At 46.0% G+C, this 576716-nt stretch overlaps 4 protein-coding genes across 15 annotated transcripts; 3 read left to right on the forward strand and 1 right to left on the reverse strand.

The window, feature by feature from the left end:
* The first annotated feature begins 18827 nt into the window (after positions 1-18827).
* Positions 18828-364560, forward strand: ITGA9 (integrin subunit alpha 9). The gene is made up of 28 exons (XM_061196493.1): positions 18828-19275; positions 35450-35577; positions 37789-37895; positions 47996-48119; positions 61100-61167; positions 66602-66731; positions 69390-69475; positions 72140-72208; positions 77196-77333; positions 80476-80581; positions 81357-81451; positions 85394-85484; positions 87700-87745; positions 93549-93703; positions 103590-103750; positions 190622-190771; positions 211004-211080; positions 236380-236530; positions 286936-287022; positions 290178-290257; positions 297590-297679; positions 299794-299902; positions 305249-305356; positions 330489-330614; positions 332389-332508; positions 336603-336704; positions 352504-352623; positions 364055-364560. Exons 1-28 carry the CDS (start codon positions 19091-19093, stop codon positions 364151-364153), a joined length of 3108 nt encoding a protein of 1035 aa, XP_061052476.1. The 5' UTR covers positions 18828-19090; the 3' UTR covers positions 364154-364560.
* Positions 364561-399433: 34873 nt separating this feature from the next.
* On the forward strand, positions 399434-523054 carry CTDSPL (CTD small phosphatase like). Its single transcript, XM_061196494.1, is given in 10 exon segments — positions 399434-399735; positions 399738-399845; positions 399848-400007; positions 489192-489346; positions 498457-498489; positions 505518-505619; positions 508733-508789; positions 512180-512272; positions 515878-516063; positions 519374-523054. Coding segments are annotated over 10 exon segments (1062 nt in total). The 5' UTR covers positions 399434-399693; the 3' UTR covers positions 519500-523054.
* A 2573-nt stretch (positions 523055-525627) lies between these two features.
* On the forward strand, positions 525628-547556 carry VILL (villin like). 8 transcript variants are annotated; one of them, XM_061196502.1, is made up of 20 exons: positions 525628-525649; positions 533504-533570; positions 533738-533812; positions 534125-534351; positions 535625-535733; positions 536999-537109; positions 537413-537612; positions 537996-538074; positions 538178-538276; positions 538986-539124; positions 539356-539456; positions 541424-541561; positions 541667-541825; positions 542359-542538; positions 543114-543259; positions 544253-544397; positions 546169-546354; positions 546521-546592; positions 546802-547038; positions 547292-547556. In XM_061196502.1, the coding sequence occupies exons 2-20, from the start codon at positions 533505-533507 to the stop codon at positions 547403-547405; spliced, it is 2583 nt and encodes an 860-aa protein (XP_061052485.1). In that variant the 5' UTR covers positions 525628-525649; position 533504; the 3' UTR covers positions 547406-547556. The 8 variants fall into 8 exon arrangements, with proteins under 8 accessions (XP_061052485.1, XP_061052484.1, XP_061052478.1 ...); XM_061196501.1 differs by lacking the exon at positions 525628-525649 and adding an exon at positions 528356-528669; XM_061196495.1 differs by lacking the exon at positions 525628-525649 and adding an exon at positions 528841-528913.
* A 305-nt stretch (positions 547557-547861) lies between these two features.
* PLCD1 (phospholipase C delta 1) lies at positions 547862-570070 on the reverse strand. Of its 5 annotated transcripts, XM_061196507.1 has the most exons (16): positions 569902-570070; positions 564973-565155; positions 562044-562208; positions 558421-558649; positions 551962-552091; positions 551629-551860; positions 550838-551039; positions 550574-550718; positions 550348-550497; positions 550099-550257; positions 549697-549856; positions 549385-549501; positions 548808-548986; positions 548583-548715; positions 548357-548506; positions 547862-548222 (listed from the first exon to the last, which is right to left on the reverse strand). In XM_061196507.1, exons 1-16 carry the CDS (start codon positions 569933-569935, stop codon positions 548137-548139), a joined length of 2454 nt encoding a protein of 817 aa, XP_061052490.1. In that variant the 5' UTR covers positions 569936-570070; the 3' UTR covers positions 547862-548136. The 5 variants fall into 5 exon arrangements, with proteins under 5 accessions (XP_061052490.1, XP_061052491.1, XP_061052487.1 ...); XM_061196508.1 differs by lacking the exon at positions 564973-565155; XM_061196504.1 differs by lacking the exon at positions 564973-565155 and having other exon boundaries at positions 562072-562208; positions 569902-569987.
* Positions 570071-576716: the final 6646 nt, after the last annotated feature.

A 576716-nucleotide genomic window follows, 5' to 3' on the forward strand; every position in this document is an offset into this window, starting at 1 on the left:
GGCTTTAGGCACGTGGGCTTCAGTAGTTGTGGCTCGTGGGCTCTAGAGCGCACGCTCAGCAGCCATGGCGCACGGGCTGAGTTGCTCCGCGGCATGTGGGATCTTCCCGGACCAGGGCTCAAACCCGTGTCCCCTGCATTGGCAGGCGGATCCTTAACCACTGCACCACCAGGGAAGCCCAGATATACATATTTTTAATAAATATAAATTAGAAGCATATACAGTTAATTCACAATAGTTGTCATAATGGTCTTCCCTGGTCACCTCCACCCAATCTGTATTCCACATCCTCCTTTAGTTTTTTTTATGGCATCAAGTATTACCTACCCTCAGTAAAAATTGTTGTTTTCTTTGTACTAGAATGAAAGCTCCAAGAGGCCAGGCAAATTATGTCTTGTTCATGGTTGTATCCTTACGACCTAGCATATGTAGTAAGCACACAATAAGCATGTACTGAATATAAATGAATGAATGGATGGACAAGTGAATTAAGAAAAAAGAGAAAATGTACCAGTACCTTCTTTGTAATTAAAAGCAAAAAAATCTTTTAAGACTGGGGAAATTTTTAAAGACTTCTTTCTCTCTTGAGGAGGCATATGGGAACACAAGGGAACAAGAGGAACCCAATTACGGGCAGAACCTGGACTTTGTTTAATTTGTTTTATAAGTCAGTTAGTTACAAATATTAATATTTTAAGGAACAAATTACTTGTAACAGATCACAACTGATCAGGATACACCAGTAGAAATGAGTACAACTGGAAAGAATCCCTTCCCTGTTTTCTTTTTCTTTTTTTTGGGGGGGGGGCATACTGTGTGACATGCAGGATCTAGTTCCCTGACCAGGGATCAAACCCGTGTCCCCTGCATTGGAAGCAGGGAGTGTTAACCACTGGACCACCAGGGAAGTCCCCGACCTTCCCTGTTTTCACTCCTACTTTGCTAGATGTGTTTTTCTTTTGGGATTGAGCCATGTTGGATTTGAAGATTAGTTTAGGCCCAGGGAAAGAATCTGTCCAAAGAGCTTAATTTCCCCTAATCTCTTGGGGAGGTGACATTGCATGCTGGCTATGAGTGCAGGCTCTGGGGCCAGCCTGCCAGGTTTCGAGTCCTGGCTTGGCCATTTACTCACCATGCCAGAGATCTGAGATGGGCTGGGACCTGGGACCCTGTGCTGCAGTGCTTGTACCTGGACAAACTCCCCTCAAGCAACAGAATACAAGAAACTATAAGGGACTAAAAATAACTGTGTGCATGAGCAGTTGGGGCAAACTATGAACAATGTGATACAAAAAGGCCAAAACCCAACTGCCCCTTCTGAAGTGCCGGGAGCAAAAGCAGGGTTCTGTGCATGCCCCCTGCACACAGCACCACCAAGGGGGTGGGCAGACCACCTGAGCCACCCCTCCAGCCCAACCCACCAGTCTGCCCCTACCCTCACCCTATTTAAGGGACCAGCCCCCCTTGTGAGCAAGGGCACCTTATTACTTGCTTTCGCTCCCTTGTGCTGCAGCACGAGTCCCATTAGAGCCTTGCCTGAAATTCTCATTTGGCCTCTTATCAATTTCTACTGATTAAATGAGTCCAAGGACCCTGGTCGGTAACAAAGGTACAGATGCAGGAGCAGAAATGGCAACATGCAAGCCCTTTTGGAAGCTTCTGCTTATATCACAACCTAAGCCAAACTCAGAATTAAGGGGTGGGGAAAATCACACCATCTCTTGAAAGGAGGATTCAAAAAGTCACTTTATAAGGGTGTGACTGCAGTGAGGGTGTGAAGATTTGGGGCCCTTAATGCAAACAATTTATCAAAATGCTTATCAACTCAGTACGGCCACTACCAATCAGTTGAGTTCATACAGGGTATCAGACCTGTTTGCCATCACAACTGTAAGTTTCCCTGACGGGGGTGCTTCAGGGAACCCGGTAGGGGCAGGGGCGGGACAAAAAGGCAGGGTTCTGGGCCTCCTTTCCACTTAGAGCTGCTTGACTTTTATTTGTTTTATATATTGAGGTTCTACATTGGGTTTTGTTTGAAAAAGATTCTGCCGTCAAAAGACTTTAAAAAGTTTTCTCTCTTTGGATGTATTCAGACCAACAGGAAGAGCACGCTTAGCCCATGTTTCCTTGGTCCCTGCAGAAGTGCTTTTGCTCATCTGTGTTTCAGACTGTGCCTTAGGCTTTATTCAAAGGCCACCATAAGAAAGAACTTCAGGGAATCAACGATTATATGTTCTTTACACCTATTTTACGAGTCACCAATATGTAAGAAATCTATTTTACAGACAAGTGCTGGGGAAAGTTTCAGTATATTTTCTCTTTTGGGCAACAAGAACTATTTTATGTATCATGTAACATGTTTCGCTTTTCGCTTTGGCCACGTGGAAGCTTGGTGCCAAATTTAGGTCCCACGTTTCGTAACTCTTAAAACTAGGATGGCCCAAGGAACTTTTAAAATACAGATTCCAAGGCTTCAACTGCAGAGAGTCTGAGCAACTGGGCTGCCCCTGGTGGCTTGATTATTTCTGTTCTCTTTCTCTGCCCTGGACTTGCCTTCTGATTCTAATACATGTTTCCTCTGGCCCCGATTGTTCTTTCATACAGTAAGTCAGTTATTCCTAGGTCCAAACTGGAAGTGTGTGGGAGGCTGCTCCCAGGACCCAGTGAAGGCACTGAGAGGCCTCTGGCCAGTCTAGGGGCCCAGCCTGGATAGGGGGCAAATCCTCAGCAGAGAAGGGGTAGAGGCACCAGGGCCCTCCATGTCTTTGGGTTTGAGAAGTCAGGTGTCTTTCCCAGCTAGCAGCCCTGGGGGAGGCCTACTCTGGAGCTGGGGGCTGGGCCTGAGGGTCAGATGCCAAAACACCCTGGGCTCTCAGGGAAGCAGGACTCGGGCCGAGAAAGAGCCACAGCCCACCAAGTCCCCTGCAGCATCTGAACACCTGCTCGCACAGTCTCTGTGCTGAGATTTTCACCCTATCGGACACCCCCAAGTTTAGGAGGAGAAACCAAGTCTCCCACAGGTTAATTCAACACTCAGGCTTGGCCAAAAATTGTTTAGAAGGGCATGATCATTCTCTAGGATGATTCTGAATTTAGAATTGAATATAAATGTTGAAGTGAAGCAAGTTCATGGTCCTAATATTTTGGGGTTATTTGTATATTTTTTTAAATAAATAAATAAATAAATTTATTTATTTATTTTTGGCTGCATTGGGTCTTCATTGCTGCGCGCGGGCTTTCTCTAGTTGCGGTGAGCGGGAGCTACTCTTCGTTACGGTGCGCGGGCTTTCCATTGTGGTGGCTTCTCTTGCTGCAGAGCACGGGCTCTAGGCGCGCAGGCTTCAGTAGTTGTGGCACACAGGCTCAGTAGTTGTGGCTCGCGGGCTCTAAAGCACAGGCTCAGTAGTTGTGGCGCATGGACTTAGCTGCTCCGAGGCATGTGGGATCTTCCCAGACCAGGGATCGAACCTGTGTCCCCTGCATTGACAGGCGGATTCTTAACCACTGTGCCACCAGGGAAGTCCCGGGTTATTTGTATTTTTAAGATAACTTGGCGTACTAAATTAGCTAATAAATTAGCCTTGGATTCATTTTAAAAGTTATAATTGAAGAATTGATTTAGATTTGTGATTTTAAGCTGAAACCTTATTAAGTTTATAAACAACATTAGAATATTAAACATAAAAGATACATATTATTTTAAGTTTTATCAGTTAGATTTATCAACCTTGGTTAAATAAGGAAATACTTAAGTACTTGGAAGGTTTTTGGAGTCAGGTGAGTACATGAAATGCTTATAAATAAAGTATGATAAATTTATTAATGTAGCAATTTCAAATATAAAGAGAATTTAATGAAGTTATAAAAATGTTCTGAAAATAATTGCTTGAAATTTGGTAGATTTATAATTAGAATAATGAGATTAATAAGCTGAACTTAAATAAGGTTCTACATTTGTGATGTTAATAAATTCAGTATTAATTTTTTTAACTGAAGTAGTCTTCTAATGAAACTTACTCTTAAATATCTCTGAAAATACTAATTAGAATTAAAAAAAATTTTTTTTTCCTTCTTTATCCTACAGCTCTATTTTCTTTGGGGCTAGTTGTCCTGTTTGTGAATGTTTTTCTTTCTGTTGGTGGGGTTCCTGGTGGCTGGCAGTCCTTGGTTGACCATCAAAGGACAAGGTAGGTTGCCCTCGTGGCTGGAATGAGTTTCTCTTTGCACTTGTCTAGATCTGTTTGCGTGACAGGTGTGTCCCTGAATGAAAGGGCCACCTCTGCATCCCGTGGAAGTGGGCAGGGCTGATTTCTTTCCCTCTGATTGCCTCTCTCTGTTTCGTTCTCCCTCCTTCTCTCCCTCCTTCTACTCTTAGAAGACTATTTGCCTTCTCCTCTTTTACACACGCTAATAGCTAATGTTAGATTCGCTTCAGGGCACCCACAGAGCTCACTACTCCCCTTTAAAGAGGGAGGACGGAGAAGGAGGAGGAAGCGAGCATTTATGCAGCATCTTCTCGCAGCATGAGGGACTCAGGACCCACTGACTCGTTCAAGCCCTCCCAGGGGTGTAGGTGTTGCTGTCCCATTTGACTCATTAGGATTTTACCTTTAGTTGTTTTAAAAGGTGAAACTGGGCTTTACTGAGCCGTGACAAGGATAGAAGCTTGAGCAAGAAAATGCTCAAGGATCAGAAAATGTCAGGAGCCTCATGGTCTTGTGGTGGATGATATACAATTGGGTTCTTTCCTTGGGCGTTAATGGAATCTGCTAGCACTGCATAACCAGAGATGGGATGGAGAGGGAGAGGAGAGAGAGTGCACTCAGGAGACAGAAAGAGCAGATAAGATGGTCATTGAAACATTTTTGATCATCAGAAGTGGTTGAAACTTCCAGTGTCAGAACAGTAGGATGGAAACGAATTGGCCCTGGCTGACTCACTTTACACTCCGCACTGTGCATGCCTTATTTTCTTCAACTTTCGTGAACAGGCAGAGGTGAGGAAACTGGGTCACCATGGACGTCAAGAAGCTGTAGGCCGGTAATCCAGGAGGCAGGATTTGAACCCTGGACTTAATGATTCCAGACCTTCCACTGGGCCCTCTCAAATTCACGCTAAATCGTTAGCAAAATCACCGATATCCTCCATCTCTGCTCTGAAGTCTCCTTTTGCTTTCTTGATTTAAGTGAAACCCTTACTCTTGCCTTGTGACTCTGATTCTCCTGCAGCTTTCTCCAGCTTGTGTTGGCAGTGGGAGGGGATGTCGGGGTGTTTTTCCCCACGCCCCTTGGATGACTGGCCTGAAGGTCCACCTTGTTCCTCATCGTAGCTTCCAGACTACAGGACCATGGCGTCCAGACTCTGGTGAACAGGGGGCCTGTGACCTCTTGAGAAGGAGTCATCTGGGGTTGCACTGGTGATGTGAGCTCCAGGGAGCTCCTGCCTGTGTGTGTCGGGCTGGTGGGCAGAGGCGTGGGGTCGCAGGCCTGATCCGGGGTGTGGTTCGGAGGGCTGCCCAGGCGTGCCGTCCTGCATGTGCACCTCTGGGCCCACCCCACCCTTGCTGGTCCTTCCCTCGGGGCTTTGCCTTCCATTCCCACTCTTGGCCTCAGCCCACACTCTCTTGTGCCAAGAATCGAGGTTTAAAGTCTCATTGAATAATCCTTCACCAAAGATGTGTTGTCAACCAGCGGTGACTGATTCTTCCTGGTCACCTATGGACATTGGTTGGATGTATCAGTTAATGTTTGCTGCTTAAAGCAGCCCCACTTATCAAGCTCACAACTCTGCAGGGTGGCCCTTTGGGCTGGGTCCGCTGGGCATTCTTCCCATCTCAGCTGGGCTCACTCATGCACCCGGAGTCAACTCTGTGTCCGCTGAGACTGGCTGGTCCAGGGGCTAGGGTGGCTGGTCTCTGCTGCGTGGTCAGCCCGAGTCTAGCAGGGAGCGCGTGCTTGTTCACGGGCAGCATAGTAGGGGGCTGGGAGCAGGTAAGAGCCCGCAGACCTTGAGGCCCAGGCTCCCACCCTGCACGCCATCGCTTCCACTACATTCTGTTGGTCAAAGCAAGTCACCGGGCCAGCCTGATTGAAGGGCTGGGGACACAGGCTGCACTTTAATGAGAAGCATTGCAGAGTCATGTTGCAAGGGGATATGGGTAACTGTGCCCCCTTTTTTTTTTTTAACAAGTGCAGTATCGCCATAGGCCAGCATGCAGATCCTGCAGCTGTAAGGAGAGAGGGAGAACTTTTATCCCTGGGCCATCCCATCTCTGGGTTTTGTATAGGTCCTGGGTGTGACGCTCTGCCTGCCAGTTGTGGTGGGTTCTGTGGGGTCCCCTGTCCTCTGACCTTGGACGGCTGTGTGTGAGCAACGTGGCCACTCTCAGAGAGGCTTGGTGGAAGCTCTCAGAGGCGTGCTGGGGCTTAAGAGCCTCCCGATCTTCCCAGGCAGCTGTCAGAGCTGGAGCTGGTTGGCAAGGCCTCAGCTGTTCATATCTAATCTGGGCGCTGATTGATGGAGGTGGTTTTGCTTTGATTGTCCCTGGGAGGCAGGAGCTGCTCCAGGTCTGTGGCCATTTACGGGCAGAGCCAGAGGCTGGTCCTCGCTGCGTAACACGACGGAGTTGGTGGTGGGGGTCACATTCTGCCTAGCGACCTTTGCAAGTCACCATCCCAGCCCCCGCTGACTGCCTCCCGAAACATCATTTCCCTCCTCATAGAAGTTATATAATTACACCTTCTCTCTGGCCATCTTGTTTTCCCCTCACTGCTGGATCATCACCATCTGGGTGCTGATACCGCTCCTGCGTCAAAACATAAAGCTCGGGCTTCCCTGGTGGCGCAGTGGTTGAGAATCTGCCTGGCAATGCAGGGGACACAGGTTCGAGCCCTGGTCTGGGAAGATCCCACATGCCGCGGAACAGCTGGGCCCGTGAGCCACAATTACTGAGCCTGCGAGTCTGGAGCCTGTGCTCCGCAACAGGAGAGGCCGCGATAGTGAGAGGCCCGCGCACCATGATGAAGAGTGGCCCCCGCTTGCCACAACTAGAGAAAGCCCTTGCACAGAAACGAAGACCCAACACAGCCATAAAAATAAATAAATTAATTAAAAAAAAATAGATACAATAAAAAAAAAAAAAAAACCATAAAGCTCCAGGATTCCGCATCTTCCCCCACCTATCGCCCCGTTTCTCTATTCCTCTTTAGGGAACACTTTAAAAAGAGATAACTGGGACTTCCCTGGTGGCGCAGCGGTTAAGAATCCGCCTGCCAATGCAGGGAACACGGGTTTGATCCCTGGTCCGGGAAGATCCCACATGCCACGGAGCAGCTAAGCCTGTGCATCACAACTACTGAAGCCCGCACGCCTAGAGCCCGTGCTCTGCAGCAAGAGAAGCCACCGCAATGAGAAGCCCGCACACCACAATGAAGAGTAGCCCCCACTGTCCGCAACTAGAGAAAGCCCTCGGTCAGCAACGAAGACCCAATGCAGCCAAAAAACAAAAAAGAAGAAAAAAGAGATAACTATACTCACTGTCCCTGACATGTTTGCTTCCATTCCCCTTAAACCCCTCCTTGGAAACTGCTCTTGGCCAGGTCTATGGCTAAGGCAGGTGGTCTCGCTGGGTCTCACCTGATTCGCACATGTGGCCCCTTTGTCTTTCAGGAACCCCCTCCCCTCACTTGGAATCCACTTCTCCTGCCTTGCTGGCTGGGGCGTCCTCGCTTCCCAGACTGCTGACAACCTAGGGCCCTGGGGTTCAGGCTCCAGGCCTTTCCTCTCTTATCTGCATCCCCTCGGTGACCTCATCCTGTCTCATGGCTTTAAACACCCACTACGTGCCAATGATGCTCATTTTATATCTCCTTTCTGGTCCCCAGACTCACCTAACTGCCCGTTCAGCATTTCCTTTTAGATGTCTAATTGCACCTTGACTTTGGCGTGTCCCAGACTGAATCTTGATCCCCCTAGACCTGCTCCTGCCACGTCACCCCCTGTCAGTTAAAGGCTTTCCTTTTTCCCTTGCTCACCAACTCCTCATGATCACTGAATCACTCAGAGCTCTGCCTTCAGTTTGGGGGTTTGCATTTTTTCCTTTCTGATGTAACTTTATTTTTGAATATGTTAAACATTTGTGCAGTTCCAAGTCAAAACAGTATTAAAAGGTATCCTTAGAGAAATCTCATTTCCCTCTCGACAGTCTTTACCCCATTTTTCAGTGTTTCTTCTGGCAAAAATAAGCACATGTATTTATTTCCCCCTTTTTCTTACACCAAAGTTGGCATACTATATGCATTGTTCCATCTCTTGCTTTTTTCACTTAACAGTATATTGTGGAGATCACTCCATTGCACAGAGAACTTCCTCATTCTTTTTACAGCTGCATCAGAATTTCATTGCATGGATGTAATTTATTCAACCAGACCCCTACTGACAAACATTTGAGTTGTTTCCAGTTGAGTTGCTATTACAAATAGGGCTGCAATGAATGGCCTTGTGTATATGTTGTTTTGTGCTTTGGAAGGATGTTTTCAGGGTGGATTCCTGGAACCATGGGGGAAGGACGCCATCAAGAGAATCTGGGAGGTGGCACAGGGTTTGTGTCCTAGTGCAGCCCCAGGGAAGGCACAGCCAGCAGTGGCCGACCTAGATATGGCCAAGGAGGACCACGGGGAAGGAAGCATCCCCAGAGCATGGGGCCAAGATCCCAAAAAACAATGTTTGGGGAGCCCCTTCCAGGGGGCAGACCTGGGGCCCACTCATGGAACATTCTGCCTGCTCTGTGTCTCCTATTGTTCACTTTTGGAACTGGCCTCTTGGTGCTGTGGAGTTCAGCTACATCCTTACTGCCTGCTGGATCCGTCCATTTCTAATGGAGGAGTGTTGAAGTCTCCAACTCTGATAGTGGATTCATCTAATTCTTTATCTTTGATTTTCTGCAGTTTGAATACAATATGCCTAGATGTATGGTTTCTTTTATCTTTTCCTTTTTCTTTTTTTTCTTCTTTAAGGTGTACACTTTATTGAACTGATCAAGTCAGTGTACAGGTAAGCCCTGGCTGTCTCCACACCTTAGCCTGCTCCCGGGGCACTCATTCTCTCTTTCTCTTCCTTCCTTCCTTCCTTCCTTCAGTCCTTCCTTCCTTCCTCCCTCCCTCCCTCCCTCCCTTCCTTCCTCTCTTTCTTTCTTTTGGCATTTTTCCTTCTTGGTGTTCTCTGAGCTTCCTGGATCTGTGGTTCAGTGTCTGACATTAATTTGGGGCAATTTCTCAGTCATTATTACTTTAAATTTTTCTTCTGTTCCTTTCTCTCTGTCTCTCCTTCTTTTGGTACTTCCATTATATGTATATTACACATTTTGTAGTTGTCCCACAGTTCTGGTTATTTTGTTCCTTTTTTTCCCCTGGTCTTTTTTCTCTTTAATTTTCAGTTTTAGAAGTTTCTGTTGACGTATCCTCCAGCTCAAAGAGTCTTTCCTCAGTCATGTCCAGTCTACTAAATGATCCCATCAGAGGGTTTCTTCATTTCTGTTACAGTATTTTTGATCTCTCATTTTGCCATCATGGGAAATCCTGGAACTTCTAGGTTGACTGCATGAATCCCAAAGAGAAAGCCAATAAAAAAGCAGGGAGGAGAAGGAGAAAATCTGAGTCATTGGGGATATCTTTTACAGTTGCTGGATCAAGTCTCACTTGAAGCCAGAACTAAATCTGGATTTTTAATTGACATACCCAGTAAAAATTCTTTTATATTATGAGTCAGCTTGAAGTGAATTTTCTGTCACTTGTGCCTCAAAGAGTCCTCACCGACTCTATACCTAACTCATAGGCTTATTGTGAGGTTTAAATAAAATTGCCCTTAGCGAACGAAGCATGGCACACAAATAATACTCAGTGAATGGTTACCAATATTGTTATTATGATATATTTATTTTTACAGAGTTATGTGTGCTTTTTATTCCATATCCTAACATTGGCATGTTTCTGTTTCTCTTTTTGGTATTATTCTGTTTCTACCCCCAAAGGAGAGAGGCTGAGGGAGGGGACTGATCAGCCCTGGGCTTCTGACCACCAGCTTCAGCCTCAGGTCCTCCTTGCAAAACCACAGCTGGGGAATGACACAGAGACCACGTGGTGTGGTTCTAATTCCTCTGACGTCTCATTTTCATTCTTCAATGATATTTATCTGCATCCAGCTTACACATAAATGTTTCCAGTAAAATGTTCCAAGTGCCTTTTTTCAGAAATCTGAATCCACATGAAAACAATGGCAACAAGAAAAAGGTGTAAACTTTCCAGAACAGGCCCAGATTTTGAAAATGTGATAAAGAGGTTATTGTGCGTCCGAACTTTTCACACAAGAATTGGAGGAGATTTAACCCTAGGAATAATAAACCGAGGAAAACCAGCTAATGCAGAGCAGATGGGCCTGCAGGGCAGTGCTAAGCATTTCAATGTCTTTCCTCTTGGACCTTTGGACTCCAGATGACTGAGTGCTGGTTTCTCTAGCTCCAAATAAAGTTAATGCAACTGGGGAAACCATCAGTATGGCTGGTTTGATTTCTGGAGTGATTAGTGGATTAAAGTTTTTCAAGACTGTACTATGTGGTGGGCATTTGACATTCACTACTTGAATCCTGACCACAGCTCCATTTTACTGTTGAGAAAACTGAGGTTTTAAAAGCACGAATCACTTGCTGAAGGGCACATAGCCAGTATGAGAGCCAGGATCAGTCCTAGGTCTGTCTCATTGCATATGCTATGGTTCTGCAAACTGGGTAATAAGAGAGCAGGGAAAAGGGGTTATGGTCACATAAATTTGAGAAACTCTGTGTGTGTATGTGTGTGGGTGTATATCTACATAGTAAAAGCCTTATTGAGGTATACTTGATCTGCAATAAGCTATACATGTTTAAACCATACAACTCAATAAGTTTTGACCCGTGTCTATCTGCATGAAACACTCACCACAATCAAGATAGTGAACATCTCCATTACTTCCAGTAGTTTCCTCGTGCCCCTTTGTAATTCCTCCCTCTTTTCCCTCCCACCGTTGATCCCAGACAATTGCTGATCTCCCTTCTGTCACCATGGATTAGTTGTACTTTCTAGAGTTTTATATAAATGAATCATACCGGATGTACTCTTTTTTTGACTGTCTTCTGTCACTCGGCATAATTTTTTGAGATTCATTCATGTTATTACATGTTTGTTCCTTTATAGGACTAAGTGGTGTTCCATTTATGAATCTGCCACAATTTATCTACTCATCTATAGATGGACATGGAAGTTGTTTCCAGTTTGGAGCTATTACAAATAAAGTTGCTATGAACATTCGTGTTCAAGTCTTTATATGACATAAGCTTTCTTGGATAAATACCTAAGAGTGGAAGGGCTAGATCATATGGTAGGTATATGTTTAACTTTTAAAGAAACTGTTCAACTGTTTTTCAAAGTGGTTGCATGCACCATTTTACCAGCAGTGTATGGGAGTTCTCGTTCCTCCTCATCAGCACTTGGTGTGGTCAGTCTTTTAAATGTTTACCATCCTAATAGGTATGTAGTGATAGCAGCTTTTCTTATGGTTTTAATTTGCATTTCCCTAATGACTAATATTATCAAGTATGTTTTTATGTGCTTGTTTACATCTATATATCTTCTTTAGTTAAGTGTTTGTTCAAATGATTTGCATATTTTAATAGAGTTGTTTCTTACTGAGATTTGAGAGTTCTTTATACTTATTGGATGCAAGTCTTTTAATAGATATATGCTTTGCAAAGATTTTTCTCCAAGTCTGGGCCTGTATTTTCATTCTCTTGCCAATGTCTTTTGAAGAACAGAAGTGTTTTGTTTTTTTTTTAAACTCTGGTGAAGTCCAATTTATTTATTTATTTTAAAATTAATTTTATTGAAGTATAGTTGATTTACAATGTGTTAATTTCTGCTGTACAGCAAGGTGATTCAGTTACACATATGTATATACCTTCTTTTTCATATTCTTTTCCATTATGGATTATCACAGGATATTGAATATAGTTCCCTGTGCTATACAGTAGGACCTTATTGTTTATATCTGTTGAAGTCCACTTTATAGTCCACATTTCTTAACTTCTACTTCATATTTTTAAAACCTTAGGTACCTTCTGGAAGAATTCTTGGTTTGATTTTACAGCTCACAGATTTGCTCTTTGGCAACCTGTTCTGCTCTTCAGCCTATATGTTGAATTTTTTTCAATGATCAGATACTTAAAATAAAAATCATTCATCATGTTTGCAACATGGTAATCTTACATCTCCCTGAGAATAGCAGTTATTCAGTTCAGCTCAGTCTATGAGCTTTGTTTCCTCGGCGTAATTGTTACACTTGGTAAGAGGGTGACATCTTTCTTGCACAGCTGCTTGGTGATGCTTAGCTGAGGAGTCATGTATTTGAGGACCCCTGTTGGCTGGTCTTTGCCTGTTGTGCCCACTTCGAGGATGAGGAGTGAGAGGCAACACAGCACCACCAGAGGGCACTTTCTTGGGGGCAGGAACTCCTCACTCCTCCCTGGTGCAGTCAGCCACCTGGGACACTGTCTAAAGACTCATACTCCATGGTTCTACATGGAAGCAGACACCTCTACTGCTGCTGCCTAGTCCCAGGGGCAGCGAGGACAGGGCACGGACCTGACAGCTCCTACTCAGGTGCCCCAGCTCGTGCCCCGTCAGGGGCTCCAAGCTGCTCTTTTCCTGCTCTCCCATACATACCTTCAGGCTTTGAGCATCGTTGGAACCACTGCCCAACTTCTATTTACTTCTATGCAAGAGTCCTCTCCCATGTGTACCTAAGTATAGGATTCCTTTCAAAATCTGATTAGGCTGCCTTCCATATTTCAGGGATTTTAAATATTTCTTATCTAAAAGGAAACCCCTTCCAATTTTCCAACATTATTATGGATCAAAAACACATTTGTCTCATTTCTAGAGACTTGTGATGGGAGGAGAGGCTGTAACTGATGCTTCATTATCCAACCTGAATGGAACCTGTGGGCAATATTTGCATCTGTAGAAGAATCTCAGTATTTGAAAGGCCACCAGTGCAGACCACATATGCTAAATGTTGTCATGACAATTTGGTTTGCAACTTTTTTCTTTTGGCCTCCCCACGTGGCACGCGAGATCTTAGTTCCCTGACCAGGGATCGAACCCCTGCCCCGTGCAGTGGAATAGCGGAGTCTTAACCACTGGACCACCAGGGAAGTCCCTTGGTTTGCAACTTTGATGTTTGCATGTTGGGGAAAGTTTACCAGGGCCTACCATCTGAGGGGAACGCATGACCATTGTTAGAAATGAAAATCTGCCCATTTCTCTCCATGCTTGAAGGGCCACGTGTCTGTGCTACTGTTGACAGTCCCAGCCGAGCCCAGACTTTCAGTCATTCCCACCAAAGCACCAGACGTGTGAGTGAAGCCATCTTGGATCCTGTAGACAAGCCCAGCCGCCAGGTGAGTACCACTGAGACCCTCAGGTGATGCCACGTGAAACAGAACTGAAGAATTGCCCCGCCAAGCCCCAATTCCTTAGCAGGCTGCTAAGAGCTTGAGCTGTAACAGTGAAGCCCTTCTGGAGAGCAGTCTAGTGAGGGAAGCAGATGACAGACCAGTTAATAACATTATGAAAGGGGTTGAAATGGGAGATGGCTGGCAAAGAGTGCTTTAGGAGTACCGAGGAAGGGTATCTTTTAGCTGCACATACACAGGCACTGCACACAGTACACTTAAACCCTGTGAACAGTGGGTAGCAGCTGCAGGAAATCTCTAAGGAGGACATTTCTGGAGTCTTCACCAATGGCTCACATCTGGGAAACTGGTGAGAGGCAGATTTGCCAATTTGCTACAGTGATCGTAGAGAAGGAAGCCCAGCTGGGGTGGGCCGCTCACGTGAAGGCTGAGGTCGTGGCTGCACCACTGTGGGTTATGTCTCAGCCTTCCACAAGCTGTACCTGAAGCACGTGGGGATGTGAGGTCTTGAACTTTTAAGCCAAAAAAGGCTCTAAAATGGCTCACTTAACAAGGAAGCTACTTTAAGAACAGTGTTTTGAATTTTTTCTCTTTTAATCCAAATGCAAATAGCTGTTTCTAAGAGTAAAAGAAATTGCATAATAATAATGATTAAATTGCTAACACTTATCACTGGCTTCCCACGTGCCAAATACTGTACTGTGTGCTTTAGGAGGCATATTTCGCTGAATCCCCCACAGCAATCCTCTGTGAGCCTCTCTTTACAAATAGGGAAACTGAGGCTTGGAGAGGTTAAGGAACTTCTCAAGGTGACATACATGATGTTACGGCTGAACGTGTGTGTCCTCCCAAAATTCATGTGTTGAAGTCCTAACCCCCAGCTTGGCTGTATTTGGAGTAAGGAAGTAATTGAAGTTAAATTAGGTCATAAGAGTGAAGCCCCATCCCAATAGGATTAGTGCCTTTATGAGAAGAGACGCCAGAGAGCTGCCTCTCTCTCCATGTGTTTGCCCAAAGAAGAGGTCGTGTGACACATAGCAAGAAGGTGGCTGTCTGCAACCCAAGGGGAGAGTTCTCACCAGTCACTGACCCTGGTGGCACCTTGATCTTGGACTTTTAGCCTTCACAACTGTGAGGAAGTAAATTTCTGTTGTTTAAGCCACCCAGTCTGTGGGATTTTGTTATGGTGGCCCCAGCAGGTTATATACCTGACAACCCACCACACTGGGATTATGAGCACCAGAGCCCCTGGCTCATCACCCTGAACTGCCTCCTAGAAATACCATTTGAAAAGTTTTACATTTTGTAAAGTGGCATGCTAGTTTTAATATTTAAATTGACGTGAGACATGTTTTCAAAATGACATTATCGGGACATCCCTGGTGGCGCAGTGGTTAAGAATCCACCTGCCGATGCAGGGGACATGGGTTCAATCCCTGGTCTGGGAAGATCCCACATGCCGTGGAGCAACTAAGCCTGTGTGCCACAACTACTGAGCCTGCGCTCTAGAGCCTGCGAGCCACAACTACTGAGCCTGTGTGCTACAACTACTGAAGCCCACGTGCCCAGAGCCCGTGCTCTGCAACAAGAGAAGCCACCACAGTGAGAAGCCTGTGCACCGCAACGAAGAGTAGCCCCTGCTCGCAGCAACTAGAGAAAGCCTGCACGCAGCAACGAAGACCCAAAGCAGCCAAAAATAAATAAATAAATAAATAAATAAATAAATAAATAAAACCTTGGCATTATCTATGTTAACATTGATGGTTGTTACTTAAAGCAGTTTCACTAAATTTGGATCTCTGGAAAAATCATTCTTTTGAGCATGGAAGCAGGTTGGAAATATTGCACCCAGAAATAACAGTGGGACTTTTGGCATATGAAATACTTCAGTGGGAAAGTATTTGCTTAAATCTCTGCCTGCTATTATAGTTGAAGGTTTGGTGATAGTATTTGCCCTTCCCATGAACTTTCTGGATTTCAAAACCATGTGGAAGTGTAGCTTGTCTTATACGAAAAATAAAGTCGCAGAACTTTTAAAGAATTAACATCAAGAAATGCATTAAGCTAAGTATCAATTATTTAGAGAATGATTATCTGGTGTGTGAATGATCTTGGTCCTTTTATTTCTCCCCCTCCTTTGACAATACCATGAGGATACTTTTATTCCACAGGTTGGCTGCTCTCCTTCTTAACCTCTACTGGGAGTGCAAGCGGGTGTCAGCCCCTCAACAGAAGCCAGGCTGTTCTAACAGGCTTTCACTTTGATAAATGCTTTGGCTTTATGGATGGAGCATCTTTTACATCCACTGCTGGCTCTCTGTAGACCATTTAAGCAGTACAAAAGGAAAGATAGATGATGGGTAAGTAAGTAGGTAGATGGATAGATGATACATAAATCAGCAAGAACAGCCCACAATCTGAACTATAACCATTATAGGTTTTATATATATATATATATATATATATATATATATATATATAATATATATATAATATATATAAATGACATATATAACACATATAGATAATATATATATATATATATAACCAGTTTTATATATATATATGAACATATAACATTTCAGGTAAACATCCAGACCTCTTTTTTTGGGGGGGTTATTAATTTTATTTATTGCTTATTCATTTCCTATTTCATCAATTTCCTCTGTATTATTTCCATTCTTTTTTCTTCTTAAAAAAATTTTAAAAGTTAATATAATTTTAAAGGTTACACTCCATTTAGTTATTACAAAATATTGGCTATATTCCCCGTGTTGTACAATACATCCTTGAGCATATCTTACACCTAATAGTTTGTACCTCCCACTCTTCCACCCCTCTATTATCTCTCCCCCGTCCCCACTCAGACCTCTTTTTATGAGCATGTATACATATAGATGCATGAAAATCTACATATGTCAGATTATCATATTTTGAGCATATTAGAACTTGTAGGATGCAGCTCAAACAGTGCTTACAGGGAAATTTAGTGTATGTGTATACACATGTATTATATATAGTATATGTTTTATATAATATATTTATTATATATTATATAAAATGTATATAATAGAAAAGAATTAGAAAAATAGTAAGGCTAAAAATCTAAGCAATTATCTCAAGGAGCTAGAGAAAAGTATTGCAAATTAAATCCAGAGAAAGTAGAAGGAAAGAAATAATTAAAAACAGAAATCAATAAATAAAAATTTAAAATTAAAAAGTAAATGCATTATAGAAAGAAAACCACCAAAGTTAAAAGTGGGTTCTTTGAAATAATTAAGAAAATTAATAGCTCCTACAAAGACAGATCAAGAAATAAAGACCAAAAATACAAATTACAAGTAACAGGCATGAAAAACCTGACATCACTACAGATTCTACAGACATTAAAAAGGTAATGGGCTTCCCTGGTGGCGCAGTGGTTGAGAATCTGCCTGCCAATGCAGGGGACACGGGTTCGAGCCCTGGTCTGGGAAGATCCCACATGCCGCAGAGCAACTAGGCCCGTGAGCCACAACTACTGAGCCTGCGCGTCTGGAGCCTGTGCTCCACAACAAGAGAGGCCGCGACAGTGAGAGGCCCGCGCACTGCGATGAAGAGTGGCCCCCGCTTGCCGCAACTGGAGAAAGCCCTCACACAGAAACGAAGACCCAACACAGCCAAAAATAAATAAATAAATAAATTAATTAAAAAAAAAAAAAGTGTTAAAAAGGTAATGATTCTGATAGTGTGGTCAAGGAAAGACAAGGTCTTGAACTGAACCCAGTAGATGAGAATGAGTTGATGGATTTACAAGCTTGAGGAGGTGGAATAAACAAACTGGTTGGATTGGGGGTGGGAGAGAAATACGTGTAACAGTTTGTGCTGAGCTCTCTCTTAGGTGACTGGGTGGCCAAGGGGCGCCACTAGTGAGGCTGGGCAACTCAGATGGAGAACGAAGCTTGGTGAAATTTGGCTAAAACCAACTTTTCCCAATTTTATTGCTTTTTTTTACTTGCTACCTAAAAAACAAACAATCCCCCCCCAAAAAAACCCCAGAAAATAACAAGTGTTGTGAGAACGTAGAGAAATTGAAACTCTGTGCACTGTTTGTGGGGAGGTAAAATGCAGTGCAGTCACTGTGGAAAATGTGGCAGTTCCTCAAAATATTAAACATAGAATTACTATGTGATCCAGCAATTCCACTTCTCGGTATATACCCTAAAGAATGGAAGGCACTTATCTCGAACAGATAACTGTACACCTATGTTAATAGCAGTATTATTCACAATAGCCAAAAAGTGGAAACAAACCAAGTGTCTTTCAAAGGATCAACAGATAAAGAAAATGTGGTGTGTAAGTACAGTCTTTAAAAAGGAAAGAAATTCTGATGCGTGGTACAACATGAATGGACCTTGAGGGCATTATGCTAAGTGGATTGTCAAACATGAAAAGACAAATACTGTATGATTCCACTCATGTGGGGTACTTAGAGTAGCGAAATTCACAGACAGAATGGTTGCCAAGGGCTAGAGGGAGGGGAGAAAAGAGGAGTTACTGTTTAATGGATATAGAGTTGCAGTTTTGCAAGATTAAAGTTCTAGAGATGGCTGGTGGAGGCTGCACAATAATGTGAATGTACTTAATGCCACCAAACTGTACACTTTAAGATGGTTAAGATGGTGAATTTTATGTTATGTGTATTTTATCCAGTTAAACACACACACATACAAACAAGGCTGGACCCCAACCCAAGGTTCTGATTCAGCAGGTCTGGAGTGGGATCTGCTGATTGGCCTTTCTATTGGCATTCTATTGTATTCAGTAAGTTCTCAGGTGATGCTGATGCTGCCGGTGTGGAGACCACACTTAGGGATAAGTGGTTAGGAGGCCTGGTGAGTATCATGTGGAGGGGTCCTCTGCTTGCTCCCTTGTGGCTATCGTTGTTATTGACAACAGCCGGCGTTTATGGAGGGCTTGCCTGCTACAGGTTATCTCACAGCTGGGTGAAGGGGCAGCAGATGGGCAGGGCTAGAGTATATAAACTTCACCCGGCTTCCTTTGGTGCTTGGTGTGAGTGTAAGGCTGAGAGGGAACCAGAGACGCAAATAAAGACCCAGTACAGTAGAGCACACAGCCGCGGGGAGAATTAGGGTCGCCTAGGGACCGAGCGCCCAGGGCGCGATCTGGATGGGGACGTGGGGCGCCCGGGCAGGTCTCCAGGCTCCTCCGCGGCCGCGGGAGGCGGTGGGGCACTCGTGGCCCGCAGAGGGCGCTGCCGCGCCGTCCCGCCGCCTGCCGCCCAGGCCGCCCACCCCGCGGGCGCGCCTCTCCGCAGTCCAGCGCCGACCGGCCGGGGACCCGCTTGTTCCGAGCGCGCACACTTCCCGGCCGGACGGAGGACGCCGCCAGCTCCTGGCCGCCCCTGTACTCGCCTGCGGCGGCAGCTCGGCCCACTGTCCCCGGCCCGGCACCGCGTCGCGGCCGCGTCCGAGGGCAGAACTCCGGCCCCCAGGAGCCTCCCGGCCGTCGGCGGACCCAGCGGCCCCGCCGCCGGCACGCTCGGCGCCCTGCTCGCGGGGCACAGGGGAGGGCGGCGGCCGGCTGGTGATGGGCGGCCCGGCGGCGCGGAGGGGCGCCGGGGGGCTCCGCGCGCTGCTCCTGGCGCTGGTGGCCGCGGGGAGTCCCGCAGGCGCCTACAATCTGGACCCGCAGCGCCCCGTGCGCTTCCAGGGTCCCGCCGGGTCCTTTTTCGGCTACGCGGTGCTGGAGCATTTCCACGACAACACGCGCTGGTGAGTGCCCTCCCTGCCCGGACCCTGACCCCGGACCGGCTGGTCCCGCTGCAGCCGGCAGGCCGTCGCTGCCGCCGCCTTTCCGGCCTCTCCACGCCGCCGTCCCGAGGGGGCGATTTATATGTCTCCGTTGTGCGTAGCCCGGCCGCCCAGGAAAGGCGGGGAGGAGGGAGGACGCCGGTTCCCGGTCCAGCGTACTGCCCGGTGGGCGCCCGAGTCGGAGGGGGCCGGGCGCCTCCCCCCCGGGCTTGCCCCTCGCTCGGCCTCCCAGCCAGACTCGGCTTAACTCTCTAGGTCGCAAAGTAACTTTGGTTCTTCTGCCCCGTGGGCCCCAGGCAGCCCGGCCAGAACCCCGAAGGCCCCGGGCTGCGGAGACAGACTCCTCAGTTTGGGGAACTCTTGGTGACACCCCACCGCCCTCGCCCGGGCTTTAAGCCTCTCCCGCCAGCTCTGCGCAGGAAGCGGAGTAACCCCGAGATGCGAGGGGAGTGGGCTGGGTGTGCGTGGGGTCGGGGGGCGGGGATGCCGACTGTGTGGTCCCCTCCTCGCCCACCAGGCCCTCTGCGGAAGCGAGCTGAGAGGGTCCGGAGGCAGGGAAGGGGGGTGGTCCTGGACCCCAGTGACAAGTCCGGTGGGACCGGTGGGTGATTTCTGGGGCAGCTCCCCTGGAGACCAGTAGAGGTCAAGGAGTCCAGTTGCCCCCTGAATGTCCCCTTAAGAGTCCCAAGAGGTGGGAGCTCTCCCCATGAGGCACCACCTGCGAAGGGGCACCGAGCTTGAGTGCCCAACCCCAGGGGAGAAGCACCAGGGGAGGCTGGTCTCCCCTTGGCCCTTTCCTATGGACAAGAGCAAATGAAACAGCCACAGGAGGGGTCAACCCCTCCTCAAAGAGTTAGGGTGTGGGTAGTTCCCCAGTGGGGCCCCAGATGACAGCTGGTCTGGGGCTGGTTTTATTGTGTGGTCACCAGTGTGGACATCCTTGGGGGCTGCAGGCTGGGAGGGCGAGGTCAGCCCTGTGTGTGCGCTCAGCATGCAATTCTGCTCGGAACTGGACAGAGGCTGAGAGAAAAGGGAGGGTTTGTAGATTCGAGTCCTCTGGCATTCCTGGAAAAGTGGGGACTCCGTGACCAGCCAGCCCTTTAACAATCATGCTGTTTAGGAGAGCTGCCTCCAGGAGAACAAGTTTTTAAGGTTTTTGTGTAGCTCCTGTCCAGTTCCCTATCTCTCTCCCTACCATTTACCCCAGTTGCTGAGTTTAAGACCAGCTGTCTTTTCTTGCACTTGCCAAATCCCCCTTTTAAAGCAAAGCAGGCTGACGCCTTTTCTGTGTCCTCTGTACTCAGCGTCCACTGTGGACTTTGGTAGAGAAGGTAGCCTGGGCAGGAGCAATTGGAGAACACATCCCAGGATCCTAGGCCGGGCTCCCGAACTGTGTGACCTTGGCACAAAGCATGTGGGGAGGGCTGTTAAAAATAGAAGGGCTGGGACTTCCCTGGTGGTGCAGTGGTTAAGAATCCGCCTGACAATGCAGGAGACACGGGTTCGAGCCCCGGCCCGGGAAGATCCCACATGCCGCGGAGCAACTAAGCCCGTGCACCACAACTACTGAACCTGCACTCTAGAGCTCACGTGCCACAACTACTGAGCCCGCATGCCACAACTACTAAAGCCCATGCGCCTAGAGCCCGTGCTCCACAGCAAGAGAAGCCACTGCAATGAGAAGCCCGCGCACCGCAGCGAAGAGTAGCCCCAACCAGAGAAAGACCCAACGCAGCCAAAAATAAAAATAAAAATAAATAAACAAATTAAAAAAAAATAGAAGGGCTACTCTGGGCAGGGTGCTGCTGAGGAGGGGCAGGCAGGGGAGCTGGAGCACCACATGGGGTCTGCAGCTCCGCAGCCTCATGGGTCTCTGAGCTCTTTGGGCCACAGGTAAAAAGCTGCCCCATTTCGGAAGTAGGGGGAGTCAAGAGCAGATCTGACTTGGAAAAAGGGTCCAGCCTGCTTTGTTTTAAAAAGGTGATGAGGAAAGGCTGTGTGGTATGAATAAATTTGGCAAGTGCAAGAAGAGACCCAGGGTGAGTGGCAGGAGGTGGTGAGGACGGTCGGTTGTGCTGGGGCGTGGCCTTGGTGTCAGTGGAGATGTGGGACAAGTATTTCAGGGGTCCATCCACAGCCAGGCTTCCGGTCTCAAAAGCGCTCTCTCTGCTTCTGATACTGAGTGGGCTGCTCTTTTTATTGGAGTGCTTGTCCCTATAGTTTTTCAAGTACCAACTAATCTCTACTGCAATCTATTTAAAGCAACTTTTCTTATTCCCTGCCCCCCACTGCCTTAACTCTGTCTTAGTTTTTGCTTATCTCCTTGTCTTCTGTCCTCTTGTTATTTCTTCCTAGCATCTTCCTCCCTATTCTTTTCTCTCTCCTCTCCCTTCCCCCCAGTATTCTTGGTCTTAGACCTTGAAGGTTATTCTCTGCTGATTATGCTGCCCAGTCTTGGTATGCCAATGGTCTTTGAAGCAAGAGACTTTCAGCATCTCCTATTTTCTCCTTCTTTCTTTTCTTTATATCTTTAGAGGCTAGGCTTACTATGAGGCTAATGAAACTTCCACCAAAGGCCTCTCACTTGCACAGGCCCCTCCCTACCAAGGCCATGTGCCTAATTCTATATTCGTAATTTTGTATTAATTTTCTTAAAGGTAGTCGCCCTATATTTGTAGGATTCAGGCCCTGTGGAATCTGGATCTACCCTAGGTCTCTACCTTAACTCTGGGGTTGGTTGATTGACTTAGTGACTGATTGTTGGTCTCTTGCTACCAGGCAGTCCTTGGGCCCTGGATCTTTTAGCTTTGCTTGAGGGACATGCAGGTTGTTTCCAATTATTCACAATTATAAACAGCAGCAGGGTAAACATCCTTCTAACAAAAGCCTTGCGGACATCCTTAATTATTTCCTTTGAATAAGTTCCTGGGCTTAGAATTGCTGGGTCAGAGAGGGAGGGAGGTTTTAAAGCATTTTCTCTGCATTTCCAGAGTGCCAGTGAAGCTGAAGTGTGCACTTTAGGGAAATGTATTTAACTTTGGAGTAATTTACCAAAGGGCTGCTCCAGTCCAATGGAAGAGCATAGCCACCTACATGAGGGGGACTTAAAAAAGATCACAGAGAGTCAAACTGGGTGTGGGAGGTAAGTGACAGACACGAAGAGGACAATGTGTTAAAACTCTGAAAGGAAAAGGAGGCAGCGTTCACTAAGCCTTGTATCTGCTGTCTTTCTTTCTGAGCAGAAATTACTCTTAAGCTTCTTCATTCAGTCTTAGTGGTTCAGTAGTTTTGCTTCGTGCTAATTAAACACCTCTGTACAGGTGGAAGGATTTGTTGCGTGTAGGGTAAGGGAGGGAGGAGAGCGTGCAGGGGGAGGGGCAGGGAGAGAGCCCAGGCACGACAGTCTGCAGGGGCCAGAACTGAAGGGTCCCCAGGTTAAGGGGACCCGAGGTGCACATCACAGAGCTCCTGCATGTGCTCCGTCAGTAGGACTAGTGCTTCTTCTCTAATCCCATAACTGAGCATTCCTAGCAGTTCTTTTTTAAGCAATAATTGTCACTGATCAGAGGTCCTATCTCTCTGTGTAAGGGATGGGGTGGCCTCGCTTTCTGAGCCCTGGGGACTGCGTCCGGCATGTGCAGTCATGTTGCATTGGGAACAGAGTCCTGGACCCAGGCTCTCTCCAAGGGTTTGGCTTGAGTGGCCTCTGCTGTCTGTCATGCTCTGGTCAGTGAGCGTTGTCCCCATGGCCAGGTGGACCAGAATATGGCAGGCAGTGTGATAGATGTCATTTGTATCAGTTTGGATGCAAACATGCAAGTGACTCGGTTTCTTTTTTTCCAGTGACACCCCGAGGGCACCTCCCTGCCCTGAGCTAGCGTCCTCCCCTAGACCTCCCACCACCTGGGTCTTCTTGCTCCCTTTGAACAATAGCAGGAGGTGCCAGGGAACATGGACAAAGCAGATTTCTGTCCCCTTCCTTTAGACACGGACTGGTCCCTCAGCTGCAGGGCAGACAACTGTAACACCCTGTGAGATAAATAAATGCAGCCCTGCTGGCTGGCGTAGAGCCCCAGAGCGGGTTTCTTTCACACCCTCCCCTTCCCTCCTTCCTCTTGGCCCCAGACGCCCCGGAGTCCTAGGCGGTTGGGTGCATTGGCTTCCTTTCTGGAGACGTGCTTCCTGCCTCATCTCCTGGGATGCATCAAGACGGCTGTGCTCGGGCCCAGAGCAAGTGCTCGGAAATGGAAGAGGCGCCGGCGTTTTGCTTTGTTAAGGTTGTTAGAGCATCACTCAGTGAGGAACAGGAGGTGATTCAGAGCCGAGGGGACCATAGCATCCTCAATTTGCATGAAGGTTGAGAATTAAAAGAACAAGCTAGATGGTTTGGCACTGCCAGTGCAGTTGCCGTGAGCCAGATGTATTGCTGTCTAAATTAAAATTAATTACAGCCAAATAAAATGAAGAATTCAGTTCTGCAGTCATACTAGCCACATTTCAAGTGCTCAGTGGCCACGCGTGCCTCGTGGCTACCGTACTGGATAGTACACAGAACATTTTCACCATCGCAGAAAGTTCTAGTACTGGTTTGGAGCAATGACTTGTGTCTTAAAGGGCTAGCTAGACAGGGACTTCCCTGGTCGTCCAGTGGTTAGGCCTCGGCGCTTTCACTGCCATGGGCCTGAGTTCGATCCCTGGTCAGGGGACCAAGATCTCGCAAGCCATGTGGTGCAGGTGCCCACCCCCACCCGCAAAAAAAAATAAAGGGCTAGACAAAGATCAAAAGGCAGTGTAAGAAAAGTCGACCCTTGTATTTGAGTATGAAAACTGAAATGAGGGAGCTTAACTAAAAATTAAGAGTGGGCAGCCTCTTTTCATCCATCAAACATTGGAGTGCCTGCTCTGTGCTAAGGGCTGGGTATTCAAGAATGAAAAATGCACTCACAGTCTGATGGTTGAGAAGGTTGTGGGCTTCTCGTCTTGTGTGTCAGGCAGAAATAAGATGTGGGCTCCCATGGGGGAAAGGCTGGTCCTGGGGCAGCCACGGGGAGTTGTGATGGGCAGAGGAGAGTCCCGTGAAAGTAAAACCTTTAGAAGGGGGACCCTGGGATCATGGGCCCTGCTCCTCACCCCCAGCCCCACCCAGCTTTGCGAGGAGACACCCAGAAATGATGGCGGTAGCCGGGCCTTCTCATAACCTCTGTGGTGACCTCTTTGCCGCGTTCTGTCCCATGTCAGGCTCTCAGGCGGGGCTGTAGCTCCACTTCCCCATATGGATTTTCTGGAAGTAGTTTTTTCAAACCTCGTTCCTGGTTCTTACTGGCCCTGCAGAGCCTGCTTTCTCAAAGCACTCAGGAAGGGATGACACATGTATGAGGCCCGAGTTCTAAGGGGACCCGGAAAGTGTCCCTTGGGGTTTCCAGGACGTTTCCCTGAAGATCTCAGGAAGCTGGCGAGGGTGCTGTTTCCTGAGCTAGTGCTGAACGCTGGCCAGGGGAGAGGCAGCTGTGTCACTCAGGAGAGAACCTTCCAGGGCAGGAAGGCAGACTCTTCTCAGCCAGTTTCTAACAGCCCGGAGTGTGAGAGTGTGAAGGGCCGGGCCCTGGCCAGCTCTGAGTCCCCGGTGACCTGCTGCTGGTCAGGAAATGGTCTCCTTCTGATAACTCCCCTTGTGATTTGTCTGGGGAAAATGCCATATTCACATTTGTTAAAAGCAGCCATGGTGTTCTCAGAAATCCTTTGTTTTCAAGGAAGTAGCATATAACTCTAAGAAATCAAAATGGGGACTTCCCTGGTGGTCCAGTAATTAAGACTCGTGCTCCCAATGCAGGGAGCCTTGGGTTCGATCCCTGGTCAGGGAACTAGATCCCACATGCCGCAACTAAGAGTCTGGAACTAAGATCCCGCATGCTGCAGCCAAGACCTGGTGCAGCCAAATAAGTAAATAAATATTCAAAACAAAACAAAATGAAATGAAGAATCCCATCAGATAGGATTTGCTAGGCATCTACAAGAGGTCCAGTGCTTTCACAAGCGTAATAGTCCCCAGTGGGATCTTTGGGACAACCTAGTGAGTGGTTTTCAGTTTGCCAGGTGGAGAACAAAGGCTTACAGAGTTACACACCTTGTCCAAGGTCCATCCCAGCCTTGGTGATGCGTGCATGTTGGGGGCCTGTGCAAGAGAATTATGGGGGTGGGCGGTAAGGCCGGTGAAAGAACTGGGGGTGGGGGAGGAGACAGGATTGGGCAGGGAGAGCCTCGGCCATCTCAACACGGGCACCCCCACCCCATGATTATAATCGGTCCCTGGGGCTGCCTGGGAGATGCGTGGCCTCAGCTTGATTGCCTGGAGGGGGCTGCAGCTGGAGGCTGTCAGCTGACTGTCCTCTTGCAGCCAAAAGGCTTCAGGTGGTGCACACCTACCTCCACGGCGGCCATGGAGCCCATCGTGTGTGAAAGGCTGTGTTCGGAGATGTGAGGTGTGTTCCTCGGCCTGCGGTGTGGCTGGGATCATCTGTGCCTCTGCTCATCCCGCTGTATCAGCATGGGGGGTGCTGGGATTCTGGGCTGTTAGAATTGGCCCCGAGGCAGACTCCCAGGGTGCCTCTTCCTGACCTTTGGGAAGTCTCAGGTGAGGGACGGAGGAGGAAGAGAGCTCCCACCTTACCCTGAGCCATTGAGTCGCTGACGAGCACTTGACTGGAGGGAGCTGCCAGACCTCAACCCTGGTACCTTGTGAACCGCAAAGCCTCAAGCCATGTGGATTTGGCGACCAACCAAAGCAAAGTGTTTGAGCATCACTTAGGAAGTGAAAGTGAATCCAAGATTGGGAAAAATCCAGTCTTTGAAACCACGGGCTCACTTGGTCCCCAGTGTCTGCTTTTTTGGGAGAACAAAAAGGACTTGTGTTGTGAGTTTAAATTTGCAGCAGCAGTGGCGGCAGCAGGAATACACTTACAGAGCGCTTAGCCCGTATTAACTCACTTAATGTTCCCTGCAATTGCTTCAGCTGGTTATCATTGTAGCCCCATTCATGAAGGGGAAAACTGAGGCACAGAGACGGTGTTTGCCCAAGTCACATGGTGACACAGTGGTCGAGCTGGGGCCTGCACCTTTGCCTCTCAAGAAGTCAAGAGTCTGAGTTTGGAGCTGCAAGGCACCCAAGCAACTGTGTCATGAGATTCTGTCTTACTTTCTTGGAAAAGTTATGGAATCACGGTCGTGGTTGCTTCCCTGTGACACCCTTTGCAGATGCTTATTCAGGACCCACTGGATACCTGTGCAGAGATCCTGAGGTTCTGCTTTCCAGAGATGCTTGATCACTCAGTGAACAGGGACCAGTGATTCCGCCAGGGACGTTTGTAGGTCCTGCTGTCATGCTAAGTCTCTGTAAGACAGAAGTGTCCTAGGAAAGATGGAGCATTCTGGACTATTCCGTGTGTGCATCCTAACCTCCCTGGGCTGCTTTTGTTACCATCCCTCCACCTGCTCCATTGAGTCCTCTGGGCTCCCATGGCTTATTTAAGAAGCTCTGTTTGGAGAGTAGATGGAAAAGGAAGCCATGGAGGGCCGTGTTTAGGATTTACCCCTGGGTTTGTAACATCGTTAAAGAAACCCACACAGAGTCAGAATTTCTGTATAGGCGGCCAACAATATGACAGCAAATCTGAGCATAAAAAAGCATGGAACGAATTTCCTCCATCTCAGCTCATCCCTTGGTGTGTTGAAGCCCAGGTGACCTCTCCCACCCATTCTGGACTGTTTAGTGTTAAAATGCTGCAACGTGCAGAGACGCCAGAGCAAAGTCGGCCGTGTGTGTGGCACACCCCAAGGGCAGCACTGCACAGGGTCCTGGCACCTCTTCTCCATCAGGCTGGGTCCTGGAGTGGATGCTCCAGACGCAGGGGAGGGGGGTTCTACCTGGCTCTGCCTTCACTGTGGCCCCTGGTTCCCCAGCAACAACCAGATCCGTGGTCTGTGCCATAACAGGGGGGCCTCCTGACTTCGCCCCCATTTAGGAGCTGTGTGTTCTTGGCAAGTTACTTCAGCTGTTTGAGCCTCATTCCCTCCTCTACAAAAGAGGAATAATGAGAATTTGTCCCTCATCACATTGTGGGGGAGATTAAATGAGATGATGTCTGCAAAGGATGGAATGGAATATAACATGCAGAACATAGTAAACCCTGGATAAATAAGAATAGCTATTTCTATTGCTACTTTGATCTGACATTTGAAGCTAATGGTCTTCATCCTGCCTTTAGATGCTAAAATTTTGCTTTCAGTACATTTGTTGATCCATTTATTTATCAAAATTCACGTGTCAGCACTCAATACAGAAATGAATGACAGAGTCTTGCATAAGACACTATTATGTGTGGTCTCTAAAATTCTGGTCATGCTCTACATAAATCTGCATTTTTGTGTATTCATTTGTATGTCTACTTCCAAAAGGATCTGAGATGGCTGCTTTAATTGGAGACCTGTGGGATTGTAAACCCTAGAGTTTTTAAAATCTTTTTTAAAATTGAAGTATAATTGATTTACAATATTATGTTTCAGGTACACAACATAATAGTTCAAAATTTTTATAGATTATATTCCTTTTGAATTTATTATAAAATATTGACTATATTCCCTGTGCTGTACAATACATGCTTGTAGCTTATTTATTTTATACGTAATAGTTTGTATCTCTTAATTCCCTTCCTCTGTCCTGCCCTGTCCCCTCTTCCCTCTCCCCCCTGTTAACCACTAGTTTGTTCTCTATATCTGTGAGTCTGCTTCTTTTTTGTTATATTCACTAGTTTGTTGCATTTTCAGATTCCACCTATAAGTGATAACATATTGTATTTATCTTTCTCTGTCTGACTTGTTTCACTAAGAATAACACCATCCAGGTCCATCCATTGAAATTTTGCCATTTGCATTCTTTTTTATGGCCGAGTAATGTTACATTGTATATATACCACATCTTCTTTATCCATTCATCTGTTGATGGACACTTAGTTTGCTTCCATATCTTGGCAATTGTAAATAATACTGCTGTGAACATTGGGATGCATGTATCTTTTTGAATTAGTGTTTTTTTTTTTTTTCTAGGAATGGAATTGCTCGGTCATATGGTAGTTCTATTTTTAGCTTTTTAAGGAACCTTCCTACTGTTCCCCATAGTGGCTGCACCAATTTATTCAATATATTCCCACCAACAGTGTAGGAGGGTTCCCTTTTCTCTACAGCCTCACCAACATTTGTTAATCTGTGGTCTTTTTGATGATGGCCATTCTGACAGGTATGAGGTAAATCCTAGCATTTTGCATGCCTCTTCCTTTTCTCAGCGAGCAAGCAGCAGGTCACTTCTTTTCTGAGGAGCTCTGGCCCTCATCCCAGGCTCCAGGTAAGTCTGGGAGGTAGGTCCACACTTCCAAGGTACTGGCGAGAATTTTAGCAAAAAAAAAAAAGTAAATGTGAAAGTATTGACCTGTTTTTCTTGGAGAAGAAAACTTTCACGAGAAACCAACAGGAAGATTTCAAGACTCAGGTCTCCAGAGCTCCGCAGCTTGCTCTGCCTCTTGAATTTTAATGTTTACTTGATGCTCTCAGGTGGGGAAGGAAAACCTCGGCTCTTTGCCATGTTTCCTTCTCCGGGTACATCTACCAGGACCTGAGCCCCTGGCCGGGACAGCAGCTTCTGAGGACGCTTTACTCCCATCCAGGGTGGCCAGGGGGGCTAATTTCTCTCCGAGGTGGGACCCTCCCCGTGACTCTGTTCTTTCCCTGTTGGTCGTGGAATTTTACCTATTTCCTTCTCTGGGAAGTGAGGGATTTGGCATGGTAAGGTGGCTTTCCTGGCACTGGCTCTCACACTGCTCAAGTCTTGGCTGTGTTTTGCCCAGTAAGGGATGTGGAGTGATTCCTGGGGTTTCCCTGAGGTGTGGTGGACACGCAGTGATTGAATTCCACTCCTGTAACTAAAACGTGGGTCCCCAGGGAAGTTTTGGTTTGGGGATCAAATGCCTGAAAGCAAACCTAATGGGTTTAAGATTTTTAATCCCCAGTTGCTGTCCTCGATCTGGCTGTAATTTCGCCCTGCAGAATCACTGCTGTGGTATTTGTGGGAAGGGAGGGAGCCCTTGGGACGATGTCAGTTCCAAGCCTCCCCCCGGGAGGTAGCTGTGGTTCAGCCCTTTTCTGCCACCTGCTCCCAGGGGAATTGACCGGTGGTTTGCTCTCAGGAGGTGAAGAATGGGTTCAGAGTAGGATGGGAGGCTGGACTGGAGCCTTGGTAACCTGCTTCCCCACACACAGGTCAACCAAGGAAGTGGCTCTGTTGGAAATATGGAGTGCATTTAAACTGCCACAATAGGAGGGAAGGACTTCCCTGGTGGCCCAGTGGCAAAGAATCTGCCTTCCAATACAGGGGACGCAGGTTTGATCCCTGGTCAGGGAACTAAGATCCCACATGCCGTGGGGCAACTAAGCCCGTGAGCCACAACTACTGAGCTCACACACCTCAACTAGAGCCCGCGTGCCACAAATGACAGAGCCCACGCGCTCTGGAACCCGTGTGCCACAACTACAGAGCCCATGTGCCCTGGAGCCTGCGTGCCACAACTAGAGAGGCAAAACCCACACGCCTCAACTAGAGAGAAGCCCGTGCGCCGCAGCGAAGAGCCTGCGCGCCGCAACTAAGACCTGATGCAGCCATAGATCAATAAATAAAGGTGGGAGTTCAGGGGGACTGGAAAGAACATGCCCTTGGACATGGACACCCTGGGTTCAAATCCCAGCCACTTATCAGCAATGTGACCCACCATTTCTCAGTAAAGTGTACACTAGAAGCTGCCTGACAGGATTGCCTTGAGCAGGAAATCAGACAACCCATGAGCATAACTGGGGCTGGCAGATGAACGGATGGGCCCACATTTCCAAATAGGTGCGTGAACTGCTCATTAAGAGAGGCGGCACCTCATTATAGTTTTGATTGGCATTTCTCTAATAATTAGTGATGTTGAGCATCTCTTCATGTGTCTATTGGCCGTCTATATGTCTTTGGAGATATCTCTATTTAGGTCTTTTCCCATTTTTTGATTGGGTTGTTTGTTTTGTTGTTGAGTTGTATGGGCTGTTTGTATAGTTTGGAAATTGAGCCCTTGGTTGCATCATTTGCAAATATTTTCTCCCCGTCTATAGGTTGTCTTTTCGTTCTGTTTATGGTTTCCTTTGCTGTGCAAAAGCTTATAAGTTTTATTAGGTCCCATTTGTTTATTTTTTGCTTTTATTTCTATTGCCTTGGGAGACCGACCTAAGAAAACAGTGGTATGTTTTATGTCAGAGAATGTTTTGCCTGTGTTCTCTTCTAAACAACAAGGTCCTATTGTATAGCACAGGGAACTATACTCAATATCTTGTGACAAACCATAATGGAAAAGAAAATGAAAAAGAATATATATGTATAACTGAATCACTTTGCCGTACAACATTTTCCATCAACTATACTTCGATAAAATACAAAGAGAGAGAGAGAGAGAGAGGCTAACCTCTGGGGAGCACCACGCCAACCATGTGAACGTTCTAGGAAAGCAAGAAGATGATCGAAATTCAGCCTGATGGGGAGGAGAAAGACCATCTTTCAGTTCCAAACCCCTGTCTGTCCTTTGGGGACAGAGCTTCCAATCTAAGTTCTAAGCTCAGGGCCACCTGCAGAGCATCGCATGCCTTTTTCAGACAAGGTCACATGTGTGAGTGGCTGGCACCAGAGAGGGTTCTTGATACCTGTTGGCTCCCTTTTCCTCCTTTCTGGCTGACGTGGGGTGGGCAGAGTAGGGGAGTGGACCCTGCACCCCACTGCTGGGGTGCGTGCTGCACTTGGTGTCTTACCATGCTTTGTGGGCTCAGGCAAGTCCCATGACCTTGTGTGGCCACCTGCTTCTCCATCTGTAAAGTGGGGATAATATCAGTGCCTCCCATAGGCTTGCTGTGAAGATGAAATGCAATTGTGCCCAGAGGGAGCCTAGCCCAGCACCTGCACACTCCAAGGGCCCATTATAGGCTGGTTGTCCTTGTAATTAGGAACCCGAGTTCTGAGTTAAGGAGGAGGCTAAAATGTCTGGGAGGTTTGTGTGCATCTTTAACTGGGGATGGGATAGAGGAGAGCCTTGCTTCTTGGGGTCATCAGTTCATACGGGCCCCAGATGAACGTGATTATTTGTAATCAGCGTAGGTGGTTCTGTAACACTTCTTAGATTATAAGTCACCTGGGGAGCTTGTTAAAATGCACGTTCTTATTTAGCAGGCTGGGGATGGAGCCTGAGATTCTGCATTCCCATCAGGCTCCCAGGTGTTTTCCATGCTGCTGGTCTGAGGACCACACTTGAAGTAGCAAGCAAAGGTCCGAAACAGCCTGATGATTTACCACTGGGAGCCTGTTGGTGGGGACACTCCTTTAGATGGTAACTGTACAGAGGAAAGAAACATCTTATTGTCTTGTCAAGAGTTCCGGGAAAGATTCTGGGGGAACATTTGAAGTGGCTGGGATGTCTCTTTGTAACTCAGAACAAGAAAAAAAGCAGATGGCATCTTTTCAGTGGCATGCTCTGAACTCTGGGCCATTGCCCTCTCTCTTGGGATCAGCCTGGCGAATAGCCAGCTGAATTAACTTCAGAAGAGGCAAGCTCGTCGGCTGGCCTGTAGAGCAGTCTTGCTGGCTGGCGGCCTAGGTAAAGAGCAGCGCCAGGCTGCGGAGGAAGCCACAATGTTCTGTGAACACAGATACGGGCTCGTCCTCCAGCGAGCCACCCCTGTGAATGTCATGCACACGAGTGCACACACGCCCCCTTATCTCTTGCTTCATTTCTTGTTAGATTTGGGGGAAAAAACCTCCTCTGAGCAGCTGATTAAGAGTTTGAACCAGATGGTTGTTATCAGTGCTTGATCAGCCCTTGTTGTTAGAATCGCTGAGTACCTTGGGCTTGGAAGGAAAACATAATTCAGCAGGTCCCTTCTCCAACTTTCGATTTTGAAATAAATTTCTGCTTCTCTGTCTCAGCTCTCGGCTGGGAAAAGCAGTGCTGGGATTTAAGCTCTCCAGGGTCCTTCCTGCTTGGATACCTGTGTATCTGTATTGCGAAGTCTGGAGCAGTGGCAGTCTGGAAGGTCCGGGGTTCCAATGCCACTGTGGGGGACACAGTAGAGAAACAGGCCATTGTTTCTTGCAGCCATTTCCCTTCCTTTGTACATGATGAATTCTCCCCCTTGTTTAGTTCTTGTGATTTTTTTTAATAGCATGGATTGCAATTGGCATTTATTCGCTGTGCTGATATAAATTCGGAGTTGGTGGGAATTTTTGGACCCAGGTCTGTCCCATGGGGGTTTTCTAGTGGAGGAGGTATTTTATGTTCCACAGCTCCTATGGCCTGCCATGTGGAAAGGCGGTGGGTGTTACAGTGTAGAGATGGCAAGCTGCTGATGCCCCTCACCTGTGTAAACACAGCCAGCATTAGAGAGCCACCCTTGGCTGAGCCCCGGTGGCTCTGGAGCTCAGCCCCAGAAGCTGGGGGGAAAATGGACCCCTTCATGTGGCTTTCTTCTCACTGGAGTTTCATTTGGTGTGTCGTCCTGCATTTGAGTGAGAGCAGTCGCAGGCTGGCCAAGCTGCCCTCATGTGGTTGATGGAAGCATTGTGGTCTGCGGGGAAAGTGCTTGCTAGGATTTCCAAAGGTGATGGGTTCCAGCCCCCCTTCTGCTTGGAGTTCCTGCAGCTGTGGCCCATCGTGGTGAGGCGGAGGCTGGGAGCTGCCCGGGGAGCGCTGGCGGGTTGCAGATCCTGGGCTGTTACTGAGCCTCAGCAGGCAGCTTGGGGGTGCCCCTCACTGTTGGGGGCCTGGCTCCTCTCACCCCCCAGTGTGGTATGATTTGATTCCTCATAGGATCAGATCCAGACTCTCTGAGACTGACCTGGAAAGAAAGGTTCCACTAAGGAGACCCTAGCCTGGGGTTGAAGGATTGGGCTCAGGGACCCACGTGCCTCCTTGTGAACCTGACACCATGTCTCGGAGCCAGATTAGGGTGGTGTCCCTTGTGGGATCTGCCAGCCTTTGCTGAAAGCCCGTCTGAGGGTCTCAGCCCTCCGTTTTCTGATCTGGAGATCTCCACCCCTTCGCTCAGCTGGAGCGTCGGAGAGGAGCAGCGTCATTCTGAGACCAGGGTCGGGGTGAACGTTCAAGATCCCAAGATGAAGGTGGCTTTTAGGACAGAGTTGGGGGAGCCTTTGTCAGCTTTCTACAGCCCCAGGGAGGCTGTTTAAGGTCCTTCTAACCTGTGCTTTTAGATACCTTTTCCAGAGATGCATGACGGAGAATGCTTTCCATTCCAAGGCCAGTGGGAAATGATCTATTTCATAACATGCCCGATACCCTTGGGAGGGAATCGCATCTCCCTTCCGGGCTGCTTGAGATACGGGGCAGCTCACGTTCCCGTTGAGCAGTGGCTTGGCACTGTCTACTCTTTGAACATCAGCATGGGTTTTGTTTAAAGTTTCATTGTACAGGTCCTTGTAGCTCAGCACCAGCCATTCCTGACTGGGGGTAGTTAGTATTCTTTGCTACAGCTCTTCGGTTGACTGCTTTCCAGAAACAATGCACAAAACTGTAGGTCAGAAATGTTTTTGTAACATCTGGAGGGGAATGTGTGCCATTCCCCCATGTTCTGTACCCAAATGTGTGTCTCTGTCATCTTGGCGTGTCTTGCTCTTTTCCTCCAGTGGGCAAGGGCCCTGCTGGGGACGGCTCATCCCCAGGGCAGCTTTTCAGTTCAAGATGAAAGATGCACAGCCATGTTCTTGCCCTGTTGTAGCCAAACTCTTCTATCTCCGGTTTGCTTTGGGCTAGAGGACGCAGTTTATAATTCCACATTGCTGCTACTTCTTTCCTGTCACCCCTAAATGTACACGTTGTGTGTGGCAGGGAGGGGCATGAGGGGGACATGGGAGAAAAGGCATTTCTAAATTTCTTTTTTATTTATTCACTAAAGTTTTAAAAAAGTTCAAGTGTAACCCATCCAGAAAAGTGCCCATTGACATATCTACGATTGAATAAATTTTCACAAATTTGTATAAACACCACTCAGTTTGAAAAAGAGAACATTTTAAGCACCTCCCTCCAGGAGCCCTTCTTCCTGGTTACAACCCTCTTCCATTTCCCGAGGTAGCCAACCTTTAACACAACCGTTAAATTTCACCTAGTTTTGAACATCAGATAAGTGGAATCAGGCAGTGAGTTCACTACTGTCCCCAATGTCTTTTGCTCAGTGTTTGTGAGATTCATCCATGAGGTTGCAGTTGACTGTTCATTGATTTTCATTGCTGTATAGAATTCTATTTCTACACCACAGTTTATTTATGCATTCTAGCATTGATGGATCTTTGGGTTTCTTCTAGTTTGGGGCCGTTACACACCCAGCTGTGAACATTTTGTGCATGTCTCCTGTAGACATATGTGTGTTTCTGCTGGGTATGTTCCTAGATATGAGATTGCTGGGTCAGAAGGTAGGCACTGTTTTAGCTTTCTTAGGAGTTGTTGAATCACTTTTGCAAAGTGGTCGTGATGGTTTACACTCCCCACAGAAGGGTGTGAGGGTCGCAGACGCTCCATATCCTTGTCAGCACTTGGCGTTTTCAGTCCTTTTGGTTTTAGCCTTCTAGGTGGTATGAAGTGGTATCTCATTTGGATTTCTCTGATAACTAATAGAGTTGAGCACCTTTTCATATGTTTATTGGCCATTTATCTTTCTTCATCAATGATCTGTTCAAGTCTTTGGTCTATTATTCTATTGGTTTGTCTGTATTTTTGTTATTGATTTGTGGGAGTTCTTTATACATTCTGGATAGGAACTGTTCGGTGGTGGTATGTGTTCCCAACCAAACTCAGATTTTTTTTCCAGGCATGTTAAAATCATAACAGGTTCACTGTAGGAGTCCCTCCCCTCTGCCCCCACCCCCCTCCAGCACTGTGTAATGCTGGGGTATGATCTCCCAGGGAGCATTCAGACAACACACCCATGGCTGGGTGAGGATTTAACCATTGGCTGCCCTTTCTTAGTACCGGGTTGTGACCAAATGCCTTTTCTTCTTGATGTGCAGGGTCCTTGTGGGTGCACCAAAGGCGGATTCCAAGTACAGCACTTCAGTGAAGTCCCCTGGGGCTGTGTTTAAGTGCCGCGTCCACACCAACCCTGACCGGAGATGCACCGAACTGGACATGGCTCGAGGTGGGTGGATTTTCACTGCCACGATGGGAATGGGTATCACACCCTCACACTTTCCTCTTTTTCTTCCTGATTATTCATCCATTTTTCTTTCCTTCCTTCCTTCTTTCCTTCCTTCCTTCCTTCCACCCATCCACCCACCACATATTGAGTACTGTTACTTCGTAAGCACTGGGATACACCAAAGATCCTACTATCCTGGGCCTTATAAATTAGTAGGCAAAGAGATATTAAACAAATAATTGAGTGTGAGAAGATCAGAGGGGAGGTGAGTATTTGATTTGATCTAGAGTGGAGGGTCTGGGGCAGTGACTTCTGCAATGACTGGAAAGATGCACAGCAGTAAGCCGGGCAGGTACAGGAGGGAGAACCTCCAAGTGGAGGAAAGTTTGTGCCATTTTAGAATTCAGAGCAAGCACAGCATCACTGGAGTGGTGAGCAGGGGAGCGTGGAAGCAGAGGAGGTTGGTGAGGTGGGCTGGGGCTGGACCACACAGGGCCCGACAGGCTGGGGTAAGGTGTTGGGATTCTATCCTACGTGCAAGGTGGGAGGCCATTAAAAGCAATCTTAGGTTTTATGTTTTAAGTAGGAAAAGATATGACTGAGGGATGTTTTTTAAAAGCCCACTTGGTCTGGTGGAAAATATATCATCTTTGGAGTCAGATCTGCCTGGGTTCAGAGCCCAGCTCTGCCAGTTACTCACTGGCACTTACTGGGAATGTCCCAGAGCCTCTTTGGCCTCAGTTGCCTCACCTGTAAAATCAGAAGGAAGATAGCTATCTCCTAAGGATTACCTTGAGAGGATTGATGAGATAATAGAGATGAATACACAGAACTGTGCTTGGCACATAGTAGGTTCTCAATAAGTAAGAGCTATATTTTATTGTACTCATCAATTCAAGACCTCACTTTCTCCAAAGTCCTCTCCCCTCAAGATCTTCTAACTATTATTTTTTTTAAATGAAGAATTGTCATGATTTTCTTTAGCAGAAATAGGGGAGGTGTCCACGGTGTCTACGACTGGTTTGTGGGCTGTTTGTTACTGGTATATAACAAATTAAGGAGCTTACTTCGTAATATAGATCAATGTACTGCTTCCTTCCTTGAGAAAGTCTTGCTATGAAAAAAAATTGACTGAATTAAACAACATACGTGGTGGTGGAGTCAATTTACATCTTGTTACAAGTTCCTTATTTACCGGCTGGTAATGTAATAGGGGCGGGGCAGCCGCGCGGCCGTTACCGCGAGACCTTCAGCGCGAGACCGGGAGCACAGCGGTGAGAGGTCCCGCTCCGCAGGGTCAGCAGGGCAGCGGTCCTCGCGGCGGAGAGTGCGGAGACAGGCGGATCGTGGCCTTCTCCCCGGGGCCCTCCAGGCCCTTCAGCCTCCGCCGACGGGTGAGCTGGGGGCCCGGGGACAGGCCGAGGGCTGTGTCCTGCAGGGCTCCAGAGCCCTTGTCACTGGGCCCCGGCCTTGAGGCAGCGGCGAACCTCTGCCCCATGCCCACCTCCGCGACCTAATGGCGGTGGCGGTCACCCTGGGTCGCAGTCCGCGGGACCTGGCTCCCAGTTGGGCGGCCTGAGGAGCCTGAGGGCCGGCTGGGTCCTGGGCGCCTGGCTCCCTCAGCGATGACGGCTGGGCGGGGTCTGGGGACCTGGTCCTGCCGGTGCCGCCAGCTGAGATCTGCCTCCTCAGCCGGGCTGGGCACTGGCGGGAGGACCCGGGCAGGGTGACCGGCCCGCGCAGGGACCCCTCCCCTTAACGAGGCCTGGACCTCGGAGGGCAAAAGTTGAGCCTTGGGACCTTGCCCCTTCTTGTCAGAACAGAGACTAACATTTGTTTGGTGGACGTTTACAGGAGCATCGTGACCTGACCATGACCCGACTTCAAGAACAAAGGATCTGACACCAAGAAGCTTCCAACAACTAACCAACCTCCCCACCCCAACCTTTCCTATAAAAGGGCTTTGCTGAAAGCTTTCAGGGAGTTTGGAGTTTTCTAAGGCTTGAGCCACCTGTCACCTTGCAGGGCCCTGCAATAAACCTTTCTCCATTCCCAATTCCGACTTTCGTATTGTTTGGCCTCACTGTGCATCGGCCACAGTGTCCTGCGTTCGGTAACAGTAACAAACACTTGTGTTGTAGACTGCCCTCTGGAAAGCAGACAGCAGAACAGCATTCCTCAGTCCAAGCCTGGCTTTTCTCTTTCCTCCAGGGAAGAATCGGGGCATGCCCTGTGGAAAGACCTGCCGGGAAGACAGAGATGATGAGTGGATGGGGGTGAGCCTGGCCCGGCAGCCCAAGGCTGATGGCCGCGTGCTGGTAAGGCCTCCTGGGGGAGCCATGGGGAGAGGGTGGCACCCTGGAAATGAATGACCTTGACCCCTTAGGAAAGCCGGATGGCATGGCAATAAAGGCATGGCTTTGAGATTGCCTCTTCTGGACTACTACTTGGACAGATGATTAATCTTTTTACTTTCTTCGTCTGTCAAATGTTAATAATGTCTGTCCAGGGTGCTGAGATGTGGCTATTGAAAAATGACAAAGGAAATGTAGGTGAAAAGTACTTTGCAAATCTCATTCATTACATAAGCATTTTCTTGTGGGTATCTTTTAAAATTGTGGTATAACTTACATAAAATGCACAGATCTTAAGATTACAGTTTGGGTTTTGACATTTGTACACACTTGTGTGACCACCCACCCATCAAGATATAGAATATTTCTGTTGTCCCCAAAAGTTATCTTATGTTTCTTACTAGTCAACTACTCCCGCTTCAAGGCAACCACTGTTATGATGTGTATTACTGTGAGTTACTTCTGCTTTTTCAGAAACTTCATATAAATGGAATCCTACAGTGTGTGTTCTTGTGTGTAAGGCTTTTTTTCACTCAAAAGAATACTTTTGAGATTAATCCATATTGTGCGTATCAGTACTTCATTCCTACTTATTCCTACACAGTATAATATTTTATGAAATACATATACGTTGTTTTAAAATAGTCATTTATTTCCCTCCCAAAGTGCATATGATATATTCTGATCCATTAGGTGATTTGAGGGAGATGCAAGGAAAAAGATGTCTTTGCCCTTGAGACTTGCGATATGCTGGGACTGCCCAATAAAGCAGTCATTATTTAAATGTATCAGAATTAGATAAAAAATTCAGTTTAGTCACTCTAGTCACATTTCAAGTGCTCAGTAGTCACAGATGTCTGCTGGCTGCCTTGTTGGCTGGCACAGAGGAAACATTTCCATCATTGTAGAGCTTTTTATTGGCCTCAACAAAATCTCTCACTGACCCAGAGGTCTTGTTTTGTCCATTTTTGTCTTTTACAGTTCTCTCTTGAGGTATAACACTGAAGTTCTTAACATGCACAATTTCAGTGGGGAGCTGGATGGATGTTTTCATGTACATGTACTCATGTATCTGACTTCATAGGCCTTTTCTTGGAAGGTGTATAAAGATTTTTGTTGTAAAAGCATGAGATCAAGAAGGGAAAATAATACTAGCTGCTGTTTATGGAGGGCTTCCTCTGGGCCACAGGCTATAGAGCTGAGGGTTTCACATACATTTAATCCCTGGGGGAAACAGGTTTTCCTTAAGGATCTAGGCAAAGTGTTTCTGACCCCTCCCTGAGGAGTCCATTTTGTGTTAGACTTCTCTGTGCGGGGTTGTTGGTCTGAATTTCACCTGCCTTGTCAGCACAAATTAAGCCTTTTGCCGTTGGACCCCTTTGGGGAGGGAGGAAGCAGCTGGATGCTGTTGCAGCGTCAGAGGGCCTCCCTACTGGACAGCATAGGTCCTGTGGAGGCCCCCATCCCAAAGTTTGCCTTGGTTTCCAGCCCTTTAATCACTGTCACCTGCTGCCCTGGACCCTCTCCAACCTCTGCCTTCCCCCAGAGGTGGTGGCCTGACCTTGACCGCGTGACCAGGCCCCAGGAGGCTTGTCTGCCATCCTATGGGAAGGAAGGGAAGAAGCTGATCCATCTATAAATCACAGTGGCCCTGAGGTCAATATTAAGAACAAAGGAGGTGGTGGCCTGGTGACAGCAAAATACGTAGGGTTCCTGAGAGCCTTGAACCTAGATCCAGTGGTTACTCCCGTGAAAACATGTCCCCTCCCCATGGAAGGATGACGTGGCTGAGAGCTTATTTCCAGAGGGTTCTGCATTTTTGCAAATGAGTATCAGGAGGGGGCCATCTCTGTGGACATGAAGAGCAATGAGGATCACGGGGACAGTTGAGCCAAAGAAGCCAAGAAGGCAGAGCTGGAGGGTTTGTGCCAATGGTGCTGTGATTATCCTGTTCTAATTCATTGCATGCAAAGCTAATTTTCTCATCTTTTACACAGTTACTGCATCATCTATTTAATAAGCCACTCGGGGTGGGAGGGTGGGGAAGGACGGGCATCCAGCAGCATCTGCTTTCCTCATGGCTTTTTAATACTGTGGTCAAAAACAACATGAAATTTACCATCGTATCCACTGTTACATGTATAGTATAGTAGTGTTAACTATATATACATCATTGTAGAGCAGACTTCTAGAACTTTTTCATCTTGCAAAACAAACTCTAAACCATCGAACAATAACTCGCCCTCTCCCCCTCCCCACAACTTCCTTTTCTTAAGAGTTTGGCAACTTTACATACTGCATGATTCCATTTGTATGACGCATTTGTCTTTTGTGTGTGTGTGTGTGAGTTAAAATTTTTTACCTAAAAATATTGCATACATCCTTTTACTTTTTCACTTAATGTTACATTTTTTTTTAAATTTTTTATAAATTTATTTATTTTATTTATTTATTTTTGGCTGTGTTGGGTCTTTGTTGCTGCGCGCGCGCTTTCTCTAGTTGTGGCGAGCGGGGGCTACTCTTCGTTGCAGTGCGTGGGCTTCTTACAGTGGCTTCTCTTGTTGCGGAGCATGGGCTCTAGGTGCGTGGGCTTCAGTAGTGGTGGCACGCGGGCTCAGTAGTTGTGACTCGTGGGCTCTAGAGCACAGGCTCAGTAGTTGTGGCTCACGGGCTTAGTTGCTCCGCGGCATGTGGGATCTTCCGGGACCAGGGCTCGAACCTGTGTCCCCTGAATTGGCAGGCGGATTCTTAAGCACTGCGCCACCAGGGAAGCCCCGATGTTACATTTTTAAAGTTTTGTCAATGTGGTTAATATTCTCTATAGTAGTCTTTTTTTTTTGGTGACTGGCTGATTTCACTTGGCATAGTGTCCTCAAGTTTCATCCATATTGTAGCATAGGACAGGATTTCCTTAATTTTTAAGGCTCAGTAATATTTCACTGTACGTATGTACTACATTTTCTTTATCCATTCATCCATTGATGGATATTTGGGTTGCTTCTACGTCTTTTTTTTTTTTTTTTTTTTTTGGCCATGCCGCTTAGCATGCAGGATCTTAGTTCCCTGACCAGGGATCGAACCTGGGCCCCCTGCAGTGGAAGAGCGGAGTTCCAACCACTGGACCGCCAGGGAAGTCCTGCTTCCACGTGTTGGCTATTGTCAATAATGCTGCTATGAACATGGGTGTGCAAATCTCTCTTCAAGATCCTGTTTTCAGGGGCTTCCCTGGTGGCGCAGTGGTTAAGAATCTGCCTGCCAATTCAGGGGACACGGGTTCAAGCCCTGGTCTGGGAAGATCCCACATGCCGCGGAGCGACTAAGCCCGTGCGCCACAATTACCGAGCCTGCGCGTCTGGAGCCTGTGCTCCGCAACGGGAGAGGCTGCGACGGTGAGAGGCCTGCGCACCGCGATGAAGAGTGGCCCCTGCTCGCCGCAACTGGAGAAAGCCCTCGCACAGAAACGAAGACTCAACACAGCCAAAAATAAATATAAATAAATAAATTAATTAAAAAAAAAAAAGATCCTGTTTTCAGTTCTTTTGTATATAAACCCAGAAGTGGGATTGCTAAATCCTATGGTAATTCTATTTTTAATTTTTTGAGGAACCTCTATATTGTTTTCCACAGTAGCTGTACCGTTTTACATCCCCACCAACAATGCACAAGAGGAGAGTTCCAATTTCTCCATGTCCTTGTCAACACTTTTTTTTTATGGTGGCCCTCTTAATGGGTATGAGATTGTATCTCATTGTGATTTGTATTGCCCTAATGATTAGTGATGTTGAGCATCTTTTCATGTGCTTGTTGGCCATTTGTATGTCTTCTTTGGAGAAATGTCTGTTCAAGTTCTTTGCTTATTCTTAAATTGGATTTTTTTTTGTTGAGTTGTTCTCGTGGCTTTTTGCACGTGTGCCATCTTGCCAGGAAGCGTCTGTCCCCAGTCCCCTCTGTCCTCCCTGGTTTAGACTCTGCCACCTCCATGAAGCCTGTCATCAGTGACGGTGCTGTCTAGAACAAGCTTGGCATCTTTTGTGTCATTAGGAACTCAGCATTATGTCGTTACCTTATGTGCATGACTTATTTTGTGTATATGTCCTTTCTTTTTTTTTTTTAAATTTATTTATTATTTATTTTTGGTTGCATTGGGTCTTTGTTGCTGTGCGCTGGCTTTCTTTAGTTGTGGTGAGCGGGGGCTACTCTTTGTTGCGGTGCGTGGGCTTCTCATTGTGGTGGCTTCTCTTGTTGTGGAGCACGGGCTCTAGGTGCATGGGCTTCAGTAGTTGTGGCACGCAGGATCAGTAGTTGTGGCTTGTGGGCTCTAGAGCGCAGGCTCAGTAGTTGTGGCACACGGACTTAGTTGCTCCGTGGCATGTGGAATCTTCCCGGACCGGGGCTCGAACCCGTGTCCCCACATTGGCAGGCGGGTTCTTAACCACTGCACCACCAGGGAAACCCTATATGTCCTTTCTAATGGAAACCACTTAGGTATAGAGACCATATCTTCTACCCTTTTAACTCTCAGCACGTGGAGAAGGTCTCTCTAAGGAGTGGGTCTGAAAGTGTGTTTGAATAATGTAGGGGCTGAGCGTCACTGTTAAAACAATTAGAAACGAAATTAGTTGCCATCTCTTCTTGGTGGCTGATTCTAAGCAGTTGATGGAAGCTTGAGGCAAAGGATGTAAATTGCTCCTAGGAAATGACAGGTGACAACAGGGTCCAAGGAGTGGCCGCCTAGTCCATATTCATGTTTTGGAGGCTTCATATCCATTTGCTTTTTCTTTAATGTCTTATTTCTACCTGTCAAAGCTTTCTGGGAGGCAGGTATTTATTTTAAAATTAAGAACAGGAAGATATGTGTTATTCAAATATGTTTTGAGAACTTGGGAGGTGCCCGGGGGTGTGGGCATGACACCTGTACGCCCAAGGAGCATCATATTGGATTCCAAGGTTGGGCTTGAAGAGGGAGAGGTGGGATGGCTTTTTTTGAAAATGGCATCTGGTGCTGATTTAAAAGTAAAGAACAGATGGAGAGTTTGAAAGCTGTGACAGGGAGTCAGGTATCTCGATGACACATGGCATTTTCTGGCCCCATGGACCGGCAGCCAGCTCTGGCAAGACCCAGGACGTTGGGCTGGTCTGGCAGGCTGCCCTTGGCTCAGTACCTGCCAGTCTCGGATCCACGCACGTTGTGGTTCCTTCCATTGCCCCAGGGAACAAATGATGCCTGGAGTGAACACCGCATTGGGATTAGAGGCAAGCCCTTTCCCTTCCCGCACTCCCAGATGCAGATGACAGTTTAGGGGGAAAAATCACTTCTGGTAATAACCACCCAACAAACCCAGTACGGGCACTGAGTCGTCTCTTGGACCTGGGAGGGCAACTCACAATGTTCAAGTCTGACATTTCTGCTTTTCAGCAGAGTCTGCAAGCCTCAGACAACAACTGAAGTCAGCATCTAGCTGACTTCTGGGAGGAAGCGGTGTTCTCCAGCTCTATCTCTTGGCTGTTTCCTTTCCAAGCATCAGGGCAGTTGCTATCTATTCACCACTTCTCATCTGTCCATTTTTTCAAAGCCGCAAGATACACTTTTGCATTTACTTCTGTTGCTTTGTTTCCTGATTTTTTTTTTAAGTGAACTTTTTGTTGAGCTTTAACATCCATGCAGGGAAGTGCACAAATCATCTGTGTACATCTAGATGAGTTTTCAGTAGGTGAACATTTTCAGAATGAGTTTCCCAGAACCCCAGAAGTCACCTTCCCTGGACCTCCCAGGCCATTCCCTCCTCCCTTGGAGGGGAAGCTTCTTTGGGGGGGTGGGATCTGTGGCATCAGGGCCCTGATCCCCTCCATCCCCTCTTCTCAGTGGCCCAGGGCCTGGCCCAGCCTGTGCTGGATGGACCCGAGGCATGGGAAAGCTCCGGCCATCTGTGCATGGCAAATGCATGTGTAAGAGGGTGAGGGGACGGGAGTGGCGGCGGGGGGGCGGGGGCGGTGCGGCGCGTGGGGTGGGAGACGTACATGCTGCTGTGGCTGAGCCATCGGAAAGGCCCAGTACCCACCACCCCCAGGAAGGACGTGTGTTTCCATTACAAGAAAGCCCTTCAAAATATACTCATCTCTTTATCCTTTTGGGAGGAAGAACAACCCTTATAACCTGAAGTATGTAAGATGCTAAGATTTGGGGTGGTCTGCCTAGAGGGGTGGGATAGGGAGGGTGGGAGGGAGACGCAAGAGGGAGGGGATATGGGGATATACGTATATACGTATAGCTGATTCACTTTGTTGTACAGCAGAAACTAACACAACAATGTAAAGCAATTATACTGCAATAAAATGTTAAAAAAAAAAAGATTTGGGGTGGTCCTAGACCCTCCCCCCTCTTTTGTTATAATTCTTTGGAATCCAAGTTGGAATAAGTCTTGCTGTTTCCAGAGGGTGCTCTCTTTCTCCTGTTGGTCTTGCCTGCTCTGCCCACACCCCCCGCCTCCCTCACAGCAGAACTCATTTGGAGAGATTGATGGAGATATTAATGCTTTGGAGACAGTCCCTAGGAATTTTTCTTAATGTAGGAGTCAGATTGACATGCGTGTATATATAAGGATAATTGGGACTAAACAAAGTCTTTTCTTTCTGTAATTTATGTTCAGAGACACTTTTCCTTGTTTTCTTACACGCAAACTGCCTTTGGCGATTTGATCTCTGACCTCACAGAATGCATTAATTTTAGTTTAGTTTATTGTGAAATGCAATCTTTGGATCTTCTAGAAATTCCCCGAGATCATTTCTTAAATAGTTTATGCCACTTAAAAAAAAAAGACAATAAGGCTTACCTGGTGGCGCAGTGGTTAAGAATCTTCCTGCTAATGCAGGGGACACGGGTTCGAGCCCTGGTCGGGGAAGATCCCACATGCCGCGGAGCACCTAAGCCCGTGCGCCACAACTACTGAGCCTGCGCTCTAGAGCCCACGAGCCACAACTACTGAAGTCCGTGCGCCTAAAGCCGTGCTCTGCAACAAGAGAAGCCACCGCAATGAGAAGCCCGCACACCGCAACCCACACAGCCATCAATCAATCAATCAATCAATCAATAAGACAATAAGCTAGACATTAAATACAGAAAGTCCATCCTTACAAGAGTCAGCGTGCGTCATGGTAAGCACCCGCCTCGACCCTTTTCGGTCCCTCTAACCCAGAAATACAGTAAAACATGGTAAGCCCATGAGCTTTGCCAAATCCATAAACTAAAATATAACTAATGTACCAGCTAATTATATGGTAAGTGATTCAGATTTGCAAACTATCAGAATTTGGTGAGAAATAAAATAAAATTAAAAAACTTAGTGGAGTGGAGTGATGATCCACCGAGTGATACTGTTGTTTAGCTTCTTGCCTGATATCATTTCGGTCTATTGAGAAATGTGCTAGAAGCGCAGAATAGTACCATGCGGGGAGGATTGAAGGTGGTTTGCAGTATAAGGAACAATGAGATTAACGTCATAGGGTAGGAGGCAAGTGTGGGCAAGCTGAGGTTTCTCGCCGCTCTGAGTGTCCTCATTTTCCCGTGGACAGAGAGCAGCCTTGTCAAGGGCCCTTGGGCGGTTTGCTTGAAGGGATGAAGACCAGAGAGGCTGGCAGGCAGTGAATTTCTTTGTAGAGTGACCTCAGGGATAGCCAGGCCCTGGAGAGCTCCCCCACCGCCCAGGGCCTGGGCATCCTGTTCGACCCCAGAGAGGTCATTTCGGGGGTCCTGAGACCTGTGGAGAGGCTCTAAGGGCAATAGCTACCCGACCTGCCTCAAAGGGTGGGTTTTGATGGCTTCTCAGGTGGGTATTGGGAGTTATAAGTTGGAAATGTTTTCTAGTAAGACAAGGAGGACTCTGAAATGTGGGTTCCTGTGTTGTTTGCAGCACTTACCAGCTCTGGAACTTAAGCAAAGCACTCTCTGATACCCAGGGTTCCAGTACAGAAAATGGAATTCTAAGACACCTCCCCACCTTCCAGGGTTACAGAAGCGGTCAGATGTGTACCATGTAAATGCTGAATGTTACAGCCTACAAAAACAGTGTGTTTGATGCAAACAAAGACGTGAAACACTTTGATTATTTTAAAATGCAGTATTTTAAGAAAATGCATCTGTTGGCCAGAGTGAAGCAACCTGATAACAGAAGTGAGTGTGAATGTCCACGAGAAACAGGCGGGGCTAGGCAGAGTGCACACCTTTTCAGGAAGCAGCTGGGCTCCTCACCAGCTGCGCGGGTGAACTCGAGTGTGAGGCTGGGTGTGTCCAGTGCTGGTGGGGAAGGATGCGAGTCTTGTGTTCCTGCTTCTGGCTCCCAGAACTGCCCTCCCTCCAGGTGTCTCCTGGCACGTTCGACCCCAGTGCTCCCCAGAGGCTCCCCTCCAGAGCTAACCAGAGGGTTGGTCTCACCTCCTCGCATGTGCCAAGCTCTCGCCCACCTCAGGGCCCCTCCCAGTTGCTCCCTTACTTTCTTCAGGTCTCTGCTCAGATGTCACCTCCTCGGAGAGGCCCAGGCCACTTCCTGGCATGTGGGACCATCCTGGTGAGATGGAAATGTTCTATATCTTGCTAAGGGTTTGGTTACAGGAGAGTATATTTGTCAAAGCTCATTAGATGGTACACTTGAGATCTGTGCATTTTTCTGTATGTAAATTTACTTCAAAAGACCGTCAACAAACATTTACTTCTGATTAATGATATAAAACAGTCAAATATCAGCAACTTCATATGGTTTAACCGAATGCTTTTCCCTGAACGTGAAAAGGAGCTCCTGAAGGTGCTCCACGGACCAGTGGCCTTGGCTCACCTGGGGGCTTGTTAGAAATGCAGATTCTCAGGGCCCTGAAGACTGGCCGAGCCAGCTCTCTGGGTGGGGCCCAGCGGTCTGTGATTTAGTAAGGCTTCCACGTGATTCTGAAGGGTCTCACATTTAATGGAGGCCGATGGCTGCTCCGTGGGCAAACAGGTAGCACCTTGAAGCTTAGGGTCTGTTTTGGGTGGAGCAGCACTCCTCGTCTCTGGCTTTTTCTCAGTATGTTCTTTGGTGAGGACTGGAGTCTGTCTGCTGCACCAGATGGACCTGTGACTGTTCACTGCTGCATCCTCAGTGCCCAGCTCAGAGCCTGGTGCATAGTAGGTGCTCAATAAATACTTGATGGAGGAATGAACAGGTGCATGTGTGGGGCACGCACAGCGGATCCATCCTGGCCCGAGGGCCCTGAAGCGGGTATTGGGTGCTTGTCTTATCCTCTGCCTGGTTTCCTTTTCTGTCCTTTCCTGCTCTCCCCACATCTGGTGGGTCCCTGGGCCCATCAGCTCCACCTCTATATCGTGAGGTCACCCCCTTCTCCCATCTCCACTGCCCCTGTCCTGGTGCAGGCAGCAGCATCTCTCACCTGATGTTCATTTCCACCCTTGCCTGTCTACAGTCTCCACTCGGCAGCCCAGTTATCTTTCCAAACTGTGAGTCAGACCATGCCACTTGCCTGTGTAAGACCCTCTGTCAGCACATCCACTAAAGTCACAGTCATCCCCAAGGTCTATAAGACTCCCGGGGCCTGGCCTCTGTCCCCTCTCTGACCTCAACTCCCTCCAGAGCAGCCCCACGGGCCTCCTTTCTTTCTCTGGACCCTCTAAGCCTTCTTCTCTGTTGCCCCTGATATTCCCTTCTGGAGGACTTCCCTCTGTGCCCAGTGTGTTTGGCTCTGTCTCATCCTTTTGGCTGCCCCTGGCCTCCAGGTGAAAACTGTCCTCCCCACTCCCAGATTCTCAGTCCATAACCCAGTGTCTTTCCTTTCCGGCACTTGCTAGGATCCCCATTTGTTTGTATGTTTGTTGATTGTCTGCCGCTCCCAGGGGCGCTCCCCAGGCTCTCGCAGTTTGCTGATGCCCACCCAGCACAGCACCTGGGCTGGATGGGAGAGGAAGTGGCTTCCTGGCCCCTCTGCACCTCTCTCCTCCTACGGAACCACCTGGCACTGCTGGGCTCTGCTTTGTGACCTCCTGGGCTTGACTCTTCTGCTCTGAACCTCTCTCTGTCCTCTAGGCCTGTGCCCACCGCTGGAAGAACATCTACTACGAAACAGACCACATCCTGCCCCACGGCTTCTGTTACATCATTCCATCCAACCTCCAGGCCCAAGGCAGGACGCTGATCCCTTGCTATGAAGGTGAGCTCTGACTGATCCTCCCTCTCGCTTTCTGACCCCACGTCATGCCCCAAACAACCCCCAACCATCTCCACACCACCATCTGAACACTCTCCCCGGCTTTCCACACTCTAACAGAAGGGCTGCACCGTGTCCCCAGATGGCCCTTTGGTGTCCGAGGATCAGGTAATGAGGAAGATGGGAAGGGGCAGCGTTGCCAGACCCTGCCCAGCCTTGTCCATCTGTGCCACAGAGCCCATGGCGCTTCCCAAGCTTTATGAAGTCTCAGACTGAAATTCACCAGCCTCTTGGTTTCCTGACAATGCCGGATGTTGTGCAACCTTGGGAAACTTGCTTTCCCTCTCTGGGCCTGTTTCCTCCCCATGGAAGTTCAAAGGTTGGCTCAGATGGTCTCCACAGTCCCATGCAGCTCCCAGATGGTCATAACGCTCCCGAGACAACTCCTGGCCATACCCGTGGACAGATGTCCTGAGGCAGGGGGAAGAGAAGGCCCAGGGTTCAGTCACGTCATGACATCCCAAGTCTGGCTTTCCTTCTCATCCAGTCTGCACACCCTGGCAGATGCTGGAGAGTTGGGTGCACCCTCAGCGTGGTTTTAAGATCTCCTTACCAAGGGGCACTTGGGGTTTGGGAAGGAGAATGTTTTCTCAGGCTCCCTACTTAAGATGGTTCTAATGCCTGGGCTGGGGACCACTGAGCCTATCATGACTTAGCTCAGTTGAATTTGAACTTTAAGGATTCAGTGTCATTTACTGTAGTTTTACAGCTTGTGCTCTCAGGGTTTGCTTAGCCTAATTCCAAGTGAGCTAAGTGCTTGGCTGTTTATGTTTTATTTCTCCCCCTAATTTATTTGTTTGGACAGAAGTCTCCACTAGCCCGTGGCCACCTTTCCCTTGGGCCTCCCTGGGTTTTCCCATGTTTCAAATTTTGGCCATTGAAAAGGGGCTTTGGGAAAGGCTGGGTCCCTGCAGGAGGCATGGACCCTCTCCTCTGTGAGGGGGACCCTTTCTTTGATCCCGTGTCAGCATCTGATCAGCTCTGGCAGGACCGTGCTAGGCAACTGAACTCTGGCCCTGTTTATCTCTGTACTGCCCCCATCAGAAGAAAAACCTCATCTGAAAAATAGATGATGATGTGATCAGTCGAGAGGAGGAGGGATAGGTCGTGTAAAGACACAGATGAGGGGCCAGGACTGTGCTGACTGCCCCAGCTGGTTGCTTCCTTTTTTTTCCAGCAGGAAAAGTGAAAAGGCCCTGGAAGAACTTGTTGGGTAGCTTGTGAGGCTGGGAGGAGTGAGGGAATTAGTGGGGACGATGGAGGCTGTGGGGATAGAACCCAACTAATTATGCAATAGGACCAGCAGCACTCTGGTTTTCTCAGAAGTTATCTTGTGAAATAGGGCCACGTTGCCATCCCTAGTGACTCCCCTGTACACCACTGTAAGCGTCAGAAAGCAAAAGACAGCCCTTTGGAGAGGGAGCTGGGGTCACATGTCCATGTGTACCTGTAGCCACTGTGGCTTACACTTTTAAAGGATCTGTTATCAGGCAGCTGGGGGTGGGGGGCGGGATCAGCAGTAGAATGGGGTTGGTCTGGGGACTTTATATAGTCTCTCTCTTTTTTTTTTTTTTGGCCATGCCATGTGGCATGTGGGGATCTTAGTTCCCCAACCAGGGATCAAACCCTTGCCCCCAGCAGTGAAAGCACGGAGTCTTAATCACTGGAAGTGGTTTGTTTTGGAAGTTATTCCATAAGACACCAGTGGGGAGTGGGAAAGTGAGAAAAGGAGGGGAAGGCGGCCCATGAGGGGTGTGGTCCCCACGAAGTTACCAGCCTGGGCCACTGGGATACAATCTCTGGGCCAGCGTAGGACATACACCTCAGAATTATCTTGCCTGAGGGATGAGGGGATGGGTTTGTATCCACTGGGCATCCTGTCCTGCCACGTGTGTGGGCGGGGAAAGCCCCCAGGCAGAGAGATGCAGGTGCTGGCAGGTGGCAGTCAGGCCATGTCACAGAAATGGTAAGGGCCAAGGGGACCTGGGGGCGCCCCCTTGGCGGCGGGGGTTCTGTGTTGCCTTTCTCCTGTTACAGATGAGGATGCTAAGACTCGGCGTTTAAGTAAATTGTCAAAGGTCACTCAAAAGCACATGGTGGATAGAGCTGGGTTTTGAATTTTCATTTGTCTGACCTCAGCAAATCATTTTGTCTCTTGGTGGTTAGTGGGGATTTGTTTTGTGTTTTGGTGTTTCTGGTTTAAATGAGATTTAAATAGGAGCCAGTTGTTCACCCTCTCAAAATAAGAGAGGGTGACTGGACTGTCCCAAAGGTCCAATCATGAGGGAGGGGAACATGAACATTTTGGGTGTTGGTGTTCTCAAGAGCACCTGCCTGTCTTCTTTGCTGGCAGCTCTGGCCTGACCTTGGCGGGAACGTGCAAGCCTCTGTGAGCCAAGGAGGGCACCACAGGGCCAGGTAGCAGGTTGAGTCATGTCTGCTCTACATGTCTGTCACTCACAGTAGAGTGTGAGTTCCGAGCCCACCCCTCTGGGTGTTTCGGACTGTTACCTGAACGTGTTCCCCATAGCTCACTGGTCCCAGGAGAGAGACGTGTGGAACAGACCCAAACCCTAAACCTGCAGCCAGAGCCCAGCTAGGTCATCCAAACCCTAGGTGACCTGTAGATGTGCATGGGAGAAATAAATGCTTGTCATTGTTTGCATGGAGATTTCCTGGTTGTTGCGCAGTAATAGCTGACTGACACAGGCTAATCACAGGAACCCACATTCCTCGTGCAACAGTGGCTGTGGGATGGGCTCCGGCCTCTAGAATCACTCTTTTCTATGGTTGTTCCTTGACTTAATGATGACCAGCTGGAGCCAGCAAGGAAAGTAGCAAAGTGGTCGTGCCCTGCCCAATCCTTCTTTACCACGGGCACCCACACTTCTGTATCCTAACTCATTCAGTGCCCAGGGAGGAGTACGGGGTGGGGCCGGGATGGGGAGCACTGGGGTGTAAGCAGCTCCTTAGAACAATGGGGGACTGAACGGAACGCCTCTGTAGTTCTTGGTCCTGTAAGAGGCGAGGTGTGGCAGATGCTCAGATTTCTCTAGAAGAGGGGCTGGCAGGTGGGGGATGCAGGCCACAGGGCCCTTGCCTGTGCTCTTGCTTTGGGATCTCCATCTCCCTGTTTGGTGGTCTAAACTAAACCTACTTAAGCTCTTAAGGCAACCATTATTTTCTCTTAATGTGGAAAAACTCAGTAACGCGGGCTGTCTGTTCCAGTTGGGGGGTCATATGGTAGTGAAGTACAACAGAAGTATTTTGGAGTTTGACCGGACCTTTCAGATATCACCCAGCCTGGCCTCTTTGTCTTTACTGACATCCAGAGATGTGGGGTGGCTTGCTCAGGCTGAGTTTTAACTTCCATTCTGTTATTCACATGCTGCACAATCAAGAGGCCAAGTAGAGTGGTGGCTAAGAGCACAGACTCTGGGCCTAGACCGTTAGAGTCCCAGTCCTGGCTCTGCCACTTGTTAATGCTGTGACTTCAGATGAGTGACTTAACCTCTTGTGCCTAACCTACCTCAAGGGGCTGTGGAGAGGATTAAGTTAGAGCTTGTAAGTTCTTAGAGCAATGGCTGGCATATGCATATATATATATATATATATATATATATATATATATATATATAAAATATTACACTTGACCCTCCACATCCAAGGATGTGGCGGGTCAGCTGTACTCTGCCATTTTATATAAGGCACTTGAGCACCTGCAAATTTTGGTATCTGCAGGCATCCTGGAACCAAGCCCTCATGGATACTGAGGAAGATTGTATATGCTAATAAGCACATATATGTTAATATACCATATTATGTGCTAATGTACTGTCTGCCAAGCAAGTGTTTGTTAATTACTATAGGGCAACTAATTTGTCTACCAGGGATAGAGTCCACTCAGTTTTATTAAGTACCTGTTAGACCCTGTGCCAAGTGCCTGATGGATGAAGCCCAAGAAATTCCCCATCTACAGGGGAAAACAGAGCGGGAACATAATGCTTCCAAAGTGGCAGAGCTGAGTGGGGAGAGAATTCCATGCCCGTGTACATGGCCTGGAACCTCTGCAAGGGCCCAGGCTGCATCCACGTTCAAGGTGGCATTAAGGCAGGATTATTTCATTTTACAACTGGAAAAACGGAGACCCGCCTAGAGTCTGCAGCCTGTTGGGGCCCATGGAAAAGACAAATGGTGGGTGCTGGGCAGGGGAGGATGGACACTTCCTCTACAAGAGTGGAAAGACCCCAGGGTGGGGCTGGGTGTGGCCCGATCTCCCAGGCTTCTGCCTCCATGGCCTCACCCTGTGGCTGGACCCTCAGTGGGAATGGACACCATGATGCTTCCATTGCATTTACCTCTGAGGGTTATTGTGAGAAGCTCATGAGAAAACGCAGGTGAAAGTGTTCAGAAAGACCACACACTGTTCTCTAATTGTGGCCTGATTGTGGGTCTCGGTGAGGGTCAGCCGTGCTCCAGAATGTTGGGAGGTTGATTTAATTGAGGAGAGCCTCTAAGTATGTGGGCACCTGTCCACAATGTCTCAAACTTTTCAATTCTTAAAAAGTCCGTCTTTGGTTTGGCACAAGGACATTTTTCTCCTGGCTTTTCGGGTGCTTCCTGTTTCTGGTTGGTGGGAAATGCTATCAGAATATCCTGTTTGGAACCAGGAAATGTAGAGGGAATGGGAAACAAAAATGAATTTAGGACACAAAGTAAAATAAACGGATGGCGCGTACCCCTAAGTCAGACCATTTATTTGATAGGAGAATATTGTCATTACTACCATGTGGGGTTTGGTTTATATCAGAATGTATGAGAAAATGAGAAGTTTAGTGGGGTGACAGATGGGCAAAACGCTTCCTAAATTAAAGAGCATGCACAGTAAAACACTAGTTGCTATTAACCAAGTTATGGTGTTACCGAGTCCAAGCTCACTCTGCTCGCCGCATGACAGGCCAATGAATTGGAGATGAGGTGTTGAGACAAGGAATACGACTTTATTCGGAAAGCCGGCAGACTGAGAAGATGGCAGACTAGTGTCTCCGATAAATCATCTTATCGGGGTTTGGATGCCAGTTTCTTTTATAGCACAGAGAGGGGGAGGAGATGAGGAAGTAAAGTAAAAATACCATAAGTTTTGCAAATATCTCCTGGAATGGCCAGCCTCGGTGAAGGGATGTGTTAATTTCTTCTTTCTTGAAGCCATCCAGAGGTGGGCGGGGTCAGATGGTCTCCCCATGAGCTGAACAGGAGCACTTTAACATTCGGGCAGAGGGGCAGAGTTCCCTGAGGCAGGCCATTCTGTATGATTATAATAACAAAAGCAACGAAAAGCAAAGGTTAAAGGCAAAGAAACAGATCGAACTTGGAATCCCATTTAGCTCTTTCCTGTTACAATGGGATTTTAGGACTCCCCGAAGTGAAGTCAGTGCATTGATAAAATCAAGCACAGAGATTTCTTTCATCCTTTGCCCTGGAGTCCACTGAGGCAAGAAGCCAGAGCTTGGCAGGAGGGGGGTTATAAACAAGTCATCTTTTTATTCTCACTAATATGGAATAATCTGGGAGCAGCTCAGCTAAATTAACAAAAAGTATTCCAAATAAAACACTGATAAATGCAATTAGGTACCATTGTATATTAGATCTAATTTCAGAATCTGGCTTTACCACTCACTCATTCCTATGATTGAACCCATAGCTCCTACTTCCTGATTCGGTGACTTTGGGTAGACACCACCCCCCCCAACACCCCTCCCCCCCCCGCCCCCAGCCTTGAACCTCAGTGCCCTCCTCTGTAAAATGGAGGGATTAATCCCTACTTAAGAGGTATTTGGGACTTCCCTGGTGGTCCAGTGGTTAGGAATCGGTACTTTCACCGCGGTGGCCTGGGTTCAATCCCTGATGGGGAACTAAGATCCCACAAGACGCGCAGCATGGCCAAAAAAAAAAAAAGAGAGAGGTATTTATTTGAAGTATATAATGTGCCTAACACAGCTCCTAGCTCAGGGTGAGTACTCAATAAAAGGGAGTTTTCTAATTAACTTTTAAAATAGTATCATAGTGTCCTTAAACCTTCTCCGAAGGCGTCCAGCGGTCCTGCTTTAATGAATAATGGAGGGTGGAAAGCTGGGTATTGCTAACCTGATTTTAAGACTCCTTGAAAAGATTATAATTTAAAAAAATCCTTTGAAGATCATATTTGCACAATTTATTTTCTTGGTAAGCTCTCTTTATGTAGATGATCTGAAGTTTAATTCATGCCATGTTTAAATATTCTCAAGTTTGGAATTGTTGGGGTCTTAATTTATCAAATTTTACTGTGCTTTAAAATTGTCCCATTGATTCCAAAGATTTCTGTACCATTTTCTTCGTTATCGGGGGTGGCCAGGCCTTTAATTCCTAATTGCTTTTGCATCTCTCAAGACAGAGATCATTTCTAGAGAAGGAAATAGATTCCCCTATTTAGATGAGAAGATTCCTCTTCCCCCTTCTAAGGTTGAAGGCTGTGGCTCCACAGGGGATACAAATCAATCAAGATCCATTTACAAATGAAAAGCAATTGAGGTTTTGTTTTGTTGTGTTTTTGTTTTGGAGAGAACCATAAAAGGCTAAGTTAATCCATTTAAAAATTCAAGAACAAGCCTCATAAATTTTTATTAAATAAAGAGCTCTACATTTACATAGGATTTTATGGTTTCCAAAGAGCTTTCATAAACATTATCTCATTTAAGTAAATACAGCAAATTAAAAAAAGCAGATGCAGTCCTGTAGTATGCCCAATTAATGTGGAGGGGGACCCTGAGAGGGAGGGTGGCTGGAGGGGACAGCCAGGGCCAAGCCTCTGGCAGTGGCTCTTGGAGCTCAGGGAGACCCATCAAGCTTTCCCTTTGGTGCTAAGAATTCTTATCTTGGGCACAAATATATTCTACACTTCAGGCATGGTTTCATACATTGTGTGGAATTATTGACTACTTAAACTATGTCATCTAATAGTTTCCTTATGGATATTCAAATGTTATGAATCTCCTCTTCTAAAATTACATATCTGTGTGATGGATGTCTTAGGTTTTGTTCCTTTTAGAGACACTAACAGATTCAGAGTCACCAAATATTTATCAAGCACCTACTGGGTTCCAGGTGTTGTGCTAGGTACTTACCATTTATGATCTTACTGAGTAATCACATCATGGGGGGGCGGTTTAAGTATTCTTTTCACCATTGTACAAATGAGAAAACTGAAGCTTAGGGAGGTTGATGAAGGTCACAGTCTTATTAAGCAGAAGAAGGGTGGTGGCTTTTAAGTTCAGAACACGTTTCTTTTTTTTTTTTCCATTTAGGCTGTGGTCCTTGTAACTGAGGGTTGTTTTATATATTTAAATGCTCTTTTTATCACTAGATATCTGTCTGCCTGATTTCATTGTCCTCCGAATTGTTGTTTTTTAATTGAAGTATAGTTGATTTACAGTGTTGTGTTACTTTCAGGTTACAGCAAAGTGAGATATATATATATATATAAAATATATATAAAATGTATGTATTATATATAAAAATATATATATAATATATATAAAATATATATAATATATATATTCTTTTTCACATTCTTTTCCCTTAAAGGTTATTCAAAATATTCAGTATAGTTTCCTGTGCTATACAGTAGGTCCTTGTTGGTTATCTCTTTTATATATAGTAGTGTGTGTATGTTAATCCCAAACTCCTAATTTATCCCTCCCCACCTCTTCCCCTTTGGTAAATTTGTTTCTATGTCTCTGGGTCTGTTTCTGTTTTGTATATAAGTTCTTATGTATAATCAAATTGTTTAATTATCAGTTGGTTAGTATTCACTCAGAAATTGAGCAAAAATTCAGACATTAAGACTGGAAAGCTATTTTTTTCCTCTGATATTTTATTTCATGGCTAAGCTAAGGAACTATGGAAAGATAATTTAAAAATTGATGTGTTAAAAAGACTAGCTTTGAAAGATGAAACTTTCTCAAATGGTTAATAGGAAGAGAGCTCAGTAGGAAGAATATATATTACACTGTATGTAAATCTTGATCTTTCCATGGGTTGGTTTTATCCCGCCAGTGTTTTGGGAAGAGTGCAGGAAGCGACTCCACCCAGCCTAATTCTTGAATGAATTAAATTCATTAGTGTACGTTCCATGCATTGAGTTGTGGGTTATGAACATTTGGAAACCAGTATTTTTTCCTCTCTCAATTGCCTGCTGTTTAGACAGGGTTTAGTAAAACCAGCAGCTCAACCAAGGAAAATACTACCATTTTTAGACTGGAGGAGCCATACAACTTAATGAATCAAAGTGTGTGATGCAGGCCACATAATTCAGACCCACCCACGGCAGAAAGACAGAGCTTTCCAACCCGTTCCCAGCTCCTCCAAGGGATGTCTGGGCCCCTCGTTCCACCGCGTCTTGCTTCCCTGATTCAGTTCCCCCACATTTAACAGAGTCAGGTTTGTTACAGCATCCATGAGCTGCTGTCGTGCCAAGCCCGGTTCTCCCGTGCTGCTTTGAGGTGGATAAACGTTTTGTTGCACAGCGGAGAGGGAGGAAACTGGCGTGTTGTGGTCCTCTGTCCCTGGCCACGTCCTTGGGGCCTTTGGAGACTGAATGGATGTGCCCAGGAGTGGCCCGGTGCCTCTGTGTGTGCAGGAGTAGTTCTTCTTGAGAACACAGGAGGCTGGAGGTCCTGCCCCAGCCCTCCGCCCTCTACTTCCTGGACCTCTCCGCAGAGGGAGGGTGTGTGACCTGGGGATGCTGTGATGGGACAGCCCCTTGTCTCCACACTCACCCCCCTTCTCACAGCTCTGTGGTAGAGGCTCTCCTGCCTTCTCCAGTATAGGCAAGCAAAATCGAGCTTTCAAGCATACGGGAATGATAGATTGCCCTATGTATATATTTTTTTTTTGAAGAAGAAAGGCCTGTACTTTAGAACTGGATTAGAGAGAAACTACAACCTGCCCTTTATATATATATATATATATATATATATATATATATATATACACACACACACACACACATATATATACACACATACATATAAAATATATAAAATATTTTACAATATATATGTATTTTATATATTTGTATATATTTATATATATATTTTATATATATATATATATATATATATATATATATATATATGTATTTTTTTTTTGCAGAAGGTATCAGGTTAAAATAACAGTGGTATCCTTAACTCATGGAAATAGCACTCAACAGAGTGAAAGCAACTGAAGCATGCTGTGGTCCAGGGTCCAGTGTATCTGGCCAGCATCTCTTGGGAAGCCCCCATAGCCCAGGCCTGGGCCCTAAGGGCCACCACTGCACCCTGAGGTGCCAGTTTACCTGTTGTGTGGCCTTGTTCACTTTACAAATTCTTTCTTAGATCACTTCTCACTTAATCAGGATTTTTGAATATCTGGTAGGCCAGCACAATGTGGGTGTTTGATTTTTACTGGAAAGGAGCAGGCCAGGCACAGAACTTGACTTGGGGTTTGGGTGGCTGTGCTCGCACAATGGTGCTGAGTCTTAAGATGTGGTTGATCAGGAGTAGCTTTGAAGTGTTCTGTGAAGCCTGCTCACGTCACTTCTTCACAGGAGTTTGGCTTTTAGAAGAAGAGCACTTTGTACCAGGAGGGCCAGGCTTGGACACAGGCTCAGTATGTCCCAGCGTGGGCCGTCCCATCTGTGTCCTCAGATCCTTGAGGACAGTCCGTGAAGGATCGTGCCAGGGGGTGGGCAGGGATTGAAGAACCAGTTCTGAATATTCTATGCAGTTTCTCTTGAGGCCCAAGAGGGAGATGGAATTGCCCAAGGCAGAATCAGTCAACCTAGGTTCGGAAAGCCCAGAAAAATCCATCCTGTGTGTCCTTGCCCTGCTCCAGTCACACGTACTTCCATCCTTAGGCCTCTGGGGTCAGTGATGCCACCGATTGGAGAAGCAGGATTCCTGGTACCCAGGACACAGCTCCTCTACAAGCAAGGCTGGGGTGGAGGTCACAGAGCCTGATGGACTGGAGGACAGAGGGTAGGGCTGGGAGGTCAGGGGGCACAGAGGTCCAAGGCGAGCAAGTTGGGGAGTCCAGGTGCTCAGTGGCTGAAAGAATGTGCCGGATCCTCTTGCATCTCCGCCTGGGGCCTCGGGTCTGGGCACGGACGGCAGCGCCCACACCTTCCCTAAGTAAAGCCTCACCTGCACACACTGTACCTTACACCGGGCTGGTGTTGGGGGCACTGAGATGGGTGAACTCATCTCGGTGTTGAATAAACTATGTGATGAACAAACACATTTTGAGATGGGGAGAGGCTATCACTTACCTTTACCTACAAGGTCACCTGGGCACAGAAGCTGAGGAGGGGTTCTGGAAGGCTGTGGAATGTGAAATGTCAGATACACATACCAGTGGAGCCTTCCTAGACTGGAGTTGCCACAGCTGCCCCCCAAAGTGTGTGGTGCTGTGGGGAGCGAGGAGGCATAGGACTGGATCCTGTTCCAGGTTGAAGGGGTTAATCAGAGTACAGGCATTTCTGGGCAGTCAGAACATGGCCTGTCCTCTTAGGAGCCATGGGTGCTAGTCAGGAGCCCCACGTGGTTTGATTCCTTGCTCTAGAGCAAGCTGAGAAGGCAGGAATAGACCCTGGGGTTTCAGGAATGTCGAAGCCGGTGAGATGGTGACTGCTTCTTGTGTGTGAGGGAGGCCCACAGACCTCGGAAGAGGCCATCCCAGCTTGGGGAGCCGGGCTGACCTCTGAACGGTGCCACGATGCCGGCTGAGGCAGGGGTGCTGGTCAAAGGGCTTCCCCTGCGGCCCTTTGGCCTGGGGTGGGGTTGGGACCCTCCCAGCTCCCAGAATGGCTGTGGTCACCTCAGGAACCTGGGGCCTGCTCCTGGCTCAGCGTTCGCCAGCAGAGTGTGGGGATGAGGTAGAGAAAGACAAGTTTTCCCGTCTAGTTTTGGAGCCCCTGTCACAAAAGAGACCTTGAGACTGTTTTCTTTAAAACGTGAAAGATTCCCACATAATTCCTATTCATGTCCTAAATTTATGAGGCTAAACTCGTGTGTCCTGCACTGTAGTTTCCTTCAGCTCATGGGGGCTGAATTTCCTTTCTGTGTTTCATTTGTCTGAGACTTACAATCGGGTCAGTGGGTGGATATGCTTTTTGCCGGACCTTCCACATTTAATATGACTGTTCTGGTTGGGACATTTTGATCCCTTTTGCCATTGTGCTATTTGATATAGGATTTATTAGTTTTTATGATTTCTTGCCATTGTACAATTTGATGCAGGATCTCTTTATGACTTTGCATAAGTCCCACTCCCGGCCCTGGTGTAAGATTTTGCAGAGAAGTGTGTTCTACTGTCACTGGGTTGCTTTCTGGCAGAGCTGTGAGTTCTCTTTGTAATAACAGGACAAGGTAGGAGGAACTGATTTAGCCCTCGCCTGGAAGAGGAGTAACTCCATTGACATTCCGTTGTAATTGAGCATTTGGTTAATGGCCACTTACTGGAGAATGTTACCAGGCTCTGCAGTGAGTGTTGTTAGAAAATGAATTCCTCTGTGTATTTCCCCAGGGCCCTTCTGCTTCTCCTCCAGGACATAACTCTGGACCACAGGAAGTGGCACTGTGTTGCAATCACAGCTTCACTGTTCCTTTGTATTATTTATTTTGTGTTTCAGAATTAAGTATATTGCTTTTAATGGAACCAGAGACTTGTCAGGAGCCCAGGGGGTGACATGGGGGTCACTGGGTTATTTTACTGGGTCTCTTGGACCTGAAGGTGCCCAGGGGCAGCCATGAGCCTCTGTCCAGCAATGTCAGTTTCACATGTAATTAGAGTCACCTAAGCTGAACATCACTCCATCTCCATGCCTTTACCCATGTCATTATTTCACATGGCTTGTCACCTTCTGGGTTTTGTGTAATCACTCACTGCAAAACCTTTGATCAGCCACAGAGGTGAAAGAACGTGAATTTCCGAGTCTGCCGAACTTGGATAGAATTCTGGCTTCGTGACCTCGGATGAATCACTTAAACTCTCTGAGCCTCAGGGGTTTTACCTGTTAACAAATGGTGATGCGGGCTCCCAGGGATGAGGGATTGATGAAATGGTGAGTGGGTACAGCTGACACAGTGCCCAGAACATGCTAAACTTAAAATGCCAACTGAAAAATGAAGCAGTAGCAACAGAGTTCCTGTTTGTTGGGTTGGAGTATTAGGAACTGAGGGACAGGTGGGGGAAGAGAACTTATCCATTTGTTTTCTTTTGGATCCATTTGTATCCATTTGTGGAGGGAAAAAGAGATCTCCCCTTTTCCTTCCACACAAGGAAGACAAGAGGTGTCAGTGATGGTGTCACCGTGCTCTGGGGCCGGTCCGGTGGAGTCCCCTCTTCCCGCGGCCACTGGGCTCTGAGGGCTGGTTTCTGGTCGTACGGTGGAAAGCATATTGCCTCCAGCTGGATGGAGTGTCTTTTTGGGAGGCTTGGTCGTCTCCCAGGGGACTCCACACTGGGACGGCCACATCATTCCATCTCTGTGTCGTGTTTTCAGTTCTTTCTTCCTCCTGGGGCTCCCGTCCTTTCTGAAGTGAATGAGATAATTGTCACCGGCCTCCCACTTAATTACTGTGTCTGCTGCTTCTCCTTTCCCAAATGCACAGAGGAAGCCCATCAGGGCACTTGGCAGCCTCACTACCTGATGGCACCAGAGCTTGGATTTTTGAGGTCTGGTGGATTCCTGAGACTTTTCTCCGCGCCCCAGTCTGGACGGCGTCCCTGGGCCGGGCCTGCGGCCGCACTCAAGAACATGCCCAGCATGCTCAGGCGCTCCGCACACGACTGGCACACACTGATGAGGCTGTGGTTTGCTTCTCTTCCCTCCCCTCCCCCTCTAGAGTATAAGAAGAAGTATGGAGAGGAACACGGCTCCTGCCAGGCTGGGATAGCGGGCTTCTTCACTGAGGTGGGTATCACTCTTTGGGCCTTTCTCTTCTCTCATGGGTGTTCATTTCCTGCATGGCTTCCCATCATATGGTAGATTAAAGTCCAGACTCTGTGTCTCGGCCCATGGGCCTGACTTTCTCCTTCACTCATCAGAGGACAACCCAGAGCTGCGGGAGGGGATGGGACAGTGAGGGGGAGAAAAGGCCTATGACACCCACTGGTTTCAGCTGCTGCTGGACCATGCCAGATCCTTACTAGCATCATTATTACAGAGGTCCCCACGTGTGGTGTTTTGTGCACAAGTGCACGTTTCTGTAGGTGAGCTGCACAGTAGAGGAACTGCTGTGTCGAAAGCTCTTCAAAATGTGAATTTTGACACATGCTGGCAAATTGCACTCCAGAAACATTTACCAGTTGACACTCCCCCCAGTTGTGTGTCATTGTCCCTACATCCTCTAACCAACACTTAAAATTTTTGTCATTAAAAAAAATGACATTGTGTTTTAATGGCCCTTTACCTAATTATTAGTGCAGTTGAGTATCCTTTTCGAATATTGGCCATTTGTGTTTATTTTTTCTGGAAATTGCCTGTTTATGTTCTTTGCCCATTATTATGTTATTTTTTAACTGTTGTTTTACTGATTTTTAGGATCTTGTATTTTCAGTAGTAATCTCATATCTCTTGTATGTGTTACAATATTTTTCACCAGTCTTTTACCTGATTTTTAAGTTTGCTTATGGTGTCTTTACTATATGGGCCTTGAACATTCATATTTGGGCAAATCTGTCAGTCTTTTTCTCTCTGGATTCTAGACCTCTCTGTTAGGAAGGTCATCCCCATCCTAAGACTATGAAATATTCATGTGTATTTTATTCTGCCACTTTTATAGGTTAAAAAATATTTGAATCTTTAATCCATCTTAGATTTATGCGTGCAGACATTATACGGGAGAAATGAACTTCATTGTTTTCCTAAATGTGTGGTTGGTTGTTCTTTTTTTTTAAAAAATAAATTTATTTTATTTATTTTGGCTGCATTGGGTCTTCGTTAATGCGCGCGGGCTTTCTCTAGTGGTGGCGAGCCGGGGCTACTCTTTGTTATGGTGCGCGGGCTTCTCATTGTGGTGGCTTCTCTTGTTGCGGAGCATGGGCTCTAGGCGTGTGGCCTTCAGTAGTTGTGGCACACGGGCTTCAGTAGTTGTGGCTTGCAGGCTCTAGAGTGCAGGCTCAGTAGTTGTGGCGCACGGGCTTAGTTGGTCCACGGCATGTGGGATCTTCCGGAACCAGGGCTCGAACCCATGTCCCCTGCACTGGCAGGCGGATTCTTAACCACTGCGCCACCAAGAAAGCCCTGGTTGGTTGTTCTGATACTGGTTTTTTAAATGTTTTCTTTATCCCCATTGGTTTGAGATACCATCCTGCCATATGCCAAGGTTACCCATCTTCCATCTCAGTAAGCATATAGAGGGTGTAATTTCTATGGCTGTTGTTCTTCCATTGAGATCTAGCAAGTATGACTCAACGCAGGAAGCAGCAGGGAACTGCTATACGTTTACAGACACAGTGATGGCAGTGCCGTAAGAAAGTCTATTTGGGCTGGTCTTGTGCCCAGGTGTCTGGAAGTGGGAGAGCCTGGAGGAGGCCAGGTTGGAGGCTGTGGTGTGGTCCAGCCACAATGGGACAGGGCAGCCTATGGGATGTTTTAGGAATAAAAATGATGAGGGGAGTCAGAAAATATGAAGGCAGTATCAGTGGGCTGGGTGACCAGAGGACTGTGGGGGGGAGGAAGGAGGTTTTATGCCAGGTTTCTGGGGAACAGTGGTACTGGTGGAAAGGGGGCTGCCCAAGGAAGAATCCACTGGGAGAGGTAAACTGATGGGTCTGCTGTATACACATGCCATGTGAGGTGATGGGATGGGACACTCACATAGATGTTTTTAGAATCCAGCCTTGATTTGGCCAATGCTAGTATGTTTCTGAGGGGACTGGGTGTGCTTAGCATAGGGCCGGGGTTGGGGGGCTCTGAGCAGAATGTCTCCTGTAGACAGTGGGAGGAGAAAGTCAAGTCATCGCAGAAATGAGAACTCATTGGAGATGTTGGTGGGGAGCTAGGGGAGAGGAAGAGTCCCGGGGAAGGGATGTCTCCAGCCGGAGAGTCAGGGAACACGAGAGCACTGGGGCTAAGGGGGAGGAGGAGGAGGAGGAAGGACAAGGGTGTGGAGGGGAACCCGGGGGGCCGTGCCAGCTCCGGATTACCAGAGGACCTGCTGGGACTCCAGAGCCTGAGGGAAACAGGGTGCGGGCAGCAGTGGGGCTGGTGCGTGGAGCACTGCAGGGAGCCGGGCGGCAGTGAGCAGGAGGGCTCAGTCCTGACCCGGCCACTCGGGGCCTTGGCCTCTGCTTCAGTTCCCAGGCTTTTGGCCTCCCTAAACAGGAGGTCTTTGAACTGCCAGTCTCCCTCGTTTCTGGAACTTCAGCTGTTGGAGGCCGAGCAGGAAATGTGGTTGAAGGGGTCAGGCAGCACTGCGCCCCTCTCCTGCGCTCCTGCTGACCTTGTCACTTGGGTTTGCCTTTGCTGGGAGCTGGGCTGTCCCTGCACAGGGCGGGCAGCTGCCTCCCAAGCTGGATGTGGTTCTGTGGCCTTCTGGTCATGGCCATGTTGCCCCAAACTACTCTGGTCCAAGGCGACTGCTTGACCTGAATGTCAGTGACCCTGGGGTTATCAAAGCTGTTTGAGTTATGGACGCTGCATGAATTTTAGCCCAGCGTTGAGGACAAGGGAGAGCTTCCCGGGAACATATTTATTTTTGTAGCCTAGGATAACAGAGATAGATACTTCTAAGCAGCAAGAGAAGACTTGGCCCAAACCTGCTGGTGTCGGGGCACCACTGTGAGAGCCTGGGGACATCTGGGTGGAAATCCATCTGGCACAGACTTCTGTCACAGATCCCGAGGACTCTTCTGCCCCCTGCTTGTGCCAACCTACAGGGCACAGAGAAAAGCCCGTGGCTTCTCTCAGGCAACTCCAGGTACCCGTGTGCCTCAGGAGGTTCTGCCCCTTGCAGAAAGGCCCATGCTGTTGATTGATGGAGTTTCGCACACATGATTTAGGCAGTGGTGGCCTTGGGCTTTTGGAGAAGCTTGCACTTCTGCGTGTTACATTTGCATTGTCTGTTCCTGGGTGGTGAGGAGCCAAGCATTGATCACATTTTCCTGGCACTTGTGGACAGTGTCAAAAGGGCCCAGGCTGCACCCACAGCGGATGGAAAAAGCCAAATAGGAGGGAGTTCCAGGGAGATGCTGTTTCCCTGCCCCCAGCCACAAGGGTCTCAGGCTGGGCCTCAGTTTACCTAGTTTGAACTGCAGGGAGAAGGGGGCATAAACAGTAAGAGGAGAGGGAAAAAAACCAAAAGCTGTTTGTTTTAAAGGTTTTTGAGGAGAGGGATGACCTTGTTTTATTCTCTTTGTAATGTTTGAGAGAGGGGATGCAGCGATACGTTAGACATACATTTCTCAACTTTTATCCTGGATTAATCTGAATCATCAGAAAACAACACGTCCACTGCCTGGTGTCCCCAAGAGCCTTACAGGCCTCTGGTGGTGCTCAAAGCTTTGGCTCGTGAAGAGCTGCTGGTGGAGAAAGCTCTCCACTGTGTCTATGGCTGGCACTGGGGATACTGCTCATTTTGTCTTTCTGTGCCCTTTGTGTTCGGGCACTGATTACATATTCCTTTCTGAGCTTAAGACCAAGGAGAAAGTCTCCCTTCTCTGATGATCATTTGTCTTTCTCATGCCCCTTCTAGAACCAGCACAGTCCCTTACACAGAACAGATGAGTATAAGGGGAATGAATGAATGCACTGCCCATGTTTGCCCAGGGATGTGTCCTAAGTGCAGAAAGTGATATATTTTTATAAAACAGTGAGATACCCCTGAGGGTATCCGGTTTCTCATCCTCATAGCATCCTTGGAGATGGATTGGATCTCAGAACCTTAAAGTGAAGTGCTTCTCAATGGTCATTCCTGGTCCACACCTTCATGAATTATCAACAGCAAACCATTCAGGCAGGAGTCTGGTGGCTTTTCTTCCAACATGTGTTGTTCAGAGTATTGTCCTGATGGTGCTGCTGCCACACACGTACTCTGCTTTCTGTGTGCTCTGTCCTCCTCTCTCTGCTGTTCTATTAAGATGGCTCTGGCTTTTTCAGACATTTGCTCCCAGGGAATTCAGTGTCACTTTATGAAATGTCAACAGAAACTCAGAATTCTTAGGGCGGGATCTAGCCTCCAGGGACTTGTTGGAAACCAGCAGCTTCTGACAGCGGTGAGGCCAGCTCTGTAGAGAGGGGCCAGCCTGGAAGGATGTTTCTGAAGTATAACAGTGCGGGGACCCTAGAGGCCAGGGTGGTGTGTGTGTGTCAGTAACAAGAGCATGACCTGTACAGTGTCCAGCATCTCCATGAGCCCAGAAGGCCTGTATCTTTGGGGTTTTTGTACAGCTGAGGGGTTTCCTCTAAAACTGTCTTTATTTTAACCCTTTTGGGTGGAATTTTTTCTAAACATTCTGTGCATTTCCTTGTTGCCTTACCCTGGGAATGTTTTACAAAGGGATTTGATTGATCTGTGGATCTGGTATAAGTAGGAGATACTTAATAAATATTGTGGAGTGAAAAGTTAATGAATTTGTTAGAAAAATAATTTTTGTTATTTCTTACTGCAGTGTAGATACTTTAGAAAATATAGATAATCAAAGAGAAGGGATTTCCTGTTGGGGAAGGTTGGGGAAGGAAAGCCTCGATGATGTCTTTCTCTATTGGACTTATTTCACTGAGCATAATGCCCTCCAAGTTCATCCATGTTGCTGCAAATGGCAAAATTTCATTCTTTTTTATGGCTGAGTCATATTCCGTTGTCTATATGTACCACATCTTCTCTATCTGTTCATCTGTGGATGAACACTTAGATTGCTTCCGTATATTGGCTATTATAAATAGTGCTGCTATGAACATTGGGGTGCTTCCTGGGCCTGTTTTAATAGTAGTGCTGTGTCTTGCTGTCTGTGGTCTCTTCTCTCCCCAGTCCACATCTTTCCTGTAGTGGGCCTCTTTGCTCTCTTGTTTTCGTTGTTTTGACTTTGCAATGAGCCTTTAGTGGCCAGAAAACCCAGCTTCAGAACCATTCCTGAGAATGAAGACTGGAGGGGATTTCTCTGGAGTGTCAGTACATCTTCTTTATCCATTCATCTGTTGATGGACGCATAGGTTGCTTCCATATCTTGGCAATTGTAAATCATTATGAATATGAAATTTTTTTTATTGCTCAGGTGAAGAAATTTTCTGGTGTGGCATCTTTACTTTAATTACGAGTTCTTTGTTGTGATTGTGGGTCTCATCACACCGCCTTCTCCCCTCTTCAGTTTCCTTCCCTGTTTACCTTTGGGTTTCTCTTCCATAGGAGCTGGTTGTGATGGGTGCCCCAGGGTCATTTTATTGGGCTGGGACGGTCAAAGTGCTGAACCTCACAGACAACACCTATTTCAAACTAAATGATGAAGTGATCATGAACAGGAGGTACACGTACCTGGGTGAGTAGCTCAAGGAGGTGACAGGTAAGAAAGGGGAAGTGGGAGTGATTGCCACCAAGCTTGCCAGTGATTGCTTTACTGATGGAAAGAGAGTTCGTTGGCTTTTACAACTGCTGTTCTACTTAGTTGCACTTTTAGCCAAGGGCACCACAACATTGAGCTCCACACAGAGCAGGTAGAGAGAGAGGAGGACAAAGGACGGGACTGAATTAAAACTGTGTGATTTAATTAAAAAGCTGACAGTTGAACCTCCAAGGAAGCAAACATTTTCTTTTCCTATTTTAGCAATTACTCGGGTTCAGATGATTAGATACAAAACGAGTGTGAGAGAATCCTGTTTTTCCATGACTTTCCTTTGGATGAGGTCTCTGCTTTCTGGTCACAAAACTGGTTGCAGGTAGAAATAATAAGAACCAGAAATTAGCATGATGAATGGCAACCTAATCCTGAGGTTTAATTAAAGGCTCAGAAAAACTTTTATTTTCTTAACCGTTTTAATCCTCTAGAAAGAAGGTAGACACAACTTAAGTTAGCAGCCACCAGGCCAGAATGACTCTGGACAAGACCATGCTTATTGGTGAACAGAGAGGCTGTCTTTACTTGTATAAAAGACAATTTGACGTGGCTCTTTTCTTTAATTCAGGCCCTAAATGCTGTAATTCTGGGCTGAAAATGAAGCTAAATTTAGCAAGGCCTAATGATGAGAAAACAATGTTCTTTCACACTCATTACACTTAACTTAAATCTGGGGGAGTCCCTGACCCGCTTTTTGCATAGAGATTCGCTTGTGAGTTGGCAGGAGGGACTGCCTGACTTGTCTTTTCCCCTCTAAGTCTTTTGCCCAGTAGCACCAACTGTGATACCTTTACTTGGAGTCTTTGGAGTGTTTGCTGCTCTGCGCGCCCAGCTCCTTAAGCTGTCATTTACTGGGGACTTACTCCATGCCAGGCTCTGCATATGATTTCTCTTAATACCTGGAGCAACCTTATGAGGCAGCCATTATTATTACCTACATTTTATAGGTAAAGAAACCGAGGTACAAAGAAGTCATTTAACTTGCCAAGGTCCCATGGTTCATCAGTAGCAAAGTCGGGGTTTAAACCTGTGGTTTCTGAGCCCAGAGTCTAGGTGCTGAGCTGCCCACCTGTGTATGCTCTGCAGACAGCCCCGCCCGCTGGTGTGGACCCCTCGCTGGGCTGGGAGCACCTTGGAGGAGGGGAGTTTGTCTGACATTTCCAGGACTTGGTATAGTGCCTGGTGCAGAGGAGGGACTCAACACATGTTTATTAGGTCAGAGAATGAAGAGAAGGCACAAAAGAGCCCAGTTTGGACGTGGCTTTAGCGTTGATAGGCCCTCTGAGCCTCAGGGCCCGTGACTCCTTCCTGTGTGCCAAGCAGAGGCCTTCATGCTGCGGGATTGCAAGGCTCACTTGAAGCTTTGATGTCACTCATAATAGTCTTAGGGAACGTGAGCCTCCAGTCTGAGAGAAATCAGCCACCTGGTGAGCAAGAGTTGATCATATGACACCATTACAAAATGCAAGCAGCTTATGATCATAACATTAGGGTTTGAGGATGAGGAAAAGGTTTGTAGAATATACAGCAGCCTGTACAGGGTTTTTACTGCCGGCAGGGCTCTCAGAAAGCAGGAGACATTTAGACTAAGCTCAGACAACTTTTACCTTTGTTTCTAGATTTTTTTGTATCCGTGGATTCTTTGCTCAGCCATCCATCTACCCACCCACCCACTGTCAGCTTTTTTCTGGCTCTTCTTAGGAGGGGGTGTGCATAATGGTTCACAGCAAGGGCTTTGGAGACACACAGATTGGATTTGAATCTTGCTGTGTGATCTTGGGTGTGTTGCTTACCCACATTTAGTCCCTGTTCCCGTATCTGTGAAATAGAGTTGGGAGATTATAAGAGACAGTGGCATCTGAAGACATGTGTAAGAATGTTCATAGCAGCTTTATTCACAATAAAGCTGAAATAACTGGAAACAACCTAAATGCCCAGCAGTAGGAGAATAAAGACATTATGATATCGTCATACAATGGAACATACCCATCCGTAAAAAGAAACTAGTACCACACTCAGCAGCATGGATGAGCCTCACAGAAGTTATGTTGAGGGAAGTTTGGAACAGGCACACGTAATATATGGTGACAGAAATCAGGAGAGGGGTGACCCGTGCAGGGGAGGGTAGTGACTGGGAGAGGGAATGAGGGGACCTTTTGGGCTCGTGGTTGTGTGGTTATAGTCACTCTGGCTGTTGATTGCATGGTTATGTCCATGTGTACACACTTGTTAAATTCTACACTTTAGATGTGTGTACTTTACTGTATGAAAATTGTATCTCAAAAAGGAAAAAATAGATGTGGAGTATTTAGCACAGCACCTGTTCCTGTGCTAAATACCTGAGTATTTAGCACAGCACTCAGAAAGCACTCTTGCCTGCCCTGGAGTCCTTGTGAACGTGTCTTTTTGTGAGATGAGCCATTCCAGTGTGAGAAGACTGACAGCTGCCATTTATTCCCTGATAATTTATGTTCCAAGAATAACTGGATCATAATTGTCCAGATAAGGGATGCTTGAGAAACATTGTCCTCTGATGGATCTTCTTTCTCCACCCCGTCCTTGGTTTCTCCCCTTCTTCTGCAGGTTATGCAGTTACTGCCGGACATTTTTCTCACGTGTCCACCACCGATGTGGTAGGAGGTGCCCCTCAGGACGAAGGCATTGGGAAGGTGAGGAACAAAGTCTATGGAATAGCACGGGGTCAGACAGGGGGAGCATGCTGCCACTCTTTTTGAGGTTTGTCAACTCACTTTGATGTGAACATTCTGCTGGGCGGCTGGCAGGTAAGTGATGAAATATTGAGGAATCATCTGTTCATCTCCATCCAGCCTCTTTTGAGAATTTACTTTGAAAGCTTCATCCAATTATGAATACTATTCCCAGACCTCTCCATTCTCTGCACTTTGTCATCTGAGAATGTTTTTCATGACTGATGCTGTGTGTGTGAGAGATGATTAAGATTGACCCGTGGTATTGTGCCATTCTCCAAAGGAAGGGTGTCCAGCGCTACCCGACTTCAAACCCTCCCCTCTCCCAAATCCTTTCCAAGTTTGACTTAATGGAACCAGGTCTAGTCCCAGATATCTTTGGGGCCTTTTTATTTATCTTTAGGCCCAGATTCTCACATTTTTCCCTCCAGTGTTTTAGAAACAAGACCAGTTCAGCCCAGAGGCTAGACTGGGAATATATGGGTCTCTTTCTCTAAAGTATCTGCCCAGAGTTTAGAAAAGACCCCATGGATCTAGGACCGTCAGAATCCCTTTGGGAATCATGGCATCTATGGGGCCTGAAGTATGGAGGACTATGTTTGTTGGATCTTTAGCTCCAGGTTACAGGAAGTCTAGTTGAGTCAGTCCAGATGAGTCAGGAATCTGCATTTTAACAAGCTCCATAGTTTGTTTGATAGTTACGACTGAAGAGAGGAATGGTCTTTGGGTCTGAGCCCATAAGGGGTGGACCTTTGATAGAATCTGGCTGTATCTCTGGGGGCTTGGAAAAGTGGATTCTGGAGAGGCCCAGACAGACCGAGACCACTGGTAACTGGAGCCTTCGGCCAGGATGTCAGTCTGATCAGTGGACAAGGCGTGACTGCTGGGCATTCATGAGGGTCATTTTCCTGGATCCTCCTGGGCAGGAGTTAGGAGTCAACACTCAGATTTCTGGAGCACATGCCTCCCTCCCTGTTAACACCAATGCCATCTTCCTTGAAAACGAAGCCACGTTAAAAACCCAGGGCCCTGAGCACAGGGGAGGTGTGCAGATGAACTCTGATAACTTCCAGCAAGGGGTGAGTCTTTCCGAGTCACATGAATTCCTCTGCGTGGTGGAGGGACAGAGCCAAGGGCTGTCCCCACATTGATAATCTCTTCTGGGGGAGGAGCTGCGTGTGACCAGGCATCTCTGTAGCCGGTAAACACGCCTACCTCCCAATTCACAGCAGTGTGGATGCCTCAGTGCTGCTGACAGCAGCTTTGTTTTGTTTTAAATCACCAGTTACAGAAAACTTGATCTAATTGTCTTCTCTTCAGATGGTTGGGAAAACTGTATAGTCCCTGTCAAGCCTTAGGATGAGAATGGTACTTAAAACTGATAGAGCCAGGCAGAGGGCATCCTGGATCTAGTTAACAAAGATGAACATAAAAATGCTGCTTTCAGCTGGATCCCCTGAGAGGTGCTGGGGAGACTGGTCGTAGTTGGCAAAGTTGCTGACGGTTCCACATTGCCAGGCATGGGAGCTGGTACAGACTTGCTTCCCAAGGACCCCAGGATGGCTCTCTGGCCTTCAGGATCTTGGTGGTTATCGTTTCTGGTATTGGGGCAGGAAAGCATTCACACTAAGATGGTGATTCCTGACCCCATGGGAGGCTCCCTGACACTGGTTCTCATGGGACACTTGCTCTTCCCTTAAGATGCAACTTGAAAAAGAACTTCCACACTCATCTCATTTAGGAAGTTCTACACAAACAGTCCTTTCTGTGGTGGAGATTCATGGTGTAAATGCACAGGCTAAAGGCTTTGAAAGGTCCCCAGTAAAGGAATTTATTTAATGTTTAACTCTGGCATTTTGCAAACTAAACACATATTTACCCAAGCAGATCTCATGACACTAACGTTCTGTGGAATCACTTTGTCTAAAATACTCACGTCCATCCCCCCTCTTACACAGTTGGCCCTCCCTACCTGCGGGTTTCCACATCTGTGGATTCAACCAAACATGGATGGAAAATATTTGGGGAAAAAAATTCTAGAAAGTTCTAAAAGCAAATCTTGAATTTGCCACCCAAGTATTTACATAGCATTTACACTGTATTTATAACTATTTACATAGTATTTACATTGTGTTAGATAGTCTAAGTAATGTAGGGATGATTGCCTAGGTTATATGCAAACACTACTCCATTTTACTTAAGGGACTTGAGCATCTGTGGATTTTGCTATCCAGGGGGTTCTGGAGCCCCATCCCCCACAAACGCCAAGGGATGACTGTATTGTGATACCTGCTAAAGCTCTAACTAATAGGAAGGAAGGAAGTGTTTCGAGGAAGAAAATCCTTTTCCCAGGAGTTGACTTTTTGGTAGTAATTTGGAAGCTCCTTAGGTCTTACTGGGCATGGCTTCCGTAAACAATGTGGCTCAGGAGGCATGGAGGTGATTTCTGCCTCAGGATTGAGGGACAGTTTCTTTGCAGAGTGGGTAAAATGATTTGTCATCAGCTAGTGTAGGCACACCTGCATGTGTCTGGTCAGGCATTTACATAGAACTCCCAGAAGGATGCTGATAAATATCTTTGGTCATTGCTTCCATCTTAACTGGATTTTTTTTTTCCTTCCATAGGTTTATATTTTTAGAGCTGACCGAAGATCAGGCACCTTAATTAAGATTTTTCAGGCATCAGGTAAAAAGGTGAGATCCTTGGGATTAGTGTCTTGTTTGTTTGAGAGATGTCATCATGTGGGAATCAGTTCTTACTTTTTAGAATATTGGTTTAAAGGCCCATCTGTGCCCTACATTTACATGGCATGTTCAGTTGCATGTTGGAGCCTTTACCTTCTCAGCATTGTGTGTGACCTGCAGATTCCTGGGATTCACGCGTACTGAGACGGGGAGCGAGATGAGTTTGTACACGGGCAAGTTACAGCACAGAGGTCTAAAAGGTTGTCCGCGGTTCAGATACTCATCAAAATGACTATGTACTCTGTTTCTTTCTGCCTTTAGCTTTCTGCCTCTCTGTCCCTCTCCGTCTGTCTTTCTCCCAGCTCCAGAGAGATCAGGCATTGTTGAGTACAGATACATGACCGATTACTTTCAAAGGAGGCAGGCAGATAGATGGTTCTCACTCTCCCTATCTCACCAACCCAAAGCTGTCCCTCCTGCTTACATCCCAAGCCCTCTGCCACCATCGCCATGGAGACTGTTGCCACACAAAAAACAAACAAATATCACCAGGTTCCTTTTAGAACTTTGAAATAGAAATAGCTGGGGAAGGCTGCCCTGAAATTAGTCCTGGGCAAGGTTTATCTGCCTGTGCCATCTTATTATCCTTACCCTGTCGCTAATTCTCTCTCCATTTCCTGCAAGTTTCCATTATATTGTACCGTAGTCTGAAATTAAGGCAGGTAGAGATTCCTTTGATTAATAAGCACCATTTTTCGTGGGCTTATCAGTGGTGCACACCTTGGCATGGCTTCGATCGGCAGGATTGTTTGGTAAGATTGGCTGCTCTAAGAGGAGACAAGTTTAGGTGGGGAGGTGAAGGGGGTGATTTGAAGAGTTGTCTTGGTAGAGGCCGTAGTGAGCTCGGGGAAGAAGCACAGGACTTGGGACTTGGGAGGGAGATTTGAGGAGATAGGTAAAATTGTCTTCTGACATTCTCCTACCATTACGCTAAGAAGAGGGGGAAAAAATGATGTTTCCATCCTGGGTGGGCCATGTGCCCCAGTTCAGGTCCTGCTGTGTTAGACCTGCCTCATGCCAGCCTGGCACCACTGCATATTGTTCTGATGGGGAGTCATAGTCTGAGTTCCAGAAATCCCACTCACAAGTAGAGCTTTTTGCAGTTTTAACAACCATCATGTGTATTTTTAGTATATAACTGTCATAACCTTTTCAATAAAAAATACATCACCAAACTCAGTTTTGTGAGGTTTTCCCTGAGAGCAGCTCTGCGTTCCCCCGGGAACTATGCAAGCCTGTGTTATTTTAACATTTCCAAAACCCCAAAGCAACAACACTGGAAAAAGACTGTGAGCAATTCTGCAAAAAAAGGATTTCCAAGCACCTCTAAAGTTAGAAAATAAATAACCCCGTGCCATTTCTGAGAAAGAGTCCCAAAGAGCAAGTAGGGTGTAAATGCTGCTAAGCCTAACATTTTAGCTCTTTATCCAAAAAAAATAAATGGGTGAGTTTTCCTGTGGAAAACCCTCCCTCCCTCCCTCTGCTCCCCTTCCAATGTACCTCGGCTTGACAGCATGAAATTATTCCCCCCCCCCAGCTTTATTGAGATATAATTGATATATAACACGTTCAAGGCGTACAGTGTGATGACTTGGTACACGTATATATTGTGAAATGATGACCACACTGAGGTTTGCTAACACATCTATCATCTTACGTAACTACTGTTTTTTTTAGGGAGTCTTTAAAGTGAATTGTGGGGCTTAAACACAGTTATCACCCTATTTTTATTATTTTTAAAATTTATTTCTTTTTTTTGCTGCGCTTTGTGGCATGCGGGATCTTAGTTCCCCAACCAGGGATCAAACCCATGCCCCCTGCAGTGGGAGTATGGAGTCTTAACCACTGGACCACCAGGGAAGTCCCTATCACCCTATTTTTAGAATATTTTCATGTTCAGCTGTCACCGTGCCTCCCCCCTGCTTCCTGTGTCCCCACCTCCACTGCCCGCTGCCTGTGCCCAGGACAGGCCCAGCTGATGCTAGTCATCCTGGTGTAAACAACAGTCTATAATTGGGCCCTTTCTCTTTCCCAGAACCCTCCCTGTTTAGATGATAGCTTTCATGGCTGCCCATCTGTGTCTGGGTCATGGGCAGGTTTGGGGGAGCAGATTTGAGAGTGGGTGATGTGAGAGGGAAAGGTTTGAGAACCTGCTTTTCCAAATTTCCCGAGGACATGATGACGTGGGTTCCAGCACAGACCAACCAGCAGGTCAGCTTGAGTGTCCTCATTATGACACGACAGGGCTCCCTGAGGAGGGGACCATGGGCCAGCTGTCTCACCTCCCAGCTCCAGAGCTGCCATTCATTTTCCTTGGGGCTCTTCTCGCCCTCACCTTGAACCATTGTAACATATGTCCTTCACTCTGCCATCTTGTTTCACCATCTTGCAGCTTACCCCCGTCATCATCTTTCTGATTTTGAAATAAACCAGTACTCCCTTTAGACATCTTATTCTGCTTGTGCCAGAAGAAATGAGAAATTCTTGTCCCACTGACTTCTCCATTATTTCAGTGGGAAAGGACATGACCCCAGGCTTTCAAAGGATGCCTTTGCTTTACCCCTGTGTCCGGAGCCACACATAGAGGAGGGTTCTGACTCAGGAAACCCCTGATCCACTTCTGCTTCCGTGTGGCCAGAATCTGGTCAGAGAGTTCTGTCTCCTGGCCGTAAGAGAGACAAAACCCCAAATGGTTCTGGTCTTTACTGGTTGACATCCTTCGTATAGTGCACTTAAGAAATCACCAATACACGTTCAATTCCATTGCTATGACATGTGTCCTCATATTTCCAGGCTGATGGGAGAGCTCTGATCAAGGAACACTCACCCCAAAGCATGTCGTTGCCCTATCGAAGTTTCATTGCAGTAATTGAGTATGTGAAGTGTTTATATGTTAAAACTTAGATAGGAAACTTCACGTACGGGGATTTCTGATTGAACACCGATGAAGATGCCAAGTTAAATAGACCATTGGAATGAAACAAATAGTTCCCCTGGGACTCAGCCAGAGAGAACAGCCAGCAGCTTTGGTCTTCAGGGCCTTGCCTGGGTCTTAGCGGCTTCTTTTACTGAAGTCAAGATAGGGACATTGGCAAGGCCACTGAATTGGTGACTGTCAACTGGTTTCTGCCCACCCCCCCACCCCATGATTCTGAAACTTCCCCGTGCCCTTCTCCCTTGGGAAGGGGGCAGGTGGGGATGGGGGTTGGGTGGAAGTGACCTCGTCATGTGACTGGGAGGGACTTGAGTCCTTTCCCAGGCTGAGCTGCAGGAAATAGACCAAAGTACCCTCCACCTCTCTCAAACTCCCCTGGGTTAGCTACCAACAAACAGCAAAAGAAAATGCTTGTTCATGTCTGTAAAACCAGAGCCCTTTTATTTGAAAACATTTATTTTAAAAGGATAGATTTTTTTTTTTTAAATTAAACACAGAGGTCGCCCACTGGCAGCCTTTGGAAAGGATACAGCCTACAAAAATTTTCATTTGGCCTGCATGGTATGTTTGTTTATTATTTTTTAATATGAATTAGTTGTCAGCATTTTAAAAATAGGCAATTCAAATAAAATTTTAGAGCTTTGGTTTCTCTTGAAAAATGAGATGGTTGGCCTTTTCTGGGTCAATCAGGAGTTGACTGCCCCTGGGTGGGGATTGCTCCTTTAGCTGGGTCTGTGGACTCTAGTTTGCTGCAGTCTCCACCATTCTCTATCGTTTCTTAGACACAGAAGCTGAGTGTCACTCGCCACCTGTAAGCATGCCTGCACTGTTGTTTGCTTTTTCCTTGTACCTGTTATATCACCTGCCTGGATCCCATTGGATTGTGTTTGAGACCCCCAATTTAAAATAACAGGTACTGAGTCAGACAGAGAAAGACAAAGCACATTATACCACTTATATGTGGAATCTAAAAAAATGATACAAATGAACTTATTTACAAAACAGAAATAGACTCAGACATAGAAACCAAATTTAGGATACCAAAGGGGAAAGGTGGTGGGGGGAGGGATAAATTAGGAGTTTGAGATTAACAGAAACACATTACTATATATGAAATAGATAAACAACAAGGGCCTACTGTGTAGCACAGGGAACTATATTCAGTATCCTGATTGAATATAATTGAATATAGTAATCGAATATATATTGAATATAGTAATAACATATGGGAAAGAATCTAAAAAAGTATGTATGTATATTTATATATGGAAAATAATTTTTTCAGATTCTTTTCCATATATATGTATACATACACATGTATAACTGAATCACTTTGCTGTACACCTGAAACTAATACGTTGTAAATCAACTATACTTCAATTTAAAAAATAGTAAAAAATAAAATAACAGGTACTGAATTAAGCTATGATTAAGCCAATATAACCTGGCTGTTTTCCCTCATCCTCCAAATGGTCTTCTGAGTTGTACCTTTTTCTGTTACTTCAGCTCACGCCTTCCTAACCAATCTTCAGCTATGCCCAGGACTGGGTGAGGGTAATCTGTTTCCCATGTAACATTTATTTTCATGCCTGCCTTGTGTTGTGAAATTCCATATTCCTAACTTGCTCGGCCTTGTCAAACGTCTGATATATGAGGCACTTTTATTATGGCTGTAACCTATGTCTGCAGCCTCAGCTTGCATTTGTAAAAGCAGTACCTTGTTCTCCAGGGATCAGTCCATTTGTTTCCCCCTTGGTGGGGCTCCAAGCCAGCGAACGTGGGTCTCACTTTGACCGGGAGGCCCACGTGGCTGCCAGGAGGCCAGGGGAGTCGGGATCTCACCGTGGCCCAGGCATTCTGGTTTCCAGGGTGGCATGGCTGGCACAGCCTCCGAGGGGCTTGGGAGCAGATGTTTGTCAGGCTGGGCAGCTGGAGGAAGGCAGGGGCCTTGTGTGTGAGGATGGACACTGAACGCTTTGTTGCAACTTGACTTGGTTGCAGATGGGCTCTTACTTCGGCTCCTCCTTATGTGCAGTTGACCTGAACATGGACGGCCTCTCTGACCTGCTCGTGGGGGCCCCCATGTTTTCTGAGATCAGGGACGAAGGGCAGGTCACTGTCTACATCAACAGAGGAAACGTGAGTACAGAGCTGGGCAACATGTGGACAGGGTGTGGGAGAGGGATGTTGGCCCGGGGGAGTAGTGACTGAGCCCCATCACCCAGAGGAGGTAAAAAGACACGCTTCTTACCTTCAAAAAGCTCTGTGTTCCATCAATGGAAAGTTATACTCAGTGTTATGACTGCAAACATACAGGGGTCCAGAAAAATCTTAATGACTAAAGTTGAGTGATTCCTATGTACCAGGAACCGTTTCTCCTGCTTCCTGTGAATGATTTCAATGACATGTGCACATGGTATCAGGGGTCCCCATTTTTCAGGTGAAAAAACTGAGGCTCAGAGAGGTTAAGTCACTTGCCCCAAATCACACAGATAAGAAGCAGTGGGGCTGGGATTTGAACGTAGGCAAACTGGCTTCGGAGGTGGCATGCTTCATCTCTGTTATTTTGTCTCCTTGGGACTATATACACACCTGCCCACAGAGGCAGAGAAGCCTTCTCAGAGGACATGATGGCTGGGAGGAATCTTGAAGAAGAATGGGAGTTAGGTAGACAGGCGGGAGTGGGCTGGGAGCTGGGCAAGTGGATTGAGGTGTGAGGCAGTGGGACCATAGTTCAGCGTGTTGGGACTGGGAGGGGTGGATGGGGGCCACCGTAGTGGCCAAGGGCTATAGTCACGATGTCCCTTATTCTGCAGAACCATGAAAAGGATGTGGCCGAGTCAGAAAGATGTCTCTGCAGCACAGTGGAGGGTGGGTGGGGGCAGGGGCTGAGGGGCAGCAGTGCACCCGTGGGTGCAGGAGACCAATGAGAAAGTAGAATCTTTTCAGCATCTAGAGGAAAGAATATTCAACAAGAGGGAAATGGTTAAATGAATAAATCCTGTGACCACCAGCCTTTAGCTAACATGAGAAAATGCTTATGAGATAATCACTGAAAAAGCAGGATAAAGACTGCATGTACAAACAACCTTTAAAAATGTACAAAATACGTAGAGAATGTAAATAGATCTCTCTGGGTGGTGGTGCTTGGGTAGATATTTAGCTTTATCTTTATCCAAACAGTGAGAATGTAATTCTTTCATAATCAAAAAAGTCAGTAAAAGTGTACTTTTAAGCGGTGACCAAGGTGTTAGTTATCCTAATCGGGAGGGGGTGGTGGTGTTTAGCTATAACTAGGTGGGCAGATGCCAGAAAGAAAGGGCAGTTATTTAAAGAGGAGCCAGGGGAAGTTAGAGCCTTGAGCTTTCTTGGATGTTTGCAAACTCTTTGGGAAGGTGGATCTAAAACCTGGGAGGAAAGATGCTTCCTGGTACCTGTTGCAACAACTCATGGCACCTGCATCTGCACTGACCTTCCAGGAAGGGGGGACAAGGCAGGTGAGGGGAGAAGTGAGGTGGTCGTTATGGAGATGAGAACAGCCAGCATTCAGTAGCTGCTGGCCACCATATATGCAGGAGACTGCTGCGTTTGCATGGGTGTTAACTTGTCAGGCAATAAGGTGACCAGCCCAACAGCCCCAGGGCATGGAATCTTGGCGCAGGATAATCCCCCAGACCTTCTGCGGCAGCTGGCACCCACACATCCCACCCCCAGTCAATGTTTCTTAATGCCATGTGGTTACCCTAAGTACAAGGGTATTCTTATTTCTGTTGAACTTCATCTTATGTGATTAATGATTGCAGGGCAGTGTGGAGGAGCGGGAATAAATGATGACTTGCCTTTGAATCTTGGTGTTGCCACTTACTAGCCTGTGTGATGTGGACAAATAGCTTGAAATCAGCAGCTCAGTTTCCTCACCTGTAAAGTGGGCAGAGTCATAAGGTCTTCCTTATAGAGTCACTGTGTGATTTAAATGAGGATGAGGATATACAGTGCCTGGTACATACAAGGAATCAATGTTTCTCTCTTTCTTCACCACACTGATGGGAAGAAATCAACACATATTTGTGTTGTGGGGCAGAGGTTTCGTTGACTTAAGAACTCATCACACCTTTACTGTTTGCAAGTTGTTTGAGTACAGTGGAAAAAAAAAGATTTAGTTGTAACAAAAGCTTTGGGATGGCTTGTGGATGTACAGTGGGTCTGAGTGCCTCTACCTGGGGGCAGGGTTAGACACTCTTGTGCCTCAAAACATTGTGTGTGTGTGTTTTTTAAAATATTTTATTTATTTATTCATTCATTCGTGGCTGCATTGGGTCCTAGTTGCAGTGCACGGGATATTTGTTGTGGTGCGTGGGATCTTCGCTGCGCTCGGACTTCTCTCTAGTTGTGGCGCGTGGTCTCCAGAGTGCGTGGGCTCTGTAGTTTGCGGCAGGCGGGCTCTCTAGTTGAGGCGCCCGGGCTTAGTTGCCCCGTGACACGTGGGATCTTAGTTCCCCGACTAGGCATCGAACCCAAGTCCCCTGCATTGGAAGGCAGATTCTTAACCATTGGACCACCAGGGAAGTCCCTCAGATGGTGTTTTAATGCTCTGATAGTCATGTGTCAATGATTTGGGGGTAAAGTGGGCGTGGCTTTTAGTGACACCATCACCATTGACCGCTTCCTCTGTTGGTTGGTGTTTGCTTAGGAAATCCAAACCACACGTGAAAATGGGCACAGTCGTGTGTCCTGTTATCACTGCTCCCACCCCTTAACCAAGAACTATTGGGTGTTGGGTTTTCTGAACCATGAGTCCCTCTGCCAAGATTACTAATACATGCACCCTACAAAACAGCCTTATAAATTTGTACCAGAAGGCAGAGGAGAGCAGAAATGGAAATACGTACTGCCTCTAAAACAACTTTGGGGATATTGCGGGGAGAGGAGACTGTGGGGACAAGCAGGTAGGTTGGTTAATAGGTTGGTGTATAGAGCGTTAGGACAAGGGAGAGGTTTAGTCATCAGTGGCCAGCAGTGGGTCTCCTTCCCTCTAAAATGCATCTCAGGCAATCGGAGACCTTCATGACACCCAGGTGGAAGGAGCTCATTTGGCCACCAGTGGGTGGGTGGGGGGGAAGTTTGGGTGCCTGGGATTCTGCCCAGGTGTTTCCTGTCCATGGGTGTGCTGCAGGGCAGGGTGGCATTCCCGGCTCTGTTTTTTCATTCTTTTTTTGGTTATTCTGTTTGTTTTGTTTCCCGTTTTCCCTCCATCCTGTTTCCCCTCCATCCTGTTTCCCAGGGAGCCCTGGAGGAGCAGCTGGCCCTGAATGGGGATGGCGCCTACAATGCACACTTTGGGGAGAGCATCGCCAACCTGGGCGACCTCGATGATGACGGGTTCCCAGGTCAGTGAGCTCGTACCTGCCCTCTAACTTGCCCCTGTCGTGGGCGCTCCGGGGTCTACCTGCCCATGGCAAGGCCCATCCACGTACACTGGGGAGATGACGCCTGTTAGAAACCACATTTTCTGTGTAGACACAGGACTGAGCCCTGAGCCCACTGGAGTTTTGCTTCCATGAAATCCCTTCTCATCAGCTCAGTGCTCTTTGCTATGTGTTTGTGGTGCAGTGAACCTTGCGGCTGGTCCATAGGGGCTTCTATGGCAGCCAAGTCTGAACCAGCTTCCTCTTGCTACAAACCTTTCTTGTTTCTGAGCCTCTGATGCTCCACGATGCTCTGAGAGCATGGAGGAAGATCTAGTTGTCAGTTTGTGAGAGTAACGTTGATTTTTTTGGTAAAGGGAATACCATTTTATATAATTCCTTTACCCAAGAATAGAGTTGACTTTCTCAGTTATGCAGTAACCATTGTCTATGGAGTTCCCTTCTCAGACAGACATTAGGGTGGGTGGTTGATATTTGCATTTCTTTTATTGGATAGATCAATAATTTATTCCTATGAGGATGAGGGAGAAATTTTCTGGAAGTAACCTCTTCTCAGCTTCCATAATTTTCTTTCTACTTTTTTTTTTTCCCTGCTGCTAAGAGATAATGTGCCTAGTTTAATGCTTGAACAAGCAGCAACCAAGAAATTTCTAGACATCATGGCAGGAATTAGAGAATCCACCATTATGTTACTCCACATGGCTTTTCTAACCCAGAGCTGCTTTTCTCCCCCTAGATGTGGCCATTGGCGCACCCAAGGAGGATGACTTTTCAGGAGCGGTGTACATCTATCACGGTGATGCCGGTGGGATGGTCCCTCAGTACTCCATGGTAATTGGTGTGAGAGTGTCGTGGCTGCTGTTCATACATTCATTGCACAGATACATACAACACGCGGCGTTGTGCCTGCCTTCACCTTCCCCCCCTCCAGTGGAAGACACAAACCATTGAGACTGCGTTTTAAATCAAAACATATTTATAGACTCCCGAGTTTGCTCATATCCAGGGAGGCATTCTGCCTACAAAAGATAAGATCCAAATTCTTAGCCAGAGTTAGAATGATTTATGTAAGAAGAGGTGGATTGCTTTTTCTGGTTACTGCTTTGTCAACCATCTGTGCTAAGCCAAAGGAATATCTTGTAAAATATAATCTAGAAAGACAGTGGTCCATGGAGGAGGGGCATGAAAGCTGTCACAGGGCTGTTGTCACAGTTGGCATTAAAACGGGGAGCTGGTCAAAGCCCTGGCCTCGTGCCCCAGACTTGGGAACGTGGAAGTGCTGAGTTCTGTTTTTTGCCATATCAGCTTGGAGTTCAGTCTTGCTGATGGTGTCAAGCCCAGCCCCTGGGAAAAAAGGAAGTCACTCTCTGGACAGAAGCATGGTCAGGATGTTTGTGGATGTCTGCATGTAGAGTGGCACAGGCCTGGGTCTTTCTCCCAGTGGGTCAACGACAGAAAGGGACTGAGCACATGTCGAGAAATTTCCAATCAGCACCTGCTGATTTACTGAACATTTACTACGTGCTTACCGCCTCCTATTCATGCTGACATTTCTCATCACCAAGAAGCTTGCCTTGTATCTTGATTATTGCAAAGGAAACAAAACTTTGGACTGAGTCCTGTTCTTATAAAATGTTCTATAACATGAAATAGGAAAGTATCGAAAGCTGTCCCTGTACGAAAGTCTCTAGGTAAGAAAAGGCTTTGCCAGTTGATTTTAAGAGGCAATGCATATGTGTAAGTTCAAGGTGTATGTTCCTAATTGTTCTTCCTGCAGCAGATATGAGTTAGCTAATGAAGGGTTGAGGGCTGGCTGGTTTGCTGCCACTTGAGCCCAGATTCCCTCTGCTGGGCCTCCTGCTCGGCTCCGTGACTCTTGCAAGAGGCAGATGCCAAGGAAGGTGCTGGCGAGAGCAGGGATGCTTCCTGAGCGCCTGCTCTGCCCTCTCGCCTTCAGTCCTCAGATTAGCCCTGTGAGATGGGCACCTTGGTTATCCACCTTTTATTTACGAGGTGACTCCAGGCCAGGGAGGTTAATTAACATGCCCATGGTCACCAGCTAGGAAATGGCAATTTGACCATGAACCTTTGCCAGTCTGACTCCCAACCCTCTTACTGCAACCACCACCCTCAACTCCACATCGGGAAAAAGGAACACTCAGGGAAGCTCAGTTGGAAAACTCAGAACTATGGAAGCTTATTTGTCTGTGAGGCATATATACTCTGAGGGGCATTTATCTACATGGACCATCCTCTGTGCATTAGAAATGAGTAGTGGTGGGAATAAACTCCTAGAGGATTTAGCTGAGGTGGCAGGAGGAAGAGGGCTCTGGGCACAGTTTGGGGGCCACATCCGTGTCCCAGGGGCTGCTCTACCCTGGGTCAGGGACACTGTTCCCACTGTCACAAGCTGAAAGTCATCCAGGGAGCAGCCTTCTTTGTGCCGCCATCGAGGTCACTCTCCACGCTTCCTCCTGGAAGCTTGTTCCCGGACCTGGGAAGCTAATCACACAGAGAGGCAGCCTGTGAGAGACCCCCAGCTTCCCCTCCTCCGGCGGCCCTCTCGTGTTTGTTGTGTTGCTGGGCGGACTCCCTGCAGAGAACTGAGGTATAAATTTTGTGGTCAGTGCGGATTGTCTTTAGTAGGAAGCAGGGATCAGCAGCTGGACCCGTCTTGCCTTTGTCAGCACGCAGCCTGGCTCATCAGCTCTAACAAAGAGAAGTGGTTTGGGGCTCTTTAAAAAAAAAAAAAGAAACAACCATGATTACACGTTTCCAGACTCCTAATATGTATGTGATAAGGTTTGTGATTTTAAAGGAAGAAAAATCCTTTAACGCCAGGTTCTCTCCAGGGCCCAGGTCTGGACAGAGCGGGCATTGTGTGGGTGAACTACAGGAGGAAGTCAGAAACAAGTCTGGGCAAGGGAATCGCTTTTCTTTGGCCCAGATTGGTGTTATTTCTGCTGGATGCGTTGTGAGATCAGGGTCTAAAGTTCTTCCATATAACTCTGTAACTCATTCCTCTTTCTCGAGTTTACCATGAAAAGTGTTGATTTTAAGATCCTCATGCACCTTTCTCAATTTGAGAGCCCTCCGGGCATGTCACGGCGGCCCCTGTGATCTTTCTCCTGCCATCAGGACACCGCATGTAAACCTGGTGAAGTGGAGGTTTCCCAAGGCTCCTGGTTTTCATTTAGAGTTATTAGCATCGAGCAGACTTATCTTCCTGGCTTTATGGCCTAATGGCCTGCAGATGTTTGTGGGATAACTTAAGCCTGCATCGCCACCCCCAAAAGGACCACCCCTTCACTCTTCCCTGCTTGTCTCAGCCACAGCATACCTTAGAAATGCAAACCCAGGGCAAGCTGCTGCTCGCATCATTGGACCTCAGAGCCGAGATGGTCTGCTTCAAGATGTGACTTTTAAGAAACGTGCAGATGCACATCCGTGTTTCCTTAGACAGAGCCATCGGGGATGTGGGGCTCTGCCTGTTATCAAGAAACACTTCTTCAGTGTTTCCCTACAGTGTTCTGATTTGTGCTTTGATGCTTGCACATTTCCTGTTGGATGGTTTCACTGAGGTGGCAGGCGGAGGGTTATTTGCAGTTATCGGCCACTGCAGGGTGGGGGAGTCCCTGCTGTCTCCATCTGTAAACCCTGTAGGAACACCTCCTCCCCATACTTGTGACTTCTTTGCAGGATGACTCAGTGAGGAAAGGGATAAGGCAAGAAAGTCCCAAGTGAGCCACGACTATGTGTAAACCTGGTTCTGACATGGAGGTTGCTGTGTGGCATGAAAACAAAGCATTTCGCTTACCATCTACATCGAGGGCCTTGGGAGGGAAGCCTCCCCAGGGAGACTGTTTAGAGAAAGGGAAGAAAGAACAGGTCAGATCCCAGAACATGGCACTTTTCTGATTCAGGAAGTTTGATATCTTTGTGAGGAACTGTGCCACACAAGCATGGATGTGTGACAAAGGCTGGTTGTACAATGAATATTCTTGGACCAACACAGCATGTGTTGTGTTAGCATCTGTTGAATGTAATGATGAAGGAGAGGTAAGTACGGATGCTCGTGTGCCCTGTGGCAGAGGAGCTGTCAATGCTGAATGGTCAGTTGAAGGCTGCCTTTTAGGAAGAAGGGTGGCTTCAGCTAAGTGTTTGGATTTCCTACAGTTTGTAGAAGGTTCAGGACCATGGAGTTCTAGATGTACTAGGTAGAGCTGTTTCATCCTGTCTGTGATGCTCAGGAGCCTGTAGATCTTTTGGTTGGCTTGATCGAGAGCTGTCGTGCTAATTCCTGTCCACCTAGGGAACAGCTAACGTGTGCCTCTTAGGAGTGTTCCATGTTTACTACATGTTTGGGTAGAGAGATAGAAGGACAATATGTTCTTAGAATTTCAGCCAGCTATACCTGTATAAACACAAAAGAGAACCTCCCTTAGAAGTGGAAGTTAACCTTGATCCATTTGGAACTTCAACACATCAAAACACTAACACACTCATCTGGGTGGCTTTTTCATTAGCACTGAGCTTAGAAAAAATTTTAAATGGTGACATTTGACTAAGGCAAGTAATAATAAAGGAGTGCATGGTCTTCAGCTGCCTGCTAAAGCCCCCCACCCCCTGCCCCGATAAAATTCGGACTATGATTTTTTTCTTTGAACAACTTCAAGACCAGGTGTCCTAGAGAAGCTGCCCTAAAACAGTCACTGGTTCTTATTTGTGACCGTGCTCCTTCTGGTGACTCAATCTCCCTATTATCTGTTTCAGAAACTTTCTGGGCGGAAGATAAGTCCGGTCCTGCGGATGTTTGGTCAGTCCATATCAGGAGGCATTGATATGGATGGAAATGGCTATCCCGGTAAGCTATTTTTCTTTAAAAGCATATGAGATAAGCAAAGATAACCAGTCTGGTAAGCGTGATCACAGATGTGACCTGGATTTAGGATTAGGAAAATTCATACAGTAGAATAGGGTATTTTGCTTGGTGTTTGACTTTTAAGATGAAAGTAGTGTTAAAGTTTATTTTTCAGTTTTAAAATGTTCTACTCCAAAGGGTTTAAGCACCAGGAAGGTGGATTTTTGCAGTGATTTCTGTGGCAGCAAGTCTTTCTGATAAAGACCAAAAGCACTTCCCACATTTAAAATGATAACTAGTGAAGCCTCATGTTTGCCTTGATATTTGAGCATATTCAGAGGCGTCTTCCTCTGGAGAATGAAGAAGGCACTGAGCAAACCCCCACCCCCACCCCCGCCGTGAGACAAGTATTGAGAGAAACACTTGGAGCAGGAAGAAAATCATGTCATCTCCCTGACGGACAAAACAGACCTTCACCATTCAAGGCTGGCTGGCTTGTCTTCAGGGTTAATTAATGCCTTGTGGTGACTGAGACTGATTGAATAAAAATGTACGATTTCAAACCCCAATCCCAAGTGATGTCCGGTGTAGGTAAAATTGACTGGGCAATGGAGTAGTGGTTCCTTTGCTGCCTGAAGGGGATGGAGTAGGTGAGGTGAGGAAACAAAGAGAAGAATTTGGAAAACCTCCAAATCATCATGGAATTCAGAAGAAATGTCCCTGAAACTCTAGGTCATCTTGCTATCTTGAGAAAGTGTTTCTTTCCATTTAAAATGCCTCAGAAGGATCTGTGAAAATGAATGCAATCTTGTACAAGTCTTTTTAGGTTTGAGAAAGCAGTTCTTGTTCTGGGCAATTTGTAGCCATCCCTAAATAATACCTACCATTGGTTTAGCACTCTAATATGTGCAGAATGCTTCCCCGTGCAATGTACATCATATAGTTACCCCGTAGGTAGCTAAAGATGGGGGTGTCTCCCCAGTTTACAGACAAGGATACTGAGCCTCAGAGAACTAAGGGCACCAGAGACCACATCATTGTGGATGGGGACCCAGGCTGCTTCTCTGTAGTTGCACGGTGAGCAGGTATGGTCACACTTCACGACGGATGTGGATTTCTTATCTTGCATTTTTCATAAAAGAAATGGCAAGTGTGTCAGGTTCTTTTATTTTCAAATATCCAGGCAATTTAAAAAGGCTATTAGAAAATAGCAAAATTAACAAGCATACCCAAGTGCAGAAATTTTAGCAGGCCTGCAATCCACAGATATTCTCTTTGTTTTTCCTTAATGAGGACGTCGTGTAGATGTAGGGATTCAGATGCTTGGTCCTGTGAAGTAGTCATGGGAACCGCAGGGCTGAGAGGTTTATATTTGAGGGGAGGAAAGGCAGAGAGCTGTTGGATGAATGCATACTTCCTAAATTAAATTTTTTAGGAATAAACATTACCAGCTAACACTTGTCTTGGTTTATAGTTTGCCAAGTATTTTCATGAGTTTTCTGATTTTAATATCTGATTTAATGTATTTAATAAATATATTGAACAAGTGTGTAATAAATATATTCTGATTTAAATATTATGAAATATTGTCAACTTTTGAAGAAGACAGTGGGGATAATTATCTCCATTGTGCAGACAAGGACACAGAGAGACTCCGGGGTCACATAGAGTGAGGGGTGGAACGGAGATGATTCACATGTTCTACAGAACTTAGAACTTTTCCCAAGAGTCATTTAATTCCAAGTGTCCCCCTCTCTGATTCTCTGATGTCCAAAAGAAATATAATGTGAGCCACTTACATAATTTAAAATATTCTAGTAACCACTAAAAATATAAAAAGAAACAGGTGAAATTAATTTTCATAATGTTTAATTTAGCCCAATGTATCTAACACATTATCATCTCAACATACAATCAATATAAAAATTATTAATGAGATCGTTAATGTTTTTTGGTACCAGGTCTTTAAAATTGTTTCCTGTCTTACACATACAGCACATCTCAGTGCAGACCAGCACGTTTTGGGGTCTCAGCAGCAACATCTGGTGATTGACTGCCATACGGGGCAGTGTGGCTCTAACTCCTACAAAGTCATTTCAGAGCCCAGGGGGGGCCCCCTGACCTTGAGGCTGGCCTCCATTGCCGTGGAGCCCCTTGACAGCGGGTGGGTGAAATGGGCTTCAGCAAGTTTCTGAATCTGTAAACTTGTGGTTTTCAGATGTAACTATTGGAGCTTTCATGTCGGACAGTGTGGTTCTCCTAAGGTGAGATGCTTCTCTCTTTCCTCTTGGCTCTTCGTGGGTGAGGGATGGAATTTGGTGGGGGAGGGGGGCCCAGGGGAGTTATTCATCATTAGTCAGCAGTCACTCTGCCCTGTTCCTTGCAGGCAGAGGTGCTTGGTAAGTGCGAATGCTGCCTTTGTTTTTTCATCCTTGTTATCCTCTATCCCAGGGTTTCCAGCCAGTGGGCCTTGAGTGGTTTACGTGTGTGAGAGGATAGCATCCCTGGAGCTTCTAGGAAGAGTTGGGGTTTTTGCCTTTTGCCGTGAACAATCCCTTCCATAGATGTGCTCTACACATGGTATCATTTCCTGTGGGCGCCATGACACGGCCCTATCCCATCTCTTCATCCCTGCACCCTTCATCCCGGCTTCCCCACCTTGTAGTCCCCAGCCCCCCAGGGCCTGGGAGCCTCCTGCCCCCTCATTCTTTGGTGGCAGCAGAGGGTGAGGGACATGAGCTCAGACCCAGTCCTCGCTGTGAAACCCATGCAGTCTGGATCTCTCCTGCAAAGGCCAGCGGGCTGCCGGCCCACCCATGAACCCTCTCCAAGTATTTCTGTCTCTGTGACTCAGAGAAAGCAACATTACACTTTGGAGCGGGAGCCAACTCATAGGTTTTGTTAATAACCTGATTTCAGAACTTTCTAAAATAGGCTAGTAGGATCTTAGAGCTGGAAGGGATCCCAGAGGCCATGGATTTCCACACCCTAGATTCCTCTCATTCAGCAGGGCCTTCCTCTGAGTCTCCACCACAGGACCACACAGCCTCCTCTAGAAGGACGTAGTGCCCAGGGTGGGGGCTTAGTAACTTCTGAGGGGACCAGTTCACCCACAGGTAATGAAAAATGTTAAATTGTTCAAGCTAGTTACTTTGCACACACTTAACTGACAAATGCTAATTTCAAGGTTTGTCATATTGGCAGCAGTCAGAATTGTCTTTAAGAAAATCCATGTATAACTTACTTTTTCAAGATGATGATCATAAAATTCCTGAGTCAGAAATGACTCTGCTACTCCAGGGATTATAATACTTCTAATATCAACCACTACTCATTTATTGAGCACCACAATGGGCAGAGAATTGTGGGGAAACATAATATTTCAGGCATTGTCCATTCTACACCAAGGGGATTAGTTAAAGCAAGCCATAAATACATCATAAAACCTCAGCTATATAATGAAATATGTGATAGCTGCTATATGAACAGTATAGATAATAAATATTCTAAGGATTTAGAAAAGATGATGAACAACACCCTAGGGATGCTCTAGACAGAGACTTGGATCATATTTTCTCATCAAGACACATAGCCTCAAGGGCCTTTGGCTTTCAAGTTCTTTCTTTCCTAAGAGTTGGCTTAACATGGCCAGTCATGTTGGAAATGAAATGAATAAATTTAATATGACATCCCCCCACCCCCCGACAAATGTTAAATTGTTAAAGAGGCAGAATAGCCTTAAGGTTAAGAGTGTAAATTCTGGGGCCAGGTGGTCTGGGTTCAAACCCTAACTCTGCCCTTACAAGGTGAGTTTCCTGGGCAAGTCTGGTAACCTCTGCTTCAGGATTGTCATCTGTTAAAAAGGCAATAATAGTACTTACCTCACTGGGTATCATAAGTTCTTATGAGAGCTCAGTGAGCTAGAACAGTGCCTGGTTTAAGTGCTCAATAAATGTTAGCAATTCTGACATCAGTTGGGTTTAATTTGCCTGCCTCAAAGTCTGCTTCTTGGTCCCCTATCTTCCATATAACAGCCCTTCAGTATTTGAAGGTGGCGGCTGTGTCCCTCGGGTGGTGATTTCAGTAAGATGGGTCCTTTAATTACTCCCCACGGGACTGGATTTCTACTTTATCACTCCTTCTTCTGGGTTGGTAGTTTTTCAGGTGGAACAGCTTTCATAGCTCCAGATGGTTGCGGTTGGACTTGTGAAGCCGGGGCTCTGGCTGGTGGCCTCACGAAGTCATTTTCCCTCTCCTCACTCTTCTGAACAGCGTGCCCTGGCTTCTCAGGATTCCCCTTGAATAAAACGTGTTCCCCCACTTCTCTTAGTGGAAACCAGGCCCTCTCCAAACTGGGAGCTTCTGGCACAAAAGGCACATCTCATAGGTTCTGCTTTTTCATCATTCTTGTATTTTATAAGCTTGTAGCTGTGAGCTCTAACCCAGAGGGGCTTGTCTCCTTCTGTCCTCTGATGTGAGGGACAGCCCTCCCCAGGGGTTTGCTCACACATGGGTGTAAACATAAAGCGAGGCAGTTACACGTGGATGGGAGACCACAGACCCCAGCCTGGGATGGAGGGTTGAATTGGATGAGGTGAACTCTAACGGGGCCAAATGTAGAGTCCATGGAAGAGAACGCCTGGAAGCACTCCCGGGGAGGGGAGGCTTTAGGAGCAGGGCCAGGAGCACCGGCTTGGACGGGGAGGTCCGCGGAAGGCCGTGACAGCCACTGCAGGGGTGCGTAGGGGTGCCGAGCTCACCGTAACCCATTCCCTCATTCATTCTGCTCTGTGCATTGACCTGTTGAGACATGAAGTAGCTCCCTGGAGTAATGGATGGCTTTGGGGATATCCCAGTTAGTGGTCTAACACCTTCACCAGGGTGCGGGCTCATTATGTGTCCCCCCCCCCCGTCTCTGCCCTGCAAGCAACACGACCCCACAGAAGGCCAGGGTCACTGGAGCAACACCACGTCAGAAAGTATTCTGACTGGTTTTATTATTTACCTGGAAGTTAAATATCAGGATCAAATCAAATATCAGAATTTGAACTATCCGAGAAGCATCAGAAAGAAGTATTCCATGGAAAAAGAAGATGTGGTATATATATATATATATATATATATATACACAATGGAATATTACTCAGCTATAAGAAAGAATGAAATAATGCCATTTGCAGCAACACGGATAAACCTAGAGATGATCATACTAAGTGAAGTAAGCCAGGCAGAGAAAGACAAATACCATATCTCACTTATAGGTGGAATCTAAAAAAATGATACAAATGAACTTACTTACATAACAGAAGTAGAATCACAGACATAGAAAACAAATTTCTGGTTACCAAAGGGGAAAGGTGGGGGGAGGGATAAATTAGGAGTTTGGGATTCACATATACACACTACTATATGTAAAATAGATAAACAACAAGGTCCTACTGTATAGCACAGGGAACTAGACTCAATATCATATAATAATCTATAAGGGAAAAGAATCTGAAAAAGAATAGGTATATGTATATGTGTAACTGAATCCCTTTGCTGTACACCTGAAACTCACACAACATTGTAAATCAACTATATTTCAATTAAAAAAAAAGTATTCCAGCCACCACCTTCTTTAAAGTCTCAAGCACATTTGTGGTGCTGTCTTTGGGTGCCCCTTGGCTTTCATCTCAGACTGTGAAACCCAGTCTCCCGCCCCCCAGGGGTGTGGGTTGGCCAAGCTCTGCCCTCAGGAAGTTTGTTCTCTGGGATTAGCTCGAGAGGGCAGGCCTGGTGTTAGGGTGATAGGCGCCCGGTGTTAATGCCATTGAAGATCAAAGGAAGTGATCAGAGAGGCTTATGAAAGATTTCTGGGCTTTTCCTGGTCCAAAAACAATACTTGGAGTTGAAACAAAAAGGCTTGAGGGAACTGATCTGATGGATGTTGGAGATGTGCTTGTGAAGGTCCTGGCCTGTCATTTCAAAGGATTGTTTTTTTTTCTTTTTTTCTTTTTAACAATGGCTCATGGAGGTCCTTTTGTCTGTACCACTCACTTCTGCTTCCTGCTCACCTCGCCTTCCCCTGCCAGGCTCTGCCAGGAGAGGAGGCGTCCTCCCCACGAGGGGGCCCTGGGGTGATAGGAGGGCCTGGGCTGCTTCTGTGCAGTGACTGGCAGGACACGTGGGCAGCTGGGGCTCTCACAGGGTGGACGCCCTGTTTTGTGAAACTTTGGCTCCTCCTGTGGTTTTCAATCCCTTGGCCTGAGAGGAGGTTTCACCCATTTAACAAGGTTTTTGTTTGTTTTAATTTTTATTGGAGTATAGTTGATTTACAGTGTTGTGTTAGTTTCAGGTGTACAGCGAAGTGAATCAGTTATACATATACATATATCCACTCTTTTTAAGATTCTTTTCCCATATAGGCCATTACAGAGTATTGAGTAGAGTTCCCTGTGCTAGACAGTAGGTCCTTATTAGTTATCTATTTTATATGTAGTAGTGTGTATATGTCAATCCCAATCTCCCAATTTATCCCTCCCACCCTTTCCCCCCTGGTAACCGTAAGTTTGTTTTCTACATCTGTGGTTCTATTTCTGTTTTGTAAGTAAGTTCATATAACAAGCGTTTTTGAACACTTACTCTCCTGGGGATATCAGGATGACCTCACCAGGATTCCCACCCCCCTCGGAGGGCCTACAGGGCGGGTGGGGCGGGTTTGGAAATGGACAGTGACCTTAGTTAGTAGGTGAGGTGAGGTGTGAACACAGTGCCGGGAACACAGAGAAGGAAGACATCCAAGTGCCGGGGGTGCTAAGGAACACTTGAGCATTTTCTAAGGATGAACCCAGAAGGAAGTTGGAAAACCGGATATTGGATTTCTTCCAGGCAGCGCTGTTGTCTGACTTCCGTTAGACCTACAGCTGTATCTGCTCTGGGATCCTGCAGTTCCTTTCTACCTGTCACAGCTGTTCCTCTCTTGACCCATGTCTCAAGGCAGTGCTGGCAATAGTGAAATCCCCTAACCCCATCTGGGCCATGCAGCTCCTCGCTTCCTTTTTTCTCTGAGGTTTTCCTTAACGCTTTCTTTTCTCAGAGTTGGTGTTGGTCCTGGTTCCCATCTGTCTTGTCCCCCTGGATGCTCTTTGTGGGATCACTGAACACAAGTGAGGTCATTGTTCTCAAGCTGCTAATGCCCCTTAATCTTGTTATGTCACCCCAGTGGCGTGAAGGCCGGGGCTCCTTGGAGGTAAAAGGGTCTTTTTGTGAGGCCTGGAGGGGAGAAGGTTAAGCCATAGCTTAGGTGAATGGTCCCTCAGCAGATGTCTGCAACAAGAGCAGAATGGTGTGATTCACTTTCCGCTTCTGTTGGGGAGCCCCCGGGGAGTCCCCAGAAGGCCAGCAATGATGGATGGAGTCCATCCATCAGGCCCTGGGGGGTGATCCCTGTTGGTGAGAGGAGTGTGGTTGTTTATTGGGTTTCACTTGGTCCCACCACCAGGCAGGTTGATTTCTTCAGCTCTAAAGTGCTTTGCTGTTACCAGCTGGGACTCCATTCATCAAGGTCTTTTAGAAAAATACTTAATGAATTGATGGGAGTAAATGAAGAGAGTAGGTTTGACCCACTGGATGGGACTTTGCAGTTCATGCTTGTAATGGCAGTAAATGCTTTGGGGAATTCCTGCTTGTGTATCTATTTCTTGAGTCATGGCATCCCCTATAGGGACGCCTCTTAAATCTATTCCTATCTTCCTAATATAATGGAAATCAGAACTTAACTGGTGAAATTTTAAATAATCTGTCAACATCTGGTGGTTCATTTACGGCTTCAAGCAGATAGATGTGTTTTGTTAACAACTAACTTGCCTTCATTATTGGGAAGATAACCATTCATTTATTGGGAAATAAGCTGAGAAACCGGAGAGAAGGATTTGCAGAGCACCCTGGCCATTCTCTCTTGGGCTATTTCACACTTTAATTAGAGGCTGGGCTGAAGCCCTGGGATTTGTCCTGTTGGTTTAGTTCTCATTTGGTTCTGAGTGCTTCTCTTCACCGTGACTAAGTCGCCTTCCTCTTGACCTGTAGGGCGAGACCCGTCATCACAGTGGATGTCTCCATCTTCCTCCCCACCTCCATCAACATCACGGCGCCCCAGTGTCACGATGGCCAGCAGCCTGTGAACTGCCTGAATGTCACCGCCTGCTTTAGCTTCCACGGCAAGCACGTTCCGGGAGAAATAGGTAAAGAGCCACCAAGTCAGGGCTCAGCATAGCCATCTTAGCTGGAGTGGGCATGTGGGGTCGTGGGCAGCCAGGGGATGTTTCTGGGGTTCCCTCCCACTGTGCATCCCAGCTGGTTTTGTAGGCAGCAGGCCCACAGGCTAGATGCCCTTTCCCCCTGAGGTTCCCCCTCTTCTTTTCTTACCATTGTTTTTCTAATTCATTGCAACCTCTAGCTCTCAGACAAATAATATTTGACTCTAAGCATCCTTTCTCCAAATGTCCATGGACCAGACTGAAACCTCACTGGGCCACGGGTGGGATAGGTGGTGGGGCTTGTGGAAATGCAGTGAATAGCCTGGCCCTTCTGGAACATTCCATGCAGTTAGAAAAAAGAAGTGGTGGGACTTTGGAGGCTCTCCCTTGAGCTTGCAACACCAGTCAGATGTCAGGGGCTTGTGTTCTTTACTGTGGAATCAGAGACCGAGGATGGGTGGTGGGATTAGGATTGCTGAGTTTTACAAAGGCTCTGGCTTCCGAAAGGTGGGGAAGCTGCTTTGTTAGCTTCAGGTGTTGGAGAAGGGGCAGGCGAACCCTGGCCCGTGGCAGCTGTCCCTGCCGTTTCTCTGACTGGGAGAGGGCGACTTGCTGGCCCAGCTCCAGAGACTGGGCCAAGCCCTGGAATAAGATAGGATCAGTGTGGATTAGAATTCAAAGTGTGTGGTCACCTGAAGGAAATGAATCTGGAGCAGCTGTGCAGATTAAGAGGTCTTTTGTTTTAACTTGAAAGACTGATTGAATAATAGAAAGTAGAGTTCCAGGAAAATGAAAAAAAAAACAAAACAATAAACACCACCACCATTAAGGACCTGGACTCATTGAATTTCTTAGACAATTGTTGTGTCATGAGTGTCTCCCCTCCCTACTCACTGTGTAGTCCTTGGACCAGCAGTATCAGCATCTCCTGGGAGCTTGTTAGAAATGCAGAATCGGAGCCCTGATCTGACCCTCTGAACCAGAAACTGCATTTAGCAAGATCCCCACAAGATGCTGGTACATTTAAGTTTGAGAAGCTCTGCTCTGGAGCGCATGTGTGTGGGCGCCCAGACATGCAGAGCTCACGTGCACACACTATTCCATTTCTCCGCTGCACCTTGAATGCTCTACCTTATTTAACAATATGCTAATCCTTCTAGGCTGTTTCATTGGCATTTCTCTTGACCTTCAGGTGGATTGAATAAGCTCAACAATGAAACCTTGTGTTTTTTATATGGATTTTTAAAAAAGAACTTAGAAATTTCAAAACTGAATATAAATTTACTGTGAACTTGGGACTTGGTTAGTGAGAGAGGACTAACAAACTTTTTGTGTGCAACCCAGTGAGAAAAAGATACTTGGTCCAGATCATGCAGGTCTCGGTGAAGCCAAGAGTTGAATTCTGGTCTGATGATAATACTGCTTTCCAAACTATTGCTTTCCAGAAATGATTTCCCACCACCTCCCTAATTGTTTAAGGCACCACATTCTCTAGGAAAAAAATGTTCTGATGGTCTTGGGACTCATATATCCTCTGCCTAATTAGATGGTGTGTCCTTTATCAATACCAACTTGTGATGTAGTTGAACTCCATTAAAAAACATTTTAAAAGAATTGTTGAGTTGAACATTACTTCTGTTGTGTTTAAAAATAAGCAGAACTACTCTACAACTCTAAGAAAAGCAAGCAATTAATAGTTCATGTGTGTGTTCATTTGACAAATATTTACTGTTCGCCTGCACGGGCTAGCCATGTCCTCACGGAGTTTTTAATGGGAATTAGAAGGAGTTTCTGTTTTGATCCTGAAGCTGCATACACAGTTTTCAGACTCATTAACTACATCACTGTGGTGGTGAAAATGGAGGTAAGTTGGTAGAGCAGGAATAGAGGAGAAGAAACCAAGATGCAAGTTTTTTTTTTTTTTTTTTTAATTAATTAATTAATTAATTTATGGCTGTGTTGGGTCTTCGTTTCTGTGTGAGGGCTTTCTCTAGTTGTGGCAAGCAGGGGCCACTCTTCATCGTGGTGCGCGGGCCTCTCACTATCGCGGCCTCTCTTGTTGTGGAGCACAGGCTCCAGACGCACAGGCTCAGTAATTGTGGCTCACGGGCCCAGTTGCTCCGCGGCATGTGGGATCTTCCCAGACCAGGGCTCGAACCCGTGTCCCCTACATTGGCAGGCAGATTCTCCACCACTGCGCCACCAGGGAAGCCCCAAGATGCAAGTTTTGAACAAGAGTGATTTCAGAGCATATGAGATCAGTGGGAGAGCAAACTCTGATTTGTAGGTTCAGGGGCTGAGCCAGGAGGAGATGTGGGTTTCTCCTCATGCTGCCCCCCACAAGTGGATCCTTCTGGAACCCCAGTCATTGACCCCAGTCACCGGGGCCCCTTTCATTGACCCTGGTCATCGGGGACCCTTTCCTTGACTCCAGTCATTGGGGCCCCTTTCATTGACCTCCAGGCAGAATTATAATTAAGGTCCAGGCTAGCAATGGCCCTTCAGTGCTGGGGTATGATGGAAGAGACAGGCTGTCGGATGACATCCAGTATTGCCTTCATGGGCAGCAACCTGGCTAATGTCCACCTTAGGGTGTGGAATGTTGAGCAGGAGCACCTGCCCCAGTGCAGGTTACTTCCTTACCCTCCATCTGCCACATGGGTTCATTGATGAAATTAGACATCCCTTGACAGTCTAAGGGGATGTTTGCCCACATTTATTTAAGAGTCAGGCGTGAAGAGGATAACTGGAGACTTTGGGTATTTGTAGGGCAAAGCAGGAAATTTTCTATCCCTCGCATTTTCTGTCCCTTCCCCTGCCATTCAGGGAAATGAGCTATATCTCAGTCTTCGCAGTAAAGGGAAAAATGTAGCAATTTGCTGCAAAATAAGCTGGCAGGGGAACACAGAGGGTTTGAGGAGGGAATGATGGGAAGTCATGATGGTGTGATGAGGAATCAGGTGGAGGCAAAGTAGCCGGGTGGATCCAGATGTGGGCGGAGTGCAGCATAGAAGCAGCCCCTTGGTTCTGTACCACTGGGAAGATCAGGTCCCCCGTTTCCATATGCAGTAAGGATGGGAGCACCTTCAGCACACAGACATCCTCCTCTCTCCTCCAGGCCCAGCAGCCAGTGCTGGCCAGCTCAGTGTCATCACTCAGGCCTCTGCGTTGGGAGAGAGTTCCAGGGCTGGAACTCCAGTTACGAGCCTTCCTCGCTCTCACTGCTGGCAGCTGCACAAGAGCATGTTAGTGGTGGTTTTGGCATGGCGTGCTTGGCAAGTGGGCATCTTCCAGGCACCTCTCAGTGTCTGCATATCCAGAGCTGAGTCTGTCAGCAGAACGGCTGAATTTGGGCAAGACAGCCTGGGCAGTGCAATAAAGAGGCGCCGGTTGTGTGCTAGGTACTTCTGAACAGTTGTCAGAAGTGGCATATATCTGCTGGCATCTTCAGCTGTGGGACCACCCTGGGGATGTCTTGGGGGGCCATAAGCGGTTGACGTTATAGTCATCTCTTTGGTTTTTTCTCTCCCTTGGGACCTGATGGGGCTGAAGCATACACACAGAGAAGGGACTCCTTTTGCCTCTTCATTTTCTGCGTTGGTAATGAAAAAACCAAAGCTCCCACTTGGTCACAGAACATTCAGGGCCAGCTGATGACCCAAGCCACTAGAGGGGCTGCTGTGGCTTCTGGCAATGCCGTGGGAACTACAGAGGTTCTTTACAGGGGTGACTCTGCCTTGGCGCCAGTGACAGCTTGGCAGGGTCCATTCAGGAAGACGGAAACCACACCAGTTATTTTAACAGAGAGCGTTTAACGTTTGGAATCAGTTAAGCAGGTCATGGAGGACCCGGAAGTAACTGCAGGAAGCAGCCACCACTTCTAGGTGTGCACCAGGGATCTCAAAGGTGGTTCCCAGACCGGCCGCCACAGCAGTACATGGAATCTTGTTAGACATGTGAATTCTGCCTGATTCGGAAACTCTGAGGGTGGGGTCCAGCAAAACGTGTTTTAAAGGAATTTTTATATATATATATAAATGTATTTATTTATTTATTTATTGGCTGAGTTTGGTCTTTGTTGCTGCGTGCGGGCTTTCTCTAGTTGTGGCGAGCAGGGGCTACTCTTTGTTGAGGTGCACAGGTTTCTCATTGCGGTGGCTTCTCTTGTTGTGGAGCACAGGCTCTAGGCGCGCAGCCTTCAGCAGTTGTGGCTCACGGGCTCTAGAGCACAGGCTCAGTAGTTGTGGCTCACGGGCTTTGTTGCTCTGTGGCATGTGGGATCTTCCCGGACCAGGGCTCGAACCCGTGTCCCCTGCATTAGCAGGCAGATTCTTAACCACTGCACCACCAGGGAAGCCCGCAAAATGTGTTTTAACAAGCCTGCAGCTGGCTTAGGTTTGAGAACCTCTGGTCAAGGGGAACAAAGGGAAAAGGTTATACATGTGGTGGACCACTTCCTTGGGGTCATCAGAACCTAGAAGCTTGGAGAAGCGACCTTGAGGACCTGGCATCTAAACCTCAGAGGAGGGGACACTGGCTGGTGCTGCTGGTACCTCAGAGGGGTGCAGTGAGGCTGGCTCTGAGGTGTGGGGGAAAAATGAAATGAGAATTAACTGCTGTTGGAGGCGGCCACCATGGAAAAATGTCGCTGGGTTAAGCTCATGGGAAGCCCCTTCCCCTCCTCCAGCCTTGCAGCCTCCCTCAAGCTCTCCATCTCTGCAGGGCCTCACAGAGAGCCACTGGCAAGGCAGAAGTGAGGTTTGCAGAGTCCCAGCCGAGCAGAGCAGCAGCATCTTAAATCCGTCACAGGGAGTCACTGAAACTCCTGTTGGCTCATTCAATCAACAGATAGTTATGAGGTTCTGAAAGGTGCCAGACTCTGTGCCCAGTGTTGGGCACAGAGCATGGAACAGGCCAGGCAAGGTCCTTGCCCCCATGGAGCGTGTGTGGCCAGCCCTGTGCTCCGTCCTGGTGTGCAGACACAGTGCCCAACTCAGCCCCCAGAACACATTTATAACGGATTTCATCAAGCCATTTAAAACAAGAGTTCGGCTCATCTCAAGTCTTATTAATCTTCATTCTTGGCCTGGGGAGCAGCGTGTGGCTCCTGGGGGCCTCCTGGCTGCCATAAGCAAGGCAGGTGAAGGCCACGCCTGAGAGGCCTCTGCCCCTTACCCGCGGGCTGGGCCTGTACCTACTTGCCGGTCAGGCTGAAACCTTAATGCACTTGTCAGTCCTTGGAGGCTGAGACTCAAGCTGGCAATTCTGGACTCTCCCCGGAGCACTAAATAGAAACCAGGCAGGGCTGAGCCCTAAGTGGTTGTGTTCTGTGCTGTGACCCAGCTCCCTCATGTTGCCGTGGCTCTCGTATAGCCTGGCGAAGCTGTGAGTGAGCAGGGGGCCTGCCCTACCCCTGGACAAGCAGTAGAGCCCAGGTCCTGAGAAATGGCACCAAGGTCATGCAAGCCAGTGGCAGAAATAAGTCTGACACCAGCAAGCTTTCCCCAGACCCTTCCTCTGGTCCTAGGGGTGCGTTTCTACTCCAGAGAGCATTTGCACACAGAGAACATTCCCTGAGCTCCTTCTGGTCTCTCGAGAAGCATGGAGATGGGATAATGAGGCAAATCCATGTTCTATGAGGAGAGGGGGAACCTATTCTAATTACCACCTCATTCCTTTGGGGGAGGGCGAGAGAAGTTAGGTAAGTGGAAATAGCCTTTTTTCCCCTCTCCTGGAAAACTCCGAGGGAAGCTCAGAGTAAGTCGAAGGAGGATTTATTAGTAGAATTTCACAGCTGAAATCATGTTCTGATGGAGAATGGGAATGAATCAAAACTCTCTGGGAGCGACCAGAGCCGTGCTGATGCAAGACAGCTGGCTCAATGCTGGCCCGGGCCGGTGTGGGGGGCCCTGGGGAACCAGCTGGGGGGCAGGGAAAGGAGGAGGCTGGAAGCATGACTCTGGGCTGATCAGCTTTTCCATCAAGATGACATCATTCAACATGGCAGGGACACAAGCTGCCAGAAGGAGAGCTGAGGATGTGAAGTGCGCTGTTGGAGCAGGCCCTAATCAGAACCAGCACCTCCCTGGCCCCGGCTGACTGGGCTGGGGGCGGTCGCTAGCAACTCCACCAGCCTGTTGCTCCCATGCTCCCACGGGGTGGGCCGCCGAGCCAAGGGGCTGTCAGGCTGCTTCTCCGGCATCTCCTCTGCTTCTTAGGCGGGGCTCCCTTTTAGACACACTTGGGGTGGGGGCTGATCAAAACTGTTAGCAGCGAGCTCAGGGATTTAGGGTGGTCCACACTTCTTGCCACTCCGGCAGCTACCTCCTCACTCAGGCTGGGTTTCCCATCTTGGGTCTCTGGTTTTGTTCTAGAAGAGAGATTTTGCTAAGGTGCTGACTTCTTTTTGTGTAATTTAAAATGCCAAAATAAATTTTAAATCAAGGAGAAGCACTGAGTAGGCAGTTCAAAAGGGGAAATGTTTCCAAAATGATTGCACTTGGTGAATTGGGTAATTTGGTCTGTCTGATTGTACGCTTTCGTGTTTTAGAAATATCTGGTAGGTGAGCATGTTGGCATGTGTACCCTCTGCCCATAGCAGAGCAGCAGTTGTGGTCCTCAGCTTGGCATTAGTAACTCAGCTGTTTCTCCCCTCCCTTGAGTTGCAAGAAGAATCTATTGGACCAACAATTCTGCAGTGAGATGGGGTTTTGGAGAACTAAGCTTGATGTTTGTTTGTAAAGTATCTGCACAGTTCTTGGCACATATGGAGGGTCGAATTCATTCTGTTTTCTGGACTTGCCCCATTTTAATGCAGATTCTTGCAGAAGCAGAGCCTGTGTCAAGGATTTGAGTGCACATTGTTGATTCAGGAGGGGATCCCAGGAAACACCAGTAGGAAAACAGGACCATGAGATAGGAAGGGAAGGCAGCTGTATTAGTCAGGGTTCACCAGAGAAACAGAACCAAGCGGGTGTGTGTATATGGATATTATAGCTCAGAGGCAGTCTGGAAGCAGCACTCCTTCTTTTTTGGGGGGACCTTGGTCTTTTTGTTTTAAGGCCCTCAACTGATGGGGTGAGGCCCACCTGCATTCTGGAGGGTAATCTGCTTTATTCAAAGTCTACTGATTTAAATGTCAATCCCATCTAAAAAATACCTTCATCGTAACATCCTGATGGGTGTTTGACCAAATATCTGGATACCGTGGCTTAGTCAAGTTGACTAGAAACCATCACAGCAGCTGGATAGAAGGTGTGTTATTAAACAAGTTACCACTGTAACAGGGCGGCGGGAGCAGAATCCTGCTGGGGAAGTCTGGGAGCCAGTGTGGAACACACCTCACGGTTACCCCACCCAAAGGACCAGGGAGCTGGGGTCATGCTTTCCTGAGGGCCGCCCCAGGGGCTTTAGTCCTTGGCGCTCCTGGCCTGCCATGCCCATGGATGGGTGCCATGCCCACCAAAGCCCTTGGGAAAGGGAATGCAGGTGCCGGCAGTTGGAAGTTGGGCTGGACAGCAGGGAAATGGTAAAAGCCAAGAGGATGTGGGTGGGGCCCTGATGCTATCTGCTCTGTCTTCCTGTGTTCATTTCCACCCAGGCTTTCTCTGGGCTCAGCCATTCATTGCTGACGAGATGGTTCAAACCCTCTGTTCTCTCCTTGGTCACCCTTCATGCCCACCCAGTGGAGGGCGGCCGTAGCTCTCTCACCTGGGAGGACGGCCAGGTGGGGGGCTGTAGCGGGGACCCCACTCAGCAGCTGCTGCCACCACATTGGTTACCCTACCAAGGTGTTCTGGCTCATCTTCCAGTAACACCCATCTCCAGTCCTGATCCTGCTAAATGGAACTTGGAAACTCACTTCATTTATGTTGTACACATTCTTTCTTATTGTTTGGCTGTTGCTTAGGGAAATTGTGATTAGGAGAAAGTAAATTAGCCAAAGTTCAGCTCCAGCTCTCTATACTTATTTGATTCTGCTGTCTGTGCATTCCAAGAATGTGAGTTTTTTGTCTGATAATATAAAAAATGCATCAAGAACCAGTATGGTAGGAATAGCCCAACACTGGAGATGAGCAGAGTTCCAGATTCCGCTCTCTGGCCTGCAGCAAGTCTTGTTCCCTCTTGTGCCATCAGTTCCTCATCTGAAAAATGAGGGTCTTGATCTAGATGGTCCCTAGGCTCGCCCAAAAGGTTTGACATTCTACGAGTCTACCCCATTTCCTGCACTGTCGCCATCAGAGCGGGTATGTAAATCTTGTACAGGTTCCTGTGTTTTCTCTGTCGAAGTACTTTCCCGTGTGGTTTCTTCTCTTCCCAAAAATATCTCCTGGGATCATCCAGGTTGCAGGTACCTCCTGGTGATCTAGCCTTGCCTTGGAAATCAGCTGTTTGCTGAAATGAACAAGCTGGAGCAAACCTGCCCTTGCTGACCAGGAATCTGCCAGCTTGGCCTGGCAAGGCCCCTGAGATGGCAGAGGCCCAGGAAAACCATTAAATGCATCAAAAATATACCCTGTGGCAGCTACAGAATGCCAATCCAGGTCACTTTCCTCCTTCGTACCTCCCCTAGTGGCTGATCCCTTTGATGTTATTAAAAGCCAGAGCCATCCCCATGGCCCCAGCTTCACATACTTAAATGCCAGGAGGCATTAGGCTGATTTTTTTTTGGTGCAAGAGCCCAGCTTCTAGGAGGCTGGTGTGTGGAGCCAGGTCAGGGGCTGGGTCATCCGCTTTCCCACTGCTCAGCAGTCTCATCTGGTCATTTTAGGGACAGAAGCTCCTTTTCTCTCACTTTAAAAATACCACGTTCCCCTGAATCCACAAAGCAGCTAAGAGATAGTGTTACGTAAAAAAGTGTTATGGAGGGGCTGACCTCTGAAACAGTGTTCTGTGGGACAGAAAAGCAATGAAATGGGTCTGTTAATACCAAAGCCATATTTACCTAATAAAACACATTGTCCCATACTTACTGACAGACTCTGAAATAATGGAGGCGAAACCCTTTGGGTTTATTTATCCAATGTGTGTTCTCTATTGTGACCATTTTTTAAAGTCCCACATTGTGTCACAGTAGGTTCTGCCATCTGGCATTACACCTTGAGGCACAAGGTGATGAGGTTTCCTTTTTGGGGATGCACCCCAGTACAGACCCCACAGTGGTCATGGTTTTGTCGAACTGATAGGCACCATAAAACTGGTCACTGTATGGCGGCCTGGGAATGAAGTCAGCTTCAGCCACCCCTGTGTTTCCCTGAGTGAAATCTCCATGAGGGCAGGGGTTTGCCCTCGTTGTTCTTTGATGTGTCTCCCATGCCTGCACAGTGCCCAGCTCAGTGGACCACGGATGGCTACGGTCCAGTAGATGTAGCAGTTATAGAGCCCGACGCAACAGCTGTGCAACGAGTCAGAATTATTGGGTGATTCTTCCCTCGTGTGGGGCATATGTCCTGTTTCTTTATGGGAGTCAGTATTCCACACAGCCTTGGTGGTTTCAGCAGCTTCTTGTAATATTCCTTGTAATTGTCCTGCCTTTCAGGACACTAATTGTGTTGGGTACAGCTAACCATTGATGTGTATATTGGTGGCTCAGATGATAACTCGTGAGGTTTAAATTGTGGGGAGCTGTGAAGTGTGATGCCCAGAGCATCCCCAGGAAGACAGGGCTGTCCCGGTGTCTCTGGATTCTGAGGGTGCCTGGCTGTATGTTTCTCTCTGAGATGGTGTTGATCGGGGCTGCCTGCCATCAGTCCTCTGTGCAGCAGGGGGCTAGGTATTGTCTGAAGGGTGCTTGTGATCCTCTGAGGGGGTCTGGAAGGGGCCTTGTCACTGTGTCTATCCTCGCTGATGTTTTGACCTTATTCATTGGCAGGCCTGAATTACGTTCTGACGGCTGATGTGGCCAAAAAAGAAAAGAGCCAGTTGCCCAGGGTCTACTTTGTGTTGCTGGGAGAGTCCGTGGGTCAGGTCTCAGAGAAGCTGCAGCTGGTCCATTTGGAGGCGACGTGTCATCATTACGTGGCCCATGTGAAGGTCAGTTCTTTTTATCCTCAAACTTTGATCTCTACAGATGTTCATTTGGAACTGGTGGAAACTTTTATTGTGCATTACGTATACTCTGACTTTCAAAATTTTATTTTACAAGGAGGAGAACATTCGTTTCTTCTTTTAAAGTTGGAGTTGGGCAGCTCTTTATTGATCTTACTGTGCTGGTCTTAGCCTCTGAGGGGGGTGATGGTGGGCCAGGAGACCAGCAGTGCTCTCTGGCCTTGCCTTGTTCTTTTGGGATGTTTTTTGTCCTCTCCCCTCTGTGAGGCTCAGTAGTATTCTCAGAGGAGAGACACAGAAGCACATGCCTCTGAGTCAGCAGTGGTGCTGGATCACACTGTGCCTGATACCTTTCTCGGTGATTCACTACATATTAGCTCATAGTCAAGGTTAAGGTGTTTTACGACTGGTTTGATTGTTCTCTCTTGATTACTTCCTGTTTATTTTAGGAGTGCATTTTATGGTCCCTTTCCCCCTCAATTAAATAAACTTTCAAAATGTTTTTCTTCTACTGAAATTATTTGTTAAATACACTTTGCTGCTAATTCAGGAGGCCAGGCTTCAATTAGTTACAGAGAGGCCCCTGTGTAGGCAGGTCCTGTCAGGTTGGGAGTCTGGTGCCCATTGCTGCAGGAACAGCCAGCCACTACCCCCAGGCAGAGACAGCAAAGGAGGTGGAAGGACCCCCATGACCCAAGCCACATGATGGGTAAGATGAATGTGGGTTTTGGAGTCACACAGACCCGGTTTGTGTCCAGTTGGATGAGAATTTTGACTTCTCTGTGTCTTAGTTTCTGCATCTCTAAAATAGTTACCTTAAAAGGTGGTTGTAGAATTAAACATTACATGATGGATATACTTAAAGGACCTTGCATGGAGTCTGCCACACAGCAGGCACTCAGCATTATTATTCAGTTGGACCATACGTAATTGCCAATATTCTAACATTCTTGACTTACAAAAATGATTACATGTAGTTCAACCATTATTAATAACCAGTGGCTTTTTGGATGAGAGCAAAAATAGACTGCGGATTGGAGATGAAGTGTCCTTCTATTATTGTGTTGTTAGTGCCAGAGCAGGAGAATAACAGCTGTTTCTGCATGCTTCTGGGTTGTAGATAGAGAAATGCCCCACACATCCATGGCACTTTGGCCCAGAGCCTGAGTCCATGCCCCTGCGATGCTTTTCAGTGGGGCTGGGCTCTGTCTCCTGCCAGGATGCATGCAGGGGCCTGCCCAGACCAGCTGCCCTCAGGCCTCGGCAGTGAAGGCCATTTATAAAGCAATTCATGCTCCTGTTAAGCCAACAAGCCACCCACCTCTCTGGGTCTTAGATGATGTTGGCTCGTGAGCACCCTTGGGGGTATGAGGCCGTCATGTCAAACACTGCCAGGCCTTCAAGTGCCTGCACTTGGCGTCTCCACACTTCCTGGAGGTGGAGCGTCTTCCCTTGGGTTTCTTTTCTCTTTTTTTTAAAAATTAATTTATTTTAATTTTGACTGTGTTGTGTCTTTGTTGCTGCACGCGGGCTTTCTCTGGTTGCGGCGAGCGGGGGCTACTCTTCGTTGCAGTGCATGGGCTTCTCATTGTGGTGGCTTCTCTTGTTGCAGAGCACGGGCTCTAGGAGCATGGGCTTCAGTAGTTGTAGCATGAGGGCTCAGTAGTTGTGGCTCTTGAGCTCTAGAGTGCAGACTCAGTAGTTGTGGCGCACGGGCTTAGTTGCTCCGCGGCATGTGGGATCTTCCCCGACCAGGGCTTGAACCCATGTCCCTTGCATTGGCAGGCGGATTCTTAACCACTGTGCCACCAGGAAAGCCCTTCCCTTGGCTTTCTTTATGCTGGTCTCTTCCACAAATACTTTCCTTCTGGGCTCTTGCGACTTCTTGCTTTGACTGAGAGGTTACCCCTTCCCATGTAGCTACCAGGGGTCTTGGCTGTGAGATAGGGCCACACAGAGCCTGCAGGGCTTTGCAAAATACACTCAGAAAACAGCAATAATGAGGTGCAGGCCGGAGGCAGGGCTGTTTCTGTGGTGGCTTCTGAGGATTAACTGGGGAAGAGCAGAGCTGCCCCAGGCTGTTGGTCCTGCAATGTCCTAATATCTAGGGTTGCCAGACTTAGCAAATAAAAATATTAGATTTCCAGTTAAAGCTGAATTTTCAGGTAAACAACAAATCAATTTCTTTTTTTAGTATAAGTATGTCCTAAATAGTGCATTTACTTATCCTAAAAGAATTTTTAAAAAATTTATTTGTCGTTTATCTGAAATTCACATTTAGCTGGGCATCCAGTTGGAAGGGTCACCCTGACCGATATCCTTCCATCCCACAAGCGGCACTTCTCCCATCAATCAAAACACTGCTGACAAGGAGAGACATTGGATGGGGGTCAGAAGAATTTGGAGGATGAAGGCAGGGCTCAGAAGCAGAGAGCAAGCACACACCGTTATGGGATTTTTTGGGTCATTTTAAGGAGGAGCAAGAGAGCAGGGCTTCAGCAGGACTTCTTGGACCTAGAAAAATTTGGATATAGTTATTGCTTGGCCATTTTCTCATGCAAGGAGACCGGGGTGGTGGGATCCATCAGGAAGTCACAAGCCTCTGATGCCTTTATGGTTCAGGAGACGCTCAAGGTGGATGATAATTTATAGTCGTGTGGGAAGTTTTTTTCTACCAGGCGTTGTCTGTGTCATAGCAGAGGACCCTGGGGACTGGCAGAGGGAGCCAGTGAAGGTGAATGCTAATGGGCCGGCTGGCTGTTCGCGATGTGGCCCAGCTGGCCTGGCCTGTGGTTTCTCCAGTTGTGGGAAAACAGCTGTGAAGGCAGTGGCCCTTGTGTGGCCGAGGCAGACAGCAATGCTGCGGGCACGGAGTGGCAGCCTGGCCACCTCCTGGAGTGGGGCCGGGGGCTGGGAGCTGCTCATCAGGGCGGCAGGGCGTGAGAGCACAGCGCAGCCTTCTCGATGGGGCTGGCGCTGGGCTTTATAGACAGTGAAGGAAGAGAGAGAAAAGCGTTCTTGCTTATCACACGCCATGTGGCACACAGGCAGGGAGGCAGGCGCTAGGCGCTGGGTGTGTTTTGTTTAGGCTATCTTTAGGTATTTTTTTCCTTTTTTTCTTTAAGCCCATTCCAATCTTTTTTTCCCTTCTTCCTTTTTCCCCGAAGTTTTCATTCCATATATGGTGGTAAGTATCTCTATCATAGAAAACTGCTCTGGCTGACACCTGCCTTCCAGGCTGGCTGCGTTGTCCCATCTTGTTCCTTTCACAGCCCTGGTGGGGCCTCCGAGGTGTACCTAATTTTATGATACACTGCATCCTCCTGGGGGTGTGGGTCCACTCTCAAGGCCTCACTTGGTCAGCAGAGCTGAGGCAGTTTTTGCTGCTTCCTTGGGCTCTCTCCCTCAGAGTACACAAGCCCCAGTTTGGGGGATGGGCCCCCTTCTACTAGTGAAGTGGCCTAGAAACCTCTGTGGGTCCCCACGGTCACAGGTGAAAGCCCACACACCTCCCCTCAGCCTCAGGGCTCTCCACAACTTGGCCGCAGTTTACCTGTCCAGCCGCATTTCTGCATCACATCGCATGTGCCCTGGGCTCTTGCCAAGGTGGACTGACCCCTTTACTCCTGGAACGTGTCCCTCGTGCTTCCCAGTCTTAGTTCTTGTGCTCACCCAGCACCTCTGGCACTTGAGTCACCAGAGGCCCAGGTTTTGTCATATCCTTGTGCAACCACGTACCACCTGCATGGTTTTTGCATTTTTTGGTCTCAAACGTGCACCATCTGCGGTATTTTATTTCCTATTTTTTTCTTTCAATCGTCCTTTTGCCTGAAAATAATTTAAAGCAGAAACTTTGTACACTCGTGTAAGTGGAACACCAATTATTGCCTGCCAAAAGAGAAAGTAACTGTAAACAAAAATACACTGAAGACACAACAGTGTTGTTGAATTCTAACTGGGCTTCATTTTTTGCTGAAGTCCCTGAAGAAGCAGCCCGCTCTTCCTGTGTGTTAGAAGGGGAAGTTACAGAGTGCTGGGGAAGTATTAAAGACATGCTGGCACCACACTGAACTTTTTCTCTGATGCAATCAGAAGGACTAAATGGGTATTGACTGCGGAGTAACTTTCCAACTGTATGGGTCCTTTTATAGAACCCTGCCCACGTGCCGTGGGAATCCATGCCATGAACCCCGTCTGGAAAGCCCTAGGGCCTGGACACATTCTGCTTTGATTGGCTGTGCCTTCCCCCTCTTGCCTGCTGAAGGGTTATCTGTGTTTCAAGGCTCAGTCAGTCACCAGGTCTTAAACATCCTCAGCCAGCCGATGCCCTTGGCCCTGGGGAGGCTGCCATCAGCTTCCTGCCTGCTCAGAGCTTGTTCCATGCTGCCTGACTCCTGCTTTCGGAATGATAGGCATGAAACAAATGCTTGCAAGACCCAACTGCGCTGAAGTGACTCATTGGGTCGGCTGGAGTGTGGAGTCACCAGGAGCGTCTGATCAGGGACCTCTAACCACTCTTGGACCTCCGGCTGGGAGGTCATGGAGCGGAGGGTTTTGGATGCGTGGCCGTGTTCCCTCATCACTCCATCGTTTTCTGGTCTCTGTATTTACCTGGATGGTAACTGCTCCATCTTCAAGTCCTGCACAGCCCCTTGAGAGAGCCAGCCCTTTGTGAGGTCAGGTGCTTATGTCTGACGGCCAAGCGAGAGCCTCTTCAGGAGTGGGGAAAGCGGGCGACAGCTTTGAGCCTATACAGGGACAGTGCAGAAGCCCAGGCGAGGCTGAGCACGGGGTCAGCTGCCTCACTCCCAACTGTGAGGATCCATGATCCCCTGCAGAGGCCTCCAGATAACCTCTGGTGAGCGAAATCACGTGTCAGACATTGTCAAGGGAGCCAACAACAGGATTAATGTAAAAAGGAAAAAAAAAAACCCACTCCACACTAGACGAGGGTATATAAAAGCACCGTTGGCTTCTCTGAGTAGCTGCAGATGTTCAGGAGGCTGTTCTCTTATGTTGCTGGAGGATTCTTCAAGGGAATTGGAACCTTAAGCTACTGCAGGGCCTGGCCTGGCAAAGGGAGGGCAGCACACTGGCCACCGGGCAGTCTCGGAGGTTACGCCGTGGGCTCTGCCCAGATGTTGTAGGTTTTTTTTCCATTTTCACATCCGAAAAAATGCCTTAGGGCCAGCTTCAGTCACATGATAGACTATGAGTTTGCAAAGTGTTTGGATCCATCGAATGCCAATTTTCAGAGGTGCTGGAGGCTTTTATTTTCTTGTTTAAGAAACAGTTAAGGAAGGAAGATTAAGTTGGAGTAAAGAAGACCTCTGTGTGAGGAAGAGAAGAAAGGAAAACAGCAAAGTTTTCTTCTTTATCTGGAAAGTAAAATGCTAAATCTCTTGATAAAATCTCTTAATCATCCTGATAAATCAAATAAATAGCCAAAAAAAAAGTTGTAAGGTTTGGATACAAAAGGGGATACAGACCTTAGATGTAGGAGGTCATCTTAAAACATTTTTTAAAAATTGGTAATATGTGCACATAGTTAAATATTTTTTTAAAACTGTACTAAAAGTTATAGAAAGAAAGAACATCTCTCAGCACCCCATTTCTCTCCCAAAGGCATCTGTGGTTCCAGTTTCTTGTGTGTCTTCCAAGAGCTTGTCGATGAATACACAAAGCTGTGTTTTACACAAACAGCAGCATGCTGTGGCTCACTGCTGTGCAGCTTCCTTTTTCCTTTTAAAATGCCCAATAGCAGAATAGGTAAGCAGATTTTGGAAAGGTTGTGCAATGGAATACTACTCAGCAATAACAAAGAATGAACTGCAGATATGCACAGTAACGTGGGCGAATCTCTAAAGCATTATGCTAAGTGAAGAAAGCCAGACTCAAAAGGCTGCTACTATGATTCTATGGAAAAGACCAGCTCAAAAGACAGAAAGCAGATCAGAGGTTTCCAGAGGCCAGGGATGGGGTTGGGTGGTGGCGTCCATGATTGGCTGCAAAGAGTCATGAGGGAAGTTTTGGGGGTGATGAAAATATTCTAGCAAGATTGCACTGGTGGTTATATGACTGAATACTTTTATTAAAGCTCAACAAAAAGTTTGCAGGTAGACCAGGCTTTAAGAGGAAGATCTGGAGTTCAGTTTTAGACACACTGAGTTTGAGGGGCCTATTAGATGGTGAAGTGGAGATGTGTATATATGAGTCTGCAGTTTGAGTAGTGGTCTGGGTTATAAGTATAAATTTGGGAGTCATGAGAAGATAGTGTTTAAAGCCATGAGATTTGATGAGATCACCAAGGTAGTGAGAGAGAGAGAGAGAGAAGGGAAGCAAAGGGGACCGTGGGTACCCAGCACCAGGAGTACCTTTCCTCTTGGTCCCAAGATGGCTGCTGAGTTCCAACCACTGTGTCTTCTTTCCATGCAGGAAGAGGGGGAAGGGCGAAATGCTCTTGCCATCTGATCTGAGGCCCTTTTAAAGAGTCTCCAATGACTTCTACTAACAACTCATTGACCATCCATATTTTAAGGGAGGTTGGGAAGTGTCAGTTTCATCTGGACACTACAAACCCTAACAGTGTAGAGCTTTGCTCTCCAGTAGAACGTTCTGTGATGTTGGACATGTGCCATATCTGCATTGTCCAATATGGTGGCCACTAACCACATATGACTATTGAGAACTTGAAATGTAATGAGTGCCACTGAGGAATTTTTACTTTAATTTTAATTAAAGTTTAAATGTAAACAACCGCATGTGGCTAGTGGCTACCATATTGAACAGTGCAGATTTCTGCTACAATAGAACACAGAGTCTTCATAGGACATTGGTCACACAAATCAAATGTCACAAGCCAAGTGGAAACAAATAACTGGGGTGAAGTCAAACTGACTGTTTCATTTTGCACTTACATTGATTAAAACCTGAGTTTCAAGAATGCCATAGAACATGGTCTCTCTCTCCAGGGTTCTTTTGGAGCATTCACACACACGCACACACACTTGCACACACATATCTGCATGCACACACATGTTTCCATAGGCCATAACAGTGGGGGGAGTGGAGCGCTATTAGAATTGAGAAAGTTGGATGGTTCACCCTGAGTTGATCATTTCAGGAGTGTTACAAACTTGCATCTGATGTTTTCTATTTTCTTCTCTGTGGCTTGAAACTATGTAAAAGGTGGCAGTATAGAGGATGGAGATACAATTGCTGGGTCAGGAGGGAGGACATTTTAAGGTTTGAGACATATCACAGAATTGCCTTTTAGAATGTAAAGCCCCCCCCCACCCCGATGCTCTTGCTAGTACTGGGTGGAGAGATTCCTTTTCAACTCATATTTGTGACCCACATGAAGTATACACTTCCCGCTTGGGTGGTGAGGGCTGGGCTGGGCTGATCTGATCTGTGGTCAGCCACGGGGTCTCAGGCAAGTGCTTCACCTGGGTCTCTGAGCTTCCTCAGATGACAATGGGAAGAATACCGACTTCCTAGTAGGGATCTGATGAGCACTGGGCCCCTTTTCCCTTCTCCTTAACCCGGAAATCTGTTATTCTCCCTGGCTGCCTCTGTGTTAGAATGGATCCAGACTCATTTCATAGGTGTTCAGGGAATTTTTTAAAAAATGATTAGAAGCAGATGGTGAAAAGAAAATAGAAAGTATGGAGAAAACAAGAATTAAATGTGGAAAGAGAACAACTCTCTCAGCCAACATCCTCCTTCTCCACCTGGAACAGAGCAAGTCAAAGCCGCTGAGTCAGTTTACAAGGGCTCCTCCAACTTTAATGTGTACACCAGTTACCCGGGGACCTCGTTAAAAGCAGATCTTAGGCAGCAGGTCTGGAGTGAATTTCTGATGAGCTCCCTGGTGATGCCAATGATGCTGGTCCATGGACCACACTTTGAGAAGCAAGGAGCTAGAAGAAGTAGGTACCAAGAGTTCCAGGTAAAGAGTCAAAGGATGAAGACCATGGTCTGGCAGTTTTCCAGGTGATGTAGAACCATGGTTCTGATGATCATGCTCTGGCTTCCTTGTGACCTTGTGCAACCCTGGGGCTCACACTGATGCTTGTGAACAGAGGGCATGCCCCTTGTAGAAGGGCTGGTGCGGGCTGTGATTTCTTCCATGTTCCCTCACTGCCTGTTGCCTGAAGGACTGTGTTGTCAGCAGTCAGCTTACTGAGCACGATTTTTTCAGCATTTCTGTTTAACTTCATTGGAGTGTTTTGGGCATGACCCAAACAAAAAAGTCAGAAATCTTTTTCTTCCCCAAAGACTAGGAGCTTCTTGAAGTACAAGCTCTTATTAAGCAGAATAATGATGAATTTTTTTGCCCCATCCATTGGGGCAAACAGAGAATGAGAAACCAACTTAGAGACTGCATAGGTTCTTTCTGCATTTGTGAGCAAATGCTGGTCATGTGCATTATTTTCCCGGGCGGGTTGTAGTGGGGCACCAGCCTCCTGAGTGACCTCTATTTTTGAGGACGGGGAATTTGCTGGTTGTAGTGAGTGTGGACGGCAGAAAGGGTTCTCTTACTCATAGATAGCCAGGGAAGCCTCTGCACCAAAGAAACCCATTCCTTCCAAGCAGCTGCCTGCAGGTGGCTTTTGGGGTTTTCTCACAAGACAGACCTGGCCTCGTGACATTAGAATTGGAATAATGGTGGGTCCAAGGACAGATCTATCCATATGCATCCCAGAAGTTTTGTGTGAAGAGGGTGACAGAAAATTGCTTCTTTTTCTAAATGCATTAGGACTGTGTAAGTAAAATACTATAGGCAATAACAACAACAGTGATAATAGCTATCTTTTATTAAACATTTACTATGTGCTCAGTGTTTTACGTGCACATTTAGTTCTTATAAGAACCCCAAAAAATATAATTATGAATACTATATACATAAAATTATATGTATTATAATGATATGTAATGGATATAAGTAAAATAAAACCCCATTTTAGAGTTGACGAATATGAGACTTAAAACATTTAATTTACTCAAGATCTCACAACTGGTCAGCAGCAAAGTCTTGGGTTTGAATCCTATCTGGCAGTAAATAGTTCTCCGACCTTGAGCAAATTATGTCATCTTAGCACCGTGGCCCACCAGAAGTGATGGTTACTGTAGTTGTTATTAAAAAGGCGATCTGAGGAAGAGAAAGCCCTGGCTCTGGGAGACCTGTCTCCGGGTGAATGGGTGCTTGGTTTCCCATGTTGGTTGGAGAACTTGACTCACAGCTGCTCCTGCACACATGCGTCCACATCGCCTGTGCTCTGTGGCCAGAGGAAAGCTCAGGTGTGGGCCGGTGAGCCTAGAGCAGGCAGGGGGCCTGGGGCGATGGAGGTTCTCTTTCCTGCTCTTTGGTCTTCCCAGTCTGTCTTTGGCGTCAACTATTTAAAAAACTAAATGTCATTTATCCTCTTTTTTAGGATCTTGAAGTCTGGTTCATGCATTCAGCCTCCCAGCATGTGTTGGGTGCAGGCTTTGCTGGGTGCAGGGTAACGAAGATGAAAACACCCAGGCTGGCCTTTGAGAATGGTTTCACCCCTGCCTTTGGGGCACTGTCTCAGTGCTCAGCTTTGCCCCTCACCCCACGTGTCACTATTTTCAGTTCACTTCTGCATGCGTCACTGCTATGGTGACCTCTGCCCAGGTGTGCCTGGGGCAGTCCTGGGGTGTACCTGTTGTCCCAGTCACAGTCATTAATAGTTACCCTTTCCCTTGCAAAGCCTTCCAGTTTGGATGGGAAATTGTGTATGCCACTGCATTTATGGAGCACCCACTGTGTGCCAGACACCATGCTGAGCCCTGGGGAGATGGAGAACGGTGGACCCTGCCCTGCCTCCAAGGAAGTCTTGATCTATTGGGGCATCTGTTCTGAAAGCCATGACTTGGCAAGTCAGGCAGCCCCAGGCCTTCCAGGCTTCTTGCTTTTGCTCTTGTTGGCCCCCTCCCACCACCTCCACCTGTGCAGACCTTCCCTCCTCTCCAGGTCCAGCTTAGTAAGGCTCCTTCTGCAGAATGGCTGCCCACCACCTGATCCTCCTCTGCCTGCCCTCCTCCCTCCCCGTCCCCCAGGTCAGCTGTGGGCCTTTTCCCCCCTGGTGTGACTTCTTGCTGTCTTACTCTTCTCAGACCGTCATAACAAAGGACCACAGAGTAGGTGGCTTGAACAACAACGTTTACTTCTCACAGTTCTGGAGGCTGGAAGTATGAGATCAAGGTGGGTTTCAAGGTCAGCAGGGTTGGTTTCTCCTGAGGCCTCTCTCCTGGGCTTGTTTGTAGGTGGCCACCCTCTCCTGGTGTCCGCCCACTGATTTCTCTCCGTACTTGTCTGTGTCCTAATCTCCTCTTCTTATGAAGACTCCAGTCTTATTGGATTAGGCCCACCCCAAAGACCCCGTTTTAGCGTAATGACCCTCTCTACAAACCTGGTCCCATTCTGCGGTATGGGGGTCAGGGATTCAACATACGAACTCTGGGAGGACACACGTCAGCCCACAATGCTCTCACACTTGCTTTTAGCCTCCTCTGTTAACTACTGGCTGCTTGGGGCCGGGAGCGCATGACACTTGGCATAGTCACCCGGGCCACACCTCATGGGACCAGCCCCCATGCTTGTCAAATGACTGATTAGGCTCTTTTTTTGTTTCCAACTTGAAGACTTTTTTTACATTGAGGTATACTTAATTTACAATGTTATGTGGTTAGGTTCTTAGTGTCATTTCTTATTGTCCATTTCAAGGGCTGAGTAGAGTTAATGGATTGAACTTCAAAGGAGAGATTTTTTTTTTTTCCTGATGTAATGAATCAAACTTTTCTGATCCTGGAAAGAATTTGGTGGATGAGACTTTATGAACACACACACACACACACACACACACACACACCCCATAACCATTTTGGGGTCGTTTGTTTAAAAATAAACAAACAAGGAATTCTTTCTGGACAATCTCTGTCCTTGGGTGTAAATGTAGTACAGGGCGAAGGCAGGGCCCAGATGTTTACCCCACAGTGTTGGTGTGAGGCTAAAACGAGACCTTGCTTATAAAGTACTAAGCTCCGCACAATGGAAAATATGCAAACACAGACGTAAGAGTCTTCTGTAAATGGACTGAGTTGGAATTTCCAGGCAGGTGTTCTCCCTGCCTCTTTTTAGTCCTTTGTGATTTAGCTTTTTATTTATCACCAAAGACCCAGCATATGGTGATTGTGGAGCCGCATGTATGCTCTTCCCAGATCAATGGACCTGCCTCAGAGGGAGAGAGGGAGGGACCCAGACAGTTTCAGGAAATAGTTCAAGGCTATATCATCTCTAAGAAAACGACACAGAGCAGTCGCCCTATGTAGAAAGTCAGCCCTGTCGCTCTCTGGGATGCCTGCTGGCCCGGGTGCAAGAAGCCGATTAGGTGGAGGGGCGCCCAGGCCCCGAGGCAGTGGTGCCTCCTCTACTTCTATCAAGAAAGGGGAGTTGTCCCAGAGTGGAAACTCTAGAGCAGCTCTGTCCAATAGAAAGGGACTGCAGGCCACATGTGGAATTGTACATTTTCTAGTTGCTATGTTGAACAAGTGAAAACAAGTAAGATTAATTTTAATAACACTGAACCCAGTATATCCAAAATATTATCCACATGTAATCAATGTAGGTATTATTAGTGAGTTATTTACGTTCTTTCTGGTGCTCGGTCTTTGAAATCCACTATGTATCTTAGCCACATTTTATGTGCTCATTAGGGAAGTGTGCGCAGTGGTTAGAGTCAAACCTGATCACTTTGGGGACGCTGGGATGGCTGCAGGGGCCTGAGTATATGAGTACGTGAACGCATGTCCTTCATCAACTGGTAGTAAAAGGACACGGTCTATTACCTGTGGTTCTGAGAAACAGTATTATAAAGGATGTTTTCATACTTGGACTGGGAAGCCTGCTTCTGCATTTCCTAAACTAGAGTTGCTGGGGCCCATATGTCCATAGCACGGTGAGGAGGGTCTGCAGAATCTTTCCAGCATTTCAGAAAGCCTTGTGGGAGGCACAGAGATCACCATCCAGCAATGGCATCATTGCTCTCGGCTGGGGTGTTAGTGCTGGTGAGCCCGTGCTGATCAGACCTTCTCCTTGGCTTCTGATGACACTTAGGGGTTCCTGGGGTCGTCCTGGAGGTGGGGGGTTAATTGAGTGGGTGAAGAAATCCTAGGGGCTGCAGAGACCCACGTTTCTTGTGTCTGTGCTTCTCACCCACGGACGCAAGCACAAACCTCCAGGGACTCACTTGTCAGGCCCGTTAACCCCGAGAGGCTTTGGAGGGGACAAAAGATTCCTGAAGTCAGCGAGCACTGTTACTGGTTCAGTGCTTCCCGGGTTGCAGTCAGGAGATAGGCATTTCCTGTGAGCCGTGAATTCTGCTCTCCACCTGTATGGAGTGCCTGGGAAAGGCAGCTTTGGCCTTCCTTCAGCTCCTCTGCAGTTGCTCTGCTGGTGGGGTGCCCCCTATTCTCAGAGCGGGGAGCCATGAAGAGGGCACTGGGGGCTGCTTCAGGTGTCCTGTGGCTCTGGCCACCCTGGTTGTGGGAGGATTCCACTGTGCTTGGCAGCCCACTCAGCGCTGGGAGGTATGGATCACCCCAAAGTCCTTCCGTGTGCTGAGCCAGAGCCCCTCCCCCTAGTTCTGCCCTGAGCAGCCATAGGCATCTGTCGGTCTGTCCCTGCAACCCCCACTTCCTGTTTCCTCCAGGGCTCAGCATCCTCAGTTCCTTTGGGTCTCCAGTTTGTTATTCCATCAGTGAAATATCCATCCTTTGTTTTTATTCCTTTCTTCCTCTGTGTCTGACTTTTTACCCATCCCCCAACCAGGGGTCAGGGAAAATAGAGGAGAAGAAATTCAAACCAGCCAGTTTTACTCCTTCCCAACAGCGGTGTAGGGAAGATGCCTGTAACAAGGAGGTCCAATGGGTGTGATAATTTCTTCCTGTTAGCCAGGCCCTCAAATTGGCTGATCTAATCCTCTCACCTGGCACTGCAGCTGGCTTGATTATTCTTCCAAAAGGCAGTGCATGTTGGTCTGGTTTGCACAGTGACATTTATCCGTGCGGATCTCCTGAATCTGACATTTGTTCCTCTTTCATCCTGTACTTTCTTGGGCTTGATGTTCCTCTTCCCATCCACTTGGTAAGAAACATGTTAGCTTATAGCACAGGGTATCCTTACCTATCAATTAATGAGCCAAAAGGGTCCATGAACTTAGGTCACAACCAAGGTAGTCCTGGTTGGAAAGAGACATGGATTCAAAGAGGTTTGGGATAATTTTATTAATGACAAAGCCGTAAAGAGCTCCTAAAAGCTTGTAAGATTTGGCATCAGGGACTGTCTCATTTCTCACCATATCGCCATCACCAAGCAGGGAAACTGACATTGACTAATTGTTCAATAAATGTTCCCAGAATGTTAGAAGAAGCTGGACTAGGTCCAAGGTGAACATATGCCCAAGATACTCAACTGTAAGTTTACCATGTTAGCTTTTACGTTGAAGTCAGTGATCCATTTTGAGTTGATTTCTGTGTGTTGTCCAAGATATTGTGGAACAGATGTGAATAAAAATATTCTTTTTGATTGTAATTAAAAGTAGATGAATACCTGTCAGACCATGTGGCCTGATCGCTTGAAAAGCTGTCACGTGAGAGCTTCTCCATTTGCCTTCAGAGAGGGTAGCCAGAACTCCCTGCCTCCCCTGCCGAATTTAGGGTTGTTGTAACCAAATCTTGGGCTGAAGCAGTGTACTTTCAACCAGCCCTTCCTGGGGACTGTGGTACAGGTGGTGCTCAGCCCACACGGCTTACCTCAGGGCGGGACGTCTGTGGGTAGAGAATCCCACTTCCCCATTCCGAATGTGCTGGCACTTTTCCTGCTCATCTCCTGCCATTGAATCTTTCAGTTCTTCCTCATTTCCCCTGTTGCTGTCATGCTGCAGTGAACGTCTTTCGGCACCTGACCATCAGGTTCAGGAGGACGAATTCCTATCTGTGGCTTTGCTAGGTCAATGTGACAGCCGCTTGTGTTCCGCGCCCCGCCCCCCCATGTCAGCTTTGGTCACAAGTCCACCACAGCCATCTGAAAGTCCTGCTTTCTGTGCCCAGGACACTGGGCTTGGCTTGGCCTCTCACACGTTTTCTGACAGTTCCTGGTGTTTTTTTGTCATCCTGCGTGTCAGCAGCAATACACAGACTGATCATTTTTATGGAACAGTCTTTGATGACACCTAAGTGCCTATTTAAATCACACCGACAACCTAAAGAATATTAATCCTTTATGAGAACATTTCTCAAAGCATTTTTTACAGGATGGTAACAGGTTTTATGTTCAAGAACAAAACAAAGGCCTATATTCAAATAAGTTTCAGAAAATACTGTATTTAACATTGGATATGTTTCTTTATTGGAGGACCTCCCAGAATTTTTTAAGCCAGGGTACACAAGGGGATACATTTTCCCCCTTTTGCATCGCCAGCGTTTCCCAAATGTACTTGACCACACTTTTTTTTCTCTTGAAGATTAGGAGATATTGCTACAACATAGGTGAGTTTTCTCTCAATAATTTGGCTTTACACTTTCCTATTCCTTTTTTCCCTACTCACACAAATACTCTTCTTTAGCTTCATGTTTTAGTGATAGAAGAACTTAGTGATATTTGACATCTAGAGATTTTTCTCTAGGTTTTTTTTCATCAATAAGACCACTTTAAAGGTATGGCAGGCCTTGTACCAATCTCTAGGGTCCCCACCATTTATAGACCTCCATCCATCCTGTGGTGACTTCATTGTTTTGTTATATTTTTCGTGGCCGCGCACAATGTGGAGGGCTTTCTGAAAGCCCCTATCTCATGCTAAATTTAGCTGAACTGTTTGCAGGCTTGATTGATTGCTGGTCTTAATGGGAGAAAATGTGATCCTCACTTCTCCACCCCATCATTAAATTATTACTGATTTATGACAAAAGGAAGCAGCCACTGAATAAGTGGGTATCTTTTTAAAAATTGTGATGCTTCACCAAGATGGATACACTCGCCTGTTTACTTCAACAGGCATCTGTTGAATGTCGACCATGCAAACATCTTGCTGGCCTGGGGCCCTGGTGCTTTCACTGAAGGGCCTTGGAGCCCAAAACAAAATTCCAGGGCCTGGCTCTCCAGCCACACCCATCCCTACCCATCCCCACCTAGATTTAATGAGGAGAAAGGGGCTAAAAGAAGCCTATGGGATTAACAAATATTCCAAAACACCACCTCTAGAAAGGGGTAGAAATGGGTGTTGGGATTCAAGGCATCTGTGAAGTTAAAGGGTTGGCACAAAGCAGGCTGGATCTTGGGTTTCTGAAAACCTGACTGGTGCCATTGCTGACTCTCAGCGAGTGGTTCTCTTGCCGTGAGCCAGCGCTGAGTGCGGACCCAGCTGGGGTCTGACTTCTGTCTCTGCACTCGCTGGCCTGGTGACCTGAGGCACGTTTCCTCCCTCCTGGGTCCCTCAGTTTTCCTATCCTGTGGAATGGTTTCAGCATGGGATTGTAGTGAGGATTAAGGGAGAGAACTGGTGCAGAGCACCCCAGAGGGGGCTTAGCACATGGTTGGTGCTTCTTGTGCCTTTATTGACTTCCTACTTCCTGGTTTCCTAGGGAGCCTGGAGTGTTAACCTTGGCTGCTGGTTAAAGGCTGGGTTGGTTAAAAGGAGCGGGGACCTGCCTCATACTGTGTCTGGGGTGTGGATGTGGGGTAGGGTTAGGGGATTGGCAGATGAACTGGTCAGACTGCTCTGGTCTCGAGATGTATAAAAGAGTGGGTGAGAGGACAAGGCCATGGAGGTAATGGCATTTGTCACATCTTTTAGTGGTTCTTATAGATGATAAGGGCCTCAAAAAAATCTCGATGTGTCCATGCCCAGAGTGGTCCATTATGGGCACATACCCGCAGGGCAGTGACCCCGGCTCCCATCTCTCTCTCTCTTTCTGTATGTCTGCCTGTCTGTCTGTCTCTCTCTATACACACATATATATATAATTATTAAAGATAAATTAGGGACTTCCCTGGTGGCTCTGTGGTTAAGAATCCACCTGCCAGTGCAGGGGACACGGATTCGAGCCCTGGTCTGGGAAGATCCCACACGCCACGGAGCAACTAAGCCCATGTGCCATAACTACTGAGCCCGTGAGCCACAACTACTGAGCCCACGCGCCACAACTACTGAAGCCCGTGTGCCTAGAGCCCGTGCTCCGAAACGAGAAGCCACTGCAATGAGAAGCCCGCGCAGCACAATGAAGAGTAGCCCCCACTAGCCGCAACTAGAGAAAGCCCGCGTGCAGCAACGAAGACCCAATGCAGCCAAAAATAAAAATAAATAAATTTTTAGAAAATTAAAATAAATAAATAATATAAATACATGCATATATGTATGTATATACACATATGTATGTATATACAATCTGTTTTTCATAATTTTTTATTTTGAAATAGTTTGACTCATAAGAAGTCGCAAAAGTGGTATAGAAAGTACTCATGTAGCCTTTACCCAATGATAACATCTTATATATCTGTAGTACACAATCAGAATTAGGAAATTGACATTGGTATAATGCCATACATTCTTTTAAAGAGTGCTCAGCTCAAGACTAGGAATCTATTTTCAGCACAATTATTTGAGTTGCCTACTTTAGCTCCACTTTGGTGAGATAAGCACTGGGGATTTTGAGATGGATTAGCCCTGGTCCTCAGCAAAGTTTGGTCACAGAGGAGAGAGATCCAGACCGGATGGGATTCATGCGTTTCAAGTCACCTGTGGTTTACAGTGATCCAGCATGTTCTTTGGAATTGATTGCCTTATGAGGTAGTGATTTTCTCATCACCAGACATATTCAAGCATGAGTCTTAGGATCCCTGGCCCCAGCACCAAGAGGGAGCTTGGACCAGATGCTCCCTGAGTGAAAATCCTGTGATTCTCTCAATTGCTTTGGCAGAGTTTGCAGCTAACATTGATTATGCTATGAGTCAGGTGATATTCCACATTGATGTATTATAGTTGCCAAGTCACCTTCCCGGGCTCTGGTTTAACTAGTTCATATGAGTTAAATCCTGGTACTCTGTATTGCAGGCATTGTTCTAGGCCTTGGAGTACAGAGATGAATAAGACATCGTGAGTACAAGCCAACATCTAGTGGGGAAGATGATACAAACACACAACTATGATATAAATAAGTGCCATAATACACGTAGGTGTGGAGTGCTGAGAGACTCAGGGGGAAGTGGTTAGTTTTGTAAATAGCCACAGGCTGGGAGGCCAGGAGGGTGCAAGTTTGAGAGAGAAGCTGGATCACCGGAGATGGGTTGGAGTTTCCTGGATTGATAAAGAGTTGGGGGGTAGAATCAAGGGAAGCAAAGACATTCTCGGGGGAGGAAACAGCACAAGTAAAGGCCCTGTAGCATGGTGTTTATATGCATGGGAGAAAGCTTGATGTGACAGATTGTGGGCTCCAGGGGACAAAGTACTTGTTGAACATGAAGCCAGATTAGATTTGGCCTCCACCTTATGCTAATGACAAAATGTTGGTACTACTGAGAGCTGCTTGGAGAATGTGTATCTTTGAGTCATGCCGGTGAGAGGTTTTCAACTATCTGAGGATCATGCAGTTGTGAGGAACCAGATCCCCCAAAGTGGGGTTGGTCAGTGATTTGGCAGGTCCTGACGCATCTGCCTTGATCCCCCAGAGTCTCAGCATTTCCTCCCTGGGCTTGGCTACTCTTGGCCACCACCTCTTCAAGGGTACAGCAAAGACCCAACAGGATGCACCTCTCAAGTGCTTGGCAGCTTTTGCTGGACAGCTTTGGGGTCCTGTGGGCTCTTCTGGCTGTTGCTGTTCTTACGTATTGAGTGTACAGAAGATTCACACACTGGATCTCTTGCTGGGTGTGACCCTTTGGGTCAGGAGTGGCAGAATGATGCTGCTGTGAATTGCAACGAGCAGTTTGGGGACCCGATTGTTTTGCAGGTTTCTTTGGAACCACATAGAGACTTTGTATTTTTGGAAGTGGATAGATCTGGGTTGCTAATGTCTAGCAGGTGGCTCCCTTCCCCTTTCTGTCACCCTTTGGTATCATCTGTCAGACTCACTTCGGGATATTTCATTATAGTCCAATCAAGGAACATGGGAGATTCCCAGAGGAAGAAGATCTACCTCTGTCATTGACCTGGGCGAGGACCACTGGGAACATCTGACCTTTTCACCAAGGCAAACTTTGACCTTTGAGAGCTTCCTTCGGTTTCTGAAAGTAGAGATTCTTATTTTTCGTCCTTTCTCTTTTTAATTGCAGGAGGGAACTAAGAATGGAACGGAATACCTGTGGAGAGTAGAGAGATGAGAAGACATTAGGAAAAAATATCCCAGAAGTAGTGCTGGATGAGAATCAAGTTATGAGAATCCCACTGATGAGAGGTGGATAGAAACAGAAGGCCCTAGTTCAGTGATTCAAATAAGGGCTCAGCTGTTTGCATTGGATGCTAAGAATGTATGCAGCAGCAGTGGGCCTCTTGTGTAGTAGGTCCATCACTCTCCAATTTCCTAAGAAACTGGGGTTCTCCTGGCCAGAACCATGGCCTACTTTTTCTGAGAAGGAAATGTCAATTTGGGGGTGATAATTTTTTTTTAAGTTTTTTATTTTATATTATCTACAAAGTAAAAGTGTTTTCCTTAACTTAAAAGTTGAACCACCGTAGACAGTGATCACTTCATCAGACTTGATTTATAAATAATCTGTCAGCTTGATGGTAAGAATTTACTGAACCTTTGTCAAACAAATTAACTATTCATAGAGATGTGATAATTTAAAACAGAAGAGCAAGCCCAGTGGATGGACCCTGGGAGGGCTGACTGATGGGAAGCCTCTCATCAAAGGCACTTGCTGAGGGCTGAAGGGGATGCACAGCAGTACTGAGTGTCCAGAGCGGCTGCTCCCTAGCCAAGGGTCAGCTCTGGGCAGGGCAGTCAACTGGACACAGCATATCACAGCATGAGTTGTCTAAGAGGTTGAGAGAACATGCAAGATCTGAGCTGTGCTTGTGGGTCTCACAAGACCACAGCTCTGTTGCCCGTGGTTTTGGTTCGATGAATGAAATGATGATTGATCAAGATGATTGGACAAGAAGGCTGAGCCCATCCCATCAGCCCACCTAGCAAACTCAGAGGGGTCCTGGGGTGTGTTCTGATTCAAGTGGCTGGAGCGCTGCATAGGCATTAGCCAGAGAGAGGGCTGGGACTCGGACAAGATGCACTAGAGCCCTAGTGTGTGGTCCTGTAATTCACGTCTGTGGCTCTCACTTGAAAGGAGTGGTTCTTGGATTTTGGCAGGTGTCAGAACCACCTGGAGGACTTGTTAAACACGGATTTCTGGGCCCTGCCCCAGGGTTTCTGTTTCAGTGGGTTTGGGGTAGGAGCTGGGAAGGTGCATTTCTAACCGCTTCTTGGGATGATGATGCCACTGGTCCATTCATCTAGACTGCAAAGGAGGTCCGGATCCTGTGGAGGGGATCTGCTTTCTGCTTCCGTAGACACTAGGCAGCCAAGCAGATACCTGGGCTGGAAGGTGACAGGGAAGCATCCTGTCCCACTCACGGCTCACCATCTGAGGACCCATCATTCTTTATTTCATTCTGTTCTTCTGCTTGTCCTTCACACTCAGAAATTCAAAAAGGGGCTTCCCTGGTGGCGCAGTGGTTAAGAATCCACCTGCTAATGCAGGGGACACGGGTTCGAGCCCTGGGCCAGGAAGATCCCACATGCCGCGGAGCAACTAAGCCCGTGCGCCACAACTACTGAGCTTGCGCTCTAGAGCCCGCAAGCCACAACTAGAGAAAGCCCGCGCGCAGCGACAAACACCCAACTCAGCCATAAATCAATCAATCAATCAATCAATCAAAAAAAAGAAATTCAAAAGGGTGGCTCATGACACAGAATTTTTAGTTAAAGAAAGAAGAGAACCAAATTGCCTGCCACGTGGTGTCTGGGCCAGAGAGACTCCTGGGGTTTTATAAATTATTTGGGTAGCCTGTTGAGTGCTGCCTCAGAATTTCGCCAGGATCTGAGCTGTACAAGGTGGCTCATTAATGTCCAGCGGGAAGCTGGGTCCTGGTGTGTGAACACATCCAGGGACTCTGAACACGTGTACTCCAGGCACTGAGTCAGTTAGAGGTGGAAGAGAAAACGTGTCTTTGCTGTGTTTATTGAAAGTCCTTTTTATCATTCCCTCATGTTTCTTTAAGGGAACTCGAGTGGCAGAATATTATTTAGAGCACTTTGTAAGTTCCCAGTGATTAGATAGGAAACGAACTGAATGTGAGTTCACATTTTACCCTCAAGAAGACTGCCTTGGGGAAGCCTTGCAGTGCAGTGGTCAAAAGCAGGACCCTGTTCAGAATGCCTGGTGTTTGAATTCTGGCTTTGTCACCTCATCTCTGTGTGATGTGACTCGCCTGCACCTGTTCCCTCACCTATAAAACTGGGATAATATCAATACTAGCACCTATTTAATAGAATTGCTAGGAATAACTAAGGTAATTAATGTCATGCAATTAGAATTGCACTTATAGAAAAAAGTCAACATGTTTTAGTTATCACTGCTAACCTTGAGCCATGAAAAGACCTGTAATGTATGCCATTTGTGTGTGTACACTTTTAGGAATGGAATTCTTAGTTTTCCTACCTACCCAAGATTATGTTTTATATAGGCTCTCAATGTGCTGGAGAAAATTAGCTGGAGGGAGGAAAAATTCGTTAGAAAATTCGTTAAGCCTCATCTGAGCTTTTACCTGCTGCTACTTTCATCACCACCTCTCGTTCTTCTATTTCAACAGAACTTTACAGGTTTTGTGGCGTCATGGAATTCATGTGTCTAAAAGGAAGATGTACGCGATATTGAAAGGAACTCACGTGTGATATTAATAATGCCTCACACATCAAAGGGTCTTTGTGTGCTGGGTCTCATGTAATACCTACAGTGGTCTTATTAGGTTCTGTTAGTTCCATTTGATCGTTCATACAATGAAGGCTTCAGAGAAGTGACTGGCCCAGGCTCCCCCGGAGGTTAACGACTGCTGGGATCCTAACCTCCTCTCCTGCTCTGGGACCACCCTCTTCCCGTGTGTGTAACACCTGGCTCGCTTGTGACTTGGGGTTTGCATTCAAATTTGTGATTCTGTTCATTGAGACATGGTAGCCTGGTTACTCTTGCTCTGTAACAAACCGCTCTAAACCCTGGAGGTCTGAAACAACCGTTTTATTTTGCTCGTGGATTCTGCGCATCATTCAGGTTGAGCACAGGGGGACGGCTTGCTGGGGCCTCAGCAGGCAGTTGCCCACGTTGGGGCTGGTATCATCCAGGACACCTTCCTTCACATGTCTGGCCGGCACCTGGCAGGGGCAGGACCCTCAGGTGGGCTACCAGCCAGGGCACCTGCATGTACCCTCTCAAGGTATTGGGTTTCCTCCCAGCATGGCGGCCGCGTTCCTAGTAAGAGTCTCAAGAGAGCCGAGTGGAAGCACATGCATTTTAATGATCTAGCCTTGTCCCAGAGCATCGCTTCTGGTGTTTGATATGGTCGCGGCTGCCCAAGTTCAAGGGGAAGGCATATAGAGCTGACCACTCAGTAGGAGTGTCAAGGTTGCATTATAAAAAAAGCAGATGACTTCAAAGAAGGGAATACATGTTTACATTGACAGAGAATGTGATGTATTCTCAGCATAGGGGGTCATAGGTGAGGATCCTGAGTGGACGGTCAGGTCAGTTTGGACACAGTGGGAGTGGGGGAAGAAAGAGGGTGCTGGGTCATCAGCCACCCGACAGGTATTTGTTCAGATGATCTTGGAGCCAGGCAGAGTGAGCAGGGCTCCTGCACAGTCACTTCACATGGGAAGTCCAGGACTCTGCATACCGTCTTATCCTGTTGAGAATTTGACCTTATTGAAGACCATTTTAAGATTTATTTATAGTTAGCACAGGACCTACAACATTCCATTTACTATCTAAAGAGTGAAAAGTTCATCTCAGTCAACATCCTGCCTGGCTTGTATTTAAGTCAGATGGGAAGAAAAAAAATCAGCACCCGGAGAAGATTGCTCGTAAAAGTTTATTTTACATTTATGTGAAGTTTATTTTCAGTGCTGGGATTCTTCATAGGGTAGGTATTTCTTTTAAGACTGTTAATAGTGTATTTCCTTTTCGTTTGCCACTCTCCACCAAAGTAAGCTCTCTCTGATTTTTGAATCCTCTTCATGTCCTCAGAATGGTCTAACTTTCAATAATGATTGGAGAAGTTCCAGGTTAAGTAGAGAGTAAAATCCTATTGCTTAATGACCTTTGGATTAGGATCAAGTGTGGTATAATAAAATATCAGTCCCAAGAGTCACCTTTGCTGATTTTTTCCCTATTATTCTTTCCTGTTTTTCCATATTCATCCAGTTCTTGCAGCTAAGGATTGTTACATTAAGATCCAATCTGAAATTAAAACTCACGGTTTTAACCAATAAGCTATAAAGCTGTTGAACTCCCCTGGGATGTGGTTATCTTTTCCTAAACTCCCTAAGTTGTCTCTTCTTAGCCCCACAGTTGATTTCTTATTGAGCCTTTGGAAGGATCCCCAGTGTTTCACACCATTGCCCATCAGAGTGGGGACAATTAACTGTTCAGACCTCTTAAGGTCACAGGCTTTGCAACTGCATCCCTTCAGTACACGGGGAGGGCTTCCCCGGGAGGGGGGGCTCCAGTTGCCCTACCTGGGGGCGCAGGTCTGAAGTCATTGTGGAGAGGGGGTCTACCTCGGCATCAGGCCCCAGCTGGATGGGAGCCACTTGGTCCAGATTTACAGAGATCCTTCTGTAACGTGCTGGAGCACATTCTCAGAACCTTCCAGAGGACCTCACCCTGGACTTGCCTTCAAGGGTCTTTTTGCACAGGGACTATGTCCTTGGATTCAGCTCCTCTGAAGGGACCCTCACGTCAAGGCTGATAGAGAGGGAGGCAGGCAGCTGGACCCAGTTGCCTTTGGGCATTTGGTGACAAAAGGACATTCATTGGTGAAGCTCTTTCTGGTGAGGGAGTTGATGCCACCACAGACTGCTGTCACCCCAACTCTAGACCCACACCACACGCCACTGGCGTAGCTCACGCTCCTGCAATCCTGTTTATCAGTAGCAGATTCTAGAACATCCTGTTCGTGGGCATAGAGGTGGCTCAGAGCACGGTGAGGAGACTGGGCCCCCAGGTGACTGGCGAGCCTTCAGCAGGTGTGTATCAACATGATCCACAGACCCATACCTGCTAGTATGTTGATCCCGCTGCTGTTTCCTTTGACTTTATCTACTGTCTCCTATTTAGGGGTAACTGAAGGTAGTGAGAGTCATAGAAGTAACATTGATGATGATGACTAGTAGTTACTGAACACTCGCCCCACCCAGGCACTGTTGGAAGCTCTTTACCCAGCTGTCTGCTAGTCCTCACCGCAGCCCTGTGACAGATGGGCTGTCATCACCCCCTTTACTCACGGGGAAACTGGGGCCCAGAGGGGTGAGTGACTTTGCCTAAGCTCTTATGAGCAGAAAGCAGTGAAGTGGGCCCCAAATCCAGTTTGACCCCAGAGCCTGGCCCCCTACCCTGGGGCCTGGGCTGTTTTGTTGAATATCCAGGGCCATCCAGGCCCAGGTGACAAAGCACGGCTGCAGAAAAGCCCTGTGTGGATAATCCTACCTCTTGAGCATCTGCTCATCAAAGTGGGGGCTGTCTGGAAAGTGCTTTGAGCACCATAGAAGCAAGTTATTAAAACCCAAGGAATTTTTTTATTCTGATAAAAGATCAAGGTTTTCATAATTAAGTTTGGGGTAAGGGGGAAGGGTGCTAATTTTTAAACTATCTGAAAATCTGTCCCAAGAAACAAAACCTGGAGTCAAGTAAAAGGACCGTTTTGGAGCCAGAAGAAGAGAGGGGAGGGTCAGCCGTGCCACTGGGAAAGGCTCACTGCCTGGCAGCCCAGAGCCGCTGGACCCTCAGGTGGCTTTAATTCTGCTGCTGTTTGTGGAGCACCTACTGGTCTCCAGGACAGGGTCACAGAAGTAAACAGGCCGCATCTTTGTCTCAAGGACCTCTCCTCCAGGAAGAACAAGAGGGTGACAAAGCCCTTCTCTGGCGGGGCACACAGGGCAGGGGAAGGAGGGGTCAGAAAAGGATGAATTTGGCCGTGATCTGGGGCGGCCTCTTAATGTCTTTTAATAGGAATATTCATAACCTTCCTGCTCTGCACTTCCTGTGCATGGAGACTCTTGATTGTTTTTTCCTTTAATGAGGAAAAGTGGGCATTTGTTGGAAGTTACACCTACATGTTGAGCTCTCCATTTGGGTATGAGGGATCTCAGTTCAACTTGAGGGAGGACAGGAGAAGTCCCACCCAGGGTCATTTTCCATCTAAAGTCCTGTTGGAGAAGTTGAGGTGGGAATTGAGGAAGGGGCAAGCCTTCATGGGGCATGGCAGGAGTGCCCATGGGAGCCAAGCACGTAGCCCCAGCCACAGTTCTTGCTTGAAAAAAAAGTATGAAGCATATAAGCAATATCATATGATACTTGTCTTTCTCTGTCTTACTTCACTCAGTATGACAGTCTCTAGGTCCATCAGTGTTGCTGCAAATGGCATTATTTCATTCTTTTTTGTGGCTGAGTAATATTCTGTTCTATATATGTACCACATCTTCTTTATTCACTGCTCTGTCTCTGGACATTTAGGTTGCTTCCATGTCTTGGCCGTTGTAAATAGTGCTGCAATGAATGTTCGGGTGCATGTGTCTTTTTGAATTATGTTTGTTTCTGGAGTGGGATTGCTGGATCATATGGTAGTTCTATATTTAGTTTTTTAAGGAATCTCCACACTGTTCTCCATAATGGTTGTACTAATTTACATTCCCACCAACAGCGTAGGAGGGTTCCCTTTTCTCCACACCCTCTCCAGTATTTATTGTTTATAGATTTTTTTGATGATGGCCATTCTGACCGGTGTGAGGTAGGGATAAATTGGGAGATTGGGATTGATGTATACACACTACTATATATAAAATAGATAACTAATAAGGACCTACTGTATAGCATAAGGAATTCTACTCAGTACTCTGTAATGACCTATATGGGAAAATAATTTTAAAAAGAGTGAATATATGTATATGTATAACTTATTCACTGTGCCGTACGCCTGAAACTAACATAACATTGTAAATCAACTATACTCCAATAAAAATTATTAAAAAAAACAAAAAAAGAACAAGAAAGAAGTATGAAGCAAAAATTACAGAATCAGTTTGGCTCAGGAGCTCAGGAACCCAGGTATGGCCAAGATGCTCTAGGGTCCAGGTGACAGAGGCTGACCCCTGCCCCTCAGGACCACATCCTGGAGGCAGTCCGGGCCCTGAACACTGTTCCTCTAACACAGAGCAGCTGGACGGTGGGGATGGGAAGAGTGGAGAGGTGAGGGCCACGTCCAGTGAGGTCACTGACTTCCCAAGGTGCCCTCCATCCCACTGCCCTGTGGATGAGGTGGACACTTCTGTGCCCAGTTACAGCAGTTGTACATGGCTGAGCCCCTCAGCCTCACTGCCCTGGCTTCCCTGTCTTCTTTGAGTAGGGATGCCTCGAACCTTGGGTCATTGATTTCATTTGCTTGAGTGTAAAAGGAACCCTGGCTGGACACTGAGTGACTATAATCATAAAAACCAAGTGATGACTTTGGCCTCATCCGAGCCAAGGGGTGTTCACGCTCTCATGGCTGACAGTTGTGAGAGCCGCAGGTCTTTTTCTGTCCTTCGGAGGCAAAGGGCGGCCTTGGGCTCCCCAGAGACCCATAAAATGTGACCACACAAAGCCCCAGGATCAGCGATGGAACCAACTGTTTCTGCCTCGAGCAGAAATCCAAACAGGCTTTTCCAACCCAGTCTGCCATTTTTTTTTTTTTTAAGTTTTTTGTTTGTTTTTTTGCTTGTTTGTTTTAGTTTATTTTATCTATTTATTTTTGGCTGCGTTGGGTCTTTGTTGCTGTACGCGGGCTTTCTCTAGTTGCAGTGAGCGGGGGCTGCTCTTCGTTGTGGTGCGTGGGCTTCTCATCGCAGTGGCTTCTAGTTGCGGAGCACGGACTCTAGGTGCGTGGGCTTCAGTAGTTGTGGTGCATGGGCTTAGTTGCTCCATTGCATGTGGGATCTTCCCGGACCAGGGCTCGAACCCGTGTCCCCTGCATTAGCAGGCGGATTCTTAACCACTGCACCACCAGGGAAGCCCTGCCACTTTTGTTTCTAATGTATCCTTAAAAGGCATGAAGAAGTGGCATGGGTGATGGCTGGAAAGGTTATGTTTTTTTCAGTGGCCTCTTTAATTTTGGAATGACCAGCCTTTTTCCTGAAGCTTCTCCTGAATTATCATTTTATGTTCTGTTTTTAATCAGGTTGTAATTCAAGAGGAACAATTAATAAAACCTTCCATTTCCACATCTACTGTGAAGCTTTGTAACTTCTTCCTGTGAGGTGAGGGCTGAATGAACAGAACATGAGAAATCTAAGTAGATTTGTGGAAACACAAACACATTTTAGTTTAGTTGTGAGTGTCACTTGGAATATAAATAGGGCCCTAGAGGATTCTCATATTGGTCTTTCCTCCTGGAGGCCTTCAGTATTATCTTGTGCTGTCATCTTTATGTTGTATTGGAAAAATCTGGGATTCTTTTTCCCTTGGTCATTATTTACTTTTTAAAAATAATGGTTTAAAGATTTCTTGCTATTTAATCTCAAGCCCAAACATGGTTTCTAGTGAAGAAAAGATATTTAATAAAGTTGGGTATTTTTAGTTCCAAAAAAAAAATTGGGGGGAGGGGGAGGATGGGCTGCATCTAAAATGTGGAAGAAATTTTTAGGTGGGGCCGGGGGGATACTCTGACTCCTGTTCCTTTTGCTCTTTAAAAACTTGTTTCCCGTGGAAAAAAGAAATGTTTGATTTTGGAACTTTTTTGTGTACTGCTTGGTGGTCCTGACTTTTAATTCATTGGTGGGAAATTTTGGATGAGCTCGTTTCATAAGGATTTATGTGTCTTAAGAGATGGCAGCGGGTGGGGAAGCTTAACCTCCTTCGGAAGGGCCTGCATCCTTGGATGCTGCTACTTTTTGGTGGAAAATGTAAAGGCTGGTCTACTTTTGGATGACTTTTCAAAGAGGATAGCAGCTGCCCCCTCTTCATTCTTGGCTTGGCGTGCCCTTAGGGAGAGCTTCCTTATTACCCATCCTTCCCCAAAGTGGTCCCTTGACCTCCTTGTTTGCTTGCATCTGCCAATTCAGTCAAGAGAGACTGATCTCCTAGGCTCTAGCCCACCACTCTGATTTGGATTTAGATGGGATCAGGAATTTTGTTTGACATCCTTTTGTCTTTAAAAAAAGAAGAGATGGTAATCCATAATCTCAAGCCTATTTCTTCCTGTCCCCACCTGTTTCTGTGTCCAGGTTCCTGAGAGCTGCAGGGAAGAGCCGCTTCATGGTGGGAGGGGAAAAGGAAGGTAGGAAGGAAGGTCCTAGGATGCTTTCTCCCCATTGCTCCTGAGGTTCAGTTGTATGTAGCCATGTACCTGTAAGCTGGGGCTGAGGAGGAAGAGCAAGCAGAGATGAGGGGAGGAGGAAGAAGGTTGTTTGGGGTGGTTTGTAACTGGTGAGTGGAAGCCCAATCCTGGTAAGAGCAGTGAACTTATCCTTGCCCATTGTCCCTCATCATTTAGTATCCCATCCTTCCCAGGAGAAGTTCCAAGAGCCTGTCCTCTGGTGTCTGGGCAGGGGTCTCCCCAGAGGCCCTATCGCCCTAGGGAAGCACCCTCGTCAGCCTGCCTTTCTCTTGATTCCTCTCTTGGTGCTGCTAGGCGCCACCGCTCCTTTAGACCAAGCCAAATTGCATGTAGCAGAAAATCCAAATAAGATGTTTGTATGATTCAGGTTTATTACTCTTACACAAAAGAAGTTCAGGACTGGTACGGTGGCTTCATGGTCATCAAGGATCTAGGATCCTTATCTCTTTCTGTCCCACCATCCTCAGACCATGGCTTCCAGCCTCAAAACCACCCTTATCACCCAATGTGACTGTTGGAGCTCCAGCCATCACATCCAGATTCCAGATGGGAGACAGGAGGAAGAGAGAAGAGTACAAAGGAGTGCATGTCTCAGCTAAGTTGTCTCCCTTTATGGAGCTTTCCCGGAAAGCTCACATGGTGATTTCTGCTTGCATCCCATGACCACCTCTTCCTGCAAAGGAGGTTGGAAAATGTTGCCTGTCGCTAGGCACATGGAAGCCTCTGCCGTGGTCCAGCGTATGTGAAGTACCTTGTGTGTGGACCTCAGCATACTCTGCCAAGCATTCTAGCTACTTACATAATATCTAACCCTCCTATCAGACCCTCGGCTGTTTGGAAGCAGCTTATCCTCTTCCTCTTTGTACTATTTATAGCTACCAACCCAGGGGCATGTGTGGTGGGCTCTCAGCCCGTCTTTGCTGAATTAAATCAAATTCAGACCCTCCCTCTCCCAATCCCCCACCCCCACCCCCCATGGATCTGCGATTATAAATGATTTCTTGTCAGGCATTAAAAAAAAACTAACTTCTTCCCAGAGGGCTTTTACATAATTATCAGTTTAATATGTGATTATGATAAAGGTGCTAATAATTATTAATAAAATTGGAAAAATCTAGGTCATGAAAATTGGCACTATTGGTAAACATGTGATTATACTCTCTGATTCCAGATGTTAGAGAGACAGGAGAGAAGCATTTCATCACTAGTCAGTGTTAGTAGAATGTCAGGGAGAAATCTTTATGAAAAATGCCCTTTTTGACTCTTTTGAGTTTGAACTTACAAAAATATAGGAAGATCAGAGTTGCCTGAGAAACTTTGTGTTAGTACTTCATGTTTGTAAACGAGCAGGTAATCCTGAAAATCTAGTTACGTCAGTTTATGTTCCACCACACACACACAAAAAAAAAGGTGGATGGAAAAAATCAGAATGGTTGGAAGGAAGGGCTTTCCCTTTTGCTCTCGGAGGGAAGGAAACCTGACTGAACTGGACATCTCAGCTGGACAGTGTCTTTGGTGAGCCCTCGCCATGTGACCGGCTGATTCACTTTGTCTGCTAGGTCCCCAGAGAGGTGATGTAAGGAGGGCCTGGAGCTTCTAGGGAGAGGAGAAAAATCAGTACTGGCCCCACCCTCTGGCCTTGGAAACTTAACAGAGCTCAGGCCAAAAGCAGATGGAGGTTTGCAGCTACATTTTGTGATTCTGTTTCAAATGTTGGTCATAGCATCTGTTGTTTCCTGTTTCTCGTTTTTCCTTCCCTTCCCTTTCTCTCTCTTACCTTTTCTCCTTTTCTTTTCCAGTTATGCTCCTATGTGCAAGCATTCTGCTCGCCCCGGATCAACTCAGGTCTGATCTTTGGAAATACGTGCACGAGGAGCCATGGGCTGCTGCTGTAGTTTTGGTTTTGAATCTGGTGAATCCGTGCTAAGAGGTTGAGTAGAAAGAGCCTGGGCTTTGGTGTCTGCGAGACACAGGTGTTAACTCCAGCTCCGCCATCACTGGCTGTGGACTTGGTGCAAGTGCCTTCACTTCTCTGAATCTCCCAAATCTCATCTGTAAACTGAAGTTAATTCCTACTTCAAAGGGTCATTAGGAGGATTGAATGAAATATGCAGAAAAGCCCAGAGAGGCGGACAAAGACCAGTTTGTGTTGAGCTACGTAAGCCAGGCTGAGAGGTTGGATTTGATGTGGCTGCTCTGAGAGTCAGGGCAGTGGTGTGATAGGTGTTCCCAGAAGGTCACTCTGGCTCTAGAGAGACCGAATTGGGGTGAGGGCAGGCGGGTGTGGAAGCAGACAGCCCAGCTAGGAGGAGAGCTGTGGAGAAGTGGGCTGGACCTTTGGGAGGTGAAGACAGTAGGAATAGCTGAGGTCTTAGATGTGGAAGAGGGAAGGACGGGGAGCAGTCAAGCAGGAGTCCTAGGTTTGGGGATGGTGGTGCCCGTCCCAGAGCCTGATGGAGGACTGTGCACATGGATGGCAGCTGCAGCGTGCTGGCCGGCTGGCTAGATCCCTGAGTACCTGGAGGAAAGAAGGGGTGCGTGTGTTGGATGGTGAATACCGTGGGGCAGGCCATGGTGCACCTCTGCTCTTGCTTTGAAGCTGTTGTGCTCTGACCATCCACCCATTTAGACAGCAGCTTCTAGAAGCAGGTAGGGCAGGATCCAGCGAGGCCTGGAATGTGACACAGTCTCCTGAAAGCGTTAGGGACCCCGGATAGTCACCTTGATACCACCTTAGATGACACTGGTCCTCTCACTGGTACTGTCTGCTCGAACAGAGAGTCAGGACAAAGTGAAAGCTACCCCAGAGCTGGATTCGGGGTGGACTTTGGAATTTGAGCAGCGTTCTCAAATTTGGGCACACTGATGGTGTGACTGTTATAGGTGAGTCAGAACCCCACCCAGGGCGTGTACCTGGTAGATCTTGCGGTGGGGGGGCCCCTGAAAATCTGAGTTTTGAAGTGTTTTGAGAGACACTGTCCTGGGTGGAGGGAAGTTTCCACGTGACTCCTGCCCTGGTTCTTTTCTTCCCATTTTTTTTTTTCTTTCATTGAGGGAAATCAGTTTGGTGGCAGTATTTCCTCATCTTGTTTGTAATCCAGACTCTGGGGGCAATTAGGAGCAGGCAGCGTGCCCTCTGAGGAAGAAGAAACCTTGCACGTATTTTATGAATATATTCCTAAAATAATGACAATAGCAGCAAACAAACATACAGTGAGGTCTTTGTACTTGTGAAATGATTGTCACGCATTAGAGCCCAGATAAAAGGCTTTGGCAGATCTGTAAAGAATATTTCAGAGAGCAAAAGAACAGAATTTATAGGGTCTAAAAATAGCAGCTGAAGTGCTGCTGTGTTTAACTTGTCAGGAAACCTGTTGCGTTGAGACAGGCAGGGGATTTTATTTCTCTGGCCCCGAGGTCACTTGTCTTGTTTAAGAAGGGGCAGCAAACATTTCCAAATAGGGATGGATTTTTAAGGGGAGGAAGATGGCTGAGTATATATGGTATTTCTTGTTTTCTCCTCGTCCTCTTCCTGCTTCCTGCATCACTCCAATCTTCCCCCTAAGAAAAGGAAGGAAGGCCTGGTTTTCTCAGTAGAGTAAGTGGGGGCTGCCTGGGTGGCAGAGTTTTGAGTACATTGGCGATGATGCTTATTGATGCCACATTTGGTGACGGCTGGTCTGAGGAGGGGTGGTGGCAGTCTGATTATTTGGTCTTTGTGGGTTCCCACACAACCCCACTAAGTAAGGAAATCAACCCATAGTTGAAGAAATAATGGTGTGACTTTTCCAAGGCCGGTTGGCTGCTTTCCAGACCTTGCTTGTCCCATTTCTGGGCAAGGGTGGTGTCTTCGCAATTCTCTACAACCCACAAAAGAGGTGTCTGCCCCACCCCTGGCCTAGGCAATCCTCAGGCTTCTATACTTAATAACATTATGGAATTAGCATCCCCAAACTTGTCAGTTAGTAGGACTTCAAACCCCTTGCCTTTCAATACTTACTGAAACCTTGGCTGAAATTAATTATATCAATATTTATTGTGGAGACTCTGAAGGTTATGCTGTCCATCCATTTTCTAGGCCACTCGTTGAAAACTGGTAGCCTGGAGGCTGGATCCTGCTCAGTCATGCTTTGCTTGCCCTGCACAGTGTGGACCTATACAATTGTCAGAATTTAAAAGTGGGATATTTTGTTTACACATCTTGTTTCTGGATTCTCATGCAGTGCTGCAAGATACATCCTTGGTTTAGACTTCCTCTGCTGAGAGTGGAGTCCCCAGACTGCTGGGCATAGATCCCTGACCACCCAAAGGTGGCTCTCCTGTAGGTCATGATGAGAAACAGCCACTGCTGCTTCTTAGAGGATAGTAAGAAAAGGGGTGAATCAGTTGTATGTTGAACAATCAGTTGTATGTATGTTCAGATGTTCTAGAAAACATCTGCATATACAATTGGCACGTGCTCTCAGCATTAGCTGTTGTTGCTGTTATTATTATCATTGTCATCGTGGCATTCCCTGTTTTCTGTGAGGGTTCTGTTGAAGACGTTGTTCACTACATAACCCAGGGCCTTATGGGGACCCCAGGGAAGACATGTATATTAGACCTCAGTTCCAGGAAATAGTTGTCCTCCTTCTGGGTTCCTGGCTCATTTATACCTTATTCATGCTACAAATCGTGTTTCTAATTTTGCCTTAGCTGCTGGGAAGCTCAGGCAACTTTGCAGCTCATTTCTAACAGAAGGACATGATTTTATGGCATGCATTTGGTTTCAGATGCCATCGTTTCTCACTGCTCTGCTTTTCTCACTTGTTTATTTTATTGTGGGCATTTTTGTAAGCATCCTTAAATACTGTTTGGAACAGGGCTAGGTGTAGATTAAAACAACAGTAACAAAATGTCTGTTCCTCTGAGAGAGGGTTTATAGTATCACTGCAAATAGGCTCCCACATCAGGATAAGCCCACATCTAAGCTTTGGGATGTCACATGGTCTTTCTCCCTACTGGACACTACTGACCTTTAACTCCATGTTGGACCTGGTTCTATCAATTGGGCTCAGCCTTTCCCTCTACCCCGGTAGCTTCTGTTCCTGAATTGGGATGGCTTATTCACCTGGGTAGAGTGATGTATCAGTCAGCTATTGCTGCATAACAGTGACCCCAAAAGTCAGGGCATCCAACAAGAAGCAGTTATCGTTGTCACATATCATTCTGAGGGATGTCTGGACAGTTCTGCTTCAAGCCATAGGTCTCCAGTTTGGCTGGGGAAACTCTTCTCCATGTCTCTCATCCTTCTGGAACCAGTTGGCTACCAGGGCAGGCTCTTCTCATGGTGAGGGCAGAAGTACAGCAGGGGTGAGCGGAAACATGTGAGGCCTCTTAAGGGGTAGGCTCAGAACGAGTGCTGTCACTTCTTCCACGTTCCACTGGCCAAACCCAACATCAGAGCAGTGGGGAAACAGTTTGCCTCTAGTGAGAGGAAGTCCAGAGTCAGTGGCAAAAGGATGTGAGTGCCAGGTGGGGGTGGGGGATGCTGTCTACCACAGGCAATATGTCTATTGAAGACTGTCAGGGTGGGCATACTGCAGTGTCTGGCTCTTAGTGGGTATGTTGGATATTCTCCATTTCTCCCCTCCACATCTGTGCTCCACCATCATTCTCCCTGCTTTGTGCCCTTGGAGGCTGACCTTCCCTCTGCCTTTTAGTTGGGTTCGGTCTGAAGGGAGTACCAGAAAAAGAGGGTGGAAGTGTGCCCACCCACAGGTTGGTGGGACTGTGACCCTCTGCAGAAGGCCAAAGCTTCTGCCAGGTGGCTAGTTCTGATAACCTTGGGGTTCTAGTAACCTTCAGACTTGGGGCCACAAGAGCTCCCTCCTCATGTACTTTGCCATGGGGGAGGGCTCCTTTTAAACCTGCCCCCTCTCTTGTAAATAGTCCCTTCACTGAACTCCTTCTCCCTGTTTGCAGGAGCCATCTATTCCTGGCCAAGACCCTTGTGGATACATTAGATGCTCAATAAGTGCATGGTTGAGTATCAGGGCTTCTTGTTTTTCCTCCCTCTGGCCTTTACACTGATCACTTCTTCTACCTGAAAACCCCATGGGATTTCAGACCAGGAAACCCTTCCTCTCTCCCCATTACTTGTCCAGCCATGGTTCATTGCTTCTCACACGAACCTGGCAGTATCAATTCATCAGAGAGAATCCAGATAGAGAAGGTTTTACTTTTTTCTCTGGGTTCTTTTGGCATGCCCTTTGGAATAATTAGGGATTCTTTCAAGAGCAACATTTTTTCCATGGGGGATTTATTTCCCAGATATGATTTATGCCCTATCACATCCCAAGAAGGGAATGTAGGGAGTGTTTGTGGCTAAAGCAGTCTGAACATAAGGAAACTAAGTGTAAATCCCACCAGGAATGATCGCCTTCATTAATTTGGGAAGGGTTGATTAACACTGCTGCACCTGACTCAGTAGAGCAATGCATTTTGTTTTTCTAAGCAGGAAAAAGAAGGGCCCCACATTTCAATCTCCTGAATGAGTTAGAGAACCACTAGAGTATTTCCCAAACTTCCCTAATCAAGTTAATGTTTTGTTAAAAATTCAGATTCCCAGTGATTCAGGTTCACTGAGCCTGGGCTGGGGCCTAGGAATCTGTATTCAACGTGCATCCCTGGATGAGTCATTTTAATCCCCCACACTGGGCTCGGCTAACGATTCTCACACATTTTGGTCTATTGACTAAGAAGAAATCCAATGATGACGATAACAGTAAGGGTAGTATATAAGACTATTAACATTTAGAAAGCACTGTATGGTTTGCCAAGACTTTACATATTTTGTCTCATTAACCACATTGGCCCCTTCAGGACTTGTTCTTGTCTAATATTGCCTGTGCCAACATTATTTTACCAGAATTGAAGGGAAAGAATGGTACCAGCAGGTTTTTGTTAAATATCCTAATTGATACCAGAAGTGAAGATACAGCAGTTGTCAGGTTATACACATGAAAGCTACAAGCAAACAGCCTTTAGCCCGCCCTTTGAGAACCAGTGCATGTCGTCTGGATAAGATTCTTTCAACCTCACCACATGCCTGGATTGTGCAATAGGAGTTTCTAGGAAGTTCTGTGGAGGGTTTCCTTAGAGAGAGACATCTCTAGGCAACTGACTGCTCTCTGGAGGGGAGCACAGATGTTCCCTCCTAAAAAGGACATGCTGGGTTGTTTCTTTCTTGCCGGTTAGGAAGTCTCCCTTTAGAAATGCTGTTTCACGTTTCTGTAGCAGTTTTGCAGGAAGCCATGCCTAGAAAACAAAATTACTCTGATACTAGATGACTTTGCAGCCTTTGGTATCAAATGCGTTGTGATTGCTGAGATTTGGGCAGGGGGAGGTTTCCTAACTTTAGTAATTAATACATTTGGGGAACCATCATGTTATTCATTTTAATTAGAGATCCTGGGCTGCCTGTTGACTTATAACTCCTCTAGTTATTGCTTCTGTGACCCATTGAGGAACGAAGTGTCTCGCCGGCCAAGCTGAGTTCTCTCCGTACCTAGTCCACACCCTTTCTTCTGCCTTTTGCAAAATCTGTGGCAGTGTTGAATGAAAAATAGAAGCCCAAGGACTTGGAGGGCTGGGGAGCTGTGAGGCCCATGTGTTTTAGTGTTCGCACATTTCCCTCAGCCATGATAAAACCTTGGATTAAAGCTGATTTATCATCATCCCTGGGTTAGCATGTATTGCGTTGTCTATCTGGGAAAATAGAGTGATACCTATTTATTCATTCTGCACTAAATTAGCACTGACTTAGATTTGAGCTTCAATTCATTGAACCAACAATTGTGGTATTAAAAACGTTCTCCATATCCAAGGGCAGAGATGAGGCCATGGTGGGTAATGAGGCCCTTGGGCCATGAACCCTGAAACATGCATCTTCCAGAACTGAGCTTGTGACTGTTTGCACATGACCTTACAGCACATGCTTTAGGAGAATACATTTAAGCCCAAGTCCTAAGTCCAGTGACGAATTCCAATATTTCTGTTATTGTTTTTCTTCTTGAAGACAAAAGGAGTTTTATGCCCTGGTATTTGAGGTTCAGTTTAAGGGCAATGTTGGTGAATCATTATTGGATGGGGAGTTTTGTGAGTGCTGGGTAATTTGTAATGTCCAACCAAGAATCTACCCACCTGTCCGCTGTCTATCCATCTGACCATCCATCTACCTATCCAGCCATCTCTACACTTACTGATTCCTACAAGGTGCCTGGCACTATGTTTATATGCTAGGGTTGCAATGATAAAGCAGTAGTAATAACCATAATTTATTGAGAACTTACTATTCTCAGACGGTTTCCAATGTTCAAAGCATCTTTGTGAGATAAGAATTGTATCGCCTATAAGAGAACAGAAGCTAATGTACCTTTACCCTGATCACCCAACCAGTCAAGGTGGAACAAGCCTGAGGCATCCTTGTGACATGAGGAGCAGAGCGGCATTTCGTTTTTTTTATGTTAAACAGACTCTTCTATCTGCCTGGACCCAGACCCATGTCGGAGTGTAGAGTGAGCGTTCTGTGGCAGGGTCACAGCTGGAACAGTCCCTCATTTGTCACTTCTTGCGGTATCTTCCTTTTATTAGTGAAACCGGGATAGGGATAGTCATGGGACTGAACCCCTGGGAGGCATGTCGACTCTTATTTCTCTGCTTTGCCCTTTACTGTCTTGGAAACTTGGGGTTCTGTCCAGGCTCACCGTGTCATTTGAGGGTGCAAGAGTACAGAAGTACAAATGGAGGTCCACTCAGTCAATGTCTAAATATTGAAAAGTTCAAAACAAGGTAGCCGTTAAGTAAACTCTGTTCTGCCCTCCTACACCTTTATGACAACCTAGAAGCCCAGGATCAAATATAGATTTCTCAGGCTCTTTGGAGTTTAGTGCAGAAATTGACAGCATAAGGATGGCTGGTCCCCAGCCCATCCCCCCACTTCTCTTTCCATCTGACTCCACCCCACATTGCAGTGGGCCTCCTGTTTGGGACACCTCAGCCATCAGACAGTCATGCATGTGTGTGAACACCTGTCTAAGCTCCATCCACCCACTCCACACAAAAGGCTGCCTTTGGGCCTAGATGTATACTAGCTAGTGGTGCAGCTTGCAATTGAGGGCGTGGACCCTGGAGAAGAGCCAACATACACCCTGAAAGTAGACCCAGGACTGTTTGGACAGGAAATCCTGGGATCCTGGGCACCCAGAGCATGTCTTAAAGGGGAGGATATGAGCTCTGCCCTTGGCCTCACAACCTCCTTGCCCTTGGGGGAGAAATATAGCTAGAGGAGGGTTCTCTTAAACGTGGTGCTCAAGGCAAGGGCCGCTCTTGCCCAGGTCTCAGGCTTGATACGAGTTCTTCACAGTCAGAGGATGGAAGGGACTGAAAAGGTCACATGACCCACCTCTGTCATTATATACAAGCTGAACCCAGCTAGTAATCTCAGAGCTGTGTCTGGAGCTCTGGTTCCCTGGTTCCCTAGCCAATGTGCTATTCTCATCTTGCAAAGTGAGCCTGCCACTTGCAAGTTCAGAAGGATGAGTTTTTTCCAGACATCATCCCAGTGCCATTGTGGGTTGTGAGGACCTGAGGCTGGCCTTGAGTGGGAGACTAGCTTAGGTGGGCTCTACTGCAGAGATATGATTTCAGAACAGTTTATACAAGGCTCTGAGCTTTGGGAATAGGCTTCTGGGGTGCATATCTCAGCAGCAGTGCTGACCAGCTATTTGATTTCTCTTAAACTCCTGGAGCCTCAGTTTCCTCATCTGGGAATTGGGGATAAAATGGAATCTGCTGGTAGAGTAGTGCAGGTGGAAAATGAAAAGTTTGTAGAAATCTTCTCACAGAGCATGACTTTGCCCATAGTGAGCACTCATGAATTGCATCTGTTGTGATGGTAGCTGTTACTGTAACTGTTCTCTAGGAGTCCTGGGCCGCACTGAGAAGGGGCTGCCATTCATTCATTCATTCATTCAACAAATATGTAGAATACCTACCATTGCTTAACACTGTTCTGGAAGCTTGAGATTTACCAGTGAACAAGAGAAACAAAGTTCCTTGCCATAATGGAGCTGGCATCCTAACAGGCAGAGGCAGAGATAAATCGTAAGTATAATAAATATGGAAATTTCATGGAAAGTGATAAATGCTATAAGGAAAAAAATAGATAGGAAGAGGGGTTTGGTCATGCCAAGGTGGGCTGTAATTTTAAATAGGATGGTCAGGGTATGCCTCATGAGAGCAAAGACTTGAAGGAGGTGAGGGAGGGAGCCACGTGGAGAGATGTGAGAGAAGAGCATTCCAAGCAGAGGGAACAGTCAGTGCAAAGGCCCTGTGGCAGAAGTGCCTGTTTCTCCAGGGACAGCCAGGAGGGCTGTGTTTGTGTGTAGATTGTAGATGAAGTCAAAGAAGTGACAGGGGCCTTACAGACCACTGAAAGGACTTGGCTTTTTCTCTGAGTGAGACAGGGCAGTTGTAGGGTATTGGTGTGGGGGAATGACATGACCCTCGGTACCTTCTTGCTAGGGCTTGGCCCTTGGCTTGGGCCCTTAGGCGCCCTCTGTATTGTCAGTCTGAGCCCCCATACCTCCCCCATCTCCTGTTCCAGGCTCACTGTCCCCATCCAGTCGTACGCCCCTCCCCGCCCCCAGCCACCATGCCCTGTCCCATTCCCTCAAGTCCCAGAAGTCTGCCTCCAGCCAATGATGCCAGTGATCGGATGCATTGTATTCTGAAGCCCCTTTTTAAAAAAATGAGTGATGTTGCTGGTGGGAATTCGGCGTGGGGCAGGTTGTGGGTACTCTTTTCATTTCTGCAACCAGCTTCCCATGGAGCTCGGGGCCCATGCCCAGGCCACCCTGGGCCCCTGGTCCCCTGGCAGGCTTTGTCCTGGTGAGCAGGGCTAGAGGACAGGAAGACGGGAAGGAGGCCTGGGTGGAGGGCAGGGTGGAGGACATTGAGTGAGGGGGTGTGTTGGAGCCGACAGGAAGCAGAGCTGGGTTTTTGTTCTCTGACTAGTTCCCAGTCCTTTCTCTGCCGTGGGGTTTCAGGGCTCGGTCTGAAACTGCATTGTTCCTGCGGTTGCTGCAGTCAAGCCCAAACGTTGAACCACGGCCACACCAGCCCTAGTTCAGCATGTGCCTGTGGGCATCCTCCGGGAGATACCTGCCCTGCCCTTGGCATTGGCAGGACAGCCTTGCCTGGGGCCGCAGACTCTCCTGGGTCCTGTGCTGAGGTGTGAATGTGCCCCTTTGCAGCTCTGCAGTGGGCCCGGGGGTGGGGGGGGGGGGCGGGGAGAAGCAGGGCCTGCTTCACCTGCTGCTCTCCCAGGGTAAGAGGACCTCTTCACTGAGTCCGGGCCTCCCGCTGACAGGCCCACCCCTTCCCACTCCTGCTCCGAGTAAATGCAGAGAAGCCCCATAGCTCTGTTTCTGGAAGAATCCGCCAGTGGAAACACCCGCTCCCTTTGTGCAGCCCTGGGTTATCAGCGTCCCTCAGATTGAGGAAGTCTTCACCCTGCTGCCCGTCCTCCCGTTCTGTTGTGCCCCTCCCTGCCCTGCAGAGGGGAGGCCCTGCCCGTGGGAGAGTCTGGCTGCCACCGGGCAGTATGGCTGCCCCTCCCGCCCCTGACTTCAGGGCCCTGGGTTCTGCCGAGGATCAGCTTTGTGATCAGGGAAGGATCCATTCTTCCTCATTTTTTCCCCCACCTTCTTTTCATCATGTCTGTGTGAAAAATGAAAGCTGTTGTTGATTTAAAAGGGCTATTTGCCTAATGCCCCTGGAATTTATTTGCTGGAGCATTTTCCATTTTCAGATTCAGTTCAGACCTTGGCTGCCGCCGAGAGGTTATGTAACCTGGGATGGAGTGGATCCCGTTGGCATCTGGGGACCCCAGTGCACCCCACCCTTAGCAACTCCTGTGAAGGGTGAGCTCCTCTGTGAGATGCTGGAGATGGGGAGCTGGGGAGAGGAAGGGGTTGATAGGGGAGAGTTGGCAGCTGTTAGAATGGGGTCAGGAGGAGGATTTCTTCCAGGGGCTGAATTCTTAGCTCTTCTCCGGACCTGCCTCCCCTTCCTCAGCTGTAGACCCTCCTCATGTACAAAGCCCTGGCCCATCAAATGGGCTGTCCCTGGGCCTTAACAAAAAGCCTGAGCATCCTTACCTGAGGCTTGGTGGGATTTGGGACCTATTTCTGGCAAGTTCTTTCCTGGTGAGCCTGTGGAATCTGTCTCCACACTCTGTCCATCCCAGCAGTACTGGCCTGCAGGGCCTACCCTGGCTGAGGGCCGCACTTCCAGCCCTGATTTCCAGCCCAAGATCCCTTTTCTTCTCCGAAACCTGGCCTGGGTCTACGTGGAGTAACTCCGACAGGGGGAGAGGTGTTGTCCTGGGTTATGAGGGGCTGGAAGTCTAACCTGCTTCTAGATTTTAAAGGGTGGCAAAGACATAGAGTGGGATTTGGGACCCAGAACTCAGTCATCTTAGTCGAGAAGAGGTCCCAGCAGGGTGGATGGGGGTGGGGGGGGAGGGGGTGCAGGTCCCGCCTTCCCTCCCACACCCCCATCTTAGGAGATGGTAGAAAATCCATTCTTTCCAACCCCTCTCCTCCTCCCTCTGTGGCCTGAGATGTCTCCCTTCATATCATTTCTCTGCTTAAATTTGCTCATTAGCCCTTATTAAGAGCAAGATCACCCTGTATATGCCTGTATTCGTTAACACAATGCTAATTGCTGTCATTACCTAACAAACCCTCAATTTTCAGTGACTTAACCCACTAGAAGTTTGTTCATTGCTCAAGTATCAGTCAAAAGTCTCTTCTCCAGTGGACATAGCTTCCTCCATGTGGCAGTGCTGGTACCCCGGTTCCTTCCATTGCTGGCTCTGCCCCCCTCAGGGCCTCAGAGTCTTCTGCTTCCTGGGGGCAGGAGGAAGAAGAGCCGGTGGAGAAGGCGCAGCCTCTTCCTGAACACTCCAGCCCAGAGATGTCCCACATCCCTTCCATCACCTTCCATTGGTGAGAACTAGTCAGATAGCCGCAGCGGTGGCCCCCGTGATAACACCACATGGCATCGGTGGGAGGAGATGGACAGAAAGGGGTGGGTGTCCTGGGGAGGTGGTGCGGAGGTGACTTCAGCAGGACTTGTTGAGTGAGTGTCTCTGCAGCTATGAAGGAGAGTCAGCCGTCCGAGGTACCCCTGGGTTTCTAGTTTGGAGGACAGGGCACGTGGTGGGGCCACCCAAGGAGAAGGAGTTTGCAGGAAGAGGGGCGGGTGTCAAGAGGGAAGGCTCCTGTCTGTCAGAGGCCCAGGAAGGCGGGTGCTCTAGGGCTATTTGGTGAATGCAGGAATGAGTAGAAACGGTAGTGAATGAACTTGAGCCCCTTCTGCCCACCCCATGGAGATACACTTGAGAAAAACTGATAGCTCTATTCACAGTCTGAAACCACAGCACCTGATAGGATCAGATAGACCAGTTTGCAAGTACAAAGCTAAGCATAAGAATAATCAGGGGGAAATAAAGCATCCTCAGTAACCCAGGAGAGGATGCCTCCCTGGGCCTTGTGCCCTCTTCAGTGTCTGGCTATTGTCTCTGTGAACCTAGGGGGAGCGGTGAAGGCAAGTGCCTGACTCGGGTGAAGAGGGGTGCCCTCCTGCCCTGGGCTAGCATCGCTTCCTCTGCTCTCCTTGGCTCCAGGCTCATCACTCTGTGGGGGAGGGGGGCGGGGGTGATGCCGAGAAGGGCTGGGAGCAGGCATTACTTGGGCATCTGACCAGAAGCAAGCAGGCTGCCCCCTCCTCCCCTCATCAGAAAGAAAGGGGGAGCCGGCTGAAGGCCAAGTCCCGTGCTGCAGCCACACCCGCTTTGCCACTGGGCTGTTGCAGGCTGTGTCACAGGTGGCACCAGGGCTGCCAGGAAGCCTGGGCCAACGGGACTCTGAGTCAATGGTGGGTCCCTAGTGCAGGGACTTGGGGAGGCTCTGCAGGTGAGGGTTGAGATAGAGGCTTGGCTGCATTCCTGTCTCCAAGGTCAGACTTGGCGGCCTTCTCTTACGCCTTTATGCCAGGAGCCAGGAGAAGGGGCACTGCCCGACGGGGGAGCTGGGGAGATTCACAGCCCTGCCTGTGAGGAAACCTGGGCAGAGGGCGTGGGCAGTCTATGGCCTGAGTTCCTAGCTGACATCTCCCACTGCTCCCCATAAACTCTCCTGCCCCTTCTCCCTTCCTTCTGTTGAAGCCTCAGGAGGAGATTCAACTGTGAGGGGGCACTTAGCATGTTTTAGACCAGGGAGGTCACTCTTAGGGAAGTTTGTTTTGTTTTATTTTTCCTAACTTCCAAATAAAGCATGAAGTGAAGTATTTGAGGCTGCATAGCAGAGGTTAAGGGCACAGATTCAGGAGCCAGATGGCCCAGGTTGGAATCTAAATTCCACCACTTACTACCTTGGGTAAGCCACTTAACTGCTCAGTGCCTCAGTTTCCCCACATGTAAAACGGTGATCACAGTCACCGTTAGTAGGAGGACTAAATGAGTGAATATTTACAAAACGCTTAGGACAGTGCCTGGCACATAACAAGTGCCATAAAGTGTGTGTAAAATTTTTTAAAATTAAATTTAGTTAAGGAGCGGTATAGACCAGAAGGTGGTAATTCCTAGTTTTCCCCAGTCTTCTCCCTTAAGACTCTCTCCATTCCTTCTCTGAGAAGATCTGCTTCCTTTTTTTTTTTTAACCCCTCGGCAGCTGTGGAGTAATGATAGCCCTCTCCAGTACCGTTTCTAGATTCTGTACCAGGCAGCACAGCTGCTGGGGAAATGGACAGGAATCAAAAACAGCTCACAGGTGCCATGCTAGGCAGTTTGCATACATTGCCTTTAATCCTAAAACAAAGCAATACAACAAAGCACTCAATCCTGAGGGGTGGGGATGCTATGTCCATTTTACAGATGAGGAAACTGAGCCTGAGAGTGAGTCTGGTAAGTTGATCCCGGGTTCAATACTCAAACCCTAGTTTGCCTGAGGCCCTGATCTCTCCTTGATGTCAGGCTTCTCCTCTCCCTGCAAAGGTGGTTGCTTCAGTTGTCATTTGATTGTGTCATCCTTCTGCTTGAACTCAAATGACCGATCACAGTGTTTATTGAATACATGCTGAATGTGGAGTACTACAGGAAAACAAAAGAGGGCTGTGGACTAGGCAGTGGTTGAGATGCAAGAGGGGTGAACCATTTGAGGAATGACCTGAAACATTGTGTGACTGCGTGAAGTTCCATGTTCCTTCTTGGCAGTGTTGCTGGGAGTCCCCAGGGTAGACCGTACCAGGGCCTGCAAGTGTTGGGGGAGCTTCCCCAATAGGAGAGGAGGTGCAGGCTGTGTCCTGAAGGTTAGCAAGGTTTTAGGAAGGGGAGGCCCACTGGAACACGCACAGGGTGGGTGAGTGAAGAACAGGTGGGACCAAGGTCTGTATAGTCAGGGGGAGAAAGCATGCTGGAATAAGATTGCAAAGTTAGACTTAGAATTGGTTCATTGCCCTAAAATGGAAACCTTTGGGTGTACCTTTCCACCAGGCAGACCATTCCTGGATTGTCAGTGTTCCACAAATTAGCATCTAACTTTCAATAGTTTGGACCCTATTCAAGATTAAAAAGTAAATAAAAGATATCTTTTCCTAGATAGTCACATGACCCTTAGGCCATCTTGCCAGTGTTCTAGTATGACATTGAAAGGCTACCAATAGTATATTTGCTTTATTTCAAATTTGGAAGATTTCTGGCATCAGGAAGAACAGCAGTGGTATCATGCTTGAGAGAAAGCCAGGTTGGAATAGGAAGGCAACTGGGTTTCCAGATATGTCTGGGAGGCTGATAGGAGCTGGGAGCTTCTGAGGCCTGAGTTTGGGGTGATGGAGGGACAGTAGCCCCCAGAGGGCCCCAGGCTGTGCAAGGGGACAGGCCCGTCCGCCCCAGAGCAGGTCAGCAGCCCTCCTGTGCCAGTCCCACCACCAGGCCAGACGGTATGCTTGGCAACCCAAGCACCAGGCTAAGGGAGAAAGCACAGAAAAAGTCATAGAACCAAGAAGTGCAGATGTCAGGGAATTCTGGTGGCGTGGGACCAGATTGCAGTCTGAAAACTGCATAGAAAAAACAACCAAAATTGAAAGCAAACAGACTCTGACTTGGGAAATTCGTTCTCCTTGTCCAGAATGCACAATTCAGAGAATGGCAGAACAACATAAACACTGCAAAACAAATTCAGCTACTTAATCTCTTTATTTTAGTAATCAGAGTTGGCACTGGGAATGCTGGTAGGAGCGGAGTTTGACTCAGATCCCCTTAGCCTCACTTGGCTTTTTCCTCTGTGTTTGAACAACTTGTTAAGTCTGCGTTTCCATTCCATTCCTCTCCTGGCCTGATGTTTGGGTTGTCAGCCTGATGGCTGTGTGCATATGGAGAAAGCTATGGGGCGGTTTCCTGCTGCCTGGGTTTTGAGAGTGTTCCCTTGGTCCCCGTGTGTGGCACTGGAAGACCAGTCTGGCCCTCAGTCAGGATTCTCACCCTGTGGGATGCAGTGGGCCCAGGAGGTGGTCCGCAGCTCCATCCCCTTGTGCCATTGTGACAGGAAGGTTGGACCACTGCTTCCTGGTTGTAGATGGTTTCTTTCTTCCGTTCCTTCCTTAATTAACCTGGTTAGTCAACAAGCCTTTACTGAGCACCCACCGTGGGCCAACTTTGTGCAAGATGAAAAAGAGCTCAAAGGGAAGGAAGGGAATTTTAGACTGAAGAAATAGCAGGTAAAAAGGCATGGGGGTGAGAGAGTACACAGCCTCTGTGAAGGAGGAGGTGGGAGAGTATGGAAAGGGGGGCTGAAGTCTCTCTGCGCTCTTGGGGTGTGGTGCCAGAAGGTTCTGATCTTATTTTGCTAGCATGGGAGCCGTGGAAGATTCTGTAGGAAGGGAGTGATTTATTTCATTCAACAAACATTTCTTTGGCACCTACTACCATGTACAAGATACTCTTTTAGTTGCTGGGGATACAACAGTGGTTAATCACAGTCTAGTGGGAAAGTCAGACAGGATGGGCAGAAAATGAGGTCAGAGAAACTGGTTGGCCAGGAGAAGTACCAGCCCTGACATCTGCTTCTACTGCAAGGGGTTTTGCCCACCCCCCATCCACAAGCAGCAAGCCTGCTCTTAGGTCCCAAGTGTGTGAAGCCCCCTCTGCTTGTAATACTTTATCTTTTCATGGCCAAAACCATCTCATAATGGGGGCTGAGGAAGAAGTAACTGAAGGGTGGGAAGCTCAGAGGTCTCTGAGGATCCTTCAAGCCGGGAATCCCTCCACTAGAACCGAGGGCTGGGGCACCTTTTGGTGGGTATGTTTTGTGGGATCCCTGGGTTTGTGGAGAAGGCTGCACCAGTGACCTCTTAAGCCCAGTGGGTGGTGCCTTTCCTTTGTTACTTCTTATACAGACTTCTGGGAAGAATTTGTAAAGAATTATAACAAAGAAGTGAAATGAAAGCAATTATGGTGAGCAGGCAGAGGTGAGTTGAGACTGATAGGCCAGTAGAATGGTTACTGTTGAGAACCTCATTCTTGCGGGACGGATTCATTTCTTTCTCTGAGCAGAAGTGTGTGTGTATCGGTTAGCTTTTGCTGAGTAGCAAAACTCCCCCAAATTTAATGGTTTGAAACAATAGCCATTTATTATTGTCTGTGAATCTCTTGGTCAGCTGGGCAGTTTTGCTGATCTGGACCAGGCTTGGCTGATCTTGGCTGGGCTCACACATGTGGTATGGCTCAGCTTGCAGGCTCACTGGGTGCTGGCTCACTCCAATGTCATGTACTTGGCTGTGGTGACAAGGGTCTCTCATCATGCTGCAGGCTAGCCTGGGCTTTTTACATGGTGGCTGGGAAAGGTTCTAAGAGTGAGAGTGGAAGGGAGAAAGGCCTTTTGAAGCCAGGGCTCAGAAGTTGTACAGTGTCATTTCTCATGCATTCTGTTGGCCAAAGTAAATTCAAAGGATGGGGAAATAGGCTCTTATCTCTTGATGGGAGGAGCCACCATGTCATATTTTCAGGACACACATGTGGGAAGAGGTAGGAAATTGGGTCCTTATGCTGTGGGCAGAGCACGTGGGCTCTGGAGTCACCTGGGACTGTCAATCCAGGATTCTGCACTTACCCACAACCTTCATCCTTGAGATGGGAACACTAGTAGTATCTATCTCAAAAGACCATTTTGAGGATTAGATAACGCATGTGTGCCTAACGTATAGTAAATGTTCAGTAAAAAGATACTCTATGAAATGAGGCTTTCAGGTGAACAGGAGAAGAGTATTTCATTCATTCTTGTTACTCCGCCCTCCTCAACATTTCCTTAACATCCTAACTTTATAAATACAGTAATTCTAACATTTATTTAGTCAATAAAAACAAGCACTTATCATACACTAGACTGTGTGCTAGGAGCCAGAGACACAAGGAAATGAGGCACTAAGGAATTCCCCCTGTATTAAAGGATTTCAGTTTCATTATCTGCTCAGAAAATTCTGAGAACTGCCATTGCCTCTGAAGTTATAAATTCTCAAGCTGGGTGTTCAAGACCCTTCACAATATGATCTCAGTTTGTGCTGCCTTCCTGTGCTTACTCAAGTCAAAGCGGATTCTTCCCTATGCCCCAAACATGCCCTGTGCTTCTGCATACTTCCAAATAGACCCCGGACAGGAATGGACTCCACACTGCAGGGTCAGTAGTAGGGAGCAGCCAGGCTGGGCTGGATGTAGGGATCCCGAACCAGCACATGGCTGGGATCTGTGGGGTTCAGAGTCCATAGATATGACACCATTACCTCCATCTCAAGAGGCCTTTACTGATGCTCCCTTAACCTTTAGAACTCGCTGTGATCTGCCACTCCTTGATGCTTGCCTTAATGCTTGATGCTGGTCTGTGGACCAGTCTTACCCCCTTTAGGAGCTCCATGGACAGAAACACTCTTCCTCTTCTGCCTTCAACATCCTCCCACTGACAGTGCACCTCTTCCTAGGAGTTCCACAGGCGATTACAGAAACCCTCTACCACAGTCAAACAGCCAAATACACACTCATTTACTCCTGGGGTATATCTGAAGGAATGGGAGGCTGCATAGCCGGCCCCATCCTCTTTTCCCTTAACCTGAAATTATTGGATGAAAAGAGTAGGATATAGCACAACACAAACACTAGTTCAGTAAATGGCATAAAGAAGTTGAAGTTGTCCATGGGCACCAGTCACGTGGCTGTGGAAAGGTGACCTTGAGTGTGACTTCCCCATGGACCCAAGATGGGGCTCAGGGATCCCTCTGTTCCTCATCACCAGCCCTTCTAGGACCCACCAGCAACTTTATGAGATTTCAGACCCTCTTCCAGACCTTTATGAGATTCCAGACCCTCCTAGGCTTATTGGAGGGAAAAGAAGAATCGCGGTTCCTTTCTTTCTGCCATGCTTCCACCTTCTCTTGGAGACTTTCATTTCCCCTCCATGGCATTTTTGCTTGAGTAGAATGACTCTTAACCAGACCTTAACTGCTCCATGGTGGTTGGGGTGGGGGGAGGATGGGGAAGGGAAGGTGCAGTGTGAACAGAAACAGAGCAGCTCTCTGGAAAAGAAAGCTCCCTCAGCCTTCAAGAATGCAGAAGTCGAGAATACAAATAATGAGCAGTAGGAAAGCAGAGGGTCCTTTGTCATCCATTCAGGTGCTGCTCCCAGAAAGAAGCAAGGGAGAATGGAGATGAGATATCACATCAGAATTTGCTTTTTAACACTTCATTAACATGAGTTGACTGCTGGTATTTCCCCAGAAGCAGCATATTCCTGAGCTACTTACATTTAGGAATTGTCCTAAGGATTGCAGATAGAATATTGATAATTTCAAGACGTCATGGATTCTGCTAACCATCAACATAAGCAGTATTGGGCACTGGCTCTGATATTAACCACACTTGAAGTCCATCATCACAGGCTTCAACAAAATTCTCACATATCAGAACTCTCGTTAATCAGAATCTTAGAGTCAAAATTGATGGCTCTATTTTTCTGAAAATGGAAAAATATCCCCAATTTACTGTTCTAAAACAGAACAACAAAACATACCTTTGTTCACTTATTCCATCAATTCATTCAACTAACATTAATTGTGGATCTCTTAAAAACCTATATTGTTTAAGGAATAGGAAATACAAAACTGAGTAACACAGTGAGGTCCCTGTGCCTTGTATCGCAACAACAGAGGTACATATACCATAGAGCTAAAATACAGGTAGCAAACTCTGCGGACTAAAATAAATTTCCTTTATTTAATAAAGTGTATCAACCAGAAACCTATAACAAGCATCATATTTAATAGTGAAATATAGAAATAATTTGCATCATAGTAGGAACTATAAGCAAGAAGGTTTGCTATCATTGCTACTGTCTATTGAAGGTTCTCACTAATGTAATAAGCCAAGAAAAATAAATTAGGTATAAATAGTAGAAAGTGAAAGATAATGTCATCATTTACAGATGATACTGTCTAACTAGAAAAATCTAACAGAATAATAGATGAGCTGTTAGATTAATAGATTTCAGCAAGTTAGCTGGATCCATACACAAAAATCAGTAGCTTTCCTGTATGCCAGTACTTAGCAAGAACGTATTATTTTAAAAAAATCACATTAGCAGAGTCCCTCAGGCAGCTACTTGTGCATCTTTCTAGAAATATATGTATGTATTTTATTAGTTGATTAGTTTTTGTTAGTTGATTTACAGTGTTGTGTTAGTTTCACATGTACAGCAAAGTGATTCAGGTATACATGATATATATATATTTTTTCAGATTCTTTTCAATTATAGGTTATTATAAGATATTGAATATAGTTTCCTGAAGTATACAGTAGGTCCTTCTGGTTTATCTATTTCATATATAGTACTATGTATCTGTTAATCCCAAACTCCTAATTTTTCCCTCCCCCCTTCCCTTTTGGTAACCATAGGATTGTTTTCTATGTCTGTGAGTCTGTTTCTATTTTGTAAATAAGTTCATTTGTATCATTTTTTTTAGATTCCACATATAAGTGATATATGATATTTGTCTTTCTCTGACATAGAAATGTATTTTTATGTCTTCTGCCTTGTGTGTGTTATACAGGTGAGCTTGTGTTGTACATACAGTTTCACCCATCATTCTTGTTGATTGCTGTGTAGTATTCCTCAGTCAAGCTGCACTGTGGTTCATTAAAAAAAAAAAAAATCACATTGGCAATAAATGTAAAGTAAGAATGAACCCAATAAAAAATTTGTAAGACTCATATAAGGAAAACCATAAAATTTTAAAAGTACTTAAAAGATTTGGCTAAGTAAATAGACATACCACACAAATCTATCAATTGTCCCCAAACACTATTGTAGTAAGATTTTTTTCCGTGGAACTTGACAGGCTTATCTATAATTCATACATAAAATAAAATGTGCAAAAAGAATCAGACTTTCTTTAAAAGAAAAAAATAGTGGAAGAAGGAACCTGCTTAGCCAGATAACAAAATATAAAACAGTATTTAAACCATATAGAATTAGTACAGCAGTAGACAAATAGATCAGTGAAACAGAATAGAGAGTTCAGAAACAGACATGTATACATGAGGTTTTAGTACATGATGGAGATTATGTTTCAAATCTTGGGGAAAAGGCTGAACTATTTAGCCTTAAATATTAGCAGATTCCTCATCAATATTCAATTACCAAAAAAGTATTAATTACTCATGTCTGTTGCTTTTATATAAAGGTTCAATGTGCTTTTATTGTAACCTTTATCTCAATTTTTGTCTTTTCCATATGAATATTAACTGTGTAGTGACCATTTGTAGTCCTTCCGTATTTTCATTTCTCATTGATTAGCAAGAACTCTCTAATATTTTATAATATTTATAGGACATATATGAGTATATAGATAGGCTGAATATGTTTCTTCAGCCATTTTATTTTTCTATTTGCTTAATATTGCTTAGTTTTCATTTATATATATATTTAATATATATTTACTTATTTTCTTTTTTGTATGATTTTTCCATACAAAACTTATGATTTCTATAACTATTATGCATAGAATATCTTTCCTCACTCTAATATGTAATAATTTAAAAATATTTTTTACAGCTAATTTTCAAAATTCACCTGAAATTTATTTCACATATTGAAATATAATAATCTCACTTTCTCCAAATAGTTTATCTTAATAATCCAGGCATGGCTTTTACATTTCTAAAATAAATTGTGATACAAGGTTTATCATTTATTAAAGTCTTAATTATATAAGAACTATTTCTTTTCTTTTTTAGTACATTGATATCTTCATTTTTTCTCTCACCATTATCACTGTACTTTAAAATGTATAGCTTTTAATTGTATTACTATCTTATAAGGAAATTTATCTGTTATTCATTTATAATCTTTTATCTAATAATATCACAAGATTATTTTTTCCCAATAGATTTAGAACCATTTTTTGGAATTTTTTTATCATGCTGAGGTTTTGATTCTAACTGTATGTTGCCAAAAATTATTGTAGAAAGAATCAAATGCATATATGCTATAAAATGACTTACAAATCTGCAGCAAAAAAAATTAATAATAATATATATATTAGCAGAAATGGCTATCAATTAAAAAGTAGTTAAATTCCTACCATATGCCATTTACAAAAATAATTTCCACATGGTTCGATGAGTTAAGTGTAAATGGCAGGAGAAATTTTTAAAACTATATTCAAGAGTTGGAGTAGGGGAAGTCTTCTTTTTTTTTTTTTTTTGGCCCTGCCGTGTGGCTTTGGGACCTCAGTTCCCCGACCAGGGATTGAACCCTGTCCTCGGCAGTGAAAGTGCCAAGTCCTTACCACTGGGCCACCAGGGAACTCCGGGGAAGTCTTCTTAAACAGAATACAAGATGTCAGTATTGTAAAGAATGGATGATACATTTTATTACGTTAAAACCCCTTTTATGTGACAATTGATATCATTAACAAAATATTACTAGTGGAAATGTAAAATGATTAGTAGAAAATATATATCATAGGCAAAGGATTTCTAATCAGAATATATAAAGAACTTTTTAAAAAAAACAATAAAGAAAACCATTTACCACCAATTAAAAAACCAAAATATATAAGGAGGCATTTTAGAGTCTAGGAAATACAGTAGCCCAACAAACAAGCAAAAAGTTATATATTTATTCTCACTTGTAATCAAAGAAGCACAAAACAATGAAATAGTATTTTTCACCCATAATATTGGCAAAAAAATTTTAAAGATTAAAAATATCAAATGTTGGTGAAAATAAGGAAGTAGTTATTTGCATTTACTAGTGATAGGAGTGTAATTTGACTTCTATCAAATATTTTAATTGTTCATATCTTTGAACCTAACAACTCTTACCATTCCCCCAATTCATCACACCACCACCACCCCACCCCCACCCCACTTTCCCCGCTTCGTGTCCATACGTATGTTCTCCACATCTGTGTCTCAATTTCTGCCCTGCAGACTGGTTCATCTGTATCATTTTTCTACATTCCACATATATGCATTAATATACGATATTTGTTTTTCTCTTTCTGACTTACTTCACTCTGTATGACAGTCTCTAGATTCATCCATGTCTCTACAAATGACCCAATTTCATTCTTTTTATGGCTGAGTAATATTCCAATGTATATATGTACCACATCTTCTTTATCCATTCGTCCGTCGATGGGCATTTACGTTGCTTCCACGACCTGGCTATTGTAAATAGTGCTGCAATGAACATTGGGGTGCATGTGTCTTTTTGAATTATGGTTTTCTCTGGGTATGTGCCCAGTAGTGGGATTGCTGGGTCATATGGTAATTCTATTTTTAGTTTTTTAAGGAACCTCCATACTTTTCTCCATAGTGGCTGTATCAAGTTACATTCCCACCAACAGTGCAAGAGGATTCCCTTTTCTCCACACCCTCTCCAGCATTTGTTGTTTGTAGATTTTCTGATGATGCCCATTCTAACTTGTGTGAGGTGGTACCTCATTGTGGTTTTGATTTGCATTTCTCTAATAAGTAGTGACGTTGAGCAGCTTATCATGTGCTTCTTGGCTATCTGTATGTCTTCTTCGGAGAAATGTCTATTTAGCTCTTCTGCCCATTTTTGGATTGGGTTTTTTTTTTTTAATATTGAGCTGCATGAGCTGTTTATATATTTTGGAGATTAATCGTTTGTCCGTTGATTCGGTTGCAAATATTTTCTCCCATTCTGAGGGTTGGCTTTCCATCTTGTCTGTAGTTTCCTTTGCTGTGCAAAAGCTTTGAAGTTTCATTAGGTCCCATTTGTTTATTTTTGTTTTTATTTCCATTACTCTAGGAGATGGATCAAAAAAGATCTTGCTGAGATTTATGTCAAAGAGTGTTCTTCCTATGTTTTCCTCTAAGAGTTTTATAGTGTCCGGTCTTACATTTAGACCAATCCAATAAACTCCAATCCATTTTGAGTTTATTTTTGTGTTTGGTGTTAGGGAGTGTTCTAATTTCATTCTTTTACATGTAGCTCTCCAGTTTTCCCAGCACCACTTATTGAAGAGACTGTCTTTTCCCCATTGTATATCCTTGCCTCCTTTGTCATAGATTAGTTGACCCTAGGTGCGTGGGTTTATCTCTGGGCTTTCTATCCTGTTCCATTGATCTGTATTTCTGTTTTTGTGCCGGTACCATATTGTCTTGATTACTGTAGCTTTGTAGTGTAGTCTGAAGTCAGGGAGGCTGATTCCTCCAGCTCCATTTTTTTCCCTCAAGACTGCTTTGGCTATTCAGAGTCTTTTGTGTCTCCATACAAATTTTAAGATTTTTTGTTCTAGTTCTGTAAAAAATGCCATTGGTAATTTGATAGGATTGCATTGAATCTGTAGGTTGCTTGGGGTAGTATAGTCGTTTTCACAATATTGATTCTTCCAATCCAAGAACATGGTATATCTCTCCATCTGTTTGTGTCATCTTTAATTTCTTTCAACAGTGTCTTATAGTTTTCTGCATACAGGTCTTTTGTCTCCCTAGGTAGGTTTATTCCTAGGTATTTTATTCTTTTTGTTGCAGTGGTAAATGGGAGTGTTTCCTTAATTTCTCTTTCAGATTTTCCATCATTAGTGTATAGGAATGCAAGAGATTTCTGTGCATTAATTTTGTATCCTGCAACTTTACCAAATTCATTGATTAGCTCTAGTAGTTTTCTGGTGGCATCTTTAGGATTCTCTATGTATAGTATCATGTCATCTGCAGACAGTGACAGTTTTACTTCTTCTTTTCCAGTTTGTATTCCTTTTATTTCTTTTTCTTCTCTGCTTGCCGTGGCTAGGACTTCCAAAGCTATGTTGAATCATAGTGGTGAGAGTGGACATCCTTGTCTTGTTCCTGATCTTAGAGGAAATGCTTTTAGTTTTTCACCATTGAGAATGATGTTTGCTGTGGGTTTGTCGTATATGGCCTTTATTATGTTGAGGTAGGTACACTCTGTGCCCACTTTCTGGAGAGTCTTTATCACAAGTGGGTGTTGAATTTTGTCAGAAGCTTTTTCTGCATCTATTGAGATGATCATATGGTTTTTATTCTTCAATTTGTTAATATGGTGTATCACATTGATTGATTTGTGTATATTAAAGAATCCTTGCATCCCTGGGATAAATCCCACTTGATCATGGCGTATGATCCTTTTAATGTGTTGTTGGATTCTGTTTGCTAGTATTTTGTTGAGGATTTTTGCATCTATATTCATCAGTGATATTGGTCTGTAATTTTCTTTTTTTGTAGTATCTTTGTCTGGTTTTGGTATCAGGGTGATGGTGGCCTCGTAGATTGAGTTTGGGAGTGTTCTCTCCTCTGCAAGTTTTTGGAAGAGTTTGAGAAGGATGGATGTTAGCTCTTCTCTAAATGTTTGGTAGAATTCACCTGTGAAGCCATCTGGTCCTGGACTTTTGTTTGTTGGAAGATTTTTAATCACAGTTTCAATTTCATTACTTGTGATTGGTCTGATCATATTTTCTGTTTCTTCCTGGTTCAGTCTTGGAAGGTTATACCTTTCTAAGAATTTGTCCATTTCTTCCAGATTGTCCATTTTACTGGCATAGAGTTGCTTGTAGTCTCTTAGGATGCTTTGTATTTCTGCGCTGTCTGTTGTAACTTCTCCTTTTTCATTTCTAATTTTATTGATTTGAGTCCTCTCCCTGTTTTTCTTGATGAGTCTGGCTAATGGTTTATCAATTTTGTTTATCTTCTCAAAGAACCAGCTTTTACTTTTATTGATCTTTGCTATTGTTTTCTTTGTTTCTATTTCATTTATTTCTGCTCTGATCTTTATGATTTCTTTCCTTCTGCTAACTTTGGGTTTTGTTTGTTCTTCTTTCTCTAGTTCCTTTAGGTGTAACGTTAGATTGTTTATTTGAGATTTTTCTTGTTTCTTTAGGGAGGCTTGTATAGCTATAAACTTCCCTCTTAGAACTGCTTTTGCTGCATCCCATAGGTTTTGGATCATCGTGTTTTCATTGTCATTTGTCTCTAGGTATTTTTGGATTTCCTCTTTGATTTCTTCAGTGATCCCTTGGCAATTTAGTAATGTAGTGTTTAGCCTCCATGTGCTTGTGTTTTTTATGTTTTTTTCCCTGTAATTCATTTCTAATCTCATAGCATTGTGGTCAGAAAAGATGCTTGATATGATTTCCGTTTTCTTAAATTTACTGAGGCTTGATTTGTGACCCAAGATGTGATCTATCCTGGAGAATGTTCCGTGTGCACTTGAGAAGAAAGTGTAATCTGCTGTTTTTGGATGGAATGTCCTATAAATATCAATTAAATCTGTCTGGTCTATTGTGTCATTTAAGCTTCTGTTTCCTTATTAATTTTCTGTTTGGGTGATCTGTCCATTGGTGTAAGTGAGGTGTTAAAATTCCCCACTCTTATTGTGTTCCTGTTGATTTCCTCTTTTATAGCTGTTAGCAGTTGCCTTATGTATTGAGGTGCTCCTGTGTTGGGTGCATATATATTTATAATTGTTATATCTTCTTCTTGGATTGATCCATTGATCATTATGTATTGTCCTTCCTTGTCTCTTGTAACGTTCTTTATTGTAAAGTCTCTTTTATCTGATATGAATATTTCTACTCCAGCTTTCTTTTGATTTCCATTTGCATGGAATATCTTTTTCCATCCCCTCACTTTCAGTCTGTATGTGTCCCTAGGTCTGAAGTGGGTCTCTTGTAGACAGCATATATATGGGTCTTGTTTTTGTATCCATTCAGCGAGCCTGTGTCTTTTGGTTGGAGCATTTAATCCATTCACGTTTAAGGTAATTATCGATATGTATGTTCCTATGACCATTTTCTTAATTGTTTTGGGTTTGTTTTTGTAGGTCCTTTTCTTCTTTTGTGTTTCCCACTTAGAGAAGTTCCTTTAGCATTTGTTGTAGAGCTGGTTTGGTGGTGCTGAATTCTCTTAGCTTTTGCTTGTCTTTAAAGCTTTTGATTTCTCCATCGAATCTGAATGACATCCTTGCCAGGTAGAGTAATCCTGGTTGTAGGTTCTTCCCTTTCATCACTTTAAATATGTCATGCCACTCCCTTCTGGCTTGTAGAGTTTCTGCTGAGAGATCAGCTGTTAACCTTTCGGGGGAGTTCCCTTGTATGTTATTTGTCGTTTTTCCCTTGCTGCTTTCAATAATTTTTCTTTGTCTTTAATCTTTGCCAATTTGATTACTATGTGTCTCAGCGTGTTTCTCCTTGGGTTTATCCTGTATGGAACTCTCTGCACTTCCTGGACTTGGGTGGCTATTTCCTTTCCCATGTTAGGGAAGTTTTCGACTATAATCTCTTCAAATATTTTCTCACGTCCTTTCTCTCTCTCTTCTCCTTCTGGGACCCCTATAATGCGAATGTTGTTGCGTTTAATGTTGTTCCAGAGGTCTCTTAGGCTGTCTTCATTTCTTTTCATTCTTTTTTCTTTATTCTGTTCCACAGCAGTGAATTCCACCATTCTGTCTTCCAGGTCACTTACCCGTTCTTCTGCCTCAGTTATTCGGCTATTGATTCCTTCTAGTGTAGTTTTCATTTCAGTTATTGTATTGTTCATCTCTGTTTGTTTGTTCTTTAATTCTTCTAGATCTTTGTTAAACATTTTTTGCATCTTCTCGATCTTTGCCTCCATTCTTTTTCTGAGGTCCTGGATCATCTTCACTATCATTATTCTGAATTCTTTTTCTGGAAGGTTGCCTGTCTCAACTTCATTTAGTTGTTTTTCTGGGGTGTTGTCTTGTTCCTTCATCTGGTACATAGCCCTCTGCCTTTTCATCTTGTCTATCTTTCTGTGAATGTGGTTTTTGTTCCACAGGCTGCAGGATTGAAGTTCTTCTTGCTTCTGCTGTCTGCCCTCTGGTGGATTAGGCTATCTAAGAGGCTTGTGCAAGTTTCCTGACGGGAGGGACTGGTGGTGGGTAGTGCTGGCTGTTGCTCTGGTGGGCAGAGCTCAGTAAAACTTTAATCCACTTTTCTGCTGATGGGTGGGGCTGGGTTCCCTCCCTGTTGGTTGTTTGGCCTCAGGTGACCCAACACTGAAGCCTACCCGGGCTCTTTGGTGGGGCTAATGGCAGACTCTGGGAGGGCTCACACCAAGGAGTACTTCCCAGAACTTCTGCCAGTGTTCTTGTCCTCACGGTGAGCCACAGCCAACCCCCGCCTCTGCAGGAGACCCTCCAACACTAGCAGGTAGGTCTGGTTCAGTCTCCCCTGGGGTCACTGCTCCTTCCCCTGGGTCCCGATGTGCACACTACTTTGTGTGTGCCCTCCAAGAGTGGAGTCTCTGTTTCCCCCAGTCCTGTCGAAGTCCTGTAATCAAATCCTGCTAGCCTTCAAAGTCTGATTCTCTAGGAATTCCTCCTCCCATTGCCGGGCCCCCAGGTTGGGAAGCCTGATGTGGGGCTCAGAACCTTCACTCCAGTGGGTGGACTTCTTTGGTATAAGTGTTCTCCAGTTTGTGAGTCACCCACCCAGCAGTTATGGGATTTAATTTTATTGTGGTTGCGCCCCTCCTACTGTCTCATTGTGGCTTCTCCTTTGTCTTTGGATGTGGGGTATCTTTTGGTGAATTCCAGTGTCTTCCTGTCAGTGATTGTTCAGCAGTTAGTTGTGATTATGGTGCTCTCGCCGGAGGGAGTGAGAGCATGTCCTTTTACTCCACCATCTTGAACCAATCTCCCAACTCTGCTTTTTGATGTCTTCTCTACAGAAATATTTGCATGCATGCTCAAAGCAAGGATTTTTTATTACAGTGTTGTCTATGCCCGTAGAAAAATTGAAACCATGTAAATGTCCACAAATAAGGAGATTTAGATGCGCTATAGTGGAGTAATCCTATGGAATCTAATATGCAGCAAGTAAAAAGAATGAGGCAGGCTCTGTAATGGCATAGAAAGCTCTCAGAGATCCTACTTTAAAAATGAAAAAAAGAGAAGAAAGAACACGGTGGATGCTGTGATGGACAGCTCACAGTTCAGATCTTCCTCCAGGAAGGACTTCTTCCTCCAGCTGAGACCTTCAGCTGTCATTTCCTCTTGTGCATCACCTTCAGCCAACCTTGTCCAAGGTCACACCCCCTTCCTGGAGCAACCTGCATCCAATGGCTGATCCTTACAGAGGAATAAAGGCCTGGACCTCTTGGCCCAACTTGGAACAATGCTGAAAGGTCATTCCATCTTTAGAATTCAATAATAATAATTAATTATTGTTATTATCAATTATTTCTTGAGTAATTAATAGGTTTGGCTAAGACTTCCATTGAGACCACATCACAGCTCAACTTCATCTGCCCGGTCAGCTTCTGTCCCTTCCCATCATAAGTGTTGATCACAAGGGCACTCCCTAATAATCCTCATGCACACTAATCACCATCTGAATTGGCTTCCCCAGAACCCAGCCTGTGACGATGAAGTCATAGAACCATAGACATAGTTGATACTATTGACATTAAAGCAATCCCCACAACGCTATATGTATGTATATGTATCAAATATATTTGTAAAGTTCAGAGTATGTTCCTGGCTCTCTTGAAATGCTTCATTAGATGATGAATTTTGTGTTAAGATTTAGATTCTCTGTTTTTTTTTTTCTGGCCACGCTGTGCGCCATGTGGGATCTTAGTTCCCCGACCAGGGATTGAACCCGCACCCCTTGCAGTGGAAGCACGGAGTTTTAATTACTGGACCACCAGGGAAATCCCTAGATTCTCTTTTTTTAAAAATTTTAATCCTTTCATTTATACGTCTTAAATCAGGCGTACCTTTCTAGTTTTTGGCCTCTTCCAAGTGAGGTTAGTTACAGAGTCAATGGATTCAAACTGTCGTTGTAAATAACAGTTTCTCTTTTAACAATGGCGTTTGTATATCCTGAGGCCTTGCTTGGTGTCCGGTATTTTGTGTGCATTATCTCATTTAATCAGAACCAGCATTCTGTGTCATGGGTACCACCACTACCGTCATTTTGCCGAGGAGGAAACTGAGGTTTCAAGAGGATAAATAAGTTGTCCAAGGCCACACAGCTATTATTTGGCAGAATCATATTACTTCAAAGACTGTGATTTTAGTCATTATTCTCTAGCGTCCCCTTATGAGGGTGCAACACTCGTCCTAGAATTTCTCTGTGGATCGTCCTCTTCTCATGATGGTGTATTTTGCTCTGGACCTGTGATGTGATGATCTGGATGCAGACAAAGTTGCTAAAGCACTCTCCAACTTGACCCAGCCTTTCATTTCCCTCATTACTTCATGGAGAATCATATATTCCAGCCACTCAAGTATCTTTGAGGTTCTGGGCCTTGTTAAGTGGGGTTTATGTTGCTCAGCATTTCCCCCACCTAATGCGAACTTTCAGTCATGTGGTCATAAGAGGGAAGTGCCGTGTGATGTTTCCTGAGAATTCAGGGCTGTTGTGAAACTTTAAATGGAGTACCTCTAAGTTTCCTTCTTGTAAAATCCTGTGATTCTCTTATTAACTGACAAGGGGCCACGTGACAGGGGATTTTGCTTCACCAAACACATTGTGATGATTCCCCTTACGCAGTGTGCCTGACACCACGAGCTGCGTGTCCGTTCTGGTATCTTTTCCTTTGCCAGAGGAAGGAACTGAGCTCAGAGAGGCTGAATTCTTTACCCAAGCTATCACGGATGAAAGGCTTCAAATTCGGGGTTGCTGACCCCAGAGCTCTGTCTTCCTACCACACCATGCTGCCATATTTTATTTTGTTGGGATGGGGAAAGGCAATGAGGGAGCCCAGGGCTGGATGAAAGAATCGGGTACATATCGGATTCAAAGTGTGTCCGAGCTATGTCCGAACTACTTGGGTGTCCTTAGGTCTCGTGCAGGCTACCAATTCAACCAGGAGATGGAACATTTCCAACAGAAAGGAAACCGATTCAGTTTTAAGAAAAGTTCAAGGTTCTTTCCCTACCCCTCTCTCCCAGATCATACCCCTTCTCAGCCCTTCAGCAGAGACAGGTAGAAATAAGCTGTACTTTTTTTTCTGAGACATCTGGAGTCTCAAAAGTATCTGAGATTTAAATGGAGAAGGAGCATATGGAGAAACTGACAGCTGGGTGTAGATAATAGTTAGCCTTAGAGAGACGCTAACTAAATTGTGAGGAGGTGAATTTCGCATTAACCAGACAATCTTTTCTGGTTTTCCACTTTCTAACCAAGCTGTGTTAAACTTGGTTACAGAGATAGAAAGTTCCAACCATCAGGTGAATTCTAGAAGCAGATGCATTGGAAGTGAAGCTTTACCTTTTGATGTGTTTTAAAAGCAGTTCATGGGACTTCCCTGGTGGTGCAGTGGTTAAGAATCCGCCTGCTGGGGCTTCCCTGGTGGTGCAGTGGTTAAGAATCCACCTGTCAATGCAGGGGACACGGCTTCAAGCCCTGGTCCGGGAAGATCCCACATGCCGTGGAGCAACTAAGCCTGGGCGCCACAACTACTGAGCCTGCGCTCTAGAGCCTGCGAGCCACAACTACTGAAGCCTGTGTGCCACAACTACTGAAGCCCGTGCGCCTAGAGTCTGTGCTGTGCAACAAGAGAAGCCACTGCAGTGAGAAGCCCGCGCATTACAACAAAGAGTAGCCCTCGCTCTCAACAACTAGAGAAAACCCGCATGCAGCAGCGAAGACCCAATGCAGCCAAAAAAATTAAATAAAATGAATAAATAAATAAATTAAAAAAAAAAAGAATCCGCCTGCCAATGCAGGGGACATGGGTTTGAGCCCTGGTCCGTGAAGATCCCACATGCCACGGAACAACTAAGCCTGTGCGTCACAACTACTGAGCCTGCGCTCTAGAGCCCGCGAGCCACAATTACTGAGCACTCGCGCCACAACTACTGAAGCCTGCACACCTAGAGCCCCTGCTCCGCAACAAGAGAAGCCACCTCAATGAGAAGCCCGTGCACCGCAACGAAGAGTAGCCCCCGCTCACCGCAACTAGAGAAAGCCCGCGTGCAGCAATGAAGACCCAACGCAGCCAAAAATAAATAAATAGATAAATTTATTTAAAAAAAAAAAAGCAGTTCATGGAAATCTGAAGAATTTCCCTATTATGTATGCCTGGAGGGTAGCAGAAAAAGTGTTCCTTGTGAGAATCAGAAGCACGAGCTGGACACTTAGGAAAACCTTGCTTACAGAAGCAAACATTTAGCCAGAGGGTTCCCACACTGAGGGCTTTGGGTGACTTTCGGGAACGGTGTGGAAATCATGTGAGGTGCTAGTTCTGCTCAGCCTTTAATTATGCTTCACCTTTCCTCAATGTCTCCTCTCTTTTCTTTGCTCACTGCTGAACAGAAACCTGAACGATGTAGTTTTTGGCAGGTGGCCTTGGTAGAGTTCAGTATTTCTCACCCCACCCCTTTAAAACCCTGAAAGGAGTTCATTTTAGAAAGTTGAAGGAAATCATGCGGAGGTTCTTGGATGTTCAGAGAGGGCTCCTCCCATCCGTGAAGGTGCTAAGGCCGGCTGGCAAGGCCTGAGAAGGCCTTCAGTCATCCTCCAGCTCGTTCGTTTCTTCAACTTGTTTACTGAGCCTGTTTATGGGCTGGGTATTGAGAGGCTGATGAAATAGATGTGGTTCCCTCTACTAGGAATGCTGGGAAGTAAACACGTGATAATTAAATAAGGAGAAATCGATTGTCACAGGGGCTATGAGGGAAATGACCAGGCTTCAGTGTTTGAGAAGGGTCAGTCACGCTGAGTGTAGGCGGAAGAGCACTGGATGCAGAGGGCATAGCACACGCGGTGGCCTGGAGGCAGGTGCGGGTGTTGAGAGGGGCAGCTGGGAGGCCGGCGTGACTGGAGTGTGGTGGGCGAGGGGGAGCGGGGGAGGAGGTGATGGTGGAAAAGCCCGCAGAGCCCATTCCCGAGGGCCCGGGTGGGCCAGGCTCAGTGAGTGGGTTTAATTAGATGAGCAGTGAGGAGCAGCTGAAGGGTTTTCACTGGGGGGGGTGTGGTTTTACTTGCATTTCAGTAAGATTACCCTGTCTCTTGAGTGGAGAATGGACAGGACAGGAGCAGGAGAGAAAGCAGGGAGCCCGAGAGGAGATACACATGGTAGGTCATGGGGAAGGGATAAATTAGGAGGATGAGATTAATATATACACAGTACTGTATATAAAACAGATAACCAACAAGGACCTATTGTATAGCACAGGGAACTCTACTCAGTATTTTGTAATAACCTATAAGGGGAAAGAATCTGAAAAAGTATATATGTATATATACATACATATAAAACTGAATCACTGTGCTGTACACCTGAAACTAACATGACATTGTAGATCAACTATACTTTAATAAAAAAAATAATTTGAAGAAGTCACTGTGCTTCCCAGTGGACAGGAGTGAATCTAATTTGGCCACTGCCACTTCGTTACTCTGCAGCTTTGGGCAGGTCTTCTAATCTCTCTGGCATGCAACTGTTCACCCCTAATAAAACAGGGACAAGTATTTTCTCATGTGGTTTCTTTTTTCTTATAGATTTATTTATTTTTTTTTGGCTGCGTTGGGTCTTTGTTGCTGTGTGCAGGCTTTCTGTAGTTGCAGCGAGCGGGGGCTACTCTTCATTGCGGTGCGTGGGCTTCTCATTGCGGTGGCTTCTGTCGTTGCAGGCACGGGCTCTAGGTGTGTGGGCCTCAGCAGTTGTGGCACGCAGGCTCTAGAGTGCAGGCTCAGTAGTTGTAGCTCATGGGCCCAGCCGCTCCACGGCATGTGGGATCCTCCTGGACCAGGGCTTGAACCCATTTCCCCTGCATTGGCAGGCGGATTCTCAACCACTGCGCCACCAGGGAAGCCCCTCATGTGGCTTCTGGAAGGAATAAGTATTACAAAGTCCTCTGTAAACCTGGACCGTATGCTAATATGATTCATATTGAAAGGGGGGGGGGTTCCTCCAGTGTGGGAAAATCACTCAGCAGTCGCCACATCAGCAACATTTTATTACCGCCTGAGGCTAAAAAGATGCCTTTGTTTCCTTACTGCCCCATGTATCTCTAAGGGAGGGCGGCTAGTTAAAAATTACATGGTGCGGTCATTTATATGTAGTCATTTACGGAGGTCATAACTTGGAATGGCTGAGCCTTTTTTTTAGCTTTATGTCTCTGGTCACCACCTGCGGGTGACACACGAGTGTGATAAAGTGTGTAGTGTGACATGCTGCTGTGAATGTGAGGAATGCCTGATGGAGGACCATTCAGTCTTCCACAGCCACTCTCCACTGACATGAGACCACAGCTTTTAGCACCCTGTTGCTGCTGCTAGACCATCAGGGTCCCCCAGTCAAGTGGATGGCTATATTCTCATTCCCAAGTTCCTCAGTTTCTCAGGATAAAGTCACAGAACACTGATTTTGGCTTTGAACAAAGCATCTCTATCTTTCATCATGAGTTTGGGCCATTTGGAATCCTTATGTTACAAGGAAATATCCTGTTTCAAGTGCAATTTTCTGTTATGGCTCTGAGCAAATGCTGAAATTTGCTGCTGTGTCATCCAAGAGGGTCTCCGGGTTCCCAGAGAGACGAATTTAAAAATGTTTGCTGGATGGGTGCTGCGATGGTGGAAATGTTCTTGGTGTGTCCTGTTCAGTACAGCAGGCCCTAGCTCCACATGGCTCCCGAACACTGGAAATGTGGCTAGTACAACAGAGGAACTGAATTTTAAATTGTATTGCATCTTAACAAGTTTAAATTTAAATAGGCACATGCAGCTAACGGCGACTGTATTGGACAGTGCCGTTCTAGAGAATGTTTCTTCTCGTGGGAAACCGCTCCTCTGAGCCCCAAGGGTTCTGTGAATCCGTGAGCTCGAAGACTCCCCTGACGCCTTCCAAGATCCTCACCATGGTTTGTGCCTCCCGTGTTGGGGCAGTGCTGTAACGCGTATTTGTTTTTGGACAGTTACATTGGATCGCTTTGCCATCTCGGTGTTTCACTGCTGTCCATGTGGTGAGATTAACAAAGTGATGCTGTGAGGGTCTCACTGAGAAGGCTGTCCACGGAGGGGCATGTACTCCCCACACTTTGCACTGCTCCTAGCTCCGGCCTCTCTTGTTCTCTCCCTGGCACACAGCAACTCCCAGAGAGGGCATTGGTCGTTTCAGACTCTTGGTGTTTAATACTGTCACCACTGGCCTAGATACTTGAAAGTCAGTGGCTTCTTGCCACATGCCCACTCCTTGGCCTGTGTGAGAAATTTCTGAGGGACGGTGATCACAGCGCAGGGCCCCGACAACAGCAAGGCCCAGTGGGCTCTCGGTATGAGCCAACTTCCTTAGGTACACGAGTGTTATCAGGAGGCCTCTGCTGAGTGGCAGGTGGGTGGGTGGTCAAGCTAGCAGTGTTCTCCAGAACCATGATACTCCTGGATTCAGGGTCAGAAGTCGGGCGGCTCATTAGCCTGTGGAGGGAGAAGTTGAAGGTTACACTCGTGCAGATGGGGAAACGGTGTCAGGACAAATAACTTGGGAACATCATTCTTTCCAGTCTACAGGTGAGGAAAGGAAGAGTGACAGTTCACCCAAGCTTGATGGTAGAATGCGTGTTCATTGTGAATGGCATCTAATTCGCTCCCATTCTGGAATTTGATGTCTGGGCAAGTCCTGCCCTTCAAATTAAAGCATCAGCATTCAGCATTTGGGGCAATAATTCATATTCTACATAGCAAAAGACACTTGAAAGATAACAGATGAATGTTCGAGTTTTTTGCATGCCCTAGGTTTAGAATATAACTTTTCTAGGGAAGAACAGGGTTAAAATGTGAGGCGCTGTCTCTCATAGTAATGAGGTGTGCAAAGTCCATGGAATCTGGTAGAAACAGCATCACTTCCAGGAGCAGCCCAGACCTGGGAGTGATGTCAGGGAGGCTGGGGCCCCAGCAGACGTGGTCCTGTGAAAGGGTGGCTGGTTCTTTTTTAAAAAGTCAAGTTTAACAGGAACCATCTTTAATTTGGGGGTTAGCCCTCTTTTTACCATTGGTGGTCATTCCTCAAAGGTATTTTTGTTCCTGACAGGATGGCCAGGCATACGAAAACCAAGCAGGGATTTTCAATTACAGGTAATTATCCGAATTGCAGCCCTGGCTTTTTCTCCTTGGCACATCTTTGTTCACCCCCCAGGTGTGAACTGATCTGTTTATAAACATGTGGTTTGGGTGTGTGGGGGGATATCTGAGGAAACTTTACAGCTGTATTTCCAGAATATGCATTTGAAGATTATGGTCAAATTTACCCTCATTGAGGAGGGTAACTTATTATAAAAGCCTCAGTCATTTATGTTTCCCTTTCCAATATAAAAAGTGGTATTAACTTACCCACTGAAAAGGTTAAGATCAAAGAAATCATAAATGCCGCAGAAATACTATTTCAAGAACATAAAATTCAGCTGTTTCTTTTAATAGAAAGGGGTTGGGACAATGTCTTTGAAGGGGAACACCAAAAAGTGTTAACGATTTTTTCTTTTTCTTTCTGTCCTTTTTTAAAAGTGATCATATGGAATATCAATGCAAAAATGCAAATAGGCCGAGATTTAGTGGAAAATGGGTCAACTAATTAAGACTTTATGAAAAAGACAAAAATTTTTCCGTCATCCTTGGCTCTAGTTATGTCAAGAATGCTGGTTCATGGACTCCAGATAATTCATGGGAGCCGTGTGAATCATTTCAGACAGGTTTGTCCTTGGGGCCCCTGAGAGTCCATCAGTGCTTATGAATCATTGTAGACGAGCTTGTCCTGGGTACAAATCGTGCTGCATTTAAAGTTCCTGCAGACACTTCCCTAGTCCAATAAAAGGCCTTTACTGGACTTTTCAGTGGCCTGAAGTTGAAGACATAAATGCTGTTTTATATAGTTAGCAGGACCACTCTTTTATGATGTGTTTTACAAGTCTAGAGGATTTTTTTTGTTTCTTTGAGGTTTTCTTTGAAACTTCAAATTAGGGTAGTCCTTGAAGTGGAGGCCGTTAAGTCCCCCCGTCATCTGTCCCAAGGGGAGGCAGGGGAGCTGGGGAGAGAGATGGACCACAGACATTCAGGTTCCTGGGACCAGAGGCTGGCATTTTGTGGGGGAGGGGCTCTGCCCTCCATGTCATGCAGCACTAAGATGTAAGTCATCCCCTAAATTTGCTACTCCCCTAAAGTAAGTGATGCTACGCCCTTACTTTTCATCCACTGAGCAAAAATTCTTGACTGAAATCACATGATTGGTCCTTTTCCTGTTCTTCCTGAGACATGGGACATGCTCTGTGCTTTTCTGCCTATATTCCATCCAGAATATCCACACACTCTCTCACACACCCCACTCTTACCTCTTGCCTGCCCACGCACTTTCTCCTATCAAATACTTCATCCATCCTTCAATTTGATAAGAAAGGGTTTCTTCTTCCTATAAATTCTCACGACACTTTGTGTCTCTTTAGGTTTGTGTTAGAATTATTTGTAAACAGGTCTTGTCTCCATCTAAAGAAATTCTGTAGTGTCCCTACAAGGTAAAATGATACCTTGTTCATCTTTGTAAACTCCAGTGCACTCTGGCATTCTAAAGAAGTGTTTGTTGAATGACTGAATGAAAGTTGTTCAGCACATATGTGCACATTGTTGTGCCTGATACAGTGGAAGATTTATCAAAGAATGACATGGTCTCTACCCATGACACTTGTCAATAACTATGCATCACAAAATATGGGTGTTTCAGTTATCTACTGCTTAACAAACCACCCTAAACTTAATGGTGCAAAACAACAGCCATTTTATTGTGCTCAAAGGTTCTGTGGGCAAGGAATTTGGACAGGGCACATTGGGCATAGCTCACCTCTGCTACACAGTGCTGGGGCCTCAGCTGGAGGAGACTTGTATGGCTCAGGGCTGGAACAGCTGGGGCTGGAAGATATACATCCAAGCTTCTTCATTCACATAGACGGCACCTTGGTAGTGATGGCTGGAAGGCTTGGGCTCAGCTGGGCCTGGCACCTCCAGCATGGTAGTCTGGAGGTTTAGGGGAGCATGATTCCTCCATGGCCATCGGCTTCTTCCAGAGCAAGCATCCCGAGAACATATGGTGGCAGCCACATGGCTTACTCTAACCTGGCCTGGAAGTCATATAGCATCACTCCCATTGTCTTTTAATGGTTACTAGTAAGTCCTGAGACCCACCCAGATTCAAAGGGAGTAGAATTAGACTCCACCTGTTGATGGAGGAAGTAGCAGGTTCACATTGCAGAAGTAGAGTGGGAGATATTTTGTAACCATCTTTGGGAAATACAACCTGCAACAATAAGTGAAAGCCCAAATGAGTGGCACCAGTGGTGGTTGTTGCTGGGTGACAGAGAGGCACTTGGGGAAAATGTCTTGGAGGAGGAGGTATTGGGATCCACCTTGAACTCTGGTTGGGGGAAGAGGAAGAGCAAGGGGTCCAAGTCAAGTTTCATAAGCAGTGATGAGGCATCTTATTCATGGGTGAGGAGGGACAGTTCTAGAATGGCTGGCTGGGTTGGAAGGCTTGTTATGTCTCCTAAATTAGATTTCAAAAATTTCTCCAGCCTTATTGAGATAGTATTGACATATAACATTGTGTTAAGTGTAAGGTGTACAACGTGATGATTTGACGTATGGATATATTGTGAAATGACTTCCACAATAAGGTTAGTTAGTACATTTGTCACCTCACATAGTTCCAATTTCTTTTTTTGTGTGTGGAGAGAACATTTAAGAGCTACTCTCTCAGCAACTTTCAAGTATATAGTACATAACTGTTAACTGTAGTCAGCACGCTGTACGCTAGATCCCCAGAACTTATTCATCTTATAACTGGAAGTTTGTATTCTTTGACCACCTTCACCCATCACCCACCCCCACCCCCACCTCTGGAAACTGCCAATCTACTCTCCACCTATAAGTGAGATCATACAGTATATGTCTCTCTCTGTCAGACTTATTCCACTTAGCATGATGTCCCCAAGGTTCATCCATGTTGTTGCAAATGGTAGGATTTCCGTCTTTTTTGTGGCTGAATGATATTCCTGTGTGTGTGTGTGTGTGTGTGTGTGTGTGTGTGAGAGAGAGAGAGAGAGAGAGAGACATCTTTATCCATTCATCTGTTGACAGACATTGAGGTTGGTTCCATGTCATGGCTACTGTAGACAGTGCTGCAATGAACATGGCTGTGCAGATATCTCTTTGAGACAGTGATTTCATTTCCTTGGGATATATACCCAGAAGTGAGATTGCTGAATCATATGGTAGGTCTATTTTTAGTTTTTTGACAAACCTCCATACTGCTTTCCATAATGGCTGCACAAACTTAACATTCCCACCAACAGTGTACAAAGGTTCCCTTCTCCACATTCTCACGAACACTTGTTATCTCTTGTCTTTTTGATAATAGCTATTCTGACAGCTGCGAGGTGGTATCTCATTGTGATTTTGATTTAAATTTCCCTGATTAGTGATTTTGAACCTTTTGTGCACCTGTTGGCTGTTTGTATATCTTCTCTGGAAAAATGTCTGTTAAGGTCCTTTCCCCATTTTTAAATCAGATTATTTGTTTTTCTGCTATTGAGTTGTATGAGTTCCTTATATATTTTGGATATTAACCCCTTACAAGATATATGGTTTGCAAATATTTTCTCCCACTCAGTAGATTATTTTTTCATTTTGTTGGTCATTTATTTTGATGTATGGAAGCTTTTTAGTTTGATTAGCATCGCTCATTTTTGCTTTTTGCTTTTGTTGCTTTTGTTGCTTATACTTTTAGTGTCATATCCAAAAAATCATTGCCAAGACCAATGTCAAAAAGCTTTTCAGAGTTTTATGGTTTCAAGTTTTATATTTAAATCTTTAATCCATTTTGAGTTAATTTTTTTGAGTGGTATAATATAGGGATCTAGTTTCATTCTTTTGCATGTGGATATCTAGTTTTCCCAACAACATTTATTGAAGAGAATCTTTTCCTCATTGAGTATTCTTGACTTTTTTGTCGAATATTAGTTGACCATATAGGCATGGGTTTATTTCTGGGAAGTTGATTCTCTTCCATTGCTCTATGTGTCTGTTTTTATGCCAGTACCTGACTGTTTTGATTACCATAGCTTTTTTTTTTTAAAGTATTTATTTATATATTTGGCTGTGCCGGGTCTTAGTTGCGGCACTCGGGATCTTCATTGTGGCATACAAGATCTTTAGTTGCGGCATGTGGAATCTTTAGTTGTGGCACGCGAACTCTTAGTTGCGGCATGTGGGATCTAGTTCCCTGACCAGGGATCGAACCCGGTCTCCCTGCATTGGGAATGCAGAGTCTTAGCCACTGGACGACCAGGGAAGTTCCTTGATTACTATAGCTTTGTAGTATACTTTGAAATCAGAAAGTGTGATGCCTCAAGCTTTGTTCTTCTTTCTCAGGATTGCTTTGGCTATTTCCGGTCTTTTGTGGTTCCATATGAATTTTAAGATTATTTTTTCTATTTCTGTGAAAAATGCCATTGCAATTTTGATAGGGATTGCATTGAACCTGTAGATCACTTTGGGTGTGTGGACAGTTTAACAATATTAATTCTTCCAATCCATGAACACGGGATATCTTTCCATTTATTTGTGTCATCTTCAGTTTCTTCCATCAGTGTCTTATAGATCTTTTACCTTCTTGTTTAAATTTATTCCTAAGTGTTTTGTTGTTTTTGATGCTATTATAAATGGAGTTGTTCTCTTTATTTTTCAGATAGATTTAAAATTTTTGAGGGCAGGGCTATTTAGTATTATATTTGCCCTGGAAGAAGATGAGATTTTTGTTTTCGTTCTCTAAATTGTTTAAGTAAGACTCCTAGGTCATGTTAAATTTGTACAGAGTTTCCATCTAATGCCTGGGTGGGAAAGGAAATAAGCCTTACCCAAATAGAAGAGGGAGAAATGAGGAGAGGATATGGTAAATTATTTCTGCTCTTTTATTATCTGTTTGCTAAGGTTCCAGAAATGTAGTGATGGGTCAGAGTATTCTGCTGTGATTCCTGACAATTGTAACAGTCTCTTGGGATCATATTAGTAAACTCTAAAATGATACATATACAGACTTAATTTGTTGAAGCTTGAGTTTCACAATTTGGGGGAAAAATACCTATGGTGAGATTGTACCAGATAACTTATAAAAGCATGTAACCCTGTCTTGGGTATTGGTGATTGATCAATGTCAGTTGAATTCAAATGTGACAGGTGCCAATGCTAAAGAGACCAAAAGAAAAGGAGACCTCACTCAGAGCGTCTGTTTGCCAATGTTCCAGCCCTTTCCCACAAATAAGAAGCCAGTGTCTATCTCTTTTATTACTGGATTAAGATCCCACAGTATCCAGTAAAACCAAAAGCTCTAGCTCAGAGGTATAATAAATGGTACCTATTAAGTGGTTTAAGAAGGTTTTTGTGGATTGGTGTGACATTGCTTCTTTTGAGCTTAAAGATGTTTAAAATAGCCACGGTTAAGAAGGAGGGAAGATTTGAAAAGAAAAGCAGTAAAGAAGTGTGAGATCTAAACACTGAAAGGAAGTAATGGTAGAGCAAAGAAATAAAGGTTCAGGTAAATGCTTAGTAAGCTGTTTATATGTATATTAGACATTAACTGTAGGTGTAGGATTGATCTGTGGAATAATGCTGCCTTTATAAGGGGGGTTCTTTCCTTTTGAGGTGAATGTCCATTTCAGTTTATGTACATCTCAGGAAATGTTTATTGAGTGTCTGCTCTGTCCCATGCCCTAGAACATGCTGAGATGAATGTGACATGGCCTCTGCTCCCAAAGAGTTCAGTCTAGTTGTGGGGGGGGATAGGTTAACCAATAAATGCCACGTGTTGCTTTAGATATCATCTTAGAGGACAAGGAACAGGGGGGACTGGAGGAGTGAGCCATCCCCTGGGGGACTCAGGGAAAGATGAGCTTCAAGAAGAAGAGATTCAACCACATGAAATGTCTGCGGGGGTCTGGAAAGATGAGGATAGAGGAGGGGTGTCTGTTGGATCTCGCAACATGGCAACTGTTGGTGATTTTTGCCAAACCAGTGGAAACAGAAAGGCAAGAAGAAGAATGGAATAGACCCAAGAGTGAATGAGTTTTGATGAAATTCACTGGAATCTTAATGGCCTTGTTTTATTACAGGTTTGAGGGGAGCTACTTTCTTCTCTTGCTAATGAAGTGAAGCTAAGCTGCAAATCATTCAGAGAAATTGTGCTGGCTTAGTTCGCCCCCAAGCTGGGCAGATAGGCCCACTGTGGTTTGAGGAGCTTGGAAATCTTGTGGGGTCAGTATTTTGACTCTCTTCTTCATCTCAGTCACGGTTCAGGGTTTTCACACACCACCAAGGTCTGGGGCAGGCTTCTCAGCTTTCTAGGTACCCTCTCAGGGCTCATGAAGCAGCAGGCCTGCCCTGGAGAGGTCAGGATTCTTTTTGTAAAGGCAGTGAACACTACATGCAGCCCAGAGAACCCACTCTCACTACCCTCCCCCTCCTATAGGCTCACACAGGGAAACAGATGCTTTCATATAACTCTCAGCATTGAAGCAGCTCTGCTGTACCCTGGCCCGAAATACCTATCCAGGACCAAATTCTTTTTTTTTTTTTTTTTTTAAACATCTTTATTGAAGTATAATTGCTTTACAATGGTGTGTTAGTTTCTGCTTTATAACAAAGTGAATCAGTTATACATATACATATGTTCCCATATCTCTTCCCTCTTGCATCTCCCTCCCTCCCACCCTCCCCATCCCACCCCTCTAGGTGGTCACAAAGCACTGAGCTGATCTCCCTGTGCTATGCGGCTGCTTCCCACTAGCTATCAGGACCAAATTCTTAAAACCCCAGGAGCCCTGGGGTGATTTTGAGCTCAGGCCTTGAACCTGTCATAAAATGTAATGGGCGGTATATTTTTAACTGCTGAGACCCTGGAGTTCATATATCCTGTGAAGACTGAAACAACACAGCATTTCTTTCTGCAGCTTTGGAAGCATATTTTGAAACATTTCAGAAACCACAGGATGGTGCCTCTCATTGTATTGTTTTCCATTAAGACAGAAGTCCTTGATCATTTTTGTGCATGGACCCCTTTGGCAGCTGGGGGAAGCTTATGGCCTCCTTCTCAGAATAATGTTTTTAAGTGCATATTATAAAATACACCAATTTCTAAAGAAACCGATTATATTGAAATTCAGCTGGCAGTTGCATGGGAACAGCACAACCAGTTTGAGATGGGCTCCGATTGGAAAAATTTCCTTTTACATTGGCTTCCAGCAAAAATTCTCCTTCCACAGTAAAGAGACTGTGGCTTTCAGCTGTTCCTGGTGCAAGCAGGCGTTTCACAATAAGGTGACCTGCTTCATGGTGCATCAGATTGAGGAACCCTGCTCCCTGGGCCTCACGCTGCTGTTATTGTCCCGCCCACCTGGATCATTAAGGTGAAGAGACCTCAGAATTGTTCCCTGAGCAGAAGCAAGAAGAACTGTAATCCTGCAGCCTGTGGAAGGAAAACCACATTCACAGGAAGATAGACAAAATGAAAAGGCAGAGGACTATGTACCAGATGAAGGAACAAGATAAAACCCCAGAAAAACAACTAAATGAAGTGGAGGTAGGCAACTTTCCTGAAGTTCAGCTATCAAAATATTAGAAAGAAAACCTTCATTTATGGCATAGTAATATACCTGCTTTTTATTAATGCATTAAATAATGAGATCTTTTGAAGTTTTGAAGTATTGAGGAGCATAAACAATATTTCAAGGACTCTACAACTGTAATATGATGTGCAAATATCTCAGATTTCTATTGGTGACAGAGTCACATGTCTATCTAATACTTCTGTGCTTTGCTGCCTACATACATTTATTTATTTATTGAAGTATAGTTAATTTACAATGTTGTGTTAGTTTTTGGTGTACAGTAAAGTGATTCAGTTATACATATATATATACATATTCTTTTTCATATTCTTTTCCACTATAGTTTATTACACGATATTGAGTATAGTTCCCTGTGCTATACAGTAGGACCTTGTTGTTTATCTATTTGATATATGGTAGTGTGTATCTGATAATCCCAAACCCCTAATTTATCCCTTTTCCTCCCTTTCCCCTTTGGTAACTGTAAATTTGTTTTCAATATCTGTGAGTCTATTTCTGTTTTGTAAATAAGTTCATTTGTATCATTTTTTTAGATTCCACATATAAGTGATATCATATGATATTTGTCTTTCCCTTTCTGGCTTACTTCACTTAGTTTGATCATCTCTAGGTCCATCCGTGTTGCTGGCAAGTGGCATTTATTTTTTTATGGCTGAGTAATACTCCATTGTCTATATGTACCACATCTTCTTTATCCATTCATCTGTCCATGGACATTTAGGTTGCTTCCGTGTTTTGGCTGCCTACATTTATAACAAAAGGAAATGCTAAATTTTAGTGAGAGGTTGATAAAAATAAAAATGTACATATTTTTCTCCATCCAAGTTCACACCCCCCCTGAATTCTCTTCTAGATTAAGAACCTCTGGTTTAAGATATAATTTTGGTTGAAAGTAGTAAAACAAACAAAGTCTGTGGTTTATGTGGCACACAGTAATAAATCATCAGTTGTTCAGGGCCGAGGAGCTCATTAATTCTGTGGATGGGCCAAGTCCCAGTCCTTTTCTTTGCACACTTTACCTTTCGTAAAACATGGTGCCTTGTGTACAAGAGACAAAGGTGCTTCATTAGCAGCTCTAAAAAAGAAAAAAAAAAGGTTTGCCTTGTGGAGGCCTGGGGCCGATGTGTCTTTAATTCATGGAGTGCTAGCTCTCGTCTTTTTGAGAATAAATAAAAGAAGGGCAAAATAAAACCCTAAGTTGAAAGTAATGGAGAGTAATGGTCAACATGATAGTCTGTATGTAATCCCCACTCACTTCCACTGGTGACATGGATCTGCTTGTGTTTTGGTCAGCCGTGAACTCTGGGTCATCCCTCACACTTTATCTAGCTTTTCTCACCTCTTTAAGGAGATTGTAACTAACAAATTCAGTGTGGAATTGATTATGGGGTCTCTTGCATCCTGTTCCCCAGAAGCAGAAGCCAAGATGGGGATTTCTGCCAGAGATGTATTGTCGGAGTGCTCTCAAGAGTGAGGGAAGCAGGATAGGGCAGGGGAAAAGTGAGTAAGGATGTGGTCTCAGGAGAAGTCTAGCCTCAGCCTGATCCCAGGAGGGAGCTCTGGAGTATGAATCACCCTGGAGCTTGTACCCCTAGAGGCCAGCTGTGCCAGCCAGCCAGGGGAGTGGGGCACATACTAGTTTTCTATGCTACATAAAAATTACACATTTAGTAGTTTAAAACAGCACCCATTTATTATTTCACAGTTTCTGTGGGTCAGGAGTCTGGGCATGGCCCAGCTAGGTCCCCGGTCAGGCCCTCAGATGTCAGCCGGGTCACATCTGAGGTTGGGGTCTTCTTCCAGGCTCATGTGGTTGCAGGCAGAATTCATGTCCTTGCAGCTGTGGAGCCCACGGCCACTTGCTTCTTCAGGGTCAGCAGGAAGAGCGTCTCTCCTGCCTCGAGTCTCTTAGCTCAGGGAAGAACTAAGCCCTCCTTTAAAGGAGGCCCACCCAGATCATCTCCCTTTTGATTAACTCATATTCAACTGATTTGAGACCTTCTTTACATCTGCAAATTCCTTCACCATTGCCATAGAATGTAGCATAATCATGGGAGTGACCTGTGTCCTGTTTACCATCCTTCCCACACTGGAGGGGAGGGGCATGGGTCATTGGGGGTCATCTTAGAATTCTGCCTATCACAGGGCATCACCTGGCAGGCATCTCTGGAGGAGATGGCTCCCATCAGCCAAGGGCAGTCCTCCTGAGAAGGTTGTAGGTGTGAACCATTAGTAGCCAATGCCTATAGCAGCTGCAGGAGGGGGTGTACCATCTGGTAAAGGGCATCTGGGCAGGGCACTAACAGCAGAGCTTGAGATAGGGATTTGCTTGCGCAGAATTTATTGCAGGGGTGCTCTCAGGAGAGGGAAATGAGGGGAGCAGGATGGGGCTGGGGAAGGACCTGAGCAATGATGTGGTCTCAGCTGGAGACCAGCCTCAGCCTGATCCCACGGGGAGTTCTGGAGCATGAAGTGCACCACAGAGTTGTCCCACTTTGAGGCAACGAGTACTTCCTTTTGTACCCCCATGCCAGTCAGTCATTGCCAGTGAGGAGGGGAGGGGGCATAAAACCTCTTGAGTGAGGTGGCTCACATTTAACCAAGGACGCTTCTCTGTGAGAAGCAGTCGTGAGCTGATGGCAACCAACATGCAGCTGGGGGGGGTGTGGGCACTAGCCCCACAAAGGTCCCATCCTCCTCCCTTTCCATCCTGTTGGTCCTTCAGATCCCCTCTGGGCTTCTTATCCTAAAGCTGGCTTTAAAAATTCATGACAGTCCCCACTACCCACAGACTGATGCACCTTCACCTGGTTTCTGAGGTCCTGCCACCTGGTTCCAGCCTGCTTTCCTTCCCAGTCTACAGCCCCTCTCTGCCCCTTCCCATGTGATCTTACCTTACAGACCTTTGTCAAGTGGTGATGGTGATGATGGTGGTGATAGTGGTAGTGATGGTGATGGTGATAGTGATGATGATGTTGGTGGTGATGATGCAACAGATGCAGCTATCCTTCACTGAGTACCAGGAGCTCTCCATGGTGCTTGACATCTATGATCTCTAAACTTCATGACAGCCATGCAAGGTTGACTCTGAGATTAAGTGAAGTGAGCAGTGTCACACAGTTTGTAAGAGATGGAGCTGGGACTCCCTCAGACCCAGGACCGTCAATGTCGAAGTCCTTGCTCTCCACCTTGTCTGTTGCTTCCGTTCCTCAGACACACAGTTGTCTGTTAGACATCATCTCCACCAACTGATCCCCGTTCCCCCATCAGCCTGCTGAACGTCTCCTTTTTCTTCCAAGGTCACCTCCTCTGGAAGGACTCTTAACGCTCCCGCTCCTGCCCCTCTCTGGGTCAGAGATGATTCCCTCTCATCAGGTTCCCACACTTCTTGTCCACGCACCTTCTCTGCATCTCGGCTTTTTGCTCACACGGTCCTGCCTGCCTCTTCTCTGCTTCCCTATGCGTCACATGGTTCCTGGTGCAGGCACATGGCAACCAAGTGTTGGCTGCAGGCAACCTAGTTGATGTTCCCCTAGAGGGTCAACCGCAATGTCAGTGCACTCACCCTTCCACTCCTGCTTACACACCTATCATCCCCCACCCTGACCTGAGTGTCCTGTCCTGTCCTCTGCACACCAGCCTTTCAGACACGAGCATGTGCAGTGTTGTCCAGAGACCCGGGGAGCTCCAGGCAGAGCTGAGATCTGGTTCCTGCAGCTGCAGTTACCACTGTGAGGCGGCCCCACATTCCCTCACTCCCCACACGGCTAACAATGTAGTGACAGCTTTCCAGGCAGGGGTTGAAGAGGGGAAACGTTCTCATAATAAACCTATTATTTTATGCTAAGATGCATCTCCACTTCAGAAACGTTGAATGGGAGGCTGAGGGAAGGCCTTAGATTCAGGGAAAGACAGTAATAGAAGACAGAAAATAATTAAGTGCCAAACTGTGTCATAAGGACCCTGGGAGGCTGTGGCTGGAGGGCTGGGTCCTCAAGAAAAGTCCCATAGAAGAGGCAGCCTTGAGCTGGGCTGTGAAGGGTGGATCATGTTCCATGGGGATAAGGGCACAGCAGATGTGGGGTCAGCAGAGCAGAGGTACAGGTGGGAGCAGCAGTCGGGCCTGAGCAGATGCACTTAGCACAGTTGGGCCCCCTGCCTTGAAAGCTTGCTTTATCAGGTCAAGGTGCAGCGAGAGGAGATTCCAGGGTTTTCAACTGCTTTCTAAGCCAAGTTAGTCCTCCTTCCCCTTCCCCACTTCTCCTTCGCTGTTGGCTCCCGGGGTCCCAGAGCATTTCTGTCCTAAAGTGAGGATTGAGGCTGACATGCCAGCTGGATAAAGGACTCGTGGCTGAGACAATGTGGCGAAGGGTGGCAGAGCAGGAAAGCCTGCCTGGGCCGGCTTGGGCCATATTTCTTTTGTTGGTTACACTGGGAGCATTTTCTTCTGTGTTAGTTTCGTATTCACCTACAAATATTTTTATCAGGGCCACCTTGGAGGTTTGAGGATGGGAGATAGGAAGAGAAAATTAAGACAGGAAGGGAGGAGCGTTAGATTGGAAGATGAAATTCTGTTTCCCCTGGAGGACACATAGGCTGAATAATCTCCATGCTGGGCCAGTTCCATCTGGTGTCATGTAGCTGTCAAATGATGCATGCCATTATCTGTGATGTAATTAACATGTCTCTTTGCAAAGAACATTTTACAAGGTTGTAGCATGCTCTTAGAAGATTGTTTCCAAATTGTCAAAAGTTCTAATCTCACATTTGTGTGTTTTGGGAATGGATGCAGGGAAAAAGAAAAAACAAAAGTCACAAAACATACACACATATAAATTGACTAAATAAGCAGTCACCACCTATGCACACAAACTCTCAAATATAAAAACAAACCATTTTTCAAGGATCCAGGGAGATGTTGTTTTATATTTAAAGAGGAAAAAGCATCAATAGGGTTGTGTGATTTTCATAGATAAATAGAATTATTTATGCAGATATGTTAATTGAAGTGTAATTAATGCTTTCATGCCCTTCCTGGACACTGATGCTTGCTGGGGGATCATACATTTCAGACTAATAATGATATCCATTTCCATAATATGATATTACATATAAAGTAGTATGTAGTCATAATTAAAATCTCTAATCTCACTGAGAAACTTACTGAATTTTCTCCCTTGGTTTTAATTTAAGTTTTCATTTGTTTATTTTTTTAATTTATAGGACTCTAAATGAAACCACACTTGGCCTCAGCTTGTTCTCTAGTGAAATGGGAGATAAGTCCTTGCTACATGCACAGTTCATAAAAAGGATTCATTTTGCAATAGAACAGTTTTCACAGATTTTCATATCAAAGTTGCCACTTAAAAGATTATGGTAGGGCTTCCCTGGTGGCGCAGTGGTTGAGAATCTGCCTGCCAATGCAGGGGACACGGGTTCGAGGCCTGGTCTGGGAAGATCCCACATGCCGCGGAGCGACTAGGCCCGTGAGCCACAATTGCTGAGCCTGCGCATCTGGAGCCTGTGCTCCGCAACAAGAGAGGCCGCTATAGTGAGAGGCCCGTGTACCGCGGTGAAGAGTGGCCCCCACTTGCCGCAACTAGAGAAAGCCCTCGCACAGAAACGAAGACCCAACACAGCCATAAATAAATTAAATAAATAAATAAATTTAAAAAAAAAATTAAAAAAAAAGATTATGGTAAAAATAATAATAGCCACTATTTATTGCCCACCTTTACTACACTTGGCATTGTGCTGGGTGTTTCATATAATTGTAGAGACCATTTATTATATCCTTTTGAATATGTCATATCTTTCACTGTGGCCTTTTCTGAACTTAATTTCTGAATTTTCTATCCTTTTTACTCTCCATGCTTCAATCTGCATATTTTCTGTTGACTTGCCTTCTGGATCAATGGTCTTCTCTCTTGCTGTGTCCAGTCTCCAGCTAACTACATCTCTTCTTGTCATCTCAGCACCTTGGCCACAGCCTTCTTCTTGGTTTCTGAGTCTCGTAACCCTATGCTGCTGTGGAATCCACCGATGCCCCAAGAATAAATGTGGTGTCAAAAATCAGACTTGCCTCAAGGTGCTTCCCTTCTCTTTGGAATCTTGACCCTCAAGTCCTGGCCTCCTTAGTAGCTCTGAGCTTTAAGTTTGTCTTCAGGGACTCATAAGACTTCCAGGAACTCAGCTCAGAAGCTCAAGAACTCAAGCTTTTAGCCACCAGTTCACATTCATACAGGTTCTCAGCCTCTTATTCCAGGCTGCTTAGAGACCTGTAAACAGCTCAAGGGAAGAGTTCCCTAGATAGTTCCCTGGTACTGTTAGACAGGTGTGTGTGTGTGTTTTCCAGCTTTTCTAGTTGTTCTCAGTGAAAGGATAGATCTTCAGCAAGTCCCTCTATTATTACCAGAAATGCAAAATCCTCAGTTTGCTTTTAGAAGAATCTTCAAGCTTATGGGAATTCTAAGCTCTCCTCTAACACTTTAACTGCCATTCTAATTGTTATGGTTATTGAGATAAAGAAAAAGGCATTCCACTTTGAAGACTTCTCATTTCTAGGGCTGCCTGCAAGGTAATCGTAGGCAATAGAGCTGGGTGTAGAGAGCAGAGGAATCATGAGAAAGGATACAGGAGGGAGGGGACAAAAAGATCACATGTTTGAAAATAGAAAAATACTGAGGCATCTTTAAAAAGCCCTTAGAGGGTTTTTTCCCAAACCGATTATCTGGCTTAATGCTAGCTGCTTATTTGCTGGCCTTCTGTGTTATTTGCAAATATAAAGTAAGGTCATCCTTTCCTGTTTTCATTTAGTTTACCTCTGTAGCTGCTAGTTAGCTAAGGAGGATAAAAACCCTTCATTTCTTGGAGAAAAGCAGCATGAGGTCAGTTTCTAATTCACATGTCTGGTCGAGGGGTGCGTGGTGCTCGGGTCCTGCTTACGTGGGGCTTGGAAACGAGTCCACTGGATAGTGAGGCATATCTTCCCTTGGCCAGGTGGGTGGGGGTCTGTGATTTGAGGCTTATACTCACCAGGGAAAATTCCCTGGTTCCACAAGTAAAGGAGACAAGACTTTTGGGCTTCTGACCCTCACAACGGCCTAGACGCCCTAGGATAACAGGGCAGAGTGACCCCTCCTCTAGTGGAACCCTTGAGTGGGTGGCCCCTGCCTGTCACGAGCCTCCCCTGCTGGATGTTCCGTCTGAGTTAATTCGATTTCACAAGCAAGTTAATGAATGAGAAGGAAAAGCCGGGACTCCCCGTGAAGGAATGGGGGTACTCAACCGCGTTTCCCTAAGGGTCTCTCTCCCTCTTGTCATCAGACCCTCCCAGGCCCTGCAGTCCTCCCTTGGGGCCCCAGCAGAACAGCTCTGCGTGTGAGGTGCACCGAGGGAGGAGAATAGTGTGGTTTGAAGGAGGGCAAAGCTCATCCCTGGAGGACGGGTGGATGAGCTCAAAGTGTAGACAGAGGGTCTGTGGTAGGTCTGGATGAGCCAGTGCTGGGGAGGCTGACTGGACGCTGGGGCAGGGGAGCAGTTTTGTGGAAGAGAAAAGGTAGCATGGGGTTTTAGGCCCAAATCAGTGTATTCTGGGAGATTGCTTGTGGAGTTGGCATTTGGAGACAGGAAGAGGATTTCTGTGTTGTAACAAACCTTAGTATGTTCACACCTAAACAACTTGCACACTTGTTCCCTCTCCTGGTTCCCCGTGGTGATGAGGGGCTGCCAGGTCCACTCACTCACCTGAGCTGAACACTGGGGTACCTTCCATGATTCTCTTTCTCTCATCCCCCACCTCCAGTCACCAAGCCACAGCATCTCTTCTTCCTGAGTCAGCCTCACCTCCCTCCCGTTCCCCATCCCCCTTCTGTGTCCTGGCCCAGGCTCTCTCCATCTTTCCTGTGAACCCCTATGTTAGACTGCTCCCCCACGAACCTCTCCCCATCAATCCACTTGCATGCTATAGCTAGAGGGATCTTTCTACAACACAGCCTCCCTACCTCCAAACTCACCCCCATCCATCCGAGAAACCAGAGGGATTTTTCTGTAACACAGTCTCTTGCATCACCTTACCCCCCTCCCAGCTCTCCCTAGATTTTAGGTTGAAATCAACACACCCTTTAAGTCCCCGTGAAATCTGGTCTCTGCTTCAGCCTCCTTTCCCCTCCCACCCGCCAACTAGCCTGACTGCCCCACCTTTGGGGAGCACATGTAATCCACTGGACACCCATGCCCTCTCCACCCTGCTGTGTGTACCGGCCATGCCTGCTCCCTGGCTAATGTCCTTCTGTCATCTGACTGAGCCCAGGGACTTCCCTTCCTCTGGGAAGCCCGCCAACCTGCAGTCTGAATCAGGTGCTCCCATCTGTGTTCCCAAAGCCGCCTCTCTTTTAGTATATGTTGCACTAGGTTGTCACTGCCTGCCTGTTTCCTCCAAGGTCTTTCATCTCCATCTCCCTGGGGCCCAGCACATTGCCTGGCATAAAGTAAGCACCCAATAAATTTCAAATTGCACATATGTCAAGTTCCCTATAAAACCTCAGCCGCCAGTCTGAGGGTTCTTCTCTGTGCAGCCTCTTTCATTTTTCAGAACAGGAGGGTACAGTAGATTTTTAGCAGGAGAAGGTGGATTGTCGGCTTTTGGTCTATCATAAGTAAGTGTGTTCAGCTTGGGAAGCTTCTGTTTGTAGTGGTGAATATTTTTAAGCAGTAAAACGTCAGCAACTAGAGTCTCTGCCCAAACCCCTAAGCCTCCTTCTCCATCCTGAGGGGTCCCTTCATTTCATTGCAGTGCTGGGCTGAGAGAGGCCACACTTCCAACAATGCAAAGGAAACCACGAAATGTTGCTGCTACTTTTCCTTTGCAGCTCAGATACAAGAAAACAAACACAGTGTGGGGAGAAGGGGCTGTCCTTTTGGGGGTGCTGACTTGTTTCTTTTTCTTTTTTTTTTTTTTTAAACTGACTTTTAAAAAAAAAATTTATTTATTTATTTATTTATTTATTTGTGGCCGTGTTGGGTCTTCGTTGCTGCACGCGGGCTTTCTCTAGTTGCGGCAAGCGGGCTTCTCTTTGCGGTGGCTTCTCTTGTTGCGGAGCATGGGCTCTAGGTGTGCAGGCTTCAGTAGTTGTGGCATGTGGGCTCAGTAGTTGTGGCTCACGGGCTCTAGAGCACAGGCTCAGTAGTCGGGGCGCACGGGCTTAGTTGCTCCACAGCATGTGGGATCTTCCCGGACCAGGGCTTGAACCCGTGTCCCCTGCGTTGGCAGGCAGATTCTTTTTTTTTTTTTTTTTTTTTAATTTTTCAAAGTTTTCAGAAGGCACATTTTAATTTTAAATATACAAAACCATATTGCTCTGTCTTTTTCTATAAAATAAAATTAGTTATTGATAGAAAAGCTTTTAAATTGTCTTAGTCAAACTCAAGTAAAAGGATTTAAAAAATAAAACATTAACTAAAAAGAGTTTTACCAGAATATTGAACTCTCCTTGATAGTCACAGAAATCAACACAATGTCCATCAGTGCAGAATAAAAGACATAGAACAATTCAGTGTAAAAAAAAAAAAAAGCACCTTGCATTAATGGAACATTAAAATTGTGATTTAAACCCACAAAATTCAGGAAATTCAGAATTAGAACTCCCAAGGTAACCTTAACTGTGACCTCTTGTGCATGTATGCTGTTTAGAAATTTGAGATTTTTTGCCTTCCTGATCACATACCACTATGAAGAACAACTTTGAAGGGGAAAAAAAAAAAGGTACTTTTCCTTAGAACCACTATATATGTTTAAAATTTTATACCCACTTAGAAAATCAAATGATCAATCTTATTATATTATTTTATATTATATTATAAATATATTTATATTATATTATTATATTATATTCTATACTATAGAAAGCTGTACAACATAATGCACATCCACTTGAAACACGATTTGAACTTTCTTTTTGATACAGCCATAAGTGCCTACCATATAAAAACATATTCACATTGCAGGAAGACAGAGGGGAACACTATTAAAATTGAATAGCATGTAAGGAAGAAGGGTCAGGAAAATAATTGAGCAGAGAGTCAAAAGTAACATCCTTCGTATTTTTAAATCTACACTTTCCTGGGAAGATACTTCATCTCTTCAACTATGGGTTCTTCAATTTTAAAATGAGAGGATTGAGTTAAGTAACATCATAGTTTCTTCTAACTTCAAAACTGTATGGGGCTTCCCTGGTGGCGCAGTGGTTGAGAATCTGCCTGCCAATGCAGGGGACACGGGTTCGAGCCCTGGTCTGGGAAGATCCCACATGCCGCGGAGCGACTAAGCCCGTGAGCCACAATTGCTGAGCCTGCGCATCTGGAGCCTGTGCTCCGCAACAAGAGAGGCCGCGATAGTGAGAGGCCCGCGCACCGCGATGAAGAGTGGCCCCCAGTTGCCACAACTGGAGAAAGCCCTCGCACAGAAACGAAGACCCAACACAGCCATAAATAAATAAATAAATAAAATTTAAAAAACAAAAACAAAAACAAAACTGTATGATTCATATAAATTAATATTCTAGAGGAGACTCATAAATTTGATATCGTATTAAACCTTAAGTAATTTGTATCAGAGCTTAGTGAGATATGGCAAGAAAGAAAATGATGTTGATAAACCACTGGGCCTCTCTTAGATATGATCAGCCTATCTCATTGATCCTGCCCTATCTTTTGGATCTTGTAGTCAAAAAAATGTTAACTCATCCATCCATCCAGATGTTAGTTCAGTCTTTGTGCCTGGGATTATTGGAAGATATCTTCTAGTAAATTTTAAAAAATCATCAGGGGGCTTCCCTGGTGGCGCAGTGGTTAAGAATCCGCCTGCCAATGCAGGGGACACGGGTTCGAGCCCTGGTCCGGGAAGATCCCACATGCCGCGGAGCAACTAAGCCCGTGAGCCACAACTACTGAGCCTGCGCTCTAGAGCCTGCGAGCCACAGCTACTGAGCCCGCATGCCTAGAATCCATGCTCCGCAACAAGAGAAGCCACCGCAATGAGAAGCCCGCGCACCACAACGAAGAGTAGCCCCCGCTCGCCGCAACTAGAGAAAGGCAGCGCACAGCAACAAAGACTCAACGCAGCCAAAAGTAAATAAATTAATTAATTAACTAAAAAAAAAATCATCAGGCCTCCTGAGATATGTTTCTCAATATTATGAATGTGAGATCAAGAAGAACTACAGAGAAAGGTAGTAGCGTAAGAAGGCCATAATAATGTCACCACAGTATATAGCTCTTCAAGCAAAGTCACCATGGCCCATTTTTTTAAATAAGGAAATATATTTATTGAAAAGACAACTGAAAAAAAAGCGTATATACTTACAGTTATATAAACTGTGGCATAACAGATACTATCACAGCCCCTTTGCTCTCCCAGCAGCCAGCACTTGCATCTCTGTTAGATGGCTGCCCCCAGGCTGCCAAAACCTGGTTTATCTATATGCACAGAGAATATGCATATCCCGGAAGTATCTTGGAATTTACAGACCCCATGGTGGCTGTTAACCAATGTCTATAAATACCACTGCTCCCTTGTTTCCTATGCTGCAACCTCCACTGTCTTCACAGCTTCCCTGCAAGGCTGAGGCAATGTTATCTACCCTTCAAAGGATTTACTTTGAAATCACATCTAGTCCTAATATGCTGCTGGGTTGACTTTGGGATTCCTGGAATAAAAACAGGCCCAGTTTTTCATAATGTGTTTATTCCAGAATTGCCTTGGAAGAATATTGAGGACGGCAATCAAAAGGCTAAAAGAAATGGAGATGTGAGAAAAGTCCTGTTATATACAAGTGGTGAAACTCTTATTGGGCAACCAGCTGAAGTGTGAGTGGCATCCTGCTGACCCTATTCTGCCATGAGCCCTGTAGTCCTGCACCTTCTGGCCACCAGGGCAGGCGGATTCTTAACCACTGCGCCACCAGAGAAGCCCTGCTGGCTTGTTTCTAATTGCTGTGTTCTCCCCTGCCTCCACCCATGGCTCAGTGTGGGGTAGGCCCCTTCTGCCCAGAGCTACTGGGACACGTCATAAGAAGGTGTTTCTCAAGCATCTTAGTTAAAACTGGTTCATGCAGTCAGTGCCAGAGCACAGCGTCTGTACCGCTAGGTGTCACAATTCATTACTCACCCCAAATAGCTGTGCCCTGACTGAGACACAGAATGACTGCACATTTAGAAACAGCCCTCCCTTCAAGTCCCTATTTCTTTAGTTATTTGTCATTTACTCACATTCTTCCTTGTATGAGGAACATTTCCTTCCCCTTGCCCTGTATCCTCCTAAGTAGATAGGTAATATTTCAGGGTGATGTCAGAACCTAAAGCAATTGGGATGATTTTTAAACAGTATTTCATGGGCTTCAAGGAAAGCAGTTTTGCTTCTGGTTCTAAGAATGAGTCCGGTTCCACCACTTACTGGTTTGGGGACGGAGCACAGTTTATTTGCGTTCATCTGTACAATGGGAGCAACAATCTACCAGCTTGGGTGTGGTGCAGATTAAGTAAAAGGATGTCTGGGAGGAGGTTGGCCCAGTCTCTGGAATACATGTGGTAGCCAGGAAATGTTCCGTGGCTTCTGCCTCCCCACCCCCATCTTCAGTTCCTCCTGCAAGAGTAACAGCGTGTAATAACTGACTTATTTCGGCATGACGGATTTAAATGCAAAATCTTAAGGCAGTCACCCTTAAAGAAACACTGAAGCGTTTATCCGTGAAAACATTAAGATTGCACCCCTTCACTATTCTCTGTGCCCAGGCAGTCTTTACATTCTGTTTAGGAGAGTCGGTCAGTAGCCGGAGGGGATCTGGATCCCAGGTGTGTGCTTTGCTCACAGAAAGGACGGGAGCATTAAAGATCTGCTCCTAAAATCTGAAGTTCGAGAGAATTTTGTGGAAGTAGCTTATCCAGAGGCTCCCCCGTCACTCCCCCAAAAGGTCCTGTGTTTTATTTACGTAAATGATTGAATCTATTCCCAGCTGAATGCTTTCCTGAGCATGTCACTCAGGCTCCCACCCCAGAGTCATCTGTCCCCCACAGCCCACATTCAGCAGCTCCGTCTGCCTCCCCGCCCCGGCCCGGGCACCATCTCCTTTCCTGGGCTGCTGCAGGAGGTTTTCTGTGTCTCTGAGCATGTTCCACTCCACATACATGCCCAAGGATCTCCAAGGAAACACAGGGTCCTGTGCCCCGTTAGACCTGGGACCACCCTACTCTTTGTGGGAGGCAGTTGCAGTAAAAACAAACAATAAACAAAAGAGACTAAACCCCCCCTTAACTGTGTAACCTGGTGTCCCCCCAGCTTGTTCGATCACAGACCCTTTCATTAACCTCCCCCTGGTGAACTGGTACATGCTGAGTGAGGAAGGCAAGGTGCAGCTTGCTGTAAGCAACCAGTTCCCCGCATGTGCTTAGACTGGACGGATAACCCGGAACTGACAGGCGTGTCTGTCTCTGGAGGGGGCGCTGGGTATCCAGGGGGTGGGGTAAGAGCTAGCTCCTCACTGTGTGCCTCTTGGGAACTTTAAAACTTAGTTCTACTGTTTTGAACACGGCACTAGTCTGCTCCCAACTCCACCAGACTTTACATGGAGCATAGTGTGAAGTCCTTGGATCTGCTCACGGCCTTGGGGTTGGTTGGCCTCTGCCTGCCCACCTAGCGCCTCCCACTCCTGCCTCCCTGCCAGCTCCCGTCATCTCTCCCTGACAGACGCAGGCAGTGGGGCTGCAGACAGTGGCTCGTTGGTGCTACTTCTGAGATTTACCCTGCTCCCCTTGGAAGCCCACCTTCCATAGAGCATGCTGGCCTGGGACGTGGGGATACTGATGCTTAATTCCTGCCTCAAACTCTAACTTGTGAGTCCCGGGGGGCGGCCAGAGTACCCAGGAGGCAGCGAGACCTGGGCCAGAAAGGTCAAGAACTCCAGGATTGAGCAGATGTGACTCAGAATCCTTATCAGCCTTGTGGCCTGTGGAACTTGTGCCTTCATCTTCCTTTTATTATACGATGGAGGGGAATAAGCCCAGCTGCAGGGTTTGGACGTGTGGCTCATCTCTGTAGAACAGTGGTCCCCAACCTTTTTGGCACCAGGGACTGGTTTAATGGAAGACAGTTTTTCCACGGACGAGGGTGGTGCGGGGGGATGGTTCAGGCGGTAATGTGAGCAGTGGGGAGAGGCAGATGAAGCTTCGCCCACTGCTTACCTCCTGCTGTGTGGCCAGGTCCTAACAGGCCGCGGACCGATATCAGTCCACGGCCCAGGGGTTGGGGACCCCTGCTCTAGAAAACCTAGTGCAGTGCCTGGCATCTTGTAGGTGTTCATTGTGACTATGGACCTATCACTCCCTTGGCTCTTAGATTCCTGGGCTCCAAAGGAAAGAACACAGGCCAGAAGCCGGACTTCATCCCTGGCTCCATCGATGCCCAGCTCTGGGAAGATGCCGGGCCCTAGTGTCTTCAGGTCTCCTGCCCTAACACATAGTCCATATTTACCTCAAGGCAGAAGAGCTTTGATGATCAAAACACCACGGATGGGAAGGGTTAGCAGTGCACTGTGAGTACAGATGCTTGCCTGCCTGCCAACTAGGTTATAAGAATATTTGAAAGATGACTAAGGTAATGTCTTCCACATGCTAAAGAGACGATGATTTCGTACCATGTGAGTTAGAGCGGGGAAAGCCCCCGCTCATTAGCGGAGTGACCTTGGACAAGACAGTCATCACTCTCGGCCTCATTACCTCATCTAAAATATGAAAGCAATAAAATCCAGCCACACAAGGGTGGCTGTGAGGCTCACATGGGGCAGTCCATGTGGAAGGTCTTTGTAAACTGTTGAAATGCTCTGCACATGTCAGCAGCGCCCGCCGCTCACGTGCCTGTGTGTTTATTGTTTCAGCGGAGAGTGCAGGACGTCATCAGCCCCATCGTGTTCGAGGCCGCCTACAGCCTGGGCGAGCATGTGATGGGAGAGGAGGAAAGGGAGCTGCCGGCCCTGACCCCCGTGCTCCGCTGGAAAAAGGGACAAAAGATTGCCCAGAAGAATCAGGTGAGAACCTGAAAGCTCATGGCTGGGACCCCAGGTGGCAGGTGCCTATGCAGAAGTAATGGCCCTGGTGGCCTGGGAGCCCATGGCCAGCCACACCCCCTCCTGGGCCTTGCTTTCCCGATCTGCAAAATGATGAAATGTATGATTTAGGGGTTTGTGTCTAACAACCACGTTATTTAAACTCATTGAGGCTATTCTCAAGCAATTAGAAAATGATGATCCCTTTGAGGTCATGAACTGGCTGCTTGGCCCTGGCACTTGCCTCCTGTTCCTACGCTGTTTCCAGAGCTCAGATCAGCACCTAGTGAGTGCTCTACATACAGTACATGTTTTATTGATGGGAGCATGAGTGGGGTGAAGAAGCAAGAACTTCCTCTTGCTAGAATTGGTGGTTGAGTTGAGAATGCCCCGCTCAGGCATCTTTGGAAGGCAGAGCACCGTGAGCACAGGCTCTCACCATCCTCCCCCGCTTGGCAGATTCCGGGCTGTGCTGCTGTGCGGAGGAGTTGCAGGGTGACGTGGGGTGCAGGCCGTACGAGGCCATACAGGGTAGGAGTGAGCCATGAGCTAACGCCGTGCAGCATCACTGGCCTGTCTGCCCCGAGTCATCTGGGAGATAATACAGTGCTGACGACGATGCAGGAAATACGCAAGAAATCTGGGATCCCAAGTCTGGTTCTAAATCTTTCTTTAACACCCAAGATCATCACAGATCCAGGACCTGGGGAAGGTCAGACAAAACTGTTTTTTGGCTAAACCAGACTCCTGGGTGGGGTGGGGGCAAAGCTGTGGAACCACCCACCAGCCCCAGTCTCCACAGTTCTGACTGCTCTGAGCTTATGGGAAAACTAGCAGATCAGTGACCCACGCCTTGCAGATGAGAGTTGTAAATAGAACCACAGAGAAGTGTTTGGAGTTCGAGATGTAAGATTTTTACCAAGATGTCCTCATATTCTCCCATAGTCTCTCCCATGTGGTCTTGGGTCAGGTTCCCCAGAAACAGAGCCTGAGACGGGGATTTAGGAGCAACTTGGTCTAATGAAGCTGTGCTCTTAAGAGAACCCTGTAAGGAAAGGGGAAAGGGTGAGCAAGTATGTGGTCTCAGCTAAAGTCTAGCTTTGGCCTGAGGCAGGAAGCTTTGGAGCATAAATTACAGCAAAGAGCCGTCCTCTCCTTGAGGGAAGGGTCTGGCCTTTTGTACCCCTTACTCGTCAGCCATTGGCTGTGTGGGGGATAGAAGGGGAGTGTAGCCCTCCTTGAAGGATACTCCCTGCAGCTGTGGACAGTTCTCTGGAGGAGGCTGCAGATGTGAGCCGTTAGCCGCCTGTAGCACATCAGCTGGGGGAGGGGCAGCAGTTGTAAAGGGATGTGGGCAGAAGCTGCTACCCGTATACACACAACCTACTGGCAACACTGCCTTTTTGGATGCTTCTTTTGAAGTCAAACATGAACTTTCAAAACACAAGTGCCCTGTAGGGTGGCCAGAATGTCCAGCTGGTCACTGATACTTGGAGAAGGCTCTGGGGGAGTGAGGGGAGAGACCAGGAGGATGCTGGGTGTCTAAGTGGTGGGGCAGGGTGGAGGGGAGGCATGAGGAAGATGAGGAGGACAGGAAGATAAGATGAAGAGGCGGGACAGGAAGCTGATGACTCCTGCCTTGACTGAGGAATAGAAGTGTGTATCATCTCCTGACAGTGAAGTTGGGCCAAGAGGTCAGGCTGGGGACCCAGTAAACCAGAATATTATGATAATTCCTAGATCATGAGTTCCCCGTCCTATTAATACTTTGCTCTCTAAGGTGGAATCTTGCTGGCCCAATAAAGTTGGGTTATGGGAGTGGTCCAAACTTGGGGTGCTGGGAATCATTTCAGGGTACCCTGTGCTTGTTTTACCTCTGAAATGACCCTGTGAGGTAGCGGCCTCCTCTGTTCAGCATCTTGCTAGCCCTGGGCATCCCTTCTACAATGAACCCAACTCTCATTTCTACCAATCCATCAGTGGCACAGAGTGGGCCTTCTTTAGTGAAGAGCATCTTAGAACCTTTACTAGCATTTTTAGATTCAGGCAACCTGATCAAAGGCAGAGATTTAGGGACAGATTAGTATGAAAATGCTCTTCTTGGTTACTTATGTTCAAGATGGCCAAGCAAGCATAAATATTTATGTCTGTGCTTCCTGAGACCCCATTATAGTGATTATAAATGAGTAAATCAGAACAGGGAGGTGAATGCTGCTGGGGAAGGGGCATCAGCCAATGAGAGAGTCCAGGGATTTTTGGAATGAGTAAAGAAGAAGGAAGAGTGTTGGTGGGTGAACCTTGCACTCTACACGGAGGGACTGGGTGCCTGTCCACCCATGGGTCCAGAGAGGCTGTAGCCACGGCCAGGCCAGCAGTTTCAGAGGGGTACAGGAATGAGAAATGGGGCTGGAAACAGGGAAGGGGGGTGTTAAGTGAAGGTTCGTTTGTGGAAGAGTTGACTTTCTGCCCCTGTCCCCACACCTACATACTCTAGCCATGCAGAATAGCAAGAAGCCAGGCCTTTTATTTTCTAAAGAATTGAATAAACTGGTTGAGATAGTGTAGGTGGGCTTTTTCCCCAGGGGGAAGCCTATTTCTTCTGGCATTTGGAGCCTCCAATGTAAGAGCTAGCTTCCCCTCCCACCATCCACCCAAACATCCAGATTTTCCAATCAGCTCTTTTACTTTATTCTTAAAAATGAATGGACAACCAAGGAAATCTGAAATTGAGGGGAAATGTGGTACATGGAGAAAAAAACCAAAATACACCTACAGAATAACTGACTTAGAAGGAAATAAATTTTTTAAGGAATAGAAGAGATTATAACAATTTAAATACCAATTTATACTCTATGTAATAAACACAAGGAGATTCAAGAATATATTCTATCCATTAGAAAGTGGTTGGAATTCTATTTCTTCTTAAAAGAAAGAAAGAATAAGGAAACGTTTCTTGAAAATTAACAATATGGATGCAGAGCCAAAAATGTAGTAGAAGATAATGATAAGAAATCTCCCAATAAGCAGAGCTAAAAGACAAATAGAAAAGAGCTAAAGCATCAATCTGCAAGGTCCTATATCCAACTAATAAGAATATCAGAAAAAGCAAACAGAGAAAATGAAAAACATTATGAGAGATAATGGAATAAAATTTCCCAGAGTTACAGAGAGACACTTTTTTAAATTTAAAGGACCCACAAACTTGCAAGCAGGGTAAACCAAAAATATCCTAGATACATCATTTTGAAATGGTACTACTCCTAACACATAAGGAAAATTCTAAATGCTTCCAGGGCAAGGAGTACAGGATGGTGGTAGTGAGGAATATTTGTCCACTAACGATATAATTAGAGTCACACTAAGTTGTCCGTTAGACTTCTTATTAGCAAGATTGGAAGAAAGCATATGTGAAATAAGGGCTTCAAAGCTCTGAGAGAAAGTGATTTTGAAACTAGGATTTTATACTTAGCCTAACAGTCAAGTATGAGGTCAAAATAAAGTTATTTTTCAGACAAGCAAGGACCCAGAAAGTTTACATCCCTAGGAGCCTTTCCGAGGAAATCACCTGAGATGCACTCCAAGAAAACAAGGGTGACAATTAGAAGGAGCAATATGGGGGATGTAAGAACTAACTCCTAGAAGTCTAATGACAAGAAATTCCAGGATTACAACTGTGCAGCAAGTCTAAAAAACAGTTGATCAATTTAGAACAGGGGATCAATGAAGCCAGCCATAGCAGAATGACAAGAGAGTAGCAAATATTCAGGATACAGTGTAGATGGAATATATTTTTTCTATGGATAAGAAAAAATAAAGGCAGTCAAAAACTCCCAGGAAAATAAAAACATGGCCAATATGTCATGGTTCAAATATAAAACAAATTAAAATGTGGTGGAATTTTAAGCAAATAGAAGAATATACGGAAGAGAAGGACCTTAATACTAGAAGCATTCTCGCTTAAGCAAAAGTTGAGTATTCTAGTAGTTTAACTTTGCACCTGTAGAGGAAGATATGTAATCATGACACTTGTCTTGGCTCTGCTGTGAACAGTAATCAAGAGGCCATAATGACAACATGATTTATTGGTTTTTAGTATTTACAGTCAAGCCAAATCAGTTACGGTTATAGTACGTAGTGTAAATGTCTTTAATTTTACTGTATAGAGTTTAAAATAGAACAAAACAAGTTGTTTTAATATCTTAATCTTTTAAATTGGTGAGCCAAGAGTTATTGTAAAACTTGATGAAACAAGAAAAAGTTGTTATTACTTAAAATTGCAGAGGTTACCAGTAGAGCAGTGCTTCTTAAAGTGTGGTCGCTGAACCAGCAGCATCAAACTCCCTTGGGATGTTGTCAGAAATGAAAATTCTTGGGCCCCACCCCAGACCCTTTAATCAGAAACTCATGGGTGGGTCCCAGCAATCTGAGTTCTAACAAGCTGATCAGGTAATTCTGATGCAGCTAACATTTGAGAACCAGTGCAGCAGAGGAGCTAAGAGTAACGATTTGCCTGTCAAAATTAGGAAAGTGGATGGTGGGAGGGGGCCTTCATGTAGGTGAGTTCAATTCTTGTCTATCATGGAAGGAATTCAGTGAGATAATGTCTAAATCTGATAAATCAAGAAGTAGTAGTATCAATATATTTTCTAGAGATACGGAAATAATCATCAAAAGAAACATAAATGGACATGGGTTAAGAGTGGTTCCTCTTGAGAGGAGGACTCAGTATATGGAGGTATGTGGCAGGAGGTTATTATTTTAACCATGTGATTCTTCGGTTGAAAATAAAATGAAAGAAAAATATTGTCCTTAGATTGAGAAGATTGTCCAGGAGCCTGAGAAAAATTCTGGGAGAATGATCCTTGCTTTACTCCTTTTCCTGATTATGGTGAAAAAAAAAAAAAAAAAAAGATAATTTAATGATCTTTCTCCATGTGTCTTCCAGATGTTAGCTTAATTTAAGGGAAAGATTCTGAGAGCTAGGCCCACTCTAGGAAGCAGAGCTGATTCTTAACTTGTATATATGTGACAGGTCCACAAAGAGCATCTAACCTCTTTCCTAGGAAGGAATAAACTCATTGAAACTCTTCATTTTGCCAGGTAACTTCAGGATTTAAGTGCCTTAGTCTCTTCAACTAAAAGGCACTAAAAGCCCATGTTGGTACATAGGGTTGTGCAATAGAGTGGGTTAAATTCTGGCAATCTTTTAGAGTCAGGGTCTGCCCCCATTGATGGTCTAGTTCAGGTGGAATAGCTGCACAGTGTATATAACATGGAGTCAGTGACTAAAGCATGTTTTTTTAAATTTTTTAAATTTATTTTTATTTTTTATTTTTTTATACATCTTTATTGGAGTATAATTTCTTCACAATGCTGTGTTAGTTTCTGTTGTACAACAAAGTAAATCAGCCATATGCATACATATAGCCTCATATCCCCTCCCTCTTGAGCCTCCCTCCCACTCTCCCTGTCCTACCCCCTAGGTCGTTGCAAAGCACCGAGCTGATCTCCCTGTGCTATGCTGCTGCTTCCCACTAGCTATCTGTTTTACATTTGGTAGTGTATATATGTCCATGCTACTCTCACTTTGCCCCAGCTTCTCCCTCCCACCCCATGTCCTCAAGTCCATTCTCTGTGTCTACGTCTTTATTTCTGCCCTGCCACTAGGTTCATCAGTACCTTTTTAGATTCCATACATATGCGTTAGCATATGGTATTTGTTTTTCTTTTTCTGACTTACTTCACTCTGTATGACAGACTCTAGGTCCATCCACCTCACTACAAATAACTCAATATCGTTTCTTTTTATGGCTGAGTAATATTCCATTGTATATCTGTGCCATGTCTTCTTTATCCATACATCTGTCCATGGACATTTAGGTTGCTTCCATGTCCTGGCTATTATAAATAGTGCTGCAAGGAACATTGTGGTATATGCTCTCTTTGAATTATGGTTTTCTCAGGGTATATGCCCAGTAGTGAGATTGCTGGGTCATATGGTAGTTCTATTTTTAGTTTTGTAAGGAACCTCCATACTGTTCTCCATGGTTGTTGTATCAATTTATATTCCCACCAACAGTGCAGGAGGGTTCCCTTTTCACCACACCCTTTCCAGCATTTATTGTTTCTAGATTTTTTGATAATGGCCATTCTTACTGTTGTGAGGTGATACCTCATTGTAGCTTTGATTTGCATTTCTCTAATAACTAGTGATGTTGAGCATCTTTTCATATGCTTCTTGGCCATCTGTGTGTCTTCTTTGGTGAAATGTCTGTTTAGGTCTTCCGCCCATTTTTTAATTGGGTTGTTTGTTGTTTTGATATTGAGCTCCATGAGCTGTTTGTATATTTTGGAGATTAGTCCTTTGTCAGTTGTTTCATTTGCAAATATTTTCTCCCATTCTGAGGGTTGTCTTTTCGTCTTGTTTATGGTTTCCTTTGCTGTGCAAAAGCTTTTAAGTTTAATTAGGTCCCATTTGTTTATTTTTGTTTCTATTTCCATTTCTCTAGGAGGTGGGTCAAAAAGGATTTTGCTGTGATTTATGTCAGAGTGTTCTGCCTATGTTTTCCTCTAAGGGTTTTATAGTGTCTGGCCTTACATTTAGGTCTTTAATCCATTTTGAGTTTATTTTTGTGTATGGTGTTAGGAAGTGTTCTAATTTCATTCTTTTACATGTAGCTGTCCAGTTTTCCCAGCACCACTTATTGAAGAGGCTGTCTTTTCTCCATTGTATGTTCTTGCCTCCTTTGTTGTAAATTAGGTGACCATATGTGCATGGGTTTATCTCTGGGCTTTCTATCCTGTTCCATTGATCTATATTTCTGTTATTGTGCCAGTACCATAGTGTCTTGATTACTGTAGCTTTGTAGTATAGTCTGAAGTCAGGGAGCCTGATTCCTCCAACTCTGTTTTTCTTTCGTAAGATTGCTTTGGCTATTCGGGCTCTTATGTGTTTCCTTACGAATTGTAAAAATGTTTTGTTCTAATTCTTTGAAGAATGCCATTGGTAGTTTGATAGGGATTGCATTGAATCTGTAGATTGCTTTGGGTAGTATAATCATTTCCACAATATTGCTTCTTCCAATCCAAGAACATGGTATATTTCTCCATCTGTTTATGTCATCTTTGATTTCTTTCATCAGTGTTTTATAGTTTTCTGAATACAAGTCTTTCGCCTCCTTAGGTAGGTTTATTCCTAGGTATTCTTTTTGTTGCGATGGTAAATGGGATTATTTCCTTAATTTTTCTTTCTGATTTTTCATTGTTAGTATATAGGAATGCCAGAGATTTCTGTGCATTAATTTTGTATCCTGCAACCTTATCAAATTCATTGATTAGCTCTAGTAGTTTTCTGGTGGCATCTTTAGGATTTTCTGTGTATAGTATCATGTCATCTGCAGTGACAGTTTTACTTCTTCTTTTCCAATTTGTATTCCTTTTATTTCTTTTTCTTCTCTGATTGCCGTGACTAGGACTTCCAGAACTATGTTGAATAAGAGTGGTGAGAGTGGACATCCTTGTCTTGTTCCTGATCTTAGTGGAAATGCTTTCAGTTTTTCACCATTGAGAACGATGTTTGCTGTGGGTTTGTCATATATAGACTTTATTATGTTGAGGTGGGTTCCCTCTATGCCCATTTTCTGGAGAGTTTTTATCATAAATGGGTGTTGAATTGTGTCAAAAGCTTTTTCTGCATCTATTGAGACAATCTTATGGTTTTTATTCCTTAATTTGTTAATATGGTATATCACATTGATTGATTTGCATATATTGAAGAATCCTTGTGTCCCTGGGATAAATCCCACTTGATCATGGTGTATGATCCTTTTAACATGTTGTTGGACTCTGTTTGCTAGTATTTTGTTCAGGATTTTTGCATCTATATTCATCAGTGAATATTGGTCTATAATTTTCTTTTTTTGTGATATCTTTTTCTGGTTTTGATATCAGGGTGATGGTGGCTTTGTAGAATGAATTTGGGAGTGTTCCTCCCTCTGCAAATTTTTGGAAGAGTTTGAGAAGGATCGTTGTTAGCTCTTCTCTACATGTTTTATAGAATTTACCTGTGAAGCCATCTGGTCCTGGGCTTTTGTTTGTTGGAAGATTTTTAATTACAGTTTCACTTTCATTACTTGTGATAGGTCTGTTTATATTTTCTAATTCTTCCTGGTTCAGTCTTGGAAAATTGTACCTTTCCAAGAATTTGTCCATTTCTTCATGGTTGTCCATTTTATTGGCATATAGTTGTTTGTAGTAGTCTCTTATAATCCTTTGTGTTTCTGCGGGGTCAGTTGTGATTTCTCCTTTTTCATTTCTAATTTTATTGATTTGCGTCCTCTCACTTCTTTTCTTGATGAGTCTGGCTAAGGGTTAGAGCATGTTAAGTACAGGCTTACTGATGGATCCCAGGCTTTTGGCAGAGAGTGGGAGTGAGTGAGGCAGGCAGGAGGCCAAGCCTTCCCTCTGCCGGGTGAAGAGCAGCCTTGAGAGAAAATGGGCTTCAGGGTGGGTGCCAGGCTGTATGAGTGAATAGTGGGGTTGCCACCGTTGCTGAGGACCAATTGGGATTCTGGGCACTCGGAGAAAATTGGAGCTCTAATGCTACAACCTCTGTAGGACATACAGCTTGATGAATGCACGTTTCACCTTAAAAATTTAAGGAAAGCAGAGACCTGCCTCTCTTGCCTCAAGAAATATTTGGTACAGATATAACAACAACAAAGTGTTTTATCCATTAGCCAGAAGAGTAATTTAAAAGGACTATAAATCTAAGAGCAATTCAGCTAATTGAGTGTCTGCTACACGTTAAGACGTGGATAAAAAGATAAATGAAACATTGCTGCCTTAGTAGACTTAGAGACTGTACAGGAATAACTTATACAGAGCAGAAAGTGAGATTCAGACTAGTGTGTGTGAATTTCACTCCAGAGACCTCTTCCAGCCGAGGATAAGGAGATGCTCTCTGGAGAAGGGAGAATTGGCTGGAGCCTCATGGAAGAAGTAGGATTTGGATACTTGGGGCTGGAGGGCTTTGACCAACAGAGAAGGAGGGAGTGATGGATGCTAATGGTCTTCCATGTGGCTGAACATCTAGTGAGGAGAAGGAGAGGGGCCATTAGGGCTGGAGGTACAGTCAGACAGTCTAAGGCCACTTGTTCACTGACCAGGGAGTTGGACTTGATTGAACTGGTAGGGGACAGGAGACCATCACATCTTCTTGAGATGGTCTGCCTGGACTGGGGGGCCAGTTAGGAGCTCTCACAGCAGCCCTAGGAAGGTCTTGCAGGTCAGTTCATGAAGGTTCTGTCTGATACACTCAGAGAGTTGACTCATCATCAGTTCCTAGTGGGTCTCAGCTGCTGAAAGAGTATGGAATGAAATGAAACAGTCCTGGAAAGCTCTGGCTGGCCTGTGTGCTGGGAAAGCAGGAAGGCTGTCATTGGGGCCCTAATGTTTCTCCTACAGGTGAGCATACCAATGGCTATGACAGAGGCCCTGGCTTCAAACCCTATACACAGAGTAGAGCTTTGGAAATAACTGCTCTCAGGCTTCCTCAGGAGGCCCCCAAAGAGACCTGGCTGGGGCTGGACTTCCAGGCCACCCACTGTGGTAGACAGAATGGCCCCCAAAGACGTCCACACCCTCATTCCTGGAACCTGTGAATATGATGCATCACATGGCAAAGGGAAGGACTTTGCAGTTGTAACTAAGGTTATGGGCTTTACACTAGGGAGAGTATCCTGGATTATCCAGATGGGCCCGATCTTTCTCCAGCTGGAGGCAGAAGGAAGGAGGAAGAATAGGAGGTCAGAGAGATGCAGGAGAGGAAGGAGTCAGAGAGATCTGAAGCTTGAGAAGGACTTGACCTGCCATTGCTGGCTTTGAAGACGGTGGTGCAACTTGACAAGGAATGCAGACAACCTCGAGGAGCTGAGAGAGGCTCCCTGGTGAGTGTCAGCATGGAAATGGGGACCTCAGTCCTACAACCACAGGGCAGTAAATTCCGCAAACAACCTGAGTAGGCCTGGAAGCAGATTTTCCCCCAGAGCCTCCAGATAAGGGCCCAGACCAGGTAACACCTTGATTTTTGCTGTTGACCCCCAATGCTTAGCACTGCCTGGCTCATAGAGGATGCTCAGTAAACCTATCTCAGTGGAAAGGGCCCTTCTGAAAGAGCACAAGGCTAGGTCCTCCTGCAGACGTCGGACGTCATATCAGAATTTCTTCACTGCAGATTCAGCAAAGCTGTATAATTAAAAGAAGTGTGCTCCATGAACTCTCTAAGAATTCCTCCCAGGCAGGAGAGCAAGGTGTGTGATTTAGGGTGACTTACCTACTCCACAGTACACTTGTGCACGTGTGAGTCTATTTTTTCGAAGACCAAGATGGAGGAGACACAGCTGGTGAGAGGAAAGGCATTGGCTATGTTGAAAATACTCACTTTGTCATCTTTCAAGGGAAAGGTGAACTGTTTTACTCTAATATTAACGTTTTACTATGTTGAAGCCATAAACTTTGAACCTCCATTGTGCTGGAAACCATCACCATCTGGACCTCCCACCCCGGCCCCTCAATGCCTGGGTGTGTGGGATGCCAGCCCCGTGCCCACAAAGACTCAGTGTTTGTTCAGCCTGGACATTAGGTAATGCTTTCCTGGCTGAGGTGCCCAGCCAGCTTAAAATGCCATTATTTACAGCTCTAAGGTTTATTTTCATTATCATATGTAAAGTCTCTGCAGAAGGATGGAAAGCTGAGGGGTTGGCAGGGAGGAGAGAGCAGAGTAACTCCAGACATCAGAGCCGGACAGGTCTCAGAGACCATCCAACCTGCGGGTTCCAGAGCACACACCTGTATTCAAGGGAGCAGGTTGGTGCAGTGGAGGAGAAGGGGTGTTAGAGGAGGAGGTGTCCACCCCCCTCCCTATTTCAGCCTGATCAGTCCTACTTTTATAGGCATCAGCTGTTTGGCATCAGCCTCTGGCTAATCTCAGAAAGGGCACCATGGTGAAACACCTGTGAAAACCATCCACTTTCAAGTACAAGTGAGGAAAACAAGTACGTAGTTCAACATTACTGACCACAGAAATCTGGCTGTATCTGTTTCTCAGGCTTCCCGTCAAGGTTAATCCAAAGAGCAAAGGAGAGGTTACACCTACTATGAAAGGCTGGGCTGTACTTGTAGTCACCTGTTGAATTTTTACAATTTCTTCTTCAGTGTTATACTTTATCTTTGCAATTTTTTTTTAGCATGAGATTCCTTTTTTTTTTTTTGGCCCCGCTATCCGGCTTGCGAGATCTTAGTTCTCTAACCAGGGATTGAACCCAGGCCACGGCAGTGAAAGCACCAAGTCCTAACCGCTGGACCACTAGGGAACTCCCGCAGCATGGGATTCTTTATTTCTTTTTTTTATATTCAAAGGAGATTTAATACCTATCCTTATCACACTCTTCCAAAACAAATCGAAGAGAAGGGAACACATCCTAACTCATTTTACGAGGCCAGCATTACCCTAATCCCAAACCAGACAAGAACAACACCCAAAAAAGAAAATTATAGGCCAATATCTCTGATGAACATAGATGCAAAAATCCTTAACAAAATATTAGCAAACTGAATTACAACCATTATCTTTGCAGTTTCCGGAAAGAATGTGTTCTGGTCCTCCAAAACTCTTTTCAGAAGAAAATAGTGGTTTTCCTCCAAATCTTCAGCCTGTTGGATTTTCTTCTACATTGTCCTGCTTTATTAAAAACTGCCCACACAAGCACGTGGAGTGTGTGTGTAAACAAGCGAGGGTGCACATCTGGTGGATAGTCTCTAGCTGGGGAAGAAATCTTAGCTTCTCTCTTGGTATCTTCTGAGATGATTCAGAAAATCAAAGGCCAGGCTCTTGCTACTTGAAATGTTACCTGGAGCCCATTCACATGATGTTCTTGCAGATAGGGGAGGAGAGGTCCCCCTGGCTTCCTCTCCAGTTTGAAGCCATCTTTCTCACTCCTAGTTGCCTGACTACGTCTGACTCACCAGCTTTTAGAAGCATGGCTAGGGACTTCTCTGGTGGTCCAGTGGTTAAGGCTTCGTGCTCCCAATGCAGGGGGTCCGGGTTCCATCCCTGTTCAGGGAACTAGATCCCATGTGCTGCAACTAAAGGAGCCCACATGCCACAACTAAAGATCCTGCGTGCTGCAACTAAGACCCAGCGCAGCCAAATTTAAAAAAAAAAAGAAGCATGGCTAGAATACTCTTCCTTTTTTCTGACAGCACCAGCCCCTTTTTTTGAACTTGTTGGTTCTGTTTTCTGCCTCTTGTGACTAACAGCAACCTTTTCTTAAAAAAATAAATAAATAAACAAAGAACACAAAAGATTCCAGGGTAAAAATCAAGGCAAAGAAACTCTGGGCCTTTAAAAAAAAAAAGAAGAAACGAAAGAAATTCTGGGGCTTCCCTGGTGGCGCAGTGGTTAAGAATCCGCCTGCCGATGCAGGGGACACAGGTTCGAGCCCTGGTCCAGGAAGATCCCACATGCCGCGGAGCAACTAAGCCTGTGTGCCACAACTACTGAGCCTGCGCTCTAGAGCCCATGAGCCACAGCTACTGAGCCCGTGCGCTACAACTGCTGAAGGCCTCACACCTAGAGCCCATGCTCCGCAATAAGAAAAGCCACTGCAATGAGAAGGCTGTGCACCGCAACGAAAGAGTAGCCCCCACTTGCCGCAACTAGAGAAAGCCCACACGCAGCAACGAAGACCCAACACAGCCAAAAATAAATAAATAAATTTATTAAAAAAAGAAAAAAGAAAAAAAGAAGGAAATTCTGGTCCTGGAAGGCAGGAGATCCCTAGAGGAGAGTTGATGGCTGAGGTTGTAGAGGGACTTGAAATATGGCCTGCAAAAAGCCACCAAGTCTTAGGCAGACCTGGAAACGACACTGGGAGGGTCCAGAGGCCAGGTGCAGGCCCAGGTGGGCAGGACCTCCCTGAGCAGTTCCTCCTCCCACTCAGTTCTTCATGGGGATTGAACTAGATCTTCAAAATGTTGCCTTCAGGTAGCGGGGGCTGTTCTCCGAACCACAGGGCCATGGAGTAAACCAAGGGATGCCCAAAAGATAGAAGCATTTATCACTTCCAGTTTTTCCATGGGGGGCATGAAGCAAAATCAGTACCATGTTTGTTGTTTAGAGGGAAACCAACTGGACTCCTCCCATGATTTCAGAATCTGAAAGGACAATTTATACAGACCCTGAGATAGAAGGAATTTCTCAGCTTTAATTTTACAAAGTATTTGTCTTTCATTTATTCTTGTGGACGTGCTATTCTTTAGAAAGCAAGTCTGTCTGCATGACCTGATTTTATTTTATTTTTTTATTTTTTATTTTATTTATTTATTTATTTATTATTTTTGGCTGCGTTGGTCTTCGTTGCTGTGTGCAGGCTTTCTCTAGTTGCAGTGAGTGGGGCTACTCTTTGTTGCGGTGCGCGGGCTTCTCATTGCGGTGGCTTCTCTTGTTGCGGAGCATGGGCTCTAGGCATGCGGGCTTCAGTAGTTGTGGTGCACGGGCTTAGCTGCTCCGCGGCATGTGGGATCTTACCAGACCAGGGCTCGAACCCATATCCCCTGCATTGGCAGGTGGATTCTTAACAACTGCACCAGCAGGGAAGCCCGTGACCTGATTTTAAATACCAAGCTATGAGACTCTTACTTCCTTCATTTGGGTATAAGACTCAATAGAGCTGAAATTCCTGGGACCACCCAGGAATGAGGTCTTTAATGTGCCACATTAAGGACAATTTTGCATTCTGGAAAAAGCATTAAAATGGAATTGGGAAGGAGAAACCTCTTACACTCAGGTCATGGCATTTACACACACACACACACACAAATGTTTAATACTGTGCTAGGTGCTGGGGGCTGCAGGCATGAACTACCTATGGCTGGGGCCTCTGGGAACTTATGTGGGACGATGGGAGGAACAGCAGTTCAGAAATGTCCCTCCTGTTGTCCAGGCAGAGACCTTCTGCAAAGTCAGATCGCCCATCAGGAAATGTCTCGCTCATTTTAGCTTACAAACAGCCGTGGGCTGGGATTTGAAAAGCATTAATTCCCACCCAATCCAATTGTCCTATTTTCTCAGGTCCCAGCAGACCGGTTTGCCATGGCAACCCTATAAACAGTGTCTAACCTACGTCAATGATTTATATATTTTTAAAGCTAATATCACCAACTTCAAGAAACTGATCCTCCTCTGAACATGACAGCTGGAATAGACTAAGAATCCTACTTCCTGCTAGATCAGTGCAGATTTTTCCACTGTAGATTTGGGTGGGAGAAAATGGGCCCTCCAAGGCCTGAGCACCTGGGCGACTGCTTTTCTGAAGTCAGCCTTGGCCAGGGCAGCCATTGAGCTATCACACGCACCCAAGGTTGTTCTGGCCTTGGTGGCCACAGCTTTGTGAGAAAAACACAGCCAACTCCAGCCTCTGTGCTCTGGTTCAGAGCAAAATGTAAATTGAACTGAATTCATTGTCTTCTACCCTCCCCCCAAACCCCCTGGCCTAAAGGGAATGAGGAAACAAGTATCTAAATATTCTAGAACAGGAATGGGCAAACTACAGTCTGCTGGCCAAATCTAGCCTGCTGCCTGTTTTTATAAATAAAGTTTTACTGAGACACAACCATGGCCATTCCTTTACATATGTCTGCTTTTGCTCTAGCAACAGAGCTGAGCAGTTGTAGCTGAGACCATCTGGCCCTCAAGGCTGAAAATATTTACTGTCTGGCCCTTTACAGAAAAATCTGCCAACCTTACTCTAAAACAAGTAGAGTAAGGGTTGGAGGAGAAGCTGGAGAAAGGATTTCAAAAAGAAAAGTGTATTCTCCAGGGAAAGCTGAGATGAAGACTAGGGTGAGGAAGGAGCCAGCATGGAAATCTAGTCCATGAGGCTGGGGAGGCCACTGGGTGTCCAGACTGCAAAGCCCAAGGCAGGAAACCGTCATCTCCTGAGAGAAGGAGTTTAATCTCCTGTAAACAGAGAGGAATCAGAGATGATGTCTTTTTTTTTTTTTAGTTTATTTATTTATTTTTGGCTGCATTGGGTCTTCTTTGCTGCGCGCGGGCTTTCTCTAGATGCAGCGAGCGGGGGCTACTCTTCGTTGCGGTGTGCAGGCTTCTCATTGCGGTGGCTTCTCTTGTTGAGGAGCACGGGCTCTAGGACATGCAGGCTTCAGTAGTTGTGGCGCACGGGCTTAGTTGCTCCGCGGCATGTGGGATCTTCCTGGACCAGGGCTTGAACCCGTGTTCCCTGCATTGGCAGGCAAATTCTTAACCACTGTGCCACCAGGGAAGTCCTCAGAGATGGTGTCTTCTTAGCTCTGTTTCCATTTTCCAGAATGGCTGCTTCCAGGTTAAAAAAAAAAAAAAAAATTGACAGGGATATTCCAGTCAGAAGTCGAGGCTGGAAGGAGGTGGGAGAGACTGCTTCCAAGCTGGGTTGGGATTTGCCTGATTTAGGCAGCCAGGCTTGTGTTTGCCCAGAGGGTTAGGGAAACGTGGAGAAGCAGGCAGAGGAGAAGTTGGAAAATTGGTAGTTTGGCCCATTGGCTTCAGGGAGAACCTGTACTCTTTCCACTTTGTACAGGAGAGATATTTTTTACTTGCTCCTGGAAACTATGCTGTCAGCTAGCATTCTGAGGCTTCAGACTGCCCCCGCTTCTGCCCCAGAGAGATGTTTTTCAGTTCCTCAGGAAACAAAACTGTCACTTGCCCAGAGAGACGAATCCAGGTCCCAAGCACAGGATCTCTGAGTTTCAACTTCAGTCTCCAAGGTGGATGACACAGGTCTCTTGATTCCTTGCTGTCTTGATATTTTACCTATAAGACAACTTCATTCCCAGCCTGGGGAGGGTCTTGCCTAAGCCAAGGCTTTGCCAGGGCTTGGAATGCACAGCCACTTTTGTTCACACCATTACCCAAGTTAGGGGAGACCATTAGGTTGAGGAATATTCCAGTAATCTATTTCTGTAAAATAAACTATCCCAAAATGTAGTGGCCTAAAATAACAGCATTCATTTTGTTCATGAATTTGAAATTTGGCAGGGCCTGGTTGGGGCAGCTCATCTCTGCTCCACATCATGGCAGCTTGGTGGGGCTGGGGGACCCATTTCCATGGTGGCTGACTTCCGTGGCCTCGAGTTGATGCTGCCGGTCAGTTTCTCTCCACGTGGGCCTCTCCATGGCTTCCTTGCCGGGTAGTAGCTATAGTCCAGGAGCAAATGCCCCAAGAGAACTCAGAGGAACCTCTAGTACTTTTGGTGACTAGGCTTGGAAATTGCAAAGCACCACTTCTGTGCAGCCACAAATCCACCCAGATTCAAGGGGTAGAGTATTGACTCCACTCTCTGTGGGAGGAATCTCAGAGTCACATTGTAAAGAGTGCAATGGGAGACATCGTGCATTGGTTTTTAGAAAGTACAGTCATCTACACAGAGAGAGATTCATTTTGATTCTCTTTCCATGGTCTTGTACTGCACTGTCCACTAGGGAATCCTCATGGAGCTCACTCTTACCTCACTCTTACATACCATCATTGTCATTCACATTTGCTGGTGTAGACAGTGATGCACATTTGCTGGTGTAAACAGTGATGCCTAAAACAAGAACAGCGTAATAGCCACAAACTCCCACTCCCAGCTAAATGCTAATCTGGATTAACAAGAGTGTCACTAATGCTGTTATTTTCATTTTGTAAATGTGGAAATTGAGCCCTGGACTAATTTCTAAGCTTGTGCTTTATCTTCTCACTATAGTTTGTGCTTAATTTTAGCTGGTCAGTGTAAGCACTCAACTAACGTGTATCTGAATGTGTGTGTGTGTGTGTATGTGTGTATATACACCCAATTTTTGTGTGTGAGTGTGTGTATGGCAGACTCAGTGCTTGCCTTTGTTGGAAGGAAATTCAGCAGCACTGGAGGACTTAACAGCTAGAGAAGTTAGTTTGAGGGACAGGAAATAGAGAGCAGAGTACAAGGGAAAGTCAGACCAAGGACAGAGCTTGTAGCTGAGCAACAGTTCTTTGCTGGGGGGGGCTACAGCTTTGGTGTTGATGAGCAGTGTATTCTCATTGGCCCATGTTCCAACGGTCACCCCATCTCTCAGAGCGTGTGGGGTCCTCCAGTGTGGCAGCTTCTACATGCTGGGGTCTGAGGGCAGGCACAGGGGTGAACAAGACCAATACAGTCCTGGAGCATCATTTTAGCAGGGGAGACAAACGGGAAACACGTAATGATAAAATTAATTAGTTACAGTCGAGATGAGCAGTAGAAGGAAAAGTGCATGAACTACAAGAACTTATGACAGAGCCCAAGCTCATCAGGGGCTCAGGGATGTGGTTTTGATTTGCTCATTGAAGGATGAGAGGACACGTACCAGGTGAACCCGGTGGAGGCATTTGGGCTCGGCATGTGGGGAGGCCCTGAGGTGGGAAGTTATACGGCCAGGTTGAGGGGTGGCTGGCACAAGGGAGCCAGGGTGACGGAGCTGAGGAGGGCAGGCACCTGATCTTTTCAGATTGTGTGCCACGGGATGGCTGTAGGTCCCTTCCTCCTTGTCAGTTCTCACCTGCTCCCCACCCCACTGCACCCCACCTCCAAAGGCTGGAAGTCAGACTGTCTCTTGCCTGTAAAATGGGAGAAACACTTGTAAAGAGAAGCCTGTCACCAGGGGCAGAGCTGGGTTTAGTGGAGCCTAAAGCTTATATGATTTGGAAGGAGAGCTTCTCTTGGGGAAAATCAAGTAACATCATGAATAGAAAGTGAGGTGCAAGGCCCCGGTGGGAGTGTGTCAGTGAAGGCCCTTCAGCCTGAAGTTTCATCAGCTTGGTGGTAAAGTCACCTTTGGTGTTTCTCCTCATTTCTAACCTCGGAAAGCCTTCTTTTCCCACCTGAGATATTCATGCAGACCTCACATCCACTTATTCCTGTTTTCTCCTTGACTGAGATGGCAAATAAATCACAAATGCCTCCTATTAAAATCTCTTGGAAATTTGGCTCTCTCTTTGCCCCCAGTGTTGTCCAAAAGAACATGGGAATGTCCTTTTTTTGCTCAAGACTTTCATGAGTTTTTCCCCCACACTCACGGCAGGGAATGTTGGCTGGGACATATTACATTTTGGAAATGTGACACAGGAATATGAATTTCCATAAGCAAAGTTACTCTGCCTGGTTGGGTCTAGACTGTTCGTTGGCCAGCACGTTTGCTGGAGTCCACGTGGACGCTCAGAGAAGCTGCCTGGACTTGTCCTGTGGGAGGAGAATGAATCACCTGGAACTATGTTCTCTGTATGTGTTAGAGGGGGACCCACAAATATGAGTAGTGATGACAGAGAAGTTGAATAGTGAATAAATGACAACTGAAAAACGGCCACAGGCTCTTCTCTCCAAAATCCCACCAAAGTGATCAAAGGCATGTAACTAGTGAAGAGTCTCTGTCGGTGTGGACTCAGGAAGCCTGCTGTTCACGGATTAGAGACATCAGAGAGATTGAGACCAGAGGGAAGGACAGACAAGCCCGCCGGGTACCACAGAGAGAAGAAAACTGTAACTCCTCCCCAGAGCCGCTCCTGATTCCTGGTTGCCCTCCACAGGTAGGCCCAGCTCAGGCACACGCTGCGAGCCCCCTGGAAAGATGTCGGGTGTGGCATAGTGAGCTTTAGGCCCCAGCACTGGGTGGAGGCCCTGGAGGCTCAGGAGGCCCAGCCTTGGTTAGAGAAAGGACACTCCGTCCTGATAGCTACTGGCTGCCCCGCCGAGACAGGATCCCTTCAGTCGGCTGTGGTGCCCTTGGCCTCAGAGCCTAATTGCCTTTGACTTTCCCCTTTGGAATTAAAAATTATAGTATGAACCCCTCCTTCAGGCAGAACCCATATCAAATACGGATTTTCTGCCTCGCCATGACAGCAGAGGGAAATGACCAGACTGTAACCTGGGTTACTATTCATTCCGATCTGAGAGCATTTAAAGATCGTCTCAAAGATGGGAAGAACACCTACCTACCGTGTACCTTTCTTGAAACAACTACTTGAAGAAGCACTTGAGGAGCCTGAGAAACGAATCAGACAAGGGGTGCCCGCTGTGGTCAAGGCCACCCCTGACTTGGGTTTCCTTGTTAACTGCTGAGGACCCCTCGCCCTGCGGGACCTGGCTCCATGGGGGTGGGGGTTTAGCGGAATTGTAATAGGGGCGGGGCAGCCGCGCGGCCGTTACCGCGAGACCTTCAGGGCAAGACCCGGAGTGCAGCGGTGAGAGGTCCCGCTCCGCAGGGTCAGCAGGGCAGCGGTCCTCGCGGCGGAGAGTGCGGAGACAGGCGGATCGTGGCCTTCTCCCCGGGGCCCTCCAGGCCCTTCAGCCTCCGCCGACGGGTGAGCTGGGGGCCCGGGGACAGGCCGAGGGCTGTGTCCTGCAGGGCTCCAGAACCCTTGTCACTGGGCCCCGGCCTTGAGGCAGCGGCGAACCTCTGCCCCATGCCCACCTCCGCGACCTAATGGCGGTGGCGGTCACCCTGGGTCGCAGTCCGCGGGACCTGGCTCCCAGTTGGGCGGCCTGAGGAGCCTGAGGGCCGGCTGGGTCCTGGGCGCCTGGCTCCCTCAGCGATGACGGCTGGGCGGGGTCTGGGGACCTGGCCCTGCGGGCGCCGCCAGCTGAGATCTGCCTCCTCAGCCGGGCTGGGCACTGGCGGGAGGACCCGGGCAGGGTGACCGGCCCGCGCAGGGACCCCTCCCCTTAACGAGGCCTGGACCTCGGAGGGCAAAAGTTGAGCCTTGGGACCTTGCCCCTTCTTGTCAGAACAGAGACTAACATTTGTTTGGTGGACGTTTACAGGAACATCGTGACCTGACCATGACCCAACCTCAAGAACAAAGGATCTGACACCAAGAAGCTTCCAACAATTAACCCCGCCCCTCCCTCACCTTTCCTGTAAAAGGGCTTTGCTGAAAGCTTTCAGGGAGTTCAGGGTTTTTAAGGCATGAGACGCTGACTCCTTGCAGGGCCCTGCAATAAACCTTTGTCTGCTCCAAACTCCGATGTTTCGGTATTGTTTGGCCTCACTGTGCCTCAGGCACACGGGAAGAATTCCCACTGATTTGGAAGGAAGTGGTTGGCTGTTATTTACTCATTTGCCACTAACCCTGTTTTGCTCTTCTTCTTGTGTCTCCCTCACAGACCGTGTTTGAAAGGAATTGCCGATCTGAGGACTGTGCCGCCGACCTGCAGCTTCAGGGTCACCTGTTACTCTCCAGGTGAGTCAGTGCCCCCTTCTTGACTTTGTTCTGGGAAGCTGTTTGTCCTGATTTCAGGCCCAAAGTCTGCATATGCAGATTTCCCCACCGAAGAGGGTAAATAGAGGTGGGTTTAAAATGAAAAGTTGCAGTTTAAGAAAATGTATATTATACTGTAATTTTAACAACAGGTATTATTTGGGGGGATAGTTTGGTTTTTGTTTTGTTTGCAGTCTCACATATCTCACAATTAGAGTTTTGTATTTCTAATATCCCTGAGTATTGGTGATGTGTGTTTGTGTTGGGGGGTGTATTTTATTTTTAATGTAATTTTTTTTTAATTTATTTATTTTATTTTATTTTCGGCTGCGTTGGGTCTTCGCTGCTGCGTGCGGGCTTTCTCTAGTTGTGGCGAGCGGGGGCTACTCTTCCTTGCGGTGCGCGGGCTTCTCATTGCGGTGGCTTCTCTTGTTGTGGAGCATGGGCTCTAGGCATATGGGCTTCAGTAGTTGTGGCACATGGGCTCAGTAGCTGTGGCTCACGGGCCTAGTTGCTCCGCGGCATGTGGGATCTTCCCGGACCAGGGCTCAAACCCATGTCCCCTGCATTGGCAGGAGGATTCTTAACCACTGAGCCACCAGGGAAGCCCTGAGGGGTGTATTTTAGGTTTACTTATTGTATTAAGTTGAGCCATGTGAAATTGCCAATATTTAACTGTTTGGGACAACCCCTATGATTCAGTTTATTATTATATAAAGGAATACGGGAACTACTATAAAGGTTCTTTTTATTTTTTTCCCCACACTTAAAGCGTTGTGCTTTAACAACAAGTAATGGTTCTGCGGCAGGAGCAGGTGGAGGAGAGGGGCGGCTGTCCTGATCCAGGGGACAGACAGCCAGTCTCCTGGAGCAGGGCTTCCTCCTACAGAACGTGAACCCTCAGCTAAAGGTGAACCTTCCGTAAAGGGCTTCTGTTTTCTCTCTGCCAACCTTTTATTTCAGACTTCTTGAAGGTGCTGGTCCTGAGTCATTTAACCACATTTCAGAGAATGGGTTCCTTTCGAGACAATTCCTTCTGAGAGATTGTTTTAGCCTCCATGCTATTTATTACCATTTCTCAAAAACAGGCATCAGTGTTGATAGGTATCCTCTAAAATGCCATACTGTGTGTCTTAACTGTGAGAGTTAAGTTTGTGTGGAATGAAAGAAATATCCCATCACGAACCAGTAACTACACTAGGACACCTTTACTTCTGTTGATAACCTATTATTCATCAAAGGAAAGTAATAGTAAGAATTCTTTTTTTTTTAATATCTTTATTGGAGTATAATTGCTTTACAATGGTGTGTTAGTTTCTGCTGCATAACAAAGTGAATCAGCTAGATGTGTACATATATCCCCGTATCCCATAGGATTCTTTTTCTTTTGTTTACATTTATCGGGGGAAAGGTGACGTAACCGCCCTCCATCTGCCCCTCCGCAGACACACAGATACTCTTCCAAACCTCTTAAATATTAATCAGCATTACTTTTACTTAGGACTTAGTGTAGTAGATTAAAGTAGCACATGTTGTGCCAAGCTTAGAAAATTATTTCAAACTGATAAGTGTGTATTGGAATTGTTTTAACATTAGTCAGAAGGACCTCCTGGGATTATGAGAGAAACCAATTCTAAAGAAGGTTCATAAGTTATCAGATCATGACTTTTAGTTTTAGAAAGGTCTTCCAAAAAGTGTTTTAGGGGAAAAGTAACATGAAACAAAAATACGTAGATTTGTTTTATCTTGAGGCAGACTGTAAATGGTGGAAACTTATTTTGGATTGTAGAAAACTTCATGTGTTGGGAAAATGTTCACTTGCTCTAAGGTTAAATATTAGAAGAGTCCTGATGTTCTTGCAGCCCATTAGTGGACGGTCAAATCCATCTGTATTGCATTGTGCTCTTCATATGTTAAAATATAAAACCCGAGGCTCATGGTCAGTAAGGCACCTTATCCCTAAAGCTGCCTCCACTGCCTTACCCTGGCCTCTCAGGACTGTTGGTCAGAGCCAGGTCTGTTCTCTGGGCCCAGTAATCAATAATATGGGAACAACTGGTGTGGTGGCCAGGGCCTAGACTCCCGTATGTATCAGCTAGCTAGAACCACAAGAACGTGCTGTATAACAAACTAGCCAAAACTCAGTGGCTTAAACCAGCAATCATTTATTCTCCTGGAACTTCAGGTCAGCTGAGAGTTGGCTGGTCCAGGCTGGATTCAACTGGATCTTGGTTGACTTGCTTATGCATCTGGGGTTCAACAGAGGGTAGGTGGATCTCAGCTAGGCCCAGGTGACCCAGTTCAGCTCTGCTTCATGTGTCTTTCACAGTCCTGCTGGAACCAGTGTCCTAGCCTAGGTGTGTTCTTCTCATGGCATGGCACCGGTGCAAGAGGGCAAGCAGAAACATGTGATAACTCTCAAGGCCTAGGTTCAGAGCTGGTGCATTCTTACTTCAGCCTTATTCTACTGGTCACAGCAAGTCATATAACCAGTCTCAAAGTCAAGGGACTGGGAACTATTCTGTGCCCTTTTAGTGAGGAGAACTGCAGTCATACAGCAAAGGAGGCAAATTTAGGGAGGGGTGAAAATTGGAACCATAATGCAATCTATTCTACCATGTAAAGAACAGGGTCTCTGTGTGGCTTTCCTGGTGCCTTATAATTTTCAGGACTATTTCAGCCTTTCTTGCAATTCCATCTTCCTACAACTCAGACATGAGACCTAGAGATTGCGGGAGGAGATTTTCCAAATCTCCAAAGTAATGTCCTTGGACCAAAGCTCTGAGCATCTCCCTAGGATGAGTTATTTCCCAGGAGCCCCCTTGGTCTCTCAAAATAGCCTTTTGGCTGGATCCCCCATTAAACAAACCTTCATTATACTCTTGGGCCCATAAATGTCCCCAAGGGAGCCATCAGAGAAACATTAACTGGTAATTGACTAAGTAGAGATACAAAACCAAGCCCAGGGTTTAAATTACTTTGAATTTCCCCAGATCTTTGCACAGAGCCAGGCACAGAGAGAGAGAAGGCACAGTCAGTAAACTGCTCATGGAAGCCAAGGTCTGAATTTGGTTGACAAAGGAAGGCTTGGTAGCTTGAACCAGAAGTGAGCTGTTTTGGTTATCCTGTAACTTTCTTGATTCATTACTTCCAGGGATGGGATGTACATTTCTTTATTGTTCAAGGCAGGGAAGAAATGTGGGCCCCGCTCTCCCAGGATGCCCAGTGTGGTGGAAGAGGACAGCTGGGTGCTGTCAGTGCCTGGTCAGTGCTGGAAGAGAGGTAGATGGGTCATCATGGGGCCCTGGAACAGCTTCCGAGAGGAGGAATTAAAGGCAATGCGTCCAGACATTCGGGGCAGAGGGAAAATGTGAGCCGAGGCACAGACGCGTGGAGGGCAGGATTCCCATGCAGATCTGCAGGCATCTGGAGTGAAGGAGTCGGTCAGGAGGTATTTTTGCCATGAGCTTCTCTGCTGTAAAATCTTTTTTTTTTTTTTTTTTTTTTTTTTTTTTTTATGAATATAACGCTGTTTTTTTTATTAAAGTATAGTTGATTTACAATATTATATTAGTTTCAGGTGTACAACATAGTGATTCAATATTTTTACAGATTATACTCCATTTAAAGTTATTATAAAATATTGGCTAGATTCCCTGTGTGTACATCTTTGTATCTTATTTATTTTATACATAGTAGTTTGTACCTCTTAATCCCCTACCCCTAAATTGCCCCTCTCCGCTTCCCTCTCCCCACTGGTAACACTAGTTTGTACTCTATATCTATGAGTTTGTTTCTGTTTTGTTATATTCATTCATTTGTTTCATTTTTTAGATTCCACATATAAGCGATAACATAGAGTATTTGTTTTTTTTTTTTTTTTTTTTTTTTAAACATCTTTATTGAAGTATAATTGCTTTACAATGGTGTGCTATCTGCTGTAAAATCTTTGCCACAAGAGTTTTTGCTGCAAACATTTTCACCATGTAACTAATTGGCTATAAGGCAATTCTCCTGTAAAAGATAAAAAATAAAAGAGCATCATTAAACAGGACATAATGAACCATGAAAAATGAATAACGAAGATTTAAAGACTTTATTGCAAAATACAAAATATTTGAATACATTTAAAATGTGATTCGTTTTCCCATTCAGCATCGCACTTTTTCTTTTTTGCTAAGATTTCTTCCTCCATTAAGAGAGGGATCAGTTTCCAAATACTGAGATGCACATTTGTAACTGAGCTTTGTGTTGTGAAAGCCTCTACACTGTGGTGTGTTCCTGGCATCTTGTCACATGTTCATTGATTGATGTTCCAAAGTTCATGGGAAATGTGGGTTCAACTCTCCACCTTCAAATATCCGAAGGATTTGCAAACTGATATGTTATCATTTTCTAGTAGAGTATGCAGTCTGGCTTTACCCTCTCTTATTTCATACTTCCAGTAAGTTTTATCACCGTGTTTCCAATCAAGTCGACATATGTAGTTGTTTTCATCCACTGCTTTAAGACTGCCTGTCTCCTTGTCACCGTGTAGAGTGTTATGAGTGCTAAGATTTATGTAATATAAATCAACCAGTTCTTTTATCTTTTATGGCAAAATTGCCTTATGGTCAATTGGTTATGTGGCAAAAATATTTGCTGCAAAAATGCTTGTGGCAAAGATGTTTATGGCCAAAATACTGAACACAGGCCAGGAGAACACAGTAAGAGATGAGAGAGAGAGAAACACTGTATTGTGACACACCTATGAGTTTGGGTTTCATCCTGAAGCCAGTGGAGGTATAGCAGGATTGTAGCATGAATGGATTTAACCTAATAAGAATGCAGGTAGGCACACTGAAGGGGTAGGGAGAGAGGAGTGGGGGTGGGGATTGAGATTTAGATGCTGTGGGTCATTGGGTTCTCTATTCCACTGAGTGAAAATACGGTCCAGCTTGAGTTTTGAGTCAATTACTCTCTCTAGCATCTCAGTTCCTGCATCCCTGGCTCAGGTCCATGGAGTGGCCGCCCTTGGTCTCAGTGCAGGAGCACCTTGGGCAGGGCTGGGCTTACGAGAGATATTGTGTTGATCTCCACCGTAGTGCCTCCCCAAGGGCTTCAAAAGGACAATTTGGACAGAATTTTTGCCTTTCGTGCTGTCTTTAGAGCCTAGCTCTCCTGTTGGCTGTCATCCACTGTACTATAAGGTTGAAGCCAAGGGGTAACAGAGAAAAGTCCCTCCGACAACAGGGTAGACAGCACAGTACAAGGTGTTGTGGTGGGAAGCAGCCAAAGTACCCATAGACTGAGGAGCCTTTGTCTTGAGAAAACAGAGGGAAAGATATCTGGGAGTGATTGGGTCACCTCGAGTGGCCAGGGATCAAGCCAGGAAATGCTATCTGTGACTGGGACTCACGGATGTTTTTATTTTTCTCTCCAGAGAGCATGAATTCTGACAGGCCTGTTGTCTCTTAAAACAACCAACTCTTCAATTAAAAGTCTACAGTTTTTAATGGTCTTGAGCCTTGTTCCAGAACACACCATTTCCAAAATGTCCAGGGATAGGGATGAAGCTGTTTAGTTTCTTTAAACAGGACTGAAAATTCCATTTGTAAAATGATGCGACTATGTTTTGTTTCATCTGTCTGACTACTCACAGTACCTAAGAATATATCACATGTGATTAAGATAAAGAAAAGAGAAATACACACTATGGCAGTTAAGTTAAAAAAATTTTTTCTTTGATGCATCCTATAGGAGACCAGTGGAAATTTCAGTGCCTTCTGGCTAGCCAACTCCAATAATGAAAGAACTCTTAAGGGAGGTAAAAAGGCACAGTAAGAATATTTATGAAGTTGGAAGAACCATCTAGTGGCCACATATAATGGTCTTCTGGTTGTAGCCTTAGTAAGGCTATTTTTGTGGTGTGGGTGGGGCACCAAGTGCATTTCCCAAAACGCTTGGCTGGGAGATGGGTGGCTCCATCCATGAAAAACCAGCCTTCAAGAGGAGGATCACTATACCCAGAGCGCCATTTAGAGTTTGAAACAAATTGTTCACCTTCCTAAAAATGGTACAGTGACCAAAATCATCAACTGCATAGTATAGCGTAGAAGTAAAGTTGTCTTCTTTTATGAAGGGGAAGAGACCCCTGTTTATTGAGTTCCCATCATGTATTAGGTACCCTATACTAGGACTCTAGGTACTATAGTCCACTGTAGTGTCTGCACAACTGCACAGTTTCGGGCAAGTTGCTTCACACCTCTGTGCCTCTGTTTCCTCTTCTGTAAAATGGGAGAAATAATAGCAACACATTATTAAAGTTGTTTTGAGTACTTAACGAATTAAAACATGCTTCCAAAAGCTTGGCATATAGTAAGCACTCAGTAGATGAGAGCTAGCATTATTATTTCATTTAATCCGGTCAGTGACACTAAGAAGTAAGTATTATTACACTCTTTTTAGTGTGGAGGACACAGAGGCTTAGGGAGGCAGGTGACTTGCTCAAGGGCTCATGGTGGTCGGGGCTGGGGGTGGGGATTAAAGCTGGGAGTGTCTAATTCTGCATCCTGCTCTCTTCCAGTACACTGGCCTCAGTTGGTGAGGCTGGCTCTGGACCAGAAGGACCAAGGCTGGGGAGCTGGGGGAAAAGTCTTCCTCTGTGTGAAAAGCCCCAATTCAGAAAGGAGGTGTATGGGTAAAAAAATCCATCCTCAAAGATGCCTCCCATCCATCCCCAGTCATGCTTCCCCTGTGCTGTCTGACATGTGAGGCGCTGTTCAAAAGCTTTTCTCACTGGAGACCACAGACGCCAGTCCTGCTGGGCCAAAATGGTGGTCCAAGCATCGAGTCAGGCTATTCTTAATACATGTAGGCTGGATTTTTCTCTCCTTGGAGGGCCTCAGATTTGACCATGAGCTTGTGGCTGGCATGTCAGCAGTTTCCTCAAATGTAATATCATCACTATTATTATTATTATTTTATGAACGAAGATGAGTGGGAGCTGATCAGAATCTTGGAAAACTTTTGCCCTTACCAGAATATTAGCCGTGTGATTCATTATTTAGTTTTTTTCCTCCACTGTCTTTCCAAATTCTGGGACAAAAAAGTGCAGAAGTTTGTTGATCGGGAGCAGCTGGCTTTTGTATTGGCTGTTTCTGGAATCTCTGGAAATAGGAATGGTTTTTATCAAAGGTATGTTCTTGAAAGAAAGGTGAAATGCTCCAATGAATAGAACCTTTTGAATGAGAGTACGATTCCTCATCCTCACTCTCCTCTCTCCCTTGCTCTGATGGGGGTTCCCTAGGGAGGGAGTAGGTGTCTCCCCCACATTTCAGGACCACATCAAGGATGAATGGGTGTGTGGGTGGTCCTTCTGTTGGAGTTGCCTAGGCGGAGGGTGAGATGTAACCCCCTGGGAAGGTGACCAACAGAGTAAGGCAAACAAAGAGCCATTCACACACTGGAAGAGGTATTGAAGGGTGCAGTACTTTTCCAGAATACTTCTACTCAACTGACAAGAAGTGATACACTGCTGGTGTATTCATTTATATGGCAAATATCGATGGAGCACTTGCCATGGATGTACCAGGCTTGGTGAAAACAAATAGGGACAAACTACTGCACACGATGCTCTTGGTCTAGAAGGGGAAACACACATGAAAGCAGTAATTATAATTCACTATGATCACTATAATCATGGGAACATGAGAGAGTTCCCTGGAGGCACAAGGGAAGAGGCCCACCCTGTCTGAGTTTGAGTCCTCTCCAAAGCATACCTTGAGACAAGGATTTGAGAGTAAATTTGAGAGTGCAGGGAACAAAGGTAGAGGAGTAAAGAAGTTTACAGGGAAGCCTGCCTATAGGGTGCACCATACACCTGTGTATCAGTTAGTTATTGCTATGTAACAAATCACCCCAAACTTCATGCCTCGGAAAACCCACCATTTATTCAACTCCAGATTCTGTGGCTCATCTGTTTGGGTCTTCTGGTCTCCTGGGCTCCCTCATGGACCTGCAGCCAACTTCATGTTGGCTAGGTGTCTCTGTTTGGGGGTCCAAAATCTAGAACACAGTGCACAAGGCCTCATGAGACCTATTATAGAACTGGTCTGTTTTCACTTTTTGCCACATTCTGTTAGCCAAAGCAAAGTCACAGGGCCAGCCAGATTCAAGGGATGGGGAAATAAACTCTGCTTACCGCCGGGAGGAGCTATGTGTCATAAGACAAAGGATGTGAATAGAGAAAGGCTACCAATCAGCCCATCATACCCCGCTGCTGTAGGGGATACTGGATCTTCATCCTGCAGGGAAACGCTAGGGAACGGTGGGAAGCACACAGCTTAAAATTATTGCCTCTGAGGGGTGAAGGGGCTGGGGTGCTTGTACACCAGCTATGGAGAGTCATTGGTTGAGCACTACTCTGGGTTTGGGTGTGCCCTTCCAGCCTGTGACAGACAGCAGCTGGGTCTGGTTCTGAAGAAAGGTCCTCAGCTACAGAGATTCAGACACTGGCAGCTGGAAGTCAGCAAGATCATTTGAAATAGTCTGAGGGGGGTGGCAAGGGCGTGGACGACGTCTTTACACCCACTTTCTCAAAGAATCTCAGTTGATGAATTCATTCTGGAATTTCCAGCAGGAGTGTCATACTACCTTTTGACACCGAGGCTTCTTTCCACTAACTTGCGGGGAATGCTTTCTTTCCGCATTTCCAAACCCCTAACATTCTGCATTACTGTGGTAACTTGATTTCCTCTTGTATGTGTCTGCAACTTACTCCGTTTCCCCTTCTCTCCCGAGCGGCACTGTGTATCACCCACCTGCTGAAGGGCATTTGGCTGTAGTGAAAACCCATGAGCCAGGTACAGGGCTGGGAGCTTTGTTCCTGTTTTCTTGAGGATAGCAGCAATGGCAGGTGAGGGAAGTGTCCACGGCACATCCCAGGCAGAGAGGATCAGGCCTCTGCCCGCTCCATCATCCCAGGAGGGACCTGGGTGGAGCTGGGCCAAGCAGCTGTGCTGCTTTGCAGCCCTGGCTCCAGCCCAGCCCCAGGAGGAGCACAGACAGCGACTCCACTGTCCTACACAGTAACTCAGGCGGGGTGGAAAGAAGCCCAGCTCGAAGCTTCTTCATGGTTGGTGGTTCTCACGGATAGCATAGCATTTCAGGTGCAGAACAAGAAGCTGATAGGCAGGGATTTGAGTCACTTTTCTGAAGTCAGAAAGAAAGCTCAGTAGCAGTGGCAGGAAAGAAAACCTGCTGGGAGGTTCCTGAGGCCAAGTCCAGTGTTCTAGCCATTAGACCTGTGGCCTCTGTCTTTAAATAGCCTGTTTCTTGCTCCCACTCTGACGTGCTGCTAACTAGTTGGAATGACTTTGGGGAATACCTTCCTATCACCAGGAGGATCTGATTTGTAGTTTCCTAAAGGGTGGACCAGCCTTGGTGTGAGGCCCCACCACACATGAGCAGCAGAGATCCATCCCAATGAATATTGGGTTTCAGGGACAGCCCTCCCCCTGCTGAGCAGACACTAACCAAGATTTTCCATCTGGATGGTAAGAGGATGGGGAATCTGTAGAGGAGCCTTGAAGACAGAGCTGAGGGGTAACCATGGCAACCATAGAAGAGGCTGGGACGATGCTCACAGCTCCCTCCCCAGCCACCCAGGAAGGCTGGATCTACCTGACAGGTGTACCTAAGAAAATATTATTTGCTAATATTTTCCTTGGCTTCCAAATAGAGCCAACCATCAGAGGTTTTATGCGTAAGCATCTTTCCAGCAGTGCCAAAATGATATGGCTGTCATTTTCCTTCTCACTGGACATTCAACCTAAGAAAAGGATTTACCAAAAGAATGTAGCAAATGGATCCTTCACTTCTCTCAGATCAAGAGCAAACGGGGAGCCACATGCTGTTGGGTTTTTTTTGTTTTGGTTTGTTTTTTTTGCTAAGATTTTTGCAGTTTATTCTGTGTGACTGTGGTGTTGGTCTCTTGCCACAAACGCTAGACTCACCCATCCTGGGGCGACTTAGTTACTGGAAGAAAAGCCAAATTCCAAAGATGCACAGTTGTTTTGTTTTCTGAAGTAAATCTTCCCCCGCTCATATTTTTCTTGCACATGCCCTCTTATTAGCATCTCTCCCAAATTTGTTTAGAGCCACCTGATATAACCTCAGGCAAATCAGAAAGTGGCCCTGCTTCTCTTGGTAGGTGGAAAACCAAAGACCACTTTGGCTTTCTCCCCAGAGGTCACCACCCCTCCCCCCAGGGCCAAGGTGACAGGCTTAGGTAGAACATGAGCTGCCCATAAATCACAGCTCATTGCAATTGCCATGAGAGGGAAGGTACTAGGTAAAGAATGTCTAGATTTTATGAGCCTTTCTCCCTGACTCCATTCCAGGTGATCTTGATCCAAAAATGATGAGGCTGGGTGGAGGCTGTTGGTGCCACGCCCAGATCGTTTTATGGTACAGGTGCCCCATTCCCAGCTGCCATTAAGTGTCCCCTGCCAAGGCTCACAGCTGCCCTTCCTCTTATCTTGCCTCATGGAAGTCGCCTTGCCTGAGAGGTTACACCCATCCTGGGCAGCCCTCTCCAATGACTGCTGATTTAAGGTACAAAAAGCCAGCCTCTTGCCTCAAGTGCCAGTAACTCTATGCTGTGTTTTGTGCTCCAGAGCCCCCTGTGAATCAGGGCAAGGCTAGACTCTACCCAAGACCACCTTGGTCTTACTTGCTCAGACTCTTCCCCACTCCAGTCCTGCTTCCCGTGGCATCCCTCACAACCACCCGAATCCTTGCTGCCAGGGAACCCCACCTGAGATGCTGGAGAGCTCACACCTCACCATCTGTTCCTTCTCAGATCTCCTGGCCAGGAAGTCTGAATCTTTTTCAGAACCGTGAGTTTCAAAAGGAAACCAAATTCAATGTATTTATCAGATATGAGTGGGGGAAAACAGTTGCCGGTGGGCTTCTATCTGCCCTCTTGGAATTGGAGGGTTTTTGGATTTTTAAAAACCAGGACTGTGGAGTGATGAGTAGGAGGTCCCTTCAGGGGGTGAGTGGGACTTTGTGTCTTTTAGGATTACTTCTGGTTGCTTCTTCCCCAGGACTTTGTTTTTAAAGAGGACTATCCAGACGCAGGGATAAAAGGAGAGGGGCCCCCTGTGAGATACAGCTTTCACTGCAAAATGTCCTCCATGTGGGAGCCGAGGGCAGATACAGTCCTCAGGGCATAAAAATCACATGCTGCTCAGGTGAAGTGAGCAGCCTTCCTTGCCAGGAGCGCGCTGGCTCTTTTTTGAGAATGTTTACTGTGATAATGAGATTTGAACAAGAGGTGAATGCCATTGTTTCAGCCCACAGTTGTGTTTCTTCAAGGGAAAAAAAAAGACACATTTTTTAAGTTTTCATATATTTTAAATTTTATTTATTAATTTATTTACTTATGGCTGCGTTGGGTCTTCATTGCTGCACGTGGGCTTTCTCTAGTTGAGGCGAGCGGGGGCTACTCTTCGTTGCGGTGTGCAGGCTTCTCATTGCGGTGGCTTCTCTTGTTGAGGAGCACGGGCTCTAGGCACGTGGGCTTCAGTAGTTGTGGCACAGGAGCTTAGTTGCTGCACGGCATGTGGGATCTTCCCAGACCAGGGATCGAACCCGCGTCCCCTGCATTGGCAGGCGGATTCTTAACCACTGTGCCACCAGGGAAATCCCAAGTTTTCATATTTTTTTTCTGGAAGAAAATTGTTCTTTGTGTGGGAGAACACAATTCATTTAACCTCCTGAGCCAAGAAGGAGAAAATTCTCATTTACGCACCTCTCTCCAGCTTCCCCAGATTCGTCAGTTTTAAAGATGGCTCATGGTTAGACCTGGAAGAGTAGGATTGAGATGAAGGAAACCAACAGCAGTTACAAATCTCTTATTCTACGCCTTTCAGAAATGCACGTCTTCCTTTTCCTCCTGGTGTTGGAGGCTAAGCATGCTGTCCATCCCTCCCTTCACCTGGCCTCTCATCATCATTGGTGACTCATCAGCACTGAGTTAGTCCCTCCCTCTCACCTGCCATAGGACACAGGTTCCTAACCTGAGGATATGGGTTCATATCCTCTTGGTGGTCTGCACTTTGAATTCATGGGGTCTGTGAATTTAGATAGGAAAACAATCACAGCTTTATTTTCACTAACTTCAAAGTAAAATTTAGCATCGTAGTCAATTGTCAATGTAGACGACAAAACAGAGTAACATTAGCAGGACCTGTGACTGTCACACATAGAAATCACTGATATTTTCACATCAAGTTACAATGTTGCACGTATTTCAAAATATCATTCACATTCATCTCTACTTCAAAGTTATGGTAGCTATGTGATCTACCGCCAAACCTTATTATTCAATGTTATTTTAAAAACCCATATTCATAAACCACATATTTTTAAACATAATTATCACTGTATTTTTGTATAGCTGGTTTCTTTATAACTCTATTTTTCATTTTATGCATTTAAAAACATTTTGAAAAGGGGTCCATTCACTTCACTAGACTGCCAAGAGTATCTGGTGACAAAAACAGGTTAAAAACCCCTGTTCTAGAAGTTTTCCCTGATTTGGGGAAAAGATACATGTTGGAGAAACAAACATTTTGCTCTGCTTACCGGAATAGACAAAAGATTTTTATTATAATATCCAGAACTGAGACTTTATTATAAGGCTGGTGTCATATTATTATACATTTTTCTCTTTTTTTAACGTGGGGTCAAACTTAGAAGCCGCTGGAGGAAGTGTTTCCCTGACCCTGTAGCTCCCAGCGTCTGTGATCGCTGGTGATGAAGTAAACATTCATTCCTTGTTTGGGTTTGTTAAAGACACGGGTAACTGTCTATCACAGCTTTGATGAGCTCAAGAAAACCAACGCTTCAGGCCCAAAGCAGAGAAACTGGGCATCGTGGTGAATGTGGCAGCCACTTTGTGCACAAATGGGCACATATGTGGTTGTTTGAAGTGCTGCATCTGGAGTGTCTATTCTTGTTTCTACCTTTGGGGACCCAGGTGGGAAGAGCCACTTTCCTCTGGCTCCTATGACTGCTCACCTCACAGGAAGAAGGTTCCAAATCAGGGAGGCTTGTAATTTCAATACACTTTATTGTCTGTGACCATTTACATCCCCCATTTGGTTCTTGAGCTAGAAACAGGGAAAAATGATGGCCATGATAGAGTTATTGTGGAGGGACCACGGTGGCCCTGCCGACTTGGGCTCTCTTGAGTTGTCTGGCCTGCCAGCGTCATGAAATGCAGGTTCGCTTCTTGCGTTGTAAATGCATCGTGGCCGAGTTTAACGGGCGGTGTGTGTGGTGCAGGGTGGCACTGGGCCGCTGCTGATCAGGTCATCCATCGCTGCACACCATCCCTGTCATGACATCAGACCTCTGGGCAGCCCGCAAATTTGGGGAATTCCTCTGCCCCCCAAAGTACTCTTTGTCTTTAATCCAGTTGTTACAGTGAGTGAACCTGATTTGTTCCAGATGTTGTAAGATTTAGTGATTCCGGAAACTACTCCTCAAGTCGAGGCTGATGAGGATTTGAATTCCTCTGTTCACTGGAAACCAGCAGTTCTTTTCACAGTTAAGCAGATGGGGCAGGAGGAGGGAGCCTAAGCTTCTTGGAGGGGCAGGGAGGGCCCTCGGGCTTCTCATGTCTGCCTTGTTAGAAAGAAGGTAGCCTTTGAAGCAAATACTGATTCTATAACTAAATGAGTTATTAAATGAACCAGAGCTGGGACCACATTGATGCTAGCAAAATCAGTGAGAATATAGACATGTTATTTTTTTTTTAAGTAACACATATTTACATGAACGATCTGAATGTTGCTAAGGAAACCACTATTTTAGTTCAGATCACCTTAGTAAATACTTTTCTCTTACTTTATGAGCATAAAACCATCCAAAGGGGGTACGTATGAGGGAGATAGAGGTATTTCTGGTTTCACATAAGTGGTTTTCAAAGCAGAAATTCACTCCCAGGAATCATTTCCCTGACCCGCTGTAAACTTTAGTTGACATGCCTTACAGAGGTGCCCCGTGAGCTCTGTCTGGAGTTAATAGCCATGTGGGTCTGTTTTGCATGATTAGAAGGGATTTATAAAGCATGGCAAGATGTGAAGCACATCTCAAACTCTATGTATAATAGCCCACTGTTGGAGAAGGTTGAAACCTACACCCATACAGATAGCAAATTCTGTTTAACAGAGTATTATTGGTTTATGCAGTTTTTGAGGATGTAAACAATATGCATATTAAAGCTCCTTAAAGTTATGGATTTAAAACAAAAGCAGAAATTAATTAATGTAGATTGTTGCTGTTTAGATTTTTTTTTAAGTGTATTTGAAAGTAGACAAATGCCCATATAGATGCTGGTGGGGGTCTGGGACAACCTGTGTAAGTGACCCAAGGTTTCAGCTGCAGCCCAGCCAGGTGACTGGGGTGTGTATCCAGGGAAACCAAAGTCAGGAGGAGAAGCTGAGTGGTGACAGAGCTATGTGGGTTGGACACACCTGAGAAGCAGGTGGGTCCCTGACCTGGCACTGAGTTTTGAACAAAGCAAAATAGGTTGCAGGGTACAAAATGAGGGGATCCTAAGCTGGTCGGTATTAGGATCATCAAATGGGTTAGAGCAGATGATTGTGGGGTGAGGCTGTAAACCACAGGAAGTTTCCCCTGGCCTGGGCTTATGTGGGGCCAGCTGTAGGATAACCACAGGACAAGATGAATAGTTGGGCAAAAGTAACAGCTCCTACCATTCTAGAGTATATTAAAATGTAAAACAAGATTAGATTTGATTGCTTAAATCTATTCAAAAGTGTACATTTTAGGTACAGTATCTTTTTGGGGCATTTCTTGGTGATTCTTTTGACCAAAAAAAATGTTTTTACAAAAAAAAAAATGATATCTTTTTTGGTGGTCTTAGTTAATAAAATAAATTCCTAAATGTTTGCCACAATAGCTAGAATCTTCAAAATCAGGAAACTTTAATGACTTTTCATGGCAGTGAAAATTGGTATTTGGATTCTATATACTTTGATGTTTCAGTGAGTTCTATAGGAATAGGCAGTAAAACTAATTAAACTAAGTAACAAACTAACAAAGTAAAACTAACTAAAATGAGCCAGCAATACAAAAACAGTTCCCATCCCTGTAGGAAGGAGGAACTTTGGAGCTTACACTGGAACATCCCGTGGGGACTGAATCCTTTGTAGTCCCTTGCTGGGACTCAAGGTTTCCTTGTCCAGAGTTCCATCACATGAAAATTGGGGAAAGGATAGCTTCCCTAACTTATTGCAAGCTGAGAGTAAGGGACTAAGAATCTAAAAACATAGTGCATTTATCTGTTCCCCAGCTTTCTTTGCTCTGTTCATAGGAGCCTGACTCTGAAAAACTACATTTCCCAGGCTCCTTTGCCAACAGGCTTCCTGTTAAGTTTGGCCAATGAGAGCACTGTTGAGAGGTTGAAGGGAGGGAGGAGGAGAAGAGTCAAGGTATTTCTCCCCAACCCCACCCACTTCATGCAGCATCTCTGGTAATAGCTACATCCCCTCTGTGGTCTCAGCCTCTTCTTGGCAGTCCCAGCTCTGGTCACAACCTCCTCCCTCAGTCCCTCCAGCTTCATGGATAATAGTTACTTCTAATCTCTGGTTTTCCTCATCTCCCCTTGTTTTCTCTTTTGGCTCTTCTAGCACCTTTGTTCCTAGTTCCCCGTTTTAATCTCTTCCAGTGAACTACCTGGCATGGACTGTTTTCCTAGCTGCACCCTGACTGATACAGTGTGTTTGAATCCTGGCACTGCCACTAGGTAAACTGGTACTACCACTAATTAGCCAATAAGTTCCTAAGTCACTTATATCACTTTGTACTCAATGTCTTTGCAAAATAGGGAGGAGATTGCTCTGTAATCAATTCTGAAGTCCTTTTCAGCTTTAAAAGACCATGAGTCTCTAAACTTTGATCTTATAAAAATGTGTGTATCACTCCACGTCTGACTCGGAGATTTTTTTTATCATTACTCCCCAGGACATGGCTTAGCCTTCATAATACTCTATGTGTACAGAATATGGTGAAGGCATTCCCAGTGGCTTCTTAGCTCTAAAGGCTGATGTTGGCAGCTTTTTCCTTTGCAGACATAGAAATGTTGGGATTTTGAGAATGGGTTTTTATACAGTTTTGTATAGATTGCTAAGGAGTTGCCTGTGTCACAGAGAAGAGGCCTCCAGTCTGGCTCTTTGAATGCAAGTGCTTCTGTAATGAAGAATCTCAGGGGCTTTGAAGCAACTCTCAGATGCAGCAGTAGGCTTGACTGTAAAAACTCTCATCCTGTAGAGGTGAACAGAGGCTGAAGACCAATCACTATAATGACATTCTAGGACAAAGTGGTGTCAACACTTGCACCTTGGAGGTATTGACAGCTGCTTTCCTGGGTTGGGAAGCCAAGGACAGCCCCTTACAGAGTGCCTGCCCTGCAAAAATGGGTTCAGAGATTTGTGCTTGCTGCCATCTGTGTCTTCTCGAATTGGTCCCTAGTCATTCTCCCCAAAGTGAATTGCACTGGGGAAGCTCAGAAATATATACTCCTCAGATTCAGCAAGGGTGGTGTACTATGTGACTTACCTTAATGTGCACTGGTTTAGGGCAGGGACAGTATTAAAAATAGTTAACAACCTGCACAGCAGGCATACCTACCTTTTAGAAGCAGTCACCAGGCATAGACAACCAGAACAGCGCCCCTGGTGCAACCCACTGGTGGTCAGCCCTGGGTTAGGGGTGTGTTCAGTCACCCATACCTATGTTTCCTGGAACCATGGGAAGAAACGGAGACTATGGCATCTGAGGTGGATCCTTGTGACAGTGGCATGAGAAGGAAAGTGAACAGGATGTGGATCACAAGGGGTGGAGTGGGGTTTCTCCAAGGCCTGGAGCCCCTTTCAGATGGTCAGAGATAACAGGATTAGCTGATCTGACCTGCCAGAAACAAGCCTTATTCACCAGGTCATAAAGCTGGCATAGGGCCCCACCACAGGCACTGTCAACGCTGTCAAATCCCTTTACCCTTATGTGCTGGCCTGGCGTCCGGCTCCCAGAACTGCATCTCTCTGCCTACTCTACCCACCGGGTAGCAGGCCAGGTAGCAGGCCAGAGGTGCTGGGAATAGATGCTCTCCCTTTCCCACATCATCCTTCAACCAGTGACTGGAGTCGGCACATAAATTCTTCCTTCATTGCACAGATGCGACAACTCAGGACATTCCTTATGGCCTAGATCTGCGTGGTTTACCTCCTTTTCCCACCACATCACATGTAACCAATGAGGTTCCCCTGCCCAGTGTACAACTTGGGGCATCACATTTTGGTAAAAGTCAAAATTATCTTCTGGGGCAGAAAAGTACATATGTGGGACACCTTTTTTTTTAAAATTTTACAATATTCATTACAGCATTTTATAAGCAAGTGAATTTCAGGAGCTAAATATTATCAATTTTATGTCTTTAAATACTCAATTTTATTTTTACCCCAGTTTATTTTCCCTAGACCTCTACTTTGCAAGTAACATGAGCAAATCTGTGCCATTGAAAATTAATTACAGACAACCATATTATATGTTAAAAGTACAATACGTAGAATTTGCTGAGAATCTAGAACAGTGCTGACCAATAGGCTTTAAACTTTTTAAACTTTCTGGTAGCCACATTGAAAAATTAAAGTGGAACTAGTGTGACAAATTTTATTTAGTGTATCAAAAATCATTTAAACATGTAATTAATACTAAAGCAGTGATTGAGATTTTTAAATCCTTTTTTGTTTTATTGCACTAAGTCCTCGAAATCTGGTGTGTATTTTACACTAATTCAGACCTGCCTCCTTTCCAGTGCTCAAAAGGCACATGTGACCAGTGGCTACCATATCTGACAGCACAGGTCTAGAACATACTGTGTTGTCTCACTTAGTAGATGAGAGAGCTGGGGTAATTATACACCAGTTCCCATCAGTCATTGTTTGAGGGCTGCTACAGGGAATGTCAGGGGCTTAATTCTTAGGCATTTAGCTGGCCTGCAGCAAAAGGTCCTCCGGCAAAAGATGGGGATGCTGGCAGATGGAATTGCAGCCTTGGAGGCTGTAGTGATAAGACGCCCAGGGACAGGAGCAGAACCACCCATACATAGCCTACTATGTTTTGCAATACCTTCACTTTGGTGCCTTATTATTTATTAACAAATTATTTGCAACACACCTGGCATTGGTGACTCAAGATAACTGTTAAGTTTACTGGCCTAGAGGATAAACTCAGCACTTCAACATTCAAGGTCCATGGGAATCTGGACACAGCCTACACATTCTATCAATATTGTCCTCCTACCCATGTTATTGCTAAGAATGTCCTTTTCCTGCCTCTTTCCATGTTATTTCTGAGTCACTTCCATCCCTTTATCTTTTGTTTACTTTTTTCTCTGCCTGGAATGTCCTTCCTATTTGTCTGTCCCCCCATTTGCTCCTCATCCTTTAAAATGTGCTCATTTTCTACATCTCTTAGGGAACTTCTTACAGCAACGTCAGTCTACAGTGATTTCTTTGCTCTGGATTTCTCTTGCCTCTTATACTGCACCTGTTCTTTTGGCATGACTTGTCTTATCAGCTTCATGGTGCATCTCCTTCACATAATAATCAATTTATTTGGTGCCTTGTGCTCATATTCCTCATAGGAAGACATCCGATGAACAACCGTGGTTTTTTTCATGTTTGTAATTTTAAGCACTAATAGTTGAAAAGCTCTGATAGTTGTCAACAAAGTGCCAAGAGGGAGATTGTCCAACAGAGCTGCTGAAGGCATCTGGAGTCATCCTGAATGCCTCCACCAATTTCAAGGAAAATTGTCAAGAGGAGAAATAAGCACTCACAATAGCTTTTGTAAAGAGATGACACCACCCAGTATTCTAAATATTCTAAATGGTAAGAAGGCAACTACGATTTCATTTCTCATCCTATACCCAAATAAGTTTTATGTAACTTTTATACCGTTTAGTTGTATTTTTATGTACTTTAGGAGCAATGGGCACACAGGGAGAATCGCTGGCCCAGGAGTTAGGAGGGCTGCCTGGCTTTGCCACTATCTGCTGTGTGGCCTCAGGGAAGTGGTTAATTCTGGCCTTTATCTGCAAAATGATGACTCAAATGAGTCCCCATCCAGCTGTCAAATTCCATTTCTGATTTTATGATGTCTGCTCATTTTTAAGACTAGGAATTGTTTATGATTTTAAATTGCAGTGGCTATAATTTATGTCACTGCTTTTATGGCACATTGTTGAAGATATCTGTGATTTGTTGGATGCTGAATCCTTACTCAGGAACGCGGCCCCCGATTTTGACATTTCTCCTATGGGAGAACATGTTCTGCTTCACAATGTCCTTTTTAATATGATTTCCATGAATGGAGAAACTAGTGGGTGTGGGTGTGGACAATCGATCTTAGCCAAATTTTTGCTGAGAGGGCTATCATTCCATTAATTGTAGGATTCACGGTTCACTTCCTTGATAATACTTTGCATAATATCCCTGATGGCCCTCCCCTAACCCCACTGTCCCTGCAGAATCCCTTCTTTGTCCTCTCGTCGCATACAGGGTCTCGTAAGGGTCTCATAAGGATGTTTCCTTATCCCTAAGGGTCAGCACGTAGCACATATTGACATTAACTTATGTCACACATGTTTGTTTCCTCCACTAGACTGTGAATTCCTTGAGGGCTGGAACCTGTATCCTTGGTGCCTAAATTGAGAAGGTAGTTTTAAAAAGTGATGGATGGATAAATGATTAGAAAGAGGAAGGGAGGGAGGATGGAAGGAGGAAGGCAGGAAAGGAAGAGTAGGTGGATTTGGCTGCCCTGTAGTATTATCCTAGTTGTCATTATCAAATATAGTTGTGGTTCATAAATATAATGTCAATCTTAATGCCAGTATAACAGGAAGTTTTGTGAACTCAAATACAGTTGACTAGAATGTGCTTGACTAACCCCTGTCTTAGCATCCTTTACTCAGGCTAAATTTAAACTAGCAGCAAAAGAAAATAAAAGTATTATATTCTATAAAAGATAGATTATAACCACAAGTTATTTAAATAAGGTCATTGTTTATATCTGTAAGACTTAAGGAAGGTCTAAAATGATCTAATAGAAAATTATTAAACACCAATTTAGCTGCTTTAGTTTCTTTCCTTAGCATCTTCACCAAAAAATTATCTGCATAAAACTGTTTCTGTGATGGTAGAAAAGGAAGAATTTGCTTTAGTGACCTTTAATGGTTCAGCATAGGATGATTTGGTATGGAAATGTATTGCATTTACCCAATAAGGAACTTTGAATGGTATGTGTTTTTAATGTACAGTAATGAGTGAGGTCAAAGTACAGTTTCTACAGTGATCCTCAGGTACCACACGGCCACCAAGACGCCCGTAGCAGCATCTGACATTTGGAGTATTGAATGAATTGGCACTAAACTTCAATATAAACCCAACATGTTCACAAACAGCTGCTGTAAGATGTATTAGGACAGTTATATTTATTATTTTTGATAAAACATGAGCAAGATGTTTCCAGCAGGCTGTATGTGTGCTGTAAGATAAACTTTATAGAAACTGTACAGTTTGTACCTTATGTTAGTGACTAATCATGCTTTTCATATAAAAGTACACCAGAGTCATTGGTGTACATAGAAATCTGACCCACTTAAAAGACTGCAAAATCAAATTAGAATTAATGGGAAAATTTCTCAGGGACTAAAATGCCTTGAAAATTAGAAAGGTTGTTCTTCAATAAATCAGAAAGCACCTGTGAAATGTTTGGCACAAAAACACTGTGCCTCATTGTTTTATTCTTTTAGCAGTCCCGTCCGAGAGGTTGGTCTTCACGGAATCCTGTTTTTTTCAGATGTCATTAAATGACATTTCTTGCCAAAGCCCTTCCTGGCTGAGCGGGAGATTATATAAGAGTTGTAGCTCAGACAGCCTTCATGATGAAAGAAGTTTGGCACCAGCTCCAGCTCAGCACCTCCATGGCCCAGTGACCTTGATCAGAGGGAGCTCCCCTGTGGGGGGCTCAGCATCTTCACCTGTAAATGTGAAGGTTGAACTCATGATCTGTTGTGGGGAGGTCATGCATGCCATTCATTCATTCAGCAAGGGTTTGTTGAACACCTACTATGTGCCAGGCACCATTCTATCCCTGAGGGTTCAATAATGAGCAAAACCAGACAGAAGTCCCTGCCCCCTGGTGCCTAGATCCTAGTGGGGAGAGAAATCATCCTTAATCAAACAGCCACACAAATAAATGTGTCATGACAACCTTGGGAAATGCCATGAAGGGCTGGTGGAGCCCCGGGGCTGAAGAAGCTCATAATAGGGAGATTTATTTCACCCAGACAGGAGACCAAAAAGGGCATCCTAAGGGTGTGACAGGCAAGGGGCTGGAGAACGCAGGCAACAGTGGAGAGGGATGGGCTTTGAAGGCACAGTAGGCACTGAGTTCTAAGCTCAGCAACTTGGCCACCTTATCTCCCTGCATCTCGATTTCCTCATCTCTAAAAATACAGCTGACGTCAAGAACCTTTCATGCTGTCATGCTGTTGCAGGTTTCAAGACAACTTGTTTGAAAGTACCCAGCACCAGGCAAACTACATTGCATTTCATTTCTAAGAATAGCTTTGGAAGCAGAGATGTACTGTTTTGTACGTGGATTTTTAGATGTGAAGAAAGAGTGAAAACAGCTTTGAGGCTTCTTTTGTTAAAACGTCTGAGTTTGCTTTCAGCCCTGGAAGGTCCCTGGCTTCCCTTAATCATAGAGCCATGTTTGCCTTACTTGACTTTGAAAACCTGGGAGTGACCTTGCTGCCTGATTAAGTGACAGAGGCTTTAGGGGCTGGCAGAAGGTTAGACATCCCTGGCCTGATCCCTTGCCATTTACACACAAGGGAAGGAAGCTGATCACATGAATGACAAAACTGGAGTGAGCAGGCAGCCCCTGCCCCATGGTCCTGGGCTTTTCTGTCTTGTCTCTCTGCTTAATATTTCATTTGGAAACTATGGATACTTTCTGAGGCTACTTGTGGGTGCTTAGGCAATTCCTTCTTGAGATAACGCAAAGCTAATGCTCTCTCATAACTCTTCAAGGCCTGAGGATTACTTCTTTAATCTTACAAAAGCAAACAGGAGGACAGAAATAACCCATCAATTGTTTAAAATGAAAATGGCCAACAATAATAAATAATTGCCACAATAGCTTGAGGTCAGGGTCTTCATTTACTGGAGGCCATTCAAGAATTTGAAACTTTTCTCCAAGTTAATTTTTCACATCTTGTTTGGATCCTCAGAGCTCTTGCTTCCAAAAACAAGGCCATCATATCTCTCATTGCACGTTATTCTTGTTGACGTGCCAGGCATGCAGGAAAGTGAGGTCCTCTCTTCATGGATGGGTAATGATGATCCCCTCCCCCACAAAAATGTATATTTCAAAGTTTTATAGCCTACTGAGATTTTGGAGAGTTCTCTTCTCTTTCATGCTGTATTAATGGTTGCAAACAACAATAAACATGTGCTTGTTAACTTAAGTGGAAAAGGAATTTATTGGAAGGATATGGGTTGGTTCAGAGCCTAGGCAGGAGGGAGAGGCAAGGCTTAGCCCAGGATGCCAACCCTGGGCTCTCAACTCCTCTGCAACCACCTCAGATGATCTCAAAGGGCCCTGGTGTCATTGGGCAGCCCTCAAAATTCGTGGCCCCAGTTGGCAGCATCCACCCCCCACACTGAGGCCACTTGACCACCCTTAGATCACGTGACTGCACTTAGTTAAGTGCCCACACTTGAATGACCAAGAGGAGGGCAGAGGGAGGGTCTGCCCCTTTTCCGCTGATAGTTCTTCCACCTCTCTTGAGATTCCCCCCAAACAAAAACGTGTCAGGATGCTGAGTGACCAAAAGTAACAACTGTCCATTACTCAAACCCTCAAATGCTTGATCACATCTGCCACTAACTGGCTGGCCAGTCAAAGATCGGCCTCCAGTGTGAATTTATTTTGTCCAAAACTCACATTATCTAATAATCCTCAGCCTCATGTGCATCTTCATCCTTGTCATCATCCTCACCACCATCATCCTCATCCCGTTGATGGTCCATTCACTCCCCCGCTCTCCTGGGCTGCCATTTCCCTCCATCTCCTCACCCTTCAAACATTCCCTTCTCCCCCTCTCCCTTCCCAGTCTTTGACGCTGCTTCTATTTCACTGCAAAGTGGAAGCAATCACTGGGGAACTTTCATTTGTTCCTACCACTCTTCTACTGATGCATCTGGGCCATGCGCTCCACTTTCTCACTTCGTACCAGCTGAGGCCAGCCCCTCCGTTTGTTCACCAGGCCATCCAGCAACTGTGCCCTGTCATGTCTTTATTAATTGTCCCCTGTCTAGTAGATCCTTCCTGTGATCATGTAAATATGCCATGATAATTCCCATCTGAAAAGAAAAAAACAATTCCCTTGAGCCCACTTCCCCCACCAGCTGTCAATCCTATTTCTCTGCTTTCCTTTATAGAAAAATTCCTCCAAAGAGTCAGCTGTGCTTATTGTTTCCATTTCTTCTCCTCCTACCTCTCTCAGACCAACTCCGATCATCCCTGTCACTGCACTTCAGCAGTTCTTATCAAGATCACCAATGGCCTCCAGATGGCTAATTCCAGTGGCCAGTTCTAATTCCTCATGTTAGATTGCCACATTTGAGGAAACTGATTACTCCTTTCTTGAAGCATGTGGCTGCTTGGAGACTGTCTGTCTTGGTTTTCCTCTCATCTCCTTAGCCACTCTTTTTCAGTCTCCTTTGCTGGCTCCTCGTCATCTTTAGCTCCTAAACATGAGACCCCCTTCTCTAGTTACATGCATTCCCTATTGATCATTTCTAGTCCACCCAAATGCATATCTCCAACCCTGACCCCTCCTTCCACTCTAGACCCTTACATTCAACTATCTCAGCATCTCTTCTTAAAAATCCAATAGGCATTTGGATTTTCTCTGCTGACCTTCTATACCCATGGTCTTTCCCATCTCAATAAGTGACCCCTCTTCCCTTCAGGTTGTTAAATCTGAAATCCTTGCAGCCTATGCAAGAAAGAGAGGAAAGAGAGGAGTCCATGACTCCTCTCTTTCCCTAACACCCTTCATCCAATCCATAAGCAAAATCTGTTGGCACAACCTTTGAGACATCCAGAATATGACCTCAGCTTCTACCACCGTGGTCTAGGCTGCCATCTTCTTACACCTGAATTATTACAAGAACCTTCAAACCAGGCTCTCTCCTTCCCCCCACCAACCACTCACTCCAGACTGTTCACATCACATCCAGTGAGCCTTTAAACATTGAAGTCAGGTCACACCATGCCCTGCTCAGAGACCTGCAGGAGCTCCTGTCTCAGAGGCAAACCATGGGCCTAGGGATGGCCCACGATGCGTGGTCTGCCCACCCCCACTCCCTTCACCTGTAAGCCCATTTCCTCCCACTCTGCCCCTCACTCACTCCTCTCCAGCCACACGGGTCTACTTGCTGCCCCTGAATACACCAGACACAACTTTTCCTTTGCTAGTTCCCAGATATCTGGGTATCTTGCTCTCTTTCTTTCTTCCGATTTCTACTGAGAGGTCACCTCATCAGTGAAGCTTCCCTGACCAGCCTATTTAAAATTGCACCCCACTCTCCCTCCAAATTTGGTGTCCTCTATACTTCTTACCTTTTGTAAGTTTTCTCTGTTGCTCTTATCACAATCTGACCTGTATGTTTGCTTCTTTGTGTATGTGTTTTTTGTCTCCTTGAAGCTACAGGAAGGCAAGAACTCTCTTTTGTTCACTGCTTTCTCTAGCACATAGAGTAGTGATTGGCATGTAGTAGGTGCTCAGAAATATTTGAATGAATTACTATATGACCAAATTCCATGTATAGGTTATTAAACATCTTATAATTTTCCAAGTTGGATGCACTAGATTTCACATGAGCCACAGGACAGCTTAGTGAGTTAGGCAACACAGGACCATAGAACTCCCCGTGCTTAGATGATGAAGCTGAGGCCCATGGGGGCTGACTGAGTGCCCCGAGATGCATGGCTAGTTACTGGGCTTCCTGGGACTTGTGGTTCTGATCCCAGTAGAGTTTCTGCCCCCACTCTCAGCTATCCCCTGATGCCTCATGTTATATCAGTGAAAGCTTCAGAACACTCATTGCTGTTCATTTTTCCTTGCAGTGTTGATGACAGAACCCCATATCTAGCTCTGGGGGCTGTGAAGAATATCTCCCTAAACATCTCCATCTCCAACCTCGGGGACGATGCCTATGATGCCAACGTGTCCTTCAACGTTTCCCGGGAGCTCTTCTTCATCAACATGTGGCAGAAGGTAAGAAGGACCCACATCTAGTGCATTTGCTGACTTTCATCGTACCTTGGAATATGCAGTGGTTCTGCAGAGATTATTTCTTTATGTGGAGGATCGTTTGGAATTATTATAATTTTTTCCCCTGAACTTAGAAAGCATTGTTGGTAAAGCCAAAGAAGAAACCGTAAATACCCACGGTGCATCAGAGCCGTATCCGTATCTCACACTGTTTCCCATCCCTTCTCTCTTGTGAAACCCTCTCTGCACAGTTTTATGTCTGGCCCCTTCTCTGAGATGATACAGTCATCATCTGCGGCACACGCATGTTCTGGAGTATTCCCACTGTAGGTCAGTAGTTGTTGTGAAAAACCAGATAGGAAATGAGAACAGATCACTGCTTATCACGCGCGTTATCACCAATGATGCCCTTGATGTTTTCCATTCGAGGGTCATGAACATCTGCCTCTGCTTTGGCATATTGATTTAGTCCTGAGATATTTTAGTGAATTGAGGAAATTAAATTATTTCCATGAATTGAGTGAGTTTTAAAGAGCGATTTAATTTATTTGCATGATTGACGTTTAAATAGCATGACTCAGAAAGGAAAAAGGAGCTGGGTTTCTCTCTGGTCCCATAATCCCCCTCAGTGAACCACTTTGGGGAAGAAAGAGTAATGGGTCTCAACCGTAGGAGGCAGGAGGAATGAGTGGACTCAGATAGACCGTCTTCTACCTGGTGGTTGTCTGACTGTGGGCAGCTGTTCCAATGGGAAGTTTTGCAGCTTTTCAAAGTGTTCACAGATTTGAACTGCAGCGCCTTGATGTCTGTGTAAAAATGGAGCCGGAATCCCTTTCCAAGGGAAACCTTGGCCCTGCCCACAGGTGAGCGCTTGGTGTGCCTTCGGGCGGTGGGCAGCCTCTGTCCAGGCACAGGTCCTGCTAGGCTCAGTTGTTTGGACAGGACTGTGCCAACCCTGCCCGGCTTAGGGGGCAGCTGGGGCATATGGAGACATCCTGAAAGGCGCTTCAAGAACGTCCCAAGAGGTCATCTCAGACTCCCTGATGCTCCGTAGCTTCTGGAGCTCCAGGGTAGGGGAGGCCACAGAGGCACTGAATGCAAGAAGGGCATGCTTTCCAGCCACTTCTACACCCCCAAAATTGTCCCTGATTTAAGCCCAGTCCAGAGGGTGCCAAGAATCTTCAGGGTTCTATTACCTGGCTGTGCACTGAATCTCTTACAGAATGTCATGTGCTGTGATGGGTCTTCTTGTGGGGCGTAGGAGGGTGGATGGGGGGAGAGGGGTTCACTCAGGGACCAGACCTGTGGAACTCACCTTTATGGTAACTAAGAGGATGTGGCTGGTGACTGGGTCATCACATTGAATGTATTCCTGTCACTCAGGACCCATGGGAGAACTTCCTGTCTGTCTCAGAATTAGGAATAGCTTTGCTTTTCCAGAGCATTTTGACTTGTTCATATCTGTGGACACAGTCATCCTTATAACCAGCTAAGCTTCGTTGTCTCTGTTGTCTGCTAGGAAGCTCAGAGCTTGCCCCACTCTGTTAGTACATAGGACTTGGTGGTATAATTTATAAACTAAGTAGCCTCCTGCATCTTGCTTTACTTCCCTTCACCATGTTTTTCTTTTTGGCTTGGAGACTGTATAATATTCTATCATAGGATATAGTATGGATTGCCTGTGAATTCCTACTATTGGATATTTAGATTATTTCCAATTTTATTCTCTTTTAAATAATATTATGATGAATATCTTCTTCAGAGATTAGTATGAGCAAATGGTTATATCCTTAATCTTATAATTATTTGGGGACTGGGAGGTAGCATTTATTGACCATGTGTTACACACCACGGGTTTTACATACATTTTCCCATTCCCTCCTTACTGCATGTGATCCAGGTGTACCTGATTTATTGGAGGAATGTTCTCAGGAGAAAAGAAGTGAGGGAAGCAGGTTGGGGCAGAAAGGGCTGAGTAAGGGTGTAAAATCCAGCTTTGGTCTGGGTTGTGGGGTGGAAAGAGGTGGGGGAATGCCCTAGAGCATAAATCACTCGGCAGAATTGTCCCCCCTTGAAGTGGAAGGGAAGCACCATTTCCACCCTGTCATCATCATTGACCACTGGGGGCGGTGGTGAGTAGCCTCCCCGACATCCTGGACGAGGGGACTCTGGTCAGTCAAGGACGATGCACCTGAGAAGGACACAGGTGTGTCACTGGCTACTGTAACTGATCATGGAGCCAGTGAGAGCACATTTTTATCTCTTTGGCATTGAGTCCCAGCAACCTTTAAAACCTTTGGCACAGGGGACACTAGGTTTCAATTTGGCAGAAAGTTGACAGGGTATCAGGGGCTCTTCAGGATGTGGTGGGCATTAGTCCAGTAAAGGTGGCAGGGCACAGAGACATTATATCATGCAGCTGCTGCAGAGGCAGGACTGGCTAGAAAAGCAGATGGGTGAGATGGCCCTCAGTGTAGCAGGAGAAGGAATAATAGAGAAAAAAATTCCCTTCCTGTGACTACAACCACAACTGCAAAGTTAAGCAACTGGGGAATATAAATGGCATCACTCAGCTCAGAGCAAGATTTTAATGGCACGCAGGTGGGTAATGAGGGAGACAGGAGAGGGCCCACCCACCATGATCCACCTACCAGAACCAACATGGGCCCTACAAAAAGGTTCTAGCACATTAAGTAAGAAAAGTATACCTCCAGATACAGAGGGAAAGCATACCTTTTAAAAGACTATTAATAGAAAACAAAAGTAAATTTTACTGAGCATCTGCTTTTGTTTTTAGTAAAATTCAAGAAAAAAATGAACCCAGCAAATGATCAGATAGTAGAACAACAGACTGAGAAGAAAGGGGAATGGGCTGAGAGAGAAGCAAAAATAAAGGTTTTGAGTGGGATAAGGAAATATTATAATGAAACCAAGAAGGCAATGATAGAATCAAAATATGTGTTATGGGGACTTCCCTGGCGGTCCAGTGGTTAAGACTCCATGCTTCCACGGCAGGGGGCCTGGGTTAGATCCCTGGTTGGGGAACTAAGATCTTGCATGCCGCACAGCATGGCCAAAGAGAAAAAAAATATGTGTTATGATCAGGAAAGAGCAGAATTGGCAGTACGGGAAGTTGATTCATTGTTGCAGAGGGTGTATTTGAGGAGGTCTCTGAGAATTCAGAGAAAAAGAACAGAGCAGTGGAGAAGGATGGCAGTGAAGACTAGGTATGGAAGGTGGAGGCTGGAGAATCAGCAAATAGAAACAGTTCCAGAATCACTGGAATAGAAGACATGAGTAGATAGCAAAGAAGGATCTCCATTTTCTTGGATGGGTGCTGCAGACATTAGGCAAAAGTGTTAAGAACAGTTTAATGTTTACACATAGCCTCATGACATTTCTAATTTTACAGGTATAAAAATGATACTACTCGTACCTAACAGAAAACAAAGAAAGCCATTTTCTACAGATTTCTGTAACATTAATAGCAATAATTGGAAATTATTGTTCCATGGTGAAATAAGAATTCTATACCCAACCAACTTGCCCTCCATGGTAAAGGCAAAATAAAGATATCCTTGAATATATAAGAATTTGTAAAGTCTACTAACTCTCCTGTTTTGAATTCCCCCCAAAGCAGACCCAGACACACTGATGGTGGTGTAGGTAGTTTAGAGAGTGGTCTCCGGGGGTGGGGGTGGGGCATGGTGTGGGAGTGGTGAGTTTTGATGGGAAGGGACGAGAGACAGGAGAGTGTGCACGGAGGGGCAGGTGGTGCTGTGGGCAGTTCGGGCTCCATCCTGCTGCAGACCCTCTGAGAGACAGAGTCTAGAACACCCCTCAGACTCACTGCTCTGCAGGGTAAGGAAGCTGCTGGAGGGTTTATCCACCAACTCCTGCTGCTCATCCATGGAGAATCACTCCAAAGGCATTAACTGTCCAGCCTTTGCAGCCTTCCCTGGCTCTGGGCCACACTTCCTGGGGCCAGGAAACAGCTCAGGCAGAGAGATGGGGCAGCTTTGGGCCTGTAAGGGGACTGGCCTCAAGTGACCAGCCCTCCAGGCGTTTCCAGGGAACACGAGCAAGGCACTGGCAGCATCTGCCACAAAAGTCATGAAAACTTGAATAGCCGTGAAACTCTTCCTGAGAAACAGTTACTTACAGATACAGCGTATTGTTGAATAAAAAGTGTATTAAAGCCAAATAAAAAAAGTAAGCAAAAACAATTTTTACAAATATTGAAAATATTAAGCAAATGTAAAAAAATTATTGCCTCAATAAATACATAATTTTATAGATTAATAAAAATAAGCCTATAATCTGTTTTACCACAAAAATTTGAGAAGAAACTTAATCTTGTCACTCCTCCTGCTTCACATTCTTCAGGATGGAGCTCAGGCTCCTCAGCTGTTCATGAGAGGCCCTTCCCAGCCTGGTCCTTCCTGCCTCCCTTCCTCCCTGGCCTCGTTGTTCACCATCCCCCACATACATGCTTGAATCCATTCATACTTTATTACTGAAGCTGCATTTACCCAGGAATAACCCAGCCCCAGTTTGTTTATGAAGTGCTCCAACCTCACATCTCAGCTCAGGGGTCACCCATGCAGGCCCCTCGCCTGGCTGCACAGGTGATGTGGGTAGATGGATAGTTGGGTGGAAGGGTGGGTGACTAGCTGTCCCCCTTGTCCAGAGTCACAAAGCAACTCAGGGCCCAGGCCCTGACTACAAGGTCTCCAGTCTTCTCTGTCATCACACAATTAGTGATATATCAGTTTCTGAGACTGAACAAAAAAATATCACTTGAGATGGATTTTTCTATCTCATGTGAGGCTTCTTTCATGAATTTGTTCTTCCTTTAAGGAAAGACTGCTTATAAGAATGTGGGCTGCACAGGGATGACTTTTCTCTCACCTACATAAAGCTAAAAGAGAGAATAAGAATGGAGAAAACATGGTTTGGAATACCACTGCATCATACAACTTTAGGGTCACGTTCACCTTGGGCTCTATGTGAGCGACGCCTCAGAGTACAGTTCCACAGAATACAGCATGAGTGGTGCCCTCTGGAGTCATACAGCTGTGTGGCACTGGAATCAAGATAAAAGTTGAGTTGTCATTTCTTGCCTTGGTGCTACTTGGCACAAAGGAATTTAGCTCTTCTTGCATCCATGGAACAGGAATGGAGTTGTTTGGACAGCAGTGATTAAGTATCCGCTAAGTGCCAGGGACTGTACCAGCTGCTAGGAGACACAAGGAGGAATAAGCGCTGGTCCTAGCTCCCAGGGAGCTCAGAGCCTAATAGGGTGAAAGACATATCAGGCAGCATTTAAAGTACAAGATGCCAACTGCTCTACAGAGGTGGTGAGAAGTTGCTTTGAAGCACAGAGATGAAAAGGTGAAGCAAGTCGCTACTGTGACAGCTAGTCTTGGGTTGGACAAAATCCCTAGACAAATGCTAGGGGTAGACGGATGGGCCTCTGAAGAGTTGGTGTCAGCTGGTGCCAACATTGCAGACCTGGGGTCGGTGGGTGGGGTGGGTGAATTTATTTGGGAGGTAAAGTCCAGAGCTGGGCTGGAGTAAGGGTGAGACAGCAGAGGAGAGCAAAGGAGGAGGGACAAAAGGAATCCAGCGAGATGGAAAGAGGTTGCCCATGAGGGACAAAGGACCAGTACCATTCCTAGTGGCAGGGTGATGTCAGGACATTTTAGGAATGCTGATACCTGCTATTCTGTGCTGAAGTAGCTTGTCAGGTAGGACTCCTGCACTCATGAATAACTCACATGAGCGAGAGAAACTCAAAAAAAGAGGCTGGGTTCATGAGTACATCTTTATGATATTGACTGCCATGCACACGTGGAAACAGACATGGACACGGACATTGTAAGCTCCAAGCAAGCGCAGGAGAGCTCCCAGCTGACTTTTGGGTACAAAGGGGACGCAGCAGTTTGCCTTGGAGTTAGGGAAGCCCACGCTGGGAAAGAAGAGAGAGGAAGGGCAGCCTCCTGACCTAGTCTCTTCTCCACAGCGTGCACTCTTGATTTGGGTCTCCCAGATGCTGACCTTGAAACAAGGAATTGAGGTCAATTCATTTATTTGAGAGGTGCAGGAAACACTGGTAAGGAAGTGAAGTGATACAGGCAGGTGAAGGCAGCTAATGAAGAGGGTGCTTTTACACCAGCTACCACAGTGTGTGATGGGGCTTCATCCTGCAGGGCAACTCGGGAAACAGGACAGAACACAAGCTTCAGGGGTGAGGGAGCTGGGGATTTACACCCCCTCCCAAAGAGTCAGTGGTTGAGGCCTTCTCGGGGTGCTCATTCGCCAGTACTAATGTCTTATAATGCGCATGGCCAAAGCCATCTACATGGTTCTGGAACAATGTTCTCAGGCACAGAGATGCAGACCCTGGCAGCTGGAAGTGGGCTGGAGCAGCCTGAAAGGTGCAAGCCATCTGAGCAGGGCTCACCAGCACCTCCACCCTGAGCATCTCACTTTCTAGGCTTCCAGAAGTTGTAAGTTGGCCTCATAGCACTTCACTGGGGTTCTGAAGGCGCACACCTCACAGTCTACAGGAGTGGGGCAAGGCAGGTGTTGTAAATGGGTGAAGGGGGCTGGGTGTGGGACAGTAGGAAGCAGTGGAGACTGTGGAAAAATGAAGGATTCCAGCCTATTCCACAGAAGGCAGCCCACGCCCAGCAGCGGTCGCCTGTTGCCAGGTGGGAGTGAGGGCCAGTTTGCCAGACTTCCTATTTTTCTACAAAAGCCAGAAATCCACATTTTTATGTGAAATCTCATGGTGTTGGCAGCTAATTAAAATATTCTCTGAACATTTTATGGGCCAAACAAAACATGTCCGCTTGACTGCATACAGCCTGTAGGCCACCAGTCGTGACCTCCCCCTTTGCTGTTTTCCACATGTTCTAGTCCTGTTGTCTTGCCTGCCTGTTTGGCACATGGACCTGGATTTCTGGTAGAACCTAGTTTGTCTGCAGCCTTGATGGCACTTCAGGTCTACCCCTGGGCAGCAGATCAGCTAGCCAGAGACTGGAGTGTGAGTGTGTATTGAGGGGAAGGAGGGAATTGGAGAGGGTCAACCCAAATGTGGTGTTCATGACATTTTTTTTACTTTTTTTTTTTTTTTTTAATTTTTGGCCGTGCCGCACGGCATGTGGGATCTTAGTTCCCTGACCAGGGATCGAACCCATGCCCCTGCATCGGAAGCATGGAGTCTTAACCACTGGACTGCCAGGGAAGTCCCTTACCTTGTTTTTTTTAATTGAAGTATAGTTAATTTACAATGTTGTGTTAGTTTCAGGTGTACAGCAAAGTGATTCAGTTACACATACATATACATATATCTATGCTTTTTTGGATTCTTTAACCATATAGGTTATTATAAGATATTGAATATAGTTCCCTGTACTATACAGTAGGTCCTTGTTTATCTATTTTATTTTATTTTATTTATTTTATTTTATTTTATTTTTTTAACATCTTTATTGGAGTATAATTACTTTACAATGGTGTGTTAGTTTCTGCTTTATAACAAAGTGAATCAGCTATACATATACATATATCCCCATATCTCTTCCCTCTTTATCTATTTTACATATAGTAATATGTATATGTTAATCCCAAGCTCCTCATTTATCTCTCCCCCCTCCCCCCGCTGTCCCCTTTGGTAACCATAAGTTTGTTTTCTATGGCTGTGAGTCTGTTTCTGTTTTGTAAATAACATTTTTGTAGATTACACATATAAGTGATATCATTGGGTATTTGTCTTTCTCTGACTTCACTTAATATGATAATCTGGAGGAGGGAGATAGGTGAGGAGGATGAGTGATCATGAATCAAGTGGGGAGAACATAGACCCTCCACTGTGATGCGTTTGATCGCATTCGGAGCACTTCCTGTTCGTAAGAAGTGTAGTTACTGCTCATCACCCATTGGTTGTAAGTCACTGGATTCGACTGATGAGTTGATGCATCACCTCCTAGTCTTCTGGAGGAGCTGCAATGGAGGAACGGGCCTGTGTCCGTTTATTTCCTTCATGACAGGGTCTAACATGGGAGGTGTGACAATAATGTAGAAAGATACTGGAAGGGAAGCCCAGTCTTGCTTTTTCTGAGGAGTGAGTGCTTTGAGTTCTGAATTAAACTCAGCTTTGGGGGGGAAAAGCTGCAGGCCAGCTTCCGCAGCTTTCAGTGGCTTATTCTTTACGACAAGACACATAGAGGGCTAACAAGTTTGTTTCTCTTGTAAAGTGATTCTTCCAGCTACGTCTACATTTACCCCAGAAAGGGCAACCCCTTCTAAAGTTCAAGGCAAACCATTCAAGGTGGCGCCAGGCCATAAGACTGATCCAGTTTCTAACCCAGGTAGATCAGGAAAGATTAGACCCTGCCATATTTGTATACCTTTATGTTTGTGAGAGTGCTCTGGCCTGTTCTCAAGACAAAAGGTTCCACACAGAAGCTGCATCCGTACACAGGGACAAAATGAAATGTATTAAGTGGAGCTGGGCAGTCCAGCATCGTGCTTTGGAAGGGTTTGTGGGCGGAAGTGCGTGCACCTCATCATTCAGCGTGTAAACAGATTTCATACAGCCTTCCTGCACCCTGCCACTGCCCCCATTCATGGCAGGAACTGATTTTCATTGTGTTCTGCTTTCTCCGGTGTCTCTTGTCAAGTTAATAGTAGCCTCGAGTAAAATGCAACCCTTAGATGTTTATAGTCATCTTGGCCAGGCCATTAAGATGATGCATGAACTTGCTGCTTGCCCTTGTAAGAGAGCCCTGAGGGTGGATATTGATATTCAGAAAATAATAAGTCTTTTCCGCCCCTTTCCTGTTTTTAATCCAGTGCCCCAAGCCCCCTGGTGCTTTACCTTGAACTTCCTGCTTAATGCCAGGCAGAAAGACTTCACCTGGATCCAAGGCCATTTGAAGCTCTTAACACAGAGCACACTCTCTCACTCCAATGGTCTTCCCCATCCCGCTTGTCAGAGGCAAATCCCATGTTCCCTAGAGCCCCTCGAGTTTCTGACTTATTTCTGCCGGCCCTGACCTTCCTCCTGGAGAGGAGGAGCGTGGGTGGTGGGGAGCAGGGACCAGACCAGGTTTGCAGGTCCTCACCTGGGTTACCTGTGGCCATCGCGCTAGCATTTTTCTGACCCCATCAGAGCTGTCCTAACCCAGAGTGAAGCTGTGCCTGGGAGGAAGGCTGGGCCCTTTCTGTGACAGCCAGCAGCGAGGAAGTGGGGGAGAAACCCAGATACCCATTTCAAATCACAACGTGGCCTCAGTGTTCCACGGCGGGGTTCAGTTTTCACGTATGTGAAAAGCTGCATTTGTGTATTCACTGCGTTGGGAAGGAAGGCTACGTTTTGCTTGAGAAATGTCAACAGAGCTGTAGCTACGACAAGGATTTTTCACGGAAGAAGTTTTCCAGAGCTGCAGGACTTGGGCAGATATGTGCGGGGGGAGTTTAGAAAACATGTGTTAAACCTCTGTATTTCTTTTCCTAATGAACTGCACAACAGCAATTTAATAATTTCCTCTTTTAAGAGGAAAGGGGGAGTCTTGGATTTTAAATCTTTTTTATAAAGCAGCACAGCACCTCTTAAAAAGAAAGCCATGAAATTCGTCTGCTAAGTCCAACAAAAGAAAACTAAAAAAATCAAGAAGAATTAGGTGTTTCAGGCTGGGTTTCCTGAAGCAGATCCCGAGGTGAGGATTCGTGTCAAGTGGTTTATGAGGGATGTGCTCCCCAGGGAGCTCCACGTGGGGAGTGGGGGGAGCAGGGCAGGAAAGGGTGCATCTCAGGCGAAGTCCTGAAGAGGGTGGCCTCGCCTGAGCTCTGAAATGGGGGCCACACCTCAGCACTGCCACTTCTCAAGGCCAGGAACCTGGGCTTTGGTTCTCCCGCGAGCACTGGTCATTGGTTAAGGGCCATTTACGGAGGAAATGAAGTCTCAGGCACTTTCCACACTCTGGGGGTGAGGTGTGGATGGAGCAGCTCCAGAAGCCAGAGGGCAGGCCTCAGAAAACCCACAGGTGCTGGCTCGTGAAAGCAAATGCGCACTGAAGCCAGAGGGTGGACACATCAAGGGGACCCAGGGGATGGCGTGGACCACTAAAAGCACTTGCTACAGCAGGATTACCATCAATGGGTGCTCTTTGTGATCTGAAAGTATATTACAAGCATATGGACAAAGATCTTTGAGCTCATGAGGTGTTTTCGTGATATTCTCAATGTCAGTTGCACACAGGATATTTCTGCCAGCTCCTGAATCGGGGAATCAGCAACTGTGGAGGCCCTTGGAATTTAAGAGAGAACATGAATGCACAGCTGTGGTCCATTGCAGTCCAGTTTTCCAGAACTGTCATTTCATCCCTTTGAGGCCAGCCTTACAATGAACATCCCTGCTTCCTGATGGCCACTGGCATCATTCTTCCCCAGGCACCTGAGAATAACTAGCCAGCCTGTCCTGTTCTCCTAAGCAAGTAGATTAAGCAGCTGATTTTAAAAACCAGTTAGAAATGTGTTTGGCTGCATGTAAGTGATCCTAATGAGATTTTGATTTTTCCTTTGTAATAATAAGTCTCAAAGTGGACTGGTAAGGACTGGTAAGTAACTGTACGATGCCATCAGAAACCCAGTTCCTCTGTCTTTCCACTTAGCCTTGCTTCTTGGTGTCCACTTCCAACACTGCAACTGTATTCCAGGCAATAAGAAGAAGAAAGATAACAGGCCTGCTCCCTTTTAAAGAGCTTTCCTGAAGCTCCACTCAGCATTTTCCATGTACATCTCATTGCAGAACCATGTCACATGGCCACCCCAGCCACAAGGGAGGCTGGGAGATGAGTTTTGCTGTCTGGACACACTGCCGCCCCAAACACAGCCAGGTTCTGTTTACGGGGAGGAAGAGAAGAGTGGCATTGGGATGCATCGGCAGAGTCAGCCACAGCAGGAACCTGGGAGCGGTCATTTGCAAGTGTCTCTGAGATACAAAGCAGAAAGGGGGAAGGAGGCGTCCCTGGTGGCACAGTGGTTAAGAATCCGCCTGCCAATGCAGGGGACACGGGTTCGATCCCTGGTCTGAGAAGATCCCACATGCCGTGGAGCAACTGAGCCCGTGCGCCACAACTACTGAGCCTGCGCTCTAGAGCCCGTGAGCCACAACTACTGAGGCCCGCGCGCCTAGAGCCCGTGCTCCGCAACAAGAGAAGCCACCGCAATAAGAAGCCTGTGCACCGCAACGAAGAGTAGCCCCCACTTGCCACAACTAGAGAAAGCCCACACGCAGCAACGAAGACCCAATGCAGCCAAAACTAAATAAATTGATTACTTTTTTAAAAAAAGAAGAAGAAAGAGGGAAGGGCAGGGAATGAATCACAGCCAAACAGGCAAGTGACCGGCACAATTACTGTCTTATTTTCCTTCTGCCAAAGTTTTTTCAAGCTCTGCATTACTGCATTTAGGATTTTTTTTGCAGTCGCCCTCAAGAATACCTTTTGGGGAGATCTAGTTTGGCCATAGTCAGGTGCAGCAGAGCCCCTGGTGAGAACCAGCAGGTGATGTGACCCAGTTCTGTCTAATAAGCAGTGCCCAAGGGGACTACTCCTACAGTAGACGTTGGATCCTGATAAAGTATAAGATAATTTCTATCTGTCCACCTTATCTATCATCACTGATACCTGCATTTCTTATTTTCACAAGATGAAGCCATTCCAATCAAGATGTCACTGTATTTGGATTCAGGGCCTCCAACAGAGGTGCTCCTGCTCTACATCCAGGCCAATCTGTGCAAGAAAGGTCAAGGTCCAGTCCCCCTGTCCTTCTGACTGTTTAGTATATATATTTCCAGCCCCTTCTTTACTGTTCTATTTATCTGTTTCCGTGCTGTGTCTAGTTTGGCATCTTCCTTCTTAAAATGTAAAACTCAGGCCTGCACTGCTATCCAGTGTGCCCAGCATAGAGTTATTATTGCCCCAGGTCTAAAAATGATATTTCTGTTAACATGGCAGCCACAGCACACTTGTATTTATTTGTGATGCCTTTATTCTAATTTTTTCTGGTCTTTTTATGCTATTTGGAAGTTGTGTCATTTATAGTCTTGCTACTCAAAATACAGTCATGGACCAGCAGCACAGCCTCACCTAGGAGCCTGTTAGACATGCAGAATCTCCACCCTGACTACCCGGATCTGCTGACCAGTATCTGCATTTTAACCAGATCCTTAGGTATTTGCCTGCATAGCAAAATTTGAGGGAGGTCTGAGCTCCTGACTTTAGGTCATCTAACTTGGTAACTTACCAAGACATTGATGAGGACCCTAAATGCACTTGGAACAGAAGCCTGGTGGTGCTCTGGGTGTGATGCCCTCTGGGCAGACATGGAGCCCCTCACGGAGTGCCTGGGGAGGGAAGGAGGAGGCTTTTATGAAGCATCCTTCAAGCACGGGGCTGGGGACTTTATCTCATTGAACCCTCACCACATCCCTGTGTGTTGGGGGCTCTTATTCCCAATGTATAGATGAGGGAATCGAGACTCCCAGGGTTAAGGGAACACAATCATTTTATGTTCAAGACTCATAAAGGTTAATGAGACTGAGGTCACACAACCAATAAGTGGCTGAGCTGGTGCTAACATCACCTTTTGGCCCAGCTTTCCTTGTCTGAGCCGCCAGGAAATCTCTCAGATGCTTTCCTGAAAATCTGGTTGGCCGACTGGGGAAATCAGTCTCTGGCTCCGTGGCTAGAGGTGATGCTGCTTCTCTCTAGTGCTAAATTTTAAAATGGCAGCTATTCCACCATGCAGGAAGCAACAAGGTGAGCTCTTCCGTAAAGGAACGAATGCTGGAGAAAACAGAGAAATTCAAAAACAGGGAGGGGTCCTGAGGCCTCTAGAGGAAGGTCTCAGGACAGTGTGTGGGGGGCGGGGGGGGGGTGGTCCCCTTCCTAGATGTGACAGGGTCACTGAGCTGTGAGCACAGCTGCCACACACTAAGACTGAGATAAAGAGAATGTGTGTACAACTAGAGAAAAGGGGACGGTTCCCTGAGCCAGAGAGTAGACTGTGCTTGAGACCGGCTGTGTGACTAACAGGTGACATGCAGACAAGCATCACCTCCACCTGGCCGAATCCAGGGCTCATTTCTCCGTTCTTTTTTTTTTTTTTTTTTCTGGATCCATCAGCAACTATTAGTATAGTTAATTACTTCATTTGGGGGGTTTCATTTTTAGTCTTTAATAGCATTTTTCCCCTTGAGATACAATTTACATAGATTAAAATACATACATCTTAAGTGTGCAGATCAATAATTTTTTGCATATATCTGTATCCATCTAGCCATCACCCACATCGTGAATGAGAACATTTCTAACAGGAGAGAAGGATGTCCAAAGTGGGATCCTAATCCCCCCAGACCAGTTCCATTTGCAAGAAACAGTAACTCCATTCTTCCTGGCTCCCTCTTTCTCTCTCACCCCTCAGCTGTCCCACCATGGCCTGCTGGCTGGACCTGCAGAGTCCATCCCTAAGGCAACCACTTTTTGCCATCATCATTGCTTCCATCCTGGCCCAGGTCACCATCTTCTTTGCCTATTATTGGCTGCAGTGGCTTCCTTCCTAATTAGACTCCCTGCTTCCACCCTTGCTCTGTTACACTCCTTTGCATACAACCCTCCGATGGCTTCCCATCTCATTGTAAAGCTTCGTTCCGTTCAGTACCCATAAGGCTCCCTAAGACCCAACCCAATTGCTGCTTCTGTGAACATATCCACCCCTCTCCTCCTTGCCCTCTCCACTGTAGCTGCAATGGCCTCCTTGCTGTTCCTTTCAACACACCAAGCTTGTTCCTGCCTCAAGGCCTTTGCACTGACTCTTCTTCAGATGTGCATATGGCCCACTCCCTCACTTCCTTCTTGCCTCCGGTCAGATGGCACCTGACTAGAAATATCCTACTGTTCCAGACATCCTCATCTCATCCCTGTACCCTAATTTTCTTCATCAAACCTGTCATCTGACATACTAATTGTTGCTAATTGTCTTGAATGACTTTTTAGTCACTGATTCATCCCTGACACCTACAATGCCTGGGATGTAGTCGGATCTTAAATATTGTTGAATGAACAAATGTATGGATGGTGGATGTATATATAGATAAATGAAGGATATTTCTGTCTTTCTACCTACTTTATGACTACTGTGTCAGTTCCATTAGGTTTTACATTGCACTAGTAGTTTTTAAGTATTAAATGCTCTTTTTAAACAACTAATAGTTTGGAGAGAGATGCTAATTTCTTATCTCCCTGGAAAGGGAAACCACCAAGAATCAGAGAAATGGAGAAATGCTACCCAGCCCCCGCCCCCGCATAGTGATAGAGTCTTGCTGTGTAAGATCAGGCCTTTGGTGCTAAAACTCATCACTGAGGGGCAGCTTTGTGTCTGTGCCTTTTGGGGGTGACAGGCGACAGACCAAGGCCATGCCTGCAGGTTTTCCAGCACACCCTCCTCATTTGAAGCCAGCAGCTGTTTCCAGCAGAGCAGTCCTTTGTCCAAGTGGGTTTCTGCAATGGCCCCAGGTTTGCAGGCCTGTGGTAGGGCTGAGAATGTGAGCTACAGTCCCCACGAGCTTGAAAAGCATCTGTGCTATGGGTTCTTTACAAGAACCAAAAGTGAGACGCATGTCTTGGTTAGGTTTCCCCAGAAGTAAACCCTGAGAGAAGAATTCAAACGCAAGTAGTTTGTTTGGGAGGTGAAGGTAGGGGAATGGGAAAGTGAGAGAGAAGAAAGAAAGCAGCTGAAAACGGTCAGGTTATGAAGCCAAGTACTACTGTTGGACAACTGGGTTCCTCCCACTGGGGAACTCGGGGTCCATAGAACAAGCATCTCAGAGTGATGCTACCCAAGCGGTGATGGGGCCGGGGCTTTACCCACCACCTCTCAACAGTCACTGGTTGAGGGCTGCTCCTGGGGGCATTAATACCCTGACACTTCTGGCCTGCCTTGCAAAGGGGACAGAGGAGCTTTGTCACTAGAGAAAGCTCTCTGGTGAAAAAATGCAGATGCCGGCAGCTGGAGAGACAGGGTGGGGATGTGGACCAAGAGGGTCAGCTGTGACACCTCCACCCCCTCCCTCGTGTCAACCTCACAGGCGAGGATGGGCTCCCTCATCACACCACACTCAATCACCGGCCACAGTTCTTTCTTTTTCACTCGCTTCTTTATGCTCCTCACTGAGATAGAGTGAAGGATACGGAACAGCAGTCCACAGGCTGTAGGATTGAAGGAGATTAGAGTAGATACAGCTTTCAAACCACACAGGCCGTCTGGAAGCTTTGGCCTCAGTGAGGCCGCCTCTGCTCTCAGGGAGCTCCCAAAGGCTATGGAACAGGTCATGTCCCCTCATGTGTGCACATGGACCCCCAGAGGCATGGCTCAGGGCCCAGGTGGGATTCTGGGGGGTGAATGGGTGAGTTATTTGGTGCTCAAGGGGCCTGTTTTTAGCAAAGACAGACAACATGCATGAGGGGGCTGACAGGGCATATGCGTGAGTACAGACCCACCTGTGAAACTGGGGATAATAGTAATTATAATCACCCACTATATTTTTAAGCCCAATTTTAAAATGAGGAACCTGAGGCTCCAAGAGGCACAGGTGGTTCCAGGATGATGCAGCTAGGAAACAGCGAAGCTGGGATCTGAGCCTGGTCTGTCTGGAGGCCAAGCCTGTGTTTTGTCCACTGTGTGTGCACTTCTCCAAACGAAGGTTTGCCTTGACCCGACATGTGTCTGTGTGGCACAGCGATGGCCCCCAGTGTGTTCCTGTGGGTGGCCAGGTGGTTAGAGCTGTATGTGAAGAAGTCTCAGTTTTCCTCCGGGAGAGTTAAAGGAGGACCTTGTGGAGCCTGCAACCTTTGGATAAGAGCTCTGTCCTGTTTGCCCTGACTCAACTCAGCAGGCAAAATGCAACTCTCTAAAGCTTTACCAGAGGCAGAAGGAAGAAAACTGGGCTACTGGTGTCTAGTGGAGCCGATCACCATTTCGGAAGGAGAGGTGGGGCTTTATGTGGACCGGGTAGGGACTGTGCTGGAGCCCTCGCCATGCAGTCAGCTACAGAAAAGGAGTCACCGGCACTCCTTCCAAGGATGCCGCTCTCCTGAAAGTCGCAGTTGGGAAAGGTGTCATTGGAGTCCCCCTCAGCCAAGCATTCTCTCCTTATGCCATCTCAGAAGTGAGAGTTCCATAGACATCCCCTGAGCCACCTAGGTTGTATGACGAGACACCCAAGGGCCCAAAGATGGATCAGATGTTGGCCCTGCCCTGGGGGAGTGCCCCGCAGAGTCTCACCTCCCAGAAGGCTCCTAGTGTGGGGATAAGAGGAGGTTCTGTTGCTCCCCGAGCCTGGGAGGGGTGTCAGTTCTGCTGGCCAGAAAGATCTGCTGTGACCCCATGGCCCAGCTATGACCACTAGGAATTGTTGGCGTGTTTGTCCCAAATTTCTTCTTGTCATTTTTATGTACTTATGTATTTGAATATATATTATGTGAAGGGACATGTGGAGTGTTTTATGGATGTTAAACTAGACATAGTAACTCTTTGCCTCTGGCATTTATCCCCAATTTGTCCTTTCTCTTTTAACTTTGTCACAATTTGCCCAACAGAAGACTTTAACTCTTATATAGTCAAATTCATCCATCTTTTCCTTTATGCATAGCTTCTAACTTTGGTGTTGGCTTAGAAATTCCTCCCCATCTCCAGATATCTACCCAAGTATTTATTAATGCTTCATAGTTTCCTTTTTTTTCTACACTTATATTTTCAATCTATTGTTGGTGGAATTTACTTTGGTGTAAGGAGAAAAACGTAGAGCTCCAATTTTTTTTTAATATATAAATTTATTTATTTATTTATTTATTTATTTATGGCTGCGTTGGGTCTTCGTTGCTGCACGCGGGCTTTCTCTAGTTGCGGGAGCGGGGGCTACTCTTCGTTGTGGTGCGTGGGCTTCTCATTGCGGTGGCTTCTCTTGCTGTGGAGCATGGGCTCTAGGCACGTGGACTTCAGTAGTTGTGGCTCACGGGCTCAGTAGTGGCGGCTCGCGGGCTCTAGAGCGCAGGCTCAGTAGTTGTGGCTCGTGGGCTTAGTTGCTCCGTGACATGTGGGATCTTCCCGGACCAGGGCTCAAACCCGTGTCCCCTGCATTGGCAGGTGGATTCTTAACCACTGTGCCACCAGGGAAGTCCAAGAGCTCCAACTTTATTTCTTCCAAATAGTCACAAATCATCAGATGTTTCCAAAAGATTGGTTAAACCCTCCATTACTCACCCGCACCACCGCTGACTCAAGTTACTCTTGTCTTTGTGTTCTGAATTCCCATTTACATTTGGATCCATTTCTGGTTTTCTCTGTTCTGTCCCCTCATCTCTCTACCTCGGGGTCATACCATGAACCATAATTGCTGAAGCTTTATATGACAGTTTAATATCTGGAAGAAGAATTTTCTCCCTTAGCATTCAACTTTTTTTGCCTAGTGTCACATGCTTATTCTTTCAAATAAGCCATTCATTTAAGTTCAGAAAAATTCCATAGCAATTTGACTGGAATTGTTTTAAATATGTAATTTTGGAAGAATATATATACATTTTTCAGTTTTGGGGTTTCTCCTTCAAGAACCTGCTCTGTCTGTTCACCTACGTTTTTTCCTTTCTCTCCCTCAAAAAAGCATCATCATTTTCTCCACTTGTCCTGCGTGTTTTTATTATTCCTGGGTGTTTGTTGCTGTAAATGGGGTCCTTTTCCTTTATAGCTGGCTTTTACATGTATATGAAAAAAAAAAAGCTTTCAAGTTTGGCGTAAGTTTAACTGGTGACTTTACTAAAATTATATCCTAGTTTTTCAGTTTCATTAATCTAGGCCTTTTTTAGGTAGAAATCATGTCATATGCAAATAGTGATTTTACTCCATCATTTCTGATATTAAACTTCACTTCTTCTGGAGCAATGCTCCTCCTCTCATTGCATGGCAATAGGGAGCAACGCCAGACCTAGTGAACATCCTTCTCACTCTCACCTTTAATGGGGCACGATGCTGGTTGTAGACCTGAGTTCTGCATTTTATTAATCATATTAAGGAAGTGCATTAACATGAATGGATGCTGACATCTTGTCAAATATGCTTTCAATCTATTCAAATCTGAAGAGCTTTTATGCATGAAAAGGAATGGTTACTTCTATTAGTCTTATGTCTGGTATCCAATTCATTTATTTTGAAGGAACTACCATTTTACAGATATTCACATAATACTTGTATAACTTGTAATAAAAACATGAACTTAAGTGGTTTACATTGAACCATATGAAATTGATATTGTTTTAGGTCAAAGATAGCTGAATATTGGCAATTTCAAATGGCTCAACCTAATAGATTTTTCCCATTTAGCTTTGAATGCAAGCTAAATCAATTGAATTTTTTCATAAGTCTCTCTAAAATGCTTTCAATACCTTAAAAAGCAAATCATGATTCACCAATCAATAGGCTAACACTAAAAACCAATTAACGCAAGTGCTGCTACCAGGGATTTAAATTTCTTTATTATCTCTAGTCTGATTCTAATTTTGACTGTGGTTCTGACTTCTTCCTGGAGCTACGCCTGTACTGACTTTCCCAGAGGAGTTAGGGTTACTGTCTCAAGCCTGCAACGTGGACCAGGGACATGATGGTTCTACCCTAATCTATTATCCAGTTGGCCCTCTTAGCCAATAATGTTGGTGGGCATTCCACCCTGATTCTCTCCAATCCCTCCCTGCCGTTTTTGCCACTCCACCTGCACACACCCCACTTTGGTTTGCTTTTAACACCCAGCACCTGTGATCCTTTTTTTTTTTTTTGGAGGGTTGACCTCAGGCTATTGGAGCCGCTCTACCTGTAGTCATGAAAAGCCACAGGTTTCCCAACCTGGGCAGCCCTTGACCAAAGACTCTCTGGGCCAGATTATGAAAGCCCAGCACCCCAGGTCGGGACAGCTCTGAGGTGTGACTCACTCCAGAGCTCCCCGTGGGATCAGGTGAGCACCACCCCCCGCCCTGGCACATCCTTGCCTCATTTCCTCCCCAGCCCCTATCCTTCTTCCCCCACTGCCTCACTCGTCTCCCTGGGAGGACACTTTTATGCATCTTTTGATCATGAATCCTCATCTCAGGGGTCTGCTTCTGGGTACCCAGACCTAAAACAGGCTGGCCCTCTTCTTCATAAATAGGCTTTGTTCATTACAGCAGAAACGTCTCAAGTTACTGATTGGGCCAATCAGATATGTTTTGATTTTTTTTGTTGTAACCACAATCTTTTCCCTCAAATGACCCAGTATGGAGTAGTTTATCTTTGTAACACAACCTAATATAAATCTACTTTGTAAGTATTTGTTCTGAGTGATTATTTCTTCTGAATGAGGCTCAATCTAATTCACTTAAAATCTAAAGTTTTAGATCAATTGGGTCACTGAAGATATAACTTTTTTTCATTAACTATTAACACTTAAAATAATGAGATATTAAGCCATTCATATTGCTTCCCTTTTTTGACATTTGAATAAGATCAATTATATTTTTAAAGTTCCAGCCTCTGCTTGGTCATTGTGTATCATTCTTTTCCTATGTTACTGGATTTAAGGTGCTAATATTTTATTTGGTATTGTTGTATCTATTTTCATAAATGAGATTTGTCTGTAGTTTTCTTTCTTATATTTGTCATTGTCAGGCTTTTGTTGGTTTTTGCAAAATTAAGCAAGAAGCTTGCATTCTTTCTCTGTACTCGCGATGTACAGGGCATGATCCAACAGCAGGAGCTAGCCCTTTCTGGAGCACTAATTAATGTGCCAGGCATTATGCTCAGTACTTAACTGTTATTAACACATTTAACCCTCACAACAATGTCCAATTATGATCTCCGTTTTCCTGGTGAGGAAACTGAGGCTTAGCAAGGTTAAGGAAGAGCCACAGCTGGTTAAGTGGTGGAGCAGGGATTCAGGCGCAGACAGGCTGACTCCAGGGTGCTGGAATGCATCTTCTTTGCAGAAAGAGGCTTAATTTACATGTTTGATGCGGTGTGCGGGCTGCCCACGTGGCTTTGTGGCTCTTACCCTCTGGAGTGCCAGGTGCTTCATGAATTAGATCTTTTTCATTACATCACCAGTTTTTTGGTTTGTTTTTTTTTTTTTTTTAATGCAAGAGGGAATGGGCAAGGAAGCATTGATGAATTTTCAGAGACAGCTGCAGTTTGTCTGAACAAGGCTCTCTTCAGTATCCCAAAGATATTGGCACACAGACCCAGCTCCCAACCAGTTCCTCCTGGAGCGAGCTTTTCTGTGGTGCCTGCGTGTCTCTACCCTGGATCCTGCAGAGCTGGCAGCAGCCTCACCCTTGGGTTTTCCTCTCTGGAATTAATTTGTCCCCAAGTGAACTCAAAATAAAAAGAAGATCACACATGAAAGCTTTGTCCTTATGTGGGGTTAAGAAGGTGGAAATAGCACAATCCTTCCTGTTTTAACGGTTACCTGTTGAGCATTGGATGTCTGGAAGAAGAGATGCTGGTGGTCACAGTGGGTCTGAATCTCTTTTAGGCACCAAGGAAATCAGTAGGTTAGGTTGTATCACATAACAACTGGAATCCTGTGACATGTTCTAATTTCCTAGTGTACAATGGGGTGATGCTGGGTTCTAGAGATAGCTGTGATTTTCATGGGATAAAAGCCTTTGTTTTTGTTTTGCTTTACTCTAAATAGTCAAAGGCAAGTTCTACCAGTAAGAGACTAAATGAATCACTAAATGAATCATGAATCAAGAGCCCCTTGTTTGCATGATTTAGAACTAGATCTTGGGGAGATAACCATTAACCTATATCCTAAAGGTGTAAAGGAACCAAACTTACATATGGGAAAGTGGGTTCTTAGAATGTGTAAATGGCAGCTGGCTCAATCATGAGGAGGGTGAGGATGCCATTCATTCATTCATCAGGTATAAATTGTGTGATTAACACATATTAGGTGTAGGAGATACATGAGCAAAGCAGACATAGGCCCTGCCCTCGGTCTGCATCCAGTCCACTGGGGACTAGATATTTGCTGAATTCTTCATGAAACTGATTGTAACTGTGGAGAGTGGAGCACACTGGGTGCCACGGGAGGTTTCCCCGAGGCACTGTGGGCAGTTTTCAGGAAGAGCAAAGATGCTGGGACCAGAAGGAGCACAGGCCACTGCAGGAAAGTTCAGTGTGGCTGTAACGGAGTGAGTGCGTGAGAGGAGAGGCAGAGGGGAGGTGGAAGCACCAGGCAAGCCCACGGGGAGATGTCCACACGCAAATGCAGGGAGGACTGTTGTGCAAGTGTTTCAGTTTCTGTTTTGCCTTAATGTTGGAGCCTCCAAATTTGTTTATAAAATGCCATAAAAATGTTTCTGTACTTATTTATTTTAAAGCTTTAATCTAACAATTAAATCTGGGGAAGAAAGGACATACAGTTAATCATTTCTCCTTACTTTGGAAGAGAAGCCATAAAACACTGTCCTTAATGAAAACAGAAACTTTTTCATTGAGAGCAGAATTGTCATCATAAAAGAACCATTTACACATTTGGTCACTGCTGATGGTCATTAGCCAGTTGATGGCTCCAAGCTTTAAATCTGAACTTGTCATAGGAGATTGGACCCTCAGGCTATAGAAGCCCAAAAAGATTACCTTTCATAGATTGGACAAGCCCCTGGAGAAGGAGATAGTCTACTGAAAGTCACAGAGCCAAAGAGCATATTGATTTTTTGGTCCTTGTCTAAGAAAACCAAGTCCAGATTCAGCGTAATTCCTTCTTTCTTCAACTTCTCTGAAAGTGTAGCTTGTACGTGAGAACCCTGACCCCCCCAGCCCTCGTTTCCCAGCCCAGGGTTATGCTGTGTGTTCCTTGAACCCCTCTACCTGCACTCAGCATCAGCTTTCAGCCAGTTTCCGCGTGCAGTATTAGTTTTGGCTTTGGAAAATGAGGTTTCTTTTACTTGGCTGGAAGTATACAGCAACCATTTTCTTTTGCTTGTGCCTCATGAGTTAATCGTGCAGTGAGAGGAAAGAGCCTGCCTGGTGGGCATCTGTACTCTTTTAAAGCCACAGTTCACCCAGGTGTTGAGTACCCAGCTTGCTCTTCAGGAAGGAAGGAGTGTTCTAGCAGCACCAGGCCCCATGTGGTATCTTCCTTTTCCAAAGTCATTCATTCATTCTCTTCTTAATGGGGACTTAAGGATGGAAGCAACAGAAAATGAAAAGATTGACCGATGGTCCAGCAGTTTCCATGAGATGGGCTTGCTATCGGGGTGGAAACATAAGGTGGAGGTAAGAGTAGAGGAAGTTTGGTTTTGCAGAGCAAGAACCCACGCAGGTTAGTTTCTTACACCCTTGCTCTCTCTCCTTCCCCCTTCACACACACTGGTCTGTTCCAGAAGGGTCATTTGTCCTTGAGAACATTGCCGGTGAGCCTTCAAGCTGTCAGGAGGCCTCTTCCCCATCAGCTCCCTCTGGAAGTCTCCGTCTCAGCCTCAGTTGGACTGTTGGGCCTTTTGATTCAGCTTTTTCCCAAAGTGCTGTTTTTTAGACCATTCCTCTTCCTAAGATTTACTGGCCACAGGCCATTGGCACCTGCCATTTGCAAAGCCTGAAACGAGGATGTGGGTGCAGGTGGTTTATTGGAGCAGGGCCTCAGGAAGGAGGGAAGAAAAGTCACCATGAATGTGTGTGGTTTTAGGTCACTGCTGGTGGTGCCTGGACCTTTTGAGAAGTATAGAAAGTCACCCATAAATGTTTGCTTGAGGACAGGAGACCAGAGCATTCATTCTCGGGCTCCTGTTCCCAGCCAGTTGAGCGTTGCCTCCGAAGGAGTGGATTATTCTGTCTTGGCAAGGGATGCAGTTGAAAGTGAGGACCCATGGAACTGTCCACCACACCAGAGCTGGAATCAGAGTTGGGCCAGGAGGAAACCACACAGGGCGTCTGAGGCATTTGCCAAACCTATTTCTTCTTCTTTTTTTAAATAAATTTGTTTATTTATTTATTTATTTTTGGCTGAGTTGTGTCTTTGTTGCTGCGCACGGGCTTTCTCTAGTTGTGGCGAGCGGGGGCTACTCTTCATTGCGGTGTGCGGGCTTCTCATTGCGGTGGCTTCTCTTGTTGCGGAGCACGGGCTCTAGGTGCGTGGGCTTCAGTAGTTGTGGCTCGCGGGCCCTAGAGCGCAGGCTAAGTAGCTGTGGCGCACAAGCTTAGTTGCTCCACGGCATGTGGGATCTTCCCAGCCCAGGGCTCGAACCCGTGTCGCCTGCATTGGCAGGCAGATTCTTAACCACTGCGCCACCAGGGAAGCCCGCTAAACCTATTTCTGACCCCAGTCCCAGCCCAGGCTCCCAAAACCTGAGTTCAGCCCCTAATTGCTTTCGGCGATTTGAACAAAAGCATGGGTCAGCTCTTCTCTCAGCCATAATCAGTTGACTGAGATTTTCCATGAGCCCAAAGGGAAGACAGTCTGAATTCTAAGCAGAGGTGAGCCAGTAAGAGTTTGTGTTTTGGAGGGAAGGGGGTGGGAGTTTGAGTCTAGACCCTCACTCTTCCTTACCTATTCTTGACACTGGACATACATTAAGAAAAATAAATAAATATGAAAATATCTGGAAAATTATGACATTTAAACTATAGTGTGCAGGAAACCTTACTTGGAGCTAAACAAATAAAATAAAATCCAGACTTCAAGAAAGGTAAATAAGGAACTGATTACTCACAAGTTCCTTCTGTTTACAGGGGGATTAATACTGAAAATTTTGAAAACATCTTAACAGAGAGGTCGGTGCAATTCAAATAAGCAGCTCAGTGTGCTTCAACAGTTTACAGATATTTAGTTCAGGAACAGTCTTGCCAAGGAGCTATTTCTGTTTAAAGTGCGTTCTCTGGGAGTGGCTGCACCATCAGTGGATGAGGAAAACAAGTTCTTTGAAGGAATTTATGAAACACCTCTTCTGTTTTTATTACATTTGTGTTCTTCTTATATTTCTTTCTATTTGCAGTACCCTCAAGTGCTTTAAAAGTTTGGGGACAGTAAATAAAATTGATGGCCGTTTCTTGTCATCTGTCTTCTGAGTCGGGATGTTTTTCTGTGTTCAGAGGTTCATTCCTCAGCCCCCAGGGGACACAGTTAAGAGTGAAATGAGGTGATGCCAGGGCTTCTTGTGCACATTCCACAACCCCAGGCCCCATCTTTCCTCCTCGATAGTAGATGGGCTCAATCGTGCAGTCCCACCACTCACAGCCTGATGAAATCCATGCTGCTGTTCTGCAGTTATTTTCTTACTCTTTTTCTCTCTTATTTTTCTGTTTTCACCTTTGGATGAAGGTTTTCACCTTTGTTTTCACCTTCCTCTTTTTAGAGTTTAACCAAGAAAGAAGGGTTGGCCTTAGCTTCTTACAAAGTGGAGTGTGGACAAGCAGGGCCTTCCCTTGGCTCCCTTGCACGGGCTCCACATGGGTGACCACACCGTCGTGGCTACCCCTTCCTGAGCAATTCCTGTCGGCTCCACTGGGCTTAGGTAACTCGCAGGTGCCCTCATTTACTCTGCACAGTGACTCTGTATCCATTGCTGTAGCAAACCGCCCCAAAATGTAGCAGCTTCACACAACCACCATTTAATATTGCTTGTGACTCTCAGAGCACTTGTTCAGCTCTGGGCCTGGCTCGGCTGCCCTTGGCTGACCTCCCTCAGGTATCTGCAGTGAGCTGGCAGGTCATCTGGAGCCCAGCTATTGTCTGGGCCAGCGGGAGTGATGGAGCTCGGAGGCTCCCATCCTCCAGCAGGCTAGCCCGGGCTCCCGTGGCTTCGGCAAGGGTCCGAGAGAGTGGATAGAAGTTCCAAGGCCTCTTGAGATGAGGATTGGAACAGGCACAGCATCATTTCTGCAGCATTCAGTGGGTCAGAGTAAGTCATAAATTCTACCCAGGTTCAAGGTGGAGAAATAAAGTCTGCCTCGTGGGGGAAGCTGCAAAGTTGAGTTGCATGAGGTGTGGATGCAGGAGGGATGGAGAGCCTATTGGGAGATCTCATCATCCTCACGCTTCGTCCAGTGGGGAGAAAGTGGAGCCCGCCATTGCGAGGTTTTGGGAAATCTGGGGTGGAGAGTGAGAATCCAGTGTTTCTAAAGAATCGCCCTGCTCCCTTGATGAAAATTCCGTTCTGACAGAGGAAGGAGGAAAGGATTCCATCTGACTCTTTCTTGTGAGAGAGAAAACCACGTACAGGGTTGTACTTACTGTTCTGGATTGATTCTCACAGATGTTCAGCACAGGACAGTGCTGGGGAAGGCAGAACCCCCCTCCCCCCAGCTGTGTGCAGGAGCTGCGGTAGGCATCACCACCTGCACCATCTCAGGGACACTCACGTGACCCGGTGGAGGTACAATGACCCTCTCCATTTTACAGAGGCAGAAACTTAGCAAGAAGATTGTGATTTGCTCCAAGTCACAAAGCTAGTAAGTGTCAGGTCTGGGACCAGACCCCCCATCTGTCTGATGGCAGTTACCATCCTGCCTCGTAAGTAAGGACAGAGCCTGATCCTGACATCAGGGAACTGTCAATCCTGTCAAGAAATAAATGTTGTCCTCCCCCGCCCATACAAAAATAAAGAGATAACAATAAAAGATAGTGTTGGAGGTTGAGCTCACGAGTGTGGTTCATGTGGGAAGGCATCTGGGTGAGCAGGCCTCTCACCTGGGCACTGAACAGAATCATTTGGGCTACAGGCTGTCCTCCAAGAGGGACCCTGAGGCCTGAACATTAGAGGTGGATTCCTTATTTCAGGGGTGAGCATGCAATCTAACAAACTAGGACACTTTGGGGACTTAAAGGGAACATTATTAATAATTAGCCCCAGGAGTACAGGCATAAACTGGTGCTGTCCCAGGCAAATGGGATGCACAGTCACCCTACTTATGGCCAAAATACAAGGAAGCCTTGGAGACTCTGCAGGCTCCCTGAAGTGGACACAGGAGCAAGACTCTGGCCTTGGAGCCAAGTGAATTGGGCCCTATTCAAACCCCCTCTCCCCTCTGTCTGACTCTGGGTCTCCGCTGGGTCTGATTCCTGATCTGTATAGCAACCCTAAAGATGCCCACAGTATTCATTATCTACTGTTGTGTAAAAAGTTACCTAAAAACCTAGTAAAACAACAACGAACATTTATTACCCCTCATACCGGGTCAGGAATTCAGGGGTGGTTCTAGCTCGTGGTCTCTCATGAGATTGCAGTCAGGATGTTGGCTAGGGCCCCCATTGTCTGAAGACTTGAGGATCTGCTTCTGAGGTGGCTTCTCACACAGCCAACAAGTTGGTGGTAGTGGTTGGCCATATGGGCTCCTCCAGCAGGTTTCTTGAGTGTCCTCACAATATGGTGGCTGGCTTCCCCCAGAGGGAACCAGCCAAGAGAGCAAGATCCAGGCTGAAGCTCACCTATTTATGATCTTCTCTCACAAATCACCCAGCATCACTTCTGCCATGTTCTATTCTTTAGAAGCGAGTCACTAAGTTGGGCCCATATTCAAGGGGAGGGGAATTAGGCTCCACCTTTGGAAGGGAGGAGTGTCAAATTACTTAAGGACATATTTGAAAACAACTGTACCTGTTCAGGATGGATGTTACAGACTTACAAGTTAGGTGCTGTAGGTAAAGTGCCTGTAACAGTACCTGGTACTCATTAAAAACAGAAGGAATCTCTTGGCCCTCCAAGGTCCAGCAGCAGCATTCCCAAATGTGGATGGGCAAGGACAGGGTCTGATGTGCAGTAAGCCTGAGCACCTTGGCCAGATATGAATGAACCCAAGTCACCTTTATAATTCAGGGCCTGAGAAAATCAGGTCAGCTCTGAGGCTTCTTCAGATATAGGTCATTCCTCCACGGAGTTTTGGGTGGCCAGAGGATTGCCTCAGTTTGGACTTTCACATGTGTCCTCCTAAAATCCTCTGATGAGCACCCCCAACCCCCCTTGGTGCGTGGAGCCATCATGGCTGAGCCTCCTTCCCAAGCCGGGGGAGCTGGGCCCCAGAACTGTAGCCTAGCGGCCTATTCCACGGGCTGTCCTCTAGCCCACCCTCTGCTGGGCCCTTTCAAGGACTTTTATTTAATTCGTGTCTCACAACCCTATGAGACAGATATTTATTTGTACCTGTTTTAATGCTTTTTGTAGCAAGAAATAGAAAACTCAACCCAAATTGGCTTGAGTGAAAAAAGAATTGTTTTTCAAACTGAAAAAACCTAGGCTTGGCCTTGGCCACAGATTATTGTTGGGCCACAGAGCAGTGTCACAGAGTCTCTCTCTATTGGTCAGTTTCTCTTTCTTGTTTTGGCCCTGTTCTCAGACAGCCTGTCCCCTCAGGGTGGCAAAGTGGCTGCCAAGCCATGGCGAACAAGGAACCTCATTTCACAAAAGTCCTAGCAGAAGTTTCATTGAGTCTCATTGGTCTAATTAGCTTACACCTAGGTCATGTGGCCCACCTCTTAGGGGAGTGGGAGTGAGGTGGAATGCCACCCAAAGCCCCTGGGCTGAGGGTGGGGAGGAGGTGGCTCCCCAGAGGGAATTTGTGTGTGTGTGTGTTGGGGGGGGGGTGTCATCAGAAACCTCGATGATGCAGGTGGCAAGAAACAGATATCTGCTCCAGTCTCATTACCCCACTTACAAAAGCAGAAATTGGGCTCAGGCAAGTAACTTGGGCAAAAGTCTCCCAGCTGGCAGTTGACGGAGCCCAGTCCTCCAGTCCTGCTTATGTTGATGGAGAAAGAGGCTCTCTCCACCCCAGTCCTGACGCCCCAGTGCCCTGTGACCATCTTAAGTGTCCACTTAGAACTCTAAGACATGACCAGTGGCTCTAAAAGTGACTGGGTTCAAACGCCATTGGCTGGAGGTTGTGGCATGGGATGATGACCCGCTGATGGAGTGGACAGAATTTCTAGTTAGGGAAACCCCTTCTCAGAAACCCTTGAGAGACCTCGGCCCCGTGGACAATGACACTGGGATCTTTTGTCGTCTCCAAGTTCATGTGACTTTTCCTTTCACCTTTTAGTGCTGCCTGGTTGTAAGATTTAAAGCCAGAATTCTTTTCCCACGTGTCATTTTTCAGCAGTTAAAGTTTCGTCTGCTGAGGAGATGCAGAGCTGGCGCTCACGACACAAGGCCTCCCTCTTCCAGGCCCCCTCATCTAGAAGGTTCGAGCTGAAGGGGCTGCCTGTTGCCTCCAAACATGGAGGAGGGCAGCGGATTGAGCCACAGACAGAGGAGGAGGAGGGCCTCACATTCAGAAGGCGAGAAACAAGCTGTATCCCCAAACAAGCAGGAAGCTTGAGCTGCGAGACGAGGTTGTTGGCCCTGGGGAGGGGTCCGGGGGTTGCTTCCACACACCCTCATGAGGTCACTGGAACGGGGCAGGAAATCTGAACCTCGTGCCAAAGAAAACTCTCTTTGCTCTTTATAAAAAGCCTGTTGAGCTTTCCTCACAAGGGTTGGGACTCACGGATGGGCACACTGGCTGCCAGCAAGGGGTCTCCCGGCCATTTCTGAAGGCCTGGGGCCACTCCACTTGCGGTCACACTGCTGTTTCTGTCTGAGCTAAGGACGAGCCTTGGATCCTGGAGCTGATGAGACAACATCTGACCTTTTTATTTCTGGTTGGGAAACCCCACACAGACCAGAGTCTGTTTCATGGCTTAAAACGCTGCCTGTGAAACACTTCCCTCCCTGGCAGGAACTCTGCATGGGGTCGCAGGCCTCTCTGCAGCCTGCTCAGCGCCAGCTGTGCCCGGGGCAGGGTGACCACCATCCAGACAGTCACAGGGACGTAGCCTGGGGCAGAGGAAATGCAGGGGTCTTGGGGCCAAGCTGACCTGGGTTTGAATCCCACTTTACCTGCTTGATAGCTGGACACATTTTGACAAGTTGCCCAGCTTCTCGGAGCCTCATTTTCCTCCCCTGTAAAGTGGGGATTATGAGACCTCCTTATAATGTCAGGATTGAATAAGATGGTACTTCCAGGGCCAGTTATGAAGAAGGCACTATGTAAATGTTTGTCCATTCCCTCCTCCCACTTTGGTTCCTCTTTAGCATTTCCTCACCATAGCATCACTAGGAAGTTCATTTTCTAGCCCCATTTTGTAGAATGGGGGATTGGAGGCAACCTGGAGAAAGGTGACATCTAGGTGTCATAGTGACAGCCGGTGGCTGTGAAGGGTTCCCATACAGCAGTGGCAGGGGCCCTGCAGACTTCACAGCATCCCCAGAGGGGGCCACTCAGGTGTCCACTGGCTCAGCAGACCAAGCCCCACTCTCGCTTGTGAGACTGTTCTCCATTGTGGGTCCTCCTCGGGCCCAGTGTTTCTAAGAATCTACGTCAGTGTTTTCCAAGTGTGGTCTCCTGACTTCAGCATCCACATCATCTGGAACTTGATTAGAAAAGCACATTCACGGGCCCCTCCCCAGACCTACTGAATCTGAAACTCTGAGGGTGAATCCCAGCAGAGTGCATTTTAATATACCTCCAGGTGGCTCCAATGCACAGAAAAGTCTGAGAACTAGTCAGGTTACGGCAGAGCAAAGGAAAAACACACTATCACCATGCACCCTGAGGCCCCTTTGCAGACTGACTTCTGTGAGGCAGTACGGACTCTGGTTAGACTGCTGACGTGTGTTCTAGCTCTACCACGTGGCTGCTCTGTGACCTCGGACAAGTTACTTCACCCTCCTGGGCCTGCGAATCCTGATCTGCAAAATGGATAAAGTAATACTTATCTTGTAGGGTGGTTGAGAAGCATAAATCAGTTCATCCTCACAAAGTGCTTAAAGCAGTGTCTGCCACGTGGTCCAAGTCCAGTACACATTAGCTCTGTCTTAGTTTTCAGGCAGCCCAGCCAGGTTGAGGGTCGTATTCTGGAGGTGGTTTGAAGGCTAAGGATTTGCCAGCAACTGTAGGTGGCCAAGCAAAGAAAACACTTGAAAAGTCCTGCTCTGGAGCCTAATAGCATCAACAAACACTGTGGTGGCAGCTAACGTAGTAACTCATTCAATCCTTATAGAGAAATTGTGGGGTAGGAATTACTGTCTGTGCTTTTATGGGGAGGTAACTTAAGGCACCACTTGGTAAGTGGTAGAACTAAGATTTGAACCTAAATCGGTTTGAAAAAAATCATGTGATCACAAATTGAGAAGTTTCCAGGGTCTCAATTCCTTCCCCTGGGAAGCTCTGTAAAGAGGAAAGCAGCTTTCACTCGCCATTCAGGGGCCCCTGCCTGCAGCCTGGCATGGACAGTGCAGGAGGCATCCTTCCCAAATGGACCAAGAGAAAATGCTGAGGAGCAATAATTAAATGAGTCCATGTTTAAGAGGCACTTAAGTGAATTAAAATCAAGATGTGAGTCATGTAAGTCTGCACAGCCGTCTACGCTGGCATCCTTAATGTTTGGCGGCTGGGATTCTTTGTTTTAAAAGATCCTGAGTTGCTTGGAACTGCCAGTCCCAGGGAAGCAGCTCTGCCCTGCATCGTGCATTAGAGAGGGTGAGAGGTTTCCAAGACCTGGGAGGCCATTCGCTCGAAGCCTGAAATGCTCCACTGATGCCAGGTTGTCATCCCCCTACCTGAGGGCCCCGAACAAGGAGGGGAGCTGGATGTTTCTGCGATGGTCTGTTCCCACTACCTCAGTCTTAGTTCCCTAGAATGAAATCCTGAGACAAGACATCATTTCAAAGTAATATACTAGGATGTGTTCCCAGAAGAAACCATGAGGGGGACAGGGAAGGTGGCCAAGCAAAGGTATGATATCAAAGTCCAGGGGGGTGGGAGGAAGAAGGTGAGTAACTTGGGCACAATCCACAATATAGGTCATACCTCAGAGGGTCCCAGTCAGGGACTAGGGAGCTTGGTTGAGGGTCCCCCCCAAGGGGGTTTGAATTCCCAAGCCCTTCCATCTCTCCATGTTCACAGGCAAAGAGCGTTCCAGCAGCCCAAGGGCCCTCCTCCAACAAAAGACACCCAGATGCCAGTGAAGAGGCCGGTGGGGACCTGGACAGAGCCCCGCCAGCACTGTGTCCCCAGCCTCCCCTCCCCCTGCTGTGAGCGAGGTGGTGTGTGTCAGTCTCATCAGCTGAAGCAGAACTAAAAACCGGCGTGGGAAGCAAGACAAGTGAAACACTTTAAAAAGGAGAATAGAGAATGAGTGAAACTGTCCTGTGGGGGAGAGACACAGAAAATGCTGCTTCATCACTTACTTCTGCAGGCTCAGAGCCTGGGAAGGAAGAAATAAACCAGTCCGTCATCTCCCCCCACAACCAAGCCCCCTTCAGACACAATCCTAAATTTAGTTCATTCCAACAAGTTCAGAACACACATACCAGGGCTTAGGCAGTCTTATAAACCTGCAGCCCATCCTTTTTTTAAAGAACCAGGAAAAATCATAAATTTTTCATAAACAACTCTAGCAAGTCTGAATATAAAACCTCACCATTAAAATAACCAAAAGCGGGCTTCCCTGGTGGCGCAGTGGTTGAGAATCTGCCTGCCAATGCAGGGGACACGGGTTTGAGTCCTGGTCTGGGAAGATCCCACATGCCGCGGAGCAACTAGGCCCGTGAGCCACGATTGCTGAGCCTGCGCGTCTGGAGCCTGTGCTCCGCAACAAGAGAGGCCGTGACAGTGAGAGGCCTGCGCACCGCGATGAAGAGTGGCCCCCACTTGCCGCAACTAGAGAAAGCCCTCGCACAGAAACGAAGACCCAACACAGCCATTAATTAATTAATTAATTAATTAATTAATTTTAAAAAAAACCTTAAAAAAAAAAAAACCAAAAGCAACTCCTCCTCTTTGTAAGTCATTTTAAACAACTAACCAATTAATTGAAAATGTTGAAACCAAATACAGAGAAAACCAAGTATCATCCTAGAAAACAAAACCTATTTTGTTCTTGACAATATGAAAAGGACACATAACTTTAGCATTTATTTATGCTGTGCTTAATTCAGTGCTGGTAATTGTTGTAGTTGTGTATTGACCCTGGAGGTTCTTGGCATCAGGCTTTTTTTTGATGTGTGCACAGTCTGAATACCTAAGATACAGCCCATGCTCCCGACTCTGCCCTTTTCTCGGGGGCATTCCCTAAAGTTCGAACCCTCAGCTGGTATATGTTTCTTTGTTAGGTCAGCCGCCAAGGCAATTATTCTGTGTCTGGTATTTAAAAGAAAAGCTTGCTTAGGACAGGGATATGCCTGTGTCCCTCCATGCCTGACACATGAGGTTAGTCTAATAGTATCTGTTGATTAAATTAGCAACAGAGCACAGGTCCTGCACCCACTACAGGGACCTGTTCTCAGGCTTTTAGTACACTAGACAACAGTTCTGGGTTTTCTATATATATTATGTCATCTGCACATAATGACAATTTTACCTCTTCCCTACCAATTTGAATCCCTTTTATTTCTTTTTCTTGTCTGATTGCTGTGGCTAAGACTTCCAATACTATGTTGAAGAGCAGTGGTGAGAGTGGGCATCGTTGTCTTGTTCCAGATTTTAGCGGGAAGGCTTTGAGCTTTTCACTGTTGAGTATTATATTGGCTGTGGGTTTGTCATAAATAGCTTTTATTATGTTGAGATGTGTTCCCTCTATACCCACTTTCTTAAGGGTTTTTATCATGAATGGATGTTGAATTTTATCAAATGCTTTTTCTGCATCTATTGAGATGATCATGTGGTTTTTGTCTTTTCTTTTGTTGATGTGGTGTATCACATTGATTGATTTGCATATGTTGAACCATCCTTGTGACCCTGGGATGAATCCAACTTGGTTGTGGTTATGATCTTTTTTATGTGTTGTTGGATTTGGTTTGCTAATATTTTGTTGAGAATTTTTGCATCTATATTCATCAAAGATATTGTCCTGTAATTTTCTTTTTTTGGTAGTGTCTTTGTCTGGTTTTGGTATCAGGGTTGATGGTGGCTTCATAGAATGTAGATAACAGTTCTGAACAAGAGGACTCTCAGCTGGCTCTTGCTGTTTTATGAAGGGTATTTCTGACTATTGTCATAATAGCTTTTGACCCGTGTGTTCACATGATGAACTAAATTTTCCCACTGAAGTCAGCACTGATGGGACTGTCTGGAAATCACTCTGTCAGGTCTTGAATTCCATAAATTAAAGAACTTGTAGGGAATTCTCTGGTGGTCAAGTGGTTAGGACTCCATGCTTTCACTGCCAAGGGTGCAGATTCAATCCCTGGTCGGGCAGCTAAGATCCCACAAGCCATGCGGTACAGCCAAAAAATAAAAAAAATAAAAATTTAAGAACTGGTAGAGGTTTTTAGTTAATTAAAAGGAAAGGTAAAGCAGTGGTAATAATAATGAGTAACAATAATGAAAGTATGTAATAATAATGAAATAGGACTAATGGCAATGAGGTTGGGGGGAGTGAAGATTCTCTTGTCAGGAGAGACCAATTTTAGCCCTGTGAGTGCGCCTCACCCAAACACTCATGACAGGAGTCTTCCCTCAAACAGCTTGGTCCTTCTCCCTCCTCGCAGGCTGGGAACATCCCCTGGAGACAGCAAGGACTGTATTATAAAGGTATGTTATCCAATGCAGGACATCGAGGCTGCTTAAAAAATAATTAAGCGGGGACATGAACAAAGGAATGTAAGACGTAACAGAAAACATACGTGTCTCATGCATAAGAATTACTCTACAGAAGCTGTTTCCCATTTGAGACAAAATAAGAAACACTTGTTGAGTGGATGGATGAGCTTCCTCCAGGGCCGCAGGGGGTGGGCACCCGTGTGGGAGCTGGTCTTGGTCTCTGTAGACATCATCTCTCTGGGTCACTGCCCTGGGGGCATGGTGGGCAGCGCTCCAGTCTGAGGACCTGTAGGCAGGAAGGGCCATAATAAAAGATATTCTGTCCTCACCATGGTTTGAACCCCAGGGAAAGCACTTTTTCCCCTTCTGTCTGGGTCTCCATCTCTTAACCTCCAAAATGGCTAGCCCTCGGGGCCAGGGTTTCAAAGGCTGGTATAGAAAGTTTGCCTCAGATTCAAAATCCAGATTTCCTGACCCTGCTTCTGCTCTAAAGCATCCCACTCTTGAGGGTGGGCTCAGCAATCTGCATCTTTTTTTTTCTTTTAATTAATTTATTTATTTTTGGCTGCGTTGGGTCTTCGTTGCTGCGCGCAGGCGTTCTCTAGTTGCGGTGAGTGAGGGCTACTCCTCATTGCAGTGTGCAGGGCTCTCATTGCAGTGGCTTCTCTTGTTGCAGAGCACGGGCTCTAGGCTCGTGGGCGCAGTAGTTGTGACTTGCAGGCTCTAGAGCGCAGGCTCAGTAGTTGTGGCGCACAGGCTTAGTTGCTCCACGGCATGTGGGATCTTCCCGGACCAGGGCTCGAACCCATGTCCCCTGCATTGGCGGGCGGATTCTTAACCACTGTGCCACCAGGGAAGCCCCAGCAATCTGCATCTTTAACAAGGATTTTAATGTAACCTAACTTTTGAGGGTTCTTAGTTTGGGTGTGTGTTGGAAGCACCCAGGGAGCTTTCAGCAAATGCTGGCCCATGCTGTGTGCTTTGATTCAGTGGGGCTTCCATGGGGGGCTTTTTTACAAAGCTTTCCGCAAAATCATCACAGTCTGTCTAGCACCATTTTACAAATTGCAGAGAAGTGCCCCCTCTGGTGGGCCACAGCCTCTTGCCAGGGTACGGGGCTTGGGGAGAGCAGCATGGGGTGGGTTTCAGCCCCTTCCCCACCTCAGCCAGGTCTCTTGTGCAGTGAACAGCGTGCACAGCTGTGCATGGTATCTCTGGCTCCCAGGTGGTTCCAGTGCACACCCCAGTTAGGAAGCAGTGACAAGTGTGGCTGTTAATAACCTTTGAAGGCTTTTGGGCAGAAGTAGACAGAGTAGTGTGTTCAGATTCACCTGGGGCAGCTTGTAGACCAGACTGGGGACAGCTGAGAACAGGGCATCCACAGAGAAGCTGTTTTACACTGGCCTAGGTGGGAGGAGATTGGAGCTGATCTGTTGTGGCAGCAAGGAAAGAGAAAGGATAGTCCTGAGCTGTGTATAGAAGTAGTAAAGTGGATGTGCCAACCCAGGGGGAGAGATTAGTAAGCAGATGCCCCCTGAAACAGGACTGAGTGAGCCCACAGAGCACTCCAGGGTGCTGTGCTGGGGAAGGGTCCTCTCTCAGACCCTGTCTCTTCATCTGTGGCCAAGGGAAGTTCAATGTCCCTGGAACAACTCAACCAAGGAGAGGCAGGTGTTGGCGGAGAGGTGACCCAGCTTTCTCATCCCTACTCCTTCAGGGAGCACCTAAGGTCACCTCCCAAACTACTCGAACCCCAGTCCTTGTCCCAGAGTCTGCTTTGGTGGGGATCCAGACAATGGGGCATGTTAATGGGTGGATCTCCAGCTCCAGAAAAGTGTGTCCTCACTAAGACAGGAGCCCTCAAATGCATCGGCTGTGTATATCTTTTTCTGGAGGGCAGAGAGCACAGGAAGTTGGTCTCCATGGGTCAGCATCATATGTTTCCTGAGTGGGTGGGTCAGTGATGTGGAGCAGGGCTTCTCAAATGGTCATGTGCACAGAGGTTACCTGGAGATCTGCTTAATATACAGATTCTAACTCAGCAGGTCTGTGTGGGACCTGAGAATCTGCGTTTCTAACAAGCTCCCACGTGATGCTGATGCTGCTGGTCCAAGGACCACACTGAGTAGCAAGGCCCTTAGCAGCAAGGTCCTTCACAAATGAGTTCTAAGGCTGCGGGGGTACAAGTGGGCTGGTAGGTGGGATGGAACTCTTCACTGTAAGTACGTTTCTAATATCAAGATTCCTGGCCAGGCTTTTAATAAGTACTCCTCATACACTTGACTCCTACAAAACCTTTTCATCCAAACACCACTCATAAATTGTTTTTATGCCATGATGTGTTAAACTCTTTCTGATCATTTCAGGAGAGGTCGCCACCTTGTAGAGTTTTCATCCAGCCTGTAGGGCAAAGGAAAAAATGATAGAAAATCAAAATAATTTGATTCATGAGATGGAATTCAACTTTGAATTCTAGTATGTTGATCAAGAATTTGCAGGCTCTGGGAAATACTTTTTTTTTAAATCTAAGAATAGAAACCACTTTTTAAAAATCTAAGAATAGGGATATCCCTGGTGGTGCAGTGGTTAAGAATCCACCTGCCAATGCAGGGGACATGGGTTCGATCCCTGGTCCGGGAAGATCCCACAAGCTGCGGCACAACTAAGCCCACGTGCCACAACTACTGAAGCCCGCACACCTAGAGCCCATGCTCTGCAACAAGAGAAGCCACTGCAATGGGAAGCCCACGCACCACAACGAGGAGTGGCCCTCCGCTGGCCGCAACTAGAGAAAGCCCGCGTGCTGCAATGAAGACCCAATGCAGCCAAAAATAAATTAATTAATTAATTAATTAATAGTAAAAAAAAATATCTAAGAATAAGTCATTTGCCTCTGTAACAGGAGGAAAAACTTGCTGGATGAAAATCAAATACTTTGATTACTTCTTAAACCTCAGAAGACACAACTTACTGGTCTTTTCACTTTGGGCTTTTCAGTTAGAGCTGGTGGATTGATTGATTGATTGATAGATTGATTTTAACATCTTTATTGGAGTATAATTGCTTTACAATGGTGTGTTAGTTTCTGCTGTATAACAGACTGAATCAGTTATACATAAACATATATCCCCATATCTCCTCCCTCTTGCATCTCCCTCCCACCCTCCCTATCCCACCCCTCTAGGTGTACACAAAGTACCGAGCTGATCTCCTTGTGCTATCCGGCTGCTTCCCACTAGCTATCTGTTTTACATTTGGTAGTGTATATAAGTCCATGCCACTCTCTCACTTTGCCCCAGCTTACCCTTCCCCCTCCCCGTGTCCTCAAGTCCATTCTCTACGTCTGCGTCGTTATTCCTGTCCTGCCCCTAGGTTCTTCGGAACCTTTTTTTTTTTTTTAGATTCCATATATATGTGTTAGCATACGGTATTTGTTTTTCTCTTTCTGACTTACTTCACTCTGTATGACAGTCTCTAGGTCCATCCACCTCACTACAAATAACTCAATTTCGTTCCTTTTTATGGCTGAGTAATATTCCATTGTATATGTGTGCCACATCTTCTTTATCCATTCATCTGTCGATGGACACTTAGGTTGCTTCCATGTCCTGGCTATTGTAAATAGAGCTGCAATGAACATTGTGGTATATGACTCTTTTTGAATTATGGTTTTCTCAGGGTATATGCCCAGTAGTGGGATTGCTGGGTCATATGGTAGTTCTATTTTTAGTTTTTTAAGGAACCTCCATACTGTTCTCCATAGTGGCTGTATCAATTTACATTCCCACCAGCAGTACAAGAGTGTTCCCTTTTCTCCACACCCTCTCCAGCATTTATTGTTTGCAGATTTTTTGATGACGGCCATTCTGACCGGTGTGAGGTGATACCTCATTGTGGTTTTGATTTGCATTTCTCTAATGATTAGTGATGTTGAGCATCCTTTCATGTGTTTATTGGCAATCTGTATATCTTCTTTGAAGAAATGTCTGTTTAGATCTTCTGCCCATTTTTGGATTGGGTTGTTTGTTTTTTTGATATTGAGCTGCATGAGCTGCCTGCATATTTTGGAGATTAATCCTTTGTCAGTTGCTTCGTTTGCAAATATTTTCCCCCAATCTGAGGGTTGTCTTTTCGTCTTGTTTATGGTTTCCTTTGCTGTGCAAAACCTTTTAAGTTTCATTAGGTCCCATTTGTTATTTTTGTTTTTATTTCCATTTCTCTAGGAGGTTGGTCAAAAAAGTTCGTGCTGTGATGTATGTCATAGAGTGTTCTGCCTATGAACTCTGTTCCTCTAAGAGTTTTATAGTGTCTGGCCTTACATTTAGGTCTTTAATCCATTTTGAGTTTATTTTTGTGTACGGTGTTAGGGAGTGTTCTAATTTCATTCTTTTACGTGTAGCTGTCCAGTTTTCCCAGCACCACTTATTGAAGAGGCTGTCTTTTCTCCATTGTATATTCTTGCCTCCTTTATCAAAGATAAGGTGGCCATATGTGCATGGGTTTATCTCTGGGCTTTCTATCCTGTTCCATTGATGTATATTTCTGTTTTTGTGCCAGTACCATACTGTCTTGATTACTGTAGCTTTGTAGTATAGTCTGAAGTCAGGGAGCCTGGTTCCTCCAGCTCCATTTTTCTTTCTCAAGATTGCTTTGGCTATTCGGGGTCTTTTGTGTTTCCATACAAATTGTGAAATTTTTTGTTCTAGTTCTGTGAAAAATGCCGTTGGTAGTTTGATAGTGATTGCACTGAATCTGTAGATTGCTTTGGGTAGTATAGTCATTTTCACAATGTTGATTCTTCCAATCCAAGAACATGGTATATCTCTCCACCTGTTTGTACCATCTTTAATTTCTTTCATCAGTGTCTTACAGTTTTCCGCATACACGTCTTTTGTCTCCTTAGGTAGGTTTATTCCTAGATATTTTATTCTTTTTGTTGCAATGGTAAATGGGAGTGCTTCCTTAATTTCTCTTTCAGATTTTTCATCATTAGTGTATAAGAATGCAAGAGATTTCTGTGCCTTAATTTTGTATCCTGCTACTGTAACAAATTCATTGATTAGCTCTAGTAGTTTTCTGGTGGCATCTTTAGGATTCTCTATGTCTAGTATCGTGTCATCTGCAAACAGTGACAGTTTTACTTCTTCTTTTCCAATTTGGATTCCTTTTATTTCTTTTTCTTCTCTGATTGCTGTGGCTAAAACTTCCAATACTATGTTGAATAATTCTGGTGAGAGTGGACAACCTTGTCTTGTTCCTGATCTTAGTGGAAGTGGTTTCAGTTTTTCACCATTGAGAACGATGTTGGCTGTGGGTTTGTCATATATGGCCTTTATTATGTTGAGGTAAGTTCCCTCTGTGCCTACTCTCTGGAGCGTTTTTATCATAAATAAATGTTGAATTTTGTCAAAGCTTTTTCTGCATCTACTGAGATGATCATATGGTTTTTCTCCTTCAATTTGTTAATATAGTTTGTCACATTGATTGATTTGCATATATTGGGGAATCCTTGCATTCCTGGGATAAATCCCACTTGATCATGGTGTATGACCCTTTAAATGTGCTGTTGGATTCTGTTTGCTAGTATTTTGTTGAGGATTTTTGCATCTATGTTCATCAGTGATATTGGCCTGTAGTTTTCTTTCTTTGTGACATCTTTGTCTGGTTTTGGTATCAGGGTGATGGTGGCCTCGTAGAATGAGTTTGGGAGTGTTCCTCCCTCTGCAATATTTTGGAAGAGTTTGAGAAGGCTAGGTGTTAGCTCTTCTCTAAATGTTTGATAGAATTCGCCTGTGAAGCCATCTGGTCCTGGGCTTTTGTTTGTTGGAAGATTTTTAATCACAGTCTCAATTTTAGTGCTTGTGATTGGTCTGTTTATATTTTCTGTTTCTTCCTGGTTCAGTCTCAGAAGGTTGTGCTTTTCTAAGAATTTGTCCATTTCTTCCAGGTTGTCCATTTTATTGGCATAGAGTTGCTTGTAGTAATCTCTCATGATCCTTTGTATTTCTGCAGTGTCAGTTGTTGCTTCTCGTTTTTCATTTCTAATTCTGTTGATTTGAGTCTTCTCCCTTTTCTTCTTGATGAGTCTGGCTAATGGTTTATCAATTTTGTTTATCTTCTCAAAGAACCAGCTTTTAGTTTTATTGATCTTAGCTATTGTTTCCTTCATTTCTTTTTCATTTATTTCTAATCTGATCTTTATGATTTCTTTCCTTCTGCTAACTTTGGGGGTTTTTTGTTCTTCTTTCTCTGATTGCTTTAGGTGTGAGGTTAGGATGTTTATTTGAGATGTTTCTTGTTTCTTGATGTAGGCTTGTATTGCTATAAACTTCCCTCTTAGAACTGCTTTTGCTGCATCCCATAGGTTTTGGCTCGTCATGTTTTCCTTGTCATTTCTTTCTAGGTATTTTTTGATTTTCTCAGTGACCTCTTGGTTGTTTAGTAGTGTATTGTTTAACCTCCATGTGTTTGTATTTTTTACAGATTTTTTCCTGTAATTATATCTAGTCTCATAGCACTGTAGTCGGAAAAGATACTTGATACGATTTCCATTTTCTTAAATTTACCAAGGCTTGATTTGTGACCCAAGATATGATCTATCCGGAGAATGTTCCATGAGCACTTGAGAAGGAAGTGTATTCTGTTGTTTTTGGATGGAATGTCCTATAAATATCAATTAAATCCATCTTGTTTAATGTATCACTTAAAGCTTGTGTTTCCTTATTTATTTTCATTTTGGATTATCTGCCCATTTGTGAAAGTGGGGTGTTAATGTCCCCTACTTTTATTGTGTTACTGTCGATTTCCCCTTTTATGGCTGTTAGCATTTGCCTTAAGTATTGAGATGCTCCTGTGTTGGGTGCATAAATATTTACAATTGTTGGGGCTTCCCTGGTGGCGCAGTGGTTGGGAGTCTGCCTGCCAATGCAGGGGACGCGGGTTCGAGCCCTGGTCTGGGAGGATCCCACATGCCACGGAGCAACTCGGCCCGTGAGCCACAATTACTGAGCCTGCGCGTCTGGAGCCTGTGCTCGGCAACGAGAGGCCGCGATAGTGAGAGGCCCGCGCACCGCGATGAAGAGTGGCCCCCGCTTGCCACAACTAGAGAAAGCCCTCGCACAGAAACAAAGACCCAACACAGCCATACATACATACATACATACATAAAAAGAATGTAAGCAGACAAGAATAGCATTTTAAAAAAAAAAAAAAAAAAAAACTAAGGAAATCTGAATAAACGATGGACTTTAAAAAAAAAAAATATTTACAATTGTTATATCTTCTTCTTGGATTGGTCCCTTGATCATTATGTAGTGTCCTTCTTTGTCTCTTGTAATAGTCTTTATTTTAAAGTCTATTTTGTCTGGTATGAGAATTGCTACTCCAGCTTTCTTTTGATTTCCATTTGCATGGAACAACTTTTTCCATCCCCTCACTTTTAGTCTGTATGTGTCCCTAGGTCTGAAGCGGGTCTCTTGTAGACAGCATATGTACAGGTCTTATTTTTGTATCCATTCAGCAAGTCTTTGTCTTTTGGTTGGAGCATTTAACCCATTTAAATTTAAGGTAGTTATCAATATGTATGTTCCTATTACCATTTTCTTAATTGTTTTGGGTTTGTTATTGTAGGTCTTTTCCTTCTCTTGTGTTTCCTGCCTAGAGAAGTTCCTTTAGGATTTTTTGTAGAGCTGGTTTGGTGGTGCTGAATTCTCTTAGCTTCTGCTTGTCTGTAAAGGTTTTAATTTCTCCAACAAATCTGAATGAGATCCTTGCTGGGTAGAGTAATCTTGGTTGCAGGTTTTTCTCTTTCATCACTTTAAATATGTCCTGCCACTCCCTTCTGGCTTGCAGAGTTTCTGCTGAAAGATCAGCTGTTAACCTTATGGGGATTCCCTTGTATGTTATTTGTTGCTTTTCCCTTGCTGCTTTTAATATTTTTTCTTTGTATATAATTTTTGATAGTTTGATTAATATGTGTCTTGGCGTGTTTCTCCTTGGATTTATCCTGTATGGGACTCTCTGTGCTTCCTGGACTTGACTGACTATTTCCTTTCCCATATTAGGGAAGTTTTCAACTATAATCTCTTCAAATATTTTCTCAGTCCCTTTTTTTTTTCTTCTTCTTCTGAGATCCCTGTAATTCGAATGTTGGTGCGTTTAATGTTGTCCCAGAGGTCTCTGACACTGTCCTCAATTCTTTCCATTCTCTTTTCTTTATTCTGCTCTGCAGTAGTTATTTCCACTATTTTATCTTCCAGGTCACTTATGCGTTCTTCTGCCTCAGTTATTCTGCTACTGATTCCTTCTAGAAAATTTGTAATTTCATTTATTGTGTTTTTCATCATTGTTTGTTTGCTCTTTAGTTCTTCTGGGTTCTTGTTAAACATTTCTTGTATTTTCTCCATTCTATTTCCAAGATTTTGGATCATCTTTACTATCATTAATCTGAATTCTTTTTCAGGTAGAATGCCTATTTCCCCTTCATTTGTTTGGTCTGGTGGGTTTTTACCTTGCTCCTTCATCTGCTGTGTATTTTTCTGTCTTCTCATTTTGCTTAACTTACTGTGTTTGGGGTCTCCTTTCTGCAGGCTGCAGGTTCGTAATTCCCACTGCTTTTGGTGTCTGCCCCCAGTAGGTAAGGTTGGTTCAGTGGGTTGTGTAAGCTTCCTGGTGGAAGGGACTGGTGCCTGTGTTCTGGTGGATGAGGCTGGATCTTGTCTTTCTGGTGGGCAGGATCACGTCCGGTGGTGTGTTTTGGGGTGTCTGTGAACTTATTATGATTTTAGGCAGCCTCTCTGCTATGCGTGGGGTTGTGTTCTTGTCTTGCTAGTTGTTTGGCATAGGGTGTCCAGCACTGTAGCTTGCTGGTCGTTGAGTGGAGCTGGGTCTTAGCATTGAGATGGAGCTCTCTGAGAGAGCTTTCACCGTTTCATATTATGTGGGGTCAGGAGGTCTCTGGTGGACCTATGTCCTGAACTAGGCTCTCCCACCTCAGAGGCATGGGCCTGACACCCGGCTGGAGCACCAAAACTCTGTCAGCCACCCAGGTAGTCTTGCTAAAGCCGGGCCACCTGCAGCAGCCTGACCAATGGAGTATTCAAATTGGAAATGTCGCCTTAGCACTGGGTGCTAGAGGAGATCTCCATCGCTCCATACCAGAAATAAAGGATGGACAGCTCCAGCCTGAGAGGCTTGTCTGCTCACCTGCTGGGGTGGATGGGGGCTGGGATGGTGGGTTTATTTTTATTTATTTGTTTGTTTAGATTCTTAAGTTTGTTTTCCTGCCATCCCGAAGGGGGCAGTCATCAGCATTTGGGGAAGTGTTTTGATTTGTCTTCATGTTGGGAAAATACAAAGATTAGGGGTTGATGTAATGCACAGGAGGGGCATGTTACAGGAATAAGCTTATTCAAGTCATTTCTGATTTGTGTTGGTTTTTTTAAATGCAATATTATTTTTACTCATTTTAAAGCATCCTTAGCGCCAAGAGGACTGTTTGGGAAGAGCCTCCCTTGTCTCCACTTTGATAAGAAAATTGCTCCTCCTGGGACAGCTGACTTCCCACTGCCTGTGATGGGTACAGGGTTGTTCAAAGTGCACGCTCCAAATTCAGCACTCCTTAGCTTCGGAGGAGATTTTGGCTTTAACAGTTATGTGGTTCATCTGTCTCAAACATTTGTTTTGACTCTAGCTCCTGCTTGCTTTACTTTTTTAAGCTTGGAAAGAACAAACCCAGAATAGTCTGGGCCTTCACTTGCAAATGGGGGTTTAGACAAAAGTTTAAAAAGGCACTTGCTTTGTAGCACTTGCCTTGGAACCCCCACGTGTGCCGGTAATCACCTCTATTCCCTCAGACTGCTGGTTGCCAGCCCCTATCCAGCAGGGCCTGTAAACCGCTGCCCCAGCCTTGCCAGACCATCAGCCACGATTGGCATCTGTCCTGGCATCCCGTGTGCTCCAGGTTCGTTAAAGGCCGCGCGCTTCATTCATTGGGTTTATGCTGCCCACCTGCTCAGGCTCAGTTTCTGTGGGTTCTTTGGGGGATGGGGAAGAGGGGACCTTGTCTGTGCCTTGTTTGGGGTTCCCCGCCTCAGGCCCCCTCTGGTCCATTCTTAACATTGGCAGCTGGGAAATCCTGGGCAAGTGCTATAACTTCTCTGTGTTCCAGTTTCCTCCTTGTAAAATGGGCATAAAAAGAGGAGCTACCTGGCATGTAACAAGCTATTACTGAGTAGGGGCCATCTGTGGACTCCGTCTTTACAACCATCCACACTGGCAGGCCAGCCCCAGTCCTATAAGGCAGGTGTTATGGCTTCATTTTTCAGGTGAGAAAATGGAGGCTTGTAGAAAGGCCAGCCTGTTTGTCTGATGACCCATAGCTGTTACATATCCGAGCAAATCAATTGGGACACCGATGCCAAAGCTTGTGCACTTTCTATGCTGCAAGCCCGTGTGCTTTTCTGCATGCTGAGGAATTCCATGGGCCCTGTCCCAAAGGATTCCTCTCTAGGAATAGCACTGTTTTTCTGGTGAGGCTCAGGCTGACTCATCCTTGAGTGGGGCCAATAAAGTATTTCCGGGGAATAAACTCTTTCTATTAACTCACTGGGCCAGGTTATTGAGAACCCCTGCTCACCTTTGACTCCTCAGTTAATTAGAGAATTTGGGATCAAGTGCTTCCAAAATTTACCTGAATTCTCTATTAACTGAGTTAACACAGAGCTTATCAGGTCACAGGGGTCACACCTCACGTGGCTGGAAGAAAGAAAGGGGGTCTTAGATGAATACCAAGCTTCAGTCAGACATAGAACATGAAGGGTCATCTCAGTTTGACAAACACAGGAGGAAGTAGCAAACGGGAAGATAAACTTCACACTCTCCCTGGAGCCCAGCATTAAGCCCTGACCAGATTTGCGGGTTTGCTGCTCCCACAGGGCACTGCGTTGGTGGTCAGAGAAAGTGTGGCTCCAGAATAAAATCGAATGCTGTGTGATTGGGAGGAAGGAGCCTGAAGGCCAAGGAGGCTCACTAACTTCATGGTCTGATTTCTTCCTGCCAGCCACACTGCATATTACAAGCAGGGCTAGAGCTTGGCTCCGCTGGCCAAGCTCCCAGGGCCAGGACAGCTGAGGTATGTCTGGAAAAGAGAGGGCCTTTGCCAAGGCAAGCATCTCCCATGCCAGGCAGACCAGCAAGTAAGCTGCCTCTTGAAGTCCCTTCATCTGAATCCCCGAGGAGCCAAGGCTTGTTGAAGTACCAAGTGCAAACTCAGGAGCTACTGAGTGCCCGGTACTGAGAATATAGAGACGAACGTGCAGAAGCCAAGTAGGCTTTCATCTTGTGTTCTAAAAAAAATGTTAATTGATGTTTTTCTGATCCTGAGAGTAATGTGTCTTAATAAAAAAAAAAAAAATTTAGAAAATTTAAGCTGAATCACTCAATCTCTGGGGAGAAACCCTGATAGCATTTTATGGAATTGGATGTGTCTGCTAGCCAAGGAAAAGTGGGACTGGGAAAAAGGCCTATTTTGTGAATCTTCTTAAAATAGGGCCCAGAATTTCATATTAAAATTTTTTCTTTAAGTTTTGATTGGGACTTTACTTGAAAAATGAAACTAAATATTATGAATATAAGTTTATGTTATTCTACACTTAACAGCTCTTGTAATATTGTAATTATAATGGTCAAGGATACTTAGACCCAAGGCAAAAGTTTATTTGCTTTATTAGCATCTTTAAAATAGCAGTGCATTAATTTCTGAAATGAAAGAAGTAACTGAGTGCTGGGTCGGCAGCTTTTGGACGTGAATATTCCTATTATAAGGTAATATTCTTTGCTTCATATTTTGCCTTTTTTTTGTTTTTAGGACAATCACAGAAAGGTCGTTTTTATGATGGTACGTTTTTCCCAAACGCTTCTCTTGATCTTTTAAATTTAAAGCCTTATCTTCTCAAGCATCTTAAAGTGTTATCATCCAAGGATAATTTTGACTTCTTCAACAGTTAACTGATCTAACTCTGCCAGATCCAGACTTAATCAGAGGCTTTGAGTGGTTTGAGCAGTTTCTGAGCATCACTTTCATTGATTTCATGAAAGCCTGCACCTTTGCAACAGGTTTTAGTAGATTTGCACTGCATCTGAGTTGGATAATCAGATTCTACACTGTTTGGCAATCAGGGACAAAGGGTAGACAGTCTATTCACTGGTCCACATTCCCTATCAGCTGAGAGCTGGTAATCATAAGTCTTGCAACAGTGCTGAAGGTAAGTTCTCCAAGCTAAAGTCAATGTAAGCAATGATTGAGGCACAAAAGGAATCAGAGCCAAGGAGAAGCCTTGTCCCTAGAATCTCTCCCATGTACCTCCTGGTGGGGTACCATGTGCCTGGCGGAGGTAAAAAGCACCCTCCCCCCACTAGATCACTATTCCTGATGCTGTCTAAAGCCAGGGCACAGCTAGTTTAGCCACATCACCCCAACATTCATTTTTTAAAGGTTCCCTGAGACTTCTTTGACTACAGGATGCCTGCCTGACTATGGGGAGTGGGGGTGGAGGTGGGCGGGGGTGGTACCTAGCTCCATAGTGACCCTGTTTTTTAAGGTTATGCCCCAGGCAGGATCTAAAACCAGAGCATAGGGGGTGCTGATACTGCTTTGAGATTAAGTGCTCCCCTGATGGGGGCAGCTATGCTGACTTTATAACCAGTAGTTAGAAAGTTTTTCCTTTGGTTAGTATGGATTTGAACAACATTCGTTAGCATGTGAGGGTTCCCCTTCCGTTGCCTCTCCCCACTTGGGAACAAATGCCCAGTACTTAACAGAAGCTCTCAGTGCCAGCAGCCTCATCTATAAAGAGTATTGTCTGAGGTCAGGTTCACCGGAGAAGAACCTGAGATGGGGATTCCTGGGCAAATGATTTACTGCAAAAATGCTCATGGGAGAAAAGGAGTGAAGGGAACAGAATGGGGCAGAGGACAGAGGCAAACAGGGATGTGCTCTCAGCCTAATCCCACGGGGGCTCTGGAACATGAGTTGCACAGCACAGCTGGTCTCACCTTGAGGCAAAGGGGCAGCCTTTTGCACCCGTGTCAATCATAGGCTGCAGAGGAAGGGTGTTATAACCTCCCAGGCAAAGCAGCTCCCATTCAGCCAGGGACTGGAAGTCATCTAGTAAAGGGGTCCTGGGTGCAGCACTTGTGCCGTCCACACCAGCAGTCACAGTGTTTGCTGAAGCCCATGCTCTGGGGGCCTCTTTGCCTCATAGCTGCAGTGAAGAGTGGAAAACGGAATTAAAGCCTTTCAGTCAAGGGGACTTACATAGCCATGGGAGGGCTGTTCTGGTGCTGACAGGCGCAGAAGGGTGACCCATGACATTCCTCCCTGTCGCAGCGTCCAGGAGCGCGTGAGTCATGACCGTACACTGAGCGCTCTCACTCCTACAGAAGTCTTTGGTTTTCACTCTTTTTGCTTGTCCCCCACCCCAAGATCCAACCGGAATTCTGTCATTTCTATTAGACTGAGTAGGGTGGAAGAGAGATGTGGAATAATGCAATAAATGCTGGTTTAAATGTTATTTCCTTGCATTTTGGAATTAACAAAAATAAAGTAGTTCAGCAGTTCTCAGGCAATCAAAAGCAGTCTTAGATCAAAGCTGAGTAAACGGAGGTCCCCTCAAGTTCCAGAGTAAATCTTTAAAGACTCAATGAGTCCTTCACATCCATGTAAAACCTGAAGAAGTCTTCGGGGTGATAAATCTTTGAGAACGGATAGACCTTTGACTTAAATAGAAAACCTCTCTCCTGGTTTGAAAGGGATTTCCAGTGAGATATTGAGCTTTGGAACTGGGTTGAGTAATATAATTTATGTATATCCTGGGATGCTCTTGAGAGTAATTACACCAGGACGACAGACTTAAACCAAGACTGTCCCAGGGAGTTAAGGTCACCTAGGCTTGAGCTCGCTGCCTCTAATGCCCACAGGCCAGTTAGCTAGGATTTAGAGTAGCTTGTACTTGGGCCAATTGTGGACATTGCTTCTTGGGTGAGGAATTATAAGGAAGAGGATGGTGACAAGAGGCCACCAACAGTGAATCATTAGGACCAATCTTTGGGCCATGCAGTTCGTGAGACAGCAGTTGAGAAATTATTCACTGGTTTTCCTTATTGAGATTGCTGCTGCATGTTCTCGAGATTCCAAGAGCAGCCCCTCACACTGCCCTGTAAATGTCTGTTTCTCTGCTGGAAGATGTCCCCCTTCTAAGCTGTGAGCTCTTCAAGGACAGGGACTAATGTCATTCAGACCTGTGTCCTCAGTGCTGATCGTGGGAGGTTATGTGATGACTCAGCCACTCAGTGGATGCTCAGGGTCCATTCCAAATCCTGTGCTATGCCCATATTAGATATGCAAACTTACCTACCACCCACGAGTGTTTGGGGCAAGATGGGTGAAGGAAACCTTGGAGGAAGGGCTGAGGAAAGGTGTTCTTGACAGTGGGAACAACTAGGCAAAAGTGTGGAAAGTGTGGAAATGAGACCAAGAAAAGGATGTTTGTAGAATAGTGACGTATGTGCTCAGAGAGGTAGGGGCCAAATGGATGCCAGTGTTAAGATTTTGAGCTTTATTATGTTCATAATGGAGAGAGGCATTTTAAGAAGATTGCTCAAGCAACCTGTAGAATGGACCAAAAAAAGGCAAACTCATAGCAGTGGCTCCCAAAGCATTGCACAGTGGAACACTTACTGTATCACCTACCATGTATTGAAAATGCTTATCTCAGGCCCCACAATCCCAGAGTGTACTCAGGGTCTAAGACCACTGGGGCGTGGCCTGGGAATCTGTATTTTTTTTAAGGCACTCCCAAACCAATTTTAATGCAGGAGGTCCCAAGCCCACATGAGGGATGCTGACTAAGGTCACGGAGAACCGTTAGAAAACTTAACAGTTACTGAGATCAGTTATCCCCATTGGATATCTAGATTGGATGCTGAAAGATAAGCTACAGTTTCCTTTTATATTTATATATCTCCTATTTTTTATTTCCTTGTATTTCCGGTTGTTTGTGTTGCTGTTGCTTTGTTGCTATTTTCTAAATAAATTTTTATTGATGTTTAGAAAACAGACAAAAGTACACAAATCATTAGGCGCCCAGCTCAGTGAGTTTTCACAATGATCACACCTGAGAACATCCCCAGCACCCCGAGAACTCCCTTCCACTTGCCACCCGCCAATTATTATCTTGACTTCTAATCCCACAGATGAGTTATTTGTTTTTTGTCATTTCTACTTTTTGTGTTTGATAATGTTCATAATATATTAGTGTAATAGTATATGTGTATAACATATAACTAAGTAGGTATGTTGTGGTAAGTGCTCACATTTTTTTTTTCTGATTAGACACGCAACTTAAACTTTTTTTATTTCACCCATTTACCTGGAAATGTGGGTCTGGGCTGAGGCGCAGGTCCTGGAAATTGGAGGAGGGAGCATGGGTGACATTTCAGAGCCAGAATCCACACAGGTTGGTTCCTTTTGGCTGCCATTGTGTGTTGCAGAGTTGCCAAGGCCCTCGAGAAGATGAGGGCCTTGGTAGGGGAAGGAGATAGGTTTTAGAGTCAGCCAAGAATGACCTTGAGGAAGTCACATGACCTCATTGAACTCCAGCACCCCAGCTTCTAGACATTCAGCCAGTGCTAGTTCTGTTCTGTGCCTTCTCCTTTTCCCAAACCTGCAAACATTCTGTCTCCCCCTCAGAAGTCTTGATTTGGCCTCAGTGACTTGGAGAGGCCCTGTGGGTTATGAAGAGCCTCCTGCTTTCCTTTGACTTTGGTTGTAAACCATGTGTGCAGGTGGAAAGATGGCAGCTCCCTGCGGCCCCTTTCCTGGTTTTCTCATGCCTGGCTGTAGAGTCCAGCCCAGGCCAGCTATGCTGGGAGCCCTCTCCTTGCCCTTGCACCCACCCCCACCCTGGGAAGGCTTGCTGAGGGTGTAACTCAGCCCTCATTGCTTCATGCTGTAGAAAGAATCCCTGTGTTTTCCTTGGTGCGATTTCCTTAGCATTTATTTTTCCTCAACTAGTAAGGTTTTGAAAGGCAAGATTAGGGTGTGAGCCAGAAAGGCAACTTGGATGCCTTTTAATGCAAACCTAAGGAGGCATCCAGCTCACGTGTGGGCTGTCCCGTTTCACGAGGAGAGCACCGGGGTTCAGAGCCAAAGGGTTGATTAAGAATGAAGAGTGTTCTTACTAATAAGAACCTGCTGTATAAAAGAAACAAATAAAATAAAATCCAAAAAAAATAATAATAATTGCTTTTTTAAAAAATCACATTTTTAACTCTTTTTATCCCTACATCTTCCAAACTTTTTGACCCCAAAACCCTTTTTTAAAATGTAATACCCACAGAACTAATGTTTCACGGAACACAGTTAGGGAAACTCTGATATACAAGAACAAACATGATAAAAAAAAAAAAAAAAGAATGAAGAGTGGTTTTGTCCTCTGCACTGTCTTCCCAGAGAACCTCTGGCAAGGGTGGCGGGGGGACGAGTGGGCAGTCAGAGGAGGATGGGGACTTGGCCTGTCAGAGACTCCTCATTCCAGCACAGCCAACAGTGGCTGTTGTCTGAGAACTTCCTTAAAGCAGGACCATGTCTGCTGAAGCCTGGATTTGCCTCCCTGGGGCTCCTCCACACACCTGTCCTGGTGCAGCCAGCCCATCTGTTGGTACTTTTTGTCTTTCAGGAGGAAATGGGCATTTCCTGTGAACTGCTGGAATCGGACTTCCTCAAATGCAGTGTGGGATTCCCTTTCATGAGGTCGAAGTCGAAGGTAAGGGGCAGGGACGGGGCACTTCCTTGGCAGCGCCCCCGGCCCTTCCCACCAGCCACTCATTCTGCAACTGCCTCCCCGAGGTTTCGTCCACACCCCACTGCAGCGGGGTGGCCAGCAAAGCCCTGCCTGGGCACAGCCAGCCCTGTCCATGGCCATCTCCAAGTCTGTTCCGGGGGGCTGTGGTCCTTCCCCTTGATCCACGTGACATACCGCAGATGTGAGACACACGCCACGGCCTTTGTACTTTGTCAAGCACCATCTGGTTGGCCTCTTAACATTTTATTTTCTGGGACATCCCATGCCACTTTGAGTCCCTGGAACAACATAGGAGAAGATGTGGTCTGGGCTAGTGATCTACAGTCCTGGCTGTTGCCCCCCGGGAACTCACAATTTTTTGAAGAGACCTCTTAAAATATAAATAATTGTATTGCACTTCATTTTGTCAGAAAAGTACAAGAAAGTACAGTCACTTTGGTATTTATAAGGAGCCAGATTTTCTAAGCTCAAACAGTAATATGGTTTAGCATATTTGGAGATTCATGGAACATTCTAGTATGTGCCATCATTATAAAGAGATGCAAAGACGTAGAAGATGTGATTTTTGGAGGTAAAACTAGACTCTAAAAGACCAGTTCCGCCTTTTTAAATGGAAGCTGTTTTCGCTGCTATGATTTGAAGGAAATTTTATGTTCCTTTGTCTACCTTTTTTCCCTTCCTAAAAAAAAAAAAAAAGAAAGTTTAATCCTTTTATCCTGCCTATGTCATAGAATTGGATCATTTTAATCTCTAAGGCTTTTTGGTCTCAGTACATAGTAGCTGTTTTGCAAACCAGTTGTGAGAATGCTCTAGTAAGGAAGATTTGCTCATTTCTTAGCAAATCACTTGAATCCCTCAGCCTCGTTGAATGTACCTGCTCCAAACTGGTGGCTCTTATATCTGTGATTCCTCAGCCTTTTTTCTGGCTCTGATCCTCATTCTGTCCACATTCATCCCAGGAGAAGGTAAGCCCCAAGTGGTGGCTGCCCTCAGAAAAGCTGGCAGAATATGGGCCAAGTCCTGTGAGATTCCAGGTAGGGTGAGGATCCAGGAGGAGGACCCTGAATGCTGGGCATCATTGCCTGTAGTAAAATGTGGCACGCACATGCACACACACACACACACACAAATTTTATTGAAATCTTTTGAGCAACAGGAAATAGACTTAATTGAAACACTTTAAAAGTAGCCATTTTGTTGTAAAATCCAGCCTCCCTCCCTCAAACCTAAGGTGCGTCTTGCTAGTTTTAAAGATAATTTAAAAGGAAAACTTATCATTGCAGTTGGATCCAGGAATACTTCCCATAGAGAGAAAGTGAATAAATGAATACAATGAAAATAAAGTAATCTTGACTTATGGGGCCTTAAATTTTGTTAAAATTCATTCTCTCTCAAAATAGTCACAGAGCCAACAGAAGTATGGATGTTGGATGTTGGATTTTTTTTCCAGCTTGGTAATGTCACTGCCTTCCTCCACATACAGAAGTGAAGGCCTGTAGCAAGGCTGGTCCTGGAGGCAGGGCTCTGGGGGTGAGTCCCTGGAGAAAGCCCCAGAAGCGACCCAGCAGGGATGGGGCTCCCTCTATCCACAGCCCGGCTTGTCCTCCCCTGCCCTCAGACCCTGTGGGTCATCAGGCTCCAGACCACCTGCTAAGCCTCATGACCACACTATCTGCTTACTTCGCTGGCCGTATGTTTCTGTCTCTCACGACCAGCCTGCCCGGTCCCTGACCTGTTCTCCCAGGCCTCTGGCTCTCATTTTGACTTTGTGCCCAAATCTTTTGCTTCTTACCTCACTTTGATCTTTAGAGCGCTTAATTCAGATCTCCTGCCAGTTCAGACTCTCTGCTGCAATGAGACCCTTGACTTTCCCTTCCTTTGGGTCCTCCAGCTCTGTTTCCTGTCCTGTCTCCATGACCCACCCTCACTGTAAGCTGACAGGTCTCACTGCAACAGAAATTTCTGTCTAGAAAGGGATGTCCAGCATCCACTCTAGTTGATGGTCCAATGTCATGATCCAGCGTTCATTACTTTCAGGTAGCATTCAGTTCAGTAGAATCCGGTGTTGCAAAGTTAGACCATTGCCTAGAATTCGTCATAAAGGAACAAAATGACGTCATAAATGAACAAATATTTAGATATTAAATAAGTCATAGACTCTCAGAACTTGATGGAATTTAAGGATCATTTTGTCCACCCTCTTCTTTTTTATTGAAATGCAAAGAGATCGAGTATCTTGGCCAAGATCACATAGTTTGTGGTAGAGCCTGGCTCTATAAGCCCTACCCGAGGGGTCCTTCCTGATTCCCACACTTGCCTGGTGTGTATGTGGTGAAAACCATTTGCTTGGAGCAGTGTTCCCCGAATCACAGGGTGCCCACCACTGGGAGTACCTGAGATGATTTTGGGTGGCTCATGAGATGATTTTAGGTGATACATGGACATAACACTAAACCACGTTGACTCTAACGGTGAGAAATTTATTACCTTTTCAACACTCTTTCAATCCTAACTTTTTGCGGGAGAAATTCTCCGGTAGCTCTACAATATCTCTAACACCTCCCTATCAGTCGTTAATCTCCCTTTTATCAAAATAGAGCAGACCTTAGGCCCAGAGCCTTCAGCAGGCAACAGAATTCAACACCCCTTTGTTTCCGTTATGTTTATTTTTATGATGACCTCCTCTTTATGGCAAGTGATCCTTGATTCCCATCTGTGATAGTGATATAAATTCTTCTCTTTAAAATAGTCTTTAAACAGCAAGAGTGAGGCAATAAAAATACAAAGTACATATCACAGGTGATATGATAAGCAGATGTGGCAAAAACTGGGATGATGGTGTGTGAGTGAAATTTAGGAAGTCCTGGTTTAAGAGTTCAAGCGTATCGCTTCCTAACGAAAACCTCGGTTGCTGAAAAGGACAGCGTGCCTCTCGCCAGAGTGGGCTCTGCGTTTTATTGCTAAAGTTGTATCTCTGGCCTGACCAGCAGAGAGAAATGCACACAGAATAAAGCTTGCTGTGCAAATGAGCATCCAGAGGTCATAAACTGCAGAAGATTGTAGTGTTTAAGTTTGGAATGCTGGCTGATGCCAAATGTCACTTTCTTTTCCCATAGTATGAATTCAGCATGATCTTTGATACAAGCCACCTGTCTGGGGAAGAGGAAGTTCTTAGCTTCATCATTACTGCTCAGAGGTAAGGGGGATTTAAATTTTTTCCAAAGATGAAAGATTTATGGGACCAAGAAAGGTCATGCCCTGGTCATGCTTTGATGATGATGCCCAAAATGCCGAGGAGGAAGGAACTGCTCAGTGATAAAGCCCCAAACCGCTGCATAGAATCGGGTCTCTCAAGGATGGTGCTTGTCTAGTTCCACTTGTGCAGATACCAGCTCAGACAGAGCTGGGAAGGACTAGGGGTTCATCCAGTCAGAGGTAAATGATTTTACAGCTGAGGAGAGACAGGCCTGGAGAGGTCAGGATTCCAGCCCAAGCTTATGTGGTTGGTTAGTTCACAAGTGTCCTCTGTGGTCAGTGGCTTCTCATGGATGTACCCCAGCATCCCTTGATGCAGGGACAGGGCATCTGCAGCCTGAGGGCCCGGCCAAGCCTGTTGGTGGAGGCCCCCAAGAGATGGTCCTCAAGAGAGGGCTTGTCCTAGGAGCTGAGTGGACAGATAGGGAAGGGGGCAGTGCAGTAGCGATGTCTTCCCTCAGGACTGTGCTCCTGCCTGTCTCTCTCCAGTATAGCCAAGGGTGCTTGAGAGAGACTTTGGGGTCATGAGCTGCCTCCACAAGCCAGAATCCACACGTGCCTTGAAGTACCATCTGGGTAGCCCTTGGCCGATAGCTGGGCTGGAAGGAGAGGTACTTAGGTGGGTGAATAGGGAGATATAAGCTTTGACTGTATAGGTTGGATACCCAAGGCAACCTTTTTATTTGAATTTTTATTTGGAAATGATTTTAAACTTAACAGAAATGTTGCAAAGAATAGTGCAAGGAACTCCTGTATACCCTTTACCCAGATTCACTCAGTCTTGACACTCTGCCTCATTTATTTTATCATTCTCTTTCTATGTATGATTTTTTCCACTTAACCATCTGAAAGTAAGTTGCAGACATCATGCCTCTTTACCCATAAGTATCTCCATGTGTTTCCTAAGAATGAGGCCATTCTCTTAAATAACCCCAGTATAGTTATAAAATTCAGGAAATTTAACACTGATACAATGCTATTATCTAATCTCTAGTCCATGTTCCAGTTGTCCCAAAAATGACTTTGTAGCCACTTTTTTACTGGTCCAGAGTCTGATCAAGGATCAGGCATTCAGTTACCGTGTCTTATCTCTAGTTGCCTTAATCTCCAAGCCAAACTTTCATGCCAAGGGATCTGAGTCTATCCCAGAGGTGGTCTGGAGATCTGAACCAAACACTCTGAAGCCCAAGGTCAGGCAAGATCCACAGAAAAAAGGTGAGATAACAAAATCAGGAACCTCATGGCTAATGGAGGCCGGGAAAATGGAAGGCCAGACACTAGATGAGCAGACCATGAAACCAGGGGCTGCAAGTCAACCAGAGAAAGGCGATTGTGCAGCCACAGGTTAGCATGCGGCCAAGTCTGGAGACCCACTGAATCCGGGGTACAGAGCGAGGCAAGGGGCTAAGCGTTGTAAAACTAAGGCCCCCACCCACATGGTCACCTCTCAAATGAGGGTGCTCAACCCAAGACTTCCTCCAAGGAGGACTGCACCCTCGGGCACTGAGAAGGAGCTCCTGGTCCCACATTCTGAGAGAGAAGGTCATCTCCCGGACTTTTCAGATGAGCCCCATCGTGCAAGATAACAGGTGCCGGCTCAGCCATCTGTCTGACCCCCAGGTAGAGCAAGGGGTCCTGCTCTGGACCACTCCTCTCAACCCCATTCATGTCCATCAAGTGTAAAGCACTGAGCAGAAGCTGAGAGGGAGCAGGGATGAATGAGAGAGAGTCTTCCATCTCAAACCTCATCAAGACAGGGTCAGTCTAGAGACAGAGGCAGACACGGCTCAGTGCAGGAAGTAGGGCAGAACAGCCCAGGGCAGGCACTGTCCCTCACTCATTCTACAAACTTTTGAGCACTTACTACGACCAGCCACTGTGTGAGACAAGGGGAGATACAGCAGGGACCAAAGTTGGTAAAAGCCCTTCTCTTGGGGAGCAGTGTGCTGGCAGCAAAGGTCAGATAATGAACAAATGAACATAAATTTCAGAGGGAGACAGCGCATTCGCTGGCAAGTATGAAACTTCATTTTCGTCCCTATTCTCTTTAAGCCCACTTGGGGGGGGTTTGTTCTTTCCTTGTCCTTGGAGACAGTCTAGGACAGTCTTGTGCATTCTCAGGTCACTCTTGGTTAATGCAAAGTCCTACAGTCGCTTCAAGCCTCAAAGCAAATTCACAAATCCATAATCAAAGTGTCTCCTGTCCCATGAAATAATCAAAGCTTGATTTCAAGTTAAGGCTTCCTCCCCTCTTTCAGGGCAAGGCTGCAGGAGGGAAGCCTTTCTCCGGGAATAGTCTAGCTTTCCTCCAGTGGTGCTTCTACTGGCCCTCCCCCTTTTCCTGAGAGCCCCCCAGGCTCACAGCAGGGGTTGTGAGAGGTAAAAGGCAAACAGGAAAGGTCTTACTTACCAGGCACTGCTGCAGGCACTCACTCAGTCTGGGTATGAAGAGCTGGCTCCTCCCCTTTGGGGACCCCCTCCGCCCTCCCACTACTGGGGAGGCTCACCTGTGCTTCCTCCCTCACCACATCTTCCAACCTCAGCCTCTAGGCGGCCAAAGATGCCTTCAGTTCCTGCTGCCGAGACTGTGCCCTGGGACAGGACCAAAGGTGACCCCACCCTGGCTCTTGCATGTAGATCCCACTCAGGAATCTTTGCCCTGACAGTCTCTGGAAAGGCAGGTGATCCTTGTGGAGTCAGGAGGGGAAAGCCAGCAGCCCCCTCCCCGTACATTTCCTGGGCCTGCATCTGACTGTCCTGATCAAGGTCCCCTGAAGCTTAACTTAAAAGGCAGTCACCCTCCCCTGACCACAAACCATTTTCTCCAAAATCTGTCTCCAAGAATCCTCCTTTCCCGACTCTTGTTACATCCTTGACATTATAGTTTGGGTTGTTGCCACCAGACATAGTAAATCCTGGTTTAGTGCTTTCCTCTGAATTTTGGCATCTATTATGCCTCAGCCAAAACTTGCATTTTAACACCCTGTCATACTCACCCCAGCCTGAGTGATTCTTGAATTTTCACAAAAACACCAATTAGTCAAAGGTTAGACTAAGATTCTTCCCAAGTGCTGAATCTTTCAACATCACCCTTGGTCCATTCTTGCCTCTTACTAATTAATGGCTTTGCCCCCAAAGCCTGAAGTCACTGGGCATTTGGGAGGTTCAGGTCAGGCCCCAACAAATACAACCCAACAGTAGACAGCAGCAGGACTGGTGGGGCACACACTTAACGAGGCTTTGTTTTATTTTTTCACTGGAGTCCTTCCTCAGTCTCAATGTTATTTAAAACTCACAGAATTAAGATTAATTTTCGGTTGGGAACCACTGTGAAGCTGGAAGTACACATTTTCAGAGCCCCTCAATCCACCACCACTGTAGCATATTTTTGCATTTAATGCTGCTTTCTCTGTTGTTTTTTTTTTTTAGCACTTTCCTTAATGTTTTAGAGAATGTTCTTTCTCCTAAAAATGAGAGCACAGCACATCACAGTGGTTGTTTGACCCTCTTTACCTTGTGTTGTCATATCCACCCTCCACTCCAAAGGTGATGACTTTCTGGCCTTTAGTTCAGCACTAGTGGGACTTAACAAACACTAATTATATCCTACATATTGCAGTAGGACATGCAAACCAGATGGAAATAAGAACCACAGTGAATGTTAAAATACAGCCCAGCAGTCCCCCAACTCCTGCACAACTTTCCAGTGCAGCATGGCTCCCGCTGTCTGTCAGGGTAGCATTGCCACAGGAATAATAGCATTTCAACACAGATGACAATTGTCTGAGCTTGCCAGCTCTGAAATCATGCAAGACGTGATTATTTTTTAGTCACACTATTTTCAATATCACATCATTCACGTTTACATAAAGCATGGCTGTGATCTAATAGAAACACATGCAAAGCATAGAGAAGGTAGACTTTGTTCCCACTGCTAGAATCCAGAAGGGCTTCACTGGGGAGGTGGCATTTACACAGAGGAGTCTGGTTTTGGGCTGAAGAAGCCTAGGCACAGTGGTGAGGATGTGCATGGCACGGCCTGCTCTGTCACACCCATGTGACTGGTGGGCATTGAAGTGCGTTGGGGATTCCTGACCATCTCAGAGGAAGGGTGGGGGACATACAGGGCAGTAGAAGGAAGATGAGGCTGAAAGAGGAGATTGGGCTGGGCCACGGAGGGCCTTGAAAGCCTCAACTGCATTCCCCAGACAGTGGGGAGCCACTGAAAGTTTTTGAAGAGGGGAGTGATACAATGCAATGGCTTGCCCACAGAGCACAAGACGGTTGGATTTAATAAAGGGGGGCAGATGCTTATTCCAACCTGAAAATTCTCATTCTCCTGCTGTTTCTAGGATCCACAGAAAACTCACCATTGTTGGGCAGATCTATCAGTGTGCTGTCTGGGTCTCTCAACACCTGGAGCAGCTGATATTCATGGGAAGGAACATTTGGGCAGGAAATATGACATGGAAGAGACTTTTCCTTGTCAAAAAGAGGAAACTCCACCTACTTCCCAATCCCATTTAGGGCTAATCAGAGGTGTCAAAGAAGGGGAGCAAACAACACAATGGCAGAAACTTTATCTACTAGAATCTCATGTCCATAGACCAGTGGTGTTCTGATCTTAGGTGCCCATTGGAATCACCTGGGAGCCTTAAAAACTACCGATGCCTGGTCCACCCTACAGGGATCCTCATCTAATTTGTCTGGGGTGAGATCTGGGCATTGGGATTTTTTTAAAGTTTCATCAAGTGATTACTCTGTATAGTCCTTTACTCTATACTGGGCACATTTTCAGTCAACACACATCTGTTAAGCACCTACTATTTACCAGATGCAGTGCTGGGCATATAAGAAAACGCTAATAACTTAATTAAAGAACATCCCTTTATGTACATTAATATTTCTATATAGCATTAGGGAACACCTCGTACTGGTCGCTTAAATAATTAAATATCAGAATCTTCTAATTTCTTGAATCACAGATGTTTAGGAAGCTGTGTTATCTATTAAACTTGCAGCAGAATATCTCAGGCACCCATTTCTCTGCAGACTTTGGTGAAAATCTGGTCTTACTGTCCCAGAGGGCACCCACAGCACTTGATTCCCGACTGTGACGGAAAGATCCTTAAAGCTCCTTATCTTGAAAGCCACAGTTAAAATACCAGTTGTCCTTTTCTTCCCGTCACCACCCTTTGAAGATCTCTTGCCTACTTGTGGATTTAGGAGGACAGAAAGTTGAGACTAAACAGTTTCTCAAGAGCTCCTGTCTCAGCAGCCTGGCTCTGCAGACCATGGGAAGCATCCCAAGTCACGAGCTTGCAGAATAACTGGGGGCCTTTTGATGTTCAGCCTCTTTATCTCAACTTTGCAACTTCACTCAGTCTGGAGCAGTCACCCGATGACAGATGAGACTGTTGGGCCAGAGCTGCCAGCGGCCACAGGTGGCTGGACAAATGGCAGGGCACGGGGTGGCGCTTCCATCAGGAACCAATTACTCAGACCTGGCGGGATGCTGGGTGAGGGGAGGGAGTAGGCCCGGGCGTTGCCATCCTCCCATCCATTCAGGAGTCACCTCTGGTTTGCCCTGAGCAGTGATTGTACAGCTTTTATTGTCCCCCCTGGGAAAGGAAGGGCAAGGAAGTGAGGCCAAGTGGGCACCTGATCCTGCTGCTTCTGTAAACTGTGATGGATTCACCCCATATGCGGAAGACAGATGAGGAGTCAGGGGTCAGAGTCACAGAGCACCATTGTTTCAGAACAATAGGAGAGAGGAGGAGAGGGGATGTGAGCTATTGAAGTATGGTTGCGTTCAGCACTCGCTGGTGGGGAGAGGAAGGCAGTGGGGGCGGAGGGAGGGCAGGGAGCCGGCAGGAACTCTGCCCAGGTTCAGGGAATGATGGGTGGGGAGTGGTCCGGATGAGCTGTGTCCAAACCTCAGTGGGTCTTGGAGACTCTTACGTTCCACCCCTGGAGGGTGAACTTAGCTTTCAACTGGGACCCTGTGTTCACTCTTTGTGGTAGAACCAAGTGTAGGTGCTGGGTTCAGCTCCATGTACCCAGTAGCCATGCTTTTTCCCAAGGTGGTTGCTTCCCTACAATAATGATCACAATTCATATTTGAAATTTCATAAAGTAGTGAAGGGAAACTAGGTCTTCTCTCTCTTCCTTTTCCTCCTCCTCCTCCCTTCCTCTCCTCTTCCTTCCCCCCTCCCTCAATCCCCCAAATCTGGTATCAGGAGAAGGCATCACAGTGGAAAAGCACTGGTTTTGGAGACTGACCTGGTTGCTGTGGGGGCTTGGGGCAAGTTACCTAATCTGTCTGAGCTGCTTCCTACCTGTCAGGGGTGGGTGAGCCCCTCCCTCCGGGGTTGCTCTGAGGACCCAGCTCAGTCATGCTGAGGCGTGTGCCTGGCACATGGTAGCCCTCAACAGCATCAGCCCCCTTGTGTTCACCTTTCCAGAATGACCCTGCAAGACTCCCCATTCTGTGCTTCCTCACCCCGAGGGGGAGGCCCGTATGTGAACCTGCTGGAGCCAGAAGTCCATAACAGGAGCTCCCATGATATTTATCAGGACGGGGTTGGCCAGGACCTCTCTCCTGGGCTTGGTTGTCAGTGGATGATGGGTGATGCCTGTAGATGGAAAATAGCTGCTGAAGTCCAGCAGACCCCTTCCCAGCTGCAGTGCCCTAACCTTGCTGGTCCATTATTCATGGAGCAAGCCTTGCAGAAGCAGCACACACTGTTGGTGCCCACCCATAACCTCTCAGCACTCACCTCCACCACGCACGCACTGGACAGCTCCCAGCTCCCAGCACCTGCCCCTCTGCCTGAGGCTTTTTCTGGCCACACACCCCCAACCTGTGCACATAGGGCAGGTGCCAGGGATTTAATGCCCCCTCCCCGCCCCCCAGCAGGCCTCAGGAGTCAGTGGATCGGCCCCCATGGCCTCAGTTAGGGAGACTGGGGTTGGTGCTCCACGCTGCCTCCCAGAGTTCCCCAGCCAGACCGAGCCCAGCTGCCCACAGCCCTGACCTCCTGGATCACATGCCCTGATTGCCTGCCTTCCTTCCTGTCTCCCTTCTCCACTCCCCACTCATGTCTTTGTGGGGGGAATACAACTGAGACCATAGGGCACTGGGATGCCATACAGGGACGAAAAACAGAGCTGAGGGTAAAAAGGTGCAGAACGGAGACCTGTTGCAGGGAGGGGAGACGCCCGCTGTGGGCGGGCTGTGCTGACCAGTGTCCCCTCCTCTCTCCCTGCACAGCGGCAACATGGAGCGCTCTGAGTCCCTGCACGACAACACCCTCACGCTGACGGTGCCGCTGATGCACGAGGTGGACACATCCATCACTGGGTGAGTAGCCGGGACACAGGTCTGCCTGGAGCGGAACCCTGTGCTTCTCTTATGTTTGCTTGTGTAGCCAGGAGCCAGCAGCCCTGCCACTTCCGCTTCTGCCCAGCTTTGAAATGCAGGATGAAGCTTTAGCTGCAGTGACTCGTGTCCTCCTCCCCGATTTTCTCCTCTTTCCCAGCTACCCACCCACCTGGTAGGTAACACAGGAAGTGTGATGACAAATATAAGCCCCATAATTTCTTTGAATATTCTGTACATCTTTACATGCATCTCTTCCCAGTGCCCACCCCTCCAGAGTGTCATAGGATAGGAGGCAGCTTGATTCCTGAGATTAAAATCTTAGCCAAAGGCTCCTGGGCCAGAGGTTACGGCCAGATGCGTCCCAGTGCCCTGGCTGGCTCCCAGGAAGCCTGGGCTGCTTTCTGATTAGCCTCGAGTCACCGCTGACTTTGCGTGTTTCCGACCCTTCTGCAGAGCCAGCAGGCAGGGCCGATCACAGCAGGCACACCATCTGCCTGGCTGCAGTCCTTGGCCACTCAATGCTGCTGGCATCGTTGGAAAGCAGGGCTGCAGGCAGGCACCCAAAACAACCCTGGGTGGTTTTCAGCCAAAACCCAGGCCTGGAAAAATGAGAAGTCAGTTCCTGTTTCCGGCTTCAGAAACAGAGCACATACTTCTTTGATAGTGGAAAAAGGATTTGCACAATTAGTTTAGATCAAATGAGGACCTGTTGAACCCTTGCCCCACAGGCAAGCTGAACTTTCTGGAGGTTCAAAGTTTCTCATTTTTCAGTTTTCAAGTGCTTCTGGGTCCCGGCCTTGGCTGGAAGTAGAAAAGTTAATGCGTTGCAGAAGGAACCATCCCTGCAAAACTCCCCCACTCTGCTGGGTGTCAGGAATGAGTCTCCGGTGGGCGTTCCTGCCTCTTGGCGTTTTTCAGCACGTTCTTTAGAAATGAGGCACTGGTGGAATATATTTGCAAATTAACACAGATTTGCCTCTGTTCATGGCTCTATTTTTAACCCTGTAGTTTATTTACTTGTCTCCTCAGAGACACAGTCAGAATATCCCCAGGACCAAGCCCGTCCTTGGGGGATGAAAGAGAAAACACAGGCTCACTTGATCCCGTTGTCCGGCCCTCAGAGACCTCGTTGTGAGGTGTTAACAGCACCCCCCACCCCCGCCAGCCCCCTCTCCCCCCCACCGCCGATGAAGCCATCAGTTAAACAAACAAGTGAACCGCTGATACTTCCAGGAACATAAAACAGGGCTCATTTAAATGAACCAGCTCTTGCCATTGGGTGGTACTGGGAACTCACTGCATTTCCAAACTAATATACGTTAAGTTGAAAATAGGTGAATTGCTATCCATTCAGACTTGGTACCAAAAGTCTTACATTATTGTGTTTAGGCAAGTGAGCAGCTTCTAGAATCTCCTCTAGAGTCCATTATTTGTCTGGGAATTTAAGTAAGTCTGGCTTTGTCTCATCTTGGGGTTTGTTTTTGCGGGCAACGTTGAAAGCATCACTACAGAATGAACCGGAATTCTTAGTCACATCTTACGTAGCCACTGTTTGAAATCTGAAGAAAAAGGCTATCACTGAGAGGACTCAACTTTTAATACCTAATTCCTAGTAATTTTGGTAGTCGGAAAATCTTTATTTTTTTTAAATGAATTTGTCACAGAGTGGGGCTTAGGATGCCAAATATATAATTCATTTAAATTGTCATAATCTTTTTCAATCCACAAAGTGTTTTTCAAATGACAAAATAGAATGTGTAATTTTATAATCCAGTTTTAAAAAAAAAAACAGAAATCAAAGCTACCATCGTCTTCCTCCTCATTTTAGAAATGTAATCCTGGTACATGTTTGTATACGTAGCTTATTGATTTCACCTAAGATGACAAGACATTACTGGAAATGTCTGTTTAGAAAGCGTAGGTCTGGCTGTGTCCATTTACAGGAGAGGGAAGGAACAGTTCCAGAAGGGAAGTGTTTGGTGGAGGACACTGGGGGGAGCCAGGTTCTAGATTAAATAGGGACAGATGTTTGGGTTCTCAGGATAACAGTGACCCTGGGTTGGGATGACAGATTTCATACTTTCCTCTTTCAGAATCATGTCTCCAACCTCCTTTGTGTACGGCGAGTCTGTGGACGCATCCAACTTCATTCAGCTGGAAGACCTGGAGTGTCATTTCCAGCCTCTCAACGTCACCCTTCAGGTATCCACCCCTGGAGACCTTCTCTGTCACTGGGGACCAATGGAAGGGCCCAAGGGATGTGCCTTCTATGAAAGACAACGAAAGGGCCAGGCTCCTTCCAAGAGAAACTCTTCCCAGCCTGGTTGGCTGGAGCAGTGTGTGTGTGTGTGTGTGTGTGTGTGTGTGTGTGTGTGTTTGTGTTTTCCATAACTACACACAGAATTAATCCCTTTGCTGTGTGGTACTCTGCTGTGTAGACCCCTCTGCTCTTCAGTATTTGGAGGGAGAGCTGCATGAATGCTCTGAATGCTGAGGCCAGGCCAGCATCCCTGCCCAAATGGCCCCAAAGGACCCCTTTCAGTTCTCCATCATTCTTCACATTGTGGACAGGGCAGCCTCAAGGATTTGCCATGTCCCCTTAATCCTGGACTTCTCCACACTGACTCAGCCAGGAGCCCACTCCTCCCACAGAGGGACAGCCTTTCAGAAGTGGGGTTTTACAAGAGCAAAGCAGTGTGAGCGATGGGAACTCCCCCAGGGGAAACATGCTGCTCTCCCAAAGAACAGGGCTGGCTCTTCCATCACATAAGCACTGTGTCCAGCAGGTCCACTCGCTGTGGACTGTGGACACCGTGAAGGACAGCATCCTTCTGGAAGCCAGGGGTGGGCACACTTCTTTTGCAAAGGGCCAAAAGATAAGTATTTAGGCTTCGCAGGCCATCCAGTCTCTGCAGCAACTCTGCAACTCTGCTTCTGTAGCATGGAAGCAACCATAGGCCATGCACAAATGAAACTGTGGCTGTGGACACTGACATTTGAATTTCATATCATTTTCACATATCATGACATGTTCATCTTCTTTTGATTTTTTTTCCCAACCATTTAAAAATATAAAACCATATTAGCTCGCAGGCTGTACAAAAGCAGGTGGCGGGCCAGATCTGGTGTACAGGCCATCATTTGCTGAGCCCTGCTCTAAGTACAGACCCTTCAGGCCAGTGCTGTTCAACAGAAGGGTCTTTGAACATAAAGTCAGAGGGACAGAGCATCATCCAGGCATTCTCCTCAATTGACAAATGCGGGAAATGTAGGCCCAGGGGGTAGAGGACATGCTGCAGGGCACAGAGCTGGGATCAGCCAGGCTGGGGTCAGGACTGGGCGGGCATTGCCTGGACACCCCTGTGTAGCTCAGCACCTGCCAGGATCTGGGGATGAAGTGATGGAGACAGTGTACCGTAATCCACATCCCACATCTCTCCAGCTCTAGCTCCCGAAGCCCTCCCCTGCCTCTCCTCCATCCTTCCCCACGGAGAAGATAGTTTCCCGGTCTGGCATCTGCTGCTATGGCCAAATAATTATTTTTTTTTTCCCCGGTGGCCACTCCTAGGTGGACCAAGGGGATGACAAATAAAGATGGGGTGAGGGTCCAGAGAGGGAGGCGGTAAAATATTTGTGGTCTCTCACAAACAATGGTCTTCCTTTCTCCAAAGCATTCTCCCAGGCAAGAGGCCTCTGAAGCCATGATGGATAGCACACATCCCAGCTCAGAGAGGAGGCGCCTGCCGGCCAGCTAAGCCCCAGCTGTCACACTCTATGTTTGATTTACAGGGAAAAAGGGAAAGATGAGGTTAGCCTTGCTTTTGAGAGCTTAGAGTGATTGCTGGGAATAGGGCCTCAGTGGTTCTGAATTGCTTCTCAGAATTAGTTTCTTTTTCTCCATTGCTTTTTTGTAATTGGATAGAAAACAGATAAAGGCCAGATGGAGTTATTTCATTTTACTTAAATCATTTTAATTTTAATTACTTACAAATTAAGTAAGTTTAGTTACTTAAACTAAACTTTTGGAGGTGTCTTACAATAAAATATACCGTCAAAAACATTATTGAGAAGGGTTCAAATGACACACATCATGTAATGAAAAGGGTATATGCAGAAATTAACACAACACTGTAAAGTAACTATACTTCAGTAAAATAAAAAATTTTTTTTAAAAGAGGGTATAGATGTTGAAAGGAGAAGACAAAAAAGAATAACAACTATACAAAAACATATTCAAAAGATATACAAAATGTTCTTTTCCCCCTCTTTAAAAAAAGAAAGAAAGAAATCTGAGGGCATGTGGTTACATCATGTTTCTCTGAATGCATTTTTGCAGGGAGCTTAAAGTTTCGTATTCAGGCAAAGAGCTGTCTTCTTGTATCCTGACGTAGATACAGGCTGGGGAATAGGGGCGCCAGAAATGAGTGATTGGCATGACCCTTAGATTCTCCTCGTGATTATCAGTTGCCTGAGGAAGTACATAGCATTCCGTTCAGGATTAAGAAAGTTGGCTGGGTCTGAAAGATAGATAGTGTGTGTCATTGATTGGAAGGAAATCCTCTTGTGTTAGCAAAGCTGACGGTTTCCTTGAGAATTCTCTGACGACTAATTTTCTGGTATAACTGTCATTATTCTGACCATCCTGCAGGAAAGCCACTGACCAGGTTGATGGTGATAGTGACCCCCAGAAAAAGGTAGAGATAGTGGGGGAGAATGGGGTCAGGGATATGGATAAAATTCTATGTTTCCTTATTCTGGCAACATCCTTCCTGAAGAAAAGCACAAGTCTTTCCATATAAAGATATTTTTTCTGTGTCTTTTCAAAGCTAATATTCAACAAGCTGCGTCATTGTTTAAAGACTCCACTGCAAATGCTGATGGAAGAAAGGCAGAGATATTAGTCTTGGACCTGGTTTCAAAGTTTCATCAGAGTTTTCTTAACAGAGACGTAATAATTTGTTGACCATTGATAGTTGGCTGGTTTTTTTTTTTTTGCCTCATCAGTCATTTCCCTCACCTGAAAAATGATGAAAAATAATACAGATGTTACACAAGAACATTTGCAGAGAGTCAGACATTAAGACATTTGTTAAAAATAAATAAATAAGGTAATGTAAGCTCTCCCATCCGTCTGGTTTTGATGGATGAAATCATGCAAAACAAAATCATAATCTTCTTTTCTTCCCCCCACTTGTGCTTTATTTGGGATTTCCCAGACAGGTCAATAGGTTTCTCTTCAATTCTGTGCTCTCACGTTTCACTTCAAATTAGCTATTTCCATCGTGGTTGGATATTCCTTCCTTTTCTTGTGCCTTAGGGTTGTTGTTATGGGTGAATTGTGCTCTTTCTGAATCAAGAGTTGCCAACAACTGCTCATCCACTCAACCATTTTTTGTGTCTGTTCTCTGAAGCAGAACTCACTATTGCAAAAAACGAAAACATGCTTTTCTAGGGAAGAGCTTGCTGGAGCTTGATCCTTACACGTTCTGTCAAGTGTGAAGACCCGGTGACTTGTCCAGCCCGTCTCCTGGCTCTGCCCTTCTGACCTCAGCTTCACAGATGCCCTGAATCCCTGAATTCTCTGTCTAGTCCCCAGGCCACCAAGCAGTGTTTCATTTCTTCCTCTCTCTTGCTCCTACCCATCTTTTTTTTTAAAAAATAATATCTCATATACATTATTGATACTATGTATAAAATAGACAACTGATGGGAACCTACTGTGTAGCACAGGGAACTCTACCTAATGCACTGTGGTAACCTAAATGGGAGGGAAGTCCAAAAGGGAGGGGTCATCTGTATGTGTATGGCTGATTCATTTTGTTGTGCAGTGGAGGCTAGCACAACATTGTAAAGCAACCATACTCCAATAAAAATTAATTTTAAAAAATAACAACATCTTTGAGACACATACCTTAGAGTTTACCTGTTTAAAGTGTTCAAGGCAATGACTTTTTCCACAATTCTGTTTATACAGAATTGTGCAACTGTCACCATAATCTAATTTTAGAACATTTTCATCACCCAAAAAGAAACTCCATACCCATTAGCAGTCATTCCGTATATTAGTCTCCTGTTGCTGCTATAACAAATTACTGTGAACTTTATACCAAATTTATTATCTTACAGTTCTGGAGGACAGAAGCCTGAAAGGGTTTCATTGGGCTAAAAGCAAGGTGTCAGCAGGGCTGCGTTCCTTTCTGGAGGTTCTAGGGAAGAATCTGTTTTCTTACCTTTTCCAGCTTCTAGAGGCTGCCGCATTCTTTGGCTCATGGCCCCCTTCATCTTCAAAGCCAACAATAGCCAGTTGGATCTCTTTCACAATACATCTCCCTGATTCTGACTCTGTCTCCCACTTCCCTATATAAGGACCCTTGCCATTACATTGCACCCACCTGGATAATCCAAGATCATCTCTCGATTTTAAAGTCAGCTGACTAGCAACCTGAAATCCCCCTTGCCATGTGATATACTCAGTTTCCACGGATTAGGACATGGACATCTTTGGGAAACCATTCTTCTACCTGCCACACTCCTCATTCCCCCTTCCCCCCAGCCCTAGGCAACCACTAATCTACTTTCTATCTCTACACATCTACCCATCTCTTTTACTCTCCTTCATCTTCCATTTCTTCCTTCAGTTTCATGTTCAGCCTTTGCTCCATCTCCTTTCCTGTATCGGTCTTTTTGTGGCCGCCATCTTTTCTCTCATTTCTCAGGAGATAATGGGCTGCTGGAAACAGAAAATAGGGAGGACTGTGGTGGGAATGAGAGGGGTAAAGTTTACAGGACCAAATGCTGGGACAGAAAAGAGGTGCACAGGTGTCATCAAACAGTATTAGCAAGTGATAAGCTGTAAGTTATGGAGAAACCAAACCAGCTAGATAGTATAGTAAAAACAGCCCTTTCTGTAAGTTAGGTCATTTGGTTTGGGGACAACCCACTTTTTCTTTGAGGGTCTCAGTTACCTCAAACTGTAAAAGGAAAGGCGTTGGACCAGATAAGTGGTTCTTGAAGTATGTTTCCTGGGCCAGCAACATCAGCATCTCCTGGGAACTCATTAGAAATGCAAATCCTTTAGCCTCCACCCACCCCCTCCCAACCAGACCTACAACTGCAGAAACTCTGGACATGACCTTGCCCCAATCTATGTTTTGACAAGCCCATCTGGTTATTCTGATATGTGTTAAAGTTTGAGAAATACTGGTCTAGATTATTTCTGAATCCCCACCAAGTGTAATAGTCTATGAGTAAATTTCCAGGTGTGTAAAAAGAAATATAATTTTTAGCTGGAAGAATACAAGAAAATGCTAAAGGGTAAGAAGGTAATTTGAAGGTTTGGGGATGTTAAATGCATATTCGAAAAATTTCTATTTCATTGAAATCTCTCATCATTTGATATTTCACTTCACTTCAAGTCATGACCTTCTGTATCCTAAACCCTAGTATCTCTGTGTATCATTTCAAAGGATTTTAGAGTATATATTGCAGGACGTGAAATGAAGATCTCTATTTCTATTAAAACTTGCCGTGTGTGTCTCACACCCACAGGTCTATAACACTGGGCCAAGCACCCTTCCTGGGTCATCTGTCAGCATCTCTTTCCCCAGTCGCCTGTCACCTGGAGGAGCTGAGATGTTTCATGTGCAGGAGATGGTGGTGAGTTCTCATTTGTTTTCACACTTGCTTTCAGGCTCAAGCCAGCCCATTCACATTTTGTATTCCACCCAAGAGCCCAGAAAGGTTAACTCATTCTACCTTTGGAAACATACCTGGAGAAGCCAGGAGACCTGCAACACCTGAATTTCTACATTGAGACAGCTTGGTTCATGCCATGAGAAGACCTCTTTGGGGATGGGCAAGCGTCAGTTATGAACCTGACTTCTGGGATGGACTTTACTGGCTCTGGGAACCGCCAGCGACTGTCTGTAGTCTTGTGCGTATCTGAATGTGTTTTTCTAAGGGGAAGATCCCCAGCACTCATAAAGATTCTCATAGGACCACTGATGCCTGGAGGGTGAAGGATTTGTTTATAAGACAGAAGTGTAGGTTGAAACTCAAGTTCATGTGCAGAATATGCCATTCAACTTGATCCTAAGTCAGCTGTAGATGATTTTCTCTCAACTAGGATATGATCGTTCCGCCCACCTCCTTGGCTTCTAGGACATCACATTCCCTTGGCTTCTCCTTTCTCACTGGTTTTCTCCTCATCTCCCCAACTTCTACAGGGCCCAGGGTCTCTTTTTTACCACCCTTAATCTTAGAGATCTCCCCCAGACTCATGGCTTTATATTCAGTCTGTGCTGATGACACCAGATGTTTCTCTCTCCAGCCCAGATCTCTCCCATGAATCCCAGACTTTGACAGTTAACTACCTTCAGGCCATCTCTACCTGGATGCCTAACAGGAATCTCAGTCTTCTGCACAGCTGAACTCTCAACAGTACCCCTCCAAACCTGCTTCCCCCCACGACCTTCTGCATCTCAGCAAACAGCTACTCAGTCCTTCCAATTGCTTGAGTCACCCTTGATGCCTTTTCCCCACAATTCACATCTGATCTGTCAGAAAATCTGATGTCTCTGCCTTCTCAACAAATCAGAATGTTACCGCTTTTGACCCTTCTACTGCCAGCACCCTGGCCCAAGGCACTGTCATCTGTCATCTGGGTTATTGCAGTGGCCCCCTCACTCGGGTCCCTGCTCCTGCCTTGGCACCCCTGCCATCTGTTCTTGCCCCAGCGGCAGAGCCAGCCTTCCAAAATCTAAGTCAGGTCATGTCATCCTCTGCTCAAAACCCTCCAGTGGCTCACTTACCCCGCAGATCCTTCCAGCACCTCAGCCAACCTCACAGTCTGTCTCCTGCCCCCTCTGACCTCTCCTCCTCCTCCTCCTCTTCGCCACTCTCTCTACTGCAGTCATCCTGCCTCCTTGCTGGCCCTAGAGCATGGCAGATACTCTCCCACCTCCTGAATTTTGCACTGGATCTTCCCTCTACCCAGCACGCCCTCCCCCAGAGAGCCACGTGACCTCCGCCCTCACATCCTCCCGGTGCTTACTCAGATATCACCTCCTCAAAGAGGCCCTCCCTGACCAGCCTTTGTCCCAGCACCCCTCACCCCCTTTTCCTGCTTGTATTTCACCATCACCCTCATCACCAGCTGACATACCATGTATTTCCCTATTTGACCAGATTTTCTGCCTCCTCCTGGCCCCATACAATATAAGGACGGGGATTTCTGTCTGCTCATTGCTGTATTTCCAGGGCCTCCTATATGCAATGCTTGGCATATATTATATGCTCAATCAATATTTGATATTGGACTGAAAGAAAAAACCCACAGTATAAAACAAAAGAAAGAGTCGTTTACTCTTTCTACATGAATTCAGGAAAAGTTTCATGCTGATAAAAATCGCCTCAGTGTGCCTGAGAGTCTGGAGTGGCTGGGCGTGAGGGTGACCCTTCCTGGGAGGGAGGGTGTGTGATGGTTGAGAGAGTCACTACATAAGGAGAGAGAGTGTGGTCCACGTTGAGGGCACCACTGAATTGTTCCTCTTGCACGGGCACATGAGGGACAGCTAGCCAGACAAAGGGACAGTCTCTCCATGGATAGCTTGAAAATCAGGGCAGCAAGACCCATGGCATGTGACACATCTGAGCGCACAGGAGGCTCCGAAAGCATCATGTGATGGCAATGATGGTTTCCCGCATTGCTGTCTTCTTGGGTCACGTGGGCTGAAACCCTGGACCACGGGAAATGTTGAACGCAGAACACGTGCCCCTCCTGGCTTGCCTGCTTGGCCATCCCCACCGCTCACGGTATTCCATTCCTGCTCCACAAAGTGCCCGTGCCTGGGCGCTCTGCTGAAACAGCGGTAGAAAAGCCCCCGGTGTTCTGCACCTACAGCTACCACGGTTTGAGCTTAACGTGAGGTTCCTGCCACCCACGTGCTCCCATCTGCCCCCTTACATAATGTTCATCTCACCAGCCACTCCACCTTGTCCCCACAGCTAGGGATGCTCTCCTCACAGAGCATGTTCTATGAGCTGTTCACATAAACATCTCTAATGTTGTAGAGAAAAATGCTCCCCCATGGACAAAATTATTTATTGAGCAAAACAGGAAATGTAAGTCACTCGGATTCTGAAAGTATCTCAGCACCAAGTCCACCCCCTTTTCTCTTTACTGATCATCAGACCGAGCAGGAGCCACTCAAAAGGACTTTGGGACGTGTTTATAAATAGCTGGCTTGGCGGGAAGGCATGAGAAGTGGTTTTTCTGACGATTTGCAGAACTGCCTGACTGATCATCCAGCTGAGTGGACTCTTGAAAACCCAAGTGCTGTGAGCTGCCTGCATTCCGTTCTCTGAGTTCTCAGAAGCAGACCCTTTGGATTTTCAAAACGGTACTGAGAATTTTCAAAAGTATGTAACAGAATTCTCAAGGACGGCCAAGCCTTTGCTTGGATACACCAGCCCGTATTCAGAGGCCCTTGGCGTTTGTGTGGTATGGAAAATCAAGCTCACTGGCAAATTCTCACTAAGCAAGTAGTGAAGCACTGTGTTCTCATGGACAGTCGTCACCGGAGACCAGAGTGATGATGAGACTAGAAACGTAAAAGCCAGTGCATGATGGATGCAGTGATGAGGCAAGAGTCCCAGGTACTGTTTCAGAGGCTGGTGGGCAGCACAACCTCTACCCTAAAGCCCACAGGGCTGAGAGCAAGGGCGTCCTGCAGCTCAGCCAGGTTCCCAGCCTCGGCCCCTCCCTTGCTCAGCAGCGCCCGAGAATGCCTACTGGGGCAGGTCATACAGCTCGCGACGTCCTCCACTCTGGCCTTTCGGGACTTTGAATAGAGTGGGGCTCTTGTTCTGGGCATTTGGGTGGTTTGGTGCAAGTCAGACTCACTCCTATTAGGAGAAACCAGTACTCCTTCCCTGTATTACACTAGGAGAGGCCCCTAAGGCCTGGTGGCATCCCCCCGTACCCCACCCTCAGCCACCACCATCCCCAAGTCTTGGACAGGCCCCTGGGCAGCCAGGAGCCAGCTACCTCCTCAGCCAGCTGAAGCCCAGGAGCAGAGAGCAGGCATTGAGAGAGGACATATCTGTCATCCCTCCCCACACACCACGGGACCCTCAGATTGTTTCTCTCCCTTCAACAGTGCCCGTGGTATCCATCATCTGTATAGATTGCTGAGGGTGGGCATGCTGGCTGACCCCACGGGTCTGAGCTATCACCCCACCTAAGGCCCCGACTCTGCAACACAGTTTTCTAACTGTTGGTTCAGAATTCATTCAGAAGTGTCTGGGGCTGCAGCCAGGGTCCCTGGACAGGACAGACCTGCCTCTACGTTTCACCAGAGAGTCTTTTGTTCTCCTGAAGTGTTTTTTGAGGTCAAGCTGCCTGTGAGTGAAGAGTGCCTTTGCTCACGTGGGAGAGATTAGTATAGGAAGCCTAGTGCAGTGGGACTCCTTTCTGTGTCCACCCAGCTGAGGTTCCTGATCTCCTTCCCTCAGAGCAAGTGTTCCAAGCCCCACCACCCTGCTTGTGTTTTATTTAGAAACAGCCTTGGTGGTGGCCTGAGGAACGACCTGCAGTTTCCATTGCGTGCCACCCACTGGGGTTGTGCCGAGTCCTGTGGGGACGCTCGACTCCCCACAGCACAGCCAAAGCATGGGCAGGCCACCACGACCCTAGAGACCATCAGGAGGCCTAGTGGAAGGACCATGAAAATAACAGAGAGAGTGAGAGAGGGGAAGAATGACAGACTTCTCCGGCCCATCTAAAATAAGAATCATCACAGGGACTTCCCTGGCGGTCCAGTGGTTAAGACTCCGCACTTCCACTGCAGGGGGCCCGGGTTCGATCCCTGGTTGGGGAACTAAGATCCCACATGCCGCGCGGTGCGGCCGAAAAATAAATAAATAAATAAAATAAAGATGAATAACTAAAAGTTATAGCAGAGTAGACATTTCCCCCAGAGGTACAGTGCATGTTGATAGTTGAAGTGATAAAAATCACAAGTGCTAGATCATCCTTGATTTATTCTGCAAACACTGGCAAAGAAAGCACCAATGATGTTCCAGGCTCTACTAAGAGGAATAAATCACGTAACACTGGCAGAAATTCAGTCTAGCAGGAGGCAGATCTGTGAAATGTAACTGCAGTGCCATGTACCAAATGCAGTCATGGAGGCACGCCCAGACCCAGGGATGTACAGAGGTATGGACCCCACCCTGGGGAGGGGACAGCAAATGCTTCACGAAGCAGGCTTTTGGAGTCAGGGCTTAGCGGATGTGTAGACGTTCACCAGGAGAACACGTGATGAGAACATTCCAGACAGAGGGAGTGGTCAGCGTGTGTAGGAGTACAGTGGAGGCCCTACCTGGTTCTCCATTCTCTCTGCCCACCTCCTATACATACAGGCAAAGGTGACTGTTCTCTACGCCTTCTGCAGGGTGTACAGCAGATGGATTTCTTGGCAGTGTGACAGGGAGTGCTAAACCACTATCATTTCCCGTGACAGTTGGTGAGGTTCTGGGGTGCATCATTCATTCTGGGGTGCATCATCTGTGTTTGCTCATGGACCCGCACCTTCATTTCTCTTGACTTAGGATTGGGGAAGGCCAGGCGCCCTGCTCCCCGAGGCTAAGCACATGTCGTGGACGTTGCTGGCAAATGATCAGGCTGCTGCAGGGGAGAGTGGCTTCTGTGGGCCTGACTACCCGTGTGAGACAAGCCATAGGCACTTGCTCCTGAGAGAAGGTTCCTGTTTGGATTGAGGATACAGCTTCTCTCACACAGCTTGATAGGAACCTGCCTGGAAAATGTAACGACCTCACTTTGTTGTGGGCCTGCTGCAGAGATGGGCCTTTTAGCAGAGCCCCTGAGCACAGGCCTAAGAGAGGGCCAAGGTAGCACATATGTCACAAGCTTTATGGCTCATGAAGACAAGACCTTTTGAACTTGGGTGGGATCCTGCTCCAAACTTAAGTTTACTCACAGGGGATGAAGGTTCAGGGGAAAGGATGGGAGGTCGTCTCAGGACTCAAGCTTTAGGTGTTGACACTGAAAACCTGTCTGTGAGCAACTTTCTAACACTGGAGAAGGAGGCTTAGGGGTTTGACTTCTAATAATATGCAGGAAGAAAAAAGTTATAAATGACTTACAGAGAGCGAAGGGCTGGAACTTTATTCCAGGTGAAAGTCCTGGGTCTTTTAAAAAACTCTAAGAGTAATCTAGAAGAAACATGAAATAAATACCATACCCTTCTTTCTTCCTTCTGCAAAACTATCTGAAAAGGTTTACCTCTCTGGTTTGTTCTGTCCCTACTATTGGGCAGTGATTCTAAAGAACTGACATGATTTCCAGGAAGTAAAATTGGGTGGGAATGAGGGATAATATTCCAAGGAGACACATCAATAACTTTGCCATAGGGTACCATTAGGATATTGATATCAATATAATATCAATACCTGTATTCATTAGAATATCCAAGTTGGGGGCAAGACTTATATCTTAGTAAATTATAACCTCCCCCCTCCCCTCCGCCAGTGCATGTGTACCAGACAAGGCTGCCCATGATCTAATTTCTGCCAAAATGCGTCAGTTGATACTGGAACCTTAATTAATTTGTGATGAGGATCTCCATATCCCTATGAAGAAAAGATGCACCTGATATATCAGTGACCACACAGTAGCTTAAACTTAGAAATGGAAGACTGAATTGTTTTCCCCCAAGGATGATCTGGGGAAGACAGATCTGCTTAATGAAAGTGGTGTTGGGACCATCAAATCGATCACATTTGATCAAAGGCTAAAGAGTGAAAAAAATTCTCCTGAATAACTGACAAAAAATGAATACCACTTACTGCTGTCCTGAGGCTTTAGTGGCTTTTTTTATGTGCTGTTAAATTTAATCCACACAGCAGCTCCGTAAGGTAAGGTCATTATCCCAAGTTAAGGAACCAGGACTCAAAGACTTGCCCAACATCACACAGCTGGTAAGTAATAGAGCTGGGTTTGTAGTCAGATCTGTCTGACTTCAAAGCACAGGTACTTCCCCCTGTACTACTGTGCACACCCATCCTGGGCGCACTGCCCACTCCCCAGTCACCAGAGGCAGACTCAGTCAACAGAACAGACAGAAGATGAGCAGACCACCAAGAATCACCCACTTAATGAGGAGCATCTACCCCAGGACAGCGAGGCACCAACTGCTATCAAAAGAATAACTAACACCAGAGGTTATATTAACGAGGCAAACAGAAGAAGATTTTAGAATGAACAAGACTGATGTCTTCAGAGAGATGCAAAAAGACAGTATTCCCATGAAATAGAATAAACAAGAGTTTTGTAAATTTAAAATTTTGATCATTCAAATAAAAACCTTAGTATATGAGCTGTGTAGTAGAATGGATATAAAAGAATAAAGTAGTGGACTGGAAACTTGAGGGATTTCTCAAGAATGTAGTACAAAAGGACCCCAAAAAAGCCAGTTAAACTGTTAACAATCTGGAATGAGGATCCAAATGCTCTCAATATAAGAGTTAGGAGGCTGGCAAGATGGAAGTGAAAGCAAGCCAAGATTCTTGTCTTGTTTGGGGGAAAAGTTTGTGTACCAATTAACTCAAGGCTTTGATAAAAATAAACTTTAAACATGCAAAAATTTTAATGGCAACTTAGAAGAATAAAAGCAATGTAGGACATCCAAACCACTAAAGAATAAGAAGCACTTAAAAAGAAAGAACTCATGAAGAAGCAGGTGAAGGAGAAAAAAATTTTTTACATGTATATATATATGAGATGGCAAGAATAAATCCAAATATATCAATAATCAGAATAATTGAAAATGAATTAAATGCCTTAGTGAAAGACAGACTTTCAGATGGGTTTTTTTTTTGACCCAGGCATAAGTTACTTGTAAGAGACACACCTTTAAAAATGACCTATAATGTAAGGCATTCACAAAAAGATAAGGCAAATGCTAACAAAAAGAAAACAGGCATAAGAATATTAATAACAAAATAGAATTGAAGCAAAAAAATTGTTAAACAGGGCCAAAAAAATGTATTTCAGAATGATTAAAGATACAATCCAATGATAATTTGTAATATAAATGAATTTTTGTGTAACCAATCACATAGCTATAAAAAACATATAAAGTAATACCTGACAGAAAAACAAGGAGAAATTTACACATTCACAGTTACTACAGGAAAATTTAATACACTGTCCTCAAAAATCATGAGTATTTGAATAATGCAACTAACAATTGTGATCTCTTAGAGAGAGAAAGACCAAGACAGAATGAGTCAGAATGTCTGGGTTTCATTAGTACTTGCCTGCTTACCAGCTTTTGGTAACCTTGAGGAAGTCACCTAAATTCTCCAAGCTTATTTTCCTCCTCTGTGAAATGGACTATCTACTTCACATGGTGAGAATGGAAGAAGTTAATGTATATGGAGCAATTAGTAGAGTTCCCAGTATGTAAATAAGGGAATGCACATTCTTTTCAAACATATGTGAACATTCACAAATTACCCATGTATTGCACCACAAAAGCAAATCCCAATAGAATTTCAAAAGTCAAAGTAATACAAGCCACATTCTCAGACCACAGTGCAATAAACTTGGAAGTTGACAACAAAAATTTAGCCAAACAACCAACCAAAAACAGAACTATTTGGGAATTTTTAAACACCATCTTAATTTACTTTTTAGATAAAAAAGAAATCAAAGAGGAAGGAATAAACAAATTAGAAATGAAAGACAGTGAAAGCTTGTTCATATCAAAACTAATGGTTGTAGACAAAACCCACACAGAAGAAAATGTCACTACTCATATACAGAAAACAGGAAAGACTGAAAATAAGTGACCTAAAATGACAACAAGAGCTAGTAAAAGGACAATAAAATAAATTCAACTGTAAGAAAGTAAAGTGAAGATATCATTGAAGATAAAGCAAAAGTCGTGAAATGGAAAAAAATCAAAAGTATTCTACATCAATAAAACTAAAAACGGGGGCTTTTTTTTGTCCAGTAAAATAGATGAACCTATAGCAAATTTGATCAGGAAATGAAAAAGAGTGGTAATGCCAAAAAACAACCCTAGAAATGATCAGAGAACTACACTCACATGGAGAAGATTTTTAAATTATAAGATATTATTTTCACAATATAATGCCCACAAATATAAAAAGCCTAAAAGAAGTGTTATGAGGTAAAAAATCCAGCTAGACCAATTACCTCAGGAAAAAATATGAGTAGTATACAGACATCAAATTATAATGCTGTACACCTGAAACTTATATAATTAAAGAAAAGTGAAGTGTAGTCAAAGACTTGTGCCTTAAAAAAGCACCAGACCCAGATAGCTATTTAGGTAAGCTCTACCAAGCTTTCAAGGAACAGATAATTTCTGTGTTATATAAGCTGTTCGAGAGAGTAGAAAAAGATGAACAGCTCATTCTAGGATACTAACATAACCGTGATTCCAAAACTAGAAATGGAGAATGGGCACTAACACAAAAAAGGAAACTGCAGGCCAAACTCACTTTGAAAACAGATACAAAAATTCTAAATGTTTGCAAATCGATTCCTTTTAGAAGAAGAATCTATCCTGAGTAAAGAAGGATGTAATCCAGGAATGCTAGGTTGATTCTCCATAAAGAAATTGATTAACATTATTCACTCTATTAATAGTAAAGGGATGAAAGATGATATAACCGGATGATTGTCTTGATGAGGGCTTCTAAAAAGTCAAAAATTAAATTTAACATCCACTTTTTTTTTTTTTTTTTTTAACTTCTAGTAAGGAAGGTATGGAAGGGAACTTCCTCGGCTTGACAAAGGTCCCCTATCAGAACCTATAGAAAACTCCCACCTGATGCTGGAATATTAGGAGCTGTCCCACCTGCGGAGTGGAGGCATGAGTTCCTGCTTTTGTCTCTCCAGTTTAGCAGTGTTGGACGTCATAGGAACAAAAAGAAATGAATAACCTTTATTGTCAAGAAAGAAACCAAAGTATCCCTATTGCAAACAATGTTATTGTCTCCCTAGAAAATCCAAGAGAATCAATTGACTCAATATGAGGCTTTGTGAATGCCGCAAGTAAAAGCTTGGGCACACTTATAAACTGCCTGACCTTTGAATGCATTCCCCAAGCCACACACAGGTCCATCAGCTAAGGGTGGAAGCCTTACTGGATCAAGGTATTTCTGTGCAACCTCTGACCAAACATTGACTGATAATTAAGCTATACTGATCCAGGACAACCTCTAGGAAACCAGGTTTAAAAATAAAAACAAGTGTAGAAAAAATTACTGAGCAGAGACATCAAAGGCTACACACTTCATCAGAAACAGGCTCCACAGAATAGTCCTGGCAAGTCAGTAAACAAACAAGCAAAACCAAAAAAGAACTGAAAGAAAAGAGAATACAGCCATCCCTCAGTATTTGTGGAGGATTGATTCCAGGACTGCCCTATGGATACCAAACTCCATGGATGCTCAAGTCCCTTATATAAAATGGCATAGTATTTGCATATAACCTACAAACTTCCTACCATATTCTTTAAATAATCTCTAGGTTATTTATAATAACTAATACATAGTAAATGCTATGTAATAAATAGTTGTAAATACAATGTAAATGCTACATAAATAGTTGCTGGAAGGCAACAAATTCAAGCTTTGCTTTTTGGAACTTTCTGGAATTTTTTTTCCCAAATATTTTCAATCTGTGGTTGATTGGATCCACAGATGCAGAGCCTGTGGATAAGAAGGGTCAACTGTAAAGAAAAAGAAGTAAAGCCTCAGAGATGTGGGGACACCATAAAGCATAACAAAATACACATATTTAGAGTTCCAGAGGAGAGGATAGAGAGGAGGGAGCAGAAGAAATATCTGATGAAATAATCACCCCAAACAATCGAGGTATGTAAACTCCTTCACAATAAATGAAGAAAATTGTCTATCCATTTGGGAAGAAATTACGGAAAACCTGTACCTCACTTAGAAAAAAAATAGATGGATGAAAAAGTTATATGTAAAGAAGAAGAAGAAGTATTAGTAGAAAGTGCTGAATATTTTCATAATCTTTAGATGGGAAAGCTCTTCTTCATAAGCAAGTCATAAATTCTAGAACCCATAAGAGAAGGCTGACAAATTTAAATCTATACAAATACCAAAATCTTGTGTGATCAAAATACATCATAAACAAAACTAAAAGATATTTGGGAGAATATACTGGCAACATAGTTCACAGACAAATAATATATAAATAACTTCTACAAATCAATAAGGAAAATGCCAAAAATTATAAAAATGGGTGAAGGGATAGGAACGGGAAATTCACAAAGGAAGAAATTTTAATGACAAACATATAAAAAAATTTAATGGCAAATAAACATTAGCCTTACCAGTAATCAGAGCAATGCAAACTCAAATGAAAATGAGGTCTTTCCCCCCATTAAACTGGCAAAAATCTAAAAGACTGTTAATATCCATTGTTGGTTAAGATGAGGGCAAATGGGCACTCCCAAATACTGTTGGTGTGAAGGGCAATTTGACAGTAACTATCAGAATTTAAAATACGAATACCAACAATTCCACTTTTCAGATCCTGCCTCAGAATTCTCACATAGTATATATAGTAGAAGTTTCTAACTTTTTGATAGTAGATGTGAGTGGTCATCGTTCTCAGCTTAAATGTAGGCTTTTCCTATGTTGGTGAAGTAGAAAATAATAATACTCCATTAGTATTCTGAGAAGGAGCTGTTAGGTTTAGGCTAAAAAAAGTAGTAGTAATATTAATAACAACAATAATAATGATAATAAATTTTTATTAAGAACTTACTATAGTTGAGGAACTGTACTAAATACTTTACCTGGACAAATTCTTTTAATTTTCATGATAGTTTGATGAGGAAACAGAGGCAAAGACAAAGGGATGGCCAAGGTCACAGGGTCAGTAAATAGCTAGGTTGATGTCTGCTCTTGACCACTAAACTGTACAGCCACTGCAAGGCCTCATAACACCGTTTTGTCTGAACTTGTAGCTGTCCAGCAGCCGTAGTATCATCTGGAAGTGACAAATGTAGAAAGGTAGAATCTCAGGTGCCACCCAGACTTGGTGAATTAGAATCTGTGTTTTAACAAGATCCCCAGTGATTCCTTTGCACATTAATATCTAAGAAGCCGTGGTCTAAAGCATGTTACTGAATTCTCTCCGAGCTTCCCTTTCCTCATCTATAAAATGGTGATGACAGTCCTTGCCATGAAAGGCTGTTGGGGGGTGGGGGGGGGTGGTTTAATCCACACCTTCATTTATTCAGCAAATGCTTTGCATGCACCCTATGGCAAGCACTAGGTTACTACGGGGAACAAAACAGACAAAAAATAATAATTTCCAGCCCTCGTGTAGCTTACATTCTGGTAGAGGCAAGTAATAAATAAGTAAAATGTATAGTACATTACATGATAGGAAATGCTTTGGAGAAAAATAAAGGAGGCAAGGGGGTGAGAGTGGGGAAGTTTGTGGTTTTAAATAGAGCTGTCAGAGCAGGTCTTGCTGAGACCTTCATTCAGGGTTGGAGCGGGGGAGGACCCAAGTTGTCGCACGAGTTTGTAAGGTGATCATCTTTGTTCATAAGGCCTTGCCAAGTCTGTGTTTTCTGATAATTCTCTTTCCTTGATTTTGGCGCTACTTGGTTTCTCTCCTTTACAATTCCAACCCTGCATGTTGCCCCTGCGTGGTGGTGTCCGTGTCCGAATTGGAAACCAGGAGTCTCTTTGTGTGTACTCGTCAGCACTCACTCTGGGGGAGCTCTCTTCCCAGAGTGAATCACTTATCTCGCTGGCCACAGCAGTTGACAGTAACACTGATTTTTGAAGCTGGCTGGCTGTTAAGGCACATTTTGCATGAGGAAAGTCCTGGGTTTTATGACTTAGTTATGTTTGGAGGGTAGTTGCAACAAGAAATCTCCCTGCAGTAGGCTTGCTGGAGGCCAAGACATAACCTGTACATAAGCCAAGCCTGGCACTTTAAAGCAACCCAGCAAATAACCCAAAGCAAACTCACTTTTTTTTTCGGTGTCTACTACTTTCCCTCTTGGTGAACACATGCTTTTTTTTTTTTTTTAAATTGAAGTGTAGTTGATTTATAATATCATGTAAGTTTCTGGTGTTCGGCACAAGGATTCAGTTTTATATATATGCATATATATATATGTATATGTATGTATGTTCTTTTTCAGATTCTTTTCCCTTATAGATTATCACAGAATATTGTGTAGACTTCCCTGTGCTATACAGTAGGTCCTTGTTAGTTATCTATTTTATACATAGTAGTGTATGTATGTTAATCCCAGCCTCCTAATTTATTCCTCCCCCTACCCCCCTTTCCCCTTTGGTAACTGTAAGTTTTTCTTCTGAGACACAAGCCCCTTCACTCTCAGTTTTTTCTGTAGAAATTTCTTCCTCTCCTTCATTCTCAGTTTTTTCTGTAGAAATTCGAGGGCTCACCCTAAACCAAATCACCGCTCATCCTGGTTGGGAGGTTCCTGCAAACAAGAATTCAAGGCTTAGAAACCCTCCTCAGGATGCCAAGTGTTTGGGTGATATTCATTCTTTTCCCTGATATCCTGTAACTTAAATGGTGTCATGTAAAGTTAACTGTTAATAATACAGCTTATGTGATGAGGAGATAAGGGGGGAGGGGAAGAAACCCTTCTCCAGTAGGGGCAGATGGATTTCCAGCCCTGGGGTGGATGGGGCGGGGGTGGGGTGCTATGGGATCCAACCCTCTGCCTTTGGACAGAATACAGTCGAGACATCTCCCCAGTACAACAGAACCGTGCTTCCAGCAAGTTCTCCGGGTTAAGCCACTCTGATATCCCTTGAATCCCATTTTTTATGACTATCTTCAGTTCATCATGCCCTAATTTCCCGACCTTTTCTGAGTTAAAATGGAAAACAGTTGCCTAGCTCCCTCTGTGGAGAAGTTGAGCTGTTACTTAGTCATTCTTCCCACTTCTCTTCCCAAAAAGTATCACAGTTCCTTTAGTTCTCTTTTTCCCATCGTAAGCCGTTCTCTTTGTTCTCTTAGTATCTCCAAATAAATAAAAATTCAAAACTGAGCCCCTCCCTGGTGGCGCAGTGGTTAAGAATCCACCTGCCAATGCAGGGGACACGGGTTCGAGCCCTGGCCCGGGAAGATCCCACATGCCGCGGAGCAACTAAGCCTGTGCGCCACAACTACTGAGCCTGCACTCTAGAGCCCACGAGCCACAACTAGTGAGCCCACGTGCCACAACTACTGAAGCCCACGTGCCTAGAGTCCATGCTCCGCAAGAAGAGAAGCCACGACAATGAGAAGCCTGCGCACCGCAACGAAGAGTAGCCCCCACTCACCGCAACTAGAGAAGGCCCGCGCGCAGCAACGAAGACCCAGCACAGCCAAAAAACAAAACAAAACAAAACAAATTTATTTAAACAAAACAAAACTGAGCCCCAAGTACTATGCCTTTTTATCCAAGCTCTCCTCATCACAAACGGTTGTTACTCTGGCAGGGAGGACCTGATTTACCATTTGAAAATGTGCTTCTACTCTTAATAATTCCCCAGTGTAGCTCTCAGAGACACCCTGAGGTTCTCTGTAAAAAGATCAACAAGGAGATCTTAGTGGCCAAAACCATGAGGTCCAAAACTCTGCATGATCCTCCCACCTTTCCAGGCCATGTTCTGCAACCTCCTCTGCCCCACCCTCACCCCTGACCCTGTCTTCCAGCCACTCTGGACCGCGAAGGCTGCTGACCCACCCACCATGCACTTCCCTGGGCCTCCTGACCTTACTAATGCTTCTCCCTTCCCTCTGGCTGTGGAAAGCCCACTCATTCCTCCAGACCCAATTCACACATCCTTTCTTCCCGCAAGCCCTCCCAGATGCCTTCCCAGATCGTCCTGCCTCAGGGCCTTTGCACCTGCCTCTGCTGAGAACACTTCCCCCAAATATTTGCATGGCTGGTTCCTTCTCATAATGCAGATCTGAGCCCAAAGTTCACCTTTCCAGGAAGGTCTACCCTGACCACCTTAGCTAAAGTTGCAAACCCCCTATCAACTTTCTGTCCCATTACCCTGTGTGCTGTTTTCTTCATAGCGCTCACCACTATCTGAAATTACTGTTTTTAATTGTCTGTCTCCTTCCAGAAGACTAAAAACACCATGGAAGTAAAGGTCACGGCTGCCTTGTTTTCTGTGCATCCCTAGTGTTTGGTGCCCGGACACTATGCACATACGCACTATATGCAGTATGTGCTCAAATAAATGAAAGCATTGGCTACTCCCACTCTGTTAGGATCACCATCACAAGTATTTCTCTGGGCGTCAGGATAGGGTGTGTGTCCTTAGACACCTACACACCCTGCCACACATCTAATGAGCACCTCATACGTTCCAGGAACTCGGAAAATGTGCACTGAATTTCAATCCCTGAGTAGAGATGTTTTGACAATTTCCCTTCACCCACAACAGAGGTTGCTTTAATTTCAATGTAGGAGAAAGTAAAAATGTAAAACTTTGAAATAAGGAGCTGAATCACTTATTAGAAATGAAGGCTTTGAAGAGCAAACTTAAACTCCACAAATTTTGATCAGAGATATTATGAAAACGTTCTCTCTCTCTCTCTCTCTCACACACACACACACACACACACACACACACACACACACGTCTGCTGATTTCAGCGATGGCCTCAAACCATTTTTTAAATTTTTCCTTCTTTCTGCACATGTCTGAATGTGAGCTGAATAATCAGGTCCTGAAATGGGTCAGAATTAGGTTGGCTGTAATTTTTTTTCTCAACAGAAGCCAAACACTTAGGGGAGGTGGCTGATGGAATTATGGAGCAAGAGTTACGTTCCTGGGTTCTTGGGTCAATTTTAGTTTGGCGGGAGGGAGAAAGCGTGTGTGTTTCTGGGCAAGCTTACACCTGACCCGCACCCTCTGGAAGGTGGGGATGAGCGCCAGCCTGGGCTGCGCGTGCACACTGTGGATCAGAGACTGCCCTTTAGCCCTTGTGGACAGAGCGAATGAATCAAGGCAGTAGGGCCAGCTCCCCGCTGGCTGAGGGCGCCACCTATCAGGGGTTGCGGGGCTCGTGCGCACGGCTGCTGTGACATCTGGAAGCATTAACGCTTTGTGGCAGCATGCGCGTGATGATGCTGAGGTGCCTGTGTTCTCTGGTCTCCCAATACAAATGGGCCTTAGAAGTTGGTGGTTATGCAGTTTACTTTCCTTCTTCCTTTTTTCATTCCTTAAGAGCAACATAGCCCTGTCACTGCAGGGGTGATAGGTTGTTAGCAAAGTTGATAACAGGAAGTCTCACTGAGGATAAACAGAACACATCAGCCATTGCCCAGAAACACATGGTTCTCATTGAACCTGCCGAGGACTAATTGTGTGTGTATCAGAAGCACGAAAACAGGAAAACTCCTTTCTGATAGACCCACCAAGCCTCTTCTGACCAAAAGGAACTTTCTTAGCATTGTTAGATACTGAGAAGTCATTATCTCCCCAGCTGTCAGGGTGCTAACTCCACTTAACTTCTCCTAAACACATGACCGAAAGCATGTTTCAGGCCTCTCACGAAGTCTTAAAGCTTTAGATTCAATGAGTGACATCTAGGTTTCTCTTTCCACTGCTCTGATGCGTATCCCCTCAGAAAACCAGTGTAAGAGATTAGACAGATGCTTACACCTGAAACATAGCATCCAGAAAATGACTGTTATTTACCTTTTGGTAAAAGAGCAATAATAAAGTGATGCATCTAATAAATGCAGAGATAACTCAGTGATTCCATAGGTGTGTTGCTTTATCCTTTAACGTAAAATGGGTATGAGCTTCATTCTTCACTATAAGATGGGTCCAAGAGCTAGAACCGGAGCTTAAATAAGCCAATACAATTCCGGGGACTGTGTTATGTCCCACATCAGGGCTACTGACTCATTTATTATTCAAATCAACAAACCATTCTGCTTCCAAAATGTTTCATTATCTGTGGAAGGAAAGTATTTTTGGCATGCACATCAAGTGCTCAGATAACATTCTTATGTCTCTCTTTTTTGCTAAAGAGAATCTGACCACATCTGGAAATTCTTTGGTGTCACTGCTTCTCTGAAACTACATCCCATCTGTATCACTTTAACTCCAGTAAAAGGCCATCCCAGTGCTTTGAAATGGGCCTCATGGGGCGGGGCCAGGGTGGGGTGGGGGAGACTTGGCTTTCTCTGATAAAATGTAAATGAATGCTGTTTTACAGGGCAGCCTGGTGGTGGCCTGCACTCTTGACTTTTCAGCATGTTGGCCTGTGACACCCAGAGGAAAAGGGTGTGGGGGATGGGGAGGAACACCATTATTTTAGCCAAACCCTAGAGCTGGTGGGAAAAAAATCATTGCCTTTTATCATAAGAAGTGATATCTTTTATGAAATAATGGCATATTCATACAGAGGACAAAATTGTATGATGGATCGTGCTCTTTCTTTCCTCTGGAATGTTGGTTTTGAGGCTTTGCCCCTTTATTTCCTGTTTCAGTTTTGGTCTCAGTAACACACTGACCTTTCAGATCAAATACAATTTTTCCCAGTGGTGATGGCCTTAAGGGATGGGGAAGGGGGTTGGGGAGGCAAGTCTTTTATTTAGAAGATAACTTTTCAGCTAGAAAGAGAGAGGACATCTGGAGTTGAAGTTATGGTCTTTTCCGGCTTTTTTGAGTTGCTGTCTTTCCCTTTCTAGAAATTAAAAGGCACTAGGTTATTGTTACATTTCTTGCTCCTTCTGCTCCATTTCCAACTCTGCAGGTTTGTCAACGGGCTCTTATTCATGGACGGCTGTTCTGTGCTCTCATTTACGCATTTCAGTTCGAAACCAGAATTCAGCTCTTCACTTGCGGAGTGAGGCTAGGAGGGCCTGTCCAAAGCTAGAACCTCATATTAACTTACCTTGTATTGTTGTGATCATCAAAATGCTTCTCCTTTTTGTCTATTTGTAGGAACACATTGGAGTCTGTAGCTACACACAGAGGTAAATATCAGAAAATCAGAACTTGCCAAACTGATAAGCAAGAGGACCCTTTTCACAAAGCAAAAGAATTCATAACTCTTGAGAGAGGTCTACCAAAGGATGCCTTTGACAACTCCTACCTTTAAATGATGTGCACACACAAAAATTGTGTTCTCAACCTTTCAAATACATAGGTAACATAGAGCTAGGCATATCCATTATAAGGAACTACCCAAGATGATTATCACTGTTTTTCTGCCCTTATAATGTCTTTGCGGTTGAAGAAATCAGAGTGAATAAATGGAGACTTTGAGCACCCAACCCTTCTAGGTTATTCTGGGTCTGCATTATACAGTCTTGAAATGAATGGTGATACATAAAAGTATTTTTCTTAGGATTTATTATTAAAATGTTGTCATCTTTCACTGTTCTTTGGGCAATATCAAGAAACACTTAGAAAATCATAGCAATGTGATTTAACATAAAAGATAATAAAAAGGGTTCTTTAAGACTGTAAAAAAAGCTATCACAGTTTACGTTTTGCTGAATGGAAAATATGTAACTCTTATTTCTCTTTCTAGTAGTAAACATCTTAGATCGGCCTAAGTAACCAGTTGGTGTCATTTCTTGACCCTTTTATGAGGGCTATATTTATTTCAAACATTGGAGTCCTAAAATTAATATCGCCAAAGCCATTGTGGTCAACGTTCAGCCTCCCGTGGCAGAAAGGGGACTTATTATCTTCGGATACCTTGGTTCCAAGAGTAGGCAGTAGGTAATTGAATTAGCAAAGTAGGCATTAAAAACATTCTCTGGGTTTTTTAAGCTCAAGGGGCGTGTGAATTCAGAGGAGCAGGTGGTAAGTCAGGGGACGGGTCATGTTTACCCAGTTGCCATCAGCTGTGGTTGGTGTCACATGATATGGAAAAGTGGCCCAGGGATGTAACAGAGAACAGAAAGTCAACGATTAACAGATAAATGTGAGTTAACATGAAACACATGTAATTAAAAAATGAACCTATGCCCCCCTTTAATCCAGGTCATTCCAACAAACATAGTTTCTAGACCAAATTTTACCCAAGACCCACATTGGTGGAGACGCAAGGATTGGCTCCTGGGGAGAACTGTTGTCACTGAGTTTATTCCTCTATTAATTTAATCTTCCATTTCTCTTTTATTTCCTATGTACTATGTCCAGGGGGCATCAAGCCAGGGACACTTTGGTGACCCTTCCCATCCCTAGAACCCAACCAGCTGGAATATGGTTAAGGAATGAGGCTGATGCTGGTAGAAAGGGGACCTCCATGCTTTAGCCTGTTAAAATTATACCAGTAATACCAAAAATAATAATAATAATAAATATACCAAATATACCAGTAACACCAAAAATATACCAATAATTAAGGAAAAGTGGTTCCTTAATTTTGAGACATGTTAATCCACCTTCTGGATAACTTCCCACCTCTGTGATTTGCCTACAAGGCCCTCCTCTGTGTCCAGGCCCACCTCACCTGCCTCATTTCTGGCCACTACTCCCCAACATTCATCCAGTGCTTGACCACGTTGAACTCCCAGGCTCTCTAGACTCAAGCCTACTGTTTGCACCTCCATGCCTTTGCACATGCTGTTCTCCTCTGCCTGGAATTCCCTTCCCCTGCTCCCTTTACTCTCTTGAGGTTCTCTTTTCCTCCAGAATTCACCTGCAATGCCACCTCCTCTGAGTCAGGGATGCAGTTCATGACAGAGACTGATTTGTTGGCTGAGAGAGAAGTCTGTAGACAAGATTGACAATCACAATAGGAGCCCTGCTCTGAGGGCTGTGAAAGGATAAACCATGAGATGATGGAACAGAGGCTGTGCATCCTGGGTGCAAGGAAGGTGGGGCTGGACAGGGAGCTTCCTGGTGGAGACTTTGGAGATGGTACTCCTTCCACAGTCAAAGCTGACAGGTACATGACAGATTCCTTAACCTCTCTGGGCCTCGGTTTTCTCATCTGTAAAATGGGGGTGAAACTTCAGGAGACCAGATGTCCCAGTGTGCCTGGCTCATACCTGATCTATGTCTCTGTCTTGCTATTCTGTCTGGTTGACTCCCCGACTTCATTCTCAAAAATATCCCCGTTTAGACAATAAATTATATGTCACTTACTGATAATAGTACCCTCTGTGAGTGGGTGTTATAAGGATTCAGTGTATCCCGTAGCTCTTAGAATAGCACCCAATGTTAGCTAGTATTATTCCCATTTATATCTGCGTAGAGATGGGGCCTTAAGCAGCTGGAATTGGTTTCCAAGGTGATGTGCTTGGAGCAAGAGACTTAGAAAGCACATTGGAGGACTTTCCTGTCCCTCAGGCCCAGGGACAGGGACTCTATTAAAGCTGCTGTGTTCTGGGAACCTAGGAGAGACCTGTGTCCTCTCTCTCACTCTAGGTCAGCCGACAACACTAAGTACCTTGTACAGGCCCCTCTTTTGAGGCCACAACATGGAAATGCCCTGTTTCTTACAACCCCTTTATCAGACCACCACACCCTAGAGAGTCTTTAGTAAAAGCTCTAGATGTCCTTTTCCACCTGGTGGCAGGTAATGATAAATTCGACACAGAGAGTTAATTCCCTTTTTCAGTATTTTACCCATGAATCAGCCCCAGTTCATACTTGAAACCCAGTATTTCATGAATGAGGCTTTGCCAGGCTACCTGGAGTGCACTGAGGACACTTCATCCTCAGACAGGCCTGGGCCCTTGGAGACTTCTGACTACGAAGGTTCCCCTAACCCAGGCTGACCCGGACTCTGCCACCAAGTGATGTCCACATTCTCTTGGGCTCCCCACAGTTTCCCAAATCACCACCAGTTCTTGGTTTCAACTTGCACAATGTTTTCTTTGGGGTCAGGATGAGGGGAGAGGCGGAAGCCAAATGGCAACAGCAAACCCTCAATAGCTGCCTTTGCCAAATTCAGCCTTAACACTGTGTCCCGTATCCTCTTGTCCTTTTTTGTGTGTTTGGTGAAGTTCTTTTATTCACATTCCAGTAGATACGGCCTATTCCAGCTCCCAGAGGTCCTGGAAGATGAGCAGCCGTGTCATGGGAAGCATTTGGACTCAGAGAGTCTGGAAAATAGATGAGAAGTGGGTGGACAGGGATGAGCAGGGGGCAATGGCCGCAGAGTCCCTGGCCAGCCACGGAAATGAAGCTGTTGGATATGAGTGCCATAGTGCTTGGATTGTCTGCAAGAAGAAAACCTTGCATCTCCTTGATGATTTCACCACCAGACAGGGTGGTTAGAACCCAGTTGTGGGGGGTGGATGCTCAGTAATTGCTTATCTATGTAGCAGGAGACTAGGTGACCCCCTGCTCTAATGAAAATGCAGGAGAATCCTCAAGGGGCATAATTAGCAACTGAGGACAACCTTAGTGATCACGTAGGCCACCATCCTAATTTCACAAGTGGGGAAACTGAGGCCCCAGAGACCTGAACTGCATCAGCTGTTAGGAGCCCAGGACCGTCAAGTTCATCAAGGCCATCTGTGCCCAAGGATTCCTTCACTGGGTGCCGCTTGCTGCCACCAACCAATCACGTGACCTTGGACGAGTCACAGAACTCGGGGCCTCTGGTTCCTTATCTGTCAGCCGAGGCCATGGGACTGTATGATCTTGGAGCTGCCTTCCAGAAACAACATTCCAGGATGCTCTGTTCACCTTCCAGCCTGAGACAGCATGGAGTGGCCTGGCCTCCCAGCCAGCAGGCACTTTATCTCCCGTGGAGCAGAAGTGGGTCAGGATGGAGGACTTTGGGATTCCTGGGCTTGTAGCCTCATGGTTCCTTCCCTTTGACCGGGGTAAGAACAGGAAGGGATGGTTTCCCTCCGCCTCCACCTCCACCCCCCACCCCTCCATGACTCCCACCCCAGCCCATCCTCAGCCTCTGTACCTAAGAGGCAGGGAAGTGGTTGCAAACAGATCTCTGGAGCTGGATGGCCTGCGCTCCAGCCCAACTCTGCTGCCTGCCCTCTGGGAGACCTGGCCCCCCCTGCCTCTCAGCTTCCCCATCTGTAAAATGCTGACAGTAACAACACTCGCCTCACAGGGGTGCACGGTACGGGCTGCACAAGTGTCGGGTACCATTGTGTCCATCACACACGTTCTATCCATGCACACAGAACAATCCCTCGCCCTCATGACCCTGGCCAGGGACCAAGTTGCTCATTTTAGCTGAGGGAGCGTCTACAACCAGATTAGCTGGTCTGAACCAGACCCATGCAGCACGGAGCAACCTTCGGCCTCCTTTGAGAGAGGACCACCCTGAACCTCCCGGAAAAACGTCGTTTTCCCCGATTGAAGTGATTCCCATGTAACCACAGTCGGGAGCACGACTGGCTGAGACTTTCAGTCACCACAGACTCAGCCTCCACTTCCCTCCTCCAGATTCCCCTGAGGCAGATCAGATGTCACATCAGATCACATCACGTCCCTGTCATCACCCTGTTCACAGGCCCCTAAGACTCTAGGGGAAAAGAGGAAGATGGAGCTCCAAGCTGTGTCTGTGCCCCACGTGTTGGCACCGGTTGCTCCTCCCACCTCACCCTGTGGTTCCCAGCACCCTCCCCCAAGGTGCTGGTGTCCTGTGGGCATGACAGTGAACCTGGCTGGGTTGGGACTCTGCTCCTACACTTCCCCTCCCTGCTTGGAAACCCTAATCGCCCATTGCAGAGCCAGGAGGAGCTCTGCCCCATCCCTGATTTTAATTAGGAACGGATGCATCCTGCAAGACTCAGAGTTCCGTCTCTCTCAACCCAGACCAAATGTGTTTGGGGGGCCAGGCCTGGTCATCTCCACAGAAGAACATGAATCCCACAGGGCTGCAGAAGGACCGTTTCTCCAGTGGCTTTTCAGCAAATGTCCACTCCAGAAGACAAACAGGAAAAGCGGAGACCCACATGCTTCCGAGTAAAATATGATTGGAATTAACATGAGCACACACATTCAAGTTCTCAAATGTTCAATGAACAAAATGTTTTCTATCTGCGAGGTGCCATATATGCCCAAATAGAGGGCAACCCCCAAAGAACACAATCCACCACTTTTCTAAAGAGGTAAATTTAACAGACTTTTTTGGCCAACTTGACAGGAATCAGAACTGTGATTGCTTTTGGGCTGGGGATGGGAATTGACTGGAAAAGGGCCAGGGGAAACTTTCTGGAGGGATGGACGTGCTCTGTCCCTTCACTGGGGTGGTGGTTATGTGGGTGATTTCATTTGTCAAAATTCATCAGATTATACCCTTAAGATCTGGACATTTTTAGGGAATGTAAATTTTAACCTCAATTTTAAAAAAAGAAAAGTAAATACCTACTTGTAATACTTAACCTAATCATGTAGTCGCACACTTAAAATTATAAAAGAATACCACATTAATTTATATTACTCTTTTTACTCACACGTTTCACAAAATGATTTTATGCAGATGTGCATCTTTTGAGATCAATGGATAGCATTACTAAAGCCACTTTTTTAGTTGACAGTATTCCAAAGCATATCATCTTCAATTCATCTAATTTATTTGAAATGCGGAACATTTTGAATCCATGTTTGATGCTGAAATTTTATTGCAAGACACAAATACCCATTTGCATAGCATTACAGCAGTTGTTTTTCTCATTTGTCTTAGAAGTGATTGTTCTTGATTCTCACGACATAATCAACTAATGTTTTGCTTTCCAAAAATGAGCTTTAAAATATTTATCACAACTTACAGTTGCACCCCAGGAATAATCACCACATATATGTTAAATCTCATTGCCTCCTTCCCATTAATTCTTCTAGTGACCTCGAAAAGCATCCAAAACCAACACTGATTGAGACCATTTCAGACTGGTGTGTCCTCCCAGATTTTGTGGTTCGAATAAAGCAATTGAGAGAGTACCAAATTACTTACTGTTTTAAGGAACAGTAAGTCCCTTGAGTTCCCTGGTGGTCCAGTGGTTAGGACTTGGCGCTTTCACTGCCATGGCCCCGGGTTCAATCCCTGGTCCCCACAAGCTGAGAGGCGCAGCCAAAAACAAACAAACAAAATGCAATGCATTTTAAAGAACAGTAAGTCCCCAAACTATGAGAGACCTTTAAAGGCAACACTCTATTTTCTAAGAGTTAATTTGAGGAAATAAACCTTCATCTTATTTATCCTCAGGCATATATAGTAAATCCTGGCATATGTGTTCAGACCAAAGATAAAATAGAGATTAAATTTAGAGGTCTTGTTTTATAGTTCATTGTTCAAAGATTAGCGTTGTTAGCTTAAGTTAGAAGTTTCCATGTAAAAAATTTAAACTAGACCTTGCTCCCTACCATGAATGAGAAGCTGAAACATTCTTGAATCAGTGTAAACACACTATATTTTACTCAAAGGCATTAAAGAAAGGAGAGTGTAGTTTAAGTAGATGATTCTGGTTAGAAATCAGATTGTAAACACAATCCTAAATTATGAATTACTAACGATTAATTTTGCAACTTGACCTTAAGTCATGTCAAAGCTTCAACTACACACAGTGTGATATGATAATATATAAAGAAGGCTTTGTTTTTTTCAACATTTCCCCAGTTTAGGCATCAAAAATAGTATTGTTCTTGGGCTTCCCTGGTGGCGCAGTGGTTGAGAATCTACCTGCCAGTGCAGGGGACACGGGTTTGAGCCCTGGTTTGGGAAGATCCCACATGCCGCGGAGCAACTGGGCCTGTGAGCCACAACTACTGAGCCTGCGCGTTTGGAGCTTGTGCTCCGCAACAGGAGAGGCCGCGACAGTGAGAGGCCCGCGCACCGCGATGAAGAGTGGCCCCCGCTCGCCGCAGCTAGAGAAAGCCCTCGCACAGAAACGAAGACCCAACACAGTCAAAAATTAATTAATTAATTTAAAAAAAATAGTATTGTTCTTAAAGAAACCAACATGGAAGACTATGTACTGTTGTTTTGATCTTTTTTTAATGTTGTTGTTGCTCAGCATTGTTTTTCCACTGGTCTTTTAAAAGCTGTCAGAAGCAAAGTCAGGTAACTCAGCAAGAGCTCCCCAGGGCATATAAGCTCCTGTATGGCTCAATGCAGTGGATGCCAAATTTTTTTTTTTTTTTTTTTGGTAGCAGAATCCTGGTTTTAAATGACATTATGTGTGGTTGATGCTCTAGTTGGAACAGAGATGGGAGCCCAGAGCAGTCCTGCTTGGTGCCCCTTCTCCTCTCTAGAGAATCCACTCACCTAGAGGTTCCGTGGAACACAGTTTGAAAACCTCTGGCAGTGGACCATGCCTAAAGGCTGGAACTCAGAAGATCTCAGTTTAAAACCTGAGTTCTGGTCTGTGTGATTGTTAGCAAGTAATTTAACCTGAGCCTCATTTTCTTTCTCCAGACAAAGAACATGAATGCTCATCTCAGAGAGTTGCTATAAGGATGTTTTTAAAGTTTATTTTGTTCCTTAAGTCTTACTCTTCCTTGGTCACAACTCACTTGCATGTTGTGTGCCATCTCAATTATTTAACGACTTAGCATCCACGTTTTTTATTATTTGGCCTTGTTGATGCTACTACTTCTGCCTGTCAGCTTTTCAGCCATTAGTGTCCCGTGGAGAATGGACCAGGGGGAACAGTTGACTTTGGGCTCTACTGCAACTACAATAAGGGATTCCAGGCTCATGATCCGTTCTTGGGATGGACCACTCTGACAGGTTTCTTTTCATTTTCAGGTGGGCCAGGAGAAGGGAAACTGTTCTTTCCAGAAAAACCCAACCCCCTGTATCATCCCTCAAGAAACAGAAAATATCTTCCATACAATATTTGCTTTTTTCACAAAGTCGGGAAGAAAAGTCTTGGTAAGAATTTACTTACTGGTTGGATTAACATGGGTGGTCCTCATTAGGAAGGCAAATCTGAGATGAGAAGCCAGTTTTCTATTTGGCATTTATTATTTCCCAAATCTGGTTTTAATCAATTGGCTTAGGAAGTCACAAGGACTGTAGTCAACTCCTATTTTTCAGCCTGAGGTTTCTATCAAAGTGTTAAATTTACATTTGAAATTCCATTGGCTGGCACAGGGAAAACCTTTGCAACCCACCAAGCACAAAGTTAAACATTTCCCCCCCTAGTATGAGTCTAATCAAGAGTGATGGTTCTCGTAAAACCACTTTGTATACCACTATTGGGCAGTATATACTAAAACTAAACATATCTATACCCTATGACCCAGCAGTTCCACTCCCAGGTATATCCCCAAGAGAAATGAGTACTTGTATCCCCCCAAAGACATGGACAAGAATGTTCACAACAATCTTATAATAGTCAGAAACTGGGAACAATCCAAATATCCATCACCAGGAGAATATATAAACAATTGCAGTGTACCCATACACTGGAGTATTATGAGCAATAAAAGCTGCTACACCAACAACATAAGTAAATCTCACAGATATAATATTAAGTGAAAGGAGCCAGAGACAAAAGGACACATGTTGTAATATTTGACTTACATGAAGTTCAGAAATAGCAAAGCTATCCATGGCAATGGAGGTCAAGATAGCAGTTAATTTTGGAGGAATACTGACAGTCAGGGGCATGAGGGAACCTGCTTAGGTGCAAGAAATGTTCTATATCTTGATCTGTTATAAACGTATGTAAAAATATATCAAGATGGATCCTTAAGATTTATTCTCTTTACTGTATGTAAGTTATACCTAAACTTTTTAAAAAGTGAAGGTATTAAAGATGGAATCAGATGCTTTTCCACAACCTCCTTTCTCCGTGTCTTTGGTTACATCTCTTCAGCTCCTTATTTCGGCCATGGCACGTCTCACTGACATTTCCTTCCTCGATTTTTTTTCCGGTGGAAGGAGTAGGACTGTTTGCCATTTGGAAGTTTGGAATATTTTTACTTACATAATGCTGATGATCAGCTATTTTTTTGAAGCCCTTAGAATTGTTAGATATATTGATATCTAGTTTTTTGACGGATGCAACTCTGTATCTGGCTGAAATTTTTACCCCACATGTGAAACATTGTGAAGGTATGTTCGCACATTTTGGATCCTACAATACAAAAGAATTCCTCCTTTGTAACTTAAATTTGGAATTTAGGTTTCTAGCTGAAATTCGTGTGTTTTCTTGGTTAAACGTGTTTTTCTTTACTCCTGTGGTTTCTTGAGTCATGTGACTTTGTAGCCCTTTAATTTGCCCAACCCAAAAATTGGGCATGAAAGTGTATTTGTCACTTCACAGGCAGAAATCACATAATCTAGGACATGCACCTTGTGTTCAAAACTCATAAGAGGAATGCTCCCAAAATATGTAAATGTGTTTCTTTAAAAACAAAACAAACAAAAAAAACCCTTCTTTCTCCTTGCAAATCCAGTTTTTTGGCAGGGTGCACCAGTGAGCTTAGACTTGAAGGCATGTTCTGGTGCCTGCCAGGCAGGAAGTCCCTTGATTGCCCTCTGGTGGCAAGAAGGAATGATTGCATCTTCCTATGGATTTCCTCTACCTGGAATGGCCTTGGTCCGCAGAATAGACGCTCACAGAGCCCTCTGTGCTATAAATGCTGTGCTCTTGTCTGTTCTTAATACGGTTTGATCATTCTCTGTTTGTTCTTCTCAGGACTGCGAAAAGCCAGGAATTTCTTGCCTAACAATGCACTGTAATCTTAGTGCGCTGGCTAAAGAAGAAAGTCGTACTATAGACATTTACATGCTGCTGAACACAGAAATACTGAAGAAGGTAAGTCCTGGGAAGCTGTACTATTGGGGTTCATTTAAAAGCATTTGAATTGGTTTCCTCAGAAAAAACTCTGCCTGCCCCCTTTAAAAAACTGCCCTGGATAGCACCATTGGTAATTCTGCTGCAGATGATGCCAGGGAAACATACCAGACCCTTGTTATTCAAAGTCTGGTCGGAGGACCAGCAGTATCAGCATCACCTGGGAGCTCCTTAGAACTGCAGAATCTTGGACTCTACCCCAGCCTTTAGGAATCAGCATCTCTGTTTTAACAAGCTCCCTAGGTGTTTTGTTTGCACAGTTGAGTTTCTCAGACTTTAGCTTGCGTCAGAATCACCTGGAAACCTTGTTAAACCACAGATTCCTCAGGGGGTAGTCTGAGGGTCTGCATTTCTGAGGAGCTTCCAGGTGATGCCATTACTGCTGTTCTGGGGACCACGTTTTAGATCAGGGGTTTTCCTTAAAGCGCCAGTAGTAAATATTTTAGGCTTTACGGGCTATACAGTGTCTTGCCACTGCTCAACTCTGCCATTGTGTTGTGAAAGCAGCCATAGACCATACTCAAATGAATGGGTGTGGCTGTGTTCCAATAAAACTTTATTTACAAAAACCAGCAAAGGGCCGGATTTGACCCATGAGTCATAGTTTGCCAACCCCTTGTTTAGATGACACCTTGTTTTTCAGAATTCCAACTTTTGAATCTCAGATAACTTTTGTTTTTTTAGGGTTTTTTTTTTTTTAACTTTTATTGGAGTATAGTTGATTTACAATGTTGTGCTAGCTTCAGGTGCACAGCAAAGTGAACCAGCTATACATACACATATATCCACTCCTTTTTAGATTCCCCTTGCACATAGACCATTACAGAGCACTGAGCAGCGAATCTCAGATCACTTTGCTATTATAAGTTTATAAAAGTGGTTCATAAAAAATACCTCAGTCCGTGAATTGGTGGCCCTTAAAAAAATCATACACATTCACTATGATTTATTTTAACATAAACGCTGCTGAGTATGAAAGGCTACATCCAACAAGATGCTTCTAAAATAATCACATGTGAAGCTAAAACAAAATAGGCATGTTAGCCACAGAGATTCTCTTTATTTTCCTTCGGAAAAACTAAATGTGTTAGTCTGTATAAAACTGTCAGTGTATAAATGAATATCCTTAGAAAAGTCATTCCAGTGTTATTTTTTAAATTAGGCATGGCAGTAACATGTTGGCCTGATAAGTCACAGGCACAGGGGGATACAGGATGTTTTACCCACTCTCCGTCTCCGGCTGGTGGAGAGCTGTGAACAGTTCTGCTTTCCCTGGATTCTTTGGAGGGAAACCGGTTTGGGGCAAGTTGGGTGCACACAGCACTGCTTCCCTGTTGTACCTCTCCCTTTAAAAAGGATAGTGTTGGGAGAGGACCAGGCATGAACTAGAGCATCCCTGGTCACCCTATGATTCCAGAATGTCACATCACAGGAAGTGTCTTACTGTCCTGGCTCCCCAGGACAGGTTGAGGATTATGATTCTGTATGCTTACCCATCCTGTTCATCTTCTTGATAAACGGCGCTGGTGACAGTTTTATTCCCTGTGCCACACTTGCCACTGGTGACAGAACCCTGATACGGCACTGATGGCGGGAAGCCACTCTGATTTCTCTTTCAGCCTCAACCCAGTTGGCTGATGCTTGCACTTACAAATTAGTCATTAGTACTAATTTAATCGCAAAGCCTCAAGCCTTCCTTGTCCCCAGCTCTGGCCTGGTCTTGTGCAGCTTTCTCTCTCTCTCTCAGTGATCAGTGGTGACCCTTTGCCAAGGAACATGTCCCAGTGACTGCTGTCCCCGTGGGCCATCCAGCCCAGTCTGCATCCCAAGACAGCAGGAAGCCATGGGGTGTCGTAGGCGGATGTTGGAGAACCGTTCTCCCTACTGGTGCCCTTTCAGCAGAAACCAGCAGAAATCCCAGGTGCAGAGGAAAGCCTCTGTCGGGCCCCCGAGGCCAGCCACGCCTCCCTAAGGATGTGGAGCAGAACCAGCCTTGTGGTTCCCTGGGCCACCACTTCTGTTAGTTTTCCTTTGACCTGAAGGTCTGGCCACAGACAAGGGAATTTGAGGTTTTATTGTTTTGACCTTAACAAGTTTTCATTTGAAATGTAGGATCTGATTTTTTTTAATCATCAGAGGATTCCAGTTTCTTCCAAAGTATTTGTTTTTTACAACCACAAGGGGCCTGTGCTGTGCCAGGCTCCTCATCTGCTCAGCCTTTAACTTTGACAGTTATCATCGTCATCATCATTATTATTATTGTCATTAGCAATGTCCGAGATGATGATGATGGTGATGATGATGATCTAAGATTGAAAAGACAGTATATCCTGACCCATGAAACCACAAACTGTTAAACTACAGAACTGTTAAACTGGTAAAAGATTGCTGCATACAAAATTATTTACTGCTTAATATGAGCTCACTGAAGCAGTTTTTTTTGAGTGACAAGCTTCCCAGAAGCACTTCAACTGTGTTTTGTTGCTATTTTAAAGAAGGACAATAATTAGTGTGTAACTCCCAGGTAAAGTACACAGAGTGGCATCCCCGGGTGTCCTCCCAGGAAGGTTTGTGGTTTCTTTGGAAAAGATGAGCTGAGCCCCTTGGAACTGTTTTCTGTAGAGAGAGTCCTCTACTTTCATTTTTGGGGGGTAGGTTTAACCAGAAGTGGGTCAAAGCTGGCATCTGCTAGGTACCTCCTTGCATGGCAGGCATGCTGAGTAAATGTAGAAAGACACCTTGCCGGCAGAGCCCAGCTGCCCCCACAGGTGGGATGCCTTCTGCCCTCTGTTTCCACCATGGGAGGCAGCCTGCCTCTCCCTCCACAGTCAGTGCAGCCCCATCTGGACCACCGGCTCGACGTTCTGGCCCTTCCCTAAGCCATAGTTTTGCCAGCGCCTGTCTTCTTCCAAACTCTTCCATCACTGCCTTGGAGCCATTCTCTCATTATCTGGATCGGTGGCTTTGAGCCCACACCAAGGCTTCTGCCTGCAATGGCTGGTGGGCTCTTCCTGAGACTTTCCTGGGCCAACCTCCCTCCCCCCATCCCCTTTCTCATCGGGCCATCACCTAATTACAGTAAGTTCCCTACATAAAAACCTTCCTCAAGTTGTGAACTTTCAAAGACGTGAACATGCGTTCCATCAGCATCAGGGGTGAGTGAAATTGCAGCTTGCCCTCCGTCTCCTATTGCTGACGGTCCTTCAGCTCTACCATCTCCCACCTGCTCTCCCTCCTCCAGTCAGTAACTCTTCTTGCCTGTTCACTCGATGCCAGCCCTGTATGCCAGCTGTTGTACTACTGTACTTTTCAAGGTACTGGACTGTAAGATTAAAATGTTTTCTTTATTTTTTGTGTTTGTTTTTCATGTAATATTTTTGTGAAAAGTATTATAAACCTATTACAGTACTGTACTATTTATATAGCCGATTGTGTTAGTTGGGTACCTAGGCTAACTTTGTTAGACTTACGAACGCACTCTCGGTATGGAACTCGTTCACATGTGGGGGGACTTACTGTATAAGCTAGATGCTCTCCCCCTCTCATCTCTCCATCAGGTACCCTCTTCCCAGCTTAAATGGCTTTGACACCCCCAACCAGCTTCATTTAAGAGCAAAGAAAGAGTTAAAAGGAACTCATGTGGAGAGTTTGAGGGTTGTGGTCAAGGCAGGAAGATGCTTGAGAAATGTAAATCAGATACCTTCTGTGGAATGCCAGGCCTAGATTTGTCGTACACAATTAACAGCTTTATTTATTCTCTGCTCTTTGGGAATATGTCAATACCAAGATCCAAATATCTGGCTCCTGCCACTTGGAAACCACAGCACACAAGCCTGCATGTGTTGATGACTCAGCAAAACTCCAGAGCTTTTCAGCATCCACTATGATATGAAAGAATCCTCAAGAGAGAGACCGGAAATCTCTTGTCTCATTCAGTGATAGAAATTTTTGTCTGGTCCACATGGAATCTTTGAATTTCAGTTCTGCCTGGGACCTCGGGGCCCAGCCATTGTGACTGAAAAGTCTTACAGTGAGTTGTGTTGTTTCTTCCTCAGGACAGTTCATCTGTCATCCAGTTCATGACCCGCGCCAAGGTGAAGGTGGACCCTGCCCTGAGGGTGGTGGAGGTAGCCAGTGGGAACTCAGAGGAGATGACGGTGAGTCGGTCACCCCACACACACACAGCCCTCCTCCAAGGGTGAGGGAATCTGGGTGACTTGGGAGACTTGGTGCTGGCATTTGAGGGTAAAGGCGGTCTCTAAGCCAAGATGTCAGCTTTGTGGTAGACCCAAGACCTTGCCTGCCTTGGCTTCCAGGGCCCCATGGAGAACTTCTGCGGTCTGCTGTTGTTGTGATAGCCATGTTCTCTGGGATGCTGTTGTTATGTGAAAGCTCCCGGCTATGACCAGCCAAAGGCAAAATCTTCTGGAAGTACCCTTGACAGGGCTTGCATTTCCATTCTGGAGCCAAGAATATTTTTATTTTTCTCAGACCTTTCCCTGAAACCTCATCTGCCTTCCCAGTCACATTGCTCCATGGATAAACGCTGGGTGTTTCAAAAATAAGTTGTTTGAGTAACCTGAAGGGGTCACATCCTAGTTGCCAAGTCCTAGAAACTCCTCTTTCATTCCCTACCTAACCCCGTATCCTCTATCACAGCAGCCCCCAACCTTTCTGGCACCAGGGACTGGTTTTGTGGAAGACAGTTTTTCCACGGGGTGTGGGGGGAGGGTTCAGGTGGTAATGCCAGCAGTGGGGAGCGGCAGATGAAGCTTCGCTGTCTCGCCTGCCGCTCACCTCCTGCTGTGCGGCCCAGTTCCTAACAGGCCGGTACTGGTCTGTGGCCTGGGGGTTGGGAACCCCTGCTCTATAAAGTGCAGTCGGTAAGCAGCCTCAAGATGGAATATGTGGCAACTGGGAGCTCGGATGTGGGGTGTGGGAGAGGCTGGAGGGGAAGGGGTACTCTTGGAAATTTGCTGCCTTTTATTATTTTTCAGGGGCAGGAGGCAGGGGGGAGGCTCATTCTCTGACACCCACACTGAGGTCCTAGGCACATGGGGAGACAGCAGCCTCTGAACTGGTTTGGCCAATGAGCTATGCAATGATGCTAGCTTTTTGCATCTCCTTTCCTGGAATTTACTTCTCTCAAGGGAGACTTTACCCTCTCTTGGAAGAGTGAATATTGCTGTGACAAATTTACAAAAGTGAAAAATTCACAAAGATTAATTACTTACAAAGAAAAAATGGTTAACTTATTTTCCAATAACAATGGAGACACCACATGTCTAAATGTTAGGATGAGGATCAGAGCAAAGCCCACTCTTATAAGACCCTGGTTAGGAAGGGTTCATATAGAAAATAAATGCCTGGGGACTTCCCTGGTGGCGCAGTGAATAAGAATCTGCCTGCCAATGCAGGGGACACGAGTTCGATCCCTGGTCTGGGAAGATCCCACATGCTGCGGAGCAACTAAGCCCGTGCACCACAACTACTGAGCCTGCGCTCTAGAGCCTGCGAGCCACAACTACTGAAGCCGGCATGCCTAGAGCCCGTGCTCCGCAGCAGGAGAAGCCACCGCAAGGAGAAGCCCGCGCAACGCAACGAAGAGTAGCCCCTGCTCTCTGCAACTAGAGAAAGCCCGTGCACAGCAACGAAGATGCAATGCAGCCAAAAATAAATAAAATTAAATCTTCAAAAAAAAAAAGAAATGCCCAGGACCTCCATGAACTCTCAGTCCTGAGCAAGAAAAAAAGCATCAGCTGGTACAGAATGAATAAGAATCTGTGAGGATGTTAAAGCTGCCCCAGGCCGTGGGTATTACATGCCTGATGCAGGGAAGGACTGTCAGATGCAGACCTTAACTCCTCTACTCACATCGAGAAATTGTCCACGCAGTCATTTTAATAACAGAAACTGAATGGGATGAAATGGAATGATGCTGGAGTCCTTCACTCCTAGGGTCAGTGTTTATGGAAGATCAAATATTTGGAGTTGGCCTTTGCCTTTTCCTCCTTGCCTTTTTGGCCATTTAACTGCTAATTCAGACTTTTACCTGGGGATTGAAAAAGAATGGAGATGCACTGCTCATTGTCACAGCTCTGGTTAAAAAGTTTCATAGGATGAGATACATGCCCAACATGAGAGGTTTGGAATGTTCTGGTAGACCACTGTGTTCCCAATTAAGAGTTAACGGAAGTAATTAACAGGTTTCCTACAGGTGGAATCCCTTGGGTAAATGAAAAATTTATCATGGGCGCATTGCCCTTGATTAGAACACGGAGCTGTGGGATCCAGGAAAACATTGCCTAACACCCCATTGTTGGATTCTGAGTCATCTGTATGCCCCCAAAATACCACTTCCATTAGTTGCTGTTCCATTTTGAGCACTATGGTAATATTATCATTATCAAGAGTTCTTTGGAAGAAGCTCTCATTTTCAACTGGTTTTTTTCCAGTACTCTAAGAAAAAAGGGCACCCGTCGGAATCCCACAATGCCCCCACCTTCCTCCTTTCCATAACTTTGCCTTTCAATCCGTGAGCCAAGATGAAGTACTACAATCTGTTCTCAACTTTCCTGGCCGAAAAAAAAAAAATTTTCTGAGTAGGAAGTTTTGCCTTTTTAGAACAAACACGTTCCACCCTACATGTTTCTTCTGAATGCCTGGCGCTCTGTTAGTTGTTCATTGGAAGGGAAATTTCCATAGAGGCTAGCCACCAAATTTAAATCGGGCAAAATATCGCAGACTTTTAGATCAGACGCCACATTTGTATGGCCTTGGAATGAACAGGAAGTGTATTTGCTGCTGGTAACGAGCAGGGTGTGGGTGAGAAGAGGAAAACAATCCAGTTTTTAACCACATAAAGTGCACATGGTGATAATTCAACTGACAGGCAAATCAAATAATTTTCTTGGGACTCTGTGTCTTTTATCTTTATGCCATGGTACGGGGAGTGCTTTTCAGGGCGTACAGTTAAATACCTAGAAATATGTACTAGATACTTGAGGCATTTTCCTTGTTTACTAATAATACATTTGAGGTACCCTTCCCAGGTGGGGTATTAGCACGTGTCCAAGGCCAACCACACCAGCTTACCTGGCTTTGTACAGACCCAAACCTGAGAACTGTGGATGAGATCTGAGTCACCGCATTCAGCGCTGATTGTGCTGAGAACACGCTGAACTCCCATCCTGTCCAACCCAACCCTTCCGGCTTTTCCGGCAGTGCTGCCAACAGCTGAGGCTAGAAACTCCCCGGGGGCAAACCAAGAATCTCCAGCACACCAGCTCTGCTCCTGAGAGCCACCGCCCCAAACTCCCTTCTCAGACTGTGTGAGAAGCTTGTATGAGTTACAGAGCAAATCTATTTTCTTGATATTTTGAAATAGTGGAATACGTGATGAACATGGAAATCCACAGATGGATAAGTAAGTCATTGCCATGTGGAGTGGGCACCAGGCTGAGATTCTAGGTACCAGCAGGAGAGACTGACTCCGTCTCATTTTAGCGGAATCAGAATGGATTAGAAGGCTATTGGGTAGCTCTCAGAATTGCCAGGAAGGCTGGGGATATGACAAACCTGCGGCGCCAGGACCACAGGCTGGGTCAGGCCCCAGGAAGAGCCTGGCATGGTACTCTGGACACTGCTTCCCTGACTTCTCTCAGCCTCTTGCTCTGGAGTCAGGCAGGAGCCTCTCACTGGCAGAGGTTAGACCCCTGTCCCTGGGGTACCAGGCACCCCAGAAAGAGCAGGTGGCTGGCATTTTTGACTATTATAGTAGAGCCTCACCCTCACCCCAAGACTCACCTAGAGGAGGACTCCCCAGCACTGGAAGGATGCTAAAAAGTGACAAATACCCCCTCCCATGTGCTTTTCTAATACCGAAGACAGCATGGGGCCAGCCAACCCCTGGTGCATCTTAGAGCTCCCATCTGAGCCAGTCTTTGTTCAGTCATTTAGACCACTTTGTCAGCTCCATTAATGAGAGAACATGAAAGTCTTTGTCCATAGGTGGTTTAGGAGTGTTTGTGCTTTGGGCTTTGTTTTGTTTTTAGGATGAATATGCTGGAATGAGCTACTTCCTTGCTGATTTGACAGGGCAAATGTCTGGGGCCTTCACCTTCTGCCCCGGGAATCATATGTCCAAAGAGGCGGTCACCTCTCTCCCACGGTCCTCCTCTGCCGTCCCTTACCCTGCAGGGGGGGAGATGGGTCATAACTTTAACAAGTCCCCTGAGATTCTGCTGTGCCCTGCCTGTATTAGAACCACAAAGCCTCTTCCTCTAGTGAACAAAGGGCCTCTGATGCTCGGGGAGAATAGGTGACTTGCCCTGGATCTCACATCGCTGAGCCAAGAATAGTGTCTGGAGCTCTTGACTCCCCAGCCTGGTGCTCCTTCCCCTGACCTGCAGCCACTCACTCACACGGGAGGGCACTGGGCCTTCTTGAATGAAAGGGCCCCGACAAGTGCAAGTGTCCACTCTGGAAAGGACTGACTTGTTTTAAAGTCTGTCTGTTAAAACTGCCCAGGTACCCTTGGAGCCCAGACAGCCCCTTCAGACTGGACCTGGCTCTCCTCACCCCAGTGGAGGCTTTCCCTGCTCAGTCTCAATCAGACTCCAGAACAAAGCCTCCAGCCTGCAGCCACGCTTTCACTTCTGAATAAACCTCCCCCTCACGCACGAATTGATCAGGACAGCTTCATTTTCTCTGAAGCCGTTCAAGTTCAGTTCCCAGTCTTGGCCCTTCCAGGAAGTCAGTACTTCTAGTTTGGCCTTGTCCTCTGTGAACAGGGAGCACTGCATTTCGCCCTTTGGAATTAGAAAAGCCTGGCTTCATATCCCATCTCCTTCCCATCCCAGTGGTGTGATCTTGGGTATCAGGTAAGCTCTGTAAGCCTCCATTTCCTCATCTGTAACATGGGAAACCTGCTTTCTACTTCCTGGAGGTTTCCCCTCCGTTTTGCTCCCTGCCACTGCCCCCCAACCCAGAGGGCATCATCTAAGGTGGTAAATGAGATTACTTCGAAAGGTGCCACCTATAGTTCTTTTGTTGTTTACTGCATCTTGAAGCAAACTTTACAATTTTCTGTCACCGAATAGACTGTGACTTGTACTTTACCATTTATGTGAAAAATTACATTATACCCGGCAAGAGAGTTTTCCCCCTTCTTACACTGAGAGATACGATGAAGAAGAGGGTCATTGGAAAGTATCACCCGCCCCCCGCCCCCCATCACCCGCCCCCCGCCATTCCCTGTCATCATCAAAAGATGGTAGGCAGTCCTCTCCCCTCACCCACTACCCCCAGTGTGAGAATTAAGCTCTAACCATAAGGAACTGAGAGAAATCCCAGTGTGGTTTGCTGATTGTCACTATTCGCAGTTTCATTCAATGAATACTTATTGGGGGCTTGCTACGGGCCAGGCAGTGTAGAGACACTGTGGGTGCAATGGGGAACAAAGTAGCCATGGCCCCTGCCCTCCCAGAGCGACTGAGGGGGTGACAGAGAGTAAACAAGGAAGCAAACAAGGGTTTTATTTCAAATCAAGGTGAGTTCCATGGGAGTAACCTGCTCTAGATTGAGGGGAATCTAAAATCTAGAGAGTGAGGAGGGATTAGCTTGCCAAGCGCAGGGAAGAGTGTCCCAGTGAGGAGGGAGAGCCATATGAAGACCCAAATAGCTTAGCGTGTTCAAGGCTGAAACACCAGTGTGGCAGCAACCTGGTGAGTGGTGAAGCCATCCATGATGGGAGACATGTGAAGACATCCATGATGAGAGACATAGGCAGGGTCACACCATATAACACCAGGGAGCAGTTACAAAGGGAAGCCATTGCAAGCTTCTGTTTTGAGTAGGGAATGGCATGATCCAATATATATTTTTTAACAATCACAGGCTACTGTGTGGACAGTGGATTGTAGGGGGCTGCAAGAAGGTTGTGACCGTCACTTGGCTAGAGATGATGGTGGCCGAGGAGATAGAAGTAGACAGGTAGCTTTATATCAGTAGAGGTCTAGCAGTTTGTGCCAGTCACATGTAGGGAGTATCTGTCCTAAAGGGTTGGGAGGGATCAGGTCACATCTTGGTGCAAAGCCCTTTGCCTGGTGCCTACGCGTGGGCAGTCAGTTAATAGTGGCTCCCTTTGCATGAAGAGATGGCCAAGGATGGGAGGAAACAAATGAAGAATAGCTTCTCCCTCCCTCAAAACCTCAAGAGTCATGATCAGTTTACTCTAAACCAATGATTTCCAGCTGTCATCATGATTATCATTATCATTTTTTTTAAACAACACAACCCATTCCTAAATTGAAATGTGCTTTGGTTGAGTCAGAGGTGGGATGCCTGGAACTCCCCCAGCTTGTATTTCCATTTTCCCTTGGGGGCCTCTGTATCCCCTCACCAAACCCCTAGGCTCTGTGGAGCCAAGGAAACCACTGCTATGGAAGGTTGTATTTTAGGACAAGGCTGCTGTCCAGTCCCTCAAATTCTTTGACTAGACATGAACTGGACCCCCCGGTAAACATGAACAAGAAAAAAAATTTTAGCCTCAAGGGGTGAACACTGCACTTGAACACGTGTGCAGACACACGTGCTCAAGCACACAGACACAGACACACACACACAATAGTGTGGTTTTGTGCTGGGAAAGCCTGAGCTGAAGAGGTTAGGAGAGGCTGCATGGACAGAGTGACCCCTGAACAAGTATTGAAAGCATTTTCTAAGTGGACAGGGGAAGGTCAGGCTCCAGATGGAGTCAGATGGTGTCTTAAGATAGATTCTCAAGAAGCAGACCCTCAGATGAGGATGTGGGTGCAAGGATTTTAGTAAGGAAATGCTCCCAGAGAGACGGGAAAAGAAGTGAGGAGACAGGATAGGGAAAGAGAACAAGTGGACCAAGGATGAGATTCCAGGGACCCCAGCCTTAGCGGAGCCCTGGAGCACAAATACCATCTCAGAATTCATCCTGCCTTGGAGCGAGGGAGCTGGGCTTTCTCACTCCTGTACGTGTCAGTCACTGGCCAGGGGCTGCCCAGGAGGTAATGAACGCCAAGGTCCTCCTCTCCCCACGCGCCCTGGGGGCAGGTGGCCTCTGACAGTGCCGTCCACTTAGAAGTGAACGCATGTAAAGCTGGGGTTGGACACAGGGAACTGATCGAGGGACCCGAGGGATGTGGGCGGACGACCAGTAGTGTAGGGTACAGATGGCAGTGGTCTCCACACAGACACTGGGGGCTTGGCTCGACATGCCCTTCTGCGTCCTGTTGCTTAACGATTTTGTTGTTTTCATTCGTATATGCTCAGTTCTTGTGATGTGCTGGGCATTTGATGTGATTATCGCCTATCACTCTCACATCACCCCTGTGAATGAGATATTATTACTCCCATTTTCTGATGAGGAGACTGAGACCCCTAGGTGAAGGGACCTACCAGCCTGAGATGCCACAGCTTGTCAGTGGAAGGGCCGGGTCTGGTGCAGGGCTGCCTGTTTGCAAGCCCGAGTCTCCCTTCATCCTCCTCTCCTTGGACCCCTGCTGTCCTGTTGCCTGGCCCTCGCACAGCAGGAGCACCACCCTGGCAGATGGTAGGAATGCAGCCATGGGTGGTGACAGCTGGCCCTTAGTCTTTGGAGCGACCCTTGGCTCCAGTGACCTCAGAAGCACATCATGCTCTGACTTAGTGGTCTGTTGATTCTGGAACTCTTTCCTGTTGTGGCCTGGTCCCTAACCAGATGCACAGCTACTCATCAAGAGAATTAGCACTCATCGAGGGCCCTCCGTAGCCTGCGGTATAGGAGCTGCGTTCCCCTCCTCCCTTTAAAGAGCAGTCATGAGGTTTCTCAGGAGTAATAGATATAAAACCTCTTAGCACCATGTCTGGCACACGGTAAGTTCTCAACAAATGTGACCCGTTCTTAACAATAAAGGAATTAGCACCAGCCCAGCTCATTCCTCTGCAAATTCTAACAGAGAAAGGAATTCCTGAAACCCAGCACCTAGCAGGCAGGGGCAAGTTTGACATCTTTGTTTATCACAGCACAGACTTACAATGTCCATCTTGCCAAATGCAATTTATTTTCTGTTCATTGATGTCATCTCCATAAGTCTTCGGTCTCCCCTGAGTGGGGATGCTTTCTAAAGGCTCTGTTCTGAGAGTGATTTAAGACATGGCTCTGCTGAGAACATTTCCTCCAGCTCCCACAACCCTTTATCCCTTCCCCCTTCCCCACTGGCTGCTAGATGTAATTAGAAGCAGATGAAAATGGCATTTCATTGTCCCAGATGTTCTTCTTTTACCGCTTTTTGTTTTATATAAATTCCTTCCCTCTGTGAGACCTGTGTGTGATGTCAATTGTGGAAAGCATCTTGCCCTTGTAATTGACCTTCAGGCAGTGGGGCCTGGGGTTGAACCTCCATTCGGGTGCTGCTTATGCTGAGCTGTCCCCTCAGCCGTGGAAGCCCTCCATCCAGCCAGGCCTGGGCCAGCTGTACCCCACTGTGGTCATGTTCTCAGGCCTTTTGGAGACCTGAGCATTTCCAGCTATGACATTGGGCATATTTACAGTGGTCAGAACATAAAAGTTTCCAGAAACATACAAGTGAATCAAGTGCTGTGGTTCAGGCTTACCAGCTGCCTCAGACTGGAAGTTGGCTCCTGGTGGTTCCCTGACGCCAGCTTGCCAGCCTCAGGTGCGTTCAAGTTTACAGTAGCAGGCAGGATGCCCAGCGTGTGGGCCTGCCATCACCCCTGCCAGATGTCTGTCCTCCTCAAGGACTCTATTGAGGCAAATCCTCGTGCTCCTCAATTCTCTTATGTTTTATTAGTTAACATCCAACACATGAGCGCTCCAGCTTCAGTCTGCTGCTGTGTGATCATTTATCCCTTCATTGATGAGAACTTCTGCCGCCCCATCTCTCAGCCTCCTACCACCCTCTGAAACGTGCAGACTCCCCCTCAGCCTCAGTCTTTTTTCTCCTTTCATACTGGGAGTGTGGATCTCTGCTGGGGAAACCACTTCCCCTGCAGCCCTCTTAACGGCCTGTTCCTTGAACCCCCACGTAAAGTTCTCCCTTCTTATCTAGATGCGTTTTGCAGCCAGAGTGCTCTTTGCAAAATGCAAACCATGTCACTCCCTAGTTAGAACCTTCCATTGACCTCCCATGCCTCTTAAGATAAAGCATATAATTTTTTTTTTTTTTTTAGGTTTAATTCCACAGTATTTTTAATGGCATAGTTAAAGCATCCCTTATTCCTCCTATGCTTATCAACAATTTTCTCAGGTAATTTTATGAATGAATCTGATGATTCTCAGGGATTATTTGTAAGTAATTTTCAAAGCCATGCCTCAGGAAGACAAAAGAGGTTCTACGTTGCTTTTCAGAACGATTTCCTCTCTACCTGAATGGAGAAGGAGAGTCAGAAGCTTGAATTTCAGTGTTTTATGAAAAGAAAGTAACCTATTAAACTAAATTATTTAGGAATTAGACATTAAGATCAAAATAACTGCAGGTTTGGTTTGATTTAGTGCAGCCATCAAAAAGCTAGATGGGGCCAGTTTTCAGATGGAAGCCACAACCTTCTTTAATATAAAGGATGGAATTCTTAACACAGCCTCCAGGCCTTCCCATCTCTCCAGCTTCATCTTGAACATTTTCCGGTGGCTTCTTGTTCATTCTCTTTGCTCCATGCCTACTGTCTGTTGGCAGTACTTCACCTCTGCCAGGCTCTCTTCTGTCACAGGGGGTTTGCACGTGCTATTCCTTTTTGGAATGTTGTTCATTTCCCTCTTTGACTAGTTAACTTCTGCTTACCCTTTAACTCTTAGCTCAAGCAGTCCCTCAAAAAACTTTCTGACTGCCATGCTTATCTTAGAGTCTTTTCTAACCATGAACCTCTCCTTTGGGGCACTTTCTAAAGTTATAATTTTGCATTTATGTGTCTAACTGGCCAGTATTCTCTACAAGCTGGAAGCTCCATGAGGGCAAAGACTGCCTGTTTTATTCGTCAGTGGATCCCCACAGTGCCTGGCACATAGTAGGTCCTGTGTACACATTTGTTGGATGGGTGGATGGATGGATGGACGGACAAACAGACAGATGGATAGACAAACAAATGGACAGACGGGGTGGATGGGCAGATGGATGCATGTGTGGATGGATGGCCAGGACTCTCGCAAAAGAAATAACATTTGCAGATATATTTTTGAAGTAGAAAAAAGAGAAGCACACTCAGAAACTCCAGCTTCAAATCTCATCCTCTCTTCATTGCAGACTGAATCATAGTCATACTTCATCTAATGGTATGGCAAAAAGGACATTGAATTTATTAATCTGTGCCTTCATGAATCACATGATGAATCACTACCTTGGTCTAGGTGACGGGAGAACATGCATTCAAATCCTTGTTCTGTAAGAATTCACAGTTTACTGGAGTCCATAGACAGGAAGATACATCATTACCTTACAGAGTGAAGAGGACTTAGGACTGGGATGATGATGAAGTGCTCCACTGTGGTTTTAAAGCTAAGCTTTGTGGAGCCGTGAGTTCCCTTGAGTTGGTTCTGGGGCTGCTGGGCCTGGAGTAGAAGGGACTGGCTTGGGAAGGGGGACCGATCAGGCAGGGCTCGAGCTGCCCACTTTCTTTATAAACAGAGAATCTCCAGTTTTTTCTGTTTTATACATTGGGGTGCTAGTGCAGATTTTCTCTGCTAAGAGAAGTTGAAAATTGCTGTTTCCAAAAGCTCAGACAATGATTAACTCTGCTGAAAAGAGCAGAGTAGGTCAGTCTTCTTGGAACAGAAGCTGTTGGAGCAGAGTCTCTTCTTTTAATTTTTTTTTAACTTGGCTTTAAAATGCTCAATTTTTTAAAAAAGTAGTTAAAAGTAGAAAAGAGAAAACAATACCTGTAGTATCAAAAAGCACCTATTTACTTAAAAAATTTCCTATATTTTTCTGCAAAGCTGAAGTCTTCTATATGCTAAATTGATATTGATTTTTTCGTATAACTTTATAGCATTTATCATTTTTCCCATTTTATTATCATGTTTTCTAAAGTATGTAAAACTTGGAAATCAGGCAAAAGATGATTGTGTGTCCTTTCACACCTGGAGCATTCTCTATCCCCTTTCTACTCAAAGTGTGGTCCTTGGACCAGCAGCATCAGCATCACCAGTGAGCGTAACTGTGATGTGGACGCTCAGGCCCCAATCCAGACTCCCTGATTCAGAATCTGCATTTTAACGAGGTTCCTCATGTGATTCTTACACACATTAAAATTTGAGAAAAACAACACTGTTCTAATAGGCCTGCCTAACTCCCTAGGGCCCATATTCTGTGAAGTTACATATTAGTTTATAGAAAACTAAGTTACAAATGCCTTTTGCCGGTAAAGATGAGAATGACTTCCGTCTGGCAGAAAATATAATCCCAAAGGTTATAGTTTATTGCCGTGTAAGGTATTAATCAGTTTTGTGTCTGATTTCAACATTCTTCTATTCTTTTTTTCCTGTAACTACCCGCATTCTCAGATCCTTTTTTGAACTAGTTTTACCATCCTGCTGATTCCCTCAGTCATGAATTAAATAAATTTTTAATGTGTATTTGCTGCATATTTGTATGAGAGTCATGTTTTTAACTTTTTGAAAATCATACTTTGACAGCCAGATGTATTATCATTTTAACGGCTCTGTGGTATTCTACTTCGCGATTGCTGTAATTTACTCATCTGTTAGACTTTTAGGATATTTCTATTTTTTATTGAAGTAGAGTTGATTTACAATGTTTTGTTAGTTTCTGGTGTACAGCAACGTAATTCAGTTATGCATATATATTCTTTTTTGTATTCTTTTCCATTAAGGATATTCCTAATTCTGTACCAATGTAAATAATTCTGCAGTGAACATCTTCGAATATAAAACTTTTCCTGTACTTTATGTTTCTTGCCTATGAGTAAATTTCCAAGTACAGAATTAATGGATCAAAGGATATGAACATTTGTAAGATAAGCAGTATTGGAGTTTGTCATCTGGACAAGAATGGAAGAGTCTTCCAAGGTGGCAAAAGCAGGCTGCAGAGAGGCAGGAGGCCACAGGTTCCACAGGGAGATAACTCTAACCAGCTAGAATGTGAGTACAGGTCCTGCCAGGGGCCGGAAAGGTAGGACGGAGACCAGATTGTAAAGAGCCTGGTACCCTGAAATGTATATTTGGTATAAAGGGAAACCATCTGTAGTATAAACTGAGAAGTGCGTGATGAGGCCTGTGCTTTAGGAAGACAACTCTAACAGCAGGGAGTCTCCTCCAAAGCTCCTGAAATAGTGCTGGTGACAGAAGCTCAGGCTTGAACTGGAACAGTAACTGGGGAGATGGAGAAAAGATATTTAAAGAGGTACCAGGGATGGGATTAAGAGATACAAACTACTATGTATAAAATAGATAAGCAAGAAAGATTTATTGTGTAGCACAAGGAGTTATAGCCATTATCTTGTAATAACTTTTAATGGAGTATAATCTGTAAAAATACTGTATCACCATGATGTATACCTGAAACTAATATAATATTGTAAATCAACTATACTTCAATTTAAAAAAAACATTAAAAAAATACCATGGGCTGATTCAAAAAGTTTTTTTTAATTTTTGAATTAAAATAAAGAGGTATAAGGGCTTCACCAGGATCATCCTGGTATTTACTGGTGGCGACCAGACTGGATTGGCGGTGCTTCCTACCTCTCTCTGTGGTCCATGCTGCTGTTCCTTTGGGTTTTTATCTAAGATGTGACTTCTTAGAACTTCAGGCTGCTCAGATCCTTCCACTTAATGAGTTTATTAGAGTCGCGATATGCAGGAACCAGCTTTGCCAAAGCATAAAGCACATGTCCGAGATGATGAACGGCATCACTAAAAATAATAAAAGATTAAGCACACATTCCGGGGAAGTGCCAGGGCATTCTTGTGGAATTTGCCAGACTAAACTGTAGTGGATACACTTCACTGTCTCTGTATCTACAAAACCAGACCTCCAAGGTGGCTTTGCCAGGATACGCATTTCAGACACCGCGGGCAGGCAGCGTCCCTGTGCAGCTCTCGGGGTGACCCAAGGGGCTGAACTTTACAGCTGACCCCACGGAGCCCACAGCCTGCCTCATTGTCAATAGGAAGGTTCAGCAGATTTTCACTATGCGACCAGAGACCAGGAACTTTCAGACACTATCTTACTTCCCCATTTCACGGAGGAGGAAACCGAGAAGTTTGTCTTGGTTGTCCAAGGGTGCCCCTCTCAGCCACGGTGCTTCATAGTTGACCTGTGCAAGACACCACAAGAGATTCTGAATGTGGGAGGTGATTTGATCCACAGCTTTTTAGGGGCAGTAACTCAAAGACATGAATCTATCTGTCTTTAAAGACAGATATCTCTAATCTGAACCAGATAGAAAAGAGTAGGCTTAAGATGACAGACTTCACAGCCCATTTCTGTCCCACCACCTCTCACCCCCACGTATTCCTCCTTCAGGATCGCCTCATGTCTGAAAATCCCTCTTTGTAATAGCCCCAAACCGGGTAGAATGGATAAATAAATCGAGGTGTATTCACACAGCAATGAGAATGCCATGCTCCAGCCTGGAGGAATCTCCCAAACCTAATGTGGAAGAAAGAAGTCCTTCCAGGTAGAGCGTGGACAAAAGCAGTGATGCTCATCTAGGCTCTCGGCCGTCAGGACAACAAGTACCCTTCCTGGGCTGTGACTGGAAGAGAGCGTGAAGGGGGCTTCTCAGCAGCTGATCCCATCCTGCATCTCGATCTGGGTGCTGGCTACACAGATGCATTTCGCATTCAGTTCGTGAAAATGCAGTGAGCTGTGCACTTAGGTTACGTAGACTGTTCTCTATGTATATTAGACTTCAATAAATAGTTTTTTAAAATTAAAAAGGGTGCCAGCCAACCATGCACAACCTCAAAAGAAATCTCCCTGCCAGCAGTGCTAATGATGCTGATGGGAGCACCCGCCATGTGTCAGGGGTGGGCTCTGCCAATCGCTCTGCGTGCGTTAGCCCCTTCAGTTCTCTGGGGAGGTGCTGTTCTACCCCTGTTTTACAGAGGAGAGAACTGAGGCTCAGAGAGAGAAAGTACCCTGTCCAAGGTCACACAGCTAGTGAGTATGTGCTGAAAAGAGGCCTTATTTCCATTCCCAGAAGTGACTACTGTGTTCTGTAGGCAGTTCTCTTTGATCTGTCCCAACATAGGAAGGAATGGTTTCTGCTCTGATTTCCCTAGAGATAATGTTTTGGATTCAGGATCTGCCTCATGGATGACCATCCTCCCCTCCCCCAGCACACCCCCCTACCCCAGCTGTGGGAATGAAGACAGTTGAGACAAAGGTGATTGTGTTTGCTTTCCTTATCGCCAGGGAAGAGACAGTAAATGATCCATTTAATTGACAGATAATCTTTAAAGAACCACTGTCAGCCAGGTACTCTGTGGTGTGCTAGTGACCAGCTTAGATTGGGAGTTTGGGGTTGGCTAGACCTGAGTTCAAATCCTGACTCTGCATTTCAAGCTACATGGCCCAGAGCAAATCCCTTGTCCTCTCTGGGCCTCCATGTCCTGCTGTGTAAAATAGGTGCTAAATACCTGCTGGGGTGATTGTGTGAGTTAGACAAGAGATTGCAAGAAAAGCACAGAGCCTGACACAGAGGAGCATTCAAGAAATGTTACAGAGAGAGGGAAGCCAGGCCCTAAAAAGGTAACATAAATAGCGCTAGTATCAACTCAGTCCTGTGCCCAGTCACCGTTGAGGCTTGAGCAAGGGGCTCCCATAACCAGTGAGGCTTCCTGCCAGGCAAAAAATTAGCTGGCTTTCAGGGTTGAGCCAGGTTTACATAGGCCTTCTCCAAGGAGGGACTGGGCATTCCAAGCACACGGCCTATCTTGGACAAAGCCCTGTGGCTGGGCCAGCCTGTCTGCAGCCAAGGGAGACAATGGCTGCCCAGAGCTGAGATTTCTGTCTCTTCAGCAAAGAGGAGCTTGAACGGGACGGTGGAGTGTTAGGGGATTGGCTGTAGAGGACACAATGGATGCTTTGAATTCTACAAAAATAAACTCCACTGTGACCGGTGGGGCGAAAATAGAGCCAAAGAGTACAGTCAGTGTTGAGCTAGCACGTGTTAAGCTATCACTTCTCTGGCAGGAGGGTGGGGGCGCCCTGATTTGTGTGCCACTTTTGGTGGTATAAATACTCCTGTGATGGACCATTTCAAAATACCATTGTAACGTCCTTAGATGTGGGGCTGGGAAGAGATGCACACCGTTGGCACCATTGATGTGAGCTAACACACCACTGAGATTCCATCAAAGTTGGGAAAACTTGCCCCACTGAGACATGGGCTCTGAGGACCTATGGCTCCCATTGGAGACCAGGGCTCAGCTCCTCGAGTGAGTGCTTTTAGTGTGCTAGGCATCGCCATGAGACCCAAGGCAAACTGTGCCCAGCCCTTGAGGTCCACAGTCTACTGGGGAAACTGGCATTAATTGAGTAGTCACACTAAGTTACACAGTGCACAGAACACTCAGAAGTACTGTCTTACCTGGAGGGCACGCCCATGCCCTTTGTTTCAAAACCATAATAAAACAGAGACTGTTATTGTCTGTTCTGAATCAAGAACAAAGTGCGTCCTGTCAGTTTTTCACCACACTTATGTTCACTTCGTGATACTTAAATCAGGCCTGTTGTCATTGCAGCCCTTTGAAGGACTGGGCCTGTGATTTCAAGTGCCTTTTCAGGTCCTTGTGAAAAATCCATCCGTATACAACCAGGAAAGCACTCAACAGAGCCCATTTTAGAGTAACAGCAGTCTGGACACATCTCTCCAGTTCAGTCCCAATGTCAAGCCCAGGCTGGGTCCCCTCATGCGGTGAGTGCTTCTGTTTGGGAACCATCTCACTTCTGCTTTGCCTCCCAGGTGGTCTTCGAGGCGTTGCACAATCTGGAGCCCCGAGGCTACGTCGTGGGGTGGATCATTGCCATCAGCTTGCTGGTGGGAATCCTCATCTTCCTGCTGCTGGCTGTGCTGCTCTGGAAGGTGAGTGGAGAGTGCAGGTTCCCAGGGAGTCCCCGACCAGACAGCCAGCTCTCCTGCCTCAGCAGGGCTAGAGCTCGTCGTCGGAAAAGGCTTCCTGGTGGAACTTCCTTCCCAGTGCAGGTACAATGAAAGGAGGGCAGGGTCCCCTCCAGGCAGTGAACGGAGTCTAGGCTCCTCCTGAGGCCATTCACACCTGAGGACTGGACCGCTTTAGAGGGAACCCCAAAATCTTACCCCTCTTCTCCTGCCTTCCCTAGCAGAGTTGCCACCAGTCCTAACACAGGGTGTTGGGAGCCTCACTCCAACGCACAAGCTTGGGGAGTAACAGCTGGGACTGGGACGGGGATGGTTAACTCCTTTACTTGGCACAAAGACAAGAAAAGAAACTACAGAGCCATTCTTTGTTCTTTTCCCATGTGGAATATGGAAAAGATTTCTGCCCAGAAGACTCTAGTAATGGCGATGGGCTGTATGTCTGGAGTGCTGCCTGGGTAGCTTCATCAGAAGTTCTCCCAACCCCATGGGGGTTCATTCGTAGGTGCCCCAGGGGGTAGATTTGCCCTGCCTCATTCACCAGGGAGCACCTGCTCATCCTTCACATCTTGCCTCTTGTCACTTTCTCAAGAAGAAAGGGGTGTCCTCACCCCCAATTCTAGGATGGTTTCTTTGCCCTGCGCTCTTCTCTCAGACACCTGGCGTCCTTGACTTTAGGGCCTCTGTATTCATCAGTAATGGTTTCAGAGTCATTATCTGAGGAAGGTCTGTCTCTTCCACGGGATGGTAGTGTGCCACGTGAGTTGGGTCCTGTCTGTTCTTGTTTCCACCATGTCCCCAGCTCCTACAGCAGCACCAGGGACCACAGCTGGAACTTCCTGACACCAAGTCCCTGCTTTTCCAGTGTTCCAGGTTTCAGAGGCAGGTGGAAACAGCCTCTTACATGATTATGGATGGATCCTTCAAATTCAAATAATTAGTTTCTTTGGGATTCCAAAATAATTTGTATTTATTGATCAAACATAGACACATGTCAGTAAGCAAAAAAGTTGTCAAATACTCAGGAGTCCCCATCCCAGAAATAACCGTGGTGAGACCAGCATTGTCTCTTCTTGAACTTTTTCCCTACATAATAGACAGAGACCAGGCATTCTCATAGCACCCACTTATTTGTGAATAGCGTGTTAAATTCTCCAGTAAAATACCCAATACATTTTCAGGTGCAGGACCTCTAAAATTAAAGCAATGAGTTCAATTATCAATCTGAAAAAAGTATAGTAAATATACTTCAGAGTATCCAAGAAGTCTGGAAACACAGGGAAAATAGTGTTTTTGTTGTACATCTTTTCAGATTGACAGTTGGACTCATCACTTTAAATTAAGAGCAACTTCACCTGAAAAAAGTATTGGAGGTTGAAGAAAAATATATTGAGCATATTACTTGAAAATAAGTTTATCTCAGGTTCCCATGCTTTTTGGACATCCCATTTACTATTTTACAGGCTAGCTTTCCCTGAATGCAAAATTGTGAAAGTCTTTCCCTATTGTTAAAAACCCGTGTCCAGCGCTGTCCTCAGGCTGCAGGTGTATGGCAGATCCCAGTCCTTGCATGTTGGGATTCATTCACATGGCTTCTGGTTTCACACTTCTTGTAACAGTGCCACAGTGACTATGCTTAGAGCCAAATATTTGCACAAATCCTTCATTATGTCCTTAAGATGAAACCCTAGAAACGGAATTACCAAGTCAAAAGAAATGCGTATTTTAAGCCTTTTATTACATATTGCCATTTGCCCTCTGGAAAGGTTGTACAAGCAGTGTATCAAAAGTGCCCATTTTCCTGTATATTTACCAGGAGCGGATATTACCTTTTTTGAAAAACCTGCCCATTTGTTGTTTGTTTAATCTGCGTGGCCAGATAGAGTCTTAATTCTCCCTTTTCTCCAACTCCAACTCCTTCCTGCCAAGACGGCTGGTCTCGGGGTAGAGAACAAAGCCAGCTCAGTGTTTGGGATCTGAAGACAGTAAGGGCTTTGGGGGGGGGGTGGTGTGTGTTTGTGTGTGTGAGAGAGAGAGATACTTCCTTCTGCCTTTGTACGGACATATCAGAAGAGAGGGGACACCGTCCTCCACGGCTGGGTGCACGGGACCAGACAGGGACACAGAGTGGGGAGCGGGGTGGCTGTGTCCCACCCCCTCCCTCTGGGCCCCCCACTTGGCTCTGCCACTCAGGAGTGTCCCCTCTCCTGAGCACACCCTCCCACCTCCTTCCAACTGCCGTCTGCTTCGCTTTGCTTCTGCCGTGTTTCTTTAAAGAATGTGGTGTGTCAGGAGGGGGTGTCACGGGGTGGCCAGCACCTTGAGGCCACCCAGCTGTGTGTGATCCAAAGAGCCAGGGCCCGAGAAGGCAGACATCACCCTCTGCCATGGACTGGCCGTGAAAGCAGAGTGGTGGCGGTCGAGGGGCCTTAACCAGACAAGGTCATCTTAACTGCTGGAGGAAGGAAGGGTCTAGAACAGCTCTGAGAAAGCTGGCGAGTGATGCCGTCAAAACTTCTAGCCACAGACACAGACTGATCAGCCCCCTCTGAGTCCCAATCCTACAAGCCTGGGAGAGAGAATCTGACTGGCTCAGCTCGAGTCAAATGTCTACAACTGTGGCAAGAGGCCAGGAGGTGGCAGAGAGAGAATCTGACCAGCCCGGGCTGGGTCACATGTCTCCCACATCCAGACAGCTAAGGCCAGCGCAGGAGAAAGATGCAGTGTGGAGGTTTGGGGAGGCCAGGTAGGGGTGGGGATGGGGGCTAATCTTAGAAGGAAACTAGGCAAATACCCTAAAGGCTTTCCTCCAGCAGGGTTTCACGGTTGTCAGTGGTGCTATTGCCTACGTTACAGTCTTTTATATGGTACTGGGTAGCTATGGCCGCACAACAAATTGCCACCAAATTGAGTTCCCTTCTGCCTAACAAATGTATAGGTCAGGAATTCAGGAAGGGTTTGGCTGGGTGATTCTTCTGCTCCAAGTGACACTGAGTGGTGTCACACAAGGGCATTCACCTGGTGGCTAGGCTGGTCTGCTTCACTTCACAGGACAATTTTATTCACATGCCTGGCACCTTGGGTGGAGATGGCTGGAAGGCCGGACTCTGCCAGGCCCCTCCCTCTCTCCGCGTAGATTCAGGGCCTCTACATGTGGCCCTTCCAGCAGAGTGTGCTGACGTTTTACGTGGTGTCTTCAGCTCTGGGAGAGCATGGTGAGAGCTGCTAGTCCTCTGAAAGGCTGGCCCAGCACTGGCATGGCATCATCCTGCTGTACTCTGTTGGTCAAAGCAGTCACGTGCCAGCCTAGAGTCAAGGAACAGGAAAGAGACTCTGCCTCCCAATGGGAGGAGTAGCGAAGAATTAGTGGCCATCTTTTGTCTATCACATACATGATATTCAGAAATATGGGCAAAATCTTAATCTTTTCTGTAAAACTCACTATGGCAAAGGATGATTAGCCTAACTGGAAGTTTTGTTGTTCTGAAGTATATGAAACCTCATCTCTCTTCCATCGTGTCATAGATAAAATTATGATTGAGCTCCTTGGAGGAAAAAAAAGTAAACCTCGGTGCAGGGTTCGTGAACACACTCAACATTCAGAGTGGGTAGTCTGTTCAGGCACAGCGACAGTGCAGTAAGGAGCTCGGCAGAGGGAGTTTCTTTAGGAAAAATATTTTTCTCCTGAAGGACTAACTAAATAGAATGACTTTATAAGACACTGAAAAGGGCAAATGAAATGTAGGATTATTCTGAAGACCTACATATTCCTAAAACTTCAACTGCAGACCTCTTTTGTTTTTTATTTATTTTATTGAAGTATAGTTGATTTACAATGTTGTGTTAATTTCTGCTATACAGCAAAGTGATTCAGTTATACACATATATACACTCTTTTTCATATTCTTTTCCATTATGGTTTATCACAGGATATTGAATATAGTTCCCTGTGCTATACAGTAGGACCTTGTTGTTTATTCATCCTATATATAATAGTTTACATCTGCTAATCCCAAAGTCTCCCAATCCATCCCTCCTCCATCCCCCTCCCCGTTGGCAACCACAAGTCTGTTCTCTATGTCTGTGAGTCAACTACAGACCTCTTGTCAACTTGGATTCCTATGTCTATAACCTAAGAAACATGCATTATGTATAGAGGTGTAATATCATATTGACAATTCAGTGCACAGAAATCTGTTGATTAATGGGCCTAATATTTGAGTTAGATGGGAGGTCTAACTGCTTCTGGCTTATTACCGTATTTCACATATCATTCCCTCCAATCCTTTCAAGGGGAAAGTCACTGCATGGTACCCAGTTGCCACTGCTGATGAGTAAACACTTCACTAGAGCCTTTGAAGACAGGTGGGCAATGTTCAAGTCCTCCTTCCTTTCTAGAACCACATCTCTTAAAGTTTCCTTTGGTGTAGCTCCTGACACTGCTACCTATGGTTGCTTGCCATTGCCTTGAACTCATGAGCCCAAAATGGTTGTTCCCCAAAATGTACAAGGATGGTGGCGTGGTATCAAAAACAGAACAAGGCAGCTGGCCCAGTGCGGATGGATTTTCTGTGCCCTGCAGGCCTGCGGGTCAGCATGCTTTACACTTGTTAGCTGGCCGGTGCCTGCACTCAGCAAACAGATCCCTGCGAAGTGGCCGGCTCGGGGTGAAGGGACAGAGGTGATAAGCAGCAAGAGCCCTCACTCCGTCGTAAAGACTGGGGAAAGCAGTTAAGTGACCGAGGCTGAGCCAAGCACATCCTGAGGGGTAAGCAGCACTTGGCCAGGCAAAGAGCCTGTGCCACACCTCCTACATGTCGCCGTGGTGCCACCAACATGCCCATCATCCCCTGTTTATCTGAAACAGAAACCCCTTATAGGGTCAGCAAATACCTTCTCCAGAGCCGAACTCCAGGCTCCCTGCCTAGTGCTCAGCCTCCTTCTCTCCTCCAGGGCCTTCCAGAGGGTCGGCCGGTGGCACATCAGGCGCTGTCTCATGCTTGGCCACAGCAGGTCCTGGCTCCGGTGCAAAATCCACAGCGAGGGCCCCGAGCTAACCAGACCCTTCTTCACATTCTGAAATGGATCCTAATCAGCCTTCCCAGAGCCGAGCTGTTAGCAGACACTGGGAGCCATAATTTAAACTTTCTGTGCGAGGATTACAGTAGCCTGCCAAGCCACCGTGCAGGAAGAAAACTTTGAAATAGGAAACTCTTTTAAGGGAGAAAAATCCAAATGAGTCCCCTCTCCTTTCGTTTGGCTCCTGTTTGGGTTTGAAATGGCCTGGGCCCTGTGCCTCTTCAAGACAATCGTAAAGGCCTGTTTATAGGAGGAATTTCATTATTCAGAGGGTATATGTGACTTGCACCTTTAAAAAGTGCCTTCAACTCATCAAGCCAGCCTTTGAGTCAAGTGGTGAGAGAGTGGAGATGCTGGGATGTTTTTCCTTCAAGAGGAAAAGCCTCATTTAGGGCCCCAGGCTTCTCTCTCCCTCTCTCTCCCCCTCTCCTCGCTCCCTTGTACAGTTTGCCAAAACACGCAGGCCACCACTCAGTGAAGGAGAAAACTCTGCATCCTCCTCTACTGCTTCCAGCCCAGGAACCTTTCCCTTCTCTCCTGTTGGCCCCTTTTGCCAATGAGATGGCCTGGAGCAAAGGGCAGTGCCGTGGCCTGGCCAGCCCCATGACCAGCCTCTTCCCAAAAGGCCCAGGACCTGCCAGCTCTGCCTTCTCACAAGTGGTATAGAGGTGGGCTGTGCAGTGGGTTTGCCACCGTCCTTCAGAAGGACTGTCTCGAACCCTTTGTCATCTGGGCCTGTTCCAAGAGCCTGCTGCTCCAGAGCTGGCTTTGGGCTCCTGGTTTTCATTTAAGAGCATTCCTGCTGACCTCAAGCAGAAATACTTGGAAAAATAAATCTGTGAAATGGCCCAGCGGATGGGTAGGTTTGGCAGCCCCTCCAGGGGTCATTGGGGTTATCACCTGACCTCCAGCTGGGCTGTGAGAACCCATCCTTGTTTCTCCTGCAGAGAAAATGAAAATGCACAGACATACAACACACACACACACCCTTCGCACTGTCTCAATTAAGACCATGTGCCAGAGACACTCAGTGGGGACTTATTTATGTTTGGAAGTAAATATTGGGCTGATGTTGCACTGTTGACATCTCGAGACAGAGACGTGCTATGTAAATAGTCAAGGAACTTGAAAGGACCCATAAACATGAGGCTCTGAGTTAGTCCAAAGAAGGAGTGTGTCCAAGGCCCTTGGAATAGCTGCCCAGGAGGCAATCCAAAAGCCAGGGAGGAGGGGGTGGGCATCTCCCCAGAGACCAGAGGCCGTGGGGTTGTGCGGCCGCCCTTCACTCACCCCGAGCTGGGCTGGGAAGGAGAAGGCTGGTGCTGCAGGCTGTGGACCCCAGAACCCAGTCATTCTCACTTCTTCCTGGGCCCCAGGGCCCTCTCAGAATCTTCCTAATTAGGGCCATTCAGGGGAAACCTGCTGTTTCCCTAGGAGTTTTCTGGCAGCGTTTTTGACACAAGTTTATATCAGAAAGTTGTGTGAATCTGTCAGGAGGGCTGAGGGAGCTGCCCTGTGGGGCCGCAGCTCCCCCTCAGGAGCAGCACAGACAAGAAGCCAGAAAACCCCTGCTCCCTCAGCTTGCAGGGGAGCCAAGTTTGGCTGGAGTCTCTCTTCCTGTAGGGTTTCCATGAGTGTTCCCTCCGCTACAGACAGCAGTTATAAACAGAGCCTTTTGCCCCTCAAGTGGCAAAGCAAGCCCTGGAAGGATCCAGAAAAAGTGCAGGAAAACACATACTCCACTGGACTGGAATTGAGTGAGGGGCTGCTGAGGGTCCAGCTTAACTGATCACGGCCCATTTCCCGGCACCCTCAGTGTGGGCTCAGCTGGCTGGGAAAATGTAGGTTTGCCCAGCATCTCTCCAAGGTTTTCCCCAAAGTAACCATGAGTACTAGTGACGTGAGAGTGTAGGCCTGCTGCAGGAGAGAAATGTATTTGAAGTCTTGAGTTATCTTAGTGTTTAACAGTTTTAGACTTCTTTATACTTTACAACAGATCCATACTTTAATATAAAAATTGGAAATTTAATTTTCCAAAAATTTTTTTTGAGAAAAAATGATACCAGGCGAGGACTCTGTGCCCTGTGCCTCCTGCGTGTGAGGACTGGATACACAGCTGTATGGCCCATAGGCTGCAGTCCCGAGTTTGCTTTGGGGACCAACATAAAAACTTTCATTGTGTTTCAGAGCTAGAAGAGGTCTGAGAATGCCGTCGATCTCTTGGGCAGAGACAAAGACACTGAGGTTCAGAGCCAGGAAATGACCTGCCCTGTGGCCAAGCGTGAGCAGTACTCAGAACTCCAGGCTCCCCATGCAGCACCTCTCCTGTCCAACCCTTCAGAGTAGGTCCTATGGCACTGGACGGGCCTGGCATGACACAGTTGTTTGGGGAACCCTGGCTTGGTAAACTCAGAGCCTGGGCTTTGGGTTCTATATCAAAAGCCAAAACCGGGCTCTAAACAACAGCACGAAGGTAATATTCTCTTTTTCTGAAATGGAATTCGTTTGATCACATAAGAAACAATATTAATTTGACAGAACCACCTCTAGACTATATGGCACCTTTGTGCAAATGAGTAAACAGCGCCCCTTCCTCCAGAAGCTTTACTTCCATCTGTCAGAAAATTCAGAAAATCTACTGATTTTGTTAGAAAAAGACACCCGACTGCCATCTGCTGGAAAATAGTTGTAATAAGTTTACACGTCCATGATCTCTCTGATATGAGCGGCACCCTCCCCCCTTATATGCAGTGCACAGCCTGCGCTACTGTACCCGGCACTCCCTAGTCATGAGAGTGATCTGTGTTTTAAGAAATGGTCATGGGCTCCAAAGAAGAAGGACAGACACCAGTGGCAGCTCCAAGCTTCCATCTAAAGATGAGACTACACACAGGTTATGTTGGGAACGGGGCTCTGGATACCCTGCCGCACTGGAGTGGGGTGGAGAGTTTGCAAGGCTGTTTCTAAGAGAAGCTCTACGGTTACTGCCAGCAGGGGTAGAATTTTCAAGACTAATGCTGAGGGACTTCCCTGGTGGTACAGTGGTTAAGACTCCGAGCTACCAAAGTAGGGGGCCTGGGTTCGATCCCTGGTCAGGGAACTAGATCCCACGTGCATGCCGCAACTAAGAGTTTGCATGCCACAACTAAGGAGCCAGCGAGCCACAACTAAGGAGCCCACCTGCCGCAACTAAGACCTGGTGCAACCAAATTAATTAATTAAATTAAAAAAAAAAAAAAGACTAATGCTGACACCATACCACTTGAGACAAAAGAGCTTGCTTTTGGATGCCTACAGGAGATGATATGCCATCACTTTGTTGGTAACAAGTATGACACACATAAACATGAGCACAGGAGAGCCTCCTGTGAGAGTTGGGCCAGGCACTCTAAATCCTTGCTAGATTGCACACGCTGTATCAAATCCTTACGCCAGCATAGCTGTGAGAAGGTGAGCCGACTCTCGTCCTCCTTAGAGATGAACAAGAAAAGTCTGTTCAGCAGGACAGGGCACAGTGATGCTCTTTCCATCTAGAGCCCTGTCAGGCTGCCCCTCTGCCACCCTTCCTGTGGGTGTTGATTCATTCAGTAAGGCAGGCAAAAAAATATGGAGTTCTGTATCAGTTAACTCTTGCTATGTAACAAACCAAAGTTTAGGGACTTAAAAACAACCACCATCTACATAGGTTGCAATTCTGAGGGTTGGACTGAGCTTAACAGGGCGGTCCTCCCGTCTCAGCGGGGCTCAAACCTACACCTGCAAGCAGTTGGGGGCTGGCAAGTCTAAGAGGACCTCAGCTGGGTGGACTCATCTTTCAGCAGCGAGACCAAACTCATTCACTCGGAAGCCAGGCAGGGTTCTGAGAAAGCAAGTGGAAGTGTGCAAGGCCTTTGAGGCCTAAGTGTGGAACTGACAGGGCATCACCTCCCATGCACCCAACCGTCATAGCAAGTCACGACTCAGATTCAGGGTGTGGAAAATAGACTCCGTCTCCTGATAGGACTTGCTGCAAAGCCACGGTACAGGGCATGGATACAGGGGCATTTTTGCAACTTATCACTGGCACTAAGTAGCGGTGAGATGCTGAGCTCTGGGGATAAAAAGCACAAATCCGTAGGAGTCCTAAGACAAATGTGAAAGATGATAAGAGAGCAGACAGTTAAAGCTCTGCTTGATTGGTGCCACATTAGAGATATGTTACTTCTCTAGAGTTAAAGTGAGTAACTGGAGATCACTGAAACATCACACTATCCTCAGGTAGAGTCATGTGCTAAAGAATCTTATTCTCATGTTATATCCAGCCTTCTTTCTATGATTATGTTCTCCTCAGCTCAGAAGGTGCACATGACACATTCGCTCTGTCAACCACATCTTTATCTTTCAAGAATGAGATTTCAAGCAGTAACTTCTGAGTTAGACATTTCCATGAAGTCTTGGGTCGCTTTCCTGGCCTCCCTTGGGTATGCTTTGAGGATGACAACAACGACCTTTTTCTAATTATCCAGAACATTCAAGCCAAGCCTCCTTTCCACATCCCTTGCAGAAGGGAGAAGGTGGTAGAGATTTAATGAGAGAAAAGTATATAGGGGTGTCATAAAGTAGGGTTCTGACAGATGTGGTCTGATGCTGGGAGGACATATCCAAGGAACTCAATGTCTGTCTGTGAAACGGGCCTTGAGGATCGAAGCTCAGAGCACAAGACCCTTGCCAGCTGTTCTGTGGAAGCTTCCACTCCCTCCCAGCTGTCAGACTGCTCTCAAAGGGAACTCTCAGGACTCCCTTGGCAATGTGGGTGGAGGTGACCAGCGCTGTCTTGGCAGCTCTCTTGACAGTTCTCATTTTCACCTGGGCCAGTAAGCCCCTTTCAAGGAGTAGGAAGATGGTGCAGTGAGACTGTGGATGCTTGGTTCATGGTGAAGGAGTGTGAGGAAAGACGCACAAAGGAGTTAGATGTGCCCACAAGCCTGGGTTTGCTTGACAATTTGTTTAGGGCAGGTTTTGTATATGCATCCCCCATTGGCAGCAGATTGCAGAGATTATTAGTCTCAAGGGTTTTCAAATATGACTATGGAAATTGTACACCAGTGACAGTGTGGTACCACAGACCTGCAACACAGCCTCCCAGCAGCGAGCCAAGTGTGCATGTCTGTTTCAATTCCCCTATTCAAGAGGATCGAAACAAGGATTTGAGGGCAAGTCATTTATTTGGAAGATAATCTCAGGAAACAGTAATAGGGGACCAGGGAAGAGAGGGCAGGGAAGGAAGCTAATAAAGGATGTGTTATCAAGCTGGTTACCACTGTGGGAAAGTTCCACGCGGAGCGTGCACCTCAAGGTTTCGCACCCAAGGAGAGAGGGAGCTGGGGTATTTGTACACCAACTCCAATCAGTCGTGTTTAAGGGCAGATGCAGGAGGATGTCTGATCTCAGAAACAGAGGCCACTAATGCTAGGGAGCACAGGACAAGAGATACCAGGTCTTCCTGAGCTTGGGAGAAAAGGTCAGCTTTGGGCTACAAAAAGTTACTTTTATATGGCAGTAGTGCCTATGCTGACTATGTGAAAAGAAATGGAAATTCATCTTACCCTGTATGAAAAGCCATAGACATCGGAAGGGAAGGTCTTTTCAGAACTAAGCTAAAAGAAACTGCCATCGTGGCTCAGGAGGAGTTGCCAGTTTTAGGGGGGTACACACTGCCAGCTGTGTGCACGGCAGCTCAGCAGCTCACGAGGGTCACAGATTTGAGCGAAAGATCTAGAGGACAGCAAGATAGGATGCAGACCTGCAGATACTTTAAAAGTCCTATTGTATGAGAGCAGTACTTATTAAATTATTCTGCAATGGCTAATCTCTCTCAGGATATTAATAGATTTATCAAAAGCCAGATAAGCTTGGGAAATATCAAGTCCCTGACTTTCTTAATCCTTTCCTAAAAGGTTGATTTGATCCTTTACTGTTCTACTGTACATTACGAATCTCTTAAAGAAAGAGTGTATCGTTTCCAAACTTATTTGACCGTAGAATCTGTTTTACTCCCAAACAACCTATGAATAGCTCAATAACTAGTTTTCCCCAGCATACAGTTTGGGAAACACTCCACCAGAAGCACATTACAAGGAACAAACAACTTATCATAAGAAAGCTTGCAGGAAGTCCATGCATTTTGAAAAGTGGTTCCACATAATGCTTTTTCTAAATCAGCCCAATCTGAGGAGTTGTGAGCATAGATCATGCCTCCTCCGGGTCCAGGTGGCTTGGGAATCAAAACAGTTGATTCCCCAGCATCTCTAACCTGGCCTCTCCTCTTTCTGCCTTTCAGATGGGCTTCTTTCGCAGAAGGTACAAAGAAATTATTGAAGCTGAGAAGAACCGTAAAGAGAATGAAGACAGTTGGGACTGGGTCCAGAAAAACCAGTGACCTGCCACCCCAACCCACCCCGGTCATGTGGCCCAGTGGTTCGCCTGTCTTCCTGATCTTTGTATCTTCCATATTTGGAAGAAAGAATCTTCTCCAGATTTTTCGGAGGCCCCACGATGCTGTTCTCGTCCTCGTTCTCTCAAGCCCAGGTGCCAACCTGAGGCAGTCACTTCGGCCAGGTCACCTGACTGGAACCACCACCACTTCCTTTTCCAGCTGAACTCGGAACTTTGGAAAGCCGGCTGCAGAGCCAGGCGATATTTATGGATGCAACATGCGTGGTCAACCCTCAGGGGAAAACTTACCTAAAAGTATTTTTATAAATATAAGCCTTTTATACTGATTATGTCTTTATATTTGTATCGATGTTTTATTATTTCTATTAAATGGTTATATAGTTCACTCAAGCACTGATATCTGGCCTGAAATCTTGGAAATACTTGTATACTCATACAAATGTTAAAGGATAAAGATCTTACTGTACTTTGGAACTTGCTGTTAAAGAAGACTCTCAGATGAAATCATCTGAAGAAACCTCACGTGATGAATCCGCCCAGCGGGTGGTGCTGTATATCAGCTGTGGTTTGGGGCTGAGCCCGAAGGCATCTCACATCTCTGTTGCCTGGAGTCAAGTGTGGAATAATGTGCTAAAGAACCAAGAGAGTTTTTTCATCTGTACCGTTCATTGGAAGATTCCCAGCAGGAATTTGGATGGAAAAACCTGATTCTTGAGGTCTGTTCTGCATCACCTTATAGAGCAGACATTTCACCCTCCTTCCACTTAAATTAAGACATGAAAGCTTGGAGCAATGCCATTTCATCACTGGTAAACCTCAGAATGGCATCTCATCCTGGACATCGTGCATCAGAGTCCGCGCACCACCGGGACTGAATTGGTGCCCACCAAGCAGAGACTTGTGTCTGAGTGCTGTGATGTGTTATCTTTTCATGTTAATTTGAGTCCAGAGGTCTCCATTGTCCCCGTCACTCTTGCTGTCCCAGCTAATGGTAATTGCAGTGTCCTTCCCAGAGATGACCATTCAACCTGTCCTTATTTTTTTTAATCATGTCTTAGGTGGAGTTCTTAAGAAGTGGACCCTGAGACAAGGATTTTCATGCAGTAACTTATTAAGGAAGTATCCCCAGGGCACACCAGTAAGGACACGAGGGAAGCAGGACACGGAAGGGGAGGAAGACAGGTAAGGGAGCCATTTCAGGGCAGGTCCCGTGCAGGGGGTCTTCAGCCTGATCCTGCAGGGGGGCTCTGGAGGGTAAGTTATGCCTCAGAGTTGTCCCAACCCGGGGCAAGGGAGCTGAGCTTTCATAGTCTTGTACCCAGGGGAGATGTAAACTTTCTGCTTTCACTTCCTGCCAGCAAAATAGCCTCAGTAGCTCAGGAGCAGTCCTCAAAAAGAGGGCTGCACCCCGAACCTGGGAAGCGCACAGAAATAATGCAAAAGAAATGATGCAAAGGGATCTCGGCATAGCACTGACATCCTCGCCTATCCCCTGTACAGGTGAATGCTGAGTTATGGCCTTTGCTATCCAAGCTCTCTATTTGACAGTGTTTATTACCAGACGCACAGTGCTGTCCAGGTTTGAGTGCAGTGTGATTCTCTGAAAGGGCAAGGTGGTGATGGATGTAGCAAGCTCAACACCATGCCTGGCCCGTAGTGAACATTCAATAACCATGAGCAGCCCTGGCTGCTGTTACCGCTGCTGGAAAACCATCTGGTACAGGGGAAAACGTGCCTAAGAGCAGGGTCTGACAGAGTCCTTAGTCACTTATCACAGCCTGCTCAAGCCCCGGGTACAAACAGATGGCATCAGATGAGAATGAAACAAGAAACAAGACCAGGCATCTTTCTCATAGGGCCTTGTTGACTGGGAGCTAAGATGTGTGGGGGCCTGTGAGTATTGTTGAAAAGACACAGAACTCAACTTCAGGGGAGACAGGTTTTTCCAGACACATAGTTGGCTAATGCTTGCAAAGATATCTAAAGTTTTGGCAAAATTATGAGGGTGCTGGGCGGTTGCAAACCTGGCAGGGAGCACACGTGTCTTTTCGTTTCTTACGCAGTTGACTCTGACACAGGAAGATACAGAATGCATCATGCTCCCCTTCCAGTTCTCACTCAGAGTTCACCTCTGACAGATATGTATGGGGCCCCTGCTGTGCGTTAGACCCTGTGCTAAGTGCCGGGGGTTCCCCAGTGAACACCACCCCACATTTTGCCCCAGGGGAGGCAGATCTTCCCACAGTGGCGCTCAGAGCGTGAATTCCTTTACGAGACCTCATCTGCAGCCTTCCTTGGACGGACTTCTGCTTGTTGTTTCATGTTGTCCTTTAATAAATCATTTAGGATTCTTAGGTGGTAGGCCTGGGACAGCTCCATCAGCGGCTTTGGCCAAATGCACAAATAACCACAGCCAGCCTCCTGCAAGAGGTGCAGACGCATGGGAGACAGTGTAGCAGGATAACTGGCGGGCACGCCGTTCTGCCAGCCAGAGGGGAAAGCCTCACCGGGGGAGGGGCAGTCTCCATAGCCAGTCTCAGAGCTGGGATCCATGTGCTTCTGGGTGGTTCTGAGTGGTAGGCACACGAGTGGTCACATACCCAGGAGATTACTAAGACTAAATAGGGCAGTTTTTAAGAAAATCACGCTTGGCCTCCACTGGAGGAAATACTGGCAGCCCCTCTGGAACCTGTTTGGGGAGGATGGTACATCTGCTTATCTCCTGATGCTGAGTAGGCGAGGCAGCAGGGACTGGGGAGCTGACCATTTAGCACAGAGATAGAGAGGGAAGTTGAGCAGGTTGTCAGTGCTCTCAGCTTGGCCAATTCACCAGCTCCATCCAGTTCAGAAGCCCTCAGTAGGCTCTCGGGGGAAGCAGACAGGATGGGTTGGTGTGTCTTTGTTCCTCCTCCAGAGGATTCTTTTAAAATTCCACAGTGCCTTCCAATTTCCATCTTTCCTGCTTCTGTGGGTTCACTGTGGAATGCTATCTGATGTTCTCTTGCACAGCATTATTTAAGTCTGCTTCTGCTTTTTGGTTGTGTATTCACTAGGGTTATAATCAACTGTCAGAAGGATTGAGGTGCTTTTTAAATATGAAGAAAGGACCTTTGTAGAAATTAAGTGAAATAATGCTCCCTTTTCAAAAATGATTCACCTATGCTCAGTTTACATGGGACTCAGGAGTTTGGAACATCGCCTAAGTGAGCCCTGGACCTGTCGCAGAGAAGAGGCCATGAGGTTCAGGAACGAGGGGACACTGGCAGGAGTGAGTGGGTCCAGTGGCTTTATGGTGACTGACAGGCACACGGCCAGAATCACTTGCTACTGAGGTCACTGAGGCTTTCTCAGTCAATTCTTCAGGAAACTTCCGTCAGCATTCTGAAGTTGGGTAAGCTTTGTAGAAAATCTGATGGAAAGTCCTCCTTCACCAAATCATATGCAACCTTCAGCCCTGGAGCCAGAGGCAAGGAGGTTCAAAACAAAACCAGCGGGCCTCCTGGAAACATCAGGGGCCTGTTTTCAATGTGGATGTGTAGCAGATCCCTTAGGTGGTTGTGATGGGTGCTGATATGCTACCTGTGGAACCGTAGCAATGTCATTTTTAAAAAAGGTTATTCTACTTTTATTTTTGGATAAGGCGTCATGGCAGGGCAACGCAGTTACACTCAGGTTACGTGTAAAACCTACACCTGGTGAAACCTGCACCTAATTCAGACTTCCCGAAATGTAGAGGCAAAGCAAAGGATTGGTATTTGGGGGAAATGGTCTTTTAGCAGATAAAAGGCAGAAAACGAGCGTCCCTTAGAAATGCTCCAAGTATGCAGGGTTTTTGTCCATGTGTTGTTTTGCTATATAGAGCAAGAATATACACAGTGGAGAATATGTTCTGAAGCAAAGAATGGCTGAAGGGTTAGGATACAAAGGCAGTAGGGCCAAAGTGAACCTTCTAGAATGTCTTCTGATTTTCAGCATGTGAGGGGGATAATGAACAAATGTCCCACGTGATGCAATGCTTTGTAGCACGATCTAGATTTCAGACTGTGTTAAGGTTTTTTCAAATTCTAATGTGCACGGTGTGACCAGCAGAGTAAGTTTAAAAGCTTTAAGAGTGTGATTAATTGCATGGCAGGCACCCACGCTAACTTCACTTCCAGAACTTGATTGATGCATCCATGTACGTTTCCGTTGAGGAATTTCAGTGGGAGAGGTGTTCCTCTTCACAAAGTCACATGTATTCAAGTCTGTGCAGTCACTTCTAATTCACTTGCACTGTTTGGGAAATGCAGGTTTACAAAAGTACGTGTTTGGAATTAAAAAAATGGCTACAAATGATTTGGGAGTTCAGTCTGTAATTTCTTTTGCTACTGAAGAACTTGAGCCTTTTTAGGCTGTTAAAGATGGGGTTTCGGTGTAATACAACATGAGCATTTAAAGAGCCCATGCAGGTTCGTCTAATTGCACATAAAGAACCCACTCAATGTGTCCGAACTGTCCCTAGTCTTTGGCCTCCATTCCATGGTCACCACCTTCTCTGTGCATCACCCACCTGCCCAGGGCCACACCTGGGACCTTGGTCTTAGGATGAATGTGCCCAAATTAAATGCGGCTGATTCCTCGTTTTTAGTAGACTGCTTCCTCATGTGTCCGCCGGTCATGAAGCATTTTCCCGGAAGCCTTTTGGTAGCATCCTTACACATTTACAAACATTGTGTTCTCTTCATTTTTGATCCCCTCCATCTGTCTAGTTATGTCCCTGTTCTTATCTCAAATATTGTTCATTTGTGTGTTTTTCTCTTTTTTCTCTAGATGAGACCAACAAAGATCTATTTTATTGGTCTTTTCAAGAATAAGCCTTTGGCTATACCAATCAAGTGTACTGGTTTTTGCTTCCTATTTCATTAATTGCTGCTTTTGTACTCGTTAAGATTTATATTACTCCCTGTGGTTAAAATTCATACACACACACACCCCCCACACAGTATAGAAGGGGGTCTGAAAAGATACACACCAAGGGGATAAAATTGGTTGTCTTTAACTGGGTAGGATTGTCAATGTTTTTGCTTTGCATTTTGTTTTGTTTTTACTTGTCTGAATTTTCATGTTCTACAGTGAGCATGTATGTCTTTTGTAACAATGAAACATATGCAAATTACTTTTAAAATAAAGTTACCTCTGGGAGAGTATGAATTGCTAAGCCAAAAGAGATCCCAAATTCTAGGTCTCGAAAGAAAGAGCTTTGTTTGCAACAAAGAGCATTGATGAGCCTGACACTTAGGACGATGGTCCAGTGAGAAATCCCAAGATTTTTAATTCGGATGCTTCCTGGCTTAACAAGACCTGCCAGATCACTAATGCTGATTAAGTATGCTTCTCTTGTGTTGCTCCACCTGTTTCCTTCAGCCAGGAAAAGGCCTTGACTAACTCAAAGGAATCAAAGATACAAAACTAAGAGGAAGAAAAATGGCCAATTAGTAAATTCTGTCTCCCGTTCAGTCAGGAGTTGTGCAGTCCACTGTTCTTTACCTCTGGTCCTTAAAGTCTGTCTATTCATCAGGGTATTTTGCTTAGTAATAGAATTAATGGGAGTGCTTAGTTAGAGCTCTGTCTATACTATCAAACCACTTGGCAGCTCTCCACCAGCAAGGCCACCCGACCCTGAGATCATGTCCATTCATTCTGTGTGACATCCAACTAAAGTGGATATAACGAGATATGGCCAGCTCTGCCCTGAAATCTGAGGCTGTGACATCTGGGCCTGCTGCCAAACATCTGCTTCGCCTCAAAGTCTAGTCCAGATCATTGTGTGCTTTATTTGATGTGATTCTTCTATAATTGAAAAAATACCTAAAAAATTAAAACAAATCTCAATAGAGGTATAAGTACTACCTTCTGAAGACACCAAATGGATTAATAAGCAGGGGGCATTTTTAAAAGGATCTTCAGGAAAACTTTCTTCTAAGAAGCGGCAGATTTGGAAAAAATGAAATCCTCTCCAATATTACGTCTATTCAGAACCCACCTTATCAGTTAGAAGAATATTTGGCTCCATATAATAGAAAAATCCAAAATAACAATGGTTTAAACATGCTGGAAGTATGTTCCTCTCTTACATGAAAGAAGAGCAGGTGTGGGCCATCAAGTTCTGGAACAGCAGCTTCATGGATGATCAGGATACCAGCTCCTATCTTTCTAGGCATGTGGCTTCCATCCTTAAAGTTACCCCGTGGTCCCAGATGGCTACCAGTGTACCAGTCATCGTGTCCACATTCCCAGCCAACAATAGAGGAGGATAAAATGGCAATGCCCCCTCCCTTTTAACTGGCCTTCCCAGAAGTCCCATACAGCACTGGGCAGAAATTAGTCATATAAATGCACCCATCCACAAAGGAGGCTGGGGAATGGATTTTTAAGGAATAAGAGGAGAATACATATTGGAGACAACTAACAGTTGCCACACCCATTGGTATAAGATACTCAGAATATAGCTTCCTTAAGCCCTAAATATGTACCCTACAAATCCTTGAGTCTGACTGGATTTGAGCAAGAGGAACACCTTTATTTGGGGTGGGTACCTAGTGTACAACAGAGTTGGTTAATCATATTAATGTCCACACAAAGCTCTTTCTTGTTTTATGTTATTTTTCTCCTTTATCCCCTGCCATCCCCATTCACATTCCTCTCTCTCCTAGAGACACCAAGTCTAATGAATTGAATACATGTCCTTAGAAATGTATGTACATAGTATTATTTTGTGTTTTTCACTTAAATGGTATTGAGCCTAAAAGCTCAGGCTGTGTTTCATTTTTTGAGGATGTATTCATGTTGCTGTGGTTATGCAGCACTACATCCTACATTGTTTCTACCGCATTTTACTACTCCAGCCCCTCTGTAGGAGACCTTGGACTGCTTGCACCCTCCTGCTGCAATGAACATCCTCTCCCATGTCCCCCGCTGGGCCTGAGCTAGAATCTCTCGTGGTACATATTACATATATTACATCTTAACCTGGTTACAGTCTCCTTTTCCAGATTCTAAAATGACCACACAGTGGATGCTCTCAGCAGCAGTGCATTTCCCTGCATCCTTGCCCATCACGGAATTATCTGACTTTCTTGCCAATCTTGTGTGTACACTGTTGTATGGAGTTAGGTTTGAATGTGTTTGACAGCCGTACACATGCATCTCTTCATATTCTTATTGGCCATCTGGGTTTCCTTTTCTGGAATCAGTTTCACCTCCTTGAACAGTCTCTCCATTAGATTTCCAGAATAGCACACCTACCACCTCCCTGGCCACTTCTCAGCCTCCTTTGCAGGTTCCCACTCTTCTTCCCAGCCTCTTGATGTTGGAAGAGCCCGGAGCTCAGACCTTGGAACTTCTTGCATCTGTACTCCTTGGAGATCCCCATCCAGGCTCCTTGCTTTACGTGTCACCTACAGGACCCAGGTGCCTCCAGTCTGGTCCTCTCCCCTGAATTCTCCACTTGCTCAGCTAGATCACAGGCCTCTCAAACTGAGCATGTTCAGAGCTGGACTGCTGCTGTCCCCGTCTCAGGAAATGGCAGCTTTATTCTTCTGCTTGCCCTGGCCAAAATCCTTGCAGTCATCCTTGACTCAGCCTTCTCCCACACTACAACCAGTCCATCAGAAATCCCTGCCAAATGGTCTTTAAAAAACAAAACCACTAATTCAAAAAGGTACATGCACCCCAACATTCAGAGCAGTATTTTTACAGTAGCCAAGGTATGGAAGCAACCTAAGTGCCCATCAACAGATAAATGGATAAAGAAGATGTGGCATATATATACAATGGAATATTACTCAGCCATAAAAAAGAATGAAAATTTTGCCATTCGCAGCAACATGGATGGAGTTGGAGGGCATTATGCTAAGTGAAATAAGTCATACAGAAAAAGATAAATACTATATGGTATCACTTACATGTGGAATCTAAAAAATACAACAAACTAGTGAATAAAGCAGCAAAGAAGCAGACTCACAGATATAGAGAACAAACTAGTGGTTACCAATGGGGAGGGGGGGAGGGACAATATAGGAGTAGAGGGAAAAAAGGGTTATTATGGGATTATATGAAATCATCTGTGTGAATCTTTTGAAAATTGTAAAGCACTCATTGCCAGGCAACCTTAAGAGCTTTCAGGATCACTCAGAACCATGCTGTGTCTCTGTCCATACCCACTATGACTGTGGATTTTTCTTGATTTCCTTTTAGTTCTGTCCATTTTTGCCTTTTATTTAGGACTGAGCCTATTTTATTAAGTACCTAAAAGTTTAAATTATCTATCTTTTCCAGATCAACACTCTATCATTATGCAGTGATCTTCTTTTTCTCTAGTAATACTTTGTGTTCAAGTCTATGTTGGTTAGTGTTTATACAATATATCTTTTCTCATTCTTTTATTTATAGCCTTTCTATTGATATATCCTTATATTTTGTGTGTATCACTTGTAAACAGAATATAGTTGGGTTTTTAAAATCTGTTCTAACACTGTTTGTCATTTTATTAGAACATTTAGTTTGTCTGTACTTACCATTATTAATGAAATAATTGGATTTATTTCTGTCTTATTTTGTGGGGTTTTTGTGTGGTTTTTTTGCCTATCTTAAGTTTCTCTTTCTGTCCTTCCTTGTCTTTTTCACATTCCGTTCTTCCCCCCGTTAGTCCTTCTTCTTATGTTCTTTAAGTGGATACCCAGATACCCTAGAACTTCAAGAGTTACCATAGTTTACTTGCCTAAACATACCACAGTCTAAAGTTAATAACTCTCCTTTAATGCATTTTAAGTTTATACTTCAACATCATAAGTCTTTTGTTTTTGTTTTTTTGTGTTGAATATTCTGTAGTAAAATGTTGCTCATGTATTTGCCACCTTCTCTGTTCATTTTTTCATCTCAGGTCTTTCTTCATGGGGTCATTTTCCTTATGCCTAGTACATCTTTTATAAATTTCTTTAGTGAGAGACTGCTGACAGGCACTATTTCAGTTTTGTTTTATTTGAAGCTTCTTTAATCTGCCAGATTCTTGACTTTTTACTGGCATGTTTTCTCTTGATGGATAAATATATCATTTCATCTTCTTCTGGCTCCTGTTGTTACCATTAAGAAGTTGGCAGTCAATCCATTTGTCACTTCTTTAAGAGGGATTTGTTTTTTCTCTCAGGCTTCTTTTATGGTTTTCTCTTTGTTTTAGTGATCTGTAGTTTCACTCGGATGTGAAGGTGGAATTTCTGCTTATTCTGCTTGGGATTTGCTGGGCTTCTGTGGTTTGATGTCTTTCATCCATTCTCTTCATCTCTGTAAATATTCTCCATGCTTCATTTTCACTTTCTCTCCTTTTAGAACTCTGATTAAGTGTGAGACTCTCTCTGTCCTCTTGCCTCTTTGTCTACCTTTCCTGTTTCCATCTCATCATCTCTCTGTGCAGCATCCTGGAATATCTCTTCTAGACTACTTTTGCATTCACTATCTTTTCAGCTTGTGTCAAATCTGCTTCTAGAATTGTTTATTGGGATTTTCATTTGAATTACATTCACATATCTAAAAGTTCTATTTGGTTCTCCTTCAAATATGATTGGTAATTCTTTGTATTTTCTTGTTCACTACATGTGCTTTCAAGTTTCTTTTGTATCATTACACATGGTAATCATAGTTTCTATTTTTATATCCAATACATGCAATGTCATTTTTATGTGTCTATTTCTGTTTTCTGCTTTCTGGGGTTTTTTTCCCTGATGATTTTCATTCATGTTACCTTGTTTCCTTGTGTAAATAGTGGGTTTTTTTGTTGCTTGGTTGATTGTTTTTTGTTGGTCTGTATGTTTTTTACTATTAGCTGCTTATTTTCCTTGGAAAATTATTTGTGGTAATTCTTTGAGAGATAGGATGGAGATGTGTTCCTATAGAGAGCATTTGCTTCTGCCTCTGCCAGGAGCCAGTCTGAGACCATACATTGAGGTTTTATGGACCACCCATGTAGCGTGAATTTGAACAAATCCATGTTAAGGCCAACTTGTGGTTGTTACTTCTCAGCAGTGATATTTCCATGACCCCCTTGCCCACCCTGTGCCCTACTCAGCACTGAGGCAACTCCCCTCAGTTGAGTACTGGTAGGAATGATGTTTCTACTTCTCTTACATGGAGGTTGTAGCCCTTTGAGCTCCCACTTTATGGGCCCATGAACCCTGCAAAGCCATGAAAACCAACCTCAACTTTGTTAGGTTGACACCTGCTCAGGACTAAAGTGACTGCAATCCTCCACTTACCTCCCCACATTGCCACCTTCACTCAGATTTTGGCTTGATAATTTCATACTGTTACTGAGTCCAAGCTCGTACTGTTCACCACACAACAGGCCAATAAATGGAGAGACGAGTTGTTGGGGCAAAGAATAGCGACTTATTCAGAAAGCCAGCAGACCAAGAAGATGGTGGACTACTGTCCCATAGAACCATCTTGCCAGGGGATGGATGCTAGTTTCTTTTATAGAACAAAGTTGAGGGGGGGGGAATGAGGAGGTAAAGTCAAAAAGGCAGTAAGTTTTTGCACCTATTTTCTGGTTCTGGCCAGACTCCAGAGGGGATGTGTTAATTTCTTCTCTCCTGCAGCCATTCATAGGTGGGCCTGGTCAAGATGTTTGCTGTGAGCTAAACAAAGATATTTTAGTTTTATGCTCAGGCTTGGGAGACAGGGTTCCCAGAGGTGGGCCATTATGTATACTTTGAGCTATAGGCAACATCCCTTGAGTAATTAACTTGTAGCAAAGGCAATAGAATACAAAGGTTAAAGTAAAAGAAACAGATCTAACATGGAGTCAGATTTGTTCTTCCCTATTACATTTGCCATGTCTTCTGTGCTTTTAAGAGCATGCTATTGAAAATATTTTATTCTTCATTTTTAATATTTTTGTTGTTGGGAGGCTTGATCTACCTTTATTCATGGATTAGAAGCCTAGATATCTTATTTTCTAGGTATCTAATCTCCTCATCAGTTTGTGTGTGTGATGTTATATAAAAAATTTCAAGCAAACAGAAAAGTTAAAATAGTTTTATGGTAAATACCTGTATGCTCACCATCTAAATTCTGTCCATTAGCATTTTACTATACTTAGTTTATCACAGATCTATCCATTCCTCTCTCCATCCATTCACATGTCTGATTTTTACATATTTCAAAGTAGGTGGCATATACTAGTACATTTTCCCCTGAATGTCAGTTGTTTTTGTATGTTTGTTTGAGTTGTTAATCCAGTTATATTTTTCATTTCTATAAGTTCTATTTGATTCTTTTTTAATCTATATAGTCTCTCATCCCTGCACATATGTTTAAGCTTTTATTTTTAAAGTATGTTAAACTTAATTATTTTATGATGTGTATGTTATTTCCAATAGCTGATGTCTTTTGTTATCATTGTCTGTTTCTCAGTTGTGGTGCCGTGTTTCCTTTGTGTTTTGCCATTTTTTCCTGTCAATTGCTTGTTCCCCTCAGAGCTTATCTGTGGGAATTTGAGGTAGTTTCCTCCAGGGAAGATTTTCATGTGCTTCTGCAAAGTGGATGAGAGAATGAATAATCTGGGACTGTTTTAAACTAAATTCTTGCCTTCAGTTTTTTTCAGACCACCCAGGGAGTGTTGTAGGCAGCCTGCAAACTGATGTCAGAGCAGGAGCAAGGCTATAAGTTCTCTGGGGAGATATTTTTTTCTCCTCTATTCAACACCAGGATTCTAGTCTGGCCATTTTCTTGGTGTACCTTGGGATGGGGCAGCAGCAAGTTTACTTCTCATTTAGCCTTATGCTGATGGTACAGTCCTTTGGTGTCCCAGATTCAGGAAGGGAGAGACCCCTTTCCGATCACCCTCCTTGAGTGATTCCAGGACTATGTCTCCTGTGCGCCCTTCCCTATGATGCTATAAAAATTCAGACCCAAGTTCTCCCGGTTTGGCAAATGTTTCCAAGGCACAAGTCAGCTTCAGCATTCTGCCTACCACCCCTACCTGGGTTCCCCCCACCCCTGAACTTAGTGCTTATCCTGGATGTGCCTTCTTTTCTTGACATTTTGTCAATAATTTAAGAAAAGCAACTATAATATTTTCATCTTGCCCTTTTAGATGATATCAGCAGAGAAGTCAGCCATGCTATCGGAAATAGAAGTCTGTATTTCTCTATATATTTGAAATATGTCATAATTTAAGATAATCTAATAAAAAGAAAAATCTAGAAACTTCTACTCTCCAGTAATTCTCATGTGCTCTATTAAGAATTCACTTAAACGCTAACATATGTGAAAACTGATTATACGAGATACTGAAAGCAAGAAGATGAAAAGCTCTGTTCAACATTTTTATGAATTATTTATTCCCTCTGGGTTTTTCATTTAAGTTGATCTACCTTTGAGTTGAAGGTTTTATTAATGCTACTGCTGTTAATGTAGCTATTGGCAGTAACTATGTAGTAAAACTTATTTTTACTATACTTGTGATTGTGTGTTGAAACTTGTATGAACACATGAGCTGATGGAAATAAGTATAAATTAGTTTCCTACTTGTCATTGCTTAATATCAGCAGCAATAATTATTAGGATTTATTTTTTATGGTGCTTGTGTGTCCATAGGAAATGTTGTAAACCCAGACTTATTAGAAATGACTAAGAAGGTTGGGATCTGAGAAGATATATAACTTCAGACAAGTAGATGGTCTTTCCCTACACCAAGCTGAGAAAGTACACCCTGACAGAAGCCAAATAATTTCTTGAGTGCTCCTTGAAATCTTTTGAGACAAAAACAATAATATTTATACAGGACCATGAGGACTGGGTGGCCCTGGGCCTCTGAGAATGAGTCTATATCTTAGAATACCAGTGCCCTGGGATGTGATTTTGTTTCTGTGTGGGCTTGTTCTCCGACTAGTGGGCTGAGAGTCAGATCTCTGAGAGGATGGGCAAGATCAAGCAAAGGTGATTCGCAGGGTTGCGTTTTCATCCTCAGATCTTCTCTCTGACCCTCCTTCGTCCCTGCTAAGTTAGTTCCTTAGTGTGGGGGCTTGAAACATGGGAATAACAACATATATTGCATAACCCAACGATAGTGAATGGTATAGCTTCCTAAAGGGACCCTACCTTACCTTATAGTGTCTTAGAGCTACCCCAGGGTGGGAGGTAGCTCTTAGACACTATACGTTAGGTATTAGAATATTGTAACTCCTTCCACAAGTAAAATACGCATTATTTATCAACCTCTTCTGAGAAATGATGGCCGTCCGTGGACTCTCCATGTAAGACTTTCCCAGGATATTTGTAATATCAAATATCTATCATGTTCTCATTATGTGTCCAAACCTGTTGGTAGATGATGTGTGAGTGCAGTATGGGGGCATGGCTGAGAGGGCGAGCTCTTGATTTGGGCAGATCATAGGGAGAACAGCCAACAGGAGAGAAATACCCACGAACAGCAGAGGGCCACCCCCACAAGGGCCCTGAGGGGCCAGGAAGGAGCCCTGGTCATTGGAGAAACAATCCCACTATCAGCACCACAGTGTCGTGCCTGTAATCTCCCCTAAAGGATGGGTTGGCAGCAGGAGGAGCCCTGGTCAGTGGTGAGACAATGCCCACCACCACCACAGCCCCACCATGTCCCAGAACCTTGCTTATGGGACCTTAGAAAGAAAATGAGCTCACCAAGGACCCCCCCGACCATGCACACAGGGAATAATGCAGCTGCACATAATCATGATCATGCCAAGGAGGGGATTTAGGAATGCTTGGTTGCATGATTCTGGCTGGAGTATAGATTCTTGGGTATTGTGTGATTATGGCTCCTCTATGCTTTTGTAATAGCAAGGTCTAGCATATATCAGTTACACCTAGAATCTGAATCTTGGAGTTGTCACCTTCTCTGGAGATCACTCGCTACAGGAATCTTTTCTTTGGCATCCTTGAAACTGCATTCTTCGAGTCTCTGCTCAAACGTTCTCATTGAAGAAACATTCACCATACTTCTCTGCCCCACTGGGTCAGTGCTGCTGAACCCTGGAGCTCCCTCTGTCTCCCCAGCCCTCCCAGCCATCTATGTCACGTCTCCCTTTTTTCTTTTTTTAAAAATACTGGTAAAATACACATATCATATATTTTACCATCTTAAACATTTTTCAGTGTACAGTTCAGTGGTATTAAGTACATTCACATTGTTGTGCAACCATCACCACCATACATCACCATAACTCTTTTCATCTTGTAAAACCAAAACTCTATACCTATTAAATAATAATTCCCCATTCTCCCCTCCCTCCAGTCCCTGGCAATCACAAGTCTACGTTCTGTCTTTATGGTTTTGACTACTCTAGGTACCTCATATAAGTGGAATCATACAGTATTTGTCTTTTTGTGAATGGCTTATTTCACTTAGCATAATGTCCTGAAGGTTCACCCATATTGTAGCATGTGTCAGAATTTCCTTCCTTTTTAAGGATGAGTAATATTCCATTGTATCAATATACCACACTTTGCTTATCCATTCACTAGTTGATGGGCACTTGCATTGCTTCCATGTATCAGCTATTGTGAATAATGCTGCTTTGAACGTGGGTGTACTAATATCACTTTGAGACCCTGCTTTCAATTCTTTTGGATATATATATATATCCAGAAGTGGAACTGCTGGATCATATGGTAATTCTATGTTTAATTTTTTGAGGAACCGAGGAACCACCATACTGTTTTCCACAGTGTCTTTACCATTTCACATTCCCACCAAGAGTGTACAAGGGGTCCAATTTCTCCACATCCTTGTCAACACTTGTTGTTTTCTGTTTGTTTGTTTGTTTGTTGACAGTAGCCATCCTAATGGGTGTGAAGTAGTATCTCCTTGTAGTTTTGATTTGCATTTACCTAATGATTAGTGATGTTGAGCATCTTTTCATGGGCCGATTGTCATTTGTATATCTTCTTTGGAGAAATGTTTATTCAAATCCTTTGTCCATTTCTTTTTTTTCCTTTGTGCATTTTTGAATGGATTTTTTGTTGTCGTTGTTGTCGAGTCTTAGAAGTTCTCTATATATTCTGGATCTTAAACTCTTGTCAGATATATGATTTGCAAATATTTTCTCCCATTCTGTGGTTGTCTTTTTAGTTTGGATAGTGTCTTTTGATGTGCAAATTTAAAAAATTTTCATCAAGTCCAATTTGTCTATTTTTTCTTTTGTTGCCTATGCCTTTGGTGTCATATCCAATAAATCATTGTCAAATCCAATGTTGGGAAGCTCGTGTCTTGTATTTTCTTCTAAGAGTTTTATTGTTTTAGGTCTTACAGTTAGGTTCTTGATCCATTTTGAGTTAATTTTTACATATGGTGTTAGGTAAGGGTTCAACCGCATTTTTTTGCATCTGGATATCCAGTTTCCTAGTTCCACTGGTTGAAAAGTGTTGAATGGTTTTGGTACCCTAGTCAAAAATTACGTGACCAAATATGTGAGGGTATATTTCTGGGGTCCTTATTCTATTCCATTGGTCTATATTTCTATTCTTCCCTCTGTATCCCCAAACTTCCCAGCCATCTGTCACAAGTTTCCCTTTAAAAGTAAAACATCTACTTTGTCTCCATGACAGCACTCAAAGCATATGGAAAGAGCTGCTATATAACCTATAAAATTTCTCTTTCCTGCATAAAGAAATCTCTAGTTCCTAAAACTATGTTTATGACAGCTTCCACATCCTGTACCATCTCTGACATAAAGAAGAAAATAACTGTCACCCTGTAATGAAGCTACCCCTCAAATTTCCCTCCTTGCTTTGAGCTGCCAGCATAGAACTAAATTCAGTAACAAGAATTTTTATCTGTGTCTTGTTGGCAGCTTTGCTACCAGGTTGACTCATATTAAGATTATGGGCAACTCCTAGGTATTTTAAAATTCACTCCTATAAAAGAAAAAAGAAAAGACCTTCCTGATGACATTTGTTTTAATTCTGAAAAATATTTCAAAAAAGTGCAAACAGTATTATAACAAATGCCTGGGAACCTACCACCACTTTGTCACATTTGCTTCAAGTATTTCATTGGATTTTTAAAACTTTTTTTGGAAATAATTATAAACTCACAGGAAGTTGAAAAATAAGAAGTCCCATGTACCCTTCACCCAGCTTTCCCCAGTGGTAACATCAAGCATAACTATAATACATACAATATCAAAAAGGGGAAATTGATATTGGTGCAATCTATAGATCTTACTCAGATTTCATCAGTTTTTATATACATTCACTCATTTGTGTGCATGTGTGTGATCTATAGTTCTATGCAATTTGATCACATGTACAGATTCCTTTAACCACAACCACAATCAAGATTAATTACCACATAATGTTGCACACCTGAAAATAATATAATGTTATATGTCAATTATATCTCAATTTTAAAATTTTTTTTAAAGATTAATCACCGCAAAGGGACTCCCTCATGCTACCCCCTAACCCGACCCCTAACAATCATTAATTTCCACCTCTATAATTCTGTCTTTTAGAGAATATTTTGTAAGTGGAATCATAGATTATACAACTTTTTTTCTCCATTTGTAGATTCTAGTCAGATTTATTTCTATTCATAGAAATTGTCCCTTTTTTCCTCTCTGCAGGCAGTACCCACTTTACATATGTGTGGAAAGCCCTCTTCAGCCAGGTGGGAAAAGCAGGAGGAGGGAGATTCCCAAATCCACTGAGAAAACTGAATTAATTTTCTCTGAGAAAATGCAGTTGGTATTAAGTTTCCATAGGGGTAGCACTACTATTCTATTATCATCCTATGGACACATTATGGATTCAATAGACTTTTTTGACTAGACAAAGTACTATTCATAACATTGTTCCTGTGAAAAAATATATCCCAAAGTCCAAACTGGAAAACAATCCGTTTATTGGTGTTTGCAAACGTTGTGTTGGAATTGTGTGCCCAACTTTGCTTTGCCAAACATTGTGTGGACTTGGAGTAACTTTTATCTGACTGGGGTCAGAGAAACAAAAATATTCGCATTTCTTTCAGTTGTGGTAAAAAAAAATATATATATATATATGTATATATATATATATATATATATATATATATATATATAATCTTTGAGATTGGCTTTTTCACTCAGTATAATTCCATTGAGATCCATCCAAGTGGTTACAAGTATCAATCATTTGTTCCTTTTTATTTCTATAGTATTCCATGATATGGATGTACCCAAGTTTTACCATTCAACTGCTGAAGGGCATTTGGGTTGTTTCCAGTTTTTGGCTGCTACAAATAATGATGTATTATGACATTTGTATTTCAGGGTTTTGTGGCACATAAGTTTTCATTTCTCTGTGATAAATGCCTAAAAGTGAGGTTACTGAGTTGTAAGGTAAGTATATATTTAGTTTTAAAACTATACTGCCAAATTATTTTCCACCAGCAATGTATGAAAGATGTAGTTTCTCTACATTCTCACCAGTATTTGGTATCATCACTATTTTTTATTTGAGCTGTCTAGTAGGTGTAATATCTCATTGTGGGTTTAATTTGCATTTCCCTAGTGGCTAACAATGCCAAACATCTTTTCATGTGCTTATTTGTGTCAGCATATCCTCTTTGGTGAAATGTCTCTCCAAGTCTTTTGCCCATTTTCTAACTGACTGTTTGATATTTTACTGCAGAGTTTTGAGAGCTCTTTTTATATTCTAGATACTAGTCCTTTGTTAGCTACGTAGTTGGGAAATATTTTCTCCCAGTCTGTAACTTGTTTTTCACTTATCTATTTATCAATTTTTTTATGGATCATGTTTTTGGTGTGAAAGAACACGTCATCTAACCTGAGATTGTGAAGATTTTCTCTTATGTTTTTTTTCTAAAAGTTTTCCAGTTTTGTATTTTATATTTAAATCTATGACCCATTTAAGTTAATTTTGTATAAGGTGTGGGGTTTTTGCATTTTTTGTTTTTTGGCTTTTTTGCTTTTTAAATAGACTATTTTTAGAGCATTTCGGGTTCACAGCAAAACTGAGCAGAAAGTCCAGTAAATTCCCATATCCTCTCTGCCCCCAAACACACTAAGCCTCCCCCACTTTCAACACCCTGGAGCACAGTTGTACATTTACTGCAATCAATGAATCTAGACTGATACATCATTATCAACCAAAGTTCATAATTTACATTAGGGTTCACTCTTGATCTTGTGAATTCAATGAGTTTTAACAGAGGTATAATTATATGTATCCATCATTATAATAAAATACAGAGTAGTTTCACTGTCCTAAAAATCCTCAGTGTTCTGCCTATTCATCCTTTCTCCCCCCCAACCCCTGGCAATGACCTATCTTTTTATTTTCCCCCTAGTGTTGCCTTTTCCAGCATGTTATATAGTTGAAATCATACAGCACATAGCCTTTTCAAATTGGCTTATTTCACTTACTAAATTAACACAAGTTTTCTCCACGTCTTTTCATGGCTTGATAGCTCATTTCTTTTTAGCACTGAATAATTTTCCATTGTATAGATATACCACAGCTTATATATGCATTCACCTACTGAAAGACATCTTGGTTAGTTCCAAGTTTTAGCAACTATGAATAAAGCTGCTAAAATATCCGTGTATGGGTTTTTGTGTAAAAAAAAGTTTTCAACTCATTTCAGTAAATACCAAAGGGTGAAATTGCTGGATCAAATGGTAAGAGTAGGTTTAGTTTTGTAAGAAACTGCTAAACTGTCTTCCTAAGTGGCTGTGCCCTTTTGTATTCCCACCAGCAGTGAATGAGAGTTCCTGTTGCTCCACATCCTTGTCAACATTTGGTGTTGTCAGCATTTTGGATTTTCATCTTTTTAATAGGTATGTAGTGGTATCTCATTGTTGGAATCAAGGTTCATTATTTTGCCTATGAAAGTCCCAACTGCTCCAACGTGTCAGCTATTTCAAATATAAAAACAAAACATTCTTGATGAAGTTGAAGCCCCTTTGTCCCCAATTCCTAGCCCTATTCTCCTCCATTTCTCCTTTCCAGGGAACCACCACTATGAACTCAGAGTGCATCTTTTCAGTCCTTTTTTAACATTTTCAGAGACTTATAGATATGAATCTATGAACAATGTTTATATGTTTTATAGGTTTTTAATTTACAAAAATGCTATCATGTCGTATGCATCATTTTTACTTGCTGGTTTTGCTAAACATTTTGTTTTTAAGACATTTTCATGAAGCACTCTCGGGTAGTCAGAAGCAAACATCTTGCCCCATTGGAGACACATATAGACAGTCCCTGACTTATGATGGTTTGACTTACTAAGGTGCAGAAGCAATACACATTCTGTAGAAACGATACTTCGAATTTTGAATTTTTATCTTTTCCTGGGCTAGCAATATGCAGTAAGATGTGGTCTTGAGATGCTGGGCAGCTGCAGGCCCCAGTCAGGCATGCAATCACAAAGGTAAACAACCGATACACTTACAACTATCCTGTACCCAGGCAACCATTCTGTTTTCACTTTCAGAATGGTATTCATGAGCTCTACCCATCACCAGTCCCTCCCATCAGGAAACTTCCACAAGCCTCTTAGATAGCCTCATCCACCAGAGGGCAGAGAGCAGAAGCAAGAAGAACTACAATCCTGCAGCCTGTGGAACAAAAACCACATTCACAGAAAGATAGACAAGATGAAAAGGCAGAGGGCTATGTACCAGATGAAGGAACAAGATAAAACCCCAGAAAAACAACTAAATGAAATGGAGATAGGCAATCTTCCAGAAAAAGAATTCAGAATAATGATAGTGAAGATGATCCAGGACCTCAGAAAAAGAATGGAGGCAAAGATCAAGAAGAAGCAAGAAATGTTTAACAAAGATCTAGAAGAATTAAAGAACAAACAAACAGAGATGAACAATACAATAACTGAAATGAAAAATACACTAGAAGGAATCAGTAGCAGAATAACTGAGGCAGAAGAACGGATAAGTGACCTGGAAGACAGAATGGTAGAATTCACTGCTGTGGAACAGAATAAAGAAAAAAGAATGAAAAGAAATGAAGACAGCCTGAGACCTCTGGGACAACATTAAACGCAACAACATTTACATTATAGAGGTCCCAGAAGGAGAAGAGAGAGAGAAAGGACCTGAGAAAATATTTGAAGAGATTATAGTCGAAAACTTCCCTAACATGGGAAAGGAAATAGCCACCCAAGTCCAGGAAGCACAGAGAGTCCCATACAGGATAAACCCAAGGAGAAACATGCCAAGACACATAATAATCAAATTGGCAAAAATTAAAGACAAAGAAAAATTATTGAAAGCAGCAAGGGAAAAACGACAAATAACATACAAGGGAACTCCCATAAGGTTAACATAAGGTTAACAGCTGATTTCTCAGCAGAAACTCTACAAGCCAGAAGGGAGTGGCATGATATACTTAAAGTGATGAAAGGGAAGAACCTACAACCAAAATTACTCTACCCGGCAAGGATCTCATTCAGATTCGATGGAGAAATCAAAAGCTTTACAGACAAGCAAAAGCTAAGAGAATTCAGCACCACCAAAGCAGCTCTACAACAAATTCTAAAGGAACTTCTCTAAATGGGAAACACAAGAGGAGAAAAGGACCTACAAAAACAAACCCAAAACAATTAAGAAAATGGTCACAGGGACATACATATCGATAATTACCTTAAATGTGAATGGATTAAATGCTCCAACCAAAAGACACAGGCTTGCTGAGTGGATACAAAAACAAGACCTGTATATATGCTGTCTACAGGAGACCCACTTCAGACCTAGGGACACATTCAGACTGAAAGTGAGGGGATGGAAAAAGATATTCCATGCAAATGGAAATCAAAAGAAAGCTGGAGTAGCAATACTCAAATCAGATAAAATAGACTTTAAAATAAAGAATGTTACAAGAGACAAGGAAGGACACTACCTAATGATCAAGGGATCAATACAAGAAGAAGATATAACAATTATAAATATATATGCACCCAACATAGGAGCACCTCAATACATAAGGCAACTGCTAACAGCTATAAAAGAGGAAATCGACAGTAACACAATAATAGTAGGGGACTTTAACACCTCACACCAATGGACAGATCATCCAAACAGAAAATTAATAAGGAAACACAAGCTTTAAATGGCACAATAGACCAGATAGATTTAATTGATATTTATAGGACATTCCATCCAAAAACAGCAGATTACACTTTCTTCTCAAGTGTGCACAGAACATTCTCCAGGATAGATCACATCTTGGGTCACAAATCAAACCTCAGTAAATTTAACAAAATTGAAATCATATCAAGCATCTTTTCTGACCACAATGCTATGAAATTAGAAATCAATTACAGGGAAAAAAACGTAAAAAACACAAACACATGGAGGCTAAACAATACATTACTAAATAACCAAGAGATCACTGAAGAAATCAAAAAGGAAATCAAAAAATACCTAGAGACAAATGACAATGAAAACACGACGATCCAAAACCTATGGGATGCAGCAAAAGCAGTTCTAAGAGGGAAGTTTATAGCTATACAAGCCTATCTAAAGAAACAAGAAAAATCTCAAGTAAACAATCTAACCTTACACCTAAAGCAACTAGAGAAAGAAGAACAAACAAAACCCAAAGTTAGCAGAAGGAAAGAAATCATAAAGATCAGAGCAGAAATAAATGAAATAGAAACAAAGAAAACAATAGCAAAGATCAATAAAAGTAAAAGCTGGTTCTTTGAGAAGATAAACAAAATTGATAAACCATTAGCCAGATTCATCAAGAAAAAGAGGGAGAGGACTCAAATCCATAAAATTAGAAATGAAAAAGGAGAAGTTACAACAGACACCACAGAAATACAAAGCATCCTAAGAGACTACTACAAGCAGCTCTATGCTTATAAAGTGGACAACCTGGAAGAAATGGACAAATTCTTAGAAGGGTATAAACTTCCAAGACTGAACCAGGAAGAAACAGAAAATATAAACAGACGAATCACAAATAATGAAATTGAAACTGTGATTAAAAATCTTCCAACAAACAAAAGTCCAGGACCAGATGGCTTCACAGGTGAATTCTATCAAACATTTAGAGAAGAGCTAATACCCATCCTTCTCAAACTCTTCCAAAAAGCTGCAGAGGAAGGAACATTCCCAAACTCATTCTATGACGCCACCATCACCCTGATGCCAAAACCAGACAAAGATACTACAAAAAAAGAAAATTACAGACCAATATCACTGATGACTATAGATGCAAAAATCCTCAAGAAAATACTAGCAAACAGAATCCAACAACACATTAAAAGGATCATACACCATGATCAAGTGGGGTTTATCCCAGAGATGCAAGGATTCTTCAATATACGCAAATCAATCGATGTGATACACCATATTAACAAATTGAAGAATAAAAACCATATGATCATCTCAATAGATGCAGAAAAAGCTTTTGACAAAATTCAACACCCATTTATGATAAAAACTCTCCAGAAAAAAAAAAAAGAATGGTATTCATTAAATTACATGATATATTTAACACTTTATTATAAAATAGGCTTTGTGTTAGATGATTTGCCCGACTGTAGGCTAATATAAGTGTTATAAGCACATGTAAGATAGGCTAGGCTAAGTTGTGATGTTTGGTAGGTTAAGTGTATTAAATGCATTTTCTACTTAAGATATTTTCAACTTACAGTGGATTTATCCAGACTTAACCCCATCATAAGTCATGAAATATCTGTATAAAATTAGTTCATTCCCTTTTAAAGCAATCATGTTGTAGTCCATGATATGATATTACTGCATTTTATTTATTCATTCCAGTCTTAGTGGACATTTAAGAAATTTCTAATCCCCATGATATAGTTACACAATTGAATTTTGGAACCTACTTCTGAATGAATTGGGAGGAAAGCAAAGAATCTGGCTCCCGGCAGCCCCCTGGTGGTCAGGAAACGTCAGGGCAGCCTTTCTAACAACTGCTCAGAAGGTATGCGGATATTTTTGGTATTTATGGGAACAGAACATTTAACTTCCTAAAACATCAGTGGAATAGGGCTGAGGGGCAACAATAATCAAGAAATTAAGTGATGCAATTAGCGGGAGTAATGAGGAAAGGAAAGCAAGCAAGCATTTTTTAAAAGAACAAGGGCATTCCCTGGTGGCCCAGTGGTTAGGGCTCTGTGCTTACACAAGCCACAAGGCACGGCCAATAAATAAACAAACAAACAACGAAAATACTTCAACCATAAACTTATAAAAGCAATTTTTAATTTGGCATTCGTTTCGAGTTGCAGAACTGTTGAGAAATTGAGAATTACGGTGAAACATAGAATGTGATCCTTACTGAGATGGGGCTGTTCTCTGTGGACTGTTTTGTAACCTATTTTCCCCACTCCCCTCCAAAACTATATCACTGTCAAGGCGAGTCACTCATAATCCCCTTGTAACCATGGGTGAAATGCCACTAAATCAATGGATATCAATTGGCAACATTTTCTCTACAATGTCATTGCAATTACCAGAAAAAAATCTTAATTTTAAACACATCTTATAAAGGCAACAGAGACGAGCTTTGATTCTAAGATGTTTATATTCTTCTTGTGGTGTTTAATATAGATCCTTTTCCATGTCTGTGTCTATATATGTGTGTATGAATGCTTCAGTGTATGCTCTGAGCCCATGCGTTGAAAACGCTTTTCATTGTACATAAGTATCTTTACTCTCAGGTGGTTTATGCTAAGGTTTTTTTTTTTTTTAATTTATTTATTTATGGCTGTGTTGGGTCTTCGTTTCTGTGCGAGGGCTTTCTCTAGTTGTGGCAAGCAGAGGCCACTCTTCATCGCGGTGCGCAGGCCTCTCACTGTCGCGGCCTCTCTTGTTGCAGAGCACAGGCTCCAGACGCGCAGGCTCAGTAATTGTGGCTCACGGGCCCAGTTGCTCCGCGGCATGTGGGATCTTCCCAGACCAGGGCTCGAACCCGTGTCCCCTGCATTGGCAGGCAGACTCTCAACCACTGCGCCACCAGGGAAGACAGGTTTTTTTAAAATTAATATTCTTCTACTTTGAATATATGGCCTTGAGCTATGGCATACTGAATTAAAACACCAGTATTTTGCCTACCAAAAATGTTAAAATTTGTTATCAGACATCTGCAAAAGTGTAAAACAGAATAGCTTGCCATTTGAGAATTTTTTTAAAGGAAGCTAATTACTCCAAAGAAACAAACAAACAAAAATCTATAAACCAAAAAAAAAAAAGGACAAGAGAAACATTATTGAGATATGCATCCATCCAAAATATTATTTGCCACAGCGTTAGTTCTAATTATTCTGTGGGTTCCCCAGTTTAAAATATTTTGATGAACTCTATGACAAATACAGATTCATCCATTTAATTTATTTGAGTAACAGCACTCAACTTAATACATTTTCTTTTTTTAATTCATTTCACATTAATCATATGCCATGTACCAAAACCTATATTCTCTGAAGATTTCCTGACTTTGCATTTTAATATTTTAGAAGATCTTGCTTTCTATCATTCTAGAACTATAGTTGATAAATTCTTTCTTTGCTAAATTCCCAATTTCACTAGCTGAAATATTTCACTTTTTTATTGTGAAGCATTGGCAGGGGAGGGGGACTGTGGCATGGATATCACCATTCCATCTTGAAATGTGCTCTATTTCTTCACTGGGTGAAGTGGTTTATTGACTGTCAATTTGTAAAGTGCACTCTGGGATTATCTGAACGCAAGATAGTAGGAGGGGAAACATATTTCATTGCCTTTTCTGTCAAATGGAATTAACATGCACAATATATCATCTTCTAGCAAGAAGAGATGAAATACCAGTGAGTGACCTAGAGTCTCCATCACATGGTTGTCCAGACAGAGTCCTAGCTGGATAGCTGTGGTTTCCAGGGTCTAATGGCTTCCTCTGCTGTCCTTTTAGTTTAATAGTTGTTTTTATACATGTGTGTTGGTATGTATGTATACATTATGTGCGCATATATAAGTATTTGATTTCTTTAATTTTATGTATTTTATTATTTATTTGGTTGCGCCAGGTCTTAGTTGTGGCAGGCGGGCTCATTAGTTGCGGCACGTGGGCTCTTTAGTTGTGTCATGCGAACTGTTAGTTGCGGCATGCACGTGGGATCTAGTTCCCTGACCAGGGATCGAACCAGGGTCCCCTGCACTGGGAGCGCGGACTCTTACCCACTGCGCCACCAGGGAAGTCCCTGGAAATATTTGATTTAAAACCTACTCCTCAGGGTCAGGGGAGAGGGAGAGAGAGAGAGAATTCCCCTCCCACCCTGTCCCCATCTGCCCAGTGTCTTCACCACATTTCCTCCACCCTTCAACTAACCACTGCTATTTGTTCCTTACGAGTCCATCCAGATTTTCTTCATATGCTTACAAACAAATACGAATATGGATCTTTGTTTTTTTTTTCCTTTTATACGTAAAAGGCAGCCTGCTGTATACACTACCCTGCACTTTGTGTTTTTCTGTCTCAGTTCACAGAAAGCATTCTTATTCTTTTTTATTAATGTATATTTATTATTCCATTGTTCTAATGTATGCGTAAACCATAATTTATATAATCAGTCCCTTTCTGAAAGAAATGTAATTTCTTTCCAACCTTTTATTATTACTGCAGTAAATAACCTCGAAAATCGTCATTTTGCCTGTGTGCAAATATACTTTGGGGTAAATTTTTAGAAGTAGAACCACAGGGAAAACCAATCTATCCCTTTGTAACTTTGACAAATATTGCCAAATTGCTCTCTGTAAGCACTGTAACAACTTACTCCCACCCATAATGGTTCTACTTGATGTGTTTTCAATGGTTTTTTGAAGAGAGAACACATTTTTTATCATTTCTTGTTTCCTATATATAAACACTTATTCATTAAACAAATAATTACCAAGTGCCAACTATGCCCTAAGCCCTCTTCTTAGGCCCTGGAGACACAGCAGTGAACAAAACAGACATACCGCTTTCATAATATTTTATTGTGAGACAGAGAAATAGATGACTAAGTGTGGGCATGATACATAACTTTCCTGTTCATTTAAAGCCTGAGTCACCAACTCAGATGCCACACAGGGAACTTAAATGTGTGAAGGTCAGGGGTGAGACGTCAGGGGGCATAGTGGGCACCATGTAGTCCTGGAGACCACAAGGCCTGTGTAAAGGCTGCAGCTACTGGTCTGCTCTACACTATTGGATTGTGTGGAAAGAAAAGGTCCTTGTTGATAGATCCCCAATTTAAAAAAAAAACCAGAAATCCATATTTTCATGTGATATCTCCCCATTTTAAATGTTGGAAACTAATTCAAACTTTTAGGAACACTTTGAGGACAGATTATTTTTCAATGGGGCTAGATAAGTTGATACTAAAGTCTATATGGAAAAAAACATGCAAGAATATCTAGGAAAATACTGAGGGGAAAAAAGCTATTGTGAGAGTCAGGGACTGGCTTACTAGACATTAAAACATATTCTAAAGCCTCTATAATTGAAACAATGTGGTATTGGTGCATGAACAGACAGACAGTCCAGCAGAACGGAATAGAAAGCCCAGAAATCAACTTCGGTACATATGGGAAATTAATATACAATAAAGGTAGCATTTCAAATCACTGGGGCAAAGATTAACTTTTTAATAAATGGTGCTGGGAGAACAGGGTTGCCATGGGACAAAGAAAAAACTAGATTCTTATCTCACACCCTACAAGAGAATAAACTCCAAATGGATTAGAAATCTAACTGTAAAAGATGAAACCATATAAGTACTAGAAGAAAAACTTAGATGGATCCCTTCATAACCTGGGTGTAGGGAAAGGCTTTCTAACTATGACTCAAAATTCAGTGGCAATAAGAACAGATTGATAAGTTTAACTACATAAAAATTTCCTCTTGGCAAAAAAAACACCATAAGCAAAGTCAAATGACAAAATGGGAGAAAATATTGGCAATCTATTTCGCAAATAAAGGGCCAATATCCTTATATAGAAAGAACTCTAAAACATCAGGGATGTCAGATTTAAAAAATAGAAAAATGGGTGAGCAACATGAATAGACAATTTACTTTATACATAAATGAAAATATGTTCAACTCACATGATAAGAGAAATACAAATTTAAACTATGCTGAGACACCATTTTTCTCCTAGCAGATTGGCAAAAATTTTAAATATGAAAACACATTTTATTGTTGTAGCTGAGGGGAAAGAGGCATTCTCATCCGTTGCTGGTGGAAATACAACTTGATATAATCTTTCTTCGAAGAGATTGGCAATTCCTAGCAAAACTACACGTGTGTTTACCTTTTGACCCAAGAACTTGGGTCAAAAGTATCCAAGAATTTACCCTTAAAATACTCCTATGCAGTGTGGTTTTTTTAAAAATGAGAAAGATCTCTATGAACTGAAATGGAGTGATTTGCGGGCTATATTGTTAAGTGAAAAGGAAAGGTACAAGTGAGTATTATAGGCTACCTTTTATGTAGGACATGAGAAATAGTCATATATACATGTATCTGCTCTTTGTACAGAACAAGAAAACAAAACCCAGGAAGGATACACCAGAAACTAATGAGAGTAAACAGCTAAAGCTCTAGGGTAGAAACAGAGTAGAGAGGATATGGGGTCAGAGGTGAGATACAAAGCGTGGGGCAGTGGCCCTTCTCTGAGTATACCTTGCTATATAGTTCTGACTTTGGGGACCATATTAACGTTTCACTTACCAAAAAAAAAAAAAAAAAAAAAAAAATCTACACAAATGGGGAAAAAACCTAACATAGAATAAACAGAAAAGAATGACCCTAACTTGAGTGTGGAAGAACAAACCCAAGTAACATGTGAATAAACTATTTTGACAAAAGACAAAGATAACTGGGACATCCCCAGCGGTCCAGTGGTTAAGACTTCACCTTGCAATGCAGGGGGTGTGGTTTCGATCCCTGGTCGGGGAGCTAAGATCCCACATGCCTTGCAGCCAAAAAACCAAAACATGAAACAGAAGCAGTATTGTAACACATTCAATAAAGACTTTAAAAATGGTCCACATCAAAAAAATCTTTAAATAAAATAAAGTAAAATAAAACACATAAAAAAAAAAAAAGACAGAGGACTGTAAACAAATACTGAACTCTTCTTAGTGGGATGGATTTTTGCTGTGGAATGGGTTAGCAATTCTGCAGCTACTCTCTGGGTATGCTAAGACTGAGCACACAGCTATAGGGTGGATTACAGGAGTCAAGTTTCTCCCTGCCATAAATGGGAGTTACAAATATGGGAAGAGGGGAGGCTAGAATGAAATCTGTGGTGTTAGATAGGAACTCATGGTTTTAGCAGATTGAATATGGATAGATGACTGGTAAAGAGATAGACTGCTTGATACAGATATAGATCGAGAAATTCATGTAGATGTAGATGATAAATAGATAGATAGATAAATTTATATAGCTGTGTCCACTGAGTAAGCCTAGAATCAATAACACCCCAGTAGCAATGAACACACATCTAGCCCCCAGATCTTGGTCTCTAAATACCATTCTCCACTAAAAAGAATCAAGTCTCCTTAGACAGATGACTGACTCCAGTACTAGTGCAGGGAAAGGACAAGATGAGCCTGGAACATCTTGTTGGACCAGAAAGTGAGGAAGAGCTCAAAGAGTAATGTGGAGATGTCGAACGCACACAAAACCCAACTTGAATGGATCCCCACTGATGAAATGGGGAAAATCCTAATAGCAGTAACCAAATTCAGGCAAGAATCATCAACAGATGCTAAAGGTAGAGGCTAAACGTTTGATGAGAGTAAGGATATTTGAATGGTCTCAAAGCACCTCCCCACATAAAGCTCTTTAATTAGAAATGGGAAAATACAATGGGACAAAATTTATAGTGGACAAACCTTAGAGCTGTTGCCTTAAGCAAGTGATCAAAGTAACTGTTACCAAAAATGTTACCAATCATGCCACAGTAAAGCAACATGACATGCCTCTTCATATTGTATCCTGGTAAGGATACAACATCACTTCTGGAGCATTCCTGCCAAAAATGCATAACCTGAATCTACTCTTTTTTTTTTTTTTTTTAATTTTATTTATTTATTTATTTATGGCTGTGTTGGGTCTTCGTTTCTGCGCGAGGGCTTTCTCTAGTTGCGGCAAGCGGGGGCCACTCTTCATCGCGGTGCGCGGGCCTCTCACTATCGCGGCCTCTCTTGTTGCGGAGCACAGGCTCCAGATGCGCAGGCTCAGCAATTGTGGCTCACGGGCCTAGTCGCTCCGCGGCATGTGGGATCTTCCCAGACCAGGGCTCGAACCCACGTCCCCTGCATTGGCAGGCAGACTCTCAACCACTGCGCCACCAGGGAAGCCCCAACATGAATCCACTCTTGAAGAAACAATAGGCAAACCCTTGTTAGGGGATATCCTGTGAAATAACTGGCCTGTACTTTTCAAAACTGGCAAGGTCGTGAAAGACAAAGAAAGACCAAAGAACTGTTCCAGATTAAAGGAAAGAAAAGAAACCTGACAACATAATCCTAAATTGGATCCTGGACCAGAAAAAATATATTTTCTTTTTTGCTGTAAAGGGCAGAATGGGTCAGTTGGTGAAATGTGAATAAGGTCTGCAGCTTAGATAATAATTGTGTAACAATGTTAATTTCCTGATTGGATAGCTGTACGTGATCATACAAGAGACTATTCTTGTTTTTTAAGAAATATTCACTGAACTGTTTGGGAGTAAGTCTGCAACTTACTCTCAAATGGTCCAAACGATAATAATAAGGGGGGATAAAAAGTTAACATTTGGGAATCTAGTTGAAGGGCATATGGGAATTCTTTATTCTTGCAAAGTTTCTGTAAGTCTATAATTATAAACAAAAATTTGTGAGAGTCTGTGCTGTACAAGCAAAAACAAAACAATAACAAACCATGTTTGCCACCAGCACGGACCTGTAGGCTGGGTGCCACCCCTGGGCTGCTAGTTTGCAGTCTCCAGTTTAAAGCTATTTTCTTGAGTTGATTTGAGTGAGGTCTTGCTGATAACTACCATTGCCAGGGCTGGAGAGTGCTTTGCTGCATCTGGAACTTTTAAACCAGCTTAGCACCAACAAGGAAGCTGCCGAGACAGCCCTTATATAAATAATCAATTTGCTAATAAAGGAGTTTCAATCTGGACGCAGCCCCAATCCTCAGAGACGAGGAAGAGCGGTTGTGGTCCAGACAGTCTTCCCCCGCGGAAGTCCTGCATTTCATCAGCTGCCTTTGGAGAGGTGCAAGCAAACTTGTCACCTGGTTTTCCTGGTCTCAGTCATACACAGCACTAGGGGGGTATCTAAGCATCTTTCAGAACCCCACTGTTGAGGAAAATATGTTTATATCAGTAAAGGGGGAAAAGAGACTTTAAAGTTGAATTAAGTTAGGAAAGAAGAAAATGTGTTTCAATATATGAGAGGGAAATGTTGTTCTTGGCACATCAAACTTTTCTGAGTAGCAGGGCCTCCTTCAGGGGCCCCGTGCAGTATATGGGATGGTCTCATCTGAGGGTGCAGCCCAATCTGCCAGAGCCAGGATGTGTTAAAGCAGTTTGAAGACTGATCCAGGGGACATTCCTGCCACCCCTCCCTTCTCACTCTGCAACTGTACTTTCCTGATTAGTAGGTCCAAAGGCCAAGGGGAACACAGCCCAGGAATACTGAACTCAGAGCAGGCCCCCTGATGATCGGGCCTTGGAAAGGCCAAAAGACGACTGCCATCGAAAAGACAGTTTGTTATACTCAGAATTTCCAAGAGAAGGGGGTGCCCCATGCCACGGGAAGGGGGATGGCACGTGGGGAAGCACCAGGGTGGGTCAGGAGGCAGAGGGAGAAAGGGAAACTGTAGCAAGAGACTTTACTGTGGTTTCTATGGAAAGGAACAGGTGAGACGGTGTTAGTGGTTTAGGATTGGCTAGTTAGAATAATTTCGGTGGGCTCTAGGATGTAGGGACTATCTAGTTGTCTGGTACCTGATCCTAAGGTGATTAGGGCAATAGTGGCCTGGAGTGTAATAGCTCCAAAAAGGAGGTGGCTGGGGGAATGGGCTCTGGGTTGATCGGTTTGCATATGAAAGACATGTTTATAAGCCAGTTATTTGCTTTCTCTAGGAATGAGGTAGCCCTGGGATGGGCAGTCGCTCTAGAGTCAGCAAGGCCCCAAGATGTCAAAACATCCGAGTATAGTAAATAAAAGGCATGGCTAATACAACCATTTGTAGGTTTTCCAGCCAAGAGCCCAAAGGGCTCAGCCTTACAGCTGGCATCAATTGCAATGTGAGAAAGTGAGCCTGCAGATGATTCTGGCCCCCAGCCTTCAAGCAGACCAGGTGACACCATGTAAAGCAGAGATGAGCTACACATGTCAAGTCCTGCCCAAATTGTAAGTCGTATGCATAGAAATATTTTTTTAAGTCACTAAGTTTTAGAGTAATTTTTATACAACTATAGTAACTTGAACAATGGTAATGAACTAAGCCGAACAAATTCTCTCTCCAGAATTTAAACTGGGACTTATGAAAATGAGTGAGTCAGGAGTTTCCTGGTGGTCTAGTGGTTAGGATTTGGCGCTTTCACTGCCGTGGCCCTGGTTCAATCCCTGATGGGGGAACTGAGATCCAGCAAGCCACGAAGCATGGCCACAAAAAATAAATAAAGAAAAAGAAAAGGGAAATGAGTGAGTTGCTAGCAGGAGACAAGTGGTTAGACCCTAAGAGAGTCTCATTCATGACACATGACTTATTCTGGAATAACAGGAGTGCTGGGCTAGAGTGGCTCTGGTCCTGAATGATCCAGTTTCCTGAGGTCAGTAGTAGGACCTCATCATTCCTGAGGCCTTCAGGTAGTGGGTTTCTCCAGGGTCTGAGCTGGGCTCCTGTGCGGTCTTGGATGGGGCAGAGAGCCCTGCTCTGAGACCCTCATGCTAATCCTTCCCTAAGAGAGTCTCCATTCCTTGCAGCCAAGGGAGCCTCTCACCCTTGGAGGCACATGGTACCCAGCCAGAGCTTGGCATACAGTAAGCAAGCAGGATGGGGGACACCCACCTGCCTTCATCGTGGGACTCACAGAGACAGAAAATGTTAAAGAGCTTTGTGAACACTCAAGGTCTGGACAAATCCATGTGGGTGGCTAGTATCTCATTCATTTCTCCAAAATATTTTACTTTTACTATTTTAAAAATAATTTTAATCATCCAAAAATGTCCAGAAATTTCACTTCCTCGGTCCCAGCTCCAAGCTCAGACCGGGACAGGTGCCCCCTTGTGGTCTGTACTCATTCCAGAGCCTTCTGGCAACAGACCGTCATCTGCGTGTTCCTGCCTGCAAAAGGGAGGCCCAGAAAGAGGGAGCACTTGCCCATGGCCTCTTTCATTAGAGACAGGGCCTCCTCAGCCCCGGTCCCCACACGCCACCCCCGTTCTCCACCTACCCCAGCCCAGCACTCAGGTGTGGAGCACAAGACTGGGTAGTTGGTGGGGGTTCCCTGGGGTGAAGCTTCAGCGGTGCTTCGGGGGCAGCAGTGCAGGAAGACAAGGTGAGGCAGAGGCGCCCAAGCGTGCGGGGGTAGGGAACTAAGGGGGGGAGGCTTGGGGGCGGGAAGAAAGGGGGAGAGAGGGAGAGTGGAGTCAGGAGACGGGCTGATTTATTGAGATCTTATTTTTTCCTCCCTGTATTCTCCACTCCTCCAGTTCCAAAGGAGACAGCCCAGCCCTCTCTTTCCCCAGGTCTCTGGGGAAGTTTGCGCAAAAAATAGAAATTGCCTGCAGACACTCCCTTGCTCTCACTTGTGTTCATGTGCATGAGGGATGATCCAAGACCAGGGGGACAGAGGACCAGGATTCCAGGGGAACTTCTGGGCCAGGGAAGGCCAGAGGGCAAGAGAGGGCAGTGCCAAGGTGGGACAAACCAGCCTGGGCAGAGACAACCTTGTCACGGGTGCGCCCTGTGTCCTGGCATGAATTTGAGCCTGTGTACGAATGAGCTTGTTCCTGTGTGTGCCAAGATGTCACCAGACCTGCCTGTGAAACATGTCATGCCACAGACTGCGGGCATGTATCTTTTCAAATTATAGTTTTGTCCGGATATATGCCCAGGGGTGGGATTGCCGGATCATATGGCAACTCTAGTTTTTTTGAGGAACCCCCATACTGTTCTCCATAGTGGCTGCACCATTTTACATTCCCACCAGCAGTGTAGGAGGGTTCCCTTTTCTGAATTCAGAGAACATTTTAATTTGCCAGCCCCTGGGCCAGCCATAGCCTCTGAACAAATGCAAAGAGCGTTAGAAGTGGGGACAAGGGAAGTCCTGGGTGCCATGGGGCCCTAATCTGCTCTGCACTTGGGAGGGTTAGGCTGGGCATGCGCTGGAGCCTGGGCTACTTACACCTTCCTAACCAAAAGGGCACTTCGCTTCAACCTTCTTTGCTCAGCTGCCCCAGGAAATCACTATGGTCCCAAAGGAGCCAACAGAAGAGCAGCTACTCACACACGAGCCCACGCCAAGGCAGCGGGCACCAGGACCCACGCAGAAGCTCAAAGCCAGGATGTCACTTGAGGTCCTGGATTTGGGGGCAAAACCCCTACAGCTTGCCTAACTGCCTTTAGAGCAGCTCCCCTGAAATGTTTTCCCACCTGCCACAGGAGCCCTGTCCCAGGACTGTCTCCCAGACCGGAACCCTCACTGGGCTCCACCCCGTGCAGACACCCGCTAGGTCTGCTGGCTGCCCTTCGCCAGAGGCGCTTCGGAAGTGTACTTGAAAACTTTGGAGAGTCTCCTTGCTTCTCCCGGTGAGCACGTGACCTCGCGGCAACCAGCTCCGGGTTCCAAGGGTTAGGGAGTGAGAAAAGTCCTAAAGGCCTGGCTTCCTTTCAGCCACAACAGGGATGGACTTGCCTATAACGCCTGAAGTGCGCGCGCAACCGGGCGCAGGGAGGCAGGGCGCTCCAAGAAGCAGTCCGCCCACTCAGCCTTGCCCACCTACGTCACGCTCCGCAGGCCCGCCCAGGTCCTCCTGATTGGTGGAGAGCGCGCGCGAGTGCTCCCCTCCCGCCCCCAGGTCCGCCCCCCTGCGGCACTGCCCGGCCCCCTGGCTTACCGGGCTGCCAGTGCGGCTTCCAAGTTGGAAAGCGAAGGCGCGGGCGCGAAAGGGCCCAGACCCATCAAGGGTGAGGGGGCACTTTCCCGTCTTGCTCGCGCTCTCGCCCTCGCCCTCGCCCCAGACCTGACTGGCTGGCTGCTCTTCAGAAGCACAGTCATTGCTCAGCTCGGCCCGCCACAGGCCCCTTCCTCTCTTCAGCCTTCGACCCGCTACCCCGGCCGGGCCCCTTACTGCAACAGCACCCGGAATTGCCCACTGCCCAGGCCCCGCTCGACGCCTACATCCCCCACGTGCCATGAGGTTGGTCCTCGAGGACCCACCGTCCAGCACGCGGGCTCTTGGGTCCAATGCTGAAACCGGTTCTGCAAGCATCCCCCGCCTGGAGCCTCCAGCTCCGTCCGCAGACTCCTCCTCCCCCCACCCAACCCCTGGTCACTCTTGGGTCCCGCATATCCGGACCCTTCAGGATTCCCCACACTCTGGGACCCCTCCGTTGACCGGCGCACCCTCGGGTCCCTCCGAACCTTCCTCGCACTCAGGGGTTCTTCCTCGCACCAGCGCCCCGGACCCCTCCGCGGGCCGCCTCGGTGTAAGGGACCTCTCTTAGCAGCCTCTACCTCCGCAAACCGCTGCCCTCCGCGCCCAAGTCCCTGACCCCTCGCTTCCCGCGCCGGGATGCCCCTCACCCAGCACCTCCCCCAAGACACCCTCTCGGGACCCTCCTCCTCTTCCCTCACATCTGCCTCCTACTCTTCCTGCTTCCTCCCGGTAAACATCCCTCCCAGGGTCCTCCTCACTCTCGCATCCATGCGATCCCTCCTCGGGCCCCCGGGGTCCCACTCCGAACACCCTTCCGAGCCCTACCCGCACCCCCGCGGGCCCCTGCCTAGCCCCCCACGCCCCTTAGCCCACTCATCTGCCGGACTCCTCCTCACGGCCCTCGCACCCCAGGCCGCTCACCCCACTCATTTTCCCAGAACCCCTGACACCCCCACACACCCCGGCCCTCTTATCTACCGCCAGGATCCCTCTGGAATCCCCTCCACCCCAAGCCCCTCACCCCACTCGTCTGCCCAAGACCCCCGCCCGCCCTCCACTCACCGCCTCGGCCTCACCCCGCAACCCTCTCCCCCCGGGGCCGGCGGGCAGCGGCGGCGGAGGCCGGTCCTCGGGCCGGGACACACCCACCCGCCCGCCCTCCCGCTTTCCCTCGTTCCCTCCCTCGTTCCCTCCCTCTCTCCCGCCCGCCCGCCCTCGCTCCTCGCTCGCTCCTTCCCCCTCGCCCGCTCCCGCTTCCCGCGGCGCCCGGCCTCCCGCTCCGCCTCCCCGTGCGCGGCTCTCCCGGGCGCGGCTCCGGGGTTCATGGTGACGAGGCGGCGGCCGCTCCAGCCCAGCGGCGGCGGCGCCGGCGGCGGGAGCGGGGGCGCGGGCCCGGGCCGCCTCTCCCAGAGAGCGGGGCCGGGCGGCGGGCGCGCCCAGGCGGCGGCGGCGGCGAGCGCCCCCCCGGCCCGCGGCCCCGCGCGCCCCCCGCGCCGCGCGCCCGTGCGCCTGGCTGCCGGGGGGCCGGGCCGGCGGGCTGCCGCCGTGCCGCGCACCCATGGACGGCCCGGCCATCATCACCCAGGTGACCAACCCAAAGGAGGACGAGGGCCGGGCCCCGGGCGCCAGCGAGAAAGGTGAGGAGGGGCGCGGGCGGGGCGGGCCGGGGGCGTGGGCACTCCCCGCGCGGCCGGAGTTGGCTGCCGGGCGCCGGCGCGGGCTGGGGGAGGGGTGCAGGGGTGCGTGGGTGCGGGGTGCGCCGCAGGGAGGCCGGCGTGCGGGTGCCGGCGGGAGGGGGAGTGTGGCCGCGCAACCCGGGGCGCGGGAGGGGGCGTGCGCCTCTCCCGGGGGGTGGGGTGGCAATGTGGGGCCGACCCTGCCGGCCGGGAGTTTGTGTGTGCGCTCACGCCGACGGAGAAGTTGTGAGCGCGCGTGTGTGTTCCTGGCAGGTTGGAAGTGTGTGTGCCCTGTGTGTGCAGGAGACAGACGTTGGAAGGGTGTGTGTGCACTTAAGGGAGAAGTTGTGAGTGTCGTGCACCCGACACGTTGGGAGTGTGTGTATGTGTCTATCGGATTATATGTGTGTGTGTGCACTTGCATGTTGTGGGTGTGCACACACCAACTGAGAGACGGTAAAGGTGTGTGTGTGCACCTAACAGAGGTGGTGCGCTCGGGTTTTCCTGACAGGCTGTGAGTGCGGGTGTGTACCTTATGTAGAGGTTTCTGTGTACCTGACTAGGAGGTTGTGGAATGTATGTGTGTGTGCCCAAAAGAGCCTGAGCCTGAGAGTTCGTATGTGTTCACTCCTGACAGAGTTTGTGTGTGCAGATGATTGTGTGCCTACAGCACCCAACTGGCAGGTTGAATATGTTGTGTCCGTCAACTGGGAGGGTGTATGTGTGTGTGCACTCACACCTAAGAAGGCTGTGTGTGTGCTGTGCCTGACCATGAGCCTGTGTGTGCAGCGTGCACACCCGACAGTGAGGCTGTGTGCCGTGCGTTTAGTTGGTTGCACAAGTAGGGTAGGGGGTCGTGGGGAGCATTGCTGAGCCATCTGCCCTCCTTGACTCTGCTGTCTCAGTGACACCAGCCTGCTGGGTGCATCTGCGAGGCCTGGTCCTCCCTGGGTCCTTTTAGGGCCCAGCTCTAATGGGCACTGGAGGAGCCCTTGGGGGCCAGGTGTATCCCTTCCCAGAGAGTCGGCACTGTGCTGCAGCACCTGGTCTGATTTCAGCACATTTTGGCCCCGTCACCCACTTCTGTTATCTTTTTTGCTCTTTTCCTTTGTGTCCCTGCCCCTCTTGGAGACCTGTTGTCCCCTCTCTCATGTGCCCTGCTTACTGTCCCTTTAGTGAGCTGGCCTGAGGCTTGGACAGTTTTGAAGGGCCAAGGAATCTGGCTTGTTTTGTTCTGGTGACTAAAGCTTCCTGTTATGCGCCTGGCAAATACCTGGACCCAGGTCAGGAGCAGCCCACCAGGACACGCCCCTCCCCTCTCCAGGCCTGGCCTTTGACTTTGACAGAGTCAGATTTCCTTCCATGTGTTATTACTCTTGTGCCAGTCGGGTGAGGTGTGCAGCCCTACAGAGCAGTGGCGGGGGGGTGGGGAGAACACCCCATTGCCTCTCCCCAAGCAGGAACGGCTGAGCAAGCCCACCAGGAAAATGCAAGAAACCACCAGAGGCACCCTGAGATTGGGGATTTGTCAACCCATTTGCACTTTCATAGACCATAAACACTGTAAGTCTGTGGACTTGTTTTCTTTTACGTAAAATTAGAAATGAGACTCCCCCAGGCATTTTTCTGTGCCTTACAAATGGGCTATAAAAAACTCTGCAAAAGGATGCTCCAGATGAATCTTCATGTCTCTCTGGGGCCCAAGTGGGCAGCACCTTGGTTGGTCTGGCCTTCCTGCCGCTGGGGCTGTTAGTTCTTGGGGCCCTGGCCTGCTGGCTCTGGGCTGGGCATGTCCCCTCAGGGACGTTTTGGTTGGAGGCATCAAGGAGATTTGATGCCTCTGCTTCTCTCCTGCTGTGGATTGAGTGCTTTGTGTGATGCTTTGCCAGAGAGAATCCACAGCTCTTGTGAGGAGAGGGGTGGTGGAAAGCAAGGAAATATTTGTCAAGGCTTCAGCCTTCCTGCTGCTCCCCACCTGGTTCCAGGAGCAGGAGCTTCCCCAACTTTCTCTTTTCCTCTAGCTGCTAGGCTTCTAAAGTGGAGTCAGTTATCCAAAATCCAAACCATGTACAAATACTCAAGGATGGTGCTTGTTCTATTCAACTCGTTTACATTGCTCTCCATGACAATCTTTTATTATCTTTAACTGTTTATTTTGTTTGTTTTCTAGTGTCAGATTGGTTGGTTGGTAACTGATTAGAGGAATTCCTCACCTGCCGCTCTGGGATGGGGTGGCTAGCTAGTAGATGCTTCTTGTTGAAGCATTAAAATCCTACTCAATTTAGTTTTTCACTTTAAAAGCTGGAAATAATTTTGGTTAACTATAGTGTGGCAATAAACTTTAGAGCCAAGCTTTGGAATAGCTTCTTCAGATTCATAAACCACTAAACAGGTTTAGCAATGTTTCTTGCTTAAGCATGTTGATGTATTTAGATAGGCACAATGTATTTTATTTTTATTTATTTTTAATTGCCAATTTTAATTTTTAATAAAATATGGTGTTTATAAGGTGCCTTCCATTTGGTATACACGGTAGATGAGATATAGCTTAAGATCTCGGGACTCTAATAAAAAAAAACAATTTATTGGAGACAAAACAGGCACAATGTATTTTATATCATTTGAGTTTTAGGTAAATACTTAATCATTTTGGTTTTTATTATGGGGCCTGGAATGTTGTAAGTTTTTGTGATAGGAAAGAAATGCTTGGTTTTAAAAGTTTACTGTTATCATTTGTTCTTAAAATAGGAATAATAATGACTGCCTTTTGGGTTTGATTTGGGGGTTAAATGAGATGAGGTATGTTAAAGACTCTGCCTGGTTCACCAGTGTGTCACTATCCCGTAAACCTTTCTTTAGGTTTAGGTTTGCAGAGAAAGTAGTAAGCATGGGCTTGGGCGGGGGTGGGGGCAGTTTGCATGAGTTGAATTACTTTTTGACACTTTGCCACGTGGTGGTGCACCACTCAGAGATGACTCTCCCTGTCAGAGGTGTGGCCTGTCACCGAAGATTTTTTTTGTAATCGTGTTTGACTTGACTGATAGTATAAAGATGCAGAGACAGTTTTCCCTGTGAGTTTAGCTCAGCCTGCTTTGCTATCTGGAAATTTATTCTTACAAATCAATATGAAAAAGTCAAACAATACAGTAGAAAAGTGGTCAAGAGATATCAACAAGAAAAATCATAGAAGAGGAAATTTGAATGTCCAGTAAGTGTATGAAATGACACTTTACTTCCTGTGAAATTTTTTCATGCATCAGCTAGGTTAAATATTTAAATGACTGACAACATTCAAAGTAAACAAAAGTTTTGGGAAACGAATACTTTTGTAGTCTTTTGTGAGAGAATAGAGTACAGACTTTTTAGAGAGTAATTTAGTACTGACTCATTTAGGAACACATTTGGCTGCAAGTAACAGAAAACCAGACTTAACCTGATAGGAGTTTATTCTTGTCACATAGCAAGCAGTCTGGAGGTAACTGCCGGCTGGCTTTGGTTCAGCAACTCATTAGTATCAGGGCTGACATTACTGTGATTCCCTTGACTTTCCTACATGTTGTAACATGGCTGCCACCCCTCCAAACACCACAGCCACCTTCAGGGCAGGAAAAAGGGACAGTGCCAGTCATGTTCAGCCCTTTTTACTTGGAAAGCAGAAACACTCCTAGGGACGGCCCAGCAAACTTTTGCTGATGTGTAATTGGCCAGAACTGGTCATGTAGTCAGTCGAGCCTTTGTTTTGGAGGTGGGAGAGGAGAAGATGATTGACAATAGGTGGGAACAGGTGTCGGTTCAGCCAATCAACAATTTTGGCCACACCTGCAAAGCCCCGGTCTACTTCTGGATTTCTCTTCTAGAGAAATATCCTCATATGTGCTCCAAGAAACAGCACAAGGATTTTCACCAATGGCTACATTGCTTGCAATAGCAAAAATTGGAAACATCCTAAGTGTCAAAGGATTAGACTGTGGTACATCAATTCCATAGAATACTGCAAGGTACTTGAAAAGAATGAGTAAACATAGATCTAAACATACTAACGTGCAAATTTCCAGGACATTTTGAAGCAGGGGGAAAAAGGAATTTGAAGAACAGTATAAACATTGTGATCCTGTCTCTATTTAAAAAAAAAAAATCAGACACACACATAAAACTGTACATATGTCTAGAGATGCACAAAAAATAATCTGAAAAAAATCTGAAGGAAATACTTCAAACACAATATTTCCCTGGGGAAAAGACTGGGATGGGAAGCGAGGGAACTTTGCCTTTTTGTTTAAATATTAATGAAAATGTACTTGTGCTTTACAGAAGAATTTTTTTAACTAAAAAAAAGAAACAAATTTTTGTAAGCTAATACATGTCACTTGATGAGATTTCTGCAGGCAAGTTTGTTTTGGCAGAATTTTGGCCTAAAATGCTAGGTATACTTCCCCCAAATGTTTGCAACACTTAAGCTTAACTCAGAAACCTTTAACCTTTGGGCTGCTAACAAAATTATAGCAAGGAGAAGATTCTTGGAAGCAATAGTTATTTCAGATGCCGGAACACATTTGAAGTAGATTCAGTTTGATTAGCTTTTTAATAATAAACTTTTTATTTGGAGATAACTGTGCATTTACATGCAGTTGTAAGAAATCACACAGAGATCTCCTGACCTCCCCCCCGCCCCACCCCGACACCTAGTTCCTGCCCATATTAGCATCTTGCAAACCCTTAGTACAAAATCACTGGTGTAGTCAGGATACAGAAAAATTCCATCACCTGGAAGATCCCTCATGGGTCCATTTTATAACCACACCTACTTCCCTCCCATCCCCACCCCTTCTCAGCCCATTGGCAATCACTAGTCTGTTCTTCATATCTGAAATTTTGTCACTTTATATAAATGTATAGGGGCTTCCCTGGTGGTGCAGTGGTTAAGAATCCGCCTGCCAATGCAGGGGACACAGGTTCGAGCCCTGGTCCGGGAAGATCCCACATGCCGCAGAGCACCTAAGCCCATATGCCACAACTACTGAGCCTGTGCTCTAGAGCCTGCGAGCCACAACTACCGAGCCTGCGGGCCACAACTACTGAAGCCCGCGTGCCTAGAGCCCATGCTCCGCAACAAGAGAAGCCACTGCAATGAGAAGCCCACGCACCTCAAGGAAGAGTAGCCCCCGCTCGACGCAACTAGAGAAAGCCCACGTGCAGCAATGAAAACCCAAGGCAGCCAAAAATAAATTAATTAATTAATTAAAAATAAATAAATAAAGTATATAAATGTATATAAATGGAGTCAAACTATATGTGCTCTTTTGGAATTGACTTTTTTCATTCAGCATAATTCTCTGGATTTTCAGTCAGGTTGTTGCTTGTATCAATATTTTATTCTTCTTTATTGCTGAGTAGTTTTCCATGACATGGATACTACAGTTTGTTTAACCATTTACTCTTTGAAGAACATCTGATCATTTCTGGGTTTGGGCTATTACAAATAAAGCTGCTATAAACATTAGTGGACAGGTTTTTGGGTAGACATAAGTCTTTGTTTCTCCAGGATAAATACCCAGGCACGCAATTGCTGGCTCATATGGTAGTTGCATATTTACTTTTTAAAGAAACTGCCAAACTGTTTTCCAGATTAAATGTACCAGTTTACAGTCTCACCAACAATGTGTGAATGATCCAATGTGGAGAACCACATCCTCACCAGCATTTGATGTCATTTTTTTATATTAGCCATTCTGATAAGCATATAGTGGTATCTCATTGTGGTTTTATTTGCATTTCCCTGATGGCTAATGATGTTGAACTTCTTTTCATGTGCTCTTTTCCTTCTGTATATTTTCTCTGATGGGATGTCCCTTCGTGTCTTTTGTCTGTGTTCTAACTGGATTTTCTTTTACTGTTGAGTTTTGAGAATTCTTTTCATATTCTAGATATTAGTCCTTCATCAGATATGTGGTTTGCAAATATTTTCTCCTTATCTTTAGCTTGTATTTTCATCCTAACACAGACTTTTGCAGAACAAAAGTTTTAAATTTTGATGAGGTACAATATATCAGTTTTTCCTTCTATTGATTGTGCTTTTGAGGTCAACTCTAAGAACTCTATCTAGCACTAGATCCCAAAGATTTTCTCATATGCTTTTCCCAAAAGTTTTGTAGTTTTACATTTTACATTTAATACCATTATCTATTCTGATTTAATTTTTATAAGGTGATTGACTTAGATTCAGTTTTTGTCTCTGGCTGTCGAATTACTTTAGCCACATTTGTTGGAAAGGCTTTCCTTTCGCTTTTGCATTTCTTTTCCATCTCTGTCAAAAATCAGTGCATCATATTTGTGTAGGTCTCTTTCTGAGTTTTTTATTTTGTTCCACTGATTGATGTGTCTATCCCTTTGCCTGTATCACAGTCTTGATTACTGTAGCTATATATTAAGTTTTGAGATAGGGTAGCCTGATTCCTCCAAATTTTGTTCTTTTTCAAAATTGTTTTAGCTGTTATAGTTCCTTTGTCTTTCTATATATATTCTACAATAATCTTGTCTATATCTACTAAAAAAAAACTTGCTGAGATTTGATAGGAATTGAATTAAACCTGTGTGTCAGTTTGGGGAGAATTGACATCTTTACTATGTTGAGTCTTCCAGTTCATGACCATGGTATGTCTTTTCATTTATTTGATATTCTTTGATTCTTTCATCAGGGTTGAATAGTTTTCAGCATACAGGTCCTATTAATGTTTTTGTTAGATATGTATCTCAGTGTTTCTCTTTTTTTAAGTTATTATATTTTTAATTTTGGTGTTCATGTGTTCAGTGCTAGTGTATAGGAATACAATTGATTTTTGTATGTTTTCCTTGTATCCTGTGATTGCTCAGCTCACTTATTAGTTATAAGAGACTTTGTATATTTCTTGAGGCTTTTAACATAGACAAACATGTCCTCACATAAGAATACTTATATTCATTTCTGATTTGTATGCCTTTTATTTATTTTTCTTGCTTTATTGCACTGACGAGAACTTAGAGAAGTATGTTGAGTAAGAGTTGTGAGAAAGGACATCCTTGCCTTGTTCCCCATGGGAAACCATTTCAGTCTTTTACCATTAAGTATATTGTCAGCTGTTGTTTTTTTGTATGTCTTTATCAGGTTGAGGAAGTTCTCCTGTATCCCAGTGTTTCTGGGAGTTTCAGAAATGGATGTTGAATTTTGTCATATGCTTTTTCTGCATCAATTGATATGATCATATGAGTTTTCATTTTTAGTCTGTTAATATGGTAGATTACACTGATGGATTTTGACATATCAAACCAGCTTGCATGCCTAGAATAAACCTCATGGTTGTATATGTTGTTCTTTTTATATATTAGTGAATTCTAATTGCTCATATTGCTAATATTAGCAATATTTTTGTTGCTAATATTTGAGGATTTTTACATCTGTATTCATGAGTGATATTGGTCTATAGTTTTCCTTTTTGGCATGGTCTTTATCTGGTTTGGTATCAGCTTTGTAAAATAAATTGGGAAGTATTCTCTCTTCTCTTTTCTGGAAGAGATTGTGTAGCACTGGTGTTCATTCTTCAGTGAAATCATCTGTGCCTGGAGACTTCCTTTGGGGGGAGTTTTTAAATTACAAGTTCAATTTCTTTAATAGTTACAGAGCTATTCAAATTATCTCTTTCATACTGGGTAAGTTGTGTCATTTTTGTTTTTAGAGATTTGATCCATTTCATCGAAGTTGTCAAATTTGTGTGTAGAGTTGTTCATAGCATTATTCCCTCATTACCTGTTTGATGCTTGCAGGGTCTGAAGTGATAGCCGCTGTTTCTTATATCCCCTGTTCCATTTGTAGTGTTGGTAATTTGTGTCTTCCATGTTATTTTTTGGTCAGGCTTGATAGAGGTTTCTCAATTTTCTTGATCTTTAGAAAGAACCAGCTTTGTGGTTCATTGATTTTTCTCTACTGCTTTATGTTTTCAACTTAACTGATATCTGTTCTTTTCTTTTTTTTAAAAATTTTTAAATTTAATTTTATTTTTTATTTATACAGCAGGTTCTTATTAGTCATCAATTTTATACACATCAGTGCATACATGTCAATCCCAATCTCCCAATTCATCCCACCACCACCCCCCCCACCCCCCCGCCGCTTTCCCAGCTTGGTGTCCATACGTTTGTTCTCTGCATCTGTGTCTCAATTTCTGCCCTGCAAACCGGTTCATCTGTACCATTTTTCTAGGTTCCACATATATGCGTTAATATACGATATTTGTTTTTCTGTTTCTGACTTACTTCACTCTGTATGACAGTCTCTAGATCCATCCAAGTCTCAACAAATGACCCAGTTTCGTTCCTTTTTATGGCTGAGTAATATTCCATTGTATATGTGTACCACATCTTCTTTATCCATTCGTCTGTCGATGGGCATTTAGTTGCTTCCATGTCCTGGCTATTGTAAATAGTGCTGCAGTGAACATTGGGGTGCATGTGTCTTTTTGAATTATGGTTTTCTCTGGGTATATGCCCAGTAGTGGGATTGCTGGGTCATATGGTAATTCTATTTTTAGTTCTTTAAGGAACCTCCATATTATTCTCCATAGTGGTGGTATCAATTTACATTCCCACCAACAGTGCAACAGGGCTCCGTTTTCTCAACACCCTCTCCAGCATTTTGTTGTTTGTAGATTTTCTGATGATGCCCATTCTAACTGGTGTGAGGTGATACCTCATTGTAGTTTTGATTTGCATTTCTCTAATAATTAGTGATGTTGAGCAGCTTTTCATGTGCTTCTTGGCTATCTGTATGTCTTCTTTGGAGAAATGTCTATTTAGGTCTTCTGCCCATTTTTGGATTGGGTTGTTTGTTTTTTTAATATTGAGCTGTATGAGCCGTTTATATATTTTGGAGATTAATCCTTTGTCCGTTGATTCGTTTGCAAATATTTTCTCCCATTCTGAGGGTTGTCTTTTCATCTTGTTTATCGTTTCCTTTGCTGTGCAAAAGCTTTGAAGTTTCATTAGGTCCCATGTGTTTATTTTTGTTTTTATTTCCATTACTCTAGGAGGTGGATCAAAAAAGATCTTGCTGTGATTTATGTCAAAGAGTGTTCTTCCTGTGTTTTCCTCTAAGAGTTTTATAGTGTCCAGTCTTACATTTAGGTCTCTAATCCATTTTGAGTTTATTTTTGTGTATGGTGTTAGGGAGTGTTCTAATTTCATTCTTTTACATGTAGCTGTTTTCCCAGCACCACTTATTGAAGAGACTGTCTTTTCTCCATTGTATATCCTTGCCTCCTTTGTCATAGATTAGTTGACCATAGGTGTGTGGGTTTATCTCTGGGCTTTCTATATTGTTCCATTGATCTATGTTTCTGTTTTTGTGCCAGTACCATATTGTCTGGATTACTGTAGCTTTATAGTATAGTCTGAAGTCAGGGAGTCTGATTCCTCCAGCTCCGTTTTTTTCCCTCAAGACTGCTTTGGCTATTCGGGGTCTTTTGCGTCTCCATACAAATTTTAAGATTTTTTGTTCTAGTTCCGTAAAAAATGCCATTGGTAATTTGATAGGGATTGCATTGAATCTGTAGATTGCTTTGGGTAGTATAGTCATTTTCACAATGTTGATTCTTCCAATCCAAGAACATGGTATATCTCTCCACCTGTTGGTATCATCTTTAATTTCTTTCATCAGTGTCTTACAGTTTTCTGCATACAGGTCTTTTGTCTCCCTAGGTAGGTTTATTCCTAGGTATTTTATTCTTTTTGTTGCAGTGGTAAATGGGAGTGTTTCCTTAATTTCTCTTTCAGAATTTTTATCATTAGTGTATAGGAATGCAAGAGATTTCTGTGCATTAATTTTGTATCCTGCAACTTTACCAAATTCATTGATTAGCTCTAGTAGTTTTCTGGTGGCATCTTTAGGATTCTCTATGTATAGTATCATGTCATCTGCAAACAGTAACAGTTTTACTTCTTCTTTTCCAATTTGTATTCCTTTTATTTCTTTTTCTTCTCTGATTGCCATGGCTAGGACTTCCAAAACTATGTTGAATAATAGTGGTGAGAGTGGACATCCTTGTCTTGTTCCTGATCTTAGAGGAAATGCTTTCAGTTTTTCACCATTGAGAGTGATGTTTGCTGTGGGTTTGTCGTATATGGCCTTTATTATGTTGAGGTAGGTTCCCTCTATGCCCCCTTTCTGGAGAGTTTTTATCATAAATGGGTATTGAATTTTGTCAAAAGCCTTTTCTGCATCTATTGAGATGATCATATGGTTTTTATTCTTCAGTTTGTTAATATGGTGTATCACATTGATTGATTTGCATGTATTGAAGAATCCTTGCCTCCCTGGGATAAATCCCACTTGATCATGGTGTATGATCCTTTTAAAGTGTTGTTGGATTCTGTTTGCTAGTATTTTGTTGAGGATTTTTGCATCTATATTCATCAGTGATATTGGTCTGTAATTTTCTTTTTTTGTAGTATCTTTGTCTGGTTTTGGTATCAGGGTGATGGTGGCCTCATAGAATGAGTTTGGGAGTGTTCCTTCCTCCGCAATTTTTGGGAAGAGTTTGAGAAGGATGGGTGTTAGCTCTTCTCTAAATGTTTGATAGAATTCACCTGTGAAGCCATCTGGTCCTGGACTTTTGTCTGTTGGAAGATTTTTAATCACAGTTTCAATTTCATTACTTGTGATTGGTCTGTTCATATGTTCTATTTCTTCCTGGTTCAGTCTTGGAAGGTTATACCTTTCTAAGAATTTGTCCATTTCTTCCAGGTTGTCCATTTTATCGGCATAGAGTTGCTTGTAGTAGTCTCTTAGGATGCTTTGTATTTCTGCGGTGTCTGTTATAACTTCTCCATTTTCATTTCTAATTTTATTGATTTGAGTCCTCTCCCTCTTTTTCTTGATGAGTCTGGCTAATGGTTTATCAATTTTGTTTATCTTCTCAAAGAACCAGCTTTTACTTTTATTGATTTTTGCTGTTGTCTTCTTTGTTTCTATTTCATTTATTTCTGCTCTGATCTTTATGATTTCTTTTCTTCTGCTAACTTTGGGTTTTGTTTGTTTTTCTTTCTCTAGTTCCTTTAGGTGTAAGGTTAGATTGTTTGAGATTCTTCTTGTTTCTGGAGGTAGGCTTGTGTAGCTATAAACTTCCCTCTTAGAACTGCTTTTGCTGCATCCCATAGGTTTTGGATCGTCGTGTTTTCATTGTCATTTGTCTCTAGGTATTTTTGATTTCCTCTTTGATTTCTTCAGTTATCTCTTGGTTATTTAATAAAGTATTGTTTAGCCTCCATGTGTTTGTGTTTTTTACGTTTTTTTCGCTGTAATTCATTTCTAATCTCATAGCGTTGTGGTCAGAAAAGGTGCTTGATATGATCTCAGTTTTCTTAAATTTACTGAGGCTTGATTTGTGACCCAAGATGTGATCTATCCTGGAGAATGTTCTGTGCATACTTGAGAAGAAAGTGTAATCTGCTGTTTTTGGATGGAATGTCCTATAAATATCAATTAAATCTATCTGCTCTATTGTGCCATTTAAAGCTTCTGTTTCCTTATTAATTTTCTGTTTGGATGATCTGTCCATTGGTGTAAGTGAGGTGTTAAAGTCCCCCACTATTATTGTGTTACTGTCGATTTCCTCTTTTATAGCTGTTAGCAGTCGCCTTATGTATTGAGGTGCTCCTGTGTTGGGTACATATATATTTATAATTGTTATATCTTCTTCTTGGATTGATCCCTTGATCATTACGTAGTGTCCTTCCTTGTCTCTTGTACCATTCTTTATCTTAAAGTCTATTTTATCTGATATGAGTATAGCTACTCCAGCTTTCTTTTGATTTCCATTTGCATGGAATATCTTTTTCCATCCCCTCACTTTCAGTCTGAATGTGTCCCTAGGTCTGAAGTGGGTCTCCTGTAGACAGCATATATACGGGTCTTGTTTTTATATCCACTCAGCAAGCCTGTGTCTTTTGGTTGGAGCATTTAATCCATTCACGTTTAAGGTAATTATCGATATGTATGTCCCTGTGACCATTTTCTTAATTGTTTTGGGTTTGTTTTTGTAGGTCCTTTTCTTCTCTTGTATTTCCCACTTAGAGAAGTTCCTTTAGCATTTGTTGTAGAGCTGGTTTGGTGGTGCTGAATTCTCTTAGCTTTTGCTTGTCTGTAAAGCTTTTGATTTCTCCATCGAATCTGAATGAGATCCTTGCTGGGTAGAGTAATCTTGGTTGTAGGTTCTTCCCTTTCATCACTTTAAGTATATCATGCCACTCCCTTCTGGCTTGTAGAGTTTCTGCTGAGAAATCAGCTGTTAACCTTATGGGAGTTCCCTTGTATGTTATTTTTCATTTTTCCCTTGCTGCTTTCAATAATTTTTCTTTGTCTTTAATTTTTGCCAATTTGATTATTATGTGTCTTGGCGTGTTTCTCCTTGGGTTTATCCTGTATGGGACTCTCTGCGCTTCCTGGACTTGGGTGGCTATTTCCTTTCCCATGTTAGGGAAGTTTTTGACTATAATCTCTTCAAATATTTTCTCCGGTCCTTTCTCTCTCTCTTCTCCTTCTGGGACCCCTATAATGTAAATGTTGTTGCGTTTAATGTTGTCCCAGAGGTCTCTTATCTGTCTTCATTTCTTTTCATTCTTTTTTCTTTATTCTGTTCTGCAGCAGTGAATTCCACCATTCTGTCTTCCAGGTCACTTATCCGTTCTTCTGCCTCAGTTATTCTGCTATTGATTCCTTCTAGTGTAGTTTTCATTTCAGTTATTGTATTGCTCATCTCTGTTTGTTTGTTCTTTAATTTTTCTAGGTCTTTGTTAAACATTTCTTGCATCTTCCCAATCTTTGCCTCTACTCTTTTTCCGAGGTCCTGGATCATCTTCACTATCATTATTCTGAATTCTTTTTCTGGAAGGTTGCCTATCTCCACTTCATTTAGCTGTTTTTCTGAGGTTTTATCTTGTTCCTTCATCTGGTACATAGCCCTCTGCCTTTTCATCTTGTCTATCTTTCTGTGAATGTCTCTGTTCTTTTCTTTATTATTTCCTTCCTTCTGCTTGATTTGGGTTTATTTTGCTCTTTTTCTAGGTTCTTGGAGGGGAACTTAGATTATTGATTTGAGACTTTTCTTTTTTCGTAATGTATGCATTTAGTGCTACACAGTTTTCTCTGAGCACTACTTTTGCAATATCTCACAAATTTTGATGTATTATATTTTCATCTTCATTCAGTTCCATGTATTTTTTAAAAATAGGCTTTATTTTTTAGAACAGTTTTAGGTTCACAGCAAAATTGAGCACAAAGTATAGAGTTCCCACATAATGCTGACCCCACATATTTTCAACTCATTTGGGTAAATACCAAGGAGGACTATTGCTGTACTGTATGGTGAGAATATTTTTTGTTTTGTAAGAAACTGTCAAACTGTCTTCCAAAGTATTTGTACCAACCTTAGTTTTCAGAAGTTTGGTTATGACATGTCTTGGCCTGGATTTCTTCAGGTTTATCCTATTGGGGATTCGGTCAACTTCTTGAATTTGTAAGGTTGTCTCTTACCAAATTTGGGAAGTTTTCAGCCAGTATTTCCTGAAGTGTTTTTTCAGCACTGCCCTTTTCTCCTCTTCTTCTGGGACTCTGATGACACAAATATTAGATCCTTTGTTATAGTCCCACAGGTTTATCAATACTGACTATTCTTTTTTTTTTTTTTTAATCTTTTCTCCCTGTTGATTCAGATTGGGTAATTTCTGTTGGTCTATCTTCAAGTTCATTGATTTGTTCTTAGTCTCCTCCATTCTGCTATTGAGCCCATCCACGAGTTTTTTATTTCAACTTTTGTATTTTTTTGTTCAAAATTTTCCATTCAGTTTTTCTTTATGTCTTGTATTTCTTTACTAAGACCTTCTATTTCTTTGCTGAGGCTTTCTATTTTCATTTATTTTAAGTGTGTTCCTAACTGCTTTTATTGTAGCTGCTTGAAAATCTTTGTCAGGTAAGTGTTACATTTCTGTCTTCTTGGTGTTGGCATTGATTGATTGTCTTTTTTTCATTCAGTTTGAGATCTTCTGGCTCTTGGTATAACAAGTGAATTACAGTTGAAACCTGGACATTTTCATATTGTTATGAGACTCTGGGTCTTAGTTCAGCCTTCTGTTTTAGTTGGTTTTCTCTGACACTGCTCTAGCAGGCAAGGGGGAACACTGCCTCATTATTGCCAGATTGAGGTAGAAGTCCAAGATCTCCACTTGTCCTCTTTTGGCAAACTGCTGGGCAGGGGAGGGAGTTTCGGCTCCCACATGGTCTCTGCTGAACTGCAGTGGGAGTGGTCTCACTACCACTGGGTGATGGTGAAAGCCCTGAATCTTCCTGTCCCTCCTCTGACTCCACCCCAGTAGGTAGGGAAGGAGCATTTCATTACTGCTGGGTAGGGATAGAAGTCCAAGCTGGCCACATGGTCTCCACTGACATCACTGGGAGCGGCAGGGACTCAATACCAGCTGTCAGGGATGAAAGTCTCTTCTGCCTACGTGGTTTTCTCAAACACTACCCCAGCAGGGTGGTGGGGTGCTTCCTTACACCCTGGTGGGGGTGGAATTCTACATACCCATTGGATTTTGCTAATATAGGTGGGGTTGGGGCCACAGTGTGTGTGTGTGTGTGTGTGTGTGTGTGTGTGTTATTTGCTGCAGTAGAGCAGTTATTATCTGAAAGTATTCTGTCTTACTAGACTGTCCCTTTTCTGATCCTTTGGTTACGAAGAATAGGCTTTTGAGAGGACTTTGTCTGCAACTGTTGATGTTTGCCCATATCCAGCTCCTTCATCTCTAAGTCTGGGTTATCTGAGGTAAAAGAAAACCCAGGGATCACCACCGTCGGTTCAGGTCTCAGGTCCCTCGCTGCTCTGCCTTCTCTCCACCTTTCAGTCTTTTTACGTTTGCTATATAAACCAGGTTTTTAGTTGTACTTAGTGGAAAGAATAGGAAGAAGTATGTTTACTTCATCTTCTTGGAAGTAGAAGTCCCCTGATTAATTTTTAGACCTATCCAAATTAAGTGTTTTAAGGAAGACTGGATTTGGAAAGTTGTCACTTTAAAGGTTTATTTCAGCAATGTGCTAATGACCGATGTAAAAGTCAAATTGAGTTAGTGCTTTGAGAATCTTGATTGTCCCTGAAAAAGAGAAATGATAATGAATTCAGTGTGAAATCAGGTCTAGATCAGTGGGGCTTCAGTGACAACTGTTGTTGAGCCAACCTTCAAAGGATGCATTCATAAGCTTACGTCTTAACACCAGAATTTAGATCAGAATTCTCAAGTATCCTGATTTAGATGTATTTTTGATCTAATATTCTGTTTGATTGGCAAGCATGTTTAAACCCATATCTTATCTTTCACTTTGTTTCTCAAATGAGAAAGCATCCATTTAAGTAGATAGAAGTGTCTTCCTGGGGTAAACACAAAGGAGCTTATCTCTGGTTTTAGCGCTTGTGACCACCAGGCAGGGCTCACTGGCCAGTGAGTGGAAAAGCCTGCTTCCAGTCTGTGCTGCCCTGAAAGTGGGTCTGAGGGCTTCAGAAACTTGGCCCAGGCTGCACTTGACCGGAGTGGCCCAGGTCAGAGGGGAACCCCATTTGCAATAGCAGGACTGGGCTTTCAGGGGGGACCACACAGCTTTACGTTTAATTCTGAAGTATTTATTTATTTTCCTTCCATTTTTGTTGACATACGACATTATTTAAGTTTAAGGGATACAGCATAATGACTTGACATACATATATATTGTGAGATGATTACCACAATAAGTATACATCCATTACCTCATATAGTTACCAAAAAAATGTTTTCCCTTATGATGAGAATTTTTAGGATTCACTCCCTTAGCAACTTTCAAATATACCACCCAGCATTGTAAACTACAGTCATCATGTTGCACGTTACATCCTTAGTGCTTGTTATCTTATAAATGGAAGTTTGTACCTTATGACCACCTTCACCCAGTTCCCCCGCCCCTCACCCTCTGCCTCTGGGAACCACAGATCTGATCTCTTTTCCTATGAATTTGGGTTTTTTTTAGAATCCACATATAAGTGAGATCATAAAGTATTTGTCTTTTTCTGACTTATTTCATTTAGCATACTGCCCCCCTAGGTCCATCCATGTTGTTGCAAATGGCAGGATTTCCTTCTTTTTTATGACAATAATATTCCATTATATATTGATAATATATGTGTGAATCTCTATGTATATGAATCTTACATGTACATGAATATATATATAGATATATATGTGTGTGTGTGTGTGTATAGTGATGTTGGGGGTGGGAGAAGGGGGATACGTGACAGGGCCGGTGGGTTCACTGGGTCGTTTCAGCCAGGAATTGGCAGAGGTCAGGAAACACTCTGGCCACAGACGATTCTAGATTTAAATATACAATACATATATAATTTTTTTCACTTGCTTTGGCAATAATGTATGATGCTAAGGTCAGCAGTATATAACTACTAATCAAGGGAATGTAAGGATTCTCTTGGGAAATGTTGAAGTATAATATATACCTTGAAACTTATTTTCCAGATATTAAATCATGATTTATAAGACATTTGAAGTTTAGTATTTTTAATGACCTAGCTTTCTTTTAAAAATCTACTTTCGGGGGCTTCCCTGGTGGCGCAGTGGTTGAGAGTCTGCCTGCCAGTGCAGGGGACACGGGTTCGAGCCCTGGTCTGGGAAGATCCCACATGCCCGGAGCAACTAAGCCCATGCGCCACAACTACTGAGCCTGCGCTCTAGAGCCTGTGCTCCACAACAAGAGAGGCCGCGATAGTGAGAGGTCCGCGCACCGCGATGAAGAGTGGCCCCCGCTCGCCACAACTAGAGAAAGCCCTCACACAGAAACGAAGACCCAACACAGCCAAAACTAAATTAAAAAAAAAAAAAAAAAAAATCTACTTTCGGGACTTCCCCGGTGGGGCAGTGGTTAAGAATCCACCTGCCAATGCAGGGGACACGGGTTCGAGCCGTGGTCTGGGAAGATCCCACATGCCCGGAGCAACTAAGCCCATGCGCCACAACTACTGAGCCTGCGCTCTAGAGCCTGCAAGCCACAACTACTGAGCCCATGTGCCACAACTACTGAAGCCCGCGCGCCTAGAGCCCATGCTTTGCAACAAGAGAAGCCACCGCAATGAGAAGCAACGAAGAGTAGCGCCTGCTCGCCACAACTAGAGAAAGCCCGTGGCAGCAACGAAGACCCAACACAGCCAAAAATTAAATAAGTAAATAAATAAATCTACTTTCATTAAATAGTTTCCTTTTCTTTAATCTTTTTTTAAAAAATATTTATTTATTTGGTTGTACCAGGCGGGCTCCTTAGTGGCATGCGAACTCGTAGTTGCGGAATGCATATGGGATCTAGTTCCCTGACCAGGGATAGAACCCGGGCCCCCTGCATTGGGAGCGCAGAGTCTTAGCCACTGCACCACCAGGGAAGTCCCTCCTTTCCTTTAATCTTTTAACATATATTTTACTATTTTTTTTTAATGAGGAGGCATGGTCAGTGCTTTATTTAAAATAAAATTGAGCAAATATTTGCCTTTATGGCTTTGAAATAACACACAATGGAGCAAAGGCTTAGGAACTGCTTGTAGCCCTGGGTTGGGATGTGGACATTTTTATATTTGGGAGCAGGACAGAAAACACTGTAAACACATAGTTCTCTGAAACTAGGGCCTAATAAACAGTGGTCTTCATGGATACTAAGGATTATGTAACCACCTAAGTAATCGCTCATTTTGATTCTGAGTAGCTGCTTCAAGTTAAAAACTGAAAGGTTTCTTTGTAATTATAACTCGTACTAAGGCTACTTGCCAAAGTGTTTTAAAATCCTGGTACTCAAAGCACTTTAAAAACTGAAGAGAAGTGGCTTAATATGTGATGGCTGATACTATTCTTACCTTTCATAGTTAGCGTTTAACCTAAGCTTTCAGTGTTTCAGGGTATCATGAAGAACAAACCGCACTATGTTGTCAACACGCACTACCTTGTCAACACGGCTTGAATAAATGTAGCCTTTTAGTATCAGAGAGAAGTCAGTATTCCAGTAAACATTCATCCTGTACTTGGCATTGTGTATAATGTGTCCCTCTGCATTCTGATCAAGCTCCAGCTTCCGTGCTTAACGTATCATAAATTTGTTCTAAGTATTTGACTCACTTATGTCCAGGTCAGAAACCACTGACTTTAATTCCAGAACCTTCTGTCAGAGCCGTATTTTCTTTCCCGTTTTTGAGGAAACAGTTCAACATATTCATTTTTGTTTGGGTTAGAACAAAAACATTTCAAGGCAGTCATCAAACAAGCATGCAGTTGGAGGAGTTGTTAACTCTGTCAAGTGTATGAGCACTTATTGGTGAGCATGAATTTTTCTGTCCCACGGGATATTCTGTTTTACTACATAGGCTTGACTGATTTTTTTTAAGTTTAAGATTTTAATGAGGTAAGTTTGCATACAATAAAAATCATTCTTTTTGGTGTAACCCAAGGTTACGAAGTTCCGTGAGCTTTGACAAACTCATACAGCTGTGTAACCACCTCCATAATCAAGATAGAGAATATTTCCATGACTCTCAAAATAATCCCTGTGCTCCTTAGCCGCTACCCACCCTCCACACTCAGCCCAGAACAACTGATCTGTTCTCTCCCCTGTCCTTCCCTTTTCTGAAATGTCATCTAAACAGAATCATGCAATATGGAGCCTTTTGAGTTTGGCTTCTTTCACTTAGTATAATGCTTTTGAAATTTCTCCAGATGGTTGCCTGTATCAGTAGTTTGTTGCTATTTATTGCTGAGTAGTATTCGATTGTATGCATGTACCACAATCTGAAAGTATATGTTTAACTTTATTTTAAAAAAAACTGCCAAACAGTTTTCCAAAGAAGCAGTACTATTTTGCATTTCCACCAGCAATGTTTGACTATTCCAGTTACTCTGTATCTTTGTCAGTACTTAGAATTGTCAATTTTTAAATTTTAGCCATTCTGGTGGGCATCTAGTGGTATCTTGTTGTGGTTTTAATTTCTATTTCACTAACAACTGATAGTGCTGAGATTCTTTTTATGTGCTTATGTGCCGTTCACCTTTTGGCAAGGTGTCTGTTCAAATTGTTGCCAATTTAAAAAATATTAGATTATTTGATTTCTCATTATTGAGTTTGAAAGTTTTTTGTGTATTCTGGATACAAGTACTTTGTTGAATATGTGTTTTGCAAATACTTTATCCCAGTCTTTGATGTGTCTTTTCATTTTCTAAGCAATGTCTCTGATTTTCCAATTTTTTTGTGGTTAAACACACTTTACATAAAATTTACCATCTTAACCATTTTATATTTTATTTATTTGTTTATTTATTTGGCTGCATCGGGTCTTCATTGCAGCACGGGCTTCTCTCTAGTTGTGGTGCGTGGGCTAATCTCTAGTTGTGGTGTGTGGGTTTTCTCTCTCTAGTTGTGGCGCGCGGAGTCCAGGGCGCGTGGGCTCTGTGGTTGGCAGCAGGCGCGCTCCCTCGTTGAGGCGCACAAGCTCAGTAGTTGTGGCTCGCGGGCTTACTTGCCCCGCGGCATGTGGGATCTTAGTTCCCCGACCAGGGATCGAACCTGGTCCCCTGCATTGAGAGGCGGATTCTTTACCACTGGACCACCAGGGAAGTCCCATTAACCATTTTAAAGTGTACAATTCAGTGATATTAAGTATATTCATGTTGTTGTACAAATATCACCACCATCCATCTCCAGAACTCTTTTCATCTTACAAAACTGAAACTCTGTACCCATTAAACAATAACTCCCCATTCCCCCTCTCCCCAGCCCCTGGCAACCACCTTTCCACTTTCTGTCTCTGATTTTGACTACCCTAGCTACCTCATATAAGTGGAATCATACAGTGTTTGTCTTTTCATGACTGACTTATTTCAGTTAGTATAAGGTCCTCAAGGTTGATCCACTTGCAGCATGGCAGAATTTCATTCCTTTTTAAGGTTGCATTGAGAGAGAGATACAGATGTATTATATATCTTTTTATATATGTGGTATATAAAATATTCCAGATTTTGTGTATTTATTCATCTGTCAGTGGACATTTGGGTTGCTTCCATGTTGTAGCCATTGTGAATAACACTGCTGTGAACATGGGTGTGCAATTACCTGTTTCAGTCCCTGCTGTCAGTACTTTGGGGTATATACCCAGGAGTGGAATTGTTGTGGAATCACATGGTAATTGTATATTTAAATTTTTGAGGAACCACCATTCCTGCTGTTCCACAACAGCTGTACCATTTTACATTCCCACCAAGTACACAAGGGTGTCAGTTTCTCCACATCCTCACCAATACTTGTTATTTCTGTCTTTTTGATAATAGCTATCCTAATGGGTGTTAGGTGTTGATGATGTCATTTGAAGAGCAGAAATTGAAGTTTATTTGTTTGCATGTGAATGTCCAATTGTTTCCACGTCAGTTATTGAAAAGACCATCCTTTCTCTGTTGTATTGCCTTTGAACCTTTATCAGAAATCAAATGACTACATATGTGTGGGTCTATTTCTGGACTCTATTCTCTCCTTAAATTTTGATCAGCATCCTATTAATGTGAAGCAGTGTTAAGCTTAATATATTACCAGCCCTCCCTCAGAAGTAAATTTTTGGTCATGATTTAAGCAGAAGAGAAGACCAAGACATTTTATAATCTGGCCGGGCAGATTTACTCTGCATTTTGCAATGAAGGGTGTTCCGAAAGACAAAACCTGTGACTTTCTCCACTCTTTTGGGAACTTACCCAAACAGATTTTGTACAGTATCTTTTTTCAGGTTTAAAATGGGGGCGGAGAATTTCTTCTTAAGTATCCTTCTGCAGAAAGTTAATACAAAAGTACAAGATAAGATAAACAAGCATTCGATTGAGGATATGGGGAGGGGGAAGGGTAAGCTGTGACAAAGTGAGAGAGTGGCATGGACATATATACACTACCAAACATGAAATAGATAGCTAGTGGGAAGCAACCGCATAGCACAGGGAGATCAGCTCAGTGCTTTGTGACCACCTAGAGGGGTGGGATAGGGAGGGTGGGAGGGAGGGAGATGCAAGAGGGAAGAGATATGGGAACATATGTATATGTATAACTGATTCTCTTTGTTATAAAGCAGAAACTAACACACCATTGTAAAGCAATTATACTCCAATAAAGATGTTTAAAAAAAAAAAACGAAAAAAACCCCCAAGCATTTGAGTTTAAAATATAGTCTCCCATAGGTATACAATAGTATAAAAATAGTGACTATCTTGATGGAGTCCAAGCGAACAAAAGAATATAATGTCACCAAAACAGAAATAAATGTGCTGAAGCCCCAGCTCTGCAGAGAGGGCCTGGGCTCCAGAGGGCGTGGGAGACACCTTTCAGGCTGTCTACAGATAACTGCCCAAAAAAAAGGAAGGGCTTCTGTTACCTAAACAAAAGAGAAGAGCCTGGCAATCACAGGGTAGCTTGAGTTCTTTTACTACCAGGTAAATAAACCAGGTGAAACTTCTCTGAGAACGAAATCTTCATCCAGGTAGTATGACTCAGTTTGTATAGAAACCACGGTCTATTTGCCACTAATTTTAAGACATGGCTTAGAAAATGATGTCGAGATGATCAGCATCTCAGAGGTGGAAGACTGGGCCAATGGCTAATGTTCTTTTCTATCTTCCTGTCTCTTGTTTGGCCACTCATTCCAGCTCTTCCTCCCTGAAGCTGCTGGATGTAAATTGCCAAACCACAGCTCTGATCATTGCTGCTGCCGGCTCAGAGCTGTTTCTCAGTGCTTCCGCGTTGGCCTTAAGATAAAAACGTGGTGTTTCACAGCCTGTAGCCCTTCACGGACTGACCCTAGAGCACCTCTACATCCTACTGTCCAGGGATCCCCTTCCACGCGGTGATGATCCACTGGCTGAGCCCAAACATGCTGTGCATTTTCACCCCTCTGTGCATATGCTGGTTCCTCTTACCAGATGCCTTTTCCTTTATGTGCCTGATGGATTCTTAGTCATCCCCTCAGATCCATCTCGAGTGTCACCTTCTCTTGATACCTTCCTGCACTGTCCGAGCAAGAGGCAGTAAACAGAGTGGTAATGTTCAAGGGCACAGGCTTGGGTTTGAATTCCAGCTCCATCACATTTGAGTTGTGTGAACTTTGACAAGTTACTTAATCTCTCTGAGCCTTGATTTCATAGTGGTACATACCTAATAGGGTGATTATGAGGATTAAATAATATAATATATATGTGTGTATATATAGTACGTATCAAAGTACATAAGTATTTAATAAGCATTTCTTACTATTATGTCTAGTTCATTTAGTCAGTAAACATTTATCGAGCACCCACTGTGTGCTGTTCACCTGTACCAGATACTTGGGATGCAGAGAAGAATGAGCCCTGGCCATGTAGCGGAGGTACTGAAGCACCATGCTTTAAGAAGAAGACATTTAAAGTGCCATGGAAGTTGCCATTTATTTTATGATGACTATATGCCAAGTACTTTACATGTGTATCTCGTTTCATCCTCCAACAGCCTTAAGACGTAGGTGTTATAATCCCTATTGAGGCTCAGAGAGGCTAAGTAACTTGCCTATATGGTGTAGATAGTAGAGCCAAGAGTTAAACTGCTGTCTGACTCCATGAAAAGAAAATTTAGGAAATATTTGTAGAATATCATAAGCCCTTTGAGATTTACATCTTGAAAGACAGCAACCATATTTTTTCAAAAGATGCTTCTTTCTGCTTCTGCTAGAGGCAGCATATTTAACAGGATAAATTCTAGGGCTCACCCAAGTTGACAGGCCACATATTCTTACAATTCATGTTCTGTTATTTATATAACAAATTCTGTTTCCTTGAGTCTTGCTGTTAACTCTTCACCTCCCTCTTCATATTCAGTTGTGAACTGTGAATGGTAGAAATGAGAGGAGTTAAAGTTTACAGTAAAGGTTAAGACTCCAATGGCTTTTATCTCTAAAAATCTGGCAGAAGTGGCAGGCTTCACTATTAAGACTTACACACTATGTCTAAGTGTGTAACTAAATAAAAGTGGAGTTTTAAGATATTTTTAGAGGGATAGGATGCTAAGAATGCTCTTCAAGATGCTTGAATCCCATTATATTGGTCAGAGTTCTAAGTGGCAAAACACAGAACCCGCCTAAACTATTTTAGACAGAAAGGAATTTGTCAAAAGATTTTAGTGGCTTGTAGACCCCCTGGTATGGCCAAAGAATTAGATTTGGCTGTTTCACAGCCAGGAAGAAAACATTGAACTATATCTTAGAACTACTTTGGTGAATGTGCTACTGCCCTCACCTGCTGCTGATTCAGCTCAGAAGCATCACCAGAACAATATTTGTCCTCCCTTAAACTTGGTGATCATTTTCTAAGAACTATTAGAAATAAAAGGAAGCCAGTGCTCATAGGCCTACTTGATTCTCTTGAGGTATGTGCTCATTTGAGGAGCTGGGCTGAGATCTAGTTAGAAGAGATCTTATAAAAACAAAATCCTAGATAAATAAATTGAGGCGTGTTCAGACAATGAAATCATATACAGCAATTAAAGCGGATAAACCAGAGCCACATCTATTCACACGGCTAAAATTTAAAAATGTAATTTCGAACAAAAATGCAGGTTCTATAATAACACATACAGTATGATACCATACCAAAAAAAGTTTGAGAACATGCAAAAATAGCCTCTATAGAGTGTATGGATATATGCATATATTGTAAAATTACAAAAGCATCCCCAGGAATGATGAATAATGAATTCAAAATAGTGGTTATTTCTGGAGAGGGAGAACAGGAAGTGGGACCAGAGAAGGGTATACAGGTAGCTTCTGTTGTATCTTTAATGTTTTGTTTTTTATGGACTATTTTCTTGAGACAAATACAGCAAAATGTTAAGCAATCCAAGGTCTGGGTAGTTGGGTAGCCCAATATATAGTTGTTTGTTATATTTATTCTCTGTACTTCTCTGCATATCTAAGTGTTTCATAATTTAAAGTGTTAATACTGGGCTTTAGTTGAGTATTAAGGTAAATTTTAAAAAATATTACCTCCTTTCCATAGAGATAAATTCAAAAAAAGTGGTAAAAATACAGTTGTTGAATTTAGCTGGTTCTTTTCCCAACAGGAGGGTATTCAGGAAGATACCCAAAACACTTGGTCACTGAGCTTTCCAGAGGGAGTTGGAGTGGTCCTCAGTCGTAGCTCAGGCTGTGCCAGGTATGCAAGCTGGAGCCAGGTCACACCCCAGTCCTATTATGTATCTCTCAGGTGACCTTCCAAAGGGTATCATGAGTGCTTGGTCTAGAGCCAAGGTAGCTTTGTGTAGAGTGCTGGCAACAAAAGTCCATGTTGGTTTAAAATGTTCTGTTTACAAATGTGTGGTCAAATAGCCTGGGTGTCATCAAAGGAATGGTTTGCTTGATTTGCCAATTGTACCCTGTTATCGTGGGAATTTATTTTGGGGATAAAGGAACTGAAACGTTGAGCCAAGTCCTTTATATTAAGCAAAAGAAAATCATATTGGAAGGAGAACAAAGGAATGTGTGAAATGCAAAATCAAGAGGAGTCATCTTAAAAGAAATCACCTGAAAAAGTGTTTGAAGACCCCTGGCATCCCTGGCACACAGAGACCCTCACTAAGGCTTTGAACTGGTGGGATTTTCATTTGGATGGAACTCTGGTTCCCCCTTGGTCTAGGCTGCTTCCAGCACCATTTTTTTAGTGCAGGGATTTTTAACCTGGAGTCCACAGATCCCTAAGTGGCCCATGAGTAGAATTCAGGGAGTCCATCAACTTGGTTAGGAAAAAATATTACATCTTAATTTTCGTTGACCTCTAACTAAAATTTAGCATTTTTCTCAGTTATGAAGTAACTGGCAACAAACCAGTATAATATTAACAGTGCCTGTAACTTTATCATCATGTCCAAAATAGATTGGCCTGTGATTTTCTTCTCTTTAAATGTCCTTGAGGTTTTGGTATCAAGGTTATGCTGGCCTCAAAAAGCAAATTGGAGACTTTTATTCTCTGGAAGAACTGGTGTAAGATTGGGCTTCCCTGGTGGCGCAGTTGTTAAGAATCCACCTGCTAATGCAGGGGACACAGGTTCGAGCCCTGGTCCAGGAAGAACCCACATGCCTCGGAGCAACTAAGCCCGTGCGCCACAACTACTGAGCCTGCACTCTAGAGCCTGCGAGCCACAACTACTGAAGCCCGTGTGCCTAGAGCCCATGCTCTGCAACAAGAGAAGCCACCGCAATGAGAAGCCCACACACTGCAACGAAGAGTAGCCCCCGCTTGCCGCAACTAGAGAAAGCCCACGCGCAGCAACGAAGATGCAACACAGCCAAAAATAAATAAATAAATAAAAGAATTCTTAAAAAAAAAAGAATTTGTGTAAGGTTGGTATTATTTCTTTCTTAAATGTTTAGTAGATTACATTGGTGAAGCCCTTCAAGGTCTGAAGTTTCTTTCTGGGAAGCTTTTAAAATATAGATTTAATTTATTTAATATATACAGGACTATTTGGATATTCTATTTCTTCTCATATATGTTTTGGCAAGTTTCCTTTTCCTAGGAATTTGTCCATTTCCGCTGTTTTCAAAATACTGGGTGAAAGTTGTTCAAAATGTCCTCTTGCCTTTTTAACATCTATAGAATCTGTAATGCTGTCCTCTTTTTCATCCTTTATATTAGGTAAAATTTCTAAACATTAACACAACTCCGGGTTCTTAAGCGTTTAGGGAAATGACAACCATTGATAGGCATTTAAATTAGTACAGCCTTGGTGACTTCCCTGGTGGTCCAGTGGCTAATAAGACTTCGCCTTCCAATGCAGGGGGTGCGGGTTCATTCCCTGGTGGGGAGCTAAGATCCCACATGCCTCACAGCCAAAAAATCCCAAAACATAGAACAGAAGCAATATTGTAACAAATTCAATAAAGACTTCAAAAATGGTCCACGTTAAAAAAAAAAATCTTTTAAAAATAAATAAATTCGTACAGCCTTTCTGGAAGACTGTTTTGTAGTATAGTATATATCAAATATGAAATGTGAGTATATTTTATCCAACTACCAGTTTTAAAGAATTTGCCATAAATAAATAATTTCACAAATGCAAAAATATTCAGCACCATATTATCTATAGCAGCCAAAAAAAAAAAAAGGAAACAAATCAATAGGAGTCAGGGAAGTAATTGTACTGTTTACATTCGCTAGACTACCTTTTTTGTTACAAAATATAGGATGTTAGTTACAGAAGAGCATGTACAGTGTAGCCTCTTCTGTGTTAAATATATACTTCTATATGTGAATGGGTACATAGAAAATAATTTGGAAGCATGGTCACCAAGTTTCTAACAGCATTATCTATGGGTGGTAGGATGTTGGGTAACAGTTATTTTCTTTTTGCTCTTCTGTATTGTTTAAAATGTTTTCTTGAACATGCATCATTTCTATAAAAATAACAAAACTTTCTAAAGAGCTTGGCAGTAACAAGAAGATGAGAGGGTGGTAGGGGAGGGAAGTGTCAAAGCATATTTCTTGACTGATGGAGAACAGCCAGGGAAGAAAGAGAGCTTGAAGCTACAATAAAGAAGGGGTAATCAACTGAAAGACAGGAGGGCCTGGACTCAGACACAGAAGTCAGCCCTAAAGGGGCAGAGCAGCATTTCTTCCCAGAAAGGAGGGGAAGACCGTTGAAAATGTGGAGAAGTTCTGAGCATAAGGGAAGGGAAAATAATGTTCCTAACACACGGCTGCCAATTTCTTAGTGAAATCAGAGGTGAGACTATTTGCAAAGAGTGGGAAAAAAGAGTGGAGCAGGGGTCTTGAGGAAAGTGGCAAGGGTCTCCAATAGGATTGACAGGAGGAGAGGGATTCACTGGGGTGTGGACAGTTAAGCTGACCTGGGTGCCTTACGGAAACTTTGGTAAGGGAGCCCGATGGTATGGCTGGGCAGTTTTTCTCTAGGAGAAAAGCACAGTTGGTACCGGGTCAGAGGGTGGCTCCGCAGGCTTAGTAGCGCTTCAGAGGATGAGAGAATTCAGGATACTGATTGACCTTAGAATCCAGGATGCTTGGGAGGAAAGTGAATTAAGAAGAGTACCGAGGACTGGGGATTTAGTTGGAATATGGACATCCAAGAAGCCAGAGGACAGGTGCTCATGGTCAGGGTGGGTTTTCAGAGTTTGACATGTTATAGGAGACACGAAGGGCTGCTAGGTGGCCAAGGGAGCACAGGAATGGTCATAGAAGTTGGGAAGGTCAAAGGGTTGTGACGCTGGTAGGTCCAGTGGTCTTCTTCATGGATGGGAGCATTTCCCAGGATGATGACAGGCATTCTTTTGGAGAAGATTTTGAGGCAGGTACTAAGAGATTGGCTTCAAGGATAGAAAGACTCCTCAGAGAGGGCTTGATGGAGGGAGCTGGTAGAGTCCTGGACTGGAGCAGCTGCGGGACAGCAGGGAGTCTATTGACCTGCTCTCCTAAGACCAGGACCCCGGACTCCGGACTCCAGGAGAGGCCTCCCCTCACAGCTGTGGGGCTTTGCAGTCCAGAAGGCTGGCAGAAGGAATGCTCCAGAAAAGGAGAAGGAATGCTCTGCAAAAGCTTCTTAGCAAAGGGACAGGGCATGGGGTGCAGATGTGTGGGCAAAAAATACAAGAACGGCATTCAAAAGAGAAGCAGACTAGCGAGAGGAAGGGCTGAGCTGCAAAGGGTTGAAGATTTGTTTGCCGGCTTCCCAAAGGAAATGCTGAACTGTATGTTTCTTTTTCTTATCACGAAGCAATATCTGCTCACTACAGAAAGAACAGAAACTACAGATAAGCAAAAAGCAAAAACAAGTAAACAAAAAGAATCATAAGAATGACTCACGATCCCAGGGTCCTGGAGCTTTTCCCATTGACGTGTTCTCCCCTCCTGTTCCCACTGCCGCAGATCCAGGTCAAGGCCACGTTGGCTCTATAATAAGCTTGTCCTCGGGGTCACAAATTTCTCTTCCTAGCTGAGCGCCCGGGCCCGCTCCATTCCGCCTCCCAGCCTTCCCATCCTGCAGAGGCCGCCGCAGCCATCTTCCCAAAACACCCTTCCCATTGCCACTTCCCTTTTTAGGTTCCATCATATACTACCTCCCCTCCCTGGCTTTCCAAGGCTTCTGTAACCTGGAACAATCTTACCTCCCAGACTTGTTTCCACAGCTTTCCCTTTACTTAGATGTGCTTTGTTTCCCTCCCAACTCGCGTCCCCACCTCCTCACATCCAGGTCTCTGTGATGCCCTCCCTGTCAGGATGGCCACCCCAGTGCCCTGCACCAGCCCATACTGACTGATCTTTGCCTTTCCAGGTACTCATCTGATCACTCCTTTTAGGACCTCATCAGTTCTGTGTCAGTGAACACCTAGGTATGATGAGTACACTTAGGTATACTTAGGAGGAAGCACAGGACTTAGAGCTGGGAGGAACCTAGCCCCTGTTCTTACTGAGAGTCAGAGAGGCCAAGAGACACCCCCAAAGTCAACCAGCAAGCTGTTAATGGAGCTGAGACTAGAACCCTGATTCTCGGACCTGAATGCTACTTGTTGAATTGAATATTGCTTTTAAAACAGCTCTTCTCTGATGCCTGGATATGAAGTCCCAGAGACCCAAAGCAGTGGTTATCAGTGTTGAGAATATATCAGATTGCTAAAAATCCAGACTTCTAAGCCCAGTGGGGGGAAACCCTGATTCAGTATGTCCAGGATAGGACCTGAGTATCTGCATTTAAAAAAAACAAAAAAACAAAAAACTCTCTGGATGATCCTGATGTAGAGAGCCCTCAGCTCAACAGAACTCTTGTCTTTGGTTTTGCTTTCTTTTTTAAGTTCCCTGATATTGTCCCTGTGGACACTGTTAAGCTTTTCTGAAGCTTCGCATCTCAGGAGCAGGCTTGGGTCACCCCCCATCCAGATCCCCATCCAGAATTTAACAGCAACAGTGCAGTACTGTGGCCTGTGCACCTTCTCGGGCCCAAACTGGCCTGGGCCCAAGCTGCTGTCTTCTTGATGTGCGTGGCCATTTGGCCCCAGGAGCCAAGTTATTTTTCAAAGTCCTTTTAGGCATACCTTGGCAAAATATTGAGTGTAGTGGAATTCTTGTTGGAAACACCCCCCTTGCCAGAGTGTTTCTGAACACCTTCCGAAGCATGGATGCCCAAGCTCTGTGGTCTGCCAACTTTCTGTGTCATAAGGCATCCACGTAAACCAAACCCAAACGTGTGCCTGGGCCAGGCTGGCGGGAGGAAGAGCCGTCTGCATGGTGACGAGGGCGAGACTCTGGGCACACCGGCTGCCTGGGCTCGTGCCTGAGTTCCACCTTTCCTAGTTGCGTGACCTTTGACATCCCTTTGCCCCCTGTTTCTTCATCTATAAAGTGAGAGTAAAAATTATAAAGTTAATTATAATTATATTATAAAAAATAAAAAGAATTCCTACCCCACAGGATGGTGATGAGGATAACAAATTAATGCATGAAAAGCCCTTGAAACAGCGTTTGGCACATAGTAAGTGTTCAGTAAGGGATTACAATTATTATAATTATTACATGAAAACTGTGATGAAATAATGAGAATCTAAAGAGATGACTCACTGCTCTCCACGGTTATCTGTCCAAAGTTACCAATTCCCCCTTGTTGCATGAGCATTGATCAGAGGAATGACTAATAAGGTAGTAATTGCTCTTCAAAATACTGCCTGGACCCCTGAAGACAATTAAAATATGCTAGGTATTTCCTAGCAATAAGGTCAAGCCTTGCATAATTTAACAGCTCTACAGCAGTTCAGCATTTTGGTGCTTTGGTAAGGTGGCAGTTACATAACAGGCTGCAACCACGCAGATGAGCAGAGCCAGAGGTGGGGGAGAGGGTGCTGTGAAAAGATGTGTTAGCGCAGGGATGACGGGTGTGATAGATGAAGGCCATGGCAGCAGCTGCGGGCTTCATGAAGTTTAGGTCTAGGGGATGCATGCATGCCCTGTGACATTTTGGCACATGTTGGCTTGAAAAACATCTCCCAATGTTAAATATCAAGCTAATGCCAACGGGAGGTATGAAAGTTTGTCTTATATTAGCCACATTGCAGGTGTTTTCTCACTCCTTGGTAATATTTTAAGTTAAAAATACCAATTGCATCAGTCTCTAAAGTGACACAAAGCTGAATAAATCTCTGAAATCATGTTTTATCAAACTTTTATGTAAAAAACTCAACTTATATATTGCCAAGCATCACCTTCCTGTATCCCACTGCCAAGTTACCCTTCCTCGGTGCTTCAGACGTAGTGGTACAATACTTCAGATTCCAAGTACAGGAGAGCCCTAGAAGGGTGTTAGAAAGCAGATTACAGTGGTTTATTTCTGTTTTGGGATGAGAGATGCTAGTCTGTGAGCCCTTAGCAAGTGATCTCATGTGCTAGCCACTAAAATACTTCTTAGACTGCCTTGTTTGAGTTCTGCAATATTTCTTTAAAAGAAGACTGGCATTTAATAGACCGCTTGGTGTTTATCAGAATGTAAGGCTCAAAACTTCTAGAGACCAGAAAGTCAGTTTGTTTCTGGAACTATCTTTAGAAAAACAAGGATCATCCTCATCTTGTCTGAGGAGCCAGAACAGTTCATTGGTTGCCCAAACTTTTTGGAGATAATGCTCAAACCAGGGTCTTTAGATTCATGGATGGAGAGAGTGCTACGGGGGCTGCTGTCAGCTGAGCCAGCCTGAAAGCTTGCCTCGGTAAGGCTCACTTGGTAGCCTGCCATTTGCCTTAGTAAGAAGCAGCTGTGGAATAAGTCCCTGGAGATGAATGAGGCCCAGGAAAGCCTTGTTGGATGAAAATCCATAATCTTACCTTAAGTCTTTTAAAATAAATAATTTTTTAATATTTACAAATGAGAGCAAAATTTAAGATGAATATATTCTTTTTTATTGCTGCCTGTCCAAACATTATGGGAGGTCAGAGTGCTAGCCTGATGGCCAGGTGGCAGGCAGTAGCCAGGAGGCCTTAGCCAGCTATAACTTTCATTTGTTCACCTAATACCCAGTTAGTGCAGACCATGGACCACACTGTGCTGCAGAGGAAGGACGACGGCTGGAAAGTCTCACTGAGTGCATATGTGTGAAGCATTATTTTTAAAAAATATTTATTTATTTACTTGGTTGTGCTGGGTCTTAGTTGTGGCAGGTGGGCCCCTTTAGTTGCGGCTCGCCAGCTCCTTAGTTGCAGCACATGGGCTCCATAGTTGTGGCATGCAAACTCTTAGTTGTGGCATGCATGTGGGATCTAGTTCCCTGGCCAGGGATCAAACCCAGGCCCACTGCATTGGGAGCATGGAGTCTTAGCCACTGCACTGCAAGGGAAGTCCCTGAAGCATTATTTTAAATACCAAACTGTTTGACATTTTTCATAATAAAGTTTTTTAAAAGTGAACTAGTATATTTGAGAAGAAGAAGGAGATCTTGGAAAATAAAAGATATAACTAACTGAAACACTTTTTAAGTATAATAGAAGGGCTGAAAAACAAAATCAGGGAGTTTCCAAAAGGCAAAGTGAAAAGATGAAGAGATAGAAAATAGGGGAGAAATAATAAATAAAAAATTTAAATGATACATCCAGGAGTTTGAATATCTGAATAGGAGTTCCAAGGAGAAAGAACACAGAAAACAGAAGGAAATTACCAAAGAAATAATACAAGAAAATGTTCAGAACTGAAGGTCAAGGAGCTTTCAATCTAGAGCCCAGCACAATGAATGAAAAAAAATTACCCATCCCTAGACACACTGTGATCAACATTCACAACCCCAGAAACAATGAATTGTAACAGCTTTTGGGGGAAAACTAGTCACAAACAAAAGAAGGAAAATCGGAATGCTAAAAGAGCTCTTAATATCAACACTGGAAGCTAGAAGTCAACAGAACAAAGTCAGCAAAATTCTGAGGGAAAATTATTTTCCATCTAGAATTTTATGCTCAGCTAAACTTTCAATAAAGTGTGAGGGTAGAACAAAGACATTTTTAAATCTACAAGGACTCAAAATTTTGCTTTCTGTGGATCCTTTTCTAGGAAACAACCAGAATAAATACTTCAGCAAAATGAGGAAATAAATAAAAACGGAAAGAGAAATAGAACTCAGAAGGCAGGGAACCAACACAGGAAAACAGCCTGGAGAAGCCCAATGTGTATAAAATAGGCCTGGCTACTTTGGAATTCACAGAGTATCTGCTGTACTTAGCCATTTGGAAAATCATATTTGTATATATATTGATAGTTCAGGGAGAGTGTTTGGAAAAACCTGAATGTAAGTGCATAGAAAATGAAGGAAATGAAACAAAGAGGGGAGTGTTAACTCCAAGGAAAACAAATTGTAGAAGGGAAAAAAAAATCAGTTAACTCCTTGACTTTTCAGTGAACAATTCTTTATCATAATAATGTAAGGGAAGGAGAAATGTGGTAGGTGGTGTAAAAGAGCTTAAATCTAGGCAATTATAACAGGAAGTTAATGGGTGAAGGGTAAATAGATAAACCAAGAAATGGCAATATTAACATATTATTTGGTTTTTTAAAAAAGCTAAAAGCGGGACTTCCCTGGTGGCACAGTGGTTAAGATCTGCCTGCCAATGCAGGGGACATGGGTTCGAGCCCTGGTCCGGGAAGATCCCACATGCCATGGAGCAACTAAGCCCGTGCACCACAACTAGTGAAGCCAGCGCGCCTAGAGCCCATGCTCCGCAACAAGAGAAGCCACCACAAATGAGAAGCCTGCGCAGCGCAACGGGGAGTAGCCCCTGCTCGCCGCAGCTAGAGAAAGCCCACGCACAGCAACGAAGACCCAGCGCAGCCAAAAATAAATAAAATAAATAAATTTATATACTAAGAAAAAAAGCTAAGAGCATTGAAAGTGTTTGCCTCAGGGTACTGTTTTTTGGTTTCAGCATTTTTGAGCAGTTTGATTTAAATCATGTGTTTTTGTTTGCTCTGAGAAAAATGAAAATAAATTAAAAGGAAGAAAAGGTCAAAAGTTTGACCATCAGTGGGAAACTCAAGCCTGCATCATCTAAGCTTTTGTCACCACAGGCATCAGCGGCGTGGCGGATGGGAGCACACAGTCAGAGTCTCTGTCAAATCCAGGCTCTGTCTCCATGTTTCTTGTCTCGGGATAGTCTCCCTGTCCATTGGCAGGTGACTGGGCCGTCTCCTGCCAGCGTCATACCAAGTTTCAGATGAGGTTATAAGGCTGAGCACGGGTGTATGCCTCATAACAGGAAGGGAGGAAAGAGGAGGAAGGAAGGAAGGAGAAAATCCCCTTCATAGATGGATTTAGAAAATGATTTGCCACTTTACTGTTGAGACAGCTTCAGGGAAACTCTGTCTGAAATGCACCAACCAGCTGAATATAGCATCAGATGACGATTCCACTTCTTTACCATGTGAAGCTGGCTGGTATGACTCAACAGTGTGTCTCTAAGCCAGCCCCAGGGAGCAGAGTTAACCAGTGGGCACACTGGGCTATCCCATTCCCACCCCTGCTCCAGGTTGGACTTGGGGTGTGGTACTAAGGGTTCTGGCTGGCCTGACCCAGTGATCTATCTAGAGAACACAGAACGGACCAGATTTCCCCCACCCACACCCCTCATCCAGGGGGTGACCTCTCCATCCATCATCACTGCTGACAGAGGTGCCTTATCATAAGTCTGGGACCTGCCCCAGTGCAGACTAATCCATGTCTGGGTTCCCTGAGTCTCGTTAGAATTGGACCACTGAGACCATAGCAATAGTCAGGTAGCCATTCACTTCTCTATACCCTACTCCTGTTGACCAGCACTGTCTGAAAGAAGTGACTATACAGGGAAGCAGCCTTCTACTCCTACACCCAGGTGTGCAGAGCACCAGGCCAGCCACAAGCGAGGACGCAGCTATCTGTGTAGACTGGGCTGCATCGAAGCCCAGTCTGTCCTCTTCTACACCAGGCCTGGCGTGCCATTTTATCGGGGAACCATTGTACCAAACTCCTAGCTGGGGAGGACACCTTGCACTTTCATTTAGTCGTGATTTAACCTGTTCGTGGAAGCATTTTCCTTTGAACAGAACATCTTTCTTTTATCTTCTAGGTAGTGAGCCATTTTTAAAAATCTTGTTTATTATAGAAGTGATGCATGCTTGTAACAGATTGAAACAATACAAAGCTATGTTACAAAAAGGATGGTATATATGTATGTATGTACAACTTTGTACAACATATATATGTATATATACATATATGTATCTTCACAAACAGCTGTGACCACACATATATGGTTATTGTTCAACAAAAATGAGATCATATGCAATGCAATATGTTTGTTCTGTCGACATAAATTATAGGCATCTTTTCATACCCTATAGATCTGCCTCTTTCTCAAGAATATTCTTTATACTGATACACTTTGATTTATCTAAGTCCCCTATTGATGAACATTTAATTTCTCCCAGACTTTTGATATTAATATTAGTGTTGTAATAGTACCCTTAACTCTGAAGTCAGACAGCCTTAGTTGGGATTCCAGATACTCCATTTACTTACTTTGTGACCTTTAGCAAGTTATTTAAACTCTTTGTGCCTGTTTCCTGATCTATAAAATGGGAATAAAATTGTCCTCACAATGTTCCTACCAAAAAAAAGCTAAGTAACATAATATGTATAAAATGTACTTAGCATATTATAATAATGATAACTAACATTTTTGGAGTACTTACTATCGGCCAGGCACTGTGGGGGTAAACAAATACCACACTATTTCACATGTTAGCCTTATAACAAATATTTTAATATCTGCACAGGCAAGTCCTCCATCATTATTATTAAAATGACATTATCTATTCCTATGCATTTACTCCTCCAGGTAAATTTTTAAGTCAACTTTCCACCTACCTCCCATCAATATGACAAGTTTTTATTGTTTTTTTTTAATCCAGTTGGAGTTTTGAAGGGTGTCTCTACTTTTGAAGGTTGCCAGAGTAGAAAGACCCTTGGACTTGAGTCAAAAAGAATTGGATAGTCTCGCGGTATCCCTCCAAGGCAATGTGACTGTGGGCAGTTCATTTAAATGCTCTGAGCAGCTGCAGCTTCCCTACCTGTAAAATGGGAGAGATGATCCTTATAAGACATGGGGGGAGGATATTGTAAGAAAACACTGGAACAGGGCCTGACACTTGATAAATACGTAACAAATGTACTTGCTTCTGAGGTGAGTGTTTGTACTTTATCTTCTGACCCTTTGTCGTCAGCACCGTTTTCAGTGGCATCTCTAAGATGATCTTCAGTGAAAAGAGTTTGTGTAAGAGCAAGAACAGCAGTGAGCAGGCAGGATGAAGCCTCAGGCCCCCGCTTCCTGTGCTGGGCGAGCTGAACATTTACGACCCGTTGAAGATTAGCCAAAAGGGAGGAAAGGGGATTGGGACAAACATAGACTGTTCCGTCGTGCCGGCATGTGCCATCAACCATGGAGTGGACTTCCTGCTGCAGGACACATCTGACCTTTAAGAGGCACTGTCTGGGTGAGGCTGCCTTTTAGCAGGACAGAACACAGCTGTTGTTTAGATATCAGAGGCTAGTTAATAACTGTATTTGGCAGTCAGCTCGGGATGTTAACAGTTTGGAAAACAGTCTGCTTCTAGGTTTAAGGAAGGCCAGTATGAAGGGAATCTTTGTGTTACCAACAGGTTGTTTGGTAATCCTTTGAACAAAAATGAACACTTAGCAGCAGCTTTAAAAAAAATACCGAGAACTCGTAAAAGTCAGAGCAGATGTGCAGGAGAAGGTCACACTTCCAGAGCTCTCTTGGGAACTGTTTCTGGACTAAAAGTCCAACAAATGTGTTAATTCAGGTTGAGATTTCTAATGCAAATATTGACTCATTGGCAACATTTGCAGTTAATTCTCAACTTGAATGTGTCCTTTCAGAATACCTTTGCCTGTCTGTTTTCTTTCTTCATGCCTGATAGTTTGCCCACCCTTCATTTTGAACCTTAGCAGGTGAGTTTTTAATGAACAGTTCTGCATTCTTTCTCTAGGCCTGAATAATGTTTAGAGGAATAAATATAACTATTTCTTCATTTTCCTAGTGGCATAATTGTAGGAAAGGAGGGAGGAGAAGAGACAGTTTAGACCAGGAAATCCTGGCAGAATGTAAATGATTCCCAGTCTTAGGTCAGATTACATAAAAATAACTTCTTACCCACTATTCAATTTAAAGGAAGACCTGAGGTGTTTTGTTTTTTTTTCTCCCCCCAGTTCACTTGATATTTTAATTACTGTTAATTTTAAAACATGTGTCTTACAGTTTCTATGAATTGGTGTACAAACTGCTGTGTGGCTAACCTACTTTTAGTGTAAAAGAAAAAGTTTTGATTAAAAGATATGACAGATATAATGTATATTTATTTCACCTTCAGTTTTGAAAGATATTTTCACTGGATATAGAATTCCAGGTTGAAGATTTTTTTCCCCAGATGCTGTTATACCACCTTTTGGCTTCCTTGGTTTCTTATGAAAAGTCAGTGGTCCTGGAATCATTGTTACCTTTATGTAATGTAGCATCTTCCTCTGGCTGCTTTCAAGATCTTTTCTTTATCTTTTGTTTTCTTTGTGTTTATCCTGCTTGGAGTTCATTGAGCTGCTTGAATCTGTAAATTTAGGTTTTATACCAAATTCGAAGAATTTTCAGCCATTATTTCTTCAAATATTTTTCTACCCCATTCTCTCTCGTTTCTCCTTCTGAAACTACAGTTACACCTATGGCAGACTTTTTTTTTTTTTTTTTTTTTAATTTATTTATTTATTTATTATTATTTTTTTTTTTTGGCTGTGTTGGGTCTTCGTTTCTGTGCAAGGGCTTTCTCCAGTTGCAGCAAGCGGGGCCCACTCTTCATCGCGGTGCGTGGGCCTCTCACTATCGCGGCCTCTCTCGTTATGGAGCACAGGCTCCAGACGCGCAGGCTCAGTAGTTGTGGCTCACGGGCCCAGTTGCTCCGCAGCATGTGGGATCCTCCCAGACCAGGGCTCGAACCCGTGTCCCCTGCACTGGCAGGCAGATTTATGGCAGACTTTTTGATGTTGTCCTACAGGTGTGATGTTCTGTTTATATTTTGTTCAATCTTTTTTTTCTCTCTATTGAGATTGGATCATTTCTATCAGTCTGTCTTCAGATTCATTGACTCTTTCCTTTATCATCTCCATTCTGTTAAGCTCATCCAGTGATTTTTTTGAAAATTTTATATATTGTATTTTTTAGTTCTAGAACTTCCAGTTTGTTCTCTTTTATTGTTTCTATTTCTCTGCCAAGGTTTCCTATATATTTCATATATTCTTTTAGACCATTGAGCATAATTATGATAGCTGCTTAAAAATTATTGTCTGTAAATTGTAACATCTGGGTTATCTTGGGATCACTATTGATTGTCTTTTTTCTTGAGGTTGGGTTGCATCCTGTTTTATTTTTGTATATGTAATAATTTTAGAGTGTATTTTGAACATTATACTATTATATTACGAATACTGTGGCTTCTCTTATATTCTTCTGAAGAAGTTTTTGGGGGCAGATTGTTGTTTGTTTTGGTTTTTGCCTTAGCTCTCAATTAGCTTGATTGAACTAAAACCACAAACTCTGTCTCTTGGGCAGCACCTCAGTTCTTGGCTCAGTTATTTCATCTTTAGCCAGGTTGCTTACAGTCTGCTCCATACATTCCTGGTTCAGGAGTCAGCCGGAAATTGGGCAGAGTTTTAACACAGAATTTGTGTCTCTCTCTTGCTGGCTCTATACTTTCTGGGATTTTCTCTTTACTTCCAGTGTCTGTGGTTGTCCCGAAATCTGTCCCCCAAGGACTGCATGCTTTCTATTGGAGTTTTAGCCACCTCACATGCCACTGACTACAGCCTGCCACCAGGCTAAGAGCCATGAAATGTTTTCCCTTCTTCCGAGTGTCAGCCTTCTTCTTGAATCTGCCTACTTTTTAATCTTTCTGCAGTGCCTTCAGGTAGTTGTGTTTTCAATTTTTCTCCAGAGTTTCTAGTTATTTTCTCCAGGAGAACCAGTCCAGTAGGAGCTTACTTGGCCATACCAGAAGTAGAACCAAAAATACACTTTTTAAAGAACATTTAAACTGCAAGCTGCTCCTTCCCATAATTAGTTCAGATTAGCAAGTTTGAAAAATATAAGTAGATAAAAACATGGTACTTGAGAACTTCTAGAGGAAAACTGTTATTTTTAGGGTCTTGGTAAACAGCACTACTATTAACACCCAAATAAGCAACATGGTTCATTGTAGACTTCAACATATTAATGAGATACCAAAAACTGCTTTGTAAATCTTTTAAACACATTTTTTTTTTTAAAGGGAACTCTATTTATTTATTTATTTATATTGGCTATGTTGGGTCTTCGTTTCTGTGCGAGGGCTTTCTCTAGTTGCGGCGAGCGGGGGCCACTCTTCATCGCGGTGCGCGGGCCTCTCACTGTCGTGGCCTCTCTTGTTGCGGAGCACAAGCTCCAGACGCGCAGGCTCAGTAGTTGTGGCTCACGGGCCTAGTTGCTCCGCGGCATGTGGGATCTTCCCAGACCAGGGCTCGAACCCGTGTCCCCTGCATTGGCAGGCAGAGTCTCAACCACTACGCCACCAGGAAGCCCTGTAAATCTTTTAGTCAGAACTTTTTATTTCATTCTAGTGAAGTAAAAGTTGCCATGCAGCAACTTACATACCAATTCACAGAATTAAAGGGAGAAACAAAAAAATTTCTCAACCAGAGTTGGAGATTTTCCACTGTCAGCAATTGATAGAATAATTATACAAAAAAAAAAAAAATATATATATATATATATATCAGTAAAGGCATAGATGAACGCCTAAAGCACATTGATATAGAATACTATATTCAACAACAGCAGAATACACATTCTTTTAAAATGCACATGGTATGTTTACCAAGTTGGTCGAAATGCTGGACCATAAAACAAGTCTCAATAAAATTTAAAAGTTTGAAATATATAGAGAATATAGGGTATCCTCTGACCACAATGGAATAAAATTAGAAATCTATAACAGAAATATATCTAGGGAAACCCCAAATGTTTGGAAATGCAACAACACACTGTATATAATTCATGGTTCAAAGAAGAAATCACAAGGTGTTAGAAAATATTTTTAACTAAATGATAATGAAAATACAGCATATCAGAATTTGTAGGATGCAGCTAAAATAGTATATAGAGGAAATTTGATAGCTTTAAATATTTGTATTAGAAAAAAGAAAGGTCTTAAATGTGCTGTCCAATAGAACTTCCTGTGATAATGGCAATGTCCTGTATGTGTATTGTCCAGTCTGGTAGCCACTAGCCATGTGTGGCTATTAAGTACTTGAAATGTGGCTAGGGAATTGAATTTTTAATTTATTTAATTTAAATTGATACCCACATGTGGTTATTGGCTACCATATTGGACAATATGGATCTAAAAATCAGTGACTAAAGGGTTCCTCTTAAGAAAAGTACACAATATAAGTAATAAGGATATAGTAAAGATAAGAGCATAAATCAGTGAACTGGAAAGTAGACCAAAAAATAGAGAAAATCCATAAATCCAAATGCTTGTTCTTTTAAAAGATCAATAAAATTTATTAAATATAGAGAGAGCAAAGATTACCAATATCCAGAATAAGAGAGGGACTACAAACATTGGGAAAATAATGGAATGTTATGAACAATTTTATGCCAAAAAATTAAACAATTTAGATGAACTGTACAAATTCTTTGAAAAATACAACTCATCAAAACTGACACAAGATGAAACAGAAAATCTGAATAGCCCTGTGTCTATTTAAGAAAAAAAAAAGTCTAATTCAACATCAGACACCTTCTCACAACGATTTTGAACCTCAGACAATGTTGGTAGAAATATAAAATGGTGTAATCACTTTGGAAAAAGTCTGGCATTTCTTATAAAACTAAATATACACCTTCTCTTTGCCTCAGCAATTCTACTCATAGTTATGTATGCAAGGGAAATTGAAATATATGTTGACAAGTAAACACAAAGCCTAGGTGGAAAATGGATAAACAAGCAATAGGATGTTTATACAATGGAATACTATTCAGCAATACTGAGGAGAAAATTACATTCGTAAGATGCAACAGCACTCATGAAAGTAAAAAACATGCTGAGTGAAAGAAGCCTTCCACAAAAAGAGTATATACTATATGATTCCATTTATAAGAAATTCTAGAACAGGCAAAACTAGTCTATGGTGGGGAAAAAAAATCAAAACAGTGGTTCTTTATGGAGGAGTAAGGGGTTTTTTAGTCAGGTGTATATATTTGTCTAAACTCAGTGAACGTACACTTCAGACTTGGACACTTCACTGAGTATGAATTTTACCTCAAAAGAAAAAAATTAGTATTGAACTGCAGTTAATGATAGGCATGCTGAATTATTTAGGGGAAGTCTGACATCTGTAGTTTACTTTGAAATACATCAAAAAGACTAGACGGATTGATGGATGGACAGGAAAATGGATATGTATATAGATATGTGATAAAGCAAGTATAGTAAAATGTTAGTGGTAGAATCTAGGTGACCTTAAACATACTCTGTTGTCTATATGAAATTTTTCATAATAAAATGTTGGGGAGAAAAGGTGAAGGAAAAGTGTGCTTTTAATTCCATGTACACAGAATTACTGAAATGCAGTTGAGCTGAGCCTCACTGGGATCTGCCTTTATAGACAAGAAAAATGTGTTATGCATACATTTGTTCTGAGTTTCTTGAGAGCTACTATAAGCAAAGGACCATGGAATAATTAATTAATTAATTAATATGAATCAAGCTTTTCCCCTGTCCTCTGGGAACTTGCAATCTAATGAAGCATATAAAACAAACATACAAATAATAGAGCACAGAATGCCATACATTCTCTAAAGGAGGTAAGGACAAGCTGGCGTGTTGTTCAGCAGAGTGAGAGCATTTTAGGTCGGAGGAACCCTGGAGGCTGCCTGGAGGAGGGGATGTTTTAGATACTAAAGAGGACAGGGGCCTTCAGCACGGAAGACGGTATCTGGCTCAGAAGGGAGCCTGTGCAGATGTTTGGAGGGATGTGAAATAAACCTGGAAAGGTGGGACCAAGGCCTTGAAAACCAGGTTTGGGTTTTACTCCATAGCTAGGGAGGAGACATACATTGTGTGTTTGGGCAAGGGAGGGAGATGAATGCTTTAACATAAATGTTACGTACTAGTACCCAGAAATGCAGGAAGTCCAGATGAGAGCCACCCTGCCTCCCCGCCTCCCACTGTAAGGCTTTATTCCAATCACACGCCCTTGGAGGGGTGCCCGGGACCCAGTTTTAAGTTGAAGAAAGTAGCTTAGAAGGGTCTCCAAGGTCCATCCAGTTCCAGCATTCTGTGATCTGTTGGCTGGAAAAAGTTGTTGCTCAAACAGATTAAATATTTCCTCTTGCAATGTTATGTTGCTCTGTTAACCAACTCTTACTTCATAAAGTCTAGATTGTACTGTTAGATATATTACAGATTCCATATTCTGGGTATCAGAGCTGTGAGCTGTTGCTGTGTGGTAATGTTGGTTTTCACAGACCGGTAACATTTCAAGCTATTGAACTTTAACATTGTGAAAAAAAATGACTGATTATGTCCTTAAACTGGGTGGGCGTTACAGGGGAAGCCTTCCAATGCTTCTGCATATGTCACAGATGGGTCTGAGTAACACGAACTTGCTTGTATCATTCTGGTAATTCCCGAATGCAAGGAAACAGAGTCTGAAAATTGTATGGGACAACACAATTTCTTGTGTTGAAAGAAAATCTATTACTGCATGAGTTTTTAATAATGGTTTTATTGTAATCTCTGGTGTGTTTTGATCTTTGGCCCAGAAAAAAATGTCCCAATATATTGAACCATTGGGTAGGTGGTGAAAAACTAACTTTCATCTCTAAGCATCCAGGTCTAGGTGGACATCTGCTTGTGTCGAGAATGAAGGAAAGATGCTGGAAATATTGTTATTTTCAGACCACTGGGTTCAGGCATTTGATGTGAGGAAAGAAATGATATGTTGAAAAAGTTGTGTGAGGTGGGAACACAGACTCTTTGGGAGGAAAAACAGAAAGAAAGGTAGCTCAGAGCACTCTCGTTGGTACGTTTGCTGTTGCAGTGGTGGTTTGATGACTGGCTTAGACCTGGTTCCAAAGACACAAGTTTGATCTTTGATGGAGTGCCGGTTACACAGAGAGCTCTGTTGCAGAGAAAACATGTTTCTTAGCGTTCATTCACTTTTCATCGTATTAGGGAAAGAAACCATGTCCTGACCTCATCAAAACCATATAAACACCAAGCCACAGCTCTCCAAGGGTCTCATAGATTTGTGGTCTGTGAATGGGGCAGAGGTGGTCAGTATTCATATTTACTGATGGAATCAGTCCAGAGTAATCTCAGAACCCCCAGGGTCTTTTACAGAGAGGATGTTCTCTCAAGGAACCCAGTAAGCGGGGTCTCAGATCAGAGCTGCTTCAGAGAGGTAAGGGATGTGCCTCCAGACCAGGCCCCAGTAAAGGGAGGAAGCTGCTTTTCCTCTGCTGGGAACTAAAGACTGCCACATCGGGACTCTCTTCCATTTTTAAACATTTCCCTGAAATGTGCGCTGTTTGTTAGCAAACAGCACGTTTTGAAGCCAGATATCCTGTCCAAATAATAATAATGTCACAAGTTCTGTCATGAACATACTTTCCCCTTTCTTCAACTTATAAGGATTTTTCATATGTATATAAAAGGAACTATTAAAATCTTAGAAAATATAGAAAGGTGTAGAGCCACAAAAGTCATCCATAATACCACAACTTAAAGGTGTTCACCATTGTTAGCATTTTAAGATTTTTCTTCTTCCTTTTAAATTTCTCTTACGTATGTATATGCATAAATGTCATAAGGGAAACATGCCAGCTATTTTTCACATAACATGAGAATTTTTCTCGTGTTATAAAAAGTCCTTAGAGAATATACTTAAAGACTACAGAATATTCATTCCATTTTGTGAGCACAGCATCATTTTAATAGTACCTCACTATTAGACATTTAGATTGTTTCCAGTGTTCTTTTGTAAAAGTGGGAATATCCGAGTTTCAGGAGACACACTTCTGTGTCTGGGGAAGGAGGAGAAATGTGTGAGTTTGCAAGGGTGCCTGGTGGCCCAAACTAAACCTGTTCAGACCCCTCTGCGGGGCCTCTGTCTGGCTTTCTGTGCATCCAGATTGAAGGACCAGGGAGGGAGTCGTCAGATCCGCTGATCATGGCAGGGGTCACTGTGTGTTTGTACTGCTCTTCCTGGGAACAAGCAGGCTCTGGGCATGGGAGTCCATCCCAGTGGACAACCCCTCTGCTCCCAGTAGCCCTGTGAGGCCAAAGGACCTAGCCCTTCCTCGCTCTCTCTTCCTCAGAAAGAGAGACACCGTTTTCTTGGTCCCATGCGGCTGTGGTCTTAGGTCTGAAACAGAGGAGCTTTAAGTGGCTTGGAGCCTACTGGACCTAATAATAATGGTACTAACAGTGGCTGATATTTATTGGGCATTTGCTATGATGCTTCAGGTGCTCTACATACAGCAACTTGTTAATCTGCAGACCTCCTGTTCTGAGAGCAGGCGGTAGTGTCTCCCAGTGGAAATAAGCAAGGCGGGCTCAGGGTCTCACAGACCTGGTTAGGGTCGCAGCTGCCCCACTGACCAGCAGCTCTGTGACTCAGGCAGGTGCAGCCATTAGGAATGCATTCAGCTGCAAAGATCAGAAAACCCAACCGAGAGTGAGTTAGACAAGTAGGTAGTTATTTTTCCGACATTATGAGAATTCTGGAGGGAGCCAACCCCAGGCTCATGCGGTGTCTTCAGGGACCCACTCTCTTATCTTCCCACCTCCACTATCCCCGCCTTGTGGCTTTTGTCCTCATGGTTGTGAGATGGCTGCATCTGAGGCAGGAAGAAGCAGAAAGGGAGAAAGTGGGGCAGCCCCTGGATCAGGAAAGCAAAAGCTTTTTTTGAAACGCTCAGCTTATGTCTCATTGGCCAGAACATGGCCACCTGGCTGTAAGGGACTCTGTGGGAGAAGGTTTAGCTGGACACATTGCTGTCCCTAAAGAAATCAGGGTTCGGTTAGAAAGGGAGACAAGGAATGTTTGATGGGTCAGCAGCCATCAGCATCCGTGTCAGCAAGTCACTTCATCTCGCTGAGGCTCAGTGGTTCCTCCTCCCTAGTCTAGTCAGGCTCTTTCAACTCACTAGAGGTATGCCCGGTTTGCCTTAGGGCTTGGGAGATCCCTAGGGATGGGGAGACCCAGACATGGGTCCCAGCAACACACAGTCCATTCCCCGTGGGTCTCTGTGCTTCCCAGCAGGCCCTCTGGCACCTTGTTTTCCAGGAGGTACCAGGAGCTCTGGGCACGAGCTGTCCTGCCATCACTTCGAATCGGGCATCCGTGGCTCCCTGCCACAGCCCGCGATTCTTCCTGGCTTGGAAAGCTGGCCTCTTCGCCCTCGTCTTTCTCTTCCTTCTACTCCTCACTCTACTGACTCAAGCCAACTGTCACCTCTGCTGCCATGGCTGCATCTCACATTCAGACCCCCCAAAAGAGACAGTGTCCGGGGTGAGTCAGTAACCCCTCGGTGAGGAGCATTGTGGTCAGGCAGAGGCTTCCTATCCCAGTGGTCACTCGTCACCCTTTAGCCACAGGACACACTGTGGCTTCTTTCCTCCACAGAGAGAGCCCTGTGGCTGGGGCAGGTGCTGGTGGAGCCCACGTCCTCTGCGACCCGTTACCTCGGGGAGTCTCAGGGCACAGGACTGCACAGCTCTCGGGGCATCATGCACGTTGAGTCCATGTGAGTTGTGCTCCAGAAAACACCATCCCCCGGGTGGGCCTCAGTTTTTGTTGGAGACTGTTTGAGATGGGGGTGAGCTTCCTGTCATCTGGCTGTTGGAGAGACAGCCGGGGCCCCTGCATACTGACTTCAGGGCAGAGGAGAAAGCCAGGGAAAGGTGGCTGGTCTCATTGCCGGCATCCCTGGGGAGACCCTTGTGTTCGGTGAGGAAGACGCCTTTAGCCACGTCCTCATCCCAGGCTGCTGAGAGGCGAGGGCCAGTTGTCAGGACGAATGAGGGAATGTGTAGGCACATTCTTTGAAGCCGTGACTCACTCCAGAGGCCTGCTTGTGGCTGTTATTACAGCTGCTGCTGCTGCTGCAAAACAGCTTTGAACCCTGAGGTGTGAGACCGCCTTTGGAGGTGGGGGCAGGGAGGGGGCAGAGTTGTTTGGCAACACAGGACAGGAGCACCGAGTTCAGTGATCTGGGAAGGGGCCGGGGGGAGGGGGGATGAATAAGGCTCCTCTGTCCCCTCAGTAGCGCTTTTAGGTTGTCTGTGTGATTCTGGATGCAGGGAGAGCTCGCACACCTGGGCCCCGAGGGTCAAAGGCAAGAATCAGGCCAGGAGGCCCTGTTATCACAAGGCTGTCCAGGTAAACAGAAGGCAAAGGTATGTCACACTCCCACCAGACGGCTCTCAACTGGGGCCCTGCGCCGGCCTCATGGCACCAACCCGGGGCCTCTCGGACAGAAGCCCAGGAGTCCCCCTTCTCTCCTCCACCCTGCGTTCGTGCTCTGGCCCAGAGAAGCTCCAGTGGGCCACAGTGCTGCACTGAGGGGCCAGCCCCTGCCCAGTCCACGTGCAGTTGCTTCTGGCCGGTCCCCAAGCTGGCCTGCCACTGCCGCTGCCACTAGGTAACTGGTTTATTCAAGCAGCTTATGCCTGGGCTCTAACGGTTGAAACAGAAAGTCACTGAATGGCACTGCCTTCCTCCCCAGGTCCCCACCACGTGCTCTCGTGGCCTCAGGAGCTCCCGCTTCAGCCTGCCCAGGGCTGGAGGGCTGTGTAGTCAATCTCCTCAACCTGAAGAATTCTATAGAATGGCGTTGGCTTCGTGGGCTGGCTGCCTGTTGGACCTGCCAGCAGAACAACCCTTCACTGAAACTTTGAACTTGGTTATGTGACATTTGCTTTTTAAGCAGAGAAGAAAGGCAGATTGCTGAGCAGAGTCAAGCTAGTTACGGTTCTGTTTTTGGCTGATGAGTACTAACTCCCTTTGGGGGAGGGTTCTCACTTGGTCCCTTTCAGACACCAGGACAAGAAGAAGGGGTGGGACCCTCTATCAGGCTTCAGAGGAAAGGACCCGCACCAGTGAGTGGAGGACCCCAGGTCCTAAACTGACCCGAGCTGAGAGAGTACCTCACAGCATGACAAGCTGTGCAGAGGGAGAACCGACTCTCGGGAGCGGGGACCCCTGGGGATAGAGATGGAAGCCAGAGAGCCCATCAGGGGCGGGAGGCGCCCTTCCAGCTCCCCGCCCAGAGCACTGCTGCACCCCAGGCTCCCAAGAGTCAGCACCTAGTGCACAGTGGGCTCGAGACTGGGCCCCGGGGATGGCCCAGCTCACCCTCGTCTGCGCGCTCAGCCTGCAGCTCTCTGCGCCGCCTCCTTCTCGTGGAGAAAACATGTCCATGGCCATGAGTCCCTTTCCATCCCACACATCCAGGGCAAACCTCCCTGCTGCCTCACGCAGACGTGGTCCCAACCTCTGCTCCTTCCTTCCCTACGTCTCTGGTCTGGGAAAGGTTTATGGAATATATAAGGAAACTGAGAGTCAAATAACATTTTGATCTTTTGTTTTGAATTTGTAGCTCAGATAATGCCTACCAAAAGCATCTCAATAATCTGCTCTTTTTTTAGCCAGCCAGTTCTTCAGTCGAGTTTAAAAAGGCTTGGAAGAACATGTGATTTTTAAAATATCCTGGAGGATTTTTCCAGGCCTGGGCGACTCACGGGTCAATGCACAGCTATTTCTGTATGTGTGTAGAGTGGGAGGTGCTCTGCCGGTTCACGGAGGGCAGGTCCTGGCTGTCTGGATGGGGGGTTGGATGCAGGACTTTCCTCTTCCCTCCTTGTGCCTCAGCTGGACTTCACTGCAGAACCGCAGGCCCGTTTTCCTCACCCCTTTGTGTTTGCGTGCCTGCACCTGCTGCAAGGTGTTTATTCTGAGCTGGTCCCTTTAAATTGTGGGAACCCTGACTCTGGGTCAGAGGTGTAGCGCCCAGGTATGAACCTAGTAGGTGTCTGAGGAGTCGCTCTGGGGGAGTGTAGACTATACGGAGTAGGGGTAGCTTTGGAATACACCATCCATGCATGAGAAATAAACACCTCCTAATAGCAAAAGGAATCCTCAGGTCAAATGGAGAGCTGAGGAGTGTGGACCGGCACCGAAGGATCGAGTGCCCCGCCCAGCCCTGCAACTCATCCTTTGATTTTCTGGGCCAGGCCTTTCCCCCAGGGGCACAATCCCTTTCAAGCTAGGTGGCTGGGTGGATGTTTTCTGTTCGCCCCTCAGATCCACTCTTCACCCTTCTGTGCCCTGCCCTGAGCTCTGGAAGCTGACTGTAGGGACTGTGTGAATGGGCTCCTGGCTTCCTTCCCCCTACTGTGCTCTTTACCCGGTGGGGAGAACCGACAGGAGATGAGAGGGGTGGGTGGAGGGCGCTGGGAATGGGGGGTGGCAGTGCGAGGCCCAAGTATTGATTCTCCTGGCTCCTCCCTGAGGCATCACCAGGTCTGGGCCCCTGGTCGGCAGTGCTCTCCACAGGGCACTTCGTCTAAGGTTCCAGTAGCCTCTCCTCCCTCACCCCTGTGGTCCTGGCGTGTAAATGTGGCACTGTTACTGGTCCCAGAACACTGCGCTGTGGTTCCCCTACCCCCTGCTCGCCCCTCTATAAATGGTCCCTTTATTAAACTCTCCTCAGATTACCCAGTTGGAGAGTGCCATCTGTTTCCTGCCAGAACCCTGGCGGATATGGTTCCTAAGATCTTTTCTAGCTCAGAAAAAAGATGCCCGCAAGCAAGGGGGAGCTGGCCCTTTGGGGTTCCCGTTTTTCACTGGTGCCTCCCTGCCTGGTTCACCAGGATCATGGGAGGGAGGGACTGGTAGAAATGTGATCCCCAGAGCACAGAGTCACTGGGACAAGGATCACTAGGGCCTTGGCGGACACAGACTGTCAGAGCCCCGATTTCCAAAGAGTGGGCAGGTGTGCTGTCCCCCTGTGGTGGAGGGGAGAGGATGAGGGGTGATCACACCAATGGAGGCTGGACTGTCACTCCCATCCCTCTCTGCCCTGTGACTTTGAGCAGGTCACCTCACCCTCGGAGCCTTGGCCTCTTCCCTCCTAGTCCAGAGCTGATTGCCCCATCCCTGGCCCACACACAATGTTATGAGGTGCAGAGGAAGGAGTCTGTGCAGGCTAAAGAGAGTTGCCGTCATAAACAGCTTTTATTGTGATGGGGTCACAGGCAGGGCACAGAGCTCCGTGGGGACATTCCCTCTGCTCCTGTCCCAGCTAAACCCGCTTCCTTTCATGCTTTCCTGCTGTACGCACTCACGGAGACATACGTGGCTCCCAGAGTGTCAGTTTCAGGATCAAAGCTTGACCTCAGAGATACCAGGTTACAGAATCATGCCATCAAAGAGCGGCGGCAGCCTCCGGCCATCTCTGGAATTCAGATCCAGACCTCGAGGGTCTTAGGCGGCCACCTGTGGCCCTTCTCAAAGAAGCCACTTCAAACTAGGTCTAAGAGAGGATAAGAGAAATTAAGAGTACACTTTTTAAATTTATCTTTTTTTTTTTTTTTGGCTGCATTGGGTCTTTGTTGCTGCGCACGGGCTTTCTCTAGTTGCTGCAAGCAGGGGGCTACTCTTCGTTGCAGTGCGCAGGCTTCTCATTGCGGTGGCTTCTCTTGTTGTGGAGCACGGGCTTTAGGCACACGGGCTTCAGTAGCTGTGGCTCGCGGGCTCTAGAGTGCAGGCTCAGTAGTTCTGGCGCACGGGCTTAGTTGCTCCGCGGCAAGTGGGATCTTCCCGGACCAGGGCTCGAACCCGTGTCCCCTGCATCAGCAGGCAGATTCGTAACCACTGCGCTACCAGGGAAGCCCCCTATTTAACTATTCTTAATGATTAAAGTTACCACCGAGAGTTCTTGACATACAAGAAAAATACATTCTTGAAAACTACAAACATCAAGTGCAGTTTTCTCTTTAAAAAAGTAATAAAGGCGGGACTTCCCTGGCGGTCCAGTGGTTAAGACTCAGCGCTTCCACTATAGGGGGTGCAGGTGACTGGTCAGGGAACGAAGATCCGGCATGACGTGAGGCGCAGCCAAAAAATTTTTAAAAAAAAGAAAAGTAATAAAGGCACTTAAAGAACTTCCATCATACTCACTTGGCACTGTGGATATTGTGCTATACCATGTGCAGACCAGTGGGGGAGTGGAGGAAGGAGAAAAGGGGTGAAGGAGCGATGGGCCGGGAGAGGGCATAGCACTAAATGCCCTGGTGGAGACCTCACTGTGTTGCTTACACAGCAGTTGGGAATTGTGCACACGGCAATGTGAGAGATCTTAAGAACATAGTGCCCAGTGGAAAATTAAAATGAGATACACAAACCAGTATTTCCATAAGTTAAAAATAGGCACACAGGAAAACCCACCGCACATCTTGTGAGCAAACATAAAGATACACCTCAAGCACATTCGACAGTTTGCCTGTGGGGTGAGGGAGATGGAATCGGGCTACAGGGAGAAAAGCACACGCACAGAGAAATCCAGAGCTTTCACCTGGACCACGTTAATCTTGTGCCCAGAACGGCTGCATATGATGCAGGGAACCCTCTGCTCCTGAGGTGCAAGACAGACAAAAACACAGACAGTCCTCAGTTTGTTTTTTTTTTCTTTTAAGTTTTAAAAGAAACTTTAAAAAGCTTTTACAGTTCAGTTTGCATGGTCTTCCCCCGTAGCCCTCAGTGTAGCCCCTAAACCACAACTAGTTACTGGATCAGAAGTAACCTTTGTAGTGTCAGAACGCAAACACAGCACAGACGCTGCCCACAAACCACATGAAAGAAGGGATGCTGTGAGCTGCCCTTCATGCTCCCTTCTGGAAACTCACCCCCTGGCAATGCCCGCCAAGCGGGCTAGTGTCCATCACAGCAGACAAGAGTACCACCCTACCTGTGGTTCTCTTTTGTTTAAAAAGTGCCTGATGGAAAGTGGACGATGGGGCAAATGCATGTGAACCTATCAGAAGAGGCTGAATACAATATTTTGAACTGTACGCCCGCTTTTCTCTTTTTGGTATGTTTCCTTTTGTCATGTCATGGGCAATTTTTTTGCCAAAGTGATAATCACATGTCTACATAATCACATGTTACATAAATTACATTATTTTTACATCCTTATTCCAGTTATTCTGTCCTCAATATTACATTTGACAGTATTTTTCCATTTTGCTACATAGACTCTGTTACATCGTTTTTAATGGCTGAGTAATGTTTTATTAACTAAATATCCCAACACTTATCAGAGTGACGTTTAAGCTGCTTTCCACGTATCCTCCACTTGTAAGTAATGCAGAAAGAAGGTATCCATGCTGCATAAAACTTCTTCATATTTTAAATGAATCCCTTAGGATAGACTCAGGAAATGGAATTACTGGGTGAAGGAGTGAACAAAAGCATCTATGACTCTTGGTACAAATTACTAAATTGCTTTCCAAAAGGATAGTAGTAATTTACACTTCCAATAGCATGTTCTTGTACCAGCATTATGTTTTATAAGTTCTTAATTGCCAATTTAATAGCTTACATACATTGATTGCATTTTATTTGATTGTGAGGTTGAAATTTTTCCAAGTTTGTATTTCTGTTTATATATTACTATTGGGGGGTGATCTTTTTTTTTAGTTTTTAAAAAATTTTACTGGAGTATAGTTGATTTACAATGTTGTGTTAGTTTCAGGTGTACAGCAAAGTGATTCCGTTATACATATACATGTATTCATTCTTTTTCAGATTCTTTACCCATATAAGTTATTACAGAATATTCTTTACCCATATAGGAAATTACAGAATTCTTTACCCATATGGGTTATTACAGAGTTCCCTGTGCTATACAGTAGGTCCTTGTTGATTATTTTATATATAGTAGTGTGTGGTTTGGGGGTGATCTTGGGCTGTTCTTTTTAATTTGTATGCAGCCTTTACCCAATATTTAACCTTTATCGCAATTTTGCAACTGTTTTGTTTGACCTTTAAAATTTTTGAAGTTTTACATAGAAAAAAAAATTTTTAAGAAACTGATACTGATTCACTGATGTTTTTATTTATTTTGTTGGCTAAATAAAAATCAGGATACCCTGTTGGTTAAATCTGAGAAAGAATTTTTACATCATGGCAGGATGAAAAAATGCATCCAGTTGAGGCCTTGGAAGGTAGGCAAAGCCAGGTTCCAATCCCTGCCTGTGATGTCCTGGCTGAGCAAACCAGTCAAGCTCTCTGAGCCTCACTGCCTTCATTTATGCCAGGAAATTACCGTGCCCACTTTCCAGGTGTGGACCAAGGTCATGAACAAACACTGGCACAGTGGGAGCCCAGTAAACATGGGTCCCCTTCCACCCCTTGCCCTCTAGAACTGAGTGGGTTAGGAGGGCCACACTGAAGCTCTCGCCCAACACTGCCCATGGCCATGCTTTTCTCACCAGTTGCTGTGAACGGTAGAGTTGTTGTTCTGGCGTATCTGCTAACCAGCTTCTTGTTTTTCCTGGTGTGGTGGTGTTCCTTCAGTCAGCAGTGGGAGGGAAAGAACTAGGCCGGGATGGGTAACCCCAGTTCTCAAACTCCTCTTGTAGCGAAGGAGTCTGGCCCTTTCCAGCAGGAATTCTGTGATGGTGATTGTGGGGCTGTGTGATCTTGAGCAGGGCTGAGGTGCTACGTCCCATGTGTGGGGAGGTAAGAAGGGGATGACAAGTTACCGTAGCTGGGAATGTGGGACCCTGGTGCCCATGAACTAACACTAATGGATTTTAAATGTAAGCTGATTAAACTTTAAACTTTTATTGCCCACAAAGTGAAGTATCACCCACTCCCAGTCTCTTCACATTCCGGGAAGAATGGTTAAGACATGAACACTGGAGCCAGACTGCCTGGATTCAGATCCCATCTCCGCCACTTATTAGCTCTGTATGTGACAGTTGGCAAGTGACTTAACCTCTCTGTGCTGTAGCTTCCTCATCCAGAAAATGGGAGGATAATAATAACTACATCATAGGGTTGTTGCAAGGATTGAATGAGGTAGTGTGAGTTAAGTATTAACAGAATTCTACACCACATGGTAACCTTACAGTAGTTAGCATAGGGTCCTGAGATTTTCTTTGCTAAACTCCATTTGAATCTATGATTCTGAGAGGCTAGCCTGCATACTTTTTGTCAAAGATCTGGAAACTCAGTTTAAAGGTAATTTTGTGAGATTTCTCAGTTCATTAGAAGTAGATAGTGTTTATGAAGAATATGCATCAAGAGTATAGAAGACATATTCCTAAAAGAGTAGTTGTAAATTATTATAAATATTTTATTCTTATTGGCTTTGATTTTTTAAAATTCAGGGTTGTATTCCTATGGAAAAAGTTTGCTTGCTGCTGAAGTAGATGTCCCTTTGTCTCAGGGAAACACACAGAGGCCGAATTTCTCTGTTCCACAGAGTGGGGGCCAGGGGCTGATGGGAGAGGTGTGAGCTCACTGCATGTGAATGTGGGCCCTGATGTCTGGGGGAGGTGAGGTGGTGGGTTACAGCCCTTCTCAAGCTCCAGTGCTTCCAAGGTCAAGCCTCCTGCCATGTGTGCTAAGTCTAGGCCTCTGCCCTGCTTTATGGCTGTAAATAGGGGTTTGTTGGATGACGTTGTCCTGTATCCCTCAAGGTGCTAGGACGATGCAGAGCTTACAGTGAGCATGTAGGTAATTTAAATCGCTTAATACTCTTGCTTCTTTCAAAACAGTTTATCATAGAAGACTGACTTGGTTAATTGCTGTACTTAGGAAATCAAACAAAGGGTGAGCCCCAGAGGGGGTTACAGCAGCTGCCACCTTCGCTTTTCTACATCTGCTTTGTTGAGATGACTGAATGTTAAGTCAGAGTGTAGTCCTCTTTGGGTTTGAGAAATTGGGACGATCACAGCTTTGGGTAGCAATTTGCAGGGCATTTGGAACTTCACACCTGAGTCAACGCTGAGTGATGAGTTCCCTCTTGTCACTCAGCAAGATCCAGGAGGGAGGACCCAGGAGAGAAGTATTGCTGTGTGGCTGGAACTCAGAGGCTGAGGGGTGGAGGAATGATGAGCTCTTCTTTACCCAGGGTGCAGCTGAGCTCTTTCTCGTTCCACTGAACACCCAACCGGAATAACCTTTCACAAGTAACAGGGATTTCACTGGAGAAAAATGTTTTTTAAAAAACATTTTAGTGGATTTCCAAGATAGGTTTCAGATTCTCTTCCTGGGAGAGAGAAGAGGAAGGGTAGCAGCAGGCATCAGGAAGCTGTCCGAACACCTGGGTGGCAGGTGGAACCCTCTCTGCAGAGAGAGGGAGGAACAAGAGTCTGATAAGCTTACAAATCAAAAACTGCCATTAGGAAAACCCCTTCAGTTAATTACAGGCTAGCCTATTCATCTGTGACTTTCAAAGCTCCTTGATTTATGGTATCTTGGGTGGCCGGGTCCAGAGGTGCTCTGACTTTCCCAGCAGGGAAGGAAGGACCGAGAGGGCTGCAGCCCCTTCTGGCGTCAGCCTTGTCCGTTCCTCCCTTCCAGGCAGATGTTTTCAGGCCAAAGTGTGTGTTCTGGAATAAGGCTTTGTAGTACCCAGCTTCTTGTTGGTTTTGAAATATTTCCTTTATAGGCAGTTTTGTATTGTCTCTGGGTAAGGTAGACCCTCATTAAATCAAGCAGGCATTAGCCAGGCTGCAGGCTCCCCAGGTACAAGTTGGCCACACGAGGCAGAGGGGCCCTCAGAATCTCAGGATGGGAAGAAAGGGAAACATGTTAACTGAGGCTGGGTGTGTGTGTGTGTGTGTGTGCGTGTGTGTGTGTGTGTGTGTGTGCTGGGGATATGGGAGCAAGCCGAGTCTTCAGTAGTAATGGAAGGAAGAAATTATTAGTAATCTAGTTATCATTTCACAGGGAGTCTGACACTATAAGCAAGAGTTTGTGAGAGTCCAGGAAATTCATAACTTCCCCATACCACACATATTTATTGAGCACTAACCATTCTTTAGACACTGTGGTAAATCCTCACATGTCTAGTTTATTATTTCTGTCATCCTGTCTTCATCACCACCACAGCCCCGACACCCAGCCCCAGTATATTTTCAACTTTCATTTATGAAATGCTTACTGTGCGCTAGACACTCTCCTAAGTGCTTTACAAGCATTATTCAATGTAATCCTCACCATAACTGTCCTTTCACAGATAAGGATAACTGAGGCTCAAAGAGCTTAAATAGTTTGATTAGAAACTTTGATACGTGTATAAATGAAAAGCAGTATTTTAAAACCAAGGTCTACCCATTCATCTGCTACCTTGTATGCCTCCTAAACGAGCAAACACTGCAAGACTCAGCAGGCTATACTCTTTTATATTCAACTGCCCAGAATATTTTGGAATAAAATCTGTAGGTGGCAGGACACAGGGCATAAGTCACTGCTTTTCCTTTTTCCTGGAAAGCAGAGGGGGAATGGTTTCATAGCAGATTGTCTTGCTTTCAGGTGGAAGTAAGACCTGGGGACACCCTGCTAACTGGAAATGCCTATTAATCTGTTTATTTCAAATCAGAATTTTGTGACCTAGTCCAAATTATAGATGTTATAGATGAAGAAACTGAGATTCAGAGGAAGGAAGAGCCTTGCCCAGGATTACTCGAGAGTAGGGCTGTTGTTCCAGGAATCTGGCAACACTGGTCTCTCCGTGTGTGAACGTATATGTGCCTGAGACTGTTTCTGGGCTTTCTATTCTGTTACATTGGTCTGTTTGTCTATTCTTTTGCCAGAATTACATTTTCTTACTTACTGTTGCTCAGTAATAAGTTTCAATATCTAGTGGAGCAAGTCTGTTATTGGCCTTTTGCATTTCCACATAAATCTTAGAATCAGGTGATCTGTTTCCAGTTTTCACAAAATGAACAAACAAGAACTGCTATGGTTTTCATTGAGACTGCATGGAATCTGTAGACCAGTCTGGGGAGAACTGACATCTTTACAATACTGAATCTTCAAAACCATGAACATGGTATGTCCCTCCATCTTTTATGGACTTTAAAAATTTCTTCAAATCACATTTTAGAATTTTCTACATACAGGTCTTACATATCTTTCTGTTTATTTCTAGATATTTTGTATTTGGATGTTAGTGTAAATTATAACTCTGAATTTTTTTCCTTTTCTAAGTGTTTATTTTTAGTGTTATGAAATACGAGAGATATTTTCAGACTGACCTTGTTATCTCCCAACTAATTGTTGATGGTAGAAATTTATCTGAAGATTCTTTTGGATTATCTATGCACACAATCAAAATATCTGTGAATGGAATGTTTTCCCTCTTTCTTTACCTTTTCTTTTCCAGTATCATGTTGAGTAGAGGTGGTGATTCAGGCCTCTTTGCCTTGTCCTTGATCTCAGCAGGAAGCTTTCAGCATTTCACCATCAAGTATGATGAGAGTGCTATAGTTATTTATAAATACCACTTATCAGATTCAGGAAGTCTCTATCTTGTCCTAGTTTGCAAGGAGTTTTATCATAAATAGATGTTGAATTTCATAAGATTATTTTTCTGAATCTACTGATATGATTTTCCCCTTTATACTGTTAATGTGATGAATTGCACTCCTGCGTTATTAAGCCCATTTGCTTGTGATGTACTGTATTATCATTTTTTTATACATTGCTGGATTCATTTTGCTGATATTTTATTCAGGATTTTTACATCTATGCTCATGACAAGGATTGCCTGTAGTTTTACTCTTTTGTAATGTCTTTGCCAGATGTTTATGTCATGGTTTGATTAGTCTCATAAAATGAATCGAGACATGCCATCTTTTTTGTTCTCTGGAAGGATCTGTGTGGGATTGATATTATTTCTTTGTTAAGGGTTGGCTTAAGATTGGTGTATTTGTTCTTTAAACATTTGAATATTTTCTTTCAGTACTTTGACAATATTCCAGAGTCTTTTGGCTTTCAGTATTTTCATTAAGAAATCTAAAGTCCATCTTATTGCTCCTCCTTTGATGCCGATCTGTCTTTTTCCCCTCTGTCTGCTTTTAAGATTTTCATTTTGTCTTTGGTGCACAACGATATACTATAATATGCCTAGGTATAGTTTTCTTTTTATTTATCTTGTGTGGGGCTCATTTAAGAACTTGGATCTGTGCTTGATGTCTTTCTTCAGTTTTGAAAATTCTTGGCTGTTATTTCTTTGGCCCAATTCTCTCTCTTCTCTCCTGTGACTCTAATTACATACCTGTTAATCCTTCTTGTTACACCCCTGTGTATCTCTAATGCTCTCATCTTTCTTTTCTGTCCTTTTGTCTCTCTGAGTTTCAAACTAGATATTTTCTTCAGCCCTATCATTTAGTTTACTAATTTTCTTTTCAAGCTGTGTTTAAGCTGCTGTTAAACCCACCTATTGAATTCTTAGTTTTAGTTATTTTATTTTTAAGTTCCAGAATTTCTATGTGTTCTTTTTGTTTTGTTTCTAATTCTCAGAGAAACTTTTCAATTTCATCTTTCAGCTCTTTGACCATATTAAGCATCTTTTTTTAAAATTCTGCATCTGATAACACCTTTATTTTTAGCCCTTCTGAGTTTGTTTCTATTGCCTGTTTTTTAACTTGGAATCCATTTACATTGTCTAATGTCTTCATATACCTGGTTAGTTTTGATTGCATGCCAGACATCAAAGATGAAAATTTACAGAAATAACTGGAGGCCTTGGAGGATGTTCTCTTCCTTTAGGGAGAATTACTCTTTCCTCTGGCAGGCCCCTGGAGCACCTGCTGTCTGTTGTCACTGTAAGCCAGTTCCAGGGACTGAGAGAGCTCTGCCCCCATGAGGACCAGTCTGCCTTTTGTTCATCTTTACTCATAGGGTGTAGCACTTTGGGGCTGGGACTCCAATTTTCGTTTCTCTGGTTTCACAAGCTGTCCAGAGTGATGCTCAGCTTTTCAGCCTCTTAACTAATTCTTCCAGAAGTGGCAGGCATTCTTAGAGGAAGAGCAGCCCCAAATGCCAGGCTGACCTCTCGGATTTTTCTCTTCTCCTAAGTCTTGGCTCGGTTCTTCACTGCCTGCTAATTCTCCATAACCTCAAACAGAATTTTAAAAATATTTTCCAGCTTTTCTCGTTCTCAGCAGGAGGATTAGTCCAAATTACCTAGTTTAACATTATGTCAGTGGTTTTTAAATGTGGTGTTTTTATTCACGTGGTGTTTGTTGTGGATTAAATTGTGTCCCGCCAAAAGATATGTTGCAGTCCTAACCCCCAGTTCCTCAGAATGTGACCTTATTTGGAAATAGGGTCATTGCAAATGTAATTAGTTAAAGTGAGGTCACACTGGAGTAGAGTGGGCCCTTAATGCAGTGTGACTTGTGTCCTTATAAGAAAAGGAGAAGAAACACAGAGACGGAGACACACAGGAAGAAAATGGCCGTGTGATGGATAGAAGCAGAGACTGGGGTGATGCGTCTACAAGCCAAGGAGCGCCAGGGCTTGCCAGCAAACCCCAGAAGCTAGAAGAGGCAAAGGATCCCCTGCAGGTTTCAGAGGACACATGTCCCTGCCAGCACCTTGAATTCAGACTCCTAGCCTCCAAACCTGTGAGACAATACATTTCTTTTGTGTTAAACCACCCAGCCGGTAGTACTTTCATATGACAGCCCTAAGAAATTAATATAGTGCCTTATAGTGTACAAAGTACTTTCCCATTAAACTACTTTGTTTGTTCTGCACAACTATTCTGACAGGAAGGCGGGAGGACAGGTGATGTTAAATGAGGTCAGAGTTAGAGAAACTGAGACCCAGAGAGGAGGCATCAACATTCTGGGTACCACAAGTCACAGGCGAAGTCTGGATGTGCCTGGGCATCCTGCTTCTTTCTATCCCACTGAGATGCCATAATTCTCCAACCTCATCACATCTTTCTAGGGTCCTGGGTATGGCGAGGTTCCCAGTGACCCTGTGCCGACGCCCATTGCCTTGTGTGAAAAGGACAGAACATTTATTTGACTGGGCAGCACACACATTCATTTGTCTGTTCATTCATTTGTTCAGCAGACACTTACCAAGTTATCACCTGGTCCTATTTCTTTTTATATATATATATATATATTTTTTTTTTTTTTTTTTTTTTTTTTGGCTGCATTGGGTCTTCGTTGTTGCGCGTGGGCTTTCTCTAGTTGCAGAGAGCAGGGCCTACTCTTCGTTGCAGTGAGTGGGCTTCTCATTGTGGTGGCTTCTCTTGTTGCGGAGCACGGGCTCTGGGCGCACGGGCTTCAGTAGTTGTGACACATGGGCTCAGTAGTTGTGGCGCACGGGCTTAGTTGCTCTGCGGCATGTGGGATCTTCCCAGACGGGGGCTCGAACCCGTGTCCCCTGCATGGCAGGCGGATCCTTAACCACTGCGCCACCAGGGAAGCCCACCTGGTCCTATTTCTGGGTGAGGGCAGGGGCACAGTATAGGGAAGGACAAATTCAAGAGGGACAGAACGAGTGCTCAGTCTCTTTCGCGAGGAGCTCACAATCCAATAGCAGAGAAGTTTCACCCTTTAACTGTTGTAGCTTTTTAGATAGAACTTAGCAGAGTATGAATAATCTTACTCATGTAAAGTGAGTTTTCCACTCTGCTTTATATACAAATGAAATGGCAGAACGCATTTGTGTAGCCTGTTTAATATTGATGGCACATCTTTTGCTTTAAAGTGTTAAGACACTCTCATTGTAATTATTTAGAAAATTATCTGCTGATAAATTGTCCTAAATTATATCCCAATATAACTGAATAAATTTAGACCTTATTAGGTTGATGTCATCCAGTTGAAAATGTAGCCCAACAGCAAACGCCAGACCACAGTGTACTAGATATTGTTTTACTATTAAATGTTTCTATTTGGTACACAGTGTAACCCAGTCATCAAATTTTTATTTGGAACTTTGAAAGGAGGGTAAAGGAAGCATCAGGAAGTTCCTGTCCTCAGCCAGAGACAAACTGTAAGCGATGAAACCTTCATTCTTTCATTCGTTGTTCAACCTTAGTTTGAGTGTCCAGGCAGTGGGGATATGGTGTTGAATAAGACATGAAAAAGCCAAGTATAAAATTGAGTGCTGTTGTGTTTGACAGCAGAAATTTGAGAAAAGAGCTGGCTGAGCCAAGACCCCAAAGGCATAGTAGGAGTTAGGGCAGAGGAGTGTGGGTTGGAGACTTTAGGGAAGAATTTCAGAAAGTTTCTTGGAACTGGGCCTTTTTAGTAAGAAAGAGGAGCGGCTAGAGGAAGGCCTGGGAGGCGTCCCAAGTGAGGGGAGATGGGAGCAGATGCAAAGGCAGGGCCAGGGGAGACACCGGAAGCTCCAGAAGGGACATATGCTCAGTAGACTCACTTACATGCACACTTGCTTCATTGAATAAGAGAATAGTCCTCAGGGCCTGGAGACCTGGTACAGCCTCTCTCTCTGCTAACCAACTCTGACTTTGTGCGGGTCGCCTCATTCCCCTGTGCCTTAATTACGGAACTCAAAAGTCCGCCTGGCATGAGGACATTCCTCAAAGTCTAATTTGTCAGAGCCCCTTCCATCCCTGTCCACCCCACCCCCGCCGCTTGCCTCATCAGGCCAAGGCCTTTGCCAGCTTTGGAAGGCCCTGTCTGCTCGGGCTGCCTGGGTCCTTGTGGCCCCCTGCCCTGTGCTTGGTCTTCTCTTAGCTCCCTGCGCCTGCTCCCAGGTTGGCTCACTACCTTCAGGGACACATGTGGAATATTCCAAGCCTTCTGGCATTTAACATATATTTCTTGGAGCCCTCCAGCATATAAATGTGGTCCACCTCTCCCTAGGAATGTCGTCTGGGCTCACATTTCTGGAAGACTCTACCTTCATTGTCCTTCCAGTCACATTCTGTTTTCATATCAATGAAACATATCAAGTTCCCCCATCACATGTTCTCTTGATTTAATATGATCACAGCCCAGGTAGGCCAAAACTTAAATTGCCTTATGGTGACACTAAGGGATTGTGTTCTGTAATTGTGGTCCAGTTGTTTTTTGTTTGTCTTTTTGCATCTCATAGGTAGAATCTTAAATAAAGGACAGCGCCTGAAGCTTAGAAACAATTTGATTCATTCCCCCAACAAACATTAAGAACTATATGTGATCTGGGCCCTCTGCTGTTAGCTGGTCAGAATCATGAAGAAAACGCTATTCCCTGCCCCCAAGGAGCTCCCAATCTAGAAGGGGAAATGGCCCTAAAGAATGATGAGAGTGGAACAGTAAAGGACATCGTGGAAGTAGCAAGAGCACCTTTTATTGTAATAGGATTTGTGTCAATGGAAGTGTTTATTATTTAAAAGATTATGTGTAATATAAACAGTAGATTGTGTGTAATATCAGTGGTTTTCAGGTGGCTGTAAAATCCATCTTGGGCTGAGTGGGTCAGATACAGTTCTTCCTGCCTCCCCTCTCCCCTCTCACTCTCCCTCCCTCTCCGCCTCCTTCTCCTTCTGCCCCCTCCCCTCCCCCACCAGAGCAGCGCCTCTCAGCTTTTGGTGTTTTAGATTAGGGGTTCTTGTAAGAGTGCTGTTTTTAAGTGGATATCCAATGATATTTTACAGTTTGAAAACTACACTTTTCTCTAGAAGTCACTTCACCATGGACTCCTGGACTCTTGGGAAAGTGCACTTACGGATCTTGTGAGCAGAGGGTCCTTGATCTTTGGCTGCCCCAAGATAAGACCCCTCACCTTAGGACATTCAGAGCAGTTTCCTCAATATAGAATTTAAAGCTTTACCCTTCTCTGGGAAAACAGTATTGGAATTTTGCCTGAAGTTGATAATTAACACATGACAGGACAGATTCTCTGAATGTATTTTCACCTCCATCTTTATTTTAAAAGTGAAGTGTGAGGTAGAAACTGGAATAGGAAAACAGGTAGGGCAGGTGTTGAGGACCGTTTCCAGGAGGGGTTATTTAATAACAATAGGTATTTTTCTAATCCAAAACCAGGTCCTAGAGAAGTTGAGGAATTGCTGCGTGGCTGCAGTTTCAAGAGCTGGGAGTTAGTTAGCAGCTAGGAGGAGCCGGCAGCTGGGGAGGGGTCAGCAGGGATGGAATGGGAGGGGGGCCAGGGCTCCCACTCCTCACGATGATGGGATCTCCATTAGCATCTGCCCCCAGGGTGCCTCCTGGGTTCCTGGAGCTGTGCTTGGCTGGGCACCATCGGAAACCGAGAAGGAAGTTGGGTTTGCAGTGCGTTCTCCTCGGTGGGGAAGCCAAGTGAAGATGCCCACAGGATAGCTGGAGAGGGGAACCAACAAAGTGGTCAGGGGACCAGAGAACTAATTTAAGAGGATGCAGAGCTGTGAAAGCCCTGAGGGTGCCTCAGTCTCTGCTGGGGGTTGTATTAGTGTCCTGTGGCTGCTGTAACAAATTACCACAAACTTGATGGCTTGAACAACACACATGTGTTCTCTTACAGTTCTGGAGGTCATAAATCAAATCAGTTTTACTGGGTTAAAGTCAAGGTGTTGGCAGAGCGGGTTCCTTCTGGAGCCTCGGGGGGAGAATCGACTTCCTTACCTTTCCTGGCTTCTAGAGGCCACCCACATTCTTTGGCTTGTGACCCCTTCCTCAAAACCTCTCATTTTCATCTCACACCTCCTACTTCCTACTGTGGGCTTCTTGGCATCCTCTTATAGCCCTGTGATTACATCTGGATAATCTAGGATCTCCCCACTCCAGATCCCTAACTTAATCAAATCTACTGGGCATATACCCTGAGAAACCCATAATTCAGAAAGAGTCCTGTACCACAATGTTTATTGCAGCACTATTTACAATAGTCAGGACATGGAAGCAACCTAAGTGTCCACCGACAGATGAATGGATAAAGAAGATGTGGCACATATATACAATGGAATATTACTCAGCCATAAAAAGAAATGAAATTGAGTTATCTGTAGTGAGGTGGATGGACCTAGAGTCTGTCATACAGAGTGAAGTAAGTCAGAAAGAGAAAAACAAATACCCAAATACCGTATGCTAACATATATATGGAATCTAAAAAAAAAAAAAAAAAAAAAAAGGTTCTGAAGAACATAGAGGCAGGACAGGAATAAAGACACAGACGTAGAGAATGAACTTGAGGACACGGGGAGGGGGAAGGGTAAGCTGGGACGAAGTGAGACAGTGGCATGGACATATATACACTACCAAATGTAAAATAGATAGCTAGTGGGAAGCAGCCGCATAGCACAGGGAGACGAGCTCGTGCTTTGTGACCACCCAGAGGGATGGGATAGGGAAGGTGGGAGGGAGACGCAAGAGGGAGGAGATATGGGGATATATGTATATGTATAGCCGATTCACTTTGTTATAAAGCAGAAACTAACACACCATTGTAAAGCAGTTATACTCCAATAAAGATGTTAAAAAAAAAAAAAATCTACGGGTTCCCTTTGCCATAGATGGTAACGTTCATGGGTCCCGGGATGGGTATGTGGCTCTCTTTGGGGAGGAGCATTATTCAGCCCTCCCTAGGCAGAGGGAGTTAGCTAAAGCATGAGGAACAACTTCTGGATCAAAGACGGGAATTCATGATCTCTGCTTGAGGTCTTTGAAGAGGTGCCACAGTACCCTGTCTTGGGGGCTGGACCGGCCTGGCTGCCAGAGCTGAGCTCCCCAGACCTTCCTTCCAGCAGACGGAATGTTCCCTGGCATGCACCAGGTCTTGGTGAGGCTGAGTGCCGTGGGGGCAGCTCTCTCCAGAGGTGACTTGTCTGGTGCTGGAAGCCGGGACGTGAGCTGCTGGAGCTGCTCAAGGAGGAAGCAGCCTTCCCCCCTTTTAATTGGCAGCTTGGGCTGTTCTGTAGCCTTGGTCCCCCTTAGAGCAGCTGTGTTTCCCAGGCTGTGGAGCATCTGCCCTGAGGGGTAACATCTCCGGTGGGGGCCGGAGAGGCCCTGGCAGGAGGTGTGGGCGTCCCCGGCCCTTCCTCGCTTGGTCCCTGGGTGGTGAAGGGCCAGGCACTGGTGGCATTCTCTGTTTGGAAACATCCTCCTCAAGAGTGAGATTTTCAAAATAGTGACCTTTTGTGGGGGAAGAACAGCATCTGGTTTAAGATCCCACATCCTCTTCAACCCCAGTATTGCAGGGCTTTCAGTAACGCCCGGGGATCTACTGTGGGCATGTTGCCCTTGCTGTGTGGAATGGAGCAGATGTTTGGGTTTGATTAGCTTGTTTGGGTTGAAGAGGACCTAGTCATGCACTGGTTCTGGTCTCTTCCCGACCCCCAGCCCCCCTGAGCCCTCCTGCCCTCTGCACTCCCTCAGCCGTGTGGGCCTGGGTCCAGCCTATCCTGAGCCCTCTCCTCTCCCCGTGGGTTTGAATCAGTGCCCCTTGGGCCTCTATGAGCCCAGGAGCCAGAGCCCTCCCACCGGGAGGAAGAAAAAGAGGGATTTGAGAGAGGAGGGCTGAGAACCATCCTCCCTGCCTCTGCCTGGTACAGTTGTCCCAGTACTTTCTTATCTGTTGTGCCATCTTCTCAAAGCATCTTCTGGATGTGGCCTGCACAGGACCACCTTTTTTCCAGATAACAGGGTTTAACTTCTGATTGGCTAAATGACTTGCCCAAGAGAAAGGCTCTGAAGACTGGCTGCTGTCCGGGATTATTTCCACGGCTCCCATCCAAGGGGTGGCGTCTGTGCTGGGCTGACTGTCACAGCGGGGGGCCCCTTCGGACTGTCTCCTCCACAGTCAGGACAGAGGGTGTGAGAGACCAGAGCCTGCTTTGCAGACGTGTTTGACCTGTGTCATGCTCAATACCCCCAAGTTCAGAGATACTGTTGTAGGTAGTTAGATGTGTACCTTTCTCCTCCCACTGGTTTGGGAGTTTCCCAAGGACAGAAACATTTTCTTATTTAACTATTTTTAATCTCGCAGTGTCTAATCAATACGTGACACATAGTTGGTGTGAGAAGGCAATCCCAACCACCACCACCATCACCACTACACACAGATACACATGCACAGAGTATGTGCATATTTTGTGCTGAGGTAGACTTATTATGACTTTCTGAGGCCTCACTCTATGGTAAGGGGACGTACCCGTGTAAGCAAATGGTCATTACAAATTCAGGTCATCCCAGGACATCCTGTGTCTTCCCTCTGTGCCCTCTTGTCGTGGGCCTTGCCTCCGTGGAGTTCAGATGTGCTGAGGACTTTTTCCCAGGTTGTGGTGAATGCAGACCTCTGCCTGGGGGAGCAGAGATAGCCGGCGACCCATGGAGAGGAGCCTGAGGGCAGCCACATCTAGCAGCCCCTAGAAGTTACTCTCTGAGTTTGATTCTTTTTTTTTTAATAAATTTATTTATTTTATTTATTTTTAGCTGCGTTGGGTCTTCGTTGCTGCACGCGGGTTTTCTCTAGTTGCGGCGAGCAGGGGCTACTCTTTGTTGCAGTGCGCGGGCCTCTCATTGTGGTGGTTTCTCTTGTTGCGGAACATGGGCTCTAGAGCACAGGCTCAGTAGTTGTGGCACGCCGGCTTAGTTGCTCCGCGGCATGTGGGATCTTCCCGGACCAGGGATCGAACCCGTGTCCCCTGCATTGGCAGGCGGATTCTTAACCACTGCACCACCAGGGAAGCCCTCTGAGTTTGATACTTAAATGCCATCCTCAAACTGAAGGCTCGCAGTGCTGTGCAGCATGAAGGCCAGGGTCTGCCCCCAAGCTGAGCCCTAGTGGTCTGGGAAGCAGCACCCCGAGGCCCCTGAAGCAGGGGCAGCGGTGACCAGTCAGGTTCCCAAAGTGAAAATGGATCTCAGGGCAAGAATTGGGCTGGAGCTCAAATGGCTCCAGCCCATGGGGAGATTCTCCCTCCTCCATCCAGAGTGGGAGGATCAGGGTATTACTTTATTAAAGGAGCTAGCACGCTTCCTTAAATTCAGTGCCAGGTAAATCTTTACTAAATACATTGCTCCTTCTTTTCCTTGCAAATGTGGCCATGTTGCGTTATGGGTTAAATCAGCCCTTTTGGGCTAGCATGAGCACCTTATCTCTTTAGTATTTATGGGAAATAGCCTGCCAGCTTCCAAACAAGTGATTGGCGAGTGAGGCTTGTGACCAGGACCTGCTCACCAGCTGGGGCCTTGCCACCTCCTGGCCTGAAGCACTGGAGTGTGTGTGTGTTTCTGTGTCAGGGCCATCTTCAAGGCTGGAGCCCAGCTCAGGCTCAGAGCCCACTGGCCTGGCAGGACTATTCCAGCATGTGGGTGTTTGACAAGCCAGGGCAATGTGACCCTCGTGGACAGTAAGGGGTGAGTTCACTGGGCATCCTTGGCTTCCCTGTGTTACCTTATCTCATCTAACATTACAACAACCCAGTGTGAGCCAGGTCGGGCCACCGAGGGGCTGCATTTCAGAAAAGATGACTCTGACAGAGTGGGTGGGGAGAGACCTGTCATCATCAGACTGTTACGGAGGTCCCAGGGAGGGGGTGATAGCGTGGGCCAGGATGTCGACTCACCAGATGAAAGATGAAAGAGCCTGCGCCTGGTAGCTGACTGACTGTAGGGGATGCAGGAGGCAAAGCTGAGCTGGGTGTCCACCTTTCTGGTGTCCTTGTAGTGACATCGAAGGAGTCAGTTGGAGGAAGGAGCCCTGAGCTCTTCTTTTGGGGAACCCTGAAGATGATGTGAAGACTCCTGGGGAGACTGCCAGCCCAACGGATAGTTCAAGTGTGTTCTTAAAATACCCAGTCTTGGCAGAGTGGAACTCTGTGTAGGAAGAATCACATGGTACTTCTTATTCCATGTGCAGTCCCCAAAATGTGGTGTTTATTTTGAAGTGTGTGGTTTATGCATTTTTATCTAGAGAGGTTTCTTGGGATCATTTGTTACTATTTTTCCATTTGTAAAGGTTTTATACCCTAGAAAATTCCTGGTTAAGGAACAAATAACTAAAAATACTTCTTACAAAGTCACGCTCTTATGGGAATTCAAATTATAAAGGTAAAAACTCTAGGCTGTCAGTGTCGACATTAGAATGTGCATATTTCCATCCAAATTATTAAAACTGTTGGCCAGTTGATACTAACAAGGCTTCTAAGTATTCCTTGATTTTCTCAATTTTTTTTTTTAATGAAACAACACTTACAAACCAATTCAAAATCCAAACAGTATTAAACCACTCATCTAAGGCTGTCAGAAAACTATGATAGTAGGAAGGAGACAACACAAACGTGATTTGATGGGATTTTCAAAATTAACATGAAAACATCTGTCCATATCTGTGAGAAATGATGACTGTTTTAATCAGAGTGTTGCAAGCATAAACTCCTTTCACTCTTCTCTTGTTAAAACAAAACAAAACAGGGAAGAGTTTCTGTGTTTGAAAATGGGGGACGAGAACAAGCCTCTTGCCATGTAGTCCAGGGTGAGATTTCCTTTGTCTTACAATCCTTGAGGTAAGAATTCTGAGTTCATTTTGATTCATACTAAAGCTGCTTCCATTATTTGGCCTAAAGAGAGAGAAGAGGCACTGTGTGTCCTGTTTATATGATGAAAATAAATTTCGCCAGTTGCTCTCTTGTCCCTTTTGGTTGCTGTCCCATGATTGGAAGGCTTGTTTATCCATGTGAAAAAGGAATTCAAAAGGGTTATGAAGTCCAGGGCTGATATTTGAGAGGCTGAAAAACAGTGAGGAAAGACCCAATGCCAGCAGCTTTTCCTTGTCCTCGGAGACCCCTGGTACCGTGATTGCCAGCTTTTCCAACAAGGCTTTCGCGAGGGCACCTTGAGCAGCTTAGCCTGGTGGGCAGCATGTCAAATGTCCCGAGGCTCTCGCTGATCTTCCTGCCTCCACAACTGCAAAATAACGACAAAAGTAAATATTTGGGGCCAGGTTTACTTTGCTCAGACAAGTTCCAGTCTGGTTTCTAAAATTAGGAATTCTGTGGGATGCACGTGGTTTGGGCACCCTGCCAGAGGACTTGGTCTCAGGGATGTACAGTGCTCTTGTTTGTTGTTGAGTGCTTGGAAATGTGCCTCTAAACCCTGTCTCATGTCTGTCCGTCTGTGCAGACGCACTGCCCGTGGCGGGAAGGCTTCTACCCAGCTCATGTGAGTAGGCACACCCCACCCCCACCAGCATGACCCCGCTTACATGAAGCTCTGACCCCGCTGTCTGTCCTCCATACACCGCCAGCCAAGCCTCCCAAGAGCTCAGCTCTCATCCTGTCTCTGTCCCTCCTCAGAGCATTCTCTCAACCCACCCCCACTGCCTTCAGGGTAAGGCCCTCCCCACTCTGGTCTCACCCGGTGGTACATCCTCTGCTCCCAGCCAAACTGGCCTCCTTGTTGCCCCTCAGACACCCCGGCTGCTTGTTGCTTTTGTAACTTTCCATTTCTCCCATATAAACGTCCCTCCACCTGCCCTCTGTCCATCCTTCCGGGCTCAGCTGTAGTCCCACCTCCCTAGGGAGACTGCCCTGCCCAAGGGAAGCCTTGGCCAACCACTGTGAACGTTTGCCAGCATCATCCAGCGTTGTTTCTTTCCCTCAACGCCCAGTGCAAAGGAGGCACTCGAGGAACATTCCTGTTTAGCCTTGACTTTTAGTGTCCCCTCCTGGAAGCTGTCCTTGCCCTGTAAAAGGCTGCCCTCCCAGCGCTGGCTCCTGGGCTTGTCTTTCTCCTCCACCCAGACTCATGGAGCTCCCTCTAGAATGCAGCAAGGGCTGCTATCACCCTAAGGCTCTAAGTGGGGCCATGGTGGCGGGGGGCGGGTGGCGGCCTGCATTCCCAGGATCTTCCTTCTTGGGTCGAATGGGAATAAGCAGGGCCGGCTTCATGGGCATGCAGCCTGCATCCCAAAGAGGACCCACACTTGGTTTAATGCTCTGCTGTTACTGTCTTAATATTCTTACTTTTTGAACAAGGGGCCCTGCATTTGCATTTTGCGCTGGGTCCTGCAAAGTATGTATCTGGTCCTGGGAACAGGGCAGGTATTAACAGACGGGTCGGGGTGGGGACACAGTCCAGGAGGAATGCTGGCTGAGGTCTGCGTGGAGGCCAGTGGAGGATGGGAGGAGACACATCAGCTCTTTCCTTGCAGGGGTGGCAGTTCTCCAAAGGCAGGAGTGTTCCTCAGGGGTAGTGACTCCACAGGACCTGATTTTGGCCCTAAATAGCCTTATTGAGGTCCTGTCGTAAGCCTGCCGTTTTTATAGTGCTGTTCCAACAACTTTCCCATCTCAGTCAGAGGAAAAGCCAAGTCCTTCCAGTGGCCTGCAGGCCCCCTGACCTAGCCCTTCATCACTGACCTTCTCCCCTACCACTGTCCCCTCAGTTATTCTGTTGCAGCCACACTGGCCCCCTGGCTGTTCTTGAACATGTCAAGGATGCCCCTACGTCAGGGCGTTTGCACCTGCTGTGCTCTGAGCCCAGAAGGCTCACCCTCACCTCTTTCAGGCCTTTGCTCAGTCACTTAATCAGTATAGTCTTCCCCAAATACCCTGTTTAAAATAACACACACACACACATAGCACTCTTTATTTAACCTTTTTCCTGCTTTACTTTGATCTACAATATATATCACCATCTGACCTACTCTATGTTTTACATGTTTTTATTGTCTGTTTCTTCCCCCCCTGGAACATAAGCTCAATGAGGGCAGGGATTTTTGTAAGCTTTGTTCACTGCTCTATTCCTAGAACACTACCTGACACATAGCAGACACTAAATAAACATGTGCTGGATGAATTCACTGCCCTTTGGGGGCTGAGAGTCCTGCTACTTGAGCCCAGAAGGAGGACCAGGAGTAGCTGGGGAGAGGTCTGTGAGGCCACGGGAAGTCACAGAGAGATGGCAGTCTGGCAGACAAAAGGAAATTAAAAGGTACCACACAAATAAGTGGAGATAAAACTAGAAAAGCCGAAATGAGCGGAGCAGCAGGAGATAGGAAGAGACCCTCATTCAAGCCACACCAGAGAGCTGAGAGAAACAGCTATGGTGGGTAAGGTCATAGGTTTCCAGCCCACACAAGAAACACTATTATTTTTTTCATTCCTGACCCACTGTGGATCCCATATCCATCTATCAGATAAGCTATTAAGGAATTAATTTCTGTTCTCATTTGTTAATAGAGACATAGATGGATCCCTCCAACATGGTAAATAAGAAACAGCCACTGACTGTCACGAGCCACATGGGTCTGCGTCCTCCCAGCAGCAGCAGAACTGAGTCCGTGCAGCCGTGTTGCTGCCTGGGCTCCCAGAGACCCTGACTCATAATTTACATCCCAGGGCCCTCACTTAGGAACCACCCACTTCAGTGCCCTCTGAGAGCCCTCCAGCTCTGAGAATCAGGTCATCCCGGGAGATCTCTCAGTGCCGTCCCTGGGCAGCTGAAGGTCCAGGTGCGTCAGTGGGACCGACGTAGGAATGTCAGTCCCTGTCGTCAGGTACACTGGCCTGACTGATAAGTGTGGGAGGGGCCTCTGATCAAGGTAACCCTCTTGGCAGAATAACCGGACGTCCAGTTCTTGCCTCATAGAGAACAGAGACTCTGGGGACAAATGACGTATATACAGAGTTGATCATTAGCAAAACTGAGGAGGGAATTGAAGACTGAATGACTGGCAGACTTGAGCTTTTTTGTTTTTATGTTTTGGCCTCAGGAAATGTCTGTGCTGTGAGGAGGATTATTGAGGACTCGTGAGGCATTATTTGAGGTGATTATCCCTTTTTGCAGTTGTGAACCAGTATTTGGTGTGACTGGCTAGAGACCAAATGTAGAAATGGTTACATTTTAATCGTAGAACCAACGTAGAAGTAGAACATTCTGGGTGAACTGGCTTGCTGCTTTAGGAATTCTTCTGGAAGGAGTTTGACCCAATAATAGCAGTTTTTAGTGGAATTTTATCAGTGAACTGTGGCTCTTGTCCAAAAGAAGAAGCAAATGCATTCATTACCTAGAAGATACTTGCACTGTGGTGACGACGACGGTGGTGATGAGCCAGGAGTGAAGGAGCCCCACCACAGCACTCGGATCACCCACAGGCCAGAGGGAGCGAGAGAGATGGCCCATGGTGTGCCGGTTGTAATGACGATGGGCAGAAAGGTATAGGCTTTGCAGTCTGACAACCTGAGTACAAATTCCGCTTCTACCACTTGGTACATAACTGTGCACTCTTGGGCCAAGTCTAGGTGCCTCGCTTCTAGGCTACCAAAATGAGGATGGTGATACCTACGTGAGGAGGAGATTGTGTCAGGTCGAGCGTGTGAGGCACTCGCCCAGTACAGGAGGCGTACCTTCCATCAGCGGGAGCCGTGGCTTCCTCCCGAAACCACTCTTTTTTTTTTTTTAATGTTGTTAAAAAAAACCCCACATAGCATGAAATCTACCCCTTAATGAATTTTTAAGGGTACGGTACAGTATGGTTAACTGTATGATCATTGCTGTACATCAGATCTCTAGAACTTTCTCGTCTTACATGATGTCCTCAAGGTACATCCATGTGTAGCACATGACAGTATTTCCTTCTTCTTTAATGGAATAGTATTCCATTACACACACACACACACACACACACACCCTATAGTTTCTTTATCCGTTCATCCATTAATGGACATTTGAGTTGCTTCTACCTCTAGTCTATTGTGAATAATGCTGCAGTGAACATGGGAGTGCAAATATCTCTTTGAGATCCTGTTTTCAATTCATTTGGATGAATACCCAGAAGTGGGATTGCTGTATCATATGCTAGTGATATTTTTAATACTAAGTATATGGGATTCTTAATTTTTTGAGGAACCTCCATATTGTTTTCCACAGCAGCTACCCCATTTTACATTCCCATCAACAGTGCACAAGTGTTCTAATTTCTCCATATCCTCGCCAACACTCGTTATTTTGTTTTTTGTTTTTTGGGTTTTTTTGGAGCATTTTTAAAATTTTTATTTATTTTGGGCTGCATTGGGTCTTTGTTGCTGCGCTTGGGCTTTCTCTAGTTGCAGCAAGCGGGGCTACTCTTTGTTGCAGCGTGTGGGCTTCTCATTGCCGTGGCTTCTCTTGTTGCGGAGCATGGGCTCTAGGCGCTTGGGCTTCAGTAGTGGTGGCGCGTGGGCTCAGGAGTTGTGACTCATGGGCTTAGTTGCTCCACGGCATGTGGGATCTTGCAGGACAAGGGCTCAAACCTGTGTCCCCTGCGTTGGCAAGTGGATTCTTAACCACTGCGCCACCAGGGAAGCCCTGTTTTGTTTTGTTTTGTTTTGATGATAGTCATCCTTACAGGTATGAGGTGATACCTCATTGTAGTTTTAATTTGCATTTCCCTGATGATTAGTGTTATTGAACATCTGTTCATATACTTGTTAGCCATTGTGTGTCTTCTTTAAGAGAAACCTCAATTCAAGTCCATTGGCAATTTAAAAAATCTGATTACTTGGGGTTTTTTGCTGTTGAGTTGAAGGAGTCCCTTAACATATTTTGGATATTAACCTCTTACCAAATATATGGTTTGCAGATATTTTCTCCCCTTCTGTAGGTTGCCTTTTCACTCTGTTGATTGTTTCCTTTGCTGTGCAGAAGCTTTTTAGTTTAATGTTGTCTGTTTTTGCTTTCGTTGCCTGTGCTTTGTGTATCATATCCAAAAAATCATTGCCAAGAGCAATGTTATAAAGCTTTCCCCTGTGTTTTATTCTAGGAGTTTTATAATTTTAGGTCTTAACATTTAAGTCTTTAATCCATTTTGAGTTGATTTTTGTCTATGGTGTAATATAACGGTCCAATTGTATTGTTTTGCATGTGGATATCTAGCTTTAAGAAACAACATTTGTTGAAGAGACTATACTTGCCCCATTGTGTAGTCTTGGCTCCCATTTTGAAGATCATTTGACTATGTATGCTTGGGTTTATTTCTGGGCTGTCTATTTTTTTCAGTTGGTCTATATATCTGTCTTTATGCCAGTACCATACTTTTGTAGATCTCTAATATGTTCTGAAGTCAGGAAATATGAGGCCTCCAGCTTTGTTCTTCTTTCTCAAGGTTGTTTTAGCTATTTGGGGTCCTCTGTGATTCCATATGAATTCTACGATTGTTTATTCTATTTCTGCCAAAAAAAAAAAAACAGCCTCTGGGATTTTGATAGGGATTATATTGACTCTGTAGATTGCTTTGGGTGGTGCGGACATTTTAACAATATTGTCTTCTAATCCATGAATACAGGCTGTCTTACCATTTTTTTCTGTCTTTAATTTCACCAATGTTTTGTAGTTTTCAGTGTAGAAGTTTTTATCTCCTTAGTTAAGTTTATTCCTAAGTATTTTATTCTTTTTGATGCTATTGTAAATCCAATGGTTTTCTTTATTTCCATTTTGGATTGTTCATTATAAGTGTATAGAAATGCAACTGATTTTTATACATTGATTTTGTGTCCAACAATTTTGCTGAATTCGTTTATTAGTTCTAATAGTTTTTTGGTAGAATCTTTAGGGTTTTCTACATATAAAATCATGTCATCTGTGAACTGAGATAATTGTGCTTCTTCTTTCTGATTTGGATGCCTTTTATCTCTTTTGCTTGCCTGATTGCTGTAGCTAGGACTTCCAGTACTATGTTGAATAGAAGTGGTAAGAGTAGGCATCCTTGCCTTGTTCCTGATCTTAGAGGAAGAGCTTTCTCTTTTTTACTTTTAGTAGGATGTTAACTGTGGGCTTTTCTTATATAGCCTTTATTATATTGATGATTTTTTTTTAATCCTAGTTTTAAAATTATTTTTATTATGAGGCAGTGTTGAATTTTGTCAAATGCTTTTTCTGCTTCTGTTGATGATCATGTGATCTTTATCTTTCACTCTGTTAATGTGCTGTATCACATTGATTGATTTTTGTGTCTTGAACCATCCTTGCATCCCAGGGATAAATCCCACTTGGTCATGGCATGTGATCCTTTCAGTGTGCTATTAACTTTGGTTTGCTAGTATTTTGTTGAGAATTTTTACATCTGTATTCATCAGGGCTATTGGCCTGAGGTTTTCTTTTCTTGTGATGTATTTGTCTGGCTTTGGTATCAGGATAATGCTGGCCTCATAAAATGAGTTTGAAGTATTTCCTTCTCTTTAATTTTTTGAAAAAGTTTGAGAAGGAATGGCACTAATCCTTCTTTAAATGTCTGGTAGAATTCTCCAGTGAAGCCATCTGGCCCTGGGATTTTCTTTCTTGGGAAATTTTTGATAACTGATTCAGTCTCCATATTCATTATTGGACTGTTCATATTTCCTATTTCTTCATGACTCAGTCTTGGTAGGTTGTATGTTTCTAGGAATTTATCTGTTTCTTCTAGGTTATCCAACTTGTTGGCCTATAATTGTTCACAGTTTTCTCATAATCCTTTTTATTTCTGTGACATCAGTTGTAATGTCTCCTGTTTCATTACTGATTTTACTTATTTGAGTCTTCTCTCTTTTTTTGTTAGTCCAGCTAAATATTTGTCAATTTTGTTGGTCTTTTCAAAAAACCAACTGAGTTTCATTGCTTTTTAAAATTGTTTTTCTATTCTCTATTTTGTTTATTTCTACTCTAATCTTTATCATCTTCTTTCTTCTGCTAACTCTGGGCTTACACTTCTAATTCCTTGAAGTGTAAGGTTAGATTGTTTACTTGAGACCTTTCTTCTTTTTTAATGTAAGCCTTTACTACTATAAAATTCCCTCTTCATACTCCTTTTGCTACATCCCGTAAGTTTTGGTATGTTGTTTTCGTTTGTATTTGTCTCAAGATATTTTCTAATCCCTTTTGATTTCTTCTTTGACCCATTGGTCGTTCAAGAGTGTGTTGTTTAATTTCCACATATTTGTGAATTTTCCAGTTTTTCTTCTACTGTTGATTTCTAGTTTAATTTCATTGTGGTCAGAAAAGATACTTGGTATGATTTTAGTCTTCTTAAATTTGTTAACACTTGTTTTGTGACCTAATATGTGATCTATCCTGGAGGATGTTCCATGTGCACTTGAGAAGAATGTATGTTGTGTTTTTGTTGGGTGGAATGTTCTGTATATGTTTGTTAGGTCCATTTGCAATATAGTGTTGTTCAAGTCCTTTGTGTCTTTGTCTTTTCTCTAGATGTTCTATCCATTACTGAAAGTGGGTTATTGAAACTGCTACTGTCATTGTGTTGCTGTTTGTTTCTCCCTTAAGTTTTGTCCATGTTTACTTCATATGTTTGCATGCTCTGATGTTGGTGCATGTATGTTTATAATTGTTATGTCTTCCTGGTGAATTGACCCTTTTACCATTATAATGTTCTTCTTTGTCTCTTGTGATAGTTTATTTTTTTAAAAGATTTTTTGATGTGGACCATTTTTTAAAGTTGTTATTGAATTTGTTACAGTATTTCTTCTGTTTTATGTTTTTGGTTTTTTGGCCCCAAGGCATGTGGGATCTTAGCTCCCTGACCAGTGATCGAACCCTCACCCCCTGCACTGGAAGGCAATGTCTTAACCACTGGACCTCCAGGGAAGTCCCATCTTGTGAGAGTTTTTGACTTAAAGTCTATTTTGTCTTTATAAGTGTAGCTACTGTCCTTTCTTTTGGTTACCATTTGCAATGAATATCTTTTTCTATCCTTTCACTTTCAGCTTATGTGTGTTCTCAAATCTAAAGTGAGTCCCTTGTAGATAGCATATAGTTGGATCTTATTTTTTTTATCCATTCAGCCACTCTATGTTTTTTTATTGGGCAGTTTAATCTATTTACATTTATAGGAATTACTGATAGGGAAGATCTTACCATTACATTTTTTAAAATAAATTTATTTATTTTATTTATTTTATTTTTGGCTGTGTTGGGTCTTCATTGCTGCGCATGGGCTTTCTCTAGTTGCAGTGAGCGGGGGCTAGGCTACTCTTTGTTGTGGTGCATGGGCTTCTCATTGTGGTGGCTTCTCTTGTTGTGGAGCACAGGCTCTAGGTGCACAGGCTTCAGTAGTTGTGGCTTGTGGGTTCTAGAGCTCAGGCTCAGTAGTTGTGGTGCACGGACTTAGTTGCTCCATGGCACATGGGATCTTCCCGAACCAGGGCTCGAACCCATGTCCCCTGCATTGGCAGGCAGATTCTTAACGACTGCACCACCAGGGAAGCCCCCTTACCATTACATTTTTTAAATTGTTTTCTGTCAGTCTTGTAATTTTTTTGACCCTCTTTTTCTTTCTAGCTCTCTTCTTTGTTTTTTGTTTTGGGGTTGTTTTTTTTTTTGTAGTGACATGCTTTTATTCCTTTCTCATTTTCTTTTGTCTCTCTTCCATATGTATTTTCTTTGTTGTTACCATGGGACTTACATTAAACATCTTATAGTTATAATAATCTATTTTGAGCTGATAACCAAGGCCACTTTTAATCTTGGCACAGTTTTTAGGAATAAGGTACAACAAATGGTATTTTAACTTTTTCACTTTAACCTTCCTTTAATTACTTTAATGGAATTAACTAGAATTAGTGCATGTATATTTTATGAGCCTAATGCAACTAAATCCCAGTGGTATATTTTAAAAACTTGATAAAGTGATTCTGACATTCATCTGGAAGCATAAAGGGTTAGACTATCCAAGAAGTTTTTGAAAAAAAATAATAAAGGAGGACTGGTACTATTAAATATAAAACATTAAATCTACAGTAGCAAAGCTATGTGTTACTGGCACAAGAAAAGGAGTGGGATGAGATGGGATGGGATGGGATAGGGTAGAACAGAATGCCCAAATCATTGTATAGGATGAATTGTTCAATAAATATTATTAGTATATTTGACTAATCTTCTGGGGGGAAAAGGTAGATTCATATATCCTACTGTGTACCAGAATAAACAGGTAAAACCAATAAAACAGATAAAATGTTTACTTTAAAAGATATTTACTTCAAACTAAAAAAGAACTAGAAGAAAATATAAGTGAATAGTATATTGTATTAGGTTGGGAAGGAATCATTTGAAAAATGGTTAGATTTGACTTCCTAAAAACTAAAACTTCTGCACATACATAACTACTATTTTTAAAAAGTAGAAGGCTGAAAACAAACTGATGCAATTTCCAATGTACAGAACAGTCCAAGAATTATGTCTCTAATATGTGACAAAGGAACACTTATAAGTCAAAGAAAAAATATAGAAAAATAGGCAAAAATATATAAGCACAGTTTTCAAAAGAAGAAATAGAAATGACCAAAAAGTATATGAGAGGGACTTCCTTGGAGGCGCAGTGGTTAAGAATCTGCTTGCCAATGCAGGGGACACGGGTTCGAGCCCTGGTCCGGGAAGATCCCACATGCCATGGAGCAACTAAGCCCATGCGCCATAACTACTGAGCCTGCACTCTAAAGCCCGTAAGCCACAGCTACTGAGCCCGCACGCCACAACTACTGAATCCCACGCGCCTAGAGCCTGTGCTCCGCAACAAGAGAAGCTACTGCAGTGAGAAGCCCATGCACTGCAATGAAGAGTAGCCCCTGCTGACCACAACTAGAGAAAGCCTGCATGCAACAACAAAGACCCAACGCAGGCAAAAATAAATAAATAAATTTATTTTTAAAAAAAGTATATGAGAGATTGTAGAACTTGGATGGCAATCCAGAAATGCAAATTAAAGCAACAGCAAGTTACCATTTTCACCTTTCAGCTTGGCAAAGGCCATTTAAAGTCTCAGAGTTTGCACAGCCTAAGTGGAACACCCCATGAGGGGGTGTGCATACACACTGCCTCTCTAAGTGGCAGATTGTCCATAGATATCAAGAGGCTTGATGTTTTTTTCAAAGACTTTGGCCTTTGAAAAACAATTACACTTCTAGGTATTTCTTCTAAGGGATAAATCAGACGTGCACATAAAATTATGTATGCTATGCTCACTGCCATATTATTTTTGATGATTTAATTTTTTACTTATAATGTATGATATACGGTATGCAATTATTATTTTAATACATGATACACAATCCAAAGGATACTAAAGAGAATAGAGTGAAAAGTAATTCTCCCTCCCTTCTGGTGTGTCCTCCATTTCTCTCCCATGGGGCAACAGTTACTTATAGAGATACTTCTTGCACATATAAGAATATGCACACGCTTGTGCTTTCTATTTTGTTAATTTATTTGATTTTGTATTTGAAGGTTGATGGTAGTGCACTAAATGTTCCAATGTCCTTGCTTTTCTCATTTAATGTATCTCAGAATGTGCTCCATTATCAGTAGGCAATATAATGCAGAGGTTAAGAGCCCAGACTACTTGGATTTGAATAAAGTCTACTACTTACTAGCTGTGTCATCTTGGGCAGGTTTCTTAACTTCTCTGGACCTTAGTTTCCTCATCTATAGAATGAATATAATAGTAGTCCTAACCTCATAAGATTACTGAAAGGATTAAATGAGCCAGTGTATGTAAAGTGCATAGAATAGTGCCTGGTGCATCTTAGGTAAGATAAGTGTTGGCTGTTATCAGTGCACATGGAGCTGCAGCCTTCTTTTTCACAGCTGTATAATATTCCACACCAGGGATAGATAGATAGATAGATAGATAGAGCTATATAAATATATAATATTTTGTCCCACATTGATGAACAACTAGTTTGTGCTGAGGTCAGCATTGCTGTTGCAAACAAATTGCAGTATTATGACACAATTTGAAGGAAACAACATAAATGTCCAAAGTTAGTTTAATTATGACACAGTGCACATCCATACAGTGGAATCCAATACAAATCCAATCCAATCAAAATAAGGTTGTAGAAAGATATCTGATGAAATGTGAAAATGTTCACATATTAAGTAGAAACAAACATTTTAAATATTTACTCAGTTTTTTCCACTATAAACGTGATGTAGATTGTAGAAATTGAGAAGCAATAAAAGTATAAAGAAAAATAATAATTAACCTAGTCCTATGATCCAGAGATTGCTGTGCTTACTTAACATACTGGTGAATTTCACATAATCTCTCTTTCAGAAAACTTGCATTAATTACTTTATAGGAAGTAGGAGTTGCCATCTTTGCTAAACATGGCAGGGAGCTGTGAGTTGGGTTCCCCAGATGAGGGTTGGCCATGTGTGGGTGGCACAGATTAAAGCTGTTTGGAAGAGGGAGGCTCACTGTGGGCAAGAGGGCTTCCCAGGAAAGACATGCTGCTTGGCTGAACGTGCTCTTGAAGAATTGCAGGAGCTGTTTCTTTTTACCAAATCAGTCATTTGCATTGTTCTGTGTTTCCTTTCACACATTCATTCGTTCAATAAACATGTGTTATGTCAGGCCTATTTTGTACTATTGTGTTTCTAGATCTTAAGGACTGAGACATGAACAAGATACGTTCCAAGCCAGTACCCCTGGAGCCTACCTTCCCCAGCTTGTCCAGAAGCACATGACAAAGTTACAGACATCGGGCAGCACAGTGTCTGAGGTGCCCCGCCTGACCACAAATGCTTCCCCACATGTCTTCATAATGGTCATTTCTTGTGGCTGCACAGTATTCGCTCCAGTTGCTGTGCACTGATTTAACTAAGCACCCCGCTCTGTTGGACGGTCAGATTACCGGCATAAATACCTCGTGGTCTTTGACACATCACTCACCTACTTGTCATATGGATTGTTCCAGTTTACAGAGTTACCAGCAATGTGTCAGTGAATGGGCCCAGGCCGTCAAAGCCTTACCACCATTGGCTATATGTTTTTATTTTTATCATTTCTGCTTATTTCTTAGGTCCAAAACTGGACCTCGTTGTTTAAACATTCATTTATTTGATTACTGTTAAATTTTAACCTTTGCTTCCTCTAAATAAGTGCGTCATCTGTTTAAATCCTTTGTTCCATTACTTATTTTGGCTCTCAGTGTGAAAAACAGATTCTATATAGTGATGGTTAAGAGCTCAGATTCTAGACCCACACAGACCTGGTTTATCTCCAGCCCTGCTACTTCGGAGCTGTGTGACATGGGGCACAGGGGTTTGGGGAAGTGCTGAGACCAGGAAAGGCATTCCCAGCTGAGGGGCTCTCCTGGGAAGCTGAGTCACAGAGTTTGGTGGCCTGGGTACCTTCAGGGGACGGCACAACAGCCACTGTGTCTGGCTTCATCTAATAGGGTTGCCGGGCGTATCACTGGTTCATTTTGGAGTTTTCAAAAGTGTGGTATTTGGAGTGAAGACAGGTGGCATAAGGCTTCATATTCAGAGTTTCTCCCTGGAAACAAAACCCAAACCCATCAAGTGCTGGGGAGAGGCAGGGAAGGGTGGTAGGAAGGCCAGGAGCCCTGCAGCCAGGCTGCTCTGGCTTTGAACCCCAGCACCCTCACTGCACAGTTATATGTACTCCTGGTCTTGTCTTCCCATCGGAAAATGGGGTGATCATATCGGCACTGCACATCGTGAAGGCCACAAGTGATTTATGTCCGGGGCCTCACACAAACAAGGCACTCAACTAACGTGGGCTGTTACGAACCAACTGTGAACGGGGAAGCGCATCCTCCCATCTCAGAGGATGAGATTGGGATTTCTCCTGCCCGGTTTTTAGCCATCAGCCCTTGCGGGCCCGCCCCTTGATTTCTCACTGCTGGAGGAACCACTGCCAGTTACAGGCTGCAGTGGGGAAAAGAGCTTCCAAAGGTACATTTCTTTCACAGAGTGGCGGGTGGAATTCCCTGAGCAAATCGATCACTTGGGAATAAAGTAGGGACTGATGGGACATCTTGAAAAGTGACTAAGTCCTTTTCCTAGGAGAAAAGGATGTTTGGATTCTCAGCAGCTACATCTGCTTTTGAACTCTGTGCGGTCTGTGCCCTGGCCTCTCCCCACCCCCAAACCCCCCCTTTTTTTCAAACAGGGGAAAGTTGTGTTTGTTGACAACTCTTTCAGGGTGGGAAAGGAATGTAATGTATGCATAGACTGCCCAGAATTTCCTGTTAGACACCCATTCCAAACCTCGGCCCTGGGATGCATTCCAGAGATTGCAGCCCAGTTCTGGAAGAGAAGAAATGGTGCATTCATTTAAAAGCTGACCCTCAGAGGAACTCCCCCTCCTCCCTTAAAAAAAGGTGTTTAGCATTTTCTGTGGTAAAGTGGTTGTGAATTCAGCTGTACGGTCTCTTCAGGGTTGTAATGTGCTCTGACATCCCCATGTATGGAGAAATAGCCTTACTTTGGGAAACTCTGGTGTCCAGTTTTGCAGCTGTAACAGCATTGGTGTCCACATATTTTTAATGTTCTGCTGTAAATACGTGGATGACACAAATCTGCTACGCAATACCTTTCTCACTTCTGCTCGTAACATGAAAGAAGCTGGTTCTGATGGCAGGTTTTGGTGCTATGACACATTAGCAGTAGACTTCGTGTGTTAAGTCAGTTTTCTCCTAGAAATTCTGTTACTCCGGGTCTTTGGTAGTCTGGACCCTGAGTCGGCATGTAGGCTGGCTTGGCATTGTGGAAATGAAAGGTAAACCTTGTTCTCTATAGCTGCCAAGATGCAGTTTCTTCACTTGGGGAGAAACTTGAATGATTGGGGGTGGAGTCATAGTTGGTAGCAAACATTGCCACCTATGTTTCAGCTACTTTCATCTTGACCCTGAAGCACTCCTTGGATCTATAGAGATGGGGGAGGGGGTCGCCGGGAGTTCGAGGTCAGATCAGAGATAAGGACGGATGGGTGGGTGGGATGCTCACGGAGGAGAGTGTGCAAAGCCCTGAATCAGTGTAGACCCCAGAGGTTGTGATCCTGCAGCCAGGAATCCAGGACGGTTCCTAAGCCTCTCCACATCTGGAATCGAAACCAGGTCAGAATTGTCAAAGGGCAGTGGTTATGTGACGTGGGCAGCTATCACACTAACCAGGAAACGCTGGCTTTGGGGTCAACATGTCCATTTCTGGGTACAGAAGGGAACCAGTCAGGTCAGGAAGTAAGTATAAGAGGATGATCAGAAATGCCCCTCTCGGCCTGTCATACCAGCCCATTGTGGGTTCCGTTGTGCCTTCCGTCTGTTGGCATACACACAGTCCTCTTGTCCCAGTGGAGGGCCAAACCCCACCGTCAGCCTTGGTGGACTTTCTCCAAGACTTTCCATGTTTTTAACTACAACACTTTATTTCTAACCGTATTTCATGTAAGATTTCCTCTAAAAGGCCTGAATCCTAGGGTTTAAGTTTCACATGTGGAGCTGCTTCTTACTTGTTTGTTTACTTTTTCTAACATTATTATTATTATACAAAGAAACCTTCACTAGATAGGAGGTAGAGTTTGAAAGAGCTACTTCATGTTCTAAGTTTAGAATTCACATAACCAGAACCAAAATGGGTCTGCCTACATGTTTTCTCCTAAAGCCAGGCTGTTTTTGTGAGGACTGTTGTCTGGATACAGTCACTAACTTCTGTTCACAGTGAGACACTGCACTGGGCCTAAACCAATCATCAGTTTTTGGTGCTATATCTTAAGCTGCTGATAGATTTTCTCTCTTACACAAACATACATGGTTTTGCTGCATCCACACAACAACCCTGTGGGGGTAGGTGTTATGATTCCCATGTTACCTGTGTGGCTTAGGTAGATGAATTCACACTGGCGAACAGAAGGCAGGGCTGAGACTTGAACCCAAATGTAATTCTAAAGCCCATTTTCTTTCCATGTAACTTGTATTTAAAGTCAGTTTTCAGGGCTTCCCTGGTGGCACAGTGGTTAAGAATCCGCCTGCCAATGCAGGGGACACGGGTTCGAGCCCTGGTCCGGGAAGATCCCACATGCCGCGGAGCAACTAAGCCCGTGCGCCACAACTACTGAGCCTGCGCTCTAGAGCCTGTGAGCCACAACTACTGAGCCCGCGTGCCACAACTACTGAAGCCCATACGCCTAGAGCCCGTGCTCCACAACAAGAGAAGCCACTGCAATGAGAAGCCTGTGCACCGCAACGAAGAGTAGCCCCCGCTCGCCTCAACTAGAGAAAAGCCCGTGTGCAGCAACAAAGACCCAGTGCAGCCAAAAATAAAATAAATAAAATAAATAAAATTTAAAAATAAATAAATAAAGTCAGTTTTCAAATAAGAAATTCCATTCTAGGCATGTTACATAAAAGAGGCCACATCTGTGATTTTTAAACATCCTGGAAATCTGTGATGTATATAGATAGCCTACATTAGTCATAATCTAAAATTTAAACTCAGTAGTTCCAGTACAGAAGTCAAACCATGACGTGTGTGGTACAGATCCGATCACGTCATTCCCCGGGTCCATAGAATCAAATCCAGACTCATCACCATGGTTTACAAGGCCCTTGCTGTCATCATCCCCATCTCATAACACCTGGCCTCTTTGATTTCTCAAATATTTCATGCTCCCTCTCACTTTAGGGCCTTTACACGTTGCTGTTTCCCTACTTCCCTGCCCCCTCCAACAATTTTATAAAACTGTCAGCCCAGTTGTCAGACTACTTTCTTCTAAGAAGTCACTCCTACCCACCCCCTGCCAAATCTGGACTTTGTGCCCTTCTCTGGGCCCCAGCAGCGCCCTGTGCTACCCCATCATAGCAAGACTCGTACTGTATTAGAATTGCTTATTCTCGTGACTCTTCTCCTAGGCGTGCGTGTTGTGAGGTAGGGGCGGTGCCTGTGTGATTTATCACTGCACTGCCTCGCCTAGGAGCTCACGTTTTCAGGGATAATCCTTTCCATTGCAGATAGCATAAACCCAATTTGTATTGGCTTCAAAGAAAAAGAGATTCACATAACTGAAAATGCCAGAAAGGTCTGGTTTACTGAAATCAAGTCAGAGATCTGCCCCTCTGCACATCTCAGTTTTGGCTCATGTGATCAGTCAGGTAGGTGCTTCTCGCTTGGTGGCCAGGATGGCCGCTGGTGGCTCCAGGCTTACATCCTGCCAGCTTAGCAAACCAGCAAAAAGAGAACATTTCCTCCAATAGCTGTAGCATGAATCCTGGGGCCGACTTTCCTCGGCCCAGCTTGGGTCATGCGCCCATCCCTAAGCCAATCACGTGGCTCTTATTGGCCAGGCTTTGGTAATGGACTGGAGTTGGTGAGGTGAGAGTGGTGGAACTTTTACCAGAGGAAGGGTAATGGATCTTGGCAGGCAAAAATGTCACACGTCTACTACACTCCCCATCGGCAGCTGGTGCTTTGAAGATACTGGTTCTTGCTACTGGACCAGCAGTCTGCCAAGAGAGACCAGGGAGGTATTGGGGAGGCTTCCTGTCTCACCTTTAGGACTGAAGACTCAAGGAAGGCAACCATCTCTGCACTCATGTTAGCTGCCCCATTCATAGGCCCTCTCTAAGCCCCTCACCTGCTGTGCTGGAGGATGGGAGGTCCCCAGCCCTTGAAGGAGAAAGAGGGGGGGGCGGTGTATGAGTGGGAAGCAGGGTGTTCATCTGCTGGCTGCAGTGACACCAAGTACAGGGACAAAGAGAGAGGCATTAGCTCCCAGGGTGTATCGAGGAAAACGGGGCCACGTGCCTGTTTGTCCTCAACGTCACACACTCCCCACATGGTCAGAGGGCTCCAGGCACATGGGTGAGGCCCATGCCCAACGTCTCCAGCTCTTCACAACCCTTCCCAGGATTTCTGCTCCACGCAGGCCTGCTCAGAAAAATGGGGGACGTCTTAGGATCACCCCGTCTGCCCCTGCCGGGGATCTCCCCATCCTACCCCGTTGGATGCCATTTTCATGGGCCAGCCATCTGTGTGGGGAGAAGGGCAGCTGCTGGGGCCGGCCACAGGCATGTCTTCGTTCGCAGGACTGAGGAAGAAGAAGAGGAGCTCCTTCTGATGGGCCTGCACTCCCAGAGCCTGGGGGAAATGGCAGCATACAGTGGCCCGGTAGGGGAGCCTGCAGGAGAGACGTGATGGGTCTGTTGGCCTCCTTGCCTGGTCCTCACGCAGTCCTCCTCCCCCGGGAGGGTGCTCCCTTTTGATGCACAGCATGGGGCAAGGAGCCCCTGGATCAGATGCAGACAGGGCAGGGGCAGAGCTCAGCAGAGGAGGGTTGAGCAAGTGGGCAGGAGAGACTGGATGCTTCCTCCCCTCATCTTGAAAGCAGTGTTCTTTTTCTAAGGGGAAGCAGGTAAACAGTCCCCAACAGCATTCATCTGGATGCTTCACCCCTCCCTCCATTTTCTTTCCTCATCTCTGCCTCTCCAGTTTTTAGAGCAGTGAAGTAGAATCACTTCTTAGATTTTTCTAAATTACAGTTTAAGTAACCAAGGTCTGTTATAGTAAGTTATGCCTCCTAGTTGTCAGATGCCAGGGAACAAATGTGGACCCACAGGATCCAGCCTTTGATCCGGGACTTACCAGCAGAACCCCTACTCCTTTACGAAGCAAAAGCTCTTAAGAAACTAATGATAATAATAAGAGCTGACATTTATGAAGTGCTTACCCTGTGCTGGGTACTGTTCTGTGTACTTTATACGAACTCATTTAATTCTCACAACAAGCCTATTGATTCCACTTTACAGATAAGGAAACTGAAGCACAAAGAAGTCATATAACTTAGGTCCCGTACATTTGCTGGTCGAGCCAACACCTAGGAGGCTGACTTCAGAGGCCACACTCACAACCACCAGTCTCCTCACTTGTTGGGCTACACCTCGGTGGGTCATGTCAATAATTAATTATGGGACACAGAATCAGCAGCAGCGAAACAAGTTCTACCGCTATTGTAGTTGTCCGGGGACAGAATGATGAGGGCCTCAGCTGGGATATGAAAGGGACAGGGCATTGTTAAGGACAGATGTAAGAGCCACTAAAGATATCAAAACCAACAACTTAATGAGAGGGAGAAGGGTAGATGTTTAGACTAGGAGATTGATGCCCCAGGTGAAGAGGGGACCTGCTGGGTGAAGCGCTCCTAGGAGGCATCCAGAGGAGATGCACATCCGGCGGGCAGGTGGGTAAACTGGCCTGGGAGTCGGGAGAGAGGAATGGGCTGAAGATGTAGCCCAGACAGACAAGTGTTTATTTGGGAGTTCACTGGCCAAGGAACAAATCCCTTCCACTGGAACAGGCTTCCTCCAGGAGGTGGGCTTTGAACCAGCCCCTGAAGAACAGGAATGTTCTCAGAAGTGGGGTATGAGGAGAGGAGGAGTTGGGGGTAGGATGTCAGCGTGATGAGGAGCCTACCGTGAGGAGGAAACCGGACATGAGGTGCACAGGTGTGGGCGTGGATAACAACAGGAAGGTGATCAGGGAAAGCAACAGAAGACTTCGGAATAATTTTTGATGATGTTTTCCTCCTAAATCTGATAAAACATGGAAATCTTTATGAAATGTTCGAGACTGATGTTCAGAGTTCTTACTCTCTCCTTTACTCCTCCAAAGTATTCTTAAAACCAGTGTAACTGGAAGATGTATATATTAAACGGATTTTCATACCCGACTGTTACAGTTCTGATAAAGACCTTCTTCTGGCTCCCTGGGCCACCAGGGGGCCTCTCATGTCATCAGTAGGGACATTCAAAGGGGCGAGTGAGGCCAGGTGATGAGAGGCCGAGTCTTGATTAAGCCCAGAGAAGGAGCAGGACCACCTGTGTGTCCAGGGAGGGTGAGAGGCTGGGTGGGCTGCCAGATGGGAAAGCTGGTGGGCGCACTCTGCTGGGGCAGATCATGGACTTGGTGCCCTCTTTTCACGTGGGCCCCTCTGGTTTGGGTTGGTGGGCACGTTCCATCCCGGCAATGTCACGGTCCGGGGCTGAGCCTGGGCCACCACAGCAGTGACATTTACCTCCTGCAAGGCTTATGACGCTGCTCTTGCCTGATTTTCCCCTTCGCAGGCATGGAGTGGAAAGCGGAGGAGTAGGTGTAAGGGTTTAGGTTTGGGGGTAGGATATGGTTTCTCCTGAGCTTTACAGAGTTGCTGAAAGAAAGCTTAACGAGACTATTTTCTTTCCCCCTTGTTAGAGTAAAATGTAGTGACCATAAAACATTGGGAAAATATAGAAGGAAGAGGTGTAAATACCCAGAGTCTGACAATTACTGTTAACATTGCGATATATTTTTGCCAATCTTTTCTCTACTACAATCTCTTTTCATTTGTTTTTGCACAGTTATGATCAAGTCAGATATACAATTATTTATCTTGCTTTTTTGATCTAATGTTATAAACATTTGTCCGTTAAAACATAGATGTTGATTTCGTGTATCAACTGAAACCCTTTTATCAGAAGTTTATGAGTAAATCAAGGGCCTTCTGGATTGTAGCTGGTGGAGAGGCCGCAGCTGGGGTGGAAGGCAGCAGGGTCATGAGACCCATACAGCCCACCTTGACCTCTGAGGAACAGTGAGTGCCGTGGGCAGGGTGGGCTCATGCTGGTCCTGAGGGAATCCAGCCATTTCCCCAGCTAGCCTGCTTTTGAGAGCACCAGCCCAACCCAAGGGTGATTAGAAGATTCGAAAGCCCCCAGCTGCCCGGAGGTTCCCATAGGCCCTAGTAGTGACCTTATTTAGCAGGAAGATGCCTGGACCCTCCCACAGCCCTGAGCTGCTTCACCTCTTCCTACACAGATGGGGGAATGGAGTGAGCTGCCATTGTCAGGGGTGATGGCCTCCCAAGTGACCTGAGCAAATAGTGACCCTGCAGCCCTCTTTGTGGCTGCCACATGGCAAGTAATCATATGGTAGAATTATAAGTAGCTCCCTGGCTCCATGGTCAGGATTTTTTTTAGCACATAAGTTAGCTTGTTAATTTGTTAGTTAGTTATGGGGAAGATTTATGTGACCCAAGGATGAAAACAGGATCCGGGAAAGTGCATTTTGCAGAGCTGTTTACTGCCTGGCCTGGGTGTTGACGGCTCAGTGTCACCAAGACATGAACAAACAGCTTGTTTGCTTGCAGAGAAATGTGCTCTCAGCCGGGGAAGAGACAGTTTTTTCTTCCTCTGACTAAATTATCTGAGTGAGGCATAAAAAACTAAAATACCCAAAGTAACAACAAAACAGCTTAACCAATCATTTATATTAAATATGAGTTTATGGCAGTGCTTTTCTCCCCGTTTGGCATGTTCCCTCCTTCTTAATCTGACCTGAGTTGTTTCAGAATTGTCTTCAGCGTGGTGCATGGGGAAAGCATGCACTCTGGAAACTCTGGGTTTGAATCTGGGCACGTGCAATTACTAGCTGTATATTCTCAGCAGTTAGATGGAAGCAATCACACCTATCTCCTTGGGTAGCTGTGAGGATGACATGAGATGAGGATTGTAAAGTACTAGAACCCAGAGGGCTGGCCCCAGGAAACAGTGGTCACTATCGCTGCCACCACTGCTGTATGGGAGGCCTCTGTGCCTGGTGGTCCCCATGGTCTGGTCTGGCCGGGCAAGTGGGGCCTGAAATGAGAAGACGGTGCCCTGTGACATGAACCCAAGGATTCATAAGGAAGAAGAAACAGCCAGCTTTTCCAGAGATTTATGGTTCTAAAGATCATATTTAATTAATGAAGTTTGTGGTTTTTGGTTTTTTTTTTGCCTGTGCTACGCAGCTTGCGGCATCTTAGTTCCCTGACCAGGGATCGAACCCGGGCCCCGGCAGTGAAAGCGTGCCAAGTCTTAACCACTGGACCGCCAGGGAATTCCCAGTGATTATCTTAAATTCACACTTCCTGGGCCATTTGCCTAAACCCAGGCTAAAGACCATCCAGGCCTGTGGAGCTGCTGGCAAAACAGCCTTTCAGTCCTTTTTCAGAATTTCTGAATGCATTTGGTTTTGCTGCTGGCAGAAGGGTACCTGCAGACTTTCAGCAAAGGTTTTGTGATCTCTTGAGAGGGCAGGTGCTATACAAATCCCTCAAGTGTACAAAGAGGAATCGTGCCAGAATTGCTTTGTGGGAGAGATGGGCTCCAACAGTTATCATGCGAACTTAATAATTTCCTACAGTGGTGATCTTCCCATCAACCCCAAGCACGGTCCCTGTGCCCGTAGCCTGTACCCAGACGTGGTATGTGGTGGGACTGCTGCTGACCCACCCAGACGTGGTATGTGGTGGGACTGCATTCCCAGGGCTAAATGCTCCTGCACCTCCAAGTTGTCAGCCTCCTCCCCTGAGGTGTGTTTCTCATCGGTACTAACTTTCGTCTTTTATTTCTGACTTGTGGCGACTTGTCTTGAGCCCTGGATAACAGAAAGGATCCATCCCTCCCTCCGGAGCCTCAATCCAGGACAGGCCAGGGAATGAGTCGGTGGCACAGTATTGCCCTGGGTCTCGTGAAGATAGGCTTTGCCCTGGCCAGCCCTGATGTTCTGTCCCACCTCTCCTGCTGTTTCTGTTTTAAGTGTGATGGAAGCCTCCACCCCTGAGCTCTGTGGGTCCAGGCTCCCATCAACTTCTTGACAAATGGCAGAGTTTAAGAAGAGGGCTGCTTTGTGCCTTCACACATCTTATTTCTTAACCCATGAAGTTAGTTGTTTCCATGGTGAGCAGGGAGCATCCAAGAACCCAGTTTCAATGTGACTCTTCCTTGGTACCCTTCACAGAGAAATGCTTCTCAGCGAGGGACAAGTATGATTTGTGCCTGCAAGGATCTATGTTTTGAAGTAGCACTTGTGCAGGGTTGGAAGACTTTATCTGCTAGTCTCAGGAAGGCAGATGGCCCCGGGGATGGGTCAGCTAATGAGCAAGCAGCCCCCACTGGGCCGAGATCAGGGGAATTCTGTCCAGCCAGCAGGACTGGACTCCATCGACTGTCTGGCCCTCTAGGAGTCACGTAACAGTCTTTTAGAGGAACTTCCTGGCTCCCCTCGTCTTCTGGTCCCGAGTTGGTCTCCACATGTCAGGGCTCTGGGGCGGCTGCACGTTCGAGTTTTCCCGTAGTATTACAGTTGGCCACGCTGTGCTCTGTTTCTCTTTCCAGCATCCCAGTGCAACGTCAGCCTGAAGAAGCAGAGGAGCCGCAGCATCCTCAGCTCCTTCTTCTGCTGCTTCCGTGATTACAATGTGGAGGCTCCGCCAGGCAGCAGCCCCGGTGTTCTTCCGCCGCTGGTGGAGGAGAACGGCGGGCTTCAGAAGGTCAGTGCCGACGCAGAACTTCCGCCGCCGCGCGTCTGTCCCGTCCTTGACGAGCATCCTTAGTCAGAATCTGTGACAGTATGTGCGCAGCCATTTACTTAAAGATTTGAAATTACCAAAAAAGTCATCTTTTTTGTTACAGGATATGTCAGTCATTCCCATTTAGCAACTGAAGAACATATTTGATGCGAGTTATAAGAGTCACTTCACATTTTTATAACATTCTGTTGTGGGAAGTTGTATGAAAGAGAGAGTTAAAGAACCAGGAGCAGACAAAGAAATGGAAAGACCAGAGGAGACACAGAGACTTGGAAAAAAGCCAATAATAAATATAAGTGAATTTAACTACCTTGTTTAATAATAAACGTATTTGTTATATATTCTTTCATATGTGTCAAATAAAAAATTTTAAGTCAGATCATCACAATAGGTTAAAAAAGAACAAATTCTACCCACATGCTGTCTAACAGACCTCATATTCAAAACAAAATGACTCAGAACAGTTAAAAGTAGGAGAATGAGCAAAAAGACATCACACAAGTATAAACAAGAAGAAAGCAGGGATTATAATAGTAATCTCAGTCGAAAGAGAATTTCAGGTAAAAATCACTGAAAGAGACAAAGGAGATTATTCATTATGAAGGACACAAGAGTCATAAAACTTTATGTCCCAAATAACGTGAGCAAAAGACATGAACTGACGTTTCATAAAATAAGAAACACAATTGGTCAGTAAACATGAAAAAATGTTCAATATTGTTAGTAATCAAAGAAGTGCAAACTAAAACAATGAGATATCCTTTTCCATCTATCAAATTATCAAAAGATATTTTTAAAAATAATATTTGGGTTTGGCATGGGGGTAGTGAGAGAGAGAGTAGAGGATGTAAATTGGTTATTGGTAGGAGTGTGAATTGGTTACACCTCTCCGGAGAGAAATTTGGCAGTGTGATCTCAAAACCTTAAAAATACACCTATCTGTCCACCCAAGCAGTTCCTCCTTATTGACATGAGTATGGATGTGCAAAGATTTAACCATAAGATACTATCCAGCATAGATTATAATATTGCAGAATTGTAAGCAAGCTGATGATCAACAATAAACAATAAAAGACCTATACAGTAACCGTACAATCCAATAGTATGCAGCTATTAAAAATGATGTCTCATAAATATTACTGATATAGGAAAATGTTCACAATATATCACTTAGGGGAAAAAAGGTTAAAATATAGTAAGCAAGTATATTTATAAGTATGTATATGGTCATAAGCACACATACATACACACACAGGCATTTATAAGACCAGAATGACGTATGCCAAAATATGAAGAGATTATTTCAGACTGGTGGAATCTGTGTAAGATTTTCTCTTCTCCTCTGTGCCTTATTTCTTTTTCTTTTTGCTTTTCCCAATTTTCACAGAAAAGCTTAATTAGAAAATAGATTAGCTTAGAAAATAGATTATTTTAAAAGTGCATACGAACGTGAGGAAGAGGATTCTGGGAAGACTACAGCTTGAGCATGTGGCTCTGACCATTTAAATTCCCTCTCTGGATAAACCCAGGTGAGCCTGCTGGTGGAGCCTGGGAAGTACAGCAAGGCCTCCACTTTTCCTGACATCTCCAGGGGAAAGAGAGGGCACAGAATTCATTCTCTCTGATACTCAGTAAGAAGCAGGGAACCACATCAGAGGAAAATGCTTGCCTCTTTTGCAGTCCTAGGATGAAGACTTGAAATGTGAAGTCCTGTGAGGTCAACAAGCCAGCGGGAGCCTGTGGATCCCCTTGGAAAGGGCCTGCATTGCCCACTTAATGTGTGTGGTCCCTGGAGGGGCTGCACTGATGAGCTGAATTGCTTTCAGTCTAGTGCCCTGGAGGAGCCCAGTAGTACAGGGACTTTCTTCACCTCTTTGTACTTTGTCAACTTGGGCTCTGCTGGACCATGAAAACAGCTCTGCCTCGCAGTGCTGGGCCTTGCAGTGTTCCCTCATTTACCACTGCCGAGAAGATTACACGTTGAAAATCTAGAATGTGAGACTCCCACTGAGGTAAAACTAATGGAAAAGGTAGAAGAAAATGATAATTCAAGAAATGAATTTTTTTTTTTGACCCTGCCTCACGGCATTTGGGATCTTAGTTCCCCGACCAGAGATCGAACCCGTGCCCCTGCATTGGAAGCAAGGAGTCTTAACCACTGGACCACTAGGGAAGTCCTGAAATGAATTTTGAGTATACAAATAACTTTTAGAACTTAAAAAAAAAAACCTTGATTTCTAAATACAAAAATTCAGTAAATGAACTGAGAAAAAGAGTGGGAATGATCACTGCTGAGAACTGCATTAATGTTCTGGAGGAGCAAGTGGAAAAAATATCTTACAATTCAGACCAGAAGCACAGAGTCAGTAATTGTGAGAGGTGGGAAGAAGCATCTAGGAGACCTAACATGCAAATAATAGGAATTCCAGAAAGAGAAAAAGTAATAGAAGAAAATTTTCTTGAGCTGAAAAAAAAACCTTGAATGTGCAGATTGAGAGGATTTACCAAATCTGCAGCAGGATTAGTGGCGGCAAGAAAAGGAGCACATGTATGCCTAGATATATGCCATTGAAATTCTGAAATTTAAATACAAAGAAAATCTTACAAGCTACAGGAACAAGGTATTTTCAAAGAAAAGAGAATTATACTACCACCAGACTTCTCATCAGCAACACTGCAAGCCAGAAGACTATGAAAAAATGTTTGCTACTGAGAGAAGAGTTGCAAACCAAAAATTCTACATGTAACCAAGATATCGTTTATCTACTAAGGCAAAAGAAGTACATTTTCAGACATGGAATGATTCAGAAAGAGGACAAAAAAACAATCTGGGTGAGATTGATATTCAGTTATGATATAATTGTAGAAAATGTAGGAATAAATACAATTATTAGGAACAGAACTGTGACGAGTAGCACAATTAGAAAATAGATCCTCAGAATTCACAGAGAGTGAAAGGGGAAATAAACAGAATTGTGAACAAGCCATCAAAATTAAGGAAAGGGGGGACTTCCCTGGTGGTCCAATGGTTAAGACTCCTCACTTCCAATGCAAGGGGCACAGGTTCGATCCCTGGTCAGGGAACTAGGATCCTGCATGCCGTATGGTGCAGCCAAAAAGAAAAAAAAATTAAGGAAAGGGGAAAATAAGTAACAATAAATAAGAACCTAACATAAAGAGTAGGCATAAAACCAAGTTTAATGAACCAAATTCTCCTAACAAAAGACCAAGACTCTATCAGATTGGCATGACAAATTCAGCAGGATGCTGCCTCCAAGAATACACCTGTATCAGATAGGAATGATTTTGGCAGCAAGTAAAAGAAAACTGACAAATAATAACTTAACCAAATAGGAGATTATTTTTCTCACATATAAAGTCTGATGCTGGCAGTTGCTGGATATAGTTTAGATGCATGGTGATACCATCAGGGTCCCAAACTCTTTCTGTTCGTCTATCTTTTGATCTTTCTGCTCCACCGTTCTTGGAGTGTTTGCCTTCATCCTCATGCTTGTTGTTTACTATCCTCTCAAAGTCACAGACTTCGGATATCATATCCACATTTAAGAGAATACAAGAGGGAGGAGTAGCACTAGCCATGTCTGTCCGTTTTATGGAAATGCTTTCACAGAAAGTCCCAGGAGACTTCTGCTTATGTCTTATTGGCCAGAACTTTGTCACCTGGCTGCCCTCCAGCAGCAAGAGAGGCCTGAAGGGGGAAGGATATATACCTGCAGATTCCTGCTCTCAACAAAATCAGACCTCTTTTCACAGAGGAGAAAAGAGGAATCACTACTGAGTAGATTTAGGGTTACTGTGAGTTCAGTTATGCTGCAGTAACAACTCCAAATCCTCAGAGGCTTAACATAATGAAAGTTAATTTTTCATTCATGCTACATGTTTATCATGGGTTGGCTGGGCCATCTGTTATGTGGCAATGTCCAATAGAAATATAGTGTGAGCCACATGTGTAATTTAACTTTTTCTAGCAGCCTCATTTTTTAAAATATTTTTTAAAACTTGAGATTGATTTTTTTTATTTTATTTTTATTTTTTATTTTTTTGGCCATACCATACAGCTTGTGAGATCCCAGTTCCCCAACCAGGGATCGAACCCAGGCCCTCGGCAGTGAAAGCACAGAGTCCTAACCACTGGACTGCCAGGGAATTCCTGAAATTGATTTTAATAATAGATTTTTATTTAACCCAATATGTCCAAAATGTTATTTCAACATGTAATCAATAGAAAAAATTATCAATGAGATAAAATTTACATTCTTTTATCTTACTAATTCTTCAAAATCTGATGCGTATTTTATACTTACAGCACATCTTAAATTTGGACTAGCCACATTTCATGTGCTCAACAGCTACATGTGACTAATAGCTACTGTTATTCTATTAGATAACTCTATCTTATCCTCATTCATGGACCAGACTAAGGAGGGCCCATCTCTTTGCTTCCATGATTGTCAGGTCAGCAGAAGGGGAATGTGGTAAATCACACTGGCTCTTAAAATTTTCACTCAGAGGTAACAAGACTTATTTCAACCTACATTTTATTGGCCAAAGCAATTCACATGATTACACCTAACTTCAAGGAGTGTGGAAGTGTAATCCTACCATGTGCCCAGAAAGAAAACTGGAATTATTTGGTAAACAGTGCTAATGACTGTTACAGTATGCAGCTAATAGCTTTTGACCCAGCATCTAACATACAGTGATACCAAAAAAAGGTAGAAAATAAAGAGATGGGCAAAATGTACAAAGCAGATCAAATAAACAGAAAGCAAAAGGGGCGATATTAGTATCAGACAAAACAGAATTCAAGGCCAAAAACATTAAACAAGAGAAAGAGAGACATTTTATGATAAAAGAACTAATACATGCAGTGTACAGTAGCCATAAACCTTTACATACCAATCAACAGTACAGCCAAATACATAGAAGGATATCATTTAAACATGATATAAAGCTGTCTTCTAAAAATAAACAGCAAACAACATAGGAAAATCATTGGAAATTCTGGCTAATGTAATAAGATAAGAAAATGAAACAATTGATATAAATATGGAAAAGATAGAAAACCAGTTTTATTTGCAGATGGCATGATTATTTACAGTGAAATCCCAAAATACTACCAAAAAATGAGAATCACTAAAAGGTTTTGATGTGGTGGCTCTTATTTCTTGAGAAGTGTGTTGTGTTTCTGAATAGGAAGAATTAAAATTTATACAGAAGAAAAAAAATGTCTAAGAACAGCTGAGAGGGCTTCCCTGGTGGTGCAGTGGTTAAGAATCCACCTGCCAATGCAGGGGACACGGGTTCGAGCCCTGGTCCAGGAAGATCCCACATGCCTCAGAACAACTGAGCCTGTGTGCCACAACTACTGAGCCTGCGCTCTAGAGCCCACGAGCCACAGCTACTGAGCCCGCGCACCTAGAGCCCGTGCTCTGCAACAAGAGAAGTCACCGCAATGAGAAGCCCGCGCACCGCAATGAAGAGTAACGCCTACTCGCCGCAACTAGAGAAAGCCCATGCCCAGCCACGAAGACCCAAGGCAGCCAAAAATAAATAAATAAAATAAATAAATTTTAAAAAAAAGAACAGCTGAGAAATTTTTGGAAAAATATTAATATAATGAAAGATACCTAGACTTAAGAGATATTAAGCTGTACTGTACATTGGTGTAGAAAAACATAAGTGGAATTTGTATGATGAGATTTCACTGTAAACCCTATCACAGCCCCGAATTCTGATATCTCCCCTCAAACTCTCAATTTCCCCAATTTGAAAATCATTGCTGAGGAGAGCCCCCATTAGTGAAAGGAACATAGTTTGTACCCTAGGCCTGTAAAGGATTAAAAAAGTGAAGAATCACTGCTGTCATAGTAAAAGTTATTTTTATCTAGTACCTGCCTAGATGAATGACTTGAGAAGATGATGGTGCAGCCCTGGAAGGTTTTCTGGAGCCCTTAGCCATATCTACCAGAGAATAAAGTCCTTTAAAGGGAGCTCCTCTGGCAGAGCTGGGCTTACCTGGACCTAGTGTTCACTCATGGAAACGTCCTTTGGTTAACACTTGTCAGAGTGGCTTTTTAAAGAATTAAGTTAACTCTGAGTAGTGCATAGTTTGCATAATCCGTGACCCTTCAGTGTGTGAGACCAGACCTTGTAGAAAGAGCCTGTGTCAAAGTGGGGCGACTCTGCCCTTTGCACTCACCTGCTCAGGACACCTGGAACTTAAAGCCCAGGCTCAGTAGATGTGGAAGTCGATTCCAGGCATGTCTCTACTGCTGCCTCCTGGGCTCTCCCAGCCTCTTGGAGCTCAGCCTGCCAGAGGAGGAGGGAAGGCTGTGGACAGAATGCAACAGATGGTTCCATCCACCCTGCATATTCACTGTCCTGGAGAAAAGCTTCAGAGCAGTGGCCTGGGGTGGCTACCACTGTGACCGTCACAGTTACAGCCTGGACTGGAGACAAGTTGCCCAAAATAAAAGTGTCTGCAGTCCCTGGCTGGAGGCTAGGAGGAGTCAGCACTCAGAAGGCCCCAATGGCAGAGGCCATGGAGGACTTCTAAGTGCAAGGACAGAGTGAAAGCCATTGCTGGACGCTCACTCATACATGCGTATCCCATGTACACACACACATAAACCTCTAGGGTAATTTTCAAGCCCACATACTTGTCTAGGGTGGCACCTTTGGTTGTGGTCTGTGTTTTGTCAAGCCCTTCCCAAATAACCGTTTGGTGGTGTTATCTCTCACCTCACTGATGTGCTCACCTGGTCTGAAGGTACACCTGTGTGTTAGGGCTGTTTGCCATTTCCCACTAGCGCATTGGTTCTCAAATGGAGATGACTTTGCCCCCTAGCGAACATTTGGCTGTGTCTGGAGCCATTTTTTTTTTAAACATTTTTATTGGAGTATAATTGCTTTACAATGGTGTGTTAGTTTCTGCTTTATAACAAAGTGAATCAGTTATACATATACATATATCCCCATATCTCTTCCCTCTTGTGTCTCCCTCCCTCCCACCCTCCCTATCCCACCCCTCTAGCTGGTCACAAAGCACCGAGCTGATCTCCCTGTGCTATGCGACTGCTTCCCACTAGCTATCTATTTTACATTTGGTAGTGTATATATGTCCATGCCACTCTCTCACTTCGTCCCAGCTTACCCTTCCCCCTCCCCGTGTCCTCAAGTCCATTCTCAAGTAGGTCTGTGTCTTTATTCCCGTCTTGCCCCTAGGTTCTTCATGACCATTTTTTTCCTTTTTGATTCCATATATATGTGTTAGCATACGGTATTTGTTTTTCTCTTTCTGACTTACTTTACTCTGTATGACAGACTCTAGGTCCATCCACCTCACTACAGATAACTCAATTTCATTTCTTTTTATGGCTGAGTAATATTCCATTGTATATACGTGCCCCATCTTCTTTATCCATTCATCTGTCAATGGACATTTAGGTTGCTTCCATGTCCTGGCTATTGTAAATAGAGCTGCAATGAACATTTTGCTACATGACTCTTTTTGAATTACGGTTTTCTCAGGGTATATGCCCCGTAGTGGGATTGCTGGGTTGTATGATAGTTCTAGCCATTTTATTGATGCTACTGGGGCTTCTACTGGCATCTGGTGGGTGGAGGCCAGGGATGCTGCTGAGGACACTACAGTGCACGAGACTGCCCCCCACAGCAAAGAGTCATCAGACTCCGAGCATCAGTAGTGCGGGGTCGAGAGCCCTGTTCCACAGGGACCCAATGGGCTTGTGAGCTTCTGGTTAAAATCTCCCCCACCAAGCTCCAGATGTTGGGAACAATATTATTTAAGAGCTTCTGAAATGAACGTCTCCGCATAAGCTCTTGAAAACCTAGATTTGATTTGATTGCGCCGTTATGTTGGAGAACAGCACGGCTCTGCCTTGAATGATGGCAGAAGGCAGTTTAGAATCCTTAAGACAAGCCCCAAGTGTCCTGAGGAAGGAAAGAGCCATCAAGAGTATCTCAGGATGAAACACCAGTTGCTGCCACACTGCAGAGGTGATGACTAGGGGCTAGAGATAATCAAGAAGTTGCGAATTGGTTCTTAGAGGCAGAGCAGAGCTCAGAAAGGTACCAGCCACCTGCCACTGTTGACAATCAGGACTGACTCCTTCCTATGAGACCCCTGGCACCAGTGACCCCCTCAATAAAGGTGGGTACACTTTCACAAATCCTTCGATGTGGGAGACCGACCGTGAAACAGTGCATCTCTTTGTCAGGGACCGTGATGCTGCGATTCGTTGCCTCCCATCCCACCAGCTGAAAAAGAAGAAGAAACACAGAAACCGGAAATTCTCAATGGAGATAAACTTGTTCTTGTATTAGCTTTTCTTGAGGATGCTAAAATGAAGTGTTTCCATCAACCAGGTTTGGAACGGCTGGCATTCCAGCTGAGGAATGGTTGAGGCCCTTCCTTGGGGCCTGAATTTTCTAAGCACTCCCTATGAATACAGGTTCTGTTCCCCTTAACGGGAAAGCTGTCCCATGCCTGTGGCCTTGGAGGGAACTCCTTACACCTTGCCTGTCCCCTCTGCCCAGTCCTCCCCTAGAAGAGGACCAGAAGTGGGTTCCTTATAATCTGCTGAAACTGTCCTCCTTGCCCTGTATATTGTATTGACTTAAAGCTTTAGTCTTTTAGGGGGAAAACTTACTTAAAAGAAGAAACAAGCCAGTTATTAGAGAGATTCATGGATCAAAGTAAACTAGGGGTTTTCATTTTTACTTTTCATTTAAGGATTAAATTCCTGGGAGTAAAGGAGGCACTATTTAAATAAACAAGATCATTTATGAGCTTCGGGAACCTGGCCTCGTTTCTCAGGGGAGGCGGTGTCTGGGAGGCAGAGTGGAGCCCAGTGCCCTAACTGTGGAATATCTTTGAGTTCCTCCTGTTCATCAAATCCCACCAAGGTACAGAGAACAGGCAATCATATGGCCACTGTACTCAAGAGTGCTTTGAAGTTTCTTTTGAGAATATGATCTACTTCTCTTTGAACCTGACAGTGATTTTTTTTTTTCTTTCTCCTCAGGGTGACCAGAGGCAGATCATTCCCATACCAAGTGTATGTATATTTATCCAATTTTACTTAAACAGTTATAGAATCTTGTAGCTTTCGGCTTACTAATATAAAAGATTATTTAATGTTCTTGCTTATACTGCGTTTTTATCGTGTGGTATTAACAGCTCTGGTCTGTTGGAAAAAAAAAAAAAAAAAGTGAAACTACATTTTAAACCGAGAGCAGGAAGTTCTGTACGAGTTTCCTTTCTTAGGAACAGCAAGGCAACCAGCATCTATTAACCAAATTCTCACCTTTCTCTCTGCAAAGGGCCTCCACGTCTCTTAGTAAGCCGAGGCAGCACTCCCCCACTCCATAGACTGCAAGAACATACTTTTGCCCCAACAGGGTTCTTTGCAACAGGTTCTGTCCCAGTGGGACTAGGTTCACCAGACCCCCATCCCAGGGGAGCAGACCATCCCTGACTGTTCAGCAGTGTCGGTAGCTTGGCCGTGGCTCTGATCAGAAAAATCTCCTAAATCATATTCCCTGAACTTGCAGAATCACCCTACCATCACCACCACCCTGCCCTCTGCCCCCCAAATCCCACAGGCTGGCTGTACTGCAACTTTGCCCCAGCCAAGCACTCTCTTGGGCCACCAACTTCTGTTTTCAGTCCTGGAATTTGGGATACTAGCTGCACCAGTGTCTGCCCCAGCACAGGCCTGGACCGGCCACCCCTCAGACAGCTGCTCTCCCCACCGCTCCTTTTCTTTCTTCTTCTCTGCCAGCCGAGCCGTGTGGCCTGAGGCCAGTCAGCAAGCAAGAAGCAGACCAATGACTGACTCCCAAAAGAAACTTGCAGTTGAGATGTCTGTATCAAACAGGATCTCTCAAACAGTCCTGTGTCCTTAGAGAAGGATTTAGGTTTTTAAAAGTTGTCCAGAAATTGATTTTTCTTTTTTTTTTTTTTTTGGCCACACCGCACGTGGCTTGTGGGATCTTAGTTCCCTGACCAGGGATTGAACCCGGGCCCTCGATAGTGAAAGAGCGGAGTCCTGACCACTGGTCCGCCAGGGAATTCCCAGAAATTGATAGTTTAATCCATAAAGATTCTCTGATTCAGATTGTCTGATTCAAATCTAATCATCTATCTTTACTTGGACTTTTTCACATATTTTCTGGGAACATCCAAGAGACACAGCAATCTTATATTGAAAGAAATGATGGATTTCATTAGTACAGTTTGACTTCAAATTTGGCGATGCATGTCACCTATAAATTGCCCAAAATATTTTTGTTAATTTCACTTATTTTCACAACTTTAACTCTCCATTGATTAACAAGTTGCAAGGGTTTGTGGAGTGATTCTGACTCTGCTAACGTGCCTGGGGGTTGGGCTTTGTTGGGAACTGACTTTGATCAAAAAGATGGACCAGTCAGCACGACTTCTTATCCAGTGTTTGAGTAGGATACCCAATGGGATTGATACCAGAGGCCTCTTTTTAATCTTTATACAAAGTAGTTTCGTATATTTTTCCTGCAAAGGTGTCTACATTCAACAGGTGGCATCTCTCCCCCTACCTCTGAGACTCCGATAGCACTGTTTTTTTTCCTCAAAGTTAATTCACAGCTACCTATAAAGTTAAGTGCTGAATCAAAGCATTTGTCAGAGTAAACGCTCTACTGGGCACCCACAGTAGAGAAAAATGACCCTTTCTTCACAAATCTCTTTCTAGAGTCCCAGAATAAAATAGCCAAGAGGGGGGGGCTTCCCGGGGGGGCTTCCCTGGTGGCGCAGTGGTTGAGAATCTCCCTGCCAATGCAGGGGACCCAGGTTCGAGCCCTGGTCTGGGAAGATCCCACATGCCGCGGAGCAACTAGGCCCGTGAGCCACAACTGCTGAGCCTGCGCATCTGGAGCCTGTGCTCCGCAACAGGAGAGGCCGCGATAGTGAAAGGCCCGCGCACCGTGATGAAGAGTGGCCCCTGCACGGCGATGAAGAGTGGCCCCCGCTTGCCGCAACTAGAGAAAGCCCTCGCACGAAACGAAGACCCAACACAGCCAAAAATAAATAAATTAATTAATTTAAAAAAAAATAGCCAAGAGGAAAAAGATGCTTTGTGTAATTTAGCCCAGTGTTAGGTCAGTAAACCGCAGACTGCTTCCTACATATGAGACACTGGGTCAGGCCTTATGAATCTGAAATATCTTACAAGAAAGCAAAGCCTAGCTAAAGTAACTTGCATCTTTGAATAAGCACTTCCAGAAAAGCAGTTCCACCAATGGGTACCGTGTGATCTCCACTGCCTGCTTAGCATGCAGCACTAAACCCAAGTCCATCTGGAGACCAGCTCTGCCCCAGGACTCGAGCCTTGGGGTCCCCTGCAAAATCTGCACCTACCTGTCGAGACTGCAGCTCACGTAAATGGTAACCCTGCCTTTTCTGGACCACGGGGGACCTGGTTAGTGCCTGAGAGCTTGGAGGGCTACCACACAGGACCGGAAATCCAGGCTTGTGCTGAGCCTCCAAACCAAGTCCCCTCACCCGCTGAAAGCTTTTTCCAGGCCCAGAAGACGAAAGGTGCCCCTAAGCCTGTGGGTGCCCAGAGGAGATCCGGCTGGAGTTCCCATCGCTTGCTGCTCACCTTGTGAGCCCTCCATTTTTTATTCTCATGCTGCTGTTTATATGTGCAGCCTCCATCTTTTGATTTTTTTTTTTTACACTAAGCTCATTTTTTTCATTATTCACATTTTTTCATTATTCAAACTCATGGTTTAAAAAAATACTGCAAGATTAAAATAGAAAAAAAAAAATCTCCCAACTTGATCCCACTCCCTAGAATAGCCTTCTAACATTTGTTGTATATCCTTGCAGAAATTTTCTAAATCAACACAGGCATATTTAAACAAATGAGAGTGTTGCGAATTGCTTTTTGCTTTTATCAGGGTACCTTGAACATCTTTCCAGATATTAGTACATAGCGAGCTGCCTCATTGTTTTACATGTAGTTGATGGCATTTACGTTGTGTCCACTTTTGTGCTATTACAAATATTCTTGTGCTTGTGTGTTTGTCTATCTGGGTGATCAGTTCCTAGTTGTGGAAATGCTAGGTCAAAGGGTATACTTTATATTTCTGGTAGATTAAAGGCAAATTACCCTCCGAAAACCTAATTTACATTCCCAGCAAGAGCCCATTCCCTTTTCAAAAATGGTAATTAGCAAATACTTTGATCTTTGCTAACCTGAAAGTAAAGATTTATTGCTTTGATTTGCATTTCTTCATGAATGAGTATGAACATCTTTTCACAAGTTTATTGTCCATATGTATTTCTTCTTACCTGTTCATTTCTTCTAGATTTTGTATTATTATCTTTTTAAATTTCAAGGAAATTAGCACTCTCCCCCAAATTTATGATATATTTTTTGGCCTGTTTATAATCATTTGGCCACACAGGAGTGTAATTTTATATAGGGAAATGTGTTCATCTTATCTATTATGGCTCCTGAACTTTATGTCATGCTTAGAAAGCTCTCCCCACTCTATGACTATGACCCACTTGTCTCCTCGTATTTTAACAGTTTCATCATTACACTTAAATCTTTGATCCATCTGGATTATGTTGGTGTAGAGCGTGAAGTCTCAGTCCAGCTTTATTTGCTTTTCCAGGTGGCACGTCAGTTGCCTCAGCATCATTTATTGAGTAACCCATCTTTTGTACACCTATTAGAAATGACGTCTTTATCTGGACTTGATCTTAAACGTTTCACTTAGTAACATTTGTCTCCCAGCTGGGAGCTGGGGTTCGGGGCCCTCTGTACCTCTTATCGGAAGCCTCATGTTCTGTCCAGTAAAAGTCAGGTGTTGAAGGGTAAGGAAAAATGCAGAGGGACAGGCTTGGAAACCGTGAAGTTTGGTGGTGACTCTGAAGGTGAACACTCAGGTACTTTGGCCCCAGTGAGGACCAGACCCCTACCGTTCCCACATGCTCTCTGGAATCACGTACGTCCCTGGTGCTTCCAGCTCGGGGTTGACAGTGCAGCTGAGCCATGAAATTGCTGAAAGTGGAGAGGAGAAATTTGTTTTCTAACAGTTACGTTTCTATGCTGTCGGCCTAAGCCTTTTAGTAAACAGTAGTATACTTTTTTCCACCAAACCTTATGAAGATCATATAAGCAGAGCAACTCCTCTAGTTAGAGCTGGTGTCCAGTCTCCTTTGCCCCTCCTGCAGCAGCCCTGAGAGTTCTGCCCTGAGCTTAGGAGGCGCGAGGGGAGGGGGGGTGGGCAGTGTGCAGACCTGGAGCCTGAGAACTCCAGTGCACAGACAACCATCCAGCATACCAAGAAGAGGCGCCGCTTCTGTAAGATTTGCGAGGGTGTGTTATGGGGTGGATACCTTAGATTAACTATTCCTGGCTGCCCGTTCACAGCCAAGGACAGGAACTTTCACATCCACTCCCAGAAAGAGCAATGGCATGAATGCCCTTCTCAAGCCTCCTCCTCCCCCCATGCTTTCTTACTCCCACCCCACCCCCCTGGCAGTGCCCGCCTGTGCTTGGGAGCAAGTCATTGTGTTTAGAAAAGGCTCTTTTTGATATAACTGGTGTTTCTCCTGTTCTTCAGCTTTATGATGACCTGAGAGAAAATTTGCATCAGGACATTTTTTAGTTAATGATTCAAGCATCACCTGAGCAGATCAATTGAAGTCACAAAACACTATCGCAATTATCTAGTATCCTTGCATGTTCCAAGGACACAGCTGTCCAGAAGAATTCTTACCACTGGTCTGAGGAATTTGCATTAATCTAAAGCCAAGCTCTCAGGGAAGCCGCGTGCATTTAGGAACCGGGCTAAGGGTTAATGGACCGCCCCCTGCAGCGTGTTGCCCCAGCCTGGCCTTGTTCTCTGCAGCAGAAATGCTAAATCAATAGCTTGCCTGTCACCCCGCTCGCTCTTTTCTCTCTTAAAATAGTGCGGGGAGGCTTTTTCCTTACTGTTAACTCAGAGAATGCTTGTAAAGTGTGGGTTAAACCTGCGAAGAAAGTAATTTTCATTCTCTGGTTTGGAAAATAACTGAGCCACTTTTGGCAGAGCTTTGATGTTTTCAAATATGCTAGGGATAGAAGTTCTAGATCCTTATTTTCCAGACTAGCAATTACTTAAAGTTAAAATGCTGTTTTAGTCTATAAACGCATAGAAAAAGGGCTAGACAGATACACACCAAACTAAAAAGGGGGGGGCACCTGGGGAAAGGAATTGGGGGGGTGAGCATGGAAGAGGGAATACTTGTGTTTTATATGTCTATATTCTTTACAATGAGAATGTGTTTTATTACATAATTGTATAATAGAAAATTAAAAAAAATTTTATTCTAGTCAAAAGCATGCTTTCTGCTATGGCTCACACAACAGAAATAACCCCAATCCTCTCTATTACGTTCATTTATTGAGCTCATCACGCCCTGCCTTTTTAAACCTCTTTTGAACTTCTTCTTGCAAGTTTATTTTAATTTTTTTAATAAAACCTGCCTGCTTGCTGATTTGTAATGAAGGACATAGTCCTTTCCAGGACACTGGGTCCCACGCTCCAAGTCTAAGGCACGTCTTTCCCGGTGCCACATTCTCAGGGATACTGCTTGGTGAACATTCATTAGAGCCAAGGGAGTTGGGAGGCCATAAGGGCTTTTTCTGCTGGATGATGTTGGAGAGGATGAAACACCCACGCTTACTAGAGAGAGCCCCCCAGGAATTAGAAATGCTCATGTCTCCACACATTGCTTCATCCTACTCCGCCCCGACAATCCCTCCAGCCAAGATGATCATAGCACTTGCAAATTTACCTACCCTGTTGACCGCCTGCTTTACATTCACTATTGAACCAGCTCAAGTCCAAAATTAACATGAATTCCCTGACTAAAGTTCAACTGAAACCAAAAAAAAAAAAAAAAGAGAGAGAGAAATAGCCATTTAAAAGGGAATACTTCTTGATTTCATTTTTTCTTGTTTTATTTGATAAGCTAAATTGTCCATTCTTCAGTGGTTAGGGACAGATATTTTCTTGTGTTTTGTTTTGCATTAAATATGGAACAGAGCTTGACCTTCCTCCAGGACAGAAAATTAGCTAGTTAACATTGGATACTGAATATGCCACAAAGTAAACTGAAATACTTCAAATCATTTCTAGAATGAGGGAAGGCCCAAGAAATAAATACTCTAAATCAAGAATGAGGTTGGCTGAAGATATCTAGCATTTTATTAACTCTTTATGACTTTTTTATCATAAGATGAAAGTCAGCTACTACAAAGACATATAAATGGATTTTCTGGTTAACACGCAGCATGTGGATTAAAGTATAACTTCCAGCGACAGACTCCAAGGGATAAAAGTGCCACCTTCTCTCGATATTACACCACAGTGGGGCACGTACAACACAGGGCACTGTACATGGACCGGTTTTATTTCTGTTTCCTATTATTGGAGGTCACTTTGGATTGCATTTTGCTGGTAGTTCTATAGTTTCTCTTAAAGTTTTTTGAAAGCTTCAGTCACTTTAAAAAAAAAATACTATGGTCCAATAAAGCTCTAAAATATGCTTATATACCACAGTGAGTTTCAGATGAAATATGACCCCGGAACATAGGCTGCATGGTTAGAGTAGCTATTATAATTTAACATTCATTTTCATGTTGTCCATTTTAATAATAACAATAGCCACCACATATGTGCCAGGCAGAATGCTGGGTGTTTTACTGCAATTATAGCTGATAACAACCTTTCGTGGTAGGTATTATTATCCCAACTCACAGCCAAAGAACAGACAGAGCTGATATTCAAACCCAAGTTTGTCTGGTTCCAAAGCCCAGGCCCTCATAATAGCCGTTCAGGCAGTGGCACAGTATTTGCTTGGTAAAACTTCAATTGCAAACTGCTTATTCCTATTGTTTTTAATAAAATTCCATGATGTGCTTGACCAGGCATTTAAATGTTTGGTTTCATTTCTGACCTCATTGACATAGTGTAATACAATAATAAGGGATTTGGTTTGTCTTTTACATAAAGGTAATAATATTGATTTTTTTTCCCCCTTTAGCCACCAGCTAAATATCTCCTTCCAGAGGTGACGGTGCTTGACTATGGAAAGAAATGTGTGGTCATTGATTTAGATGAAACATTGGTGCACAGTTCATTTAAGGTAAATCAACATAAAAAACAATCAGTGATCTTTGTGATTTGGTCACAGTTGTACTGGAAAAGGGAAAATTAAAAGGATGAAAGCTTGTGGTTGTTGGCGTATGACCTCCCTGTTCATGAAATCCCAATAACAGTTGCTTATTAACTCAGGTGAACATTAACTCAAGTAGCTGAATATTAACATGATTAGTTTGGGGCTGCCAATATCCCTGAGACTTCATTCTTACATATGCAATTTGAGTTTTCCAACACTCTGCCCCCTGCAGAAATACTTTTCAGGTGGCACAAGGCAATCAGTGCCCCAGGACACTGCTATCTGTTTGTCAAGGTAACCGGAGCACTGTACGTGCTGCAAGTTGTATTGGGAGGGGCAGGGGAGGCACTGTTGAAAACCGTCAAGCAACCGACTATCCTGGAAGTTTTCCCAGACCAAGTTTTGGAAGATGCCCAACTCTGAAGAAGACTTCCAGAGTTAACGGCATCTGAACACATTCAGCCATTTACCTTGACCGTTTTCATGACAAGAGGTTGCTGGAGTTTTTCCTAAGCTTCACGACTTAATGTGTATCCACCTGCCTGACCTCCCTCCTGATGGCTGCGGGGCTGCAGTGAGCTCAGCTCGCTCTCCATCTCCATCTCCCCGCCAGAACAACAGCCAAGATTACAAATTACCCGAGGGCCTCTATGCAGGAACAGCTATGGCTACACTCTTGGGAAATGAGTTAATTAATCGTTTTTCCATTTTTTGAAATTGTTTAAAAGAAGCAAATGATAAAAAAAAAGTTTGGAAATAGGGGACTGGTGTGTCGGGGAGAAGAAGCAGGTGTGTAGGGTCCTTGTCCTGTTTTCCTTGGGTGTTTCTGGCGATGGAACTGCTCTACTATTGCTGGCCCGTTAGACCACATTCTTCTTTTTACTCCCAGCCCGTGACCCTGCTTACTTTGCTGAGAGACGTGAAAGCACCACCTAAGATGGAGTGTGTGTCTGACACCAGCCAGTCACTCCTTGATGGCTCTATGGGAAGTGGGAGAGCCATCAAATTTTCCTGAAGACCTTTCTGCCAGAAACATCCCTCCTTGGGCCTGCTTCTCACTAAACAGAGTCCTCCTTGACAGGACAAGGCCAGGCAGTTGTCCTAGAGTCCTTTGGAGAGTGGAGGCGGGGCCACACTTAGCCCTGGCAGTGAGAAATGGCCCGGCTGGCAGCTGGGGCACGTAGGTACCACTCATTCCCCAGCCCCACAAGGGCCCTTCCAGGATTGGTCCCAGGGCTGCAGTGACCTTATATCCCAACTCAACCCTGAACGGCATTGGAAGCCTTTTCTCCCCCATGGGCAGGATGCTCAAGACTTTTTCAAGTCCCTGCGGAAGAAAGCCCTTTAGGACAGGGGTCAGTTGCTATTACAGCATAGACAGCTTCATTCCAAGCGGCTCTGGGAGTGTGGGCATCGCTGGCCAGACTGCCCGAGGTTACTGAGGGTTCCTGCCTCCAAAGGCGAGGCCTTGACAGCCCCTGGTATCTCCAGGGCCTACTCAGAGGGCGTTGATGCGACAGGCTGATGTGAACAGCATCTCTTCGTTTCTTCCCTCCCTGGCCTACCTACATTTGCGAGCGGAATATTCTTTATCATATGGTTTTTAAGGTTCTGGGCATTTCAAAGCCCTTTGAGAATCCGAAAGCTGTGAACCTCTCTCCTTGAAACTGCACATCTGTACAGCACGCAGGGCCAGGACCCAGGTTTACAGCCCTGACTTTGGCCCGGTCTCATGCAAGAAAAGATGGAGGGCAGTGCTTGCTCTGAGCTGGGCAATGGTTTTCTCTTGTTCTATACTCTGTGGAATATGATTTCACAATCTAATGCCTTGTGAGAGTTTCTTCCTTCAGTCTTTTGTTTTCTAGCCTGATTCTCTATTTTAGTTGTGAAATTATAAAATACCGAACTCATCCTTGGCCTTCCAACCAAAGCAGTGAAGACACTATAATCTTAAGCCTCAGGTGCTCTGCTGAGTGCTTAGTAATGGTTCTGTGATCTAGTATTTTCCACCTTTTTTTCAGTTTACATATCAAAGAACAATGTGTGTGTACAGTAATGGGCTTAAAGGCAGAGACCCCAGTTCAGATTCTGACCAGAGACTCCGTACCCCACACTCCTGCCCTGTGGCCACCACACACGTGTTCTCCCTCCCTCTGTTTCTCTCCTACGTGTCCCAAGGGTTTGTGGTCTCCGGCTTCTCTTGGGCCTGTTCATTTCTACCTGATTTGTGGAATTCCATTTAGAACAGTATGTGAGTCTATCATTGAGAACATAGTGACTGCCGAAGCATCCTATTTGAATTTTAAGTGTCATTAAGTGTCAGAGTTACTTTAAATATGCAGAAGTTTGTGAGTGTGCTACGTGTTGTATTACATAGAGCAGAACAGTCTGGGGTGGGCTGGCTCTCCCCACCTCCCACAGTAGGAGATGGTGCCAGGCAAGGCCTGAAATCACTGATGCATGCTGGATGGAGGTAGGGGCACTCATCAGATCCATTGCTCTAGTTGAGGAAGAGAGGAGAATCCGAGGTCCAGAGGGGAAAGAGCCTGCCCAAGGTCATGGCTGTGGCCTCTGACTTCACCCCCCCATATCCGATGGCCCCACTTGGGGTCCATGTGTTGAACATCTGTCAAGCAGCCCCTCACGGGGCAGCCTGCACTTGTGGGTCCAAGACAAATTCTTTTCCCCTGAGTAGCCCTGTCCTCGGGGATCGTCAGGCTCTCACCTCCTCCCCCTGGTGGCCAGCAGTGGTTCCTGCCATGCTGGGAGGGCTCTAGGCAAGAGCGGGGAGTTTGAGGAGCCCCGTTCCCAAGCCAGCTGCACCACCCTTTGTGGTTGGGGCCAGGGAGGTGATAAAAAAGTTGGACCAAGATGCTGAAAACGTAACAATATTCAGAACAGAAAATAATGTGCTTTTCTGCTTGTGCTTATTTTGAGGAGCCATGGCATGCTTCAACATCCTCCTGAATTGTTTTTTCCAACAATAAAAACATTGGTCCAGGCAAGCTTTTTTGGTGCTAAAGTTTCCAATTTTATTTTGTTCTTTCAGACATATTAATTATAGTTTCTTTTTTCTCTAGCCTATTAGTAATGCTGATTTTATTGTTCCCGTTGAAATCGATGGAACTATACATCAGGTAAGAAAGCAAAGCTAAATCTGAGTTTCAGTTAGCATTTTTTAGTAATTATGTTTCCTGTGAACTGTGTTTCTAAATTCCCATTTCATAATCTTTTTATTCCTAAATCAAAAGGAAGTAGATTTTATTAAAAATGCAATGATGTTCTGCTTTTTTTTCACTCAGATGAATTTTATACTTAGTTTATAAGGGAAACTAGAATCTATTTGTAAATATTAGATGTGGTTGCAAGTTCAAATAATTCTTTGATTTGATGCAGACTTTTAGAAGTTTCCATATCCCCCACTGGCCTAGCTTGATGGTCTAATTAACTTCCCTGTGTAATTGCTTCAGCTACTCTCCTAGCAGACAACAGGAGAATGTCACAAGTCACCCACTTATGGTAGATTCTCGGGAAAAGTTGTCCGTTTCCAAGGCCAGCCAGTCTAGACTCACCTTGTCAGTCCTGCATCGTGTTCTCCAGTGAATATTTAGCAAAATCCAACCCAAAAAGGAAAGGAGGAAGGGTGTGCGTTTTTTGGATCAGCAGGCAGCTTTGAATAAAGATGCCCTAGTCAGTTGGCGTACATCTTTGTTCTGATTTTTTTTCCCCTTATTTTCCTTTTTTCTTCATGAAGCTCCTCTGGAAATAGTTTCATTTATGAAATATTGGAAACATTGTAGGAAGACATTGTAGGTTTTCCACAGGGATGATCCAGTCATCTTCCTTGTCAACCCCAAGATCTAAAGGGAGAGTCTCTGGCCTGGTGTGTTTATATCCCAGGAGGAAAACTCTCCCTTGGTGCTTGAGCCGTAACAGGATGTCTTTCCTTAATGATGTCGGTAGTCTCTTTGGCCCTTGAGTGCAGGGTGTCAGAGCTGGGGGATCGGCTGATCCAGCCACCTCATAGCACACATGGGGAAACTGAGGCTCAGCCAGGGAGAGGGTTGGTTCAAGGTCATACAATAGGAAGAATTAAAATGAGAGCTCCAGTCTCCTGTTCCTAACCCAGGGGTCTTTTTGTGATACTCGAGTCCCTCTCCTCCCTGCCAGGAGGTCCTGCCAGGAACCCGTCCAGTCCCTGGGAAAGGCAGCTCTGTCCCTGGTGTCTCCACACTTCACACTTTTAAAAGCCATCAGGGAGCCAAAATGGCAGGCACTTGGGCATTTAACATTTGCAGAAGCATCAACAGAATTAACTTAGCATCTGAGAAGCAGTTAAGGCTTCTGCATTTATTATCTTGGCTCGTGTTACAAGATAATGAGACAAAGGAGAGGCTACCCACTGGCATGGCAGGAATTAGGAGAGAAATTAATCCTTCGTTCCTCGTGACCGTGAGCGTGGCCCTCAGGACCTGACCTGCTATGGCCAGCCCATTCTCGAAGGAGCCGCCCAGCTGCCCCAGCCCTCCAGACTGTGCTATGATTCACTTGGTGGTAGATACCCCAGAGCTGGGGTCAGAAACTCTCTCTCCTGAGGGAATGAAGCCACAGGCGCCCAGAGGAGGACCAAGGCCCTGGCGAAGGCCGTGGCCTCGTTCAAGTAATCCAGGATAGGCTGTGCAGGTCCCAAGGGGCCTATTCTTGGTTACTTGCACGCGGACGCGGGCCTGGACGCTGGCCTCCGGGCCCAGGACCCTCCTCTCTGCCAGAGGCACCAACACCAGAGTTCCCAAACCAGTCTCCTGCCCTTCGCGTGTAGCAAAGCTTCCTTTCCAAACAGTATTCCCAGGGAGACTGAGGACCGCAGGCCGGATCCGTTCCTGGCACCAAGCAGCCTCGTGGGCAAAAGTCGGGCCTGGAGCTACTACAGCCACAGGTCCAGCCCTCAACCCACACCCAGGCCACCCTGCTCCTCAGAGCCCTGTGGGCACCCACCCTGAGCCATCCTGCTCCTCTGGCCCCTCACTCCACACACCCTTTCAGTCAGCCATGTTTCCCACCAAGTCCTGGCTCTGTGTAAACGCCTTTACCAGCAGCACATCCTCCGTGTGAGGCAGAGCCCTGTTCCCCTCTGTTACTCGTCCTGTCAGGTATCCAGCCTGCTTCGTTTATGGCCCCATGCATACTCGCCCAGGCCTGCTTTTCACATTTCATCTTCAGCCTTTTCTACCCCCATTTCCCCCTATTTTATTGCTGCCTCTGAAGGGCTGGTCATGCAGGGCTCTGGCCATTCTCTAACACCCCAAGCGTTTTCAGGCCAGGTCTCATGCTCATACTGTTTCCTCTGTCTGGAAGCTCACTTCTCATCCTTATCAGCCTGGTGAACTCCTATTCATCCTTCAAGGTCCAGGCCAAATGTTCCCTTTTGTGATTCCCTCCCCTTGAGAGGGGAGTTAATCATCCTTAATTTATCCCTCTACTATAGCTTTCATTACACATGTTTATTTTGATATATTTTTCTGTATGTCTGCTCTAGACTGTGAGCTCTTCAAGGGCAAGACCTGTGTTTCACTCACCTTTGTAACTGCTTCAGGCTGAGCCCAGAGCTGGGACTGAGCGAATATGAATTGAATTGAATTTTAACAAGTTTGAATTATTTTAGGGAAATGGCTAATTTCAGATGGAATTTATTCAAGTTTTAATTAGTTCTTCCCTCCTCCCACCTCCTCTGTCTTCTCTCGCCAGCTCTGCCTTCTCTCCCTGCTCCCATGTTTCCTCACATTTGTTCGGGCTCCCCAGTCAGGAGCAGAGCCCAGCCACTCTAGGAAAGGCCGCTCTTTGCCCCCGCTCTGCTTGTCGGCTCCTCCTGATGGCTGGTTTCCGGGGCCTGGGGTAGGCTGGCTTCAAGTCCCCTGAAGCATCTGTTTTTGGAGAAGACCCAAGCAGAGTTACCTTTGTGGGGTCAAGTAGATGGTTTCCCAAGCCGACAAGGAAGGCCCTTCCTTCAGCTTTGCTGGGCCTGCGCCTCCACCCCAGGCCGTCTTAGCGAGGGAGGGGTTCCAATCAGAGTAGGTAGCAGCTGGAGCAATCCCAGGCCTGCCCGGCAGGGGGCCAGGCCCTGACCTCCCGAAAGGACTACCCCAGACCACAGCCTGTGTCCACAAAGGGCCTGACTGAGAGCATGTGCCGCGAAACGCACGTGAAATGAAGGAACTGTGTCACACAAATGTGGCACAACCCTTCCACTCACTGGTTCTGAAAATCCCCAGGACCTTCAATACCATGGTCAGCTTCCCTTTCCCCCTTGGGAGGGGCGTCTGCTCCCAACTCAGACCTGGAGCCCAATCTGAGGTGTGTCTGGCCTGAAGCGCCATATCTGACTGCACAGCCCTTCGTACGTACCACATTAAACCAAGGGGCAGGAGGCAGGAACCTGGTTAGGAATTCTTCCTACGCAGGGTGTCCGGGCCCCAGGCCTTTCGCAGCGGCTGCTGTGACTGACCGGCGTGCTGTCCCTGCCGTTGCAGGTGTATGTGCTGAAGCGGCCACACGTGGACGAGTTCCTCCAGAGGATGGGGCAGCTGTTTGAGTGTGTGCTCTTTACTGCCAGCTTGGCCAAGGTGGGTCCTGCCCCCAGCCCTGAGCGCCCAGCCCCTCCACCCCTGCCCCCTGTCAAGCAGCCCTTTGTTAAGGTGGGGGAAGCTGTCTCCATGGTGACAGGTTCCCACCCCAGGTGGGGTGGATGCAGGCCATGTGCACAGCACCAGCCTGAGAGGCTTCTGGGTTACCATAGCAACAGCACTGGGAACAAGTGCTCCATGAAGTTGCTCCCTGCGGCCGCTGAAGCTACTCATCCACAGACCAGGAAACCACACATGTGTCCAGTGTAACCAAGAAAGGGCATATGTATCTCATCTGTTGACTGGCTACAGGCTCAGGCCTCTTTGCCCTTGGGTTAGCTCACATGGGTTTCAGGGAGAGATAAGGGTCAAAGATTCATCCACCTGCTGGGGCCGAATGAGAGTTGTGACAGCCCTCATGAGCCCTGGGACCTCAGGCCAGTTGCTTCACTTCTCTCGCCTCAGTTTCTTCTATAAGATGGGGATGATTCCATCTACCTCATGGGGTGGGTCAAATGAGATCATGCCCATAAAGAGCTTAGCACAGGGCCCCACTCCTATTCAGCAGGTGTCCGTGGAGCACCTGCCGGGTTCCATGTGCTGTGCTGGGCGCTGTCACATGGTAACTGCTCCTGGTGTTCATTCTTTATTATCATAATTATTCATGATGATAAAATAATTTTTTACCACATGTTCTGGTCCTGTGGTTTGGTATGAATCTCTGACCCAGCACCTACACTGGCTCTGACCAAGGAGAGTGGTTTCTTGGCCCTCTCCTACTGTTTGAGGGAACTGGCAGGCTCACAGAGCCCCCAGTGTGGTTTAGTCTGTCCCTTCACAGGTGAGCGGAGGCACGTGCGTGGTGTGGAGGGCAGACAGGGCAGGCCCTGCTCCTCGGGAAAGATCCTTGCCATGACCATGTCTCAAACCCTGACCCTGATGGGGCCAATGCCATCCATTTGTTGATGGCACTGCCGGTGTCTCCATGGGCACCTCAGGGACCCTGAATGGCCCCAAAGATGAGCTCTCTGGGGCCCAAGTTAGCTGTCTGCCTGCCTGCAGACCTGCTCCAAGGACCCACAGGCAGCTTCCTCCCCCATGTTCTGTCTCTGCGCGGCTCCCTTCTCTGCATGTCGGGGACTCTGACCCCGAGTTCCCAGACATGCTGCTTTGCCAGGCTGGGCATTGCTGGTTTGGGCCATCTCTCTGTCATGGCCGAGGGGAGAGAGAACCCCACTTGCTCACATTCTGCCAAGCTCATCACCAGGCCGGTAGCGAGGGAATCCAAAGCCCCGGGCTGACCTCTGCATACTGAAAAGAGAACGTGGCCTCAGGAAAAGCGTAATCTTCCCTGGTGGGTACCCTTTCAGATGAACGGTACCAAGGCTAATCGTGCTGCGGTGCCGATGGCTTTTCTGACAGTGCTCTGGGCTGCCAAGGAGCCTGAAGTGATAACCAAAGAAATAACAGACAGGAAGATCGCACAATGCTGGTGGACTGAGAGCTGTTTTTTATTTGGCGAAATTGAAAGCACTCTTTCTTGGCATCACCCCCAGCACTTGCTTAAACATCCTTGTTCAGTCGCTCTTCCTGGACGGCTCCCACCTGCCCCTCCATCTGTCTCTCCAGCCCTTCTCTTGCTGCTACCCCAGGCTGGCTCTGCCGAATCAGCCCTCAAGTCTAGCCGTCCAGCTTCTCTCCTCCCTGGTGCACAAGCTCTGCTGACAGGTGGCCGCTCCCCAGTGCTTGGCTCTGGGCTCAGCCCCAGCCAGCACTGTTGGTGCAGAGGACCTCCTGGCCTGCCGCCCGGGGGCCTAAGCAACCCTCTGCTGACTGTCAGCCCTTCAGTGTCTGCTTCCCCATCTTAGTGTCCTTCCTTCATTCACTCACCCAACAAGTATGTACTGTGTGTCAGCCACTGTACTAGGCACTAGGCATACCACAGAGAACAAGAGACAGTCCCTGCCCACGTGAAGCTTATATTCCCCACCTTCATCTCCAAGGCCTGGAGCCCCAGACTCAGACATTCCCTTGAAAGATATATGCCACCGCCACCGTTAATGATTATGAAGAAATTAGCTAGAGTCAGCCCCTTAAAAACAACCCACGTGGCACTTGGCTACCCTCACCAGCAGGAAACTGCAGAGCCCTGAGCTCACCCCACGTGGTTGGCAGGTAATCCAGCCTCCTCCTGGACTCTGCTCCATCAGGATGTCTCTGGAGAGAGGAGGGCTCGCCCATGGAACCAGGATGCTGCTTGTAGGCCTGCATCCTGCAGCCGTGCCTGCCTTGGCTCTGCACTTGGGCTGCTGTGCGTTCCGCCACTGGCCTTCCCAAGACCACCAGCCTCGGGTGCTTCCTACCTCCCTGGCAGAGCCTCTGGGCCCCTAGGGAAACTGGCTGTGCCCCTCACTTGGGTCTTGGTGCTGAGGCCTGACCTAACGTCGGGCTGGGAGCTGCCACTCTTTTGCCTTCAGCCCAGGCCACTCAGTCTGGATGAAGATTTGCCCTCAGGGATAACCCCTTTATTTCTTTATCCAGTTCAGCCTGCTTTGGGGGAAATTCCCCCAGGCCATGGAATAGGGCCAAGCTGGATGAACCCCAGCTGTGAGCGGGGCTCGAACTCCCTCCCTTAAAACTCCTGGGCTCCAAGTAAATGGAAGTGCTGTCTGGGCACCATCCAGTGACAGTCGGGGGCTGGGCTGGCCCAGCTGCCCAGAGCACCTCTAGGGGGCAGTGTGGCCCCGTGCACACAAGCCACATCCCAAGTCCGCTCTTTCGTTCACTGATGGAACTAGTATTTACTGAGCCCTACTATGAGGTAGGCACCCACAAGTGCTAGGGATGTCATGGGGAACACGACAGGCAAGGCCTGGGCCCTGACAGGTGACAGGAACGTAAGGTGGTCCCAGGTGGTGGTGAGCTCTGTGGGGGCAATGGCTGTGAGGCCAGAGAGTAGCCAGAGAGGAAGGGCTGGGTAGGTAGTAAGGGAAGCCAAGATCTGAAAAATGAGGAGACAGAAGGAGAAGTTCGTGCAGAGAGTGTTCCATGCAGAGGGGACACTGGTGCAAAGGTTCTGACCATGTGCAAAGCCAGTGTGGCTCAAGTGACTTGAGATGGAGCTGAGAAGCGGCTGCAGCCGTACAGGATCCGGCAGGGACCAGGGGGCCTCGTTGCAAATGCGGTGGGAAGACAGTGCAGGGAGTGATGTGGTCTGACAGATGTCTTCCAGCGGCCACTCTGACAGCTGTGGGGTGAATGGGTGGAAAGGAGGCCCAAGGGGAAGAGGGAGGCTATTCTGGAGGCTCATGCAGCCACCGCAGGCCAGAGATTACAGAGGCCCAGACGAGGCAGTGACAATACAGAGAGATCCAGGTGGATTCAAGATATTTTTGGAGCTGGAACTGACAAGAATTTCTGATGGATTGGGTATGAGAAGTGAGAGAAATGGAAGAATCCAGGGTGTCAGGGAAATAACCAGGATCTGAAACACATCCAATTATTTAAATCCCTTTTTAGAAAAGTAGTACGGATCTTGCTGCAGGAGGTCAGGGCTTCTGGGCTCTTCCAGGCGCCCAGGCTTCACTGTAACACCTGCTTTCCAGTACGCAGACCCTGTGGCTGACCTGCTGGACCGCTGGGGTGTGTTCCGGGCCCGGCTCTTCCGAGAATCGTGTGTTTTCCATCGAGGGAACTACGTGAAAGACCTGAGTCGCCTTGGGCGGGAGCTGAGCAAAGTGATCATCGTGGACAATTCTCCTGCCTCGTACATCTTCCATCCTGAGAATGCAGTAAGTAGCCCCAAAGCAAAAGGACGCAGAGCTCCATCTGAGCTCTCTTGCCAGGCAGAACCACTTTTGTACCTTCAAGCACCTGTGCGGGGTTTCTTGGCCTTTTCCTTGGTGAAATCCCAACTCTGCCACTTAGCAATTACATGACATTGGCCAAGTTATTTATGCCCATTGAGCTTCAGTTGTCCTTTCTGTCAAATGGGGATTATAGGCATGCTGATCTCATAGGATTGTTGGAGGATTGGGTGGCAGTACGTGAAAAGCACTTAGAGCAGAGCTTGCAGGCTCAATGAGCCTGTATCTCCTTAGCATCTTTAGGATTGTGACCGAGAAGGTTCTGTCATTAGCTTCCTGGAGCTGGCTGTTGCCCAGGACTTCATGACCCCTGTAGACTTAGAAGGCCTGGGTGACCTCTTCAACAGAAGTATTAAGAATGAATAGCACTTCAGTGAGGTCTTCAGATAAGACTGCCAGGCTTTACCACCTCATAATGATGTCTAAAAAGTAGACAACGGGAACATTTCCTACATAAAACTCCATGGAGCGTGGCAGCTCCCAGTGCCGACTCTCTGGGTGCAGCACGACTCAGAGCAGGAGAGACGCCCTCCTGCTGCCCGCCCTTCGTTTCCAGGGGAAGAGAGACCAGCCCCATTGGTGATTGCTCAACCCTCCACAGTGGCCACCACACCGCGCCTCAGCTCAGGCCCTGGAGAGGATGTTTCTCCCAAGCCCAGGTTTCTCAGACTCAACAAAAGCCCAAACAGGGTCCTTTCCTTGAGGCCAGAACTCTGTTGCTCCACTTATAACCAAAAACTGAGTTCAGACTAGATTCCATTAGTGTATAATCATTATTTGAACAAACATTCAAAATGCATTATATTTAAATATGCTCCTTTTGATGAGTTAATCATATTCAGCATAATGCATTTTGTATGTGTCTAACAGATAAGGGTTCTTTTTAGTATAATCCCAATTCCAGGGACTTTCCTGGCAGTCCAGTGGTTAGGACTCCACGCTTCCATTGCAGGGGGCACGGGTTCGATCCCTGGTCCGGAAACTAAGATCCCACAAGCCTCGCGGCATGGCCAAAAAAAAAAAATCCCAATTCCATTATCACATCTGATAATACTAACAGTTTCTTAATGTTATCTAATATCCAGTCTGTGTTCATCTTTTCCCTATCATCTCGAAATATTTTCTTACATTTGGATTGTTTGAATCAGAATCCAAACAAGGCCATACATTGCTTTGGTATTGTGTACTCACTGTGGTATCACATCAGGAGGCATATAACATCAGGTTGTCCCACTTTTAAAGATTTTGAATTGATTTTTGGATTCAGGTGTTGTCAGCCTGACCCATCCATTTTTAAATTTTCAATCGACCTTTCACCTAAAAATGTGAGCAGTCATTGATGATCCTTACCTACATCCACTATTTCATTAGGAATTGCAAAATGGTGATTTCTAAATCCTATCATTCTTTCTGCATTTATTGGCTGGAATTCTTTTTTGTTTTAATTGAACTTGCTCTCATTGACTACTTGATGACCCTAAAATTCATTTTGAATGTTTGAATAGGGAAGTCAGAGTAAAGTCTTGGTTCTTTTTCTTTAATTCTGCAGTTTTCAGAGTCATGAGTTGGTGCTCTAGCAACCTCCAAAAGTAACCAGTGAATTTTTTTAGGTACCGTTATGAACTCATGGGTTTTTTTTATGTTATAACTTAAGTCCATCTATTAACCTTTTGTACACTCAAATGTTCACCTTTGGCCAGTGGATGCCCCTTCAGATAACAAGAGTCTTTGATAGCTTCCTGCTTTCTGGTCCAACAAGATGTTCCAAGCTCATCTTGTCCATTTCTTGCTCCAGCCCTGGAATCAGCCATTTTTCTATGGAACCTGGTTCCTAAGAATGAAAATGGTATCTAGAGACCACAGTTTGGGTGGGTTCTCATTGTTACTGGGATGTCCTTTGCTTCCAGTCCTTTCTACTGGACAGAGCTAAAATACACTTATTTTTATTTTTAGAATGAAAACAAAATCATAAATTCACTTGGTTTCTCCAATTCAGTTGTAACAGTTTTTATTTAATTTCTTTTTGTTTTTGTATTTGTGTCTCCTTCTCTTATGCTGAAACGCTTGATTCCTAAAGATATTAACATCATTACAGATTTGATTTATTCTATAGTATACATTTAATAGCTTCAAAATTGCATTGTTTTAATATTATTACTAATAATAAAACAATTGAATGCATTTAGAGGTGTTTTTTTTTTTGAGAAATCTACAAACAACACTATGTTTCAAAATCACTTGAAATAATCCTCTCTATGGTTATGTCACAAACTTATATACACTAAGGTTCATCTTTTGTTGCTTTTTTTCTTAATGATTTAATTTTATTTCAATTATGTAACACATTTACATAGTTTAACATCAAAACTATCAGCAAAGATAAATTCAGAGAAGTCTTGTGTCCATTTCTGTCCTCTCACCCATTCCTGCCCCTTCCCCAGGAGTAGTCATTTTTTGGTTAATCCTTACCTTGTTTCTTTTTTTAAATTACATGCTGAATTTTTATGTTTCTAAGCAGTCTTTAGATTTGTAAAATGGTCAAAAATACTGCTTTTAAACTTTTTTGGCTTCCCCAAATTTCTTTTAATATCTCTTCTTTGCACCCCTGGCTACCACCCACTAGCAGCCTTCCCCACCTCTCTGTCTAAACCTAAGGGAGAATGCTGTCTTGCCCATGGCTTCAGAATGTCCTGAAATTTTATACTTCCCCTTTTAACTGATCTCTGCTAAGCATGGGAGGAAATGGTCCACTTCTCCTTGCCGTGCAGTCTGGCACAGCGACCCTAAGTGGAAGCCCTCTGATGCCCTCTACGTGGGCTCCCTGATGTCAGTGTTGGCTGGTGACCTCTGGCTCCAAGTGCTCTGAGGTACAAGAAGCTGGTTTAGTGCAATGGCAAGAGCGTTTTGGAATTAGCAAGGTGCTAAGCTAGTTATATATTCTGCGCCCTGGCCACCTTTTCTGTGGCAGGAAAACAAAACAGGCAAATGCCTGCAAAGTGGGCACACTTAATTTTGCCTTCCTGAACCAGGTAGATCTGGATTGATTTTAGTTGCGACAGGAGAACGAACAAGATGATGATGATGATGATGATGATGATGATGATGATGATGATGATTTCCAGGTACCCATCCTCCTTACCAAAGAAAATGTTAAAGTACAGGGACCCAGTCAGGCTAGAAGCAGTCCCCAGGCCTGGATACAGTTCTGCTGCCCCTTCCATGCACTGTCTTCCAGGTGCCTGTGCAGTCCTGGTTCGATGACATGACAGACACGGAGCTACTGGACCTCATCCCCTTCTTTGAGGGCCTGAGCCAGGAAGACGACGTGTACAGCATGCTGCACAGACTCTGCAGTAGGTAGCCCCGGCCTCCGCCCGCCTCTCGCCTGTGCACCCCGGAACCTCAGCCTTGGGACCTGCCTGGCCTCAGCTCCACAGGAGCTAAGAGTGAGGACACGCCATACTCCAGGCCATGAGGCGAATGTGGCCATACCTACCTGGTTTATTTTTTAAGAACAGAAACAACTATTTTAAAATGAACTCTTTTAACGAATTTCATAAAGGGACATGCATTTTACTGGATTTGCTTTTCTTAAAACATACCAAAAAGGAAAAAAATGGGAAAAAAAAAAAGCTTGATATCTATCAGACTTCCTTTCAACTGTCCTCCCCTCCAGCAGACAGCCTGTCCCCTTCTACCCCAGCTCAGAGTAGCTGACCCAACTCAGAATCTCTTTCCTACAGGATGAAGTGCCTTTTTGAATGTTATTTTAAGCTGAGAGTTAATTTTTCTACACAACGTATTTCCAGACATCTTTTAGTCTTTTATTGTCTTAGCTTCTCTAAGAAGATAAATATGACAATTTTCTAAAACCTGGAAGGTGGGAGGGAGGTGGGTGGTAAGGGATGGGGGTGAGTCATAGGAGCCTGTCTCCCAGCCGGTGTGCTGCTCCGACCGCCTGTGGCATGCCACAGGGTCAGGCCCCTGCTAGTGACGGTGTCAGTGTGTGCATTCATTTCTGACCCAGTTTGGAATGTATCCGCAATCATGTGGCTCAACGCTTTAGGAAACGATAGATCCTTTTATATTACTCTTATTATTTCTGACGGTGACAAATTTGTCTTGAGGTCACAGTTTCCCCTTGAAAAGTGGCATCATGTCACTTCCGCTTTCACACTACTGCCATACTTCTGTATGTTTTTGGTTTGGTTGTTGTTGGTAGAGAAGTTCTAAGAAGCTCTAAAACCCTTGGATAGTTAAAAAAAAATCTGTTGATTGATTTTTAAATCTGTCCTTTCCAAAAGCTGGATACCCGTGGAGATGTTTAGGAATTTTCTTTGCTGCTACTGCGCTGCCACCAAATGGAATTGACCAGCGGCTGTTACACTGTTCTTTGCCACTGTGCCTACGCTCAGAATCTGCTCACTGCTAAGCTGCAGACTTGGACAGGGTCAGAAACATAGGTGTCCCACCCCGTTGCAGACTGTGGACTGCATTCCTTCCCTGGCACCAGCCTCGGGAGTTCAGAAGGGAACAAAGACAAAAGGGCCAGCGCACCTGACCGGTGTGGTGTTCATTTCAAACTGCAGTCAAGCTCAGAGTTTCTGATAAGCCGACCGTTCTCTCTTGAGAACCTGTGGCCTCAACCCACCACCACGCTGATGTGGCCCGAGTCCATCTCTTGGTCTTCTCTTTTGAAGCACAGCCTATTTCTGAGCCGAGGTTTGGGGAAACGCGTCTAGATGTGGGACCCATCGCCCAGAGCCAAGGAGAGGAAGGGCCCCCTCCCTGAGCCGGGGCTTCCTTTGCAGCCTTTCCCAGTGAGATCTTTTAAGCAGTGCCATGTTCCTCGTTTGACAATAAGACAGTCTATAAAGTATTGCTCTTAAAGATAATTTAAAAGAACCCTTTCATGTTGGCACCATTGCCTTAGTCCTCTATGGGTCGGGCCGGAGTTCTGGTGGGAGTGACTGGCACTAAGAAGACTGGAAAACGGTGGGGGGCGGGGAGCTGTCAAAGTAAAATTTCTTTTCTGCTTTCATTCATAAAATAGTGAAGCCAGCTGCCAATCACGTCCTCCCAACAGCACTTTGGTCTGCGGACTGCCGTGCTTTCAGAAGAGAAGTAAGTATTCAGGGGTAACCAGGTCTCCCCACGCTCTGAGTGTACCAAACCCAGTAATCCACATGCCAGTTAAAATAGAAACAGCCCCTTGCAAGGCATGACTACAGAAAATAACAGTTACGTGGCAGGTCTGCACATGCCATACACCTTGATTTGGAAAACTAGTCATTAAATGAACCCACTGCCTTAAATGTCTTGAATGTTGCAGTCAAGTGTCTGACATGTGTTGACATCCACACAGAAATCAGTCCTGATGAGAGCCTTAGATCCTCACCTGTGCCCCCTTCTTTGTTGGCATCCTAAGGTCTTATTTGGAATAGGGGGCAGAGAGGACTGAAATTCTAGAATATTCCAGGGGAATCAAACCTAGGAATCGTGCCCCACTTCCGATGGAGTGAAGACACTTGGCAGGCTTGAGCCAGACACTTCACCTGGTCATTCCTGAAACCGTGAGCACCATTGCACTGAGCCAGTGCAGAGCTGCCGGGGGTGGAACCCAGTTCCTGCCACCACAGACACAGAATGTCTCAGGAGGGCAGCAGGCCCTCGGAGTGTTCTGGATTCTGTGCACCTTATTTGACCCCACTCCAAAATTCCGTTCTTATTTTAACCCTTGATTCTGCTTTATGTACATAATCAAAATATCTATATCGATATATATATTTTTAATCATCTACATGTAAATGAAGCAATAGAATTCTAACATAAGGCCAAGAAATGAGATGAATGTTTGGGGTTTATGTTTTTTAAGGTAAATACGGGTATTGTTTTTAATTATTACCTTTTATTAAATTGTGGGCTTTAAAACCTAATGAAACCTATCAGCTATTTCTCTGTGCCATATACTTCCCATGTTACCAAAACACCCCCCAACTCTTCAGCCAAATGAGAAATCTGACCTCCTGAGTTTCCATGGTCCTTTTGGTACCAGGTTAAAATATAGTTTCCTGGAAAAATATTTTTTACATTAAGATCTGGAACAGGATTCTGTGGGTCGTGGACTGTTATGTTATCACATCTCTGGCCGGGCCTTGAGTGGAGGTGCCCAGGCACACCTGAGGTTGTTACTGCTCTGTCTTCCATTGCTCTGGAATCCTACGTGTTGGTCCGTGGTTTCACCCATTAGCTGTTTGTAAACAATGCATCTGTATCCTAAAAAGAAGCACCACGTGTCATAGCTGATGGTTGATGGGGAAACTCCTTTGATGTGGTGCAATTTTGATGAGATGATTTTGGAGACATGAGGATGCCCTAATGACACTGATTTGTCATGGTTGCAGCATTTGAACTTGTATAAAAAGGAAATCTGTATAAGTCTATAACCTGGCAACATTTTAAGACCCTGTATGTTAAAGATGGCTTTCTCATAAAATCCAGAACCACACAGCCCTATGGTCAAACACTCGTGATGTTTGTGCCTCTGCTTTTAAAGGTGCTGTGATGGACAGTTGGCATGCCAGGGTTCGAGAAGAGTGGATGGTTTGAAGTGCTTGCAAAATCTGTGCAAAATCAACTGGCTGCCTCTGTTCCTATTTTACTGTAAATTTGATGGTGTCTGTTCCTGTTCCATTCTCCAGGGAGCTTCTCTATAGACAAACACACCCCCCCCAAGTGGTGGAGATGCTGGTGTCTGGGTAGTCATGGATTTCTGTTGGACATTTGAATGTGTAAACAATCCAGCATCACTGGGGAAATACTACATGTAGAATGTGCACGTTTCCAGGGGCGAGCATTGTCAGTCAAGAGATTTGCAATGATTTCCTTCCTGCCAAAAATAAATACATGAAACTGCGCTCTCTTGTGGGTGGACTGCTTCTTAGCACCTCTCCTCACTCTGTTCTCTGTTCTCTCCCAGCTGCACAGCCTCACACCGGCACCTTGGGTCTCCCGGTGCCCCAGCTTCTGAAGAGCAGGGGCCAATGGGAGCAGGATCTCAGGAGCCACGGACCTTGACTCCAAGGGGAGCTAGGAAACCACTCTGCCCAGTGTTAGGACCCTGGCTTCATCTCCCCAGACAGAAGCGGTCTGGCTCACCATCCCCCAAGGATTCCAGCCCTACCAACAGGCTTCCAAGTGGAGCCTGAGGAAACCACAGCCCCCACACCAGCCCCTCAGAGCCACAGGCATTGAGTGTGGTACCTAAACCCATAGCCCTCGCATACGCTGGCTGAGGTGCTGTGGTTATCAGATGAAGCATGGCAAAGGCCAGGAAGAGAGTAAGGATATCCAAAACAGTTTTCTCGCACTGGGACATCCAGAAACATTGCCCTCAGCCCAGCCCCTCTGTATGAGAAGGTAAGGGGCTGCAAGTTCCCCGCCCTGTCCCTCTGCTAGGAAGTCCCGGCAGAGCCTTGGGCACAGCCTCACCACTCTAAGGACTGTCTCTTCATAATGATACCTAATTCAGATAACAAAAAACACCAGGGTCAACAAGCTCAGCAGATGGGTCTTATCCCAATTTTGTGGATGAGAAAATGGAGGCCAGTGAGACAGTCCTCTGCAGTCTATTCTGTCTGTCTTAGGGATACAGGGTTCTGCCAGGCATGTATATTCATCCCAAAGAACACAGGGCACAGTGTTATATCAGGCCAGGAAACCTAATATTTACCCAGAGACACACCCCAAACCCCCCCCCCCAGTTAGTCTGTGCCATGCCCCTAGGTGCCCTCTCCACAGTAGAGCACCTGGCCAGCCAGAGCGGTCACCCCAGCTTCCTCCCTGGTTCTGGATTCCTAGGCTGTGTCCCTCTCTGGCCCTCTGTCTCTCCTTCGCTCAGCTCCCTAGCCCTCTCCCTCCCCTTGCCTTCTCTGGCATTGCCCCCAGGCCCCACCTTTGCATACAAGCAAACAAATGGTTGAGAACTGTCACTGCCACTGAAGCTGGGTTTAAATGGTCTGGGGTGGACTTGAGGATCTGTATTTTTAAGGGCCCTCAGGTTTCTAATGGGCAGCCAGAGCTGAGAATCACTGGGTTAGGAGAGGGTGCTGTAAGGGAGGTGTGGGGTGGGAAACCTAGAGCCCACATAGCCTCCTCCTGAAGGCCTGAGGGTCCAGTGTGTTCTCCTTGGAGATCAGGCTAGTGGCCATGCCAGTTGGTGTATCTGGGCCGTGAGCAGCCTGTTGACTCACAGGCAGCCCTGGCACAGGAGATGTGTGCCACGCCAGCATCCCAGGTTACACAGACTGTGCCGCTTATCCATAAACTCAGCAGACTGTCTTCCCAGGTGGGCTTTCCCCAGCCACTCCTCCCCACCCTCCCCAGCCTCCTACCCAGGTCCTGGAATACAGAGGTGATAGGTGCTCAAACAAGAAAACATCAGGAGGTGAACTCTCAGTATGCCAGGTCCCAAGCAAGTGACCTCTTGATGACCTGTTCCCTTCCCACCTATTCAGAGGACCCGTGCCAGCCCAGGTCTCTAAGGGTTGGCATCATATTTTTACGTGCCCAGATGATTCAAAGGTGCAACCAGGGCTGAGAACCCCCACTCTGACTGGCTATGGAAGAAAAGAAAGTCCCCCAAAACTCTTCCAGGCCTGACACCTCCAGGTATGGCAGAGGAGCTATGGGCAGGGCTTAGGGGGAATGGCATATATTGCTTTACCTGAAAGATGTTATGTATTCATTGCAAAAAATTCAGGAAACTCAGAAAAGTACACAGAAAACACCATATGGACACTGGGAGTCTTTCCCAAGGCAGGGGTGAGGAGGGGGTCCCAATAAGAGCCCCAGATGCCTGACAGCTCCCTGCTTTTACAGTGAGGTGGGGAGCAGAGTAGCTACCCCCACTTCACATTGGAGCAGTGGATCGCACAAGCCACCGGGAACACCTCACCTGGCGGGAGGATGGGGTAGGGAGAGTACGGTCCTGGCCCCAGCTGTGTCTAATTGGGGTGGGTGCACGGGGGCTGCGCAGGGCCACGCATTCCCCGCCAAGGAGACGCAAGGCAACGTCACCTTCTCGTTCGCAGAGACCTAGGGCTGTTCTCTGGGCCGTCCTCGGCCTCGGGCACTCCGCACGGCTCATAAGAGTGGTGGCCCCCGCAGGCACAGGACAGGCTCCATCTCCTCGGGCCCTGGCCGTTCCCATGGCGCCCTCGGGGGAGTCGCTCTCGGACCGTGCGCGCCCTGGTGACCGTGTCACTGCTCCTCCGCGGCCTGCAGCCAGGTGGGGGGCGGGAGGGGACCCACGCGGGCCCAAGGCCGCTCTCCTCAAGGGCGTAGGACCGGACGTTTCCAGGCCGTGGGATCCAGGACACTAGTCAGGCAGACCCGTTCCTGGCCCAGGTCCTGTCCGCGCTCCGGAGGAGCGCACCCCCCGCCACCTGGGACCCGGTCTCCACGAGAGGCAACAGGACTCGGATGAGACCTGGGACACCAGGACGCCGAGGTGGGAACCAGAGCGCAGGTAACGTGGGGGCGGGGCCTGGAGGGGCGGGGCCTGAGGCGGGGCTGGCATCCAGCGCCTGCCCCGCCCACTCCAGGCTCTCCGACGCCTTTGTCAACACTGATGCCGAGGGGGCTGGGCCTTCGGAGATAAGCCGGTGGGAGTGTGGGGGGCGGGGAGGAACAGAGTAGCGCTGAGAACCCTGGGAACTGCGGGGCGAGGGTGGAGGCGGGTCGCGGCGTCCCGGGGCAGGAAGCGGTCAGTGGTACGAGGGGGTCATGGCCAGGGCGGTGCTGGATGAGGCAAGCCAGGCTCAGTCCCCTTCTGACTCCAAGCCCGGATCCGTGGGAGGGTGGCCGAACCGGAGGAGGGGTTGACAGAGCTCCATTCTTGCTCCGGAGGATGAAGGGAGAGGCCGGGTACCCTCTCGTCCTTGTAGCATACAGGCTGCCTGTGATCACTGCTCTGGGCCTCAGTTTCCTCTCTCTGTGCCAAGGGCCTGATCCCATGGAGCTTGTCCACACGAGACACAAAACAATGCTGCTCATCTGGACCCCAGGCCAGGCCCTGGGCCCACTGCCACCGCTCCGAGCCTCGGGTCACAGATTACAGGGTGGGGCGGTTCTGGAGTAGGGCAGTTATGAGAGACTTCCTAGAGACCCAGAGAAGTCTAAGGGGAGGGGCCTTGGAGAGGTCCTTGTGCGCCCTCCCCCCCAACTAAGCTGCTGAGGCTGCATTGTGCCAGGTGGGGTGTCCTGCCCACAACGAGGGCAGAGGGAGGTGCCATTTTGGTTGAGTCCAGAATGTGGAAATGGAGCCATGGGAAGATGTAGGGGAGAGGCTTCCAGGCAAAGGAAACAACAAGTGCAAAGGTCCAGAGACTAGAATGAGGTCGGCGTCTTAAGAGACGCAAGAGTCCTGTAGCTGGAATGAAGTGAGAACTGGGGACAGTGATAGGAGATGCAGCCAGAGGGACAGGCAACTGGGGATTTGATTTCAGGGAAGCCTCTGGAAAGTTTGAAACAGGGGAGTGGCATGATCTGATTTATGGTTGCAAGATCCCTCTGGCTATGGCGGGAGGATGGACGTAGGGACCAGGGAGACCGAGAGAGGAGCTCGTGCTGCCAGCTGGTGTGAGAGGCTGCTTCCCAGAGCAGGGCAGGAGTTGTGAGAGGGCTGGCCAGGCTCAGGGGCCCAGATGAACCAGCCGCTGGCCAGTCTGCTGGGTGTGAAGGAAGAATAGGAACCCAGGATGGCTCCCAGGTTTGGGGCCTGAGCAACTGGATGTTCCTGCCATTTCCGGAGGCTGTGAGGAGGTAGATCTGAGAGAGGCCTGACGTGGATGTCAAGCATAAGGGCAGACGTGCCAGGAGAGATGGGACCAGATAAAGGAGATAGATGGAGGCTGGGGGAGTTCGGGAGGGGTGGGAGTCAGGATCAGAAGAGAGCGTTTCCATGGTGTTTACAGCCTGGGGACTGGAACTTGGGAAAAAAATAGAAAGGAGACGGGCGAAGGAGCGAAGGCTTGTGCCTGCTGACATTTAAAGGCCCCAAAGGAGGCAGCCAGTGCGGTGGGGAGAAAACTTGGGCTGGGGGAGGTTTCAAAAGGAAGGGTTGGTCAGCGGAGTCCCTGGTTGGTGGAGGGGAAAGGTAAGGTGAAGACAGGGAGCCAAGCCCCAGCTTTTGGGCTCTGGGGACTAGGAAAGGGCCATTTCCAGGGAATGAAGAACAAAGACCAACCAGGGTGGACTGAGAGAGAAACTGAGATGAGGTGGGGAGAAGTGACTGCATGTGATTTCGCTGGGCCCCAGACAAAAGGAGTCAGGAAATGGGTGTGCACAGGCAGAGAGGTGGAGCCAAACGCAGGCACCTCACAGGCCACACGCACAGTCACAAAAAGGAACAGAGGCTCAAAAAGGCATTCTCCCACACACAGGTCAGACACACACAGGGATTGGCCAAGTGCCTTGTGACATGGACCTCTCTTCACCCACAGGGACCCAGTAACTCTATCTGTTAAACACAGTCACACACCTGCAGTAGGTCCTCCTGGGCACAGCTGGACCCAGATTTCCTGGAGTCCCCCCGCCCTGTGACAGAGAGCAGTGGGGGTGAGGACTGGACATGGGGAAAGGGTCTTGGGACCAATGGCAGCTTTTTTTTTTTCAAGGAATTTTTTTAAAATTAATTAATTTATTCATTTATTTTTGGCTGCGTTGGGTCTTCGTTGCTGTGCACAGGCTTTCTCTAGTTGCGGTGAGCAGGGGCTACTCTTCGTTGCAGTGCGCGGGCTTCTCATTGCAGTGACTTCACGTTGCGGAGCACGGGCTCTAGGCGCATGGGCTTCAGTAGTTGTGGTGCACGGGCTTAGTTGCTCCGCAGCATGTAGGACCTTCCTGGACCAGGGATCGAACCCGTGTCCCCTGCATTGCAGACGGATTCTTAACCACTGCGCCACCAGGGTAGCCCCGGATGGCAGCTTTTAGCAGTGTTCCCGCACTGGAAGGGGCATCCACACCGGCTGCACCGTGGCTGGGACTGAGGCCTGTGATCTAAGTTAAGGATGGCTGTGCCCCTGGAGGTTCTGGAAGGCTCTGTTTTCCAGCTCTTCCCCCACCCCACAATCAGGAAGGAAAGGAGGGGGCAGCCTAGGCGTGGAAGCGGCGTGTTCCCTGCAAGGGCTGGACTGGCCTCTCCCATGATGGGTATCAGGGCTCCCTGGGGAGGGCTGTGCCAGGCAGCGAGCCCGAATTGGGGTGGGGAGGGCAGCAGAGATGCAGGAGGGAGCCCTGGCCACCTTCCCCCACCTTCTGAAGTGACCTGGGTCTCGCAGAGCCAGACTGCCGACCCCCCGAACCAGCCTTGGTGCTGCTTCCTCCTAAAGTTTGCTGGGGTGGCCTGGCCTTCTGGAGGTCAGGGATCAGGGACTCTCAGAAGGGAAGTCACAGTGGATTCCACACCCCACATCTTGGTGCAGCCCAGGCCTCCATCCCCCGCTCTCTCTGGCCGCCGGTACCCAGGAGGTGAGGCCTGGCAGTCCAGCCAGGGGAAGGGGTTGGCTCTCAGAGAGCTGGGTCAATATTTGTTGACTAACTAACTGATTGACTAAGTGTGAATGCCCCAGCCCGCCAAGTACTGGGGCGTGTCCTGCTGGGCGGGAACAGGGATTCAGTTACAGTGTTGGGGAGGGCAATGGGCAGAGCCTGGCCCCGAGCCAGGCCCAGCACTGCCCACAGGCAGGGTGAAGGAGGGAGCAGTCTCCAGCAGGTAGGCCGGGCAAGGAGGGGACTGGGGTGGGGGCAGGGTGGGGAGGGCTGCCCCAATTCGGGTGTACCACATGGGGTCACTGGGCTCGGGGCTGCCGAGGGGCCAGCAGAACTGGGAAGGCAGCGAACAGCCCAGCAGGTGAGAACAATGGTGGAGGCAGGGAGGCTGCGACCAGAGCGACCCTCAGGGGCAAGAAAGTGTCAGATTTTCTATGGGGGGGGGGCATGTCTGTCTCCCAGAGTCCATACACCTGGGGCCGGGGCCCTGTCTATTCCTCCCACTCCAGCAGGCAGCGCCCCCCGCCCCCTTCCTGGAAGTCGGGCAAAGTGACCTCAGAGTCCGCCCCTTCACAGGATCCTCAGGAGGCGGAAGTTACACACCTAGGGGAGAAAAAGGGGCACCAGAGGAGGGAGGAGGCTCTGGGTAGAGGGAGGGGTGGGGGGTGTGGAAGGAGGGGGCCCCGAGGGAGGGACAGGGGCCCCTGGGTGGGAGGGGAACCCAGGGAAGGGAAAAGGAGGCCAGGGGAGAGAGGGTGCATTGGGGAAGGAAAGGGGTGTGAGAGGGCGGCTCCAGGGGAAAGAAGGGGGCATCTGGAGGAAGAAGGGAGCACAGAAAGGGTGGAGGGGCAGTCAGGAGAGAAGGGGGCACTGGGGAGGGAGGATGCATGGGGGGAGGAAAAGGGCACCCAGAAAAGGAGGGGGCACTGGGACAGAAGGGCATGTCAGAGGAGGAGCTGGACATCTGGGAGAGGAAGGGGGCCACGGGTGGAGGGAGTGAGCCCCCAGGGAAGAGGAGGGGACTTCCAGTAGGAGGAGAGGATACCTGGTAGAAGGTCTCCAACTCGGGGTGGGTGATGGAAGGGGAAGAGGGGACACCCTCTGGTGGGAAAGCCTGGTGGGTCAGAAGGGGCACTCTGGGAAGGGAAGGGGCCTCCTGAGGGAGAAGGGACTGCCTGGAGAAAAGAAGAGGGTGCTGGGGAGAGAGGGCCCCCACCCTTTGAGCATCCCTTCTCCATCTCCCCAGAATCCAGTTGGAAGACAGGTTACATGGGATGAGGCCTCAGGCCCTGGGAGCCTGAGAGTTTGGCTCCGCAGGCTGGCACTGGATATGCAGGCACCCTCCAAGCTCCCTGGGGATGATGCTGTCCCCACCCCGTGAAACCAGCCCAGTCCCAACTTCCTGGCCACAGTCTGACTTCCCTGCCCCACAGGGAGCCCTGGTGACCCCTGTGCTGAGCCAACCAGTCTTCCTGTCACTCTGTCACTATTTCACAGTTACAGTTCCTAGTCTGTACCTCTGGTCACTGCCTGCCTGTGCCCTGGTGGTTGTCACTAATCACGGCTTCTGCCCGTCACCGCCGAATGTCACTACCCCTGTCATTTGATGTCATGACATGTTTCCTGTTGCTTGAGACCACCGTTACAAGGTCACCGTGTCTGCCTGTCACTCATGTCACTGTCACAGCAACAGGCCATCACTGCAACAGCAGTTCTGGGTGCAGTTAGAGCACGTGGTGACTCCCTTCTCCGTCCGCTTTCACTCCTGCAGTCATGGGCTGAGGACCTGCCAGGTGTCAGGCAGCAGGAGCCGGCAGTAAACAGGAGGACAAACCTCTGGCCCCGGAATCCTCTGCTCTAGTGAGGGAGGCCAGGCCATCAGCACACAGGGTCTCCAGTACGGGTTCAGGGGGGCAGCTCTAGCCCCGGCAGGACCCCCCTCTGCCCGCCCTGTTCTGGGCAGCTCCCTCTCCCACCCCACCTCTCCCCACATCCATAGCCTTCTTGGCCCTCTTTGAGAGGGCTGGGTGTTTCCCACTGTGAGCTCACCAGGGCCTGGGCCCGGCCTGGACAAAGGCGTAAGGAAGCTGGGCCACTCGGTGCCACCTGTCACGCTATGCCTCTGATTCTGTAACTCTGTATCTCCCCTCCCACTTCATTTCCCCGATCATGCAGGGTCAAGGGTGTTCCTCCTGCTGATACAGCACGGCTAGAGTGGAGTGGAGAGGGGAGGGGAGAGGAGTGAACACCACACCGGGGCCACTAGGAGTGAGAAATTCAGAAAGAAGGGACTTCTGGGTCTATTGGGCAAAGCAGCAGCAAGAAGGAAAAGTTGCAGCTGGCAGGATTTAGGTTACACGTCGAAAGAATTTCCACGGATGAAGGAATGACCAAACCTCATGCAGAGGTTTCTGAAGGAGGGGTGCAGGGAAGCCTGGGGTCGTTGAGAGTCACCTGACAACATGTAACAAAATCCAGAGCCCCCTTCTTCCCCAGATCCCTCTCATTCCACGCTTCTCTCTCCTGTGCACACTCAGAACCACAGAGCACGGCAAAGTTGCTGTTTGCAGAGCCAGTGGCTGTTTGCAGTCTGTGTGTATTAAGTGTTCAGCTCTGTTTCAAGAATTGGAGAATGTTTTGGTCTGATCTATGCAAACTGCTCATGTTAGCTAAGCCTGTCACTTGCTGCAGAGTCTGTCACCTTCAGAGACAGTCCGTGTGTGCAGAGTCTGTCCTGGGTTTGCAGAACATTTGTCTTATCTGCAGAGCTTCTTTCTGTCCTGAGCCTGTTTTGAGAGTGTCTTTTTTCAGAACCCGGGTCTTTTTAAACAGTCTGTCCCTCTTTCCTCATGGATAAGATATGCTTTTATTGCAGAAGCGGCCCTGAACGCAAGCCTATCCCTGTCTCCCGAGCTTGTCCCGCGGCCTTGGCTGGGACATCTCTTGTCCCGCGGCCTTGGCTGGGACATCTCTTTCTGCCTAAAGACACTGTCCCTGTCTATAAAGCATTGTCTGTTTATAGTTCCTGGCCCTGTCAGCAGAACCTGTTTCCTCTGCAGGGAGTATCTCTGTCTCTAGACTCTGTCCCTGTTCACAGTCTTTTCCTATTTCAGAGCCTGTTCTGTCTGCAGAACCTGAGCCCTATTTGTACAGTCTGTGACATTTTTCAGAGCCTTTGCCTATTTGCACAGCCTGTCTGAACTTCCCTGGATAGAAACTCTTGTCTGCTTGCAGGCTCTACTCCTACGAAGAGTTTCTCACCGCCACTGGTCACTGTGTCTGGGAGCACCCCTGTCTTTCAACAGAGCACATCCCTGCTGGCAGAGCCCATGCCTGTCTGCACAGTCTACTCCTAATTCCATGTGTACTTGTTAACAGAACCTGTCCCTATTCATGGAGCCTTTATCTGTCTCTAGAACTCATCCTTTTCTAAAGCCTGTCCCTGTTTGCCAAACCTGGGCTCTCTACAGAACCCAGCCCCGTTTTAAGATCTTGCCCATGTCTGGGGCATCTGTGCTGGAACATGGAGCTGATTTCCTGGCCGGCTCCTTTCAGCAAATCCTGCCCTCTCTGAAGACACTGTCACTGTTAACAGAGGCTGTCTGTTTGCAGAGCCTGTGTGGGCTTACAAAACCTATCCCAGTCTGCCAAGTCTCTGTCTATACAGGCTTTGTCTGCAGAGCCTGTGTCTTTTTGCAGAGCCCGGATTGCTCTGCAGAGCTCACGATTGCTTGCCCAGTCTGTTCCGATCTCCTTGTTTGCAGGATTTGAGGCTGTTTCCCAAGGCTGTCCCTGCATGCAGAGCCTGACCATGCCTAGAGAGCTTTTGCCTGCTTCAGAGCCTGCCTCTGTCTGGCAAGCACTTCTCTGACTGGTGATGCTCTGTCTCTTTGCAGAGCCTTGCCTATCTATGTGCCTGTTCATATCTGCAGAGCCTGTCCCTTCTGCAAAGAGTCCCTGTCTTAAGGGTTTGTCCCCATCCACATTTGCAAAGCCTTTCCCAGTTCTGCAAAGCTCCTCCATACCTGCAGAACCCGGGACTGTCTGTAGAGCCTTTCTCAGCGTTCATAACCTTTGCCTGTTTGCCCAGCTTGTCTGAATTTCCCTGGGTCCAGTCTGTGTCTCTTCACGTAGGTCATCCTTACAAAGGTGGTCCCTGTCAACAGAACTCATCTTCGTCAGGAGAACCTGTGCCTGTTGCATCCCTTTCTGGGGTCTGAGGAAGCTGTCCCTTTTCTCTGCAGGTGCTGTGTCTCTTTGCATGGCTATCTCCTAACTGTCTGAAAGACCTATGCCTATTTGCCTTGTGTGCGGAGGCTGTCTTGTCTACAGGACTCTGTCTCCCTTCAAGAGCCTGCCCCTGTTTGCAGAGTCTGTCCCTGCCTACATCACCTGTTGTGACTAGCAGAGCCCTCGCCTGGCTGCAAGCCTATCACTGTCTACAGTGACTGTCCCTGGCTGCAGATCCTGTCTGTATGCATAGCCTGTTTCAAGCTCCCTGTCTGTTTGCAGAGGTTGTCCATAGACTCAAAGCCTATCATTGTCCACAGAGCTCAGCCCTGTTTCAAGAGCACAAGCACAGATGACAAGGCAGGTCCCTGTTTGCAAAGCCTCTGTGCCGACGTCTGCAGTACCCGTCCTGGTGTGCTGGCCCTTTTGTTTACGCAGCCCTCCTCATGAGAGGCACAGGCTATGATGAAGGGTCTTTGGAGAGCTGTGCGTGGGGAGAGCTCTTGCTTAGAGCCCGGAGTACAGGCGGCCAGGGCCTGAGGACTCTGGCTCCTGTTCCCTCCCTCACTCTTTCCTGATCTAGGATGGACACCAACGGGGGCCTCCCAGCCATCGAGAGCCACAGGGACCTCCACATATGGATCACTGAGGTGAGCTGCACGACCAGACAGAAGAGCTGGTGGTAAAGACAGTGTGCTGGTCTCTGAGACCAGGCTTCTCCCGCCCCCCACTCAGAGCTCCCTCCCCCTACCCCGCAGGGTCATGGCTGGGGGGAACGGGGTCTCCCAAGTTGTCACTAGGCGCCCTCCTCTCCCAGAACCTGAAGATGGTGCCAGTCCCCGAGCGGGCTTATGGGAACTTCTTTGAGGAGCACTGCTATATCGTCCTGCACGTGAGCACTTCAGGAGTCTGGGGGGCGGTGGGGGGGGGTGGTGGGGGCTGGCCCTTTGGGGGTTCCATGGTGCAGACTAAGCTCCGCCCCGGAAAAGGCAGTCTGGGAGCCCAAGAATCGCATCCCATACAGAGGCTGCTGCCTTTGAGGCCTCTTCACCCTTCCCTCCCCGGTCTCCGTCTCCTGTCGGTGAAAGCACCTGCCCAGTCTCCCCACAGCCCTTCGTACATCCTCCACCTCGGTCTCCATCTCCGCCCCAGCCCTCGGGCCCCACCCCACTGCTGGGACCTCAGCCCCTCACCACACACACAGATGCAAACACCTGGGCCCTCGGTCCACCAGAGCCTGAAGGCCACGTCGGGGGCGCCCAAAGACCTGCACTACTGGGTCGGGAAGGAGGCGGGTGTGGAGGCGCAGGGTACGGCAGGCTCCTTCGTGCAGCACCTACAGGAGACGCTGGGTGGCGCCACCGTGCAGCACCGCGAGGCGCAGGGCCACGAATCCGCCTGCTTTCGCAGCTACTTCCGCCCTGGAATCATGTGAGTGAGGCGGGCAGGGGGCTGGGAGGGGCAGGAGCCATGGGGTGGCTGGCGCCCTGGGGCAACTGTCTGCCTCATCACAGTGTGTGGGGTGGTTTTTTTTGAGGGGGCGGGTGACAACTTATTGACATACAAATCATACCATACAACCCACCCATTTAAAGCATACAGTTCAGTGATTTTTAGTGTATTCACAGACTTGTGGGATCCATCGCCATAATTTTAGAACGTTTTCATCACCCCCAGAAGAAGCCTCGTACCCTTTAGCATCACTCCCCATTTCCCCCAATACTCCCTTGCCCCAGTCTGTATAGATTTCCCTCTTCTGGACATTTTACTTAAATAGAATTATACAACACCATTTATGGATATACCACATTTTAATTATGTATTCATCACTTAATGGACATTTGGGTTGTTTCCAGTTTTCAGCTGTTATGGGTAATACTGTTGTTAACATTTGTATACAAGTTTTGGGTGGTTTTTCCCCACAGTTTTATTGAGATATAACTGACACACAGCACTGTATAAGTTTAAGGTGTACAGCATAATGGTTTGGCTTACATATATTGTGAGATGATTACTGCAGTAAGTTTACTCACCATCCAGTATTGTATACAAGTTTTTGTGTGGACATATGTTTTTCATTTCTCTTGGGTGTATACCCAGGAGTGGATCCCAGTGTTGTTTTTGAGTTTGCTTTTCTGTTACTATGCCCAACAGAAATACGTCTTTTGCTGTAAATTGCTTCAAATATTTATTTAATTAACAATTACAATACATTAGATCGAACCATAGGAAATTCCCAGTATTCGATCATTTCTGTTGAACCTGATACATGTAAATAGTATATACATAAATGCATGCACACATGTATACATGCACATGCAGAAAACACGCCACCCCATGTATGTCCACCTACAGATGGGCACCCACATACATCGGTGAGTATTCATGTCCACCTACACACATATACGCGGTTGCGTGAATTCCATGCACGCACATCTGTACTCACACGGATAAACAGATACACGTTATACCCCACATGCATACATGTATATACACATTCATGTGTCCACATATCTACACGTGGATAAACACATGCACATTACTGCCCCCATATGCTTGTACACACGTGTTCATATCTACTTGCACACACGTATTAAACAGGCACGTGTGTGTCCCCACATGCATGCATGCAGGTGCGCACATCTGCACTCACCCCTGCGCATGGCAGCATACGGTCTCACGTGGGACCCCATGCTCTCCTCAGCTACCGGAAGGGAGGCCTGGCCTCTGCCCTCAAGCATGTGGAGACCAACGTGTACAACATCCAGCGACTGCTGCACATCAGAGCGGGGAAGCACGTGTCAGCCAGCGAGGTGAGAGCTGCCAGGGATGTCATATGACCTTGGACTCAGCTGGACTGCGTGTCCTGAAGTGTAGGGAAGTGTGGAGTGTGGTGGGGACAGTGGGGGGAATGCGGGAGGTCAGCATTCCCCGATGGCCCATCCTGATGTGGAGAGAGAAGGCAGAGCCAGGCTTCCAGCCCCACCCCTTCCACAGCTCCTTTGACCCTCTGTTTCCTCATCTGTCCCATGGACACACTGAGAAATAGGGAGGTAAGGCAGACAAGATGATGCACCTGGCTGGCCCTGGTAAGCAGCACAATGGGAAGTAGCATGATTTGGGGAGGTGCACAGTCCCACATTCTCATACACATCATAATTGTCACCCATAGGCACACCCAGTGTCTCCACTGTTAGCCCTAATGCCACTCGGTCCATAGAGTGCCTTTGTGCAAATTAGACCTGAGTGCCCCTTACTTCCGTCTGTCAGGATATTGATGGAAAATACTGATCTTGTGAGAACAAGACGGTTTGCTGCCATCAGTGTAATGAACAGTCAGGAGTTTGATGCCTGCGATGTGAATGGTGACACTGAGTTGTGTACGTTACTGTCTGCATGGTACGTGGCAGCTCTGTGACTCACAGACAATCCCACCCAGGCTCACGCAGTGTCACCCACAGATTTAGTGATCATACATCCCCGGTCATGCAGGGCCACCATGCAGCCCCAGGTTTTGCCTGTTAGCCTGGCATAATTATTCATAGCCCCCACTTTTACTCTCCAAAGCGTTGGGATAATTGCCCTTTTCCACAGATAACACACTGTCCCCCGCACAGGCACACATGCACTGTCAGCCAGGAGCTCATACACTTCTTCACATTTGATGTTCACCTACACACACATCTACACGTGTGGATAAACTGATACTTGCACCCCACTTGCATCCATGTGTCTGTGTACGCATGTACTGCTGTAGACTTGCACTGAGTGAGAAGTGTCACACTCAGTCACGGACACCCTGTGAAATGCAGCATAACCTACGGTTACACATGCCCAGAGATGCACCCAGCCACATCCACAGTGACGCTCAAGGTCTCACATGCTTACATGGATGCGTGCCTGCACACCATCAGAGTGGTGTCACACTCACACATACACCCAGTTGCACACAGCTTCATGCACATAAGTGACACACCTGAGCTATGCGCACGTGGGCAAGGACAGGCTGCAGTGCCCCTCCACCTGGGTGCGGGTGGTATGACACACTGTCTCCCTCCCTGACGCCTGGCTCTGGCAGGTGGAGCTCTCCTGGCACAGCTTTAATAAGAGTGACATCTTCCTGCTAGACCTGGGCAAGATGATGATCCAGTGGAATGGGCCCAAAACCAGCACTGCCGAGAAGGCGCGGGTCAGTGTCTGCCCCGGTAACTAAGGGGTGCAGTGCTCGGGGTGAGGGGTGGTCCTCCAGGTGCCCATCCTCCAGCTACCCCAAGAGGTGGGCTTCGCTCTCGCCTAAGAAGCTGAGAAGCACCTACAAACTGAGTCCAGATCCTGCACTGGTGGTACCCCTGGATGCCAGGATAAGGGGATACCTCCCCTGGCCCCCAGCCTCTGGGAGCTGAGCAGTGACAGGAGGATTCTGGGCTGGACTGTCTGAGAGGTGAGGGGGGGCGTTCTGGGGATGCTCTGACTGCCAGGTCCTGTCCTGCAGGGCCTGGCCCTGACCCGCAGCCTCCAGGACAGGGAGCGTGGTGGCCGTGCACAGATTGGCGTGGTGGGTGATGAGGCTGAAGCCACTGACCTCATGCAGATCATGGAAGCTGTGCTGGGCTGCAGAGTGGGCAACCTGCACACCGCCACGCCCAGCAAGAGTATTGACCAACTGCAAAAGGCCAATGTCCGCCTCTACCAGTGAGCAGACTTTGGGAGTGGGCAGGGTGGGTGGAATAGCCCAGGCATGCATGTCCGTCGTTACTGCAATAACACGGTGTCTCTAGGAAGCCCTCTAGAAAAGGTTCATGGGTTTCTGGGGCAGGCCATGTGGGACCTTAGACCCAGCCTGTGCTCTTGCATGGCTGCCTTTCTGAGAACGCATTGTACAGACAGGGCGACTGAGGCCCTGAGAGGGCCAGGGAGCTGCCTAAGTCTTCACAGCAAGGCTGCAGTGAAGACCTCAACCTGGGCCCCCAGCCCCCAAGCCTTCTGCCTCTGGAGGTGCGAGGGGCAGTGGTAGCTGGAGTGGAGCCAGGCCCGGGAGGAGCTGAGCTGCCCGCATCTGGATGCCTGTCCCCTAGTGTCTACGAGAAGGGCAAGGATGTGGTGATCCAGGAGTTGGCGACCTGCCCACTGGCCCAAGACCTACTGCAGAAGGAGGTGAGGCATGCCTGGCCCCAGCCATCCCATCCATTTCCCCACCCACTCCACAAGCCCAACCCAGTCTGGACCACCTACTGACCAGCCCCACTTTTGCTCCCAGGACTGCTACATCCTGGACCAGGGTGGTTTCAAGATCTACGTGTGGCAGGGATGCATGACTAGCCTCCAGGAGAAAAAGGCTGCCTTCAGCAGGGCTCTGGTGAGGCTATGGGGCCCTGTCTTAGAGGGACATAGCGCTGCCCTGGTTCCTGGGTAGGGAGGAAACTGCCCTACCCTGCAACCTAAGCTGGGAGACATCCATGTCCTGGGGTCTAAAGAGAGAGGTAGTCCTGCCCTGGGGCCAGGAGGGGGATCCATCCTGCCCTGGGAGCCCTGTCTGATGGAGGAGGACATAACCCTGCCCTGGGGTGTAAGCCTGAAGACCCACCGCCCTGTCTGAGGGCGGAGACACAGCTCTGCCCAACGGTCCGAGGGGGAACACAGGGCCCCTCTCTGGGGTACCGCGGGCTGTGGCCTGCCTTGGCGGCCCTGACAGGGGGGAAGACCAGATAGCATCCAAGAAACCATGTGTAAAAGGGGGGTGTGGGGGACCCGCCTTGAGGTCTGAGGATTCTCCAAGCACTGGGTGCTCCCTCCTTTTCCAGGAGGGGAGGCAGGGCTCTGCCTGGGGTCTGACGGGTGGTCATAGCTGGCCCTTCCCGAGGCCCGGACTAACGGGACGCTGCCTGTCCTCAGGGACCTCGGAGAAGTCGGTAGTGCCGGAGCCAGCTCCTGAAGCCAGTCATGAGCTCAGTTAATTAACGCTGCTCAGTGCACTGGCTGGCCCCGCAGCGTGAGCGGCAGGTCCTGCGGGTGGAGCGGGGCAGTGGGCCCTTGGGCCACACGCTTGACAGAGCCCCCCCGCCCAGGGCTTCATCCAGGCCAAGGGCTACCCGAGCTACACCAATGTGGAGGTGGTGGACGAAGGCGCCGAGTCGGCCGCGTTCAAGCAGCTCTTCCGATCGTGGTCCGGGCAGCAGCGCAAGAACAAGCACCTCCGCGGAATGGGTGAGGGGGCGTGGCCGGACGGCGGAGCGGAGCTCCGAGCCGCGGCTTCCTGAGCGATGGGCGGGGCGGGGCGGGGCGGGGCTGGAGGGGCGAGGCCTGGGCGGGGCCCAGAATCTCCACGGGAAGGGTGAGGGGGCGTGGCCGGAGGGAGCTTCTTGCGTGATTGGCTGGGCGAGGCGAAGTCTGGGACAGGGCAAACGTCGCCAGTGACACCCTCTGTCCCACCCTCAGGTAAATTACTTCAGGTGAAACTGGACGTGGGCAAGCTGCACAGCCATCCTGAGCTGGCGGCCCAGCTCAGGATGGTGGACGACGGCTCTGGGAAGGTGGAGGTGAGGGGCACTGGCTTGGCTGGGGGAAGATGGGCGCACAGGTGTAGGCTTTGTCTTCAGGTGAACCTTATGGCTGCTAAAGTGACCCAGGTACGCCCAGGTGCACATCTACACACAATCAGGGACACACGGGGCATGTGTACGTATACACGCACCCTCTGCCCTGCCAGCTCATACGCATCACGTGTACAGTCACACGCAGCCACGGCCACTTGCTCGGTAACACTCATGGCACCCAGCACAGTAACATTCGGACAATTAATTGTGCCCTTTTGTCATATGTATGACACATACATATTATAATATAGACACACATACTCACACCTTGTGATTGCGCTTATTCAAACAATTGCAAACATGTAAGCATACAAACTCTACATCACACATGATCACAGCCCCACACGCCCAACACAAAGTCACACCCTGTCAGCCAGCCGTCTGGTCTCAGACCAATGTTCTGGGAGATGCAGGGGTTGGGGGCTCCTTCCAGGCTCTGTACAGGGCAGGGTTGTATCTTGACTAATTGGGTCACCCCCAGGCAGGACCCTTAATTCCTTCAAGGCTCAGTTTTTTATATGTAAAATGGGGCTAAAGCTGTGGTCCTACCTGGCCCCGAGGCTGGTGTGTGGGTGCTGAGAGCTTATGGGAACAGGACAGCTGGGCCTGTGTGAGGCGCACTAGTTCTCAAGGTAGGCCGAGGTCAGAGAAAATACTGTTTCTCCAAGGTGCACTCTGACGTTTGCCCTACTATGGATGGACAGTGGTAGTGAGTGGGGAGAGACTGAGATAGGAGAGGACGGGGCGGAGGGGGAGGAGGGGGAGGAGGGAGAGGAGGGAGAGAGGATGACAGGTTGGGGGGACAGGGAGAGACAAAGAAGAGGAGACTGAGAATGAGAGAGAGAGGGCGGAGGAGACCGAATAGAGGGAGGAGGGGATGGGATGCAGAGCAGGGAGGGGTGAGGGCACAGGGAGAGGAGAAAGGGGGTCAGGGAGAGATGGGGTACCCAGGGAGAGACAGAGGGGCAGCCAGCGAGAGAGAGAACAGGAGAAACAGGAAAGCGGAGAGAAGGGCAAGGGAGGAAGGAAGGAGGGGTCTGCAGCCCAAGCCCCAAGCACAAAGGCAGGGAGGGGATGCCCCCACCACCGCCCCCCGCAGCAGGCTCGGGGACAGGCAGCCAGAGGGGGCGCCCAAGCCAGGAGGCCTGGCTGCCAGGTGAGTGCTGCTCCTGGAGGCGAGTGGCTGCAGCCAGCCTCTTCTGCAGAAGCAGGATTCTCGGTGCTCTGGTCTTTTCCAGAGACTGCTGTCAGGCTCTGTGTGGCCACGGGATGCCCAGATGTTGTTTCTTGCCATGTCGAGGTGACCGCTGTTACCCCCACTTCACAGGTGGGAAAAACTGAAGCTCAGAAAGGTCTCACTGCCATTGTGGGTGCCCGGGATTCAACCAGGGTTTGCCTGGCTCCAGGGCCCATGCTCGGCTACCCACAGGAACAGGACATCACATTAAGTGTGACGAAGTGTTTCCCTTTCAGTCTTTGAACAGGGTTTGCTTTTTTAAGTGACACTTGAAAAAAGGAAATTTTCCCAAGAGCTCCAAGGCCTTGCTTCTGCCCAGCTTCTGCTGCCCTGGCCTGAGCAGAGAGCAGCTGTGCCGGGCCGTGGCTGGTGGGGTCAGGCTGGGGTGGCATCTGGCAGCCTGGGCAGCCTCTGGAGTCCTCACCACTTGTTTGTCCCAGGCACCACACACCAACTCAGAGTCCTGGCTGAGAACAGGCTGGCACAAGTGTGGGTCCCAGGGGTCCCTGGCAGAAGCACAGAGTGTAGGGTGGGCACAGAGCTCGGGGGGAGCCCCTTGTTTGCACAGATGAGGCATGCCCCCAGCTGCAGAGAGCTTCCTGGCTGGACACAGGGTGGGTGGGCTAGTTCAGGTGGAGGCACCACCCCTGCCTGTTGGTCCCCTGTTCCCCAGGTGTGGTACATCCAGGACTCATGCAGGCAGCCAGTGGACCCCACGCATCACGGACAGCTGTGCGCAGGCAACTGCTACCTTGTCCTCTACACATACCAGAAGATGGGCCTCATCCAGTACCTCCTGTACCTGTGGCAGGTGCGCCGGCCTGAGCAGGGTGGCGGGCACCCTCAAGCCCCAGAGCTGAGGAGCTGAGAGTGGGGTCTGGGAGTTGTGCCAGGCCCTCACCACCCCTGCCCACAGGGCCTCCAGGCCGCCGCACACGAGATCAAGGCCCTGAAGGGCAACGCCGAGGAGCTGGACCTCCAGTACCATGGAGCCCTGGTGCAGGAGCACGTGACCATGGGCAGCGAGCCCCCTCACTTCCTCACCATCTTCCAGGGCCAGCTGGTGATCTTCCAGGTAGGGCCCACCTTGCTGCTGTGGCCGCAGCCTCTCCACTCCTCCATGCGCCCATGGCCCTTACACGCATGTGCTAAGCACCTTCTCTGCAGGTCAGGGGCCCAGCGGTAGCCCCTTGGCGTCCTGGTGCTTGTCCGAGGCCCAGGAGCTCCAAGGGTGACCCCTGCCTGAGTTTCTTCCCCCATCCCCAGAGGCAGCCACAGAACAGACGCACAAGTGCGGAAGCGGAACGGAAAGGGAGCCGGGGCCTTACCTGGGGTCACACCCAGGCAAAGCTGCTCCCCACTTTCCGTCTTCAAGGCCTGGGGGATCCATGCTCTGACCCCTCGGAGATGGGATGAGGGGTCTGTTTAGAAAGGGCCTGGTTCCCTATTCTAGACCGATGGGATCCTCACGCTTCACACTCAGAGGGTAGAAAACAGAGGTGGCTTCCAGAGAGGGGGCCCTGGGTGCCGAGGCAGTTTGGCCCCCACTGGGAGAGGAAGGCGGCCCCAAGAGCCCTTGCCTCAGCCTGAGGCCCAGCCCTCTCGTAGGGGAGCGCTGGGCACAATGGGAAGGGGCAGCCAGCGTCCGCCACAAGGCTCTTCCACGTACGAGGCACCGACAGCTACAACACCTGGACCCTGGAGGTGCCAGCCCGTGCCTCAGCCCTCAACTCCAACGACATCTTCCTGCTGGCCACAGCTGGCCTCTGCTACCTCTGGTTTGGGAAGGTACCCCAGCAATGACCACTTGACTTACGCCTGGGGCAGCGGTGCCAGGCCAGGGAAGGGTCCACTCCGCAGCGGAGGCTGACTTCAAGTCCAGCCTCAGGCCGGAGGGAGGTGGGGGAGAGGCCACAGTGTCCCTTCTGGGACCTGGGGGAAGTTAGGGGTGGACCTGGGCATCCACGGGTCAGAGCCAGGCCAGGCCCAGGCTGCCTCCCCTCCTTCCTGCCTCGTGCCGGGACCATGTCCCTTCCCAAGTCTCTTGGGAAAAGGAGGCCTAGTTCAGATTGCCAGGGTTTTCTCTGATCTTCAGCATAAACCATGAATGATCTCCAAGCCTGGAGGTCCCCATCCTGTGCTCTGGACCTGGAGAGGGTCCCGGTCCCTGTGACCTTGATCAGCTGAGGAGACAGAGGAAGGAGGGGGAGGAAGGGAGACACTCTTTCACGTGTGCCCCGCCACGAGCCCAGGGCTCCTGTACTCAGGCGCGGCTCCGCACAGGCTCCTGTTAGTGGGGGATGTGGCGCAGGAGGTGAAGGCCCCTCCCTGTGCAGGGCGTGACCCAGCTCTTTGCCTGCCAGGGCTGCAGCGGTGACCAGCGTGAGATGGCACGGACAGTGGTCACCGTCATCTCCAGGAAGGACAAGGAAATGGTGCTGGAGGGTCAGGAGCCTCCCCACTTCTGGGAGGCCCTGGGGGGCCGGGCGCCCTACCCCAGCAGCAAGAGGTGACAAGGCTGGGAGGAGGGTGCTCTCCTGACCCAGAGGAGGAAACTGAGGGCCAAGAGGGTGGGTGACTGATTAAGGGTCACACAGGGAGGTGGAGAGGCCCGACTAGAGCTGAGAACTCGTGGCTCCCCAGCCCAGGGGCTCCCAGGAGCACAGCCCACCCTTCCCTCCTCCCTAACTTGGAGCAGGAAGATGCTGGGGACAGCAGGGCGGTGGCGCCCTCTGCTGGCCGAATGTGCTCCCTGCACGGTCCCCATCCTGGACCGTCCTATTGGCAGAGGGCCAGAGGGCAAAGTGCATTCCCCCACCCCACAATCCCCACGGGTGGTGTCCCCGGAGCGTGTGTGGAGTGTGCAAGAATAGTGTGTGGGGGGTGTGTAAATGGATAAGGGTGTGTATGGGAAGGAAGGGCAGAGTGAGGCCTCAAAGGGAACTGGGAGCGGAGAACCTGCCGCTCTTTTATGTCTTTGCGGCCCGGCTATGCGCTGTGCTCCCCCCAAGTCTCCTGAGCTCCTAAGTGCTGCTGTCGCCCTCTCTCAGCCTGACTTCCGTCCTCCCACCTTGGGCCTGAGGCCTGGCTCCTGGGCTCCCGGTCACGGGTGGGGCCAGCGGCTCCTCCCTCCCAGGGCAGCAGGGCTCCAGCTCGGCCCTCCCTCCGCACTCAGCCAGCCACCCCCTCCTTCCCCGTGCTCCTTCCCCGGGAAGTTCATGGGGCAGCTTGCACCCCGGCTGCCTGTGGGAAGACAGACTACCTAACCTGCTTTCCCCACTGACACGAGGACACGGAGGCCCAGAGAAGGGCAGGCGTTTGGGAGTGGATCCTGGGATGGGTGGAACTCAGAGGGGAGCGGGTGCCTCCTGCTCCAGGAGGCATTGTGTCCCAGCCCCTGGGGGGCGGTAGAGGGGTGCTGTGCTGGGGGCTGGCTTGGCCCAGGCTGGTCAGAAGCCCAGGTCTCTCTGCGCCCTTCATGGCCTTGTGACATGCTGGCCAGGCTCCCCGAGGATGTGTCCGACTTCCAGCCACGACTGTTTGAGTGCTCCATCCAGACGGGCCCCCTGGTCCTCACGGAAGTGGTGTTCTTTAGCCAAGAGGACCTGGACAAGTATGACGTCATGTTACTGGACACCTGGGAGGAGGTGCGGCAGCCTGGGTGCCTGGCTGGGGTGTGAATGGGGGGGTGTCTGCACCTGCGTAACTGGGTGTGAGTGTGTGTGACTTTGTGTTTCTAGCCATGTGACTGCATATAAGGCTGCGGGTGTGTGACTATCTACGACACTGTAACACTGAGTGACTGGGCAATTGTGTGACTGTGGATAAGACATCAGGGATGACTCTGTGACCCAGGGAGCCTGTGGGAGACTGTGGCTGTGTGTCTGGGACTCATGTGTGGTTGTGACTGGTTGTGTAGTTGGGTGTAACTCCGTGTGCCTTATAAGGGCGTGTGTGAGTCCATGCAACTGAGTGCCCATGGCTGACATGTCAGTGCTGAGTGGGTGGCCAAAAAGTGACCATGTGTGTGTGTGTGTGCACGTGCGCGCGCATGTGCATGATGCCTCTGTGTGACTGCATTTGATCTCTAGTTTATTTATTTCCTCTCTGGTCTTTATTATTTCCTTCCTTCTGCTGACTTTAGGTTTTGTTTGTTCTTTTTCTAATTCTTTTAGGTGGTAGGTTAGGTTGCTTATTTTGAGATTTTTCTTGTTTTTTTGAGGAAGGCCTGTATCGCTATGAACTTCCCTCTTAGGACTGCTTTGGCTGCATCCAATAAATTTTGTATGGTTGTGTTTTCATTGTCATTTGTCTGTCTGTGTGCCTGCATTTGCCTGTGTGTGTGCAGCTGTGTGTAATGGCTGTGTGGTCAAGGAACTGGCTATAAGTGACCAGACCATCTATAACTGGTGACACTGTGAGAGAGAGACAATGTAACTGGCTGCAGGTGTGAGTGCCTGAGTGACTGAATTCGTGTGACCATGTAATCATGTTTCTGTGTGGCTGGATGTGATGGTGTTTCAGGCTACTTGTGTTTTCAGGCTGTGTGATCCATTGTAACTGTGCTTAGGTGCAACTATGCGTGAGTATGGGTGACAGTGTACGGCTGTGATTTGCCGTCTGGCTGAGTGGTGATGGACAGTTGTGTCTGTGTATCTGTGGTCGTGTGTGTGTATATGTGTGTGTATCTACATCACTGTGCCTGGGACTCTGTGTGACTGTGGCAAGGAGGCCTTTGGGCTCGCATCCCACTCAGAGCGCAGCCAAAGCCCCTCCCCAGCCCTGTGACCGGCGGCCCTGACTCTCCCCCTCGCTCACTCTGCTCCAGACACCATGGCTTCCCAGCTGCTCCCTGAACATGCCAGCGTGCTCAGGGCCTTTGTATTGGTTGTTGTTTCCTCTGCTCAGAACACTTTACCCCCAGACATACATGTGACTTGCTCCCCCACCTCCCTCAGATCTTGACTCCAGTGTCATCGTCTCAGTAAGGCTCTCCCTGACTCTAATTTAAAATGACGGTATCCACCCCACCACCACCGCACTTCTCTTCGTTCCCTGCTTTATTTTTCTCCATCTGATATACTACATATTTTACTTATTTTTGTGTCTCCCCCAGCAAAATGAAAGCTCTACAAGAGCGGGGATTTTGTCTCTTTCTTTCTCATGGTTGAGTCCCCCGTGCCTAGAACATTGCCTGGCACACAGTCGGTGCTCAGTAAATATGTGTGGATTGATTGCACACATGCATGCCTGAGACCTCCTGGCACATTTACGGGTGTGTGGGTGTGCAGTCAGCCTGCTGGGTGGGTCTGGTTTGCTGGGATGTGTGCATCGGGTTCTGAGACCACATGATGGGCAGGGCTGGGAGGGAAGTGGTCAGCTCCACCCGCCCAAGGCCAGGCCCCCTCTGTGGCCCAGATCTTCCTGTGGCTGGGGGCAGCTGCGAGCGAGTGGAAGCAGGAGGCCGTGGCCTGGGGCCGGGAGTACCTGAAGACCCACCCAGCAGGGAGGAGCCTGGCCACGCCTATCCTGCTGGTCAAGCAGGGCCACGAGCCTCCCACCTTCACTGGATGGTTCCACACGTGGGACCCCTACAAATGGACCGTGAGTGAGGCCTGAACCCCCCATCCCCACCCTAATCCTGGGAGAGGGGCCTGCCCTGGCAGACGGGGGGGAGCCATTGCCCTGCCCAGGGACCTCCAGTGTGTGTGGGGAATCTGGTCCCATTGCTGCCCCTCCATCCGGCCCCCAACCTGATTCTTGTCCCCAGAACAATCAGTCTTATGAGGAGGTGGTGGAGGGCGGCCTGGGAGCAGTATCTGCCATCTCAGAGATAACAGCAGTGAGTATTGGGGCCTCCCAGGGGTCTGGGCTCGGCTGGCATGGCCGAGGGCAGGACGAGCAGGGAAGGAGCCAGGCGCCAGTAGAGGGCAGGGGTGGCAGTTGGGGGCAGGGGTGGCAGTTGGGGGCAGGAGGGCTGGTGGGCTCAGCGTGGCCTCCCATGGGAGCCCATCCCCCAGCTTCCCCAGCCTGAGTCCCCTCTCCTGACAGGAGGTCAACAACTTCCAGCTGTCCAGATGGCCAAGCAATGGCAGGGCAGGCCCGTTGGCCCTGTGGGCCCTCAAGGGCTCCAAGGACAGCTCCGAGAACGAGCTGGAGCTGGGCCCCAAGGCGGGCAGCGGCAGCAGCAGCCCCGGATCCGTGGCCAGCGGGAGCCTGCCCCGAGAACAGCTGAGGCACCAGGCTGTTGAGGACCTGCCGGAGGGTGTGGACCCGGCCCACAAGGAGGTGGATGCCTGAGACCCCCGCCCTGCCACTCACCGCCCCAGCACTGATGCATATAAAGCTGAGCTGCCGGCGCCCAGGGCATGACCCACCGATGGTGGGCAATGGGCAGGCTGCCCGGGGAGATGTGTGTTCCAGATAGGGTGATGGGCAGAGAGATGTGGGAGAGGATGACACCTCTGGGTGAGTGGGACAGGGTTCTGGGCTCAGCTGACACCCTTCCTCTGCACCCACTCCCTCCTCTCCCCCACCCCAGTCCTATCTCTCAGACTCTGATTTCCAAGAGATCTTTGGGAAGTCCAAGGAGGAGTTCTACAGCATGGCCAAGTGGAGGCAGCAGCAGGAGAAGAAGCAGCTCGGCTTCTTCTGAACCCCGGCCCTGCCGGCTCCATCTACGTGGCCACGATGCCTGCCTGCAGGCATCTCCCCTACACATATATGAGACCCCCGGGGAGGCCCTCCTGGCGCACCCTGCTTGGAGACTCCTGGGTCACTAAAATAAAAGCCTGTGGCCTTCACAAGGTATGGTGAGTGGGCTTTCAGGTCTGGGTCACTCAGCAGGTCCGCCTCTGGGGAGAGTGGGCCTCTGGGGTTGGAGGGGTCGGCCGTGACATTCCAAAGACTGAGCCCTCCATACCCTCCGCCATGCAGGGTTTTGTTTCTTGCTGGTCCCTCCTGCCCAGGGGATAGATGTCCCCCCTTGCTCCAGTGTGAGGGTGGAGAAGTGGAGAGTGAGGTGCTGGGGCTCCAGTGCTCTGGGGCATGCACACACGCACGCATGCTTTACAGGGATTTTTCCGGTGTCCAGGTAAAGAGACCACAGTACTTAGTCTTATGATTTTTATAAAAACCCTCAACCTAGGGCCCGGCTGGAGGATGGAGCGGGCTGCAGTGTCATTCCTAACGGAATTGAGGACAGCTCCAGGGACTGGGCCAGCTCCTGGGCTCCCGAGAGGCAGCAACACAGACAGCAGGTTGGAGCTGAAGGCAGTGCGGGGCTGCCAGCTCTGAGCGAGAGGTTGGGAGCAGCCCCTGTCCTGCCCCCAGATGTGGACAGAGGGCCTGGTCCGCTCGGGGCAGCCCTCGCCAGACTCCCCGAGCCTAGTCCTGGAGGCCCACCTTCACAAAGAGGGTGGCAGACGGGTGCTGGTCTCCGTTCTTGGACAGGAGGTGGATGTGGCGGTATCCTGGCAGGCAGATGGGCGGGGAGGAGCGCACAGGGAGAGTTCTGGTCACTTAGGGAGGATGCTTTGAGGAACAGCCGGCCCCTTCCCAAGAGATGCCTCCCCTCGAGTCGCCCCCTCCCTCCACAAACACTCACCCTGCTTGAGGCTGTTCAAGGGGATGGTGCTCTGGCCAATGAAGTCGTTCTTGGAGGCGGCGTCGTAGTCCTCCACCACAAAGCGCACGAGGGCGAGCTCAGGCACAATCACCTCGAACTCAAACTCTGTGTCCCACCATGGGTTGAAACCTAGGGGTGCAGGCACCACGTCAACAGCATGGACACCAGCTCCAGAAGCCGGGCCCAGCCCAGGCCCAGCACGTACCGTTATTGGTGACCACAGCGGTCTGGTGGCTGGCCACGTCCTGGCCCACACCATGGATCTCCACTGTCACCTTGGGGTCCACAATTGAATTCTTATTCTTGTTGACTTTTGGCAGTTGCTGCCCTGAGATGACCTGAGGAAAGGCGGGGGACAGTTAAGGGTTCAGGATGGTAGCGAGGGGGAAGGGAGACCCATGGCACCTGTCCCTCCGGTGGCTGGCCATACCCTGACATTGAGCCGCTTCCGAGCCCACCAGGGCCCCTGAGCCAGGGCACAGGAGTTGAAGGTGGAGTTGGGGTCTCGCAGGAAGGCAGGCTTCAGCACGTACCCACAGGCCCCATTGTCCTGGAATCGGCCCTGGTATATGTCCATCTCTGGCCCAGGTGTCTGGAAGTTCAGGGCCACTACAGGCAGGACGGAGCAGTCACAGGCTGTGGGCTGGCCTCAGGGGCCCCAGAGCCCAGCCTGCTTGGGGTACACTGAGGCCCAGAGTCACACGGTGAGGCAGAAGCAGGGTCCAGGATCACTCCAATGCCTACTGCCCTCCTGCCGCCCTAACTGACCCACCACACCAACCTTGCATTCCATTTCTGGTGCCAGAATTCAAAGGACAAGTGTGCTAACAATGGGATTTCAGACGCTGTATTTGCTGGTGGGGGATATTTCCAGACTGAGATTACCAGCTCCTGAGCCCACACATCCCTGCACCTGGCTCTGCCTGGGTCCCCAGAGGCTCCTGGCCCCTGGCCCTCCAGGCGGAAACCCTCACCCAGGCCTCCTCCAAGCCCCAGCCAGCCCGTACCGATCTGGCAGCCCCCATTCCACATCTCCACAGGGCTGTAGTTGGAGGAATCCGTTCTCCACCCGGCGGGGTAGATCCTGCTCAGGTGACTCACATTGTGGCGGACAAAGCTGTCTCCTGAGGGGGATGTGGGCTCGTCAGAAGCGGAGGCCTCCCGGCGAGCCCAAGCCCCTCCCTACCAGCTCTGTCTGGTAACAGCGTGGGGTGCCAGCTCTGGGCGATGTCCGGAGGGGTGGGAGCCAGTCCTGACCCTGGCCAGCTCAGGTGGTCAGACAGATGGACAGCACCCTGGGGGGACAGGGCCGGGCTCACCTGATTCTTGGAGCAGTCGGAGGGCACGGTTCTCGGAGAAGGATGCCATCTCATAGAAAGCCTGCCCACGGGTGCCAGGACTGGGGAAGCCCAGAAAGTGGACGCTCTTGCAGTAAATGACCATATCTGAGAGCTCCTTTGCTAGTGTGAGCTTGTCCTCCTGGGGGCCATGGGGAGGCCCAAGTTAGATTCAGAGGTTGGGGCAGGTGGGCACTGAGAGAGCCAGAAACCCAGATACAGAGAGAACAGAGAGGGAGACAGAGAGAGGGGGCAGAGGGTCTGAGTGACAGCCACAGAGAACCCGGGCAAGGCAAACACCCCACAGTGTGATGGCGGGTGATGATGGGGGAGGGCCCCAGGGCTGCCCCCCTCCCCTCCCCGCGCCACCGCTCCCCCTCAAACCGTGGACTTGCGCTGCACTTGTCTCCTCACTGCCTCGTCCTCCATCTCGGCAGCCTCATCCTCGTCTGACACCACAGTGGCCTCAGGGCTGCCTTCCCCTCCAGGGAGGAAAAGCCCCCCAAGCTTCTTCCCCTTCAGCAAGATCTTCCCCTTCAGTTGCTAAGGGTGGAGTGGCAGCTGGTCAAGACGCAGCTGGCCTCCCGGCCAGTCCCCTGCCCTCTCCTCTGGGCACCCCATCCCATCGGGCACCTCAGGGGAAGGCAGGCTGGTGGTGACCCTGTCCAGTGGCCGATCCAACAGCATGGGGCCGAGGAGGGTGTGCAGGTGCTGCGCCATCACACGCTGCTGCTCCAGGCTGCAGTGGTTCTCCAGGGACAGGATGACGGGGTAGGGGGACGCCTGGAGGCCCAAGGGTGGATTAGGAGGGGTGGGTGGGCCCGAGCATCCCCTTCCTCAGGCCCAGAAGCGCGCCCACCTTGAAGGCGTAGTCCCGGATGGCCCTGAGCACGTCGCAGAAGAGGATCTTGGAGGTGAAGGTGTAGCCGTGATAGATGACCGGTTCCTGGTTGGGCCCATCCCAGCAGTCGAGCTCCAGGCAGCGGCAGCCTTTGCACAGCGCCCTGCAAGTGGGATGGCGGCTAGGCCCCTCGGTCCTGGGTCCTGGGTCCGCCCAGATCCCGCCTGCCCGACCAGGTCCTGCCCGGCCCCGCCCCATCATGCCCAGGTCTCCCGGCCCCACCGGATGTAGGCTTCGGTGCTGCTGGGCCCCGTGAGCTGGTCTTCCAGCAGGTAGGTGTTGTGAGAGGACGACACCAGGTAGTGGCTGAGCGGCTGGCCCATGTCCTGGTAGACCCGCCGGTGCGCCCGGTCGAAGGCGCTGCCGTCGGCCGAGAGCAGGTACATGAGGAAGCCGTCCTTGGTCATCTGCCGCCGCGCCTTGGCTGGGAGGCGGGAGGCCGGCGCTGGTCAGAGCCCTAGGCCAGCGCCAACGCTCTGGGGGGGAGGGCCCCCACTCCCCCTCCCCCCCCACTCCCCCTCCCCCCTACTCCCCCTGCCTCCCGTCCTGAGCTGGTCCTCGGTACCTCTTGGAAGTGGCTAAGCTTGAGTCTCTTGACCAGACCGTGACTACCCCAGGGTGGGGCCCTGTCTCCTCCTCCTCTGTCCCCCATGCTGTGAGGCCCCCCTGAGGGCAGGGCCTCATCTCCTCCTTCTCCAGGACTGGGCCCCCATCTGACGTCTTAAAGCTTTGTGGCCAGCATGGGCACAAAGAGGGAGGCAGGAAAAGTGCCTGTTTTTCCAGCCTCCTCTCTCTCCATTTCCTGGGGGAGGGGTCCTCAAATCCCCTGAAGGAGGAACCAAGAGAGGGTCCCTGCCTCCCATCTGCTTTCCTGGGGCAGAGAAATACTGACCAGGGGCCCTGGGCCTGGCTGAGGCGCCCCCTTCCCTCCAGCTCCCTACTCGTGGGCTGCCGTCTCCCCAGGGGTCTCCCCACCCTGTGTGGCCCTGGGACTACAGGTCACGGGCCCTCACCCGTCTCGCTGGGCTCGTAGCGCTCGATGAGGGAGAGGGCCAGTGCAGGCCCCGCCGCCTCCTCCCGCTGCTGGTGCTGCAAGAAGATCATTAACTGATCCACCGACAGGGTCTCCCCCGAGCCTGCAGCCTCCTTGAAGGTGAGGTCGATCTCCTTCCTGTGGGTCAGTATCTTGTAGAAGGTCTCGATCTCCTCATCCTCCAGGGAGTCTGTCTGAGAGTGGTCACATTCCTGCAGAGCCAGGACGCCAGGTGGGCAGGGTTCAGAGCAGGTCTCGGGCTGCAGTCAAGGACACACTGCCAGGCAGACCCAGCCCTCACATCCTGCCTCACCCTGAAGATCTTTCGGGCATAGCTGTCATCCACCTGGATGTTGAGCTCCTTCAGGAAGTTCTGCAGCTCCTTGAAGTTCATCTTGTTGTCCTTGTTTTTGTCAGCTTTTCGCAAGCAGGAATGAATCCAGCTGGGCAAGAAGTAAGGAAAGAACCCAGGAGCCCTGGGACCCCGGAGGTCCCAGCCACAGCCATGATTCAAGCTCAGGGTCAACTCCCGGGCCCAGGTGGACTGAGGTCCCCTGTAGACACAGCTCCCCACAGGCCTGACTTTTGGCACATCCTCATTTCAGAGGGAAGACCTGGTGGCCTCTTTGGAGGAAATGTGACATCCAATGAAGGAGTCTTTTTCCTGTTTTCTGGCGTTGAACGCTTTCAAAATTTCAAAAACATTTCTTTTCTCACTCTAAAAGGGTTCATTACAGACAATTTAGAAAATGCAGAAAAGTAAATAAACAAAGCCCCCATAATCCTATCACCCAGGGGTAACTACTGTTAACATTTCAAGGTATGTCCTTTTCAGTATATAATTGTTACCCAATCTGACGAAAGCACTTGAGGCTTATTTAGTAGGAAACAGCAAATTTCAAGCCACTGATCAGAAGGTGGGGACATCACATGCAAAAACAAAGCCTGGATCATGGTGTCATGATTGGGGCACTTAGGCCCCCACTTCTCCATTCCCTCTATCTCTCCCATCAGACTTGACCTTGAGAACTAGAGAAGGAGGAGCTGCATACTACAGTCCACAGAAAACAGAGAGCTAACTATAGAACAAGACAATGGGAACTCATGAGCACAATGAAAACATGATAGCAGGTTTCAGAAGAAATCACAAAAGAAACAACAACATAAATCATGCCATATAAACGTTTTAAAATTCTGAAGATTAAATAAAGAAAAACTAAAGTCATCTATCTGACAGACTAGAGGAAGCATTTGCAGCAAAGCCTTTGAAGGATTAATTAAAAAGAAAACAGTATGATGACCCTGATAACTAAATGAGAAAGGGATATAAACTGACCTTTTGCAAACATTACTAGTAGTCAAAGTTATTAACAATTTGGAAATGAGATGCAATTTCTTAAACTAAAAATTAGCAACTTAAAAGTATATTACCTAGTGCAGGTAAGGGTGAGGTGAAATGGACACTCAAATCCATCACGTGGGCAAAAAGTAAATCAGTACAACCCTTAGGAAAGTGATGGAGGGATAGCTAAAGCTTTAACCTGTTACATCAGTTGATTCAGTAATTCCACTTCTAGGAATCCATTGGTAAGGAAATACTCCTAAATACTGAAAGGTTTTATGAACATAGTTCTTTGCAATGTTATTTATAGTGGTGAAGGAAATGAAATGTTTGACACTAAAAGAATGGATCACTAATTTATAGTCCATCCATTCAGTGGAATAGTACACAGTCATTAATAAAGCTGTTTATGGAGACTATACTAACACAGGGAAATAATTATGATATCATGTTACACAGAAAATGGATACAAATGTATAATCTCCACTATTTTTGGCAAATGCATCATTAGGCAAAATGAAATGCAGCCAGAAAAGATTAAAGGGAGAACCCAAATAGCAGTTTCTGGAGGAGGTGGGTTTTCTGGGCCTTTAAAATTTCCTTCTAACCTACCCATATTTTAAAATCTTTATTTATATATATGTATGTTTTATGTAAATATATGTATATATTTACATTAAAAAAATTATAGTAGAATTACAGGTTAAAAAATCAAGTTCAGAGTGGTGCACCCAAGCATGAGGTCCCAGTGCCGAATGCTCTTCAGCAGGCTGGGATGGCTTTATGATCTCAAGGTCTGGGCAGCAGAAGCCTGCAGAAGCCATGAGGTTGTCCAAGTGCATGCCTGTGCAAAAGGAGTGACTATCACAAAAGTGCCACAGAATTGGGCTTTTAAGAAAGCTCAGGGGGGCTTCCCTGGTGGCGCAGTGGTTGAGAGTCTGCCTGCCGATGCAGGGGACACAGGTTCGAGCCCTGGTCCGGGAGGATCCCACATGCCGCGGAGCAACTAAGCCCGTGCGCCACAACTGCTGAGCCTGCGCGTCTGGAGCCGTGCTCTGCAAAGAGAGGCCGCGACAGTGAGAGGCCCGCGCACCGCGATGAAGAGTGGCCCCGCTCGCCACAACTGGAGAAGGCCCTCGCACAGAAATGAAGAACCAACACAGCCAAAAATAAATAAATAAATAAATTTAAATGCAATTTCTTTAAAAAAAAAAAAAAGAAAGCTCAGGGACTTCCCTGGTGGTCCAGTGGTTAAGACTCTGCGCTTCCACTGCAGGGAGCACGGGTTCAATCCCTGGTCGGGGAACTAAAATCCCGCATACCTCGAGGCATGGCCAAAAATAAAATAAATAACAATTAAAATTTAAAAAAGAAAGCTCAAAATCAGGCAGACATAGCCTTGAAAAAAGACACTTAAAAGTCTTTGAAATGCTGAAAAGTACACAGTAAAGGGAACTAACAGGGTTCAAAATGTGTCCCCCAAAGGAGTTGGATATACATTAGCAATGAATAATCAGAGAATGTAAGAAAATAATTCCATACAGTAGCATCAAAATGAATAAAAATACAAATTCTTTTAATGCATAACTTATACTCTGAAAGCGACAAAACATTGTTGAAAGAAATTAAAGATCTAAATAAATGGAAAGATACCCCATATTTGCTGATCAGAAAGAAGCCTTGATATTGTTTAATGAGAAATACTCTCCAAACTGATCTACAGATTCAACACAATACCTATCACAGTCATGCTGGCTACTTTGCAGAAATTGACAACCCAATCCTCAAATTCATATGGAAATTCAAGGGACCCAGAACAGTCAAGACAATCTTGAAAAAAAAAAAGAACAAATTCAGAAGACTCACACTTCATGATTTCAAAACTTTGTACAAAGTTATGGTAACTAAAATGTTGTGGTGCTGGTGCAAGAAGAGGCATTTAGGTAAATGGAGGAGAATTGAGAGTCGTGAAGTAAACCCTCATATTTATGGTCAGTTGATTTTTTGACGACGGTGTAAAGATGATTCAATGAAGAAAGAATAGTCTTTTCAACAGATGGTGCTGGAACAGCTGTATGTCTACATGCAAAAAAATGAAGTTGGATCCCTCACCACACCATACATAGAAACTGACTCAAAATGGATCAAAGACCTAAATGCAAGAGCTAAAACTATAAGAAGAAAATATATGAGTAAATGTTTGTGACTTTAGGTTAGATATGACATCAAAAAACACAAGCAACAAAAACAAAAAGTAAATGAATTAGACTTCACTGAAACTAAAAACTTTTGTGCTTCAGAGAATACCACCAAAAAAAGGAAAAGAACCCACAGAATGGGAGAAATTATTTGCAGAGCATATATCTGATAAGAATATTTTTAAAATATTAGAATATTTTAAAAATATTTAGAATATTAAAAAAAGAACAAAAACCTCTTACAACTCAATAATTAAAAGACAACTCAATTAAAAAATGGACCAGAGATCTGAATAAACATTTCTCCAGAGGAGATATACAAAAGCACATTAAAAAATGGTCAACATCATTAATCATTAGGGAAATGCAAATCAAAGCCACAGTAAGAGACCTATTTAAAAAAGAAAGTAACAAGTGTTGGTAAGGACGTGGAGAAACTGGAACCCTTGTGCACTGTTGGTGGGGATGTAAAGTGTTACAGATGCTATAGGAAACAGTATAGTGGGTCCTCAAAAAATTGAAAATAGAATGACCATATGATCTAACAATCCGACTTCTTGGTATATACCCCAAAGAATTGAAAACAGGGTCTCAGAAAGATACTTGTACACCCATGTTCATAGCAGCATTACTCATGATGGACAAAAAGTGGAAGCAACCTAAGTGTCCACTAATGGGTGAATGAATAAACAAAGTGTGGTATATACATACAATGGAATATTGTTCAGCATTTAAAAGGATGGAAGTTCTAACATGTGACAACATGGATGAACCTTGAGGACATTATGCTAAGTGAAATAAGCTAGTGGCAAAATGACAAATACTGTATGAGTCCACTTATATGAGGAACTTAAGAGTAATCAAGTTCATAGGTACAGAAAGTACAACAGTGGTTGCCAGGGCCTGGGGGAGGGTGGAATGGGGAGTTACTGTTTAATGGGTACAGAGTTTCAGTTTTACGAGATGAAAAGAGTTCTGGAAGTGGTTGCACAACAATGTGAATGTACTTAACACTACTGAACTGTACACTTAAAAATGGTTAAGATGGTAAATTTCATGTATGTATATATTACCACAATTTAAAATTAAAATTAAATAGATCCATTAAAAAAGAACTTAACAACAACAAATGGGCAAAGGATCTATTGAATAGCTGTTTCTCCAAAGAGATATACAAATGGCCAATAACCACATGTAAAGATGCTCAACACTGTTAGCTATCAAGGAAATGCAAATCAAAACCACAGTGAAATGCCACTTCAAACCCACAAGGATGGCTATAATACAAAAAAGGCAGATAATAGCAAGGGTTAGTGAAGATGTGAAAAATCAGAACTCTCAGACACTGCTGGTGGGAATGTAAATTTCCTCTTTGGAAAATAGTTTGGCAGTTCCTCAAAAGGTTAAATATATAGTCACCACAAGACTCAGAAATTCTAGGTATATACTCAAGAGAAATGAGAACATACGTCCACACAAAAACTTATACACCAATGTTCACAGCAGCATTATTCAGGGAAGCAGAAACCCAAATGTCCATCAACTGCTGATTGGATAAGTAAAATGTGGAATGGCCATACAGTGGAATATTATTAGGCAAACAGAAGGCATGAAGTACTAACACAGGCTACAACATGGATGAACGTTAAAAACATTATGCTAAGTGAAAGAAGCCAGTCACAAGAGACTGTATGATTCCATTTATATAATAGGTCTAGAAAAGACAAATGTATAGAGACGGAAAGTAGATTATTAGTGGTTGTCTAGGGCTGGGGGGTTGTGGGGAAATGGGGACTGCTAAAGGGCATGGGGTGTCTTTTGGGGGTGATGGTTGCATAACTCTGAATACACTAAAAAGCATGGACTTGCACACTTTAAGTGGATGAATTATATGGTATGTGAACTATATCTCAATAAAGCTGTCATAAAAAAAAAAAAAAAAAAAAAAAAGGAGCCAGTGCTGGTTCCACCCTAATCCTACATACCAGAAGGCTGATCACTTTGAACCATAGACTAGTGTGTTGCTGTGCACCTAGACTTTGAAGTGAATTTGTTTCAAGCCCGCAGGCTGGCCTGCACACCAGGCCTGGGGGAATGTGATGACTCCCCAAAGAGTGGCACAGGATATGGGGGCAAGTGGGAGTGTATCATGGCCTCCCAAACTCCCAGAGAGAAAAAAATGCAGTTAACTCTAGGAAACATTAAAATATCCAAGACTAGGTCTCCCACTGAAGCAGGCAGCTCCCCTCAGCCTCCCCACTCCATGCTGGTTACATAGGGGGGATGAGGGACTTCAGGGGGTGCATTGTTGTCTGGCCCTTGGGTCAGAGTAGACCAAAGAGGGCTCCAGGTACCCTCCCTGCTTCCTTTGTGTTCCCCCCAAATTCATATGTTGAAGCCCTAACCCTCAATGTGATGTATTTGGAGATGGGGCCTTGAGAGACTTAGATGAGGTCATGAGTGGGGGCCTCATGATGGGATTAGTGCCCATAAAAGAAGAGACACCAGAGGGACTTCCCTGGTGGCGCAGCGGTTCAGAGTCTGCCTGCCAATGCAGGGGACACAGGTTCGAGCCCTGGTCCGGGAAGATCCCACATGCCGCGGAGCAACTAAGCCCGTGCGCCACAACTACTGAGCCTGCGCTCTAGAGCCCGCAAGCCACAACTACTGAGCCCGTGTGCCACAACTACTGAAGCCCGCCTGCCACAACTACTGAAGCCTGTGCGCCTAGAGCCCGTGCTTTGCAATAAGAGAAGCCACTGCGATGAGAAGCCCGCGGACTGCAACAAAGAGTAGCCCCCGCTCGCCACAACTAGAGAAAGCCCGCGGGCAGCAACGAAGACCCAACGCAGCCAAAAATAAATAAATAAACAAATAAATAAATAAATGTATTTTTAAAAAAAGAAAAGAAAAAAAGAAGAGACACCAGAGATCTTGCGCTCTCTCTCTCTCTCTCTCTCTCTCTGCCATGTGAAGACAGTGAGAAAGAAGGCAGTCATCTACAAGCCAGGAAGAGAGCTCCCACCAGAACCCGACCCTTCTGGCACCCTGACCTTGGACTTCCAGCCTCCAGAACCGTGAGAAAATTAATTTCTGTTGTTTAAGCCACCCAGTCTATGGTGTTTTGGTATGATGGCCCAAGCTGCGTGTCTTCCATACCCAGGTTGTCCTGGGGACGACCATGGCCAGTATCCACCCGCTGGGCCCGGACCCACTGCCACCAAAAGGATACTGCCGCAGCTTCTGCTGCTGGTCCATGGAGCCCGAGTGATGGACGATCTTGCGCAGGCCCTGCACCCAGTGCTGGGCGTCGGCGGGCGATGGGGCGATGAGGTCTAGAGTGTTGCGCTGGTCCTTGAAGACGATGGAGAAGCAGCGGTCCTCAGGCACGTCCCGGGCAAACTTCTCCAGGCCCTCTGAGCGGTGCCCCATCCGCACCTCCTGAATGTCCTCGATGGAGACTGCAAGAAGGGGGTGGAGGTAGGCAGAGAGAGCCATGAGGGGCAGGAGGATGGGCAGAGCGGGGGACAAAAAGAGACTGAGGTGGAGAAGGAACGGGACACAGCTATAGCGTGCAGAGTGGAAACGCCCAGGCAGAGAGAGATTGACTTTAGGGTGGGAAGGGCACTTAGGGTCCTAGGCCTCCTGTTTCTGTGCTGGGAAGAAGCGGGGCCCCTGGGAGAGGAGTGGGGCAGGGCAGGGCTCTCAGACAGAGATAGGGAGAGACCATTCTGGAGCTTGGGGCCTGTGACGGAGAGGAGGCCACACACTCTCCTGTCGTGCTTGACTTTGGGCCCTTCGCCTCCCTCAAGACAGCCATGAGAGCCTCCAGGCCCCTCTCCTGACAGAGGGAGAAGTGCTTGTGTCAGGGGAGCAGCCAGGGCCTTGCCCTGCATGTATCTGTGTGTCCTGATCTCAGGGAGCCCCTTGGCAGGAATGGTGCTCCAGGATCCCAAAAGGTAGACTGGAGGGTGCCCCTGGGGGTCTGAGATGACATCATTCTGCCCTTGGGAACCAGGGGCGGGGGCTGTCCTGTCACAGCCCAACCTTCCAAGCTTCAGGGAGCAGCAAGGCCCTGCTCACCTGCCTTGAACCCCAAGATGCCCTCCCTGGCCTGGCTGGGAGGGGCTCATGCTGGGCATCCCCGCATCAGGAGCCAGGCTCTGCCCCTGCCCCATCCCCATCCCCATCCCCATCCTGAGCCATCCACATCCATCTTTCCCGGGTCTAGACCAGGTCTGGCTGAAAGCCTGCCTGTCCTTCCCGGTGGTGGCCTCCTGGCCACCTGCAGGCCCCAGATGTGTGGCATGTGCCTGTCCGGGAAGCAGGCTCTGAGACACGCGAGCCCTGGGCCATGTGGGATGCAGGGGATATCCCTGCTGAATCCCTCCGCTCACAGCCTCCCGTGCCCCTCTAGGTCCCACACCAGCTGCAGCTGCCCCAGGCTGGGAGTGGAAACAGGAAGCCTGGGCAGCGGAGGCCAGCTCCCACACCGGCACCGGAGACAGAATCCAGACGCCTTCCCTGCTGATGGTAATCCTTGTCTGCCTATGGGAACCAGAGCTGAGGGAGGCTAGTGGGGTCGGGATGGGGGCAACTTACGGATCAGGAAGCAGAGGCAAAGAGAACTGGGGACTGCTCCCCACCCCCATCTCCTGGCCTCAGTTTCCCCGGGGGTGGAGCACAGTGGAGGGCAGTCTCACTGCTCACTCAGAGGAGGGAAGCAGCCCGACGGGCATGCTCAGCCCAGACCTGTCTCTGGGTCTCTGACATGGAAAAAGGCCTCTTCCGGCCACGCTCCTCACCTGAGCGCACCTGGTGCCCAACCTCCAACCTGTCACCCCTGTGGCCCCTCCTGTCAGGGTGCAGGCCCCTCACTCACGGCCCTTCCTCGTTCTTGCCCCTGCACCTTTGCTCACACTGGGTCTCCTGCCCGGGAGGTTCCTCCTGCCCTTGTGCTCCCAGCTGTCCCGGTATGAGGCTCCCAGCTCATCAGCCCAGGTCGAGAAAGGCCCACATCTCCCACTCCTCAGTCTGCCCCCTGTCCGCCCCCGCCAAGTGCTTGGCTCACACTGGGAACCATGCACGTGTACTGGCTGGGGGGTGGGCTCCCAGGAGTCCCCAGGGCTCAGAGAGTATGATGCCCCGTTCCCACGGTGCCGCCAACCGCCAGCGTCTAACAGGAAACCCCATATCAGGGCAGAGGCCTGTGAAGGAACCTGGCTGGAGCCACAGACAGAGGCAAGGGCCAGGTCACTCCTGTGTTATGTGGCCAACAGGCACGCAGGGTAGTTTCCTGAGAGCGCTTCAGGCTCCATCCCCTCCCACCCTGCCCTGCCCTGCTCAGACCTCCCATGGCCCACTGCCCCCAGGACCCAGCCGGGCTCTCCGCATCCGACCCTGCTCCTGTCCTGCCTCCCCTCTGGCCTGCCACAGGCCGCACCTTCTCAGGTTTCTGTCCAGTGTCCTGGGGCCTGGCAGACCCTTCCTGAGACACCCTCAGTGGGCTACCCCTCCCTTTTCTCCTGCCCCCTTCCCACCTGGGCCCTGTCACCTGTGTCTGGTCTCACTCCCCAGAGACCTGCCAGTGGGCTGACCCTGCCTGCCCCATCTCCACAGCCGAGGGCAGGTGAATGTGTGAGGGATTTCCAGGGACTTGGACTGTGTGAGAAATCCAGCTGCAGTGATCCTTCTGTACCACCGGCCACACGTGGTTATTTAGATATAAATTAGTTAAATTTCAGTAAAATTAAGAATTTGCGGGACTTCCCTGGCGGTCCAGTGGTTAAGACTCCACACTTCCAAAGCATGGGGCTCAGGCTCTCTCCCTGGTTGGGGAACTAAGATCCCACATGCCGTGCAGTGGCAGCCAAAAAAAAAAAAAAAAAAAGAGAATTCAGTTCCTCAGTCACACTAGCCACAGTTCAAGTGCTCAATGGCCACAGGTGGCTAGTAGCTGACATACTGGACAGCACAGATATAGGACATTCCCATTATCATAGAAAGTTCTTCTGGATAGCTTTGGTCTGAAATTCTCCCACCAAGTAAAGGTGCAGAGGGAACCTCTCATTTTACAAAATTTTTAGGGCATTCTGTGTAAAAGGGCAGCAGCAGTTGGCAGAACTTTCTTCCTAAGACCTTGCAGGAGGCACTCTCCATCTGCAGGCCTGAGCTTTGGCTTCTTGGACCTTTTCTAAAGCTTCCAGAAAGCCCTCAGGCCCACAACCCCGAGGGAGCTGCCCAGCCAAGGCCTCTCTGTGCAAGTCCCAGCCCTGCTCCACCCCAGGCTCCCTGTTCTGGCCCCAGCCCAGGGAGGAGCTGCCTCCTGCAGCCCCACCTCACATCCTGGCCACTGATACCTGGAAGGGCTTTATCTGCCTCTGGACTTTGGGCCTCACCACACCTGGGCCCTAGTCCTCCCTCCTTCCCTCCTTCCCACAAATGTCTGGGTGGATACCTGGGAATTCAGGCAACACTGTCCAGCTCCCTCCCTACTTGGGAGCCTGGCTTTCCCCATCTGTGGTCATGGCTATGGAGTCCCATCCCCAAAAGGCTTGAGCATCTCTATCTGTGGTCCTTGGTCCATGACTGCCCTCTCTAGCCCAGGCTAGGCCTCAGTTTCCCTATCAGTGATTTAACTGGCTCCTCTTCCCAACCCTGGCCAGCCTGTTTCCCCATATCTGGTCCTGTTTGCATGACCGACCTCTGCCCCACCAGGCCAGGCCTCAGTTTCCCTACCTTTGGTCCTGGTCCACGACTGACCTCCAGCCCCACCCCACCCTGACCAGTGTCAGTTTCCCCATCCAAGCGCAGGTGCAGCACCCTGCCCCTCCCCCTGCAGCCCAGGGCACTCACACAGCTGGGACTCTGGGGTCCGCATCACCTTGCGGGACTCCTGCCAGATGGTCTTGCAGTCCTCCTGCAGCTTGTAGAAGCGTTCTCTCCGCCATGAGTTGGACTTCACCTTCAAGAGTTGGCTGCCCTTCAGCAGTGCCTGTAGGTCCTTGTCATCCTGTAAGCCTAGGGGGCAGAGCTGGTAAGATGCTACCTCCTTTAGGGTCCCTGCTGCCCCAGACCCCATGCTGGCCATGCCCACCACTGGACCCTCTCAGCCCATTTTTCACCAGCCTCATCCTCAGCTCTCTGTTCACTTCTCCCTCCGTCACCCTTGTTCCAACCTGATTCTGGAGCCCTGCCTTCTCCAGGAAGGCATCTCTGATGCCAGCTGAGGCCACGCAAACCTTTGGACACCCACCCACTCAAGGCCACACTTTATACACTATGACCTGCCACCCACAGCTGAATGGACAAAGAGAGGACAGCTAATTCAAGAACACCTGGTTCCTGGGTGACCAGACCCCTAGGAAATGGCCTGGCTCTGAAAGACTTACTGGTCTTCTCCTAGGGGTCAGAGTGACCTGAAGGAAGCTGGGACCAAAAGACCACCCTAGCCTATCACCCTGGCCACATGGAGTCCAGCAGCCAGCTCTATTCAGAGCCAATAGACTACCTCACCTCACTTCTGGCCCCAAAACAAAAACTCTGTGGCTTTTCAGCAATCTTTATCCTCCTGCTCCAGCGGAGTGGTGGCATCAGGGTCCGTGCGGGTCCGGTCTGAGGGGCCTGTGCCTAGGCCTATAGGCTTTTCTTTTCTGAACCCAGATCCCCAGCCCCTGATGGGCTCTCCCAGTTTATCCATGACCCCACTCCCTATGCCCCAGCCAGCCTGCTCCCCACACACACAGGACCTACAGAATCTTCTGGACCACTTCCCCGGGCCTCAGCCACCCACCCCCCATCCCTCCCCAGTCTCCTGCTTCCAGTGGAGACACAGCCACGTGCTAACAGCCCCCCACACCCATGGCTTTAGGAAACCTCCTTCCCTCTCTGTGCCTCTGTTCCCCCAACAGCACTGGGTGAGAAGAGTGCTGGAGGAGGTGTCTCAAGGCCTCCTCAGAGGTGACAGTCTGATGTGACCTTCCCCCACCTTTGTCCCAACTCTCTCCACCCCCTGCCTTAGTGTCAGCAGTTTCCCTCCAGCCCCAGGGGAGGCCCAGTGAGGGAGGAGGGGGCTCCTGCAGGATGTCCTCAGCTGGTGGCTGTGTCTGTGGAGCTCAAGACGAGAGGCTGGGAAAGGTAGTTCCCAGCAGCCGGAGAAGAGAGCCGCCTCAGCCTCAGCTCAGCCGGGGGATTCCACTGTCCTTTCCGAGGCTGAGGTCAACTGGGGGGGTCATCTCCTTACCCTCTGGCGGCACCGCTCCTCCCTGCCCCCAGGCTAGGGCATCAGGACAAGCCACTGCGCACGGCACAGATGGGAGCGGTGGAGGGGGGGGCCACAGGGGCGGAAGGTGAGCCCCACCCTCCGGTTCTGGAAAAGGCTGTGAGCAGATGACACGTTCATCCTGTCCTGGAGCCAGACTGCGGCCCTGTCTTCGGTCAGGCAGAGATAAGTCCCCTGGCTGCCGACATGGCTTCCGGAACACAGACCTCTGTCCCAAGGTGGGTCTTGATATTAGTGGCCCTCCAGGCCGCTGGGCAACCTAAGCAGATACCTCCATCTCTGAGCCTCATTTGAGGCCCTTTTGTTTCTGAGGCCTCTGGGCTGCCCGCCCCCCTACCCTTGCTCCCTTAGCACCCAGAAGGTCTATGGGCACCCCTTCGCCCAGCCCCACTCACTCAGCTGTAGCACCTTCTCCTCCTGTGGGAGGGTGGTGCTGAGGGGCCTCTGAGCTCAGGGGCCCCTGGGTTGACCTTGCAGCCTCACCAACTTGCCCAGGCTAGTGGCACATATGGGGAGTGCAGAAAGGCTGCAGTGCTAATAGGAGGCTGGGGGTGGGGGCAGTGCCAGGAGCCCTGCCCATGTACCTAGGGTGAGGCCTAATGGAAACAAACTGAGTCTGGGACTCACAGCGATACACAGCTACACAGATATAGCCACACACATACACAGTCACACACACCACACCACCGTACTCATCACACACTGCCATACACAACCGGGAAGAGACAATGGGCCACACACGGTGACACATATTGTTACATGGAGTCACACACAGCCACACAACATACAGTGCCAGAACATCATCGTTGTCATAATAATAGCAGTCACCATAATAATAATAATAGTTCATGTTTGAATAAGATCCTGTTCTTAGCACATGTATTTAATCCCTCCAACAACCCTGTGAGGAAGGCACTATCATTGTTCCCATTTTACAGATGATGAAACTGAGGCTCAAGGAAGTTACACGGTAGAGTCGGGACTCAGAAGCTTGCCCACAGGGCCAATGCTAGGAAACATTACCTTATACAGCCACCACTCAGGGGCATGCTGCCACAGAGAGTAACAGCAGAAAACCCACAGAACACACACACCATAATAAAGATGACAGAATCACTCAGTCACCTGGGTCACCCACAGTCACACATGGTACACAGCGTCACCCTGGATCGCACACTGTCACACTGGTGCCACTTGGTTACACAGCATTGCATATCATCATTGCTGCACAGTGGCCCCCACTACCATACAAGTGACAGAATCACCACTAGGTTTGTAAACAGGATGGTTTGGGGGTGGCAAGGCGCAGGGTAACCAGTCCCCCCCGCAGTACTCACTCCACATGCCATCCCCGCAAACACAGCCCCACGGTGGGTCACACACTCACAGAACTAAACAGGTCCAGTCCCCGAGATCAGGAACATACAGTCTGCGTCCTGTCCCAGCTGCCTTCCCAGCCTCTGCAGATCTCGGGGGTGGGGGGCAGCGCCTTCCATCCCTTACCCAGCCTCTGCTCATTGAGAGCTGCCACCTCGAGGCTCTGCTCCTGTAGGTAGAGCTCTCTGGAGCGGCTCTGGCTCCGGCTTCGGTGCCTGACCCCCAGGCACTGCATGACGTTCCGAAGTGCCCCTGCTGCCCGCTGAGCCTGGCCCGGGACAGTGTGGCGTCCAGAAGGCAGCCCTGGCCCTAGGAGCGGAAGGGCCTCCTTAGAGGGGAGCAGGGGCGGAGACCTGGAGTGGATGGGCGGGGCTAGAACCCGTGGGGGCGGGGCCGTGAAGGGTGGGGCCATGGCTCTAGAGGCGGGGCGATACAGAAATCTGTGCTGAAGGGGCGGGGCCATACCCTAGGAAGCGGGGACAGTTCCAGAGGGGCAGGACCGATGCCCCCAGGAGGTGCGGCGAGAGCGGAATCAAGGCGGGGAGAGGAGGAGGAGGAGCGGGGTCTGGGAGGTGAAGAAGTGGGACAAATCCATAACCCGGGAAGCAGATCAGTGGTGAAAGTCAGAGCCCAGAAAGCGGATTGGGGCAGAGCCAGAGCCAAAGAGGTGGGGAGCGGGAGGAGCCGAGTCTGGGAGGCGACGTGGGGCAGAGGTACCCAGGAAGACGGCCGGGGGCGGAGCCAGGGCCCAGGGGACAAACCGGGGGAGGGTCCCTCACTGCAAAGGCCTTTTGTTTTCGGGCAGGGAGGGCGGAACCTCGACTTTGGAGGCAGTCCTACCCGGGGGCGGAGCCTGAGCCGCGAATTCTAAACACTCAGCTGGAGGCTTGGCGGAGGACTGGAGGGCTGGGCAAGATTGAGCCGGGAGGGAAGCCCGGCCGGGCGGCAGCCTGGGCTGCAGAGTCTAGCGGACAACCGGGTGGGGCGGGATCAGAAGGAGCCGGGGATGGAGCCCGGGCCGGACAGCGGAACCCGCCAAATATTTTACCTCAGTTACTCAACGAATCCATTGTGACTCAGCGGGCTGTTGCCTCACATGTAAACCTCAGACAGGCCTGTTTCCTTCTCCGAGAGTTTCGCTACCTGAGTGGGATAATCTCCAAGGTTCCAAATGCGAATGGAATTCTTGAAAAAATGCTGGTCTTAAAAATGAGTCCATTAACACAGACTTGCTTTGATACATAGGTGAGGAGGACTCCCAACTCCATACGAAACTGTGCTGCCAGTGTGCTCGGAACAGTGGGCCCTTTCATGTAAGTTACGTCTTGCTTTTCATTCACCCAGCAATTATTTATTGAGCCCCTACTGTGTGCCAAGGTCAGGACACCACCCAGAGGCCTGACTCACTCCTCTCTTTTACTCTCTGCCTCTGAATAGTCCCTTCACTCGCCTCACCGCAGCTCCAGTCACCAGCATTGACAGTGAGTCACTGGCAAAGCCAGTTATTAGCACAGACAAGCACAGCAATAATAACAATAAACTGAAGTGCAGAGTGACTTGCCTAAGGTCACCCCTCGGAGAAAAATAAATCATGAGAATGTGTGTTAATGTAGATGAGCTGGAATATGGGCACAGAAATATTGTTCTTCATTTGGAGCTGAGGGAGCTGACTGTAAGGGGAACCTCTGTTTTAGAGAAACCGCGTGATGGTTTAATGGTTTAATCAGAGGGCCAAGGACTCCCCGAGGACCTATGGATAGAATCACATCTCAATACAATTTGCTTCCTTTGAATTCTTATGTATTTTATGCATTTAAAAACATGATCCTGAGAAGGGGTCCACAGGCTTCACCTAACTGCCAAAGTGGTCCAGGGCACAAAATGTTAAGATCAGTGTGGATCAGTGTGTGTCTGTGTTGTGTGGGCATGGAATCCCAGGGACAGACAGCTTTGAAACATAATTGAGGAGGGTAGGGGGCTGGCCACCCCAAATTGCTATGATGGATCTAGAACCGTTATCTCTTGGGGGTACTGGCTTCTTTGCCAACCTAGAATTCCTTTGCCCACTAGTGCTTTATCCTCACAACATCCCCTATCAGTAGGTATTGCTTTCCCGTGGATGAGAAAACAGGCCCAGACAGGCAAAGGGACTTGCTCAGGGTCACAATGTAAGTAGAGGCAAAGCTAGGACTGGAACCCAGGTCTAGGACTGCAGCCCAGGTCTCCTGGGACCAAGATGAGGCCCCTCCTACACCTTACCTTGCACTTTTACAAATGCCACGTTTTACAGTGGGGCGGGAGGGATTCAGTGTTTGAATAGTTAGTGTAGGTGGATGTGTTCAGTGAGGGGAGAGCTTTGGGAAGTTAGGTCTTTTTGGGTACATCTGGGGACCTGCTGGAGAAGCCAGTGCAGGCCTGGCTAGAATGGAGCAAGCAAAGGAAGTAGGGTAGGGAAGGAGGCCAGGGGACTAGAGTGTCAGTCTGAGGGCTTCAGAAGCACCAGAAGGAGCCCCTGATTCTTCTTTTTATTTTGGCCTCACTGCATGGCTTGCAGGATCTGAGTTCCCCGACTAGGACTCAAACCCCGGCCCCTGGCAGTGGAAGCATGGAGTCTTAACCACAGGACCGACAGGGAATTCCCCAGGAGCCCTTTGATTCTTAAACCCAGTTCTGGTCACATTTTTCCTGGCTAGGGACTACCTTATTCCCCCTCATCTCACAAAGTACTCACATGACATGGTCACTTGGGGGGGTGGGCCTCCTGTAGGAACATAGTACCTGCTGGTACTAGGCACTGTTCTCATTATTGCCTTGTACGTGTTAGCTCATTCAATCCTTACTGCAATCCACAAGGGAGGTAGTGTTCTTATCCCCCATTTTACAGATGAGGAACTGAGGCAGCAAGAAGTCAAGGGATTTGTCTAAGATGAAAAAGCTAAGACTTGAACCCAGGTAGTCTACTTCCATAATCCATGTCTGTATACTACAGTGCCTCTGCATGCATCCGGGGCGAGGACAGAAGGGACATCTCTTATCTAGGTGGTCCCCATACCCCCCCAGGCCAATGGAGGGAGCCTTTCTGCAGCAGACCCCCAAATGCCCAAGCCAGAAAGTGTGTCCAATGCTAGAGGACCCAAAATATGAAAGAGGTGCAGACTCTCCAGTGGAAATGTAGACAACCTGGAACAGCACAGGGCACAGTGACTACATCCTTCCACCACCAATTTTCCTTGACAGATTCTTGCTTGCCGATGTGGTTTGCAGGGGGAACAAAAGGCAGTTAAGGGACGTAACTTTGGGTGATGAGCAAGAAGCAGCAGGGCCTTCAGGGAGCCTGAAGCTTGGGATCGCACTGTTCTTGCCAGCTCCGCCGGAAGAGCTGGACTGTCAGGCACTTGGGAGGCAGGTCTCAAAACACGATGGGCCAGGGCTGCCAAGCCCATGCCACAAAACTGGGAGGCGCTGACTGAGCCTCCGCGTGGCTTCCTCTCCAGGGAAGATACCAGGGCTGCCCACGGACAGAGACTGGACAAAGGCACAGATGCCTGAGGATGGAGCCCATTCTAACATGAGCTGAGGCTACAGCTGTAGCCAGAGGTGATCAGAGGGCTTGTAGGAGGTCTGAGTGTGAAGCTGGCACGGAAGAGGTGGCAGTCTGCAGGGTACACAGCACTAGCTAAGGGATGATGAGAGAGAAAGCAGAGGTCTCTACTGTGATCCTCTGAGCTGCCCAGCCTCCCTTCCTGCCAGTGTGGCAGGGAGCACTAAGACACCTCTGTCCTGAGAGGAGAAGAGGGAGCCCTGGAAAGGGCAGGGATCCCATGACCCAGCTGAAAGAGTTTGCCTTGAGGCTACTGGTGTGAGGGTAACAGCTCTGGGCACTGAGCAAGGTCTCTCTGGGCCATGGGGACCAGGTCTGGGCCAACCAGGAAAATGAGACAGACTGGGCACTGGCTGAAAGGAACGTCTCCGAGTGTCCCTGAATTCCAGAGGGTCTCTAGTGGACAGCTGGAAGGCTCTGCCTTTCTCTTTCCCTTCTATTATCTCCATGCATGGTTTAGGTGGATAGGTGGTGGGCACTAAAGTCTCGGACTCCAGAGGTACTAGAAAACAGAGGGAGATCGGGTTAAGCAGTGATTGGTGCAAGAGAGGCAGGGTTTGCTGAGCTGGCAGATGACCTGGGGGGCAGGAGGGCAAAGCCCGCTAAAAGTGGGTGAGTCCCCAGGCTGGAGCAAAGAGATTCCAGGTCCAGGTTGGGGGCCCCGTGCAGCTAGGAGACCTCCAGTCCCTGCAGTCCGGAGCCCGCGGCTGCTCTCTCTCCTGGAGAGACAGCGATAGGGCAAGGAGCTGGCCCGGACTGTTTCCCGGTCGGTCGGAGAAGACAGAGCTCGGATGGACAAAGGGGGGAGCAGCAGGCAGTTAGAGCTGAGACTCAGGCCTGTCCGGCCAAGAGGGTGCGCAGATGGGGGCGATCGGGCTGCTCCTCCCAGACCGGGCGTCGCTGACTAGGATTTCTGCGCTGGGCAGTTACTGCGGCGCGGCCCGACCTCACCTCGCACACCTCCTCGCCCCAGCCTTCCCACCCCGCCACACGTACGCTCCCTGACGCGGTCCAGGCACGCCTGGGCTTTGGGGAGCCTCTCTGGGCGGCCCGGACGGGGCGAAAATAACTCAGTTATTCTTGGATGCTGGCTCCTTTCCTCCTCAGTCCCTCCGAGCGCGCCGGACCCTGGAGCCCACCCTTCCGTGACTAGGATAGGGAGAGGGGGAGTCCCCGAGGCGGCAGGGCCGGGGGTCGTCTTTAGGGAAGTCTTCAGACTCGCACCCCTCTTCTCCCCACCGGCCGGGTCTGGGGAACAAGCCTGGAAACGCCCAGGGTTGCGCCCGGCAGTCCCGGGTGGAGATTTCCTCCGTGCGACAAAAGGGACGAGGGGCGGGCCCGGGGCGGGGCGGAGGGCGGCCGAAGGAGCTGGGGGTCCCCCGCCCTGGGCCGGGAACGGCTTTCCTCTAGGTCGGCCCAGGCGGGGTCCCCCCGCGAGCCGGCCGAGTACTCACCGTGCAGGGTCAGGAAGTCCCGGCCCGAGTCCATGCCCGACGGACGGCGCGGCGGGAGGGTGGCGCCGCGGGACACTCGTCCGCAGCGACAGCGCGGGCGGCCTCGGGTCCGAGAGGAGTGCAGGGGAGTGACCCGAATGGACTGCGGAGGGCGGACACCGGAGGTGCGCCCGGGACTCCGCTCCGCCCTCCGCCCGCCCGCGTCCCCGCCCCCTGGGCCCTCCAACCAGCGCCTCTCCCCGCCCCTCCTGGGGGTTGGGGAGGAGGGCAGAGGTGGGGGCCGGGAAGCCGGGCGGGCCATCCCTGGCCCCAACCTGTGGGCGCGTCCCGGCTAGAAATAGCCGGATCCCTCTGGCTTCCTCCGCCGCCGCCACCCACAGGCCGCGGACCCTGTCATTATCGCCGGCGGCCCGGCCCCACTCCCTGCCTCTGGGCGCCTCGCCGGGGTTGGGGTGATGCGCGAAAGAATCTGGAGTCCTCCTGGGGCAGGGACCGCGTAACGTTCGACGCCTAGCCGGGCTGGTGCGAAAGGGAGCCTCGGAGTCCAGGCGCCAGCCGCGGCTCCCCGGATGTTTGCTTTCTCTTCTGCAAAATGGGTGCACGGACACGAGTTAGGAGGCCCTTGGAGAGGCATGCCTAGACCTAGTCTGGAGAAGGGTCCCCTCCCGGCTCGCTGGGAAATTTCTAACCCCAGAAGTGCCCTTGGCGGGGGGGGGGGGGGGGGGGGGGAGAGGGCGGGGGCGGAAGCCGTAAAACTTAGAGCAGGTAGGTGCAGAGAGCTCTCCTTTGAGCCCCTCACACCCCAAACTCCTGGCGATCTCCAGGGTTCCTTCTTTGGGTGGCCTCCCAAGGGGCTGTCTGGACAAGGGGTCCCTACATGGACCCCCCCCCACACACTCCCACCATCAATTCTTGCAATCCTGACACCCTTTTCATAGGTACCCAGAGACCCCCAGGGGAAGTCCCAGGATCCTGCTGCCCACCAACTTTTGGGAAAGGCCCTTGGGAGAGCCCCCAGAAGACCTCCCAGGATGCGGGGTGCTGAGCCCACCAGTGAATCCTGCAGGCCTCCTGGGCTGATAAAGCCAACGTGAGAGTCTGACAGAACCAGTTGGACCCCAACCCCTCCCCCTCCCAGCACACACAGGCCTAGGTGGCCTTGAATACCTCAGGAAGGGATGTAACCAGCTAGAGGGCAAGTCTTCCCATCCTGACAGTCGAGCCTGGGTCAGGACTTTGGAGAGGCTCCCTCCCTCTGTATGTCCCCTATGCAGAGGGGGGCTGCCCTCTATCTGGCACTCTCCCCAGTTGGCCTGCCCTCCAGCAGGAGCAGCCCTTGCCCCTGGCAGGCCTGTCCAAACCCTCCTTGCTTTCCCTTCTGCTCAAGGATGAACAAGTCCACACAAGGCCTCCCTTTGGAGCCCCAGCCTGGGGACAGGGAGGATGAGGGGTCCTTTCTCTGTCCTCACTCTCTCTCCCAGGCCGGGACGCCTGCCTCCAGGCCTGCCCTCTGGGGGCCTCCTCTGGCCTTGGGGGTAGTCCTGGGACCTCTGACATCCCCGGGGGCCTGCAGGCCCCTCTACTCAGCAAGTTAGGCCTCCTCAAGTCCTGCTCCTCTTCCCAGGCAGAGACACAATGAAACTCTGACACCAGCAATTGACTCGGCTTCATCTTAAGCATCATTCCTGTTTGTTCACATCACCTCCCAGCTCTGAGCCCCAAGCCCGAAACCACGGCATTATCTGATGCCCCTGGTGGGGGCTACAGCCTGGCTCTTCCTTTGCACACGCCAAACCTGTCACACGCAGGCCCTCTTCCGGCCTCTGGCCCAGGCAGAGGAGCTGAGGCCTCCTCCTGAGCCTGGGGTTGCTGGGCGGGATGGGCACGGCTGACTCAGAGTTGGCACATGCAGCCAGGTTCTGCCAGAAAAGAGGGCTGGGCCACGCCCTGCTCAGAGAAACCAGGCTGCTGCTCTGACCTGTGGGTCAGCGGCTCCCCAGGACTCTCCTCTCCTCCCCCCTGCCCCTCCCTCCCTCTCACAGGCTGGGAGGTCGTCTGCTTAATTACTTCTGCTGTGTGTAAGCCTGTGTGGTGTGTGCGACTGCGCCTGTGTGTTGAGGGGCTGGGAGGGCCTAGCAAAGGCTTTGCACTGAACCGCAGTTGCTGGATTCTGCTCCCTCTGTCCTTAAACAGCCCGGGCCCTCTGTGGGCCCATCCCTGGCCAGATGCCTAGATTACCCTCCTAAAACCCAGCTCTCAGTAAGTTACCTCTGCAGGGTTCCCTGAGATCCTGGTGACTCAGCGGGCTTTCAGCAGGCACAGAGGGGCCACGCGTGCCCAGAGACGAGTTATCTAATGGGGGGGGGGTTCAGGCGTCTCCCCACCCCCGGCTGACCATCCTGTCTCCGATGTGTGTGTGAGGGGGGGTGTGGGGAGGGGGTTCCTGGGATGACTGGAGACAGGTGAGACGTAGTGTCAGGGCTGGTGCCCACCTTCAGTCACTTCCCTTCACCCCTCCACCCCTACCCTCTCTAGAGGCCTGGGGAGCGTGGAGGATCAACCCAAGAATGCCAACTTTCCAGCTGTGCTTCAGAGGCAGCCCTGCCCACTCCCTCCCCCAGAAAAGCAAACCTAGATGAGCTCGGGTCAGTGAGGTGTAGCTGCAGCAGAGGGAGCCGAGCGAGGGAGAGGGGAATGAGAGAGGCCGGAGAAGAAATGGGGCCCAAGTCCTGCTGGGCCTTCTAAGGGCTTCCACGTTCACTCTGGGGGAAATGGGGAGCCCTTGAAAGGCTTCAAGTCAAGGAGGGACATGATCTGACTCATGGGTTGTTTTTTTATTTTTTATTTTTTAATTTATTTTTAAAAATTTTTTTAAATTAATTAATTAATTATTTATTTATTTTTCGCTGTGTTGGGTCTTCGTTTCTGTGCGAGGGCTTTCTCTAGTTGTGGCAAGTGGGGGCCACTCTTTTTTTTTTTTTTTAGTTTTATTTTTATTTATTTATTTTTCCCTGTGTTGGGTCTTTGTTTCTGTGCAAGGCCTTTCTCTAGTTGCGGCAAGCGGGGGCCACTCTTCATCGCGGTGCGCGGGCCTCTCACTATCGTGGCCTCTTTTGTTGCGGAGCACAGGCTCCAGACGCGCAGGCTCAGTAATTGTGGCTCACGGGCCTAGTTGCTCCGTGGCATGTGGGATCTTCCCAGACCAGGGCTCGAACCCGTGTCCCCTGCATTGGCAGGCAGATTCTCAACCACTACGCCACCAGGGAAGCCCTGTTTTTTTATTTTTAATTTATTTTTATTTAAAAAAAATTTTTATTAGAGTATAGTTGATTTACAATGTTGTGTTAGTTTCAGGCGTACAACACAGTGAATCAGTTATACATATACATGTATCCACTCTTTTTTAGATTCTTTTCCCATATAGGTCATTACAGAGTATTGAGTAGAGTTCCCTGTGCTATACAGTAGGTCCTTATTAGTTATCTATTTTATATATAGTAGTGTGTATATGTCAATCCCAATCTCCCAATTTATCCCTCTCCCCGCCTTTCCCCCCGGTAACTATAAGTTTGTTTGTTTGTTTGTTTTTTATATATGTTTGTTTTTTACATCTGTGATTCTATTTCTGTTTTGTAAATAAGTCCATTTGTACCACTTTTTTAGATTCCTTTTTTGGTTATTTTTTTATTTTTATTTTTTTTGGCCGTGCCGCATGGCTTGTGGGATCTTAGTTCCCCCGACCAGGGATCGATCGGGCCCCCTGCAGTGGAAGCGCAGAATTCCTAATCACTGGACCACCAGGGAATTCCCTGCTCTTGTTTTAAAAGAATCACTCTGGTTGCTGGAAGTGGGGGGTATCATGGAGGGACAGGGCTGAAGCAGGGAGTCCAAGGAAGGGGCTTTTGTAATAATTCAGGTGAGAGTGGACGGTGGGTCAGACCCTGGTGGTGGGAGTGGAGGTCATGAGAAGTGGGAGGATTCTGGATACATTTTGACGGGAGAGCCAGCAGGATTGACCAGTGGGGGCTGTGAAAGAAAGAGAAGAGCCAGAGGTGACTCTAGGTTTTTGGCCTGGACCACTGGAAGCAGGGGTTCCCAGAAGCTGAATTGGGGAAGGCTAAGGAAGAGCGGGAGCTCTGTTGTGGACACATTATGTTTGAGGTGCCTTCAGACAGCCAAGGTGAGATGTCAAGTATTGATACAGGATGGATGTACAAGTCTGGAGTTTTAGGGGGAGATGTGGGCTTGGGCTAAAATTTGGGATATGGTTCAAAGCACGTTGAAAATGTCCATAAGCCCTCACACAATGCTAGTGGGAGTCTACTCTGGGATAATCTTTCTGGGAGGTAATTTGGCAATATCTCAAATATTAAAATGTACATATGCTTTGACCAAGCAATTTTAATTCTATATCATCTGTGTATTTTGTACAGAAACATTATACAAGTTGAAGTTCACTAGCAGGGACCTGGTTAAATAACTTATGGTATTTCCATTACAGTGGGTTCTCCTGCATCTGTTAAACAAAAACAAAAACTAAACAAAAACCAAAATCAGTCCTCTTTGAGTTGCTGTGAAAAAAAAGCAAATTGTAGGATAATATATATAATGCATACTATAATACCACTGGCGTTTTTTAAAAATTAAAAAAACTTTGTAGATATTTGTATTTGTACAGGCAGAAACAATAGCTAGAAGGATATAGAAATAATCCAAGGAAAGAGATTGAGAGGAAGATACTTTTTATTTTTTATGTATTATTTGAATTTTTTACCATAATGATGTATAACTTTTGAATTTTAAAAGTAAAAAAAAAAATTTCTATTGAAGTATAGTTGATTTACAATGTTATGTTAATTTCTGCTGTACAGCAAATTGATTCAGTTATATGCGTATATACATTCTTTTGTGTATTCTTTTTTTTTTTTTCTGATCATCAAAACATTATATTCTATCTTTTTTTTTTCACACACACACACACACACACACTGTATTTTATTTTTACAAGAGATAAATAGACTGACACCAAGCATTGTACATGGATGACCACAACAAAAGCAACAATGATTGCAATTACCAAACATGAAACACACTCATACTATGTCATAATATTGACATTCAGTCCAGTAATCCTCCACTGTAGCAGCTCCTTTACTTTGCAGTGAAAATTGATTTGTATATTCTTTGCCTCTGAGTCCTTGTGGGATTTTTTCTTTTTTTAAATTAAAACAGAAAGTCACAAAAATTATACTCATCCTCATCAGTTCACTCAGTCCCATGTAATTAATTTTTTTTTTTTCATCTTGATCTTTTGTTAGCACTTTTATGAGCTCATCAGTTTTTCATTAGAGTTCTGAAAATGCTTATTCATTCAGTTCAGCAGTACAGTCAGGTACCAGAAACCTGTACTTGTCAGAGTCTTTTCCATGAATTTCCTGAAGATGAAACCCTTTTATAGGAACATATTTACAAAAGCATCAGAGTACACCCAGAACTGTCTGTAAATGACAAAAGACTTAAAAATGACCACGGTTAAAGATTTGATGAAAGTTCATAATAATGCAGTTGACAAGAAAATTAGTTATTTCTGAGATATACATTTTAAAGTAATAACTAGGATTATGACTTATAACATTATACCAGAACATATAAGATTTTTAGAAATTTCATGTAATGTCTGAAACATTTATATTAATATATTTCCATACAAATAACCCAATGAAAGTTTAGTATTAGTTGTTTTGTTTGTTTGTTTATACTGCAGGTTCTTATTAGTCATCAATTTTATACACATCAGTGTATACATGTCAATCCCAATCGCCCAATTCAGCACACCACCATCCCCACCCCACCGCAGTTTTCCCCCCTTAGTGTCCATATGTCTGTTCTCTACATCTGTGCCTCAACTTCTGCCCTGCAAACCGGCTCATCTGTACCATTTTTCTAGGATCCACATACATGCGTTAATATACGATATTTGTTTTTCTCTTTCTGACTTACTTCACTCTGTATGACAGTCTCTAGATCCATCCACGTCTCAACAAATGACTCAATTTCATTCCTTTTTATGGCTGAGTAATATTCCATTGGATATATGTACCACAACTTCTTTATCCATTCGTCTGTCGATGGGCATTTAGGTTGCTTCCATGACCTGGCTATTGTAAATAGTGCTGCAATGAACATTCGGGTGCATGTGTCTTTTTGAATTATGGTTTTCTCTGGGTATATGCCCAGTAGTGGGATTGCTGGGTCATATGGTAATTCTATTTTTAGTTTTTTAAGGAACCTCCATATTGTTCTCCATAGTGGCTGTATCAATTTACATTCCCACCAGCAGTGCAAGAGGGTTCCCTTTTCTCCACACCCTCTCCAGCATTTGTTGTTTGTAGATTTTCTGATGATGCCCATTCTAACTGGTGTGAGGTGATACCTCATTGTAGTTTTGATTTGCATTTCTCTAATAATTAGTGATGTTGAGCATCTTTTCATGTGCTTCGTGGCCGTCTGTATGTCTTCTTTGGAGAAATGTCTATTTAGGTCTTCTGCCCATTTTTGGATTGGGGTGTTTGTTTCTTTAATATTGAGCTGAATGAGCTGTTTATATATTTTGGAGATTAATCCTTTGTCCGTTGATTCGTTTGCAAATATTTTCTCCCATTCTGAGGGTTGTCTTTTCGTCTTGTTTATGGTTTCCTTTGCTGTGCAAAAGCTTTGAAGTTTCATTAGGTCCCATTTGTTTATTTTTGTTTTTATTTCCATTACTCTAGGAGGTGGATCAAAAAAGGTCTTGCTGTGATTTATGTCAAAGAGTG

This window comes from Eubalaena glacialis, chromosome 7 (genome assembly GCF_028564815.1).
Source record: "Eubalaena glacialis isolate mEubGla1 chromosome 7, mEubGla1.1.hap2.+ XY, whole genome shotgun sequence".
Taxonomy (NCBI): domain Eukaryota; kingdom Metazoa; phylum Chordata; class Mammalia; order Artiodactyla; family Balaenidae; genus Eubalaena; species Eubalaena glacialis.

Coding starts and splice junctions, on each gene's coding strand:
- ITGA9 (XM_061196493.1), top strand. CDS start 19,091: ATGGGCGGCCCGGCGGCGCGGAGGGGCGCCGGGGGGCTCCGCGCGCTG. Junction 332,509..336,602: donor ACACAGAAATACTGAAGAAG/GTAAGTCCTGGG, acceptor TTTCTTCCTCAG/GACAGTTCATCTGTCATCCA. Junction 336,705..352,503: donor GGAACTCAGAGGAGATGACG/GTGAGTCGGTCA, acceptor TTTGCCTCCCAG/GTGGTCTTCGAGGCGTTGCA.
- VILL (XM_061196499.1), top strand. CDS start 528,984: ATGGGGTCACTGGGCTCGGGGCTGCCGAGGGGCCAGCAGAACTGGGAA. Junction 533,813..534,124: donor ACTGCTATATCGTCCTGCAC/GTGAGCACTTCA, acceptor CCACACACACAG/ATGCAAACACCTGGGCCCTC. Junction 537,110..537,412: donor GCACTGCCGAGAAGGCGCGG/GTCAGTGTCTGC, acceptor CCTGTCCTGCAG/GGCCTGGCCCTGACCCGCAG.
- PLCD1 (XM_061196507.1), bottom strand. CDS start 569,935: ATGGACTCGGGCCGGGACTTCCTGACCCTGCACG. Junction 551,040..551,628: donor CTACGAGCCCAGCGAGACGG/GTGAGGGCCCGT, acceptor CCCGCCTCCCAG/CCAAGGCGCGGCGGCAGATG. Junction 549,502..549,696: donor CCGACTGCTCCAAGAATCAG/GTGAGCCCGGCC, acceptor CATCCCCCTCAG/GAGACAGCTTTGTCCGCCAC.